Genomic DNA, 554488 nt, shown 5'->3' on the forward strand with positions numbered 1-554488 from the left:
CCAATAACGTTGTCCACGCATTGCTGGGAACTCCATTTGAATGCATTACTGTGTCATTGATGAGCCTCCCTGCAATGACCCTCCTCCAACACTGGAAAGTTTGCCCACAGTGGTGTGATTTCACATCAGCACGACCCATAACCGCTTTTTAAAAACCTGAAACTACCGAGCTTGCCCCTGAGGAATGCAGCAGGGGGGAGTTGAAGGCAATGGGGCTTGGGGCACTGAGGTTGAACCAGAGCATTGAGGATTGTTAACTGAGACAGGAAGATGAGGGGTGGGTGGGGTGCAGAGGCATGAGAAGGGTGGGTTCAGCAGGGCAATGGACTTTTTGAGAAAAGGGGTATTGGTTTGGCCCCTGAAGGGGAGAAGGACTCATTGCTGTTGGGGAAGGCAGCTATTTTAAAGCTAATGATCCTGAAGCTGACATCTGGCTGATGGACCTTAGCCTTTTTGAAGAGAAGCCTGGGCTGGTGGTTGGGTGGGTGCCCAGTCGATGAGACATGAAGGATCCATTAAGGTAGGGTGCGGGGTCTTCTTTCCAATGACTGCTTGAGGGCCTCGGGCTTCCTCCTAGGGAAAGAGGGGCAGCTTCAGTGAAGTCAAGAAACCCTACCATCTTATGGCTTTGGCACTTGTGGATGCCCACTTGTGGCCCTCCATCCCCTGCTCAGGCAACTCCTCACCCTTTTAAAGCAGCAGGTTGAGCAACACAGTAGACAACCATGATGCGACACACTCTGTGGACTATATTGCACAGCTTCATCAGACCAGTCCGGGCTGAAGATTTCCAAAATCACAGGCAGTGAATGCCCTCCAAGTCCACACGGCGCCAACCCCTGAAGAAAGTTGCACGTACGTCCCTGTTTAGGCAAAGTTGCCATCAACACTGGTTTTTGCTCATCTCTAGGAAGATCAGGCACCGTCTGTAGCCCCTGGGCCATAGAAGGCATTTGCGAGCTGCAAACCTCTCCTGAGGTTCCTCCTGTGGCAGCAGAGCATGCCCTGTCACCCCTCAGGATTCTGCTCCTGCCTCTGGAAAGCAGATGTCCCAGGTGTCTCTGTGGACAGGTTTTCCCCTCTCTGTGTGCCAGAATAATGATAGCTAGTTCCACAGGCTCCATCTCTCTCTCACACTACATCACTGCTAGGGAAGAGAGAGAGAGAACAAGAGTGAGCACTGAGGAATCACCTTTTTGGGTTGATCCTTCACCCATCCAACCCGAGTGGTAGTGTCTCAATGTTCACTGACTGCTGCGCTGGCTATCACATTAAGGATCTTTCCCTTACAGATTGCCAGAATGGACAAGACCGCATACCACTTTTTTCCCCATTCAGTCTGACTAAGTGACCAAAGTTTTGGAAACTTCCTCCTCTTCCTCTTCCTCCACGCCCACCCCCCCCGCCCCCCCAAACCCACCCGCCAGTCTCTTGGTCTGTGTGGGTTTCCTCCGGGTGGCTCTCATTTCCTCCCACAGTCCAGAGATGTGTGGGTTAAGTTGATTGGCTGTGCTAACTTGACCCTTAATGTCAGGGAGATTAGCAGACGTGGATAGGGCCTGGGTGGGATTGTTGTCGGTGCAGAATCGATGAGCCAAATAGCCTCCTCCTGCAATGTAGGGACTCTAAGACAGTGTCAAGGTGGGTGATGAAGAGGAGATTCTGGAGGGAGTGGAGAAAGACCTTCAGGCAGTAGTGATGGTCAGAAGGGGCAGGAGATCTTGCAACACCCTCATTGCCTCTGATTTCAAGTCTATTACCCCGCCCCCCTCCCCCCCCCCCCCCCCCCGCCCCGTCTGATTGCTGGCAGTGTACACCCTCATTGAAATGGCTCTTGTCATCCAAAGGGAGCAGTTGCCCATAGTTCCAGCATTCCAGGAGCATGATGCTGACTTGCAGTGGAGATAGTGCATTGTTCCTTAAAGAGTTACGGTGAAGATCCGACTCCTGTCTAGCGGACAGCAGCTCGTATACTCTGTGACCAGAGTCACCTCATGGCGGTGGTGTGTGAAGAGCTTCATCTCTCTTGATTTGGCTCCTTCTCAGGTTGGCATGCCCCTGAGGCTCTGTGTCACGGGGGGCAGATTTTCCATAAGGGTCTAGAAGGTGCTGGGACATGGGCTGAGATTAGATACTGACAATGACTGAGTTGAGTGGTGGCCCTGAACGTTGTTGGGGGTGTCCTCATTAGCAAGAAGTGACTGGCATGACTGATGTATTCTGCTACTGGCACACCAACCAATGAGTTCGGCAGCTTTGTACAGAGCAGATGGAGGAGGCTCTGGAGTGAGCATCCAGCCTTTCAGTGGAACACGAATGCTGTGTCTCATTGGCACAATGTGAAGAAAAACTATGACAGCAAAGAGTCATCGAAAGGTTGCTATAAGTGAAATTTATTACATTTACAGAGGTGGATATTATCTACTAATGCCTAACAGCTGTGCCCATGCAGTGTAATTAGACCCTCTTAACCTTTCTAATCCTACCATTATATCTTGGTGTATCCTCAGGATCCACTGCAAAGATAGAGGCCGTCTGCTCTCTGCCATGCCCTGTTGTCTGCAACAACCTTGGAGAGCATCCTCTGAAAAGTCCTGGCCTGCTTTCGATTGGTGGTGCCACCTTCATCGACTTGAAGGTGTGGAACTGATTTGGTCACAGGAAGAGAGGTGTCTCGTGGGTTGGCATCTCATGGGTTGGCGCCTTATGGGTTGGCATCTCCTGGGATATGCACCAGCCTCTTCCCAGGCCTATGTGTACTCGAGGACCCCTGACTTTCTTCTTCAGAAAGAGGAGCAGCTGAGGTGAAATCAAAGTTGCGCCATCCTTTGGCATTGGCACTGGATGCCCACAAAGTGCCCTGCACCACGGGGTTAATGCCCTGCACCACGGGGTGCATGTCATGCCCAGGGAGTTCATGCTGTCTACCAGTGCAAGACAGAAGTCTGTCTTTGTAGACTCCTCTGCGTCCACTGCCCTTGCAGTGTTGACTTGGCTGCTTCGGAATACTGGCATGATCTTCCCAGACAGAAAGTGTTGGGACACCTCTATTCAGCTTCTCAATTTGAGGAGTGCCGTCAATATCCCTTCCTGATGTTCCCAACTTTGCCTTTGGAGCTCCAGCAACATCTGACTGGAGCTCAGCAGAGTCCTGGTCTCCAGCAATCCTCCAAGTGCTGACTCCTCGTGATGTTGCAGCCTTTTCTTGCTGTAGATCAGACAGTGTGAGGAGCTCAACAGATTGTGGCCCTGAGGTCTCAATACTACTACGTCCCATTCAGGTGTGACTCTGCACTGGTGGAGGGTGTAAATGAAAGCTGTGAAGCCACTTTGATCTCCACTTCTGAGAACTCTTCCTTGCTGGTATTTGAGGTAGACATGTGCCTGGCTGGTGGAGGCACTGGGCTCCTCCCCTGATGTGCCTGCAAGCGAAGGGAGGTGTTATTAGAGCATAGCAGGGGCAGAGAATAGAAGAGACAGGATTCATGTTAGGTTGATATATTGGGGCCTCACTTGGTTTTTTGGCAGCCATATCGCCCTTGATGCAGGAACAGTCACCTTCCATCTCTCCTCAAATGCCGAGAGGATTTTAAAGTCGGGCACCCCACTGACCATCTGGGATCACTCCCATTTATTGTGAGTTGATTTGTCCTGCAAGAAAACAGATGAGCAGAGTGTAAGCAGGCTGCATGCCAGGGCAGATGTTAAGGAGGCCTGGCATGTGTGGTTGGTAATTGGACGCACAGATGTGATGAGACGACAAGCCGCAGGGGAAATGAGAAGGTGTCTGGGAGAGCGAGTGGTGGAGCCCTTTGAGGTGGCAGTGAGTGAATTCCCTGTGACATTTGACGGGTGTGTGAATGGGTGAATGGTAATCGATGAGAAGAGTGACTTACCCTGGCAAAATGGAGAACATCATTCATCCGCTTCCTGCACTGGTAGATTGCCCTCCTCTGCAGGACACTGGCACTTCTCAGCATGGCCATGAGCTCCCCTGTGCTTGAGGGTCTCTTCCCCGTTTGTGAGTCCAAGATGTGCTGCTGCTCCTCGGCATCCAGCATTCTGCCAAGGAACGTGTCACTGAATCTTGGGGAAGACCTCTTTGCAGCCATTCTCATTGTTGGACTTGGAGCAAGTGCTTGAGAACTCTGGGGAAGATTTTATTTGGAATAGCCCGCTCATTGAAGCAGTCAGCTGATAATGTGGTGGGTGGTGGGGGCTGGGGGCAGCAAATCAGAGTCCCTCTGCCACGCAGGTGATATAAAAACTGTGCAAAAAAATTATTTTTCAAGGTGCTAAAAATATGGCATGAAACCTGCCACCATCGGCAGTAGCTAATCACTTTTTCTGCCCAAAATGACACAGACAAAAAAAAATCAGAGAATTCTGTCCATTCTGTGGGCGGCTTAGTAGCACGCTGGTTAGCACTGCTGCCTCACAGCTCCAGGGACTTGGGTTTGATTCCCGGCTCGGGTTACTGTCTGTGTGGAGTTTGCAAGTTCTCCACGTGTCTGTGTGGGTTTCCTCTGGGTGCTTTGGTTTCCTCCCACAGTCCAAAGATATGCAGCTTAGGTGCATTGACTCTGCTAAATTAATGTCCTGGGAGGGTAGGTTAGAGAGATTAGAGGAGTAAATATGTGGGGTTACAGGGATAGGCCTAGGTGGGATTGTGATTGGTGCAGGCTCAATGGGCCAAATGGCCTCCTGCACTATAGGGATTCTATCATATGTAACCAGCAAGTTGTTGCATCCAGCGACATTCGATCAGACTTCAGAAATGTGTGATTGATATAATAACACAAAATGTATTTCTGCTATTGGGAAGCATATTTACATTTTCTTCCAGAAGCAATTGTCTTTAACAATTTTTTTTTAAAGCTTTTAAAATGGTCACCATGTAAATGCTTCTGCTTGTTTTAAAAATACGTTTTTTTATGTTTGCCATTTTGTATTCTATGTACCTCGTATACTAGTATTTTAATACATTATTATTTATAAAATTTAAATATTTGCCATTTTTAAATAGTCCCACTTGTTTTATTTTTCTTCTTATATAAATAAATATAATACCCTTCCTATGTTTAACTCCACGGTTTATATGTTAGCAACCTGAACATCTTTTGTGAGTTTGATTTTGCATCTCACACACATATGCTAAGAAATGGAAACACTTCCCATTTCCCCATTATAATCCGTAATGCAATCTGATATTTTGAATAAAGTAATTAACATTCAAATCACAGAAAAATCGAACAGTATGTATGTATCCACTCTGCTGATGTGAATGGATCAGTTGGATGCACCTTCGGAGGGATGTCAGAGAAGCGTGTATTGAGAGAAAACAGTTCTAATCGGATCAGCATCCGAACACAGCCACAAATATTACTTTATTACAACTTGTATTTTATGATTTATTATCTTTTTGCTAAAAACCCATGCCTTTGCTGTTAAATTGTTGCACTTAGTTTAGCTTTTATATTTGAAAGAAACATACCTGTAAGGAAAATGGAAGAATCCACTATTCAGAAATCCTATCCTGAATGAGTCATCCAGGTTCTTTCTTATTGGATAAAGCCATTAGCACCCAAGGGATTGTTTGGCAGATGCAGCAAGGCCCTATTTCATTCACAGAATTATTGGTATGCGCCCTTACCATTTCATTCAAATAAATATAAATGATTTGAAACATCACTTTCCCATAGGATAAAAATGCTTTTTTTTATGTGCTGGTGTGAATGTATACTCGATTAAAAGCTAATCATTTTCTGAATGGAATACTTGGGATTTGAGTTAATATGCTGAGAAATTAATGCAGTGCATATTATGAATGAGATTTACACTGTGTCTCTTATTAATTGTCTTTCTCTGCAGGAGAGGGGAACTTGTTCCTAAAATGGTGGGAAAAGAAAAGCTTTATTCAGTGCTGATTGTGGATCTGGCAACAAGAGGTGTTCAGTTCATTTTAATAGGGTAAACCGTATTACCTGAAAAATGCTGAGGCTGCTACCACTGTGTCTAGGTATTACAGGATTTCAAGAACCTTAATTTATAAAAGCAAATTAGACGGAGGAAAAATCAAAATGCTTAGCAGATGTATTTTATTTTAGCTTCCTATGCTCAGTTTGAAATTTGAAGTAGACGAAATAGGATTTTTCTAATCTGAAACAGATGCTTTTAAATTTATGCTTTTTAGAACACACATCTATATATTACAGAAAGTTAAGCTGTTTTTCTCACTGTTATGCTCAAATCCAGGATTATGATTTTGTCTATTGTGGCTAAGTTTAGATGCTTTCTTTGGTTTAATATATTGTCTAATCCACATAGGCAAATGCAGGGATTTTCGAAAGGGTATATTACAGCTGTATGCAGCACTGAAAAGACTGTACGGCTTACTAGGTTTGAATGATAGGACGGTCTAATACAGTGAACAGACATAAGTAGAAATAATTTTGCTGAAGATGAAATTGCTGGTGATTAGAACTGTTTACTTTCTGGAAAAGAAAAATTCCTCGGCTTTGGGTGAAAATGCCCTTCTATCAAAATCGGAAGGGGAAATTTGAAAATTGATTGGTTCTAGTGTGCTGTAAGTGGGTGGATGGTTTTGCAACAGGAAGTGATTTGCAGTGTTCAGTGAGCCTTTTGTTGAAAAGGGTCTTCTCATTTGTGTGAGTCATGCTTTTGCTGCGAGCAGCTTGGCAGCTCTAAGCAGGACGGTGATCTCTGTCTTAGCAAGGTACTACTACGCCAGGCCCTTACCTCTGCACTTAGGGTTGCATTTATTTCTGTGGGTATTCATATGCCTGAGTTTATCAGGTTACTTTTGGTGCTGTGAGAGATCTGCTATGGTAGAACAAACGCTTTCGAAGTTTGCGTCAGATCTGGATGTACATATGCAGAAAAGCAGATAGAAGGGCATGCTTCACCGTACAAAGTATAACCGTTTTAGGAATGATTCAGTGACATCATTTGATGAGCTTATACACAACTTATCAATGAACAGCAAGGGCTCAACTGTTACAACGACAACAACGACATCTGATGCACCTTCGTACCCAACCTCAACGGAGGTGCTCCGCAAGGACCAGGAAGATGGGCCCACCACACTCTGCACCTTCATCCAAAAGATGTCCCATTTGAAATTTGCTAACACAGGCAGCCTGTTGGGCATCAAAAATCTGTCCTCTGCAGTGAAAGACCTTGCAGCTTCTAAACTGCAAGGCAGTTCAAGCACTCCCAGCTCAGTTACAGCAGCAGTAGACACATGTAACCCTGTCTCTACCACTCCGTGTTCCCAGCAGGACGTGAACAAGATGAGCACAGACAAGAGGGCCAAGGTAGAAGACATTCACCTGGGTGGAGAGGACTGGAATCACAGTGGCAGTTTTGTCAATAAACCCTCACGAGGGTGGCTGCACTCTAATGAGAAGATCCTGGGTCCTGGTGTGACGTACGTTGTAAAGGTTGGTTGCTTTTTCTTAAAAATATGTAAAAACTAAAATGTTATCCATAAATATTAGAATGTAGCCCATTAATCTATCGCTTTAAGATGTATCCTTTAATCTGCCCCTTGTAAGAAATATGTATTAAATTATACATCATATTCAGTTGATCAAACCTCAATTAAAGAAATGTTAAATTTCTTTACAGACTTCCTAGTTTGATATATATGTTACACAGATTCTTGCTGGTTATAATTAATTTCCTTGAAGAAGATGGTTTTATATGTATCATTCTAATTAATATGTCCATGTAATCTTCTTTCAATGTAATGTGTAATGGTGAACGATGTAAGATATCTTTTGGAGCTGTTTATAATACCGGCAAGATTCTTACAAAATGCTGCAGCATTTAAGATTATTTTCTTAGCCTTGAATATTAATCTATGTTTATTTAGCTCAAAAGCCGTCTGTTGCTACAGACCTATACTTAGCTCAGTACGCTATGTTTCTAGCTGTAACCTGCATTTTGTTCAGTCTATTTTAATGTTATGCTCACATATTGAGCAATTTTACATTTTGCACATCATTACATGAATTAACCATGCAACAAATAGAAAGGAAATGAAATATTAACAACAAAATGATCTGAGAGAGGTCAAACTAAACCTAATTCAGTGCCATATACTGACTCTGGTGAAATGGGTGACTGCCAGTGTAAGTGGATGTAAAAGGAATTATTGCAGATGCAAAATATGTTCAATGTTGTTGGGATTCTGTAATATGTGATAGGTGTGACAAAGAAAATATTGCTTATAAGGAGTAGATTTTGATTTAATAGGAATTATACCGTTATAAGCTAAGTGTCATGAGTTAAATGTGCTTATATTAGAAACTTGCAGGAACCTGCTTGTATAAGGTGGTAGATTTTCAAGTATAGCAACATTTCTAAGGAACTTGAAAACTGATGTGTAGAAAGGACTTTGAAGCATTCATTTCAAGTGCTATAAATTGATGCCTATTTAAAAAGACTTGTGTACAATTGATAAGCAGTTTTTTTCTCCACCTGACTCAGAAGATGTTTGTGACAGTTTAAAAAAATGTGTATTCTTTAGGACTCTGTGCAAATATATGTTGTAGATCCTCAAGATTACACAATACAAATACAAACTAAATTGGAGGAAAAATGATTTTTACTAGAACTTTAAATATGTTATTGCTTACATGTCCGTATGCAGCCAAATTGTGTAAGATAAGCTGATCTTGAAAAAAGATTCTTATCCAGTATGGACAGGGGCACTACAAACATTCAATGTGCATATATTTTTCTCTTTTGTGGGCACATGAAAATCCTCCATCCCTCTCATTTGTAAACTAGGGGAAAGGCCCTTCCATTAACTGATGGAGATCTGTCTCATTGCTTTCAGGTTCTGTGTTCAAAATGGTGGTTCCAAAATTAGATAACGCTGAAAGACGCATTTGTACGCAATTAAATCTGTTGTTTGCAGTTCCAAGCAGAACATTCAGTTCTTTTAAAAAATACTATAAACCTGATTATAGGTTGGACAATGCCAGGACTTCCTCTGCACTTCGAACCGAAATTTCAATATGTGAAATATCTGAAACTCCAGTATCTCCGAAAGTACATTGAGTGTCACAATGTGGCTTTAACTACATTTTATTGGACTACATTAGAGCATTTAAGAATAAGAATGTACTATACATTGACACTTATGCTGTTGTGAATTAAACATTTTAAGCACTGTTTACAAATTGAAATGTTCTTGTTAGGACTACAACTTTATCCAGCAACAGCTGCATGCCACCCCCCCCCATCTCTACCCCTAGCCCCCAAATTCTTAAATTTGAACCATAGAAATATGAAGAGGCCAGTGACAGCAGTCTCATTCCTTTATCATTCAAAGCTATTGGCTGCTGTTCATGTGAAAGATGCAGTGAATGTACATACAATGTACGCACAGTGATGAAACATTGCTGCTATTCTTAATGGCTGTGTATCGAACAAATCTGTTTCTTGCTTGGAGCATTTTTTAATTAGTGTCTCATGTTCACTCTTCACTTCACGCACCAATGAAATAAACAACCTTTATTGACACACATAAGTAAACAACCTTTCCATCATTTTCTTGGAAGGTTTGATCTCATCGTATCAGGCTTTGTATTTTTAAATTACAGCAGATAAATTTGAAAAATCAGGAACCAAATGACCTTTTTTTTGGAAAGAAAGAAACAAGAATAAACTGAAAAATATGCTTTTCTCTGCTTTCAGAATCCTCTTTATGAATCATAGGTCACATTGCAATGGAGGAATTTTTCAGGTGGAGAAGCCTGATTTCATATTTGTCTTGACTGTGTACCAATCCCACAAGGCTTCTTGTGTGCCATTTTTCTTATGCCTCTGGCGCAGACAAGCCAGCACAATGGTATAACATCTTATGAATGAAGGAATGTGCAACAGCAGACAGACCCAGATCATTCAGATTTCTCTCCACATTCCCCCCTCACCCTCCCTAAAGACTGGCATGTTGCAGTGTATGCAGCACCAGTTATACTTCTAAATTCCTCACAGTGAAAAGGACACATTCATTTGCCTTTCATGATATTTTATCATAATTAGGAAAACAAAATCAGACAGACACTTGCTGTTAAAATTGTACCTTTTTGGAGAAACGATGTGAAGAAGGATGAAAGTGCAGTTCTGCTATTGGAGTGTATGTGTGTCTGGTTTAAATTTTATAAATTTTACAAGATTACTGCAAAAATAGTGAGATTTAAAATGATTGGACAAGTAACTAGGTTTTTATATGTTTTAAGTTGTTAATTTATTTGTATCCCAGAATTGTCAATCAGTTTGTCTCCTAAGCGATGACTTTGAATAAAACATGGGAAGCTTTATTAGAATGAGCAGAAGGTGTTCACGGCAGCTATTGTTACAGTGTGAATTGTATGGTTAAAGCTTCAGATACATAAATAATATTGTTTACAGTATTCAATGGTTATGGGAAAGAGTTTTAATCAAGATGGATAAAATTGACCTGTGTCTTCCATGTGTCAACATTGCATCTTTACCTGTGACAGATAAATATTGTAAGAAGTCTCACAACACCAGATTAAATTCCAGCAGGTTTATTTTTACCAAATAAACCTGTTGGACTTTAACCTGGTGTTGAGAGACTTATTACTGAATTTACCCCTATCCAACACCGGCATCTCCACATCACAGATAAATACTAACAGCTTTAACCCTTTGTCTGATTTAATGTTGTTATGGTTTTAATACTTTACATTAATTATCTCCCTCATTTTACAAATGATGTTGTCCTAAACAATGCTTTGTTAAAATAGTTCTTACAAATTAATGCCTCAACTCAGTAAAATGAGTCTGTATGTATTTTTTTCGTTCACAGAACTGTGATGATCAAATTTCATGATTATGGCACTTTAAATGTCTCTGGTAGACATTTATTAATCTCCCAATGCCATTGTCCTCTCTGATATTATGAGACATTTAAGTAAGTAGTTTTACTGCTTGAAGTGGGAAATTTCTAACCAGTTAATAAGATTTTTAGACAGTGTACCTTAAGGCACTGACAAGACTACCAGCAAAGAGTTAAATGATTCTTGAAACAAGATAATAAGCAAACAAGATAATAAGTAAACAAGAGTATAGTTTACACATCTGTGAATGCAGTAAGAGAATTAAACAAGTAATTATGATTTCAAAACATATATGCTGACAATTCAAATGTTTTTCAAGTATTTATGAATCATTGTTCACTTCAGCTGAAAGCAGCTTACTGCAAGGCATGATGGTAAAGGTGAATAGTTCAGAGTCAAAGACCTGGGAACCCCTGTTGTTAGTGAAATTCATACCAGGAAGTTTCATATGTAGAAAACAGATTGTAACATTTTGAATAGGCTTATTTATTGTCTAGTCTTAGGATAGGGATGTGCCAAGATGCGGGTTCATGTGTCTATCCAGTCCGGCAATAATCATGTGGGAAGGTCCGCTTTGACCATTGTTGTAGCATTTTGGGTAGCTAAACAACAGGGAAGTGACTTTAGCCAAGATGGAAGTTAGCGTCTGGATTTAATGGACGAATAAGATATCAATATGCTGGAAGGTAGAATGCAGTTGGCTGAGGTGCATATCAGGGATTATTGTTGATATATGTGTATTTTAAATGTAATTGATTTTAAACTGATATAAGGTGGAAATAAATAGATAAGGAAAATTATAATTGATCTTTTTGTTTATGTTAGATTCAGCGGAGAGGATCTGTTGCTCTATCTCAGAGCTACTTAATCCTTTTGGTGATCTCCATGCAACTGCTTGTTATTTTTCTTTTGAATAAATGTTCCATCTTTATACTAAGATGTCTGCTCTGTGAGTTTTATATTCTCTATAGTTAAGACAGCACCGGTCATCTCGACACTGCTATAGCTCTGTAGTCCTAATTGTCTTACCAATTTATTCTGAAGGACAATTCTAGATGGGTAAATCAATTACAATTTATTTAATTAACTAAATTACAAATGTACAAATAAAGAAAAATGCAGATCATTTGTAACTGATATTTTTCAAAGTAAAGAACCACCTGTAATGAAACAAACATTTCAATTTGATTTAAAGTTTGAAATAAAAAATCACCTCTCTCACATCACCGGTGTAGTACTTTATATATTTTCCCAACTAAGTTAAACATGTATCCAAGTCAGATTTGGGTTCACTGTCACTTTACTAATGTTGTCCTATTGTGGATGCACAATTCCAATTTATAATTGCTTTGTTTTGTCTGATCTGCTCAGATATGGCAATATGTTTCAATCTGACCACTATTAGTAACTGATTAATTCTGTAAGATTCTTGGAATAATGGTGCAACAGGCAGTTTTTTTTAAAAAAACTCTGCTTTTCTGTGTTGAACTCCTTGGATGTTCAATGCTTTGGGTCTTCACCTCCTTCTCTTGAATTGTATACATTATGGTGTCCCTGGTAATCTAATAAGTATATGTTTAAGCATGTTCATTACCAACCTTGCTGTAGTAAGATGAATATGTTCGAGCTCTATGCTGGTCTAATGTACACTGTCTACTAATTTCCCTGGTGGTCTGCTGGATATGTTTTACTCGGCTTGCATTTCTAATGGGATGTGCAATTTTGATTTCCCTGTTGGATCTAAAGGAAATGTGTGCTGAACGTCTTGCGGAAATTACATCTATGTCAGCTGGATAGGATAGGTGCAATTAATCTCTCTGGTAGTCTATGATTTGTGTGCTTGATCTTCTTCATTGACACCTGGGTACTTTTGGAACTATTAAGAACAGAGGAATTATTTGGCTGGACTAGTGTGCTTTCTACCATCTGTTAGTTGCATGATACATGATAACAGAGTGGTTGACTAGCAATTGATCCACATCAGTTGTCCACACACAACCAGACGTGGATTTGAATAGATCCCTAGTGATTGAAAGCTTAGGAACTCATAAGCCCAAAGCCACCTGTTTCTCCCAAGCATATGGCACTTACTACAGGTCCTACTTCAAATTACATACATACTGTAAGCAAAAATACTATTTTCTGAAAGAAATATTTCTTATTTGAATAAACCCATGAACCTTTGTCATTTTCTATTGTACGTTATGATCCTTTACCTCAGGCTTCAATTCGAAATTTCAGTGAGGGGTGTAATGGAGGTGGTGGTACAGGGGATGGGTTGAATTAGATGTTTCCCTGCAAAAACAAGACAAGTATCCTACCCTTCCTCTTAAAACTGTTTTTAATGCAGGTGATTCAAACTGATGAATTCTTTGGGCATGAAGTATACTTCAAAGCCACTTAATAGCAATTTGTCTAAGAAGGAAGGACATAAACTTCTCACTCACTTTGATAAATGAGGGTTAAGAAGGAACAGCCAGAGCAGAATTATTACTGGAAAGTCATGTCTGACTGACATGATTCAGTTCTTTGAAGCAATGGAGAGGGTTGATGAAGGTAATACAGTAGATGTATCACGAATATTCAAAAAACCTTTGATAAAGAGCAATATAATAGACTTATTCAGAAAATAATAAGAACATAAGAACATAAGAAATAGGAGCAGGAGTAGGCCAACTAGCCCTTCGAGCCTGCCCCGCCTTGTGTAAGTACAGCGCCCCGTACTTACGCAAGGATATTTTGGCCTTGGAGGGAGTGCAGAGGAGGTTTACTAGGCTGATGCCGGAGTTGAGGGGGTTGAGCTATGAGGAGAGGCTGAATAACACATGGAACTAAAGGGGCAGTGATTACTTTAGGTATGGAAGTTACTAAAGATAGAGGCAGAGATTGATGATAAAAGGCTATTTTCCTGATTGGTGTTACCCTGAGGTTGGTGTTAAGATCACTACTTTTTTCGATTATGTAATAATGGCTTGTACTCGTGTATACAGGTTATAATTTCAAATTTTGCAGAAGGTACAAAACACAAAATCATTGAATCACAGAATGATTAAGCATAGAAAGAGGCCATTTGGCTTTTCATTTTCTGAAGGAGTCTTTCACCTAATGTCACTTTGCTACCTTTTTCCCATTATCCCTTTAATTTTTTCCTTTTCAGATAATGATCCAATTCTCTTTTGAATGCCTCAAATGATCTTTCCTTCATCGCACGCTCTGTTAATACGTGCAGATCCTACACACTCGCTGCGTGGAAAAGCTTCTCCTCCTGTCGTCGTTACTTCTTGCCAATTACCCATATCTTAAATCTGTGTCTTCTAGTTCTCAATCCTTCCACCAATGGAACAGTTTTTCCCTTGTCTACCCTGTCCAGACCGCTCATGATTTTGACCATCACTATCAAATCTCTCGGTCTTCTCTCCTACAAGGAGAACTGCCTCAACTCCTCTAGCCTTACTACTTAGTTGAAGTTTCTCATCCCTAGAACCATTCTTGTTAATCGTTTCTGCACCCACTCTATCTTCTGTTGAGGTTCAGGTTAGAAACTCCAAGTGCACGTGAATCATAGGTTTTGCATCCTGAATTTGGCTAGGGTAAGCATGAGATGTTTCACTTCAGGTATGATTCAAGTCACCCACAAGAGAACTTTTTTCAAACAGAGTTTATTTAAGAATGTAGTTAACATATATAGTAAGAAAATTAACAAGGACTATTGTCAATTATAAACAAGAAATAAACAATCATGATAATATATAACCCTCAACAAAAATACCTACAATGTTTCAATCAAACCAATTCCATAGACAAATATTCTTTTCAGAGATTTAACACAGCACAGGCTAATCATGTGATATTGGAAATTGAGTCCTTTGGTTGGAGAATTGAAAACTCTCAGTCTTAATTCATTCAGAACAGTTTGAAGACAAAACAGTTTCCCAAAATACCAGAGAGACTCTAGTCCAGTCCCCAACAACAGCAGATTTTCACCCTTCAGAAAAGCAACAGAATTAAAAAAAAAGAGTGACTGCTCGTTCAGCTTTATGCTTCTAACCTCAAATTCCTGAAACTAAAAAAGAATCCTGACACCTGACCTGCCCATAGTATTTTTTCTTCCTCCCAACAATGACATCACCCAAAGCTGTGTGTGTTAACTAAAAAAACTCTTAAAGGTACACTAACATTACACTTCACATCTTTTCTTAAGTGTGGTGCTCGGAACTGGACGCAATACTCCAGATGAAGCTGAACTAGTGTCTGAACTGAACTTCCTTGCTTTTGTACTCTTTACCCTACTACTAAAACTCAGGATGTTGTCAGACTTATTAACTCTGCTTTCTCAATCTGTCTTTCCATCTTCAATGATTTATGCACAGATACAATTACAGATCCCTCTGCTCCTGCATTCCCTTTAGGATTGTACCTTTTAATTTTTATGGTTTTTCTGCATTCTTCCTGCCAAAATGAACCACTTCACATTCTTCTGCATTAAGTTTAATCCACCTTTGCCTATCCATCCCAACTTCTGTCCTTTTGATAGTTCTACACTATCATCCACCTGGTTCACAGCACTTACAAGCTTCATACCTTCTGCAAATTCAGAAGTTGTGCCCTATACATTAAAGTCTAGGACAGTAATATATATCAGGGATAGAAGGGGTCCTAAGCCCTGGGGAAATCCACTCATGAGCCTTCCTCCAGTCTAAAAACAATTGGTCACCTTTACTCTTTGTTTTATGTCACTTAACCAATTTTGCATCCATGTTGCTTCTGTTCTATTTATTTATTGAGCTTCAACTTTTCTCTCAAGTCTGTTGTGTAGCACTTTATCAAATGTCTTTTGGAAGTCCGGGTACACCACATTAATAGTATTACCCTCATCAACCCTCTCTGCAACGTCATCAAAAAACTCAAGTAAGTTAATTAAACACAGATTAACCTTAATAAATTTATGCTGACTTTCCTTAATTAACACACATTTGCCCAAATGACTACTAATTTTGCCCTGAATTATCATTTCCAAAAGTTTCCCATCACCAAGATTAAACTGACAGGCCTGTAGTTGCTGGGCTTGTTATTTATATCATTTTTAAAATCAGGGATGTAACCTTTGCAAGTTTCTAGTCCTGTTACTCCACAGTGGAGTCTAAGGAAGAATGAAAAATGGCCAACTACCTCCACAAATTCCAGTCTCAATTTCCTCAGCATCCTTGGATGCATCTCATTTGACCCTGGTGTCTTTCAATTTTAAGTGCAAACAGCCTGAACTACTTTCTGTTTCTTAGTAAAGACAGATGCAAAATATGTATTTATTACCTCAGCTATGTCCTTGGACTTGGTGCATACGTCCCCTGTTTGGTTCCTAATCAGCCCCACTCCTTCTCTTACCACACTTTTACTATCTGTATGCCTATAGAACACTTTGTGATTGTGTTACCTGCTTCTCTTATTTGCCTTTTCAACTCCGCTCTGAGTCTTCTGCATCATAGAATTGTAGAATTGCTACAGTGCAGTAGGCCATTCAGCCCATCGAGTCTGCCATGACTCTCCGACAGAACATCTCACCCAAGCTCACTGTCTGACCCCATCCCTGTAACCCCACACATTCATCCCGCTAATCCCCAAAACTACACATTTTAGGACATTAAGGGGCAATTTAGCATGGCTAATCCACCTAACCTGCACATCTTTGGACTGTGAAAGGAAACTGGAGCACCCGGAGGAAACCAATACAGGCATGGGGAGAATATGTAAACTGCACGTAGACATAGGGCTGAAATCAAACCCAGGTCCCTGACCGTGCCGTGATTATCAGTTGTATTATCCAGTTGACATCTGTCACGAGCACACTTTCTTCTTCTTCTTCTTAATCTCTTTCTCTTCCATCATTCAGAGAGTCTGGATTTGTTTGCCCTTCCTCTCCCCATTAGTAATAATACACCTGGACTATACTCAAACTATCTTTTGTTTGAAACCAGTTCATTCTTCTGTTGTAGTTTTTGCCTGCTAATCCTTGATTCCAATTTATGTGGAAAACGATAAGGACAGACTTCAAGAGGACATTGACAGGCTGGTGAAATCAGCAGGCAAGTCACAGAATAATGCAGAGAAGTGTGAGAAAATAGATTTTGTTAGGAAGATTGAGGAGATGCTGTATGAACCAAACGGTACAATATTAAACCAGGATGCAGGAACAGAGTGATTTGGAGTGAGAATACATTGTAGGAATAAATCATTGTAGGTGTAGGACACGTGAGAAAGTCTGTATAGAATTCTTGGCTTTATTAATAAAGGCACAGAGACGTTATCAAGGAGTTAAGCCAAACCTTTATAAAATAATGGTTAGGCCGTGGCTGAAGCATTGTGTTCAATTGGCACCACACTTTATATAGGCTGTCAAGGCCTTGGAGAGGGTACAGAAGAGATTTACTGGAATGGTACTGGGGTTGAGCGTTGAGGTTATGTGGAGAGACTGAGGTGGCTGGGGTTTTTCTTAGAGCAGAGGAAGTTAGGAGGAGATTTGATAAAGTAAGGAGAGATTGTTTCCAGTGGCAGGAGTATCAGTATGGAGGGCACTGATATAAGTTGATTGGTAAAAGAACCAGAGGCAAGATGAAGAAATATCTTTTAATAGAACAAGTTGTTGTGGTCTGGAAAGCACCACATGACATGACATTTAATTAAGTTCAATTGTAAAATTCAAAAGGGAATGGGATAAATATTTGAAACTGGAAAAACAAATTACAGGGCATTTTGGAAAGAATAGGTAAGTGGAACTGTTTGGACATCTCTACCAAAGAGCTGACACAGGTATAGTGGACTGAATGTCCTCCCTGTATTATAGAACATAGAACACTACAGCACAAACAGGCCCTTCAGCCCACAAGTTGCACCGATCATATCCATACCTACCAGGCCATAGAACTATCTATAACTCCCAATCCCATTAAATCAGATGTACTCACCCAGAAGTCTTTTAAAAGACCCCAGCGAGTTCGCCTCTACCACCACCGACGACAGCCGATTCCACTCACTCACCACCCTCTGAGTGAAAAACTTACCCCTGACATCTCCTCTGTACCTGCTCCCCAGCACCTTAAACCTGTGTCCTCTCATAGCGACCATTTCAGCCCTGGGAAATAGCCTCTGAGGATCTACCCTATCTATACCTCTCAACATTTTATAAACCTCTATCAGGTCACCTCCCGACCTTCGTCTCTCCAGAGAGAGGAGACCTAGCTCCCTCAACCTATCTTCATAAGGCATGCCTCCCAATCCAGGCAACATCCTTGTAAATCTCCTCTGCACCCTCTCAATAGCTTCCACATCCTTCCTGTAGTGAGGCGACCAGAACTACGCACAGTACTCCAAGTGGGGTCTGACAAGGGTCTTATAAAGTTGCAGCATTACCTCCCCACTCCTAAACTCAATCCCTTAATTAATGAAGGTTAGCACACCATATGCCTTCTTGACCACATCCTCCACCTGCGAGGCCGATTTAAGAGTCCTATGGACCCGGACCCCAAGGTGTTTCTGCTCCTCAACACAGCTAAGACTCCTACCCTTGATATTGTACTCCTTAATCCCATTGGACCTGCCAAAATGGACCACTACACATTTATCCATGTTGAAGTCCATTATATTGTTCTGTCGAGTAAAATATACAGCGGAGTACCCAGGAGTTGACATTAGGACCATTACCTTTCTTGTTATATCTGAATGATCTGAACCTCAGGTTAGGGAGTTAAATTTTGAAATTGGTTGATGATACTAAACTTGGTGATATGATAAATGGTGAGTGGGATAGTGCCAATTGCAAGGCCAGGATTTTTATCATGAAGTTGAGAATTTAGAGTCTGGAGTTTTCTAAGTGTCATGATCCAGCTTTCATCCTGGCTGTGAAAATTGGTGGAATTTCTATCTCCTGGAAGGCAGGAAAGCCTAAAGTCAAGCCTAAGGCAGAGATGGAGGTGGGCTGATGTTTGGGTAGCCAGGTTAAAAGGTCTGCCTCTGTTCTTAGAGACCAGTGTAAATCCTCTCTCACTCTTACTGCCTTGAGTTCCCCTATTATCCTTCCCCTGTCTCAACCCCCTCTTAACCCTCACTTTACTTTGCTCCTTGACCTCCCTTCATCACCTTGTCCTTTCTCAACCTCCTCCATATACCTTATCCCCTAACCCATTTACCCAGTGTCTACTTTACAAGGATAACTCACAATTCCTGTAATAACACTTGGAAGTCATTGAAAACTTCATAAATCAGGTAGAATAAACAAATATCGCTTGAAGTAGCATTTAAAAAAAACACGATTATCCTTTTCAGAAGCACATAGGTCTGTCAAAAGAAAGAAATACTCATTTTCTAGGACAGCTGTGTAAACAAACTCTACATTAGAGCATCCATTGGTATCTTTGAAGGTAGTCAAATCTGCCAGAGCTTTCAAACAACCAAACAGATGGCTGAGCTGTTCTGCAAATAAAGAATTACAGCAACGGGGTGTGTTTGAACAATTAACTCTGGATTTCACAATGAGCTAAATTTTCAATATTGTGTAGTACAGACCAGCACTTTATCCAGTGGATAATCAATTCTAGCCACTATTTTCCCATTGTCAGATGTAACAACTTCTAAATTGCAATGTCTGAGAGACAGAAATGGAGGCAGGATCACTGCCTTTACCACTCTGTGGCCATTTTTTTCTAATTGTACTCTCTCTGCAATCTTGAAGCAGGATTGCAAATTCTGACCTTAAGAGGACAGAGACAGACTAGTGAAATATGTACAGACTCATGGCAGATGCAATTTTGCGGCACAGAATCGGAGCAGGCAAGGGGCAGACTATGGGAATGCCTGTTTATCTCGGGTGGGAATTTCAAGTCTCACTCGAGCAAAGCTGTAAAATCCCACTGGCGGTTTGTGTACTAACATACAACAGGTTTTATCACCAGTGATATTCTCTGCATTTCAGCACACAAAACTGAAAGTAAAGCAACAGACTGTAGCAAAACCTTAATGACATCATCATCAAATCATGTGATCGCCTTAGTCGCTCCATACATACTTGTTAGGGTGAAAATCTCATTTAGGAAACCCATTAAAAAGATTTTAAATCCCCCTAACTTTTACTTGTTAAACTTATACAAACAAACTTTTATACTTAAATTCATGGGCATTTCATCTATGTTGCTGATGTGATGTAATGGGAACTGATGGTTTTGACGCTGTCTGATGATGAGTCATTGGAAATGGTAATTCTGGCATTGAAACTTTTTTGTAGTCTCTCAGCAGTCTTGGTCTCCAGTTCCAAAACTAGATTGTTTTGTTCCATAAAGGCAATGCCAGTTAGCTGCTGGTCTGAAATCTTTGCTGGACTTGGAGTTTGATTTGGCCAACTTATACATGTATATACCTATTGCATTTCTGGTGATAATGTAACCGTTCTGACAATTCTGAAGACTCATTCGATACATGTTTCTCAGGCCAGTGGCTATCCCTGTTCTGATGGTGTCTTTGGTCCAAGGCATCTACTTGGGTGGATTCCTCTTCCACCCATTCTGGTATCATATTACCTAACTGCAAATTCTCTCACCACAACACAGGCGCCGGACTATGGCAACTAGGGAAATTTCACAGTAACTTCATTGCAGTGTTAATGTAAGCCTTACATGTGACTAATAAATAAACTTTAAACCCTTAATTGATGAGTGAGCAAATATTACAATGCAGACTGAAGACTTTGGCTAGGATTTTGTGCCCACTTTTGCTGCAGGCAGGGATAGCAATATGGGCACAAAATACCACCATAGTCAAAAAATGAGAATCTCCGTGGCAAGATTTCGTTTTCAGGATTTCCTGTCTCTTCTTCCCGCCCCCCCCCCCCCCCCCCCCCCAACCAGTGACATAATGAGATTCCTGCCCAGAAAGAACAGGAACCTCATTTAAATAAATTGCAATAGCATTAAAATTCTTCCCCACTGTATTGTTCCCCCCTCCCCCCACATTGGGTGTCGTCCTCCCTGTAGTTTGATATAATATACCTGAGATGAGAAGGAACTAGTTTTTGCAGAGGGTGGTGAATCTGTGGAACTCGCTGCCCCATAGCGAGGTGAAGTCTGAATCATTGAATGGCTTCAAGAAGGAGATAGACATATTCCTACTGAGAAAAAGGAAAGATGTTTATGAGGAACTGGTAGGGAGGTGGATTTGAGACCAGGGAAAGACCAGCTGTGGTCTGGTTGAATAGCAGAGCAGGCTCGAAGGGCTGACTTTGCCTATTTCTGCTCCTAATTCTTATGTTCCTATAAAATAGCTATAAAATAGCTATTATTGTCAGTAATGTCAGATGATGCCAGATCACATGTAACTGGAGCCTGAGGGAAGAATGTTCTAATGGAGTCCTGTATCAGTAAACAGTATGAATACTCAATAAGTGTTCACTAGCATGGTTTCCAGCTTTCTTCGATCAAAGACACCCAGAGTTCGATTCTGACATTAGCACACTGCCAATGCACCAAGTTGTAAGTGCATGCCCATCAATGATCTCCCGTACGTCCCATCAAAGTCCTCATCTGTGGAATTTGTGACCTTGCCTTCCAAAGAATTGTTACATGAACAGTTCTTTCCCCCTGGCCTGGCTGCAGCCCACTCATACCCAGTGACTGATGATGTGTAGATCCCAGCTCCATACTAATCTCTCAGTGCCAGTATTTGAACCAGTGGCTGCAAGTATCAGATCAAAAGATGGTGTTTCTTCATCAGGGGTCTGATCCTGCGCTTGCCGTTCATGAGGCTGGCCAGATGGCAAGTCTTGGATATCTAAATGCATAAAAGCAGAGGATGAGGGCAAAGGTGAGAGAAATCCTACTGGGGTGGAAAGTAAGAGGTCCTTGGCACACCACCTTCAGTTTGAATTTCAGGTCAGATAGCAGGATGAGAACCAAGTGGTCATTTAGAAGATGCATAAGGCTGGAATATGTCGCTATCCTGAATATTCTCTGACACCAGATGCAATGTCTTGTTTTACAGTTGACACCATGTTATGGGAAATTTTGTCCTCTGGAGGGTTCATGTGACGTTGGCATGTCTGTGCCCCTTCAACTCTGCCTTGCTCTTTCTTGTTATAGGCCAGCTGCAAGGAGAGGGAGGAATGACAGTAATTGTGATGCAGTCTGTTTGGGTAATGAACCTACTATGCATGAATAGCTGGATGCACGTGTGAAGTGGATGTGCATCTGGCAGTATTGGAAGCCATGTGAGGGTGAGGGGGACTATTTCAGTGTTAGTATCTGAGTCTTGATTGCTCGAGATTGCTGATGAATGATTGATGACATCATTGTGTATTCAGCAACATGAGAGGGTGATGGTATAGTGGAAAGAAGATGTCCTTTGAACGTATACTCACTGACCACGACCACCCATGTGTGGTCACTGACTGAGCCTCTTCTAGCACTGCTGCCAGGACCTGGGGACCAGACCCTAGGAATTCCCATTCTCTTTTAAGTTTGTGCCTTGAGGACCTCCACGCCAATTGTGAAAAAAATGCTTTTCAGTTCCATTCTACCTCTTGTACTAATGGATCCAGTATCACATTCAAAAACCTGGAAGCACTCTCTCTTTCCCATTGTTCCATTTGCTATGTTTCCCATTATAGTCACATTACTAGAGTCATTCATTTCTGTATCATGAAATCAGCTCCCCTTTCAGAGGGGAAGGCTGCCTTTAAGCTGAAAAAATATGTCGTAGCCACACCCATTGCTTGATCCCTGTTGAGTAATGCCAGCCAGCACAGTACGCTGAAATCACTGACATAAGAATTTGATTTGAATGATTTTTTATTGCCACCTGAATTAACATTTGGTGAAAAGTATTGTTTCTTGCGCGCTGACAAAATATGCAGTTCATAGAGAAGGAAACGAAAGAGTGCAGAATGTAGTGTTATAATCATAGCTAAATTGTAGAGAAAGATCAACTTAATGTAAGGTAAGTCCATTCAAAAGTCTGACAGCAGCAGGGAAGAAGCTGTTCTTGAGTCAGTTGATATGTAACCTCAGACTTTTGTACATTTTTCCTAAAGAAAAAAACGGTGGAAGAGAGAATGTCCAGGGTTCGTGGGGTCCTTAATTATGCTGGCTGCTTTGCCGAGGCAGCGGAAGTGTAGACATAGTCAATGGATGGGAGACTGGTTTGCATGATGGATTGGGCTATAGTCATGACCTTTTGTAGTTCCTTGCTGTCTTGGGTAGAGCAGGAACCATACTGAGCTGTGGTGCAACCAGAAAGAATGCTTTTTATGGTTCATCTGTAAAAGTTGGTGAGAGTTGTAGCTAACATGCCAAATTTTCTTAGTCTTCTGAGAAAGTAGAGACATTGGTGGGTTTAACTATAGTGTTGGCATGGTGGGGACCAGGATAAGTTGTTGGTGATCTGGAAACCTAAAAACTTGATGTGCTTGACTCTTTCTACTTTGTCCCCGTTGATGTAGACAGGCACATGTTCTCCTTTATGCTTCCTGATAACAATCTCCTTTGTTTTGTTAATATTGAGGGAGAGGTTATTGATGCCACACCTGTTCACCAGATTCTCTATCTCATTCCTGTACTTTGTCTCATCATTGTTTGAGATCCAACCCACTATGGTGGTGTTGTCAGCAAACTAGAAAATTGAATTGGAGGGGAATTTGGCCACATAGTCATAGGTGTATGATCATAGTAGGAGGCTGAGGACACAGTCTTGTGGGGCACTAGTGTTGAGGAGGGTCGTGGAGGAGGTGTTGTTGCTTATTCTTACTGGTTGTGGTCTGTGAGTTAGGAAGTTCAGGATCCACCAGAGGGAAGTGCCAAGGCCCAGGCTGCAGAGTTTGGAGATGAGTTTTGTGGGAATAATAGTGTTGAAGGCTGAGCTGTAGTCAATAAATAGGAGTCTGACATTGGTGTCCTTGTTATTTAGGTGTTCCAGGGTTGAGTGCAGGGCCAGGTGAATGGCGTCTGCTGTGGATCTGTTGTGGCAGTAGGCAAACTATAGTGGATCCAGGTAGTCTGGGAGGCTGGAATTGATTTGTGCCACGACTAACCTCTCGAAGCACTTCATAATGATGGATATCAGAGCCACTCACCGATAGTCCTTAAGGCATACTGCTTGATTTTTCTTAGGTACTGGGATGATGATTGTCTTCTTGAAGCAGTTAGGGACCTCAGATCGTTAGGATTGTTGAAGGGAGCACAAGTATGCATGGCTGCTTTGGAAGAGGGTGATAGGTAATGAATTGCAAACTAGGCCCCAGTGGAAACGTTGCTTTTTACCTCCATTCCACCTACTATATTACAAGAGGGAGTAAATGACATTTTTCCCTCTTTACTTCTTCCTCTTCAAGATTTACATTAACAGCTTGGATTTCTGAGGTCTAACACTGTTGAAAGACCTGCAACTACTTATTTCTCTTTCCCCAGGCATTTTTGCTGTCGCTACACCCTGTAAATAGATGGATCTGATTGGAACTTCCCAAAGACATTATTAATTTTCCAAAATAGCAATATTTCTTGGGCAAGACATTAAGAGCTCAATTCAGTTGTACTATTCCTCTAGAACCAGGGCAAAAGATGGGGGCACAGACAATCTACCCCATCAATTCTTTGATTTGCAATTTCTTTTATGCAACATTTTAGTTCATTGGCCATCACATTTGTATTAAATTCCTGTCTTAGTTTAATACAGTCATTATTGCATTTATTTGGAACACATCAGTTCTGTCCCACAGAAAGATATACCGCATCAGTAACTTTCAAAGATTTTCACTCACTCACTATTTCCAAAACTCAGTACCAACATGGACTTGATCTGAAATTTGGGGAAGATACCCCATGGCGTATTTTGCAGCAGCAGGCGTGGTCTGCCATGGGCTGGTGACAGGATCTTTTGGCCCCGCCATTGTCAACTGGGTTTCCTGTTGTTCGCACCCTTCGCCATCAGGGGCCTCACAGCTGGGGGCGGGGTCGCTGTCAATGAAACTGGAAGATTCTGTCAGCCAGAATAGCTGGGAAATCCCACTGAAAATCTGTTGTCCATTGGACAACATGAAGGAACTAACTGCAAGGTAATAATAAGGCAACTATGGAAGATTCATGGATTTTTAGTGATACAATACTATTGACTAAGTTAGTAAATGTATCATGTAATAGATATATTCCATTATCAGGAAGTCTACAATAACTCTCTATGTGTGCAGGGTAGCAGGATGGGGTTCAGTTATGTGGATAGGGATGGTTGAATCATCCCCAGCTTTAATAAAAACTAAGTGCTGCAAATCCTCAGCAGGTCTGGAGAGAAAGTTTAGAGTAAACTGCAACTCCTTGAGTCAAATTTGACTTGAAACTTTCTTTGTTTCTCTCCCCACAGGTGCTGTCAGATCTGCTGAGGATTTCCAGCCTCCACAATATTTTGCTTTTATTTTGTTCTGCCACTTATTTTGATTACTTTTTGGGATCAGTCAATGCTCATTTGGTACTTTGTTCCAGGACATGGTCTGTGGAAGGAATGGGCTCAATGGATCAAATTATTTTTTCTTATTGCCCATGTTTTCTCATATTCTCTTTTTATCAGCGCTGCTTAAATTTTGATCATACGTGTCCTTTAGGTACTAACCTCTAGAAACTAACCAGAATTTTTTAGAACAGAAATCATTTACTTTGTGTAGTATAGAGTCATAGAGGTTTACAGCATGGAAACAGGCCCTTTGGCCCAACTTGTCCATGCCGCCCCTTTTTATAACCCCGAAGCTAATCCCAATTGTCAGCATTTGGCCCATATCCCTCTACATCCATCTTACCCATGCAACTATCTAAATGCTTTCTAAAAGACAAAATATTATCTGCCTCTACTACTATCTCTGGTAGCTTGTTTCAGACACTCACCACCCTTTGGTATAGAAAAAAGTGCCCTTCTGGATCCATTTATATCTTTCCCCTGTCACCTAAACCTATGCCCTCTAGTTTTAGTCTCCCCTACCTTTGGGAAAAGACATTGACTATCTAGCTGATTTATGCTCCTCATTATTTTATAGACCTCTATAAGATCACCCGTAAGCCTCCTGCGCTCCGGGGGAAAAAGTCTCAGTCTGTCCGCCTCTTCTCATAACTCAAAACATCAAGTATCTGTAGCATCCTAGTAAATCTTTTCTGCACTCTTTCTAGTTTAATAATATCCTTTCAAGAATAGGGTGACCAGAACCATGTGTGTCCTTACCCATGTCTTGTACAACTTCAACAAGATGTCCTAACTCCTGTATTCAGTATTCTGACCAATGAAACCAAGCATGCCAAATGTTCTCTTCACCACTCTGTCCACCTGTGACTTCACTTTCAAGGAGCTATGAACCTGTACCTCTAGATCTCTTTATTCTTTAACTCTCCTCAATGCCCTACCATTAACTGAGTAAGTCCTGTCTTGGTTTGATCTATCAAAATGCATCGCCTCGCATTTATCTAAATTAAACTCCATCTACCTTTGATCAAGATCCCATTGCAATCCTAGATAACCACCTTCATTGTCCACTATGCCACCAATCTTGATGTCACCTGTGAACTTATTAACCATGCCTCCTATATTCTCATCCACGTCATTAATATAAATTATAAATAAGTGGACCCAGCACCAATCCCTAAGGCACATTGCTGGTCATAGGCCTCCAGTTTGAAAAACAATCCTCTACATCACCCTCTGTCTTCTGTAATCAAGCCAATTTTGTATCCATTTGGCTAACTCACCCTGGATCCCATGAGATTTAACCTTATGCAACAACCTACCATGTGGTACCTTGTCAAAGGCCTTGCTAAAGTCCATATAGACAACATCAACTGCACTGCCCTCATCTACCTTCTTGGTTTCCCCTTCAAAAATCTCAATCAAATTTGTGAGACATGATTTTCCACTCACAAAACCACGCTGTCTCTAATCAGTCTTTGTGTCTCTAAATGCCTGTAGATCCTATCTCTCAAAATACCTTCCAACAACTTGCCCACTACAGATGTGAGGCTGACCAGCTTGTAGTACCCAAGCTTTTCCCTGCAGCCCTTCTTAAACAAAGGCACATCATTTGCCACTCTCCAATCTTCAGGCACCTCACCTATGACTATTGATGATACAAATATCTCTGCTAGGGGACCTGCAATTTCCTCCCCAGCCTCCCACGATGTCCTGGGATACACTTCATCAGGTCCCGGGGATTTAATATAAAATGAAATATGAAATAAACTGGTCTAGAAAACACTGCGAAAAACTGTGATGACACACACAAAGCACAACAACATTTATGGTTGTAATAATACAGGGAGCCCGACTGGAAAGGAACGGTATTTATTGTTAAACTCAAAATGAAGCCACTTCTCCATGGTGTACATACACAAGTCCCATTTGGGACAACAGCTTTGCAGACCTTTCCCAGTGCGTGCTTTAAAGTGACGAGTTCTACTTGGGCAGGCCATTGCTTGTTACTATGGTGATCAATTTGAGATCCCCCATTGGACTCATGAGGATTATCACAGTGGTGAAGTTAAAAGCAACACAATCCTAAATGCAATTTTCCAGAAACAAGACAACTTATTTATAAAGCAACTATTTTATTAGTGGCTGCTTTAAAATAAACTATGAAGCATGCTGCCAAAAAATGTAAAAATGCTGATAGTGTATTACACAGCTGGCAATTAAACACAATAGGTCAACAATATCAGCAGTCCATTACATCAAACTACTCTTACTCAGTTCTTTTTTGACCTAAGATTCTTACATGAATGTTGAGGACACTGCATTATATTGTAGCTAATCTATACCTCAGCTTTGTTTGATTCATAGATAATTTGATGCTTAAGAGATAGTATGTTTCTGCCGTATTTAAAACAAACATTTCAATTGAGTTGGTTTCAGAAGTAAACTGCAACATTAGTGCCTTCATGCTGGCAAAGTTTTATTTACAATGGTTGTTGCTTCTAATACTCTCGTGGTGTTTGACTAAGTGGACTAGGATGAAAAAGAGCTACTAGAGATATAGCATGGTGTACTGATTTGGCCTGTCCCTAAACTGCTAAGGGAGTAGACACAAATATTTTACAATATCTAAGTGTTGTGATCAGGTGAGGTGGGGTCGAATGGCTCCCCTCTTCTTCTCATTGTCAGTTGATCGCAACAGAGTTTTTTTGTAAAGGCTGTACTTGCTAATTCAGTGAGTTTTTAACTGTTTACGTCCTGGCATCTTAAAGAACCAATTATAGGTTCATATGATGTAGGAGCAGAATTTGGCCCAATGAGTCTGCTCCACCATTTGATCATGGCTGATATGCTCCTCATCTCCATTTTCCTGCCTTCCCTCCATAACCTTTCAACCCATTACCAACTAAGAATCTGTCTAACTCCTCAAATTTACTCACTGTCCCAGCATCCTCTGCACTTTGGGGTAGCGAATTCCACAGATTCACAACCCTTTGGGAAAAGTAGTTTCTCCTCAACTCTGTTTTAAATTTGCTACCCCTTATCCTAAGACTCGGCCTCTTGTCCTAAAATGCCCCACAAAGGGAAACATCGGCTTCACGTCTATCTTATCCATACCTTTTATCATCTTGTATACCTCAATTTGATCTCCCCTCATTCTTCTAAATTCCCAGACAGTAGCGGCCTAAACTGTTCAATCTCTCTTCATATGACAAACCCCCTCATGTCTGGAATCAATCTGGTGAACCTCCTCTGAACTGCCTCCAATACCATTACACCTTTCTTCAAATAAGGGGACCAAAACTGTGCATAACACTCCAGGTGCGGCCTCACCAATACCTTGTATAGTTGCAACAATTGGACAGGTTTTCTTGAGTTTAACAAAAAAAGGTAACTTTATTCTACTTGAACTGAACTGATCTAAGTAAAATACATTCTTTCACACACACACATTACAGGATTAGTGACACTCCCTTTACTATTTAATGTGCTCTCTCAACTTCTGTGCTGTCCTTAACCTTTAGAAGGCAGACAGAAAAATAGGTTGGTAATAATATCCAAGAAAAATAGGGTGGTAATAATAGGGGATTTTAACTTTTGCAACATTGACAGGGACAATCATGGTATTAGAGGCTTGGGTGGAGAAACGTTTGTTGAGTGTATTCAGGAGGAATTTCTCATTCAGTATGTGGATGGCCTGACTTGAGAGGGAACAAAACGTGATCTCCTCTTGGAAAATGAAGAAGGGCAGGTGACAGCAGTTAATAAGGGATCACTTTGGAATGAGTGACCATAATCCCATTAGTTTTAAGATATATGGAGAATGATAGGTCTGACCCAAAAGTTAAAATTCTAAATTGGGGCAAGGCCAATTTGGATGGTATCAGGGAGAAACTTTCAAAAGTTAATTGGGGAGTCTGTGGGAAGGCAAAGGGACAGTTGGTAAGTGGGAGGCTTTCAAAAGTGTGTAAACCAGGGTTCAGGGTAGGCACATTCCTCTTAGAATGAAAGGCAAGGCTGGCAGAAGTAGAGAACACTGGATGACTCGGAATATTGAGGCCCTGGTCAAGAAGGAGGCACATTGACATGCTAGGCAGTTGGAATTAAGTGGATCTCTTGAAGAATATAGAGGATGTAGGAGTAGGGTTAAGAGGGAAATCAGGACGTCAAAAAGGGGATATGAGATTGCTTTGGCAGATAAAGCAAAGGAGAATCCAAAGATCTTCTACAAATACATAAAGGGCAATAGAGTAACTAGGGAGAGAGTAGGACCTCTTAAGGATCAACAAGATCATGTATGTGCAGATCCACAAGAGATGAGTGAGATCCTAAATGAATATTTCTCATCAGTATTTACTGTTGTTTTTCGAACTGGAGGCCTGTGACCAGCAGCGTTCCTCAGGTGCTGGGTGCATTGTTATTTGTCATTTATATTAATGATTTGGATGAGAATTTAGTAGGCATGATTAGTAAATTTGCAGATGGCACCAAGATTGGTAGCATAGTGGACAGTGAAGGTGGTTATCTAGGATTGCAATGGGATCTTGATCAATTGGGCCAGTGGGCTGAGGAATGGCAAATGGAGTTTAATTTAGATAAATGCGTGGTGATGCATTTTGGTATATTGAACCAAGGCAGGATTTACTCAGTTAATGGTGAAGCGTTGGGGAGAGTTAGAGAACAAAGAGATCTAGGGGTATGGGGTCATAGCTCCTTGAAAGTAGAGTCACAGGTGGACAGAGTGATGAAGGAGGTATTTGGCATGCTTGGTTTCATCAGTCAGAACACTGAATACAGGAATTGTACAATACATTGGTAAAGCCACATTTGGAATACTGTGTACAGTTCTGGTCACCTATTCTCGAAAGGATGTTATTAAACTAGAAAGAGTGCAAAAAAGATTTACTAGGATGCTATCAAGACTTGATGGTTTGAGTTATAAGGAGAGGCTGGATAGACTGGGATTTTTTTTTCCTGGAGAGTAGGAGGCTTAGGGATGATCTTATAGAGGTCTATAAAATAATGTGGGGCATAGATCAGCTAGATAGTCAACATCTTTTCCCAGAGGTAGAGGAGTGTCAAACTAGAGGGCATAGGTTTAAGATGAGAGGGGAGAGATAAAAAAGGGTCCAGAGAGGCAATTTTTTCAGACAGAGTGGTGAGTGTCTGGAACAAGCTGCCAGCAGTAGTAGTAGAGGCAGATACAATTTTCTTTTAAAAAGCACTTATACAATTACATGGGTAAGATGGGTATAGAGGGATATGGTCCAAATTCAGGCAATTGAGGCTAGCTTAGGGGTTATAAAAAGGGGCAGCAGGGACAAGTTGGGCTGAAAGGCTTGCTGTAATGGCTCTATGACTCTGACATGCACACCGTTGACACAGTGGTTAGCACTGCTGACTCACAATGCCAGGGACCTGGGTTTGATTCCCAGCTTGGGTAGCTGTGTGCAGTCTACACATTCTTCCCATGTCTGCGTGGGTTTCCTCCAGGTGCTCTGGTTTCCTCCCACAGTCTGAAAGGCATTAGGTGCACTGGCCATGCTAAATTCTCCCTCAGTGTAACCGAACAGGCGCCAGAGTGTGGCAACTAGGAGATTTTCACAATAATTTCATTGCACTACTTGTGACATTAATAAATAAACCAATAGATTATATAATGGGGTAGGATAGATTTGTCAACATAAAAGTCCAGTGGAATAGAAGGGGTTTGCAGTTGACACTTTGCGGATTCAGCAGGTTTCAGGTTGAATTTGGTGGTATTGTGACTTTTCTTCCTGTGCTTTCTATTTAAAGATATTAATGGCTGAGTTGCCTATTCTCCAAGAAGCTTCTGTTTACAACAGGGGCGTTCCTGGATGGTTGCAATGAGCAAATGAGGTTTGAAGCTTGCAAGGTAAGTTGAAGAGTGAGTGAGGAAGGAGTACTCTCACCGATGTCTTTTCACATCAACATTTCAGTGGCTTGCCTTCATACTGCAGAGAAAGCGGATGTTTAAAAACATCAAGTATGGGTCTGTCGCATGTCCGTCACCCACTGATTCAAACACTGCTGGGTCTAATGTATTCTCCCTTATAGCTTCATCAATTAGGTGTAGGAATCTTCTCTCTTACCAGTATGGTATGGTTCAATCACAAATACACACGCAAGACCGTTCACACTCATACACATGCACACACACATAATACTGTTCATTCACTCTCAGACATTGTATAGTTCATGCTCACACATACCCTTCACATTCGCATGCAATACCATTCACTCTCTCTCTCTCAGACAAAAGACCGTTCACTCTTGCACACGCACGGTGCCATTCATGCTCTCACTCTCGCACACAATATCATTCACACTGTCCCACACAATGTTGTTCACTCTCCTTTTCTCTCTCTCTCTCTCACACACCACACACACACACACACACACACACACACGTTACTGTTCGCTCTCTCTCAGACACACACACACAGGCACATACACATACATACTCTCACTCACACACACACACACACACACACCCCTATACCATTCACTCAGAAACGCACGCATGTGCACGCACACACATTTACAATACATTTCACCCTCATTCTCATGCACTATACCACTCTTTCGCGCACACACACACAATACCATTCATTCACACACATTCACTCACACTCTCTCTCTCACTCACACACACACACTCTCACACATCACTGTTCATTCACGCACACACGCACGATACCATGTACTCTCTCACCCACACGCACGATAACGTGCACCCTCTCACCCACACGCACGATAACGTGCACCCTCTCACCCACACGCACGATAACGTGCACCCTCTCACCCACACGCACGATAACGTGCACCCTCTCACCCACACGCACGATAACGTGCACCCTCTCACACACGCGCACACACAGTACCATTCATTCTCTCTCACGCAGACACAATACCATTCACTTTCTCTCACACAATAGTATTCACTCTCATGCACACACGCAATACCTCCCTCCCTCCCTTACTCACTCACTCACAATACTGTTTATTCACGCATACTCATACACGCACAATAACGTGCGCTCTGTCACACACGCACACACACAATACCGTTCATTCTCACTCATACAGACACAATATCATTCACTTTCTCTCACGCAATGCCGTTCGCTCGCTCTCACGCAATGCCGTTCGCTCGCTCTCACGCAATGCCGTTCGCTCGCTCTCACGCAATGCCGTTCGCTCGCTCTCACGCAATGCCGTTCGCTCGCTCTCACGCAATGCCGTTCGCTCGCTCTCACGCAATGCCGTTCGCTCGCTCTCACGCAATGCCGTTCGCTCGCTCTCACGCAATACCGTTTGTTCTCTCTCTCGCAATACCATTTGCGCTCTCTCTCTCTCTCTCTCGCAATACCGTTTGCTCTCACACACATATGCACACACAAACAATGCTGGACACACACACAGTACCATTTGCACTCTCTCAGACACACAATACCATTCACTCTCTCTCTCTCTCTCTCTCTCTCACACGCACACGCACACAATACCCTTCACTTGCTTATGCACACACACTACCCTTCCCGCATGTGCGTGCATGCATACACACACAATACCGTTCTCTCTCTCTCACTCACACACACACACACACACACACACACACACACACACACACACACACACACACACACACACACACACACACACACACACACAATACCATTCACTCTTACACACAAAAATACCTATCTCTTACACACAAAAATACCATTCTCTCTTACACACAGAAATACCATTCTCTCTTACACACAGAAATACCATTCTCTCTTTCCCACACACAGACACACACACAATACCGTTCTCTCATTCTGACACAAACACATAGAATGCCATTCATGCACATGCGCACACACACAATACCGTTCACTCTCTCACACATGCACATGCACAATACTGTGCACTCTCTCGCACACACACATAATACCATGCACACACTCTCACACGTGCACAATACCATGCACACACTCACACACATGCACAATACCATGCATACACACTCAAACACACAATACCATTCTCTCTCACTCTCTCTCACGTGCACACACACACACAATACCGCTCACGCTTACTCACACTCACAATACTGATCACTCTCACACGTTCACACCCAGGTGCACATAATACTATTCACTGTCACTCTCTCACACACATGCACACGCACTATGCCGTGCACGTGCACACATGCACTATGCCGTACACATGCACTATGCCGTACACATGCACTATGCCGTACACATGCACTATGCCGTATACACATACATGCACGCACACACACTATGCCTTGCACACACACACACACGCACACGTACTATGCTGTGCACGCGCACACGCACTATCCCGTACGTGCAGACACGCACTATGTCGTGCACACGCACTACGCCATGCATGCACACGTGCTATGCCATGCGCGCATGCGCGCTATGCCGTTCGCGCACGCCCCCACACGCACTATGCCGTTCGCACACGCACTATACCCATTGCGTACTCAAACGCACAATACCCTTCTCGCGTACGCACACACACTCTCACACAAGCACGACACTGTTCTCTCTCTCTCACTCACATACTACCCTTCACGCTTACTCACACTCTCAATACTTCTCACTCTCTTGCACGCACACATCCATGCGCACACACTTTTACTCTCACTCGCACAAATACCTACACACACAATACTGTTCACACACAATACTGTTCACACACACACACACACACACACACACACACACACACACACACACACACACACACACACACACACACACACACACACACTGGCATTCACTCTCTCACACAACACACACAATACCATTCACTCTCACTCGCACAAATACACAGAATGCCATTCATGCACATGCACACACACAATACTGTGCACTCTCTCACACACATTCACAATACCGTGTGCACACACACACAATACTATTCACTCTCGCTTGCTCCCACACACATGCACGCATGCACACACAAACACACAGACACGCACACACTATGCCACACACGCACACATGCACCATGCTGTTCACACACTCTCAAATACAAACACACACACAGTCACGCCATACTCTTCTCGTGCATTCACACACACACTCTCACATTCTCTCACAAGCATGATACCATTCTCTCTCTCTCACACACACTCACATACTACCCTTCATGCTCACTCGCACTCTCAATACTGTTCACTCTCTCACATGCACATGTATACACACACACACACAATACTGTTTACTCTCACATGTACACCACTGTTCACACACATATACACGATACCATTCACGCTCTCGCACATGCACTATACCGTTCACTGTTCACTCTCTCACGTGCACTATACTGTTTACTCTCTCTCACACACACATTACGTCATTCATACGCTGTCTCACACTATACAGTTCATTTTCTCAGACACACACAATAGCGTTCATTCTGTCACATGCACTATACTGTTCACAGTCTCTCAAGCACACACACACACAGACTACTCTGCACGCATGCACACATGCAAATATCCATCACGCGCTCAAACACACAATACCCTTCCTGTGCGCGCGCGCACGCACACGTACACACACGCGCGCGCGCACACACACACTACCGTTCACACTCCCTTACACACGCACGATACCGTTCCCTCTCTCTCTCTGTCTCTCACTCTCACACACACACACACACACACACAAAATACCCTTCATGCATGCGCACAAACACACAATACCCTTCACGTGTGCTTGCACACACAATACCCTTCCCATGTGCGCGCGCACACACACATGCACACACGCAGACACACATAATACCATTTACTCTCACACAAACACAGTGTGTGTCTTTGTTTAAAAAGGGCTGTAGGGAAAAGCCTGGGAATTACAGGTCAGTGAGCCTCATATCTGTGGTGGGTAAATTGTTTGAAGGTATTTTGAGAGAAAGGATCTACAGGCATTTAGAGAACAAGGACTGATTAGGGACAGTCAGCATGGCTTTGAGAGTGGAAATTTATGTCTTACAAATTTGATTGAAGTTTCCTTGAAGGGGTAACCAAGAAGGTAAATGAGGGTAGTGCAGTTGATGCTGGATGTTAGCAAGGCCTTTGACAAGGTACTTCACGATACGTTGTTGTGTAAGTTTAAATCTCACGGGATTCAGGGTGAGGTATCTAAATGGATACAAAATTGGCATCTTGACAGAAACCAGAGAGTGGTTGTAGAGAGTTGTTTTTCAAACTGGAGGCCTGTGACCAGCAGTGTGCCTCAGGGACCAGTGCTGGGCCCACTGTTATTTGTCATTTATCATTTGTCATTTATATTAATGATTTGGATGAGAATATAGGAGGCATGGTTAGTAAGTTTGCAGATGACACTAAGATTGGTGGCATAGTGGACAGGGAAGAAAGTTATCTCCAATTGCAACGGGATCCTGATCAATTAGGCCAGTGGACTGATAAATGGCAGATGGAGTTTAATTTAGACAAATGCGAGGTGATGCATTTTGGTAGATAGAACCAGAGCAGGACTTACTCAGTTAATTGTAGGGCACTGGGGACAGTCACTCTCTCACACATACACACACATGCCCTATGCCGCTCACGCTCCCGCACGCCCTATGCCGCTCACGCTCCCGCACGCCCTATGCCGCTCACGCTCCCGCACGCCCTATGCCGCTCACGCTGCCGCACGCCCTATGCCGCTCACGCTCCCGCACGCCCTATGCCGCTCACGCTCCCGCATGCCCTATGCCGCTCACGCTGTCTCACACTTCACTCTCACACATACAATACTGTTCACTTTCTCTAAATAATTCCTTCTGTGCTGTGTGCAATAATTTTAACATCAATATATATAAGTTGTAAACATCAGGCTTTGAGCCAATCCCAGTGACTTTCTTTCCTTTCTTTCCAAATCTCAATATTGGGCTGGCTTTGGGTTTTGGTGCCTAGAGCCTGATTTGTTTTTGTTAGAATTGGCCAATGAGTGATGAGAGAGCATGCCTCCTAACCAATTAGGAATTGTGTGCTTGTTGGGAGACCAATATGAGGCTCTCCAATAGTTCGAGCACAAAAGGCTCACCATCAAAGGTGGGAGCTGACAATTTACATGAGAGTGAGTATCTTTGAAAAGTGGGTACAAAATTTTCAGTGTAAAAAGACTATGCTCAGAATGTTATAGCCATTCACAATGGTGGGATTTTCCAATCCAGATGCAGTGAATGGTTATTTGGCTGGCTGCCAAATTCTGACTTTACTGCATCAGAAGTGTGGCATGACCAAACAGTAAAGATTGAGCCCCATGTCTTGCAGGCTGTCATTGTGGAGGAACAACCTTTCTACTAGATGGTAGTGGCCTCAGCTGTGGCCTGATAACCATGGCAAGTACATAAGGAAGTCTCTAATGAGCTGGAGCATTGTCATCAGAGGTTACCGCCACTCCATGGCTGTATTTTGGCCTTAGAGGGAGGTTTGCAAGCTGACTTGAACAGGTGTGGCCTGGAGATGGGAACATATTGACATGCTGCTCTCTCAGGCCAATGCTTAGGCTTTCTTGCCTCCAATCCTACCTCCAGCATTCTGCCCATCGTGTGCTCTCATATGCAATCAACTAGGCTCTGTTATAAATTTGCAAGCTCCTATGTTTTAACTTCAGAAAACCATGAGAGAACACCCTATGCAATTAATTTGTGAATCTATGTCCTCAGCTGTGGCCTGATGACCATGGCAAGTAAATAGGGAAGTGTCTAATGAGCTGGAGAATTGTCATCAGAGGTTACCTTGGAGCAAACAAACTGAAGCACAAGGCCCACCGAGAAAAGTAGATGGTATTTAAATATTTTAATTTTTCCTAGAGTTAAAGGAACCTTTTTCAGATGTGGCAGAATAGAGACCAATTAAAATAACAATATGTGCCTGGTGAAGATAATATGAAAAACAAAATAGAGAAATTTAATTTTTAGAAGAATCCTGCTTCTATTATAGGGATAGAATCGCGAAGTGTGAGGAAGAGGTGAGAAAATCAGATTAGAATAAATTTATGCAGTTGAACTGCTAAAATTGGCATACGCATAATAGAGCAAATGACTCCTTTCTATATACCCATATGTGACAGATAAAATATGAATTATGGACGAAGTAGGGTTTATTTGGTGTATTTTCCACTGTAGTGGTGCATATGGCTGCTGATTAAAAAAAAATCAGTTAATTCACTGAACTTGGACTTCTTGCTGGAACTAAAACCTATGTAAATATTTGGAGAATATTTCAATTTCAATCATTCAAGAACTTCTGAAGTCAGGCCTGCCAATCATTTGTGATTAAAGACCAAGTGGTATGAATTATTGTGCAGTATACTGGACATGCACTCATACATTATTTGATTGCAGAGGATTTGTTAATGCCTCAATCATCTATAATGTAATTAACATCTTGAATATAGCTCCATACCCTGACTGATTTCTTTATCAACCAAATTTTAGCCTGATCAGGCCTTCTCAACTGGGAGTCCATATGAAGATTTCAGGTGGTCCTTCAATATCACAACAACCCAAACACAGAGTTATACCTTCCAGCACTGATTCACCAATTAGCGCAGTATCATTTTCGTCCACATTACTAACTCCACACAAGACACGAGGAACCAGACATTGCTGCTTGTCCCCAGAGGCCTGTCGTTATTGGTCCACAGCATGTTGTCAAAAAGATGATATCCAGTCTCAACAAGCACATTCATCTTGTTCATAACAGACTAGAGAACAGGTGAGAACTGGTATAGCCATTAAAACCAATGGTCTCATCAGGACACTACCAGCTCTGAGGATAGTGTACCAGTATCACAGTGACTGTCTGTACACCTCAGTGTTATAGTCTACTAACCTAGGCAACAGTCTGCTAACTTATGAATAACCAAGCCAGAATAAACATTGAGTGTACTTGTTGAAGATACATCCACACGTTTTACATTATGGAAGTAATCAAAAATACATTTATGTATGTTTGATTATATAACTTTATTTTTATAGTCAAAATTATTTTGTTGTGCTACAGGGATCCATGGAGTATTAAGGAAGGAGAACAAAAAGGTTGAGACTTGCTGTACATCATTGAACTCCAAGTTTCGATTTAAAATTGTCTATAAAAGAGCTTCCATTTTAACTTCAGATATTTCACTATTGTATGAAACAAAATATTGCAAAATATTGTAATAGACACTTGAGTTCAGTGTCTGAACAGAATGTATTCTCCCTGGACTTCTCTTCAGTTCTAAACTTAAGATAGAATCCCTACAGTGCAGAAGGAGGCCATTCAGCCCATTGAGTCTGCACTGACCACAGTCCCACCCATTCCCTATTCCTGTAACCCCACACATTTACCCTGTTAATCTCCCTGACAATAGAGTCAATTTAGCATGACCAATCAACAAAACCTGCATATCTTGGACTGTGAGAGGAAATTGGAGCACCCGGAGGAAACCCATGCGTACACAGGGAGAATGAAGTAACTATAAAGCATAATTCACCTTCTCAGAACTCCATTGTGCTACTAAATTGACTTTGAAGTTATAGTTGTTACGTAGCAAATGCAGCAACTGACTTTAGCATAGCAAGGTCCCCGAAACAGCGATGAGTGTGATTAGAGATTTTGACTGGGAGATGCAAGTTGAGCAGGATACCAGGGTACAGAAGCATCTGTATATGTTCTTCACATAGGATAGGATCTTTTGACCATTATAAAAAGGCAGACAAGTTCCTGGTTTACTGTCTCACCCAATAAATAGCAGCTCCTTCAACCGAGTACTTCCAAGTGTCAGGTAAACCTTTAGGAAAATTTGAAATTTCTCCTGAACCCATAAGATAATTAACCTAAACTCTGGGATGAATATTGTTAGTGGGAGGAATGATTCGATATTAACAAAATAGCCAATTTAAAGCACGGTTTTGCAAGGTCCGGAATCAAAGGGGTAACATCTCATTAATATGCTCTTTGCCAAATGCAGCAAATAGAAAATTCTAGCAACGATTACTGAGTTTAAGATTCTATCTGCAAGCCTGTGTTCTGCACCTTCCAGTAGATTAGATTTAGTCTGGTGCAGGAAGTTGCAGTAATTTCATGCCTGTTATTAAACAGCATGCCTACTTCTGTGTGGGTGTATGGTGCTGCCAGACATTACATCAATGCTGATGCTTCTTCTAAAAGTCTTATGGAAGACCGATTTTGGAGCCATACAAGTAAATTATGGGAATAACATTTGTTTATTGCTGAAATGAATAATATTGAGGTAATGTTCCCTCTAAATTTTCTTTGTACTTGTCCTGGCTATAAACACCTCTGAGTGCTACCTTTCATTAGCCCATGGCTGGCTTACGTTTTAAAAATCGCTAGCTTTCACTGAGTAGTGAACGGTCTTTTTATTTCGATGAGCCGTAGATTTCAGATTGTTGCATGTCTGTGAACAATTGCACTTTGCAGGGAGCACGGCTCTCCTCCCACTAATCCCAAACAATATGGCAAATCTACATTTTGACTGGAAGGAACGCTCTTTGCAGGGTGAACCTCGGACTCAAAATGTGAATTTTGTTTCCCTCTCCACAGGTGCGGCCATACCTGCTGAACTTCTCCAGCACTTTCTGTTTTTATTGCAGCATCAGAAGTCAGACTGTCAGAAGGCATTAGGTTCTGATAGGAGATTATTGATCAACTTTACTCCAGACTGCGTGTGTTTATCTGACTGTGCTGGGCTGTGCCCCGCTGGGTTTGTGACCTTCAGTTGCTGTCAGCTTTCCTGGGCCATTTGGCAGCAGGCTGAATGCTCGGCCATTCAGAGGTGCTGAATGGGGAGCACTCCCAGGTCTGGCTCTGATCACTTTCATCTGGCTCATCCCTTCCCCAGCCCTCAGGATGATTAGTGACTGGGGAATTTTCTCTCATCTTTCCCCCTCTCTGCTGTCTTTGTTAATGTTTTAAGTTGAAGGACATCAATGCTTCATCAGTGTCTTCTCAATGAGATCGTTCATTTAATGGTCTTAAGATCTCTGCCTCCAGAAAGAGAGCTGTGTGGTGTAGTCACATGACTATGGAAAGCCAGATGTGACAATAAGACTGATTACATTTCAAAATTTCAAGTCCAAAGATATGCAGGTTAGGTGGATTGGCATGCTAAATTGTCCCTTAGTGTCAGGGGACTAACTAGGGTAAATGCATGGGTTTATGGGGATAGGGTTTGGGTGGGATTGTGGTAGGTGTAGACTCGATAGGCTGAATGGCCTCCTTCCACACTGTCAGGATTCTATGAACTCAGATTTCCCCCTTTCATTTCGTACAAGAGATACAATGGGTGGAATTTTCCCATCTTGCCTGCCATGGGAATCGTAGAGGGCGGGAGCGGACAAGCAAATGTCTGTTTTCTGGTCTTGGGGTGAGCGCAGCCAGAATATCCCACCCGACAACTCCCTATTCCTAGTGGAAAACATATTCATTTGCATGTATGCTCCCATGTGACTGAGTTCATAGAATCATAGAAACCCTACAGTGTAGAAAGAGGCCGTTTGGCCCATCGAGTCTGCACTGACCACAATCCCACCCAGGCCCGACCCCAAATCCCTACATATTTACCATCTAACCTATGCATCTCAGGACACTAAGGGACAATTTTAGCATGGCCAAATCAACCCAACCTGCACATCTTTGGACTGGGAGGAAACCCACGCAGACACGAGGAGAATGGGCAAATTCCACACAGACAGTGACCCAAGCCGGGAATTGAACCCAGGTCCCTGGAGCAGTGAAACAGCAGTACTAGCTACTGTGCTACCATGCCGCCCGAAGTTGCCCAAGTTATCCACTATACATCCATTGTTCTCGTGCATTAACTGTCACTGCACATGCGCTGCACACACAGGACTGTAACTTCCTCAGAACGACAATTAGAATCAGATTGCCACCCTGCGCCTACTTACCCTATATTACCATCTTAATGTAGGTGGAGTCTGCACCTAATGCAATCCCACCCAGGCCCTATCTCCATAACCCCATGCATTTATCCCAGCTAGTCCCCCAGATAGTAAGGGACAAATTTCTTCCATGCCTGTATCACCTGAGCTACTGATTAAAACTGGGCAAGATCCAGGAGGCATAGCTGTTTCCAAGGCCCACCACCACAGACTGAGAATGAATGAGGCCAAGCTCTATTTTTCACTGCACTAGCTGTCTTAAAACATGTAAGTTTAAAAGTACTATTGAAAATGACAGGCCAGGAAGAAAGTAAATATCTAACAGAAGCAGATAGGATTAGGAGGTGGAGGGGAATCAGATGTTGCGAGTGGGAGTTGGTGTCAGACATTGGGAGGGGATGGGGGGATGTCAGATGTCACAGGGTGGGATGTTGGACATCAGTGAGGGATGTGGTGGAAGGGCGTTTGTGAAGATTGGATATTGGGTGGTGGGAATTGGATCAGATCAGTGGCAGATAGGTGTTGGACAGTGGGGGTTGGTTTGGGGAGGTGGGTCAGACAATGGTGGGTTGGTCAGGTTGATGGGGTCTAACCAGGTTGGGCTGGGGAAGATCCAGTTGGGTTGGGAGTTAAGAGATTTGGTGCAGTCAGGTGAAGCAGGGGGTTGCAGCCTGGATGGGATGGGGGTCGGTGGTGGTGGTGGGGGGGAGGGTGGTGGTGCATCAGATCAGATTGGTGGTGGAGGGCGGGGGGGGGGCAGAAAATCCCACTGGACTGTGTTGATGTGGGCTGGGGTGGGGGCTCCTGTTGGGTCATTGGGAGTGGGGTCCGGGTTGGGGAGGGAGTAGTTCAGTCCCACTGGGCAGGTGGTGAGAGTCGGGATTGAATTGGGACAACTGGAGTTCTGTCGTGTTGGGGGAATATGTCAGGTTGGCGAGGATCCAACAGGAATGGGGTGTGGGATTTGGAGCTAGTAGGAGGGGGTCCAGTGGGGTGTTGGGGGGTGTCGGATTGGGTTGGGTGTTGGGAGGGGGATTGGGAATGACAGCCGAGCTTTGGGGGGAGCTGGGGGGTGGGGGGGGGGGAGGGGTGGGGAGGGGAGGGGGTGCGAGAGGGGAATTCCAATGCGGGTGGAGATGGTTTGTCAAAGAGATGGGGTAGATCCTGGGGGGATCGAGGTTTTGCAGGGAGTCCAAACTGCGGGTATTGAAATTGGTCTGGGTATTGAAAATAGTTACCCAGAAGTTAGATGAGATTTTAATTCTTATTTTTTCAGAGTAACTTTTAGTGTAACCCTGATGGAAACATCTGAAGTTAACCATTTAAGTTGCATTTTTGGATGGCTCACAGCCCAGAGGAAGTTAGCTCTTCTGAGCAATTGCCGTACAAATACTTAGCTGGGAAGGTTTGTAAGGATTCTTCAGTGCACTTTTGTGGAAGACTCCAGATTGAATGTAAGGAAGCCCAGAAGTTGTGGTCCATTGTCTTTGACTGGTGGGGTCATTGGCAGTTTGGCCAGAAAATATTGTGCCCTCGATCCTTGTTGCCTTGGTGACCATTGTTGTTTCATTGTGTATGTTGGGGACGCATGGACCTCTGGGATTGATAGTAGTGCTGTACTCAATACTGTTGGTGAGATCGCTTCTTCCTGACTAGCCTACTGCAGTGAAGGAACAGCTAGTTAATTATATATGCCTGTGAATGTGCTGGGACATTTGGTCAGTCATTTCCACTGCATGTGATTGAGGTGACGATTCCTCTACATCTGCACCAGGTTTCCATGTGGGCTGACTCCTGTTGAGAGCATTGAAGGTTTTTGCCCTGTCTGACTCTCCAGTGCTCATGTCTGGAAATGTTTGGCAGCCTTGTTAAACTGAAATTTTGCGTTTTGTCATTTCACCTTGATCTTTTCACTCATGACTGTAACTTTGTCTGGTTTCAGTAGCACTTTTGTTTTGGAAGAGTGGTTTGCATGCAATGTGACATTAGTCTTTAGATAAGACTACTTTCCATGCCTTCAGTCAGTATGTTTCTCCATGCAAGGATTGCCTTGTCTGTGTTACATTTTCTTGATTTCTTGATTCCTTTGGTGATTTTCACCACTGCCTTAACCTTTTCATTTGACTGGGGATAGTGTGGAGATGATGTGTCATGCTGAATTTCCGAATCCCTAATGAAATGGCTGAATTATTCACTCATGAACTGGTTGTCACTCATTACAATGTCAGGTACGGACTGAAGTTTGCTAATGAGCATTCCACTAATTCTCTGGTTGTCACTGAAGTTGGCTGGTCTAACTCCCAGTGTTCAGAATAGTTGTCTACGGTGACAAGATAATCAGTTCCTGACAAAGTGAAAAAGTTTACTCCCAGCTTCATCAGTGGTCTGTCTGGGATGTCATCAACATCTCTCTAGTTTGTTTAGCTAGGAATTCGTTACATGCAGCACACTGGTCAATGTGGCTTTTAATTTTGTGGCTCATGTTTGGTCAGTTCTCTTGCCTTTCTCTGGGTCTATTTAATTCCTTGATGGTTCACATAGATGCACTTCAGCATCTTTCATCTCATCTCCTTAGGGATGATGACTATATTCCCATTGTTCAGGGCTGTCAATTCGTCTCTATCTGCCCAATAGGCTGTTGCTACCACAGGTTGTCCTTAATGCTCTTAGACCATCCTTTCATCATTACTTCTTGTAGTGCTTCTAGAGTTGCATCACTCTTGACTTGAGAAATGTCTGTCAGATGCAGTTCTGCTGGGTTAATGACCTCTAGATCATGTCTAGTTGCTGCTTTGTGTCGAATCTGGAAGATTTTGCATTCAGTTGTAGCATCCTAACTTTCTTCATGGGGAATGCTGCTCTCAACATCATGTCATCTAGTTTCCTTGCGTGTGTGTATGTCACATCCAGATGATACTTTGTAAACAAAGTAACATTCTTCGCAGATGCTGGAGCAAATTGTTGAGGTTTGTGAAAAATGTTTTGAAAGATTTGTGGTCAGATTCTGCCATTACTTTGTCTCTTCACAGTAGGTATTGATGACAGGCAAAAACAATAGCCAGCCACTTTTTCTCAATCTTACCATATCATAGTTCTGTTTACATTACTACCCTGGATTCAAATGCAACTGAGCTGCTCCTAGCCTCATTTCGCTGACATCAGACTGCAAGGTGACTTCATCATTAATGTTATAGTATTTCAGCACTGCCATTTTTTGTCACTAGTTGTTTGGTTTTCGTGAACACTGTTTCTCGTTCTGTTTCTCAATACCACCTTTGGCAGTGAGCTTGCGTAATGGTTCACACTCTATTGACAAATTAGATAAATATTTTACTGAATAGTTCATTAATCCAACAATTATTGCACTACTTTCAGGTCTGTGGGCCACTGCATCACTGCTCCTAGTCAGGATCCGAGTGAAGACCTTTTGCCGTCAATACGTGGCCTATGTACTTGACTTTAGGCATCTTCAGTTGTTACTTTCTCTTGTTCAACTTGTGCAGCAGTCATGTGGAATTCCGATCATGGTCAGCTGGTCTGCTATGGCCTCTGCCATTGTAATTCCATCTCCATAAATGAGTGGATCATCCACTATGGCTTCCACTCTGAGAAGATCACTGACAACGTTGATATTCTTCTGGAGCCACTGAAGAGATATATATAACCATCTTTATCTGCTGAATAGCATCCAGAATATGTTAGAAAGCTGTGCTTTCATCCAGCTTTACTTGACTGTAAACATCTTTTGTACTTTGGGCGGTGAATATCTTTACTGTGGCAAGTTTCCTTCAAATGGTTTCATGGGGCAGTGAGATTTCTTCAGCACTTTAGTTAGATCCTCTGAGTCTAAGCACACTGTCAGCTTTCCAGGTTGTTTCACTGCTCCCATGCTCCTAATCCAGTCTGTAGGTGTTGTCATTTTTTTAATTATTCCACCTCCCCCCATCCCCCTTTCCAGTTATTCTATCTTGTCTTTTGGGCTTGACTTGAAATCAGCTAGAACTCTTCTTGATGGGTGTTGAAATGGTCTTACATCTACTTTTAGATAATATTCTCTTGGTAGACATCCCATTCCTGTTTTGTATTCCTCTTGAATCTGTATTGCCATCACTGGTTTTGCCTGATGTGACACATTGCAAATCTCTGTTGGTATATGTAGGATTAACAATCCAAGTTTTAGACTGTTTTACTTCAGCTGTAATAAGTAACCATTGCATCCCATGTTTGATCTGGAACTCTAGGATCTTCTTTCTTGCCATTACACTGGGCTCTCAGACTAAGTTGTCCTCTCAGTATAAATATCATGCCATCATATAGCCTCAGTCTCACTTCTGAGGTTTTAATGTTCAGATTGTCATGTTGAGCTATTTCGCACAGGTTGGTGATGGTCCTTATGTTCCACAACACATTAGTGCTTACCTGACACTTCACTTTCACCCAATACACTCCTTGTGGGGTCGTCACTGTTATAATAGCAAACCACTTATTACTGCAGAAATGATTGAATCTACATATTGAATAGTGTATAGCTCTTCATCAGACTCTACTGCGGATATCTCTCCAGTGGCCAACTGTCTAGGCTTGTGTTGCTTCTACCTAGCCAAACAGTTGTGTGCAAAATGATTCTGTTTCTTGCAGCTAAAACACTGCTTTCCCCAGGCTGGGTAATCCTTTTTTTCCTTTGTATGATATTGTTTGCAGTTTTTGCATCCTGCCCTTTATCTGCAGTTGTTCTGCTCTTTCAGCCTAGAATGTCTCTCAACAGAACCTCATTCTTGGTGTGTTGTGCCATATATATGGTCTAGCTGACATTTCATAACTTTTGCATTTCAGAACACACCTACTGTTTTACTTAGCATCAGTTTTTCATCTTGCAGTAGACTTGCTCTCACTGAGGGATCTCATGCACCTCAGACTAATTTATCTTTAATCAGATGGTCTGTGAGCTGTCTGAATTCACATGATACTGCAGGCTCTGTTACTGTAGTCACATACTGCTCAAATGATTTTACATACACCTTGGCTCTCGTGTTGAATACATGGCATCCATACATAACATTCACTTGGGGTTCAAAGCATTCTTGCAAGGCTTTCAAAGTCTTTATCATCTTTTTTCCTTTGTTCAACAGTTAGATTTAGGGCGACATACACTTTGTAGCAAGCCCTCCCCAGTAGCATTAGGAGTGTGACCACTCTTAATGGTTCAGGCTTATTAATTAACTCTGTTGCAATTCTGTAATTTTGCCATCTTAAGTGGAAAAACTACCAATTCTATCATGTATTGCCTTTTCAATTTTACAGGAGATGGGATTGGAAAGTTTACAAAATTTGTCATGTTCACTCATCCAGTATTTTCTTGTAGCTTTTCGTATGTGTTTGCTTTTCCTTTCAGCATTTCAGTAGCTTTATAAACTTTTCTACATGTCTTTCTGAGCTGTATCTTCTCTGCAGCCAGTGTTTTACTCACAGCCTGCAGTCAGTGGTTGCTTTTCCTGTGTCCTTTTTTAGCAGCTTTCTTGCAGATTTGAACATCTATGTCTGCCTGTCTTCTCTGCAACATTTGTAGGATTTCAAACATCTGTTTTATTTCTACTTCTTGACATCAATGGGGGTGATTCTCCCTTAAGTGATGAATTAACAGGAAAACTGTTCTAAATCCTGTTTTATCAGTTCAGCTCCTCACCTGAATCTCTGCATTCTGTGCATTGCAGAGGTCCCAGTCGTGAATCTCATTAAAAACACTGAGTTGGGGGGAGCGGGGGAATGCGGTTACTCGCACCGGATTGTTCTAGGACTCTGCACATGAACAGTGGTCCCAATCTGTCAGACTCCCTGTTTGCTGGCCAGCCCGATCACTGGCAAGCCCAGGACCCTCGCAGTGTTGCCCCTTCAGCCCCTAGCCACCCCCACAACCCGATTGCAGTCCCCACAGCAATTCCTGGGCCAGCCCTGACACCCCCACCCCACCCTCAGTCCTGGACACCCCGATGCACAGCCCACCACCACCACCCCCCCGCCCCCCAGCAGTGGAAATCCCCCCCCCCCCCCTCACCCTGGCAGAACCCCCCCCCACTGTTCCCCCTCTGGAGGCATGCCTCCTCCCCGGCAGACTCCCACCCCCAACCCACCCCAATCAAAGCCCTCCCTCCATCCCAGCCCGATCCTGTCTGTGGAACCCCCATCCCCACCTATCACCCCTAGGCCCCACCCACAATAGGCCCTGCCCTCTTGGCAGTGCCTGATACTCAATGGGCAGTGCCAAGGTGCCCCCTGGATATGGGCACTTTGCCCCTTGTGCACTGCCAGGGGGCACAGGCTGGCACTGCCAGAGTGCCCATGCCCAGGGGGCACCACATCTCCGATTGCCCCCCTTCATTCTGGCAAGGCTTCCTGCTAGTTGTTCCTTTGTTTAAGAAGGATAGCAAGAATAATCCAGGTAATTACAGGCTCAATGGAGAGGATTCTTCGAGACAGGCTTTATTCTTACTTGGAGATAAATGGACGTATTATGAGAGGCAACATGGTTTTGTGAAGGGGAGATCGTGTCTCACGAATGTGATCGTGTTTTTCGAGGAAGTGACGAAGATGATTGATGAGGGTAGGGCATTGGATGTTGTCCACGTGGACTTCAGTAAGGCCTTTGATAAGGCCCCTCATGGCAGACTGGTACAGAGGGTGAATTTGCGTAGAATCAGAGGTGAGCTGGCAGGGCAGATAGAAAAATTGGCTTGGTCAAAGAAGACAGAGGGTAGCAGTGGAAGGATGCATTTCTGAATGGAGGGCTTTGAGAAGTGGTGTTCCTCAGGGATCAGTGCTGGGACCTTTGCTGTTTGTAATATATATAAATGATTTGAAGGAAAATGTAACTGGATTGATTAGTAAGTTTGCGGACGACGCAAAGGTTGGTGGATTTGCGGATAGCGATGAGGACCATCAGAGATATAGCAGGATATTGATCAGTTGGAGACTTGGGCAGAGAGATGGCAGATGGAGTTTCATCCGGACAAATGTGAGATCATGTATTTTGGAAGATCTAATGCAGATAGGAAATTTACAGTAAATGGCAGAATCCTTAAGAGTATTGATAGGCAAAAGGGATCTAGGTGTACAGATACACAGGTCACTGAAAGTGGCAGTGCAGGTGGAGAAGGTAGTCAAGAAGGCATCTGGCATGCTTGCCTTCATTGGCCGGGGTACTGAGTTTAAAAATTGACAAGTCATATTGCAGCTTTATAGAACCTTAGTTAGGCTGCACTCAGAATGTAGTGTTCAATTCTGATCGCCACACTACCAGATGGATGTGCAGGCTTTGGAGAGGGTATAGAAAAGATTTACCAGGGTGTTGCCTGGTATGAAGGGCATTAGCTATGAGGAGAGGTTAGAGAAACTTGGTTTGATCTCACTGGAGCTACGGAGGTTAAGGGGAGACTTGATAGAAATCTACAAGATGATGAGAGGCATGGACAGAATGGATACTCAGAAGCTTTTTCCCAGGGTGGAAGTGTCAATTACTAGGGGGCATAGGTTTAAAGTGCGAGAGGCAAAGTTTAAAGGAAATGTACAAAGCAGATTTTTTACACAGAAAGAATTGGGTGCCTGGAACTCATTGCCAGAGGAGGAAGTGGAAGCAGATATGGTAGTGACTTTTAAGGGGTGTCTTGACAATTACATGAATAGGATGGGAATAGAGGGATGTGGCCCCGGAAGGTAGGGGGTTTTGGTTAAGTTGGGCAGCATGGTTGGTGCAGGCTTGGAGGGCCAAAGAGCCTTTTCCTGTGCTGTAATTTTCTTTGTTCTTTGTTCTTATTTCCCCGAATGTAGGGACTAGTCTGAACTCTGCTGGAATGAAGTATTCCTGGTGGGGTGGGTCCCAATAATGAACTCATAAACATATTTAAACTATGTTTTAAAAAGATTTCAATGACTCATCTGCCTTCCCACCAGTTTCCAGCGTGGTCTGAAGCCAACTGTTTATCAGCTCTGGGAGATGCGTATGCATTCGTAGAACATAGAACATAGAACATTACAGCGCAGAACAGGCCCTTCGGCCCACGATGTTGCGCCGACCAGTTAAAAAACAATGACCCACTAACCTAAACCAATCCCTTTTTGTCCTTAAACCTATCCACGGATCTCTTAAACACCCCCAAACTAGGCGCATTTACAACTGCAGCAGGCAGGGCATTCCAATCCCTCACCACCCTCTGGGTAAAGAACCTACCCCTGACATCCGTCCTATAACTACCCCCCCTTAATTTAAAGCCATGCCCCCTCGTGCTAGCTTTCTCCATCCGAGGAAAAAGGCTATCACTATCCACCCTATCTAAACCTCTAATCATCTTATATGTTTCAATAAGATCCCCTCTTAGCCGCCTTCTTTCTAGCGAAAACAACCCCAAATCCCTCAGTCTCTCCTCATAGGACCTCCACTCCATACCAGGCAACATCCTGGTAAACCTCCTCTGCACCCTCTCCAAAGCCTCCACATCCTGCCTGTAATGTGGGGACCAGAACTGCACACAGTACTCCAAGTGCGGCCACACCAGAGTTGTGTACAGTTGCAACATGACGCTGCGACTCCTAAATTCAATCCCCCAACCAATAAACGCCAAGACACCGTATGCCTTCTTAACAACCTTATCTACTTGATTCCCAACTTTCAGGGATCTATGTACACATACACCTAGATCCCTCTGTTCATCCACACTATTCAAAGTCCTCCCGTTAGCCCTATACTCGACACATCTGTTATTCCTACCAAAGTGAATTACCTCACACTTCTCCGCATTAAACTCCATCTGCCACCTCTTGGCCCAGCTCTGCAACCTGTCTAAGTCTCCCTGCAAACTATGACACCCTTCCTCACAATCTACCACACCTCCGACTTTGGTGTCATCAGCAAATTTACTGATCCACCCAACTATACCCTCATCCAGATCATTAATAAAAATTACAAACAGCAGTGGCCCCAAAACAGATCCCTGAGGCACACCACTCGCAACCGAACTCCTTGACGAATATTTACCATCAACCACCACCCTCTGTCTCCTACCTGCTAGCCAATTCCTGATCCAATTTCCTAGACTACCCTCAATCCCATACATCTGCATTTTCTGCAGAAGCCTACCATGGTGAACCTTATCAAACGGCATTCCCGGCACATGTGCAAATCCCTGTTCAAGGCTGGTGACGCTCACCTCCTACTGCGACCAGACGGAAAAGTTGTGGGTCACAATGGGAGAATTGCGGCCAATGTTTCAAGTTTAAGGACAGCAATGCTTCTTCAGTGACTTCTCAGTGAGAGACCTTTTTGAACTGCTTTAAAATGTCTGCCACCAGAGAGACAGCCTCATGGCATAGTCACTTGACTGCAGACAGCCATATGTGAAAATCGTCAGTCCATCGTGCAAACCAACCTCCCATCCGTTGACTCTGTCTACACTTCCCGCTGCCTCAGAAAAGCAACCAGCATAATCAAGGATCCCACACACCCTGGACATATCTCCTCCACCACCTTCCGTCAGGAAAAAGATACTAAAGTCTGAGATCACATACCAACCAACTCAAGAACAGTGTTTTCTATGCTGCCATCAGACTTTTGAATGGACCTGCCTTATATTAGTTGATCTTTCTCTGCACCCTAGCTATGACTGTAACACTACATTCTGCACCATCTCCTTTCCTTCTCTATGAATGGTATGCTTTGTCTGTATGGTGCGCAGGAAACAATACTTTTCACTGTATACTAATGCATGTGACAATAATAAATCAAATCAAATCAGATTGGTTACATTTTAAAATCCAAACAGCTGATAACTCTGGAATATTCTCACCTCTGATGCTCAGTCTTTCTGGACATGCCCTCAGATTTTAAGGTCCTGTCTAACTCCTGGTAGTTGAATGGTCAGCCATGATCATAATGAATAGTGGAGCAGGCTCAGAGGGCAAAATGGTCTCCTCCTGCTTCTATTTTCAATGTTTTCATGTTTCACCTTCCATCCTTTTCACAGTGCACTGCTCACTACCTGACATACCTGAGCTTTTCCTTCACTGTGGCTCACTGCTCTTGAGTTACAGATTCCCTCCATCCTGTACTCCTCCAAGGTGGAGCTTCTCCAATCATCGCTGCATTTTTCTGTGCTCAAAACAGAATGGGCAGAACTTTCATCATAACCAGATTAGCTTCTGGACTGCACTAGACCCCAACCTGACATTATTGCCATTGGAGTTTGATATTGAATCTTACTCCTACTTTGGTCTGCTATGGTCTGTGGCCTGTTTATTATGATATGTGGGGAACAGGGGTGGCACGGTTAGCACAGCTGCCTCACAGTGCCAGGTACTGGGATTCGATTCCTGGCTTGGTCACTGTCTGTATGGAGTCTGCACATTCTCTCCATGTCTGCATAGGTTTCCTCTGGGTGCTCAGATTTCTCCCCACAGTCCGAAAGATGCGCTGGTTAGATGCATTGCCCATGCTAAATTCTCCCTCAGTATACCTGAACAGGTGCTGGGGTGCGATGACTAGGGGATTTTCACAGTAACTTCACTGCAGTGTTAATGTAAGCCTACTTGTTACACCAGTAAATAAATCTAAACTTAAAAACTGCAGATAGCGGATAAGATGCATATGGGCGCATCTTAGAGGGAACATTGTTGTAAATTTATAACTCAATTTTAACCATTAAAGTAAATTCAATCAGATGCTAATAGTACTGTTCGGTGCATCATCATAAAATCTAATGTATCAAATTTTATAAAATGTTATGATGAAGATTGAAATTCCTACCAATATTGCAAATAAACAAAGTCAGTTAGAAAACAAAACATAGTTAAAACTGTGTCACATCTAATGTGCACTTGAAATTCATTATTAGAAATCTTATATTTGCCATATTATTTCACTGACTTTCAAATACAAGGTTTTGATATTTTAATTAATCAAACTCAGTAGCACAGGACCAAAGAAAGCCTTTGGAACACTTGCAAATATTTACATAGCAGTAAACCTAGTGACGTCTTTCCTGATCATCCAGTGCAATGTCAGAGGAGCCCAGAAAACTGTGTAATTATCCATTTGCATGATATCCAGGCCTTCTGCCAAAATTATGGCAGGAGACTGGGGAACCACCATGGTAATCCTACCCCATAATACCTGTAGCAGCTTAAAGAATGGGGGAATGCAAGTCAAAGTATGTTTAACATGTGGATATTGTATTTGAAGGACATAAAATTAAATATAGCCCAGATTGATGTAATAAAGTTTTCTTAATCTGCCAACCGTATGGGTCCTAAATGAAAATGAGTTTCCATGGTTTTAAATAATTCCGCTTGGACACAACATGATATTGCCATGTAAGTCTGCACTGATTGGCATTATTGCTCAAGGTTCAAAACAATGGTGGATCTGGGAAATGTGCCTATTACACGGTACTGTAGGAGGGGTTATTCTGAGGTTGAGGTCTAGTGGAGTCGGAAGCTAATCTGGTTATATTGAAAGTTCTGCCCATTCTGTTTTGAGCACCTTTTCCCCAAAAAAGGTATTCTCTGCTTTGAAACTTGTTTAGGTAATTGACATTGTTAGTGTCTGATGTACAGATAATTAATTTTATATTGAACTATAAACATTGGAATCACCTCCCAACATTTCACAGATCAGGCCAGATCCTCTTTTTTTTTACAGAAATTACAAACTATTGCAATTTGAAATGTAATAATTGGAATTCAACAAATGATTAATATCATAATCAATCAAACAAGTTCATCCCAAGTGAGAGGTGGGGGTGGCAGAGGGCAGTGGGTGTGGTGAAGGAATTCTCTTTCTCTTGTAGGAATATTGTTTGCCTTGTGCACATCCCATGCAAATATTCAGTTCGGGAAACCTTCATTGGAAGGAGGAGCCTGTTAGCATTGGGTGGAATTTTAACCAATGATGGATTTTGAAATGTGCGCCACTTACTCTCTCTCACATTTTGCTGATTCCCACATGATCCTACATAAAATCTAAAGGGCTGGCAGCATGTAAATGATACGCATGTGATCACATTGTGAAACTTGCCACCAATTCTCAATGCAGCAGGCATGGGCAGACTAAGAGAGCATTCTATACAAACAGTAGGGGTCTACACCATAGATACAACTTCCCAGTTCAGTATTCAAGTCCCTGTGCTTTCCCGATCAAGTTCAACCGCTCGCAAACTTAACTCCGTCATTCCCCCGATCGCTATTCTTTCTTGTCCTGCCACCACCCTCCCATCACATCCAAGCTCCTGCAATCTTAGAGGTTCAGAGCCTAGACAAAGACCAGCCTCACAGTTCAGTGATGCCTCCCTTCAGGTTCTTCTCCGTGCTTTCAGAGAAAGGTAAGAGTGTGCTTCCTTTCACTTGAGTGGTGACTTATGCAGAGGTGGAAAAGGTCAACAAACATGGGATCTGCAGAAGAACTTGGGTGCAGTGCAGGACGTGGTTGAATGACATGCTTTGATCTGTCAGGGTAGGTGCCAGGTCTGGATCTTAACAAAGCGTCACTCCCTGGGGGAATCAATAATCTATTTCTGTGAGTGGATTTCGTACGGGGAATGGCAATTGAGGCCGAAGCATGTAGAAGCTTGTCTAGTTTTTGCACCTGGATGCAACGTGTGAATAACAGGCCAGTATGATGGGGATACATGCAGACAAGAGAGTTAGGTGCCACTCGACATATCATTAACTCTTCATTTTGTCATACAGAACAGGCAGATCCATGAAGTGGGATTTTCTGCCCACGCTTGCCCCAACACCAGATAATCCACCGAAGGGCAATGGACCTTTGCATGGTCTCCACCACACCCCCCCCGTTATGATTCCTGTGGCGGGTGAGACGGGAAAATTCTGCCAATACTGTCAGGGAGGGGAGATGGACTGGAGTTTGAGTGGTTGACCTCAGGCTCCTCACTGTAGCTGAAGAAGCTGTGATGGAGATCACTGGGAGGAATGAAGGGGAGATCCATCACAGACGGTGATGGTGGACAGCCAGTGTAATGAGGAAGAGAGTGGCATCATCCCGGATGCATGCAGTGGATTGTGAAGAGCTGATACTGTGACAAATACTCTACTTGTTCTTCACTACAAGTCATGTCTGTGAAAGCCAAGGCTCCCCAGCATCCCACAGCCAGAGGATTCCACCTCAAGCCCCAGAGGATGCAATGCCACCTTTCTCATCAGCCTCCACCAGCGCTGTTACACTCCGAATTGTGACTGTGATAGTCAGGTGACACTGCTGCTGATTCTGAGTTTCCATGCAAGTTGCCATTCCCCTACTCCCTTCCCTTGTACAACAGAGTTCAATAAGGAAAACCATTGACCTGAGACACAACAGCACGAAGCTGTTAGTTGCATGCCACTTTTGAATGAAGCTGAGCCAGCTGCCACAAGATACTCATGCACCATTGACTTTATTTTGAAGGTAGGATGTAATTAAGGGAAACTTTATACTAATGAGTTTTCATTGTCAGCAAATGTAATACAAATGGGAACCCGACACAGCACTATGAGGCCTGACATGCTACACACACACTGCTGAAGTAACCTCTGCATTTCAATCAAAGTGTGGAACTTGGAATGTCAGCTCTTGCCTAATTCAGTCACGTCGCACATCAGGTTTTCCATTCTTGCAGACTCCATAAAATCCTCCCCATTGTCTCTGGGTCTATATGTAGAGCAGTGCGTTGCTTGGAGTGCCTTGCTTTTGTATGAGTTTTACAGCCTAATACTACCCCATATGCTACTTTTTCATGCTGAAAAAGATTGGGAAGCATCTTACAATAGTGAAGGTAGGGCATTAACTCTGTTCCTGGAATGGGAAATGTTTAAGATAGGACCTAAAATTATTCAAACAGTATGTCCAGGGTAGACCCAAGGATGCATCATTTCAAGTTACCTTTATGCTTTGTTACTGCAAATTCCTTTGATCAATTTTAAAGGACAAACTACCAGTATAAAATACTTTGGTTTCAAGCATGGGACACCTCTATATCAATCTGTTAACTGATGATTGCCTCCTCAGCAATTCTTATTAGGCAATAGCACATTTTTGTTTCATATCCAGTTGTGAAATTTTGATACAAACACTGCTAAAGATCTCTCCCTCAACTAACTGACCTCAGATGTGCAGCGATGAGAATTGATTTGGAGCTAGTTTCTGAGATATTCATCAATGAAGATAACACGGCATGAACTGTCATGTACTGTGCTTTTAATACATTTAGCTGCAGCATTGTGAAATAACATGCAGACTTATTTGGATTTGGAAGTTAATCTGTTATTCTCAACAAGCTTTCATCGCAGCATAGAAGTACACATGACAATTTTGAGAGTTTTCATTCAATACCTGTTCCCCTCTTATTTTTCTTGTTGCCAGAATGTTTTTGTCCCTGTTAGGTTGTTTCTCTGTAAATAATATTTCTCAAAAATGAATGGACAGATTTCAAAGAAATGTGAAAAGATACGGCCCAAGGAAGAACTGATTAGTTTTTGATGAAGGTGTGGAGCTGGATTACAGAGGTTTTTTTAAAGGACCCATTAACATTGGGAGATAGGGAAAATTGATTTTTTTTTAAGGACAGCCATGGGTTGTTTCATATGGAATGGTGTTGATTGTTTTAGAGTGTCGTGGATCGTATCAGCTGCTATGGTGCAATTTGTCACAGCTATCAAAACATGAACAGAGTTTTCAGGTCAGGTTGTTGGATGTGGAATGGCCTGAAGTCTCCACTGTGGGATGAAAGATATTAGTAAAAAGATTCTCCTTTTCAGCTTTGCAATTACAGAGCATCAGGCAGGAAAATGTCTCAAGGAAGAGCTGCACTACAGAATCATAGAATCATATGTAATAACGTTGATTTGACACATCATAGTGGAGGAATATGCTCTATTGAGTTCTCTCTTCCTTTGTTCATTTCTGGATTTGAATCTATGTGGAGGCAGTGGTGTAGTGGTAACTGAATTAATAATCCAGAGGCATAGGCTAACGGTCTGTGGGCAGAGGTTCAAATCCCACCATGGAAACTCGTGGAATTTGGATTCAGTTAATAAACCTGGAATTAAAAACTATTCTCCTTGAAGCCATTATTGATGTTTGTGAAAATCCATCTGGTTAACTAATGTTCTTCAGAGATGGAAATCCTTAACTTTTTTAATTCATTTACAGGATGCTGGCATTGGTTGTTAGATCAGGATTTATTGTCAATGACTAAATTGCCCTTGAGAAGGTGATGCTGAGCTGCCTTCTTGAACAACTACAGTCCCTGTGGCTTAGGCACACCCATAGTGCTATTAGCAGGATAGTTCCAGGATGTTGACCAGTGACAATGAAGGAACAGTGATATATTTCCAAGTCAGGATGGTAGGTGACTTGAAGCTGGTCTGGCCTGTATGTGAATCCAAACTCAAAGCAATGCGGTTGACTCTTAAACGCCGTCTGAAATGGCCTAGCAAGCTGCTCAGTTACAACTATCGGCTAAGAAGCCTGAAGAAATGGAATGAAATCAGGTGAACCAACAGGCATCAGCCTAGGCACTGGGAGCCACAACGGCACACCCAACCCTATCATCCTGGTAAAGACTTCCTGACTAACAACTGGAGCTTGCACCAAAACTGGATGAGCTTTCCAGTAGGTAAATCAAGCAGCAGCCTAACATAGCCATATTCCTGGAATTAGATCTTAACTTACAATGTCCCAGACACTGTCAAAACCATCCCTGGGTATGTCCTGTCCCATCGACAAGACATATCTTACAGATGTTGTGGACAGTGGTAAACAATTAGGCGGGAGTTGTCCTAAAGGACACAGTGGCTAGACTGGGGAAGAGGGGTGGGGTGATTTTACCAAAAAATTCTAAGTGCCGTGAGAGTGTGAAAACGGGAGGGAATCACACCCATTTTTTGGGCATTCTCCCAGATGAGATCAGATGGTACATTGGAAAAAAAAGCAACAAAATGTGATTTTCACCAGTAGGGGGAGTGGGCAGAGCCTATTCATTCCAGCTGCAGAATATTTGGGGCGCTTACTGTGCTTGTGCCCCAATCTCAGGTATACACAGTGCACTGAGCAATCTGACTCTGCACCCCCCCCACACCCCCCCTCCATGGGGCTGTCCCCCCATTCGCTTGCCTTGATTGCCACAGCCCCGATAGCTAGCCCTAACTGCTGGCCCTGATTTACCACCTCCAGCCAGTTACTGGCCCTGATCCCCCTCCCAACCCTGGGCCAATCGCTGCCCCAGCCAATCCCCAATGCCGAGTCCACTCCCCTGTCTCCTCTCTTAGCCCTGCCCTTTTAGGCTGCATCCCCTCCTGTTAAGCTACACTCTGTGGCACTGCCTGGTGCCCAATGTCTGGTGGGGTTGCCAGGCTGGCACTGTCCAAGGGTCACTGCCTGCCCCTGCCTCTAACCACCCAGGAGGGCTTCAATGACCTTTGGCCTCACTGGCGAGGTCATAATGTCAGGTCCCTCTTGGTGGGAACCATAAATGATCCTCCCCAGTGAGGATCTCCACTGATGAGGTCGTTAAGACAAATGACCCCAAGCAATTGTGTTCATAACTCACTATTTAAAAATATTAAAATCAGCCTCACGCCCTTCCTTGACATGAGGCTGATTATGCCAGCAGAACGTGACTGATAACATCACCCGATTTTACCGGTTCGCCACACCAATTGACCGGCATGTCGAGCTGGTAAGATTGCTGCCTGGATCTTTTGCAGGTGTTGAGTGAATGAACAAAAGGGAAAAAACTACTTTGCCCCTCCCTCACCAAGTTACTTGCCGTGAATACATCTATCCATGAAAGCATTGGTAGGAGTGACCACTGCACACTCCTTGTGGAAGCAAGGTCCTTCTTCACTTTAAGGATATCCTCCATTGTGAAATGTGGCACTACTACTGTGATATGTTAATGGATTTGCATGGCAAATGGTGTAAATAGCATGAAATAGACAGAGCAAAGAAATCCCACAACCAACGCATCAGATCTAAGTTCCTAAGTCCTGCCACAGTCAATCGTGAATGGTGGTGGACTATTAAAAACTATGTACGAAGGAGGTCATGCCTCACAAATTTGGTTGAGTTTTTTGAGGAGATGACAAAAACAATTGATGAGGGAAGGGCCGTGGATGTCGTCTATATGGATTTTAGTAAAACATTTGACAAGGTCCCTCGTGGCAGGCTGGTGCAAAAGGTTAAATCTCACGGGATAAAAGGTGAGTTAGCTAGATGGGTGGAGAACTGGCTTGGCTATAGAAGACAGAGGGTAGCTGTGGAGGAGTCTTTTTCCGATTGGAGGTCTGTGACTAGTGGTGTTCTGCAGGGCTCTGTACTGGGACCTCTGCTGTTTGTGATATATATATAAATGATTTGGAAGAAGATGTAGCTGGTGTGATCAGTAAGTTTGCAGACGACACAAATTTTGCTGGAGTTGCGGATTGTGATGAACATTGTCAGAGTATGCAGCAGAATATAGATAGGCTGGAAAATTGGGCGGAGAAATGGCAGATGGAATTTAATCCAGATAAATGCAAAGTGATGCATTTTGGTAGATTGAATGTAGGGGGGAGCTATACAATAAATGGCAGAACCATCAGGAGTATAGATACACAGAGGGACCTGGGTGTGCAAATCCACAGATCCTTAAAGGTGGCAGCACAGGTGGAGAGGGTGGTGAAGAAGGCACATGGCATGCTTGCCTTTATTGGACGGGGCAAAGAGTATAAAAGTTGGCATATGATGTTGCAGCTACATAGAGCGTTGGTTAGGCCACATTTGGAATACTGTGTCCAGTTTTGGTCGCCATACTACCAGAAGGACGTGGAAGCTTTGGAGAGTGTACAGAAAAGGTTTACCAGGATGTGCCTGGTATGGAGGAGAGATTGGGTAAACTGGGGTTGTTCTCCCTGGAAAGATGGAGGATGAGGGGCGACCTAATAGAGGTGTATAAAATTATGAAGGGCATAGATAGGGTGAACAGTGGGAAGCTTTTCCCCAGGTCGGAGGTGTCAAACACAAGGGGTCACAGGTTCAAGGTGAGGGGGCAAGGTTCAACACAGACATCAGGGGGAAGTATTTTACACAGAGGGTGGTGGGGGCCTGGAATGCACTGCCAAGCAAGGTGGTTGAGGCGGACATGCTGGGATTGTTTAAGACTCATCTTGATAGCCACATGAACAGACTGGGATACAAACAAATGGTCTAGTTAATTTAATGACTGTATAATCAGATTCTCTTAGAATTCTGTTTTTTTTGGTTGAATTATTTTATAATTCCATATTTATAGCTGCATTTCTTCACATTTATTTATTAATTAGTCACAAGTAAGCTTACATTAACGCTGCAATGAAGTTACTGTGAAATTCCATTAGTTGCTTCACTTTGGCAACTATTCAGGTAAATGCACCGAACCAGCACATCTTTCAGACTGTGGGAGGAAACCGGAGCACCCGGAGGAAATCCACGCAGACATGGGGAGAACGGGCAAACTTCACACAGACAGTGATCCAAGCTGGGAATCAAACCTGGGTCTCTGGCGCTGTGAAGCAGAAGTGCTAACCATTGTACCACCGTGCTGCCACAAATCCACTTATTTAGATGAGTGCAGCTCCAACAACATTTAAGATGTTCCACACGATTCAGGACAAAGCAATCCATTTAAGTGGCACCCCATTCACAAGGAGCATTCACTCCCACCACCATTGATGCATAATGGCAGAAGTTTGTACAAACAAGATGCACTGCAACAATTCACAAAGGCTCCCTCGACAGCATCTCCCAAACCCATGATCTCTGACACCAAGAAGGACAAGGGCAGGAGAATCATTGGACAACCATCACTTGCAGGTTCTCCTTCAAGCTACACACCCTCCTGAATTGGAATGGTCTCAGAGTCAAAATCCTAATGGTTCTGTGGGCTGTAGCAATTTAAGAAGGTGGCTCACCACCACCTTTTCAATATTTCCCATTATCTTCATAGGATTGCCTTTACATTGCTCATGTAGGCATCTTTCTCTTTACTCATTGATTGAATTTCCCTTGATTGAGAGACCAGCAGTTAAACTGCTTCAAAACGAACACCAGTTTAAATCCTTGGAACAACACAACAGGATATCATTTGTAAAATTTATATTCTTATCCATACTTTATTAAAATCTTACTTCTGCAAATACTTTATGTTGCACAATTTGATTTAATGTTTATTATTTTGATTTGTGCAATCTATTCATCAGTATTTCCAAAAATTGCTTAAAATGCTTTCTGATTTTAAAAAATCTATGATATTTTAAGTAACTGAAAATTATAATGTCTAAGCTAAAGGTTTAAAAACAAAATTAACAATAAGAACATTACACATATCACCAAATGATTGCATTTAAACAATTGCCTTTTGTATCTTTATGAATTAAGGCCTCAATCTCTCCCAAAAGCCTGGGCTTCGGCGTTATATTTTTGTCCAGGTCTGTAACTGTGTATGCTGAATTTAGATTATACAGTCTGGGCATGTGTAGTATTCCTAATGTTCTGTTCGGTAGCTTTTTTTTTCAATAACTTTGAAAAACAAGAGTATAAATCATGGTTTCATAATGAGAATATTGGCGACATAATAATTACATAGCTGTTGTTGCTTTTGTTCCATGACTTTTGAAAGCGCATTAAGTGCAGAGAGAGAGAGAGAAGATGACTCTTTTTTTCCTTTAATGCTAGTTCAATTTTCAGATAAAAATATCGGTTGAATTTTGAAGCCAACTAATTATTTTTCCGGTATTTTGTTGACTATTAGAACAGCGTTGCTGCTAGCACTTATGCCTGCTCAAAATGCAGACCAATTCTTTTTTGACTTAACAATTGTCCCCAGTAACTAAAGTTTCTAACATCCAAAAAAAGCTTAAGCAAATTTTAAAAAATCACAGCACAACACCATTACCTCTTACCTGAAAGAAATAAGACAGAAAATAAAAGCAAAATGTAGAAGAGAAAGAAGTGATAATAGGTAAAATGGGAGAAGCAGAAAGTGAGAAATTGCAATATAAATTCATCAAATAGGTTAATTATTTGATTTACCAAAATATTTAAAAACCTACATTTGACTACAGTGATTGCTCTTCCAAAAGAACTTCAGGACATCCTATGAATTTGATAAGGATTTGTACAAATGTAAGTTCTTTAAATCTGCTTTCTTGCATTGTATGTTCACTATTATTACCAAACATGTGCTGTTCCCCTGCTCTGTTTGCTGAACCCCCAGGGCACAGATGGCATGATAACTAATTTCAGCTCTGTTAGTTCTACTGTTGACCTAAAAAACAGCATTTATGGATTAGCTTGTCATTGTAATAGGAGGAATATGTCAAAGTCTAAAATTCTGAGTCTCACTTGACCATAGACACCTTCGGGGGGGGGCGATCTTACCAAAAAAATTCTAAGTCCCAAACGAGCGTACGACATTCTGATCAAAATATGAAACAGGATTTGTTTCCCACCAGCAGGGATAGGGACTCACTGGAAGCTCTCTGGAAAGCCAGCAGATTACACCAGAGGGTGCTACTGCACACGCACAGATCTTGCGCTGTTCTGTGCAACAGCACAAAGAGTGATCTGTCAGGCACCCAACCCTGCTATCGCCACCTTCCCCCCCATTCTATCGCTGCTCTCCCATTCCATTATTGCTGGCATTCCCTGGCCCCCCCATCAGTCGCTGCCCACCTCCACATGATCGATCCCTATCCCTGGCTGGCCGATTGCTGGTTGCAGTGTGCGGGGTTCCCCAACCTCCCGTTATGTTCTGCCTCTTCCAGTCCCTGCCCCCTCCCCTTAGGCCTTGCCCAAGGGGCACTGCTTCCCATACTCCTGAGCTCCTGTGCGGCCTTAATGGCCTTTGGTCCTACCAGCAAAGTCATCATGACAGTCCCATTGATCCTTGCCAATGAGGACCTTCACCAGTGAAACCACTAAGACAAGGGAGCCCGGAAGATTGCATCCCAGATTCACTTGTAATATTTAAATAAATTTAAATATTGAGATCAGCCAACCACCCTTTCTGGGCTCGAGGCTGATCTTGCCAGGTATCTAGTCCCAGTAAGATCACAGTAGGCGAGAAATTAGGTATGAACCCGATTTCCATCTCGCGATCTTACTGGCTCACCCAGCCCATCAACTGGTGGGTCAAGAAGGTAAAATTTCCCCCATCTAGTTCTTTGAAAACGTGACTAAATAGTTCTTTGAAAATGTGACTAAATACATTGACGAAGGAAGAGCGGTAAATGTGATCTAATTGGACTTCAGCAAGGCATTCGATAAGGTCCCCCATGCAAGACTTCTTGAGAAAGTGAGAGGGCATGGGACCCAAGGGGCTGTGCCTTGTGGATCCAGAACTGGCTTGCCTGCAGAAGGCAGAGAGTGGTTGTGGATGGGTCTTTTTCTGCATGGGCGTTGGTCACCAGTGGAGTGCCCAGGGATCTGTTCTGAGACCCTTGCTGTTTATAATTTTCATAAATGACCTGGATGAGGGAGTGGAGGGATGGGTTGGTAAGTTTGCTGACGACACGAAGGTTGGTGGTGTTATGGATAGTTTGGAGGGATGTCAGAAGTTTCAGTGTGACATAGATAGGATGCAAGGCTGGGCAGAGAAGTGGCAGATAGCCTTCAACCTGGATAAATGCGTAGTGGTCCACCTTGGCAGGTCAAATGGGATGAAGGAGTATAATATCAAGGGTAAGACTAATTAGCAGTGTAGAGGATCAGAAGGATCTTGGGGTCCGGGTCCATAGGACTCTTAAATCAACCTCGCAGGTAGAGGATGTGGTTAAGAAGGTGTATGGTGTACTGGCCTTCATCAATCAAGGGATTGAGTTTAAGCGTCGGGAAATAATGTTGCAGCTTTATAAGACCCTAGCCAGACCTCTCTTGGAATACTGTGCTCAGTTCTGGTTGCCTCATTACAGGAGGGATGTGGAAGCTATTGAAAGGGTGCAGAGGAGATTTACAAGAATATTGCCTGGATTGGGTGGCATGCCTTATGAGGCTAGGTTGAGGGAGCTCGGTCTTTTCTCCTTAGAGAGATGAAGGATGAGAGGTGACTGGATAGAAGTGTATAAGATGTTGAGAGGTGTAGATCGGGTGGATAGTCAGAGGCTTTTTCCCAGGGCTGGAATGGTTGCTATGAGAGGCCACAGGTTTAAGGCACTGGGGAGTAGGTACAGAGGAGATATCAGGAGTAAGTTTTTCACTCAGAGGGTAGCAAGTGAGTGGAATTGGCTGATGTCGGTGGTGGTGGAGGCAAATTCGATAGGGTCTTTTAAGAGACTTCTGGATGAGTACATGGGACTTAATAGAATTGAGGGTTATAGGTAAGCCTAGTAGGCAGGGGGTATCATGGGCGCAACTTGTGGGCCGATGGGCCTGTTTGTGCTGAAGTTTTTCTATGTTCTATGTTCTAGTCCTTGGAGATGCCTCCAGCCAGAGGACAAATTTTGATTCATTTAATTCCAGTTTAGGAATCAATTTTTTTCTTTGGAATAAAGTTGCATTTCAAAAATCATGGCAAGTAATAGTTAAAATAGAAAAATGAGGCTGGAGAAAGATGAGAGCAACTGAGGAGAAAAGAAAAGTAACATTTTAAAAAGTCTTATGCATATTTAAAAATGGATTATTTAGTCACTGGACATTAATATTTCAAGGAAGTTATTTCTAGTATCTGAATAAGTTTAATTTGGGAATTCCTTTGAATGAAAATTTATAAGATGGGACTGGTCATCATGTGAAATAGAGAATTCCCTGAATTGTCAGTGGTGGTTATTATCAGGACAGGCTCGATGGGCCACAGGGCCTTTTCTGCATAGCATGACTCCATGATTCTATCACTAAAGGTTAAAGTTGATCAAATCTGTTATTGTGTGAGGTTATGTGTAATCAGTGGGAGATGATAACCAATGATAATATTGGATCTGTTGTAGTGTGACCAATGGTAACATGCTTAAGGGTCAGCTGACCCAGTAAACTATGTACCAATGATACAATGATATGGTGGTCAGCTGACCAGATGACTCAATATAAATAAGAAGCTGCAGGGGTTTGTGAGATAACAAAAGAACAAAGAACAACCCAGCATGGGAAACAGGCCCTTCGGCCCAACGAGCCCACGGCGCCGCATCCTCCTACACCTACCCTGCCCTGCGTGTCTGCGAGTGGAACCCCTAACTTAGCCAGATTCAGGGGAGAATTGTGTCAATTTGGTAAACCAATCAGCCTAAGAGCACATCTTTGGGGTGTGGGAGGAAACCGGAGTGCCCGGAGGAAACCCACGCAACCACAGGGAGAATGCGCAAACTCCCACAGACACAGGCCCAAATCCATGTATCTGCGCAGCTAGCAGTGCTAGTCACTGAGCTGTTGCGGCGCCTGTCTACCGGTCCAGGATCAAGCACACACACTGGCACAAAGTACTAGGCCACTCCCGGAACCTCCAAGAGCAGCCCACGCATGACCCACCGTGTGCATGCCCCTTGTTTGACAACAAGGTGGACCTCCACCTGTGGAATAAAAAGACAAAAACGTTAACGTATAAGTCTGCATTTCCGGTGTCTCCCGAGGCTCTGACCCTATTTAATACCCCCTACTATAACCCTCCATTCTTGTTTCACTCATGTGTCTATCTAAGTAAACCTTAAACAAGTCCAACGTTCCTGCCTCCACCACCCTACTCGGTAGCGCGTTCCACACCCCCACAACCCTCTGCGTGAAGAACCTTCCTCCCACATCCAAATTATACTTCTCCCCCCCTCACCCTTAGATCATGACCTCTCGTAATTGTACCCAGTCTAGGGAGCAGCCTCTCACTATTGACTCTATCTATTCCCTTCAGTATCTTATATACCTCTATCATGTCTCCCCTCAATCTCCGTCTTTCCAAGGAGAAAAGTCCCAGTTTCTCCAACCTTTCCTTGTACTCAGTCCTTCCATGCCAGGCAACATCCTGGTAAACCTCCTCTGCACCCTCTCCAGAGTCTCCACGTCCTTCTGGTAGTAAGGTGACCAGAACTGGACGCAGTACTCCAAATGCGGTCTAACCAACGTTCTGTACAACTGAAGCATTAGACGGCAGCTCCTATACTCTATACCTCTTCCTATAAAGGCTAGCATTCCATAAGCTTTCCTCACAACCTTCTCCACTTGTGTCGCAACCTTCATAGACTTGTGAACCTGCACTCCCAGGTCCCTCTGTATTTCTATACTCCTAATCGGTCTACCTTTTATCACGCAGCTCCTCTCTGCATTATTCCTTCCAAAATGCATCACCTCGCATTTGTCAGGATTAAATTCCATCTGCCACCTATCTGCCCAATGTACCAACCTATCTATATCCTGCTGTATCACCTGACATTCCACCTCAGTATCCGCCAACCCTGCCATCTTGGTGTCATCCGCAAACTTGCTGATCACACCACGTACGCTCTCTTCCAAGTCGTTTATGTATACTACAAAGAGGAGAGGTCCCAGTACTGAGCCCTGCGGCACACCACTGGTCACTGGCCTCCAGCCCGAAAAGATCCCCTCAACAACTACCCTCTGTCTCCTATTGCCCAGCCAGTTCTCAATCCACCTAGCTACCTGTCCTTGTATCCCATGCGCCTTAACCTTTTCTACCAGCCTACCATGAGGGACTTTGTCAAACGCCTTACTGAAATCCATATAGATGATATCAACGGCTCTCCCATCGTCAACCATTTTTGTCACCTCCTCAAAGAATTCTACCAGATTCGTAAGGCAAGACCTCCCTCTAACAAAGCCATGTTGCGTATCCCTAATCAGATCGCAACGCTCCAAATGCTCATACATCCTACCCCTAAGTATTTTTTCCATTAATTTCCCTACCACCGATGTCAAACTCACCGGTCTATAATTTCCAGGGTTATCCCTACTACCTTTTTTAAACAGCGGTACCACATTTGCTACCCTCCAGTCTTCTGGGACCTCACCTGTGTCCAAAGAAGAGACAAAGATTTGCACCAGAGGCCCAGCAATTTCATCTTTCACCTCCCTAAGCAGCCTGGGATAAATACCATCAGGCCCCGGAGCTTTATCCGTCCTTACGCTACCTAAAAGCCATAGCACTTCCTCCCTCGTAATAGATGTTTCCTGCCACTGATCCACAGCTCCCTCCAAGACACTGCACGACACCGAACCCCTCTCCTTCGTGAATACCAACGCAAAGTATTCATTCAGGATCTCCCCCGTTCCCTCCAACTCAATACATAACTCCCCACTTTTGTCCCTAAGAGGACCAATTTTCCCTCTAACTACTCTCTTGCTCCTAATATAGGAATAAAATGCCTTTGGATTTTCCTTAATCCTATCAGCCAAAACCATTTCATGCCCTCTCTTCGCCCTTCTAACTCCCCTTTTTAGCTCCCTCCTACTCTCTCTATATTCCTCCAGCGCACTCTCCGTACCCAGTTGTTTCGACCTAACATACGCCTCCCTCTTCTTCCTTACCAAGTCTTCGATACCCCCTGTAATCCACGGCTCTCTAATCCTACCTTTCCCAACCTTCCGCTTAACCGGAACATGCCTCTCCTGCAACATTTTCAGTTTGCCCTTAAAAGCCTCCCACTTGCCAACTGTGGACTTGCCAGCTAACAGTCCCTCCCAATCAGTGTCCTTCAGCTCCCTCCTAATCCGGCTATAGCGCGCCTTCCCCCAGTTCAGCACCGTCCCGTTTGGCCGGCACTCATCTCTTTCCATTTTTATCCTAAAGTAGACGGACTTGTGGTCACTGTTAGCCACATGTTCGCCTACCTCAACCACCTGCCCCGGCTCATTACCCAACACTAAATCCAGTATAGCCCCTTCCCTAGTCGGGCTAGTTACATACTGCTCTAGGGACCCTTCCAAAACACATTTTACAAACTCCTCTCCCTCCGTACCCCCAGCTCTAGGCCCCCTACAATCCACTCCAGGAAGATTAAAGTCACCCACTACAACCACCCTATTCTTCCTGCACCTATCCAAAATGCCCCTGCAAATGGCTTCCTCCACTGACTTCGGGCTGTTGGGTGGTCTATAGTACACCCCTAGCAATGTAATCTCTCCCTTTTTATTCCTCAACTCCGCCCACAGCAACTCAATCCCTAACTCTTCCATATTGTCCTCCCTCTGCACTACTGTGATATTTTCCTTTACTAACAGTGCCACCCCTCCACCTCTCTTCAACCCTCCTCTGTCACACCTAAAACACTTATACCCAGGAACGTTCAGCTGCCAGTCCTGCCCTTCATGTAACCACGTCTCCGTTACAGCCACTACATCTAACTTCCTCATAAACGTCAAGGCCCTAAGCTCATCCGTTTTTCCTGTCACACTCCTCACATTGAAACAGACACAGTTCAACCCACCAGTGTCCCTCGGAACCTCCTTCTCCCTGATAATTTTCCTTTCACCCAACTCTCTCCCAGCCACATCCCCACCCCCCCCTCCCTATTAGTTTAAACCATTCCTAAACACACCAGCTAACCTCCCTGCTAAGACGCTAGTTCTCCTCCCAAACAAATTCTCTCCACCCCTCCTGTACAGTTTGCCCTTCTCTCATAAATACCTCCCAGTGGTCTACAAAAGTAAAGCCCTCTACCCTACACCAATCCCACAACCATGCATTCAGCTGAATGATCTCGTCATTCCTAGCCCTGCTGGTACTAGACAGCAACCCAGAGAATGCCACCCTGAAGGTCCTGCTCTTCAGTTTGGACCCCAACTCCCTAAATTGTCTACGGACATCTACCCTACTCCTCCTTCCTATGTCCCCCTCCCCTATGTGTATTGTTACCACTGCCTGGGTCCCCTCCCCTTTCAAAATTCCCTCTACCCTTTCTGTTACATCCTGTACCCCTGCTCTAGGGAGGCAGACCACCATCCTGGAGTCACGCCTCTGCCCACAGAACCTCCTTCCTGACAATCTTGAAATGGCCCAGGTGAGGCCTCAAGTGTTGGAGTAATGAAGTTCCTTTATTAAATGTTTCTTTGTAAGTTGGAATATGTCTTGTTTTATTTTATTGCCCACAACTGAATATTTCCTTCTGGTGGACCAACAAAGATCACTATTTTATAAATCAGCCATAGCCCACAAATGAAGTGATGATAACATAAAACATCAACAAGTACAAATAATTAAGTAGATCCAGGGGACTGGAGAAACATGAGGAACAGCAAAGTGTACCGTCTGCAAGATGCACTGCAGGAACTTTTCAAGGCTCCGTAGACAGCACCTTCCAAAACTCTCGACTGCTACCATCTCGAAGGACAAGGGCAGCAGATGCATGGGAACACCACCAACTGCAAGTTCCCCTGCATGTCACTCACCATTCAGACTTGGAAATATATTGCTGTTCCTTCGCTGTTGATGGGTCAAACTCCTCAAACTTCCTGTCAATAGCACAGTAGGTGTAACCATACCACATGTATTATAACAGTTCACCACCACCTTCTCAAGGGCAATTAGGGATGCACAATAAATGCTGGTCTAGCAAGAAATGCCTACAAGCTATAAATGAGCAAATAAAGGAACAGACTTGAGGAGTGAATGGCCTACTCCTGTCTTCCATTTAATTTGTGATGGTGTCCAGGAGAATAGGTGGTATATAACCAAATTAAGCAGTATCATTTTAATAATCTTTTTATTCGTTCAAGGGATGTGGGCTTCACTGGTAGGATTTTGTTCTGAATTGTGTGATGCTGGCTTATTTGGATATTTGGAGGTTTCCAAATATATTGCATGGTGAGGCAGGCAGGAAGACATGCACTTGCCATCATATGTCCAGACATCAACCTCTTTGTTGAAAATCCACTGTGGAAGGATTTGATTTGATTTATTAGCGTCACGTATGTTGGGATATAGTGAGAAGTATTGGCCACGATTCTCCCATCGTGACCCGCCACTTTTCTGGCAGGTCAGGATGGGAGATGCGCATTGCCGGCTTTGTACTGGGCTTTGTGCATGCGCCAGGAATGCATGCACATCTCCCAGAGCTGGAGAACAGTTGCCAATCAGACCGTGCTGGAAACTGGTGGGAAAGCAGGTAAATAATTTTAATCTTTTCTAAATATTTTAAATATGTTTTAAATGTGATTATCAGGAACTTTCGGTTCCCAATTGAATCTCCCACCCTGCCAAGAGTACTTCATTCTGGTGGGGTTTACACAAGCTCGCCACGTTCGGAGGACTAGTGGGAGACCCCACCGGAATGAATGGGGGACATTTGGGGTCCCCCAGAGGGTTGGGCGGCGGGGAGTGGTACGGACACTCTGACAGTGCCAGCCTGTGCCCCCAGCACTGCTTAAGGGGCATAGTGCCTATGCCCAAGGGGCACCTTGGCACTGTCCATCAGGCATCGGGCAGTGCCAAGGGGGTGGGCCTATTGTGGGCAGGGCCTAGGAGCGATCAGTGGGGCTGGGTCCCGTTGCCACTCTGCAATCAGGATCGCTCTGGGATGGAGGGAAGGCAGCAACTGGGGTGGGCTGGGGAGATGGGGTCTGCCAGGGGTGGGCCTGGATTTGGGGTGGGGGTCTGACCCTGGGGAGGGTCACCAGGGGATGGTCTGCCAGGGTAAGGCCCCCCTCCCCGATCTCACCTACAAGCCCAGATATTCAAACCCTCCCCCCCAACTTTTGTCCTCCCCCCACCCACATGGATGGCCAGCTCCGATTGCCAATGCCTCAATTGCGAGTGACAGCAGGATTCCTCCACACCACCCCCCCCCCCCCCCCCCGCCCCCAAGGTAACACCAATAGGCCCTGACCCCACCCCCTTGGCAGGCTGCTACTGCCCAAAGGACATGCACCCTCACTCTCAACTGCCCAGAGGGGTATCAATGGCCTCTTTTCCCTCCAGCAGAGTTAGGTTGTCTGTTCCCCTTTTGTGTGGAGCAGGAATAAATCTCACTGAAGTGAACCATTCCCAGCAAGATGGGGGAACTCATTAGTAAGCCTGGAGAATTCAGAACCTGGCCCATGAATCATGTGGAAATTGTGACTTCTATATTGTAATCAGCTCCATGCCAATTTGCAGTGCAGAGCTGATTACATGAAGCAACTTGCTCCCAGAACAGCACAGTGGACTGGGCAAAATCACCCCCATAGTGTTACAATCATTAGCTAGGATGTAGAGAAAGATCAACTTAATGCGAGGTAGGTCCGAACAGATGTCAGATGGCAGCAGGGAAGAAGCTGTTCTTGAGTCGGTTTGTATGTGATCTCAGACTTTTGTATCTTTTTCCCGAAGGAAGAAGGCGGAAGAGAGAATGTGCATGGAGTACTTGATTATGCTGGTGGGAAGTGCAGATGTGGTCAATAGATGGTTGGCTGGTTTGAGTGATGATTGGGCTACATTCACAACCCTTTGTAGTTTCTTGGGCAGAGCAGGAGCCAGCCATCTGGAAAGACATGCCAAATCTCCTTAGCCTCCTGAGAAAGTAGAGACATTGGTGGACTTTTTAACTATGATATCAGCATGGGGGGACCAAGAAGGTTGTTGGTGATCTGAACACTTAGAAACTTGAAGCTCTTGAACCTTTCTACTTTGTCCCCATTGATGTAGACAGGGGCATGTCCTCCTCCAGGCTTCCTGAAGTCAACGACTACCTCCTTCGTTTTGTTGACATTGAGGGATCAATGCACCAGTTCACCAGATTCCTGTATTCTATCTCATCATTGTTTGAGATCCAATCCACAATAGTGGTGTCATCAGCAAACTTGCCAATGGAGTTGGAGCAGCATTAGTGGCCCAACAATCTCAGGGATCTCCAGCGCCCAGATTCAGCAATGTTTCCCTTCATGTGCTACTCAATGCAGTGGAGGCTAGGAATGGCATCCTGTATCCCAAGGATGGAAGGAAGAGGCCAAGCTACGTGACGAACCCTGCATGGGAGGACGTCGACAGGGTTGTCAATGCCCACATCCCCCTCTGGAGGAGAGCCCTGCAGAACCAGAAATGGAAGAATGGCCTCATGGGAAGAATCATCCTCAACTGCTCACACTCACCTCACTGAATGGTATAGGGGACATGAGCTTCAGTGGCAAGGACACCATCCATGTGGCCCATATGTAAAAGAGCTATTCAGTGTGATAAGGTGATACCTCATGGCCCCATTGCAGTCCATCTAATCTGCAGGTGGAGAGTCCACTGTGTTCTCCGAACACAGAAAGCTCAGGTGCTGGCTAGAAGGTGGTGCAAGGGGAAGGGTTTGAGGTTAGCAGCAAGTACTGTTGGTAAAATGCCTCCGTGAGCCTTATCCGCTATCTACATGTGCTCACTGTACTGGAGGGTGCTGCCCCAGAACCCTACTAGACAACGTACAGTATATTAAAGACTTGACACACAATCCAGTGGGTTATTTGTAAAAATGAGAGCATGATAAAGATATATGAAACCCAACTGCTCTCAAACCATCTTCTCTTATTGCACAGGAAAAGTTGAGACACAAGGAGAGAAAGAGAGGGAAGACAGGAGAGGATCAGCTTGACCTCAAGAACATCACTGAATTCAATGAGCAGGCAGCCCAGCTGGCTGGGGAGGAACCAGACCCAGCCTGTAGTGATGGAGAGATCGATGGGTAGCCTCCATCCAGTAAAGATCCATTCATAATGTAGTCACATAGACACCTAAGGGTCATGTACTTTGGAGGCAGCTCATGCTGTCACTCACTGTCTCCTCTCTCACTAATAGGAACCAGCAGGGAGAGGGGGAGGGAAGAAGAGGAAGCCTCTGTCCAGCAGTTCCTCCAGCCTACAGAGCACCCAGGACATTGAGGGGGAGGAAGAAAGTTCACGTGGAGGTGTCCCAGCCATCACCTGCAGCCTCCAACAGCACAGAGAGACTCACCTCAGTGGGCACTCGATCTAGTTCATGCTAGTCTCACATTCTGATGGTCACTGCACGAAGATGTGCCCACAGCAGGACGAGGCAGGGTTGGCCAAGCTCACCGACACTCTGAGGACTGCTGGGGAAGAGGCATTTGCAATGTCCAAGATAGGTGATGAGCCTCAGGGGGGTGAGCCCTTCACAAGATGCTGGGAAAGCTGCAGAAGACGGGAGAACATTAGGCTGGGTTGTCGGAGGCCCTCACCAGAGTGGCACATGAGACTGAGGAATCTGTCTGCCTGCAGGCTGATGAAGTGATGCTGACATGCGTGTGCAACAAAGTCTCCATGGGGAGGATGTCTTGGATAATGTGGGCAAGCAGAACACCCCATTTCTGCCAGAGATGTGTACTGAATTTCACCCCATTACTATAGCCAGGGGTGAGCTTTTGCAGTGGCTACACAAGAGGGGGATGGGGCACCTTGACTTCCCTCCAGCTGCCCCATCACCTTAAGGAATAAGACAGGGGACATCAGGCACTTAAAGGGAGGAGGAGCAGCTATTGGAAACCCCTGAGACCTCCATTCAGAGCTCTGAGGGTTTCCTGCCTTCTGAAACCCCCCCCTGCTTTCAGTCCCATTCTCTGTGAGTGCTGAAGGAACAGCTGCCCATCTTTTTCCCCCTCTGTTAAACCTGCAGGTTGTTGTATTGGAGGAAGATTGGGGTGGGATTGGTGTTTTTTTTTAATTTTAGCATCTTACCCAATCTCAACCTACCCAGTTTGGGGGTTAAGATTCAGGTCAGCTCCTTGCCACAGTCACTAACCTTGGTCATTAATTCAATGCATCTCCAGGGAAACTGTGGCAAATCATGCAGACTTTTTACAACCTTCGTCATGTTAGGCCCTGTGCTGAGCTTCTGATCCTTTGTCTTCTTCATTGCAAAGAATGCCCACTTCCACATTCTCAACATCACCCATCTTTGTCCCTGTGTGAATCCATCAGCTGCTGTAAACCTCATTTGTGTCTTTACCACCTCTAGACTTTCTGACAATATTCTGCTTGCTGGGGTCCTTTAAACTTCAGCTCATTCAAAACTCTGCTGACCTGCCCTGAATTCCTCAGCTTCCAAATCAAAATTCTTCTCCCTGTCATTGAATTCCTTCATGGCATTGCCTCTGGTGGCCTTTGTGATCTCTTTTAGCCCAACATCCTCCTAGAACTAAGAATGGTCTGATAACCTCCATGGAATGAGAAACAGAGTCAACAGGCTGTGTTTTACATGCTCCAGGGAGACATAGCTTCAACTGGAAGGCAAATAGAATAGGGTGGGCAGCGCCCATCCCACCCACTGTCGAGCTCCCCCCTATACTGTAGGGGGGTGGGCACTGAAATCAGAAAACCATCTGCCATTTTTAACCAGATACAAGGGTCAATTAGGCTTGTTATTAACTAAGACAATTCATCTTGATACTATACTGCTCACAACATAAAGCATTTGACATGGGAGGAAATGGGCAGCCCAATTTTTGATTAATCTCTTCAATGGGTGGGAGGAAACATGGCTATACTTCAGGGGCTGCCAATCAGGGGGGTTCCTCCTCAAGATAGAAGCCCCTCCCCCCACCTTTTGTCCTATTCATCTGCAGCCTTAATCGATTTGGCCTCCTGAGGGGTGGAAGTCCCACTCAGCCCTTGGTTCAGCTACCCACGCCATGGTTATGGGATGACTGTCATGGAATAGGTTAGCTGTGCGCCAATTTTACTTTGGGCAAGAGGGGTGTGAGTCATTGTCTCCCATAATATTCCCAGTCCAATATAACTTTTCTTCAGAACTTTTGGAACTCCTTCTGGACCCTTCTGTTTCTCTGGGCAGGATTTTCCAACCTCGCTTGCCCCGAAACTGGAAAATGCTGTCCGAGGTCAACGGACTTTTCTATGGTCTGCCCCTCGCCCACTCCAATTCTCGTGGCGGACAGGACAATAAAATTTGCCCTCTGATGCTGTATCTCATTCATTTCCACTGCCTTCACCCCATCACTGGCAATGGTACGTTTAATACTTCAGGTTTTAAGCTCTAGAATTCCGCCTTCAAGTTTGCTATCTCTCATTTTTCCTTTAAGAACCTCCTTAAAACCCACCTTGCTGACAAACCTTTAACGACCCTTCAACATGACCTCTTGTTCACTGTAGCATCCATTTTTGTCTGGTTTCACTTCTGTGTAGCATCTTGGAATGATTTTGCACATTGAAGATGCTATGAAGTAGCAAGCTGTTGTTGTTATTGGTGGTACACTTTAGCGATGCAAAGAGCATTATAAGCAAGTCTAAAGTTAAACTGCCACGATCCCCTGGTGAATCATTCATGAGTCACTCAGTTCTGCAATTTAGTATCTCTTGTTTCTGCATTTCAAAAGAACATATTGTAAATTTCACAGTAGACGTCTCTTTATATAGCTCCTGTGGTTCCAGAAGGTACCTACTCTTGTTATATAATGTTCCTCTATGATTAGACTATCTCCAGAACTGCAGACTGTGAAGGTGCAGATGAGATATTAAATCAAAGCAGAAAATGTTGGGAATGCCTAGCAGATCCATCAGCATTTGAAGGAGAAAGATAAATTAACATTTCAGATGCAGACTTTCATCCGCTTCCAATGCAAATTGACCTGTTGGGCATTCCTAACATTTCCATTTTTATTTCATATTTCCAGCCCTTACTTTTTAGTTGTTTTATTTCCTTAATAATATTAGTGTTGGGTAGATCATTGGCTAATTCTGAGTGAAATTTTAATCTCCCTTGTTGGACATAGATTCTCTGTTATGAAGAGTCATATATGGCCCCAAGATGTCCTGGCATATCTTGGCACCTATGCAAGGATTGTGACAATAGTTGCCCACTAGAACTGGAGTGTTGTAGGGTAATATCGGGGATTGTGTCTTTTATAGTTTGATTTATATGTTTGTTCATATTTAATTTCAGTATAATACATGCAGGGCTACATAGAGCAATCCAGAGAGCTAGACCTTACCAGAGGGGAGGAAAGGGTTAATGCAGACAGCTGGAGGCTTGCTCTCAGTTAACAGTTAACAATTAACAATTAACACTGGCTATCAACTTCTAATGTGCGGAAAATCACTCAAATTATCATGACAATAGGAGAACCGGCATTACGACAGCCAGGCTGATATAGTCTAGGGAGGGTATAGTCTTCCATAAAACACGATCATCTAGCAGAGGGGGATAACAATTAACATATCAGCGCAAATCAATTGTCCAAATACAACGCTTTGACACCATAATCGGTAAATGGAACTGCCCAAGAAACCGATTAACAAAGTTGTACTGAACAATGCAGTCTGCATAACAAGATTAAAAGAACATTTTGTATCCAGCTCGAGGAATTAATATGCTAATGTAAACCTTTGTGACTTGAAACAGTACGTTAGCCTATACCAGGGACAGAGGGGACTCGCAGAAAAGCTGAGAGTTCAGCTCTCCCTTATGCATGTGGAATAAAAACTTTTCTTGAAGTTTGACGCGATCTCCAAGGCTTGACTCGTTTTATTTCCCTCCTACATGGAGTTTGCAGGGTAAATGGGAAGGCACCTCATTTACAATGGACAAAAATGGAAGTGTAATTTCAGGAATATTTTCAGGGCCTGTCTGACACTCTGCCATTTACAGTAAAAAGTCTGACAACACCAGGTTTTAGTCCAACCGATTTATTTGATAATACTCACAAGCTTTCGAGGTTTCCCTCTTCATCAGGTGAATGGAGAGTTCTGGCCTCAGACAGAGCATATAAAGCACAGACAGTTCCCATTTTTCTGATGGGAAGATGTTGTCCTAATACCTTTTCTCGTGCCTGTTATTTTTATGGTACTGGGAAGCAAGGCATGTGAGTGGCATGTTTTGGAGTAAAAAGTCTGACAACACCAGGTTTTAGTCCAACCGATTTATTTGATAGTAAACTCACAAGCTTTCGGGTTAGTCCCTCCGTCCCACCTGATGGAGGGACTAACCCGAAAGCTTGTGAGTTTACTATCAAATAAATCGGTTGGACTAAAACCTGGTGTTGTCAGACTTTTTACTGTGTTTACCCCAGTCCTACACCGGCATATCCACATCATGTTTTGGAGTGGCAGGACACTTCATTGACATATGGGTCAGGTTCCCACAGTATGGCCAGGATTTTGTCAACAATGTACTGTTCTTGATATCCTATCTGAACTGTGCATTTTTTTGCTGTTTCCTATGTGATTATAATTAAAATTCTAAGTGCCAGCACCATGTATGGAAAACGTGCAATTTAGTGGTGGGGAAAACTTTCCTTTGTGAAACCGTCCATCAGTTGTCATTGCTGCATCGATGGGCAGCTTATTAAAGAGCATCCTGCTCAAACAGGGAGGCTGTACTTCGCTGCCAGAACATTGACGTATCAGAAGTTCATTCAAACACCCCATCAGATTCCATGTGGCACTGACAGGCCAGTAGGTATAATGGGGCTGGATACTGACAAAGGGGTTAGGTATCACTTGACATTGATCCTGCACTTTGTCATGTAGGACAAGCACTCCCATATTGCCACAACAGAGGATGCCCAGGAGGATGTGTGCCTGACCTCAAACTCCCCACAGGTGCTGAGGAGAAAGCCATGGAGTTTGCCAGGGAAGAGGGAGCATGATCCGTCGCAGATGGCGAGACTAGATTGGCCAGGCGCAGGGCGGAAAAACAACCATCCTGATGGCGAAAAATGGGCACACAGTATGGATGCAATGAAATGTGAAGTACTCAAACTGTGATGAGTCTTAGTGTGATTCTTTTTGTTTCCATTACAGGCCATTGTCGTCCAAGGACCAAGCCACAGCCAGGGAAACTGGCTGGGGGTGAAATAGTCAGTCCCGCAGTGGATGCACTGTCATTTGCCTCATTATCCATCTCTGCCAGCACAATTACACCCACAAAATTTGTGGAGGTGTCACACAAAGATTCATGAACATAGTATGGTGAGCACAAAGCAGCCACATCCCAGCAGCTGAGCGGACAGCATGACCCCCAGACGGTTGGAGGACTGTTTGGGATCAGGCCCCTGCTGAATCTGACACTAATGACAGGCTTCTGGCAGTGGCCACAAGAAGCCTGCTGGACATGAAGCAGGGGCTGGAGGAAAATATGGCAAAGATGCCAGGGATTATGTGCAGCTTAACGTGCGGTAATGAGAAATCCATGGACACCATCAATGCTGCCATGCTCAGGCATTTGAGTGTATTACTTCCTCCAATGAGAGGAGAACCCTGATAAGTGTGAGGTGATTCATTTTGGTAGGACAAACTTGAATGTGGATTACAGGGTCAACAGCAGGGTTCTGAGGAATGGGGAGGAACAGAGAGATCTTGGGGCTCATATCCACAGATCTCTGAAGCTTTCACTCAAGTGGATAGAGCCGTGAAGAACGCTTATAGTGTGTTAGTGTATTTACAGGGGGTTTGAGTTTAAGAGCCATGGGGTTATGCTGCAACTATACAGCACCTTGGTGAGACCACATTTGGAATATTGTGTGCAGTTCACCTCACTATAAGAAGGATGTGGAAGCATTGGAGAGGAGATTTACAGGATGCTGCCTGGTTTGGAGGATAGGTCTTATGAGGAAAGGTTGAGGGAGCAGAGGAGGATGAGAGGCGACTTAATAAAGGCTCATAAGATGATGAGGGGGATAGACAGAGTGTACGTGCAGAGACTATTTCCTCGGGTGGATGTAGCTGTTACTAGGAGGCATAACTTTAAGGTTCATGGTGGGAGATACAGAGGAATGTCCGAAGTAGATTCTTTACTCAGAGAGTGGTTGGGGTGTGGAATGCACTGCCTGCTGTGATAGTGGAGTCGGCCACTTTAAGAACTTTCAAGCAGTTATTGGATAGGCACATGGAACACACCAGAATGATAGGGAGTGAGATAGGATAGCTTGATCTTGGGTTCGGTCATAGCTCAGCGCAACATCGAGGACCGAAGGGCCTGTACTGTGCTGTACTGTTCTATGTTCTAACTCTAATGAATACTGATAGCCTACTATTGTCTACTCATAGACATTCATCTCTCTCTGACTATCCTCCCATAACAAAGTTATGGGTGTTCATAATGCCCAAACAACTCCAAAAATTCAGAAGGGGGTTGAGAAACGTATCAGCCATGATTGAATGGTGGAGCAGGCTTGATGGGCAGAATGGTCTAATTCTGCTCCTGTATTTTATGGTCTTATCAACCCCCTCCAGGTAATCATCCTGAATGGCCTCAGGATGTAAATCAATGTGACAATATTCCACATGGGTGATGCCAAAGGCACTTTGAGGGAAAATAAAAAAAAAGTTCATTGACTGTATGAATACCATAGGCCTTTTGCAATGCCGGTCTCTGCATAAATGTGTGACATTAAATATTTCTATTGTTTTTGCAGGTATGGACAATAAACCAACTGGGTCTTCACCATTAATTAAAGTAAAAAATATTTATCATGACCTCATAAAAGGAAAGCAATTTTATAGTGCCATTGTGTTTCATGTTTGAAAATCCAGCCAGTCTTTCATTTGAAAAATGGCATTGACACTGCAAGGTATTCATATCTGTGTTCACAATACACGTAGGTTTACAGAGTACACATATATAAAGGGCATGCATTGACGAATCAACCAAAGTACATCATATAATCTTAAAATATATTTATATTGTTAATATACAGGTTACACAGCACTCCTAAGTAAATACTTGGTAGTATACATAGGTAGTACTATGCACAAACAGGATTGATTTGTTCTTTAAAAAATGGATGTTAATTACACATGGGATAGAAAGCTGCATGGTAGATTCTCGTGTACCTCGGTAATAGCAGCTGGACATGAAGGTCTCATATCTTGGGTCAGCAGAATTACTATTATGATGTTCATTTTCGACCAATAAAGTCTTGAGGGTAAATTTATCCTAAGTTGTCCATTGAAAATCTTCTGGGATTGATCAATATCATACATACCCTGCCAATTTTAATTTCAATTACAAATCAAACAAGATGTAAAATGGGCAAGTGGTTCTATCTTGTCAGTTTTCTGCTGGGCAAGTTCAGTTACAATTATAATCCTTTCATTTATATCGTAATTTATTCCAAAATTACCCAAAATGTTTTGCATAGAATGAAATACTGTCCAATGACTGTTATGCCAGTGACTGCTGTAATGTAGACAAATATGGCACCCATGTTGGACTCAGAGAGATTACAAAATGAGATGAATGATCACTTAACATTTTTAGTAGTCAGTAGTTTTGTTTGATGGAATAATGTCTACACGCTGAAATAATGCTTTAGAATCTTTAACATTCATCTGAACCGTTGGTATAAGCAAATAGAGCATCACTTTGACCAAAGATTAGCACTTCTGATAATGCAGCAAGTCCTTTGTACTGTACCAGCTGTCATCCTGGAAGCTATATTCAACTTCTAGAATCAGACTTAAGAACATAAGAACATAAGAAATAGGAGCAGGAGTAGGCCATCTAGCCCTTTGAGCCTGCCCCGCCATTCAGTAAGATCATGGCTGATCTGTCGTGGCTCAGTTCCACATTCCCGCCCTCTCCCCATAACCCTTAATCCCCTCTCTTATCAAAAACCCATCAACCTGCTTCTTAAAAATATTTAGCGAGGTAGCCTCCACCACTTCAACGGGCAGAGAATTCCAGAGATTCACCACCCTTTGAGTGAAGAAATTCTTCCTCAACTCCGTTCTAAACCGCCCCCCCTTTATCTTGAGGCTGTGCCCCCTAGTCCTACTGTCCTTTCTGAGCGGGAAGAGTCTCTCCACCTCTATCCTATCCATCCCATTCATCATCTTATACATCTCAATGAGATCTTCCCTCATTCTTCTAAACTCTAACGAGTACAAGCCTAGTTTATTCAGCCTCTCCTCATAGCTCAACCCCCTCAACTCCGGCATCAGCCTAGTAAACCTCCTCTGCACTCCGTCCATGGCCAAAATATCCTTGCGTAAGTGCGGCGACCAAAACTGCACACAGTACTCCAGCTGCGGCCTCACCAATGCCCTATACAGCCGCAGCAAGACCTCCCTACTTTTATATTCAATCCCCCTCGCTATGAAGGCCAGCATCCCATTTGCCTTCCTGACCACCTGCTGCACCTGCAAGCTGGGTTTTTGCGACTCATGCACAAGGACCCCAAGGTCCCTCTGCACCATCGCCTGCTGCAGTTTTTCGCCCCGTAAGTAATAATCCTTCCTACCATTATTCCTGCCTCCAACATTCGTTTCACGTGCTGCTCACACTTTGTTGCTCAGCTGAAGGTCTCTTTTCTGCCACTGAGGTTTTTTACTTCCACTTTCATGTTTCCTTTCAACCTGAGATAAGCCATCCTTACTATCACCAATGAGATCTCCTTTGCCTTGACCACCTAAAGATTTCTCTTTTCCCCCAGTTTCTAACCTTCAGAGTTCAGGTGGTCTGGATGCCTTATAACCCTTACATGGCCGGAATTCTCTGGTCCCGCCACCGGCAACTTATCCCAGCCCACGGGTTTTGCAGCGGAGTGGGGTGACATCAACAGAAAATCCCATTGACAGCGGCAGGGTTCTCTGAACAGCAGGCCACCTTCCACCACTGGGAAATATGTAGCTGGAGGGGTGGAGACTCTCGCACCATATCTTGTCCACACTAATGTTGGAAGAGTGGTAGACTCTGTCACTGCTGGCTCTTCCCGCAGGCTTGGAGGTTGTTCTCGCATCAGTGTTTGATTTCATCCTTTTCTTCCATTGGAAGTTGTAGATTATGTTTGGTGATTGCAGTGTTGACCTGTTGCACCGTCATTGAAGCCAGGGATTGAGTTTAATTGGTCAACTGATTGCATGCTTTTATGTCCTCCACTCGAGTTGTCGTGGTTCCTCTTGGATGGTCAGCTCATCTGATCATTGTAGGTTTTCCAGCGTCTGAAACATGAATTGACAACTTTGCTTCACAAAAAAGAGAGGACGGTTCAGAACTGAAGTCCCAATCAAGATATACTTTTTTTGATTGAGTACTCAGGAGCTTGCAGCTCTGTATGATCAATGACAGTCATCACTGACATTATCTGACATTTTGAGGAACTGCAGGACTAAACAGGCATCTCTGCTCAAGTGAGAGAAAAGCTATCTATGGATGACAGGTTCTCCTAGCTGTTGGACTCGCTTATTAAATTTAGCTCTTTCAAGTATTTTATTTCTTCTTTGGCTGGAATAAACTCCAAAAGATTTCAGTATCCCTTCAAGTGCAGCAGATGATTGCCTTTCTTGCAATAATGTCATCTCCAGTCAGGCTTACTGAGTAAAGCAGCATGTTAACCTACCCTGGGCAGAATTCTCTGGCCATGCTGGTCTAAAAGTCGAAAATTCCCACCCAACTATCAAAGGGGTTTCACATTCTCCACAACCCGCCCACTAAAATACCAATGGTGGGCAAGATGAGAGAATTCTGGCTTCTGTTTCTGACTTTTTGTCTAAACCTGAAACAATGTTGTATCTTAGGAATCTTTTTCTCCTAAGTTCCCAATTATGTGATTGATCTGGATCCTGGGTAAGTCTAAATTGATTTGGAAGTGGAAAGTTCTGATCTGTACTTAAATGTTTCAGAGTGTTGGTGGAGACAAAGGGATTTCCCTGCATGTTGCTTTTGGTCAGCTCCACTACAATAATGATGCTTATAGAGTTCTCTTCCTCAGTGTTTATGTTTAAAGTGAGAAATTATTGCCAATTCTAGCTTTTACTTTCCTTTCTCTGGGTTTAAAAAGTCACAATGCTCTGGGAGTATTCAATTAGTTACTTATAAAACTTTTCAGAAAGTGCCAACTCGGGGATCAGTAGGTGGCATGGTGATTCAATGGTTAGCATTGCTGCCTCACAGAGCCAGGGCCCAAAATTCAATTCCAATCTCGGGTTACTGTCTGTGTGAAGTTTGCACGTTCTCCCTGTGTCTGTGTGGGTTTCCTCCTATAATCCAAAGATATGCAGGTTAGGTTGATTGGCCATGCTAAATTAATCCTAGTGTCAGGGAGAATAACAGGGTAGATATGAGGTGTTACAGGATTAGGGTCCGGGTGGAATTGTGATCAGTGTGGCCTTCTTCTGCACAGTAGTGATTCTATGATCTTATCTGTGGCCGCCCTACTGCCAGAGAGAATGGAGAATTTCACACAAAGCCAAAACCCCATTCACTGCCGCGGCACTGGAGAATGCCAGCAGTGGACAAGGTCAGAGGTTTTTGGTCCAGATTTTTAGCAACAACTTTTTTCGACTGCACTTTATACTGCAAAGTCTTTCCAGATTTCTCGAGGCTTGCTGTAGCCTGGAATTTAAAAAGATTTAGCTCCACTCTGAGTTCTGAGATCTGAAGCTGGATTTCTAAAGAAGTAATAATGGAGTCTTCTGCTACAGTAAAGAATTTTAAATTTCTGCCTTCAGCTTCCAAGCCTATCTTTGGAGATTTCCCAAGGTGATTTTTCCTGTGTGTTCCAGCACTTCTTTCAGACTGTTTTGCTGATTTTTTTTTCACTCTTCCAGTATTTTAGTTTTACCCTGCATTTTCTATGAGGCTTTGGGTTTTTCCCAAGCTGCCACCATGTTGTAGAGTGTTGCTTACAGTTTAGTAGGTCAGAAGGCGGCTTTGTAGTCATAAGTAGGTCTTTATTGATTCTTAGAACCATTTACAAATGTAAAGGGTACAAGCTAGGAGCTGTCTCCATGTTGATACATTTGATTCTGTCCAACCCTGGGTACAGGTGATTTGTTCTATTACATCACTGTGTGGAGTGTACTGTATTCAGTCCCACATCAACCCTATATGTGCCAGATGCTTTATATTACATATAGGTATATCTTCTCATCACTGTCGTCCTGCTGAACCACGACTGCCCAACCACAATGAACTTCCTTGGTAACTGAAAGGAGAAAGGTGCAAGGTTAAGGTTGTGGTTTAGGGAGAAGGGATGGATCAGAAAGTATGACAAGTGCTTGCGACATTAATTGGTAGGTGTGTGGTGGGGCTGTGGTGAATTGTGCAGTGCCTGAGGCTAGTACTGCAGTTAGTTAGATAGGGCATTTGAAGGTGTATTCACTGACCTGGACCACTCATGTAAAGTCATTGAACTTCTTGCTGCACTGCATTCAGGTCCCTCAGGGTTTGACTCTTGGCATTGACCTCCATGGCTATTTTCTTCCATTGTCTTCTTAGTGTGTATCTCCTCCTTTCCATCTCCTCCAACAAGGCCTCCAAGAAGACAGCATCCAAAAACCTTGGAGCACACTCTCTCCAATGTCAAGCCGATCCTCAGTGTTTCCTTGGTCAGAGTCACTTCCTACATGACAGTCAACACTTACTTGAGCCACAATGCAGCTCCCTTTAAGTGGTGCAGCCTATAGGATCATAGAACCCCTACAGTGCAGAAGGAGGCCATTCGGCCTATCAAACCTGCATCAACAACAATCCCACCCGGGTCCTATCCCTGTAACCCCATGAACTTATCCTGCTAGTCTCCCTGACACTAAGGGGCAATTTTGCGTTGCCAATCAATGTAGCCCACACATCTTTGGACTGTGGGAGGAATAATGGAGTTAAACCATAGCAATGCCTGTAAAAACACAATGATATCCCTGAAATAAGCCTTGCAATGCGCCAAACTAAATTCCGAATTTATTTAAAATGAACGAGTGATTGCTGAACTCTGCAAAGACGAAGATGTCTGTCATTCCAACCATTGTCAGTTTTTCTTAGAGGCGAATGGTGTAAAGATAAATTTAATAAGTTTGTGCTTTCAGTCCAGAGTGTTGCCCTCCAGGCTGTACATCACGAATGTGATTGCAGAGATCAGCTGGCCCTGTATGATTTTCAATCCATCCATTTTAATTTACAAAAGCATTCCATTTATCACAACCTTTTATGTCAGATCTGCTGGCATACACTACCAACACAAACCATTAACAATATCCTAAATAGCATCTGATATTGATTTCTCTGAATACAAGCTGAGTATTAGTGAGTCAACTACTGACCTGTACTTTTGACACTTTTATCTCCAATAAATTTTGATGCTATTGGTCTCGTTCGCTCTGTTTGAAGATATTTTTCTATCAATAATGAGCAACAGTTCTTCTGATTGTTATTTGTAGTGATATTGCAAATAAATTTGTGAGAATTCTTTCGTCACTATCTGTTGTGAAATTGTGTACATTTGGAACACAGTTAGTGCACTGTCAACATTTTTATTCAAGTTTAAGCCATTCTGCCTATCAATTTATTTTACAGCTAACAAAATCTGCTTTATAAACATGTAGCAAAGTAAAGTTTATTTATTAGTCACAAGGAAGGCTTACATTACATTACAACGAAGTTACTATGAAATCCCCCTAGTCGCCACAGTCCGGTGCCTGTTTGGGTCAATGCACCTAAGCAGCACATCTTTCAGACTGTAGGAGGAAACCGGAGGATGTGGAGGAAACCTATGTGGATGGGGAGAATGTGTAAACTCCATACAGTCAGTGACCTAAGCTGGGAATGAAACCCGAGTCCCTGGTGCTGTGAAGCAACAGTGCTAACCACTGTGCTACCGTGCTGCTCCCCATATCATCACCGTACATATCATCATCATATTATTGAAAGCATATTGAAAGTGTAGCCTAGATAAACCGCAGGGCTCTGATCCTGATTGTTATGATTGTATCATGCCCATCATGAAACCGTGATATATTAATACGAACAAGATGCTTTAGTCAGACTCCAGCTTCAGACTTGCTTTCCACCTTTAAGTCACACAATATCAAACTGAGGCTTTTAAAACTGTCAGAGGTTTTGCTGAAGTTCATAGGATCGAAGGTGGGGCGTCAAAGAATGTGCCTCCCATATTTTGGAGACACAGCAGTGGCTCAACCCACCTTCAGTTGAAGGCCCTGGAAACATTATAGAGCCTGCTAGCTTATGGGGAAACTTGGATTCCAAGACAGGTATCCTTTGGGAAATGAATCTGAGTGTGCCATGACCACATTCCAAAAGTATACAGCTTCAAATCACCAAAAAATATTTTTAGTCCTTTATTCTTCAGAGTCCAGGTCCCTGCCTTTGTTGTGAGCTCCAGACATGACACTGGAAGCACACAGGCTGAGATCTTCAGGCAAGTACACCTGCTGAGCCCTTCCTGGAAAGGTTGGTGCAAGACTGACATATCTGATTCCCTGTTCAAGACAATGATATCAGGATTAAACACTTATTCCAGCATGTGTTTATCTATATTGTGCCACAGATAGGAGAGCTGTCCCACAGATTAGTCAAGTAACAACTTGACACAGGTATTATTCTCTCACATAACTATCTATCAAAAGTCTGGACCCCTCCATCACCATCCACTATTGACAGCTAAGAACAATCAGAGGTGGGGGCACATTGGTATATTGTTGTGGGAGAATGGTTCTATAAGACCTTAGCATTGATTCTAGTTCCCATAAAGTCTCATGCCTTCAGGGCAAACATGGGTAAGAAAATCTCCTGCTGATTACCACTTACTACCTTCTCTCAACTGATGAATCATTGACCTTCACTTGGAGGTAGCACTCAGCATAGCAAGGGTATAGTATATATCTTAGATGGATGGGGATTTCAGTGTCTATTACCAACCATGGCTTGGAAGTATCACCACTGATCAAGCCATGAAAAATATTGCTGCCAGCTTTAGCTGGCGGCAAATGGTGAAGTGGAGGAGGAAATAATAACCTCCTCCTCACCAGTATACCTATCACAAGCTCACTTTCCCATCAGATACATCGCACACATTTTTTTGTAATTTCTCTTTTCACACTCAGTGGTACATAAGACAAGCTTTAATCTGTTCCTATAGCAAGGTTTATCCTGGAACAGGTTGCTAGCTTAAAGGACACCACTCCATACCAAGCATGGCTTCCCAGAGGTCTCGCCTGCTCTTACCGCCTGCTATTGGGAGTTGGAAGGATTTTTGGTTGGTAATCAACTCATTGGCCACATTATGACTACATGTTCCTTGGCCATCAAGTACTGGGGTAGGAGTTTGTGGTGATTATCCCTTTAAGGGTAAGAGTCACATGGCCTGTGTGACCCTTACTCTGCTGTGATGCTCTTAAAGGGACAATCACCACAAATCAACACAGAGCTGAACCCAAAGCTACTGCCTCAGAGACCCCATCCATTGCGATCCAAGACTTTTTTTATTTGTTGGCATTCATTTAATTTGAGAGCCGCACTGATCAATGAGGACAGTCTACAGTCAAAATAATGAAACAAAATAAAGGCTTCCTTATATGTGTGTGTTAAATGCAAGTTGTTATTGTACAAAGATAGAAAATATTGTAAGTACTCGGCAATATCTATTGAAAGATGCTTTCAAATCTTGAAAGAGATTAACTATTTAAAATAAAAGTTTAACATTTCAATTCTCTCCATGAGCCATTTATTAATATTTCAGACTAAACTAGTATTTATTGAGAAATAGCCAGAAGTATTTATTGAAAACCATGAAATTAAGATATTTTAATTTTTTTACAGTATCTGGGCTGTATAGAAGTGTTACGGTCAATGCGCTCCCTTGACTTCAACACAAGGACACAGATTACAAGGTAAGATGCCATTTTCAATTTTATTGCACTTAGTTTTAAATTTTGATCCTGGTTACATTAATATCAACTTTAAGTGATTATAATACAATTAGGCAAAGTCATACTGGAATCTAGATGGACTGGACAAATACTAAATGAAAGCTTCCTCGAGGTGCCAAATTATATGTCAATCTTTTAGACAACTCAATGACCTTGCGCATTACATCCTCAGAGAAACTCTCATTTATTTACAATACTCCACTTAAAATGAAACATGATCAAGTGCTTCAGACAAAAAACATTGCCCACCAGCAGTCATTCTGTGTTTAGGCTGTAGTTTTGTCACTGGCAAAACACAAATTATTGGAGAGGGGACTTTTCTGAGAAATGTTGCATTACAGAAAACCCAAGATTGACATTAGATTTTGGTATTCCACTGAAAATATAAAAGAATATTTGAAATACTTGATAGTATGCATTTGGATAAAGTAAATACTTCTCATGAATATTAACAAACTTAAAAAGGAAAAGAAAAATAGGTTGTATTTCAGCTTTCTTCCTTTAGATGATTTCCACCAGCTTTCACCAAGCTGGAGCAGTACGGTGGCACAGTGGTTAGCATTGTTGCCCCAGAACACCAGGGACCTGGTTTGATTCCTGGTTTGGGTCACTGTCTGTGTGGAGTTTGCATGTTCTCCCCATATCTGCATGAGTTTCCTCAAGGTGCTCCGGTTTCTTCCCACATTCCAAAGATGTGTGGGTTAGGTGGATTGGCCATTGTAAATTGCCCCGTAGTGTCAGGCGGACTAGCTAGGATAGATGCATGGGGTTACGGGAATAGGGCGTGCGTGAGATTGTGGTTGATGCAGACTCGATGGGCCGAATGGCCTGCTTCTGCACTGTAGAGACTCTATGATCTTTTTCTGAATTCTCAAAAGAATTCTCAAAAAATAGACAATTTGTCATCTATGTAAGTGATGGGAAGTGGGTTCACTCAGGCCCAACACTCATGATTTCCCTTATGACAAGTTTCTCAGCTTCTTCTGTAATCTCAGGAGGTGCAGAGTAGACCCTACCCTGCAAGGAGACTGGGCATAGTAATTGAAAGGATTAGCAATTTCTCAGTCGTCTCTTGTGTACTCCTTGTATGATCAATTTAACAATGGTTTTGATAGAGGGTGGGAAAATGTTTGAGCAAGTGTGTTACATGGGAATCCTGAAACAGAATGAAAGCTCCATGAATTACTGATAGTTCATCCTTACTGATAGCTTTTTAACTTCTCATCCAAATGAAACCCACACATTTTGGGGGTTAAAATTAACCCCCTGTTTTCCTGAGCACATTCACTATCAGTTAAAGATAAAACACAAGAACATTATACCACAAATAATCTAGACAAGTCAACATCTGTGAATCTTATGATGTAATATGAAATGTTATATTGATAAAATGTGACACCATATTGTTTAGTTCATCAAGTTGAACAGGTCTTTTTTTTATAGGACCTAACTGTGGTAGAGAACACAACAACTGCAGCCCAATTTAAGTCTTATACCAGTTAAACATTATCCCAAATCTTTCAATCGGCAACAGAATCCCTGGCCTGTATTTTATGTGCCCCCCCCCACTGGGATTGTTTTCAGCAGGGGGGGCATATAAAATAAAGTGATACCCAGTCCACTACCGTCCTATTCATCCCAAACACTCCCCATAACATGGTGCCAAAATTGGCAGCCCATCCACCATTTTAATTAAGGATCAATTGAGCTTGTTACCAAGCCAATTGGCTCTGATAATACACTGCCCATGCCACAATATAGAAGGTATGGACATTCGGCCCATTATGTCTACTCTGTTACTCAATAAGTTCATGACTGATCTGATAATCGTCAAATCCACTATCCTGCCTTATCCTCATAACCTTTGATTCCCTTACTAAATAAAAATCTGTCTGTCTCAGCTTTTGGAGACGGGGTAGATTTTCCAACCTCACTGCACTTGGCGTGGATCGTGACAATCCTGGAAATTTGCATGCAGGCCTAAAATAGGGTTTCGTGCCTGGCTCCAAATGGTTTGTAACTGTCCTTGTCCCTTGCGTGAGACAAATTAGCATATTTGAAATAAAACTTTAATATGCTTAGGCTATTCAATACCGGATTGTCCCCAGCTCCTGGGATGTTCCAACTCTTAGGCACGGCACGAGGCCGTCCAGAATCATTACTGGTCTCCAATGTCTGTGGGGTAGGGAGGGGGTTTCCCAGTGCTCTGTGAGAACTGGGCCTCTCATTCTTCTAAATTCAAATGAGTACAGGCCCAACCTACTTAACCTCTCCCAATAAGAAAATCCCTCCAAACCCGGGATGAGTCCAGGCCCACCCTACTTAAGCTCTCCTCATAAGAAAATTCCTCCATACCCAGGATCAACCTGGTGAACTTTTTTTGGGAGTGCCCCAAATGCCAGTTTATCTTTCCTTAGATAAGGGGAACAAAACTGCCACAGTATTCCAGTTTAGTCTAACTAGGGCCTTGCATAGTTCTAACAAAACTTCCTTTCTGATTTTTATATTCCATTCCCTTTGAAATAAAGGCCAACATTCATTTGCCTTCCCAATTACCTGCTGAACTTGTATGCTAGCTTTTTGTAATGTATGCACAGAACCCTCAAATCTCCTTGTGCTGCAGTTTCCTGCAGTGTTTCTCCATTTAAATAATATTCAGTTCCTTTAGTCTTCATACCAAAGTGCAAGACTTCATATTTTCCGACATTATTTTCCATTTGCCAAGTTTTTGTCCACTCACCTAACCTGTCTATATTCCTCTGTAGATTCCTTGTCATCCTCACCACCTGCCTTCCTAACTATCTTTTGTCATCCACAAACTTGACAATAGTACATTCACTCCCCTCGTTCAAATCATTAATAAATATTGTAAATAATTATGACCCCAGCACTGATCCCTGTGGCACCACTAGTTACGAGTTGCCATCCTGAAAATGTCCTTTTTATCCTAGCTCTTTATCTTCTATCTATTAGTCAATCCTCTATCCATATGAATATATACTACCACCAACACCATGGGGCTCTTATCATATTAAATAGCCTTTTGTGTGGTACCTTATCAAATGGTTTTTGGAAATCCAAATCTATCACATCTACTGATTCCCCTTTATCTATCCTGCTTGTTACTGCCTTAAAAAGTTCAGGCATGATTTCCCCTTCATGAAGTCATGCTGACTGTGCTTCATTATATTATGCATTTCTAAATGTTCTGATTTACATCCTTTATAATGAACACCAACATTTTTCCAATGACAGGTGCTAAATAACTGGCCTATAAGGAATCTATTTTTTCCCCTCCCTTTTTGAATGAGAATGTTACATTGGCAGTTTTCCAATCTTTAAAGATTTAAAGATTCTTGGAATATTACTACCAGTGGACCCACTATTTCTATAGCTACTTCCTTTGATGTCTTGTGACACAACCCACTAGGTCTAGAGGACTTATCGGCCTTTAGCCGCAATAATTTCCCTTGTACTTTTTTCTATTGATAGTTAATTGATTTATTTCTTCCTTCTTTCTGCCCCTTGATTAGATGATATTTTGGAATGTTATTACTGTCTTCCACCCTGAAGGCTGATGGGATCTGAAACAAAAAGCAAATGCTGGAAAACCTCAGCAAATCTAACAGCGTTGGTGGAGAAAGTACAGGATGTAGAGGTGCCAGTGTTGGACTGGGATGGGCACAGTATGAAGTTTCACCACACCAGTCAAAGTCCAACAGGATTTATTTCGAGTCATGAGCTTTCGGAACAGTGCTCCAAAAACTTGTGATTCCAAAAAAACCTGTTGGACTTTAACATGGTGTTGTGAGACTTCTTACTGAGAACGAACAGAGCCAATGTTTCACGACCGAATGATCCCTAATCAGAGCCAAAGATAAAAGAAAATAGGATGAGATTTATACCCTTCTGGTTGGGGGTAGGGTGGTGGCAGTGTGGACAGAGAGCCAGCGGTTGGGGAAGAAAGGGGAAATTTACAAAGATGTTACAAAAGAAAAGGCAAAGGGAATGTAAATGATGGTGATCATTGCTAAAAATGGTGCTGATTGTGGTACACTGAGAGATCATAACGTGTTAATGGCAGGATAGCAGAGTGTCAAAGAACAACTTGAAACAGGTAGCAGATGGCCTTAATGGGATGGTGGTGGGGAGATAGCAGTAAGGGAAAAAGATGGAAAGCGAGTTTAAAAAATAGAAATGTGAAAATAAATTTAAAAATAAATAAAATGGATTGGTGGAAATGGGGCAAAGGTGGAGGAGAGCATTTATCTTGCTTTTACTTTGTTTATTTTAATAAAACTCTTATAACTTGAACTTTTGCTGTTTGATGTTCTGTCAGTCATTCAAATTCTAATATTTTTTAAAATGTTACTAGTCTCCACGGGGATTGTAACAGCATGGAGGCTATCCTTTCCAGTACAAAGTGGTGTCAGGATAGCGTGGAGATTAAACAGAAAATGCTGGAAAATCTCAGCAGGTCTGACAGCATCTGTGGGGAGAGAACAGAGCCAACATTTCAAGTCTAGATGACCCTTTGTCGGAGCTAAGAGCAAACAGAATCAGCAGAGATTTATATTATTGCAATGTTGTTTGGGGGGGGCGGGGGTGGTAGGTGGGGGTTGGAATTGGACGAAGAGAATGCAAATGAGGATACAGAAGGCTGAGAAGATTGGGTCTGCAAGTGGTGGGACCCTGGATAAGAGAGGCCTTCAAACAGCAGATGGGGCAACAATAGTGCAGTTAACCAGCTCATTGGAGAGTGAGTTTGCACACAAGCTCTGTTGCAGAGAACTCAGATGAGGACATCAGTGGGGCAACCTACAGATAAATGCTCATGGCTATGCACATCAAAACATGTGGGGCATTAACAGAGCTGCCAGAAAGCCTGTGGCCAGTACTAAGGAATATCTAGGAATCCAATATCAATATGATAAGAACCTCAAGCCCATCTTCCCCAAAAGGGAGTTGTGGCCAAATCCAATTGCACACTTGTGGACCCAATCATGGTGCAGTGTCGTATGGCTGATGCGACTGCTTCCATTACAGCAGAAACAGCAGCCACTGTCACCGGGAATGCAGAACTTGCTCTGAAGTTGCAGTTGTGGTTACAGAAGGTAGCAGATTTCGGTAAGAACTGCCTTCAAAATGTCTTATGCACTATTTGTCACTGAGGTTCAGGTAGGAATTTTTCCCTGAACACATTGGCTGGATATGGAGCTTCTTCACCTCCATCTTCCAGCAGCTTGCCCTGCTCTGTGTGCCCTCTGCTCATTTTCTGAGCCATGCTGTATTCCAATGAGAATTTCTCCTCCTAGTGCACCTATATGTGGGAGAAACCTTGAAATTAGCAAAATGTCTTTTAGTATCTGTCATGCCAGTTGTCAAATTGAAGCAATATAGAAATAATTAACACATATAGAATCAAAGCAATAGTCTGAAGAGTCAGTCAGCAACTAACATGTAGATGGTTGATGTTCCCCTTATATAACACTGATGGGGATTTTCACAGTAACTTCATTGCTGTGTTAATGTAAGACTACTTGTGACACTAATAAATAAACTGATGGTAGTTTGTCCATGCTGCTTACATGTGTTTAGCTATGTGAGGCTACCAAAGGGCACTAAGTTCCAAAATGGCACCATTGCCATCAGATGCATGTTAGAACATAAGAACATAAGAACATAAGAAATAGGAGCAGGAGTAGGCCAGATAGGGTAGATACAGGAAGGATGTTCTCGATGATGGTGGTGGAATTTGCTACCATAAAAAGCAGTATAGCCCAAAATATTGTATGTTTTCAAGAAGGAGTTATGGGTCGTGGGGTGAAGGGGATCAAAGGATTTGGGGGCGGGGGAAGGTGGGATCAGGCTATTGAATTGGATGTTCGGGCATGATCATAATGAATGGTGGAGCAGACTTAAAGGATCGAATGGCCTACGCTTGTTCCCATTTTCTATGTTTCAGATTTTTGTGATCCTATTCAGATCTAGTTTTAATTCTTCAGAGCAGTATCAACAGCCTCCTTCTTTTGGATCTTAAATTTTCTTTCTAAGACTTTGGGTCTTCCACGTAATTCACAAATCACTTTATTCCAATCGTTTTAAGGTTGTAACTGGTCTTATGAACTCATTCTAATTGTTTGGTGTTTTCAGCTGTATCCCATATCTGAACACTGAAGGGCATGGTTAATTCTTGTGTTGTCTGAGCACTGACAGGACCATTTAATGCAGTGTTAACTGTCATTAACCTGTTAGGCTCATTCTGAGGTCTCAGCCCTGTCTATGATGAATTTTGACTTTGAAATCCTGCAGACACATTTGCTGTCTCTGTACTGTCCATTACCAGAATTATTCCATCTGTATGTTTTCCTGCACCGCTTTGTATCTTAACTGGATCACAGGTAAGTGAGGAGCTTTTACTCACAAGAACCATTCCTGAATTGTGACATACTGTTCCAGATTATGGAAAAGCAACATTGTCCACTATGTCCTTCCCCAGTATAACATCTATATTGTCAATAGGTAATTTAGAAATAATTTCAACTCCTTAAGGCCTCTTCACTAGAACACAATTTCAATTTATACAATGGGAAACACACACATTTCCCATCAATACCTGGTATTAATATGTTCTGATTCAGCAGATTTTCTGAAGAAAGTTTAAATCCTTTGCTTATAATAAGCTCTGAGCTGAACCAATAACTCTCAGGATAACAATCTCACTAGGTTCTTTCTTGGACAAAAATGAAGTGAGTACCCTTCAAGTATAAATGCCTTATAATTCTTTGCAGCTCTAACTATTCTCATGGTAAAAACATTAGATGCAATGGGTTTATCACAATCATTTGTTGCAGCTTCCTCTATGGAAATTTCTGTCATTTGCATGACTGACTTAACAGCCATTTCTATATCTGGTACAACCTTTTCTGAAGACTCCGTAGGCATCCCTATTACTGCCATCAGTTTACCATTCCATTTCTAACAATTGGCTTTTATATGCACAGTGTCAGACCTTTCATACTACCTTGTCAAATTACTCCTTCCAAAGTGTATCACCTCACACATTTCAGGGTTAAATTTTATCTGCCACTTATCTGCTTATTTGACCATCTTCTCCATACGGCAATAGACATACTAGTTTCTTCACATCATTTTTATCCTCTTTAACTATCATTTTCATTGACTAGACCAACTTCTGCCTTCTTCCTAAAGCTTTTCCTCCAGTTTCTCTGTGGGTTTACAGTGGAGATCTACTGTCCTTAGCTGTCTATGTGTATATTGTACCCATCTGCCAGAATTATTGCTTCCCTTACATTAGAAATGTTGCAGTCTTTCAGCTGTGACCTGATATCTCTTGTGATGCTGTTTCAAAATTCTTCCATTTTCATCAGCTCTCTCACATTCTTAAAGTTCAGTTCAAGTTTCAGTGCCTGAAACCACCAGCCCCACAATGTTTATTTCTCTCTAGTAAATTTTACAAACATTTCATTCAGTTTTTTTTTCAAGCCCAAAATTTCAACAGATATGATTTGGAGACAAATTCATAAGTATTACATATTGCAGTTTTAACTATCTCAAAGTCTGAGAATTGGTCTGCCGAAAGGCTAGCATATATATCCACAGCTTCCAGTCCAAAATGCTTTGTAAAGTGAGATTTCATGTGTCTTGTGGTCGCTTTGGCTTTGTAGCCAACTTTTCAAGTTTGATAAAATATCTCTCAATTCAGTCCTCAGTGAATTTAGGCACTTGAGAAGATTCTTTGTTATTATCAAAGCTTGGAGTGAGACACAACCCATCATCCGAGCTACTAGACTCTCTTTCATCCTGTGACCTAAGCTTTTCTTTAGCCAGTTTTTATTTACTTCTCTCTTTGAAGCTCTCTATCTTTATCTCTTCCCTCCCTTGCCAAGTTCTCTTTCTGGCGTTCAGATTCAAGCTTTCACATTTCTCTTTCTGCTTCAATTAAGCTGAATTATAGCTTGTTGTTCATCCATCGTCATCGATGAGGACCTAGACGCCATTAGTCATTTTGAGGCTGGTTGTGGTGTGTCTGAAGATGACTGATCAGGTCAATCCGGGCACGGAATGTCCTGGCACATATTGGACAGGCTTGTGTAGACACTGTCGTTGTTGCGCTGGTGGCTTTGGACTTGTGCAGCTCGTGCTTAAATTGTGCTTCAGCAATATACCTTGCTTCGTGAGCTTGACAGCCTTTACGGATAAGGCAGCGCCAGGTAGGGCAGTTTTGTGCCAGCATTTCCCAGGTGGTTGTGTCAATGTCAGGCAACTTCAGGGAGGCCTTGAGTGTGTCTTTGTAACATTTCTTCTGCCCTCCATGCAAGCATCTTCCAGCAGAGAGTTCCCGAAAAAGGAGCTGCTTGGGTATGCGCTTGTCTGACATACAGATGACATGACCTGCCCACCGGGTCTGCGCTCTCATCAGCAGTGTGTGGACTGATGGTAGACTTGCTCTAGAGAGAACTTCAGTGTCTGGTACTTTGTCTTGCCAACAGATGTGTAATATTCTGCAAAGACAAGTCATGTGGAAATGATTAAGCTGTCTTGCATGCCTTCGATACACAGTCCACATTTCACAGGCATACAGGAGGATAGTGAGTACCGCAGCGCTGTAGACCTTCAGTTTTGTTGCTGGGCTGATTCCTTGATGTTCCCATGCAGTGGAGCGCAGTCTACCAAAAGCAGAACTTGCCTTTGCTATTCTGCAGTTAACTTCTGTATCAATAGTCATTATATGGGAGAGGGTGCTGCCAAGATAAGTGAACTTGTCCACTGCCTGTAGTTTCTGCCCTTTGACTGTGATTATGGATTCTGTGTACGGTGCATGAGGAGCAGGCTGGTGCGTGACTTCGGTCTTTTTAATGTTGATGGTAAGTCCAAAGTTGTCACAAGCCGTGGAAAATTTGTCCATACTGACTTGCATCTCTGTCTCTGAGCCAGCATACAGACCGCAGTTATCGGCAAAGAGGAAATCCCTCAGAACAGTCTCTTTCACTTTGGTAATAGCATGAAGTCTCCTCAGGTTGAAGAGCTTCCCATCCACTCTGTACTTATTCCAGCAACACTGTCCTGGAAGGCATCATTCAGCATGGCAGTAAACATCATGCTGAACAGTGTGGGTGCGAGCACACAGCCCTGTTTGACGCCATTGGTGACTGGGAATGCCTCAGAGGATTCTCCGCCATCCAGTACTCTGGCCATCATGGAACTGGCGTACCATCTGAATTAATTTGGGAGGGCAGCCAAACTTGACATGATCCTCTACAGGTCTTGTCGGCTTACAGTGTTGAAGGCTTTTGTGAGGTCAACAAAGGTTGTGCAGAGCTCGCAATTCTGCTCCTGACACTTCTGAAGTTGGCGCGCAGCAAAAATCATGTCAGTAGTCCCATGACCTTTGCGGAAGCCACACTGTGACTCTGGAAGCAGGCCCAGCTCCAGATAAGTGACCAGACGATTTAGCAGGACTCTTGCGAGGGTTTTTCCTGCGATGGAGAGCAGCAAGATTCCTCAGTGGTTGTCACATACTTGCCGATTGCCCTTCCTCTTGTAGAGGCGTATGATGGAAACATCTTTAAGTTCCTGAGGAATGGATCCTTGCTTCCAAAAGGACTGGAACAACTCGATGAGCTTCTCAATAAGTGCAGGACCAGCAGCTTTATAGATCTCTGCAGGTATGGCAACTGCCCCTGGGGCTTTGCCACTGGATAGCTGGCTGACAGCTTTTGTGACTTCAGCTACTACCGGTGGATCATCTATGGCACTGATATCAACCTGGGGAATCCTGTCTATTGTCTCATTGTTAATAGATGATGGTCGGTTGAGAACGGCTTCAAAGTGTTCAGCCCATCTCTGCAGGATCTGAGCCTTCTCTGTAATGAGAGTTGTACCATCTGTACTCAGGAGGGGGGAACTCCCGAGAGATTGAGGTCCGTAGAGAGTGTTGAGGGCTTCATAGAACCGTTTCAAGTTGTTTCTGTCACTGTATCCCTGTGTTTCATCTGTCTTGGCGCTCAGCCAGGCATCCTGCATTTTACGTAGTTTATTCTGGACTGTCCTGTGAGCACCGGTAAAAGCATTTTTCTTGGCAGCTGATGATGGGTCATTCTGACAGGCCCGATGAAGACGGTGCTTTTCAACAAGTACAGCCTGTATCTCCTCATCATTCTCATCGAACCAGTCATGCTGCTTGCAGGTCGGGGGCCTGAGCATCTTCAGCGCAGATGTATGAATAGCATCCCTGAAGCATTCCCAGTCATCCTCAGCACTGCCTGCGAGGTGTAGGTCAGCAAGCTTGATTTCTAAGTCTTCAGCCAGTGCTGAAGCTATGCTGGGGTTCTTTAGCTTGGCTGCATTGATTCTTTTCGTAACCTTGCTTCCTTGTGGTCACTTCTCGGGTCTGATGCAGAGCCTCATTTTGGAGACAATGGGCCTGTGATCTGTCCAACAGTCAGCACCACACATGGCCTTGGTCACTCTGACATCCTGACATTCTCCTGACAATGACATAGTCGATAAGATACCAATGCTTAGAGCGGGGGTGCATCCAGGTGGTCTTGTTACGGGTAGGCAGATGAAAGGTTGTGTTGGTGATGAGGAGGTCGTGTGTTGCACAGGTCTTCAGTAAGAGTAGGCCATTACTGTTTCACTTGCCCACACCATGCCTCCCAATGACTCCCTGCCAGATTGCAGAGTCACACCCTACTCTTGCATTGAAGTCACCAAGCAAGATCAGCTTGTCGGTACTTCTCATTGCTGATAGTAGGGTGTTTAGTTCTTCATAGAACTTGCCTTTCATCTTGTCCAGGTTGTTCATTGTGGGGGCATAGGCGCTGATCAGGGTGGCTTGATTTCTTTTCTGCAGCGGAAGCTGTAATGTCATAAGCCAGTCGTTCACAACCTTGGGTAGACTATCAAATTTCCGAACAAGGTAACTCCTGACGGTGAATCTAACTCCAGCATCACGACGCTCATCGCTACCATGACCACTCCAGAAAAAAGTGTATCCACCTCCAGTTTCAGTCAACTGACCTACGTTAGCAAGACGAGTTTCGCTCAGGGCTGCAATGTCAATGTTGTATCTTGCAAGCTCTCTGGCAACTAAAGCTGTTCTTCTCTCTGGTCTGTCTGCTGTAGGGTTGTCCAAAAGCGTGCGCATGTTCCAAGTGCCAATGGTGAGAGGTGTCACCTTGTGTTTTATTTTGTTTGTTCGACCACAAGATGGGATCCCTGCCAGCTGCGGTAAACTGGCCAGGGTGTAGTGAAGCAGGCAATGTTTAGGGCACCTTTTCTAGCCCCTTCCTCACTCTACGGAGGTGAGCAGTGCGTTCATGAAGAGGACTGCTCAGTCGCCCAGGTAAACACCGAGTTCCACTGCTGCTTCGGTCAGCGGAAAACGACCGTTAGACCTGAACAGCCTGCGTGCAGGTCTGTGACTACAGCTCCCAGTGTACCCACACCTGTTGCTTTGTTGCTCGCCCATCGCCACAGGATTTAAAGGGTGAAACAGGACACTGATGATGATGATGTCGAAACTAGCATTTGATTTGGATTAAAGTGAGGGAGAGTTGCGCAGGGTCAGCCTCACTCTCTCTTCCCAATTCCCATCTAGATCCAGTGGCAAGACAAGAGTCAAGACGGCTGGAGGTTGGACTAGGCGCAGTGGATGACCAGGACATCTTCTGTGTCTTGTCCTGCTCTTCGCGTTCCACAACACTTGCAGAGACTGCCTTCTTGACCATTGGACCTTCCATTGGTCTCGTCCACTCAGTCTGCCGGACTCTGTCTTCACATGCTGGGATAGGCATCTCCCTATCTCACCGAGGCAACCCTCACCTGGTTTAGCCGGCTTATCGAGGCCATTGCCCGGGGTGTGGCTGCTGTCGCATGCAAACAGCTACGGGGAGCCACAGGTGAGAGCTGAGTGCCAGCTGGGGACAAAAGATGGACAAACCGCCCTGAAAGGACGCGACATGTTCTCCCACCAAATGTACTACGCCTCTCTGACACCCAATACACACCTGAATTATAGCTTATTCATATACTAAATTACCTGTGTCAGGCTTTTCTTCTAATTTCAGATGCTTTGCTATTAGCCAACTGTACATGTTTTCTTAGCCCCTCCTTTTAATTCCAGGTTCAACTTTTTTGCTAACATATTTAACATAGCCTTAGTTAACATTGAGGTTGAGTGTCTTGGGTTACAGGAAAATACTGACAAGATGGTCAAATGGGCGGATATGTGGCAGATAAAATTTAACTCTGAAAAACGTGAGATGATGGACTTTGGGAGGAGTAATTTGCCAATGGAGTATAGTATGAAAAGTTTGACACTGGGAAGTTCTGAAGAACAAAGGGTCCTTGGCATGTTTGTCCATGGATCTCTAAAGGTGGAAAGGCAGGCTAATAGGGTGGCGAAAAGGCATTTGGTGCACTCACCTTTATCAATCGGGATATAGATTACAAAAGCAGAGGGGTCATGATAGAGTTGTATAGAACTTTGGTGAATCCACAGCTGGAGTACTGTACGCGGTTCTGGCCGCCACATTATAGGAAGGATGTGAACGCACTGGAATGGGTGCAGAGGAGATTCACCAGGATGCTGCCTGGGATGGAACAATTTAAATTATGAAGAGACTTGGGTTGTTTTCTCTGGAGCAGAGAAAACTGAGGGGAGACCTAACTGAGTGTTCAAGATTATGAGGGGTATGAACAGGGTGGATAGGGGGCAGCTGTCCCCTTTAGTTGAAGGGTCAGTTACAAGGGACACTGGTTAAAAGTAAGAGGTGGGAGGTTTAGAAGGGATTTGAGAAAAATCTTTTTTACCCAGTGAGCGGTGATAGTCTGCAATGCGCTGCCCAGGAGAGTGGTGAAGGCGGAATGCCTCATATCCTTTAAAAAGTACCTGGAAGAGTACTTGGCACGCCATAACATTCAAGGCTACAGGCCAAGTGCTGGTAAATGGGATTAGGTGGGCAAGCCAGGGCCTTTCATGCATCGATGCAGACTCAATGGGCTGAAGGGCCTTTTCTGCACTGTAGTATTCTGTGATTCTAGTTAATTGTTGCAAATCACTTAGGAATAAATCTTCCCTCTTCAAAACATCACAGCAACTGACGAAGCCACTCTGCTTTTCAATAAGCAAAGGAAAATGAACTGTGATAACCTTATTTGTTTTAAAAACCGCAGGTCCCAGCACCTATTGTTGTATGTAGATTTGAGATCCTGCAAGAATGCTTAGTTTATGTTGTGATCCGGCTGGGGATCAGTAACTTTTTGTTTAAAATAGAGAAGTTTGAAATCTCAGTTACCCATTAGGAGAATAAAACCACACAATTCTGCAGTTTTAAACAAACAAAATAAACTTTATGACACAAAGTCACAAGAATAAAACAATCTACAATATCAATCTTGTACTGTAACATTCCAAATGAACATGACATAAATATGAATTAATAGGCAGACTGTGATTGAGCACTCCACACTGCACATTAAATGGCAGATAAGACGGAGACAGATCACATGGATTTCTCAGCAACTGACCCAGTTGTCAGTGACCATTATAAGTCAAAAATTCTCTTTAAAATTCTGCCTCCCTCCTCAGGGATTTCAATCCCATGTTAACATGAAGTACAAGAACTAATCACATGAACAAAGTATTGATTTGAGGAATCTACTCATTGCAGTCCTCTTCCCAAGGGATCATGTACACTTAGAGACTGAGTTTAATTAACATATTGATGGATCTTTGCAGCTTACACTCATAGGCCCAGGAAGTTACTCTGAGCAGTTCTCTCTGCACCTTGGGAACTTCCCAGAAGTAAGGTACAAAGCCGACTGATCAGGGCTTCTGCTGCATTTTAGGCAAAGTTATGATGTCAAAACAGGACAGCTCCAAGGAAATCCCTGCCTACTTGGTATTGTGTTGATTAATAATTCTGATCCATTCTTGTCTTGAGTGATTTTTGCTCCACTTTTGGCCTGCCTCAGTATCCCTGAGATAGAAGAGCAGCACAAAGAAAAAGCGAGGAAAGAAGAGAAAAAGAATGGAAGCCATTTGTTTCCATCCAATCATTAAAGAAACTCTTCTAACACTGCCATGCCATTTAGTGTTGTTTGAAAAGAATACATTATAGTCCTGAACTGATTGATATTTGGGGTATTTGGTGTAAAATACATTGTGCACTGGCAGCCACTCCATCAAATATGAAGTTCTCCCTGTAATATTGTGAATTGTTCTATGCTGCTTATTAATCTCATAAACCTGATTTATATCTATCATTATACAGGATTGCAATTGGTAACAGTGTCAGAAATAATTTGTGTGCAAATCTTTTGACAAGCTGACAGCAAGCTTCTCAAATCTGTACAGGTTGTCAGGTTTTGGGTCTTTTTTCACTCTTGGAGACAGATGTGGAGGACAAAAAACTGTTCATGAAATGCCACAATTATAATGAACACTGTCTAAAAATGTGCAGATTCTTGGGTACAAGATAACAAAAGGCAAGGTAACATCAGAAAGCCCATTTCATTACTCAATGTTCGTAAACAAATTGGAGCAATTTATACTCCCTAAAGCAGGCAGGAATGAGTCAGGTGGGTGGTTAAATTGTTAATTTGAGTCCCGACCTTGATATGCCTCCAACTCATTCACTGTTGGTTTTAGTCGAGGCGTGATGGGAGTGGGGAGGCATGAGCAACAAAGTTGTTCCAAGATGTGTTGACAATTTAAATATTTTCCTGAGGCTGCAAGCCTCGTTTGTTGCATTGTTTTGAATTTAACCACGAACAGACAAGCCTCAGGAGATGCGGCAGATATAACTTGGTGAGGAATTTAGGAAGCAGGAGGTGAGCATCTTTCCACCTACTTGCTGGATCAAGTGTGACTGGAAAACCCTTCATGATTAGACATCTGCTTGACCCCTCTGATCTTCCCCTGACCTTCCTCTGAGACCTCCAATCTCCCAATTCCCCAACCCATGTTTCGGATTTCTCTCTCAGCCTCCACCTCCCTCCTGAGATCTGATTCTCCCCCTGCAGGCCTCAGATACCAACCCCCGCCGCCCTTTGGTCTTCTGATATCTGCATCCCTGAGGCCTCCAATTCATCCCAAGGGCTCTGAAGCATCCGCCTCCAAGGCCCTGGGATGGGAACTCCCTCTATGTCCTTGTCATTGGTGTCACCACCACCCCCTCCATTATTGCCCACTGCAGGATCCCATATCTGATGAACTCCGGAAATTGGGTACACCCACCATAAACTGGATCAAGTCTATTCTGGATTGGTACACCACTCCCCCAGCCACTCTCAAAGCCACCGCTGGGGCTTGGGCTTACGGTTGGTTGTATGACCTCCTCTAGATTGCTCTCCATTCACCCTACCCTCCCTCTGGGGCAGCCTGATTGGAAGTTAAACATGTCAATCAAACTGACTTTCCAACAGCAAATCTGTCATTGACGTTACACGCATGATAATGTATGAAACCCTAATTTCAGGGTTCTCTATGCTCTATAGATCCCCGAACCCCACAAGGGTCAGCTTAGTTAATATCCAGTCCAATATCCCCTCTTGCATGATGTTTTGTTTTAATTCCATGGTATAATCAAATATAAACACAATATCTGACAGAGTACCTTAGTTCGTATATCTGTGTTGCTGTGCACAGTGTTAGTATGCGGGTTTATTTTGTTTAGAGAAGCTGACCTTACAGTAATACCTTTCTTTTTCAGAGAAGCTATCAGTCGAGTGTGTGAAGCTATACCTGGCACTAAAGGGGCTTTTCGAAAGAGAAAGGTATCTAAACAATTCTTTCTTTTCAAACTTGAGTTGTGCACAGAAGCTGATTTTGCATCTTCTGGACATGTGATAATCAGTCTGAGAAAGATTAATTTTATGATCCACAGTTCCCAACAGGGAAGTTGAACTCATATGCAGCATGGGTCAGAGACAGGGCTACAACATTCAAGTCTTTGTTTTCTGACTCACCCTCACTGCTAGAAGTACAGAATCATGGAATCAGCCCTACAGTAATTTTGATTCTTGCATAATTTATTGAAGTTCTAAATCCCAGTTTACCCATTTAACAAAATGTTTTGAAGCACAGCGCATTAAGAATGTTTTTACTTTGTTTCAGTTAATGGCACATTGCTTGTTCCTAATGAGTCTTCCCCCTCCTCCTCCCACATGCATCGCAGCAGCTGTTACATAACAATGTAGAAATGATTTAAAATTCCTTTCACTCTTTTGCTGGAATGTTTTTGTGCTCTGAAAGAAGGAACTTCATTAAATAAAGAATCAAGCAGTCTGAGGCAGTACTTGTCATATTTTATATACCCCATCCACCATACTGTGGTTGCAGTGTATGTTTACTACAGGATACCCTGCAGCAACTTGCCAAGGTACTTTAACAGCCTCAAGTCATGTCTTCCACCTAGGACAGCTGCATGGGAATAGCATCACCTCCAAGTGTTCTCTCAAAGTCATGCATTTATCCAGACTTAGACATATATCGCTGTTTCTTTATCATTGCTGGACAAAAATCCTGCAATTACAGCACCAAGCAAAGATCTTTATGAACTGCAGTATTTCAGTAAGAAAGCCCACCATCACCTTCTAAAATGCAAATTGGAAACGGCAATAATGCCTACCACATCCCAAGAATGAATTTAAAATACTGTTGATTTTGCTGTTTTGTTTTGTAATCGAATTAAGGAGTGATTGATCAATATGTCTGAAAAGCAGAATTACAATCCAGTGCTTAACTCTAAAAAAATCTTTACAATTTGGGATCATTTATCAGATACATGCGGGATCAGTTAGCTTAGTTGGCTTGGTGGTTTGTGTGTGGGCCAGACGAATACCAACAGCATGAAGTTTGGTCCTTGTTTCATTTGTTATAAACTGGGTGATTGCTTTCGTGCCCTACCAATAGTAAAAAATTATGGCTGTCGTTTGGCGAAAAATCAGCAAGGGCCTGCCTTTGTTTTTAGAACTCAAGAAGAAGTAAGAGATTAGGTACAGGGTCACACTTATTCTTGTTAGTGTCTTCCTGGAAGTAACAGTGTGAGTAATAGTTTTTGTTTCACTTGCCTTTACAGCCACCAAGTAAAGCATTGTCTAGTGTACTTGGTAAGAGCAACCTGCAGTTTGCTGGAATGAACATCATTCTGAATATTTCAACCAGCAGCCTCAATCTAATGACGCCTGACACTAAGCAGGTAGGCATCTTGTTAAAGGTATGAGCTAATTTGTGCGGCAGGTATGATACTATAACCACACATCTCAGATATACTATGCATGCACAGAATCAGATACATTGAAAGCCGAAAGATAATTTTAGGATGTGTGGGAAAATGCAAAGTTGGGTGGAGCATTAGATTTGAAGTGGATTAAATTTGCCAGGCCCAGGACATTGTGGAGAATTAGATCAATTTGGCTTCCATTTTTCAGGATATACTATATGTATGCAATATGTGTCACAAAGTAATTTTATTTGTAAAGTAAAAGTAAAAGGTAAAGTCACCGTAACCCCAGATGAATATAGGCTGTGAGTGGTGGTGATTTAACCTGAGGATCATCACACCTCAAGTGAAAATCATAGAAGGCGGTCATCATGAATAACCTCAGCCAGTACGGGAATTGAACCCAAGCCATTTGCATCGCTCTGCATCAGTGGCCATTGTCCAACCAACTGAACTAAACTGATCTTCATAGGCCTTCATAGCAAGAGGATTTGAGTACACGAATAAGAATGTATTACGCGTTGGTGAGGGCACACCTGGAGCATTATGTTTTGGTGTCCTTATCTGAGGAAGGGTGTTTTTGCTATAGAGGGAGTGCAGTAAAAATTTATCAGGCTGATTGCTGGGATGGCAGAATTGTTATATGAGGAGAGACTGTCAGCTAGGATTATATTCATTGGAATTTAGAAAAGTGAGAGGGGATCTCATAGAAATTAATAAAATTCTAACAGATTAGACAGGATAAATTCAGAAAAAATGTTCCCGATAGTGTGGGAGTCCAGAACCAGGGGTCATAGTTTGAGGATAAGGGGTAAACCTTTTAGAATTGAGGTGAGGAGAGATTCTTGATCCAGGGACTGATGAATCTGTGGAATTCACTACCACAGTAAATAGTTGAGGCCAAAATGTGTGATTTCAAGAAGAAATTAGATATAGCTCTTAAGGCTAAAGGGATCAAGGGATATGGGGGGAAGGCAGGATCAGGATATTGAATTTGATGATCAGCCATGATGAAAATGCATGACAGAGCAGGCCTGATGGGCTGAATGGCCTACTCCTACTTCTATTTTATATGTTTAAATGTTTCTATGACCCACTTTACTTACTTAACCAACTGACTTTCCTTGTTTTATTTTGAAAAATACTTGATGGGTAGCAGATGGAAGATCAATTGTTTTGAGATAGGGGTGTTTATCTGAACTAATAACCTATAGAGGAAGTATCTTGGAATGAATATCTGTCTAATCTATATTAGTCAGTTGGAAGGAGGGTTTGAAGCCTGGGATAAGATTTTTTTTGTCCAATGTAGGGAGGAAGGACAGAACAGAAAATACTGAAAATACTCAGCAGTTAAGCAATTTACATAAAAAGAACTGACAATGTGAACTTTTCATCAGAACTCAGCATTGAATTTGTGTCATTTGATTGTTAGTAATTTAATTGTGGAAAATCAGTTGCTTATTACTGAGGTTCTACAGTATAGTTGAAATGAATTTTTCATGGAATTTATGTGACTTGCATCATGGTCAATTCTGTCTGCTCATATGATAGTTCCCCATGCTCAGTACCATTTATGTGTCTGTAACAAACAACAATGTTAAAGTGCACCACTAGAAGTTATCTAATGTTCTTTGGTGTTCTCCATTATTAGATCCTTGAATTCCTTATGCAAATGAGCATGCTGAAAACTGTTCCTCATGTATAGCCGTAATTGCCTGTAATGTCTGCTAACGGCACCAATCAAAGCTGTGTTTTGGCCATGCTCCAGTGTGCACTCAAAGGTCTTGACATAGACTACACATTCAGTTGTGGACAGACAGCAACCTCTTCCACTTACAAAGGCTCAGGGCTCACACAAAGGTTATTGAACATCGACTGAGTGAACTATTGTTTGAGAATGACTGAGCTCTCATTGCGTGTACTCCAGAGGACATTCAGCTACTTGTTGATCGCTTTGCCTAGCCTCAGAACACTTTGGGCTCATAACAAGTCTGGAGACAGAGATCTTGTAGCAAAGTACATCAAGACTGCACAGTCACTGCCAACAAATCACCCCTCTGTTCAGTACAGAAGTTTAGAAATCTTGGGAGTATCCTCTCCAATAACACTATCTTGGATGACAAAATCACCTGGCAAAAGCAAGCCCAAGGATTAGCAGACTCAATCACAGGCTTTGGAAAGAGCATGATGTTTGGCTCAGAGAGGCAGTGGTTCTTGCATCACTTCTTTATGAGTTGAGACTTGGACAACCTATTAGCATCACCTAAAGTGACTAGAAGCATTCCATTTTCACTGTATGAGACCTATTTGCAACAGCAAATCTTCAGCACTGAGATTCTTGTAAAGTGCTGCTGCCTGGCATCGAAAGCAAACTCATCAGAGCTCAGCTTCACTGGGTTGCTCATGTGGTTTACATGGAGGATTCCAAAGGCAGTTCTTGATACATGGTTACAAAAAAAATCTTTAACAGACCCAAATGAAGGGGTCCCTGTCATTTTGCCATTTGAGGAGAACAGAGTCCAGTGACTGCAGGACAAGTTAGCGAGACAAAAAGCCAATGCTTCCATCTACCTCACCAATATTGACTTCAGATCTCCGGATGGCCTTACCCCAGAAGTAGGTATCATGACTGTTGTTAGGATAGCGGGCATTGACCTGCACTGAGGATCATCGTATATGAGGTGGTAATTGAGGGAGTGGAGTGTCATTCATTGCGGCATATTATAAAGTTGATATGTGGCAATTGCAAAGTAACATGCATGCAGTTAGTAGCACCTTGCACCATGGGGATGTCTACAATCCAAATGAAATCACATGTTCACTTTGCCTGCTGCTCTCTGGCAAGAGAGAAGGAAATGTTACACAGCTCCCTTTGTGTACAGTGTCAGCCACCTTCCTTATGAAACAATGTATGGCAAGCTGGACGAAGCTGTATGCATCGCCTGCTCCAGCTAAAATATGACTGAAGCATGAACATTCATTGTTTTGTTCACCTTGACAGCTACCAGCAGTGGGGTCCCTGCTCTGAGGCTGCAGTTCAGGCTGCAACAGTTGGCAGATTTCAATGAGCACATTTTTTGAATAAGTGGAGACAACTCATGCACTGCTGTATGCTGATGTTTATTGGGAGAATTGCTTCCTGAAGACCGTGGGTGGATATAGTCACTTGCTGAGAGCCCTTCTTCCCCTCCTTTCCTCTTTGAGAAGTTTGTCCTTCTGCACAATCTCCCTGTCAAACCACATGACAGGGGGATTGGTGATTACATCAAACATGACAGAGAGCAAGAGGAACCCAAGAAGGGAGAGGCGAGGCTGTTGCCATGTGCCACAGCCACTTCTTGTAGACGTCTGCAACTTCAACTGACAGCGTAAACTTGCAAACACTGCTACCTCAGCAGCAGCCAATAGAAACCATTTGAGCAACTAACCTGAGAGTGTGGGGTGGGGAGAGGTCCATTCTACTGCTTAACATGTGTTCAGCTTTGCAAGGTCAAGAGAGGGCATTAGTTGGAATGTTCAGGTCCAAACTAGTACCTCTGGTGTCAAATCAGTGCTGTGCTGATATAATCTGATTAATGCTCGTAACCAAAAGAGTGTGTGGAATGGCTAACACCAGAAGTGTGCGTGCAGGGTACAGACACAGTTTGAACCCAAAATAGCACCTGTAATGCTGAAAGTGCATATGCTACATGAGCAAATTATGTGATATGCAATTGAAATTGCAGAATCATTGCTAGAACTGACATTTATTGGTGTGGACCAGAATTAAAAGAACCGTTTAAGATCTTTTTGATCTAATTTGAACCTTCAATAAATTTTCAAGGACAATTCTGAGTCATTGGTCTTTATTAACCATCCCCCCCTCTGCCCCCACTCCTCATACGTGATAATCAGGACAAGATTAGGACTTGGGGGGAAAGAGTTAAAAAATGAAATCTGTGTAACCTAATCCCGCTGCCATGTATGTACCATCATTTTTGCCGTGGCAAATAATGAGGTATCCAACTAACAAATTTAAATTACCTCCTATGGTATAATTGCAACACGGTTTGAAGTTCACTTTTGTTGCATGTATTCCCAGAGATTGGAACTCTTGGCAGCAAAAGTGAGGCAGGCACTGTTGGGTCCCCAAGGTATACGGATCTTTCAGTGCTCTTTGTGTGTAAGAGGTAGCAGGTGTACTTCTGCGTGGCTCCTCCAGGAAGCCTTTAACTCTCAATTAACCAGCCATGATCTCTAGCATTAGCCTTCCTCCAATACTCCAATATTTCTGGCTTCACCTCTGCTGAATGTTGTTCCCCCTTCACACTCCACCCCATTGCCAACCTTCTCCAATCCCAATAGGAAATTTCACCTCAGCCTTCATTCCACTGGTTGCTGTATGTCATGGGCTGGATTTCAGGCAGGAGATTGAGATACAAAATTAGATGAGCCCTTGTCATTAAAAATCAGCAGGATCAATGCAACCTGGTCTTGGTGGGATGTTTGGCTATTTTTGGCCTCATTTGGGCTCTTCCCACCTCCTCAGAATTCTCAGAGTCATTGACTGTGCAGTACCGAAAAAGAGAGAATAAAGACCATTTGAAGCATGTTCTTGTGGGGTTAGGTGTGTGGCTAAATCTTACAGGAAATGCTAAGTCACAAACCAACAAGATTGTATTTCTCAATGGAAAGTTCAATCTTCTTGAAGATGAGATTTCTGGTCAACAAATTGTTAATTTTTCATACAAATAGCTTAATGATATGTAGAAATAAACAACGGCATGGTTAGAATAGTGAAGCCTCTGTTCACTGGAAAAAAAAAGACGAATTCTTGGCAGGGAAAGACCAGGCATGTTCTCGTGAATTAAATGCGCTAAAATAAATCATATTAAACCATTCTTTTTCACATTTGGCTTGAGTTCATTCAACTTGCATTGCTCTCAAACTCATGACACTAATTGCAGTAGAGGAGTTGTCTTCCATTTTTTGCGCTCTAATTGAGCCCTATAGTAACTGCTGGACTTCTTATTAAGAAAGCTTGTTCTCAGAATTAATATTATCCCATTATTTGTGGGTTATTGTGTTGGATTATTTGATTGAATGAGTTCAGAAAGAAAATATATTTTCCAGAGTTTCAGATCCACTAGTGTTGAGTTTCAACTTGTTGTGAATATTAATTGACAGGCAGGTGCAGCACCTGTCTGATTGGAGGGAGCAAATCCTGTTGTGTATTACACTTAGTGAAGCTAACACCTGCTCAACTGCAGGCAGCCATTTTGGAATTAACTTTATTTAAAACTCCCTAACAGGGAGGGCAGCAGATAAAAAAAGTTTATTTATTTATTAGTTTATTTATAGATAAGGCAATATTACAAAATGCTCAGATCTTGCAATATACTATATTACATTCCACTAAATAAACAACTTCTAGATTAAAATATGAAATGATACATGTACATAAATTCCCAGAATATAATATGAATAAACTAATGTCAACAATACCTGAAGTTTTGGCATGTTGAGTTGTTTAATTGTTTTTTTCGTAATCACAAACAAAATATATACAATTGATATTTCCATTGTAATTGACGTGAAAAAAATGTTCCTTAACATCAACAAAAATATTCATATTTGATAAGAAATAGTAAGAACATTTTCTTCTTCCTTCATGCATACTTTCAATGAACCTATCTGCCTTCTTTCCCTTTATGCCTGAATATCTCATTTCCATTAGTTAGACACTGTTCTCTCTACTTCTTTGGCCGCCAAACCTGAACTTTGATTTTGACTGCCAATTCCACTCAATGGTTGGCATTACGATGTTGATTGATTTGCCTTGATCAAAGACCCCTGACTAACTTTCCTATCTCAGTGGATACTATAATGCTAGCAAATTTCCAGTTTCTTTCTGATATTCAATTTGAGCTGTAAAAGGAATATGTCCTATAGTTTGCCATGCTCTGCCTTTGTCAGTTTTCCTCTTTCATCCAAATGATTTATGTGATTCATGTTTACAGTTGCACAAAACCTTACTTAGGCCTCATTTAGAATACTGTGTACAATTCTGGTTGCCATACTACCAGAAGGATGTGGATGCTTTGGAGAGGGTTCAGAACATATTTACCAGGATGTTGCTTGGTCTGGAGGGTATTAACTATGAGGAGAGGTTGGATAAATTCAAGTTGTTCTCACTGGAACAATGGAGATTGAGGGGTGACCTGATAGAGGTTTACAAGATTATGAGTGGCATGGACAGAATGCACGTTCAGATGCTCTTTCCTAGAGTAGAAAAGTCAATTATCAGGGGACATAGGTTTAAGATGCTTGGGGAAAGGTTAGAGAAGATGTGTGAGTCAAGTTTTTACAGAGAGGATGGTGAATGTCTAGAATGCACTGTCCGAAGAGGTGGTGAGATAGCAACATTTAACGGGTAACTAGACAAATACATGAATAAGATGGGAATGGGCGGATATAGACTCCAAAGGTGCATACGGTTTTAGTTTAGGCAGACATCATGATTGGCATAGACTTGGAGAGCTGAAGGACCTCTTTCTGTGCTGTACTGTTCTTTGTTCTTTGACATTGATGGATTCTAATCTTCACAAGGTACATGGATGTGCTTTACAACAACTTCAATCACATATTTGTGTGATGATATGTACCTTTAAGAAATATGTGTATATCATGTTTTTTTGTAACGGATATGTTTAGAATTCAGATCTGTTTGCAGGATGCCTAGGAAAATCTTTAAATTAGTAGCCAGGAGAACAAGATAAATACTCATTTTAAACATGGAGTGTTTGTTTAAGCAGAGATAATGTGTTTACTTGGGTTCTCCCTGGGGTTTTAAAGTAGAGTTTTGATCGGATTGATTGACAGGGTCATGTGATTAATGGGAGGAGCTAAGCGTTTGACAAAGTACCTCACAAGAGGTTATTGCAGAAGGTCGAGGGACATGGAGTTGGGGGTAGGGTGTTAGCGTGGATAGAGGATTGGTTGTCAAATAGGAGGCAGAGAGTGGGGGTCAACGGGTGCTATTCGGATTGGCGGATGGTGACTAGTGGAGTGCCCCAGGGGTCGGTGCTGGGGCCTCAGCTTTTTACCATTTATATAGATGATCTGGAGGAGGGAACTGAGTGTAGGGTGTCGAAATTTGCTGATGACACCAAGATTGGGGGAACGGCAAATTGTGCGGAGGGTGTGGAGAGTCTGCAGAAGGATCTAGATAGGCTGGGCGAATGGGCCAGGAAAGGGCAAATGGAATTTAATGTTGGCAAGTGTGAGGTGGTCCACTTTGGTAGGAATAATGGTAGGAAGGATTATTACTTACGGGGCGAAAAACTGCAGCAGGCGACGGTGCAGAGGGACCTAGGGGTCCTTGTGCATGAGTCGCAAAAACCCAGCTTGCAGGTGCAGCAGGTGGTCAGGAAGGCGAATGGGATGCTGGCCTTCATAGCGAGGGGGATTGAATATAAAAGTAGGGAAGTCTTGCTGCAGCTGTATAGGGCATTGGTGAGGCTGCAGCTGGAGTACTGTGTGCAGTTTTGGACGCCGCACCTGCGCAAAGATATTTTGGCTTTGGAGGGAGTGCAGAGGAGGTTTACTAGGCTGATGCCGGAGTTGAGGGGGTTGAGCTATGAGGAGAGGCTGAATAAACTAGGCTTGTACTCGTTAGAGTTTAGAAGAATGAGGGGAGATCTCATTGAGACGTATAAGATGATGAATGGGATGGATAGGATAGAGGTGGAGAGACTCTTCCCGCTCAAAAAAGATAGTAGGACTAGGGGGCACAGCCTCAAGATAAAGGGGGGGCGGTTTAGAACGGAGTTGAGGAGGAACTTCTTCACTCAAAGGGTGGTGAATCTCTGGAATTCTCTGCCCGTTGAAGTGGTGGAGGCTGCCTTGCTAAATATTTTTAAGACGTGGGTTGATGGGTTTTTGATAAGAGAGGGGATTAAGGGTTATGGGGAGAGGGCGGGAAAGTGGAACTGAGCCACAACAGATCAGCCATGATCTTATTGAATGGCGGGGCAGGCTCGAAGTGCTAGATGGCCTACTCCTGCTCCTATTTCTTATGTTCTTATGTTCTTATGAAAGAATGGGTTTCAGTTTCATTTTGAAAAACAAAGGGAGTTGTTGCTTGGGCTGCCTGAATAAAGCAGTGACTTTCTCTCTCTCTCTGAAAAGACTCTCAAATCTCCAGGGCTGGTAACCTAAGTTACAGCAAGTATGCCTTGTTTTGCTAACTAAGTTTAAAGATGGGGTTTAAGTCTATAAGAGGAATATTACTTGAATTGGAACACATGCTGTTAGGTTAGCAGTTAAGAATTCTATCTTGTCATTTTTACATATTGTTCAATTGTTAAAAGTTAAGCTAATTCATTTGTTCTAAAAAAATTTTGATAAAAGCTTCCCAGTTTGTCAGTAGAATTGCATTTGGAGAGAAACACCTTTTCCTCATACTAATGCCAAAATAAAAATTGTTGAGGTCAAGTCTGGTTTCACAACATACCTTGGTGTTTCTGATCTAGTACCCTAACACTTGTCCTTATCACATCAGTGGTCTTTTACCGTAACCTTCAGACCAGCACTATACTTTCTAAATAGCTCATCTTCATTTTGGGCAGAAGTTTCCCTAAATTTGGCAAATTCTGACAGAGAATGGGAAAAGCATCATTGAAGCTGTTGGCATCATCAGTGGCTTTCCCAAGGATAGCAAGAGTTTTTATAAATATATAAAAAGGAAGAGGCTGGCTAGGGTGAACGTTGGACCCTTAGAGGATGAGAGGGGGGACTTAGTGGTAAGGGATGGGGAAATGGCTGAGGTCTTGAATAACTTTTTTGTTTCGGTCTTCACGGAGGAGGACGTGAATAATTTGCCAGGTGTTAGCGATGGAAAGGTGGTAGGACTGGAGGGTCTCAATGACATTATTGTTACTAGAGAGACGGTGCTCGGCAGACTGGAGGGACTGATTGTGGACAAGTCCTCAGGACCGGATGGAATGCATCCGAGGGTTCTGAAAGAAATGGCGGAGGTGATAGTGGATGCCTTGGTGGTTATTTTCCAAACGTCGCTAGATTCCGGGGAAGTGCCGGAAGATTGGAAAACGGCTAATGTTACGCCGTTGTTTAAGAAGGGTGGCAGGCAAAAGGCAGGGAATTATAGGCCAGTTAGTTTAACGTCTGTTGTAGGTAAAATGTTAGAATCCGTCATCAAGGAGGAAATAGCGAGGCATCTTGAGGGGAATTGCTTGATAGAGCAGATGCAGCACGGTTTCATTAAGGGGAAGTCGTGTCTGACAAATTTATTGGAGTTCTATGAGGATGTGTCTAGGGCGGTGGATAGAGGAGAGCCAGTGGATGTGGTCTTTCTTGATTTTCAGAAGGCGTTTGACAAGGTACCTCACAAGAGGTTATTGCAGAAGGTAAGGGGGCATGGAGTTGGGGGTAGGGTGTTAGCGTGGATAGAGGATTGGTTGTCAAATAGGAGGCAGAGAGTGGGGGTTAATGGGTGCTATTCGGATTGGCGGATGGTGACTAGTGGAGTGCCCCAGGGGTCGGTGCTGGGGCCTCAGCTATTTACCATTTATATAGATGATCTGGAGGAGGGAACCGAGTGTATGGTGTCGAAATTTGCTGATGACACCAAGATTGGTGGAACGGCAAATTGCGCGGAGGGTGTGGAGAGTCTGCAGAAGGATCTAGATAGGCTGGGCAAATGGGCCAGGAACTGGCAAATGGAATTTAATGTTGGCAAGTGCGAGGTGGTCCACTTTGGTAGGAATAATGGTAGGAAGGACTATTACTTACGTGGCGAAAAACTGCAGCAGGCGACGGTGCAGAGGGACCTCGGGGTCCTTGTGCATGAGTCGCAAAAACCCAGCCTGCAGGTGCAGCAGGTGGTCAGGAAGGCGAATGGGATGCTGGCCTTCATAGCGAGGGGGATTGAATATAAAAGTAGGGAAGTCTTGCTGCAGCTGTATAGGGCATTGGCGAGGCCGCAGCTGGAGTACTGTGTGCAGTGTTGGTCACCGCACTTATGCAAGGATATTTTGGCCTTGGAGGGAGTGCAGAGGAGGTTTACTAGGCTGATACCGGAGTTGAGGGGGTTGAGCTATGAGGAGAGGCTGAATAAACTAGGCTTGTACTCGTTAGAGTTTAGAAGAATGAGGGGAGATCTCATTGAGACATATAAGATGATGAATGGGATGGATAGGATAGAGATGGAGAGACTCTTCCCGCTCAGAAAGGACAGTAGGACTAGGGGGCACAGCCTCAAGATAAAGGGGGGGCGGTTTAGAACGAAGTTGAGGAGGAACTTCTTCACTCAAAGGGTGGTGAATCTCTGGAATTCTCTGCCCGTTGAAGTGGTGGAGGCTGCCTTGCTAAATATTTTTAAGACGTGGGTTGATGGGTTTTTGATAAGCGAGGGGATTAAGGGTTATGGGGAGAGGGCGGGAATGTGGAACTGAGCCACGACAGATCAGCCATGATCTTATTGAATGGCGGGGCAGGCTCGAAGGGCTAGATGGCCTACTCCTGCTCCTATTTCTTATGATCTTATGTCCTTATACCGATCTGGACTTAGATTGAGAAACCTTGACGGCAGTCCCATGATGTCATGCTGGAGGACTGGGCTCAGTCTGTCAGCAACTTCATTTTTCGAAGATTAGGATGCCATTTTTAAAAGCCACCCCCATATATAATAGTTCACTCCCCAGTGTATTACCCCTCCATGAAACCATCCTCCCCCATGCAATACCCCGGCATTGACCCCTGGCACTGTCCAGCCAGTGGGACGTGTCCGAGGCATGACTCTGTTCCCCCATGGGTGATGCAGTGGGAGCTCTGTTCGCCATGCCTTGAGAACAAGTTGAGTTTCACACTAGTCTGCCCTCAGCGTGAATAGACTATCTTATGGGGGATGATTCAGCCGCAGAGCCTGATAATTACATGTTAAAGGATGGCTATGATGTTCCCAAGTTGAATTTCAAGAAATGTGCTTCATCTCTGGTAGGTGAAGGGACATTCATGTCACGCTTTTATATTAGCGTGAAATGTGATTTGGATATGTCACAAGGATTTCTGCTCCTATTGTTGAACCCTCCCAGGAGTGGAAAATCCGGGCCTTGTCTTTCTTTTCCTTTACTTTACTACTGAGCTAACGCATACTAAATCTTGTCTGAGGAACAAGTTTAAACACTAACTCATAAGATTAACGATCAGTTGTAGAATGTGGAGGTTATTTTGCAGGAATTATCTAACCTGTGTCAAAGAAAAACATGGAAAGTAGTGCCCAGTATGTCACCCAGTAAATCCTTCTGCAAAGACCTCTTCACAATCTGTACACTTGTTTCTGCAGCACCATTCAATACTGGGTAATTATGGTGTGCTTGGCTCTATTCTTACTCAGAGATATTTCACTCTTTTCCGATTATGAACAGTGGATCATATTATCTGACACCAACACTCCTGGCAATCCAAAAATTGCAAACCTCAAAAGATTTGTGGTATTCGGCTATGACTCAACAATTATCCACTTGCTATTGCAATTGACCTGAACATAGCACTTGTTCCTTTCCAATGCAAAGAAATCAAACATGGGGCAGAATTTTACCCTCCCCCGCTGATGGGTTCAGAGGTGAGGTGCGGAGGAGACTTGGCCTACCCATCTGCCCTTGCTCCAATTGAAGCCCTTAAGTAGCCAATTATTGGCGGGGGGGGGGCAGAGGGAGGGGGTGGGTACGTGTCACCTTCGTCAGCAGTCCCATTTAACATTGGGTGCCCCACTTAACTGTAGGACTTCCTTTCCCAAACCTCCACCCAGCCATCAGCCTCTCCACCAACATCCTAATCCCCCATCGTCTACCACTCCCAAGCCTCCCGTACCCTCTCCGCCGAGACCTCCAATACTTAACTGTTCCTAAAACCCCTGGATTTAGGATTTGGGCACTGATTTCAATCCCAGTCTTGTTCATTGCAGCTTCTGGATCCAGATTGGCCAGCAGCTTTCAGTGGCAGGAGTCCTTCCTGCGAGAAGAGTAAAAGTCCCGCCTCCTATCAATTAATACTCATTGGAACATGTAATCGCTGTGGGACAGAAAGTATCAGCAGAGATATGTTCTCCATCAGTTCTTCAGATGGTGAGAAGGGAAACTTCCATCTGAAAAATCTTGGCATGGGCATAGGGAGGTGATGGCCTAGTGGTATTATTGCAAGATTATTAATCCAGAAACTCAGTTAATGTTCTGGAAATCTGGGTTCAAATCCTGCCATGGCAGATGGTGGAATTTAAATTCAGTGAAAAGTATCTGGAATTAAGAATCTTCTGATGACCAGGAAGCCATTGTTGATTGTCAGAAAAGGCCCACCTGGTTCACCAATATCCTTTGCAACAGGAAATCTGCCATCCTTACCTTGTCTGGCCTATGTGTGACTCCACAGCCACAGCAATGTGGTTGACTTTCAACTTTCCTCCAAGGGCAACTAGGGATAAGCAATAAATGCTAGCCAGCCAGCATCGCCACATATCCCACAAATGAATTTTAAAAACTCATTCCTGTGGTTTCCTCGTATTTGAACATGGAATGTAAGGAATCTTGGTTGGATTATTTTTCATTCTGTGACATATTTCACCTACTCTTCAATATCTTCATCTACCTTTGTATACCAAAAATAGCTTCTCGATATTGCTTTCATTCAGATTATATCCCTGTGTACTCTTGAAGAAGTTCCTCTCACAATCTGTCTGTAAATCTTAGTGAAATAATGACTCAACTCTTAAACCTGATAGCAGAAAATCTTATTCACACTCAAGTTTGTTTCTACGTGTGAAATACTCCTGCAATTTCTCATCATCACACTCCATTCATGGCATAATTGAGCACTTTACTAAGCACCACATCATTGTGAGTTTCTTCACTGATTTCTCTGGCAGACTTGACATGTCATTTGTGAATGTAAAATAACTTACAATAACCCAGTGGCTAGAATTGGATCAGTCTTCATGAGAAATCCCAAAAGAACATTTGCATTAGCATGATCTGCTGAGGAATTGAGCAGACTGAAAAGGCCAAAAGCTACTGATGTATTTAATGCTAACGTTTTGGTAGGATCAGTAGGATATTGTAAGATGTTGTCATATTTCCCTCTCTACTGCCCTCTCTGTTGGGGAGGCCTCTGTTGTATAATGCACTATTTAATACAAGTATTTAATATTGTACTGATAGCTTATTTTATCGGTTAGTTCTCCTTGCTTAAAGAGCGCTTTCTGTTCTCTAATCACTCCTTTAATATCAGGCAGACATGTTCTTACTGATCTCTATTTTAAATAATTCGACCCAGTTTAACCATATTTTCTTCAGCCAGTTCCTTCCCATTAGGGAGAATTTATTCCCTTTTACCACTCGTACCAATGACAATTAATAGTATGCATCTTGTATTCCACCCCAACACTAGCTTTACCCTGACACTAGAATGCTGTTCTTGGAATAACTGGTTAGTTTCACAACAATTTTGCACATGAGAATGTGACATAGGGCGTTCTTATACTCTTATTCTGTGATAACAGAGACAGTTACAGCTGTATCAAGAAAGTTAATTGGAAATCTCCAACTTTTAGTGGGCATCGGAATTTTATTTTCCCTGTTACTCTCATCCTCCACATGGTGTTTATCTTGTCCTCAAACTAGCTAAACACTTGATCTTCCTGTTTTGATAACATCAATGTTTATAATTTGCATTTGCAAAAGGCGGAATTTTCCCTTCCCGCCTGCCACTGGAAACATAGCGTGCAGGGGTGGAATATGCAAAGGCTCGTTGACCTCAGGTGGGATTTTCTGGTCTTGGGGCGAGTGAAGCGGAAAATTCTGGTCAAAGCTTTCCTTACTCCTGAACTAGTTTTAGATCCACCATGACCTATGCTTGGTGCATAGTTGCGACCTGGAGTCGTATTGTATCCTCGACTCCTGCATGCCATAAGGATATCACTGATTTTCCTCCAGACACAGCACTTCGACTAGAAATTAGGGCATTCAAGTGGTTGGTGGCTACCATGACAACAGGAGCATCCAAGCTTCTAACTCCAAGACTGTGACTTTGGCTGTCGTGATCTGAATCTCTGTGATATCTGGTGAATCTCCTCTGCCAGGTCAGAAAAAGCGCTCCCTTACAATTTACAACTATAGGCAAAATTTTCTCAGAAAAATTCTAAGTGTTAATAGGGCGAGCAAATGGAAGGTTTATTTGCCTGTTTTCCAGCAAGATAAGTAGTGGAATTTATGGCACTCTGAGCAATACAGAGGCTGTAATCTGGACCTCACCAGTGGGGGGGGGGGTCTCTGCTGGGAAGCCAGCTGCTGAACACTAGAGACACCTATGCACAGGCGTCCCGATCTCCCAGTACACTGTGTATACCCTGCTCCCGTCCACCCGGTGGGGGGGAGCTCAATGGTCTCCCATCCCATTAATGAGGCCATCACATCTGGTCCCCGTTGGGGAGCATCTGTGATCCTTGCCAGTGAAGGCCTCCATGTCATTAATATTGAAATATTATGAGACTACAAAGGGATGAGGGAAGTGTTGGCTAAGGTAGACTGGGAGCAAAAACTTTATGGTGGAACAATTGAGGATTGGTGGAGGACTTTCAAAGCGATCTTTCACAGTACCAGTGATAAGGGAGGATGGTAGAAAAAGAGATAATCAGCCATGGACACCTAAGGAAATAAAGGAAGGTATCAATTGGAAAGAAAATGCATACGAAGTGGCAAGATTAGTGGAAAACTAGAGGATTGGGAAATTTTTGAAGGTCAACAGAAAACCACGAAAAAAGATATCAAGAAAAGTAAGATGGATTATGAGGGTAAACTAGCTCAGAATATAAAAACAGATAGCAAATGTTTCTACAAATATTTAAAACAAAAAAGAGTGGCTAAAGTGAACATTGGAGGATGAGAAGGGGGATGTAATAACTGGAAATAAGAAAATGGCTGATACAGGTATTTTGTGTCGGTCTTCACAGTGGAAGACACAAATTGATGACAGGAAGGCTATGGCAGGTGAGGACTGAGAAACTATCATTATCATGAAAGAGGTAGTGTTGGGCAAGCTAATGGGCCTAAAGGTAGACAGGTCTCCTGGCCCTGATGGAATGCAACCCAGGGCACTAAAAGAGGTGGCTGGGGAAATAGCAAATGCACGAGTGGGAATTTACCAAAATTTGCTGGACTCTAAGGTGGTTTCCGCAGATTGGAAAACAGCAAATGTGACACCACTGTTTTAAAAAGGAGGCAGACAAAAAGTGGGTAACTATGATAAATTCAAGCATTTTCCCTACTACAGAAGTTAAGCTAACCGGCTTAATTTCTGTTGTAGGGAAAATACTTGAATTTATCATCAAGGAAGAAATGGCAAGATACAAGTTATCCTATTGGTAAGATGCAGCATGGGTTCATGAAGGGAAGGTCATGTTTGACTAATTTGATGGAATTCTTTAAGAACATTACATGCACAGCGGTCAATGGGGAACATGTAGATGTGGTATATCTGGATTTCCAGAAGGCATTTGACAAGGTACCTCGCCAAAGATTGCTACATTAGATTAAGGTGCACAGTGTTATGTGTAATGTATTAGCACGGATAGAGGATTGGTTAATTAACAGAAAACAAAGAGTGGGGATAATTGGGGATTTTTTCTGGTTGGCGATCGGTGACTAGTGGTATGCCTCAGGGACCAGTGTTGGGACGGCAATTGTTTACGATTTACATAGATGATTCGGAGTTGGGGACCATGTGTAGTGTGTCAAAATTCACAGATGATACTAAGATGAGTGGCAGAGCAAAGTGTGCAGAGGATGCTGGAAATCTACAAAGTAATATAGGTTGTCCAAGTGAGTGGGCAAGGGTCTGGCAGAAGGAGTACAATGTTGGTAAATGTGAGGTCATCCATTTAGGTAGGAATAACAGAAAATTGGACTATTACTTAAATGGTGAAGAATTGCAGCATGCTGCTGTGCGGAGGGACGTGGGTATCCTTGTGCAAGAATCACAAGGAGTTGGTTTGTAGGTGCAGCAGGTAATTAAGAGGGCAAATGGAATTTTGTCCTTCATTGCTAGAGGGATGGGGTTTAAAAATAGCGCGGTTATGTTGCAGCTGTATAAGGTACTGGTGAGACCACACCTGGAGTACTGTGTACAGCTTTGCTCTCCTTACATGAGAAAGGAGATATTGGCACTGGAGGGGGTGCAGAGGAGATTCACTAGGTTGACTCCGGAGTTGAGAGGATTGGCTTTTGAGGAGAGACTGAGTAATCTGGCTATACTCATTGGAATTCAGAAGAATGAGGAGAGAACTTATCGAAACATAAGATTATGAAGGGAATAGATAAGATAGAAACAGGAAAATTGTTTCCACTGGTGGGTGAAACTAGAACAGGGAGTATAGCCTCAAAATAAGGGGAAGTAGATTTAGAACTGAGTTGAGGAGGAACTTCTTCACACAAAGAGCTGTGAATCTGTGGAATTCCCTGCCCAGTGAAGCAGTTGACACCACCTCATTGAATGTTTTTAAGGCAATGATAGATAAATTCTTGAACAATAAAGAAATTAAGGGTTATGGTGAACGGGCAGGTAGGTGGAGCTGAGTCCATGAGAAGATCAGCCATGAGCTTGTTGAATGGCGGAACAGGCTCAAGGGGCCAGATGGCCTACTCTTGCTCTTAGTTCTTATGTTTTTATTAAATCAGCCTTGCGTCCTTCCTGGGTGTGAGATTGATTTCGGAGCAGAACGGGGCCAGCAATGTTGTGGGAGGCGAGAAATTGGGTGCAAACCTAATTTTTCACCTTGTTCATATTTCACACCCTGCTACATTAATCGACCAGCGTGGTGGGACGTAAAAAAACCAAACAATATCTTTCCCTCATCTCTATGGCTGTGGCTTCACTGCAGGCTTTCTTCCATATCAGTTTATTGTTGTTGTTCAAAAGCTTGGCTTGCATTTTATGGTTCTTTAAGCCTCCCATGACTGTCTCAAAAGTTAATTTCTAAATTTGCACCATAATGAGAGGGTTTCTTTAATTTGAGAATGTAATCTCACTTGGCAACTGCTTCTGTTCACAGAATGCAACTCTCAGTGCCATCTCGTTCTTAGTAATGCCATAATATGAATCCAGAATCTCATTAATATTGAACATAGTATAAGGGTCTCACGGGCAACATTGGTTAGACACCATCTCAAAAGCATCTGGCCCCATCACAGTGAGGAGATCATTTGGTCCTTTATCCTTCAGCCAAATGTGAAACCTTCTTTGTTAGGATGGAATTTCCCCTTTGCCCCCAAATACGTCTTCAGTGCTTTTTTTTCAGTTGTGTTCTGTGCCGACTCACTATGTTCCTGCATATGGCGCAATCTTCCACATTGTTCAAATTTCCTCAAAATCAACTTCAAGAGTTCCAAAGTTGTGTCACAAAGTTTTTCAGTCCTTATTGGTCCTCTTGTAATTCATTGTTTTTATTCTGGGTTAATCGTTTCCCTTTCCCACATTTAACTTAAACCTTATACCATGGTCACTGCTCCCAAAATTTTCCCTTACTGACGTTTGACCCACCTCATTCCCCAGAACCAGACCATCAAAGCCTCCTAGCTCATTGGACTGGAAATGTACTGACATTGAAAATTCTCCTGAACATAATTCAGAAGTTCTTCCCGCCCTCTGCCCTTTATCTATCCCCAGGCTATATTAGGATAATTACAGGCTTCTATAATCTCTATCCAATAGTTTTTGAATCCCTCTGTACAGCCACTGTAAACCTAATTTATACCCTATTACATTCCTTCTCGCTCTAACCCCACCTAATGCCTTAGTATTTCTTGCTTTGCTGCTATCGGTCTCTCATAATCCTTCTGCACCTTGGTTATTCTTTCAAATGTTACATCCTAATTCCTCTCCCCTGCCAACTTTGTTTTAACCTTTGCCAATGACAGTGACCTCATAAGGTCAGATCCAGGCTCAGTTCAGGTGCAACCCTTCTGGCTTCTACAGGCCCTCATTCCCCCAACACTGGTTTCAACTGTGATGTATATATAAATATATAGAATGTTGATGTTAGGGGTATGGACTGTCCCTTTAAGGGTATAGGTTAGGTGGGTAATTAGCTCCTCCTGTTGGGTAGTTTTAGACCTGACCGTGAATGAGTGCACAGCTTAAATAAAGAGCTCCTAGTGTTCAAGTTATCAAGCTTACCTTGTGATTCCTTACGCACCCTTAGTCCATAGCGGCATACATAATACTAATGTCCAAAGAATCTACAGCCTTTTTCTTCCATCATGTCTCTAGTCATCTATTCATCTGCTCATTCTCAATTTGTGCAGTCACTAGTGCTTGGCACCATGGTGTCATTTGAAGATGACTACCTTTGAGATCCTGCTTGATAGTTTCTTTTCTAGTTCCCTAAAATCTGCCTGTAGGACTGCGACCCTCAATGTATCTATGTTGTTGGCACCAATATGTACCACGAGCATTGGCTCTTCACCCTTCTTCTCAGGTGCTCTACAGCCACTCAATAATATTTTTGACCCTGGCACCAAGGAAGAAATATACTATCCTGGATTCATGTCTGCAGGACAGAAATCCTCTCTGTTTCCCTAACTATTGAATCCCCTATCACTATTGTTTTTCCATTCTTCTTCCTGACACTAACCCCACCCCATTCCATTGAGCTAAGTCACTGGTTGGAGAGACAGATTCTCTCAGTGGACTACTTTGGTACCTGCCTGGTCTTCCTCAACTGCCTGAGGGGCAGCCGTTCCCTCTCTGCTTGCAAACACTTAAGCTTTGGTGTGACCACATCCAGAAATATGCTGTCCACGCAACTCAGCCTTAGCCACGGAGGTTTTGCCAAGAGGATATGTTGGAAATGATGGTAAAGAAGAGTACTGGCTTCTTTATTAGTGAGAGAATCATGGACAACATTTGAGATTGATACTTAAGTATATTTATCATGCCAATTAATGTTTTACTGCTGGATTAGTGTACACATATCTGGCATTGTTCTTACTGTAACATTCTAATCACCTACAGAGACCTTAGAGTCTTGTTGAATTTTGTGGCGATGGTACTGATGTGACAATGAGACTCGACATTACACAGAATTGCTTTTTGCCAGCTCCTTGAAAGCAGATTCCTATTTCAGATAATATTTCTTCCAGCAATGCTGGAAAGTGGTTGGAGAGATAGATTCAGTATGATTGATGATATTATTTGATCATATTGCTATCCCTTTGTGTGTGTGTGTGCCTCCACTGGTTCTTGATTCACAAACTTTACCATTTAGATATTACTTATTATATCCTAGTTTATAAGGTCTCTCAAGGGAGAAGCCCTCTGATTAATGTTTTTGTGTTTTTGATTCTGATCCAACAGATTATAGCAAATCATCATATGCAATCCATTTCCTTCGCATCTGGTGGAGATCCGGTAAGGCATTACTTTATTTCAGCTACAGCCTAAGCCAGGATTTATATTTTATTGAGTTAAGAAAAAACGATAAGCATGACAAGCATTTTTTATATTCAGGAAACTTTCAATGTTTTCTTCGGCACTCGATCTTTCTTCATAAGCACTTGACTGGCAAAAGTAAATCCTTTCCTTTTGAAGTGATTGAAACGCAGAAAGATACACGGCTATCATTACTTTATACCAGATTCATTTGATAGTTCAATAAGAAAGTTTGTTCTTTAAAAGTAACCCACAAAAAATTCTCACAATCACCTCTTATAGTATCAACTAGATTTAATTTAGTTGCAGTTGCGGACTTTTGCTTTTGTTTCCACAGCTGGTTAAAAGTGGGTAAGTTCAGAGAATGAAAAACAAACGTTAATTCAAGCATCAATATCTGTCTGGCTTAGATTTGGTTTAAAGTTACCAACAAAAGTAAAAGATATAATTGATATCAATTGCTAAATGGCACTAATACATTAAATAAGTATTATGGCAGAATGTTAGTAAATCAAATATATCAATGGCAGAATTGCTATGCTATGTCTGTGTAACCGTGACATGGTGGCATAGTGATTAGCAGTGCTGCCTCACAGTGCCAGAGGCCCGGGTTCAATTCTTGGCTTGGGTCACTGTCTGTGCATTCTCCTCGTGTCTGTGTGGGTTTCCTCCAGGTGCTCTGGTTTCCTCCTGCAGTCTGAAAAATGTGCTTTTTAGGTGGATTAACCATGCTAAATTCTCCCTCTGTGTACCCAAACAGATACCGGAGTGTGGCGACTCAGGGATTTTCACAGTAATTTCATTGCAATGTTAATGTAAGCCTACTTGTAACACTAATAAATAAAAAACTTTAAAATTCAATAATGTGCTGAATAGAGTTGATTTTTAAATGCTTTGTATGGTTCAAGATTCCTTTTGGATTGTGCCTTCTATACTTTGAGAGGCTAGGGGGAATGTTGAGTTTTTTTGAGGCTGTGTAATATAGGTGCTTGCAGAACTGCAGTCAAAAATCTGATTTAAGTACATTACAGCAGGGTTTCCCAAACTTTTCGATCCACGGAACTCCGAGTGACCTCCCAAGAGCATCAGGGAACCCCAAGCATCTTCATAATGTTGAAGCTCCTTTTTTGCCATGAAATACGTGTGAACACAGAAATCAAATGTGAACAAGTCTTTCCTAGCTATATCTGTGCATTTACTAGCAATTAGGAAGAGGCACATAGTGACAAATACATTCACCAGCTACAAGGCCTCCTCACATTAATCTTTGGCCAAACCACCCTCCCAAGGGCCATTAACATTCATCCCTGGAAGTAGTATCCACTTTAGAGGTGGGTAATCTGGTAATAATTAAAAAGTTATCTTATTTAAAAAATATCTTAAGTCCTACCCTTTGTCACTTTTAATGGGAGGGGTGATGCTGGAAAGCAGATTCTCATCTTGGACATCCTTACCTCACCTAGCCTCACTGTTTCACATACATACTCATGTCTGTCTCTCACATTCACACACATGCACACCTCACTTACTCATCTGTCTCTCACACGTACACACTCATCGCTCTCTCTCTCACACACACACTTATCCCTTTCCATCTGTCACACACTTCCCCTCTCCTTCTCTCATACTCACCCCTCTCTCATACAGTCATTTCTCAAACACATCACTCTCTTTCACACACACACACACACACACACACACATCTCGTCACCTCCATCTCTCTGTCTTTCACACATATACCAGTCAGCCTATCAGTATCCAGTGCTTCAGGAAGCTTTGCTCTGATTGGCCTATTTGATTTCTCTAATTATTTTTAAACTTTGCATATTCAAATTGGCATTTGCCAATCACGTGGCAGCTACCAGCTTCATGGAGCCCTGGAGACCCTTTATAGACCCACAGGGGTCTGTAGGCCCTGCAACACAGAGTCATGCAGGCCTTCCCAACTCTCCATCACTCTCCCCAGACATTCAGGGAACGCATATAAACACACACAATATTATTACAATATATGGATGTAAGTTGATCTGTACCATAATTATTGGCATAAGACAGGTAATCAAACAAAACAGCCAATTAACACGAGTAAGGAAAATTATTGCATCATCCCCACTCTATTAAATTGCCATTGCAAATATCACACTGCCATTAAATTAAACTGTCAGATATTCCTCCAACAATCGGGCATTTAGTGCCATTCCTTAAAGGTAATCAGGAATTGGATCTTCCTCCAGCATGTTAGCAGCAATTGGATGTTGTCCCATTAGGTTGTGAGGAGTTGGCTGTCCCTGCAGAGTAGGGGAGCTCAAGCAGTGTACCTCTAACCAATTTAATTGTGCATATACCATGATCAAAAACCATAAAAGGCCCTGCAAAGTCCATGTGCACTCTCATCCATGGCCTGTCTGGCTAACCCCATGGGTGCTGAGACTGTTGAAGGAGGAAGCTTTTGATTCTCTTGGCATAGATCACAATGCCTTAGATTGTTTGGAATTGGATCCTCCCACCTATTTGATAAATAGGACTGAAATTTTTAAGACAAATAAACAGCCAGCTGCTTGTCAGTTATCTTCAGCTGGATTTTACATGCTGCTGTGTTCCCAGCTCCCACTCCCAACCAAAAATCAAAGCAACCTTAACTGTTCAGAAGTGAGACTTCCATCCCCAGTTAGGAGGAAGTGACCACCATAGAGAGCTTTGGCCAATCTGATTGTCTGGTAGCGATGTAGTCGCAGCAACATTAGAATCTAGAGGTGGCCACTGCTGGGACTACAGAAGAAGACTGATGGAGCCTAGATTTAAAGCCAAGTATAATAATCTCGCCCACACCAGTCCTCCAATATAACACAACTTTATTAAAATGAAGGAAAGGCTATGCCCATGTCTTATAACTAACTGAGGCCTGTGCTCTGGACTACATAACCCACAGTCCAGGCTTTGAGTGCTGGTTTTAAACTCCCTCCACTTGTCTCTCATTGGGCCAGCTCCCATTTCCTCAAAAGGAAAACCTAGATTCCACAAGGAGATTTGTTAATAACACCCCTTTTCCTTCACGACTACTATAACAGGCCTCCCCTCAACTCCCCCAGTAACCCTGCTGGGAAGGAACACTTTTCACTGCTTAGCAACTGGTTTAAAGACAGCCAGAAGTGCCACCAGATTTGGAGGCATGAACCTAATCAGGGCTTTTGTTTTCAGAAGGAATGCCAAAGGGTCACCAACACGAGTTTAAAGTTTAAAAAGTTTAAACTTTATTTACAGTCACAAGTAAGGCTTACATTAACACTGCAATGAAGTTACTGTGAAATTCCCCTAGTTGCCACACTCCAGCACCTGTTTGGGTATACTGAGGGAGAATTTAGCATGACCAATGCACCTAACCAACACATCTTTCAGACTAAGAGGAAACCGGAGCACCCGGAGGAAACACACGTAGATGCGGGGAGAATGTGCAGGCTCTAGCAGACAGTGACCCAAGCAGGGAATTGAACCCAGGTCCCTGGCACTGTGAGGCAGCAGTGCTAACTACTGTGCCACCATGCCACCCATTCCTCTTCACGGTTTGTTTCGCTCAGGGCACCTGCTTCCTCAGCTTCCATCTCTGAGTTTGTTTCTTTGCTGTCTGGAAGAATGGACTGCGGGTAGCCCTGATCTATTGTCCTGTACTGGCAGTGGCCCTCTCTGAGAAGGGAAGGAAAGCTTACTTTACATTGGGTGGACCCCCTGTGTCTCAAGTGGTCTAGGTGTTTTTCCATGACCTTCTTCTGGACCTTCACTTTATAGGACACCAGCCTCACCTTTTCTATCATGTTTCCAGGAACCCAGCCAGGACCACCTCTGAAGTTTCTCACGTAAACTTGACCATTTATTTCAAAAGTTCTCTCTGCACTTGCAGAGTCCTCATTTATTTTCTGGATCTCTTATCTGGACTCCACCCTCGCTGGTTGGTTTGGAAATAGTAGGCTTATTCTTGTGTGAAGCCAAGATACCATGAGATGTTCTACTGGAGTGATTCCTGTCGTAGTGTGTGAGGTTGTTCTATAATCAAATAAAAAATGTACCAATTTGGTCTCTAGAGGTGCTGCAGGCTGTTTCTTCATGCCAGTTTTAAACATTTGCATTGCCCATTCCACCAGCCCACTTAAGGATGGGCGGTAAAGCGCCATTTTAATATTGCCATTAAAAGCATGACATTTTGGAACTCACTACTGGTGAAGGTAGTGCTGTTGTTGGACATCAAGACTTCTGGCATGCCATATTTACAGAAGCTCTGTCTTAGCTTCTCTGTTGTGATGTGTAAAGTAAGCGGGTTAGCGGGGTATCTCTAACCAACTTAATTGTGCATCTACCAGGATCAAAGACATGGCACCCATAAAAGGCCCTGTAAAGTCCATGTGCACTCTCACTCCTGGCCTGCCCAGCTGCTCCCATGTGTGTCAAGAGGCAGAAAGAGGAAACGTTTGATTCTCTTGGCATAGATCGCACTGCCTTACTAAGTCTGTTTATCCGAGTCAAGGCCAGGCCTCCAGACCTAGCTCCTGGCCAGCATTTTCATTTTCGATATTTCGGGGCGGCCACGATATAGTTCCTTGAGTATCAAGGAGGAGACAACCGCTCAGGACCCCCAAAGAATTATATATTCTTTAGAATTATACATACACTGAGCTCATCCCTTTTAGTCAAGGGGGCCTTCATCTCTTCCAAGGATTGTCCTCAAAGTTCACTATTCAAGATCATGTGTTTCCTTTTGTGTCTCTTTACATCCTGGTCTTAATCTGCTTTGCAGATACCGATGGAGTCTTTAAAAATTTTAAAGTAATCACCACAGGGAGATAGGGCTCACGGGCTGTGGAAGGTGACTCGAAGCATTGGCACTGATTATTCAGGTCCCGGAGCGATGCTGCAAAAGATATTCTTAAATTGCAAGTAGTAGTGCCCAGCAGAGGAAATAGTGGGGATTGTTTTATCCTCATTAAATAGTCCAAATAGAGGTTTGTAGTCTGTCACTATTATAAAGACCCTAAAGTAGATGTACCAATGCTTTTTTATATGCTAAAGATCATTGCCAATCCCTCTTCCTCAACTTGCGAGTACCTCCACTTGGTATCTGAGAGGATGCATATGCTATGGCTCTTTCTGCTCCATCTTTCCAACAATGTGAAAGCACAGCCCCGGGATTGCATCGTGTGTCAGGATGAGTTCCTTCTTAGGATCAAAATGGGCTAACAGCTTTGATGACAGTAATTGTTTTACCTTGTTGTAGGCCTCAGCTTGGGGTGTCTTCCATCACTGATGCTTCTGCAGCAGGGCGTGCAAGAGGGCTAGTAAAGTATCCAAGTCCAAAATGAATTTCATTAATCCTAAGAAAGATTTTAACTCTGGTATTTTTCCATAATGGTGGTGCCTTCATGGCCCTTACTTTCCCTTCTACAGGTTGTAAACCTTTTGCATCCACCCAATAACCCAAATAAATCACTTCCTTTACCTGAAAAGCATATTTTTCTCCCTTTATGTGTGCCCCAGTTCTTTTTAGCATCTCTTCCAGGTTCACTAAGTGGTCTTGTTCTGATGCACCCATGACCAGGACATTGTCCACTTTACTGCCATTTTAGAAACATCCGCTGGAATATTGCACATGCCAGTGAGACTCCGAAGGGTATGTGAGTACATTCATATGAGCCCTTTTGATCATAACATACTTTTGGGATATCTAATCTAGTTCAAGTTGATGATAAGGAAATGTCTGGCGTACAGCTAGGTAGATGTACAAGTCCTTAATCCTGGGAATCGGATACCTGTCTAATTTAAAGACCCATTAACTTATAATCCCCACAAACGCAGACTGATTTATCCAGCTTCAGGACAGCGATGATAGGTGCAGCCCACTCCTTAAATTGTACAGGTCTTATAATCTTCTGTATGATGTGGGAACTGGTGGACCCTAGGGTTCATCCCAGTGACCATGTCTGCAGTAAGTGCAGGTTGCTAGAGGAGCTCCAGCTCAGGGTAAATGAGCTGGCCTCTGAGCTACAGACACTGAGGCTCATCAGGGGGAGAGAGGGTGCCATTGTCAATGGGGTGCAAGTGACATCCACCCCCCCTAGACTGGCTAACTCTAAGGGTCAGGGACAAGAGGGGGCTGCTGGGCGGAGGAAGGGAGGTGAGGAGCGGAGGCCTCAGCCTCTTAATCTGCATAACAGGTTTGAGGTTCTTGCTTCCAGGCTGGACGAGAACGAGGCAGGTGAGGTTGGTGAGCAAGCTGCACACGGTACAGTGCTGCAGCAGGACATAGGCAAAGAGAAAGGGAAAAGGAACGTAGTAGTGATTGGGGATAGTGGGGTGAAGGGTATTGACACTGTCCTTTGTCACAATGACAAAGTGCACAGAAGGGTGTGTTGTCTGCCTGGTGCTCGGGTCCGGGATGTCGCATCTGGGCTGCAGAGGAACCTGGAGTGGGAGGGTGAGAATCCGGTCGTTGTGGTACATGTGGGTGCCAACGACGTAGGCAAAATGCGAACTGAGGATCTGGGGAGGGAGTATGAAAAGCTGGGAATGGAATTAAAAAGTAGAACCGACAAGGTGGTTATCTCTGGGCTACTGCCTGAACCGTGTGCAGATGGGCGTAGGGTTGACAGGATTAAGGAAGTGAATGGGTGGCTCAGGGATTGGTGTGGAAGGAATGGGTTTGAATTTATGGGGCATTGGCACCAGTATTGGGGTAGGTGGGACCTGTTCGGGCGGGATGGGGTTAGTCTGAACCGTGCTGGGACCAGAGTGCTGGCGAATCGAGTAAAGAGGACTGTAGACAGGGCTTTAAACTAATTAGGGGGGGGGAGGGTGCGAGGGTAGGTGACCTTACGAGGTCTAAAGTTAAGGAGAGTGTACATGTAAGGGAAGAGGCCGAGGATGTCCCAATAATAGAGGGAGTAGGGGGTGTGAGTATAGTTGGTGGCGTTGCGGCAAATAGGGTCCAGGTGAAGGCTGGGATGAAAGCACTTTATCTGAATGCACGAAGCATTCGGAATAAAGTGGATGAGCTGATGGCGCAGATCGACACAAATGGATACGATCTGGTGGCCATTACAGAGACGTGGCTGCAGGGTGACAGGGAATGGGAACTGAATGTACAGGGCTATCAAGTGTTTAGGAAGGATAGGCAGGAGGGAAAAGGGGGGTGCGTAGCTCTGCTGATTAAGGATAGCATCACGGTGGTAGCAAGGGATGATATTGGAGCCAAGGAGCAGAGGGTGGAATCGTTGTGGGTGGAGATTAGGAACAGCAAAGGGAGGAAGACGCTGGTGGGTGTCGTCTATAGGCCCCCGAATAATGATCTGGAGATGGGGCGGGCTGTTAACGCGCAAATAAGTGCGGCGTGCAGGAATGGGACGGCCGTAGTTATGGGGGATTTCAATCTGCATATTGATTGGTCGACCCATGTTGGACGTGGGGGGCTCGAGGAAGAGTTCTTGGAATGCTGCCGGGATAGTTTCCTCGAACAGTGTGTGTTGGAGCCGACGAGGGAGCGAGCTATCTTGGATATGGTGCTATGTAATGAAGCGGGTAGAATTAGGGACCTTGTGGTGAAGGATCCTCTTGGGGAGAGTGATCATTGTATGGTGGAGTTTCTGGTGCAGATGGAGGAGGAGAAAGTGGGTTCCCGGACACGCGTCCTTTGTTTGAATAGAGGGGAATACGGTAGGATGAGAGAAGAATTGGCGAATGTGGACTGGGAGAGCGCATTGGAGGGAGGGTCTGTTGAGGAGCAGTGGAGGATCTTTAAGGAGATCTTTCTTGGTGCTCAACGGAAATTTATTCCGATGGTCAAAAAGGATAGTAGGAGGAGAGGTAATAAGCCGTGGATAACGAAGGAGGTGAAGGAAAGTGTTAAACTAAAAGCGGAGGAATTTAGAGTAGCTAAGAGTAGTGGGCGAGAAGAGGATTGGGAGAGGTTTAAATGTCAACAAAGATTGACAAAGAAGTTGATAAGGAAGGGTAGGAGAAACTATGAAGCTGGGCTAGCGCTTAATATAAAAAAGGATAGCAAGAGTTTTTATAAATATATAAAAAGGAAGAGGCTGGCTAGGGTGAATGTTGGTCCTTTAGAGGATGAGAAAGGGGACCTAGTGGTAGGGGATGGGGATATGGCTAAGGTATTGAATAACTTTTTTGTTTCTGTCTTCACGGAGGAGGACGTGAATAATTTGCCGGGTGTTAGCGATGGAAAGGTGGTAGGACTGGAGGGTCTTAATGACATTACTGTTACTAGAAAGGCGGTGCTCGACAGACTGGAGGGGCTGATTGTGGACAAGTCCCCAGGACCGGATGGAATGCATCCGAGGGTTCTGAAAGAAATGGCGGAGGTGATAGTGGATGCCTTGGTGGTTATTTTCCAAACGTCGCTGGATTCCGGGGAAGTGCCGGATGATTGGAAAACGGCTAATGTCACGCCGTTGTTTAAGAAGGGTGCCAGGCAAAAGGCGGGGAATTATAGGCCGGTTAGTTTAACGTCTGTGGTAGGTAAAATGTTAGAATCTGTCATTAAGGAGGAAATTGTGAGGCATCTTGAAGGGAATTGCTTGATAGAGCAGACGCAGCACGGTTTCATTAAAGGGAAGTCGTGTCTGACAAATTTACTGGAGTTCTATGAGGATGTGTCTAGGGCGGTGGATAGAGGAGAGCCGGTGGATGTGGTCTTTCTAGATTTTCAGAAGGCGTTTGACAAAGTGCCTCACAAGAGGTTATTGCAGAAGGTCGAGGGACATGGAGTTGGGGGTAGGGTGTTAGCGTGGATAGAGGATTGGTTGTCAAATAGGAGGCAGAGAGTGGGGGTCAACGGGTGCTATTCGGATTGGCGGATGGTGACTAGTGGAGTGCCCCAGGGGTTGGTGCTGGGGCCTCAGCTTTTTACCATTTATATAGATGATCTGGAGGAGGCAACCGAGTGTAGAGTGTCGAAATTTGCTGATGACACCAAGATAGGGGGAACGGCAAATTGTGCGGAGGGTGTGGAGAGTCTGCAGAAGGATCTAGATAGGCTGGGCGAATGGGCCAGGAAATGGCAAATGGAATTTAATGTTGGCAAGTGTGAGGTGGTCCACTTTGGTAGGAATAATGGTAGGAAGGATTATTACTTACGGGGCGAAAAACTGCAGCAGGCGACGGTGCAGAGGGACCTCGGGGTCCTTGTGCATGAGTCGCAAAAACCCAGCTTGCAGGTGCAGCAGGTGGTCAGGAAGGCGAATGGGATGCTGGCCTTCATAGCGAAGAGGATTGAATATAAAAGTAGGGAGGTCTTGCTGCAGCTGTATAGGGCATTGGTGAGGCCGCAACTGGAGTACTGTGTGCATTTTTGGGCGCCGCACCTGCGCAAAGATATTTTGGCCTTGGAGGGAGTGCAGTGGAGGTTTACTAGGCTGATACCGGAGTTGAGGGGGTTGAGCTATGAGGAGAGGCTGAATAAACTGGGCTTGTACACGTTAGAGATTAGAAGAATGAGAGGAGATCTCATTGAGACGTATAAGATGATGAATGGGATGGATAGGATAGAGGTGGAGAGACTCTTCCCGCTCAAAAAAGACAATAGGACTAGGGGGCACAGCCTCAAGATAAAGGGGGGGCGGTTTAGAACGGAGTTGAGGAGGAACTTCTTCACTTAAAGGGTGGTGAATCTCTGGAATTCTCTGCCCGTTGAAGTGGTGGAGGCTGCCTCGCTAAATATTTTTAAGACGCGGGTTGATGGGTTTTTGATAAGAGAGGGGATTAAGGGTTATGGGGAGAGGGCGGGAAAGTGGAACTGAGCAGCGACAGATCAGCCATGATCTTATTGAATGGCGGGGCAGGCTCGAAGGGCTAGATGGCCTACTCCTGCTCCTATTTCTTATGTTCTTATGTTCTTATAATGCCTAGATCTTCAAGGTGCCCGAGTTCAGCCTCCTCTTTCTCTAGTAGGGAGCGAGGTTCAGGTCTTGCTCTATAGTATCTGGGTGTGGCATCAGGGTCAATATAAATTTTGACTTGGGCCTCTCTTATCTTCCTAAGCCTTTCCTGAAAACCTTCAGGATATCTGTTAATACCTTCATACACCCCTCCCTCGTTTAGCCAGAAGATCTCCAACTAATTTGACTGGATTTGCTGAGACCAATCTTACCATATTAGGCCCAGCTTTTGTCCACTCATGACAGCAAATGGGAATCGGGCTGATTGCTGTCTTGTAGGTCACTGGGGTCATTGTATTGCCCTTTATCCTTAGTGGTTCATCTGTGTAGGTGGTTAGTCTGGTCTTTGTGTTTCCAGTTTCAAAAGTTGAATCCCGGTTTGGAGTTAGTTTTGTGCTTGTTTCCCAGTAATGGAAACTGCAGTTTCTGTGTCTATTTCCATTTTCAATGGGTGTCCATTTACCAGCAGTTCTATTATTATTGGGGTGACCTTGGTCATAATAATATGATTTAGCTGCATTGCTTCTTGCTCTGGCAGTGGATGTATCCCCAAGGTACAGGCCGGTACTGGCCTTGGCCTCTTTCTGGAGCAACATACATTTTGTCTATTCCTGTAACTGTGTCTTGGCTGAGTTGCCTGGCTATGCCTACATCATGTCTGACTTTAACAGTTGCAACCTTCCAAAGTATGATCTCCTGCACATTCGGGGATATCATTGCATTTCCTCAACTATGGTGACACGAGCTGGGCTCTGATATTATAGTGGAAACTCTGATGCCTTACTTGCCTCTGATGGGCTCCCAAAACAAAAGTACACCCCACTTCCTGGCTGACAGAAAACCCTGCTGTGTAAGCTGCCAGGCTACCCTGTCTGCCCCCACCATACATAAAATAGCAGCTGAGACCAAATAATTGCCACTAAAATAAGCTAAAGGATGGGTGGGCAGCCCAATGCCTTCCTTGCCCATTGTAATATAGGAGAAAGATTGGAGATGGACAGGAAGGTGGTAGGAAGACCACCTGCTTTATTTTACGAGTCCCCCAAATTTCAAATACAGTTACGGTGGGCTGCCATGAATTAAGAAGGGCTAAAAGAGGACATGAGAAGACTTTGGCTGATAGGATTAAGGAGAATCCTAAGGCGTTCTATAGGTACGTCAAGAACAGAAGGTTGGTTAGGGCAAGATTAGGGCCAGTTACAGACAGTAGAGGGAAGTTGTGTGTGGAACCGGAAGAGATTGGAGAGGCATTGAACCAATATTTCTCTTCGGTGTTCACGCAGGGGGACATGAATATAGCTGAGGAGGTCACTGGGTTGCAGGGGTGTAAAATAGACAGTATTGCAGTTGATAAGGGGGATGTGCTGGATATTCTAGAGGGTTTGAAAATAGATAAGTCCCCTGGTCCGGATGGGATTTACCCTAGGATTCTCTGGGAGGCAAGAGAGGTGATTGCAGAGCCTCTGGCTCTGATCTTCAGGTCGTCGTTGGTCTCTGGTATAGTACCGGAAGATTGGAAGATAGCGAATTTTGTCCCATTGTTTAAGAAGGGGAACAGAGACTTCCCCGGGAATTATAGACCGGTGAGTCTTACTTCTGTGGTGGGCAAGGTTTTAGAAAAAATTATTAGGGATAGGATTTATAGTTATTTGGAGAGTAATGAATTGATTGGAGATAGTCAGCATGGTTTTGTAGCAAGTAGGTCGTGCCTTACTAACCTTATTGAGTTTTTTGAGAAAGTGACCAAAGAGGTGGATGGGGGTAAGGCAGTTGACGTGGTATATATGGATTTTAGTAAGGCGTTTGATAAGGTTCACCATGGTAGGCTTCTGCAGAAAATGCAGATGTATGAGATTGAGGGTAGTCTAGGAAATTGGATCAGGAATTGGCTGGCAGATAGGAGACAGAGGGTGGTGGTTGATGGTAAATATTCGTCATGGAGTTCGGTTATGAGTGGTGTGCCTCAGGGATCTGTTTTGGGGCCACTGCTGTTTGTAATTTTTATTAATGATCTGGATGAGGGTATAGTTGGGTGGATCAGTAAATTTGCTGATGACACCAAAGTCGGAGGTGTGGTAGATTGTGAGGAAGGGTGTCATAGTTTGCAGGGAGACTTAGACAGGTTGCAGAGCTGGGCCGAGAGGTGGCGGATGGAGTTTAATACGGAGAAGTGTGAGGTAATTCACTTTAGTAGGAACAACAGATGTGTCGAGTACAGGGCTAATGGGAGGACTTTGAATAGTGTGGGTGAACAGAGGGATCTAGGTGTATGTGTACATAGATCCCTGAAAGTTGGGAATCAAGTAGATAAGGTTGTTAAGAAGGCATACGGTGTCTTGGCGTTTATTGGTAGGGGGATTGAATTTAGGAGTCGCAGCATCATGTTGCAACTGTACACAACTCTGGTGCGGCCGCACTTGGAGTACTGTGTGCAGTTCTGGTCCCCACATTACAGGAAGGATGTGGAGGCTTTGGAGAGGGTGCAGAGGAGGTTTACCAGGATGTTGCCTGGTATGGAGTGGAGGTCCTATGAGGAGAGACTGAGGGATTTGGGGTTGTTTTCGCTAGAAAGAAGGCGGCTAAGAGGGGATCTTATTGAAACATATAAGATGGTTTAGATAGGGTGGATAGTGATAGCCTTTTTCCTCGGATGGAGAAAGCTAGCACGAGGGGGCATGGCTTTAAATTAAGGAGGGGTAGTTATAGGACGGATGTCAGGGGTAGGTTCTTTACCCAGAGGGTGGTGAGGGATTGGAATGCCCTGCCTGCTGCAGTTGTAAATGCGCCTAGTTTGGGGGCGTTTAAGAGATCCGTGGATAGGTTTATGGACGAAAAGGGATTGGTTTAGATTAGTGGGTCATTGTTTTTTAACTGGTCGGCGCAACATCGTGGGCCGAAGGGCCTGTTCTGCGCTGTTATGTTCTATGTTCTATGTTACCAATAGGTTGGGCTTGAAATGTTTTGTGTGCAATGAGAGAAAGTGTTGATCATGATGTCAGTCATGGGATGTGGAAAATAGCTGACAGATATTGGCCCATGCGTGTAACTTATTTTTGCCGTCAGAACTAAATCTAGATTTGAAGTCCAATGAAGTGGGTAATTTTAGATACCTCCAAGACTACAACCCAAATATACTTCCAATGGTTTCTGCCAGTTTTGCAACAGGCACATGAAGAAATGAAAAACCCATGAATAAGTCACAAAGCATTACTCAAACCATCCAAAGATCAAATAAATCTCAGTACATAATCAAATTTGCCACTTGCTATTGTAATCAAAAGATATACTATCTTCCACATTGTTCCATTTGACAGAGAATAATTAGGATACAATCACCATAGTTAGGATGAGAATCAGGGGATTTACAGGAAATGTTATCACACTGTGTAGTGAACTGAATAACATTATTTGTTTAATGATAATGTGAATTTTCCAAAAAAACAACTGTTTAAATACATATTCACACCAATATCTATCAATTAAAATAAAATAGTACAGTAACAGATCAGAAGAACAGGAGTGGGCCATTCGGCCCATCAGGTCCATTCTGTCCTTCAATCGAACCTGGGTTGGATTCCTGGCTTGGGCCACTGTCTGTGCAAAGTCTGCATGTTCTCCCTGTGTCTGTGAGTGTTTTCTCTGGGTGATCCAGTTTCTTCTCTCAGTGTGAAAGACGTGCTGGTTAGGTGTATTGGCTGTGCTAAATTCTCTCTCAGTGTACCTGAACAGGCGCCAGTGTGTAGCGACTATAAGATTTTCACAGTAACTTCATTACAATGTTAATGTAAGCCTACTTGTGACAATAAATAAATAACCTTTAAATTAGATCATAGCTGATGCCTCTTTCCTGCATTATCCCCATATCCCTTGATGTCAATTGTATCCAGAGATCTGTCAGTTTCTGCCTTGAACATGCTCAGTGATTGAGTTTCCATAGTCCTCTGGGATAGTGAAATCCAAAGATTCCCCACTCTCTGAATGACTGGTAGTTAGAAGCATGAATCTGAGTCATTGCAAACAGAAATTGAATGTATACATGACGAGGCATCTTAGCACCAAAGGGAATATAAACGCAATGAGGAGATATACATGAATTTAGAGACATTTCCAATAATTGAAGTAAAGGGGTAGAATTGTGAAAAACAAAACTGTGTAGTGCTGGATATTGTATAATTTTTTAAAAAAATAAATAGGATAATATAGATTATTCCAGTGATAAAATGATATTAATATTATTCAAACTCTCTGTCTTTTACCCCAAAATATGTTTTACGTTCCTTCATCCTTGTCTGAAGAAGACAGAAAGCAATTAAATTGTTTACACTTGTTGGATTTATCCATCCCATGATTTTGTTCTTTGTGGGTCAATTGTTTTGTGTCCATAGATTTGACATGCTACTTACTGGTGTAGTACAGATACAATTCTCAAACTGTTGGGACAGAAAGAACAAGATTAATCTCTGCAGTTTTAGGGGAAATTTAATTTGAGCCAATTATCATAGAACGTTAATGCGAAAGCAAAAAACTGTGAATGCTGGAAATCTGAAGTGAAAACAAAAAGTGCTGGACATACTCAGCAGTTCTGGCAGTATGTGTAGAGAGCAACCTTTATCCTTTTACCTCCTTCCATCCCATCGTCCAAATCCTCAAACCTTTCCAAGTTAAAAAGCAATGTACTTATATTTTTTCAGCTAAATATACCATATTCACTGCTCACAATGTATTCTCTCCTACACGGGGGAGACTAAACACAGATTGGCGATTGCTTAGTGGAATATCTCCATTCAGGCCACAAGCGTGACGCTGAGCTTCAGGTCACCTGTAATTTTATCTCTCTGCCCTCAGCTTTTGATCAGGTACTTTGCAGCCTCCTAGATTTGACATTTGAGGTTGACAGTTTCAGATCATAATTACTTCCCTGATTTTGGTTTACTTGCCCCATCCTGTTTTGCTTTGCACTATCATCCCTTTTGTCATTTAATTTCTCCTGCCTATTGCAGACTTTCCCTTTTGTTCTTTGCTTCTTTGAACATGTACTATGCTGTCTCAATGCTTGTTAAAAACTGTTACATCAGTAACCATTTTCCGGTTCTGGTGAAAGCTCATTGACCTGAAATGTTGGGCCTTACTTTTATCTTTGGGCCAAAGTCTCATTGAGAGGAGGTGGGCCTATTAACCTTGCCACTTGTGCACCGACACTACTTTATTTCTCTATCTCCACTCTGTTATTGTTGACTCATCCAGGAAGATGTCATAACAACATAAGAAATAGGAGCAGGAGTAGGCCATCTAGCCCTTCGAGTCTGCCCCGCCATTCAATAAGATCATGGCTGATCTGTCGTGTCTCAGTTCCACATTCCCGCCCTCTCCCCATAACCCTTAATCCCCTCGCTTATCAAAAACCTATCAACCCGCATCTTAAATATATTTAGCGAGGCAGCCTCCACCACTTCAACGGGCAGAGAATTCCAGAGATTCACCACCCTTTGAGTGAAGAAGTTCCTCCTCAACTCCGTTCTAAACCGCCCCCCCTTTATCTTGAGGCTGTGCCCTCTAGTCCTACTGTCCTTTCTGAGCGGGAAGAGTCTCTCCACCTCTATCCTATCCATCCCATTCATCATCTTATATGTCTCAATGAGATCTCCCCTCATTCTTCTAAACTCTAACGAGTACAAGCCTAGTTTATTCAGCCTCTCCTCATAGCTCAACCCCCTCAACTCCGGTATCAGCCTAGTAAACCTCCTCTGCACTCCGTCCAAGGCCAAAATATCCTTGCGTAAGTGCGGCGACCAAAACTGCACACAGTACTCCAGCTGCGGCCTCACCAGTGCTCTGTACAGTTGTCGGTTGTCTTTTTCTTAACAAACGGCCAGACTGGAGGAAAGGGATTAGAAAGGATTGGAAAAAAATTTACCAGTGTACAAATTGTAGCCCATTATCAGATATTCCAATATCTGGATTGTCTTGAGTGGAAAATATCTCATTCAGAGAGGTTATAACTGCTTCAGAGCTGAGCTCATGTAGCTTTTGCATCTCTATCCAGTGGGAATAACGATGATAAATACTTTCCTTTTGAATTGAAATAGACCTATACGAAAGTGTTCCCATGGTCTGGATGGAAAAGAGAAGGCAGAAGCGGTTCTTTCTGCCCCTGTCTATGAATGGCACAAGTTATGCAGTTAGGGACCATGTCTTCAAGGCAGTGTGAGATATCTTGTAATACCAAGATGTCCTTGGTGAAGCTTCTGGAGGATCTCCAGGTTGAGAATTTGTGGAACCATTAGCCGCTTATTAGATGGAAAGGTCATCAATAATGCTGATGTGCCAATGTTGTTTAAAGCACTGCCTCAGGACAAGGTTACTAGGAACATATCGTAGTCATCCATCAAGGGAGCATGTGCAAATCTGCACACATTCCTCAACTCACATTTAAGCCTCTTGAAATGATTGCCCTGTCTGTGCTGTTGCTGGCAAATATTGAGCGGTTAAGGGCATGAAGCCCGACAACATTTTTAACTTGGTCTTGTTTATGGATTTTTCAACTTAAGGATTAGGAGCAATACAGGTTTTTCCACTTAACAAGGAGCACTCCTGGGTCTGAATAATGTACAGGCCGCAGTCTAATGGCCCTGTTAGCCACAGGTCCAAATCCGTAATGGCCATGAATCTCACAAGTGGCCCTGAACAAAATGAGATCTCCACCCCCCCGCCTCCCCACCACCACCCCACCAGTCAGTGATGTGATTAGGTTCATGCCCATGCCAGGGAGGCAGTGCCAGGGTAACAGTGCCAGGTTGGTACTGCCAGGGGGCAGTCCCAAGGGTGGACCCTCTCTGGAGTCCAATTGAGGTGGGTGGGGGTGATACCTGCATTGGAGTTGAGGACAGCATTCCAATTCTAGTGAACGGGTGGGCTGGCACCGATGATTGTGGGGTTGGGGCACGTTGGGATAGAGTCTGTATTGCGGAGAGGAGCCACCCAGATGCTTGTGAGGTAACCCCAATCATTGCAGTTGATGGGGGAAGGGGTTGGGTTCCCAATGTCCGTGGGATTGGAGGATATGGTGGTGGGGGGGGGCATGCATTAATTTAACTATGAGATCGGGCACCCTTTCCAATCTCAGAATCCCAGCTTTGCTGACATCTTTAGGCCCTGTTCCTCCAGCAGGCTGTATGACCCTCAGAGAGCTGTGAAGTCAGGTGGAAAAGGCAGTTGGGAAGCTGGCGAATTTCACACAGCTTTTCTCACGTGATCTGGCACTGAGTGCAATTTTGGGATTCCTCCACCCATTGGGCGGGACTTTCTGGCCGCGCTTGACCCAAGAACAAAAAGTCCTGCCCAAGGTCATGAGACTTTTACATGGTCTGCCCTGCCTGCTCCGATTCCCGTGGAGGTGGAACAGGAAAATTCCTCCCATCATGTCTCATTTCTGTACCTTAATGTTGCATCAAACTGACCTTTGACTTTTAATTTGTTTACTCCTGGACCTGAAGTTTGATTGATAAAGATTGCAGAGTAGCTTTTTGCAGCCATTTAATCCCATCAAAAAGAACTGAGGCTCCAGCTCCTGCATTCCATTGAAATTCTATGCAATGTCACTGACTTTAGTGTTAGTGGCCTGGTATTGACTTTTGTTCTCTTTGACTTCACTGAGTCTGCTTCCTGTATTCCTTGTATAAAGTTTCCTTTGGCTTGTTGCTTAACAAACAGAAGCTTTTTTGAATGTCACATTATTTTAAAATGCTTCAACCATGATATTTTGCATTTTGGCTGGGATCTTCACCTCACCTAAGGACATGGGGGACATTGTTAAATAGCAGTTGGTGCCCTTTCAGTCCACTTCCCTGGCTGCTGCTGCAATGCATTTTCAGATTTGCACCCGATAAATTGAAGTGTTTTCCATGGCAATTCTTGCTCACCCCTCACAAATACTTGCTTTCACATTGGCTTGCCAAGCCAGCTGTAAATTATACTCAGCATCAATCTTCTCTAGCTTGTGGATAATCTAACAAGGTTTCTTATTAAGTCAACTTTTAACATTCAATCGAACAATAGAGTTCAATTGTAAATGAATTGACTCCTTCAACTGGTCTTCAACTTTGATGGTTGCCTGGATTATCTAGATGCTTGGTACCAGGAGGCAGTCACCCACTTATGACAGAGTCTTCTGATTTGGTCAGTGGTCAGGAACAGGATGGTGTGATTGTGAGTGAGGCACATAATGGGAACTAGAGGACAGGTTTGCAGGAGTGTCCGTCTCTGCATTCGTCCAAGAGGTTTCAGGTTCTCTCAGTTTATTTGGATCAGATTCTTTGGGGGCTGCAGGCTGCATGAACAAATTGACCATAGCACTAAGGTACAGGAAGCCATTCAACAGGGAGGAGAAGAAGGGATGTAGTGGTAGTAGGGGACAATATAGTGAGGGAATTGACACTAGTCTCTGCAACAGAGAGTAAGAGTCCAGATGGCTGTATTGCTTGCCCATTGCCTGGGTTGGGAATATTAGCTCAGGACTGGAGAGGAACTTTCAGTTGAGGGAAGAATCCAGTTGTTGAGATCCATATAGGTACCAGCTGAATAGGGAGAACTTGGAAAGAGGTTGAGAGAATGAGGATTTAGGCAAAATTAAAAAGCAGTGCCTCAAAGGTCATAATCTCTGGATTATCACCTGAGCTATGTGAAAATTGGCATAGGGTGCTTAAAATTAGAGCAATGAATAGGCTACTTAAAGACTTGTGGTAGAGGTGGGGTATGGTTTGTGGGGCACTGGTACTAGTATTGGGGAAAATTTGGAGCTGTACTGTTAGAACAGTTTACATCTGAACTTTGCTAGGATCAGTGTTCTTGTGAATCATATAATCAGGAAAGTAAATGGTTTTAAATTAAACAAGTTGGGGTGGGGGGGTGGTGGTGACGTAAAGGATCAAGCTTGGGTAGATGTAGCAAATCAAAGGCTAGATTCAAGGCAGCAGACCAAATCACCCTTTAACCTTCTAAATTCCAGGGAATACAATGTCAGTTTGTTTAATCTCTCCTCATAGATTAATTCTTGGAGTCCAGGTATTATTCTAGTCAATTTATATTTCCCTGTATTTATTATATTTTACGTCTCTTGACTAGATCCTCTTGCGCCATCCATTATTACCTGATTCCTGGAACAGGCAACCTTTCTATGTCAATGCCACTTGGTTCCTGGAGATTCCTGTAAGGAGCTTAGGTTGACCCAGGCTCCAGCTTCCCCTCCTTCCCTGTTACAAAGTTTTCAATCAGGCAGTTTATGTAAGTGAGAAGACTGGCTAATCCACAATATTAGTTCCACATCCAGATGGCAAGCTGAAAATCTGCGCGATGTTGCAATTTATGGTTCAGCTTACCAACATTTATATTGAAACTAAACATTTAGATGAAGCATTTCCTGATTTTATTTTTACTTTGATCAGTAACCTTCACGAAGACTTTACACAAATTGAGTGCAAGAGAAAATAATGAGAACAAACCTATGTTTAATGTTTTGTATTTTTGTTCTCTTATAGAAATGCTTCTTGGTAGAGAATGAAATGAAGTACGTTGAATCTTCCATCATATTGAACTATTTCTCTGCTTTATACATAACAGGACACCACAGACTATGTTGCATATGTGGCAAAGGACCCAGTGAATCGGCGAGGTAGTGAACGTTTTTATACATTTTTAGATTGTCACTCATTAAGTTTATGCTTTTATAGAATTAAACTAAACTGAAAATGAGGAAAGATTTCTTCAGTATAATACTTACATCAAATTTGTAAGAACATTTATGAGAGTGGATCTCAAATCCCTACAGGGCTTCAGCACTCTTTACCTTTGTAATCTCCTCCAGTCTTACAACGCTCCAAGATCTCTGGATTCGCTAATGCCAGTCTCCTGTGCACCCCCATTTTCTCCACCACTGGTAGCCGTGCCTTCAGTTACATAGGTCCTAAGTTATGGAATTCCCTCCCTATAATTTTCCACCTCTTCATTCTACTTTCCTCCTCCAAGGTTTAGGGTCTTGAGCTTTAAAACCCTTTTAATTTAAACAAACTTTAAGATCTGATTTTTAAAATTTCTAGTTAGTTATGCTTGACATACAAGGTACAAAAAACAAGTATTTATGGATCAAGTAGAATTTATTAAGCAAGATTTTGCATATACTTAACAACAAGCATTGAAGGTAACGTAGAAGTTTCTCATCTCTCAAGGTCCAAAGAAATCCTGGTGTTGTCAGCACAGAATGATGTTCCTCTTTTTTGCCTTTGAAGTGATGTTGAACTGTGTCCAGAAGAGTCATATACCCCAGAAGCCGTGGTAATGCTGTGCCAATAAGAATTACAATTTCTTAACTTTTATCTGCAGCTCCCCCATTCCTCCTTTTTTATGGAGATAGTCCAAATTCACTCATCCTATTGACACAATTTATCTCATGTCATCCCACTTTTGCAGAAACCCCTGTTGTACAGGTCATAAACACCAGAAGTTTACATTCCGTTGCAAATAAACGCACATCTTCCAGCTACAGACAAGCCATAAACAGACACATTCTTTTGTCAATACATCTTAACCCAAACTTACACTAAAGCTATTAAAATCAACAATTAAGACCATTTCTTATCATAATATCAGAGAATAAACGTTTTCCCTCGCTGGTATTGATTCATCAAAGCAGCATGGTTTGTTTAAACACTGTCATCCTAAGTTCAAGCTACTTTAGCCATTCCTTCAAACTAATTTAAAAACAAAAACCTAGTCATATTTTGGCCATTAAGACAGCTTCAGCTCAAGTGAGTTCCATCATAAAACAGTAAAACAAGTTTGTTATTTCACAAACATCTGCTTTTCTTGTTTCCCAACCACCTTGACTGTTAATTGCCCAACAACTGAACTGTTTAATTTTAAACTGTGTTTACAGAATAAAATCCCATAGATATTGCAGATTATAACAATTTATAGAATTCTCAAAATCTTACACTTTTTTAATTCCACCTTTTTTTGTCATCTCACCTAATGTCCTCTTTGTATACATTGTTTTACAATGGTCCTGTGAAACGTCTTGGGATAGTTCATTATATTAAAGGTATTATATAACTTTCAGTTAATCATACTGATGGCATTCTATTCCAAAAACACATCTGCACCCCTGAAAATTAAATTGCACTGTAACTTGCATCAAAAAATTCACATAAAGACTAAATAATCAGTTTAAAAATGTGTAAACATATTACAATCATGTAGTAATAAAAATAGACAAAAAAATTCAACAGGGAAGTGTTGAATGGAATGTTAATTGGAGAGTGAATTTGGAGTAAAATTACATTAAAATTACAATTCATTGAAAACCCCAAAACATTTAAGAATGTAAAAACAAGGAGCTGGAGCAGGCAATGCAGCCCCTTGAGTATGCTCCACCATTCAATACAATCATGGCTGATCTCATCTTGGCTTCATCTCCACTTTCCTGCCCGTTCTCAATAGCCCTTTAATTCATTGTTAATTAAAAATCTGTCTGTCTCTTCCTTAAATGATTCAAATGTCCCACCATCCACCGTACTCTGGGGTAGTGAATTCCACAAATTCCCAATCCTTTGAGAGAAGTAGTTTCTCCTCATCTCTGTTTTAAATCTGCTACCTGTTATCCTAAAACTAACCTCTTGCTCTAGATTGTCCCAGAAGATAAACCCCTCATCTCTGGAATCAATCCAGTGAACCTGCCTCTAATGCCAGTACATCCTTCCTCAACTAAAGGGACCAAAACTATACACAGTACTCCAGGTGCAATCTCACCAATGTCTTGATTGGTGATCACTTCCTCACATTTATTCTCGATTCCTTTCACTATAAATGCCAAAATTCCATTTGTTTTCCGAATTACTTGCTGTACCTGCATACCAGTTTTTTGCAATTCATGCTCGGGGGCGCCCAGGTCCCTCTGCACTGAAGTACCCTGAAGTCTCTCTCCATTTAGTCAATAAGTTGCCTTTCCATTTTTCCCGATAAAAATGGATAACCTCACACTTATCCACATCAAACTCCATCTGTCACACTTTGGTCCACTCATCTAACCTATCTATACTGATTTGTTAATTTCTTATTTCCTCATTGCAACGTATAACCCCACCTATTTTAGTGTCATCCGCAAATTTGGCTATAATTTTTTTTTCTCTTTATCCAAGTCATTATTATAGATTGTAAATAGTTGGGACACAAGGACCGAACCCTGTGGCACCCCACTAGTTGCATCTTGCCAACCAGAAAAAAAAAACATTTATCCCAACTCTGTGCCTTCTGTCAGTTAGCCAGTCTGCTATCCAAGCTAATAACTTACACCCAACCCCCTATGATCTTATTTTGTCTATTAATCTTCTCTGCAGCACCTTATCAAACACCTTCCTGAAGTACAGATACACTATGTCTACAGGATCCCCGTAATCTATTTGACTTGTTACATCTTTGAAGAATTCTAGAAAATTAGTCAAACACAATTTACCTTTCATAAAACCATGCTGACTGTGATGGATTGTATTTTGACTTTCCAAATATTCTGTTATTACTTCCTTAAAAATGGATTCTAACAATTTCCCAATAACAGATCTTAAACTAACTGGTCTATAGTTTCCTACTTTCTATCTCCTTCCCTTTTTGAAGAACGGTGTTCCATTAGCATTTTTCCAATCCACTGGAACTGTAGCTACACCCAGAGAATTTTTGAATATTATAGCCAATGGAGCCACTTTCTCTGCTGTCACTTCCTTTAATCCCCTAGGATATAGGCCATCAAGCCCTGGAGACTTGTCTGTCTTTAATCCCAATAGTTTGTTGAGTACTAGTTCTCTATTGATGATGAGTGTTCTAAGTTCCTCCCTTTCTGTTTCGCCTGCATTATCTGTTACTATTGGGGTGTTACTGTTGTCCTCCACTGTGAAACTGAGGCAAAATATTGATTTAGTGTCTCTGCTATTTCTCTGTTCCCCACTATTAATTCTCTGGTCTCATCCTCCAAAGGATCAACATTCACTTTGGAACATAGAACACAACAACACAGTACAGGCCCTTCGGCTCTCAATGTTGTGCCAAGCTATGTCCAAACCCAAGATCAAGCTATCCCACTCCCTATAATTCTGGTGTGCTCCATGTGCCTATCCAATAACCGCTTGAAAGTTCCTAAAGTGTCTGACTCCACTTTAGTTACTCTCTTTTCTTTTATATACTAATAGAAGCTTTTTTGTTTTCCTTTTTTATAGGAATAGAATTTAAGGATTAGAATTACATCAATGATAATTTTCCATCCTGAATCTTACAGGGCTGAATTTAGTTTTGTCCTGTAATTCAGTAGATTTCATTACGGATTTTCTGAACTTAGTACAAATATTGTTGGTATAATGTTGTTATGTTGGTCATTTAAAGATATTGCTATATATGGCATACAGAGAAACTCTCTTCCATGAATGTGAACACAAAGTACACAAATATGTCTGCTAAGTTGCACTTAAAAATAACACATGGAAGTCTTTGATTAGGGGCTAATTTTAAGGAAAGTTAACCCACTAAAATAATACATTTGTATAAAAAATATTGGACAGTGGAGTCATAAACATGTTTATTAAGAGTTGGTGCTAATATTTTCAACAGTAATTTGTAGACTTTGTTGCATTACAATGTATAGCAAAGCATAAAGGTGCTGTGCTTGCAATGTACGTGTTATTATACGCTGAGATTAATCACTGTAATGCAGCCATTACTTAAGTTAATATCTACAGTCCATTGTTGATTCCTAGGTAGTAACGAAGTTATAACATATTTCTATCCTGGGGCTTCCCTCTGACATTTCTTTGCATTGGTTTTATGCTCATGAAATTTGATCTATGGACACTAACCAATTTACTAAAGGCTCCGGTATAGTGGACTGGTAGTACCTGCATGTTTTAGCTAGAGGTGTATTGCCTAACATATTGGTGAAGGTGGGAACACTGGTGTCATAGCACACAATCAAGTTGTTCAATCTGAGATATGATTTATTTAAATTATCTTGCTGCATTTCTTGCAGGATCTGTTTTCAGTTTTCAAATGTAGCTCAGTAGTTGATATCGGGAAGTGTTTCTGCCCCTAGGGACAGAGGATGTCCTTCCTCCTATCCACTGCCTGCAGCAGGCCTTCCAAGGCAGCAAGTCACATCTTTTGTGCTCTTTCAGAACTTGGTGCTTCAGTCATTTCTTTTCTGATGTTTGCAGCCAGCATGCCCCATCTCTTTGCGAAATGTTGGCCCTATTTAGGAGGCATTATAGATATCCAATAATCTTCCCATGTAGCGTTTCTATAGTACCATTAATATCCTCTAATGCTCAAATCAGTTGCAACAAGTACATGCAATGTTTAATTCCAGGCCATGCCTCAGGATTATTCTGCATCATGTATCTCTCCAATACAATATGTATTAACAAAGGGAGGTTCTTCTGATTTCCTTGATAACTTATTGGGTCAAATATTCCAGGTGAGATAACCATCCATAAAGCATAGGAACAGGAATAGGCCATTCTGTCCCTTCAGCCTGTCTGCCATTCAGTTAGATCTTGCCTTTTTTGTGCTTATTTCTATTTACCTCCTATATCTATAGTCCTTTGATTCCAATTTTCTTCCCACACCATAATATCTTGATACATTTACTTAATAAAAATCAGTCTTCTACAGTCTTGAGGTTAGAAGGAATGCTAAATTTCAATGGACCCAACATTCATCGGCTGTTTGGAATTGAATTCCATGGTTGCACCATGGTTCCACACTTTAATGGAAAAACTGCTTCCTGATTTCATTCCCAAATGGCGATGTTCAGTTTTCATGTTTGTGCCCCCTTTTCCTGGATTCCCCCATATGAGTAGCTTCTCTGCATCTTTACTGCTGATTTTTTCTTTCAATTCAAATTCCTCAAATAAATTATCCCTCAACCTTCTAAACTCAAGAAGGTACAACTCATGTTTATGCATCCTGTTCTCATAATTCAATTATTTTGTACTTGGCACCTATCTTTCGGGTGAATCTGTCCTATATTTCCTCCAAGGCCAATATATCCTTTGTGAAATTCAGTACCCAGAACTGAACTCAAATGAAATCTGACCAAGGTTCTGTACAAATGAAGCACAACCTCTTTTGCACACTAACCCTCATGAGGTAAAGGCTAACACTGCATTAGTCTTTGATTAATGTCTTGTACCTGCACACTAGCTTTTATCTGGAATCATGAATCCCTTTGCTTCTCCACATTTCGATGTTAAAAAATATTCCAATTTGTCTTTCTTGGATTCATTATTACATTCTGATTATTAGATTACACTCCCTTTATCCCTACTCTGCCTGCTACCCCCCAGTTAATTATCAACTCAAGTCCTAAGGTTACCAGCGTTTCATGTTTTGTTTTATTCGCTGATCATTTTTATGCAGCACCATATCAAATTCTTTCTGGAAATTCTTAAAGGCAACATTCATAAATACCCCTCTTGTTAATAACCTCATCAAAAGATCCAACTTATTTAGTCAGATATGATCTCTTTATAAAGCCATGCTGATTTGTCGATCAGATCATATTTTTAAATGCTTTGTCATTATCCTTAATGATAGATTCCAGTAACTTATCCACAACCCAGATTAAATTGACGTTGTAGTGGCTGGGTTACTGTCTCTCTCCTGTCTTAAATAGTGGAGTGACGTTGCAGTTTCCTAACATGAAGGTGCCATTTTTGAATGCATAAGCTTTGGAAAATAATGACAAATACATCTGCAATTTTTCCATCTATTGCTTCTGATATTCTAGGCTGGAAACCATCAGGACAAGGAGATTTGTTAATCTTAAATCCAATAGGTTTTTTTTCTCCCATTTTCCCTGCTATTCAATCCAGTAAGTTCTTCCCTTTAATTATTGTTACGTTCCCTTAGCTAGCGATATATTGTCTTCTTCCTCCATTGTGAAACGGATATACAGTATTCATTTAACAAATCTGTTGTTTCCTTATGATGCATGATAGTCTCCCTGGCATTCATATTTATCTTACCATTTTCTGGATAGATGTTGATCCTGGGGTGAAAGCAAATTGGCCTATGTTGAATGCTGAAATCGGACATTTTACATTTTTCCTGATTTTATTTTCAGAGATTTCATTGGAAATTATAATTGGGAGAGATGCAAAATGGACTGGCAACTCACTACCTGTTTTACATGATTTTACAAACTATAAATCCCCTTTTCTTTATATTTACAAAAACTGAAAGCTCCTAGATTCAAGATTCAAACCTGGATCGATGTTCAATTAGCTCATCTCAGCCAGTATGTACACAAAACAGGAGGTAGTGGTGTAGTATTGTCACTGAGCTAGTAATTCAGAAAGCCAGGATAGCGCTCTGGGTTCGAATCCCATCATGGCAGATGTGAAATTTGAATTCAATAAAAATCTGGAATTATAAGTCTCATCTTGAAACCATAATTGTAAAAACTCATCTGGGTCACTAATGTCTTTTAGGGGAGGAAATCTGCTGTCCTCACCTGGTCTGGCTTACATGTGTCTTTGGAGCCACAGCAATGTGGTTGACTATATAATGCCCTCTAAAGCTATTCAAAGGAATCAACTGTAAAAAAATTATAAAAGGAATGAAACCAAACAGACCACTCGGCATCGACTTAGGCACCAGAAATGACAGTGGCACACCCAGCCTGCAAAGTTATTCTTACTAACAGCTGACTCACAAAGGAGTCAAACAACAGTCTGGTATAGTCATACACATGGAATCAAGCCTTACAGATAATGTCCCAGATGCCACCATTAAAATCCCTTAATATATCCTGTCCTATAGGCAGAAGTGGCAGTGTACAGTCGGGAAGGAGTTGTCCTCAACATCAACTCTGAACCCCATGAAGTCTCATGGCATCAGGTCAAACATGGGCAAGGAAACCTCCTGCAGATTACCATATACCATCTCTGCTCAGCTGATAAAACAGTACTCCTCCATGTTGAACATCACTTGAATGAAGCATTAAGATGGCAAGGGTGCAGACTTACCATGGGTGGGACATTTCAATGTCCATCACCAAGAGTAGCTCAGTAGTACCAATAGAGACTGAGCTGGCCAGGCCCTAAAGGACATAGCTGCAACAGTGGTAAGAGAACGAACAAGAGGGAAAAATATATTTGACTTCATCCTCACCCCAGTGCGCCTGTTGCAGATGTATCTGTCCATGACAGTATCAGGTGGGAATGACCACCATACAATGCTTGTGGAGATGAAGTCCAGCCTTCACACTGAGGATACCCTCCATCGTGTTGAGTGGCACTATCACAGTGCTAAATGGAATACATTTTGAATGGACCTAGCAAACCAAGACTGGGCTTGGTTTGAGATGCTGTGGGCCATTAGTAGCAGCAGAATTGTTCTCAACCACAATCTGTAACCTCATGGCCTGGCACATTCCTCACACTACCATTATCACCAAGCCAGAAGATAAACCCTGGTTTAACAAAGAATGCAAGAAGTCATGCCAGGAGCAGCACAAGATACACTAAAAATCCTGTCAACATGGTTAAGCTGCACTATAGGAATACTTGCACGCAAAACAGCATAAGAAGCAAGTGATAGACAGAGCAAAGCAATTGCACAACCAATGGATTGGATCTGCAGTCCTGCCACATCCAGCTATGAATGATGATGGACAATTAAATAACTCACTGGAGGAGGTGACTCTACGAATATCCACATCCCCAATGATGGGAGGAAGAACTCAGCACATCAGTGCAAAAGATAAGGCTGAAATATTTGCAACAGTCTTTAGCTAGAAGTGCGGAATGGATTATACATCTTGACCTCCTCCAGTGGTCCCCAGCATCACAGCTGCTGGTCTTCAGCCAATTCGATTCACAAACTGATACCAAGAAAGGGCTGAAGGCACTGGATACTGGAGACGCTATGGGCCCTGACATTCTAGCAATATTACAAAGACTTGTGCTTCAGAACAATCCATGTCCTGAGCTAAGCTGTTCTAGTACAGCTACGACACTGGTATCTACCTCACAATGTGGAAAATTGTGCAAGTATGTCTTGCACACAAAGCAAGACAAATCCAACCCAGTCAATTGCCATCCCATAAGTCTACTTTTGATCATCAGTGAAGTGATGAAAGGCGTCAAATATCAAATAGATATTTGATATGCAATAAACTGTTCATTGATGCTCAGTTTGTGTTCTGCCAGGGCCACTCAGCTTCAGACCACATTACAGCCTTGGTTCAAATATAGACAAAAGGGCTGGACTTCAGAGGTGACATGAGAGTGACTGTCCTTGACATCAAGGGCCCAATTTTACCATCAAGTTGTGCCCATTTTCAGGCACGAAAACTTGATAAAGTCAGGTGTGAGATGAGTAGTGTGATCTGCAACCTCCTCCGAGCCAGTTCCCCCTTTACCAAGGCCCGAAAATGGTCGCAATCAGGACCACGCCTAAAATAGGAGTGACAGCCACTTAAATACATCTGCATGCATTTAAATTGACTTAATAGGCTTCACTCCCAACCTTACCAGCACTTCCCCTTTTACCACCGCGTTTGCCCATCTAGAATCGATGCGAAACAAACATGCTCCACAAAAATCCAATTTGGGAGCTCCAGTTAATGAGGAGGTAAGTGCTGAGCGTCCGACGGCTCTCTGCTTGAGATTGGTGGGGATGTGGGGGGTAAGAGGGGTCTGACGGTTCTCTGCTTGAGATGGGGGTAAGAGGGGGGTCCGCTGCCACTCTGCCTGAGATCAGTGAGGGGTAAGGGGGAGGTCCGCTGCCACTCTGCCTGAGATCAGTGAGGGGTAAGGGGGAGGGGCCCGCGATTGGTCTGGGTGATAGCAGTGTGGGGGGATAAGGGGTCAGTAATGTTGTGGGGGGGAGGTGCAATGTCTGTGGGGGCCAGGGGGAGGCATTATCTGGCCCAGAGGGGAAATGTAGGGAGTAGTGTTCTTTTTTTTTGCATATGCGCAGTTGGAGGCCCCAATCGGAGGATTTTGAGCATTTTAAGCCCCACCTCCAGGCTTGTGCTGCGCAAATTGGAATTGCTACTATTTTTTCAGGGGGAGTGCGTATGGGGACACCTGAAAATGTCTAGAAATCAGATCTGAAACACTCCCAGATTCAAGTCTGCCTAGCACTTAGAATCAAAATGATAAAATGGGGCCCCAAGCGTGGCACCAAGGAGACCAAGAAAAACGGGAATCAGTGGAAATCAGGGGGAAAACTCACCACTGGTTGGAGCCATACCTAACACAAAGATTACGGTTGTTGGAAGTCAATCATCTCAATCCTAGAATATCACTGCAGGAATCTCTCAGGGTAGTGTCCCAGGCCCAACAATCTTCAATTGCTTCATCAATGACCTTCCTTCCATCATAAGGTCAGAAGTGGGGATTTTCACTGATGATTGCACAATGTTCAGTATCATTCACAACTCCTCAGACGCTGAAGTAGTTCATGTCCAAATGCAACAAGAATTGGACAATATCCAGGCTTGGGCTGACAAGTGGCAACTAATATTTGCACCTCATGGTCAACAGCAATTCAAGAAGGCAACTCACTATCACCAAAGGCAAATAGGGATGTGCAACAAATGCTGACCTAGCCGGTAATAACCACATCCCATGAAATAATAAATAAAATAATAAATAAAAAATTAGCCTCGTGCCCCTAGAGTAAGAATGGGAAAAATAAACCAGGATTGAATGTGCACGAATGAAATATGAATAAAGGGAAACTGTGATGCCTGGGGGATAGGGGGGTGGGGGTGGGGTGGGGGGCAGCAAATTGCCCATCCCTCTACTCTAAAAAAAATTAGCGCAGCGGACCAGGAGATTCCAGCAGACCCCAATACGCAGAATCCACCTGGGCATCTTGGCCCACTAGTATCTCCCAGTGCCGGATTTCTGGCAGTGTCACATCCGCTCCGGAAATCAGTGGAGAGGTGCATAAATTATAGTAGTACTCATTACAATATATTTTAAATGTGATTAGCAGGCCTGGGACTAGAACCTCCCCCACCCCACCAGAGTGGTTCACTCCAGCGGGGATTATTATAGCTCCCCACTTTCGGGGAGCTAGCAGCCTGATCCCATTAGCGTGAACAGACAGCAGTAGAGGGTTCCCCTGAAGGCCAGGCAGCATTGGCACCTTGGCCATGCCAGTCTATGCCCTTAGTACTGTCCGAGAGGCAAAATGCCAATGCCCAGGGGCAACTTGGCCCATCAGGGCCCCATATAGGCCCTGACATTATTCTGGCAGTATTAATGAAGGCTTGTGCGCCAGATCTAGCCATATCCCTAGCTAAGATGTTCTAATACAGCTACAGCACTGGCATCTATCCAACAATGTGTAAAATTGCCCTCCTAAGGGGGAGGGGCCTGGTGGGGGGGGGTCTCAATGCCACTTTGCATAGGGATTGGTGAGGAAGGGAGGGAGGCGGGGAAGTGCCGGATGATTGGAAAACGGCCAATGTTACACCGTTGTTTAAGAAGGGTGCCAGGCAAAAGGCGGGGAATTATAGGCCGGTTAGTTTAACGTCTGTGGTGGGTAAAATGTTAGAATCTGTCATTAAGGAGGAAATTGTGAGGCATCTTGAAGGGAATTGCTTGATAGAGCAGACGCAGCACGGTTTCATCAAAGGGAAGTCGCGTCTGACAAATTTACTGGAGTTCTATGAGGATGTGTCTAGGGCGGTGGATAGAGGAGAGCCGGTGGATGTGGTCTTTCTAGATTTTCAGAAGGCGTTTGACAAAGTACCTCACAAGAGGTTATTGCAGAAGGTCGAGGGACATGGAGTTGGGGGTAGGGTGTTAGTGTGGATAGAGGATTGGTTGTCAAATAGGAGGCAGAGAGTGGGGGTCAACGGGTGCTATTCGGATTGGCGGATGGTGACTAGTGGAGTGCCCCAGGGGTCGGTGCTGGGGCCTCAGCTTTTTACCATTTATATAGATGATCTGGAGGAGGGAACCGAGTGTAGGGTGTCGAAATTTGCTGATGACACCAAGATAGGGGGAACGGCAAATTGTGCGGAGGGTGTGGAGAGTCTGCAGAAGGATCTAGATAGGCTGGGCGAATGGGCCAGGAAATGGCAAATGGAATTTAATGTTGGCAAGTGTGAGGTGGTCCACTTTGGTAGGAAGAATGGTAGGAAGGACTATTACTTATGGGGCGAAAAACTGCAGCAGGCGACGGCGCAGAGGGACCTCGGGGTCCTTGTGCATGAGTCGCAAAAACCCAGCTTGCAGGTGCAGCAGGTGGTCAGGAAGGCGAATGGGATGCTGGCCTTCATAGCGAGGGGGATTGAATATAAAAGTAGGGAGGTCTTGCTGCAGCTGTATAGGGCATTGGTGAGGCCGCAGCTGGAGTACTGTGTGCAGTTTTGGGCACCGCACCTGCGCAAAGATATTTTGGCCTTGGAGGGAGTGCAGAGGAGGTTTACTAGGCTGATACCGGAGTTGAGGGGGTTGAGCTATGAGGAGAGGCCGAATAAACGAGGCTTGTACTCGTTAGAGTTTAGAAGAATGAGGGGAGATCTCATTGAGACTTATAAGATGATGAATGGGATGGATAGGATAGAGGTGGAGAGACTCTTCCCGCTCAAAAAGGACAGTAGGACTAGGGGGCACAGCCTCAAGATAAAAGGGGTGCGGTTTAGAACGGAGTTGAGGAGGAACTTCTTCACTCAAAGGGTGGTGAATCTCTGGAATTCTCTGCCCGTTGAAGTGGTGGAGGCTGCCTCGCTAAATATTTTTAAGACGTGGGTTGATGGGTTTTTGATAAGAGAGGGGATTAAGGGTTATGGGGAGAAAGCGGGAAAGTGGAACTGAGCAGCGACAGATCAGCCATGATCTTATTGAATGGCGGGGCAGGCTCGAAGGGCTGGATGGCCTATTCCTGCTCCTATTTCTTATGTTCTTATGATTGGGGCTGTCCATTAGGGTTGGGGGGGGTTGTCAGCCTATTGGGATAGTCTGGACTGCAAGCGGGTGGGGTCGGGACTGCCAGTGTGGAAGGGGGAATTTGGGTTGGGTGGGTGAAATTGGAGCTGGGGGGGTGGGTATGAAGCTGGGCCAGGCATGCAAGTTGTGGGGAACCAGTGATTGGGCCATGGTCGGGGTGGAGAGCCAGTGTGCAGGGGTTTGCTGGGCTGGCCAGCGATCAGCTAGCCAGTAATCAGGAGGCTGGTCTTGCGGGGTCACTGTGCATGCGTCGATCTTGGCACTGACAGATTGGCACATGCGCAGTGACCTGTTCAGAGCTATGCTTCCGGCCGCCTGGCTGGGGATAGGCTCCACCCACTGAATCAACGTGATTCACGCTGAGGTACTCTGTAGTGCACAGAGTGTGGGAAATTCAGTTCCCACCGAGAAAAACAGTGTGACTCATTCCAGTTTTCACGCGAATTCAACAGTTAGAATTCCTTTGGGAGAATTCTGGCCTATGCATAAAGAATTATTACTTAGATGAGGCATTGACAGCGATCAGAACATTTATTTATCACCACTTTTTTTTTTGCTGGCGTTGACTCCTTGCTGGATACCCACAAATCCTGGTTTGTATTTACGAGGATCTTTCTTAACAAAAATAAAATCAACATTATCTCCATTCAGTTGACAAGAAGCGAAACAGCTCATAACAATATGGCTATTTTCTTAGTATTTTGAAAAATAGGCTAAAGATTGAATTAAGCCCTTTTTTGGCTGGAGTGGTCATGATGCACAATTACCCCTCACTCAGTTGAGTTGAGGTAGCATGCAGGCCTTCTGCTCAGCACAAAACATGCTGCTGCCTTCAACAGTGGGCCCAAGTGTGGCTGACACAGCATTCAGCTAGCCTGCACTTCTTAAAGGCAATCTGCACTTCTTAAAGGGAAGGTGCATTCAGACTACAGCAGCTGGTAGAACAGTCTCAGAAAGTCTTTGAATGAAGAAGGAAAACTATAGGTGGAGCAACAGGCCAGGGGCAGGGGTAACACTTAGCAACACTAAGTGAAGCCACACTTAGTGCAGGAGGTCAAGAAAATGAGGGAGGTGATGTTTCTACAGTTGGTGTAGAGGCCTTTGAGGTATACCTTCTGAAAGAAATGGGAACAGGTGGTCACAGAGGTCAATTCTTGGTGTCTGGTCCTGAGGACCTGGATGCAGTGCCAGTAAAAGTTCAATAAACTTATTGTGAATGGTCAAGGTCAGTGAATACAACCTTAAATGACACATTTTACCTAGTACAACATGAAGCTGTTGCGCTGCTCAAAGCACCACACTCCCATCACTCACCTATCAACTGTCAGGACTCATGCCTAACATTCATGCTGCACATTATTCTCACTTATCTACCAATGCTGCCAGCCTCACCATCCATGTCTTGTAGCTTCCAGAAACTTTCAGGATTCAGTTCCAGCAGGCACGCCACCCAAACAGATTGCTGACATTGTTTCTTCTCTCTTGCATGATAAGGTCACACATAAACAAAGGGTGACCCAGTGGGAAATAGGCTCACATGCATCTCCTGAGACCTTTGGAAGAGACAGTGCATCACATTATGGGGCTGGCATTGATAGCACATTGCATCCAGCATCTTCAAGAACATTCAGGATGATGGTCTGCTCCTGTCTTCAGTTTCTTCTCAAATCCCACTTCACCCCCATCCTGCTAGTTTGCATGAAGTGCAAGCTACAGATGGTGTAACCATGGACCTCTTGCTTTGCACTGTACTCCCCTTTGCTCACTCCAACTCTCCACTTCTGCATTAATGCTTTCTGATATCCCAGAACTGCCACCTGGATAGCTAATGCAGTCACACTATGAAGGATGTTAACAAGAGCGGACATCTAATAGAAAAGCATTGTTTTTTGACCTGATGCTTGTAGCCATCAGCTCAGATATAAGCACCATGTGCTTTAGAGGTTAGTATAGAGTTGGAATCACCGAATATGAGTCACTGAACATGTGTGGGCTATAGCCAGGCCAGAGAAAAGGGTAGTGTATTTGTGAGCTCCATGGAGAGTGAATCACAGACAAATTCTGCTGCAGATGACTCAGATGAGGCCATTGATGGGGCAGTATTCACAAGAAAGGAAAGCAGATAAACATGCACAACAAAATGCTTGGTGTCTTGTCAGGCTTGCCAGAGATCCTGTCGTCACTGTCAAGCAACATAGAGAAATATGACTCTAACTTGGCAAATGGCTTCATGTAGAGCTAGAAACCCATCGTTCAAACATGGAAATGGTGGCCAACTCCATGACAGCCCTTGTGGGCTTGATGGTCAATATCTCCACAGAACCTCGCCAACAAACTTAGAATGAGGTCATGAGATCTCGGCTTGTTGCTATGCAAGTCCAGCTTGTTACCCTGCAGGCTCAGGCTGCTGCCATCATGGGCTGCAGATGCCAGGACTCAAATTACTCAATGTTCTCCCAGCAAACTGTGCTCCAACAGTTTACTAGGGTTGCTGAGGCACTGGCCTGGGGGAGCAGCAGTGACTCTGTGGTGTATGAACCTGCTGTTCTCGCTCAGGATGACAGCATTCATGCTATTTGACTGGAAGGATCCGGGGTGCAGAAACTGAAGGCTAAGCTGACTTTGATGTCCACTGGAAGTGCTGTCTTTGCCCTGCTGGATAACTGCAGGTCCAATAGGTGGCACTACTCAGTAGTCATCTGCTTGGTGAATTAAAGCTGCCTCAAACACTGCCTGCTGGCTGAGGTGGAGGTCTGAGAAATGCTCTCTGAAGATCCTTGATATGAAAGACCTTCTCCTGCGACCCCCTTCTCCTCCTCATTCTGTGCATAACTTCTCCACTCTGCTGTCCCTGTTCTACCTCTCTCATACTACAGTCCAAGATGAACAGCAACCATAACCCTGAGGACTGAGAGCAAGTTTTCTGCTCAGAGGCTTTTGTAACCTGTACCATTCTTTACAAAGGTTCAATACTACCCCAATCTGACAGAAATAACTTCCAATAGCACAATCCACAGAATTTGCACAAACTCTAAAGCTGCAAAAGAAAGTCAAAGGTACGTCATCTGGTCATTGGGAGTGGAACTTCAACATGGCTGTAAAACCCCAGTGCCAGGACAGTCCTTTGACAAGGTTTTCTGCTGGGAAATGTGGCAGGGTTTTAATCTCAGTTCAGTTGAAGACCTCCAACAGCTGCAGAACCAGTCACCAGCTCAATGATATCTCATTGCTAATAAAGATCTACTGATGAGCTTCCTTTTGGTGCTTCATTTCTTGCTGTTTGTCTCCATTGCACTCTTCCAATCTGATAGGGCCTCAGGCTCAATGCCAAACAACAGCATCTTCTGACTCCATGAACCAAACATGATTTCAATTAGCAATGATGGTGATTGGAAGATCTGTACCACTACTTACTGCCTTATTTCCATGGAAACATCAGAACTGCCCATTCCAAACTTGATCTAGCCCTTTGGGAAAGCAATGTAAAAGGGCAGAGACAAGATTCCACCACTTCCCACCAAATACCTGGTCAATTGGGTGGGATGTCAGCCTGCAGCATTTAAATAAGGTTTGAGGGTTAAAACAGCTCCTTTCGGGAGCAGTTAGTATGTTGGTAATTCACACGGCTAACCACATACCCAGTCTGCTCAGCTAAAATCACAACCCCCAGCCTCGAATGCTGTAACTCCCCCCAGTTGAACATTGGGAATCTGCTTCTCAGACATTGTCTCAAGACTGAGAATGACTTGCTTCCACTCCAGTTCAATGGGTTCCAAGGTGATGGATAAATCCAATGCACAATCTGCAGATTCTGCCACGTGGCAGGTGTTACTTGAAGGGTCAGGCAGATAAGTTTTTTTGAGGTTAGTGCATCTCTCCAGTGCTTTGACTTCACACCTGCACGTTTTGAACAATGTCACTAGGTGTGTTTGATAGCTTTCCAAAAAAAAAACTTCTCTATGTTGTTTGGTCAGAGACTAGAATTTCTCATGGTTTGCAGAGATGTTTGAACTGTTCCGCAATGCTTTGAGGACATCCATAAAACATTTTTTGCTGCACTCTGGGAGTCAGCAGTCCCCGGAGCAGAGAAGCTACAGCATCTTCTCCAGAGCCTTCAACATGTCATCGATAAAGACAAACATCTTGCTAAGGCCATCCCCATACCCTCACTTCTTACCTTCAAACAACCGCACAACCTCAAACAGACCATTGTCTGCAGCAAACTATCCAGCCTTCAGGGAAACAGTGACCACGACACCACGTAACTCTGCCACAGCAACCTCTGCAAGACGTGCCAGATCATCGACACGGATGCCATCATCTCATTTGAGAACACCATCCACCAAGTACACGGTACGTACTCTTGCAACTCAGCCGATGTTGTCTACCTGATATGCTGCAGGTAAGGATGTCCCGAGGCATGGTACATTGGGGAGACCGTGCAGATATTACGACAATGGATGAATGAACACCACTCGATAATCACCAGGCAAGAGTGTTCTCTTCTTGTTGGGGAACACTTCAGCGGTCACGGGCATTCAGCCTCTGATCATCGGGTAAACATTCTCCAAGGTGGCCTTCATGACACACGACAACACAGAGTCGCTGAGCAGAAACTGATAGCCAATTTCCGCACACGTGAGGATGGCCTCAACTGGGATCTTGGGTTCATGTCATACTATCTGTAACCCCCATGACTTGTCTGGGCTTGCAAAATCTCACTAACTTTCCTGTCTGGAGACAATACACATTTCTTTAACCTGTGCTTAAAGCTCTCTCCACTCACATTGACTGTACCTTTAAGACTTGATTACCTGCAAAGACTCACATTCTAATCATTATTTTATAAATTGAGTTTGTGTCTTTATATGCCCTGTTTGTGAATAGAACTCCCACTCACCTGACAAAGGGACAGCACTACGAAAGCTAGTGACTTTTGCTACCAAATAAACCTGTTGGACTTTAACCTGGTGTTGTGAGACATCTTACTGTGGCAGCAGCCATGACAGAGTTCTGAGTACAGCAGCTGCTGAAGGAGTCTGATGTCAGGCAATCAAACAGCATGTCCTGTCCAGCAAAGCTGGCTTTGATGCTAGGCATGTTGGTTTTCGAGAAGATGTTTCTGTTGGACCACTTTCTTGCTACCAGATTTGGAGAAGCTCGTGGAGGCACCATTGTTCTCCAGAACTTTGAATTTCTACTCTAGGTTGCCCAAGTCTCCAAAGCTTATAGAGAAAAGGGGATCTCTGTTGCCCATGATCCATGACTGTGGCCTCAGGCTTGAGGGTGGGACATTAAATTAAATGTTGGAAATATAATAGCCATCATCTTTGGTCCCTAGCACAAACTCTGTTCTTTCACTACTGACTCAATCTTCCTCACCAGTCACTGGTTTCACCTGAATCACAATGTTCACAATCTGCTTCTGACTCCATAGACCATTTGCTTTTGCCAAACCACCATCTGGCTTATCCATCTATCTAAGTCCCTCTGTTGCCAAAACTCTCATTCGTGTGTTTGTTGGCTCTAGACTCAACATTTCCTGGGTTCTCACAGTAACCTGCCTATATTTCACCCTCCAATTACTGACATGGATTAATGTTGCCAATAATGACAAGAAACTCCTCATGAAAGAGGTTCATAGCCAGGGGCACTGCGGGGAAAACTGAGGGATTCATGGCCCCAAGTAACTTCATCAACATGAACATTCATCAGTCATGAACCAGAGGTTTTAAACAAGTGGTCAATCTACAAATTGTAGGGCACTCAATTCACAAAAACATTTTGGTGCCTTAAATCATATTGTGGAGATGTCAGCATTGGAGTGGGGTGGGCACAGTAAGAAGTCTCACATCACCAGGTAAACCTGTTGGACTTTAACCTGGTGTTGTGAGTCTTCTTACTTAAGTCATATTGAAATACATCAACCTGCAGTTTGAATTTTCTGGTATTTTGCCACTTTATACACCTGAATTAATTTTTTTTGTGAAGATTTAGGACTTTTTAAACATTTACACTTCTGAAAGCACTTTGGACCAGAAACAGATTTCAGTCTTTCTTGGAAAGGGGAGGGACTAGCTGGTCCCATTGATCCAGCGGTGGCAGATCCTGATAGAAGTCCAGGCATTTCTTTCTGCTTCCACACACCCAGCTGCAGTTGTGGGGTGTGACTGAGAATGTCCTGGGATCCTCTGGGAAGCTTGCCAGACATGCTGTTATAAAGAAAAAGCAAGCAAAGGTATCATTCTGGCCAAAAGCAGACTCCACCAGGAACAAGCTGGAGCTGACCAGCAAAGGTGTTTCTGCAGAGAATCTATCAGTACTATTAATTTGCCCCAGTTGATCGATGATGCTTTCTCTTGGAGAAGTGCTGCTCTGAGAATGTGTTGGCTATGCTACATCAGCATCCCCTTTTAAGCTGCTATTTGCTTTTGCGCCTATTCCTATTGTAGTACTGGCCCCAAATACTCATGTTTGTATAAGATATTGGTGGTGCCAAAGTGACAGGTGGTATTTCTATTATAGTTCTTTACTGCAGAGAATTACTGGAATTATGATGTTCAGAAACAACTAATTTATGTTAGCTTGGAAGTATAATGAAAGGAACTCAATATTGCATCCATCTCAGCATTAAAAAACTTCCCATCTTAGAGGCTAGTCTGAAACATGATATCTGTATTTTTAAGTAGCTCCCCTTGTTATACTATACTTTTGAGTATATTATGCAAATATTTGTCAAATTTCAGTAGCAAATCTGCTGCACTCTCTAGAACAAAACAAAATCATTGCACTGTGTTAATTTGATTGTGTACCTGTGTAGAGCTATCTGCATTATAAATGCAGTCTGGTCTTTTTTTTGGCTTATTTTTCCTACAATGAACTATACAATGGTGCGATGCCAACATTGCATTGGTGTGTAATGGGTTACAGTGAATTTGTTTCTGTGAATTTGACACCTGGAAACATTACCTGCAGCAGTCCATAGCTGTAACAGACGAATGAACATTATATTTGATTTGACTGCTAAAGTTGTTTCAACAAGAGTTACATAGGCTGAAAAATGACAGCTGTTATTTAATGTTTTTAAAGCATGCCATATATTGGAATGCTGTGACGGGTTGGCTCAAGATGTTATCAGTACCATAGGCCAAGCTTTTGAACTTCGATTCAAGCAATATCTACAGTGCCCTACTAAGATATCTAGTATTCATAACAGGTGAGTACTGATAGCATTGCCAATTATTTTGTTATTCATTCATGCAAGATATTTTAAAAGCAGTTGAATTTTTATCACCTTTTAAGAAGTGTCTACATTGTAAAGGAGAAGGAATGATGGATATTTTGCATGGAAAATCACAATAATAGATTAATATGGTTACCAAAGAGCAATAAAAGCAAGCTGGGAGAACAAATATCCAAGTCACATTACAGGAAATTGAATTCAGATGATTCTAACCCTCAGGAATGGAACTCTTTCCACTTTAGGCACTAAGGACATTGTTTTAACTTAGACAAAACTGTTGGATCAAATGGGGTCTATGTGCAACTTACTCAATATGACTAGTTTTTCATTCCTGCCAAAATTAAAAATTACCTCTCTGTTGTCAGTATCAAGCATGTTGAGCTCAGGTATGGCACAACCAGAGGTGGAATAAAGTTTCATCTACTTTATCCTAACAACATTGCTTACCACCAACCTCAGGAGGGAACTCTGTTGACATTTTTCCATTTGCCATAGCAGTAATCCGGTGGTCACTCTGAATGACAGTGCAATTTGTTTCTAAAGCCACATGGTCAGTAGGATTCTCTAGTTCGTCCATGGCGAGACACGCTGCAAATGAGAACGGAAGATTTAGTGTTCTAGTCAAAACTCCATTCACTCTTAATGGCACTGGGAAATCCGAGCGTAAGCAAGGGTAGAGGATTTTGGCCTAAGAATTGGAATGAGATTATCCATGCGTAGGAGAGCTAGCAGCAAATGAAATGAATCAATGTATCAGTCAGAGTTGGATTGAAATGCAGGTTCCAAAGATGGAAGAGCAGTGTCAAGTCCACTGCATCAGTGTGCCATCTAGCTCCTCAATCCTTTCTGTGGCCCTGTGATTGCAATGTAACATTTATAAATTATTGAATTGCGTTGCTCTAAGACTGTATACAGCACTAAAAATTCTATTGCTCATCATTTTTATATGGTAGCTCAATACATATTGATTAGAAATGTATAAAGAATATTTAATCAGTGATGCTGTTCCAGATTTTATGTTAAATTTTAGCTTTCAGCGAGATTCTTTTGGTTAATGAGGGCTGCTCTTTGCCTGAATGAATGTTGAAAGTCAAGACTGAATATGATAAACATTTAAAAAATGTGTTTTTTGCAAGAAATGTTAAGTGTCAAATCTAGGGAACTCATTACTTAGAATTGCTCAATAATATCCTAGACAATCCTATTCCACTCACTGCTAAATAATTCCAAGAAAATAAGTAACAATGTTATATTACTTACTTGTTAATCACCTTTGTTCCAACACTGCAGAGAGAGAGAGAGATTATATGAGTTTGCTGCTTATCTATTGAGTGGATGCTTGATAATCATTTCAGATATTTGCAAGCAGAATATTTCTTGTGGTGATGGAAATGGATTTGTTAGGAGAGGTTTGTAGAAATCCACCAGTAACTCAGGAGGGAATTTTCACCAAGTTTCGGCAAAGCATAAATTTCAATATTCAAACATTTTCCTGTCTGCTGTTTGCCTGACCACCGTACGTGTGGCAATTTTTGTAAGAAAAGCAAAATATTGCAGATGCTGGAAATCTGAAATAAAAATAGGAGATGTTGGAAATATTCAACGGATCGAGCTGTATCTATTGGAGAGAGAATCAGAGTTAATGTTTCAAGCTGACGACCTTTTATCAACCAGGTGTTCGGGTCTGGCCCCAAAATGCAAAATCCTGCTCTTCCCCATTCTGTTCTTTTTGTAATTACATTTCTAATGTAATTTTATTCCTTTCTATTTATTCTAATCTTGCACTCAAACATACAAAAAGGAAGAGCAAGACAATCAAGCCTACCCCATATGGTGCAAGTGACTCCCATTCACCAGCAGTCAGATAATCTAGGCTAATTCTGAAGAAAGATCTGGGTATATTTTCTCTGTAAATTGTCTCACAACACCAGGTTAAAGTCCAACAGGTTTATTGGGTAGCACGAGCTTTTGGAGCGTTGCCCCTTCATCAGGTGAGTGAAGAGTTTGGTTCACGAACAGGGCAAATATAGACAAAACTCAATTACAAGGTAATGGTTGGAATAGGAGTCTTAACAGGTAGTCAAGTCATTACAGCTGCAGACAGTGTGAGTGGAGAGAGGGTCAAGCACAAGTTAAAGAGATGTGAATTGTCTCCAGCCAGGACAGGTAATGAGATTTTGCAAGGCCAGGCAGATCATGGGGGTTACAGATAGTGTGACATGAACCCAAGATCCCGGATGAGGCTCATGTGTGTGGACCTTGGCTATCAGTTTCTGCTCTGAGATTCTGCATTGTCATGTGTTGTGGAGGCCACCTTGGAGAACGCTTACCCAAAGGTCAGAGGCTGAATGCCTTTGACTGCTGAAGTGTTCCCCGACAGGATGGGAGCACTCCTGCATTGTCCTCTGAAGCTGATCATACTGAGTACCAGGTGCCTACAGCTGGCACAAAACATATTATCCAATACCCTACCTACCATTGAAAATGCTGTGTTATCAGCCAAGACCAGGTATTCCTAGAGCTCCCTTTTGAACATTTGCCATGAGTTCACATTCACTCTTTGAGCTGGCAACTTATTCCCAAGGTCAATGACTGCGAATATAAAACTATTCTGTCAGTTAACTTAGCCCTACGTGCGTATATCTTACACGTGTGTCTTTCTAACCTAATTCAAAATAGTTTAGCCATGTGTGCAGAGATTAATCTTCTCTTTATTTAAGAGTTAGTTTAAATCTTCCCAAAGAGTACTCTTTACTATAGTCAAAATATCTATTTTTCTATTCCTCGTCTTTTGGGGGTAATTTTCTTTGTTATTTTTGGTGCATAAATTAAGTAAATTAAGGCACAAGATATCTTTCTGAGCAGAAAGTTGGATTGAAGTCATTTGCAGTTATTTCATGACTTTTTGCTCAGGCCACCAGCTCCTGACTGTATCAATGTCATTGACAACATTGTAATGCAGACCAACGGCACCGCAGTTCCACATTCCAGCTTTCTCAATGGTAAGATACTTTGGGCACTGTAGACTGAGATTTATAAGATTTATAAGATAAGTTTCTGCCATTATCAGTTTATATAGGAGGAAATGAGAAGCTTCTGTGCCAGGTGTACTGCAAGGATCTGTTTTGGGGCCACTGCTGTTTGTCATTTACATAAATGACCTGGATGAAGGCATAGAAGGATGGGTTAGTAAATTTATGGGTGACACGAAAGTCAGTGGAGTTCTGGACAGTGCGGAAGGATGTTGCAGGTTACAGAGGGACATAGATAAGCTGCAGAGCTGGGCAAATGGAGTTTAGTGCAGAAAAGTGTGAAATGAATAACTTTGGAAGGAGTAACAGGAATACAAAGTGCTGGGCTAATGCTAAGTTACTTGGTTGTGTGGGTGAGCAGAAAGATCTCGATGCCCATGTGCTTAGATCCCTGAAAGTTGGCACCCAGGTTGATAGGGTTGTCAAGAAAGTGGTGTGTTCGCTTTTATTGGTAGAGGGATTGAGTTCCAGAGCCATGAGGTCATGTTGCAGTTGTGCAAAACTCTGGTGCGGCCGCACTTGGAGTATTACGCACAGTTCTGGTTGCTGCATTACAGGCAGGATGTGGAAGCATTGGAAAGGGTGCAGAAGAGATTTATCAGGATGTTGCCTGATATGGTGGGAAGTTTTATGAGGAAAGGCTGAGGGACTTGAGGCTGTTTTTGTTAAAGAAAAGAGGTTAAGAGGTGACTTAATTGGGGCATAATAGATGATGAGAGAATTAGATAGGGCGGACAGTGAGAGCCTTTTTTCCTTGGATGGAGATGGCTAGCACAAGGGGACATAGCTTTAAATTGAGGGGTGATAGATGTAGGAAAGATGTCAGAGGTAGGTTCTTTATTGAGAGAGTAGTAAGGGTGTGGAATGTCCTGCCTGCAACAGTAATGGACTCGCAAACATTTTAAAGGCATTTAAATGATCATTGGATAAACATATGGATATATTGGAATAGTGGGGTTAGAAGGGCTTTAGATTGGTTTTAGGGGTCGGCGCAACATCGAGGGCCAAAGGGCCTGTACAGCGCTGTTATGTTCTATGTTCTAGAGTTTTATTGAAAATACTTTTTGCAGTGACTTTTCTTTGTTATCCTGCAGATACTTCACACTCATGCAACCAGATAGAAGGAACACACTGTCTCTATTTCTATTACTCCATGGATCACAACATGTATTTAAATGACTTTTCCAGATAACCACACAGACATCATGTACTTTATCTGTTATTCTCAGAATTGACTACTCACTACCCAGGTTTCTTCAATAAACAAGAAAATAATTAGTTTAATATAAATCAAGACATCAGGTAGAAAGGCAAAGTTTATTAACATACAGTATGTTATATGAAAGTAAATTAATTACTCTTTATAAATAACCTGGCAGGAATTCTCTGACCTCGCCTGCGGTTAGGATTCTCCAGACCCGCTGCAGTGAAGGGAGATTTGGCTGAGCGCCAAATTCTCCATTCTTGTTGTAGAATGTGTGAGACTGGAGAATTCCTGCCACAACTCTCACACAAACACACCATAGAATAAAATAAAACAGAGGAATTCTGCCAAAGGGTTAAAAGTCAATGGTTCAAGGGAAAAGGATAGATGGTGGAGTCCTTGAAATGGTGGCCAAGTTATACTGTTAATTTCTAAGCACTGATCTTTGAAACAATCAATGGATCTTGCTCTATTTGCCAGGTAGACTTGAGGAAAACATCCAGTCAGTTGATTTCAGAAAGTAGAGGGATTTTGGAGCAACCTCCATTACCCTCTGCTTTGAGACTGGGTCTGGAGCTTCAGGCGCTGGTATTTTTTATTCATTTGTGGGACATGGGCGTCACTGGCTGGCCAGCATTTATTGTCCATCCCTAGTTGTCTGAGGGCAGTTGTGAGTCAACCACATTGCTGTGGCTCTGGAGTCACACGTAGGCTACACCAGGTAAGGACAGCAGATTTCCTTCTTTAAAATACATTAGTGAACCAGATGGGTTTTAACAGATGGTTGCTCTTTACACAAGCTGTTGATCTTCTCTTTTCCCATAAATCAAAATCAAAACCAACTTTTAAACACAGTTTTCCAGGGATGGTTTTTTTCAAAGTTATAAATCACCATGTGACCCTTTTATAAACGATCCACCAGGGATAGGAGGTTTCCAACTTCTTTAAAACTGCTTAATTACCTTTTCTTGTAAAATCCTGTGTTTTCCAAGAACAGCAGCAACAAGAGTCTTTGCATTAATCCTTTAAGGAACAATGTTTTTTAATAAATACAAATTCTTCCAGAATGTTCTTAGTCCTTGAAGATGAACCATTTTCTGTGATTAAAGTGTTTATGTCACTATGAATACATTATATCTCTCATCCCAGGAAGTAGTTTGCTGAGCTTGTTGCACTCTCTCTCAAGGCAAATGTATCCTTCCTTAGATAAATAGACCAAAACTATATACAGTAGTCCAGCTGTGAACTCATCATAGCTACTAATTGTCATAAGACTTCTTTATGCTTGTACTCACATCTAGTTCACCAATGTTCTTTAGGGAGAGAAATCTGCCATCCTTACCCAGCCTGGCCTACATGTGACTTGACCCACAGTAATTTGGTTGACTCTGAAGTGGCCTGGCAACTAAGTTGCACCTTACCATTACAGAAAAAAGATAAAGAATAAAACTGGATGGATCACCTGACATCAAACTAAGCACTGGAAATGACAAAGACACACCGTGCCCAATTGTGCCAGCAAACCCCTTCTCACTAACATCTGGGGATTTGTGTCAAAGTTTTGAAAAGTATCCCACAGACCAGTTCACCAGCACTCTGACATAGCAATTCTCATTGACTCATACCTTAAAACCAATTACCCAGACTCCTCCATCACCATCCCTAGATATGTTCTGTTCCACCAACAGGACTGACCCACCAGAGGTTGCTGCACAGTAATATAAAGTCAGGAGGAAACGACCCTGGGAGTCCTCAACATTGACTCTGGACCTATGAAATCTCATCAGGTCAAACCGTATGCTAGGAAACCACCTGCTGCTTGCCACCTACTGCCCTCCCTTTGCTGGAGGACATTTCATGTCTGTACTATCCTCAGTCCTTTTTCCAAGTGGTCTTCAACATGGAGGGCTACAGAAAGAGAGGGGAGATTTAGAGAGCCATTTTTAGAGTTTAGGGACCAAACAGTGAAGGCACAACCAACAGTGGTGTGGCAGGGGAGGTGGGGAATGTTCAAGAAATGCAGAGGTTTTACAGATTGGTAGGGCTAGAAAATGTAGTAGAGATAGGCAAAGAATGGATTTGATTTAAATTGGGGACATAAGTGGACTGGAAGACAATGTAGGTCAGTAGGATTTAATGCAGGTTAGGATATTATTTTGGATTAGCTGAAGATCTCAAGGTGGAGATGTGAGATTGGCCATGCAAGCATTGGAGTGGTTGATTCTGGCAAAGGCATGGATGTTGGTTTTGACTGCAGATAGACTAAGGTAATGTTGGAGTGAGGTACTTATACACAGGCAAAAGTAAATTTTGGTGACACTATTTCATCTTTTACTATGCCATTAAATTAAAAGAAAATCATTATCAGTGTGATTGCACTAAATCAGCCAACCCAAGCCATGATTTGATTTACCAACCTCCACAAGTTACACGCTCTGATCTTGACCTATGTCTTTTTTAATAAAAACACTGAGGTTTGGAAAGGTTTAAACCTTTAAAGAAAAGTAGAAATTCTGAGCTGTAAAATTTGTTTCACTTCCAAGAACATTGTGTGGGCTTGAAAAGTCAGTGCCAACATCAGTTCTTTAAAAAATCAATTGCAAAGAATCATGATTCATTTGCTCAGTCAGTTAGTGTGACATCAGTGGATATGATTGGATTTCACACTCCTCAGTAATGCTGGTTATAATGGAGATAACAATAGATTAGCATCATACCCTTGTTCACAAATCTATTGTGTCTCTGCTACAGTCTGTGATTGGATTGTTCAGATAATAACTGGATAACAAGACAATGCAACGTAGTTGATATCTGCAGCATTGTTTTGGTTAGATGTGTAGAATTGCAGATATTAACCTGAAGACATTTCCATTTAAGGAAGCATCTCTGTACTGTCTTTGTTTATGCATATTATTTATTGTACAATTCCATTTTAGTATTTATTTTAAATATCTTTATTGAACAGAAAATGGTAACAATATTAGTGGTTACTTCATATTTTGAGGAAATTGTGAGCTGTGCAGTTCATTCAGGAAGTTGCTGTGAGTTCAATATCCTTACAATCCAGAATTGAGCAATCTTGAACCAATTTTCCTTCTGTATTAATATTGAAATAATAATTGAATTAGGTACAAGAAGAGAAAGATACCTGTATCAACATACTGGCATCAGTATCAATGTGTCATTGCATTACACATGAGGTGCAATTTGCTACAGTTTGCATCCCATTAATCATAACTCTTAGTTTAGTATTTTTCAGAAATATGGAAATGAAGAATTTGCGTTGATATATTTCTTTTCATGCTCTTCGGATGTCCAAAAATGGTTCTTATTCAATTAATTACTTTTGAGTTGCAGTCATTTTACAGGTTAAGCAAATGTGGTGGACAGTTTTGTGCACACAAAGGATCCAGAAACAGAAAATAGGACAGAAACAGAAGGATGGGAATAGGTCATTTAACCCTTTGATCTAATTTGCTAACTAACTTACTTTTGGTTAACAAATATCCAGCAATGGCGCATTTAGTATTCACATTTGATCCAGCATCAATTGCTATTTGCTGACGAGAGTTCCAAACTTTCACCACCCTTTGTGTTCTAAATTTCTGTCCTGAAGGTCTGGCTCTAGATAGTTGAGCAGTTAATCTGTTAGTCAGGGCAGCACGGTGGCACAGTGGTTAGCATGGCTGCCTCACAGCGCCAGGACCCAGATTCGATTGCTGGCTTGGGTTGATGGCTGTGTGGAGTTTGCACATTCACCCCATGTCTGTGTGGGTTTCCTTTGGATACTTTGGTTTCCTCCTGCAGTCTGAAAGAAGTGCTGGTTAGGTGCATTAGCCATGCTAAATTCTTCCTCAGTGCGCCTGAACCAATGCCAGAGTGTGACGGCTGGGGAATTTGCACAGTAACTTGTACAGTTAATGTAAGCCTACTTGCGACACTAATAAATAAACATTAAACATTTTTTGATTGTGTTTGTAAGATGCAAAACTCATTAGAGGAACTCTGTGCTTTATAAAGTGCTATTAGGTCTTTTAAGTCCATTTGAATGTGTAGATAAGTTTCAGTTTAATATCTCATCTGAAAGTTGGCAGCTCAGAAAATATAGCATTCTCTCTCTCGCTCAGGTGTCAACTGAGATTGTGGGTGGGGTTTTACGGCCTCACTTGAGTGAAACTGGTAATTCCTGCTGAGGTCAATGGACATTTCTGTTCACCCCTCGTCCACTCGATTCTGAGGCGGGCGATGTGCAGTATTCCTGTAGAGAAACTTGATGCAACATGCTTCTGAGCCAAGGTGACATTTTGTTCTCCCACTGGGGAGCCTTGCTTTACAGAAGCACATTTTGGAAATTCAGGCACATGAGGTGCATAGTTTTGTAACCATCGAAATTGAATCTCTAATGTGTGCTGCTGACAGATGAGGCTCCCTACTGGGAGAGTGGAGTCAGGAAATTATTCCTATAATGACATATTTAACTCTCAATCACCTTGAAATCATTCTCAACAGATGAACTACATGTAAACATATGTCTTTTTAATGTGAAGTTACACAGCACCACAAGCATCTGAACATTTGTTCTGTTGGAGGTAAATAAAAGTTAGTGCTACTGGGCATTTAATCTTTTGAATAAATCCACGTATAAGCTGTGTGAATATCAGTTATATGGAAGGGATCACTAGTTCAGTGGTAGTATCCCCACTTTTCAGTCAGCAAGGTTACGTTCATAGGATCATAGAATCCCTACAGTGCAGAAGGAGTCCATTCAGCCTATCAAGCCTGCATCAACAACAGTCCCACCCGGACCCCATCTCTAACCCCATATATTTACCCAGCTAGTCTCCCTGACACGAGGGAAATTCAGCATGGCCAATCCACCTAACCCACACATCTTTGGAGTGTGGAAGAAAACCAGAGCGCCCGGAGGAAACCCATGCAAACATGGGGAGAACGTGCAAACTTCACACAGACAGTGACCCAAGTTCAGAATTAAACCTGGGTCCCTGGTGCATCAGTGCTAACCATCATGCCACCATTCAGACACTACTCCAGGACGCTTTGGCAAGCAGAAACTAGGGTGCTGATTGTGAATAGTAGGTTGATGTACATTAGGAGTACTTGGGTTGATGTGGCAACACCCCACCCCAAAGGTAAGAAGGGGCTTTAGCTTTGGATGGAAGCCACCTAGAAGAAAGCACTCCAAAGTCAAAAAGTATGAGTAAAACAATGGCAAACCAAAAAGACAGACACATTGAGATCTGGTTTCTGTTCTGGTGAATGCAATATGCCTAGCAATAATATTCATCAACAAAACAAAAATCATGTCCTTGAACAGAAGTGACTTACCAATTTCTAAAAGGCATTTGGCATCATCCTGATATTCCTGGTGTAATAGTATGCATGTTTGAGAGTATAATTTCTGGAAAATGTAGGGAATAAATGCAGTATAAAACTTTAAATTATATAGTTATGATTTTATTGAATATCTTTTGCCTAAACTCCATGAAGTTCACAAAGCATTTTCCAATTTCACATAGAATGCCAAATTTAGAAGATTCACCTTGGGTTGGAGAAGATGAAGAGGTAACAGAACATCCTTATTATAACAGTGTTCCAGGGAAAATCCCTCCTCCTGGTGGATTTATTGATGTCCGACTTAAAGAAACGCATCAGCTAGGGTCAAGTCAGATTCTCCCTGCGCATTCTGTTGATGCTAACCAGGTTGGTAAATTTTGTGCGAGTCATAGTTCTCAATGTATTCTTCTTAACTTAAATATTTTTTAAGGTGATTCTCATTGCTTCAATCAGATCTTAAGGAAAAAAAGACTACTAGCTCTTGGTTTTATGCTTATTATCAATTTTAATTGTGGTGGGATTGGTCCCCGTAACTACTATGCATTCTGAACAATGGACATGTCAGCAGAATCAAGGATTACTGATTAGGAATCAGGAATAGGAATAGCATTTTCACCTCTGTAACTATAAGTTCAGTTGGAGCATCTTCCCTCACTTTTTCTTACATTACATCAGAGGGCTCATCTTAGCTTTAGATTACTTCAGAAATAGGAAAGAAAATGGAATCAAAGAAGTAATAGAAAAACCTCTGGAATAATTTCAAAATTTGCTGATTGATATCAAGTTGAGGATGTAGTTACCACCGAAGAAGACTGTGACATAATACAAGAAGACATTAATAAACTTGCGGAATGGGGTTGTGATTAGAAAATGAATTTCAATATAGAAAGTGTGAGTTAGTGCATTTTGGTCGGTGGAACATAAAGACCAAACAATCTTCGGAAAATGAGAGATTAAATTGGACAGATACACAGATCACAAGAAGTAGCAATCCTAGTTAATCAGTCCACAAAAAATGTAAAAGTGGGATTGCAAAGCAATGAAGGTATGTTAAACTTGTATGGAACCTTGGTTAGACCACATTTAGAGACTGGGCACAGTTTTGTTTTCGTTGTTAGAAAGAGTGATATTGAAGCATTGGAGAAGATAGAGAAAGAATTACAAGGGTGTTATCAGAATTGAGAATTTATACCATTAGCAAAGATTGAATAGGTTGGAGCGCTTTTCAGAAAAAAAGAAGAAAGGGTGATCTGATAGAGATCTTTAAGATTATTGAAAGGTTTGGTTGACATAGAGAAAATTTAGGGGTCCACACATTAAAAGCTAAAGGGCAGGTAAAAAAGATATTTTTAGAACACTAATGCAATGTCACTTTTATCCCCAGAGGGCTGGAATACATCAGGGTTATGTTATGTTATACAAAGCTCTGGTTAGACCCCATTCAGATTGCTGCATTCAATTCTTGGCATTGAATCTCAAGAAAGATATATTAGCCTTTAAAGGGTATAGTGCAGATTCAACAGAATGATATTGGTATTCAGTGGGTTATTAAACCATAAGGACAGTCTGTATTGACTAGGGTTGGTCAAATTGGGACAGGTGAGATGATGGTATCGGAAATCTACCAGTTCAGCCTCCTTTGTCCCCAACATTAAGTGTGCATACGTGATGCAGCCCTATTTTTGTGCCATTATTTGATTTCGGCGGAAGTTTAACAGACTACTGCTTTGAATATCTCTTCCTCAACGTGCACTACATATAAATTATTCTGATCTGAAGGCTTAAGACAGGATCAGGTGGCTATATATTAGCCCGAATCTTCCAGTCTGTGGATCGTTGGAGACCAGATGTACGACTGTTGATGAACATTGGGATCCTTTGGAAGTCCTAATGTACTGATGTAAGTGGGAATTGCCTGGGAAGTTTTAACTTCTGATGGACAATTCCCCTGCTCCCTGGGAGCCTCTGCAAATCTCTCCGACTCTGAATTGCAGTCAGAGATTTTGGACTGTTGTGATTTAAATACTTGAATAATTATCCAGAAAATGCTAGACAGAAAAAGCCTCATCTAACTCCTGAATAACTCCAAAACTGGCATTCCAGTCACTCACACTGACCACCCTGCTACCCAAGACTCAACTGCCATCTCACCCACCTACTATCCGACCCACCTACCACTTCAACCTTCCCACTTACCACATCATTACCTGCTACCCTGTCCACTTATCATCTCATCCACCTGCCACCCTTCCTACCTTACCCACTGACCAACTCACTCAGCGACCACCCTCCCCACCCATCACATCACTCACCTGGCCACCCTACCCACTTACCACATCACCACCTACCACCCTATCCATCTATCATCTCATCCACCTGCCATCTTATCAACCTACAACTGCATCCACCAGCCCACCTTTTTCACCCACCTACCACGTCACCCACCAACCATTTCATGATCTGCCACCCTACCACCTTACTCATTCACTAATTCATCCACCAACTTTCATTCACAAACATTCAAACTGGACTTTTAAACTTACCATATGACAACCAATGCTGCAAAAAGGGGCCATGTCCTATCGTCCAGCCCTTCAACCGTACTCCATTGTGAAAGAGCTGTCTGAGGGATGCTGTGTTCTGCATTTCTGGTAAAGCCAGGCTTGTGCGTTGAGTTGGAGAAAAGTTTGAGAGGAGTGGCAATGGGACGATGATTGCCACTCCATGGAAGATCCAGACCAAAGAAAAGTCTCAGATTGGTGTGGTAATAGTCAGCTGCTTTCACTTTCAGACCCTTTAGAATAGCCCATCTAAGAATAACAAAGGCAGTCCCAGTGAGAAATACAATTGCGGCATTGTGGTTATTCGTATTAGCTATTGTTCAGTTAAAAATATGCAAATACCATATATAACACTGCAGACTGATCATTGAATGGGGGAGATTACAGGGACATAGGGGCAGAGATACGAAGGGATTTGAGAACACGGATGAGAATTTTAAAATCAAGACGTTGCTTGAACAGAAGCCAGAGTAGGCCAGTGAGTACAAGGGTGATAGAGAAATGGGATTTGGTGTGATATATGGACGTGGGCACCAGAGGTTTGGATAATCTCAACTTTACATAGAGTAGAGTATGGGAGACCATCCAGAATGTACTGGATTAGAAGTCTAGAGGTAATGAAGACACAGGGCCTGATTTTACCATTTTCATTCTAAGTGCAGAATCTGGGCTCAATTCAGATCCAACTTAGAAATCTGCTTTCAGGCGTCCCCATACGCACTTAGCCTGAAAAAAAATTGTGAGTCCGAATTGTGCTGTGGGCAAGGCTTAGCGCGCCCAAAACAACCTGATCTCTGAACTGCATATGCGCAATTTGAAAAAAATTTGAAAAAGCGAGCCCATATCAGATCACTCCTGGGCGGCAGAAAGCAGAGTGGCAGCAGACCCCTCCCAACCATTCCTGTCCCCCCACCAGTGAGCGATTGGGCCTCCCCCCCACCCCCCAACCAGAGATGCAGAGATACATCTTAACCACCTCGCCCCCCGCCAACAGAGATACATCTTACCTGTCTCCTTCCTCCCCACCCCCCCAAACCAGAGAACGATATGGCTTCATCCCCCCCTTCCCCCCCACCCCCACACCCACACACCCACCATCCAGAGAATGATCTGACCTCCCTCCCCTCCTCCCCACAGAGGTACATCTGACCCGCCTCCTCCCTCCCCCCCCCCCCCCCCCCCCCCCCCCCCGTCACTAGAGAATGATCAGTCCCGCCTCCCTTCCCCCCAACCAGACAACGATTGGGCCTCCTTGCTCCCACCTCCCCCTCCACCCCTCACCATCGATCTGAATAAGAGAACCGTTGGAAGTGCTGAACTCATCTCTTCAGCAACTGGAGTGCCCAAAAGAGACTTTTATTTCAGCGTGATTCCGGATTGACGAACTCGTTGTAAAGGAGGAAATGCTGATAAAGTTGGGTGGGTAGTTCATTAATTCAACTTAAATGAAAATGCATTTAAGTCACTAGTGCGCCCATTCCCAGGCCTCGGTAAAGTGGGCATCTGCGCGGGTGCGGGCGCAGATCGTGTTGTGGCCTTGCGCCTGACTTTACCATGTTTTTGCAATGGTAAAATCGGGCCCACAGATGACGGTTTTAGCACCAGATGAATTGAGGCAGAGACAAAGTTGAGTGATGTGACAGAGATGGAATTAGGCGGTCTTAGTGATGATGCAAGTGTGAAATTAGAAGCTCATCTCAGGATCAAATATGATACCAAGGCTACGAACAGACTGGTTTAATCTCAAACTTTTGCCAGGGAGATGAATGGAGCTGATAGTTGGATAACGGAGTTTGGTGTGGGAATTGAAAACAATGGCTTCAGTCTTTCTAATACTTAATTGGAGGAAATTTCTGCTTATCCGGTACTGGATGTCAGCTAAGCAATCTGATAATTTAGCAAGAGGGAATGAGTGGAAGGAGGTGGTGGTGAACTACAACTGGGTATCATCAGCGTACATGTGAAAACACTGTACTTTCAGATGACGTAGATGAGAAATAGAACAAAACCGAAAGGACACCAGAGGTAGCACTACAGGAGCATGTAAAGAAGCCATTACAGGTGATTCTCTGGCTAAGGTTTGATACAAAAAAAAGGAACCAGGACAGAGCAGTGCCACCCAGCTGGTCAACTATGGAGAGGCTTTGGAGGAGGATGATGTGGTTAACCATGTCAAAGACTGCAGACAGGTCGAGAAGGGTGAGAGAAGAAAGTTGACCTTAGTCACACTCACACAAGATACTATTTGTGACTTTGAGAAGAGTTGTTTCATTACTGTGATTAGGACAGAAACCTGATTGAAGGGACTCAAAAATGGAGTTCCAGGAAAGACGGGAACAAACTTTTGAAGCAAGAACACACTCAAGGGTTTTGTAGAGGAATCGGAGGTTGGAGATGGGATGATCGTTTGCAAAGGTGGAGGCATGAAGCATTGGTATTTTGAGAAAAGGGGTTTGACAGCACATTTAAGGGAAATTGGGACAACACCTGAAGAGAGAAAACCATTTACAATATTGGTTAACATGGGAGCCAGGAGAGGAAGTTGGGTGATCAGCAGTTTAATGGGAATAAGAACTAGGGAAAGGAGGTGCATCTCATGGACGAGGTCAGCTTAGAGAATGGGCCTGAGGGGGATAGGAGAGAAACTGGAGAAAGATGCGAGATCAGAACCAGGCCAAGGAGCAACATTAAAGAAAGCTTGGCCAGGTGGGCTAGGGGAAGGGAGGGACATGGCAAAGACAGCTGTTCAGATTGTCTCAACCTTAGTGACAAAAAAAGTCCATGAGCTCCTCACGCTTGGTGGAGCTGAGGGTGGAGAGTACAGGTGGGAGAGGTTTTAGAATGTGGTCTGCAGACAGGGAAGGAAGCTGGGGTGTTATCTTTACATTCCAGGATGATCCTAGATTCAAGAGGGATTTTTGTAGATGCAAGAAGGACCCTGTAGTGTTTAAGTGGTCCGGTCAGCTCTGGTAGTGGATGGTTAAACCAATTCTGTGCCCTGTCCTTTCAAGTCTGCATCCCTTAGACATGGATCTGTGGAGATGAACAGTGTACTGGGGAACAACCAGAATGATAGCAATGTTTTCACTGTAGAATAGAATGTCAAAGATGGCACTGCATGAGCAGTTGAATAAATCAGTAGCTGCAGAAATCTTATGGCAAATGGATGGCCATAAGACGTAGGAGCAAAATTAGGCCATTCAGCCCATTGAGTCCATTCCACCATTCAATCATGGCTGATATTTTTCTCATCCCTATTTTACTGCCTTTTCTTCATAATCCCTGATCCCCTTATTAATCAAGAACCTATTTATCTCTGTCTTAAAGATACTCAATGACCTGGCCTCCACAGCCTTCTACAGCAAAGAGTTTCACAGATTCACTACTCTCTGACTGAAGAAATCCCTCCTCATCTCTGTTTTAAAGGATCATCCCTTTAGCCTGAGGTAGTGCTCTCTGGTCCTGGTTTCTCCTGCTAGTGAAAACGTCCTCTCCACGTCCACTGTATCCAGGTCTTGCAGTATCCAATAAGTTTCAATAATATACCCCCTCATCCTTCTAACCTCCAGCGAGTACAGACCCAGAGTCTTCAACCATTTCTCATACGACAAGATCTTCATTCCAAGGATCATTCTTGTGAATCTCCTCTGGACCCTTTCCAAGGCCAGTACAACCTTCCTTAGATACGGGCCCCAAAACTGCTCACAATACTCCAAATGGGGTCTGACCAGAGCCTTATACAGCCTCAGAAGTACATCCTTGCTGTTGTATTTGAGCCCTCTTGACATGAATGTTAATATTGCATTTGCTTTCCTAACCGCCAACTGAACCTGCACGTTAACATTAAGAGAATCTTGAACAAGGATTCCCAAGTCCCTTTATGCTTCTGATTTCCTAAACATTTCCCCATTTAGAAAAGAGTCTATGCCTCCATTCCTCAAAGACTCAGCAAAGGGCAGTGCAGTGATTAGCACTGCTGCCTCACATGCCAAGGACCCGGGTTTGATTCAGGCCTTGGCAACTGTCTGTGTGGGAGTTTGCATATTCTCTCCTTGCCTGCATAGGTTTCCTCCGGGTGCTCTGGTTTCCTTCCACTGTCCAAAGATGTGCAGATTAGGTGGATTGACCATGCTAACTTGCTCCTTTGGCTGGAAATCTACCACCTCGACTGCCAGGGAATCAGAGCAGGCAAGGGTCTCACCAGAGCGGGGCAATGAAATCCCGTCCTTAATGTCCAAAGCTGTGTAGGTTAGGTGGATTAGCCATGGTAAATGCATGAGCTAACAGGGAAAGAGCAGAGGGGAGGGTCTGGGTGGGATGCTCTTTTGGAGGATCGGTGCAGACCTGATGAACCAAACGGTCTCTTTCTGCACTGTAGGGATGCTATGGGATTTTCATTCTGAGTTGGGATTTTGAAAGTGCAGTTATAAAGGAATTAATGAATAGCTTTTCCAGGGACAGATACTAAAAGAGGTAGGGTGGAGTGTGGACAGAGGATGTGGGCAGTGAGCAGTGCAAGGAAGTAATCAGAGGATGACGTTATTTGTGAATGAAATTGTGGAAATGTTGAGACCATGTCAGCTGTAGCTCAGCATCACTTCCTTTACTCTTTCACTGTTGCTAAATTATCAGACTGTTTACTGTATAGCAGAAAGTGAGTACCATGAATATGGGTTGACGAGTTTAAATGGGGGCAGATTTATGAAGGATAATTATTTATTGCCTCATTTTCTCATCCCTAATTACCTTGAAAAGGTAGTGGTGAGCATGTTCTTCAACATTGGAGTGGTGCAAGTAGAATCAAGCATTGTTGGATAGGGAATGCAGGATTTTAGCACAGTGACAGTGGAACAGCAATGGCCTGGACTTGTGTGACATGAATGTTATTTTCTACTAATCATCTTAAACCTGAATGTCCTGGTCTTGCTGCACACAGACATGAACTGCCTCATTATCTGAGGAGTTGTAAATGCAACTCATTGTGCAACCATCGGTAAATATCCCCAATTATAACTTTATCATGAAGAGAAGGTCATTGATGAAGCTGCTGAAGGTGGTTGGGCTGAGGACATGCCCTGCGCAACTTCTGCAGGGATGTTCTGGAGCTGAGATGATTGACCTTTAACAGCCACAACCACCTTTCTCATGTTGGTTATGATTCCTACCAGTGGAAAGCTGCCTTCAATTTCACAAGGGTCCTTGATGCTGCACTTGATCAAAGGCTTTCCAAGAACAGCCACTGTCACTTCAACCCTGGAATTAAGATGTTTCTGTCCACATTTGGACTAAGGCTGTGATGATGTCTGGATCTGAATGGCCTTGACAGGGCTCAAAGTGAGCATGAACGAGGATGTTACTGAACAGGCTTCTGAACAATGGCTCCTTACAAACACAAAGCCCACTAATATTTTCAAATGATGGGCATATATTGCAGAATCAGGTTTAGATCAATCAGTGAGCATAAAATATTGATACAGAGTTCACCCGATAGCCGCAAAATCTACTGGTGTTTTTATTGCCATTGATTGAGAAATAAATGAATACATAAAAAAAAAGCTGCATGAGAATTCAAGCTAGGAAAGAAAATAGAACGGGTATCATTCCAAAGAAAGAAATGTTTGTATTCTTTTAATCTTTCTTGCTCTATGTTATTTTAGGCATGGAACCCTTAGTGTTGAACAATTTTACTTTGTTACTGTAGCCAGTGTTAGCCTTAGGACAAGACCAAAGCTACTATCAAGGATCGCAGCAGAGCGAGGACCACAGTGAAGACTGGAGACATGCACTCGCCAGATATGGTAAATAAAGAACCTTTCAGGAAAGATCTGCTACGAAGTCAATAGATACACATGCGCATGTATGCACACACACAGGAGGAACGGAGTAAAGCAAATGAGATTCCAGGAAATCTCAGTGGATGATGTCTTTCAAACACATCTGTTTTTCACTCAGTAAATGGGTTTTTATAGAATTTGAAATATTATTTGAAAATATACAACGCATTGATGTAAATTGTGCTGAAATGTGTCAGTGGGAATGGCATACTCATGACAAACACTTGCCTGCCTTTTCCACATATTTCTTCCCCAGCTAAAATCAATTGCTTTTTGAAGGCAGAAAGTGAAATTTCGGGAACTTGTGTAAAACTACGGAGAACAACACAATAGAAGGTCATTTGATCCAGTACATATGTGGTGGCTCTTTTCTAGGACAACTCAAAATGATTGGTAATCACTGACCCAGTGGTAGCACATCCACATTTACTGCAGCAAGTCATTAATATTTTTCCAATATAATGCAGTGTTTGAGTTTGTTTTCACTAATTTCCACTTACGCTTCCTGATTTTACTTTCCTATACTTTGAGTAGTCATCTGCATTTACTTGGTGCCATTTAAAATTTTAGTTAAGATCTTTTGTATGGAAAACTTACCATTTTTATATCTTTCAGAATTTCCCTTTTAACTATTTCTTTTTGCATACTAATTGTTTTGAAACTTTCCTCATGGTTAATCTCCTTGACCACTGTGGTCAGTTGTTCAGTGCAGAATGTACCGTTTGCAGGTAGATGGGCTATAAATTAGCTAACCCCTGAAAATGGGCATGGGGAGTAAAATAAATCCATGCCACATTAGTGGACTGTAGACATTACATCAGCTTTGTCCACTAATTGTAAAAAATGCTGTTTGCAGCCAGTATACCCAGTACTATTCATTGATTACAATAAGTCAGCACCATCTTGACACAAAGATGGACAACATTATTACAGGAATTACTTGAATCTTCTGAGATCAATAACCTTTACTTTCTTTCCTCAGTAAAACTACAATGGAACCTACTGCTGTGATTCTCCCAAAAGTGCTGAATTGGCAGGAGAACTGTTCTAGATCCTGACTGTTTTGTCAGTTTAGCTTCTTACCCGAATCTCCCCACTCTGTGCAATGCAGAGGTCCTGATCGTGAATATCATTAAAACCTCAGGGGGTGGGGCCTATTTACACCAGAGTTTGATATCTCCAGAACTCTGCGCATGTGCTGTGGTCCCGATCTACCAGTCTTCCCATTTGCTGGCCAGCTTGATCAGTGGCCAGCCAGGGACCCCCGCAATGCTGCGCACCCCCCCCCCCCCCACACACACAGCCTGATCGCAACCCAACAACAATTCCTGGGCCAACCCTGACAGCCCCCTGCCCCCAAGTGCCCCAATGTCCAGCCCACCCAGTGGCGATCACCCCATCCACCCTCACCCCAGCAGACCCACCCTCCCTCTGCTAACCGCCCCGGGGTCAGATCCCCTCACAAAGCAGGCCCCTCCATGGCAAACCAACACCCCCCAATCCGTCCCAGTCACTACCCTCCATCCCAGACTGATCCCAATGCAGAGTGGCAGCAGGGACCCCCCCCTCACTCCCACCAATCACCCCTAGGCCACGCCTACAATAGGCCTCAGCCCCTTGGCCCTGCCTGATGCCCAGTGGGCAGTGTCAAGGTGCCCCCAGGCATGGGCATTTTGCCCCTTGGGTAGTGCCAGGGGGCACAGGCTGGCAATGGCAGGGTGCCCATGCCCAGGGGACACAAACCCCCTGCTGCCTGACCCCCTGGGGTCCCCAATTACCCCCCCCTCATTCTGGTGGGGTCTCCTGCTAGTTCCCTGAACATGGGGAGCTGCTCTAAACCCCGCTGGAATGAAGTACTCCTGGTGGGGTGGGAGATTCAAGCGGAACCGGTAAGTTCCTGATAATTAGATTTAAAAGACATTTAAAACATATTAAAAAAAGGTTTAAATTATTTACCTGCCTTCCCGTTGGTTTCCAGTGTGGTCTGGCTTGCGACTGCTCGCCGACTCTGGAAGATGTACACGTGTTTCCGGCGCATGTGCAAATCCCAGAAAAAGGCTGGCAATGCGGATTTCCCACCCCGATTCACCAGGGAAGTTGAAGGTCAGGATGGGAGAATCATGGCCTATATTTGCTTTTTGCAAGCATTGATTGATGAGGGGTGGCACGGTGGCACAGTGGTTAGCACTGCTGCCTCACAGCGCCAGGGACCCAGGTTCAATTACCAGCGTGGGTCACTGTCTGTGTGGAGTCTGCATGTCCTCTCCGTGTCTACATGGGTTTCCTCCAAGTGCTCCGGTTTCCTCCCACAGTCCACAAGACGCGCTGGTTAGGCACATTGGCCGTGTTAAATTCTCCCTCAGTGTACCCGTACAGGCACTGGAGTGTTGTGACTAGGGGATTTTCACAATAATTTTATTGCAGTGTTAATGTAAGCCTACTTGTGACATTAATTATTAAATAAGTTGTGTGAAATTCCTAATATAACCTCTAGCATCTTCCCAGAGAATATTAAAGTTTCTCTGTAATGTTATGAGGATCAGCCCAAGAAGTGCCCACTTCCTTTATGGGAGTTATATGGACCAGAAGTCTATTGGGTCCAGAATTATTCCAAATCCTCCAAATTATGGAATTTCTATCCCTTTATTTATAATAGGCCTTCCTTACAATTCTTATTTGAAATCTGACAGGGTCCTCAAGTGATTTATACGTCCAGCCAGAGGTAAAACCTTCATTATCCAAAGGTGGAGAAGCTCCAACTTACGTCAACACTCAACATCTAGATCTCCAGGCTCTAGCATTATTGCAAGTAGAGCCCAGCATCAGCACAGGGTCCTGTGAATTAGTGACCAATAATGAAGACAGCTTAAAAACAGATGTCTTTGATATGAGTAAGTACAGATCTTATTCTCTTTCCAACTATGTCAGAACCGTTGGCATTCAGTCTTTTGGGCGGCGTGGTAATACAGTAGTTAGTACTGCTGCTTCACAGCTCCAGGGACCTGGGTTCGATTCCTGACTGGGGTCACTGTCTGTGTGGGAAATCCTCCTCCCACATTCTGCATGGGTTTCCTCCGGGTGCTCCGGTTTCCTCCCACATCCAAAGATGTGCAGGTTAGGTTGTTTGGCCATGCTAAAAATTGCCCCTTAGTGTCCTGAGATGCTTGGTTAGAGAGATTAGCAGGTAAAATATGTAGGGATATGGGAGTAGGGCCTGGGTGGGTTTGTGGTGAGTGTAGAATCATAGAACCCTACAGTGCAGAAGGAGGCCCTTTGGCCCATTGAGTCTCAATGGGCCGAAGGGCTTCTTTCTGCACTGTAAGGTTCTATGATTCTATACATTGTGTTATTAATTTGTGATAGTCAACTATGGATGACTGCTCAATAAATCTTTTATGATTCTGTTATTATCATTCCTTCAATGTAAGTTTTGGCTAAGGTTTTGCTGCAGTGGGGCATCTCATAGCATTGCCCTGTTGGTATGCTTGTTCTTCCACGTTTCAGTTTTAACATTTTTTGCCTGCACAGTTGCTGTGAGTGTGACCCAATAGTGATGCAGTGAGAGCAACAGGGAACCTGGGACCTTGCTGAAAAATGAATCACACAGTACATCAGCTTACAATTAGATAGATGATTGTGAAATAAACAGACGAAGGAGCAAGAAGAATAGTGGATCAGAATGGTGATTTCCATGGCAAATCAAGAGAAATAAAGAGGGGAAACAAAGACTGGATTAAGATAGAATAGAAAAGGAAGCAGAAATGAAAAGTAAGAGAAAAATAAAATTGTAAAATTTAACATTTAATAAATTTCTTAAAACAATTAACAACCTTAAGGAATAAGAATCTCAATACAATATGTTTTGTCTGTATGGCATGCAAGGAACAATACTTTTCACTATATACCAATAATGTGACAAATCAAATCAAATCAAAGAAGGTGGATCATGGAATTGTTACAGAGCAGAAGGAGGTCATTCGGCCATTCATGACCATACTGGCTCTCCAAATGAGCAATTCACCAAGTGTCATTCCCCTGCCTTCTTCCTATAATCCTTCACATTCTTCCTTTCCAGAAAATTGTCAGTTCCCTTTTGAATGCTACAACTGAAACTGCCCCCACCTCATTCTCAGGCAGTGCATTCCAGACCTTAATCACTTACTGCACATATGGCTTTTATAAAACTGCTTTTGCCAATTACTTTAAATCTTTGCCCTCTCATTCTTGATCCTTTCACAAGCGTGGATAGTTTCTCCCCATCTACTTTCAAGATACACTTCTCCCCTATAAGATATAGTTGATTAACCTGCTCACTGAAAAAGGCTGTAGGGTTCTTTGATGAAAATTGCCTGAATTTTTGTTCTAAAATGTGACAAAGTAACTTGGACCAGTGATGTTCATGTGGCAGCCCCATGAGTCCTTTGGAAGGAGGCTGCAAGGACTGACAAGCCAACATAACATAAGAACATAAGAACATAAGAAATAGGAGCAGGAGTAGGCCATCTAGCCCTTCGAGCCTGCCCCGCCATTCAATAAGATCATGGCTGATCTGTCGTGGCTCAGTTCCACTTTCCCGCCCTCTCCCCATAACCCTTAATCCCCTCTCTTATCAAAAACCCATCAACCCGCGTCTTAAAAATATTTAGCGAGGCAGCCTCCACCACTTCAACGGGCAGAGAATTCCAGAGATTCACCACCCTTTGAGTGAAGAAGTTCCTCCTCAACTCCGTTCTAAACCGCACCCCCCTTTATCTTGAGGCTGTGCCCCCTAGTCCTACTGTCTTTTTTGAGCGGGAAGAGTCTCTCCACCTCTATCCTATCCATCCCATTCATCATCTTATACGTCTCAATGAGATCTCCCCTCATTCTTCTAAACTCTAACGAGTACAAGCCTAGTTTATTCAGCCTCTCCTCATAGCTCAACCCCCTCAACTCCGGCATCAGCCTAGTAAACCTCCTCTGCACTCCCTCCAAGGCCAAAGTATCTTTGCGCAGGTGCGGCGCCCAAAACTGCACACAGTACTCCAGCTGCGGCCTCACCAATGCCCTATACAGCTGCAGCAAGACCTCCCTACTTTTATATTCAATCCCCCTCGCTATGAAGGCCAGCATCCCATTCGCCTTCCTGACCACCTGCTGCACCTGCAAGCTGGGTTTTTGCGACTGATGCACAAGGACCCCGAGGTCCCTCTGCACCGTCGCCTGCTGCAGTTTTTCGCCACGTAAGTAATAGTCCTTCCTACCATTATTCCCACCAAAGTGGACCACCTCACACTTGCCAACATTAAATTCCATTTGCCATTTCCTGGCCCATTCGCCCAGCCTATCTAGATCCTTCTGCAGACTCTCCACACCCTCCGCACAATTTGCCGTTCCCCCAATCTTGGTGTCATCAGCAAATTTCGACACCCTACACTCGGTTCCCTCCTCCAGATCATCTATATAAATGGTAAAAAGCTGAGGCCCCAGTGTTAAAATGCAGCTAGAGATTCTGGTTAATGATCATCAACATTATAAGCTTAGTGTCTTGCCTTACGTAGTCTCTTGGGTATGGTTGTGCTATTTACTCTTTATTTAAAAGATTTGGAAAGATTCAGTTTAATCCGAGATAGTCAGCGCGGTTTCGTGAGGGGTAGGTCCTGCCTCACAAATTTGATTGAATTCTTTGAGGAGGTAACTAAGTGTACAGTTGATGTTGTATCCATGGATCTTAGTAAGGCGTTTGATAAGGTTCTGCATGGTAGACTCATGAAGAAGAAAAGGATGTGTGGGATAGAAGGAAATTTGGCCGATTGGACAAGTAACTGGCTATATCATAGATGTCAGAGGGCGGTGGTGGAAGGAAAATTTTCAGACTAGAGGCCAGTTACCAGTGGTGTTCCACAGGGGTCAGTGCTGGGTCCTCTGCTATTTGGGATTTTTATCAATGACTTGGAAGAAGGGGCTGAAGGGTGGGTTAGTAAATTTGCTGATGACAGCAAGATTGGTGGAGTAGTGGATGAGGTGGAGGGCTCTTGCAGGCTGCAAAGAGAGATTGATAGGATGCAGAGATGGGCCGAAAAGTAGCAGATGGAGTTTAACCCTGATAAGTATGAGGTGATTAATTTTGGTAGGACAAACTTGAATGCAGATTACAGCATCAATGGCAGGGTTCTAAGGAATGTGGAGGAACTGAGAGATCTTGGGGTTCATATCCACAGATCTCTGAAGGTTGCCATTCAAATGGATAAGAGTTGTGAAGAAGGCTTATAGTGTGTTATCGTTTATTAACAGGGGGTTTGAGTTTAAGAGCCGTGGGGTTATGCTGCAGCTATACCGAACGTTGGTGAGACCACATTTGAAATATTGTGTTCAGTTCTGGTCACCTCACTATATGAAGGATGTGGAAGCATTGGAGAGAGTGCAGAAGAGATTTAACAGGATGCAGCCTGGTTTGGCTTGTAGGTCTTATGAGGAAAGGTTGAGGGAGCTGGGGTTTTCTCTTTGGAGCGGAGGAGGATGAGAGGCGACTTAATAGAGGTTTATAAGATGATGAGAGAGATTGATAGAGTGGACGTGCAGAGAGTATTTCCTCGGGTGGATGTAGCTGTTACTAGGGGGCATAACTATAAGGTTCATGGTGGGAGATATCGGAGGGATGTCCAAGATAGATTCTTCACTCAAAGAGTGGGTGGGGTGTTGAATAGACTGCCTGCTGTGATAGTGGAGTTGGACACTTTAGGAACTTTCAAGCGGTTATTGGATAGGCATATGGAGCACACCAGAATTATAGGGAGTGGGATAGCTTGATCTTGTGATTGGATATAGCTCAGCACAACATTGAGGGCTGAAGGGCCTGTACTATGCTGTAATGTTCTATGTTCTATGTTCTATGTTAAGTAGCCTGAGCAACTTACATTTAGGAGTCATGAGCACAAAGAAGGCCATTCAGCCCCTTGTGCCACAGTGCTTGTGCCAGTTCTTTGAATGGAATTGGATATTCCTATTTTATTTGCAAGGGATGTTGTTTCTTCAATTCCTGCCAAGGTAAACTGATCGAGCACTTAGTGAGACAAGGCCAGCTATTAAGTTGCTTTATTTTATAGCACATGAATATACAGAGCAATGTTTATGATCAGATTCACTTATTTGCACATCAGTAGATTGACTCTATGTCATATAATGCTCAACTGTTTCTCTGACTTCGCTTCTGACCAGTATGTGTCCTTGCAAATTGCTGTTGAATGGCCTGAATAACTGCCCTCCTCTCTCTCTATTTGCAGTCAGAAATAAAGACTTCACAACACAATGGCTGTGATATGCCTGTTGATTAGGACAGCCTATGATCACACTTTAGCTTGTAACATATTAACCTGCCACCTTTTAACAATAACATTAATATATTTTGTTTAAACCACTTGTTAAAAGTCCCTCTGTTTCAAATTATTTCTGGAAAAATGGGTCAATAGCCCAAAACACTGGAGAAAGGAACGCTACTTCCAAACTACCGACTGGTCTGTCTGATATGTTTAAAGAAACCCATTAAGAGTCTGGGTAACCTCGAACATCTGGTTCAAAATAATTACATTTATTTTAAAAGCTAAATGTGTGCTTTTATAAATGTTACAGAAATATAATTTGTCTTTATGATCTCCCACTTCCCTCGCTTGTACTTTTTTATATAGAGCTTACCAACTTCATGCTTAACTAGCCTTTTACACTTGGATTTTGGGTTACGTTTTAATATGTTACAGTATGTCAAGCTTTTGAACACAGACTTCAGGTATAACTTATGTTAATCTGTAACCTCAGTTATATTCCAGTTCCGGGGTTCCTTTCAGTTATAATCTTGGGATGATGTTATAACACAGTAAAAGATAAATTACATGCCCTGTCGCCTGCCAATTTTCTCTCCTCCCCTGCCGAAGGCACTGATTTATTCTGATATATACTACCATTGACATCACCACCGTGCCAAAGTGGAAATTCTGCATTTGCAAACTTCAAACAGCAAATGACCACATACTACTGCAAGAGGTATTGCAACCAAGCTACATTTCATCTTTACTTAAACATACATGCATGCACACTTTCCAACAGTGAATAAGGAATGTGAACTTAGGCTGACTGCACTATTGGATTGGGCAGAGAATAAGGGCCAACCTCAATGGCCTAAACACTGCTCCAACTAAGGTGACAGTTAAACCTGTGATTTTTCCCTGATATATACAGTTTAGACAATGAATACCTTTCCCCCAAGAGTACTACAAGCTTACTTGTGTGGTTAATTACTAGAAGTGGATAGATCAATGGACAATTAATATGCAAATGCAGAACTCCAATAGAAATACCAGGAAGCTAAGCACAAGATGCCATTTTTGTAAAGGTAGCATTGGCTTGGGCATACTGACCAGCAACCTGTGATGCAGTGCAATTTATAGAGTATATCATCCTCACCACCACTTAATGGTCAATTTGAACAACCAGAAGGCCATTTATTATGAAAGGGAGGAACACGGTGGCTGGTATTTTACCGTCCCACCCTGCCACAGGAATTAGAGAGAGCAAGGGGCAGACCATAGGAAGGTTCATTGACCTCAGGTGAATTTTATTGTAAAATCCCATCCTCCATGTGTTTGTACGCAGAACTAATTTTTGAACTGCATGCCATTGGCAGAGAGCCTCACGTGCTACCTGTAAACACAGCGTTCCTGTAATTCCCCAATAAGTGCAGCATTATTCAAAGTTCCCTGCTGTTACTTGTCTATACAATTCAGCCCCAATATATCCAGGTATCGGAAAGTGAATTGAAAGATATAACCCGGTAATTCAGATAATGATTATAAACTTCCATCACAGTTTGTGCCATTCAAACTATCAATGAGATCACTCAACTTTAATGCTTCCCAAATGTGCTCTTTGTAACAAGTGACAATTCTTAGATATAAAATTAAATGTCATTGCTTGATCGGGCCTTCCGTGGGATTCAATGTTGGAAAGCATAAAAGAAAATAGAAATTAACATACTGGATCATATTAAGACGTGAAAATATACCATGCAATTTGAACACATCTATTTTTATACAATATTATACAAATCTATAATATTGTGAATACTGCAACTCATTTTGTCTAGTAGACAGTGACAGGAAAATTGAATTCTCACCAAATTTACTGTAATTGGAGGCTTAAACAAACCTCGCTGGTAAAACTGCTGCTATGTTTAGCTGTCTGGTACAAAGGACAGAGGGCTGAATATTCATTAAGGCCTGTTTTCAGGCAGTGTCACAATTCACAATCCAGCTATTCTGCTATGGCTGGAACATCACCCAAACAGACACAATCACTGGCACTCTGCCACTCTTGCAGGACCAAGTTGCCCACAGTAGAAGGGAGCAAAGACAGACAGGCAGAAATAGGCTCACACTCATCCCTTGAACCTGATGGAGTAGCTCGTACTGTGCATCATGAGGCAACAGAGCCTGTAGCATCTGCCATTACCAAGATCTTTTAGGATGATGGTGTGTTACTGCATGTGCCACTTTCCAAATTCCTCCTTACCCTCATTCTGATTTCTAACACAATGGTGTGACCAGGGAGCCTTGTTCTTTGCAATCCATTATCCCTCCCCATCCCTCACTCCAAACTTCTGATTTGCTGCTTTCAGATACTTGAGAATTCCCAGCTGTCCAGCCACTGCAACCAAAGAGAAAAAACTGCACTGTGACACCAAGGAAAAAGCACCATCAATCAATCTGACACTCACAGCCACCTGGCACTAAGCAAACATTAGAGACTAGTATTGAGTCAGATCTACATGCGGTGGGTCATTGGGCATGAGAGGGCTTCAGTCAAGCCTGGGGGGAAGGATAATTTATGCAAAAGCTCATTAGAGGACAAGGCAGACAGGTTCTGCTGCAGGGACTCAGATGGGGACTTGGATAGGTGGCATACAGGAATGGTGTTGAACATGCACATCAAGATGCTAGCCAGCAACTTATTATTATTACAGAGTGTGAAAAAGCCCAGCTATATCATGACGTGGGGCATCACGCAGCCTTGGAGTCCATTTCTTTCTGGCATGGAAGTCATGGCCAACTCCATGACAACGTTTTAAGTCCCAGCCTTGATGCAGCATCTGATGGGTCAGTTTCCATTGCAGCTCAGGCTAAGACCATGAGATTCATGCTTGTTGCCACCCTAGCTCAGACTGCTGTTGTCAAACTATGGATCTCAATGTTCAAAGCAGCATGCAGACTCATGTGACAGTCCGGCCATCTGCCCTTCAGCAGATCACCTCCCTGGAGCAGCACTGTGAAGCACAAATCTGTTGTCTTCTCAGGATGAAAGCATTCCTGCTTCCACCATCATCATTAGTGTTCTTGCTATTGTCTCTCAGCCAACCAGCTCACACTGTTGCTATCCAGGCGAAGGTAGTACAAACTGTAGCTGGGCCTTCAAGATGCAGAGCTGCTCAAAGTTGTCCTGAAAGTCTCCTAAACTTAAAGTCAGCAGCATTCCAATCAGAATAAGCTCTAAGAGAATGCATAAAGGTCCACTCTTACTTGGAAAATTGGATCTATTATTTTAATGAAAATGTGATGGTAATGTTATTCTGGGAGCTTTCATTGCAAGGCTTTTATGAAGAAGATGCTGTGAAGGGGCATTGCTGATGAATAGGAAAGTGGAGTATGATGAAAAAATGGTACTGAGGAGATGCCATCTAAAGGAAACGAGTTTGAGTATGCACCCAGGGGCAACCCATCCAGAGTGAAAGCACCCCCTTTAATGCCTCCTGCTTGTCACATTCTCTTTCCCCTCTGTTAGACAACCCCTCCTCTCCACAGACCCTGCGCCATCTCCTTGCTGTGTTGCAACTCAAAGGCACTAAAACTATAGCCTGTCGCAGTCTTTGTGTGAAAAGTCACTAAATCTACCATCCTCTTTGTGAAGGAGCAGCAACACTCTGCCAAATGCAGCAACTTACTACACACATCCTGAAACATTCCAAAGTTTTGCCAGCTCACTTTTTTATTTATGTCCCCATTTGTGACTGGAGCACTGGCTGCCTGAATCAAAGTAGGCCTGAAAATCGGAACAGACAGACTTTGAACAGTAAGTCTGCATGAACTGAAGTCAGTTTAAATCATCTTATCGGCAAGTTAAATAGCTGCCCTTTAAATAAGGTGACCCTGACGACGGGTCATTCTAACTCGAAACATTGGCTCTATTCTCTCTCCACAGATGCTGTCGGACCTGTTGAATTTCTCCAGTTTTTTCTCTTTTTGTTTCAGATTCTAAGATCTGCAGTATTTTGCCTTTGTCTTATAATTATTCTTATTTTTATTGGGGTCTTTGCCCTGTATCCTTTTCTTTTCCTTATCCCTCTTTGATTGTATGAGTGTAAGACGGGCAGGCATAGCAAAATCCCTTCCTGCAATTTGAGTGTGAATAAAATAATCCTAGCCTCTTATTTGATCTCATCTCAAATTTGTTGTGGTGTTATTTATTTACTTCTTCATTCATGGGACATGGGCATTGCTGACTGGCCAGCATTTATTGCTCATCCCTAGTTGCCCTTGAGAAGGTGATGGTGAGCTGCCTTCTTGAATCGCAGCAGTCCATGTTCTGTGGGTTGACCTACAATGCCGGTAGGGAGGGAATTCCAGGATTTTGTCCCAGTGACTGCAAAGGAATGGTGATATATTTCCAAGACAGGATGGTGAGTAGCTTGGAGAGGAACTTGCAGGTCGTGGTCTTCCCATTTATCTGCTGCACTTGTCCTTCTAGATGGAAGTGGGTTTAGAAGGTTCTGTCTAAGGATCTTTGGTGAATTACAGCAATGCATTCTTGTAGCTAGTACAAACTCTGCTGCTATTGAGTGTTGGTGTTAAAGGGATTGACTGTTTGTAGATGTGATGCCAATCAAATGGGCTGCTTTGTCCTGGATGGTGTCAAGCTTCTTGAGTGTTGTTGGAGCTGCACCCATCCAGGCAAGTGGGGAGTATTCCATCACACTCCCAACTTGTACCTTGTAGATAGTGGATAGGGTCTGGGGAGTCAGAAGGTGAGTTACTCGCCACAGTCTTCCTAGCCTCTGAACAGCTCTTGTAGCCACAGTGTTTATTTGGTAAGTCCAGTTGAGCTTCTGGTCAATGGTAACCCCAAGGATGTTGACAGTGGGGATTCAGTGATGGTTACATCATTGAATGTCAAGGGGCGGTGGTGAGAGTGTTTCTTATTGGTGACGGTCATTGCCTGGCATTTGTGTGGCGTGAATGTTACTTGCCACTTGTCAGCCCAAGTCTCGATATTGTCCAGATCTTGTTGCATTTAATCATGGACTGCTTCGGTATCTGAGGAGTCGTGAATGGTGCTGAACATTGTGCAATCATCGGCGAATATCCCCACTTCTGACATTATGATGGAGGGAAGGTCATTGATGAAGCAGCTGAAGATTGTTGGGCCTTAGACACTATCCTGATGGACTCCTGCAGAGATCTCCTGGAGCTGAGCTGACTGACCCTTCACAACCACAACCATCTTCCTATTTGCCAGGTATGACTCCAACCATTAGAGAATTTGCCTCCTGATACCCATTAATTCCAGTTTTGCTGGGGCTCCTTGATGCCACGCTTGGTCGAATGCAACCTTGATGTCAAGAACTATCATTCTCACCTCACCTCTGGAATTCAGCTCTTTTGTCCATGTTTGAACCAAGGCTTTAATGAGGTCAGGAGCTGAGTGACCCTGGCGAAACCCAAACTGGGTGTCACTAAGCAGGTTATTGCTTAGTAAGTGCTGCTTGACAGCACTGTTGATAACCCTTTCCATCACTTTACTGATGATTGAAAGTAGACTGATTGGGTGGTGATTAGCTGGGTTGGATTTGTTCTTTCTGTGTACTGGACATACCTGGGCAATTTTCCACATTGTTTGGTAGATACCAATGTTGTAACTGTAGCTAGGGGAGCAGCAAGTTCTGGAGCACAAGTCTTCAGTACTATTGCCAGAATGTCGTCAGGGCCCATTGCCTTTGCAATATCCAGTGCCTCCAACCATTTCTTGATATCACATGGAGTGAATCGAATTGGCCAGCGACTGGTAAGTGAGATGCTAGGGACTGCTGGAGGAGGCCGAGATGGATCATCCACTTGGCACTTCTGGCTGAAAATTGTTGTGAATACTTCTGCCTTTTCTTTTGCACTAATGTGCTGGCCTCTTCCATCATTGAGGATGGGGATATTTGTGGAGCCTCCTCCTCCAGTGAGTTGTTTAATTGTCCACCATCATTCTTGACTAGATGTGGAAGGATTGCAGAGCTTAGATGTGATCTTTTGGTTGTGGGATCAGTTAGCTCTGTCTATCACTTGCTGTTTTTGCCATTTGGCATGCAAGTAGTCCTGTTTTGTAGCTTCACCAGGTTGACCCCTCATTTTTAGGTATGCCTGGTGCTGCTCCTGGCATGCCCTTCTGCATTCCCCTTTGATCCAGGGTTGATCCCATGGCTTGATGGTAATGGTTGAGTGGGAGAACTGTCAGACCATGAGGTTGCAGGTTTTGCTGGAGTACAATTCCGCTGCTGTTGATGGCCCACAGTACCTCATGGATGCCTGGTCTTGCGTTGCTAGATCGGTTCGAAGTCTGTACCATTTATCACGGTGATAGTGCCACACAACAAGATGGAGGCTATTCTCAATGCGAAGGCGGGACTTCACCTCCACAAGGACTGTGCAGTGGTTACTCTTATTGATACTGTCAGCCGGCAAATTGATAAGGATGAGGTCAAATATGCTATTTCCTCTTGTTTGTTCCTTCAACACCTGCTGCAGACCCAGTCTAGCAGTTATATTGTTTAGGACCCAACCAGCTCAATCAGTAGTGCTGCTGCTGAGCCACTCTTGATGGTGGACATTGAAATCCCCTATTCAGTATACATTTTGCACCCTTGCCACCCTCAGTGCTTCCCTCAAGTGTTGTTCAACATGAAGGAATACTGATTCATCAGCCGAAGGAAAGCGGGACATGGTAACCAGTAAGAGTTTTCCTTGCCCATGTTTAACCTGAAGCCATGAGACTTCATGGGGCCCTAAGTCAATGTTAAGGGCTCCCAGGGCAATTCCCTCCTGACTGTATACTACTGTGCCGCCACCTCTGCTGGGTCTGTCCTGCCAGTGGGACAGGACATATCCAGGATGGTAATGGTGCTGTCTGGGATGTTACCTGCAAGGTATGATTCCATGAGAATGACTATGTCAGGCTGTTGCTCAACTAGTCTGTGAGACAGCTCTCCCAATTTTGGCACTAGCCCCCGGGTGTTAGTAAGGAGGACTTTGCAGTGTTGACAGGGCTGTTGTTTTGCTGCTGTCTTTTCCGGTGCCTGGGTTGATGCTGGGTGGTCTGTCCGGTTTCATTTCTTTGTTGAAACTTTGTAGCGATTGTTACAACTGAGTGGTTTGCTAGGCCATTTCAGAGGGCAGGTAAGAGTCAACCACATTACTGTGGCTTTGGCGTCACATGTAGGCCAGACCAAGTAAGGACAGCAGATTTCCCTCCCTAAAGGACATTAGTGAACCAGATGGGTTTTTCTGACAATTGACAATGGTTTCATGGTCGTCAGTAGATTCTCCATTCCAGATTTTTTTATTGAATTCGAATTCCACCATCTGCCGCGGAAAGATTTGAACTCAGGTCCCCAGAATGTTAGTTGGGTCTCTGGATTAATAGTCCAGCGATAGTGCCACTAGGTCATCACCTCCCTATTAATAGAGAACTAGATCATTTCAAACTCAAGAGTTGAGGAAAATACGCCACCACTTACAAAGGGAGAAATCAAAACACCTTCCTTTAAAGGTAAGTAGTGAGAGAGAAAATCAAAGTTTTTTAATGTTGAAGTGCAAAATTTCCTGCTTCTTAACTGTGATAGTAAGGCTCAACAAAAGTACTTCCAACAAAATAACTAGTCTTTATTTACGAAAGACTGCATGCAGTATTGGCAGTAACTTGAGTTTGGAGAACAGTCATTACGACTTGCTAATTCCTTCTCAAGTTTGCACTTACATAAAGAATCAGTTCGGTATTTATACATAATGATTATCAGTTTGCGTGACCAGAACTTATTCAGGAATTCGATCAGTGGTAGCATTATAAGCAATGTCATAAATCATGGTACAGCCTGCTGACCTCCTAGAACTCCTTATCTCATCATTCATACTTTTATCTTGTCTTTTGATAGAACAGAAGAAGGTTGGTGATTCCTTCATCCTTGACCTTATCTTGACTTACTCATACGGTCTTAGGTTATGCGGAGTCACCTTATCAGGTCTTACAGAGGTTGGGCATTTTGGAATAGCTTGGCCAGCTTTCCTTATTTTATACCAACTATTTGACCAATATTCCCATCATGCCATTACTTCATTTGTACAACTTCACATTCCCTCCTTTTGTCATATCTTAAGTAGGTATATCCATGACCTGATTAAAAATGCATTCACACAAGCAACCAAGCAATCCTATCTCCAGGAGCAGTAGTAGCAATAGCATGAAGGCCTTAAAGATCGAATCAAATAATCTGTGACCCAACCAACCCGGTGGATCACAATCATGAAATTCATGGCCAATCTCTTGAATTTGAATAGCCTGCCTCGTAATATGGTCGGCCAGGTTGGTTATACTTTCAGAGGCATCTGGGAGATAAATATAGCATTCCTGACCTACAATGGCCCACATCCCTCCCTGCGAGGCTAACAGATAATCCAAAGCCAGTCGACTTTGTAATGCCACAGTCCGTACAGCCACCAGCTCAGCCAAGACCTCAGCCAGTACCTGTCCAGTTGCCCTGGCTTCTGCTGCTGTTATGTTTGCCAGTTGTTCCAATGCTGAGGCCATAAGAATCAGTTTGTTGGCTGCCCTGCCCTTTCCATATACTGGAAAGGCCATCATAAAGGCCATCATCGGTTCTGCTAATGGCTCTTTTGACTCACAAGGGGTAATGCTGAAGGGAGGGTAGGTGGTACATGTAGGGTACAACATATCCCAGATAACAGGATCCTCTCCAATTGGTAGGAAGCCACGAGTATGCTTTAGTGCCACATTTGAAATATGTTCCATTATAGGCCTAAAATCATCAGCCAGTGTCATCCAGGGTGTTGGGGAAGTATGTGCCCATGAGCTATTTGAGGTTATATTCCATACCCTGGACAAATCAAGAACAAACATACCCTTGCTAGATAGGTTTGCTTCTGGTCCTTGTCACTCAGCTGTAAGGTTGAATCTACTTTGCCCCATCAACTTTCCTTTCCCTGATTTACTAAAACATAGGGAACCTCGCACATCACTCGAGGGGACAATAATGGAGGGAGGAGGCAAGGTATGATTATAAGCAGGCTGGTACCAAGCCAAAAACCTAGTCATTTCCTAGCCAGCCGATTTCCATTTTATCATATCTCCCCCGATCCCTGTTCGGTTTTTCAACTATTTCTGCTATATGATTGGGAGGGATTGGAGAGGTATTCCTTCCCTTGACTGGACGGGGATGTGGGTACAAACCCAACACGTGCTTACATTCAATTTTTCAGTATAAACATATGACATATATAAATATGCATTGGCATGCAGTCCCTGGGTGTTTCGCTTTTTCACTACTGAGTGGCCATTAAGGCCAAATAGTCCAGAAAGTCCAAAAAATATAATGAAGATCTTCATCTTGTGTTCGTATCTGGGTTGGAGACAATCTTCTTGCAATCGGATCGATGTATCCAATTTGAATGCCCTTCAGGCTTGATGGAAGCCGGTGTGGTCAGTCGTACTTGAAAAGATCCACTCCAGCATTATCCTGGTTTCTTTCTGTCCCAGTTCTTCACCAATATGTAGTCTCCGGGTTTGATCACTGGATATCAAGGAATGGCTGTCCCTGCTATATCTGGGAGATGTGCCTGTTTCACCTGTGAGTGAAGAAACTTCAGAGAAAGTGTTAATTGCTTCAGATAATTCTGCATCTGTTCCCACATCACGTGGAGGTCTACTCCCTCCAGAGGTTTCTCATGGGCATCCCAGGGAGTCCTCACTGGCCAACTGTAGACTATCTCTGCAGCTGACAGTCTGGTCCGCGAATGGGGAGTCACCCACATGTGAAACAGTGCCAAGGGCAATACCTGTAGCCAACTTAGCCCACTTTCTTCAGTCAATTTAGATAAATTTTCTTTTAAAGTCCCATTGGCCCTTTCTGCAATTCCTGCTGCCTGCGGGTGATACACACAGTGCAGTTGTTGTTTAATTACAAGTCTTCTGATAGAATAGAAGGTCGGTGACTCCTTCATCCCTGACCTTATCTTGTCTTATTCAGATAGTCTTAGGTTATGCGGAGTCAACCTCATCAGGTCTTATGGGGGTCAGGCATTTTGGAATAGCTTGGTCAGCTTTCCTTATTTTGTACCAACTAGTTGACCAATTTTCCCATCATGCCATTATTTCATTCGTACAACTTCACATCTCTCTCTATTAATAGAGAACCAGGTCATTTCAAACTCAAGAGTTGAGGAAAATACACCACCACTTATAAAGGGAGAAATCAAAACACCTTTCTTTAAAATAGCAAGAGGGAAAATCAGGGTTTTTTAATTAATCCCCTTCCTGTGAGCATCATTGGCTAGGCCAGCATTTATTGCCCGTCTCTATTTGCCATTGAGAAGGTGGTGGTGATGGACCGACACCTGCATTTTGCTGACTCCACAGTCAATATTAATGAGAACCAAAAATATTCTGCTACTGAATTCCTGGCTTATTAGATGTTCTAATTATCCCCTGTTATGTTTTAGATGCAAATGCGTATCATTTCAAGTCTGTCGTCCACCCACTTTGTATCACAGAAAAAGGAGTAAATAGAAACTACCAGCTGCAGGTGTATAATTATAATTTCAAGGCATTAACAAATAGTTCTCATCGGTCAGAAAAACCTTGAGCTTTCATGCTTTTGGTAAATGCAATTTATTACTCAGTATTTTAATGGATCAAAGGGAATGTGTCATGAAGGTGGTGGGGGTGTTGGTGGCAGTAATGTGGATGAGCTGCAAATGTTCCTGGTGCCCAGGACTCCAAGACTCTACAATCTGACTATGTCAGGGACCCTAAGGGTGACACAGTGACACAGTGGTTAGCACAACTGCCTCACAGCACCAGGGACTGACTTCGATTCCTGAGGACCAGAACTGTCCAACTTTCACATATTGAAGATTTTTTAAGTTTTTTATTATTCCAGGGATAATTTGATGGAATTGTTAAGTCTTTGGCTTTGGTAACATAATGGTCGTGAAATTCAGTGAAACCCAAAAATGGTCGTGAGGATCACAATTAATTCATACTCATTGCTTCCAATTCAGGCAGCAGACAAACTTCATGTGGCCTGCTCATTTATTTGCTTTCAGCCTTTACAGCCTTTAACATGCTGCTGAGTATGCCTGAGCAGAGGCTGCAAATTCTCGAGAGGCTAGTATGAATTCCAGCTAGCTTGAACTATCTAAAGTCAGTCTGCGTCTCTTAAAGGAGCAGGGCATTGTGATTGGAGCTAGTGTCATTCTGGTAGTGAGTTTTCCCTGAGAAAAAGACCAGAATGGCACAACAAGGCAGAGTACGGGTTTCAAGTTTCCCCAACATTTCACCATAGGCCGTATGGAGGAGCTAGACAAGAGGAGAGAGCCCTTTCATACACAGGAGACTTGACAGTCCTCCAACTAGTCACTGTGAAGGCAGTTGGGATAGTAGCTGACATAGTCAATGCCAGCAGTCAACTCTGAGGACCTGGATGCCAGACCACAAGAAGTAAATGACCTAACGTGCCAAGGTCAGTGAAGGCATCTTGAAATCCTTTCAACTGCAACACTCATGTCTAACGCTGCTCAAATCACCACCACCAGCCCCTTTACTGACTGACTAATTATCTCTATCAAACAGAACTCAAAATTCACAGTCTTGGCTTAGGCTCCTCACGCATTTAGCAATCCTGCGCTCACACATCTGACAATTTGTACACACTGTCAGCTATACAACCCTGACAGACACATGACCCAAACTGCACAAAACTCAGTGACACACTCCCCTCTCTTGCATACAAAAGTGGTGCATGTACAACTGTAGTGAGCAACACATACCTGACAGGCACAAATGCCTATTCACATTCCCGTGGAGGGGACAGTCTCACCATCAGGACTAAGGGTTTGGATAGCGGCGTGACTGAAAGCTTCACAGATAGCAGCCATACTAATCCTCCTTCTCACACTGCACCACTCCCTTATCCCACAATTTCTTCTGAGCTATACATGATGTAAGAATGTAGCTCTCGTTTTCTGCCCCTTCCTCACTACAACCATATCACGGTGCTTTTCTCCTTTACCCAAGTGCCACTACCTAGCCAGGATGTGCATAAGAACACAAAGTGGGAGAGGAAGAAGAGACTATCGTGCACTCTCACAGTTGTAGTTCCCAGCTCAGACTCTACTGCAGCGTGTACTTTAAAGTGTAGCTTCAAAACCAGATTTACACATTTTAAGACAATGGACAGGAGTAGACTGGAGTCAGAACAGAGGACAAGGGTAGCACATGTCCCCGCTTTCTGGAGGACAAGTTTGAGAGGACTTTGATGAGGGAGCATATGGAAAAATGCTGATGTGTATGCACACAGAAATGTATGGTATATTGGCTGGCCTGTCAGAAAACCTGCATTCACTATGAAGGAGCATGGAGGAGTCTGGAATGAACCTTGTAAATGGCTATGCGCAGAGCTTGGGGCCCATTATTGCTGGCATGGAATTGGTAGTCAACTCCATTACTACTCTTGTGTGAAACCACTGTAATTCAGTATCTGATGGCTGATGATTCTGCTCCTATTGTAGCACGAGTAGAAAGCACTCAACACCTGAAGGCTTGAAGTGAAACTTCATACTGAAGTTGTGCAAGCTCAGCTTGTTGCCTTGAAGACTCAGACTGCTGCTGTTCTGGTTTCGGATGCAATTATTCAAAAGGCATTGCAATATCTCTCAAGAGTTCCGTAATTTTTCTTTACGATTGCTGAGGTATCACCCTGGGGGAAGTGGCAGTGGTGCCATGCAATATAACTCTGCTATTCTCTGCCCTTGCTATTGCCTGGCAGTAGTCAGTTAATCCAGACTGCTGCCTCTCATGCTGGTGTGGTCTAAACCAGACCTTGTAGATTCAGAGCTGCTAGGCCATTTACACAGTCTCTCACACTGGGAGCCAGCAGCCTTCCACAGCTGAACTACAGCCACCGGGATAACACTGTGTAGGAACACTAGGAGAGCCAAGATACATAAGATAAGCACTAAGCGAATGCATGAGGGTAATTAATTGACTTCTTAGTGGAATACTGGCTTTGGAATGTTCATTTTGTGGTGCCTTGTATTTCAGCATTGTGTTGAAAGGATGCTTGATGGCGAGTGACAGAGGGAAGGTAAAGGAACGGGACTGTTGTTGAATGGGGAATTGTACTCACTTACACTGTAGTTGGTTGAGCCGAAACAGTCAGCCAAGCTGGAAAAGGGGCTATGTCCCTCTTCCTCCCTCTCAGCTACTTGCCATTAAGTAGAGCCTTCATGATGCCAAAGTTATGCAGTACACACCAGACCATGACAAATCATGAGACGTGTTCTGGAGAGTACTGCGGGCTCCTTAAGAGTAATCCAGGCACTGGAAATATTGCTTAAGTTTCCCAATAGTATGCTTGATATGTTTGTGGCAGCATAGTTTTCATATGTATGCTACCCATATGTGCATGCGCTGTGTACAAGAGTCACAGCTCTGGTGATCAGAAAATAGTTTTTGCCTCCCCAGTTATTACCATGCAATGTGTCATTGTAGCTCAAATGCTGATGATACAGCAGAGTGGCACAGAATGAAGCCATCCTGACTGCTGCCAGGATAGCAAGTATTGACACACATGATGCACTGTGTTTGGCCGCACATCAGATGGACATTGAGGGAGTAGAACCTTAGATTTTGCAGTACATTTTTGAATTTACATGACATGTTTTCAAAACAAATTGCATGCAATCAATGGCATTCTGCACAAGCAGGAAGCCTGTTCTCCTACAAAACTCGCTCTCCCAATTTTTTTGGGAAAGGGAAAATGTAATACATGTCCCTGTCTTTGCATAAAGAACATCAAGCATTGAATGGTGAACTGTGAGATGTTAGTGATGGCAGTTGCTCTAACCTAATGCAAAATATGTGAAAGGCGTCAGTTACATTTACAGCCATTGGCAATGCCACCTTTGCCCTGCTTTGATAATCTGCCTGCAAAAGGTGACCAATTTCATTGGGCAGCCCCTTAGTGAGATGGAGACAGTGCACACAGTGAGATTGTGATAGGGTGAATTTGGTCTCCTTTCTGCTTGATATCACACTGAGCGTAAAGGAAGATCGTTGTGGTTGTTGGAGATAATTAGTCAGCTTATCCCAGGACATCACTGCCGGAGTTCCAAAGCCCATGTTTCCGAGCCAAAACAATAGCTGCTCCATCAATGATCTTGCCTACATCACAAGGTCAGAAATGGGGATGTTCACAGCTGATTGCTAGGTACCATCCTGTATTTTTCATATATTAAAGCAGTTTGTGTCCAAATGCAGCACCATCTAGACAACATTCAGGCTTGGGCTGATAAGTGGCACACCTCTGAGACCAAGGCTATTCATATTACACACGTGCCAGGCAATGACCAGATCCAACAAGAGGGAATCTATCCACCTCCCCTTAACATTCAATGGCATTACCTTCACTGAAGTTCCCACTATCAACTATTTGTCGTTACCATTGGGCAGATGCTTAACTGAACCATCCAAATAAATACTACAACAGCAAGGCAGAGGCTAGGAATTCTGCGGTGAAAACTCATCTACTGACTCCCCAAAGCCTGTCAGTCATCTAAAAGGACACATCGACAGTGTGATAGAAAACTTTTCACTTGCTTGGATGAGTGCAGGTCCAACACTCAAGAAGTTCCACATTGTCCAGGACAAGCAAGAGATGCAACAGATAGAACAGAATTACTTGTGCAGTAATAGATGAAATAATGAATTGTCTTAAGGAGGCTGAAATAACCTAAATATTAGATCAATGCTCTTACTGAAAACTTTGGTCAAGATTGGGGCATTCGGGGTAAACAATTTTTGCTAACTGGAAGGAATGGAGGTCTCGACAAGACTCATTTATTAAGTGGAGGATGGCTGGAGATAGGAGTGGGTAATGATGGCAAAGCCTTTAGCTACTGCTCATTGGTGCATACTAATACCTTTCATGTGGCAGGATGGATAATACCTTGGAAGGTGGCAGGAAATAGAGTGGGCTGCAGTGAAATGCTCTGAGACCATGGCCATTTGCATTGTAAGCGGGGAAGGAGCAGTCCACGGTGGTCTTGGCAGAGGAATTGATAGGAGGTATAAACTGGTTCAGAAAGTGAGCTGGCAGTACGCTTCATTGGACAAATGTTTCCTCATTCTCCACTGTAAGCCTTCCCAATCATGGAGGAGAACTTCCTCGCTGTGTAATTACAATTCTGAAAGGCTACACCTGATATTGAAAAATGCTGCTTTAGTGGCTGGGCACAAAACAGCTGTAGAAGAACAGAGGTTGTCTCAAAAACTAATCCATTGTGCCCACAGCCTTGCAAGTTACAGCATTTTAAACCTCCCTTTCCTCTCTGAGGTCTCTGAATGTGTTGTTGCCTCCAAAATCCATGTTTCTCGGAACTCACTCCAGTCAGATTTCTGCATCTGTTGCTCAATGACTCCTCAATGAACCTCAGTGACTCAGCATTTGCAGCTTTCTTGGGTAGAGAATTCCAAAGGTTCACAATTCATTAAATGAAGAAAGTTTCTCCTCATCTCAGTGCTAAGTGGCCTATCCATTATTCTGAGACTGTGATCCCGTGCTCTAGATTCTCCAGTCAGGGGAAATCTTTTCTCAGCATTTATCCCATCAATCTGTTAAGAAATGTATATGTTTCAATCAGATTGCATCTAATTCTTCTAAACATTCAAGGAATATAGGCCTAGTCTGCTTAATTTCTCCTCTTGCAACAATCTCCTCATTCTGGGAACCAATTGTGTGAACCTTCATTGTACTGTTTTGTGGGAAAATATGTCCTTCATTGGGTAAAAAGACTAAAACTGTCGACATCCAGCTGTGACCTCACCAATGCTTCATATAATTGTAGTATATCCCAATTGCTTTGTTACAAAAACAATATTCCATTCGCCTTTCAAATTGTTTGCTGTACCTGCAAGTTTACTGTCTGTAGTAAGAACAGAAAATGCTGGAAATCTTCAGGCCTTCCTCTATGGAGGGAAATCAAGGCCCAGATTTTTGCACCCAGATTGGGTATGCAGAGATAGTAGAAATCAGGGCAGATGAACCCGACCTTTAAAAGTGGCTGCCCACAGTTCTGATTTACATTCCAGGAAGCTGGGATTGATGGAAGGCCAACCTCTGTGCTCTGGCACTGTGCCGAATTTCATTTAGAAGATATTAAAACAAAAAACAGCCCTCCACCCCTCACCCTCATCTCACCTCACCCCCACACACTCCCCATGTCCCATCCATACAAACCTATGCCATCTCACATCCCTTACCCATTCTCAATGGTCCCTCATGTCTCTTATGCCAAATCATGTCCCTCTACCCATCCTATAACCTTCATACATCCAATGCTAAGCCATGCCCCTCTACCTACCCCGAAGGCCACTCATACCCCCTGTGCCCCCCACATCCCCAGGGCCTTTTATAGCTCGTATGCCAACTCTTTCTAGACCACACCCCCACACATCAACTTTACCCTCACCTTCTCCATGTCAAATCATTCATGGCCTTTGACAGTTCTTTGACACTTGACAGATTGACAGTTCTTTGACAGATTTGACAGTTCCAATTAGTTAGTACACTTTTTTATGCAAAAATCTATTTTTAACAATCCTGAAGGGTACCTGACCTCTTCCAAAGAATTCCTTCCCTATCTCAAAAGGTGTTAAACTATCCCAAAGAGTAGTGTGTCTTCTCCCAAAGGTGTCCCAGGACCATATCCAAAGAGGTACGATGAGTGACATTTTCCCACTTTTTGGCAGAGTGAAGCAGTGGGTGGGAAAAATTGCATGGAAGCCGATGATGTTTTTCTATGTCATATTGTTTGGCTGAAGGCCAAAGAATAATGAAGGGGCGGGTACCACGATATAATGCTGGTGGGATGAGCTCTGATTCACCTCGCACTGTAAAAAGTCTAACAACACCAGGTTTTAGTCCAACTGATTTATTTGATTGTAAACTCACTATCAAATAAATCAGTTGGACTAAAACCTGATGTTGTCAGACTTTTTACTGTGTTTACCCCAGTCGTTTGCTGGCACATCCACATCATCACCTCGCACTGCCAGCAACCTAGGTTTTAAAAGATAGAACCAGCACCCCCTCCCAACACCAAACCCCCTCAAGCACCACTCCCTTAATACCAGCTTGTGAACACTCCCCATCATGGAACAACCCTCAAGCAACACCATTCCCCCTTTCCTAATGCAACAGCCTCACCCCACAGCACACTCCTCCCAGCACTGCCCTTTGACCCTAGCACATCAGGGGGAGTTGCTCATGAAATGCCAGGAAGCAATGCCTCGGCAGCGCCCAGGCATGACCCCCGCCTGCACCACTGCCTCCCCCCCACCCCCCCCTCAAATAATGTACTCACCTGAATTCCTGAGGTGGGTTCTTCTTGCCGGGTGCATAGCATGAGAGACGTGTCGTAATTCAGGTTTCTGTTCCTTCACGTCAACATGAATGGGTTATAAAATGTGGGGCTTATCAGGCATAGAGGCTTGGTAATGAGATGCAAGTTAATTGTAATGGGCTTCATTGGGATTCCCATTATGCCATTGGTTGGGGGGGGGCAGGGACAATTGCAAAGGGAAATCTGACCGGCGTAAATCGCGTTTTGGGCCGCTCATATTTTATGCTCCCATCATTATTCATGCCCACTGCTAATAGGATTGCAAAATCCTGGCCCTTACCTCTCCAAAGGTTATCCAAACAAATTTACCGGAAAAGACCAGCTCTTGCCTGATGTAATCTGCACACTGCAGATTGCATATTCCTGACCTACCAAATCCCATTTCAGTGGAGGTAGCTGGTAATTTAAACGACCAAATAACTCCAAAAATTGTGCATGATCCTACTCCAGTCTGCTCCCGTGAAAAACTTTTCCTATCACAGTGGATAATTTCACTCTTCCCCATGTTGCATTTGATCTGCCATGTTCCTGCCCACTCACCCAACCTGTCTATATCTCTCTACAGCCTCTTTGCTTCTTTCTCATTGCTTATCTTCCCACCCAACTTTGTACTGTTGTACAGCTTTAACTTAAACACCTTCTAAGCATTCTAGTTTAATGAGCCAAACAAGCACAGTAATTCAATTATTTCTTTATTTAACACTTCTAGTACCAACTCAAACACAAACAGTTGTAACTCTTTCACTGAATATCAACTTTGAATTTTAACTCTTTACTGCACTTTAATTTCAACTGAACATCAACTTCAACTAAACATCAACTATAACTACTTAACTGAAAATAGATACTGCCGAGTTTAGGAGAACCTTGACCAAGAAATAGCCTCAATGTAGAATCCATCTTCTTATTCTCTGAAGCATCCTTCAGGGTACATGTCTTCTTGCAATGGTTGGTCTCTTTGAGTTATTGCTGGCAAACAAAGGCTCACATGTCTCTTTATCCACAATTCTCCACTCACTTCCAAAAGATTCTCTGTCATCCAGCCAATGAATTGATCAGAAACCCTAATTGCACCATTCGATTAGGCCAATCAAATACAGGAAGAATAGTGGCATTGGTCACCTTAGCCCTCATCATATCTAGGCCCCTTAAGTGCATATCGTTTATATTCCAATACCCAGATAAGGAATACTAGCTACAAAGATCTGTACAGAACTCCTGTCTACCAAGGGCAAGCTGTTAAAATCTGTCCTTTGACAAATTCCAGGTCACTGGCCACAAGAACTACTTTAAAGCCACTGTTGCCAATATTGTTGTTAAATTATTGTGACAGCCATTTTTTCTCCATGCACAGTACCATCAGCAAACTTACATCTAGTCCCCTCATCTGAATCATTAATATAGATTGTAAAGATCTGAGGCCCAAGCATTGATCTATGCGTTATATCACCAGTAACAGCCTGCCAACTCAAAATTATTCCTTCATCCCTACTTTCTATTTTCTTTCCATTGACTAATCCTCATTCCATAATAATATGTTACTCCAGGAGTCCTAATTTTGTGTATTAATCTCTAGTGATGCCTCATTGAGTGCTTTTTGAAAATCCTAAATACTTTTTCCCTTTATACATCTAGGGGGATGTTGCACCCCCCAAAAATGCATAGATCTGTCCAACACAATTTTCCTTTCATATGTCATCAAATTAGAGAATCATAGAATCCCTACAGTACAGAAGGAGGCCATTTGGCCCATCGAGTCTGCACCGACAACAAGCCCATCCAGGCCAACCTATGCTGGGGCTAATGCAAGGGCAATGTAGGGGGTAGGGGGGCGGTGTCAGGGCACTCCCCAGGCATTTCCCTCCTCCCTTCCAGGGGATATACTTACCTTTGCACTCCTGGGAGAAGGGGGGGTACCCTCGACTGAATCTCATTTTGAAAGGACTGTTGTAAATCTCACTAACATGATGTCACCTCAGAGAGGTTTGAATATTTAGTGGAGGACGGTGGATCATTTGGGGGGGGTGGGGGGGGTGGTGGGGTGGCGGGGGGGACTTGGTAATGACGTTAAAATTTATTGAAATCCATTAAGTGAAGTTCTCACCCTTTGTGAGCATGAACCTGGTGACATCTCTGGCAAGGGACGTGGAAAGTCAGGAAACGCAACCTCTCCAGATGGAATCGCATTTCCCGATTCTCTCTGGATTTTTTGCCAGCATCGCCGTTCTCTCAAGGGCTGAAAACCGCCTCCATTATATGCTTTAAAATAAATGGCAGAGCCATCAGGACATAGACACACGGAGAGATCTGAAAGTACGCAGATCCTTAAAAGTGGCAGCACAGGTGGAAAAGGTGGTGAAGAAAGCATATGGCATGCTTGTCTTCCCTGGCTTAGGGCATTGAGTATTAAATTGGCAAATTATGTTCCAATTATATAAAATGTTGATAGGACCACATTTGGAATACTGGATGCAATTCTCCCAAAAACGCTAAATTGGCAGGAAAACAGTTCTAGATCCCAGCTGTCTTCTCAGTTCAGCTTCTCACACGGATCTCCCCACTCTGTGTACTGCAGAGGTTCCAGTTGTGAAGTTCATCAAAAACCGGGGGAGAGGGGCTGGGGGGTGGGGGTGGGGGGGTAGGGCCTATGTGCGCTGGAGTTTGACAGTTCTGGAACTCAATCTGTCAGACTCCCCTTTTGCCAGCCAGCTCAATCACTGGCCAGCCCAGGATCCCCACAGTCCTGACCCTCCAGCCACCTCCACGGCCCAATTGCAGCTCCCACAGTAATTCCTGGGCCAGCCGTGACCTCCCCCACCCCCTGTTGCCCCAATGCTCAGCCCACCCCCTTCAACAGCAGCAATTCCCGTCACCCCCCTCACCCTGACAGACCCCCCATTTTTGTGGGGTCAGACCTCTCCCCAGGAGGCAGGCTTGCCACCCTCGGCAGACCACCCCCCTCCAGCCCACCCCAATCACTACCATCCATCCCAGACCTATCTGCAGAGTGGCAGTGGGACCCTCCCTCCATCTCCACCAATTGCTCCTAGGCCCCACCCCCTTTGCACAGCCTGATGCTTGATGGGCAATGCCAAGGTGCCCCCTGGATACTGCTAGAGGGCATAGACTGGCACTGCCAGGGTGCCCATGACTATCTGCCCCCTGGGGTGCCCCAATTACCCCCCCTTTATTCTGGTGGTGTCTCCCACTAGTTTCCCAAATGTGGGGAGCTACTCTAAACCCCGCCAGAATGAAGTATTCCTGGCGGGGTGTGAGATTCATTCGGGACCGGTAAGTTTTCAATAATTTTATTGAAAACATAATTAAAATACATTTGAAAAAGATTCAAATTACTAACTTGGTTTCCAGCCTGGTCTGATCGATGACTATTTGCCAGCTTTGGGAGATGCACATGCGTTCCTGGCGCAATCCTGGAACAATCTCCCACTGTGACCTACCAGAAAAGTTGGGGGTTGTGATAGGAGAATCTGGTCACCACACTACCAGAAGGACATGGTGGCATTGGAGGGAGCACACATAAGGTTTACCAGGATGTTGCCTGGTATGAAAGGTATTCGTTAAGAGGAGAGATTGAATAAATTAGGATTGTTCTCCCTGGAAAGATGGAGGCGCAATCTGATAGAAGTTTATAAAATTATGAGGGGCGTAGATAAGGTGAGCAGTTGGAAGTTTTTTTCCCAGGGCAAAAGTGACAATTACAAGGGGACACAAGTTCAAGGTCAGGAGAGATGTGCAAAGGAAGTTTTTTACACTTGAGGTGGTGAGGGCATGGAATGTACTGCCAAGTGAGTTGCTTGAGGCAGATACATTAGTGACAGTTAAGACTTATCTGGATAGGCATATGAACAGGCAAGGAATAGAGGGATACGGGCAGTTAGTTTATATAGGACAACTGATCGACGCAGGCTTGGTGGGCCGAATGGCCTGTTCCTGTGCTGTACTGTTCTTTGTTATTCCAACTGCTAATTTTCTGCCCATTGACTCGATGCACATATTATATATACATATCTTTGCAGACTCTGTTTCCTCTTCACAACTTGCTTTATTACTTATCTTGTAGCATTTGCAAATAATTGATTCTTTTACACAAGTCATTCATACAGATCATGAATAGTTGAGGCCTGAACACTGAGTCCTGTGGCATTCCACTAGTTAGTTTGCCAACCTGAAGATGGTCAATTTATCCTGACTCTCTGTTTCCCGTTAGTTAGCTGATCCTCCATCCGTGCCAATATATCTCCCAACTCCAGGAGTTCTGATTTTACTTCTCACGTGGCATCTCATGAAATGACTTTTGGAACTACCTTTCTGGGGGAGATTTCCTTTTGGTTCTTATTGTAAATAATTTATTAAGTGGAACTCATGGAGGAAAATTGAGCTGGGATTGCCACATGTCCATAATGGAACCCCTCTTATTTGTCTCCAGTGTTCCAGCCAGACGTAAACTAATCTTTCCAATCTTTACATCATGCCTATACTGCAATAGATACATTAAATCTCTGCTTCTTCAAACATTAACTGTTATTTTGTGACCAGTTTTAAAAGCACCCAATAAGTAATTAATATGATTCAAGCTCATTTCCTTAAATATAGCTACAATGCAGAATGCCTACTGTAGCAAACAGGTGTGACACAATTGTAAACTGTGCTCACAAGATCATAGGATACTTAGAGTTGAGGAAGGCCATGTAGTCTTCCTATGTTACCCATTCCGAACAACTCTGCACTTTACCCACTGTTTGTTTCCTAAAAGATTCCCAGTGTTTTCACTCCTTCCAGTATTCCATTCCAAGTATCAATCGCTTTCTGCATAAAGAAGAAATTTTTAAGTTTGTTTATTAGCGTCATGACTAGGCTTACATTAACATGGCAATGAAGTTATTGTGAGAATCCCCTAGTCGCCACAATCTGGCACCAGTTCGGGTACACTGAGGGAGAATTTAACATCTGCATCTAACCAGCACGCCTTTCAGACTGTGGGAGGAAACCGGAGCAGCCGGGGGAAACCCACACAGACACGGGGAGAACGTGCAGACTCCACACAGACAGCGACCTAAGTCTGGAATTGAACTTGGGTACCTGGCGCTTAAACTTTTTTCTTTATGCAGAGAGCGATCAATACTTGGAATGGAATACTGGAAGAAGTGATGGTGGTGAAAACGCTGGAAACCTTTTCGGAAACAAATATTGGGTAAAGTGCAGAGTTATTCAGGTCGTGAGGCAGCAGTGCTAACCCAGTGCCACCATGCTGCCCGTCAATCCAAAATTTTACCTGTTTGGTCTAGTATTCCATGTTCCTATCCAAATCTAACTTGCTCTGAATCCATACAGCTTTGAGCATTTTTTAGTTGTGAGATGTGAGTGATATTTGACTATTCATCCCTAGTTGCTTGAGGGCTTTAGAAACGATTGAACTGTGTCTGACTAGAATCCAGTAGGGGCCAGGTTGGTGAGAAATGGCAGGTTTCCTGAAGGATGTTAATGAACCACATGGATTTATATATCAATTTGGGAGCTTTTACAGTAATGTCAATTTCCCAATTGACATCATGGGATTTGGATTAAGAAGCTCAATATTATTACCACACCAATAATATAACCACTAGGCTACTATGGTTTTCAATTAATCATCTTTCATATGTGTAATAACTTTGAAGATGATTCATTGTGGCTTGACATTATAAAGGGTTTATTACCAATAATATTTATATATGTACTAACAAGGGCCTGACAGAACTGCAATGCAAGTATCCTGTCTTCTCCTTCCTGGCTCCAATTGAGGTTCCAGCCCAACGCAGGACTTGTGCCCTGGTACCCAATTGGCTTGGCCTTCCAGCTGCCTCTTCATAGGGTCCAGGCCAATCACGCAGCCCTCAGGGATTGCCATCCTTAGAGGAACCAAGTTACCCCATTCCTTCACCCCAACTCCTGACTTCACCTATGAATAAAACAAAAGAAACATAATCAAATAAAGGCACAACAAGACATCAGGAACATGCCAAGAAAAACTCATCACAAGTTCAGTCTGTCAGGAGGCTTCTGGATCCGGGAGGAATGTCTCAATTCGGTACTATGCTCTTTGGAATCCGGATGGGCAAAAGGCAAACGCACCAATCCAGGGTCAAGATCCTCCTCAATAGCAACTGTCTCCTCTGTTTTGGAAACCGCTGAGTGCTCCGGCTCCACATTTACAACAGGGATCTCTGTATCAACAACTGATGAACTTGAGGCTACCACAGGAGATGCCTGTTGATCCCTGGTATCAGGCCCAACTCTCTGCCTCCAATGACCCACATTTTATTTTAAACAAAGACCTGGTACTTCTGCAATGTGTAAGACATTCTTTCTGCTATTTTACCAGCTACCCGTGTCCATCCTGCTACAACATTCTTGGTCAGGACTAAATCATCAAACTCAGTCCTTTTTATTGAATCATGGTTTTCTTTCCGGCAGGCTTATCTAGCCTCCCCCACTCTCCCTGCCAAATCTGGTAATATCAAATCCAAACTGGTCTGAAGAGGCATTCCATTAGTAATTCACTGACATGACCCCTGTGGTTGCATTTGACATGGTATTCATTGACAACAAAAAAACTAGCTATAAATAGAGGTGGAAGCCGATGAACTTGTACTTTCATCGATGATTTGAACATTTGTAGAGCTTGTTCTGCTAATCCATTGCAAGCTGGGTGATAAGGGGCTGACAGAACATGGCGAATGTCATTTGACTTAATAAATTTCCAAAAATTTATCCGCTGTAAATGCTGTGCCATTGTCTGACACTAAGACTCTGGGATGCCACTGATGGCAAAAATCTGCCTCAACATTTCAGTAGTGGCTGTGGCCATTGCAGACTTCATCAATTGGAAATCCAATCCATTCAGAATGAAGATATCAAAATGTCTGCTCCTCTAGGACTGGCTGCACCTTCTGTGTCGACTTCCATTTTAAGAGATCTGCTGTTTACTATCAGACTATTTCTAAAAGAAGCATTGAATGAGTTGGACCTGGTTTAAGATATATAGCGTGGATTCCTTGTTGGGCTCCTCATCGAATTTCTTTAAGGGAATGAAACTAACCATTTTTTTTGATAAATGCATAATACTGTGGATGCTGGAATCTGAACCAAAAACAGAAAAATGGTAGAAAATCTCAGCAGGTTTGACAGCATTTGTGGAGAGAGAATAGAGCCAACATTTCAAGTTGAAATGACCCTTCGTCAGAGCTAGTTTTTTGGTGGTTTTTTTTGTCCTAACTGTTTCATTCGGCATCATGCTTGTAAATAGCTCTTCCTTTTATATCGATAACACATGTAATTTCAGAACCGGCAGAATTTTTGGGAGCACTCTTCCACACATTGAAAACAAGCTTTCATCATGAACTCCTCGTCTCAGGCTCTGTTGCTTGGCACTTTTCCTCACAGCAGTTGTTTCCCACCACTAATGGTTAGAGTTTATTTATTAGTCACAAGTAAGGATTACATTAATGTTGCAATGAAGTTACTGTGAAAATCCGCTTGCCGTCACATTTCTGTTTGGGTCAATGCACCTAACCAGCTTGTCTTTCAGATTGTGGAAGCAAACTGGAGCACCTGGAGGAAACCCACACAGACACGGGGAGAATGTGCAGACTCCACACAGATTGTGACCCAAGCCGGGAATCAAACTCAGATCCTGGCACAGTGAGGCAGTAGTGCTAACCACTGTGCCACTATATGCACACCTTGTAACTTGCTTACTCTCTACTCAATGCATTCAGTCCCCTGGATGATCTTCACAGCTTTTTTCTAAAGAGATTTTGGTCTAACTTCTTCTGTTTAACGAGATTGCTAATTCCACAGGCCAAACGGTCTCTTAACATCTCCCCTAAAGCTGGGCTGAATTCACAGTGCTCCGCTCACCCTCCCAATCTGGCCATGATGCCAGACATGGTCTCCCTTGGCTTCCAGACTGCAGAATGAAATTTATACCATAACATGGTGAATGAAGGTTGGGATTAAAATGATTTTTGATCAATTCAATGAGGTCAAAAGACATTAGAAACAATCTTAACAAAAACATTCTAAGTCCTGAATGAGTGTGAAAATGGGAGAGTTTCAGATCCATTTCTTCAGTGAGCACACAAGTCCAACCTTATGTCACTCTGTGAAAGGGGAGGGGGCAGGGCCTGATCTCGCCAGAAAGCTGACAGCTCACAGTTAAAAATGCAGTTGTGCATGTGCAGAACAGAGAGATACAAAGAACAAAGAACAAAGAACAACCCAGCACGGGAAACAGGCCCTTCGGCCCAACGAGCCCGCGCCGCCACATCGCCCTACACCTATTCTACCCTGCATGTCTACGAATGGGACCCTACTCAGTCAGATTCAGGGAAGAAATAGTGTCAATTTGGTGGAAACCAATTAGCCTAAGAGCACATCTTTGGGGTGTGGGAGGAAACCGGAGCACCCGGAGGAAACCCACGCAACCACAGGGAGAATGCGCAAACTCCCACAGACACAGGCCCAAATCCATGTATCTGCACAGCTAGCAGTGCTAGTCACTGAGCTGTTGTGGAGCCCGTCTATCGGTCCAGGATCAAGCACACACACCGACATGAAGTACTAGGCCACTCCTGGACTTCCAAGAGCAGCCCACGCACAACCTGCCGTGTGCATGCCCCTCGCTTGACACGAGGTGGACCTCCACCTGTGGAATAAAGACAAAACATATTAGTTATACAGCCTGCCCTTCCGGTGTCTCCCGAGGTTTAACCCTATTTAATAGCCCCTACCATATCCCTCCATTCCCGTTTCACTCATATGCCTATCTAACTGCATCTTAAACGAGTCCAACGTGCCTGCCTCCACCACCCTACTCGGTAGCGCATTCCAGACCCCCACAACTCTCTGTGTAAAGAACCTTCCTCTTACCTCCAAATTATACCTCCCCCCCCTCACCCTTAAGTGATGACCTCTTGTGTTCGTACCCAGTCTAGGGAGCAGTCTCTCACTATTAACTCTATCTATTCCCTTCAGTATCTTATATACCTCTATCATGTCCCCTCTCAATCTCCTTCTTTCCAAGGAGAATAGCCCCAGTCTCCTCAGTCTCTCCTCGTAACCCAGTCCCCCCATGCCAGGCAACATCCTGGTAAACCTCCTCTGCACCCTTTCCAGAGACTCCACGTCCTTCCGGTAATAAGGTGACCAGAACTGGACGCAGTACTCCAAATGCGGTCTAACCAACGTTCTGTATAACTGAAGCATTAGACGGCAGCTTTTATACTCTAAGCCCCTTCCTATAAAGGCTAACATCCCATAAGCCTTCCTAACAACGTTCTCCACTTGTGACACAACCTTCATGGATTTGTGGACCTGCACTCCCAGGTCTCTCTGTACGTCTATACTCCTAATCGGCCTACCTTTTATCACATAGCTCCTCTCTGCATTATTCCTTCCAAAATGCATCACCTCGCATTTGTCAGGATTAAATGCCATCTGCCACCTATCTGCCCACTGCACCAACCTATCTATATCCTGTTGTATCACCTGACAATCCAGTTCTGTACCCGCCAACCCTGCCATCTTGGTGTCATCAGCAAACTTGCTGATCACACCACCTACTCCCTCTTCTAAGTCATTTATGTAGACTACAAAGAGGAGAGGTCCCAGTACCGAGCCCTGCGGCACACCACTGGTCACTGGCCTCCAGCCCGACAAGGTACCCTCCACAACTACCCTCTGTCTCCTATTTCCCAACCAGTTCTCAATCCACCTAACTACCTGGCCTCGTATCCCATGCGCCTTAACCTTTTCTACCAGCCTCCCGTGAGGGACTTTGTCAAACGCCTTACTGAAATCCATATAGATGACATCAACGGCTCTCCCATCGTCAACCGTTTTTGTCACCTCCTCAAAGAATTCCACCAGATTCGTAAGGCAAGACCTCCCTCTAACAAAGCCATGTTGCGTATCCCTAATCAGATCGCAACGCTCCAAATGCTCATACATCCTACCCCTAAGTATTTTTTCCATTAACTTCCCTACCACCGACGTCAAACTCACTGGCCTATAATTCCCAGGGTTATCCCTACTACCTTTTTTGAACAACGGGACTACATTTGCTACCCTCCAGTCTTCTGGGACCTCACCTGTGTCCAAAGAAGAGACAAAGATGTGCGCCAGAGGCCCAGCAATTTCATCTTTCGCCTCCCTAAGCAGCCTGGGATAAATACCATCAGGCCCCGGAGCTTTATCCGTCCTTACGCTACCTAAAAGCCCTAGCACTTCCTCTCTCGTAATAACTATATCCTGCAACTGAACCTCCGCTCCCTCCAAGAGACCGCACGATTCCGAACCCCTCTCCTTCGTGAATACCGACGCAAAGTATTCATTCAGGAGCTCCCCCATTCCCTCCGACTCAATACACAACTCTCCACTCCTGTCCCTAAGAGGACCAATTTTCCCTCTAACTACTCTCTTGCCTCTAATATAGGAATAAAATGCCTTAGGATTATCCTTAATCCTACCGGCCAAAGCCATCTCATGCCCTCTCTTCGCCCTTCTAATTCCCCTTTTTAGCTCCCTCCTACTCTCTCTATATTCCTCCAGCGCACACTCCGTACCCATTTGTTTTGACCTATCATACGCCTCCCTCTTCTTCCTAACCAAGTCTTCAATATCCCCCGTAATCCACGGCTCTCTAATCCTACCTTTCCCATCCTTTCGCTTAACCGGAACAAACCTCCCCTGCAACCATTTCATTTTGTCCCTAAAAGCCTCCCACTTGCCAACCGTGGACTTGCCAGCTAACAGTCCCTCCCAGTCAGTTTGCTGCAGCTCCCTCCTAATCCTGCCATAGCTCGCCTTTCCCCAGTTCAGCACACTTCCGCTTGGACGGCACTCGTCCCTTTCCATTTTTATCCTAAAGTAGACGGACTTGTGGTCACTGTTCGCCACATGTTCGCCTACCTCTACCTCATCCACCTGCCCTGGCTCGTTTCCCAACACTAAATCCAGTATAGCCCCTCCCCTAGTCGGGCAAGTTACATACTGTTCTAGCGACCCTTCCATAACACATTTCACAAACTCCTCTCCCTCCGTACCCCCAGCTCTAGGCCCCCTCCAATTCACTCCGGGAAAATTAAAATCACCCACTACAACCACTCTATTCTTTCTGCACCTGTCCAAAATGCCCCTGCAAATTCCCTCCTCCACTGACTCTGGGCTGTTGGGTGGCCTATAGTACACCCCTAGCAGTGTGATCTCTCCCTTTTTATTCCTCAACTCCACCCACAGCGACTCAATCCCTATCTCTTCCATATCGCCCTCCCTCTGCACTACTGTGATGTTTTCCTTGACTAACAGTGCCACCCCTCCACCTCTCTTCAACCCTCCTCTGTCACACCTAAAACACCTGTACCCAGGAACATTCAGCTGCCAGTCCTGCCCTTCCCGTAACCATGTCTCCGTTACAGCCACCACATCCAACTGCCTCACAAACATCAAGGCCCTAAGCTCATCCGTTTTCCCTGCCACACTCCTAGCATTGAAACAGACACAGTTCAACCCACAATTGTCCCTCGGAACCACCTTCTCCCTTATAATTTTCCTTTCACCCGTCTCTCTCCCAGCCACCTCCCCACCCCCCCTCCCTATTAGTTTAAATCATTCCTGAACACCCCAGCTAACCTCCCTGCTAAGACACTAGTCCCCCTCCCGTTCAAATCCTCCCCACCCCTCCTGTACAGTTGCCTTTCTCTCCTAAACACCTCCCAATGATCTACATAAGTAAACCCCTCTACCCTACACCAGTCCCTCAACCATGCATTCAACTGCACGATCTCGTCATTCTTAGCCCTGCTCATACTGGGCAGCAACCCAGACAGTGCCACCCTAGAGGTCCTGCCCTTTAGTTTGGCCCCCAACTCCCTAAATTGCCTACGGACCTCTCCCCTACTCCTCCTTCCTATATCCCCCTCCCCTACGTGTACTATGACCTCTGCCTGGGTCCCTTCCCCTTTCAAAATTCCCTCTACCCTTTCCATTATATCTTTTACCCCTGCTCCAGGGAGGCAGACCACCATCCTGGAGTCGCGCCCTTGCCCACAGAACCTCCTATCAATCCCTCGGACCCTCCCATCCCCTACCACTATCACCTTACCAGACCCTTTCCGTCCCTCTAAATCAGTCTCCCCTTCCTTCCTATTTTTCTGTGCCCCTGCCGACGAACCTTGGGGGGCCTCCGGGGAGGCCGGGGGACCCTGACTACTCTTCTTCTTCCTCTTTCCCCTCCTAACAGTCGTCCATCCTCCCTTCTCTTCAGCCCTTGAGACCTCCTCCTGCTCATGTTTCCCAGCCATTATCTCCTCATTCTCCCTAACTAGAAACGCATCTTCCAGTTGCCCCTCGAGTTGCCTGATCCGGGCCCTCAATCGCTGCAGTTCTAAACATTTACTGCAGATGTGTACCTTGGGGACCCGTGACACCACCAGGAACTCCCACATGTGGCACCGGACGCAACTTACATTCCTCCCTATATTCCCTGCCATGTCCCAACCTCCTGTAAGTGCCCAAGGTAGAAATCTATCACTCACCTTCTCCAAGCCTGCACTCGCCTAAGCCCAGCAAGCCAAAGCCCTTCTCACTCAGTTCCCACTCACTCCGCTGCCCGCTCCCGACGCTGCCCGCTCTATACTGCTACCCCTTTTTTTATACCCCCCGCTCCCCCTTAACGACAATCCCCTGGCCTAACTTCCGGTACGGAAGTAAACTACACTCTAACAAGCCCCGAGAACCGGAAGTACAGAAAAAAAGCGGTTTTCACTTTAAATCAGTCACTCACCACAGCCACAGCCACCAGGTTCAATGCTGGATCTGTCACTGTCTCTCCCACCCCCCTGAATATCACCCCCCCCCCCGCCTCTGCAGCCGATAGCCCTTCCCTTCGTATGACCTGGTCGATCGTTCCCCACCCCTGGCCCAGTTGATTGGTACCCCCCCACCTGTGCTCAGATCAGCAGACTGCCACCTGCCTTGTCGATTGCTGGTTGCAGACTGTGCACTATTAGCCCCATCCAATCCCAGTTGCCGAGTGCACCGTATCCCTCCACCCAACTCCCCTAAGGCCCTGCCCCATCCAGGTTCTGCCCCGCCCAATAGGCCCTGCATCCTTGGGCCCCACCTCTTTGGCAATGTCCAGTGCCTAGTGGGCACTGCCATAGTGCCAGGCTGGCAGTGTCAGGGTGCTTGTTGGGCAATGCCAGGCTTGCAGTGCCAGTCGGGTAGTACCGCAGTGCCAGTCTGGCAGTGTCAGGGTGTCCAATGGGCTCTGCCAGTGAGCCAGGCTGGCAGTGCCAAGCTGGCTATGCCAGACTGGCATTGCCCAAAGAACATGGCTCCCTGCCCATGACCTCCCAGGGAGGGGTCAATGACCTTCAGTCATCACAACAGGTCCTATTGATGAGGACCATGTTTGATCCTCACTTGCAAAGGCAAGTAAGTCCCAATGATTCCGTCCCGGCGAGACTCACTAGTTGTATTTAACTCAGATTTATAATCAATTAAAATATTGAATAAAATAAAATATCTCAGGCATGGTGCTGATCTCACCACTTATCTCAGCCCAGTAACATAAAGATAAATGAGGAGTCGGGCATGAACCTGATTTTTCACCTATCTCGCAATCTCACCAGCTCACCCCACCCATCGATGGTGGGATGAAAGGTAAGATCACCCCATTTGTGTTTGGAGTATCAGGTGATGTTAAACTCCTCACTGGGCTGTACGTTTGTGGGCCTCAGATTGTGAGTAGTGTCACCTTTCATTTTTCCTCTGCTGTGGTCAGAGAAACGATGTAGCCTTTTGAAATATTGCCCCCAGTTTCTCACTTCTGGGTCAAATGTCTCAATCATTCCAATATAACATATTGTTATATGGCATAAGTACCTTGCTTCTTCATAGTTTTGACGCTCACATTCCTCCCCATTGAGCTGCTCGCTGCAATCTCCTGATGACTGACAAACGTTTTTCCTCATTGCCAGTGTAGTGACTTCAAAGGCAACTCATTGTGCCTTCAAGTTATTACTGATTTATTACCAACACTATTGGTATATGTACAAAAAAGTGTCTGACAGAACTACAGTACATGTCTACTCTTTCCCTGGCTCCAAGTAATGTTCCTCTACCACCCAGTTGGCATGGCTACCCTTGTTGCCTCTCCATGGGGGGTAGCCTGATCAAATGGCCCTCAGGGATCATTAAAAGGGTCAGTCTACCACAATATGGAACTCTCAAATGCCTTTTGTAACTTAATGTACACATTGAAATAGGATTTGTTGCATCTCTTAGATTTTTACTTCCTCAATAAATCGAGATTAATCAAATAGGGCCTTTCCAGTCTAAAGATATGTTGCATGTCATTTACTAAATGTACGGATCCTCCAAAAATCCCAATAAATAAATCCTTTATTCTACATTAAGTGAAACTAATGGATGTGTAAACTCTCTTTGTCTTTATTATCACCCTTTTTGAATATGGCTATCTCCCTTGTTTCCAACATAAAGGTACTTTCTCAATGCTCACTGACTCCCTCATAATAATTGAGTGCTTCATGAATTTCCTTGTGTGTGTTTCAACATTGTGGGATAAATCCTAACTAATCCTAACCCTGGGGCTTTATTTGTATTGACCCTTTCATCATTTCGATGAATTCGATCTGATTTATACCAAAGTCATGAATTAGCTTTGATTTCTATTTTTTGAGGAACTTGCTCTTTGTGAGCTCCCTGATGAATTGTTTGAGCAAAAAAATCACTCAACATATTCACAACTTTTGTCTTTGTGGTTCTTTGATGTTCTCACCACTTCCTCAATTCTCTTCTCATTTTAGCACTGAAATAATTTTATGCTGATACATTTTGTTTCTTCCTCTTTTTTTTAATGGTCTCTTTTCCTCTCCAATAATCCTCTTAATTTATTCTTGTATGATCTCAGTTTTATCGCAGCAAGCATTGTCTTATTTCTACCCACAGCATTTGTTCATATGGGTGATCTTAATGAAACATCTGAACCAGGCATAAAGTTGGCAGAGGGTCTGTGTTTGAGCTAACATAAGGCCCAAGGCGTTTTAAAGTTGAGACTTCATTAGCCTGCAGGAGACAAACAAAAGCTTCATTGGTGTTCAGTGTTTCTGGGAAACTGGAAGTAGGCTGATGTTGGAGGTGTAAAGTAAATGGGCGACAATTCCCCTCCTCTTCCCCCGTGCCAGGGAGTGTGACAATTTCCATATCCTGTATCTTGTTTGGATCATTTATGAAAACCAGTGCCTCTCTTGGGCTTTTATGATACACTGGGTGCTTTGTCAACCCTAACTCTAAATCACTTTAACCCCACACATATAAAATAGGCACTCGGCATTGCTACGTGCTAAGTTCACAGGCACAGTGAATTGAGGGGCAACAGCAAGTATTGTAGTGGCTAGAAGAGCAGGTCAGAGGCTGGGAATTATGCAGTGAATAGATTCTCAAAGCCTGCTCACCCTCTATAAGGCAGGTACACATCAGGGTAATGGAATTCATTCCCCTTGCTTGGATGAATGGAAACCTCAAAAACACACTAGAATCTTGAAACCTTCAGGAAAAAGCAATCCATTTGACAGGCACTCCATCCAACACGTTAATCATTCATTCCCTTCACCATCAGTGCACTAGAACAACGGTGTGCACCAACTACAAAATGCACTGCAGCAACTCACCAAGATTCCTTTGACATCACCTCCCAAAGCCATGACCTCTACTGCCTAGAAGGATAAGGGCAGCAGGTGCATTAGAACATCAGTACCTGCAAGTTCCCCTCCAAGTTACATGCCAGCCTGACTTGGAAATATATCACCACCATTCCTTCATTATAACTGTGTTAAGCTCCTGGGACTGTCTCCCTACTGCACTGTGAGTGTATCTATATCACATGGACTGTAACTGGACAAAAGGCCACCTTCGCAAAGGCAATTAGGGATGGATAAAAATGTTGGCCTTGCCACTGACATTGACACCCTCATTCACAAACATATAAATAAAACTTATGATAAACATAAGATAAACATAAGAAATAGGAGCAGGAGTAGGCCATCTAGCCCTTCGAGCCTGCCCCGCCATTCAATAAGATCATGGCTGATCTGTCGTGGCTCAGTTCCACTTTCCCGCCCTCTCCCCGTAACCCTTAATCCCCTCTCTTATCAAGAACCCATCAACCCGCTTCTTAAAAATATTTAGCGAGGCAGCCTCCACCACTTCAACGGGCAGAGAATTCCAGAGATTCACCACCCTTTGAGTGAAGAAGTTCCTCCTCAACTCCGTTCTAAACCGCCTCCCCTTTATCTTGAGGCTGTGCCCCCTAGTCCTGCTGTCTTTTTTGAGCGGGAAGAGTCTCTCCACCTCTATCCTATCCATCCCATTCATCATCTTATACGTCTCAATGAGATCTCCCCTCATTCTTCTAAACTCTAATGAGTACAAGCCTAGTTTATTCAGCCTCTCCTCATAGCTCAATCCCCTCAACTCCGGTATCAGCCTAGTAAACCTCCTCTGCACTCCCTCCAGGGCCAAAATATCCTTGCGCAGGTGCGGCGCCCAAAACTGCACACAGTACTCCAGCTGCGGCCTCACCAATGCCCTATACAGCTGCAGCAAGACCTCCCTACTTTTATATTCAATCCCCCTCGCTATGAAGGCCAGCATCCCATTCGCCTTCCTGACCACCTGCTGCACCTGCAAGCTGGGTTTTTGCGACTCCTGCACAAGGACCCCGAGGTCCCTCTGCACCGTCGCCTGCTGCAGTTTTTCGCCCCATAAGTAATAGTCCTTCCTACCATTCTTCCTACCAAAGTGGACCACCTCGCACTTGCCAACATTAAATTCCATTTGCCATTTCCTGGCCCATTCGCCCAGCCTATCTAGATCCTTCTGCAGACTCTCCACACCCTCCGCACAATTTGCCTTTCCCCCAATCTTGGTGTCATCAGCAAATTTCGACACCCTGCACTCGGTTCCCTCCTCCAGATCATCTATATAAATGGTAAATAGCTGAGGCCCCAGCACCGACCCCTGGGGCACCCCACTAGTCACCAACCGCCAATCCGAATAGCACCCATTGACCCCCACTCTCTGCCTCCTATTTGACAACCAATCCTCTATCCACGCTAACACCCTACCCCCAACTCCATGTCCCCTGACCTTCTGCAATAACCTCTTGTGAGGTACCTTGTCAAACGCCTTCTGAAAATCCAGAAAGACCACATGCACCGGCTCTCCTCTATCCACTGCCCTAGGCACATCCTCATAGAACTCCAGTAAATTTGTCAGGCACGACTTCCCTTTAATGAAACCGTGTTGCGTCTGCCCTATCAAGCAATTCCCTTCAAGATGCCTCGCAATTTCCTCCTTAATGACGGATTCTAACATTTTACCTACCACAGACGTTAAACTAACCGGCCTATAATTCCCCGCCTTTTGCCTAGAAATACTAACCAGGTGAATTTTTACACATTGTGGATATTTTACTGTATGAGAATCTCGATGAAATATATCTCGTATTATAACATGTTTTAACTCCCAATACAGAAAGGTTGATGCCATTCCATCTCAGTGAAGTTACTTTCATAAAGTTCTTTTGTTTGAGTCCATCCCGAGACAACTTAGGATGGTAAACATCTGGAAGAACAGATTGATGGAGCAAAACTAAACTATTTTGTATTTGTTTCTTGTTTCTACTGTGACCAGAACCCTTCGAAGATGCCCTAAAGCATCAGACAGGTGGGCAATTTTCAAACAAAACTTCATCTCTTCCATCTGACAGTCCTCATTTATCTAAGACCACCACAGATGCAGTGAAGGAATGTCTCAAGGAGGAACCATGGTATCATGGCGAAATGAGCAGAAAGGATGCAGAGCAGCTCTTGACAACCGATGGTGACTTTCTGGTTAGAAAAAGTACGACCAACCCTGGATCCTATGTATTAACAGGCATGCATAATGGCCAGGCTAAACATCTTCTCCTGGTTGACCCTGAAGGAATTGTAAGTAATCTTACTCAAGACACAATGTTAATACTGCTGTTTTCTCAGGTTCTGGAATAAATAACTACATCCAGTTGTGTAAAATTTTCTTCTGGGGGATCTGGTATTATAAAACACACAGCAGAGATTTTGGAACTTATTTACTTAATGTTAATATAAGTACAAATTAAAACAGCAGACTTGTGTTCAATGTGCAAGTGTGCAAAGTGAATCGTGATGTGGTAGGAAATAAATATGAGCTGCCAGAGTTTGCCTTCAAACCAGCTGCCATTCAATAAAGTGGCTGATCCTCTATCTCAACTACACCTTCCCTGATTCTCCATTATCACTTGATGTGTTGGTTCCAGACGTCTATCAATCTTTGTCTTGAATATACTCAACAGCTGAGCATTCAGAACTTTCTGGCATGGAGATTCCCAAGAATTTACAACCCTTTGAGTAAAAACGTTTTGCCCCCATCCTATCCATGACTGACCCCTTATTCTGAGGCCGTGATTCCCTAATTCTAGACTCTCCAGCCAAACGAAACATCCCCCAACATCTACCCTTAAAACTTTAATGTTTTATAAGAAAAGCTCACATTCTTCTAAACTGTAGGGAATATAGGCCCAGTTTACTCAGTGTCTCCTCATAGGCCAATCCCCAAGACCAGGAATCAGCCTAGTGAACTTTAGTTATACTGCCTCCTCATTCTCACAGTAGAGAGGCATGCTCAGCACATCATAGTTAAGGAGGTACCAACAATGCCAGAATTAGAAAAACGTGTGTTATGTCACAGACATTATACAGGTCAGACACTGTTCAGAAGAATTTTACGGTCCACCGCCAGTGGGTTTAGAGGCAGGGAGGCTGTATAAGTCCCTGGGTGGCCTGCTTGCTGACCTCCCGCCTGCTCCTGAAACTGTCTACTCACTCTTGTCCCAATTGGGGCCCTTAAATATTGTCCCGTATGGGCTGCTTCCCATTTGGTCAGGATTTATCAGCTGCCTGGGGGAGTTTAGGGGTAGAGGGGGCAATCTGGCAGTTCACTCTGCTCAGGCTTAGGCAGAAAAGGAGTGCAGCAGCGCATCTTCATCCCAGGCCTCCAGACCAGGTGTCACTGCAAGGTCTTTTACCATCCTCCATACCTCTCTGCCTTGCTTTGCCATCACAACGCCCACATAACTTCTCCTCTCACTATCGGGCCTACACTCCCACTCCTCCTATGAGAACCTGCATCTAGATGGTCCTTTTTTGAATTGAAGGAATGTGTGCATCGCTGACTAGGCCAGCATTTATTGCCCATCCCGAATTGCCCTTGAGAAGTTGGTGGTGAGCTGCCTTCTTGAATCGCTGCAGTTCATGTGGTGGGTGGCATACACCCACTGCTGGCAGGGAGTGCCAGAATTTTGACCCAATTACAGAGAAGGAACAAAAATATATTTCCAAGTCATGAAGGTGAGTGACTTGGAGGGAAATTTGCAGGTGGTGGTGTTCTCATGTGCTTGCTGCCCTGTTCTTTTAGATGTTAGTGGTCATGGTTTAGAAGATGTTGTCTGAGCAGCCTTGGTGAGTTCCTGCAGTGCATTTTGTAGATCCAAGGTTTCCAAACTGTGGTCCATGGACCCCCTGCCCCGGCATCCATGAAGGGTCTCAAGGGGGGCCGTGACACTGGCTGGCACCACGTGACCAGCAAAATGCTCAAAATTATAAAATAATTAGAGAAACAAACAGGCCAGTAGAGCAAGGCCTCCCAAAGCATCAGCAGCCAGTGCTTCAAGAGACCTTGCTCTGATTGGCCCATTTGATTTATTCAATCTGGTTGTTGCTGGGCAGAAAAGCCCATTGCCAACAGTGAAGTTGGAAAATGTACTGGATATTTGAGAGATCATTGTCCAATATTAATGATAATGACCAAGGCCATATACTATGGATTTAAGAAATATGGAATACAAATAGAAAATTTTGGAAATATCCAGTGGGACCCTCAGCATCTGTGGCGAGCGAGAGTGACAGGATTACATTCCAAGTTGTCTAACTTCCATGAGAATTGACAATTCTTTGCACTGTAACAGTTTTCTCCATGTAAGGAGAGAGGGAGGGAACGGAGGAAAGGACAAAAGATGTGCTCTGTGTTCGGATAGAAATCAAGAGAAATGAATAACAATGTGGATGACGATGGAAGTTTTTATAGAGGAGTTCCTTGTGCAGTCTATTCGCTCCATCACTGCTGCCTGGCTCTTTCAAAATGCAATCCAACTGAATCTCTCTTTACCAGAAACAATGCAAATTTTCCTCCATCAAATATGTGCCATTCCATTTGAAGGCATTTGTTTTATCCATATGCAACAGACTCTCAGGCACTGTATTTGAAACCCAAAGCACGCATTGCACAGAAACATTTTCTTCATATCCCTTCTGGAATTTTCACTGATCAAATTAAGCTGTTGTCCTTTAGTTAACTATCCTTCAGACATTCGGGCAGTTTCTTTTCATTTACTCTATCTAAAACCTCCTTGATTTCAAAACCGCTATCAAAACCTCCTTCAAATTCATTGCTCTAAAGAGCAACAGCACAGCGTCTGCACTCTATAATGGGAATATTTCAATAAGTCTCACCTGTACCCAATCCCAAGGTTGCATGTCATTCTTAAAAAATGCTACCAGAATTTGACACAATAATCCAGCTTTATTCAATCCAGTGTCTGATATAAAATTGCCATAACATCTCTGCTGTATTTTTGAACCTCACAATGTCTTGTTTGAATTCCTGTTCTGCTTGCCCAGACCTTTGTTTGTCAAATAACATAGTTTCACAATAGATTCTGAAAGTCTGTGGACATTGAACTGTTCATGATAGAAGCACAAATAAAAGCTTTTCAATATCACAGGTGCACATACCACAACAAATGCAAACACAAGTGAAGAGAGACAGGAATCTGGGAAATTGTTAGTGTAACAAGGGCACGAGACATTTTAATGCCACTAACCAGGTATTAATGTCCCAGACAACATTCATAGAATCACAAACCCACAGAATACCACAGTGCAGAAGAGGCCCTTTGGCCCATCGAGTCTGCACCAACACATGAAAGGCCCTAAACTGCCCACCTAATCCCACTTGCCAGCACTTGACCCAAGGCCTTGAATGTTATGCTGTGCTAAGTACTTATCCAGGTACTTTTTAAGGAATGTGAGGCATCCCTTCTCACCACCTTCCCAGGCAGCGCATTCCAAACCGTCACCACCCTCTGAATAAAAAGTTTTTCCTCAAATCCCTCCTAAATCTCCCACCCCTTACTTTTAACTTGTGTCCCCTCGTAACTGACCCTTCAACTAAGGGTTCTTAGCCATCCTGTCCATGCCCCTCATAACTTTGAACCTCTCAATCAAATCGCCCCTCAGTCTTCTCTGCTCCCAACAAAAACAACCCAACCCTATCCAACCTCTCTTTATATCTTAAATATTCCATCCCAGGCAGCATCCTGGTGAATCTCCTCTGCACCCCCTCGAGTGCATTCAAGTCCTTCATATAATGTGGCAACCAGAACTGCACACAGTATTCCAGCTGTGGCCTCACCAAAGTTCTATGCAACTCCATCATAACCTCTCTGCTTTTGTAATCTATACTTTGGTTGATAAATGCAAGTGTGCCATATGTCTTTTTCACCACCCTATTAACCTGCTTTCTGCATTCAGGTATCTATGGACAAACATGCCAAGGTCCCTTTGTTCTTCAGAACTTCTCAGTGTCAGGCCTTTCATAGTATACATCCTTATCAAATTACTCCTTCCAAAGTGTATCACCTCACACTTTTCAGGGTTAAATTCCATCTGCCACTTATCTGCCCATTTGACCATCTCATCTTTTTCTTTCTTTAACCCAAGACACTCCACCTCACTGTTAACCACTTGGCCAATCTTTATGTCATCGGCAAACTTACTGATCCTACCCACCCACATAGTCATTTATGTCATTTATACAAATAACAAGCAATAGGGGACCCAGCACGGACCTCTGTGGTATGCCATTGGTCACTGGCCTCCAGTCACTAAAGCAGCTATCTGTCACCACTCTCTATCTCCTATCACTAAGCCAATTATGAGTACATCTTATCAGATCATTCTGTATGCCATGTGCATTTGCCTTCTTAATAAGTCTCCCATGTGGAACTTTGTTAAAGTTTTTGCTGAAATCCAAGTAAACTACATCAATCACACTACCCTCATCCATACACTTGGTTACATGCTCAAAAAATTCAATCAAATTTGTTAGGCGTGACTTCCCACTGACAAAACCATGCTGACTATTCCTGATCAAACCTTGCCTCTCCAAATGGAGATAGATTCTTTCCTTCAGAATCTCCTCCAGTAGTTTCCCAAATACAGTGAGACTCACTGGTCTGTATTTCCTTGGCTTGTCTCTACCGCCTTTCTTAAATAGTGGGATAACATTAGTTGTTGTCCAGTTCCCAGTACCTCCTCAGTGGCCAAGAAGGAATTAAAAATGTGTGTCAGGGCCCCTGCAATTTCCTCCCTTGCTTCTCACAACAGCCTGGGACACATTTCATCTGGACCTGCAGATTTGTCTACTTTTAAGCCCACCAATACTTCTGCTACACTGTCACTCCCTATGATAATTTTCTCTAGAGCCTCACATCTCTCCACCCCGAGTTCAATAACTACCTCCTCATTCTGATGAGTGAAAACAGATGTGAAATATTCATTTAACACCCTCCCAATTTCCTCTGCCTCCACCCACAGATTTTCCCCTTAGTCCCTAATTGGCCCTGCTCTATCCCTGGTTATCTCTTCCCATTGATATTATTATAGAATATCTTAGGATTTTCCCTACTTTTATCAGCCAGAGCTTTCTCATATCCCTTCTTTGCTCTCCTAATTGATTTCTTAAGCTTTATCCTGCACTTTCTGTACTCCGCTAATGCCTCTGCAGACTTACTCCCCTTATACTTGTTAAAGCCTCTCTTTTCCTTCTCATTGTATCATGAATGTCCCTGGTCATCCTTTTTCTCTGGGTTTGTTACACCTTCCTATTATCCTAGAGGGAACACGTTAGGTAGCAGTGGAAGGGTGCGTTTCTGAATGGAGGACTATGACAAGTGGCATTCCTCAGGAATCAGTGCTGGGACCTTTGCTGTTTGTAATATATATAAATGATTTGGAGGAAAATGTAACTAGTTTGATTTGTAAGTTTGCAGATGACACAAAGATTGGTAGATTTGTGGATAGCGATCAAGAACATCAGACGATACAGCAGGCCATAAATCAGTTAGAGACTTGGGCAGAGAGATGGCAGATGGAGTCTAATCTGGATAAATGTGAGGTAATGCATTTTGGAAGGTCTAATACAGATAGGAAATATACAGTAAATGGCAGAATCCTTAGGAGTATTGATAGGCAAAGGGATCTGGGTTACAGATACACAGGTCACTGAAAATGGCACTGCAGGGGGAGAAAGTAGTCAAGAAGGCATACAGCATGCTTGCCTTCATCAGCTAGAGTATTAAGTTTAAAAATTGGCAAGTCATGTTGCAGCTTTATAGAACCTTACTTAGGCCGCACTTAGAATATAGTGTTCAATTCTGTTTGTCACACTACCAGAAGGATATGGAGGCTTTGGAGAGGGTACAGAAAAGATTTACCAGGATGTTGTCTGGCATAGAGGGGATTAGCTATGAGGAGAGATTGGAGAAACTTTGTTTGTTCTCACTGGAATGACGGAGGTTGAGGGGCAACCTGATAGAAGTCTACAAGATTATGTGAGGCATGGACAGATGGATAGTCAGAAGCTTTTTCCCAGGGTGGAAGAATCAATTACTAGGGGGCAAGATTTAAAGGAGATGTACGAGGCAAGTTTTTTTACACAGAGGTTAGTGGGTGCCTGGAATTCGCTGATGGGGGAGGTAGTGGAAGCAGATACAATAGTGAATTTTAAGGGGCATCAGGACAAATACATGAATAGGATGGGAATAGAGGGATATGGTCTCCGAAGGGCAGAGGGTTTTAGTTAAGTCAGGCAACATGGTTGTTGCAGGCATGGAAGGCTGAAGGGCCTGTTCCTATGCTGTAATTTTTTTTATTCTTCATCCTTGCTAGATTACCCTGGATCCCATGTGGTTTTGCCTTCTTTATCAGTCCCCAATGTGAGACCTTGTCAAAGGCTTTGCTGAAATCCATACAGGCAACATTAACTGCACTACTCTCATTTAACACCCGGTCATCTCCTCGAAAAAGTCAATCAGATTCATTGGCCATGATCTCCCTCTAACAAAGCCATGTTGAATATTCCTAGAGTGATAGAGTTGTAGAGGTTTACAGCATGGAAATAGGCCTTTCAGCCCAACTTGTCCATGCCACCCTTTTTTTTAAAACCCCTAAGCTAATCCCCATTGCCCACATTTGACCCATATCCCTCTATACCCATCGTCCTATCTAAATGCTTTTTAAAAGATAGAATTGTACCCGCCTCTACTACTACCTCTGGCAGCTTGTTCCAGACACTCACCATTCTCTGTGTGAAAAAACTGCCCCTCTGGACATTTTTGTATCTCCCCCCTCTCACCTTAAACCTATGCCCTCTAGCTTTAGACTTCCCTACCTTTGGGAAAAGGTATTGACTACCTTGTCTATGCCCCTCATTATTTTATAGACCTCTATAAGATCACCCCTCAGCTCCTGTGTTCCAGAGAAAAAGCCCCAGTCTATTCAGCTTCTCATTATAACTCAATCCATCAAGTCCTGGTAGCATCCTAGTAAATCTTTTTTGCATTCTTTCTAGATTATTATCCTTTCTATAATAGGAAGACTAGAATTGCACACAGTATACAAGTGCGGCCTACCAATGTCTTGTACAACTTTAACAAGACGTTCCAATTCCTGTATTCAATGTTCTGACCGATGAAACCAAGCATGCCAAATACCTTCTTCACCATTCTGTCCACCGTGACTCCACTTTCCAGGAGCTATAAAAATGTACCCCTAGATCTCTTTGTTCTGTAACTCTCCCCAATGCCCTACCATTAACTGAGTAAGTCCTGCCCTGGTTCAATCTACCAAAATGCATCACCTTGCATTTGTCTAAATTAAACTCCATCTGCCATTCATCAGTCCACTGGCCTAATTGATCAGGATCCCGTTGAAATTGGAGATAATTTTCTTCACTGTCCACTATGCCACCAATCTTGGTGTCATCTGTAAACTTACTAACCATGCCTCCTATATTCTCTTCCAAATCATTAATATAAATGACAATTAACAGTGGACACAACACAGATTCCTAAGGCACACTGCTGGTCACAGGCCTCCAGTTTGAAAAACAACTCTCTACAACCACCCTGATCAAACCTTGCCTCCCTAAGTGGATATTACTTCTCTCCTTCAGAATTTTCTCCAGTAGTTCCTCTACCACTGATGTGAGACTCACTAGTTTACCTCTATCACCTTTCTTAAAAGGCAGAACCACGTTAGCTATCTTCCAATCCTCTGGCACCTCCTCTGTGGTCAGAGCAGAATTAAAAGTTCGTCTGCACCTAGGGATTTGTCTACTTTTAAGCCTGGTACCTCCAATATCTCTTCACTCCCTGTGTGCAAGAACCTCACAGTTCCTCTCCCTGAGTTCTGTACCTACATCCTCCTCCTCCTAAATGAAGACTTGTTTAACACCCTACGATGTCTTCTAGTTTCACGCTCAAATTGCCTGCTTGGTCCCTAATGGACCCTACTCTTACCCTTGTTATCCTCTTCCCCTTAATATTCTTATAGAATATTATAGAATATCTTGATCTCCTGAATCCTCCGGCCAGTGCTTTCTTATCCCCTCTCTTTGTTTTACTAATTGTTTTCTTAAGTTCTCCCTGCACTGTTTATACTCCACTCAAACCTCCACAGATTTGCTCCTTTTGTACCTCCTAAAAAACCTCTCTTTTCTTTCATATCCAGTCTGGAATATTCATAAACATCCAGGGTTCTCTGGGCTCATTGCTCCAATATTTCACCCTAAAGGGAACATGTTGGGTCTATACTCTCCCCATTCCCTTTTTGAACATTCTCACTGCCCTGCTGTAGATTTTCCCACAAGAAGCTGTGCTCAGTCTATTTTGACCAGGTCCTGCATTATTCTAATAAAATTTGCCTTGCCCCAATCCAAAACCGTTTTTTTGCAGTCCATCTTTTTCCTTTTCCGTAACAAATTTAAATTGTACTGTGTTGTGGTCACTTTCACTAAAATGCTCCCGTTCTGCCACATCAAACATCTGTTGGGCTTTGTTCCCTAGAGTTAGATTCAGCACTGCACTATCCCTTGTTGAATTTTTTACATATTGACATAAAAAGCTCTTTTAATACATTTCAAGACATTTGCTCCTCTAAACCCTTTACACTATGACAATCCCAATCAATGTCAGGGACATTTAAATCCTCTAATATAATTATCCTATTATTATTATTTGTACCCTCAGTGATTTGTCTGCACATGGGGTCTGATAATATACTCCCAACTTTGTGACTGCTTTCTTTTTATTCCTAAGCTGTAACCACAAAGCCTCATTTGAAGACCCTTCCAACCCTTCTTACTACAGTAACTGACTCCTAATTAATAGCAACTCCTCTTTTACACCCTCCCATGTCCTGCTTGAAGACCCTATACCCAGGAATATTGAGTGGCCAATCTTACCACTCCCTCAATGTTTCTGTGATGGCAACAATATCAAAATTCCATGGGTCAATCCACACCCTTAACTTTATCAGTCTTACCTGTAATACTCCTAGCATTAAAGTAGAGACCAATGGAGTAAGGTTCCAACATTACTCCATTGGAACTCAACATAGCTGAACTCCCTCTGTCTTGGTTCCTTTGCTATTGTATAATTTGTTCCTCTCCACGGAAATCTTTACTGAAAGATGAAAGGTTAACCTGATCTGAAGAGAAATCAGAGCATGTGTCTGAGGATACGTGTGTTTGTGTGTGTGTGTGTGTGTGTGTGTGTGTGTGTGTGTGTGTGTGTGTGTGTGTGTGTGTGTGTGTGTGTGTGTGTGTGTGTGTGTGTGTGTGTTTGAGAGTGAATGTATGTGTGTGTGAGAATAAGTGTGTTTGTGTGAGAGGGTGAGAGTGTGTGTGTGTGTGTGAGAGAGAGGATGAGTGTGTGTGTGTATAAGGATGACTGTGTGTATATGTGAGAGGATGTGTGAGCTGAGTGTGTGCATGAGAGAGGAGAGTGTATGTGTATAAAAGAGAGGGATGAAAATGTGCGTATGAAAGAGAGGGGGAGGATGTGTGTGAGAGAGAAGGGGGTAAATGTGAGAGAGACATGAGTCTGTGTGTGAGTGAGAGAGAGGTATGTGTGTCTGATATGAAAATCAGATTTCCAGTATCACTCCTCCCATTAAAAATGATAAAAAGTGAGACTTAAGTATTCTTTTTAATAGGATGACTTTTTAATTATTACCAGATTACTTAAAGTGGGTAGTATTTCCAGGGGTTAATGTTAAAGGGCCATGGGAGGATGTCTTGGGCAGAGGTTAATGTGAGGGGGCCATGTAATTGTTGAATGTATTTGTGACTGTGTTTCTCTTACTAATTCCTAATATATGCAGAGATATAGCTAGGAAAGACTCGTTTACATTTGATTTCTGTATTCACACCTATTTTGCAGCCAAACAGGTGTGTCAACATTATGAGAATGCTTGAGATTCCCTCATGCTCTTGGGATGTCACTATTCCATGGCTGGAAATGTTTGGGAAGGCCTGTTGTAGATGGTATACACTGCTTCACTGTTCAATGGTGGAGGGGGTGAATATTTGTGGAAAGGTCCCAATCAAGCAGGCTCCTTTGGCCTGGATGGTGTTAAAATAATTTGAGGACTCAGTTACTACTGCCATCGTTGGAGAACATACCAAATTCCAACAGCTCTCTAAGTGAAAGATATTCTTCTCACCTCTCCTCTAGATCTTTCACCAAGAACCTGGAACCCATAACTTCTTGTTATTGACCATGTCAACAGAGGGAACAATTTTCCCTATGTTCTCTAACAAAACCTCTCAATACCCTGAAAGCCTTGATTCAGTCACCTCTTAACCAGCCCGAACTTTTCCAACCTCTCCTAAGTCCTTCAATCCTGGTAACATTCTGGTAAATCTCTGCTGTACCATTGCAAAGGCTTTTTTCTTCTTTGCTTCTTACTTCTTGGTGTTAAAGTATTTCAATATCTCATTCTGTTTTCTTCCCTCAGATTACATCACCCCATAAGCAAACCATCTGGTTTTTGCTTTGGGGGATTTTAAGAACATAGAACATTACAGCGCAGTACAGGCCCTTCGGCCCTCGATGTTGCACCGACCAGTGGAACCGATCTAATGACCCTCTAACCTAAACTATTCCAATGTTATCCATATGCCTAGCCACTGACCATTTGAACGCCCTTAAAGTTGGTGAGTCCACTACTGCTGCAGACAGGGCATTCCACGCCCTTACTACCCTCTGAGTAAAGAACCTACCTCTGACATCTGTCCTATAATTACCACCCCTTAATTTAAAGCTATGTCCCCTTGTGTTAGCCATCACCATCCAAGGAAAAAGGCTCTCACTGTCCACCCTATCTAACCCTCTGATTATCTTGTATGCCTCAATTAGGTCACCTCTTAACCTTCTTCTCTCTAACCAGGTTGTCACTGAGCTCTATGACATTTTGCCCCTTTTGAAATAAGATGACATTTGCTATTTTGACTTGGAATCTATAAAGCATGTGCTTTAGTCTCATTCAACACTCTTGATAAAGGCAGAGAAATAAATATTTGATAAATATAAAGGAGCCCTCCCTCTATAAACTCCAACTCAACCACACTTCCACTGCTCATGCTAATGGTTGGATTTTACCAGACATTTGGCCACAGGGCGGGAGGTGGAAAGGCTGGTAAGATAACATGGGAAAGCATGGGGTAGGATGCTCATCATCCTCCCATCCACAATGCCATTTTATCAGTGGCAGGAAAGATCTGGCCTGTGAACCTGGAGCCAATTGAGCACTTAAGTGGTCAATTATAGACCTCTTTCTGCCTCTCTTGGCATTTTGGGTGCCTTTCCCTCCTTGGCTGCATCCTGAGGGGCTTGGAGGATGGTAGCTTCCTTTTCAAGCACCCTTTTACCCTTGGAGGGGCCTCCATAGCAGCAATAGTCATCCCTAAAGCCATGGTGTTGCCTTCCTCAACGACATCTCCTCGCCCACCCCTGCCATGACCTCACCAGGGCCTACTTGGTTTGATACCATCATTCCAGATCCCACTTACCTCACTGTAAGGGTCATCAAAGGGTCCCCATGCTCCAGGTGTGGTCCCAGCAGTGGCCACTGCTTCTGAGTTTGCCTCTGATTCACTAGCAGCTGTTATGGGCAGGCACTTAATCGGGATGGCAGTGCTGGCAGTGATATCTTAATTGACTGCAGCCAACAAGAGATAGCCCCCAGGTCTCACTGACAGCCAATGTAGGTTCACTAGCCCATTTTCAGCCCAGGCAGTGGGATCCCTGCTGTCGCTATAAAATCCATCCTATAGATCTTATTTACCCCTATTTGTCTTGAGCCAATAACAAATCAAATACAAGAACTTTTTTTTTCTGTAAACTTCTTGGGTGGTGTGATGGCCCAGTGGTTAGCACTGCTGCCTCACAGCGCTAGGGACCTGGATTCAATTCTGGCCTTGGGTCACTGGAGTTTGCATGTTCTCCCAGTGTCTGCGTGGGTTTCCCCTGGGTGTTCCAGTTTCCTTCCACAGTCCAAAGATGTGCAGGTTAGGTGCATTAGCCAGGCTATATTGTCCCTTAGTGTCAGGGGGAATAGTAGGGTAAATATGTGAGGTCACGGGAATAGGGCCTGGACAGAATTGTGGTCAGTGCAGGTTTGATGGGTTGAATGGCCTCCTTCTGCACTGTAGGGGATTGTATGATTCTGTGATGCTCACCTTACTTGGGAAACCTCCTGCAGATGTTTTACTTTCCTTGTTGTGCCCACCATTTCTTTGATTCTGACCTTTAAAATCCACCTCCTCTGAACTCATCCTTGATTCCAGAGTCTGTATTGATCTTGAATGTATTCTCTACTCCCTATGCCAGTCTTTCACATTGAGCAACTTCTCAAAACCTGGAGCTGAGTCTTGTGCTGGGAATACCTTGTATAAGAGTCAGGTACAAGCTCACCCCACTTTAGTTGGTTCGCTAGGCAGTCATTTAACAGCTGTAAGTGTTATATTTTATGCTTTCGATTGTTGAATGATAATACATCAGATTATATGTGTGCAGGAGCATTTTTTACAATGTTTTTAAAATGTATGTCTGCATACAGTAGTCAGCCTTATTCCAGTTTCTCTCTCTCTCTCTAAGTGGCCACTCCCAGGATTTACTAATCATGCGCAATAAGCAGATAACAGACACACATAATTAAAAACCAAACAATTGAACACTACATTCAGGCCATTAATTGGCTCGAGATGGGCCTTCTACTCCCATCCTGGATGAAGACCTGCCATAACCTGACTGACTACCCCTCTACCATGACTATATTCATAGCTGGGTATCCTTGGAGAGGGACCATGCAGTGTCCATTGGCACCCTCGAGGTATTCCATGTTCATTGGGACTTGGGTGCCCTATTGAACCCTTTAATCACATTTTAGTTTGATGTTTCTAATTTCATATGTGTTTTTTTTTGTTTAGGGCAGTATCTCTTTAAGGGACTGGCCCTTTTACTTGGTCCCTCAGTTTGTCTAATTCGGTTTAATTGCTTAATTCAAAAGAGTTGGAGGAAAACCTGCTTCTGATCATCAGATGTTGACAGCTGTCTAGCCCCATCACTGGGAGCAGTGGCCACTGCCAGGACTGCAACAGATTCCAAGGAAAGGGTGCTGCGATGGAATCCACGTCAGCTGAGGGTCCCAGCAGGAACAAGACTAGCAAGTCCCAGCAAGGGGTTTGGGTGATGGAGATCATTGGTATATTGCAAAATCCATAGGGGAGAACACTTGTGGGGGCAGGGAGTGGGCATCCAATGGTAGAGGGGCCTCAAGAAGGAGGCAGTGGCTCTTGCGTGGTCACTAGCATACCAGATTTCATTGGTCAGGTCAGAGACTTGGCAGGGCATCCCCCTATCATGAGTAGAATCCTAGTATTGGTTGCAGGAGGCCATTCAGCAGTTATCAATTAGCTATTTAAGGGTTTTAATTGGCCTATGGTGACTGGGCTACCTGGCATCTCCCTTGCTTTTGGTAAAGTTATTGTGGAGGTAAGCATGAAACCACTGCCATGGTACCCAACTATACATACCCCCCCCACCCCACAACCGCCCCCCTCCATCTGCTTATCCCACCCAGGGACCCATAAAATTATGACTTAGTAATTTGGATACTTTTCCTCACACTCTCCCCAAAGCTTAGTTTATCTTTTTTGTTCCAGGTGAGATCTGAATACAGGTCATTGTTGTTGCCTGTGTTGGCTTACAAACATGGTTTCCTTTTTCACTTCATCAATAGCACATTACATTTCACCCACCACAGTAGCTAAATGCCAGCAATGAATGTCTATGTTATTAAAAGTATTATGTATAGGAGGAGATTTAATTTAAAAAGCCCTGATTTTTCCTTTGCTGTTCATCTGTATACAGAAAGTTGATTTTGATTTGCTTTCCCCCGCTTTTTGTAAATGGTGACCTATTTCCCAACCCTTCAGTTTTGATGTAATCTACTATTTAGTAATGACCCCACAGCAAAATCAAGCTAAGATGAACTCAAAGGGTTAATTTTATTTGCATACACTCAAACATGGGAGGAGGATAGCAACCTTGCCTCCTTTTCACTCAAACCATATAAGAGGAATAGAGAAAAAGAAAGTTTACAGAGCAAAGACCACAGAGAAAATAATTATTGTTTCACCTAAGTCCAAAGTCCAGTATCGATGTCCATTGAAGTATCCCTCACAGATGTCCACTGGTTGAAACCTAATGCTGCAAAATGTACTATCCCAATAGAGTTGACCTCACAGCAGGGGATAGGCACGCAGAGCTGAATCAATCTTGTAGGCAATGGTAAAGAAGTTCTAGTAGAAACAGTGTAGATGGGGCCAGGTATTCAATCTAGGCAGACCCCCTTTTCAATGCTGCTGCTTGTACTTATTAAAATGACAGACTGACTTTTCAGTAAAGCAAGGCAATATAACTGTTCCCACCAGCTAGAAGTTTACATCACATAACCCTTAGCTCTTCACAATTTCTTTGACAAAGGGCATGTATCCCTTTGTCATAGTCCCTGAGATTATTAAATGTTCCAATCATTAAGACTTGAAAGGAAGATTGCCAGGTCATTTGTCCTAGCAGACGAATAGTTTCTGTTTTGCCAGACCTGGCTTATGAAATGCAGATGGCCTTTGTATAGTTCTCTTTGAATTTGGTCTCTGCAGTCCACAGAACATAAGAACATAAGAAATAGGAGCAGGAGTAGGCCATCTAGCCCTTCGAGCCTGCCCCGCCATTCAATAAGATCATGGCTGATCTGTCGTGGCTCAGTTCCACATTCCCGCCCTCTCCCCATAACCCTTAATCCCCTCTCTTATCAAAAATATCTCTCGAGGCACAAGTTTCTGCAATACTGCCATGGTAGCTGTTTTTGATCAAGGGTAACAGACAGACGTACCTTCAGCCATTTTAAAGGTCTTGCTCCCATTTTTAAAATTTTAATAATTAGCCATGAAGATAACTATCCAGTATGAGATTTAGTCCCCTGACTAAATCTTCACACCTCGTAACAACACAAGCTGAGCTTTCAACTACAATAGGACATATAATAGATGCTATTGAATTGGGTACTCATCATATTTCTCATCTGACTTTTCTTTCCACTAACTTCAATGGAAGTGACAGGTGTACAACAAGTGGAAAGTCCAGCAGTTTCCATTATCAATATTGCTGATGTTGAAAGTTCCAACAGATGGATTAATTTTAAACATTACCTTAACTTCAGTTAACACATTAATGATATATAAAACAGAATAATTTACCTGTTTCATTGTGATGAGATTTTTAAACTTTGTATCACTTCTATATGTCGTTCCAAATGATGCAGTGGCACCTGTCCTCTTGAACAGTACAGCTAATGTTGCTCAATAACTGATCAGTATAAGCCCTTTCATTTTTAGAATGTTTCTTTTCAATGTCATTGCCGTATGAGAAGGAAAATATATCTTGGCTGCAGTAAACAAAATAAATTTGACTATTCTTAACTCAGTTCCTCATACACATGTATGCGTTCACATGTAGGTTTAGGTTTGCCATCAAAAGACTGGAAAGTGGATGTGGGGTGTGAGGGTGTATGCATTTGATATGGGAAATGGAACTATCATTCTGAGCAAGAGGAGATAGTTTTCTCAGTTGGAGCTAAGGCTCTTTGCTGGGACACTTTGACAGGAGCATTCTTCTGCATTGGCTGTGCTGTTCCTGAGTTGGAGGTTCCTGATGCTGACAACATATATAAGAAGTGGAAGCATATTCTATTCCTTACAATCTTCCAACTATCAATGGACACAGAATTTTAATTCACTGCAGTTTTAAGACTTTTCTTTAAGAAAAAATGACTATAACTGGATTTGGTACAAAGAGCTGCAATTAAATTAGAAAGTCTCACATTGTCTATGCTGCCTCTTTTGTTCCTCTAGAGGGCTGTTCTGTAAACTGTTATCATCCAGGTTACTGAATGTGGTATGAATGCTTGTACTAATCAAGTAACTAAAATTTTGAATTGGTTTGTATTTACTTGGAATGGTTAAACAGAAATTTTTTAAACTTCCTGACAATACACTGTGACCCTCTAGTCAGGAAATATGTTGTTTGGAAACAGCAGTTGTCCAGAAATTCTTTGAACAGATCCTCAATGTCATCAGCATCATTTTAGTTCAATACTTAGGGAGCAGAAGCATGTAGCATGGATATTTGGATAAGTAAAACATTTTTTATTATGGCTTTACAATGTTTTAACACTGTTTTATATTTCAAGGAAATAATTATAACTACGGCATTTTCTAGGCCACACATTTTTGGTTGCACATTCTAAAGTCATCTATAATCTGGAAAATTCTGAAATCCAGAAATGATTTAGTCCTAAGCATTCCGGACTGGAGAGGTTACAGTGTATTCCAAAGCAATGATAAAGCAGCTTAATCCTATGTGGAAAATATAAAATGCCTGCATGCTATTTTTTGACGCTAAACTTTTTATATTCTTCATTGTTTGTTTTTAAAGGTTCGGACTAAAGATCATATATTTGAAAGCATTAGCCATCTTATCTGCCATCACCGTGACAGCAATTTGCCTATAGTCTCAGCTGGAAGTGAACTGTGCCTGAAGCAATCAGTTGAGAGAAAGCAATGATTGCCAGAGCTAGTCATGTGATTTAATAACCTGGTGGAAATTGTTATTCCCTGGCCTATTGTTTAGTGGAAACAGGGAGAAGATCTCTGAATTTCAAAGATAACTGTTTGATTTATGTGAATTGATATTGTGTGGCTCACAAGAAGCAAAGGTTTTACTTGAATACATAATGCAAAAGATTGGGTTGGAAAAAAAAAGGTTGTGAAGATGTTTGATGCTCTGTATTTCAACTTGAATCATTATATTTCTAAGAGATATTGAATCATTTACTATTGTACAGATGAAATGCTGATATCTAGCACACATGATGCCGAAATTATATTTTATGATTTTCTTCTTGATGTCTTCACACGGAACGTTTCACTACAGAAGCACAATATTTAAAATGTTTAAAGGAAGATGTTTAACTGAAATGACTTTAATTGCAGCTACTATTTTAAGGAACTACAGTCTTTTAGAAAAAAAAGTCAAAATCTTCAATAAGCTATTTGGTGATAAACCTGAAATTGATGGTGTAATTTATTTTGTCTTTGAAGATTGTAAATGAAATCCTACTAATAATGTGTTTATGTGAAATGTGTTTTATGACTGTGTTGTTTTTATCTGAAAAATTCAGAACACATGAGAACCATAATGACAGAGTTTCTGCCATTGATAAGTGGTTATTACACAGGATTTTCACTTTGAATGTTTTTCATTTACTTGCAAACCATTTGAACTCTTTTGAGAATGATGTGCTTTTGCACACAGACATATAATTGATATTGGTATGAAACAAACACAATGTACATTTTAAATACAGCTGATCAAATCTAACCACCACATTAAACATTTTATTGATAAGGTGGTTTACCTGGCTTATTGTGTGGTTGGATGCGGAGAACTTGCTTATTACTCAGAGATTTAAATCAACCAGAATCTACCACAGTATAATTAAATTATTGAAAAAACAATTCTTGAATTTGTATTATTATTTTATTCTGTGAATTGAATGAATGTTACAGTTTTTCTCATAATTGTAAATTGTAGGTAACAGAGCATTTTGATGTCACAAACATGCCAAACAATTTTCAAGATATTTGCTTAGCAGCAAGTCATGTTAGCTTATTGAAAGCTTACATAAAATACACACAAAGCCTGCAATAGATTAATTCTTTATTGAAATCAATTGGAAGGCTTAAAACATTAGAGCAAGTTGCTTAAACTAGCGATTGATGTTGGTTGGGATGGCTTTCCTCATTAAGTTATGTACCAAATCCATGGCTACCAATCACCGTCAATTTGACAAGTCTAATAAAAGTCAAAGAATTCTTGACTATTTTTACTACTATATTCAATTTCATAGAAAGTGACCATCAAGCTTAGCACAAATGTGAAATTAATGCCCAGTATCCGGCAAATCATACTGTTGTCTTCATATTTAACTCTTAAAATGCTAGTGTTTTGCTAACTGCATAGGGTTCATCATTAGTGAAGTGGAGGTCAATGAAAACAATTTTAAAAACTTACAAAACAGTTGCTGAAGATAAGAGAATTAAATTTACAAGTTCTGCCAGGCAACACTGAATCTTTAGCTCTGCTACAAAAAAATGTGCCTTTTGATCAGATAGTAGTGCGTATCTCAGAGGCTGCTGTTTTGAATATAAATGAATTGCAACATTTTTTTCATAAACTATGTTTACATTTGTATTTGTTGATTATTAAAAAAATGTATGACTGTTGGCAATAAAACAACAATAATGTGGCTCTTTGTGTTGTTCTTTGTACAACTTTCATTAAAAATACTTTATCCATGAAAAAAAATCAGAAACCATTGATATTCAGTAATGACATCACACTAATGCAATAGATGCAGAGTTCTACGGTAAGAAGGTAAACAGGAATGGTATAACACAGTGCAATGGGAGACCGGGACGTATGCATAATAGTGAACCTAGTATTCTGCAGTCAGTTTCCCACTATGAAAAGGTTCCATCCACTCCCTTTACTGGCAAGAATCACACTTCGCCTCTTTTCTAAATGAGTACGATTGTGTCTCACAGTTCTCTAAAAAAAAGGCCCGATTTTCTCCCATTTTCCTACTCTTACGGCACTTCAAATATTCTTGGTAAGATTGCCCTCCTTGGGATTTCCCGAGAGGTTATTAAGTTGGTATCCTAGCCTTGGCATTTACCCAGACTACACATTGTAATTATATTTGTTTATTGAAATATTAATAAAATGATAAATTTTAACATTTAATTTTAAAACTGATTGTTTGAATAAGTTAGGAACGTATATTGTGATTAGTATTAAAGCGATAGAAAGAACTATTGACCTATCTACATAAAATCAACCTAAAAGATTGTATCTAATTGGAATATTCTGTTCATTATGGTCAAAAGAAAATTGTGCCTGATATTACTAACATTGAGTTGGAAGTTATGCAGTTGCAAGTTGATATTGTGTTTGAGAACAGGTGTGCTGATAAGATTTAAAAAGATGTTTGTGAGATAGATGCATAGCAAGAGTAAAATTAATTTGGTTGGTTACTCATGTATTTGAGCCAATTTTGTTTGAGTCAGATACATAGAACATGAATAAGCGATAGCCACAACAGTTTTACCTATGCATTAGCAAATCTTCCACTATGTTGTTCAGTGGGAGAGAGACATATAAATTGTTGAATAAATTCTGAAATAAGTTTATGAAAAACAATGAAGGAAATTTTTTTGATTTGTTCTAAAATAATTTTTCCTTATCCATTACAAGTAAACACTACCTAACACAGACAAATGAATAAAAATATGTTTAGTGACAATGATATTATTAACAGCAACACATCAGTGACACAATGGCAATAGTTGTTAATGTACCAGTAATAGTGGCTCCTAACCCTAATCACTAACTCTCCACTTCAATCCCAATCCTATCTACTGTCTTAATCTATTAATTCCTAATTTAACCCTATCAATGATGTCCTAATCCAGCCTTTAAATCACTTACTTTGACACCCAAATTTAAACCTAAACTGTAACTCCTAACTCTAACCAAACATCAATCCTATTCACTAACTACTACCTCTAACCATAAATGTGATGTAAACCAGCCTTATCATCAAAGAACAAAGAAAATTACAGCAGAGGAACTGGCCCTTTGGCACTATAAGCCTGCACCGACCATGCTGCCTCTCTGAAGTAAAACCCCAACCCTTCTGGAGACCATATCCCTCTATTCCCATCCTATTCATGTATTTGTCAAGACACCCCTTAAAAGTCACTATCATATCTGCTTCCACCACCTCTCCCGACAGCAAGTTCCAGGCACTCACCATCTCTGTGTAAAAAAAACTTGCCTTGTACATCTCCTTTAAACCTTGCCCAGACTGGGAGACTAAACAAATTGGGCCTTAAATCAAATTAGAGACATCATACAGTTTGCTGTCCTACTGAGCCACTGGTGGCTAACAGGGAAAGTTATTAAATAGGAATGAAGTCAGATAATGGGCCATAACTTCCTAGGATTGCCATTCAGATTTGGATTAACACTTCACAGCACCAAGTTTCTTCAGTCTGTGTCTTGCCTGACTTTCCTGACTCAGGCCAAATGAGATCCAGGCAACACAGCAAGTCCATCACAAAGTCCAAAAGATTTGCACGTTGTAGTCGCAAACCCCTTAAAGGTTTTGGAAGGTCATGTTCAGCCAATCAGGCAAAGTGTGCAAATCCCAGGGCTGAGCGTGGACTGTCCTAGGCAGTCTGACTACTGGAGTTGAAGTAACCAGTAATATCTTTCTCACTGTGTACATAATTAATCTTGTAAGTAAAAAGTTCATTAGTTACTACATTTGGTGGTCACCATTCTTTCCAAGATATTTCAGCAGTGATGGAGGACTTTTTTTTTACAGCACTAGCTGCCGTAAAGCAGGTGAGTTAAAGATCCCATTGAAAATAACAGGCTAAGGAGAAGGTAAGTGGCTGGGATTTGGGAGTCTGGACAAGGTGAGTCTGGATATTTTTGGAGTCGGCAGGATGGAGTTAGGCATTGGGGGAGTTGGGGGGGGTTTCAGTGTGGGTTAGCTATTTGGGGAAGAGTGGGTCAAACATGGAGAGGTGTGGAGTCAGACATCAGATGGATCAAACATTTTGAGGGTTTGGTAATCAGAGGGGGTGGCAGACATTGGGATGTTGGATCTCGAGGCAGAGGTGGTTGGACACGGTAGCAGGTGGGGAAGGGCCAGGTTGGGAGGGGGGTCAGATCAAGTTGTGGGGGGTGAGGAGCCAGAGTTCTACAGCTAGATTGAGTCAGGGGAGTGGGGTCAGACTGGATTTGATCGCTGGGAAGGAGGTGACCAGCCATGTTGGGGAAAAGATGTCAGGTTGTATTTCATTGATCTTACATTTTACATCGGTGATAGGCAAATTAGCAGAATCAATCCTGAGAGATAGGGGCAGCAGACTAGCACAGTGAATCTGGGGGAGGGATTCAATTCCTGGCTTGGGTCATTGTCTGTGCGGAGTTTGCACGTTCTCCCTGTGCCTGCATGGGTTTCCTCTGAGTGCTCCGGTTTCCCTCCTATCAATGCTGGTAGGTGCATTGATCCAAACAGGTGCCGGACTGTGGCAACAAGGGAAACTTCACCGTAACATTATTGCAGTAAGCCTTACTTGTGACTAATAAATAAACTTAAACTTTAGGATTAACTATCACAGAAGGCATGGACTAGTCAGGCATGGTCAGTATAGGTTTGTTAGAGAAAGATCTTAGCTCACAAATTTGATTGAATTCTTTGAGGAAGTGACAAGAAGGGTTGATGAAGATAATGCAATGGATGTTGTGCACATTGATTTTCGCAAAGTGTTTTGACAAGGTCCTGCGTGGCAGATAGGTCAAAAAACTAAAAGCCAATGGGATACAGGTTAATGTGGCAAACTGGATAAAAGGTTAGTTTAATAACAGGAAACAAAGGTCAACAAATGTCCTTGTGAATAGTGAATTGTTGAAGTGGTATGTCCACAGGGCTCAGTGTTGGGAGCCTTGAAATTTGTATTATATATTAACAATTTGGAAGTGAAAGTGGGAGACGATTTGGAAATTTGCAGATGGCACAAAGATTGACTGAGTAGTACATAGTGTAGAGGATAGCTATAATCTCCAAAATGATATAGATGGGTTGATGGAGTGGGTGATAAAGTGACAGATGAATTTTAACACAGAGAAGTGTGAGCTCACGCATTCAGGGAGGTCAAACAGTTATTACGAGTGCACAATAAATGGGAATATACTAAGAGGTTAGGTTTGTGTTATTCTTCTTGGAACAAAAAAAGGCTGAGTGTGACTTGATTGGGGTGTACAAAGTGATGAGGGGAAGAAATAGAGTACACAGAGAGTTCTAGAACCAGGGGATGCAGATTGAAAATAAGTGGCAGAAGGTGCAGACAGGACATGAGGAAGAACTTATTTATGTTTGGAATTTACTGCCCAAATTGGTGCTGGAGGCAAAGACCCTAAACTCTTTTAAAAGATACCTGGATCTGCATCTTACCTCAGGGGTGGGGTGTGGAAAACCATGGGGGGTGTGGGGGTGTCCCCTGTGGAGTTGGGAGTGTAGTGATGTGTCCCATGTGAGGCTTCATCTGTGACTTTAAAATAGTTACGCTGAAGTGGTTTTATTCCTTCTACCTTTTTCAGAGCAATTATTATTGTAATACCAGCAGGACCTTCTGAAGTTAGTGATTTAAATCGTTCTGTGGGATTGTTGCTAACCTAGTGCAGTTGTCCTGTGGAAATCAGTGTTTCTGGACAACTGCTGGGTAAACCTTTACCTGGAAACTTTTGAGAGAGATTCCCCAGCACACCTTTGGGATCCCCTCCTCCCACCACACCCCCCCCCCGCCCGCCCCAAATCTGCCACTGGAGGGTCCAGGAAGTTACAGACCAATGTGAGCATGGCGGTGAGTTTGATGTCATTGAGTAGCGCTGAAAGAATTGTCAGCCCCTAACTGTAGAGCAAATGGAGATCCTGTGTGATCTTTACCAAAATATGTAGCAAATATCTGGGATTGAAATTCAGCCCTCTGTTGTAAACGTTGAGGAAAGGTTCAACTACTTTTATTTGGTTCACTTTCTGTGATTGATTTAAGGGGCTCTCTGATTCTGTAAAATCCATTCTTCCATTGGTCACTGGTGACCAGAATCCTGTTGCTAGGAATGGTGATAAAGCTGGTGTATGCCTTAGATGTTTCTTCCAATGGAATATTTGATTTAAGGGCTTTTTGGTGTTTTGTTGTCTTGCACGACATTGGGAAAAATGCAATGTGCTGATGATATCATTTACGATAACATCTTGCCCTCCTATAAAGAGCAAAAGACTCTACTTAAAGCATTGAGGATTTGATGAGAAGAAACAGATCACTGATGGTCTGCCCAATATTGGCATTCCATTCATCAGTCAGGATCAATGTAGAAGTCTCAGAGCTGCCTGGCAGACATTGGTACTGTACCCACTTCTTGCTCATCCGAGAATGTATCTTCTCCTTCAATAGCATCATCATTTAACTCTCTGGGATGTCCACCTTTTCTCCTGACAGAACAGTAATACAGGCACTTGCTTTCACAGTTTGAAAAATGATACTCAGCATATACCGGGACAATATTCTGAGATCAGCACCAGAAGCTCAATGTAACAGCTCCCAGGAAAGGTCTCTAAAAGTCCACTTGGGTTGAAAATCTTATTGGATGAGTAATGCAGGAATATTTGTGTCTCTCCACAGATACAGATTAATTTATCATCTCTCACAATCACAGATGCGCCACAACTATCGGATGGGATTGTGGTCGGTGCAGTCTCGATGGGCTGAATGGCCTCCTTCTGCACGGTATGGATTCTATGACTGTCTATGACAGAACATCAAAAGTGGGATTCCGATGGGAAAGCCAATCCCTAGAGATCCTCACCCCCACCCCATCCAATCCTCACCCCCACCCCATCTAATCTTCACCCCCAATCCCTCCCATCATCACCCCCACCCTCTCCCATCCTCCCTATCCCTCGTCACCTCCTCCCATCAACATCCCTACATCCTCACCCCCACCCTCATCCCCCATCATCACCCTACACCTTTTCTATGGCCACAGCTCCCTCTTCTAACCACGACCACTTGTGGCCTTGCCTTGGGATAGTAATCGTTAAGATGATTATCTTATAATAAGGGATACAGAAAACATTCCAACTTACTGATCTTTATAATTTACAGCCATTGACAAGTTTAACCCCTCACCTCTCCTTCTGAAAAGTAATATATTGATATAACAGTGGGTAAGTTGAATAAAAGACTAGGCAGCAACTCAAAACATAAAACAAAACAATTCTATTTCCTAGATCCTGATTCGCTCCCAATAGTGCCACAAAATCCACTGTTTCCAATCAGCCACTAGATGGCAATATAAGCTACCAGATTGCTCACACATCTTGACATGAGCAGGGCTCGGGGGATGGATTCTCCAACCTCTCCCAGTGTGCACATCGCACTGATCCCGAAGTCTAGCGAGAGGGCCTAAAGTTCAGTTTCACACCCGGCACCAAACAGTTTGCGATTGTCCTGGGGCCATTCTAATGGTGCAAACCAGATCAGGCCAAGAAAGAGTGTGAGGCTTTCTAGCAAAAGATTAATTGGATTTCAATCTCATTAGCGAGTTTAGCACATGACTGTCCCCCCTCCCAGAATGTCCCCACCTCTCCAGCAGGAGGTCATGCAATGCAAATCGCTATTGGCAGAGAGAGGAGGGAGAGTAGGGGTGGGGGGAGAGCAGAGAGAGGTGAGGGAGAGCAGAGAGAGAAAAGAGAACAGAGAGAGAGGGGAAAGTTTGGAGAAGGGGGGTGTGAGAGTGGAGAGAGGGGGAGAGCAGAGAGAGAGGGGGGAGAGCAGAGAGAGAGAGGAGGGAGAGCAGAGAGAGTGGGGAAGAGCAGAGAGAGAAAAGGGAGAGCAGAGAGAGAAAGGGGAGAGCAGACAGAGTGGGGAAGTGGCAGAGAGAGGGGAAGCAACAGAAAGAAGCAAAGGGAGAGGGGCACCAACAAAGAGAAAGAGAGGAAATGGCAGAAGGACGGGGAACAGCAGTGAGAGGAGAACAGAGGGAGGTGGGGAATGGCAGAGAGAGGGGTGGCAGAGAGAATGGGGTGACAGGGTGGCAGAAAGAGGGGAGCGGCAGAGTAGTTGGGGACATCAGAGAGAGGACACGGTAGAAACAATTGCAACCAATTAAAGGGGGACTTGGAGAGAAAACAGCCATTGTGTAGAGTTCATTTGGTGAGGCTGAGAATCGGGGAAAAGCTTAAAATTGCATCAGGATGAGAGCGAATGAGTATGCTGGAGAGATAGATCAGGATGTGAAGCAGTGCAAGATAGAGAAGGATGATTGTGAGGGATGTAATGTGTTGGGCTTGGGGAATGCAGGGAGAGGATATAGGTGAATATGTAACTTACCCCAGCTTTCCTGACCTGGTTAAGATATTAAAGTACTTCCTGCTCTGTGTCCAGCAGCATGGCATGGTGCTCTGTGCTACTCAGCAACTCTAGCTGTGACAACCTGGAAGATGAGGGTGCATTGATGTCTTTGCATCATCTAAGTTAGGAACGTAAAGGGTCACTGAGGTCAGGTAGTGCCATTGCTGCAGGGTTCTCAAAAGGGAGACTCCCCCACCCCTACAAACTCTCATCGCCAGAGCCACTGACACATTTACCTGCCAATCTGCCCATGGGCGGAGGGGCCCTACCTGCTGGCAAATTGACAGTGGGCATGTAAAGAGGCTGTTAATTGACCACTTAATTGTTCAATTGGGCTCTGGGCAAGGAGGGAATCTGCTATCTTACTCACTGCTGACAACATTTAATGGTGGCTGGAAGACGTCAGAGCTGGTTTCCAGCCTTCACACCTCCCAGCACATCAGCAGTGGGCTGGTAACTGGAGCTTTTCAAAGGAGATAACAAGGCACAACCTTGTATCAACTCCATTCTTTAACTTCGTCTTCTCTGCTCCAACTCTCCCAACTGTCAGCTGTGAATTGATCCTTTAAATACTGAAGTCAGGGGTCACACTATATTTGTCCTCATCATGTCTGCTGCTGCTGCTGCTGCTGCTAATTGGATATCAAATTCAGAAATAAAATGAGAATAAAGTGACGGCTTTGAAAAGACACCAACAAACAGGTGGGACTGAATTCCAGGTTTCCTGTGCAGCAGTGTAGCCCCCAGCTCTTAAAAAGTCTCACATTTAATAAGCTGAATGCAGATAGTACAACATATTTTGTTGTATATTAAATCAAAGCTGTATTGTTCTTCAAAGGAAACTTACTTCTTTAATGGCAAATTGTGATCCCATATTGCATCATGAAAACATTTTTCTTCAGATTCCACATTGCTGGCCAGCATCTTTCTTCAATGTAAGTTTTTTCCCTCAGTATTTTCATCCTTATTATTGATACTTAAATCTCTGGAAGATAGATGAGGCTGTTTGAATTCTTTGGTGCCTTGCCTCATTAGTAAATGGGTTTGTCACTATTTACCTTTTTCATAAACATCCATCTCTATTTTTAATTTGCACGTAATGCTGATATATTACATATTAATTATATTACATCAGTGATTATAGCTCAAAAGCATTTCCCTGATTGCAAAACATTTGAGATGATTGAAAATCATGAAAGATGGAAATAAATGCAATGGGATCATTTGGACTTGGTGCAGTAGTGTAACAGAGGTGATAGTAAACCAGCAGCCCATTTTACAGCTCCCTCAGTTTTTATTTTAATTGACTCCAATAAAAATCAAAATTGGGAGTAAAACATGCTTACACTTCACCACCATCCATTTTATACTGTAGCAGAGTCCAAATTACTCTGAGAGAGCTTGATTTAAAATAACATATTTCCATTTACTTTTATTGTGATGTTGGCTATGAAACAGTACAGCAGCTGTAAATCTGATATAATGCATACACATTTACCCCTTCTACAAGTATTAAAGTTAATGGCGGGGCAGGCTCGAAGGGCTAGATGGCCTACTCCTGCTCCTATTTCTTATGTTCTTATGTGCTAATTTTCTACAAATACCAGCAAATTATTAGCATGCTACTTTCTGCTTTTGTATGGTATTTACTTGCATGACAAATTAAACCTACCCAATTAATCAGGAGTGCGATTATTGTTGTTTCACAGTCTGGGATTTTGCCATTTGAATATGAAATCTCCAGTTGTAATGTGATCTACCCTGAGATTGCTAACATCAGTCTCTGCTCAGTGTTGTGAAGCCATGCTTTGTATCAAAAAATGATTTTTAAGTGTACTGGTTGGAAACCCTTAACTTTTTTTAAAAAGACTAAAACCACATTTCAATGACCTGGGACCACCATCAAAAGTGGCTGCTCATTTATATCACTGTACCTTCCGCATTCCAAAACAAATGAAATGGAGACAGCCAGTCTGCAACACTGCACTAGAGAGGAAAAAGGGATGAATGGTAGCTAACGTTAGCAAAACGTCAAGACAATCACCTGGATACTCAACTGGATGGAGACTTGTTGACATAATCATTGGATACTGGGACCCTGGCTGAGAGATGAATTCCCAACCATAATCTTATCAAAATAATTGGAATACACTAGCAAAAACCATATTTGGGTAACTGGGCAGTTGGGGAGAAACCATCATGTAACCCTTTTGTGTTTTAAGCACCTACTTTCTCTTCAGATCAGAACAAGCAACTTAAATGCAGAAGAAACAACAATCTGAGTGGGTCCTTTCCTCTCTCTCCCTCCATCCAAACTGCACCCTGTCTGCTGAGCTTAACATTATACACTAATCTCTGGGTTGCATTGCAACAATACAACAATTTAATGTGACCTTGAAGCTGATCTTGTGAATCAGCCCTGTAACAGCAATTATTTTACTGTGTAAAAGTTCAGTGTAAGATATTCCACTCCAAGAGTCAATAGCTCAGTTGGCTGAATAGCAACAGTATGATGCTAGTAATGTGGTTCAATTCTTGTGCCAACTGCAGTCATTTATGGAGGCCTGTCTTTACTTGTCGAGTGGTGCTTCTCAAGTTATATATAACTTATTTTCAGTCTGCAACTCTCTCTCTAATGGAGAGAGACGCCTCTGGTCCTTTTTGAACAATAGCTGATACCTTACCTTGGTTCTGTTTTATTAAAAGATATTTTTTCATGATTTCTAAATCCCTGTCCCTTGCTACTGGAAGTTACCATTTCACATGAAGATAAAGGTGTAATGGGTCAGTGCAAATACTCTTCTGTCCTGCACATTCACTTAATGGAGTGTTCCAAAGTATGTTACACCCATTTAAAACTGGATCCTTATTTCCTCTGTTCATCTCGAGGTTGACTTAATTCATGCCAAGGTATAAGAACAGCTAAATAGCATGTAGCTTTTGCTTGAGTTATATATATTCATGATCCCTGAAGTTAACTATATAACACAAAATAATTATTGCATATACTTGTTGCTTCAGGTATTTTGTGAAGATTCTAGAAGTTCACTTTCTGGGAAGGACGGTGTCTCCATTAAAAAGTAGCACATGTGTAAAGTAGAACATCCAGGAAATGTGAGTAGATAACAGGAGATCTGATTTTAACAGTGCAAGCAAGTGTGTTTTTGGGAGAGTTCAAGGATTTTAATATATATGTATTTATGGGAAGGACACCCTTTTGATAGATATTTCACTTGTCTTTATTAGTCCTTGCATAGTGTACAAACACATATTTATATACACATATTATATAGAGGGCCAATTTAGCCTCATTATAAACACTTGATTTCCAATTAACAAGACCAGATCCTACAGTAACACACCTTTATTTTTAAAGCCAGAATACATAATTTGTACACTAGCATTTTTATACACAAGTAAAGCATGACTCATCTATGCCACTCTAAATCACATTCTATTGTGTAATCCTTGACAATTACTTTACACTGTACACAGCTAAGAGTATCCCTTAAATACTAAAAGCCATTTTGCATAAAAAGTTGTCGTAATATGTACATTGTAATTTCCAATGGTACAAGTATATTGCACACTCAGAATTGAAGCTGATATAGATACACTTATCATTTAGGATCCATGTGCCTCTTATTTTGGAGAAACAATGTTCTAAATGGGATGAGGGTGTTTGTGAGGAGATAGTACTAAGCATGAGAGAGTGCTAAGTGTAGCGTCCCAGGAATTGATGATGAAATCCCAAACATTTCTCATTGATAGCAACAAATGGATTCAGAAACTTAATGCAACATGGTCCAATTTGCAGATGATTCTAAACTAGGAGAGGCAGTTGAATCCAATGAGGAAGTTGCAATACGAGGGGGACAAAACAAATTAACGGACTGATGAAAATTAATGCAGGTGTAAATTAATGCAGAGAGGGAAAAATTAATTACTTTGTCAATGGTGTGAAAATAACCAAGGATGAAATTGAAAGAGATTGACAAACTTGATTGACTTGCGACAATTAACAAAGTATATAGAAGCAGACAGCAAAAATGATAGGATGCAATTTAGAGAAAGTGGTGCTCAGACAGAGAAAAGTTGGTCAGCCAGCCGCTTTAGTTCTGGCTTGAAAAGTCAGTGAGACAGGCAATTCCTGAGGAACTCTTCAGAGTAATTTAGTGAGGCCGTGGGACCAATTGTATGATGCAGGAGGAAAACTTGGAGAAGCTTGGGCATTAAGGTGATTTAACAGTGACTTTGTAAAAATATACATTATGTGGTAACTGGCACAGAAAAGATGTGCCTAGTTATTCAAACTAAAAAAAAATCTGGAGAGTACAACATTGAATATAAAAAGGGGGCGCAGAGCAAACTGATAAAAGACAAACTAACAATTGAACTTAGGATGTCCTTCTTTGCAAAAATAGTGAGTAAAGGATGAAATGGCTTTCCTGGTGGAGTAATGATTTAAAAGACCTGTGACTATTTAAGAAACAATTGGATTTTGAGGACCTGTGTATGTGTGGAGAGGAGTGCAGCTGGGTTATTCCAGGTGGACAATTTAAGATATACAAAATGGTTTCCAGATCCATATTTTTAAATTCATTTATGGTAACAGGAGTCACTGGCTGGCCAGCATTTATTGCCAAACCCCAATTACCCAAGGGCAATTGAGAGTCAACCACATTACTGTGACACTGGAATCACATGTAGGCCAGACCAGTTAAGGACGGCAGATTTCCTTCCCTAAAGGACATTGGTGAACTCATTAATGGGTTTTTCCAACAATCAACAATGGTTTCATGATTATCAGTAGATTCTTAATTCCAGATGTTTATTATGGACAAAGATTAATACTGACTTTATCAGCAGCTTAGTTAACAAACAATACCTTCTCTACTAAGTGGGCAAGCAACATAATTAGTTGTCTGCACACTTCAAGCATTTGACACACAGCATTCACAATTCATATGACCTCAGATGTGAGTGCGATATCAGCTTTTTACTGGAGTGTATGCAACATGAGGAGTATATTACATGATTACAAATGATTTGGATGCACATGCTTATTTTGAAAGATTAATCTTCACTACTTGCACTCAAGTATATATAAGCAAGTGGCTTATTTCTGCAGATGTAACATATTTCTAATCTCAATGGTGCATTTTTACAAAAATGAAACAAATGATGAACCAAAGATAGATCTCCAGGAGACAGAATTTCAGAAATGCCAAATAGACCAAACATGTCAGATGAAAAATAAATGTTTTCCCTTCAAGCATACATCCAAGTCCCTTCTGAAAATAACTATTGAATCTGCCCTTTTGAACAGTTTATTCCAGTTTATAACAATTTGCTGCATAAACAAATTCTTATTTTCCAGCTAGTTCTTTTGCCAATTATCTTAAATCTAAGTTCTCTCATTATCTAACTTCTTGCTATTAGTTCAATTTCAAGACTTCCTTCGAATATTGATCTAAATGATCAAGACCATCTGACTGGGATTGATGTGTCCACAGTTTCTGTTATAGAGCTGTTATCCTCAGGTATGACAACTATCTAATTTCTTTCCTTAAACTAGGTAGCAGCAAAGCTATAGTTGTATGACATTTCATATTTGTCTTCTCAAAATTATTCCTTTCATCTAAATATTTTTTTCACATGTTAAATGTGCCAAACAATCAGATCATTTAAGAGACAACCATAGTTACATAAGATCATATACTTTCAATGAGAAAGCTACTAGGGTTCCAGTGAGGGGGCAAATCAGCTCCAGTAGAAGAACATATACAGACTATCATGCAATCCATAAATCTCCAACCCTGTATTTTCATTAAGTACTGGGGTAGACTTTGACTTTTAACAATTGTGTAAAACAGCTGATTGTAAATTGGCATAGAATTCAATGTATACTGGTTCAATGTATATTTTACACAGAATCATAGAAGCTTTTATGCACAGAGGAGGCTATTTCATCCATCTAGCTCCCTTAAAGAGCTATTCACTTGATCCCACTCCCAACCAACCATTCCCGATGGCCCTAGTAAATGTTTTCCCTTCAAGCATTCTTGCAAATCCCTCCTGAAAATTACAATTGAGTCTGATTCCACTACCCTTTCAGGCAGTTTGTTCCAGATAATAACAAGTTTCTGCATAAACAAGTTCTCCTTATTTTCCAGCTAGTTCTTTTGCCAATTATCTTAAAATTTAAGTTCTCTCATTATCCAGTTTCCTGGTGTTAGAAATAGTTTCTTCCACATAGTCTATCAAAACTCTTTATAATTTTGAAAACTTCTGCTAAATCTCTTAAACTTTTTTGCTTGATGGAGAACAATCCCAGCTTCTCTACATAACTGAGCCTCTCATTCCTGATACCTTTCTAGTAAATCTTCCCCTGCAGCCTTGATAAAGTATTCAATGGGAATAAGACTGGGAGAGGTGCCACTTGTTTTACACTGACACAAAATTAAGATCTGCACACTGCTCTTGTTGAACAATAAATAGGTGTATTTTCTGACTGTGATGTCCCATATGAATATCTGACATAGGAAATTCTTATGAAGGTATTTGTGAACACAAATGTGTACTGAAGAAGATAGTATGAGGATATTAGATGTGAACTGTAAAACAGTAAAGTTGCCATAGTCTCAGATGCTCATAGGCTGCTCCCTCCTTTGAAGAGGAGAGCTGACTGGTGGTGATTTAACCTGAGGATCACAACACCTCAGGCACAGGGCAAGGTTGAGAAGGCCAGGCCTTTACAGGTAACCACAGCCAGTATGGGAATTGAACCCACGCAGTTAGTGTTGCTCTGCATTGTGAGCCAACCATCCAATCATCTGAGCTAACTGACTCCCAACATGAACATGCACAATCAGGAAATATGTTCCTGGGCAGTGGCTCTGATACTTCGATGTTGTTTTTTGTAAAGGGTGGAATTATCTAACCCTGCCATTTTCTGAACAGAGGCAATCTCATGCTGCTAACTTTAATGATATACAGTTTAGCAGTGGAAATGAGGTCTGAAAGCATAGATCATTCATTGTCAAAGGGGTTAAATTTGTTGCCAAAGGATTGGGCTCAGAAGAATCCCTGGAAATATTGAATATTGCTGGTTCTGAAATTATGTCATGGGGATCTAGTGGGCAAGCATCAACACATTTGACTTAAATCTCTGGTTCATCAGAGGTCGTACCCCTTTATTTCAAATTAAGATAGCAGAGAGAGATTTCTGATTCATGCTGTCCATTAAGATTTTAAAGTTTATTTATTAGTCACAAGTAGGCTCACATATCCCCTAGTCGCCACACTCTGGCATCTGTTCACGTACCCTGTGGGAGAATTTAGCATGGCCAATGCCCCTAACCAGCATGTCTTTTGGACTGTGGGAGGAAATCAGAGCAGCCCGGAGGAAATCCACGGGGAGAATGTGTAAATTCCAGACAGATAGTCACCCAAGCCAGGAATCAAACCGGGGTCAGTGATTCTGTGAGGCGGCAGTGCTAACAACTGTGCCACTGCGCTGCCCCAACTAGTTATCACAAATAACTCTAGGGCAGCAAAATAATTATGAGTTTTTGGAATTTTATGGGTAGATTGGGCAAAATCCTTTGTAGAAGATGCAATGCATGAACATCTAACATAAAGTTGCCTGTGGTTTTCGTGTTAAAGACACCAAAACTCATAACTTTTCAAAGCCTGGAGCTATAAAAAAACAGATTTGTTTAAGGGGCAGTTAAGAGTTTATAAAAAAATACCATTCTGAGTTGCTAACTTTGGAAAGTAATACTGTATATTAAGGCAGTTTAGCCATCAAAGGTCAAAATTCTCCAGTGGGAGTTGTTGAGTTCATTGTCTTTATTATCATTGAAGGGAAGTTGATTTCTGAGAGCTCTTCTTTTGGTTTTTGGTTACTTCCACTGGACTTGCTTTTGCTGTTATCTACAGCTGACTGAATTGGCAGGGCCTTAGAGACATTAGCACTGGCTAGGCAACCACAGAGGAGACGGAAGAAAGCCCGTCGCATCTCTTTGCTGGCCAGGGTGTAGATAATGGGATTCATGCCAGAATTGAGGACTGCAATCGCAATGAACCAATCTTCTTGATACAGTATACTACACTTGTTTGGTTCACAGGCCACATCAAGGAGCAAGAAAATGAAAAGTGGGGACCAACATGCAATGAAAATCCCTACAACGATCACCACTGTCTTCAGCAGCGCCATGGATCTCTCGGAATTGTTTTTCGTGAATTTTCTGTTCGAAACTTTGCGGCTACTTGACTTGACCAATATGTAAATACGAGCATAGAGTATTACGATGGCCAACAAAATTGCACTGAAGATGCTGATACAGAAGACAACATATGTTTTGGAGTATAGGGGCAGGACTGTGGAACAACTTGAAAAGTTGCAGATACAGTTCCAGCCAAGGATAGGCAAAGCACCAAGTAAAATGGATATCAACCAACAGGCGCCGATAAGGAGGAAAACTCTGTACTTTTTACTGGCATCGTAGGGTCTCATTTTTATCATAGTCATGTGTCTCTCGATTGCTATTGCTAGCAGGCTTAAGGTGGAGGCTCCCAATGCTACAAACATGCTTCCTTCTCTGATGAACCATACAGTCGTTGTGAGGCCAAAAGTCTTCTTTCCAGACATAAGGATGTTTACTTTGTATGCTATTCCAGCCAGTAGATCGGACAGGGCTAAGTTACCAATGAAATAATACATGCGATTGTGAAATTTGTTGTTTTTCCAAATGGCTATGAGGACCATGAGGTTTTCAAGCACAATGAAGCTGCAGATGATCAGAAAGGCCACAGTAGTTACGTCCATGCCATCAGTGGTTCTTGACTTTTTGTTGAATTTCCCTGTGTAATTATAGTGACGCTCAATGAGCTCTGTTCTGACACAGCCATTGCCAATGACTATTTCAGCTGGAAGAGCCATTAAATGCATGCTGCTGTTGAAGTGTTAGATTTTGTTCACTAGATGGAGCCTTTGCCTCATTACTAATCTTGTAAGCCTGAAGGAGGCCTGTAAACCATTTTCTCAATGATGTGAGCAAAGCACTGGGCAGTAGACTTGAAATATTCAAATCTGTAAAAGTGAACAGAACATTTTATCAACATGCTATCCATATTAAAGAAATGGTTTATGTGCCAAACTTATTCCTATTAATCTAGGCTAAAGCACCAAAGACTTTTTTCTCATCAATCTCCTTTTAAATAATACATTTGAAATGTGCTATTAGAACATTAGAAGCTTTCTAAATGCTGAATGCATTACCAATAATATGATAGCTCAAAAGCTGTCAAGTTTTGGCAATGATTGTCTGAATCTGTATGCAGAAAATTCCCCCATGGATGGGTAAAACTATGTAGGAAATGAATGATTAATGCACAAAATCTTGGAATTGAGGGGATGTTAGTCCTTGGAATTACCACTCATTTTATTTAGACAATTTTACAACTAACTGATCATATCTGTTGGATAGAAAGACATAATTACAGCCACGAACAGATAGATCATCTTTATTGTATGGTTTTAGTATGCATTGAGAACATGCTATGAGACACTTTGTATTTATCATCGTGAAAAATAACCATTTTATGATTTTTTAAATTATTTATCAATGTCACAAGTAGACTTACATCAACTTTGCAATGAATTTACTGTGACTATCCCCTATTATGGTGAATTAGGTTATTCTTTAAAGTGTAAATTAATGCACTTCATTTTAAATATTTGCCCATTCAGTCAGTTATCTAAATCAGAGGGGAAAACTTAGGAAATTCAGAAAAGAGCAGATTTATAAAATGTGCTTCTTTGTTGTGGAAACATTTGGCAGTTGGTTAATTGGGTTTCTTACTATGTGTATTCATAACAAAGTAATTAGAGAATTTTTTTTTATCTGGGATTGGGCTTTAACATTCAAATGTCCCAATTAGGTCAAAACAGAAAATGAAGATAACACTCAATAGATGATGTTCTGTCAGGTTCCCACCCTCTATGTACAAATTCTTCAAAATATTAAAAGCCTTTGGAAGCATGTTCATAAGGCATTAGGATCCTTATTCAGATATTCTCAATACTGTAAAATCGCAGTGTTTGACTTTAAGGCATTATTTGAATAGTATATTTCACACACACATATGTATGTAAACAACTTTTAACTTTTTTCTAACATAAAGAAGACAAATCAGAGCTAGAAGAAATAAGTGAACTTTGCAGAATGAAGACTCACCTTTCACATGATTTTCTGCTAATGTAGTGACCACCAGTAAGAAGTCTCACAACACCAGGTTAAATGGTATCCAACACGTTAGTGTTTAAAAATTTGGAGACGGGTGACTGGCTGCATATCTCCGAGATTGTCCTGATCGGAGGTGGCGTTTTGTGTTAAAGTTCCACAGTTTTCTCAGACTCGATGCCTTTATTATATTCCTGTGTTAAATTTCCACAACACCTTCTCATTTCCCCCCACTTTCAAGTACATTTCTTCGAAAATCTTCGTCAATTCTAAGGCTTTCTTTCAAACGTTGCCCAGGCTGTGTCAGTTCAATCTCTCAATCTAGCTATCAATACACACGTCTAAACAACTTTAGCATCAAATTAATATTAGTATACTTGAGGTGTGATGTAGTTTTCTGAAACTAAATCGCTCCTTCCTCACATTAGATGGTTTTGGGTTTAATTCTTTCCAGTTTCATTAGTACCGAGTCTGTCTTTGTATCACTCTCTGCCCATTACTCCAAGCAGCCTGTTGCAGTTTTTCTGATCTTGTTGTCTATTTCCAAGTTTCTGGCTGTTGTTTTTGGAGTAGTCCTTGGAAGAGTCGCTGCCGCTTCGCTCCTGCAGTTTTCTGCTGTGGTTCTCACTGACTCTCACATTGACTATACAGCATGGAGTTCCCCATGTATTATATTCATTTCAATCTGCTTCCCCTTTGCTGCCCCGTGTCTGAATTGACAAGTCCCGCCCTCACACTTTCTCCTGCGTGACGTGCGGTTCCAGAGAAAGAAGAAACATTCAGAGAACATGGAAAGCCTGTGACTAATACGCGTACGGAGTCAAAGAAAACTGAAAGGTAATATTAAGACCAAATGACAGTTAAAAAAGAATACTCTTAGATACCCCAAGAGTAATCTGGACTCGTAGTACTTGCAGTTGCAAGGGATTCAGCATATTTATTACAGAAGTTTATGGTGTTAAGCATGAGAGAATCTTAAATACAAAAATGTGCTGACATTTAACTAAAAAAGTGAAATTAACATGTTTTGAATGTTTCTATTCATATTATAAATGTTATCAATTTCCTCCTTTTATTTGTAGAACAATTGATTTTTGATTTAATTTATTATTGTCACGTGTTAGTACGCAGTGAAAAGTATCGTTTCTTGCGCACTATACAGACAAAGCATACCATCCATAGAGAAGGAAAGGAGTTGAGAATGTAGTGTTATAGTCACAGCGAGGGTGTTGATCCTTTCTTTCAGATTTGCTGTTGGCTTAAATTATATAAAGTTTGTGAGACTACACTTGAACTTTTAATGGTTTAAAAAGATCAAGTTAGTTGCATGTGAGAGACCCAAAGAGTGAGGTTAACACAATGAGGGAATCAGCTGGAAATCCGGAACACAGCAAAAATGGTTAAATCTTGCTATCCATCATGCCATAAATTTGATGTCTTGTACCTTCGTTCTCAGATTCCTAAATGGATAGTTACCAACTAAAGGTTCGATTAATTTTACAAATTCACATTTTAATTCTAATTTTATACAGCGTAGGAACATGAAAATAGGCCTGTTCTGCACCTTGAACTTGTTTTACTTTTCACTGATATCATGGTTGCTTTGTATCTCAATTCCATTTACCTGCTTTTGCTCCCAATCTCTCACTACCTGCACTGATGAGTAACCATCCAGATTCAAAACGTCCGTTCTGTTTTCTCTCCGCAGATGCTGTCAGACTTGTTGTGGTATTCCAGCATTTTCTGTTTTTGTTTCAGATTCCAGTATCCACAGCAATTTGTTTTTTTCTCTCAAAACCCAAAATCTTACCTGCTGATTTTAAACTTGAACATTTCAGTTCACCCAGCTTGTAGGGTGAGTGAGTTCCAAATTTCCACTATGTTTTCTGTGCAGAGTATTTCCTGATTTCACTCATAAATAACCACATCCTAATTTTAATGTAAAGCTGGTTGAAAACCTTCCTATTTATTCTGGATTCCCCTTTCAGTGGAAACCTAGCCTATCAAATCCCTTATTCATTTCAAGCACTTTGATCAGGTCACCCTCTGCACCCCCACTGACTTTTCAAACTCAGGGAAATACAAATCTCATTTCTGCCAGAATTTTACTGGCCTGCACCGATTCCGGGGGTGGGCAAGGCTCGGAGAACGGCATTCTCTGTTGGCCTCGGGTGTGATTGTACAAACTTCGGGCAGACGTGCCAGTAAAATTTCGCCCTAAATGCCCCAATATAATCCTGGTGACTCTGTACCATACTGTCTTCGTGACCAATTTATTTTTCCTGTTTCTGGATATTATATGAGTTAGTTTCATAGTTTTAACCAAACTTCTTTCCAAGTATGACTCTGAGCAAAATGAGTGAGAACTATGAGGAAAGATGCAACACCATTAAATGATGGCCTAGTGGTATTATCGCTAGACTATTAATCCAGAAACTTAGCTAATGTTCTGGGGAGTCAGAGAGAACAAGGTTGGATTCTCAAATCTAAAGCCCTTTGGATGTTAAGGATCATACGACATAGAATTGCTCCAGGAGTAAATACTTCCTAAATTCTTTCATGGGATGCGAGCATCGCAGCCAAGGCCAACATTTGTTGCCTATTCTGAATTGCCCCTAGTGAGCTGTTTTCTTGAACCGCAGCAGTCCATGCGGCGCAGGCGCACCCACAGTACTGAAAAAGGGATTCCAGAACTGTTGACCCAGCAACAATGAAGGAAGGGCGATATAGTTCCAAATTAATGTGTGAGGCTTGGAAGGGAAATTGTAGGTGATGGTGTTCCCATATGTCTGCTGCCCTTGTTCTTCTAGGAATTTTTACAGTAACTTCCTTGCAGTGTTAATGTAAGTCTACTTGTGACACAAATAAATAAACTTTAAACTTTAGATTTAAAAATCCAACCTTGTTCTCTGTGGGAGCAGGTTTTGAATCCTCACTATTTCCTCCTTGAATGCTCCCCACTGCTCTGACACTGATTTACCTTCAAACAGATGTTTCCAGTCCACATTTGCTAAATCACACCTCCACTGAGTAAGGGATGCCATTTCCCAATTGAAAATTTTTTCTCTTGCTCTACCTTAGTCTCTTCCTATTACTACACTAAATCTAACTGAATTATGATCATGATCACAAAAATGCTCACGCACTGCTATCCCCTTCCACCTGCTCAGATTTATGCCCTACAACTAAGTTCAGAATTGCTGCTTCTCTCATTAGTCTTATTACATACAGGCCAAAAAGGTTTTCATAAGAACATAAGAAATAGGAGCAGGAGTAGGCCATCTAGCCCTTCGAGCCTGCCCCGCCATTCAATAAGATCATGGCTGATCTGTCGTGGCTCAGTTCCACTTTCCCGCCCTCTCCCCATAACCCTTAATCCCCTCTCTTATCAAGAACCCATCAACCCGCTTCTTAAAAATATTTAGCGAAGCAGCCTCCACCACTTCAACGGGCAGAGAATTCCAGAGATTCACCACCCTTTGAGTGAAGAAGTTCCTCCTCAACTCCGTTCTAAACCTCCTCCCCTTTATCTTGAGGCTGTGCCCCCTAGTCCTACTGTCTTTTTTGAGCGGGAAGAGTCTCTCCACCTCTATCCTATCCATCCCATTCATCATCTTATACATTATTCCTGAATGCATTTTAAGAATTCTGTGCTCTCAACGCTTTTACGCTGCTTTTACCCAGATAACCTTCAGCTAGTTAAAATCCCTGACTAACACTGCCCTGGTGTTTCTGCACTCCTCTGTAGTTTGTCTACATAATTGCTCATCTATTTCCCTGACTGTTTTGGGATTTATATCTATATGTGAGAAAGAGAGTGGGGGTGGGTGAGTGCGTGAGAGAGGGGGAGGTTAGTGCATTTATACCTATGTCTGTGTATGAGAGTGAGATGGGAAGTGAGCGAATGTGTGTTTGTAAGAGAGAGAGAGATATGTGTGTGTCTACGGCCGAAATTCTCCCATCCTGCCCGCCACTGGAATTTTAGCAGGCGGGTTGCAGAGAATGTGAAACACACCATTGACGGTCGGACAGGAATTTCTGGATTTTAGACCAGCGCAGCTGGAGAATTCCACCCTCTCTGTTTGTCTATGAGTGTGCCTATGTGTGTGAGAGAGAGGTGTGAGTGTGTCTGTGAGTGCACCTGTATATGAGAGAGAGAGAGAGGGGAGGTGAGTGAATGTGAGTTTGAGAGAGAGAGGTGTGACTATGTCTGTGAGTGTGTCTGTGTGTATGAGAGAGAGAGCACATTCCTAACAGTGCGATTGTCACTATTTTTCAACACATATGGCCTCATCTGATGTCTCCCCTTGCATATTATTCTTCCTCACAGCTGTGATTATCATGATTTCCCAAACTTTTCCAGCCACAAGCCCCTTTAACCTCCCAAGAGTATTGATTGAACCCCAAAGAAATATTCTTATTTTGCTGAAGAATTAAACCACACAGAAAAATATTATTATTATTGCACAATAGGCACAAACATACAAAAAAAACTTCAAAGATGTTTCTATGTCTCATATATATATATATATTTACTATAGCTAAAATGTTCTGTTATTCAACGAGTATTTCCAAGCCTTACCTTTTTGTTATTTTTAATAGGAGTGATGCTAATCTTTTGCTCACAAATTCATTTAAAACTGGGAATGTTACTGGAGAGCTGGATTCTCATTAAAGGCACATACACACACATACATTCATACCCCATGCACACCATACACACCCACCCACCCACACACACACACACACACAGTCATACCTCGCTCAGTCACATGCACCTCTTTCACACACATGCATAAGCACACACACACATGCACACACACACATCTCTTTCTCACACATAGACACACTTATCCCTCTCCCTTACTCGCACTTACCTCTCTCACTCTCATACGTCTTTCTCTCTCACACATACACACCCTCTCACATGCACACACTCCTTTCTCACACATAGACACACTCACCCCTCTCCCTTACTCGCACTCAACTCTCACTCACACTCATGTGCCTCCCTCTTTCTTACACATACAGACCCCTCTCACACAGATACACACATACACACACACACACAGACACACACAGACACACACACACACACACACTTCCCACAAACATACATATGCTCATCCCCCCTCTCTCACACACGGACACATTCACCCCTCTCTCACAAACATACTCATACTCACCTCTGTCTCACACTCACAGACACACGCACACGCACACTTATCACTCTCTCACAAACACACATACAATTCTCCCTCATTTTTCCACATACATACATATTCATTCACCCTCTCACACACACATCTCACTGACACATACTCACTCCCCCTGTCACAAACGTACACTCACACCCTCTCTCACATACACATATACTCACTCCTCTCTCATGCACACACTCATTTCACTCACACACACTCACCTGTCTTCAACACACACTCATTTGCTTTCTCTCTTGCAAAGTCACCTACCTCTTACATATACTTATTCACCTTCTTTCTCTCACATACACATATCTCTCTCTCACACACTCACCCCTCTCTCACACACATACACATCTCTCTCATACACACTCACTCATCCTCTCTTTTATGCGCAGATTCACCTATCCTCTCACACTCACCTGTCCCTCTTCTACACACACACTTTCATCCCTCATTCACCCTCTCTGTCTCATGCACTCACACACATTTACACTCTCTTTCTCACACACTCACCCCTCACACACACACACACACTTGCACTCTCTCACACGCATTCGCGCGCGCACACACACACACACACACACACACTCGCCCTCTCTCTTTCACACGCAGATAAACCCTCGCTCTCTCATGTCAGTGATCCCCGTCCTCCTTGCCACAATCTCACTCCAGCCCGCTGGTCACCTCCCCCTTCACTTGCACTTGACGATAGCCCCTTCTCCTGCTTGATGCTGGTTTTTCCTCTATCGCACCTGATGATGGCTGCTTCCCCCCACTCCCGCCTGTCTCCTGCCTGCTCTCCCTTTGTTGGGCTTGAAACTAAAGACATAATTTCATGCTGTTTCTAATTAGTCCAATCAGATGCTAGATTCTGGAGAAGTGAGCATCTGGTTGGAAAGCAGCATTATGTCAGTTTTTTCAAAGTTTACATATCAACCTGGACTCCCGCAGAACCCCTGGGAACCCTTGGCAGCCCCCGGGAACCTCCTGGCAACCCCTGGGAACCCTTGGCAGCCCCCGGGAACCTCCTGGCAACCCCTGGGAACCCTTGGCAGCCCCCGGGAACCTCCTGGGAACCCCTGGGAACCTCCTGGGAACCCCCGGCAGCCTCCCGCGGAACCCCTAGGAGCTTCCAGCAGAACCCGGAACCCAGTTTGGAAAATTCTAATTAATATTGTGACCTCCTCCCTTCTAACTTGTTCTCTATCTATCTGAAAACTCTCTAACTCTCTAACCAGGAGTGTTGAACTGCCAGTTCTGCCTTTCTTTCTGCCCTGCCTCAGTAATATTTATGATATCATATTTCCAAGAGTTCTTCTTTGCCCTCAACTCTTCTGCCTTATTCACTGGACATCTTGCATATCAATATAAACCATTAAGTATTGCCAAACTTGTTTGTTGTCTAATTTCTAGCTTTTGTTTTCTCTGTCTTCTAGAGTCCCTTACTATACTTCTGTTCTGCTTTTCCATATTCATTTCCTCCCTTCTGAATCTCAGGTTCTCATTCCCTTACCAAGCTATTTTAAACTCCTCCAACATCAATCGAACCTCCAGTCCTCATGACAATATCTGTCCCAGTTCTGTTAAGATGGAACCAAGCTGGCTGGTACAGGTCTTAATTTCCCCAGTCTCAAAAGCCTGTCCTCCTATAACATTTCTCCTGCCATGCATTAATCTACCTTATCCTCCTAATTCAGTGTTCACCGGCATGTGGCATGGGAATAATCCAGAGTTTGGTACCTTCAAGGTCCTGTTTGTTAACTTCTTATCCTTGCTCTCAAATCCGCCTTGATACAGACATGGTGCACGACTCTGGCTGTTCACCCTTCCCCCTTCAGAATGTACTGCACCCACTCGAGAATATCCTTGACCCTGGACAGGAGGTCGTGCACCATTTTACAGAGGTTGTGATTAAATCGGAACCAGAACGTAACAGTTCACCAAATGAATGAAATACTATTCTGAGATTTTGTGTTTCTATTGTAGTTATATGAATGGATTAGAATCAAGTTTTGTCTATTGGTATAAAATAGTTTTGGAGCCGCTGCTGGAAATTGAATAAATACACGAGGACCATTTTAATTATGTGGACCCCTTCGACTATTGAAGAGGAAAGTCAATTGCATTGTTTCTCAATGTAATACTCTAACTTAGTGACTGCTGCATTTTCAAAAATATGTTTTTGATTACATATGTTGTTCTGAAATTCTCCAATCTATGACGAAAGAATAAAAATGACTTCCAAGAATGTATTTTTGGTATAAAGTATTCACACCATCTCTGTAATGCCAAACAATGAAGTGAAGATTTATTCTTGTATGGTATGCTGCCATTTAGATTATCAGTTATTTCATTCTGCAGGAAGCTATCATTTCTGGAGGCATTTCTTTACCAAGGAATGTTAGAACAAGCTAGCCTTTCTATGCACTCAGCTGGTTTTAGTTCATCAGTAGTTTAAAATAAAAGTCTGGTTATTTTAGAGGATTACTCCTTAAGTGAAGCCTTTTTGGATTCCAACTTGAGTGAGAGGAGCTTGGAACTAAGCTGATGAATTTGATTGTTATGTTAGTTAATTATCCAATGGTACAGAGGTCCTAGCTAGATAAACAGTGGAAAGGAAAGGTATATTCGTGCTCTTTATTGTTTAACTGCATGGATTTAGCTGTTAAAGTCCAATGGTATCATTAGCATATACCTGAAGACTCTTATCAAGAATCACAGAATGATTATGACACAAGAGGAGGCCATTTGGTCCCTTCTGTTGCGCTGGCTCTTTGTAAGAGCAACTTGGCTGGTCCCACTCCCCTGGCTTTTCCATGGAGCTTTGGAAATCTTTTCCTTTCAGATTCTGTTTTGAATTCTTCAGTTGAATCTGCCTCTACCACACACGCAGGCTCTGCATTCCAGATCCTAACCACTTGTTGCATAAAATGTTTTTCGTCCTGTCATCGCTAATTCTTTTGGCAGTCATTTAAAATTGTTATCCTTCCCATTTTCTTCTTTCTTGTCCAAACCCCTCATGATATGAACACCTCTATGTTCTCTCAAACTTTCCCCTTGCCAACCTATGACTAAGTTCTCTAAGTCAATTGGATATGCCTTTGTGTGAAAAACAAGTGTGCATTCCATACCTGGGAACGGAAGCTCAACTTACCTCCATTTCTAAGTGATTTTTAGGTATAGTGATTCTGTTCACACCTGGCAACTGAGCTACCAAAAATAAAGTGACCCATACCTGGAGAGGGTTGGTAGGTGGATGGGAGGCCCAAATTATTAATACACCAATCTAAGGAGAAAAGGGAATGGAGATTAAAGAGAAAATTCTTAAAAGATAAGAGGATACATTTTTGTTCTCAGTACCTGAGCTGTAATCTATTGGATCAAATCATTCACTTGTTGAAGAATTTTTCCAAAGCCAATTGATAGACTTCAATGGATTGCAAATTAGATAGATTACATAATAGACTTGAAAAAACTTGACCATTGCTCCAGTCAAGAGCTGGGTTCTAACACAGCACAGCATCTTACCATGCAAAACAATTGCAACCAACTCAGTGTTGCACAATACATTATGACATTGTTCAGTACAATACATAGTGCAATTTAATTACACCACGATGCCTCATAGCTCAATATAGCACATTCTATTACAACACAGCACAATAACATAGCATTATACAGTATAATGCAGTTAACCACAAAACAATCAAGTAGCACAAGTTGCAATGCAATGCATAGTAATGACCCAGATTTTGTGATCATAATAATGACAAAATTGCCAACATTTGATCAGTTAAGTGAGTGGGCAAATGAAGTGGAATATGAGAAAATGTGAAACTGTTCACTTTGGCAGGAAGAATAAAAAAGAAGCATACTATCTAAATGGTAAAAGATTGTAAAGCTCTAAGGTGCAGTGGGATCAGGGTGTCCTAGTATGTGAACCACAAAAGGCTAGTATGCAAGTAAAGCAAGTAATTAGGGAAGCTTATAGAATGTTATCATTTATTGTAAGGGGAATTGAATACAAAAGCAGGGATGTTATGCTTCAGTTGTACAGGCCACTAGTGAGACCATTAGTACTGAGTAATAGTGTACAGTATTGGTCACCTTATTTAATGATGTAATAACAGCTTTGGAAGCAGTTCAGAGAAGGTTTACCAGACTAACACCTAGAATGGGTTGGTTGTCTTACAAGGAAAGGTTGGACAAGCAAGGCACATATCCATTGGAATTTAGAAAAGTAAGAGGCGACTTGATTGAAACATATAAGATCCAGTTGGGAGGTTGCGGGGGTGCGGTGGGGGGATCTTGGTAGGGTGAATGTGGAGGGATGTTTCATCGTGTGGGAGAATCTAGAACTAAACGTCTCTTTTAAGATTGAAGTTATAACAGAGATAAGGTGGATCCTTTTTACTCAGAGTCATGAGTTTTTGGAATTCTCTTCCTGAAAAGGTGATGGAAGCAGAATCTTTAAATAATTTTAAGATAGAGATGGATAGATTCTTTGTGAGTGAGGGATTATCGGCTGTAGGTGGGATTCAAATTTGTGGTTACTATCAGATCAGCCATGATCTTATTAAGTGGCGGATTTGATAGTATCAGGCTTGAGGTGCTGAATGGCCTACACTTGCTCCTTGTTCGTATGTTCATAGCATTTGCCAGCCTTTACAATCCTGAAACTACTTGCATTTTCTGGTGTCTGTATCTGCGCAGTCCAACATGGAACTCTGGAAGCTGCTGTTCTCTGCTACTCCGTGGGATACGCTGTTGAAGCCACGACTGATGACAATTTTTTATTAATCAATAGACTGATGAGAATATCCAAGTTCATGCTGTAATATTCCTGTTAAAACCCTGAAAAAATTACACTTCATTAATGAGATGTAAGATATTTCATCGGCATATTATGTCATAATTACTGTTGAAATACCTCTCTACTCCTGAAAAACAAATATTATAGTTTGGTAATTCATTATCGTTCAAAAATATTTAAATAAAAGATACTTTTTGAAACATTTATTGCCGTTATTTCCTCTGTTTGGGCCCCTATCTTTATTTTGCACACTGCAAGACTGATTCAAGAAAATGCATTTTAATTAATACATTTTCCTTCCTGGAGAGAATTCCTTAATACAATTGACTGCTCATCTTGTTTGATGAGATCACCATTGCTGAATGCTGGGGATAAACTTGACTTGGCACTGGATTTAAATTTATGTATAGAATCATAGAATGGAACAGGACAGAATGAGGCCATTCAGTTTGCTGTATCTCTGAAAGAGCAATTCATCCAGTCACACCCCCCCACCTTTTTACTGTAGCTCTGAAAATATTTCTTCTTAAGATAATTACCCAATTATATCATTTTCTTTGGCCAGTTTTGATTGAATCTGTCGCCACCACATTCTCCAACAGCGCATTCCAGACACTAAACACTCATTATGTTAAAAAAAATCCTCATGTTGCCAGTACTCCTTTTACTAAACACCTTAAATTGGTGCCCTGTGTTATGAACCCTTGCAGCAATGCGAACAGCTTTTTCTTATCTACTTTATCTAGACCCTCAAAATTAACATGGGCAAAGAGGAAATCCAGACCACAGGAATTACTAAGTCTTTGTGGGCAGCTTTCTTGGAGGTCAGTGGTGAGTCACTTTGCTGCTAACTGCACAAAAACTGCCAGTGTAGAATAGGACATCATTCTGATATGAAGCATGATGCAGAAGAGTACAGCGCTGTGTGGCAGAACACAGGATAGTGTAAAATATAAAAGCAGAATTCCACAATGATTAAAACATTCTTGTAATTATTTGCTTGTAATTATACCACTTTATCAGCTAATTCTTTTGAGGAGTGAAGGCTAAATCAGATGGCTAATCAACATTTTTACAAAGCAATGCTGTGAGGAGATTGTGAAACTTTGCCCCAACTTCCCCTTTCGGATGAAGTTGCATGTCATGAGGAGACTCTGGAAGAGGGGAGAGATTACTGTAATTTATTGAAATATATCCAAAACTGGTGCAAAAATAACTGCAGGTATTGAATTATTGTTCTGAAATATACCAATTCAAAAAACTCACTGGATACTGAAAACAAAAAATGAGAATATTTGAAATTATGAACTTTCTCCTTTCAAGTACTAATACTGAAAGGATAAATTTCTTATGCATCATGTCCAATTAATGAAAAGCTGGACATTCCATTAAGGAAATGATAATTAAGTATATTACAGCGCACACACATTTTGCAGTATAGTACACTGTTTTCATGAAGCACTGTGAGATCATATTTCACAGTTTGATATCTCACAGGGTTTATATCATACCTGGTAAAATTCAAATTAATAACTGCTATGATGTCGAGTAATTTTTTTTGCTGTCCAACAACCCAGGAGAATGTGTATTACAGTTTAGTAGCTACAAATATTGTGTATCACATTCTTACAACCTAGAGTATTGTACATCACAGTCTGATAACCTGGGATATTGTGTATCACAGTCTGATAACTGGAATATTGCATATTGTAGTCTGATAACTAGGAAATATTGTGTATCAGTGTCCCATAACCCGTGATATTGTGTATCAGAGTCTGATAACCTGTGATATTATATATTAGAGTCTGATAACCAGGGATATTGTGTATCCCAGTCTGATAACTTGGGATATTGTGAATCACAGTCTGATAACTGAGATATTGTGTATCACAGTCTGATAACTGGGCAATATTGTATACCAGAATCTGATAACAAAAGATATTGTGTATTGCAGCCTGATAACCCAGGATATTGTATATCACAGCCTGATAGCCGATGGTATTGTGTATCACAGTCTGATAACTGGGATATTGTATATCACAGTCTGATACACAATATTTCCCAGGTTATCAGACTGTGGTACACAATATTTCCCAGGTTATCACAGTCTGATAACTGAGATATTGTGTATCACAGTCAGGTAACCTGGCAATATTGTATATTGGAGTCTGATAACCAAAGATGTTGCGTATTGCAGGCTGATAACCCAGGATATTGTATATCACGGTCTGATAACCAATGATATTGTGTATCACAGTCTGATAACCAGTGATAGTGTGCATCACAGTCTGATAACTGGGATATTGTGTATCACAGTCTGATAACCTGGGAAATATTGTGTATCACAGTCTGATAACAGAGATATTGTGTATCACAGCCTGATAACCGGGCAATATTGTATATCAGAGACTGATAACCAAAGATATTGTGTATTGCAGCCTGATAACCCAGGATATTGTACATCACAGTCTGATAACCAACAGTATTGTGTATCACAGTCTGATAACCTGGAAGTATTGTGTTTCATGGTCTGATAACGAAGGATATTGTGTATCACAATCTGATAACCCAGGATACTGTATACCAGAATCAGATAATGTGGGATCGCAAAAGATTTGCCTCCACTATGGCACAGGGCATCAGAGTTTGAAGGCCAACCTTTCCACTGTAGAAGTGGTGGACACCTCCTTGGAAGCAATATCATAAAAAAGCCAAATACTGAAGTTATTGGCGATCTGAAATAGAAACAGAATGCTGGAAAAACTCAACTAATCAGTCAGCCTCTGTAGACAGAGAAACTGAGTTAATGTTTTGAGTCCAATATGATTGGTCTTCAGAGTTTATTTTTTCCAGCACTTTCTATTTTATTTTAGACTGAACATGATGGAGTGTCTGCTGACTGCTCTCTGACCTACCACTGCAGCACAGACAGTGGCCTCTACTGATGAGTCAGTGCCACAATGGAGGTTCAGGTGGAGGTCATGAGGTTCCTGGCTGGTGACATGTTGGCTCAGCAATGCTGTCAGCGTGAGTGCAGATCTCAGTGCTCAGTGGGGTGTGCAGGCTCCCACAGTAGACCAGCAACCTGTGCTCCAGCAGATTACAAAGATTGCCAAGGTGCCAGTGCATGAGAGTGGCAGTAATTCTGTGGAGCACAAACCTGTTGCTCTCAGGACAACAGCATTGATAGTCCCACTGTTGCCACTCCACCAGTGCCTTTGCTACTGCTCCTATGCCAGCTATTATGCCCAGACTCTTCAGTACCCCAACTGAAGTGGTGCAGCCTATAGCGAGACCTGAAGAGCCAGAGACTGTCCTGCAGTCTCTTCTACTGAAAAGGCTTCCACTAGATATGCTGCAGCCACTAGGGTAGCACTATGTCTGAACATTAGATAAAAGAAAGGCACAAAAGGAAGGCAAAAGACAGCTAATTTTATATTTTTTAAAACATATTTTTGATGAGTTTCTGAACAAAGTTAGGTAAAGAATTTGCTTTTGGCCTTTCTTGAATGGTGTTGGCCAAGTGGACACTGTGATGCGGAATCTGATATGAATATACCATACAGGAATGGTGGGTCAATGTTGGGACTGGGAGGGTTGTTTCAATGAAGCAATGCTTCATAATGCAGATTCTCTCACTCTATTCAGTAGCACATGGTGAATAGCGATCTTCTCCCTGCATTTTCCCCCTCTTTCTTCTCCCTGTGTGGCCTCAAGACCCCAAAAGGCAGTGATTAGTCAACCATAATGGCATTACACCACTACTCCAGAATAAGCATGGACACCTTCTCAGGCACTTGTTGCAGAGATCCTGCTGAGGAGCAGTGAAACTTTGCTTCATGAGATTAATTACATGCTTGATGGAGCCTCTGTGGAATTCATTGAAATTCTCTGACCTTGCATGGTTAGATAGTAGAAGCTATGCATGGAGTGGCTGTCAATTATTGCCAAACAGTCATCCCCAATCGTGTCTTAAAGGCCCCAACACAATCAGCAATGACAGATGCAGGATAATAATATTGTTGGTGCTGCCTAGATAGCAGGCATTCAAGAACATGAGAAGCAGTAGCAAGAGAAGACAAGATGGTCTGTTGGAAGTTGTTCCACCATTCCAAATTATCATAGCTGATTTTAGGCTTCAATTCCATTTTCTGTATTCCTTGATTCCTTGAGACACCAAAAATCTGTCTATCTCAGTCTTAAGTGTATTCAATGGTAGACTATCAACAACTCTTTGGGGTAGATGATTCTAGAAATTCACCACCTTTTCAGTGAAGTAATTTATCCTCATCCCAGTCCTAAATGATCGACCCCTTATCCTGAGATTGTGCCCTTCGATTACCAATCGGCACAAACAATCATTGGATCCCTACAATGCAGAAGGAGGCCATTCGGGCCATCAATGCTGAACCCATTCTTCAATAGAGCATCTTATCTATGCCCTACCCCTGTAACCCTGCTCATTTATGTTGCTAATTCCCCTAACCTACATACATCTTTGGACACTAAGGGACAATTTAGCATGGCCAATCCACCTAACCCATACTTCTTTGGAGTGTGATAGGAAACGAGAGCACCCGGAAGAAACCCAGGCAGACACAGGGAGAGTGGGCAATCTCCACACAGACAGCCACTCAAGGCCCAAATTGACCCTGGGTCCCTAAGGGGCAACAGACCTAACTGCTATCCAGCCATTCATGCTGGCATGATTTTCCAGTCCCACCTATGGCACACCTCCATCATGGATTTTATGGCAGCAAGCACTGCATTCAATAGGAAACCCCATTGACAATAGCAGGACTCGAAGATCCCACCGCTGACCCATGGTGGTCCACATCCTGAAGCCACAAAACACACGGCAGGTTGCATGTTAAATCCCACTCTATCTCTCAGTCTTCATCATATCAAGCCCTTTCTGAGTATTGTATATTTCAATGGGATCACCTCTCATTCTTCTAAAGTGTGGAGAAAATAGACCCAATTTGCTCAGTCTCTCACAGGTCAACCCCTTCACCTCAAGGACAAATCCAGTGAACCTTTGCTGTATTGCCTCCGTTGCAAATATATCTTTTCCTAGACCAAAACTGTGCACGGTATTCCATATGTGATCTCACCAAAACCCTGTAGAGCTATAGCAAGACTTCATTATTCCTGTACACCAATCCCCTTGCAATAAATCCCCTTGTATTTACTGTGCTTGCTCGACCTGCAAGCTAACCTTTTCTGTTCGTTATACAAGCAGACCCAAGCCTCTCTGAACAGCAAAATCTACAAGTTTCTCACACTTTTAAAAATATTCAGCTTTTATGTTCTTTCAACCAAAGTGAATAACTTTACACTACTTTGCATGATAATACACCTGCCATTTTATTGTCCACTCACTTGACCTGTGTATATCTCTTTTAACCTCTCTGTGCTTTCCGCACATCTTATCTTCCCACCTAGATTGGTATCATCAGCAAACATAGATGAAGAAACAGAAAGTAATGTATCTAAGTCATTAATATACACTGTAAATACTGAGGCTCCATCACTGACCTTTTCAGCACTCCACTATTCACTACCTGCCAATTTCAAAAAGTCCCATTTATACACACACTCTGCTTCCTAACTGTTAACCAATCCTCTATCCATGGGAATACATTATCTCCAACTCCATACTTACCTTGCCTATTAATCTTTCTGTAGCGTTTTGGAAGCCCAGGTATACGATACCTACTAGTTCCCCTTTATCTTTTGTACTTATTACATCCTCAGGAAACTCTGAATAAATTTGTTAAACAGGATTTTCCTTTGGAAACACCACCAACCGCAAATTCGACTGTAAGCCATATGACATGGAACTATATCGCCATTCCGTCACTTCATTGTCAAAATCCTGGAACTCTCTCCCTTACAACACAGTGGTTGTACCTACATCGCATTCCAAAAAGACAGCTTACCACCGCCTTCTCAAGGATAATTAGGGATGGACAATAAATGTGGCTGAGCCAACAATGCCCACACCCCATGAACGAATTTTAAAAAGTAGTCAGTTCTGGTGGGCACTGACAGGCCCAGCTGCTGAGCTGGCAACCATGGAATTCTAGGGAAATATATTGCACAATGTTATTGTTCTTCATTTGAGGTGTGGCTATATATTTACCATAAAAACCTTTCCTTCAATAAATTTTCTTATTTCAGGTCTATTGCAAATATGAAAGCAAATGCTTTGGAAGGACATAATTGACCCAATAGTTGAAATGTCAGCCCTTGCTTAGAGATTTCTTAGCCAGTTTTCAGCACTTGAGAACATAATCTGGCCTAAGGCTTCAGCAACAAGGGAATGGTGTATTGTCAAGCGTGTGGCCTTTTTGGTGAGGCTTTAAGTGAAGGCCCCACTTGGTCATTGAGGTGGATAGAAAAGACTGAATTGCATTTTTGAAAAAGAGTAGGGACATTTTCCCAGTATCCTCAACTGATATCAAAACACTTTACTTGCTCCTCTCCAGTGTCAGCTAAAGTGTTAAACTATACTCAGCACCTCCTGTGCAAGACCAATATGTCTTCCATCTGACATAGAAGGAATCCATTCTATAATGAAGCAAATGTTAAAATAGATGGGTCCCTGCAGAGGGCTGAGCACCTGGGGTGGGAGGGGTTTGAGAAGAGGAATGAAACCACACAACAATGTGTCATAGATTTCAAAACTGCATCTACACAGGCTGGAAGTTGGTTACATATGCTGCAATGGTCAGTGCCGAATCTTACTTCCATTGATAGCAAGTAAAATTTAAGGTTGGATCACATTCTGGTGAATGAATGAACAACTAGCAGAAATAAAATCAAACCTTTTGGATTATTCACATAATATCCAACATGATTTGCTCAACCTGGCAAGTCTAGGAAAAATTTGAAGCAGAGCATCAGAATCTTTGTGTGTAAGCTGTCAACAAGATAAAGACATTTGATTCTATAAATCAGGATGCGAGGTGGGGATCCTTTGTTAGTCAGAAATACTGGCAGATTTATGAACATTGCTCAACAATTGGTTGTTGGTATGATGGCTTGAGCAATAGATTAAGGCAGTCAACAATGCTATCAAACATGATTGTGTTCTTGCCAAGCCCAGTTCAGGGAATGTTTACTGCAATATGGATTAGGATGTTCAAAATACGTGATGAGCAATCCATATCTAATACTGAACAGACATCTGGTGTCTCCAACGTCATCAACTCCATGCTAAAATTAACATATATCCATCACTGAAGTCCTCAAGTACTGCAGTGTAACTGGAGCTGGGGCCATGATCCAGAAGGTTCAGTTGTGTTGGCCTGGGTGATTCGTTGTAAAACTGTAAATCCTGTACTCTCAAATATTTTTGCATCAATTTTGATATAATGAATCTTGCGCAGAATATGTGTACAAGAATTTCAGCTTACTAAATGCAAAAATAAACCATTGAACTGAAGTAAGAACATAAGAAACATAAGAACATAAGAAATAGGAGCAGGAGTAGGCCATCTAGCCCCTCGAGCCTGCCCTGCCATTCAATAAGATCATGGCTGATCTGTCGTGGCTCAGTTCCACATTCCCGCCCTCTCCCCATAACCCTTAATCCCCTTGCCTATCAAAAACCTATCAACCCGCGTTTTAAATATATTTAGTGAGGTAGCCTCCACCACTTCAACGGGCAGAGAATTCCAGAGATTCACCACCCTTTGTGTGAAGAAGTTCCTCCTCAACTCCGTTCTAAACCGCACCCCCCTTTATTTTGAGGCTGTGCCCTCTAGTCCTACTGTCCTTCTGAGTGGGAAGAGCCTCTCCACCTGTATCCTATCCATCCCATTCATCATCTTATACGTCTCAATGAGATCTCCCCTCATTCTTCTAAACTCTAACGAATACAAGCCTAGTTTATTCAGCCTCTCCTCATAGTTCAACCCCCTCAATTCCGGTATCAGCCTAGTAAACCTCCTCTGCACTCCCTCCAAGGCCAAAATATCCTTGCGTAAATGCGGCGACCAAAACTGCACACAGTACTCCAGCTGTGGCCTTACCAGTGCCCTGTACAGTTGCAGCAAGACCTCCCTACTTTTATATTCAATCCCCCTCGCTATGAAGGCCAGCATCCCATTCGCCTTCCTGACCACCTGCTGCACCTGCAGGCTGGGTTTTTGCAACTCATGCACAAGGACCCCGAGGTCCCTCTGCACCGTCGCATGCTGAAGTAAATAAAAAAAACTGACAGAAAGTCTACTCTTTAATTCAGTGCTCCCACTGTATTGGTTGCATGCCTACTCTCCTGGTGCAGAGGACATTGGAATCTATCATAAATAGAATAAGCAAGAAGGGAGGACGAGAAAAGGATAACAGAGTGATCTTAACCTGTGTTTGTATTTCGTTCACTGAACATTATGTCAGATTGTGCCCGTCATCTGTAGGATGCTAAGGTTTGCCACACACACATCCATTTTTTAACTCAGTAACAGGCAACCAGTAAATATTCAGTATATCTACAAGAAGGACCAGCAATCAATGAGTTAATTAGAAAGCCAAGCATGAAGTTCTAACTAGGAAAAGAATGGACTCAGAATAGAGAATCCAGAAGTGATTACCAAAAGATTGTACATTAAATGCTTCCATTCTCCAGACTCCCAATTGTGTGATTCAGATTTAACCTTCTACCTATTTGGCACATTGTTAAATGCTGATGTTTAAAGGAAGATCTTTGAGTTATATTTTCATATAACATAAATCATTCGCACTGAAATATCTTTGGTTACTTGTCCATCTTTGGCATTTTTTGCTCTAGCTTGGGTGATCTTTGAGTGTGACTAAATAGTGTATCTTCCTTTTTTCATAAAGAATTTCACAATTAATGACCAGCACAGGACCTCAAGTATTTTATGTGATCAAATTTCTAAATCCTCATTTCAATGCACCACCACATAACCAACATGGTTTTCATTAGAATCATAGAATCCCTACAGTGCAGAAGAAGGCAATTCGGCCCATCAAGTTTTCATTGACATCAATCCCACCCAGGTCCTATCATCTAATCTCATGTATTTAACCTGCTAGTCCCTCTGACACTAAGGGGCAATTTAGCATTGCTAATCAACTTAATACAGTACATCTTTGGACTGTGGGAGGAAACCAGAGCACCCAGAGGAAACCCACCAAGACACAGAGAGAACATACACACTCCATACAAACATGTTATTAGTGGTGTGACTCTTCTGAACCAGGCTCTGGGGTGGTGGCTTGCAGGTTTGTATTTGTTAATACAGAAGATAATACAATCTTTCCTAACAAGAGAGAACTCAATTAAATGCTCCACAATACCTAATTACTGTATTTTGCCATTTCTAAAATACGCATTAGTACCCTAATTCATGATTATCTGATACTATATAGTGTCCACTCTTCTCATCAGTTGTGTTTATAGTGTAATATGGTCCATGCTAAAATCTATGCCATGCAATTCTAGCAGTATTTTACTTTTATTTCTGTCTAAAGAATGGTGCACCAGTGAGGACACCGACTCATAAAAGAATTTACAACAAGTAATTATTCTGCCTCAAGTAATTATCTGTATAGTTATCAAATCTGATGAATCCATCTACAAGTGATACTTTTAAGAAAATCAATACACATAATTTATAAATGATTTGATTTTGGCTGTTTTACATTGCTGAGAGCCCTTTTACATGCTGATTGATTTTTCTGCCGTCATTTTTGGAAGGAAGCCAGATCACAGGAGATATGCTGGATGCAAATAGCCAAAATGTGGGAAATAATAATATTTAATGTAAAACTAAGTGAAAGACCTGGAAATGTCGATTTGTGCTTAACACTGCATCCTGAGGAATGAACTTTATATGATAAAAATCTTGGGGTTAGAGGAAGACTTTCATTTATCTGTATTGGAATTACACCAGTTCCTTGAAGCAGCTCATGCTGAATGGAACACAAAATCCTTTGGGAGCTGCTCCAGTTGCTCCTCACTGTCCTCTATCCATTACCAGACAGTCTACATCAATTGACAGGGGAACACATATCTTCCCAGAAATGCTTTGATGCATTGTCACTTGGAAATGATGGAATACATCATTTGATTACTCATTCCTTAGCCTTGTATGTTTCTGAGGACCCAGAGTTTTTTAAGAGCATAAGAGCTAGGAGCAGGATTAGGACATCTGGTCCCTCAGCTTGCTCTGCCATTTAATAAGATCATGGCTGATCTTTTGTGGACTCAGCTCCACTTACCCGACCACTCACCCTAACCCTTAATTTCTTTACTGTTCAAAAATTTATCTATCCTTGCCTTAAAAACATTTAATGAGGTAGCCTCAACTGCTTCACTAGGCAGGGAATTCCACAGATTCACAGCCCTTTGGGTGAAGAAGTTCCTCCTCAACTCAGTCCTAAATCTGCTTCCCCTTATTTTGAGGCTATGCCCCCTAGTTCTAGTTTCACCCGCCAGTGGAAACAACTTCCATGCTTCTATCTTGTCTATTCCCTTCATAATCTTATATGTTTCTATAAGATGTTCCTTCATTCTTCTGAATTCCAATGAGTATAGCCCCAGTCTACTCAGTCTCTCCTCATAAGCCAATCCCCTCAGCTCTAGAATCAACCTAGTGAATCTCCTCTGCACCCCCTCCAGTGCCAGTATATCCTTTCTCAAGTAAGGAGACCAAAACTGTACACATTCTCCAGATGTAGCCTCACCAGCACCTTACACAGCTGCAACATAACCTCCTGCTTTTAAACTCCATCTCTCTAGCAATGAAGGACAAAATTCCATTTGCCTTCTTAATTGTCTGCTGCACCTGCAAACCAACTCCTTGAGATTCCTGCACGAGGACACCCAGGACCCTCTGCATAGCAGCGTGCTGCATTTTTTTAACCATTTAAATAATAGTCCATTTTGCTATTATTCCTACCAAAATGGATGACCTCACATTTATCAACATTGTACTCCATCTGTCAGACCCTCGTCCACTCACTTAGAGTGCAGGCTTTCAACGTCCCCTGCCCACTTGTTCTGCCACTCATCTTAGTATCATCTGTGAATTTTGACACACTACACTTGGTCCCCAACTCTAAATCATCTATGTAAATCGTAAACAATTGTGGTCTCAATACTGATCCCTGAGGCACACCACTAGTCACTGACTGCCAACCAAAAAAGCACCCATTTACCCCCACTCTTTTCTTTCTGTTAGTTAACCAATCCACTCTACATGCTAATACATTACCCGTAACACCGTGCAGCCTTATCTTATGTAGCAGTCTTTGGTGCGACACCTTGCCAAATGCCTTCTGGAAATCCGGATACACCACATCCACAGGTTCCCCATTGTCCACTGCAGATGTAATGTTCTCAAAGAATTCCACCAAATTAATCAAACATGACCTTCCCTTCATGAACTCATGCTGTGTCTTACCGATGGGACAATTTATATCCCGATGTCTCGTTATTTCTTCCTTGATGATAGATGCAAGCATTTTCCCTACTACAGAAGTTAAGCTAACCGGCCTATAGTTACCTGCCTTTGTCTACCTCCTTTTTTAAACAGTGGCATCACATTTGCAGTTTTCCAATCTGTGGGAACCACCCCAGAGTCCAACGAATTTTGGTAAATTACCATTAATGCATTTGCTGTTACAATGGTCAGGATTGCCAAGTCTCCAGGGTTCTCCTAGAGTCATGAAGAATTGAAGATTAATCTTCAGGGTGCTACTGCAAGCAATCTCGGAATAAATAATAGGTGCATTTAAAAAGTGTTCTTTTTTCATCTTCTTTGGACATTTTGACTTGTTAGTAGCAGACATTTGGGGATGGGCAAAACAGGCTGTTTGACTGACAGCTAAGATTAATCCAACTGTTTAACAGTATGTGTCAGCTTTCACTTGATTTGGGAAGGCAGCATAACAGCTGGATAGATTAATATAAAGTCTTTTTGACGTGATGGCCGCATCCTGTTAGTGAAAAATGGTACTTCTGTTGCTCCTGCATAGTAGCAGTGCAAAACGCTTAACCACACCTGTTCCTCAAATAGGAAAGCTATCCTATGGAAATAATGCTACCCAAATCTGATCAATATTTGTTATATATCATGCAAACCCATGAAGGGGCTTCCACTTTCATTCCCGAAAAATGTCCAATCTACCTGACATTACCCTGGAAGGGTAAGGTGTCTCTAAAATATGAGCCATGATAGGCCTACCACACAAGTGAATAACATGGCATATGAATTTCAGCGTTGGTGTGATGCCAAGTATGCATGTCTGAATGACTGGTAATGCTATCAAATAGCATGTCCTTCTGGCTGTTAGCAATAAACAAAGCACCGGCCATGAGCAATTCACCCCGTACTTCCAAAATTCAGGCCTTGGTGTGCAACATTAGATGTGATTCTACAATGGGACAGCACTTATTGAACAACCCTGAGTGTGCAAAGAATTATTGGAACAGCCAATTTACAATTGTCAGTTGAGCTCACAATGTGGTTCACTACACGTACCTTTACGGAGGGCCTTTTTTTTTGCAAGCAGGATAAAACATGTCTAAATATTGTATCTTTCCCAATTAAGCAAAAGCATGGAGGTCAACTGCTCCCTGGTGCATTCCTCATGGCGGTGCCTCAGCCCATCAGGTTGACTTGTCTTTTTGATTTTAAATACTAAAGCCTGGGGATAACTGTTCCTTGGTGTATTCTCCATGCAGCAACTTCACCAATCAGAATTCACTCGCTAACCAATCAGCACCCTTTTCTCATGCAGTATAAATTGTTGACCCCTTTAAAATTTGATAATTACGCATCTTCCGTGATCAGTGCAAGATGCAAAGTTTTGACAGCATGTCTCTATTTTTAGCAATGCTCAAGTTCTATACTACCAAGCAACTACTTGAAATGAGTTTGATAGTCTTGGTCCAGCTCCCAGTGGCAAAACTAAACAGTCCAAATTTACACTTTATCAGGGCTGACATATTAGCAGCAATGATTGGATCAAATTAGAATCATAGAATAAAATCATAAAATCCTCAGTGCAGAAGAAGGCCATGCGATGCATCAAATCTGCACTGACTCATACCCAGGCTTGCCACATAACCCCACATATTTACCCTGCTAATCCCCCTAATTTAGAATCCCTACAGTACAGAAGGAGGCCATTTGGCCCATCATGTCAGTACTGACCACAATCCCACCAAGGCCCTATTCCCATAGCCCTTATTTACCGTGCTAATTCCCCCTGACACTGGAATCAATTTAGCATGGCCAATCCACCTAACCCACATACCTTTGGATTGTGGGAGGAAACCAGAGCACCTGGAGGAAACCCATGCAGATATGGGGAGAACTTACAAACTGCATACAGATAGTGACCCGAGGCTGGAATTGAACCTGGGACCCTGGCACTGAGCGACAGCAGTGCTAATTAAACACTGTGTTGGGGTGTGGCCCTTTATCCCACACAAACTGGAAGATACATGATCTAAGATGCTTTATTCTGGGACTGGCTATGAAAAAGAAACACCTTTGATCTTAAGCACTGTTGCCCATCAATGTGATTATTAAGAATTCACATTCTATTATTTTGTCATAAATATTTTATTTGATAAAATACATTTACGCATCATTTTGATTTATAACATTATAAAAGAGTGACATTTAAATTCACTAAGGTGAATTTTCCAAAGGACAAAATTCTTCTATCCAGCTGGTTTTGGACGAGCATTGATTCTGAATTTGTGTGCCCACTCACCCCCTTTGTCTATACTTGCATCACAATATTGTTTCTGGTGGTTTTCCTTCCTCTTTTGAATGGGAGCCTAAATATGCATGTTCCCAATATGGCTAATGAGGTCAGCTATATTCAGCTACTGTTTTATATTTCTTTCCTGTGTTTTCCTGAATAAAGCATGAAGTGAATGTGATTGTGAAAGAGCTGAGTCACTGTTAACAAAATCATAGATAAACTGTCTGTGCAGAAATTCTTTCCAAGAGTTCAGAAATCATTGATTGGGGCACTGAAGAAGGCTATTTGGTCCATCATTTCTGCACCTGCTCTCCAGACAAGCATCATGGCTCAGTGACATTCAAGTTTTAAAGTTTACTTATTAGTCACAAGTAGGTTTACATTAACACTGCAATTAAGTTACTGTGAAAATCCCCTAATCACCACACTCTAGCATCTAACCAGCGCGTCTTTTGGACTGCGGGAGGAAACCGGAGCACCTGGGGGAAACGCACGCAGACATGGGGAGAAGGTCCAAACTCCACTCAGGCAGTGATCCAAGCTGGGAATCGAACCCAGGTCCCTGGTGCTGTCAAACAGCAGTGCTGACTACTGTGCTACCCTGTTGCCCCTTTTCCTCTAACCCAGCCCATTGCTTCTATTCAAATAATCCTACGCTGCCTTTTTCAATGCATGGATTGAACCTGTCTCCATTACTCTTGCAGGCAGTACATTCCATACCTGAACGATGTGTTGTGAGAAAAAGTTTTTCTCACATTTGATTCTTTTTCAAATCACTTTAAATCTGCGCCCTCTCATTATTGAGTTTTTTACAAGCAGGATTGGTTACTTCCTACCTACTCTGTCCAGTCCCCTCATGATTTTGAATATCTCCTATTAAACTCCTCTGAGCCTTCATCTCTCCAAGGAAAAGAACCTCTCCGCTGTATCTTCATAACTGAAATTTTTCGTCTTGAGAACCTCTCTCCAATGCGTTCACATCCTTCCTATAGTGTAGTGCCCAGAACTCCACACAATACTCCAGTTAAGGTCTAAATAGTGTCTTGCGTAAGTTTAGCATAACTTTCTTGCTCATGTATTCTACGGCCCTATTAATAAAATCCAGGATACTGTATGCTTTATTAACTGCTCTTTTCTCTTTTCTGCCATCTTCAATGATCTAAGTATTTATATATCCAGGTCCTTCTGCTCTTGCACTCGCTTAAGGATTGTACCCCTTATTTTATATTGTCTAAGAAACACAAAAGTCAGCATTCTTACAACCTCATGTTTCATCTAACTGGAAGATAGGCCAATAGAATACTGTCACACCAACTGTATTCATTACTGAGAGCTGGTTTAGAAGCATCTCCAATACAAACATTTCATCCTCTAAGTGGTTACATAAGGCTCTGCAGCTGACTTGGAAGTATTTATCAATCAGCCATACATAGGGCCCAATTTTACCATCAAGTTGTGCTTGTTTCTGGGCATGAAAACTTGGTAAAGCTGTGTGTGAGATGAATAGCGCAATCCACACCCACCTCCGCGCTGGTTCGCCCTTTACAAGGCCCGAAAATGGCCATGATCAGGGCCGTGCCCAAAACAGGCGCGACAACCATTTGAATGCATTTGCAGACACTTAAGTTGACTTAATGGGCACTTTCCCCTTCACTGTCGTGTTTGATCATCCAGAATCAGCGTGAAACAGACATGCTCTATAAAAGTCCATTTCGGGCACTCCAGTTAGTGAGGAGGTAAGTGCTGACTGTCTGATGGCTCTCTGCTTGAGACTGGTGGGGGTTGGGGGGAAGTGGGGGGGGGGGGGGGGGGGGTCGTGGGAGGTGGGTCCGACGACTCTCTGCTTGAGATCAGTGGAGGGGTGGGTGGGGAATGGGGGTCCGCTGCCACGCTGCCTGAGATTAGTGAGGGAACAGGAAGGGTCTGCTGCCGCTCTGCCTGAGATCACTGGGGAGGAAGGGAGGTTTGCTGTCACTCTGACTGAGATCAATAGAGGGGAAGTGGGGAGGGGCCCATGATTGGTCTGGGTGGTGGAAGGGGTGGGAGGATAAGGGGATCAGTAATTTTGTGGAAGTAGGGCAATGTCTGTGTGGGCCGTGGGGGGCATTATCTGGCCCGGGAGGGATGTGGCAGGGGAACTACATTCTATCTTTCTTTTCTGCACATGCGCAGTTGGAGATGCCGATTGGAGCTGCTGGATTTTGGGCACGGTAAACCCCATCTACAGGCTTCTGCAGCACAATTCAGAATCACTGATATTTTTTCAGGTAGCGTGCGTGTGGAGAAGCCTCAGAACAGGTCTAAAAGTCGGATCTGTAACACTCCCAGTTTTAAGTCCATCCAACACTTAGAATCAAGATGGTAAAATAGGGCCCATAGAGTCATACAGAACAGAAACAGGCCCTTCAGCCCACCATGTCTATGCTGACCATCAGATACCAATCTATTCTAAACCAATTTTACCAGCATTTGAACAATAGCCTACTTTGCCTTGGTGATTTAACTGCTCATCCACATGCTTCTTAGTTTACTGTCACACTAACTGTATTCATTACTGAGAGCTGGTTTAAAAGCATCTCCAATACAAACATTTCTTCACCATCCTTTCAGGCCCATATGCATTCATATTTCTAGTGACCCGTGGCACTCCTCTTAAACATGGGAGATTGGTTTAAGTCCTGCAGCCAACTAATATGAAAGGTTAAACACCCCCAGCGCTAGCCAGTTTCGCAACAGAGTCAAATGTTTGCACCCTCCATCCTCCAAGTTTAGATCTAAATGATCAACTAATGCACTGTCCGCAGAAACACTCAGGGGGACAGTGGTGTAGTGTTCATAAAACTACTGGGTTCTTGTAAAAACCTACCTGGTTCACTGATGTAATTCAGGAGAGAAAATCTCCTTACACTGTCTGGTTTACATGTGACTCCAGACCCAAACTAATGTGGCAGATTCTTAACTGTCTCCTGAATGACCTCACAAGCCATTCAGTTGCAGACAGCCTTCTTGTTCAAGGGCAACTGGCAATGGATAATTAATGCAGGCGCACATCGATGCTGACATCCCATGAATGACTGAAACAGATGCATCAATCTGGCTGGCTATCTCTTCCTATTGACTTGACATAAGACTATAAGATGTAGAAATTGAAGTAGGTTAATCTGCCCATGAAGTCTGCTCCACCATTCAATGCATTCATGACCTCCTGCAGGCCCAAAGCACTCCACCACTAACCGCTTCTAATGTCACCCCATACTTCTAAAAATCAACTCCCACTGCCTAAAACTCACTAACACTGTTCTTTTAAATTTACTTGCAGGTCTAGAGATTCTCTGACCTCCGAAGGAAGACCCCAACCTGGCAATGACCCTGAGGACCCCAACAAGTGGACCCGGATATTGGTACATCTGCGACTGCGACCCCAGAGAATTCATCGACTTATCGGCCCTCGACCCATCCAAGCTGGAGCTTGACCTGGTCACCCTCCAATCGCCAAAGCCAAACTGCAGCCTGACAGTGATCTGGAATGGCTGAACACGCAGACCCATCTACCGACTCAAGAACATCATGCAAACCAACAAATCCTCCATCCATGCACCGACCAGAGCAAAGAACCTTGCTGGCCACAAATATATCCTTAATCCTGCGTAACTACTCTCACCATCTGTCAGGCTCGAAAACAAGCAGTCACTCTAGGAAGTGTTGAAAATGTGCAGGCCTGCAGGTGACGGTGAAACAAAACCTTCCCAAGGCCTCCATCCCTAGCTTGCTCCTAGCAAATGACGAATCTCTGGAAAACGAGTCAGACAAACTTAAAACCAGACTCAGTTTCCAAAGAGAACTGAGGGTCTGCAGTATGCTCTGTTTCACAGAGCTATGGTTCACTCCTGCTTCACTGGACTGTGTGCTATAACTATTCACTGAATGGACTGCAGAGCGGCCTCATGCAAGGCTAGGGGAGGTGGGATCTGCCTACTCATTCTGCCTCGACATAGCTACACTGGAGAGTTTCTGCTGTCCGGACTTAGAATATCTGACAGTAAAATGCTGCCCCTTCTACCTTGTGCAGGAGTTCACCTCTGTTATCCTGACAGCAATTTGCATCCCACCCCACATGGACATGAAGTCAGCGCTGGACTAAATATACACCACCACTAATAGCCTTGAGATGAAACATCCTGAGCCCTTTTTCATTGTGGCCGAGGACTTCAATTAGGCCAATCTCAAGAGCCTCCTATTAAAATAACACCAACACCTTTCCTGTTCCACCAGAGGCTTAAACATCCTCGACCATTGCTACACAAATATCAAAAATGCCTACCACTCTACCACCCACCTGCACTTGGGTAAATCAGACCACAAAGCTGTGCTCCTGCTCTTGCCTTACAAGCAAAAAGTCATGCAATATGGGTCTGAGGAATCGGATGATTTCCTACCAGACTGTTGGAATCAGTGGCCTGGTCAGTATTTAAAAACTCTGTGACCAGCCTGAATGAGTGCACCGCTACAGTAACTGACTTCATTAGTAAGTGTGTAGAAGACTGTGTACCAAAGAAGAAAATCCGTGTGTTTCCCAACTGGAAACCATGATTGAACAAGCTTATCCTCTACTTGCTGAAGTCCAGGTCTGAAGCATTCAAGTCAGGCGACCCTGACCTATACAAGGAAGCCAGTTTTGATCTACGAAGATCCATCAAAAATTCCAAAAGACAGTACTGGACCAAGCTAGGGTCCCAGGCTAGCCACATGGACTCCCACTGACTATGACAAGGTCTGCAAAGCGTAACAGGCTACAAGATGAAGGCAGGTAAAATCACCAGCTCCGATGCACCCCTGTCCAATGAGGTCAAAGCATTCTATGCCCATTTTGAGCAGTGAGATCAGTGAGAGCATGTCCTCCACCTCAGATAAATCTGTATCTGAGGTCACCATTGCCAATGTCAGAACAGCCTTCTCAAAAGTCAACCTGTGGAAAGCAACTGGCCCAGGTTGGGTACCCAGATGAGCACTCAGGTCCTGCACGAACCAGCTGGTAGGGGTATTCGCAGATATCTTCAACTTCTCTTTACAATAATCTGAGGTCCCCACCTGCTTCAAGAAGACGACCATTGTTCCTGTACCAAAGAAAAGGTGGGCAGCATGCCTTGATGACTATCATAGGGTGGCACAGTGGTTAGCACTGCTGCCTCACGGCACCAGATTTGATTCCCGGTTTGGATCACTGTCTGTGTGGAGTTTGCACATTCTCCCAGTGTCTGCACGGGTTTCCTCCCACAGTCTGAGAAAAGTGCTAATTAGGTGCATTGACCCGAACAGGCACTGGAATCGGTAACTAGAAGAATTTCACAATAACTTCATTTGCACTGTTAAGGTAAGCCTTACTTGTGACTAATAAATAAACTTTTTATTAATCGTCTAGTGGCTCTGACATCCATCATCATAAAGTGCTTCAAAAGGTTAATCATGGCACAAATCAATTCCGGCCTCCCAGATTGCCTGAATCCATTATAGTTTGCCTATCGCCACAACAGGCCCTCAGCAGATGCCATCTCCCTGGCCTTACACTCAACCCTGGAACACCTAGATAACAAAGACACCTGTGTCAGACTCCTATTCATAGACAGCAGCTCAGCCTTTAACACCATTATTCCTATGAGACTCATCTCCAAAGTTCATGGCCTGGGTCTCAGCTCCTCCCTCTATGACTGGATCCAGACTTCCTAACCCACAGACCACAGTCAGCAAGGATAGGCAACAATACCTCCTCCATGATCATCCTCAACACCGATACCCTATAAGGCTGTGTTCTATACTATACCCCTTATACTCAAGTGACTGAGTGGCCAAATTCCCCTCCAATTCGATTTTCAATTTGCTGATGACACCACCGTAATGGTTCGGATCTCAAACAATGACAAGACAGAGTACAGGAAAGAGATAGAGAATCTGGTGAACTAGTGCAACAATAATCTCTCCTTCAATGTCAATAAAGCAAAGAAAATAATCATCAACTTCAGGAAGAACAGTGGAGGGCATGCCCCTGTCTATATCAATAGGGATGAAACAGAAATGATCAAGAACTTCACATTTTTAGGTGTCCAGATCACCAACAACCTGTCCTGGTCCCTCATGCAGATACTATAGCTAAAAAGCCCTTCACACCTCTACTTTCTCAGGCTCAGGAGACTAAGGAAATTTGGCATGCCCGCTACAACTCCCACCAACTTCTACAGATGCACCATTGAAAGCATTCTTTCTGGTTGTATTATAGCTTGGTATGGCTCCTGTTCTGATCAGTACTGCAAGAAACTACAAAGGGTGGTGAATAAAGCCCAGTCCACCACTCAAGCCAGCCTCTCATCCATTGACACTGTCTACACTTACCACTGCCTCGGGAATGCAGCCAGCATAATTAAGGACCCCACATACTCTCTTCTACCTTCTTCCATCGGGAAGAAGATACATAGGTCTGAGGACATGTACCAACCGACTCAAGAACAGCTTCTTCCCTGCTGCCATCAGACTTTTGAATGGACTTACCTTACAGTGAGATGATCTTTCTCTACACCCTAGCTATGACTGTAGCGCTACGTTCTGTACTCTCTCCTTTCCTTCCCTGTGTATGGTGTGCTTTGTCTGTACAGCATGCAATACTTTTAATTGCATGCTAATACATGTGACAATAATAAATCAAATTAAAGCAAAAGACTGATCTCATATGATAATCCTCGACTCTATTTTCCTGCCTTACCCTCGTAACAAGAGCAACAAGAGCATAACACTGCCGCCCAGAGTCACAAGATTGCTGCTTTACCAGAGGTCAAATTGTTGATAATAGTGATCAGCAGAATTTTGCACCTTTTCTGCATCAGAACTGCTTCCCCAAAAGATATCTCCAATTTAATTGTGAGGCTAAGTACAAGTGAAAACAGGTCCAGACAAGTAGGAAAACAAGTTTGTCAGCGTGCTTCCTTACATTACAATTCACAGGTGGTTAGTTGTCTTATGTAAGAGTTAATGTTCTATTGACATGATGAGAAGAATTGTTTTATTTTAGTTGTTCAATGGTGCCAAGACAAACACCCACTCAGAATCCACAAGTTATCTTATTACTCTGTCTCAAGTCTTCTTACAATGCAAAGCATTTTGCCAAGCAAGCAGCCAATCTCAAAAGCTTTTATACAATTGTTGGCCAACTGCTGTCAGGGTAATGAGACCCAAGAGGTCTCTATTGTTAAATCAAACTGAATATTTGAGCTTAAAGAAGATACCAACAAGCCAATTATGTAATTATATTAAGCCAGAATTGTTTGGTTTATAAAGAAGTCAACCTTTGATGACTCCAAAAGGTATAATATTGTGTATATCTGTCTAACCTGCCAACTGGTCTCTCCATATTATTGCTTTAGTACAAAACTAATTTCTCATATTCACTTCACTAAAGCAATCCTGTCATATTAAAATCTCTACATGATAGATGCTACTAAGAATAATAAGTCAACAATGGCAGAAAAATATTAACCTAGAAATTTATGCATTAGATTTTTATTATTTTTACACTACCAGAGAGTTTTGTGGAGGCGGATTCTGTTCAGTACAGAACAGTGTCCTCGGAAGTTAACTGCAAGTCTTTATTAATAAGTAAAACTATTTTTTTCTTAATTTTTTCACAGGATGTGGGCACGGCTCGCAAAGCTAGCATTTGTTGCCCACCCCCAATTTCCCTTAAACTGAGTGACATGTTAGCTAGGCTATTAATAGGCAAAGACATTGATATGGGTCTCTAGTCACAAATATGGCAGATTTCCTTCCTAAAAGGACATTAATGAACCAGATTTTTTTTGGATGATAATCAATAATAGTTTAATGGTACCATTATGAAGACTATCTTTTTATTCCACACATTGATTGAACTTAAATTCCACCAGTGACCTCGGAGTGTGTGGCACTGGAAGACCCCTGAGAAGGGGCACTGGAAAGCCCTGTAGAAGGAGGCACTGAGAAACCCCAAAGAGGGTGGAGCACTGAAAACCCCATAGGGCAGGGAGCACAGGAAGACCCTGAAGCAGGGGGGCATGGAGAGAACCCTGAAAGAGGACAACAGAAGATCCTAACTGACTAAATGTAAGAGCTAAAGCAGGAAGGTTCAGTTGTGCCCTCTTCTGTTGCACTATAATGAAAGTTTTAGCAATAGACGAGAAGCAAATAATGAAGATGTTATCAGTCAGAAAGTCAGCCAACCACAGCAGAAGAAGTAAGAATGAAGAGAAAATAATTGGATAAACTTAATCAAGAATGACAGCAAACAGGAAATGAGGTAAAACATTGTGACTCTAATCTAAATGTGAAGTAGCCCAACTATATCAAAACTAAAGAGAAAAAGCACTCTGGAAAAGGTGGATGTAGCTAGGCACTCTACTGGGGTCAGTAAAAAATTGTACAACATTTAACAGCAAGTGGTAAAATAACTGGAGTTACAACAGGAAGATGAGAAAGGGTAACAAGGGTGGAGGGAAAAAGGACAAGTGGAACTCAGCAAAAGAAGTCATAGCATGGAACACTGGAAGAGCCAAGGAAATCCTATGTCATGGATGCTATCAGTTTTGTGATGGATGAGAGATCTGCTAGTCTCAGTGTAAAACACATCAGAATTTGATCTGTGGTGCTCATGGAGCAGGGGCAGGGGAGTGGTTTATATTTGGTGTGAGTGGGGTCTTTGAAGGGGAGAACCTAGAGGTAAAGGGGAGCATTGAAGGGGGGACGTTGCGGTGATGGGAGAGGGAAGTAGGCATTGGGAATGGTGGGAAGACCTTGTATTGACAGGGGGTAATGGGGCGAGCCGTGGTAGTTGTTGGGAGAGAGCCCCCGATAATTTTGCTGTTAGGGGAAAAGCGCCTGATATCTTTATGTGACTGTGTACATATAAAGTGTCTGTGTTTATATCTGTGGGTTGTAGTTTAAGATCAGTTCTGATTGACTCATTTATGACAAGAATCACTGTACTGTTGAAGTGGAAGTTAGAGTAGAGCTATCATTTACTAGAGCTATTATTGGGGATTCTTTATAGATCCAATTCAATGATCATTACCAGACTGATTAAAGACAGTCAGCATAGCTTTGCGAGTGGAAAATCATGTCTCAGGAATTTGATCAAGTTTTTTGAAGGGGTAACCAAGAAAGTAGATGAGGGCAGTGCAGTTGACGTTGTCTACATGGACTTTAGCAAGGCCTTTGACAAGGTACCGCATGGTAGGTTGTTGCACAAGGTTAAATCTCATGGGATCCAGGGTGAGGTAGCCAATTGGATACAAAATTGGCTCGACAACAGAAAACAGAAGATGGTTGTAGACAGTTGTTTTTCAAACTGGAGGCCTGTGACCGGTGTTGTCAGACTTTTTACCAGCAGTGTGCCTCAGGGATTGATGCTGGGTCCACTGTTATTTGTCATTTATATTAATAATTTGGATGAGAATTTAGGAGGCATGGTTAGTAAGTTTGCAGATGACACCAAGATTGGTGGCATAGTGGACAGTGAAGAAGTTTATCTAGGATTGCAACAGGACTTTGATCAATTGGGCCAGTGGGCTGATGAATCACAAATGGTGTTTAATTTAGATAACTATGAGGTGATGCATTTTGGTAGGTCAAACCAGGGCAGGACTTATTCAATTAATAGTAGGGCGCTGGGGAGAATTATAGAACAAAGGGATCTAGGAGTACTGGTTCATAGCTCTTTGAAAATGGAGTCACAGGTGGACAAGGTGGTGAAGAAGGCATTCGGCATGCTTGGTTTCATTGGTTAGAATATTGAATACAGGAGTTGGGATGTCTTGTTAAAGTTTTACAAGGCATTGAAAAGGCCAGGCTTGAAATACCGTGTACAGTTCTAGTCACCTATTATAGAAAGGATATTATTAAACTAGAAAGAGTGCAGAATGCTACTAACACTTGTTGATTTGTGTTATAAAGAGAGGCTGAATAGACTGGGACTTTATTCCCTGGAGCGTAGGAGGCTTAGGAGTGATATTATAAGGGTCTATCAAATAATGAGGGGAATAGATAAGGTAGATAGTCAACGTCTTTTCCCAAATGTAGGGGAGCCTAAAACTAGATGGCATAGGTTCAAGGCAAGAGGGGAGAGACACAACAGGATCCAGAGGGGCAATTCTTTCACACAGAGGGTAGTGAGTGTCTGGAACGAATTGCTTGAGGTTGTACAATTTTATCTTTTAAAAAGTATTTAGACAGTTACATGGGTAAGATTGATATAGAGGGATATAGGCCAAATATGGGCAATTGGAACTAGCTTAATGGTAAAAACTGGGTGGCTTAGACGAGTTGGGCCAAAGGGCCTGTTTCAGTGCTGTAAACCTCTGACTATGGAATATACATATGAACTTGAGAAAATGGCATTGTATACAGACAGAAACTGTCTGGTGTTAGAGAGTGCTGAGGAGGACGAAGCAATGGAAAAACCCAAAGAGAAGACACAACTGTTTGAGCAAGTTAGCAATTCAGGGGAATTGTCCACTAAATATAACAAGAAGACAGAAGAAATGTTGAACATAGAAAATAGAGTATGATGCAACCATAACATAATATGTTTAGTTTATTTATTACTGTTACAAGTAGGCTTCAGTAACACTGCAATGAAGTTACTGTGAAAAGCCCCATTCGCCACACTCCAGCACCTGTTCAGGTACATTGAGGCAGAATTTAGCATGGCCAATGCACCTAACCAGCATGTCTTTCGGACTGTGGAAAGAAACCAGACCACTCAGAGGAAACCCACGCAGACAAAGCGAATGTGCAGATTCCGCACAGACAGCGACCGAAGCTGAGAATCAAACCCAAGTCCCTGGCGCTGTGAAGCAGCAGTGCTAACTACTGTGCCACCCAATGTATCAGTTTGAAAACATGCAAAGCATCTGAAGCAAGAGATCATTATCAAACATTATTGGAAGAGAGTGTTGGATTTATCTTGGAAGAAGCTCAGTAATGAATAAGCTGAATGGACTGCAAAAGCAGAGAATGAGTCAAGAACTACTCATACCAAAATAGAGATTAGTTTGATTTTGATTTTTAATTTGACTTATTATTGTCATATGTATTGGTATACTTTGGAAAGTATTGTTTCGTGCATGTTTTTCAGACAAACCGTATTGTTCCAGGAGAAGGAGAGAGTGTAGAATGTAATGTTACAGGTATAGCTAGGATATAGAAAAAGATCAATTTACTGCGAGGTAGGTCCATTCAAAAGCCTGATGGCAGCAGGGAAGAAGCTGTTCTTGAGTCAGTTGGTACGTGACTTCAGACTTTTGTACCTTTTTCCTGACAGAAGAAGGTGGAAGAGAGTACGTCCAGGATCCGTGGGGTCCTTAATTATGCTGACTTCTTTTCTGAGGTTGCGGGAAGTGTAGACAGGGTCAATGGATAGGAGGCTGGTTTGCGTGCTGGATGGGGTTACATGTACAGTGCAAGGAAGAGGATTAAAAATGGAGCTGTTCAGCCACAGAGAATTAGACAAAGCTGCAATTCAGATAGAGAAGGAAACTGAGAATATATGCCAGAACAAGGAGGGGAGGGGATGATTCTCCCAAAAGTGCTGAATTGATGAATAAACTGGTCTGGATAACAAACAATTTTCCAGTGCAACTTCAGACTCGAATCTCCCCACTCTGTACAATGCAGAGGTCACAATCATGAATATCATTAAATGCTCAGAGGGGCATGGCTTATTCGCACCAAAGAATTTGAAATCGGCAGGATGAGCAGGAACCCGTGCAAGCGCACATCACTGGGAGAATGTTTAAAACACCTCCAAGCATCCAGATCACTGCCATCCACTACCCACCCACATCGCTGTCTTCATCACCGGTCCCCAAAACCCCTCCACACACATCACTGTCCTCATCGCTGGCCCCCCCAACCCCACCCCCCGCGCTCATCACTGTCCTCATCGCTGGCCCCCCCCAACCCCACCCCCACCCTCATCACTGGCACCTACAACCCCCCCCCCCCATCACTGTCCTCATCGCTGGCCCCCCCCAACACCACCCCCCCCCCCCTCATCACTGTCCTCATCGCTGGCACCTACAACCCCCCCACCCTCATCACTGTCCTCATCGCTGGCCCCCCCAAACACCACCCCCACCCCCCCCAACCCCACCCCCACCCCCCCCCAACCCCAACCCCACCCCCCCAACCCCACCCCCACCCCCCCAACCCCAACCCCACCCAACCCCACCCCCACCCAACCCCCCCCCCACCCCCCCCAACCCCAACCCCACCCCCACCCAACCCCACCCCCACCCCACCCCAACCCCACCCCCACCCAACCCCCCCAACCCCACCCAACCCCCCCAACCCCACCCCCCCCCACCCCCCCCAACCCCACCCCCCCCCACCCCCCCAACCCCACCCCCCCCCACCCCCCCCCACCCCACCCCCCCCCCAACCCCCCCAACCCCACCCCCACCCCCCCCAACCCCCCCAACCCCCCCAACCCCACCCCCCCCCCACCCCACCCCCCCCCAACCCCCCCCCACCCCACCCCCCCAACCCCACCCCCCCCCCACCCCACCCCCCCCCAACCCCCCCCCACCCCCCCCCCCCCCCAACCCCCCCAACCCCCCCAACCCCACCCCCCCCAACCCCCCCCCACCCCACCCCCCCCCAACCCCCCCCCAACCCCCCCAACCCCACCCCCCCCCAACCCCCCCAACCCCACCCCCCCCCCACCCCCACCCCCCCCCCACCCCACCCCCACCCCACAACCCCATCCCCACCCCCACCCCCCCAACCCCATCCCCGCCCCAACCCCATCCCCACCCCCCCCCCCCCATCCCCACCCCCACCCCCCCAACCCCAACCCCACCCCCCCCAACCCCACCCCCACCCCCCCAACCCCACCCCACCCCCCCCAACCCCACCCCCACAACCCCACCCCCACCCCCCCCAACCCCACCCCCCCCAACCCCACCCCCACCCCCCCCAACCCCACCCCCACCCCCCCCAACCCCACCCCCAACCCCACCCCCACCCCCCCAACCCCACCCCCCCCCCAACCCCACCCCCACCCCCCCCAACCCCACCCCCCCCAACCCCACCCCCACCCCCCCCAACCCCAACCCCACCCCCCCCAACCCCACCCCCACCCCCCCCAACCCCACCCCCACCCCCCCCAACCCCACCCCCCCCAACCCCACCCCCACCACCCCCCCCAACCCCACCCCCACCACCCCCCCCAACCCCACCCCCACCACCCCCCCCAACCCCACCCCCACCACCCCCCCCAACCCCACCCCCACCACCCCCCCCAACCCCACCCCCACCACCCCCCCCAACCCCACCCCCACCCCCATCACTGTCCTCATCGCTGGCACCTACAACCCCCCCACCCACATCACTGTCCTCATCGCTGGCCCCCCCCACCCTCATCACTGTCCTCATCGCTGGCCCCCCCCAACACCACCCCCACCCCCCCCACCCACCCTCCCTCATCACTGTCCTCATCGCTGGCACCTACAACCCCCCCACCCACATCACTGTCCTCATCGCTGGCCCCCACAACCCCCCCCCCCCCATCACTGTCCTCATCGCTGGCCCCCCCCAACACCACCCCTCCCCCCCCACCCTCATCACTGTCCTCATCGCTGGCACCTACAACCCCCCCACCCACATCACTGTCCTCATCGCTGGCCTCCACAACCCCCCCACCCACATCACTGTCCTCATCGCTGGCACCTACAACCCCCCCCCCCCACCCACCCACATCACTGACCTCATCGCTGGCCCTCACAACTCCCCCAGCTGCACCTCTACAGACATCAGAGTCCCTTCCCAGCATGCAGATATCGCTGCCCACCCCCCACATACTGACATCGCTGGACCCTTTCCCCCATACAGACATAGCTGTCCCCCCTCCCCCCACACACAGACATGATTGCCTGTTCATTCCATGCTCCCATGGATCCAGAAAATGCAGGTACCCCATCCCTCCATCCCTTGAACATACTAACCTCGCTGCTACCTTGCAGAGAACTTGTGTTGGGCTAACATGCGCAACCCCAGCTTTCTTGAATGGGAGCCCTGAATGAAGCACCCCATCTACACATGGCCACTTATCAGTTAGGATTCCTGAGTATTTCACTGCCTCTAGACACAGCCGCTTATTGAATGGCAGCCAATCAGCACCCCGAGGGATACATGACACTCAATTGGAAACAGCCTTCAAAATTTCTCACGAGTGTTTGTTGCCAACGGGCCCTTAACTGGCCACACTCACTGCACCTACACTCCCCTAATAGGCCAGAGCTGTATATAAGCTGCAGGATTGGATACACAGCCAGTCATGCCACAAGGATGACTTTGAGGAAAGCAGCACCCAGATTCACTGAGGCCAGCCAGGAGCGCCTGTTAGATGCCGTGGAGGAGAGGCGTGAGCGGATCTTCTCCGGCCAGGGCTCTCACCCAAGGGGTGCAGCTGCCATGGCATTGTGGGAGGAGATGGTAGAAGTGGTGAATGCCAGGGGCCCGGCATCATGCCCTGGCCAGCAGTGTTGCAAAAAATTTTCAACCTTCTTCAAGCAGCAAGAGTGACCATCCCACTTGGAACCCCACACCTGCTTGGCACGGATCTCAAACCATGCTTAGACAACTGAAGGGTTTGCAACAAGTTACCCTTCCCCAGAAACAGAACCTAGCCCCATGCCCTCACCTGTCCACAAACACTCTTCAGTGGTGACCGTTTTCCCCCGAAACTGCCAGCACAATGCCCGAGACATAGGCTTGCATAGCGCACCATGCACTGCAGTATGTTAATGTTTGCTATCCACAGGGAAAGAGCATCCACAACTCATGGAAATGACACAGACTGGTGGTGGTGTGTCTGACCTGCGGCAGCTGACCAGTGTTGAGGAGCGAGCCATGGAACTGGCAGGGCGTGAAGGGTCATCCCAAATGGTCAGCTAGGTCGGTAACCAGCATGCAAGTGAGCATATGTGTAGCCCTCTACCTAGGTTCTCCTCGAGGTAAGTGTGATGCTGCGTAGAATGTTTTACCTCCCTTCTCCTAATTTGTGTTCTTTATTGCAGCTCTGGACCCAGAGGAACCCAGCCTTCGAGAGTTGCCACCACCCCTGCTGCTCTGGAGCAAACTGCCCACGACCATCTGGATGGCACCTCGGAGGGAGGCACTGAGGAATCCTCTGAGGGCAGCACCTCTGAGTGGCACAGTCATCTACCACACAAGCCACCAACACAGACTAGCATCACCGTGGGTACCTTTAGTGCTGAAGCTTCTGGATCACTAACTGGTGAGCACGTCACAGACACTGATGCACATCGGGTGGAGATGGGCACATCCGAGGGCTCGGGCCAGAGGTGAGGATTCAACTGTCCCCAAGCCAGACGCCAGACTTCGGGATGCATTCATCCCAAAGATTTGTGGAGATGCATCAGGAAACTCGAGGAGTTATGGAAGGGCTGTCAGCAACCATGCTGTGACTGCAAGGCTATTTACAGGTGTTAAACAAGTGCTGTTGCAGGAGGTCATGCCAACACTGCAAGGGTGGCGACCACAGTGGCTCAGGGTCCAGACCATGCTGGAGACAGTATGGGCCATTGGCGAGCCCAGCATCCAGGAAGCACAGTGTTCGATGGCCATGAGGGAGACACTGCTGGCCATAGCTGGGATTCTTGCTGGCATTCTGGAGACAAAGCAGGCATGGCTTTGAACCTCAACAACTTACCCCAGTCTCAAAGGGCTACTGCTGAGTGACTCCAGAGCCTGGCTTGCTCACAGAATGCTGTAACAGAGGGGCTCCAGAACTAGGCCTACTCACTGAGGGCCAGGGCTGAGGGATCACAAATTCTGGGGTAGGTGCATCTGGGTCTCCAGGATGGGCAGAGCCGGATGATGCCGTAGCTTCTGGAGCTCAGTCCAGCTCCGCTGGTATCCCATTGAGTGTCCCTGGGGCCTCTGCGCACCCCAAGGGAAGAGGAATGGCTCAAGCCCATGATAGGGCATTCCAACCAGGAGATCATGGATGTCCCAAGACCTTCTGATTCCCCGCTTCCTCACACTGGGGCATCTCAGGGCTAGCTATGTGAACAGGGTGACAGCAAAACAGTGCCAACTGTAAGTCAGGCGGGAATGCCAGCTCCTGGCCACCCAGGGGATGTCCGCCAAGGGCATCACAGGCAACAGGGCATGCATTACAGCTGGACACCTCCACCTTCAATGTGCATCCTGTGGTAGCACCTAAAAGAAGCAGTAGACTGCACAAAGTTAGAAAGTTTTAGTCCACTAAGAGGGCATGGGTGAAGGTAGTCGGGGTTTATTCATCAGTAATGTTAAGAACACAAACTTTTAATTGCACCTCACAGCTGTGGCTAATGTGTCTTTGATTCTCCACACCCCTCCCCACAGAGCTGAGTGGTCTCCATTCCCATGCGTAGAGGTTCTGCCTGTTGTGTCTTGGAGACTCAGCCACATGTTTCAGAGTACCTGCCCTACCTTCCCCAACATCCACCAGACCCATGGTGCAATCCCCTCCTGCACCTGGATTGGCCAAAAAACATGTGTCCCCAACCCTTATAGCTGGGGTGGTAGCGTTCATTCTGAGTACAGGTAGGAGTTAGATTTGAATGGCACCAGGGGCAGGATTCCAGTGTTCACAACAGCGTGTCCTCATCAACCTCCAGCCATCAACCAAGACTCGCAACCATTACCAGCCCAGGCACATGAACAGGTTTGGATGTTTTGGGGGTATATGGTGTTGGGATGAGAGGCTGGCGAAGGGTGATGTGGTAGTTTGAGGGCCCAGGTCAGTTTGGAGGGGGAATAGAGGCTGCACTTGCTCCTGGGGTGTAGTGGATGTGTGGTGGTAGCAGCCCCCTCACTGCACAGCACCAGTTAGTTGAAGCAGGCTGCAATCAAGGCGTCCCTTGCCCTTCCCTGCTGGACACCTGCCATTGCCGCCCGTCCTCTTTCCCCCAGCTACTTATATGATGTCCACCCCATCCCCTTGCCACTCCTCTTCCTTCTCCTGATCCAGCTGGTTTCCCTGCTGCTGGGCAAAGCTGGCAGAATACAGCAAACTGATTATACGTGAAGCATGGACAGGGTGATACTGGAGGGCCCCCCCAGAGCAATCCAAGCGGTGAAACTGCATTTCAAGCAGGCCAATGTAATGCTCTGCAATAGACCAGACGGCTGCATGGGCCTTGTTGTAGCGAGTCTCCACCACTTTGGGCCTCCACGCAGCCGTCATCAGCCATGACCTTAGAGGGTATTCTTTGTCACCCAGTACCAATCCCAGGAGCCGGAGCTGGTCTTCAAGGAGTCCAGGGATGTCCGACTGCCGGGTTATAAAGCTGTCATGGACGCTCCCTGGGTGGCATGCATCGACCTGTATGATTCACTTACAATTTGAACATTCAGGGAGTGAACTGTTCACAAATTGCTACATCCTGCATAAGGGGCCCACAGGCGATGTGTGTCCTGTCCACAGCTCACTGGACATTGTGAATCCTGGTAACAGCAGCAAAGCCTAGAACCTGGAAATATAGAAATTTCCAACGTAGAAATTTATGTGCTGCCCTACTACCCGGGCATACAGGGCATCTGTGACCTGTCACACACATCTGGGCATGGAGGCCTGGGAGATCCCAGCTAGGTCACCACTGGGTGCCTGAAATGAGCCAGGGGCATAGAAATTCAGGTCACCTTCATGTCAACAGGGAGCAGGTGACAGCTCCTCCTCTGAGGTGCCAGGTGTGCGAACACCTCACAAATGTGACATACCATGGTCTTGGACAAGCGCAGCCCGCAACGGCACGTCTCCTCCAAAAGGGCCTTGAAGGAATTGCGGGGCCTGTACCTTCAGCACCTTCTGCCTTCTGTGCACCCTCTTGGAGGCCTGCTCACCCATCTCCTGGCCTCAGCGGCAGCCCCTTGCCCTGCTTCCTGAGAGACTGGTAGTGGCTGCTCCTGTGGTAGTCTTTCTAGGCCTGCCTGAGCCACCGCCTCCTCCTCCGCTGCCGCTGCCACCATAATGGCCAGCCCCAAGTGGATCAGTGTGAGATCCATCTGCACGGGGGGGTTTGGAAAGAATATAGAATGATGGATTATTCCCATTGGGTGCATAGACCCAGCACCACCCAATCCCTCACTTTGGGCCAGCACTCCCGCTTGTTGGAGCTGACAACACCACACAATCCATGGTGCCACGTGTGACTCGATTAGATTGTGTGAGATTCCCATCACGACGTGTTGGCCCAGATTATGCAGGTCAGTGTGCAGATGAGGGCAATATGCACCCCTGAGTCATTGCTATGTGTACAACTGCAGCACCTGTTACAGCCATGTGTTGTCGGTTCATGTCACAGGGCAGGGATAGACTGCAAATCAGCACCAGATGTGAGCCCAGTGACAGCAGATTCCATGCAATCCATGTCTGAATCTCTGCACCCCGGCCTGGAGCAGCAGCTGCTTCATCTGGTTAGGCCTCAGTCAGCACATGGTGCACTCCTCCCCCACCCCGCAACAGCAGCATTCAGTCAAGTCCCTGATCACGCCCCACGGCAAGACAATACTACTGCACAGTGCCCTGGAGGGGAAGGTTGAGCAGGAGTCCTTGAACGTGCCTCCCACACTGAGCTACAGTGCTGCGCTGGAGGGAAAGGCTAAGCAGGACTCTTTCGTTGACTCTCTCTCACAGCTCTGAGAAAATGGAAACCCCACCCCAGATATCACTGGTCCACAGGTCAATCCCTGAAGGCAGCAGAAGGAAGGCCACCAAGCATCTCCAGGGCTTGCCTGCAACCTCCCCTGTGCTCCGCTAGCACCACTTACCATCTTATGCCAGTTCAAGGCTGTCACGCCAGGTTGAGACTTTTATCTACCTTCTCTGATTCGTGTCAAAGTGACATAACGCCAAAGAGGTGGGAGATGCTAATGTGGGCAGAAATTGCTGAGTGGATCCTAATAATGGCATGCTAAAACATGGTGAGTAATGCAAATCAGTGGTATGCCAGTTTTCAGTGCAGTCCTGATGGCACTATTTTTTTTCCAATAGAGAGATGCGCAAGGTTGTATATGCTCGTGGGGATCTGCGAAATGGCTGACACGCATCCACCCATCAAAAAAATGTGCGTGTCGCGATGGGAGAATTGCCAATGATCACACGAATAGAAATGCTAGAGAGAGAAGGCACTTTATCACAAGACCTTTTTTTTTAAAGTTTATTTATTCATGTCACAAGTAAGTAGTCTCACAACACCAGGTTAAAGTCCAACAGGTTTATTTGGTAGCACAAGCTTTCAGAGCGCTGCTCCTTCAATAGGTGGAGTCACAAGTAGGCTTACATTAACATTGCAATAAAGTTACAGTGAAAATCCCTTAGTCACCATACTCAGGCACCTGTTCAGGTACACTGAGGGAGAATTTAGCATGTGCAATACACATAACCAGCACGTCTTTTGGACTATGGGAGGAAACCAGAACATCCAGAGGAAACCCATACAGATACGGTGAGAACATGCAGACTCTACACAAACAGTGACCCAAGCTGGGAATTGAACCCGGGTCCCTGGCACTGTGGGGCAGCAGTACTAACTGTGCTGCCCCAAGATCTAAGTACCAGAAATAGAGTACCACAACCATTTTCTTCACACATGACAGATCAAGATTGTGAATGAGCTTTCTAAACATAAGACTATGTTGTATTATGGTGACGGTACCTGCATACATAGTAAAGTAGGATGTTTGATGAGAAAAGGATCAATGGAGGGTGGCACCATCCGTAGAGTAAAGTGTGCAGTCCATGGTCAGTGCACACTCTAGGACAGAACGCGGAAAGCAATCCTGTATGGAAGAGTCCCATACAAGATCACATTTGGAACTGTGCATGGTTGAAGCCTACTAGAAGTTTACTATGTTAAATGTAAGCCTCAATGTCTCATCGTTGAATAATCATTACGTTGTTTTACAAATGTCTAACTTGTATGCATAATGTTTATTTAGAATGTGGGTTTGAGTAAATCAATTTTATAGATTGCATAAAGATATTAAAGGGAGAGGAATATAGCGATTGTGGGGTCTGTCACTTTAAGACAGCGCAGCAGAAGAGAGTTACCTGGTTTGAGGGAGCAACGGGAACCTAGAGTGAGTGTTCATCCTACAGGGTAGAATACATCTGGAAGCCATGTATTAGGAGTGTATGGATTAGAACAGCCGGTGGCTGCTGCACCAAGGCAGCTGAGGGCTCAAAGTCCTGTATGTAGTTTCTCTTCAATAAATAACTTCTATTCTAACAAAGCCTGAATTATCTTGACGATGCCTGCGTATCACTACATAACAAGTGTTAAGCTCACCTCTGCCTTTTTCTGTCAATGATGGGAGAGTGCTACCAGTTCCAACGTCCCTTGTGGTCGTGGCATGCTGGCTGGAAGCTGCAGTGTGTGTATGGTGGATACTACGTTGATCAGATATACTATCATTGTAGATAGACGTAGGGATTTGATGGACTATTGATCACTCTTGTGTACTAGGAGTTATGGTTATCTCAACGGCAACACAACAGCTCAGTGACTATCACTGTTTGCTGTACAGGGACCCGGGTCAGATCTCTGGCTTGGGTCAGTGTCTGTGGGAGTTTGCACATTCTCCCTGTGCTTGCGTGGGTTTTCTCCAGGTGCTCCGGTTTCCTCCCACACCCCAAAAACGTGCTTTTAGGCTGATTGGTATTAATAAATTCCCTCTAAATTGGATCTCCCTTAATCTAGCACACATATATTTCCCTAAATTTGCACCCCTTTATTGTGGAGTCCACGAGATGTAGACAAAAGTTGTAGGTAGAAGAAGGACTTGAATAAGTTACTCACTGAGTGTTAAAATGGGTGGCGTGGGCTTGTAGGGCCAAAGAGCCTGTTTCCTGTGCTGTGTTGTTCTTTGTTCTTTGTTCAAGGATGGTAGGTCTGACCCATTGAGATTGTTATTGGGACCCGAAATGAGAATGGACAAACCTGCTCTGCTAAGAGTTCAGAGTTCAAGGCTGAGTTTGAATTCCCTATTCTTTGAGTACTCAGGACTGTGCTGCACTGACTAGCTAATGACATTTGTTGCCTTGACCTTCTCTGCTGTCTGAAGGTTACAGATGAACTACATGTGCTGAAAGACCTGTTTGCAGTCCTATTTCAGTGATTCCAGGATCATACCAATAACTGGAAGTCAGATTCCTCCTGCTGCGTACCGTGGAATGTCCATTGTTTGAAGCCAAGGTCTTTGAGCTATGGTTCTGTGTCTGACAGAACTGCCACGCTGGTACTTGAATCTAATTTAAAATTTTATGTTTGTTGGCAAAAATGTCTGCATTCCAGAATAAGAAACCATAATCATTGACCCTACCCGAGAAGCGTGGCTGTGTGTCCTCTGGGTTTTCAGGCCAACCTTGTGAATTATGTTTGGGCCTTCTGTGTGTTCCTAGGGTTTTATCATAGTGGCCTGACCTGTGACAATGGAAGCATTGGCTGTACTCACAGGACACCAATCTCTCCTGTCAGGGTATTTCTCATCACAGTGCTGGCTAGGTCACTCTGCTGGGCAGCTCAGAAATTTCTTTCCCTGACTTGGATTCTCCCTGCGTCTTTGTGATCTGATATGCTGGAATGAGGGTTGGCTTCTTCCACGTGTGTTATTTTCTCTCCTTAAGATTACCCTGTGCTGCTCACACAGTTCTGGCAGTCTAACTATCTGGATTGCAGTATTCAGGATTAGCTATTCTTTAACTTGTAGAAGGTCAGAGCATATTGTCCATTACGCTCATCACAACTCTGCTTCCGGTAAGTTCAGACTTTATTAAGAGTGGGATCTTACAGCCTTGCTCGACTCAAGACCGGAAAATCCCACCCAAAGTCAACGGACCTTTCCATTGTCTGCCTCTTGCTTTCTCCAATTGCTGTGGCAGATGGGATGATAGAATTCCGGGATAAATCTCCATATTAGCCATCCAGTAAAGATAATCGATGAAGAAATCAATAGATTTCCCAGGCAGTTTGACTCTCTTACTGAATTTAGTTCTCCCTAATATTTTATTGGTTAACATGCTAAAAGATTTCAAAGCATCCCCAAATTTGGCAGCGGACTTATTAATAACCTGTTTTATAATGATATAATTTGCAATTCGGCCTGTGGAGTAAAGAAGCATGTTCTTCTTGTGACTTTTTTGTTTAAACTACAAGCAACAATGTATCTTAAAAGTTTTTTCCTCAAGTCTTGATTTGTGATCCAAGTTTTTTTAAAAAAAATCACTCATTTAAAATGGAGATGAGAAGAAATTTTTTCTCAGAGGACCATGAGGCTTCAGAACTCCCTTTCTGAAAAGATGATAGAAACAGAGTCTTTGAATATTTTTAAGGCAGTGGAGGATAGGTTCTTGATAAGCCAGGTTATTGATAGGTTCTGTGGGTAGGCTGCAGGCCAATTTGAGATTACTATCAGATCAGCCATTATCTTGTTGAATGGCAGAGCAGGCTCAAGGGACTTGTGGCCTACTCCTGTTTCTTGTTTACATATTAAAATTATCTCCAGCTTTAAGAGCTTATAGACTTTCAAAATGGCATAGATGTTGACTCCGAGACAAAGGGATTTCCCACACTTTCAGGCACCACAAAATGGTGATTTTGGATCAGCTGCCTGGATCAGCTGTGTGCTGACTGGAGGGTTTTGTTGCAGAATGGTGTCTCTTAAAGAAAGCTTTGTAGTCTTCAGTAGGTTAACTTTAATTCTTTATCAACAAGTTTAACTATTTATGCATGTACAGGTTAGGAGCTATCTCTATGCTTAGGTTTTCACATTTTTGCTCAACACCACAATGACCCCTGGGTCTGGATCATGTGCTTTCTTACATCACTGTTTGGATGTCACTGTACTTAGTCCCACATTAACCCTGCATGTGCCGGGCCCTCATACTACAGATTCAATCATAGCTTTCAAAAGAGAATTGAATCATTATCGTGAGAGGAAAATTTGTACAGCTATAGGGAAGGACAAGAATGTGGAAGTAGTTGAATTGCTCTTGCAGAGAGCCAGTACAGAAGCGATATGCTTAATGGCTTCCTTCAGTGCTGTAATCATTCTGTGAAAATAAATATTTAATGTCTTTGTATAATTGCAACATGTTTCGGGTAGGAAAGCACCTTTTTCATCTAGCTCATCCTTTCAAATTATCCATCAGTATCTCTGCAGCATTTCTGGAAGTAATATGAGCTAGATTCCAAAAATATATTAATGTTGATTACTTTTACTAATTTTTGTTCACAATAGTTGAGGGCACACTTACAAATCACAAAAGAGCCATTCTTTTAATATAACATGTCAAAGTCAGACCAGGGAAATCACCCATTATGTATTGTCCCTTATTGCCACCACAGGCCCTGCATTTCCTGGCCTGGATAGTTTACTTGGGCTTGTAAATGGAGGCCTGTCTTAAAGGAGAGATTGCCATGTAGCTAAGCGCTTTCCTGAGGCTAACTTATAGACAGGTTATACTGAAGAGGTTAGCAACAAGCAGCAAATGTTGGCCATGCCAGCAATGCTCATAACCTATCAAAGAATACAAAAAAGAAAGGATGGCTTATTCCCTCAATGTGATTACAACTTTCAGACCTTAATGCAGCCATTTTACTTAATGATTTCTTCCTTTCACTCATCCTCAATATCCCCAGTAAAGTGTGACAGAATTACAACCCATTTTGAGCTTAATGTATTTTCCTGGTTTGAGGGCAATGAATTATGCAGGACTCTGCTGCGCATTGGGAGTTTCCTTTGTGGTGGAGGGGAATGTTATACTGCTGCAGTATTTGTCCAACAATGAAAATGACCAAATGATAGATAAGACCAAACATTGAATAAGGCCAACTGACGTATAATACTGTGTACTTGAAAATGCTCACTATCAAATAGGGAAAATTAAACATGTCTATACTGCAGGCGCAAAGAAGGGTTTGCAAATATACAAAAAGACAGGAAAAGATTAGTGAGCTTTTTCAAGTCTGGTCCAAATAATCATGACACAACTCAGGCTCATGATCCCTAATGTTCTCTCCCATCAACAATGTAATCTCCCCATCTTCCAGCAATCTAGTTATGAAGCCTTGTGTTTGGGCACCACAGCGCAGTTCAAGACTGCATCTTTTGGAGAAGTGGTGAGAACATTGGTTGAACATAGAAGATGTATTTTGGATGACTGGGTCAGTCACATTGGTTGAAAAATGTTGATTTCCCCAGCTTGGTTAAGGTTAAGCAGCAACTCTGATGGCAAAGGAAATGCAATTCTTCCTTGTATAGCAATGTTATTGTTTTCCCAAGAGTTGTTGGGCTAACTGAGACATTAAATACAATAATATATTGCTGTTTGTCACGAGAACAATTTGAGTGTACTTTGAAGATCCATTTATGCTCTTGGCCTTTATCCATAGTTACAAGGAAGAAGAGAGGGAAAACAGATTAGCTAAATCTATCGAAATAGTTCAATTTCTTTGGCTTAATATGTCGTGATCAAAAGCACTAGCTTTCTGACAGGCTATCATATCAAGATCCAGGCTATAACATTGGCTTTGGTAGCACACAGAGCTTCAGTCCTTCAGATTACATTTGGTAACAAAATGATGTCCTGTCATGTGTGTGCAATTGCAGTACCAAATACTGTTTTAGTGAGGGTGCGTGTATTAGCTGTGTGCATCAGAAGAACGTAGAGTAAGTTGATCATGGCATCAGTCAGAATGTAATAAATATTTGACAACAGTGCTGTCATTTTCCAGGAGCATCTTTTTTAATGCCACATAATCCAAGAAATGTGTGAAGCAACTGTGTTTTACAAAGGAGGTGATCATATTACTCTGCCACATCTTAGAACCAGACCTGAGGCTGAAAGCAGCACAAGGATGACTCTGCCAGCAACTCGAAAGGTGACTGCGGCCATGAATTTTTTCATGTCAGAGCCATTCTGGGCTGGAGCAGGTGATATACCCAACAGTTCCCAGTTTGCCATTCACTGCTGTTCAGACAGATGACAGATCCAGTCCAAGAGAGGGAACTTCATTAAGTTCTATCTGACCAGAGAGAAGCATGACGAGTGTGCACGAGGCTTTGTCAAGAATTCTCAATGGTGCAGAGTGCTGCCAACTGTACACACATGGCTACATATATATATACTATATATATATATATAATATGCTGTGCTACAATGCTGAGATGTGCTGCAAAGATAACCACTTGCTGAGTGCGTAGTTAGTATGTTACCACATTTAACACATCATGTTAGTGAATGCCCTTTATCTAGGTGGCAGTCATGATGCTGTTTAATCGGTCCTCCATTCCCTCATTTTTAGAGCCATCATACTAAACCAGTGGGTGGCTTCCAGGTGACAAGGGTTATCCACTTAACGTGATTCCACTCCACAACCCAACCATAAGTGGCTAGCATGAGAAAAATGACAGTCACCGCTGCCTCATAAAATGTAGAAGCAGACCATTGACAGACTAAAGCAACAGTTCCTCCGCCTGGAGCTGTCTGCTATTTGCTGAAACTTGTCCCAATTCATGGTGGCCTGCACAACCTGGCCAAGTTGAGGGCACAACTTGTGCTACCAGGAGTACAGTAAACATGACAGGAGGAAGGAACAAGAGGAAGGATGAGGTAACCAACATATTCCCTTTCTTGTCAGGCTGCCTGAGCTCATCTCACTTGACTCCCGTTAGATTGAACACAACCCCTAACCTCCAATTTGCAATAGTCATACCCTCTTATCATCCCTCTGTTATTGACCATAGACAGCATCCTCTTTCCACAATGCTGATATACAAGCCACAAAACAACCATTTCAAACCAACTTTATTAAACAAACTATTAAGTGTTTTGTAAAAATGTCAACTATCACTTTTGTACATTCCACTATTGTGAATGTCTTTGCCTGTCCTAGTGCTCCTATACATTGTCACCTCAGTAACTGCAGCATGGCTGGTGGAAGGCTGCTGATTTTCAGTGGGGGAAGCCTTGCAGGATAACTCTAGAAAGCCTGATTTGAGACTGTATCACTAAGCTTGGGAGGCAGTAGCTGATTGGAATTTTGTCAGTGTCCCAGTAGCTGCCTGTGTTGAGAGAAGGAACATTGTCACCCAAAGAGAGGGCAGCAGATTGGGTTCCATGGACTCACTGCCACACTCCCAGGGCAATACCTCAGCTATTCTGATATTCTGCTGGATCACAGATTGCTGGACAACTGTGAGGCCCTGCAAATCACTTTGAACACTATGATCTGCCATCATGAAGGCAGATATCTAACCCTGACAGGCAGCAACCGAGATTTCATAACCTCAGTCTGAGCTTCCCCATGACACTTAGACATTGGTTTCTGCTTCTGCTGCAATGGAAGCTGCGACACTGCATCATGATTGGATCTGGGAAAGATGGACTTTAAAACCCATGTTTTGTGTGTCAGAGTGAATAATGGTATTTCTTCCTTTTGCTCCTCCACCAGTTGGCAATTCTTGGATATCTGAAAGGATAAAAAGGTCCAAAATTAGGGTTGTGGGGATGGGAGGGGAGAAAGTAAAAGACGGATACTAACACCATTGGAAGATTTCATATCAGAAGAGATTGTGGAATGAATGGGAAGGTGGATTAGGTAGAATATACTCTATGATTTCAGCCATACAACTGGCCTCAGTTGTGGTCATTCCAGTAATAGCCATTACCTTCTCCTCCATGTGCTGAGGACGTTCAGTTAGGTCTGATCCCTACCAGTTAAGTACTGCTGCCTTAGTTATGTACCACTTTGTCCTGTCATTGTGTGTCAGTGAATGCAGTGCAATATATGTGGATGATATGTCCATCATAGCTGAATAGCTAGAAGTGTATATAAGCTGTGACAGTAAAAGGTTTGCAGCAGTGCTGAATGTGTAAGAATGAAATGAGCCTATAAATGTTAGGTCTGAATTATGTTTGATAGAAATCTTTGGTAGAAGAATGAATGGGGTGTGGTGAATGGAATAGTGTGTGAGCTAAGGTTCATTTGTAAGGATATGGCATTAAAAAGTGCATCCACAGACCTTGACTACTCAAATAAGTTTATAACCTCCTTCCTGTCCTGCATTCAAATCCTCAGGGCTAGACTGCTAACATTATCAGTGAAGACTATCTATACCCATTGCCTTCTCAGTGTCTGTCTGGAGGGCTTCATGGCCCTCTGAGGGAAGAAGACATCTCTCTCCCCTTGTCCATTCTTTGCACCAAGGTCACCGATGTTGAAAACCAAGGGACATGGTTACTGACTTGTTGTGCCATTCCCACTCTTATTACATGGAGACTCTTCCATAACCAATTCCAGCACCTGCTGAAATCAGAGTGCACCTTATCCTTCAGAAGTGCAAGCTGGCTTTAAGTTGTGCAAACCTATTAGGAACTTGGACTGCCTGCTGAAGAATGTGTATGCTCTCAGCTGCGTACTCAGTGCTGGGCTGAGAGGCACTAGTACTTAATTTAACAGCAGGTAGTTTGTGTGCAATCTGCATTGTTTATAATAATCCCCTGGCCTGTTTTCTGACATAATCCCCTATTCTCCCCTAACCTGTCCCATCAGTTTCTGTTGGAAAAATAGCATCTGTTTGAATTTCATTAAGGGATCTCCAATCTCCTGCTGTAACTTTGTTTCTTTGAAGCATTTGTTGATCATCCTTCAATGTAAATTAGAGTGGACAATTAAGAGTACCCTTAGGGAAATTTAACCCTATTAATCTTAAAAGTGCAGACTATACCAAAAGCATTGGTTACTGGTATCTTTCAGTTCTTTATTCACTCAAGGCCCCGATCTGAATGATATATATACTGAGTACTATTTTCTGGTTTGAATTTGAATCGAATGCTGGTTCGCGGGTTTTTTTTGCATTTTGTGCTTTCCGTAGCGGGTCCTAGGCACAAGGGCTGTTGGGAAGGGAGCGCGGGAATACAAAACAGGTACTCACCCGAGGATCAGTCTCATTGTTCCCCGGAGCAGTGTACTGGTGGCTGGTGAGTGAATGCGTGGCTGAGGGATTGGTGCAGGACAGAGGGTTTTAGTTTTGTAGACCATTGGGAAGTCTTTGCAAAGGAAGGGCACTTGTATAAGAGGGATAGGGAACACTTAAATGGGAAGGGTACACATATTTTAGCTGGAAGGTTGGCTGGAGTGTTTAGGCAGGGTTTAAACTAATATGGAGGTGGGGGGGTGGGGAGGAGAGAGACAGCTCAGGCACTGGGAGTGGGAGTGAGTTGGAGGTCAGGGTAAGTCTAGATGATAGGAAAATCTCCCAGGAGAAGGAGGATCCAAGAGGGCCTGAGGGTATTCGGTGCATCTGTTTTAATGCGAGGAGTGTGACGGGTAAGACGGATGAACTTAGGGCCTTGATGTTCGCGAGGAATTTAGATGTGGTGGCAGTGACAGATACGTGGTTAAAGGAGGGGCAGGACTGGCAGCTAAATATTCGAGGGTATAAGTGTTTTAGGCGTGATAGGGGAGGGTTGAAAAGAGGAGGGGGAGTGGCACTCTTAGTTAGGGAGCAGATCACAGCAGTGCAGAGGGAGGATAACATGGGGGGGTTGGGAATTGAGTCTCTGTGGGTGGAGTTAAGGAATAGGAAGGGGGCCATTACTATGCTAGGAGTGTACTATAGGCCACCCGACAGCCTGCGGACAGTGGAGGAGGGTATATGTAGGGACATTTTGGATAAGTGCAGAGGGACCTCGGGGTCCTTGTGCATGAGTCGCAAAAACCCAGCTTGCAGGTGCAGCATGTGGTCAGGAAGGCGAATGGGATGCTGGCCTTCATAGCGAGAGGAATTGAATATAAAAGTAGGGAGGTCTTGCTGCAGCTGTATAGGGCATTGGTGAGGCCACAACTGGAGTACTGTGTGCAGTTTTGGGTGCCGCACCTGCGCAGAGATATTTTGGCCTTGGAGGGAGTGCAGAGGAGGTTTACTAGGCTGATACTGGAGTTGAGGGGTTTGAGCTATGAGGAGAGGCTGAATAAACTAGGCTTGTACTCGTTAGAGTTTAGAAGAATGAGGGGAGATCTCATTGAGACATATAAGATGATGAATGGGATGGATAGGATAGAGGTGGAGAGACTCTTCCCACTCAAAGGACAGTAGAACTAGGGGGCACAGCCTCAAGATAAAGGGGGGGCGGTTTAGAATGGAGTTGAGGAGGAACTTCTTCACTCAAAGGGTGGTGAATCTCTGGAATTCTCTGCCCGTTGAAGTGGTGGAGGCTGCCTCGCTAAATATTTTTAAGACACGGGTTGATGGGTTTTTGATAAGAGAGGGGATTAAGGGTTATGGGGAGAGGGCAGGAAAGTGGAACTGAGCCACGACAGATCAGCCATGATCTTATTGAATGGCGGGGCAGGCTCGAAGGGCTAGATGGCCTACTCCTGCTCTTATTTCTTATGTTCTTATAAGTGTAGGAAGAACAGGGTTGTTGTAGTGGGAGATTTTAATCTCCCTGGGGTGGTATGGAAGGTGCCTAGAGCTGGGGAGTCGGACAGGGAGGAATTCGTAAGATGTGTATTGGAAGGATCCTTGCAACAGTATGTAGATAGCCCGACTAGAGAGGGGGCTATACTGGATTTAGTTCTGGGCAATGAGCCGGGTCAGGTGGTTGAGGTTGCGGTAGGCGAACATGTGGCTAATAGTGACCACAACTCCGTCTACTTTAGGATACGAATGGAAAAAGATGAGAGCTATCCTAAGGGGAGGGTGCTAAATTGGGGGAAGGCTAGATACAGCTGGATTAGGCAGGAGCTTAGGGATACAGACTGGGATAGGCTGTTGGAAGGCAAGACCACGTTAGGCATGTGGGAGTCTTTCAAGGGAAAACTGCAATGGGTGCAGGAAAGGCATGTGCTGGTTAGGAGGAAGGATGAGAAAGGTAGGATTAGGGAACCGTAGATTACTAGAGATATAGAAGACCTGGTTAGGAAGAAACGAGAGGCGTATGTCAGGTCTAAGCAGCTGGGAATGGAGAGAGCGTTGGAGGAATACAGAGAGAGTAGGAGGGATCTCAAACGGGGAGTTAGGAGAGCAAAGAGGGGGCATGAGATGGCTTTGGCAGGTAGGGTTAAGGAGAATCCAAAGGCGTTTTACTCCTATCTTAAGAACAAAAGGGTGGCTAAGGGTAAAATCGGTCCTCTCAGGGACAGACGTGGGGAATTGTGCTTAGAGGCAGAGGGAATGGGGGAGATCCTGAATGAATACTTTGCGTCGGTATTCATGAAGGAGAAGGGCTTGATGTCTGGTATGGTCATCAAGGGAGCGGTAGACCAATTGAAAGATCTATTGATTACGAGGGAAGAAGTGTTAGGGCTTTTAGCTGGCATTAAAACCGATAAATCTCCGGGGCCCGATGGCATTTATCCCAGGCTGCTTAGAGAGGCGAGGGATTGCTGGGCCTCTGATGCAAATCTTTGTCTCTTCTTTGGACACAGGTGAGGTCCCAGAGGACTGGAGGATAGTGAATGTGGTACCGTTGTTTTAAAAAAGGGTAGAAGGGATAGCCTGGGTAACTATAGGCTGGTGAGTTTAACGTCAATGGTAGGCAAGTTGATGGAGAGGATTCTTAGGGATAGGATGTATGCGCACTTAGAGCGTTGCGATCTGATTAAGGATACGCAGCATGGCTTTGTAAAGGGGAAGTCTTGCCTTACGAATCTGTTAGAATTCTTTGAGGAGGTGACAAAAACGGTCGACAAAGGACGAGCCGTTGATGTCGTCTATGTGGATTTCAGTAAGGCGTTTGACAAAGTCCCTCATGGTAGGTTGGTACAGAAGATTAAAGCTCATGGGATTTGTGGTCAGGTATCTCGATGCAAAGAGGAGTCATAGAGTAGTAGTGGAGGGGTCTTTTTCTAGCCTGAGGTCTGTCACTAGTGGTGTGCCGCAGGGCTCAGTACTGGGACCTCTTCTCTTTGTAGTGTATGTAAATGATTTGGAAGAGGGAGTAGGTGGTGTGATCAGCAAATTTGCTGATGACACCAAGATGACTGGATTGGCGGGCAGTGAGGAGCAGTGTCTGGCAATACAGTGGGATATTGATAGGCTGGTTGATTGGGCAGATAGATGGCAAATGGAGTTTAATCCGGATAAATGTGAGGTGATGCATTTTGGCCGGAAAAATGTAGGGGGGAGTTATATGATTAAGGGTAAGCCCATGAGGAGTATAGAATCGCAGCGAGACCTGGGGGTGCAAGTGCACAAGTCTTTGAAGGTGGCAGTGCAAGTGGAGAGTGTGGTGAAGAAAGCCTATGGTATGTTAGTCTTTATAGGAAGGGGTATAGAATATAAGAGCTGGAGTCTAATGTTGCAGTTGTACAGAACGTTGGTTAGGCCGCATTTAGAGTACTGCGTCCAGTTCTGGTTGCCTTACTACCGGAAGGACGTGGAGACTCTGGAGAGAGTGCAGAGGAGGTTTACCAGGATGTTGCCTGGTATGGAAAGACTGGGGTATGAGGAAAGATTGAAGAAATTGGGGCTCTTTTCCCTTGAAAGATGCCGACTGAGGGGGGATCTAATAGAGGTATATAAGATTATGAAGGGTATAGATAGAGTAAACAGAGGTAAGCTATTTCCTATGATAGAGACACATAGGACAAGGGGCCACGGGCTTAAGGTGAGGGGGGAGAGGTACAACACAGATATTAGAGGGAGGTTTTTCACACAGAGGGTAGTGGGGGTATGAAATACTCTGCCAAGTAAGGTGGTGGAGGCAAACATGCTAGGGTCATTTAAGAGTAACTTAGACAGGCACATGAGTGGGTTGGAGATGGGTGGATATAGGAGATTGTTGGGGCGTCCCTGGTAAGGTAAATGGGTATGGTACAATAATCATTTTTTTTTTTCCTTTTCATTCACAGGTTATAAGTCAGTCCGCCTTGTGTCCAACGAGGGGCATACATGCAATGGGTCGTACTGGGGCTGCTCTTGGTTGTTCGAGATTGGCCTAGTGCTTCATGTCGTTAGTGTGTGCCTAAACTGGACCAGATACTGGGCAAGACGACAGCTCAGTGACTATCGCTGATTGCTGTGCAGACACATGGATTTGGGCCGGTGTCTGTGGGAGTTTGCGCATTCTCCCCGTGCTTGCGTGGGTTTTCTCCGGGTGCTCCGGTTTCCTCCCACACCCCAAAGATGTGCTGTTAGGCTGATTGGCAGTAATAAATTGTCCCTAAATCAGTTTCCCTCAATCTGGACAGCCATAAAACATTAGACAAGGGTCGTAGGTGGAGAGGGGGACTGGTGGTGTTGAGATGGCGGCGCGGGCTCGTTGGGCCGAAGGGCCTGTTTCCCGGGCTGTTTTGTTCTTTTTTGTTCTTTGTTCTTTGAATTCAGTTTAACGTTGCCAGGCAAATAGTATGAGTTCAAATTCCATCATTTAGTTTATTTGAATTTGAATCAGTTTTTTAAAAACTTGGGAAAATGGAACTGGAAGCTCGTATCAGCAAAAGAAATCAAGAAGCTGAAGATTGTTGTAAAATCCCAATTGATTTATAAATGTCCTTTTGGGAATGAAACCCATCATCCTTTACTGTCTGGTCTATATGGCTCCAGTATGTCATCCCTCAGCGGCCTCTAATACCACTCAGATGTAATAACTGTTCGGCACTGATTCAAGAAGAAGAAACGACATCTCCTTCTTACACAACTGGTGATAGTCAATAAATATCAATCTTGCTCCATAACGCACATATTCCAAAACTGAATTCAAAAATTCAAATATTTTTAACCCACTTACATGAAGACTGGGGAAAGTGATGCATGTGTAATAAGCTATGCCTTGTGATTCTCTCACCAGATACAACATATGAAACTAATTTCTTCCCATTCACGTCCATGTCCAAATGCAGCAAGACCTGAGATTTCATAACCTTATACATTCAGGCTTGGGCTGATAAATGGCAAGTAACATTCACACTACACAAAGGCCAGGCAATGACCATCTCCAACGAGAGTGAATCCGGCCACCTCTGCTTGGCATTCAGTGTCATTGGCATTGCTGAATCCTCCAACCATCAACATTGTGGTGGTTACAATTGACCAGAGACTGAATTGCATGAACTGTCTAAATATTGTGGCTATGAGAGCAAGTCAGAGGCTGGAAATGTTCAGACGAATTCGTCCATCACTATTGTAGAGTGAAAGCAGTGTTTGCAATATACAAGATGCTCTGCAGCAACTCACCAAGGCCCCCTCAACAGTACCTTCCAAACCTGTGATTTCCACCACCAAGAAAGACAAGGGCAGCCAGTGTATGAGAACACCATCTCCTGCAAGTGACCACTTAAAACTACACATCATCCTATTTGGAATTAAATTGCCATTCCTTCATTGTCATTGGGTTAAAATCCTGAAACTCCCATCCTAACAGCATTGTCAGTATATCCTAGCCATATAGGCTGCAGTTCTTCACAAAGGCAGTTCACCTCAAGGGCAATTAGTGATAGGCAACAAATGCTGGCCTTGCCAGTGACAATCACATCCCATGAATTATAGACCAGTAAGCTTAATATCAGTAGTGGAGAAAATTCTCAAATCAATTATGAAGGATTTTATAGCAGACCATTTAGAAAAAAGTGGCAAGATCAGACAGAGTCAGCATAGATTTATGAAGGGGGAAATCATGCTTGACAAATCTGTTGGAATTCTTTGAAAATGTAACTAGTAAACTTGACAAGGGGAACAATTCGATGTGGTATATTTGGATTTCCAGAAAGCATTTGACTAAGTCCCGCACACGAGATCATTGTGCAAGATTAAAACGCATGAGATTGGGGGAAGTGTATTGACCTGGATAGAAAACTAGTTGACAAAGAGGAAACAAAGAGTAGAAACGTATGGGTGCTTTTCAAATTGGTAGGCTGTAACTTGTCGGATGCCACTGGGATCAGTCCTGGGATCCCAGCTATTCACAATATATATCAATGATTTGGATGAGAGAACAAAATGTAACATCTCAAATTTTGCAGATGATACCAAGTTGGGTGGGAAGATGAACTGTGACGAGGATGCAGAGATCCTTCAGACTGATTTTGACAGTTGGGTGAGTGGACAAATCAATGGCTGATGCGGTATAATTTAGATGAATGTGAGGTTATTCACTTTGGAAGTAAAACAAGGACGCAGATTACTATCTGAACGACTGTAAATTGGGAGAGGGGAGTGTGCAGTGGGACTTGGGTGTCCTTGTGCACCAGTCACTGAAGGTAAGCATGCAGGTGCAGCAGGCTGTAAAGAAGGCAAATGGCATGTTGGCCTTCATGGCGAGTGGTTTGGAGTATAGGAGCAGCGATGTGTTGTTACAGTTGTACAGGGCCCTGGTGAGGCCACACCTAGAGCATTGTGTGCAGTTTTGGTCTCCTTTTCTGAGGAAGGATGTTCTTGCTCTCAAGGGAGTGAAGCGAAGGTTTACCAGGCGTATTCCAGGGATAGCGGGACTCATGTATGGGGAGAGATTGATTAGGTTAGGATTGTTTTTGCTGGAGTTCAGATGAATGGGGGGGTGGGGGGTCTCATAGAGGACTAGACAGGGTAGATGCAGGAAGGATATTCCCGAAGGGGGCATAGTCTGAGGATTCCGGGTAGACTATTTAGGACAGAGGTGAGGAGATATTTCTTCACCCAAGGAGTGGTGAGCCTGTGGAATTCATTACCACAGGAAGTAGTTGATGCCAGAACATTGAATGTATTCATGGGGTGGCTGGATAATGCACTTGGAGCAAATGGGATCAAAGGTTATAGGAAAGAAGTAGGATTATGCTATTGAATTGGATGATCAGCCATGATTGTAATGAATGGCAGAGCGGGCTTGAAGGGCCAAATGGCCTTTTCCTGCATAGATATCTATGTTTCTATGAAATAATTGTTTAAAAAATTACAACCACTGGTGGGAGTGGGACTGATGTCTGCCTCGATGATCTTAATTTTCCAACGTTAACATTATTTAAATATTTTTAACATGCTGATTTTGGAGTATGAAATGATTGCTTGGAGTCAGAGGGCTGCCACATTTTGGAGAGGCAAACAGTCTCCCAGAATGACTAGCAATAAACATCTGAAAATCTGCTACCACTGATCTTTCATCTTGATTTAATTTCTGCTGTGGCCATTATGTTTAACATGTTACACATCCCTGACAATGCTGGATACCTGTCATGTTCATGTATAAATAACACTCAGGTCTGCTATAGGAAATGGTTCCAGGTGGGAACCAAGAATCTTGGGCCTTCATTGAGTCCCAGCATTTGTTTGGTGAAGGGGCATCTGCTAAGACCAATATTGGCTCCCCTGGTTCGGTTCTGGATTCTGACTTGGGCACTTAATTAAACAGATGAACCAATACGTTAAAGTACAACACAAAGGAATGCTAAATACACATTACAGCATTTATGTTATATCGAGTAGTGACAGCAATTTCATCCCTGATAGATAAATGTAAGTATGCCTTGGATTAATGCCTCCTCTAATTTTGTTTCTTCCCTATGGCAAAATGCTTGTCTGTCCACTAAGTGCCTGTTCCATTGTTAATCCAAGGTCAGCAGCTCAATCCACAGATATCCTGGCCATATAAAACTTGCCACTCCAGTAAAGGCAGCACATCATTATACACCTTTCTCCTTCAATGTAAAAGTTGCTATTGAGTATTCATTGATTCTTCAAATATTTTGTATACCTGATTGATCTCAAGCACTGCAGAGAAGACACTAGTTCTAAGCGGGCTTATTTATAGTGCTTTAAAATATCTCAGCAATCAAAGGACTTACACACACATGATCACAGCTAATGTTTCTCAGCTTTCTCTGGGAACTTCTGTTTACTTTAGCTCTCAGAGGATACACCCGGCCTTAATCCATCAAGCGTGATGAACATAGGTCAGTTGAACAAGCAAAATAATGCTTTTCACACATGCTTATAACAAATTCTACTCTGTGCATTTGAAGCACAGGCTTTGATCCATTGAATAATGCACAAAATAATTCAATGCAAGCACATTCTGTGCTTACACCATTTGCAATTTCTATCTTATATTAGTGTAAGGGGAGGTGATGGCCTAGTTCTATTTTCGCATGGCTATTAATCCAGAAACTCAACTAATGTTCCGGGGACTCGGGTTTGAATTCTGCTGCAGCAGATGGTGGAAACTAAATTCAATAAAAAATATCTGGAATTAAGAATCTACTGATGACCATGAAACCATTGTCGATTGTTGGAAAAACCCATCTGGTTCACTAATGTCCTTTAAGGAAGGAAATCTGCCGTCCTTACCTGCTCCGGTCTATATGTGACGCCATAGCCACAGCAATGTGGTTGATTTTCAATTGCTCTTGGGCAACTAGGGATAGGCAATAAATGCTGGCCAGCTAGTGACGCCCATGTCCCATGAATGAATAAAAAAAATGTAGATTGTACAATAATTCAACAATCAAATATCATTGCTGCCATTGGAAGCTAGCTAGCCCTCCAATATTCAAAAGTGGAAGTAACATTTAAAGAATTAAATATTTGTAACATGTATCCAAGACTAAAAAATATTAAGGATGCCTTCTTTTTGTGAAGGGATAAATTACAGTGCATTTGACCATTTTTTTGATGTGCTACTATTATCATTCATTTGTAATTCAGTCACTATTGGAAAATTCACATGATGTATTGAGGATGTTGCATGTTCACCATTGTAATTGCTTTTTAAATCTATCCCTGTAGATCGTTCAGAATCCCAAATGTTATTTTCGAGTGAGGGTCCTTTTAAAAACGTAGCCTTTTACAGTGCAACACAGAATCATGCAAGAGTGGGTAATGCTGATAATGGCCCTTAGGCTAAATTCTTACTGCTTCATGTTGGCATTGCTAATCCATAATTAAATATGTTTAAATGCACTTACAAAACACCAGAGCTGTTTCTGACTCAAATTAGCTGCAGGAGTCAAAGCAGTGAATGCTAAACTAGTTCCAATAATGTACATTTTCTGGAATCAAACTGCTCTTTAGTTTTGGCTCCTGTTAATCTTTGTAACATAACCATTCCTTTCCTTAGCCAAGTAAGCAACAAATGGAGTTCTGGGACCAACATTGTAAATAATCAATTGCTTTTAGCTTTAAGACATCAATCAAGTTCTATCAATGCTGACATTGAAAGGGTGGACTACCTAGAGAGATATACTTTGGAGCCAAGGGGGTAAATGTGATTGACTTTGAATCAATTTGTGAGCAAGGATTATTAACGGCTTAGCTCCAGCCAGGGTTAAATCTCCCCCACAACAAAAATGCCAATTGCATGGTGTTACTCTGCTCAGTGTATTCATTATGAATAAGTCAGTTTGAGTAAAACATTGAACAAAGCATGTGAAAAATGATAGCAAATTTTCATTAATTTTTATTGCTAATGTCGAGTCTTGTGCCCGTGACATCATAATTATGAAAAAGAGTTAAAATTGCTTGTTAAAGACCGGTGCAGAAAATTGTAACAGAGTAGTCCATGAGAGAAAAGAAATTAATATTTAAAGTTGAAAATTTTGATTAACACTTTTCTTAATCAAGCAGTAAATATATTTACATTAAGATCACCCTTGCACTATTTCAATATCAGCATTTATCTGTTTAAGCCACACAGCAATTTTCTATAATATGTAAACTATTTGTTGAAGAGCAAATGGAGATCATAGCCCTTGACTTATTAAATCATGCAGAAATGTGTGTTGGATTTGCGAAGGATAGGACAAACTCTTACAATCTATGTGATTGTCTGTTATATTAAGAGGGCCAGTGGATCCATTCTCCTGATAGGCACAGTCCCATCTATAGTCAGGTTTAAAAGGTAAACCCTTAAATATTTAAAAGTTTATTGATAGCTGTGAAATGCAATCAGCAATTATAGATCAAGAATTAATGAATGTAATGGGGCAGAGTTCCCAATTCGGGTGAATTTAGCAATCTGGGTACAAAGCAAGCTTGAAATTATGTTGGTTTTGCAAAGTGAAATTATGATTCAATTTTAAATTCAAACTTATTTGCATAATCACAAATATAAAGTCTTCCATCAACTGATCAGCATGGGTTGAACAGTGTAATAAAACATCATTTTTCTAAATATATTAATATGGGGTGGGATGTCTGGAAGAGCTTCAAATCTGTCAGTATGTGGCATTTTAATGCAGTTATTTAATTATAATATTACTTCAGTCAATTGTGTGACAGCAGGCACGATGCACACCCACATGACGTGTTTTCAAATGGAACAGTTAAAAGACTAAGCCAAAGCTGGAATTTGGATGAGTTAGGAATTTGAACAGAGATGGAAAAGTGTTAAGAGGCAGAGGTTGCACCCCAGTTTAGTTGCTCCACATACTGTTGAGTGCCGTGAAGAGCCGGAGAGGAAGTAACCTGCTGCTGACATAAAAGAAGAATTGGCTGGAGTTGGTTCAGGAGGTCAACAACTTGAACTTCGGGATTCAATACAGCAAGGGTTTAAAAGATCAAAGCAGCTTAGGCCTGGTGAGTCTAGTTGTTCATCCTGCTGTGTGCGTCAATACACTTTTGTCAAACCACATTGAATCATCACTGCCACTCATTCTCATCCTTTTACATATTCATCTCGCTGCCTGATAGCCACCTTCACTAAATGCACTGTATCATCGGGTGAAAAGGTGTGATTACAATCACTCATATATCCCCTTTTCCTCCAAATTTCAGGAGAACAAAACAGAAAAGTAGAAATCCATTCCCTAGTTGATAGCTGCAGGTGAGGACGCGATGGAGATCAGTGACATTGCGGTCACCAACCATCAAAGATGGAAAGATTAGGGTCACCCAGCTATCTGGTGACAGAATTAAATAGCATCAGATTCATATGTCATATGTCAGAGCAACTGACTTGATTTCAACGATGAATGAAATATGATCATCTTCATAAGTCTGAGTTGCAATGTGCTTGCTAATTCATATCTTTTTTTTTCCATGCAGAAGCCGGTGGAACTAAATCATTCTGAGGATGAATTCACACAACCCATGCTTATCATATATCAGTGAAGATACTTGCACATTGATCCGAGCTTGGATCTAACTGGATGCAGATAGGCAGTTAGTTGGATTTTTCACCCAGTGATTCACACTTTACAAATGATCAGAGTGGATAGTAATCACAGTGGAGAGTCTATGTTGGAGTCCACAGCCTTCTCCAAGATCTACCCAGCCTGGCATAGATGCTGTCTCCATGGGTATTGACAAAAACAAGAGACAGCAGAAAATTTGCAACATGCAAGCAGGCCTGCCATGCATTCTGAAAACAATTGTAGGAAGAACATTTACAATCAGAAGCTCCCTCCTCCTCAGAGAGTGGAAGTTTGAAAAGATCGAGCCAGATCTGGAATAATTGAGCTCTTGATGTGGTCTAAACAGCTTTTGTGATAGATTTGTTGGTGCAGACCTGCAAAAATTCTCCTGGATATCTTCATTTATTGGCAATGTACAGAATATGAGAACAGAGAGGTTATGTTAGCATAAATCGTTAGTTAGACCTCAACTAGAGTCCTGTGTATCGTTCTCGCCATCACATTATGGAAAGGATGTGATCACATTAAAAAGGGTACAGGGGAATTTTATAAGGATGTTGCCAGGAATGGACTATTTTTCCAATGAGGAAAGATGGCCCTGGAGGGAGTGCAGAGGAGGTTTACTAGGCTGATGCCGGAGTTGAGGGGATTGAGCTATGAGGAGAGGCTGAATAAACTAGGCTTGTACTCGTTAGAGTTTAGAAGAATGAGGGGAGATCTCATTGAGACGTATAAGATGATGAATGGGATGGATAGGATAGAGGTGGAGAGACTCTTCCCGCTCAAAAAAGACAGTAGGACTAGGGGGCACAGCCTCAAGATAAAGGGGAGGCGGTTTAGAACGGAGTTGAGGAGGAACTTCTTCACTCAAAGGGTGGTGAATCTCTGGAATTCTCTGCCCGTTGAAGTGGTGGAGGCTGCCTCGCTAAATATTTTTAAGAAGCGGGTTGATGGGTTTTTGATAAGAGAGGGGATTAAGGGTTATGGGGAGAGGGCGGGAAAGTGGAACTGAGCCACAACAGATCAGCCATGATCTTATTGAATGGCGGGGCAGGCTCGAAGGGCTAGATGGCCTACTCCTGCTCCTATTTCTTATGTTCTTATGTTCTTATTTGATAGGCTTGGGTTGTTTTCTATGGACGGAGAAGGCCTAGCAGAGTCTGAACTGAGGTGTATAGAAATGAACTGCCCAGATAGTGAGCAAATAAAGGGTCTAATTCGTATAAAATGTGGGCATAATAATTGGTAGAAGAATTAGTGGGGGATTGAGGAGCAATTATTACACCCAGCTGGTAGGACGTGCAGCTCATTGCCTGAAAGGGCAGTAGAGGCAGAAAGCCTCATCATTAAACTACATGGATATAAACTGGAAAGCCAGTAAAGGAGTATAGCCCATGAGGTGGAAAGTGGGATTAGGCTAGATTGTTCTTTCTTGGCTAGCACAGACATGATGAGTCAAATGGCCTCATGTTGTGCTGCAAATTTTGGTTTTGATTGAATTGATTTACTATTGTTGCATGTATTGGTATACAGTGAAAAGTTGTTTCTTGAGCAATATTTTCTACGTTTTTGACCATATTTTTGCTGTAAGCAATTGATAGCTAGATCTGAGTGGGTCTGGGGGACAATAATTTACTTTTGCAATGAATCGTTTGCCGGAGGCAATGACAAAGCCACAATATTCCATCAGTTTGTCAGTCATATTAAGCATGTTTGCAGCAGTAGAATTTCTTCATTACCATCTGGTATTTTCCATCTTTTTGTGTTCAGAGTTTTTAACACTGTCGTATCTTTTTTCAAGCATCAAGTTTGCAAGATCAACAAGATCTGTACTGGGAATAGCTGACTGTTTGTCCAAAGTTGGCTAGAGCATCCTGAAGTGACTATGTCAATTTTAAGCAGTCAGCTCAGTTCAATGCGTAACATGAGCTCTCAACTAAGTTTTGGCTTTGTGCCATCATCCAGTCTAATGGGGCCAGTGCAAATTATGGCCAGCTGCTCAGATAGAAAAACTGGTGTGCAGATTTAAAGATAAACAAATTCGTAAGAGAGAGCATGTTGTTTCAGCACTGTTAAAGCTAGTAAAAATCAACTTCGTGGGCACGGTTTTACCTGCTGTTCATGCTACGCTCCCACTGCAGCAAAATCGGAGAATTTGGCAGTCAGCCAAATCTCCCTTCACTGCAACAGGATGAGAACATCTTAAATGTTTGTTAATTTTTGAAAAAACTGGATAACAAGGAGTGTCGGGGAGAAATGAAGTTAAGGGAAGGCCAGTTTAGAAGTATAAAACTTATTCTTCTGGCAAGTGATGGCGTAATCAGCTCAGCAGCCAACCTCCAAGAGGTAAGTGCAAGGAGAATTCCCCTGTTTGCTGCTTTACAATGCTCTCCCTGAGGAACAACAGTCAGGAGGTGATAGGCTCAAGCCAGGATTGCACAGTTGCTATCCAAACTACCCTAGGTCTGTGAGACTAACAACCCTGAGAAATCTTCTACATCCTGTTAAACATTGTTTTATCATGGTAAGTATTAAATATATCAACATTTATTTGATGCATATGGGAGTGATCTTCAGGCCGCGTTCACCATCTATGTGAATGCCAGCTGGAGCTCAAGATCCGGAAGGCATGGATTTTGCAGGAGAGATCATAATCTTGGATCATCCCTGACCCTCACAGGCAACATCATCAGAGTCATGCCCATAATGGGACTGAACACGATTTACATGGATTTTAATATTATTAACTTGCCTCCCCCCCTACCGACCCTCCCCCCACATCAAATATTGATATGATGCCAACATGATGTCACATCGGCATGGGTTACAACAGGATCACCCAGACTGAACCTATTGTGGGGGTGTCTCTTATTCAAAAAGGGAGGGAGGCAAAATATAGGAAACTATAGGCCAATTAATTTGATATCGGTTGGTGGGAAGCTGTTAGAATCGATTGTAAAGGAAGTAATAACAGGACATTTAGAAAGTCAAAATGCAATTCATGAGTCAGCATGGTCTTACGAAAGGCAAATTATGTTTGACTAATTTGTTCATTCATTTTGTTCATGGCTGATCATCAAACTCAATATCCTGATCCCCTTCCCCCCCCACCCCCCCATATCCCTTGATTCCTTTAGCCCCAGGAACTAAACCTAATTCCTTCTTGAAATCAGATAATGTTTTGGCCACAACTACTTTCTGTGGTAATGAATTCCACACATTCATCAGAACATAAGAAATAGGAGCAGGAGTAGGCCATCTAGCCCCTCGAGCCTGTCCCGCCATTCAATAAGATCATGTCTGATCTGTCGTGGCTCAGTTCCACATTCCCGCCCTCTCCCTATAACCCTTAATCCCCATGCCTATCAAAAACCTATCAACCCGCGTCTTAAAAATATTGAGCGAGGCAGCCTCCACCACTTCAACGGGCAGAGAATTCCAGAGATTCACCACCCTTTGAGTGAAGAAGTTCCTCCTCAACTCCGTTCTAAACCGCCCCCCTTTTATCTTGAGGCTGTGCCCCCTAGTCCTACTGTCCTTTCTGAGCGGGAAGAGTCTCTCCACCTCTATCCTATCCATCCCATTCATCATCTTATATGTCTCAATGAGATCTCCCCTCATTCTTCTAAACTCTAACGAGTACAAGCCTAGTTTATTCAGCCTCTCCTCATAGTTCAACCCCCTCAACTCTGGTATCAGCCTAGTAAACCTCCTCTGCACTCCCTCCAAGGCCAAAATATCCTTGCGTAAGTGCGGCGCCCAAAACTGCACACAGTACTCCAGCTGCGGCCTCACCAGTGCCCTATACAGTCCCTGGGTGAAGAAATTTCCCTTCACCTCAGTTCTAAAAGGTTTTCCCCTTATGCTCAAACTATGACCCCTAGTTCTGGACTTCCCCACCAGTGGAAACATTCTTTCTGAATCTACCCTATCTAACCCTGTGAGAATTTTATAATTTCTATTAGATGCCCCCTCATTCTACTAAACTCCAGTGAATATAATCCTAACCAATTTAGTCTCTCTTCATATGACAAATCTGTCATCCCCCGTAAACCTTTGCAATATTAAGAGATAATACATTCAGTTCCCTCTTCCAAATCATTAATATATAATGGAACAGTTGGGGTCCTAGCACAGATCCCTGTGGAACCCTACTTGTCACTGACTGCCAATCAGGAAAAGGTCCATTTATGACAACTCTTTGCTTCTTATCTGCAAACCAGTTTTCTATCCAACTTTTTGATAATCCATCAAGACATTAGGGATCCAGGGATCTGTTCTAGGACCCTTGCTGTTTGTCATTTTCATAAATGACCTGGATGAGGAAGTGGAGGGATGGGTAAGTAAGTTCGCTGATGACACGAAGGTCGGTGGTGTTGTAGATGGTCTGGAGGGATGTCAAAAGTTGCAGCAGGACATAAATAGGATGCAGGACTGGGCGGAGAAGTGGCAGATGGACTTCAACGCGGATAAATGTGTAGTCGTCCATTTTGGCAGAACCAACGGGATGAACGAGTACACTATCAAGGGCAAGAGTTTTAGTAGTGTTGAAGAGCAGAAGGATCTTGGGGTCTGGGTCCACAGGACTCTTAAATCGGCCTCGCAGGTGGAGGAGGTGGTCAAGAAGGCGTATGGTGTACTGGCCTTCATTAATCGAGGGATTGAGTTTAGGAGTCGGGAGGTAATGCTGCAACTTTATAAGACCCTTGTCAGGCCTCATTTGGAGTACTGTGCGCAGTTCTGGTCGCCTCACTATAGGAAAGATGTAGAAGCTATTGAAAGGGTACAGAGGATGTTGCCTGGACTGGGAGGCATGCCTTATGAAGTTAGGTTGAGGGAGCTGGGACTCTTTTCCCTGGAGAGACGAAGGTTGAGAGGTGACCTGATAGAGGTTTATAAAATGTTGAGAGGAATAGATAGAGTGGATTCTCAGAGGCTATTTCCCCGGGTTGAAATGGTCGCTACGAGAGGACACAGATTTAAGGTGCGGGGAGGAAAGTATGGAAGTGATGTTAGGGGTAAGTTTTTCACTCAGAGGGTGGTGAGTGAATGGAATCGGCTGCCGTCAGTGGTGGTGGAGGTGAACTCACTGGGGTCTTTTAAAAGACTTCTGGATGAGTATATGGGGTTTAATGGGATTGGGGGTTATAGATAGGTCTATAGATTGGTAGGTGTTGATGTGTTCGGCGCAACTCGTGGGCTGAAGGGCCTGTTTGTGCTGTAGTGCTCTATGTTCTATTATCTGCAATCCTATGTGTTTTAACTTTACATAGTAGTCTGTTATGTGAGACCATGTCGAAAGCCTTCTAAATAAAACCACATCCACTGGTTCTCCTCGGTCAATTCTACCAGCTACATCCTCAAAGAATTCCAATAGATTTGTCAAGCATGATTTACCTTTTTTAAATCCAAGCTGACATTGTCTGATTAAACTGGTGCCATTCAAATGCGGAATTAAGAAATCCTTGATAATGCATTCTAGCAACTTCCCCAGTACCAACATTAGGCTAAAAGCAAAATACTACAGATGCTCCAATCTGAAACAAAAAAAAGTACTGGAAAATCTCAGCAGGTCAGGCAGCATCCGTGGAGAGACAACAGAGCCAATGTTTTGAGTCTTCGTCAGAGCTAAGAGCAAAGAAAATCAGGCTCACTGTTAAAAAAAGTTAGGCTCTATAGTTCCCTGTTTTCTCTCTACCTCCCTTTTTGGATAGCAGGCATACATTAACTATCCCCTGATGTGTAGGAACCAGTCCAGAATCCAAAGAATTTTGGAAAATAACCATCAATATATCTATTATTTCTGGGGCCACTTCCTTAAGTACTCTGGGATGAAGATTATCAGGAGCTGGAAATTTATCCACTTTCAACTTCCCCAAAACCATTTCTCTGTTAATGCTGATTTCCTTCAGCTTCTCACTAAAACTTGTTTCCCTCACAACTTCTGGAATATTATTCATGTCTTCCTTTGTGAAGATTGAAGCAAAGTATGAATTTAATTCTTCAGCCATTTCTTTATTCCCTGTTATGAATTCTCCTGTTTCTGACTGTAAGGAGCCTACATTCATTTCTGTCAATTATTTTCTCTTAACGTACCTATGGAAACTTCCACAGTTTTTGTGTTCCCTGCTGACTTACTTTCATGCTTTATTTTTCCCTTTCTTAATCAATCTCTTGGTCATCCTTTGTTGAATTTTAAATTGCTCCCAATCCTCAGGCCTATTGCTTCTTCTTGCCAATTTGTATGTTTCTTCCTTGAATCTGATACTATCCCTTGTAGGCCATGGTTTGATCACAATTCTCTTACCACTCTTGTGCTAAACAGGATTAAACAACTTCTGGAGTTAACCTATTCATTCTTCAAATGTCTGTCATTACCAATCCACTGTCTTTCTTTTCAGTAATGTTTATAAGTCCATCACTGCCAGTTCATGCTTCATACATCATAGTTACCTTTATTGGGATTCAGGACCCTGGTCTCAGAATCAATGTAGTTGCATTGGAGGCAGTACAGGGGAGGTGCACTGGATTGCTTCCAGAGATGAGCACTGGAATTTTATCACCTCGCTTGCCCGAGGCTCATAAGATCCCGTCCAAGGCCATTCTGTGAGCCTCAGCACCCCCCCCCACCACCGTCCCACCCACCCCCACTCCCAACAATTCCAGGACTGGCATGCCGTTAAAATTCCAGCTGAGGTATGTGTCTGTGAAGAGAGATTGGACAGTATATTACCTGGAGTTTAGAAGAATGAGAGGAGAATTAATTGAGGTGTAAACAATTATAAGGGGGATTGACAAAGTAGGCAAGGAGAGGATGTTTCCTCTTGTAGGACAATCTAAAACAAGAGGGCGTAGTTTTAGGATAAGAGGTGGCAGAGTTAAAACAGAGATGAGGAGAAATTACTTCTCTGGAAGGGTTGTGAATCTGTGGAATTCATACCCCAGAGTGTAATCGATATTGGACTTTGAGTAGGTTTGAGGAAGAGGTGGACTAATTTTTAATTAGTAAGAGGAGTTGAGGCCAAGATGAGATCAGCTATGATCATATTAAATGAGTGAGCAGGCCCAAGGAGCTAAATTGCCTATTCCTGCCCGTATTTCTTATGGTATTATGTAAGGTAGAAAACATAATATGGTGGCAGCTGTTGATGTTTGATGATTTGAATGAAGATTTTGCAGAGTCTGCAACAATGAATCCCTTCACATGCAGCAGAACACTAACCTTTGTGTGGAAGTTTGAAGAGCTAACAAGTACACTTGCAGTACTTAAAGCAGCACAGAAGTCTCTGGGTGAATGATTTGGCTGCAGTATTAGTGTCCTATATACACACATCCATAAAAAGAAGACAGCTGATTTTGGCAGACTGAAAATAGCATGAGAGTACAGGGAGAAGCCTGAGTTCTAGCGTGGTATTTGGAGCTCCTGACTGGCTGATTATGTTGAGGTTAATATTTTCTACTTTTATCGCTTAGCGTTTGTCAGGTCTTTATTTTGCAGTTTATACTTTGTAAGGGCTATATTATGTAGTAACAAGAACCAGGGAAGAAAGATCAGGCTAATTTTATATTATTTAATTTGAAGTATCTTCCAAAAGGTTTAATTTAAAGAGGCAAGTTATGGCAAGAGATCGCAAAGCTGTGGTGTGCTCCTCCTGCTCCATGTGGGAAGCCAGGAACATTTCCAGTGCTCAAGGCCAGCATAGATGCAGGAAATGTCTCCAGTTGGAAACCCAGGTTTTGGAGCAGGAATGGTGGCTGGGGACACTGTGGGGCATCTGTGATGTGGTGAGTATTGTGGAAAAGACATATAGAGAAGTGGTCACACCACAGGCTAAGATTCCAGAGGCAGGGAGGGAATGGGTGACCACCAGGCAGAGCAAGAGGACTAGGCAGGGAGTGCAGGAATCTCACATGGTTATTGGCCTGCAAAACAGATATACTGCTTTGGAAAATGTTGTGCAGAGTAGCCTCTCAAGGGAAAGCACCAGAAGCCAAATTAATTGCACCACAGTTGGCTCTGCTGCACAGGAGAGGAGTAAAAAGTGTGGTAATGCAAATGGTTATAGGGAATTCAATTATAAGGGGAATAGATAGGTGTTTCCACAAATGAGACTCCAGGATGGTATATTGCCTCCCTTAGCTAGGGTCGAGAATGTCTTAGAGCAGCTACAGGACATTCTGGAAGGAGTGGATGAACAGCAGTAATCATGGTACACACAATGTCAGTTTTGAAAAAAAGGAATGAGGTCCTAAAAGCAGAAATAGGGAGTTAGGGAGAAAATTGAAAAGTGAAACTTCAAAGGTAGTGAACTCAGGATTACTACCAGTGTCACATGCGAGTCAGAGCAGAAATAACAGGATATATCATATGAATTCATGGATGAAGAGTTGATGCAAGGAGATGGGCTTCAGAATCTTGAAAACTGAGACAGGTTCTGGGGGAGGTGGGACCAGGACAAGCTGTGCTGCTGTGAGCACCAGAAATCAGTACAAAGCTGATTACAATATGGAAGTCTGAATTTCCAATTCAATAGCAAGCCTGGGTATCGCCTTGCTAATGTCTCTTTACCCCTGTCGAGAGAGGTTCCCACCAGCAGGGATTAAAGCTGGACCCCTTCAAAGGGAACAGATATGATCAACCTGCTGGTGGGGACAGAGGCCATTGAAGAACCCCCTCCCCTGGGAGGAAGGGGCAGGACGGCTGCCCTTTAGGCAGTGCCAGCCTGGCACCCTGGCACTGCCCATAGGGCATACTGGCACTATCCACCAGGCATTGGGATAGGGCCTGAGGGGGCGGTGCCTACTGGAGAGCTGGCTGATCAGTTGTGGTGTGTGGGGACCAATTACACACTCTGCAGTAGGAGAATTACCCCTATATCTTTACAAATTATTCTGATTTGTAAGGATAAAACAAATTACAGAACCTATCTTATATTCTAAAATTCACATTAAGTACAGTCCATATAAACAATCAGGTAATCTATGGTTGTATACCACACTCTGAAACCAAGTGACAGATGCCACTCAAAACAATTCTATGGATTTCTTATCAACTCCCATCAGATGCTTGTCACACTGTGAGCCATCTAGTCTCACAGAGGTCTTTTAATTTGATTTCCAACCTTTTCTCTTGAAGAACTCACCTTCGAATTTCCTTCCAACCAATAATTTCACTTGGACACCTTCAACAAGGATCCATTGCCTAGGTTTCAAACTCTCCTTTGCATGTTCCTCTCCCCGGATAATTCAAAGCTCACCTTCCACTATCTTTCAGATACTCAGTTGTGCTATCAGAACACTATTACTTCATATACCCATAGTAATGGCTGTCTCCATTGATCTCTTGCTTCTCACAAGCCTATCTTGCTTTGCACCTGTTTCTTGCAACTTTGTCCTTTACCTTAAAAGCTTTTTCTCTGCTCCTCACTCTTGATTTCACTTAACAGGACATTTTTCAATTCCTGTTCTTTCCCTTTGACGAGAGAGTTTTCTTAGGATTTTTCTCTGGTTCCATTCCCTGGTTTTTGGCTTCAGCTTTTGTTTGAAACTGGCTATCTGCCCCTGTTCTGTTTTTTATGAAATGCTGCTCCCTCCTGAGCTACCTTAATAACCTATGAATCTTCTGCTAGGCAAAGGCATAGGTTTTTCTACTTTGTGTTTTTTAAACTTCCCTTTAAGAGTCGTAAAACTTCCTTAAAAGTGTAGATATATAAACAACTCCAGAGTTGCTGCTTCCACTCAAATGAAACTAACCCAGTTTTCACCTTTTTAACTCATATAAAGATATAAATTGAAGTTAAGATTAAAGACTAAATTTAAAATATAGCTTATTCCTAAAATCCACAAATGCAAATACAATTTATTTCTTCTGGGGTCCATAACAGTACCTGAAACCAATGTGCAACACTAGACAGGCTGTTGCGTATATACAGGTATGATTATTGTGTAGAAGAAAGTAGTAGACCAAATGTATTAATTAACCTCTCAGATATTGTTCCATATAATTTCACCTTGTCATATCTAATTGAGTTACAAATCCTTTTCATGTTGTCGGTATGTTTGTGAAAAGTAGAAAACATAACAACTAGCAGCTGAAAAAGCAAGGCCATATGGCTCACCCATAGCTCTGGGCCATAATGCTCATCGCTGACTCATGCAGCAGGCTGCTCATTTTTCACACACTAAACAGAGTGGGAGTGTTAGCCTACACCATTGTGAGGCATATATTTGTTAGCCCAGCCTTCAAGGACATCGAACTCATCACACTTTTATCTTCCGACAGATATTATGCAGCCCTCACTCCATAAATTGTCAACATAACTTTCTCTTCCTGGCATCTGGTGAGTGGCTAAACTGCAACTTCTCGCAGCTATATAGGTGGGAGTTAATGTTAAAACGCGTTATTCCAACAGAAAGATGACAGTGAGAAAGCCCAGGATGGCAAAAAAATTTTGTACATATGTTAATTAAGGAAAGAGAAGGATTAAGGATAACTAAGGAAAGAGTAGGGCCCATAAAGACCAAAAAGGTAACCTATGTGTGGAAGCAGAAAATGTGGGTGTGTTTGTTAATAAATATTTGGCGATTTTCTTTATGAAAGAGGGAGTAATGCAAATATTTTTGTTCAGGGCGGGTGGAGGAGGGTGGGGGAGTATGAAATATTGGATGTGATAAATGCAGGGAGGATGAATATTAAGGGATTAGCATCCTTGAAGTAACCAAATCAGGGTTGGACTAAATGTACCTCTGGATGATAAAAGATTCCATGGAGGAAATAATGGAAGGTTTGATCGCCATTTTTAAATTCTCACTGTGTACACGTGGTGCCGAAGGATTGGCGGTCATTATACTGAGGGAGTGAAGGGTAAACCAAATAGTTACAGGCCAGTCAGTCTAATCTTGGAAATGGACAAATTATTGGAATTCTGAGAGACTGGATTAACTGTAACTCAGAAAGTCAAGGCTTAATCAAGAATGTTCAGCATATAAGATCATGTCTGACTAACATGATTGAATATTTTTCAGGAAGTAACCACTAGGATTGATGAAGGCAGTGTAGTTGATGTGGTCTACATGATTTTAGTAAGGCTTCTGACAAGGTCCCATGTGGCAGAATGTGCAAAGAAAAGCTCATGGAAACGGAAATCCAAGGAAATACAGCAAGCTGGATACAAAACTGACTCAGTGACAGGAGACAAAAGTAATTGTTGATGGGTGTTTTGTAACTGGAAGAATGTTCCCAATGGGGTTTCACAGGTCTCAGAACTAAGTGCCCTGCTTTTTGTGGCATATGTTAATAATTAGGACATAAAGGTAGGGAGAAGAATCAAGAAATTTACAGATGACACCAAGGTTGGCCAAACAGTACATAGTGAGGACATTTTGGGTCCATAAAGTGGCTACACCAGCCAGATGTTGCTCTGAAATCCTAACTGGACTCAGGCTTTGATTTGGCCCACTGAAGTGTATACGCATTGTTTTTCTGGATGATTAACCATTCTGATGATTTTCCAAGGACCCATTCTGATACATGCTTCTGAAGGTCAGGCCATTTGATTTTGTGTATCTTTCTTCAGAACAGATTTCTCCTTCTTTCATCCTCATACCAATTTTTCACCAATACCAAATTTCATCATCATTGCAGCACAATTATTTAGCGAATCTTACGACTTCTGGCTTGAAACCAACTTCACTCTTTTTGCCAGAGGACCCATTCCTGTTTGTAATTCACTGCAGACAGTCTGCTCTATGTGGGTGTGTCTTAGTCTTCGACACACCTGGCAACATGCCCCGTACCATGCATTGAGTTCTACAGTGAGTAAAACATGCATTTCAAAGGTATTAAACTGAGGCCGATTCCTAATGTGGGTACAACATTTCTTAGCAAAAACTAATATGTCAACTTTGGTCCTGAACATGATTTTTGGCACTGAAAACATGGGGTCCTCTTTGTTGGATATTGCATTGAGAGAAGATTAACATCTGGGATTGGATTTTCATTGCCCAGGTGGGTAGCAGAAATTGGAGAAAAGTGCCAGTAAAGATGGGATTTTTATTCCAGGGTGGGGGAGGGTGGCTGCAAGCTGCAATTGGACCAGCCAGCCCAGGAAAAATTTTGGAGGCAGCCACAGGAGCTGGTGGGTGCCAAGGTGCATTTTCTAAAACACCAGCTCAGACTTTGTCCCAGTTATAATTAAAATAGTAACACATTCCAGCTCTCACTCCTCATACCCTCTTCTCCCCCACTCCACCACACTGTCCTCATGCCCCATCCATGTCATCTCATACACTCACATCCCATCTCTGTCCCCCATACCAAGGTATGCTCTCCATCCCCCCCCATGATCATTCATGCCCTCCATGCCAAACTATGCTACTCCTATCCCTTTCACACACTATACTCTGTATAGAGATCACAGATGTGGATATGCTGGCGTTGGACGGGGTAAACACAGTAAAAAGTCTGACAACACCAGGTTTAAGTCCAACCGATTTATTTGATAGTAAACTCACTAGCTTTTGAGGTTAAACTCTTGTTCAGGTGAATGGAGACTTCTGGCCTCAGACAGAGCATATAAAGCACAGACAGTTTACAGATTACTGATTAGAATGCGAATCTTTACACCTAACCTGCTGTTCAAGTCCTAAAGTGGCCGACAATGTGAGTGGAAGGAGCACTGATCACAGGTTAAAGAGATGTGTGTTGTCCCCAGACAGTACAGTAAGTGAGGTAAAGTTTAACTTTAAGTTCCACACGCATGAAGACGGTCTCAACAGGGATCTTGGGTTCATGTCGCACTATCTGTAACCCCCGTGACTTGCCTGGGTTTGCAAAACCTCACTCACTGTACTGTCTGGAGACAATACACATCTCTTTAACCTGTGATCAGTGCTCCTTCCACTCACATTGTCGGCCACTTTAGGACTTGAACAGCAGGTTAGGTGTAAAGATTCGCATTCTAATCAGTAATCTGTAAACTGTCTGTGCTTTATATGCTCTGTCTGAGGCCAGAACTCTCCATTCACCTGAAGAAGAGTTTAACCTCGAAAGCTTGTGAGTTTGCTATCAAATAAATCGGTTGGGCTTAAACCTGGTGTTGTCAGACTAGAGATCACAGAGCCAGAGCTATTAATCAAGCAATGTTTTCCCTTGGGCTCAGCTGTTTCAGCAATTGAATCAATTTTGGGCTCTCAGTCAAGCCTCTTTATACATTCTTGGCTAAGGGCCTAGAGCTCCATTACAGTACAGAAACACCACATCAATTTATAACGTATGATCTATGGTAACAGAAAGCAGCTGACATATTCACAGGACTTTCTGCCCCCCACCCTCCTTCCTATCATATCCATCAGTGGTTGGAGCCGTATATGGCACAGGGGAAGATGGATGTGGTGGTTGGAGGTCAATCATCTCAGCTCCAGGATATCACTGCAGGAGTTCCACAGGATGGTTAAAAAGGACCGTAGGAGGAGAGATAATCAGCCGTGGATAACGAAGGAGGTAAAGGAAAGTGTTAAATTAAAAGCGGATGCATTTAGAGTAGCTAAGAGTAGTGGGCGAAAAGAGGATTGGGAGAGGTTTAAATATCAACAAAGAATGACAAAGAAGTTGGTAAAGAAGGGTAGGATAAACTATGAAGCTGGGCTAGTGCTTAATATAAAAAAGGATAGTAAGAGTTTTTATAAATATATAAAAAGGAAGAGGCTGACTAGGGTGAACGTTGGACCCTTAGAGGATGAGAGGGGGGGACTTAGTAGTAGGGGATGGGAAAATGGCTGAGGCCTTGAATAACTTTTTTGTTTCGGTCTTCACGGAGGAGGACGTGAATAATTTGCTGGGTGTTAGTGATGGAAAGGTGGTAGGACTGGAGGGTCTCAATGACATTATTGTTACTAGAGATGCAGTGCTCGAAAGACTGGAGGGACTGATTGTGGACAAGTCCCCAGGACCGGATGGAATGCATCCAAGGGTTCTGAAAGAAATGGCGGAGGTGATAGTGGGTGCCTTGGTGATTATTTTCCAAACGTCGCTGGATTCCGGGGAAGTGCTGGAAGATTGGAAAACGGCTAATGTTACGCCGTTGTTTAAGAAGGGTGGCAGGCAAAAGGCAGGGAATTATAGGCCGGTTAGTTTAACATCTGTTGTAGGTAAAATGTTAGAATCCATGAACAAGGAGAAAATAGCGAGGCATCTTGAGGAGAATTGTTTGATAGAGCAAACGCAGCACGGTTTCATTAAGGGGAAGTCGTGTCTGACGAATTTATTGGAGTTCTATGAGGATGTGTCTAGGGCGGTGGATAGAGGAGAGCCGGTGGATGTGGTCTTTCTTGATTTTCAGAAGGCGTTTGATAAGGTGCCGCACAAGAGGTTATTACAGAAGGTCAGGGGGCATGGAGTTGGGGGTAGGGTGTTAGTGTGGATAGGGGATTGGCTGTCAAATAGGAGGCAGAGAGTGGGGGTCAATGGGTGCTATTCGGATTGGCGGTTGGTGACTAGTGGAGTGCCCCAGGGGTCGGTGCTGGGGCCTCAGCTATTTACCATTTATATAGGCGATCTGGAGGAGGGAACCGAGTGTATGGTGTCGAAATTTGCTGATGACACCAAGATTGGTGGAACGGCAAATTGTGCAGAGGGCGTGGAGAGTCTGCAGAAGAATCTAGATAGGCTGGGCGAATGGGCCAGGAACTGGCAAATGGAATTTAATGTTGGCAAGTGTGAAGTTATCCACTTTGGTAGGAATAATGGTAGGAAGGATTATTACTTACATGGCGAGAAACTGCAGCATGCGACGGTGCAGAGGGACCTCGGGGTCCTTGTGCATGAGTCGCAAAAACCCAGCCTGCAGGTGCAGCAGGTGGTCAGGAAGGCGAATGGGATTCTGGCCTTCATAGTGAGGGGGATTGAATATAAAAGTAGGGAGGTCTTGCTGCAACTGTACAGGGCACTGGTGAGGCCGCAGCTGGAGCACTGTGTGCAGTTTTGGTCGCCGCACTTACGCAAGGATATTTTGGCCCTGGAGGGAGTGCAGAGGAGGTTTACTAGGCTGATACCGGAGTTGAGGGGGTTGAACTATGAGGAGAGGCTGAATAAACGAGGCTTGTACTCGTTAGAGTTTAGAAGAATGAGGGGAGATCTCATTGAGACATATAAGATGATGAATGGGATGGATAGGATAGAGGTGGAGAGGCTCTTCCCGCTCAGAAAGGACAGTAGGACTAGGGGGCACAGCCTCAAGATAAAGGGGGGGCGGTTTAGAACGGAGTTGAGGAGGAACTTCTTCACTCAAAGGGTGGTGAATCTCTGGAATTCTCTGCCCGTTGAAGTGGTGGAGGCTGCCTCGCTAAATATATTTAAGACGCGGGTTGATAGGTTTTTGATAGGCAAGGGGATTAAGGGTTATGGGGAGAGGGCGGGAATGTGGAACTGAGATACGACAGATCAGCCATGATCTTATTGAATGGCGGGGCAGGCTCGAAGGGCTAGATGGCCTACTCCTGCTCCTATTTCTTATGTTCTTATGTTCTTATTAGGATACTGTTCTAGGCCCAATCATCTTCAGCTGCTTCATCAGTGACCTTCCTTCCATCGTAAGGTCAGCAATGGTGATGTTCGCCAATGATTCCACAATGTTCAGCAATGTTCATGACTCCTCAGATACTAAAGCAGTTCATGTCCAAATGCGGAAAGATCTGGACAATATCTAGGCTTGGGCTAACAAGTTGAAAGTAACATTAACACCACACATGTGCTAGGCAATGACCATTTCCAACAAGAGAAAATCTAACCATCACATCATGGTGGCAGAATGATTAGCACTGCTGCCTCACAGTGCCAGGAGCTTGTGTTCAATTCCAGCTTCAGATGACTGTCTTTGTGGAGTTTGCACATTCTCCCTGTGTCTGCATGGGTTTCCTCTGGGTGCTCTGGTTTCCTCCCACAGTCCAAAGATGTGCAGTTTAGATGAATTGGCCATGCTAAATTGCCTCTTAGTGTCAGGGGAACTAATTGGTAAATACATGGGGTTATGGGGATAAAGCCTGGGTGAGATTGTTGTCGGTGCAGCTTCAATGGGCCAAATGGCTTCCTCCTACACTGTGAAGATTTCATGATTCTATGATTGCCCCTTGACTTCTGTCGCTGAATCCCCCACTATCAACATTCTGGGGGTTACCTGAAACTGAACTGGATTAGCCACATAAATGCAAAAACTAAATCAGAGGCTGAAAAGTTATGGCAAGTAAATCAACTCCAGACTCCCTAAAGTTTATCCACTACTACAAGACACAAGTCAGGATACTTTCCACTTGTCTAGATGAATGTAGCTCCGACAATGCTCAAGAAGCTTGATACCATCCAGAACAAAACAGGCCGCTTGATTTGTTTCCCTTCCACAAGCATTCACTCACTCCACCACCGACACACAGTAACAGCAGTGTGTACCATCTACAAGATGCACTGCAGGAACTCACCAAGGCTCCTTAGGCAGCACCTTCCAAGCCCACACCCACTACCATCTAAAAGGACAAGGGCAGCAGACAGATGGCTTAAAGTTCCCCTCCAATCATGCACCATCCTGATTTGGAAATCGCTGGGTTAAAATCCTGGAACTCCCTTCCTAACAGTACTGTGGGTGTATCTACTGCTCAGGGACTGCAACAGTTCAAGACCACAGTTCACCACCACCTTCTCAGGGACAGTTAGAAATAGGCAATACATGCCCAGTGACACCCACTTCCCATAAATGATTTTTTAAAACACGTCATGTATTCAAGTTTTCTGATGATAAAACTGGCTGAGGATCCAAGCTATAAGGAGGACACCAAGAGGTTGTAAAGAGACACAGACAGAGTAAGTGGATGAGCAACAACATGGCAGTTGGAATATAATGTAAGGAAGTGAGAGATTATTCACCTTGGTCGCATAAGTAGGGAAATGGAACGTTTTTTAAAAGATGTGAACATCTAAATGTTGTGTTCAGAAAGACTTAGATATAGTCGTACATTGAAAACAATTAGCACTTAGGGGGATGAATGGGGTGTTAGCACTTATTACAATGGGATTGGAGTATAAGAATAAGAAAATCTTGCGTAGGAATTTGGTAAGGCCATACGTGGAATTCTCTGTATAGATTTGTTCCCCAAATCTAAGGAAGGATATCCTTGCATATTTACAGGGGTTTTAAAAAAAGTTTGCCCATTTTAAACTGTACATTGATCTTGTTACAGATCAAAGGCCTCAAGTGCAATGGAGAGGGTTTCAATGATTTCTGCTGGCTACAATCAAAGCTGTGTGCATACATCGGGCTGAGTGCAGAACTGGACAGTTTGGAGGACTCCAGCACCCCCCCACACCCAGTCCACCCCACCACCCCCACCCCCAGGTGAACTGACATCTCCTCTCTGTCAGAGGACTTCATAGGGGTCTGCTCTCACTTATCAGATGACCAGGGTTGTGGGGGAGCAGGGAGTGGGGGTGGGGGGAGGCATGGAAGTTAAAGTTACCAAGCCAGTTCAGAATTTTCACTGCTGACAGGCAGGATATTGATTACAGGACTACCTGAAATCACCACAGCAGGGGTGATCTTCAGGTCAACATAAGAACATAAGAAATAGGAGCAGGAGTAGGCCATCTAGCCCCTCGAGCCTGCCCCGCCGTTCAATAAGATCATGGCTGATCTGAGGTGGATCAGTTCCACTTTCCCGCCTGCTCCCCATAATCCTTAATTCCCTTATTGATCAGAAATCTATCTACCCGTGACTTAAACATATTCAATGAGGTAACCTCCACCAGTTCAATGGGCAGAGATTCCCATTCCAGAGATTCACTACCTTCTGCGAAAAGAAGTTCCCCCTCAACCCTGTTCTAAACTGACCCCCCCTTATTTTGAGGCTGTGCCCTCTAGTTCTAGTTTCCTTTAAGAACATAAGAACATAAGAAATAGGAGCAGGAGTAGGCCATTTAGCCCTTCGAGCCTGCCCCGCCATTCAATAAGATCATGGCTGATCTGTCGTGGCTCAGTTCCACATTCCCGCCCTCTCTCCATAACCCTTAATCCCCTCTCTTATCAAAAACCCATCAACCCGCGTCTTAAAAATATTTAGCGAGGCAGCCTCCACCACTTCAATGGGCAGAGAATTCCAGAGATTCACCACCCTTTGAGTGAAGAAGTTGCTCCTCAATCCGTTCTAAACCACCCCCCCTTTATCTTGAGGCTGTGCCCCCTAGCCCTATTATCCTTTCTGAGCGGGAAGAGTCTCTCCACCTCTATCCTATCCATCCCATTCATCATCTTATACGTCTCAATGAGATCTCCCCTCATTCTTCTAAACTCTAACGAGTACAAGCCAAGTTTATTCAGCGTCTCCTCATAGCTCAACCCCCTCAACTCCGGCATCAGCCTAGTAAACCTCCTCTGCACTCCCTCCAAGGCCAAAATATCCTTGCGTAAGTACGGCGCCCAAAACTGCACACAGTACTCCAGCTGTGGCCTCACCAATGCCCTATACAGCCGCAGCAAGACCTCCCTACTTTTATATTCAATCCCCCTCGCTATGAAGGCCAGCATCCCATTCGCCTTCCGGACCACTTGCTGCACCTGCAAACTGGGTTTTTGCGACTCATGCACAAGGACCCCAAGGTCCCTCTGCACCGTCGCCTGCTGCAGTTTTTCGCCACGTAAGTGATAATCCTTCCTACCATTATTCCTACCAAAGTGGACCACCTCGCACTTGCCAACATTAAATTCCATTTGCCATTTCCTGGCCCATTCGCCCAGCCTATCTAGATCCTTCTGCAGACTCTCCACACCCTCCGCACAATTTGCCTTTCCTCCAATCTTGGTGTCATCAGCAAATTTCGACACCCTACACTCGGTTCCCTCCTCCAGATCATCTATATAAATGGTAAATAGCTGAGGCCCCAGCACCGACCCCTGAGGCACTCCACTAGTCACCAACCGCCAATCCGAATAGCACCCATTGACCCCCACTCTCTGCCTCCTAGTTGACAACCAATCCTCTATCCACGCTAACACCCTACCCCCAACTCCCTGTCCCCTGACCTTCTGCAATAACCTCCTGTGAGGTACCTTGTCAAATGCCTTCTGAAAATCCAGAAAGACCACATCCACCGGCTCTCCTCTATCCACTGCCCTAGACACATCCTCATAGAACTCCAGTAAATTTGTCAGACACGACTTCCCTTTAACGAAACCGTGCTGCGTCTGCTCTATCAAGCAATTCCTCTCAAGATGCCTCGCTATTTCCTCCTTGATGACAGATTCTAACATTTTACCTACAACAGACGTTAAACTAACCAGCCTATAATTCCCCGCCTTTTGCCTGCCACCCTTCTTAAACAACGGCATAACATTAGCCGTTTTCCAATCTTCCGGCACTTCCCCGGAATCCAGCGACGCCTGGAAAATAACCACCAAGATATGTGGAAAGAATCTCTCTACCTCTACCCTATCTAGCCCCTTCATTACCTTATATGTCTCTGTAAGATCACCCCTCAGCCTTCTAAACTTCAATGAGTACAGGCCCAATCTACTCAATCTCTCCTCATAAGCTAACCCCCTCATCTCCAATATCAACCTAGTGAACCTTCTCTGTACTCCCTCCAAGGCCAATATATCCTTTCGCAAATAAGGGGACCAAAACTTCACACAGTACTCCAGTTGCGGCCTCACCAGTGCCCTGTACAGTTGCAGCAAGACCCCCCTGTTTTTATATTCTATCCCCCTCACTATAAAGGCCAGCATTCCATTCGCCTTCTTGATCACCTACTGCACCTGCAGACTGAGTTTTTGCGATTCATGCACAAGGACCCCCAGGTCCCTCTGCGCAGTAGCATGCTGTAATTTTTCACCATTTAAATAATATTCCATTTTACTATTATTTCTTCCAAAGTGGATAACCTCACATTTGCCAACGTTATACTCCATCTGCCAGGTCCTCGCTCACTCACTCAGCCTATCCAAATCTCTCTGCAGACTTTCCGCATCCTCCACACAATTCGCTTTCCCACTCATCTTCATGTCATCAGCAAATTTTGTTACCCTACACTCAGCCCCCTCCTCCAGACCGTCTATGCATATGGTAAACAGTTGAGGCCCCAGCACCGATCCCTACTGCACTCCACTAGATACCAACTGCCAACCAGAAAAGCATCCATTTATTCCAACTCTCTGCTTCCTGATGGATAGCCAATCCTCAATCCACGCTAACACTTTACCCCCAACTCCGTGTACCCTAACCTTCTGAAGCAACCTTTTGTGAGGCACCTTATCGAATGCCTTCTGGAAATCTAAAAACACCACCTCCACCGGTTCCCCTCTGTCTACCGCACTAGTCACATCTTCATAAAAATCCAGTAAATTCATCAAACACGACTTCCCCTTCATGAATCCATGCTGCATCTGTTTGATCGAACCATTCTTTTCCAGGTGTCCTGCTATTTCTTCTTTAACGATGGATTCTAGCATTTTCCCAACTACGGACATTAAGCTAACTGGCCTGTAGTTACCCGCCTTTTGTCTACTTCCTTTTTTAAACAGCGGCATAACAGTAGCTGTTTTTCAATCAGCTGGCACTTTCCCTGAGTCCAGCGAATTTTGATAAATAACTATTAACGCAACTGCTATTACTTCTGCCATTTCTTTCAGAACCCTGGGATGCAATTCCTTTTCATATATTTGTAAAAACTTTTACTATCATTTTTTATATTTTGAGCTAGTTTAGTTTCATAATCTATCTTTCCTTTCTTTATCACTTTCTTCGTCATTCTTTGTTGTTTTTTAAAGCTTTCCCAATCTTCTAATTCCCCACTATTTTTGGCCACTTTGTATGCATCGGTTTTTAATTTAATACTCTCCTTTATTTCCTTCGTTAGCCACGGCTGGTTATCCCTTTTCTTACAGTCCTTCTTTATCACCGGAATATATTTTTGCTGAGTACTGAAAAAAATCTCCTTAAAAATCCTCCACTGTTCAACTGTCCTACCAACCAGTCTGCGTTCCCAGTCTACATTAGCCAACTCCGCCCTCATCCTATCATACTCCCCTCTGTTCAAGCAGAGGACACTAGTTTGGGACCCTACTTTCTCACCCTCCATCTGGATCAGAAATTCAACCATGTTGTGATCTCCCAGAGCTAGAAGGGATAGCCCAGTCAAGACATTCCAATCCTGGGGGGGAGTGGTGAAGTCAACTCCATGTTCCCAACCCAAGCCTACCCAACCCCTGGATTGTCGAAGGACACTTCCTCTGCAGCCTGGCAGCAGCAGAGACAAATGGCCACTGTTCCTGCCTCCTTGAACCTCATTGGGCCCAAAGCACCAGGCCAAGTTATCAGTGCCAGGGTGTCCAGGGCAGTGTACTGTTGGCACTGCCAAAGCACATGGCCTGAAAGGAGGCTGAGTGAGGGATCAGAAAGGGGAGGGAGGTTGTGTGAAGGTCTGAAGGGGAAGAGAGACTGAGTGGGTGGAAGGGTGGGTCAGGTCATCCTCATGCTTGCATGGTTTGGGAAGGAGGCCTGCCTGTTATTAGTGGGTGGGGGGGGGAAGGATGTCCCTCTTTGGTGAGGGATTTGTGGTGCTCCCTGGTCAGCCTGGGGGGACACCATTTCATTTTCTGTGTGGGGAGGGTCTGTCGTGAGAATACCATCCATCAGGTACACGGTACATACTCTTGCAACTCGGCCAACGTTGTCTACCTAATACGTTGCAAGGAAGGATGTCCCGAAGCATGGTACATTGGGGAGACCATGCAGACGCTACGACAACGGATGAATGAACATCGCTCGACAATCACCAGGGAAGACTGTCCCCTTCCTGTTAGTGAACACTTCAGTGGTCACGGGCATTCGGCCTCTGACCTTTGGGTAAACATTCTCCAAGGCGGCCTTCATGACACACGACGGCGCAGAGTCGCTGAGCAGAGACTGATAGCCAAGTTCCGCACACATGAGGACGTTCTCAACAGGGATCTTGGGTTCATGTTGCACTATCTGTAACCCCCGTGACTTGCCTGGGTTTGCAAAACCTCACTTACTGTACTGTCTGGAGGCAATACACATCTCTGTAACCTGTGCTCTGTGCTCCTTCCACTCACATTGTTAGCCACTTTAAGACTAGAATAGCAGGTTAGGTGTAAAGGTTCACATTCTAATCAGTAATCTGTAAACTGTGCTGTTATATGCTCTGTCTGAGGCCAGAACTCTTCATTCACCTGATGAAGAGGGAAACCTCAAAAGCTTGTGAGTTTACTATCAAATAAATTGATTGGACTAAACCTGGTGTTGTCAGACTTCTTACTGTGTTCAAAAAATAAAGCAGGGTTCAGGATTTCCTCGTCAGCCTCAATGGCATCTTTCTTATCTTCCTTTTCAATTCCTTTCCAAAACAGCTGATTAAAGTCTAAATGTCACCTTGTGGCTGGTCACCTTCGACCTTGGTGCATCTAACCTCATCTCAAAGGGAAATGAAAGATCTATGATGTCCTCCTGTACTCATAGGGATGGAGTTCTTTCAATGAAGACGGATTCATAGCATTCTAAGCCAACTTGAGTTTCTTGAATGGTGGCTCCTTCAAGAAATTTCTCCTTCTGTCTGGTGAGTGCTGATTTCCTACAACAGCAGACCACTTTAAAATGGTCTAACTTGCCACACCCATCGCCCTGCGCAATTCAGGCGAGGCATTATTCCTGTCTATGAATTTTCTTCCTGCTACAGCGAGAATATTGGAACAAAGTAATTGGTGCCATTTGAAGACATTTCGCTGATTGCTGCCTTGCTCTGTTTTTTGATTTTACAACCTTCAAATTGAATGACTTCATCAGGCCTTTCTGGGGAAATTTACCTTGCATCCCTGACAAGAGCCTTATGTTACTTCCTCTCTTCAGTTTATCTGGCCTGTGACACTGCATTGTTTAAATTTAAATCTTTCTGAGAATTTGAGAAGTCAGAAAGTTTTTTTTGTTCAAAATACCAATAATTATTTCATATCTGACCAAGTCATCTTTTAATGTTCCACTTCCGCGACTTTCGGCTAGACGTTACAATTCATTGACGATTGAGTTAACCCCTTCACTCTGTATTTAACTGCACTAATTAAATTCCATCCTCACTATGACAGTATTTTTGTGAAGACTGAATTATGAGTCAAAGGCCCAATGGCATGAGGCCGTCACCTCGTGTTGCAATAAAAACCAGTCAATTTTGAAGGCACATATTTGGAAGGAAGAAACCCTTTGATCTTTCTACCCTCTCACATTGGTCAACCACATGAACAGAGGGCTGCCATCTCCAGGGGACAGTCATCTACATCTGAGGACTTTTCCATGGTGTAATCACAGTGAGTAATGCCATCCCATCACTCTGCCAGTCTGAGCTTTTTTTTTCTGTATTATGAGCTCCCTTTTCCTCCAGGTATAATAAAGAACAACTTTATTATCTTGACAGACATTGTCTAAGTGGGTGGCAGACTAAATGTTCATTTTGGAGGCACCCAAACGTAACCAGAATTCGTACGTTCTAGACCAACATTGCTAGTGTTGTCACTAACTGATGATGACTGCCTGTTGACCGAGATGCAGCCATTCCTCTTACAACAGATATTTAAGACGCGGGTAGATAGGTTTTTGGTAGGCAAGGGGATTAAGGGTTATGGGGAGAAAGCGGGAAAGTGGAACTGAGCCACTTCAGATCAGCCATGATCTTACTGAACAGCGGGGCAGGCTCGAAGGGCTAGATGGCCTACTCCTGCTCCTATTTCTTATGTTCTTATTGTTGTCTGACTCCATTGTCACTGACTCGATAGGATTTCCCTTCACAACAACAGCATGCTCACTCATTGCCACTAAGTCCCTGAGGAAACCAAGGTGTGTGGTATTCATGTTGGAGCAAGGACTAAGGTCATTCACACACTTGTGGAGCCTCAGCCAGCTTCTTCAGAGGGCCCCATGTTTGCTGACAGTCTTTGCAGTCTCTGTCTGGGCTAGCCTAGTCAGGTAGAGTGGTCTCTTCCTTCTCTTCCTGGGGAAGAGGACCTATCACCTTCTCCGAATAGCCTAGGAGAGAACCTGCAGGGAATTGTCACTGAACCATGGGGATACCTAGGATTTTCCTTCTTCCTTCCCATGTCAACAAGCAGCTCAATCCACTAACCTACAGAATATTTGCTTTAGTGATCAAGAAACCTTTTCAGAATGGCTAACTAGACTATAAGCTGTGGCCTCCAGGACAGTCTTTGCCTTTATTGCAGGCTTCAGCTGTATTCATAGATTGCTAGCAACCCATTCAAAGTAGTAACCGCTCCTCTAATGGCATCATCTAACACCACTCTGGATGGGCTCCCTGGAGCCAACTATTAATTACCCATCTGACACGACGTTCTTTTCCTTTTGTGAACTGAGTTGCAGATGCCAGTGGTACCTGCTTCCACTCCTGGCACAGGGATCTTGGGTCTCTTTGGAAAATTACTGCCATGAACTTTGTTTCTGCACAGGAACTGCCAGGATTGCTCAATATTTCCAGCATTTTATCTTTATATATCAGGTGACAACTGATATTTGACAGAGATCAAAAGGCAAGTGGGTTTTCAAAAGTCAACCTGCAATGAGATCACAAGATATTTATTTATGGATGGTATTTTTGTCGGTGTAGACTTGAGGGGCCAAATGGTCTCCTTTTGCACTGTATAAATAAAGATCCATCAATAAAAGCAAAACACTGTGAATGCAGGAGTTCTGAAATAAAAACAGATAACTACAGTTAACCAGTTATAAATTTCAGCATTTGAGAATTATTCTCCTGTCTGTGGAAGCACGGTTTCCATTAATAAAATAATAATTATTCTGTTAATCATGTATACAGTGAATGCTTGGCTTTCTGTGGCATGTCATTATTGTACAGGTAGTCTATAAATAACAATGAGAAAAATGTGTCTGTGGTTTATCTCAGACAGCTTGAGATGCGACACAAACATTCTGTGGCTACCAAGGTAGAAATATAAGGGAGAATTTTATTAATAGTGTCAGCTTCTAACAATGTAAATGCAAGCATGCACCATTTTGCTCTATTGCTTTTTCTGTTTCTCTCCAAATTACAATTCCAATTTAAAGTGCTGATGGTGTGCACATCAGACACACCGCAATCACATGATGGAGGAAGTTTTTCAGTGGTGAAACTCACTGTCAGCTGACAATGCTGCAGTTATGGGTGGGTTATAAAATAGGAAGGGTCTGCATCACGGGGAAACTTTCCTACTCAACTCCATGGCCATTAGCACTGGATTTACTGAAAGCATAAAGGTGTTCTGCAAAATTAAATTTCACTTGTAAATAATTCACGTCACATTAATTTCTCTTTATTCAGATGTGAATCATTGTTATTTGTTGAAACTAACTTAAGGAGTTAAAGGTACTGTCCAGTCTCATTGTTAACATGCGAGGGTAGTTACAGACGCGTTAGGGACATTTTCTTCATTGCAGAAGAAACAATGGTGTAATTTTGCATTCAGTCTTTATTGAATGTTCATGTTAATGTCCAGTATTGTGCTCACCATTCTATGGGACATGGACCAATGTGCAACTTCAACTGGCCTTTCCTCCCATGCATTGCAAAGGAGACTGTCGAAGATCACTCTCAACGGGAATCATTGAAGTGCTATAGGTAAACTCAAAGCTCTGGAAAAAATCTGCCAACCAACACCTGAGATGGACACACATTTGAATAGTATTTTCTTACTTTGACTGGTTGTTCCCACCGTACCAAGGAAGTCAGGCCCTTCCCACTTCACTGCTCCACCGTCTCTGCGCCATTGGATCCCTCTTTCATTCCTCCATGCTCCCATCCCCACTCCACATACGCATACACACCCCTCACCACTGACTCCCCTCCCCGGTCCTGAGCCTGCGTGCAAGCCGTCATTCTCCTGCTCCCCTCCCTGACCTCTGGCATTAAACAAGGAAAATCACTGATCTTTTACACTGCTGCTCAAAATCCACTGCTGCATGCCACCTATAAGCAAACATGAACCAGCTGCCATGGATTTCCACTCCAAGATCCTTAATCTCAGGGTGGCCCACTGCTAGCCATTTAAGTACCGGATTGGCACTAAATATGTTGAATGATTGCCAAAGGAGGTGATGTGAGGACTGTCTCCAGCTCTCCAGTCCTGCAGGTCATGGAGTCATAGAATCCCTACAGTGCAAAAGGAGACCATTTGGCCCCTCAAGTCTACACCGACAACAATCCCATCCAAGGCCTATCCTCACAACCCATTCCATTTACCCTAGTTAGTCTGACACTAAGGGGCAATTTAGCATTATCAATCCACCTCTTTGAAATGTGGGAAGAAACCGGAGCACCCGGAAGAAACCCACGCAGACACACAGAAAATGTGCAAACTCCCCACAGACAGTGACCCAAGCTGGGAATCAAATCCTGGCACTATGAGGCAGCAGTGCTAACCATTGTGCCACTGTGCTGCACACTGCCACCATGCTGTCTACATGGTGGGGCCCTCTCATTACCTGGATTAAATTCTGCCCAATGTCTTGTTGAGTATTGCTATGAATGTGGCAGCAGGTTAAAAGCCTTCTGCCACATTCATAGCAATTTCAAAAGGTATTTCACAAAATGTGTTTCCCAATAAGAGATTGGTAGTTGTTGACAGACCAGGAGAATATATTGTCCAGCAAATAGGAAACATTTTGGGTAGACAATCGCAGGGAAGGCATACATATGTTAATCTTTTAGAACTCCAGAAGCTGAGGGGGCAGACAGCAAATACAGAGAGAGAACTGTCAAAGGGAAATAATATTATAATTGACAGCCATTTTGTGGATGCAGGGAAGAAGTTTCCATCTCACAGACCAAAAGCAAGAATGCAGAAACCTTCATAGAAGCAGTTAAAACCCATATCATCACTGAACCAAGGAAAGAAAAGGTCCCCAGAGTAACTCCTCAATCGAATACAGTGTGGTAACTATAAGCTGGCCTTTACTTATTGATCTATTGGGTTGGAAGTTGTTGGGAAGAGGGAAATCCTGAAAGACTTCATAGTCATGTAAATGTATTTTGGTTCAAAATAGTAGTTTCTTCTTAAACTGCATGGGTGTATTTATTAGTTACTTTTACATAACTGTCTTAGATCAATAGAGTCCTGTTCGTGTATATATGTGTCTTTATTAACTATTATGCTAAGACTGGGCTGGTTACTGTTCTCACTGAGTCTCGCATGTGGCACCTCCCACCATTCCTGCAAACAAAACTATTTACACCACCTCCAACCAGTGTTGGAGCACCCTTACAGAAAACATCAGCCAGGTTTGTGACAGAAAATTGGCAGCTTCCACGATAGTCTGAACCTGTTGTCCCCTCTCAGGATGACAGCAATCATGCTCTCTGTACTGCCATCCTGTCAGTACCTTTATGTTGTCAGGCAGCCAGCCCAGACTGTTGGAGCTCATGCTGAGGTGCTGCAATCTGAAGTCACACTTTATAGGCCTAAAGTTGCTCCAGGGAGTCCTGCAAAGTCACCTATATTATTCCATGACTCTTCAAACATCAGCAGCCTTTCACTAGCCATACATCAATCACTAGGATAATACTATCTAGAAGCAATCTGTTGTAAAGTATCAGGGTGCAGTTTGATAAGTCTTATTAAGATATTCATAATCTTAGGTAGTACAACAGTAAGTACTTATTAACTACCAAAACTATGTACATCGGTACAGTGAAGATCTAAGTTTGGAGCTATCTCCATGCTTGCTTCTACACAAGACTCCGTCCAACACTACACTGACCCCTATTGTGGGAAATGCATTATGTTGCATCAACTGTGTGGGCAGTACTGTAATCAGTCCCATGTTAACCCTTGATTTGCCAGACCCTTATACTAACACCACTCCCCAGTCCTAATGCAACATGTTTGTGTTCTCTCAGTTTACTCCATGTATTTACATCATCACTGCCACCTACCTCCCCACCCTCATTTCTCTGAGTTCATAAGTCCAGGCAGTCTAGGGCCTTATAATCCTTCCATATCCTGTTCTTACTACAGTTGGAGAATGGTAAGCTCCGTCGCTGCAGGTAAGCTTTGTTGAATTAGAGGTGGTTCTGGCACCTGAATGTCTTCTTATCTCTTTTCTGGTTCTTTGCTACAGAATCATTCTTTGTCAATTCCCAACTGTAATGATAGGTGGTGGTTGGTTCATCCACTCTTTACTGGGCAGGCGAACTCTAGGCTCACCACAATAGTTTTTTTTCTCTTCTTCCTTTACTGGGATGGATGGTGGCTCTCCCTGTTGTCAGGGTGTGACTTGCTAGTAAGCTTGTGTTTGGCTCTGTGGTGTGCTGTTGTCAATGAATGACAGTGTTAGTTTTCTGCATTGTTCGTGGCACTGTCACGCTGGCTGAGGATTGCAACGTTTACTCTGTAGTCCCAGAGTTTATCGCTCAAATGATGTTATCTCTCCAATGGATGGCATGGTGGCACAGTGGTTAGCACTGCTGCCTCACAACACCCAGGGACCCAAGTTCAATTCTCAGCTGGGTCATTGTCTGTGCGGAGTTTGCACGTTCTCCCCGTATCTGCGTGTGTTTCCTCCAGGTGCTCTGGTTTCCTCCCACAATCCAAAAGATGTGCTGGTTAGGTGCATTGGCCACGCTAAATTCTCCCTCAGTGTACCCAAACAGGCGCTGGAATGTGGCAACTAGAGGATTTTCACCGTAACTTCATTGCAGTATTATTGTAAGACTACTTGTGACACTAATAAATAAACTTAAAACATTAAAAACATTGTAGCCAGCAGTTGAGCTCCTCTGTTGTTGGTTCCTCTTTTGTCTGTCATCTACTGAAGGCGTCATGGTAACTATCTGCATAGTCGGCTGGTCTGACCAATGAGGGTCTCCTGCATTTGTAACAAAAGTGGACAAATTTGCTGTGCACAGAGATTTGATTTGATTTTGATTTGATTTATTATTGTCACATATATTAACGTACAGTGAAAAGTATTGTTTCTTGTGCGCTATACAGAAAAAACATACTATTTAAAGAGAAGGAACAAGAGAGTGCAGAATGTAGTGTTACAATCATAGCTAGGGTGTAGAGAAAGATCATCTTAATGCAAGGTAAGTCCGTTCAAAAGTCTGACAGCAGCAGGGAAGAAGCTGTTCTTGAGTCAGTTGGTATGTAACCTCAGACTTTTGTATCTTTTTCCCAAAGGAAGAAGGTGGAAGCGAGAATGCCTGGGTGAGTGGAGACGTTAATTATGCTGGCTGCTTTGCCAAGGCAGCAGGAAGTGTAGACAGAGCCAATGGATGGGAGGCTGGTTTGCATAATGGATTGAGCTACACTCACGATGTTTTGCAGTTCCTTGCAGTCTTGGGCAGAGCAGGATCATACCAAACTGCAATACAACTAGAAAGAATGCTTTCTATGGTGCATCTGTAAAAGTTGGTGAGAGTCATAGCTGACATGCCAAATTTCCTTAGTCTTCTAAGAAAGTACAAGCATCGGTGGGTTTTCTTAACTATAATGTCGGCATTGGGGGAACCAGGACTGATTGCTGAGAGAAAACAACTCAAGGCTGAAGTCCCAATCGACAGAATCTTTCACCACTGAGTTAGTGGTCCCTGTACTGAAACCCCCACATTCACCCTTTATCTGCCAGACCCTTATACTACACACATGACCTGAGTCAGTGGTCCTGTACTGAAATCATATTCACCCTTTATCTGCCAGACTCTTATACTACACACATGACCTGAGTCAGTGGTCCTGTACTGAAATCATATTCACCCTTTATCTGCTAGACCCTTATACTACACACACGACCAGGACTGCCAGAACGGCACCAAGAGAATTTTCAATGGTGAATAGTTCATTTTTGTATGGGTTATCAGGTGTTTTATTGTATAAAGTTGATATGAAATGCTTGTTTTGTTTATAAAATGTGCATATTTAGTAAAAGCACTTCACTGTCAGTTTGCTCCTGAGTCATCAATGAATGAACTTTGCTGGGATAGACTGATCGGCAAGTAAGGAACACAAGGAGTTTTAAAATTCATTTTCAGGATGCGGGTATCACAGGCAAAGCTGGCATTAGTTGCTCATCTTTTGTTGCCCTGTGAGTGTCTCCCTCTTGAACTGCTGCTGGTAGTTGGATGCAACTGAGTCTAACTAACTTTGACTCTCACAAGGTAAAGTGTCACAAATTTGGAGATGTACTGGGCATTATTTTCAGATTTATTAAATAATGGTTGGAAAATTGCATAGACTATTTGCCCAAATTCCCAATTTGAAATGCTGGCATGTACAGCTCTGTATTGGCAGTGTAGAGAATTTACCCATTTGTTTTGCTACACAATGCTCTGGTGTTTGAAATTGCATTTTGCTCTTGCAAGACTTCTTCTCCAGGTAGCTTAGTGCTAACATTTTGATTTTGTGGGAGAATAAAGGGCAAAACCTGTGCACAGAATTTTGTGGACAATATTAAATACCAAATTGTGTCTTTTAGAATAAATCTTCCAAAGGCCAAAGGAGGAAATCCCAGCAGGACCTTTTTATTTCACAAGCAAACTGTCCTGAATGCCTTTTGGCATGCTCCCGATAGATAGTATTGTCTAAAATGAAGCGATGTAATGGGATATTGCACATGGTGTATAGCTTTTCAAACATTTACAATGTTTACCCTTCACTGCAATTGCTACACCATAAAACGGACATTTGAACATACTCATCTGGTTCAATAAAGTTGTTCTCTGGGACATATGTGGTTATTCCATGGGAGCACCATCCTGAGATAAGCCCTTGTATGATTAGGTATTATTAAATTTTGATTTTATCTTTTGAGTTAAAAGCTCTCAGAAAAAGGTAGTGGAAGATATGTGATCGAAAAAAGCAGTATTCTAGGATGCATGCCATCTGAACTTGGCAATTTTGAACTTGGCAACAATTCACAATATTTCTTTTTCTGTCAAGTAAGGCTCCATGCCCAGACCATTAAATAAAAATGTACTCCAATGCTTGAAAAAAGAGATATGTGAAAATGAGTAAAAATGAGTAAAAGTGAGTAATTACTGTTAGCAATATTTCCCTGCAATATTATCCCAATTTGGAGAATTTAAGAAAAGAAGATTATAAATAAAGGACAGTATTTAATGCTTGTAACTGGAGGCCTGTCCACTGGCTGGGGAGCTGGTGGCAATCCCACCATGGTCCTTCTGAGGCCTCAAACTGATTCGGTGCCAATCAGCCACTTGCCTTGCAGTCGTCAGGGGAAATTTCCCAGCTCTGAGAATTGCCAGCTAATCAGAGGGTGGGTGTGGGGGTCACTGCCGGTACTGCAGGAGGTCCAGGCTACAGGATCATCTGTGGAAGGTGGGCTCGCTGAAGCAGAGTCTGTCCAGTAGGTCACAGTAAAGGGAAAGATTGTGAGAATTTAGGGAAGGCAGAGGCTTTGTCCTTGCCTCCAACTTGTCTCCCTCTTGAGCATGGATTGCCCAAGTCAAACTGGCATCCCCACCAGGCCTCAGGCATACCTGTCAGGGTTTACCTAGTAAGTTGCCACATTGTATGGCCCTCACCACCAGCAGCAGAAGGTAGCCCTTAAATGGCCCCGCTAGGCCTGAATTAGTTCGTGGGCCAGTCCAGGCTTAATCATGGGGAGACAGGAAGGCAATGTTGTTTCCACCTCACATCTTCGCATTCAGTTAAGCCCCCCACCACCTTCCAATCCATCTCTGGGAAAGGAATAAAATTGCTAACTGCATGATAAAAAAGGAACTTTCAAACGGGATGTTTTGCTGCAAAATCACATTTCAACTATGCTACAATCCATTAGGAAACAAAATGCCTGCAACTGCAACTTTCCAAAGTTAGATGGTTATTGTCATTAATCATTGATATGCTTCTCAACATAATGCACCAAGATTTTTATTGTTTTTTAAACCTGCAAGACATTTGAACGCAGACCTAAATATTCCATTAGGTGATGTGATGCTGATCCTGTGTGATATGCTAAAATGGACTTATTCTGGAGGGAAACATAAAAAGTAAGGTCAGGCTGTTTGAATAAAAACCACATGGTCCACAAATAATGAAGAGAGTGAGGCCCCAGAAACCCGTGAGCTGCCACAGGAAGTGAGGAGGAATGGAACCTTCTCTCCTCATGCTGGTCCCACCAGAAATTTTAAAGCACTTGGCAAGGCAAAGGTGTGAGTCCCATGAGCAATTGACACAATAGGCTTCAGAGACCAGGAAATACATGGTGCAGGGAGGAGGCAACATAAGGGAGCGGTTGCTACATTTAAAGCTAGACTGCTGTTAAAGCAAACAGACATGCAACACAATGAAGAAATGTCTCCTGTGGAAACAATTTGGGAGACGGCAACAGACTTTTCAGAGAGTGGTGGAAAGATTCTGCTGACCAATTTAGAATTGAATAGAATCCCTGCAGAAGGAAGCCATTTGGCCCATTGAGACTGTGCCGACAACAATTCCACCTACGCCTATCACCCTAACCCCACGTATTTACCTTGCTAGTCCCCCCGTCACGAAGGGGTGATTTACCATGACCAATCAACCGATCTCACACATCTTTGGATTGTGGGAAGAAACTGGAGCACCCGGAGGAAAGCCACGCAGACATGGAGAAAACGCACAAACTCCACACACACAGTAACCCGAGATCAGAATTGAAACCGGGTCCTTGGTGTTGTGAGGCAGCAATGCTAACTGCTGTGCCACCATGCCACCAATTGGTACTGGAGAAATCAAATACTGCAGGTGGATTGCAAAAGTGACACCACCATAGGAAGTGAGGCCATGGGGAAGAGGGTGGGACACAGGCGGAGAGTGGCAACTCCCCAACTTGCTGGCTCCTCTCCAGAACAGCAAGATGATTAAAAAACTCATATGTCAGAAAATGGGCATTCATATAATGTTTAAACTTTATAAAACACTTAATGATATTAACCTGAAAAGTGAGCTGACATAATTAAGGATATAAATGCTGAAGAGCTTTGTGGAGATTATTATAACAAAGAATTATATGACATCAGTGCAGTATTCTGCAGTGCAAGCATTCTCTTCACTGAATCATTATTTCTATGGTAACTCAAAAAGAGGAGTGATGCAAATTCTCCAAGCAATGCCAAAATAAGCCTTAGTGTCACAAAGAGATTCGCTCAGGTGGTGTTTCTAATGCTATTATTGAATAAGCTTTCACTTCAAATGGATCACTTCAAACAGCTATGCCTTGTTGCTGGGATTGTGTCATTGTCTACCTCATTTCCAAACTCACAATGACTGTGGGTAGATTAAGGAACATGAGTGTCATGAAATTCTCAGCACAGGGCAGAGGACGAGGTGGGAACGTCTAAACAAAGTGGAGAAATTGGTGTGCAGGAAGGGAGTGTGTTTGAGGATGCTGGGTGAGTGTCAGGGGAATGGATGATACAAGGACAATGATGGCTGATCTGCCCTCAGTCAAAGCTCAACTAGAAGAGGGCATCACGGAATTCCCTAGCATACAGGTCACCTCTGAAGGATCATGCTTCACAGGCACATGCTCCAGGTTGTCCTCCTGTCCTAAGGAAACCTGTATGCCTCCAATCTCTTATACCTGCTCCACTCTTCTTTGAAGAGCCAGGTTGTGCAGAGTACAACACACCGCTACTCAATATAAAGCCCTTGCTGGACCATTTGGGCGGCATGGTGGCACAGTGGTTAACACTGCTGCCTCACAGCGCCAGGGACCCGGGTTTGATTCCTGGCTTGAGTCACTGTCTGTGCGGAGTTTGCTCTATCTCCTCGTGTCTGATGGGTTTCCTCCGAGCTCTTTGGTTTCCTCCCACAATCCAAAGATCGATTGGCCATGCTAAATTGCCCCTTAGTGTCGGGGGAACTAGATAGGGTAAATATATGGGGTTATGGGGGTTGGTGCCCGGGTAGGATTGTGATCAGTACAGATATGATGGGCTGAATGGCCTCCTTCTGCACTGTAGAAATCTGTGCTTCTATGATTGTGGAGGACATCTCAGCAAATGGCTTGCTCTATGTGGCCCTAGTTGGTAGAAGTCACCTATTGAACCTTCTTTGTATCTATGTGGTGGGATGATGCGCTGATTTGAGCAACCTATTTTTGGTGGTACTCCTTGCACCCAGGAATCATCCACTGAAGCTGTGCAAAGTTCCAAAGAGCTGAGGTACCCTGCCAGCAGATAAAAGCATCATGGCAGCTCCCTGGAAAGCTTGCACACACACGTCTTGCAGTGGGTTGCATACCAACTGCACATTGAATGAGTGGAAGTTCTTATGATTAACGAATAGTCCTGATCAGTCTACTGGAGCCTTGACTGCCACATAGTAACAGTCGATGACATCCTGAACGTAAAGAAAGCCAGTCATGGAAGCATTGTTGTCGGCATGACATGTGACCCATGCGCAATAGAGTAAGAACAATTGCACCCATTAAAATGACTATTTTTGACTTCTAAATTGCTTTAATAGTTTGTATTTTCCATCTACAGGAGTTCCCAATTTCACTGACAATCCTTCCCTAGAAAACCAGAGGGAGGAGGGAAGATATCAGGTTACTGGTCTGATATCTATTTCCGTAATTTTCCCAATATGCCCAACAATAATCCCTCCCCAACTGCTCGGCAAAATTCCACCAATTGCTTTGCCTGTACGACTAACTCTGTTCACAGATCCTAAGAAAGGTTCCAGATTTTTTTCTTTTTAAAACGGTGGAGGGTGTTGACTTATTTGTGTATTAAGATTTCCATTTTAAATCATTTACCAACCTGAATGTTTATATTTTGCAGATAGTAGAGAAAGTTAACATCTTTGTTATGTGTATGCATATGGTTGTGTGATCTTCCAAATTTGGATCAGTTCAGGAAGTACAGCAAACATCCATAAATAAAATCGTTGATTTAAATATTAAACAGACCTCCTTTCCTCTCAAATTGTGTGTTCCCCATGTAACTTGATATCATTATAGCTTCTTGAATGAGATCAGAGATTATGCAGGGCAGGGGAGAGGGACAGTACTCTTTTTAGCAAATTCCACTTCTTTACTATTACACACATTAATGAATCTGATGACTTCATGAGCAGTGCATCTATGGTATGGGATGTAATTGCAACATATGGGATCCAGGATTCCTTTATAATTACTTAATGGAGCCTGGAAAGATTCAGCAGTGTAGAAGTTCAGAGTTGCTGTGATCCCCCTCACTACAGGAAATGACAATCTAAAGAGACTGATTTCAATTATACAGGCAAACTGATTGCACTGTTTAGGTTTTATGATCAGTTTGATCTAAAAACCTGACTTTAATTAGGCACAATTGGGGTACTCTGCCAATCTTTCATCCCATGGAAGTCTCTGCCAGTATTTTTTTCCCAGGACACGTTTGACAATTTCAAACTCTCATAAGTCGGTCTGGCAGCATTGTGTCAGAAGGCCCAGGAATTACGATATAATCTGGATTTGCTGTGGCCCAGCCTTCATTGTATGTTTCCTTGGGATCTTGTTTGTGGCAGGAGATGCACCAGACGCGCAAAATGCAGGACTTGCTACTCTATAGCTTATAGATTTGGATGTCTTACCACCTCGTCTGATACCAGAAAATATCTTGTTCCTTGCTGTAGAACTTCTGAATCTTAGAAGCTGATCTAACTCACTGCTCAACCTTTCATTGTAAGAAGTGTCACAACACCAGGTTAAAGTCCAACCTTCCATTGGGCAGCTTATAACTCTGGGCCTGATTTTACCATTAAGTTGTACCCATTTTCAGGGGCAAAAACTTAATAAAGTTGAGCGTAAGGCAAATAGTGCAATCCATGCCCACCTCCATGCTGGTTCCCCCTTTACCATGGCCTGAAAATGGCCGCGATAGGGACTGTGCCCAAAATGGGCGTGATGGCCATTGAAATGCCGCACAACCAACCTTACTGGTACTTTCCCCTTTATCACCACCTTCACTCATCCAGAATCGGCATGAAACAGACATGCTCCACAAAAGTTGATTCAGGTGCTTCAGTTAGTGAGGAGGTAGGTGTCGAGCATCCAGTGGCTCTCTGCTGAGATCAGTGGGGGGTGGGGGGGTAGTGGAAGGGGGGTCCGCTGCCACGTTGCCTGTAATCAGTGAGGGGGAAGGGGAGATCTGCTGCCACTCTCCTGTGCAGTGAGGGGGAAGAGCGGATCCGCTGCCAATCTCCTGAGATCGGTGGGAGGAAGGGGGAGGGGCCCGTGATTAGTCTGGGTGGCTGGGGGTGTAGGGAATAAGGGGTTCAGTAATGTTGGGGAGGTGTAGGGCAATGTCTGTGTGGTCCAGGGAGAGGCATTATCCAGCCTGGGGGCGGGGGGGGGGGGGCGTGTGGCAGGGGAACAGCATTCTATTATTTTTTCAGCGCTTGCACAGTTGGAAGCACCGACTGGAGCTACAGGGTTTCAGGCTCTTTAAGCCCCACCAACAGGCTTCTGCAGCATGATTCGGAATTGCTGATATTTTTTCAGCCAGAGTGCATTTGGGGATACCTGAGAACGGGTCTAGAAGTTGGATCTGAAACACTCCCAGTTTCAAATCTGCCCAGCACTTAGAATCAAAATGGTAAAATAGGGCTCTTTGTGTTTTCCTTCTACTCTGAAAGGACAATCCTCTTTTGTCACACATCCTGCTGCAGGAACTTCAAGCAATCCTTCCATTTTCCCAAATGTGCCCATACCTTTTTCCAAAGGGATACTCACCCGGAGTCTGAGAGATAACAAAACAATTTTGCCACATCTCAAAATCACTGGTCCCACCGTATTAGCAATCACAACAACTTGTATTTACATCTGCGATCATAGCCCAAAGTACTTCAAAGTGGAAAATGGGAGAATAAGTCATGGAGGGGAAAAGACAAGAGTGACTGAACCTTGAAAAGATGGGGTTTAAGTAGATTTTAAAGGTAATGAGAGGAAAGGTGAGGTTTAAGGGAGGGAGTCGCAGAAGTAGGGAGATGGCAACTGACAACTCTATCATAAATGGTACGTTTGGTTGTGGGCATCAGACAGAATAACACAACTGACAGAAAAATTTTTGTTTGATTGAAAATTAAGTGAAAACAAAATTCAAAAGTTAAACAAAATTTAAATGATTGTGACAATGCCAAATTTAATAGAGAAATGCACTGGAATCTTCTTGTGGCTTCAGAGGCTTCACTTGCTGGCTGGAGAGCCAATGAGAGGCCTGTTTTGCCTCTGTTTGGGAAGGCCCATTGAACCACGTGCTAATCTGGCAGTGGCGAGGCCACCAGGGGGCCTTCTACTGAGATCGAGGACCCAGGAGCAGAATTTCCACTTAACAAGAGCTGCCAGCCAATCAGAGGCCAGCAACTCTGGAGCTCAGCAGGGTCTCTTGAGGGGTGGTGGCTGCAGCTGAAAGGACCCCCACCCACCCAATGCCAAGATTCCAGACAACTCAGGCTACAGGTAAGTAACATGGGATTCTGCCTCATTGGGTGGGGGTCACAAAGAGGGGGGGAGGCAAGAGACTTGGAAAGAAGGGCAGAGAGATGACTCCCCTTCCTGATTCCCATCTCACAACTATGCACTGATTGCCTTTGACCGAGGACTCTCACCCGAGGTGACAGGCAGCCTGCAAATGTTCACCTGTTGTACATGTCACATGGCAACATCACCATTGGGTTAATGCTAGCAGCGGTAGGGTGAATGATCTTTAATTGGCCACTTAAGGGCCTCTATTAGTACTGGGGTGGAATGGTCACCATTGGCCTTGCCTTTCAGAACTTAGTTCTGATGTAGACAGAGTTCAGGAACACCCTGCCCATGTAAATGCCTTTCCAGCCTCCAAGCTCACTAAAACGAGAACATAAGAAGCAAAACAAATGGAATGTGATCTCTGCAGCATTAATCTCAGCGCGGTTGAAACAAAATATTTCTTACTTTCTCTTGACAGTTGATCTTAATGAACTGTAATTATCCTCATATTTTACAGAAAACAGGTTTTAAACTTGAAAAGCAACTGTATTAATAATATAGAGAGTGCGGCTTTGAAACAATACTTTTACTGCAACAAACTACTGGTTGTTTAAAAGAAATTGCCACAGGGAAGCATTTCTCTCAGGTTGCTCCCACTTGTCCATCATAAGTTTGGCAGAAGATCGTGGATGACTTAGTGAAGCACTGGTTATTGTTTCCATGGCTCTTCCTCTGAAGGGACCAACTCCTGTGGAATCACAAACCTATGAATTTGGCCCAAACACCCAGAGTGCCAGCACCATGTTTATGTTCCAATCCCATCATCTATTTCAATGAGGATTCATTTCATTTATCTGAAATCGATCGATTAATTTACCAGTTTGTGTATATTCTTGAAAGTGAGTGTTACGTGCTGCAGTATTCACTTTTGATCAATCAGATTTCAGAACCAAGGGCCTCTGTCCCTTTACCAATCACTTCATCAACCATGTACCATCAAACTACAACAAATCACATTCCCAAACAGAAATTAATCCCATTCCAAAAAATGCAACAATTAGATCCCAAGACAATCTCAATGTCATTTCAGTCAAGAAAGCATCAAACAAATTTTGCTAAAATCTATTTCTGCATTACATAATCCTGCATGAGCATTTTTAAAGTAAGACCATTATATATCACTAAAAATTAATTTGGAATCAAAAATCCTCAGTTCTTTAAGTATATTTTCACCATAACTCGAGGAGCATAACACCGAAGGATTAAACTGGGACCTGAACACTTCCTTTTACCTCTTATACAGTTGTATCATACAGGGCAGCATTGACTGAGGGTCAGGGATTCCCAAGCTGGGAATCACTGCAAATCTGGCCCTCAAAGGTTTCGAATGTATCCTTTATGGCTGGGCATCTGGCAAGGATAGGAATGTTGACTGACTGCATATTTTTGTATTAAGACCTTCTTAGACTTGGATTCTAAAGTTTAAAAGGTATTTATAAAATGTAGGAGAAATATTCCAGTCCACCCTACCCCCCAGCCACATTGGGTTTAATGGTGGCTGGAGTTTGGGGGGCAGCAAAATGGGGGGACCAAAAAATTGATATCCCATTGGCATAAAATGATGGATGGAAAGTGTGGTTTTGCCCATCAAGGCGGGTGACTGTTGTGATGTCCCTACAGGTGAATGTTCTTCCTCCTCCTTAATGTCCTGGGTGCTCTGTGGGCTGGAGGAACTGCTGGATAGAAGCTTCCTTTTCTTCCTTCCCCTCTTCCTGCCGGCATGAGTAAGTGAGAGAGGAGAGAGCGAACGACTGCATGAGCTACCTCCAAAATGGAGGAATAGATGATTCTTAGGTGTCTATGTGACTACATTATGAATGGATCTTTACTGGATGGAGGCTACCCATCGATCTCTCCATCACTACAGGCTGGGTCTGGTTCCTCCCCAGCCAGCTGGGCTGCCTGCTCATTGAATTCAGTGATGTTCTGGAAGTCAGGCTGGCCCCTCCTATCTTCCCTCCCACTCTCAATTTTTCCTGTGTAATAATAGAAGATGGGTTTCATGTATCTTTCTCATGCTCCCAGTCTTACAAATAACTCGCCGGATTGTGTGTCATGTGCAGGTTGCCCACAAGCGATCTGGGCAGCACCCTCCAGAACACGGAGTCCATGCAGATAGAAGGGTAAGGCTCACAGAAGTATGTCATTAGTAGAGCATGGTGCTGCCCTCAGTACTTAACCATATCATCCCATCCACGACACCTCCACATCTCCCAGCCAGCATCTGAGCTCTCTGTGTGGAAGGATCAGGGACCACAGTGGCCTCTCCGCCTGCAGACTAGGTGGATGCAGTGGGGCTCTGAGGCATCATATGAGTGGCTCTTTTATTTGTAGTGTGCATGGATGGTATCTTTTCCACTGAGACTCATGTCTCCTGTACCATTCAGTGGGGTGAGTAGGAGTAGTTGAAAGTTCACTTACTCTGGCAAAGCAGATAAGATCATTCATCCATTGGTTTGCAACATTGCAGTGCCATTGGGTGGTGGAGGCCGTGGGCACTGACCATCCTGGAGATTTCCTCCCATGTGGGGTTGGTCTGGTGGCTCACTCTCCTCCTTCCATCATCTGGGTACCCCTCCTGGCCTCCACTGCTTTGAGCAGTACTTTGTGGGATGAGTCATTGAATCTGGGGGCCAAGGTCCCTGTGATTGACAGGCCATCTCCTCCTTGAATAGTGGGTAATTTGATATTTGCGTACCTTTTCAATATGGCACCAGGATATGATGCTAGGTTGTATGCCATCCAACTCAGCCCACCGTGTAATGTGTCAGTAAATCCCCAGCTGCATAATTAATTCGGCCAGCATCATGTGATCCAGTATAAATTCCCACCAGCCTCCGCAACAGGAAAACTTCCGGTTCCTGCCCCCACCACAGGATTTAATCTTGGAATGGGAAAATCCTGCCTGTAAGTATCACAAGCCTTACAACAGGGATCATTAATGACCAAAGCTTGTTTATGTTGAGTGAATTTCAACAATCTCCCCCCCCACCCGACTATGATGCAATATGCAGCTGCACAGAAGGCAGGGAGCCACAGATATATCACCAGTGGTACTGGCACCTACCCAGGGCACATAAATGAGATGCCTTCCCTTCAACCTGCAAACTCCTGCTGTGTGAAGACCAACTGTCCGTGACAAGAGGTCATCAGTTCCTGTGCGCCAGCTGTTACACCAGATGGACATCCTATCAGGTTTTGCTCTCACATAGCTCTCATATAACAACATCCTCTTAAAAATCTAGTCTTTAAGTCCAAAGTTTACTTTGTTTTATCGTATTTGCTGGTCACATATTTGGCAAGACCCCCAATGAATTTAGTTGAGTCAACTTGTAGTTTTAAACTTCGGCTACATTGACTCATGAGAAAAAGTTTTTGAACTCACTCTCCCAATTCCATCGCCAGCCTCTATTTAAAATAAAAACCTTGGGTGGAATTTTCCAGTCACTCACACCAGTGGGATTTTCTAGTCTCGCTGAAGTGAACGATGATTTTGCTGAGCAACAAATTCTCCATCCTCGCTTGTAGCAGCAGCAGGACGTGAACAGCCTCACCTTCATTAGTCAAATGTGGCCTTATTGCAGGACAATTCACCACTGAAGTAATAAACATTTGACAGAGAAGAAAAATAACCACAAACATATCCTTAAACTTACCAATTTTGTTGTTTTTACATAACTGTCAACAGTATCTCCATCTCAGGCATATCCACATACGTGTTCCTGGGCCTTCAGAGCTGGTGTACTCAGCCCCTGCTACCAGGCAGCACTAGATAAACTGAGTCCCTAAGCTCGATTGTCTGACTTTGAGGTCCAATGTAAAGAACACTGGAGCAGGAATTCATATCCCAAATCAGCTTCACCACAATCTTCTGCAAATCTCCCTCATTCTGCTCTGTACCTGCCCAGTGTGGTCTGCTTTGAAGTTTTCACTGAGCACGCTAGGCTCTTCCCCCATTACTTAAAAGTGCTCCTCATCTGCTCCAAGTATTCGGTCTAACTACTACTCTCTTTCTGCCCTCAACACTAAGTGAAACTCCAAACAAGAAAAGTTCATATTTATTAAGCACCTTTAATGTGATGAAACTTATGGGTACCTCCCAGAGGAGGAAAAAAAGTAGACATCGAGTCTTTGTGAGTTCGGAGAGGTGACAGAAAGCTTGATGAAGAGATGGATTTTTGGAAGGTTTTTAACTGGAGGAGGGTCTTCAGAGAGGAAGTTCTAGACAGTAAGGCTACGACAAAAGAGGACATGGTGAACAATTGTAGAGAGGCACTGGAAGCCAGAACCAAAGCAGTAGAGTGTATGAGAGGTGATGCAGAAGGCAGTCAATGTTGAGTGAGCAACGTCATACAGAATGAAAGAATACCTAAATTTATCCTGCTGGGGATCACTGTTCATTAACTAGGGTGGAGGGGATAACAAACGTTGGGCAGGATGTGAACACGAAGGTTTGCATATTTTGGAGTGAATGGCAAAGGACATCAGTAATCTCAATAAGGGTTTTTGTAGTTGTGGTATAATGGCAGAGCTGCTCAGTCTTGCACAAAGCCTAATGTTAAACCCTGGGTTGAGTCTGAGCCTGCAGTCTATAGCATCCTTTAAAAAGGGTGACAAACCACAAAATCATTCATTTTGATACACCATGAGGGGAACTTGTGGCTGAACTTCAACTTTAATACACTGAACAGTCTGTCTGATCATCTGACCAAAGGAAGTGTGGGGACAAAGAGTCAGACACAAACTGGCTGCAATTGATGTTACCATGGTGCAGCAAATGACGAAAAAGGTATCTTTACTGAATTACAAAGCCGTCTCTGCAGGATCAAGAGGTCAAACCACAGGTATAATTACACAATCTTTACTGGGCAAATCTTGTAGAGACAGTAACATGCATGCTGGCTGATGAAGTGGTTTTGACCTAAGCACACATTAAAAATGATGAAGCTGAATATAACAAAAACCAGGAGAACTTGAGATTACAGAGCTTGGAATTTGTAGCTTTGACGAGGATAGTCTTGGCATTGTGGGCAAGGCAGAAATCAAAATCAAGGGATTTGAACACTGAGCGATGAGGTCAAGTGATGCTTGCTGATTGGACTTCACCAAAAGCACAGCAGCTGCGACTCCAGAGTTGGCCAAAAGTCTCACTTCCTCCTCCAATAGGCATAGATAACCATGGCTAGAGTTTTCCATTCCAGAGGCGTAGTGGGTGTAGGAACCAGCAGTGCTTCCTATTGTGAGGCTCGGTGGGAATTTGCACCAAATCGCACGATGCTGGATTCATTAACTATACAGTTGGGGGTTTCCAATGTAAGGTGGGCTGGATGACATGCACCCCATTGTCATATGTAGGTGTTGTATTTAAAGTCAACTTATAGAACTTATAGAACCCTACAGTACAGAAAGAGGCCTTTCGGCCCATCGAGTCTGCTCCGAACACAATCCCACCCAGGCCCTACCTCCATATCCCTACATATTATACTCACTAACCCCTCTAATCTACACATCCCTGGACATTAAGGGGCAATTTCTTAGCATGGCCAATCAACCTAACCCGCGCATCTTTGGACTGTGGGAGGAAACCGGAGCACCCGGAGGAAACCCACGCAGACACGAGGAGAACGTGCAAACTCCACACAGACAGTGACCCGAGCCAGGAATCGAACCCAGGACCCTGGAGCTGTGAAGCAGCAGTGCTAAACACTGCTTGGCCATCAATCACTTTGTTGCGAACCAACCATTGAAGGAGTTGATGGCCCGACGATCTCAGGGACATCCAGCACCCAGATCCAATGACGCTTTTCTCCATGTGCTGCTCAGTGCGGTGGAGGCCAGGAGTGGCGTCCTGTATCCCAAGGATGGAAGGAAGGAAGAGGCCAAGCCAAGCGACCAGCCCTGCATGGGAGGAAGTTGCCAGGGTGGTCAGTGCCCACATCCCCACTAGAAGACAGCCCTGCAGAACCAGAAATGGAAAAATGGCCTCATCTGCACCCTCAACTACTCACACTCACCTCACTGAATGGTACAGGGGACATGAGCCCCACTGGCAAGAACACCATCTATGTGGCCCATATGTAAAAGAGCTACTCAATGTTTTTTTTAATTCATTTACGGGATGTAGGCATTACTTATTGGGCCAGCATTCATTGCCCATCGTTAACTGCCCTCCATTTCAGAAAATCAACAGCTCGGTTGTGAATCCGGAGTCACACGTGGGCCAGACAAGAAAGCACAGCAGATTCCCTTCCCTAAAGAATGTTAGTGAATCAGATGGGTTTTTATGGCAATTGACAATGGTTTCATGGTTATCATTATACCTGTAATTCCCAATTTTTACTGAATTCAAATATCACCATCTGCCAAGGTGGGATTTGAACACAGGTCCCCAGAGCTTGCTCAACTCTCTGGATTACTAATCCAGTGGCAATGCCACTATGCCACTACCTCCCACCCATGTAATGATACGCTATGGCCCCATTTCAATCCACCTAATCTTCAGGTGGAGAGTCCACTGTGCTTTTTGAACACAGAAAGCTCAGATGCTGGCTAGGAGGTGGTGCGAGGGGAAGGTGTTGAGGTCACCAGCAAGCACTATTGATGAAATGTCTCTGCGAGCCTTATCCTCTATTTACATGTGCTCACTGTATTGGAGGGTGCTGCCCCAAAACATGGGACACAGTGGACAGAGTACCCTTCGTTGTCCAGTACTTCCCCGGAGCGGAGAAACTACAACATCTTCTCCGGAGTCTTCAACATATCATTGATGAAGACGAACATCTCGCCAGGGCCATCCCCACACCCCCACTTCTTGCCTTCAGACAACCACGCAACCTCAAACAGACCATTGTTCGCAGCAAACTACCCAGTCTTCAGGAGAACAGTGACCACAACACCACAACCCTGCCACAACAACCTCTGCAAGACATGCCGGATCATCGACACAGATGACATCATCACACATGAGAATACCATTCACCAAGTACACAGTACATATTCTTGCAACTTGGCCAACGTTGCCTACCTAATACACTGCAGGAAAGGATGTCCCGAAGCATGGTACACTGGGGAGACCATGCAGACGCTATGACAACGGATGAATGAACATCGCTCGACAATCACCAGGCAAGACTGTTCCCTTCCTGTTGGTGAACACTTCAGTAGTCACAGGCATTCAGCCTCTGACCTTCGGGTAAGCATTCTCCAAGGCGGCCTTCATGTCACACGACAGCGCAAAGTCGCTGAGCAGAGACTGATAGCCAAGTTCCACACACATGAGGACGGTCTCAACAGGGATCTCGGGTTCATGTCGCACTATCTGTAACCCCCGTGACTTGCCTGGGTTTGCAAAACCTCACTCAGTGTACTGTCTGGAGACAATACACATCTCTGTAACCTGTGATCAGTGCTCCTTCCACTCACATTGTTAGCCACATTAAGACTAGAATAGCAGGTTAGGTGTAAAGATTCGCATTCTAATCTATAATCTGTAAACTGTCTGTGCTTTATATGCTCTGTCTGAGGCCAGAACTCTCCATTCACCTGACGAAGAGGGAAACCTCAAAAGCTTGTGAGTTTACTATCAAATAAATCGGTTGGACTAAAACCTGGTGTTGTCAGACTTCTTACCACATTAAAATCTCCATAGGGAGGGTGGCAAATACCATGGAGAACCTGATCCAGCAGAATGTCCAGTTTCTGCCGGAGATGCACAGGGACCTGAACTCTGTCAGTGTAGCCGTGGGTGAGATTTCACAATAACTACACAAGAGGGGGAGGGGGCACATCAATCTCCTTCCTGATACCCCGTCTCCTCAAGAAGGCAGATTGAGGCCCTCAGAGACAGAGAGGGTGGAGGAACAACTGTTGGACAATCCTGCTACCTCCACTCAGGACTCTCTGAGGGTGTCCAACCCTTTGGAATCCCCCTTGTCTGTGACCCCTTCAGCTTCATCCTCTGTGACTGCTGATTGGGTGTCCCACCCGCACCAACCCATACTGTTGCTTAATTCAAAGGAACAATGCCTGGAGTTGTTTTGATTCCCTGCAAAGGACAGGTTCATGTGTATGAATATAACTCTGAGCAAGTCTAAATATGCCACGTTATGAGCCTGACTGATCACCTTAAATTAGGTGTTAACATAATTCTTAGAATTGTTCTTTGGGGTTGTTCAGCAAATGCTGCCCAATGATAGAATCACATCTAATATGAGACATGATGCTCTGTGTTTTGAAGGCACAGCTGGTCGAGTTCTGCCTCGTGCAAATAACTGAAGGTATAAAATCCCGACAGTCACTGGGACATATGGGCTGGAATTTCCTGGCCATTCACACCAGTGGAATTTTCTGGTTCTGCTGCAATGAATGGAGATTTGGCTGAGAACCAGATTCTCCTTCCTTGCTTGCAACAGTGTTGGGGCATGGACTGCCTGAAAATTCTGGCCTTGACCTATGTACCTGGCAGTGCAACAGCGCTGGAATCCATATATCCCATTATTAATTTGGTGGTAGACAAAAAGTCTTTTTGGCTTGACAGCAGCATCATGCCAGGAGAACAAAATCACTCATGTTACTATTGCATGGCAGCAGTTCATCTATTGCTTAAATCTTTGAGATAAACTAAATCCTCTTCAGATGCCTTAAGCCCATTCTTGAGTATGTATAATAACAGTGAGCAATGATCTGATCAGAATAGCCATTTGCAGAATGACTTGGATGGACACTATTCTGGCATCAAGCTTGCACAGTATGCAAATGGTTCGGGTTCTATTTAAGAGATTGCTGATAAAGGCAATCCTATAGCCCATGGAGCTTTAGGTATCCCAATGCATATATCCTGACCAGTGAAGTAGGCTTGCAGTACAGAGCATTGAAAAGCCCATTAGCAGATTTCTCAACTAACTATTGAGGGATGGGCCTCGTTCGTCTGCTCCATTTCAGTGCTGAACTTAAGCGTGGGATGGAGCCCGTTCAGGTGTGTGAGGAAAAAAATGTCGAAAATGTATCATCTAAATATCATAAATATGGAAGAGGTAGGAGGATAGGAATCCTTCCATCAAAAATGAGTTTCTAATGGAAACCAATGACAATGTTAGTAATAGCTGAACCTTAAGGCAATTTCCTAGAAACACTATCTTTTTTGGGCATACATAATGTCAACTGCATGAATTTGCTATGTTCATAGCAGGAATTCTCTGACCATTCCCACCGCTGCTACAAGTGAGAACGAGGAATTTGGCGCTCAGCCAAATCTTCGTTCACTGCAACAGGACCAGAGAATCCTGCTGATGTGAACGGCCAGAGAATCCTACTCCATAAATACAGTGAATACGGAATCACAAAATGGTGGCGTGTCTAGATTGCTACAATATAGTGACAAGGCACAAATATCTATGGCTTCCTTGAATGACATGTTAATGAATAGGTTTGCAATATTGTTCATTACATTTGTGTAAGAATGACCAGCTTACTTGTGGCCGATTTGACAGGAATCATCCTTGTAGTTCACTACATTCTTGTACATATGGGCTGCCCAAAGCAAATAAAAATGATGTCTCATTACATCCTATCTGATCAATGATTGATTCTGCACAGCACCAGTTTAATATATGGCAGTCAGTGATTGGAGGCAGGAAGGGGAAAATCAGATATGGGGTAAGGAAGGAGATCGCAGTCCTGGGGTTAGGAGTTGATGGAGACCTGGGTTCTCTGGGATGGTGGGGTGGCCAGCGGGAAGGGAGATTGAGGGTTAGTGGATAAATTGGAAGCTCCTGAAAAGTGAGGTCAGAGGTCAAATGGAAGAAGTCAGAAGCCAGATCAGGGGTGTGGGGGTGGTAAAAATATTAGTGGGAAAGAATAGGGGTCGCATGGAAAATTGGAATCCTCGGTTTTGGGGGAGATTAAACAGCTCATGCTGGAAGGTTGGGGGCAGATTGGAAGGGGCTGGAGTGGTTTGTTTGATTATGGAGGATTGGCCAGACAGGCAAGTAATCCCTTAGCACAGTTTAACTGGTGGTTTTCCTGAGATCTGGGAAACATAGCTGGCCAAACTTAAATTTCAAATGGTGAATAAGAATCAGAACGAGGCCTCATTATAATCGTCACATTTTCTAACCCACGTCCAGGGAGCAGACTAGCTGCTCATTTCCCCCACCCACCTCCATTAGTACAAGAAGTGGGGGCGGCTTAGAGGTGGGTTGGGATTATGATTCAGACTTTTATTACTTTAAACCCTTTCCCACCAAAATCCCTGACCAAAACCATCCACTTTTCGAAGTTAAATTTCCAGTCCCTCTCTCCCTGCACGGCACGCTCCCCCCACCCCCTCCCAAACCCCACCTCCCCCTCACTTCCTTCAGCCTTCCCTCCTTGTGACCTATGATTCAGGATGCTGAGCTGAATGTTGTCATGCTCTTGGACTTTAAGCTGTATGCCCTGCTGGAATCTAAGCTATGTATCACTTAAGCAGATTGGAATTTCGTGGCAGCAGATCTGCAACAATTGGGAGCTCTGGTGAAAAAGAAATCATGATTTATGACGCGACTGTCTTTTCACAAAGTCCCTGGTGCTCCCAGTAACTGTACATCTTCTGTGCACTTTTTGTAAGGAGTCCAGAGGAGCTGCCTTCACCCACTGAATGGAAATGAAGAGAAGCAAGTTTGTAATACATAATGCTGCCGCATCAGCATGGGCTAAAATATAAATACTGCTCAGTAACTGATTATGGGATCATATCATTAAAAAGCACAGGAGATAATACAACCCATCATACCTGTGATAGCTGTTTTCCCTGTGTCAGTTTCTTCTGGCTGCTTCAGTTTTCTCCCAAAGTTTGAAAGGTGTGCTGGTTAGATGCATTAGCCATGCTGAATTCTCCTTCAATGAACCCGAACAGGTGCCGGAGTGTGATGCCTAGGGAATTTTCACAGTAACTTCATTGCAGTAAGCCTACTTATGAAACTAATAAATAAACTTTAGATCTATCCAACCAGACCTACACCCACATTTATTCCCATATTTATTCACATATAAGCTTTGTATGCTTTTCCCTTATTGTATTTATTTATCCTTTTGAAATTTACACTAAATCTGAATCCACCATCCTTTCAGGCAATGTGCTCCAGATCAGCATTGGTTACTGTGGGTGGCATTTTCCAACCCCTCCCCCCTCCCAGGGTAATGATTTCAATGAGGCCCATGAGTATGAGCTCCCTGATTGAGGTCATAATTGCCTACCCAGACAGGGAACCTCACCTATATATAAAAATGGGAGTGTCAGATCCACTGGCACTCCTGATTCCGGCCTTGTACCTGGAGTAGTCTAGGAATGGAATAGAGTTGGTAAATAAATGGAATCTGGTGAAGGGACACCGGCCTCTCAGGAATTATTTTGCTCGCAGCATCCTTTCCAGTGGCAGCGCGACACACCATTGGCCAGTGGTTGGGTCGTTCAGTCTCACCAATGTTTACAAAGTGTTTGTGCACCCTCCGCTGCCGGGGAACACTCTGTAAGAGGGAGGGGGATCGCCATCGGTAGGACTGGAAGATCCCACCAGTGGGAAGGGCTGGAAAATTTCAGCCTGTGTAAAATGTGTTTCCTCGTGCCACCTCGAGTCCTTTTGCTGGATAGCTCTTTTGATATATCTTCAGAATTAAAATTGGCAAATACATTGTCAGGAATGAAATGCTGTTTAATAGACTGCAGTCATCAGAATATATTACATAATATTTTATAGAATCATAGAAACTCCTACAAAGAAGTAATTTATTGAAGGAGTTACGTTGATATTATAAACTATAAACATAACAGATGGCACCTGAATTTTTTCAGATAATCATCTGCATTTTTCCAGAATATCATTTCATGACCATTTCTATTACCCTTGTCCAAAACAAAGGAAGCTAAATTTCTTTCTGTTAGAATAATAATTTACCACTGCTTTCACTATTAAAGAGGCTACACTCACTTAAAGTACAGAATGTTTCTCGTGGAAACCATAAGACAAGATGCTGTAATGTTAAATGTTAAATCCAACAACAGAGGTTGCATCAGAGATTGAAACAATTTATAGGCATCTGGTCTTAATTTAAGCAGGAAATATGCTCCTATGTGTAAAAGGGAATTTCTTCAAGTGGAAGACAGATTTAGCACACCATTCTGCCTCTTACAGCTAAATTTGTAAAAAATGTTTCAGCTCTTTGTTCATCTTTGTTCGATAATTGGTGTCAGTTGGGACCCGGTTACACTAAGCTCTGAATCAGAGGGTGGCGAATTCATGTTCCGATTCAGGACCTGAGTAAAATAATTAAGTCCAGGCCAGTTGGTTGGTGCTCTGGATGAGATTTTAAACTGAAGCTCTGACTACCCTCTTCAGTGGACTTAAAAGATACCATGGCACTATTCTGAGGATGAGCAAGGGAGTTACCCTAGTGTTCTAGCCAATATTTCTTCTTCACTCACATCACAAAAAAAAAACAGGTTACCTAGTTATTATCACATAGCTGATTGTGGGAGATTGCTGCGTGCAAATTGGTTTCTACATTTCCAACATTACAAAAGTGACTGTATTTCCAAAGTATTTCATTGTGAGTAAAGCACTTTGTGACATCAGGTACTTGCAAAAGGTGCTATAGGAGGGCATGCTGGCACTGTGGTATGGTGGCACTGCCTCATAGCCCCAGGGACCCAGTTTGATTCCTGACTTTGGTCACTGTCTGTTTGGAGTCTGCACGTTCTCCCTGTGTTTGCATGGGTTTCCTCTGGGTGCTCCGGTTTCCTGTCACAGTCTGAAAAATGTGCTAGTTTGGTGCCATTGGCCATGCTAATTTCTCCCTTAGTGTACCCAAACAGGCGCTGGATTGTGGCAACTAGGGGATTTTCACAGCAATTTCATTGCCGTGTTAATGTAAGCCTACTTGAGACACTAATAAATAATTTCAAAACAAGACTTCTTTTTATCTAAAAAACATTTTTAAGGAGGGGAGGCAGAAACTTAAACAGAATTGGCACTAAGCATTCCACTGGAGACTGGAGGGAGGTTTCCCTGACAGATATATGTTGAAGGATGTGTCTATTGATCAATGCCAGCTCTGCAATGTTTCCTATCTATTTACGCATTCCTTGACTTTGAAGCACAGTTGGAGGAAAAAGATCCGAAAGTCCGTAAATCATCAACCTGAAATGTTTACCCCATTTCTCTCCACAGGTGTTGCCTGACCTTTTAAGCATTTCCAGAATTTTCTGTTTTTGTTTTGAAAATCTGCAGTGTGCAATCCTGAGAAACAATCATGCATGTCGAAAGCTCCCACTATGTCACAACTCCGTCAGACCACTGGGAGTGAACCTCATTCAAATTGCGTACATGGAAGAAGGTCCATATGAGATACATCTCTAGTACCTTCCAGTTCCATGTTAACAGAAATTCTGCATTGGCCCACTTTTTGATATGGAGGTGGGTAGAGGGAAGAATTGTCCTGGCCCTCTCTGAGGGCCTCATACCCTACAGCCTCATACCCTTATGAACCTCCTGCGCAAGAAATCTGGCAAAATTTAAAGACTAGAAAGGACAATCTTCTGGGGCTCAGAACTCTTGCCTCCACTCTATCAGGATATAGACAGCCCTCTTTTGTCGCTCTTCCAACCAGCTACAATTTGCCAAGGGAGGGAATGGCAGCTGATTAGCATTACCCTAAACAGTTTTGGGAACAAGGCAACTTGTTTACACCTTCAATTATGTGCAGCAGATCTCCTCACGAAGCATTGTTGGGCAAAATTTGACACCCTAAAGAAAGCATTAGGTGCATTAGATGCTAAGAGAAAACAGAGGGTCAAAGCTCCAATATTCGCTCTGAAACTGTGTGGAGGGACAACAAGCAGTCCACTTCCCAGGCTCTTTGGAGGATCCTCCTCTTTATCTCCTATTGGCTCTGCAAAAGAAAGAGAGAGAGAAAGAGGAAATGGCAACAACATGGAGAAAAACCAAAGTAAGAAAACAGAGAAGAGAAAGGCACAACTGTGCAGTAACTGAGCTGTATTGTGGTGTGTGCTAGCAGCAATTTCCCACGATCCTTTATCCAGCAACCCCCCAGCTTCATGAGGTCCAGCCTCCTCAGAGTCCCTCTGCCAGACCCACCTCTGCCTTTTAGCCACACACACTATTTAAAATAATCCTCCCAGTAACATCACAGAGGATCCAAGTGCGGTTAAGCAAATCCATGTATTTCTGACAAATCAGTTTATGGTTACATTCCAGTCCTCTATATAATTTGTATCCAGTCATTTCCAAAATATAAACGCTGCCCCATGCTCACAAGAGTGTGAGAAACATAACAAAGCAGCTGATGTTGTTTGGATTAAACACTCTTTTTGGGTATTAATCCAAAAGTGTACTCACAGGGTGTGATTCACCTGTTTGTACTGTAAGTGCTCGCATCAGCAGGAAACAGGGAAGGTTTCCAAGTGGGATTCACTCACCTACAGCATGTAAACATAGCAGAATGGAAGGCACATCACCTTAACCGAGATTGGGGTGCCATCTTTAAACAGCACTCTGATCTCTGTATTAGAGGGAGGCCCCCTCTGCCTCACTAAGGAAATAGTAACCCCTCCCCTGCTGACCATGGGACTACCAACAACTCCTCAAGAAAGGGAGGCATTCTACACCCACCATAAAGTATAGTGTCACTCCCCACATTACACAGGCATGAGGATGACCTGACACCCCACTCCCCCTTACAGGCAACCCCCTTCTCTTCCTGGTCCCAGTCCAAGTTGATATATCTGTGAGCCCTCACATAAAAGACATTTGTAAACCTCCCAGATGTATTTGTGTGTGGGCGACTGGGAGATGCCACACAGGTTGCCCCATGCTGCCCTGGAATGAGTCACTCACATTGGGATGCCATTCAGAGAAATTCAGAACGGCTTTGAGTTTAAGGGCCACAGGCAGTGGATATCCTCCCATTCCATGTGGTGCCAGCTCTTGCGGTGGCAATGGTGGTCTGCCATCCCCAGGGGTCCCTGCTGGGCCACATTGCAAAATGAAGAGCCAATCACGAGGGTAGGATTTATGGGCAGACCAAATCAGATTCTCTTCCTTGGCAGTGATTCTGAAGTTAGTTTTTTTAGAAGAATTCTGCAGTTTTCGCAGCCATTTTTATTGTGGTAGTCAGTTTTGAAGGGATATACCTGTCACTTCAATAAAGTTTGAATTTCGGTGGAGAAGCAATTCTCTTGTCTACAAATTTGAACATGTCTGGCTGCCAAAACATTAAATGGCAGTGCTCTTTGGCTGCACAGAATTTATTGAACATAGAACATTACAGCGCAGAACAGTCCCTTCGGCCCACGATGTTGCGCCGACCAATTAAAAAAGCAATGACCCTTTAACCTAAACCAATCCCTTTCCATCCATAAACCTATCCACGGATCTCTTAAAAGCCCCCAAACTAGGTGCTTTTACAACTGCAGCAGGCAGGGCATTCCAATCCCTCACCACCCTCTGGGTAAAGAACCTACCTCTGACATCCGTCCTATATCTACCACCCCTTAATTTAAAGCTATGCCCCCTCGTGCTAGCTTTCTCCATCCGAGGAAAAAGGCTATCACTATCCACCCTATCTAAACCTCTAATCATCTTATATGTTTCAATAAGGTCCCCTCTTAGCCGCCTTCTTTCCAACGAAAACAACCCCAAATCCCTCAGTCTCTCCTCATAGGACCTTCCCTCCATACCAGGCAACATCCTGGTAAACCTCCTCTGCACCCTCTCCAATGCCTCCACATCCTTCCTATAATGTGGGGACCAGAACTGCACACAATACTCCAAGTGCAGACGCACCAGAGTTTTGTACAGTTGCAATATGACGTTGCGGCTCCTAAATTCAATCCCCCTACCAATAAACGCCAAGACACCGTATGCCTTCCTAACTACCTTATCGACTTGATTCCCAACTTTCAGGGATCTATGTACACATACACCTAGATCCCTCTGTTCATCCACACTAGTCAGAGTCCTACCGTTAGCCCTATACCCTAAACATCTGTTATTCCTACCAAAGTGAATTACCTCACACTTTTCCACATTAAACTCCATCTGCCACCTCTCGGCCCAGCTCTGCAACTTGTCCAAGTCTCTCTGTAAACTATGACACCCCTCTTCACTATCTACCACTCCTCCGACTTTGGTGTCATCAGCAAATTTACTGATCCACCCAACTATACCCTCATCCAGATCATTTATAAAAATTACAAACAGCAGTGGCCCCAACACAGATCCCTGAGGCACACCACTTGTAACCGAACTCCATGACGAATACTTTCCATCAACCACCACCCTCTGTCTCCTATCTGCTAGCCAATTCCTGATCCAATTAACTAAATCACCCCCAATCCCATAGATCTGCATTTTCTGCAGAAGCCTTCCATGGTGAACCTTATCAAACGCCTTACTAAAGTCCATATATACCACGTCAACTGCCTTACCCCCATCCACTTCTTTGGTCACTTTCTCAAAAAACTCAATAAGGTTAGTAAGGCACGACCTACCCTTCACAAAACCGTGCGGACTATCTCCAATCAATTCATTACGCTCTAAATAACTATAAATCCTATCCCTAATAATTTTTTCTAAAACTTTACCCACAACAGAAGTAAGACTCACCGGTCTATAATTCCCAGGGAAGTCTCTGTTCCCTTTCTTAAACAATGGGACAACATTTGCTATCCTCCAATCCTCTGGCACTATACCTGTGACCAACAACGACCTGAAGATCAGAGCCAGAGGCTCTGCAATCGCCTCTCTCGCCTCCCAGAGAATCCTAGGGTAAATCCCGTCCGGCCCAGGGGACTTATCTATTTTCAAACCCTCAAGAATATCTAGCACATCCTCCTTATCAACTGCAATACTATCCAGTTTACAACCCTGTAACCCAGTGTTCTCCACAGCTACATTTATGTCTCCCTGCGTGAATACTGAAGAGAAATATTTGTTCAGTGCCTCTCCAATCTCTTCTGGTTCCACACATAACTTCCCACTGCTGTCTCTAACTGGCCCTAATCTTGCCCTAACCAACCTTCTGTTCTTAACATATCTATAGAACGCCTTAGGATTCTCCTTAATCCTATCAGCCAGAGTCTTCTCATGTCCTCTTTTAGCCCTTCTTAACTCACTCTTTAACTCCGTCCTAGCCAATCTAAAGCTTTCTAGTGCACTACCTGAGCCCTCAAGTCTCATCCTGACATTATTGGTGTTATCATTCGTGAGGGAGGCCGGGGTGACTGTTCAGCCGAGTGTCTGCCTCTTGTGGTAGATAAGACGCAGTTGAATTGTGAGGCCAGCAATCAGCATGTCCAGCTCATTCCCAGAATGCACCCGGTTTCTCCCAGGTAACAGGAGGTGCAGAGCTCAGCAGCCTTCCATCACCCGTTGAGATCCACCATTGCAGCAAGCACCCCTGACAATTGGTTTTGGACTGCAGGCAATCTCTCCCCTCTGTCCTCATTCTGCTGCCTGAGTGTGGGTTCCAATCACACTGTGGAAAATTGTCCAGATATGCACATAAAAGCAGGGCAAATCCAACACCTTAGGGTGGATTTGACAATTACCCCCCCCAATCAGTCTACTCTTGATCATCAGTAAAGTGATGAAAGGAGCATCAACAGTGCTATCAAGCAGCACCCGCTCAGCAATAACCTGCTCAGTTTGAGTTTCACCAGAGTCACTCAGCTCCTGACCTCATTACAGTCTTGGTTCAAACATGGACAAAAGAGCTGAATTCTAGAGATGAGATGAGAGTGACAGCCCTTGACATCAAGGCTGCATTTGACTGAGTGTGGCATCAAGGAGCCTTAGCGAAACTAGAATCAATGGGTATCAGGGCAAACTCTCCACTGGTTGGAGTCATACCTGGTACATTGAAAGATGGTTGCGCTTGTGGAAGGTCAGTCATCTCAGCTCTGGGACATCTCCGCAGGAGTCCTTCAGGGTTGTGTCGTAGCCCAGAAAATCTTCAGCTGCATCAACAATGACCTTCCGTCAGTCACAAGGTCAGAAGTGGGGATGCTCATCGATGATTGCACAATGTTCAGCACCATTTGCAACTCCTCAGATACTGAAGCAGTCCATGTTCAAATGCAACAAGATCTGGACAATATCCAGGCTTGGGTTGACAAGTGGCAAATAACATTCATCCCACACAAATGCCAGGCAATGACTATCACCAATAAGAGACATTCTAACCTCTGCACCTTGACATTCAATGATGTAACCATCACTGAATCCCCACTGTCAACATCTTTGGGGTTACCATTGACCAGAAACTCAACTGGACTTACCAAATAAACACCATGGCTACAAGAGCAGGTCAGAGGCTAGGAATACTGTGGCGAGTAACTCACTTTCTGACTCCCCAGACCCTATCTATATCTACAAGTGTGATGGAATACTCCCCACTTGCCTGGATGGGTGCAGTTCCAACAACACTCAAGAAGCTTGACACCATCCAGGACAAAGCAGCCCATTTGATTGGCATCACATCTACAAACATTCAATCCCTCCACCATCAACACTCAATAGCAGTAGTGTGTACTATCTTCAAGGTGCAATTCACCAAAGTTCCTTAGACAGCACCTTTCAAACCTATGATCACTTCCATCTAGAAGGACAAGGGCAACAAATAAATGGGAACACCACCACCTGCAAGCTCCCCTCCAAGCCACTCACCATCCTGACTTGGAAATATATCACCATTCCTTTGCAGTTGCTGGTTCAAAATCCTGGAATTCTCTCCTTAAAGGTGTTGTGGGTCAACCCACAGCATATGGACTGCAGCAATTCAAGAAGACAGCTCACCACCACCTTCTCAAGCGCAACTAGGAATGGTAATAAATGCTGGCCAGCCAGCGATGCCCATGTCCTAGGTATGAATAAAAAAAGTCACCCTCCCCCAAGTGTGAGAATCTTCAGGCCACATGAGGGGAGACACGGCCCATTCCTAAAACTCCACTCTGCCCTTACAGCCCGGCCTGTCATGGGACCTCACCCAGGTAACGCACAGTCGCCTCCAAAGCTGACCCTCTTGTTTTCAAGCCCTTCTACCCTTTTGCCAGCCTCCACTAAGGGAGGGCACTCCCTCATCTGCAATATGGACAGTAAGGAAGATACAAGAAGCACAGCCTACTTACCAGCCTTCACAATCCTTTAAAGCAAGGAGTTCCCTGACATGAGGGGAAGGTAAGGCCTGTAAGTGACCCCTCCTGACCCTCCTTTCTGATATTGAAATTCTGGCCCCACCAGTCCCGGCACCAAGTTGAACTTACATGTGTTCCTCATGTCCTCTTCAGTGCCCTTTGTGACACAAAGAAGGCACATAAGCCATTGCATAATGTCAGCTGTCATTTCCATTAAGCTGTTCGAGAACATCTATTCTCCAAAAAGAATTCTTAAAACTCGTAAGCTATGAAGCTCTTTTAGTCACTTCTTCCCAACAAATATCACAAAATGGCTTCCAAAGGGACCAGATAATGTTTGAAATAAATCATGTTCCCATATTATTCTGCTCAAACCCACGGCTATTCTATTTCAGTACCTGTGCATGTAAAATAGTGATATGAGGATGGAGGTAAATATTTCAATGTTCACACTATCTCTGTGTCTCAGTCATAACTGCCAAACGGATTTTGTCACACTAAGAGCTGAACAATATTAAATGAAAGGACATATTGCCAACTCAGCAAAGGGTCTCACTGGTACAGTCAGTAGCATCATAATATATACACCTTTTTGGGTAAATCTTGACTTAATCCGGTAGTGTAAAATGGATGATAAGCCAGCAACTCATTTTACATCTGTCTGGATTTTTATTTCTAAGAGTGGCTATGACCTATATTACACACGACACAGGCAAGATTGACTCTTTTGTACTTAAAACCCTATTTGTAGCTAGAAAAACAATGGCCAACTAAACTTAGAAATAGGAGAGAAAACAGGTCATATTTGCATAACTTACAGCATTACTTTGTGCATTATGGCTTCTTGAAACAATACAAAATTAATAGCTTCTCATACATTCCATGCACTATAAATAGCTTCCGGTTCCATGTGTTGAAAAATTTGTATTCACTGAGCTTTCAATCCAGTTGGGGAGCCTTCTGCTTTTTCAGTAAGTTTGCAGTATTGTTTTCCATTTTTGTTAACACGGTTTCTGGCAATTATTTTAAGACCGTCACAATTACTATTGAGTTCCCGGCTCACAATGCCATGAACTGTATTCTTTCTTCACTATTTTAAAAATCGGAAGAAAGATTCTTCCCTCCCTTCCCCCCACTCCTCATGTTTCTTTATAACATCCTTAGCTAGGAAATTGAACCCTTCTGCAAATGTAACAAATTCATTCCCAGTGATCCGAGAGCTGGCACAGGAAACCAGTGTGAGGATTTCTGTTTGAGAAGCACTCAGTTGAAACAGGACAGCTGTAATCTTCGGTTGTTCTGGGGCTATTTTATTTGGCTGCAAGCCTGAAAGAATTAATCTTTCAGGGCTCCTGTACTCACACTGTACATTCATTATTTCAGCCTTTGACAGTCGAACAGATATTTTTAGCAGATAATTATGCCAAGCAAGTTATGAAGAACGGGTACAGTTGAGGGCAATTAATGCAAACAACTTTGCAAGAGCAGGGTCGATTCCTATTTTTTCCCCCAAAAATTGACATTTTGAGATTTTCCTATGTAAAAATTTTCTGATAACAAATGAATTATCCATTCATATATTTAAAAGTTTTTGCCATTAATATTTGTGAGGCTGCCCACAATCATCTGCTACAACTCTGAAAGAATATAACGGTGGAAATCCTGGAGAAACAGCATATTGTACTGGTCTAGTAGTCCCTATATCACAATGATACAGCTGTAGACTGAGTAAGAACAACTTTAACAATGATTGTAACAACAATAATGGCAATATTTGCTTTATAAAGCAATGGTGTAACTGAGAGTTGAGCATGCTGGAATTTTTGGTCAAGGTGTAATTAAAAACAGATGAAAGCTGCAGAGTTACTATGAGTCGTAATCTGGCCTGGGAACTGTGATATGACGCTTCCTGTGTTGACCAAGTATGAGTTATTTAGCAGGAGCTAGACTCTATGATATTGAGGTTTGTGGGTTCTACGTGAGCTACATGCTATCTGAATCAAGCAGTATGGAGTCTTTGACAAGTATATTCATTAGTTGTTGAGCAATGTGATTGGTCTCCAGTCACACCACTGGCTGGGTTCCAGAGAATCTTCCAGAAAAGTTGAAACTCTTTACCTCTAGTGATAACTCTGGTGATCAACCATCGCAGGAAGTAGTGCCTTGAAGAGTATCTTCAGAGAAGGCCACAAAGATAGATCCTACATCGGGAGCAGACCTGGCCATTTTGTTCTAAACCATGTAGTATCTGTTTTCAGTTAAAGAAATAGAATTAATGTTCTATTAAGAGTTAAAGTAGTGTAAATGTTGTAAGTTTGAGTTTAGTACCTAAAGTGTTAACTAAAGGAAGGTTGTTAAGAGAATTATAAGTCAATTCCTGTCCTTGTTTGTCACCTTAAACTGGAATGCTTGAAAGAGTTTGAATTAGTGGCCAAATAATAATTTAAATATAAAACATTGAACTCTACCAGCTATGAATATGACTTTGTGTTGAAACATGGTTTAGAATAAAGCCATATTATCTTCTAAAGTTGTATAATTTACTGGGAGAAATGTTTCGCTGCTGTGGCAGTGTGGGCAAAGCTGGACAATGCAGTGGCTGTTCAAAATCCATTGTCTATGCTGGGAATAAGTCAAGTTTATTTATTAGTCACAAGCAATGCAATGAAGCTACTGTGAAATTCCCTAGTCACCACAGTCCGGCGATGCCTGTTTGGGTCAATGCACCTAACCAGTACGTCTTTTGGAATGTGGGAGGAAACCAGAGCACCCGGAGGAAACCCACGCAGACATGGGGAGAACGTGCAAACTCCACACAGACTGTAACCCAAGCCGGGAATCGAACCCAGGTCCCCAGCATTGTGATGCAGTAGTGCTAAACACTGTGCCACTGTGCCAGAAAATTCCACCAGTGGGAGGGGCCATAAAATGCTGCCCACTGTCTGTATTTTTTATGTGCTTCATTTTATGAAACTAATTATAATATCATCAAGAGTAGAAATGTGACATAGTATCGATAATTATTATTACTTGCAATAAACACTTTCTCCATCTGGACACCAGTCAGCAGGAATTCATCCAGAATAAAATCTCTGCCATGTAAAAGAATTTACAAGTTAAAGTTTATTTATTAGTCACAGTAGGCTTACATTAACAAAACAATGAGGTTACTGTGAAAATCCACTACTCGCCACACTCCAGCACCTGTTCAGGTACACTGAGGGAGAATAGAGCATGGTAATCCACCTAGCCAGACTGTGGGAGGGAACCAGAGCCAGGAGGATTCCCACACAAACACAGGGGGAATGTGCAGACTCTGCACAAGATAGTGACCCAAGCCAGGAATTGAACCCGAGTCCCTGGCACTGTGAGGCAGCAGTGCTAATCACCGTGCCGCTCCCCATTATAGTCGAATTCATGGTCTGAGCACATTCGAGCAGTCTGCTAGTTGAATCAAATTCACACCTTCCCACATTTTACTCCAATGATCACCTTTTGGTTCCATCACCTAACTGGTCTGTACCTCTTTGGAATATTGTTGCATCCAGCGCTCAGCTTACCTTCCCAGCTAACTTTGTATCATCAACCAATATGTGGGCTCTTCCTTTAAAATGAGTATTAGCCTGTAATTTAAATATTTCAATGAATATATTGAAGTAAAATTAAATTTAATCCCCAGGCACTTTGTTACAGCATCTCTTGTGCCAACTATGGTTTTCTTGTTTATTTAGCCTGGTATTTGGTCATCCAGAGCTGAGTGGATTGAACTACTGTTCCTCCCACAGTCCGAAAGAACTGCTGAGATTATTTAAAGACTGGAAGAGCAAATGGACCCTTGAGATTTGGCCACCCTGATCTTTTTCCTTTAAGGAACCGACTTAGAGTATTTTCTAAAAGTTACAGCAACATATAATTGATAAGAGACAAAACAACATGAATATGTTCTTTCCCGTAAGATTTTCATTAGAACCAAGATGTATCCAGTTCCAATTGTCTGATTGTGTTAATTCAAAGTTGTTTTTCCACTAAAATGTACTAAATGATTGATTAATTTTAACAAAATAATTCCATTAAAATAACACTTTAATTCAGTTATTTTGGGGGAGGCAATGCCGTAGTGGTATTGTCACTAGATGAGAATCCAAGAATCCGGGGTAATGCTCTGGTGACCTAGGTTCGAATCCCATCATGGCAGATGGTGAAATTAGAATTCAGTAAAAATCTGGAATTAAAGGTCTAACAATGACCACAAAACCATTGTCAATTGTCAGAAAAACCCTTTGAATTCATGAATGACCTTTAGGGAAGGAAATCTGTCATCCTTACCTGGGCTAGCCTACTTGTGACTCCAGACCCACATCAACATGTTGACTATCAGATGTCTTCAGAAATGGAGGGCAAGAAGGGATGGGTAATGAATGCTGGGCCCAGCCAGTGATGCCCACATCCCATAAGATGAATAAATGGATTGCATTTTCTATGTCCTAAACAAATCAAACTCATAGTTAAATGGACCAAGATTCCCCCCAAAAAATTCGAAGTCCCCAATTCATGTGAAAATGCGAGTAACACCCTCTGATTATTTTAGCATAGTTTTCAGAATGCATTTCCTGCACTCTGTGCATCAGAGTACCTCAGCATGACTCATTCTGAAAATCAGTGGGTGGGGCCTACTCCCACCCACAAAGCCAGCAGCATAGCGCTGAGCGGGCTACTGCGCATGCACTGATCTGTCAGCACAGAGATCGACGCAAGTATATTGGCCCTGCATTGCTGGCCTCCCCATTGCTGACCTCCAAGACATCCCCAAGCCAATCCTTATGTCCCCACTCCCCAGCCAGTTCCGATCTCCCCAACATCCCTTCCCGATAATCCCAACTCCACCTGCCACCACCCTGCACCCCAACCCCACCTCATGTCCTCTACCCGGAAGGCCAATCCCAATTGCCATCCTCTCTCCCTCTACCTGTGATCTCAAATGCAAAATGGCAGCGGTGTTCCTGCATCCCCATCGATCGCACCCCCGCCCTCACAAGCCTTGCCCCCAGTCGCCCTTGGCCCTGCCCCCTTGGCACTGCCTGATGCCTGGGCAGCAGTGCCAAGGTGCCTCTTGGACATTGCCAGTTTGCCTCTTGCAGAGTGCCAGACAGCCAGGCTGGCACTGCCCAAGGGACACTCCCCTTATCCCTGACCTCCAGGAAGATCCTCAATGGCCACTCTTCACTCCAGCGGGGTTGGCCACTTGTTCGCCCGTTAGTGGGGAGCAAGATTTAATCCCAATGAAGGGAACCACTCCTGGCGGGGGGACAAGATGCTAGCCCGGGCCCGATAATGGAAGTTAATTGCGGATTAGCATGTTGAAATCAGTTCTGTGTCGATTTCCGGCACAGAGCTGATTACTCTGAAAATCTTCAAATGGGAGACATACAGAAGCTGTGGCACCCAGCGGGAAGCCTGCGAAAAGCCTCAGTTGATATCTCCCAGCCTGCTGTGTTGCTGGAGCAGCGCAGTGGGCTGGGAGAATTGCCCTGATTTTGAATGAAACAAAGTTGTAATCCAATTGAGCTCTGAAAACTTTGGCACAATTTAAATTGAATTTATCATTTTGTGTACTTTTGCTGCCACCCCATGTCGCTCCTGTCACCAGCCGTACTTTATTACATAAACAGGAAAGTCTATCTTCCGATGGTGCGCCCAGGGTAATTGGGATGTCCAACACAGAGGCAGCCTCTTAGTTACATGACACTGATGAACAGCCAGCCAATGCCAGTGAGGTGAGGACCCCTACTTTTGGTTCTCACACCAGAAAAATTGCAAAACCGGGAAGATTCCACCCAAGGTTTCCCGAATCCTAAGACTGGAGCTTGGAAATACAGAAACAGAATTCTCTTTCTTCTGGCCTTCAGTTGGATGAGTGGCACATAGGTGCACTAAAAAGAGGTCAGAGGTCATAGGTCTCTATTTGAGCTGTTTATCTGCACTCCCAGCAGCATTATAAATGTGCCAATTGAGCTGGATTTCATAAAGGTCATAGACATTTCTGTTTATCTCCATTTATCTCCATTATCAGCCGTCACTGTAGAAAATCTGAAATGAGCCTGGGAATGAGATCTATGTTGCCAGAAGACAAAGGAGGCATAGAATGAAAACATGTAGCAAAACTTGAGAAGGTCAATAGCAACAGAGGATCTCATTTTAACTGACTGCCTTGTAATAATGACTGGAAATGTGTGACCAACACATTTACTTGTGCTGATGCTTCAGCAGCTATCACCTTGGGTGAAGTCTTTAGAAGGGTAACCACAGCAACTGCCTGTTTCTGGTAGCAAGTTATTTTTTTTTTATTTTTCACATACAACTATGGTTTGGCTAATGTGTGTGACAGTTCTCCCAATTTTGACATAAGACTTCAGATGTTAGTAAGGAGGACTTTGCAGGATTAATGACACTGGGTGTGCCATTGTTGCCTAGGTCAATGTCAGGAGATTCAAGTGGATTCAATCCCTTTTGACTTTGTAGAGGTTTGGTACAACTGAATGGCTTGCTAGGCTACTTCAGGGGCTATTTAAAAGTCAACCACTTTGCTGACGGACTGTAGTCAGAGGTAGGCCAGACCAGGGTAGGGAGGCTGATTTCCTTCACTGAAGTCCATTAATGAACCAGATGGGATTTTACAACAATTGACAATGGTTGCATTGGCCACCATTACTGAGACTAGCTTTTTAATTCCAGATTTTTAAATTGAATTTAAGTGGTTTTTGAACCCGTGTTCCAGAGCATTAGTCTAAGCCTCTGGATCACTAGTCCAGTGGCATTACCACTTTGCCACCCCCTTACCTCAAATACAATATACAAATTGATGTCTAATGGCATATTTAGGACCATGATTGAACTTTGAGATACAACTGGACAGAGAACTGTGCACCCTCCATCCAATTTTGTCTTTAAGGACAAAAATTATCTCTTTAAGGGGCTCTCACTTTCTTCTAATTAGTTTTCACACAGAGATTGGTGGATGTCTGGAATATTTAAGGGATATCTGAACAGGTACATGAATAGAAAGATACAGACTGAGTAAGGGCAGAAGTTATAGTTTAGTTAGGGTATCATGATTGGCAAAAGCTTAGAGGGCTGAAGGGCCTGTTCCTGTGCTGTACTTTTCTTTGTTCTTAATTTGCTCATTTGTTAAGTTGATTTTTATCAAAAGTGTCTAGATAAAAATTGTGCTTAATCACTCTCCAAAGCAACGTTTTAATTTAAGTCAGTTTAATGTTTTGTTTTCTGTTACAATGCCCCTTGGGACTCCCAACTTATTTATTTAATGTGTTTATTTACCTATATTTGGACTCAAAAGAGTACAGGCAGAGACAGTGCCTCATCAGCCCCCAAAACAATATTGTAGTTTAATTTAATAAGTTTCCTTTGGAGCTTATTTCTGTTACAATTCCCCTTTAAGGGTCTATCACTTTAATTTAATTAGTTAATTAGGTTCACCTTTGGTTAATTTGTTCTATTTCCAAAAGAGGTGATGGAGACCCTAGGTAAATAGGTAGGAGGCAGATAAATGTTCTGCAGAATTCTCTAAATTAAGGAACTATCAAGAAAAGGATCTGTGTCTCGTTTCGTGCCCTACCATCTGTGTTGGGATACCCAAAAGACCCCTCACCCGCTCATCTGTGTTGGGATATGTTTATCCTTAAACTGCTACAAGGATAAATGTAATCTGAATATTATAACATGAAACATTAGTTTGATCTAACCTTTTTTTTATTTAACCTATATACTATACTTAAAATAGTGATGGTACTATAATTTGCAAGTAAATCTGTAGAGATATTGTATTAATTCCCCAATATGTATTTCTGAAACATTAAATATAGGAGTTTTCAAAAAAAAATCTAACTCAGACATAAGCTTGAAATTGTGTCAGACTATGTTTTAGGGGAAAAAAGAACTGGTTTGTGTTTTCTCATCGGCTTATTTCATAGACAGGGCACTGGGGCCACGTAATGGTAGAGTTTGAGCCAGGGATTGTTTTCACAGCTGGAAATGGGAATGTTCAGAACTGAATGTATTGGTGAACTTCAGTGGTTTAGAGACGGAAAGTCAAGCTATTTGTAAAATGACACAATCACCCCAACTCTACCCATGGGTGAGATGACATTATAATCCATCTTCTATCTGAAAATGTCCCAGAACTTTGCAGATCAAGACAATAGTTTGCTTCTTGCTGTAACTTAAAATGGAATCAGCGAAAGTGCCTGTGGAGTGGAAGGGAAAAAAAAAATCATTCCACTTTATGAAGGAACAGCCCCACATTGAGTATGGCAGTCAGAGATCAATAACCCTCTGGATAAGTCCTTATGTAGATTCTCCTGCTCAACTTCCATCAACCCTAACAAACCAACAGTTTTCACCAATTGTCCATCTACAATGGGCATCATACTTGCTCTCCAGCTACTGTCTGAGATTCATTGTGACTTTAACTGTGATGCCAAGAACTGAACATTTTATGAGAGTTTATCATAACCTTAACACATATATCTCCAGGTTTCTGCACTCCCTTTAGAGTTGTACCTTTCATTGTTTATTACCAATATAAATCACTTCCCACTTCTCTGCATTAAACTTCATCCACGGCTAGTACACCCATGTCATCAGTTTGGCTACACCTTCTTGAAGGTTACTCTTGCTCTGTTCCCAACACTTTCATTGTCATTTTTAATTGTCATTCTCAAATTCTGACCATGTACACCATGTTTAAGAGTCAGAATCAAAATACGATAGCGTAGAAAGGATATAAAAGACCAAAATTGTTACAGCGTGCAAGAATGTGAGTACAAGAACAATTCAAAATGGAAGTTGAAAATGTTGTCTCAACTGCATTCACAAACAGGTTCTTAAGATTATGGGTGAGGTTTTTTCCTTTAATCTTTCACACATGGGCATCACTGGCAAGGCCAGCATTTTGTTGCACATCCCTAATTGAGCTTGAACTGAGTGCATTTAAGAGAATGTAAGAACATGAGAAATAGGAGCAGGAGTAGGCCATCTAGCCCTTCGAGCCTGCCCCGCCATTCAATAAGATCATGGCTGATCTGAAGTGGCTCAGTTCCACTTTCCTGCTTTCTCCCCATAACCCTTAATCCCCTTGCCTACCAAAAACCTATCTACCCGTGTCTTAAATATATTTAGCAAGGTAGCCTCCACCACTTCAACGGGCAGAGAATTCCAGAGATTCACCACCCTTTGAGTGAAGAAGTTCCTCTTCAACTCTGTTCTAAACTGCTCCCCCCTTATCTTGAGGCTGTGCCCTCTAGTCCTACTGTCCTTTCTGAGCGAGAAGAACCTCTCCATCCCTACCCTATCCATCCCTTTCTTATATGTCTCAATAAGATCCCCCCTCATCCTTCTCAACTCTAACGTGTACAAGCCCAGTCTATTCAGCCTTTCCTCATAGCTCAACCCCCTCAACTCCGGTATCAGCCTAGTGAACCTCCTCTGCACTCCCTCCAAGGCCAAAATATCCTTGCGCAAGTGTGGCGACCAAAACTGCATACAGTACTCCACCTGCGGCCCAACCAGTGCCCTGTACAGTTGCAGCAAGACCTCCCTACTTTCATATTCAATCCCCCTCGCTATGAAGGCCAGCATCCCATTTGCCTTCCTGACCACCTGCTGCACCTGTAGGCTGTTTTTTTGTGACTCATGCACAAGGACCCCGAGGTCCCTCTGCACCGTCGCATGCTGCAGCTTTTCACCCTGTAAGTAGTAGTCCTTCCTCCTATTATTCCTGCCAAAGTGGATAACCCCACACTTGCCAACATTGTATTCCATCTGCCAGGTCCTCGCCCACTCGCTCAGCCTATCTAGATCCCTCTGCAGACTTTCTACATCCTCCGCACAATTTGCTTTTCCACTTATCTTTGTGTCATCAGCAAATTTCGACACCTTACACTCAGCTCCCTCCTCCAGATCATCTATATAAATGGTAAATAGCTGAGGCCCCAGCACCGATCCCCAGGGCACTCCACTAGTCACCAACCGCCAATCTGAATAGCACCCATTGATACCCACTCTCTGCCTCCTATCTGACAGCCAAACCCCTATCCATGCTAACACCTTACCCCCAACTCCCTGCCCCCTAACCTTCTGTAACAACCTTTTGTGCGGCACCTTATCAAACGCCTTCTGAAAATCGAGAAACACCACATCCACTGGTTCCCCTCCGTCCACCGCACTAGACACATCCTCATAGAATTCCAATAAATTCGTCAGACACAACTTCCCCTTAACAAATCCGTGCTGTGTCTGCTCTATCAGACAATTCTTCTCAAGATGCCTCGCTGTTTCCTCTTTGATGACAGATTCAAGCATTTTTTCCCACAACAGACGTTAAACTAACCGACCTATAATTCCCTGCCTTTTGCCTGCTACCCTTTTTAAACAGCGGCGTAACATTAGCCGTTTTCCAATCTTCCGGCACTTCCCCAGAATCCAGCGAGATTTGGAAAATAATCACTAAGGCATCCACTATCACCTCCGCCATTTCCTTCAGAGCCCTGGGATGCATTCTATCCGGTCCTGGGGACTTGTCCACCATCAGTCCCACTAATCTGTCGAGCACTACCTCTCTAGTGACAATGATCTCATTCAGGCCCTCAACTCCTACCATCTTTCCATCGTTAACACCCAGCAAACTATTCGTGTCCTCCTCCGTGAAGACCAAAGCAAAAAACTTATTTAAGGCCTCAGCCATTTCCTCATCCCCCACCACTAAATCCCCCCTCTCATCCTCTAAGAGTCCAACATTCACCGTAGCCAGCCTTCTCCTTTTTATATATTTATAAAAACTCTTACTATCCTTTTTTATATTTAGCGCTAGCCTAGATTCATAGTCTATCCTTCCTTTCTTTATCAGCTTCTTCTTCATGACGAAGAAGCATTACCATGGGTCAGGACTCATGTGTAGGCCAGACCAGGTAAAGACAGCAGATTTACTTCCCTAAAGGACAATAGTGAACCAGGTGGGATTTTGCAACAATCGAAGGTAGTTTCATGGTCATCCATTATTGAGGTTACATATTCCAACTTTTATTATTTCACCAGCGACCAAGGTAGGATTTGAACCCATATCACCAGAGCATTAGCCAGTGACATTATCACTATTGCCCTCATATGTAAACATTGCATATGCTTATGCTGTACTCTCCATTAATGGAAGGCAAGAGTGAGCAGTCCTATCCAAACTCGCACCAAGTCCCTTTAACTTCTATGCTGTTCCCAGTCCAGCAATGGCACACATTTTAAATTCTTATAATGTTCTCAAATGATAGTTGGCCATTCCAAATGTTTCCACCTCGCTACCCCTCCCTTTTTTCACCTTCAGCATTCTCATTTGAAGCTAAGCTCTTCGTCACCAATCCTTATGGATCAGACCTCCTGGTCAGTGGTGGCGGCTGTCATGAACTGTGATCTAATGTGCCCACTTACCATTTTACACTAGAGCCTTAGTCTGAATCCAGTTCCAGTTTGAATCCAGTGATGAACAGGTTGGGGAAGCCTGACAGTGAAATGTAACTACAATGCAGCCCTGATCCCTTTTTCTTCATAAACTGAAGACACATCTCTTAAGATCTGTCTTCAGTTCATTGAGCAGCAGAGTTTTTAAATGTCACTATACAGGTTCCTCTCATGCCCCTTCCACAGTTACTCCCCTCCATCCCAGCTTGCCCTTTAGTTATCATTGACAGGAAACCCAACTGGATCAACCATATAAATGCTGCGGCTACAAGAGCAGGTCAGAAGCTGGGAATTCTGTGATGAATAATTCACTTCCTGACTCCCCAGAATTTGTCCACCATCTACAAGGCGGAAGTCAGGAGCGTCATGGAGTACTATCCACGTTCCTGGATGGGTGCAGCTCCAATAACACTCAAGAAGCTTGATACCATCCTAGATAAAGTAGCTCGCTTGATTGGCATCCCTTCCATCACCTTAAACCACTGATGCACAGTGGCACAGTGTGTGCCATCTACAGGAAGAATTGCACCAACTCATCAAGGTTCCTTCAACAGCACCTTCCAAATCTGCAATTTCTACAACCTAGAATGACAAGAGTAATAAATGCATAGGGACACCACCACCTGCAAGTTCCCCTCCAAGTTACATACCATCCTGACTTGCAATTGTTTCACTGTTTCTTCACTGTAACTAGGTCAAAACCCTAGACTGTCTTCTTAATTGCACTGTAAGCAAGTTGCATCAGGGGAGGGGGATTTTCTGAGATATCTTGGGAGTGCTAGGTGTGTTGGGAGTGGTTGCAGGGCGGTTGGGGGATGGTGGTGTCGGTGTGGATGCTAAGCTGTAAAGGATGGGTGCTGAGCCTTGTTATGAGCAGTATTGGAGCATTGCTGAGCCATATTGGGACAGTATTGGGTTGGTGGTGAGATGATGCTGAACTGGATCGCGGAACGGGTACAGAATTGTACTGGCTTGGGTAGAAAAGGTGAGGAGAGAGCCCGGGGTAAGAGTAGGGAGAGTATCCAAGGAAGGGGTAATTGTTTAGCAAATGGGAGGAAACTTGAGTAAGCGGGGTGAGGGGGGGGTGGGGGGAGAATGTTTGGGGAAGACAGAGGAGAAAATGGCCAGGAAAGGGAGTGGGCAGAGGGAAAGAGTATCTCATAGGGTGAGGTTAGTAGTGTCGAAGGTGGCGTCCTGGCAGGAGAACACAGGGTACTGGTGATAGGAGGGAACAGTCACAGTCAGATGGGTGAGTGGAATGCAGTATAGTGGCAAGTCCAGGGTGAGAATGTGGTAGGTGAAAATCTCATCGGGTGGGTCATGGAGGGGGACAAGGCAGGTGGCTTCGATAATGATAAGGATCACAAAGGTGACCATCAGGATCAGGGTAATGTTGGGAAAGTTTTTCCCCCTTAATCTGAAGATTTGTCCACCCTATTCCCCCTTCCAGCCTTTGCCTGCCTCCCTTGTCTAGCCTTGGTGCAATGTTTGCTAACCGCACTTGAGTGAAGTTGTGTGAGATCCCAAAAAGGAGAAAGCAACATCTATGAACCTCAAAGTTGAGGAAGAAGTGAAGCTCACATAGATACAGTCATAAAACTGAATGTTCTAAATTCACACTGGCGGGGAACTTAATTTGGAGGGAGAACTTACATCTAACAAGGTGGTCTTTTAATTAGTATTCATGATGTTCTAATACAAGTAAATAGGATTCCTGACATTGTTCATCAAGTACCTCACTCAGCCTTGAACATTGCAAAACCAAAATTCCAACAGTTTATCCCACCATCGGGAAACAGGCTTTATGCCTCCCTCGAAATTAAGTGCCCCTTCCAGCCATGATTCCCACTGTTGGCCGGAATGGAAAATTCTAACCTGAATGTTTGCTTAAAATCATAAAATCCCTACAGTGCAGGTGGAGGCCATTTAGCCTATTGTGCCTGCACCAATAACAATTCTACCCCGGCCTATCCCTGTAACCCCTGCTAATCCCCCTGACACTAAACGCGGAATTCGCCCGATGTTGGTAAGATCCCGACCAAGGCCAACAGAAAATGTTGTTCTCTGAGCCTCACCCATCCTCAGAATGGGGGCGGGCGTGCCAGTAAAATTCTGGCCTAAGGGTCAAGTTAGCATGGCCAGTCAACCTAATCCACACATCTTTGGACTGTGGGAGGAAACTGGAGCAGCTGAAGGAAACCCACACAGACAAGGAAAGAATGTGCAAACTCCACACAGTCACCCGAGATTGCAATTGAACCCGGGTCCCTGGCACTGTGATGCAGCAGTGCTAACCACTGTGCCACCATGCCACCCAAACCATTAAATCATGCAGCAATGTGTGATTGCCATCAAAGGGCACTTTCCCAGTGAAAAGCATTTTCACACATTGAACTACCCGTAACATTCTCTCAAATTTAGCACAGAGCATACGTCCAATGAGAAAATCTTTGTTATTATGTTGAATAGTGAGTTCTGAAAGGGATCTGGAGAAAGGTCCATTCTTACTGTGTGTGTTACCTACCTAATGATAACACATTTCCATCAAGCAAAAACTTCTAATTGACCTTTTACTATCAAAGTACAGTGAGTGACTAGAATCAGACACATATGTGTTATACCTTTAGAATCAGACACTTACATGTCCTTTGATTTGAGCAGCTTCTAAGAGATGGTGTTGAATTTCGTGGCAGTGAAAATAAACTGTGGGTAACTCAAGAATTATATTCTGCGTTTCCTGTTTAAAAGTTGTTGGTTATGCTGTTCTCCAATGTCTCTTCACGGGGTATAGAATTTAAACAGCTACTAAAAAGAAAGTCGGGTGAAGGTAACACAGCTTTAATAAGTGTCATAATGAGGCAACATTATGTGCCTTTTTTGAGTTGCCAAGTTGATTGCTATAAATAGGAAAAAAGCTTCTTTAATGTGGTTAATATTTGGTAGCAAATATATATTTGTTGTAGGCCTCCGTGTAGGACACTGCATGACTGATCCTGTTTTCATGATTGTGATGCTTGTGTTTTGTGCAAACAACAAAATGATTTGGAAATGTGATTGTCCAGTGGAGTACAGCATGAATTTCTGACCAAAGATCATGAAGAGTTAGATGATGATGAGTTCCCCCTCACCCTTCATCTCACTCCCACCATTTTACAGGAAGCAAAGGGACAGAGCAATTTTGAGTCCCATCTCTCATTTGGACAGAGCTGGTGAGTGGCAGAATCTGGTGTTCAGATTGAGATGGTTCAATATCAGCCAACAATAACATTAGTGGTGGTAGTGAGGTGGGGTTGGTGAGGTGGGTAGTGGGGGGTTAAATCATTGCATGGGTGAATGTCAGATTGGCAGCAACCTAATTTATATTTTTATTCATTCATGGAACATGCCCATCCCTAGTTTAATTAATTAATAAATTAATGTGGGGCTTTGGGGACCACTTTTCACCTTCACTGCCCATAACACAGGACAAGGGGGGTACAGCACATGTAGAACTGAGCTCAATGCTACAACAGCCATTGAGGTCCTGTGAATATCAAAGGACTCAGGGTTGTATATTAAAAGGAACTTTAACAGGCAGACAGTTATGGGGCTAAGACTTCACACAACCTTTTTATGGAATTTAGGAAACACCAGTGACACACACATCCCATTAATGAACAAAACATTTTGACCACTTTAACATCTCAGCATAGGCCTGAAATCAAACCTGTGCCATCCCTTTGCTTTTAGGTGATAAGAACATAAGAAATAGGAGCAGGAGTAGGCCATCTGGCCCTTCGAGCCTGCCCCGCCATTCAATAAGATCATGGCTGATCTATTGTGGCTCAGTTCCACATTCCCGCCCTCTCCCCATAACCCTTAATCCCCTCTCTTATCAGAAACCCATCAACCTGCGTCTTAAAAATATTCAGCGAGGTAGCCTCCACCACTTCAACAGGCAGAGAATTCCAGAGATTCACCACCCTTTGAGTGAAGAAGTTCTTCCTCAACTCCGTTCTAAACCGCCCCCCCTTTATCTTGAGGCTGTGCCCCCAGTCCTACTGTCCTTTCTGAGCGGGAAGAGTCTTTCCACCTCTATCCTATCCATCCCATTCATCATCTTATATGTCTCAATGAGATCTCCCCTCATTCTTCTAAACTCTAACAAGTACAAGCCTAGTTTATTCAGCCTCTCCTCATAGCTCAACCCCCTCAACTCCGGTATCAGCCTAGTAAACCTCCTCTGCACTCCGTCCAAGGCCAAAATATCCTTGCGTAAGTACGGCGCCCAAAACTGCACACAGTACTCCAGCTGCGGCCTCACCAATGCCCTATATAGCCACAGCAAGACCTCCCTACTTTTATATTCAATCCCCCTCGCTATGAAGGCCAGCATCCCATTCGCCTTCCTGACCACCTGCTGCACCTGCAAGCTGGGTTTTTGCGACTCATGCACAAGGACCCCGAGGTCCCTCTGCACCGTCGCCTGCTGCAGTTTTTCGCCACGTAAGTAATTGTTTGTTTCTTTAAGGGAAACACAGCAGAAAGGGGGGTCAGCTGGCTTGGTGGACAAATAGGGATTAAGAGTGAGTAATTGTCACGGGGGGGTGGGGAATAGAGTCCTCTCTGAGACAAAAGGCATCTAGAAGGCATCTAGAAAACATATGGGGACTGGGGCAGCTGGTGGACTGCTCCAGGGCAGACAGTGGGGGCTACCAGCCTCTGAATGGTTTTTCCTTATTAATTAATACCTTTTGTGTTCCTGGCAATGCCTGTGAGTATGTATCATTACATTTGGCAATGAGGATCGGATTGTTTATGTGAACACAGCCTCTGGCATGACATCTGTGAGTATCCTGTCTTAATCAAAGTCTGAAGGAAGACTAAATACTCACTCAAATGCTTGTCTTTGAGTAAACAGACCCAGTGAGATGTTGCCAGACCCTGAGGACGTGGAATGAACCTGAATTGGCCAGGGCAGTCAAAGGTTTAGACTTGTATGGAGAAAAAATTAAGAGGAAATAACCCTCAGAAACATGAGCTGTCATTTTGTATTTAAGGAAAAGTGGAACTTAAGTTAAAAATAGAATGCACTGAGGGACTGCAGGCAGCGAGGTTCCAAAGTTTTTATAAGTGGAGAAGACTTCAACCTGCTTAAAACAAAGTTAAAGTTAGAAAGTTTTAAAAATAGCCCCTTGGTCCTCGAGAGTGCTGGATCTGCCAGTGAAATTGACAAAGGAAATAATGGAACATCAAAAGGAAGAGAGGAGCAAACTGTTCAAATGGCCAGAGAAGAAAAAAGCTACAGAGCTCGCTGAGAGAGCTTTGCATTAGTAAAAAGAAATGAGGCTTTAAAAATTTAAAGAAGGTTCAAAGAAGGAGCAGCAGGTTTGCACCAAACTTCAAAAGAGCAGGAAAACACCAAGAACCAGCAGTTGCTGACAGCAGTAAAAATAGATGACAGTCTTAAAGAGGTAATGCATTTAAAGTGGTCATATATTTCATGTGGTAATGAATTTAAAGAAACAACCACAAGCAGAAACCAAAGACAGTGGACAGGAAAAGTGGAGAAGAACCTGAATAGAGGGCAACTCTCAAGAAAGATCTTTAAGCAACAAAGTCCTCAAGGAAGAGGCAACAGAAGACCTCAGAGGAGGCAATAGATGACCCCAGAAGGAAAGCACTGGGAGATTCCATAATGGTGGCACTGAAAGGCCCCATAGAGAGGGAACTGATAGACCACAGAAAGAGGGAACTGAAAGACCCCAAAAGGAGGACAATGATGAAATACCCCAGAAGAAGGACAACAAGGCAATGAATAACAAAATAAAGGGCAATGAGAGAATTGCAGAATGGAAACAACTCAACACTTTATTGGAGACAGACCTGACCAACGTTGAAGACAAAAAGGGTTTAGCTGAAGCTAAGACAAGTAGAAATGAAAATTCCATTTGTGAAATGTAAATGTCAAGTAATAACATGATGGGTTAACCTCAAAAGAAATACAGAAATTAAAGACTTCAAAAGAAACAGAGAACCATTGAACATAGCCTGTGTGGAGTTTGCACTGTACATGGAGTTTGCATGTTCTCAGTGTAAGTTCCCTCTGGGAGCTTAGGTTTCCTCCCACAGCGCTGTTGATTGGCCACGCTGAATTGTCCCTTAGCGTCATGAGGACTAGCAGGGTAAATAAATGGGATTATGAGGATAGGGCCTGGATGGGATTGTTGTCAATGAAGGCTTGGTGGGCCAAATGGCCTCCTTCTGCATTATAGGGATTCTATCATTCTGAGATTCTAGGATTCTATAACGAGGACTCAGCAGAAAGAATTAAAGTTCAAAAGAGGACATTGAAACAAGATGAAATAACTGATAGCAAATATGAAAAAAAGTTGCAAAAATTTATTTAAAAAATGGACAGCACGGTAGCATAGTGGTTAGCACTGTTGCTTCACAGCTCCAGGGATCTGGGTTCAATTCCTGGCTCATGTCACTGTCTGTGCAGAGTTTGCACATTCTTCCCCTGTCTGCGTGGGATTCCCCAGGGTGCTCCGGTTTCCTCCCACAGTCCAAAGATGTGCAGATTAGGTAGATGGGCCAAGCTAAATTGCCCCCTAAGTGTCCTGGGATGTGTAGGTTAGCAGGATTAGCATGTAAATATGTAGGGATATGGGCTAGGGCCTGGGTGGGATTGTTGTCGGTGCAGACTCGATGGGCCGAATGGGATTTCTATGGTTCTATGAAGTTAAGAAGGAGAAATTACTGCAACATTGGAGAATAAACTGAACTCCATGAAAAGCAACCAGAAAATAAGTCCAGTGAAGAATTGAATCAGGAGAATAAGAACTTGAAGAAGGAAGCTTGGCAATGAGAAATCAACTGAGGAGGTTAAAAACATTGAAATTAGCAGCAGAATCAGCAACTTTGACAGAGAAGGAAGCTGAGATTACGAGGCAGAACAAGATTGCTGAATTGGTCACATGAATGGAAAAGCAGAAAGACTGTACGAGGAGTTTCATGCAAAGCTATATTTGGAGCTGTACATAGTTACAGTGTATCAATAAAGATGTTTATGTTTAAAAACACACAAGCTTCAAGATTTCACCAATGAGCCATCACAATTGCAAAAATAAAAAATCCATATTAAGTATATAATTTGACATGGTGCCATAATATGAAACTTCAGGAGTAGATCATGTTTGATCCCTGAAATTATTGTTTCTGAGACAGACTTCTGTCATACCCAGTACACATGGAGAGAGGGATCATTCGTAAACATGTGGGTCACTGAAGGGGTAGAGAGAGACGCTCCAGCAATCAATGTTGCCATCAAGAAATGTTTTCAAACCTGTAAGCACCGAGATATCTAATCAACCTGTTATAGACATCCATATGTCTCCGTGGACACAAGTAATAATGAGCTTCCTGTGCCAGAAATGGTACCTGTTATTTATAGTTCCTGTTCCTGTCGATCTTGTAGAAACATCTCAGACTACAGAATTACACCATTCTACAGGGAACAAAAAAATCCTCAAATACTCAATTTATAATTGTTCAATGTGCACAACGTTTAGTTAGAGTTTAGGACAGAGTAACTTAGCTATTGAAGATGATATAAAGGAGTTAAAGACTGAGGGATGTGGTGATTGTGGTGATTGTTGCTTTAAGGATAACACAGCAGAAGAGGGTCACCTGGCTTGGGGGACCAATTGGGACAGGGAGTGGGTAATCAATCACTCCTGGGGCTGGAGTCTGTCTTAGATAGAAGGCTTATAGTAGACATTTAGGGACTGAGGTTATCAGTGGAGAATTGCTGCCAGCATCTGTGCAGTTTTCCTTATTAATACATATCCTTTGCGTTCCAGACTGAGTCTATGAGTGTGCATCATTACAGGTGGAATGACAGACTAGTGGTTTCACTGACCACTGAACTTCTGGTGAACTCACTAAAGTACTTTTCTTAGGTGTTGCAGCATGTGTTACTGACAAGAGGGTGTTTAATTTAAACAGCCTTGATTCCTCCACTCATCACCCATCAGTAAACAGAAAGGTGTTTCGGTATGATCCAATTCCAATTAATAATACTATAGAGGAAATGCTGGACAGGTTAGACCTGTAACCCCTGGAGTTTAAAAAAGTAAGCTGCAATCTGATTGAAAAATATGACATCCTGAGGGGGCTTGTCAGGGTGGATGTTTCCTCTTGTGGGAGAACTCAGAACTCGGGGTAACTGTTTCAAAATAAGAAGTCGCCTATTTAGAACAGAGATGATAAAAAATCATCTTTCAGGGCGTTGTGAGACTTTGGAATTCTCTTCCTTAAAAGGGGTCAAGGCAGAATGCTTGAATATCTTTAAGGCAGAGGTAGATATATTCTTGATAAACAAGAGAGTGAAAGATTATCGAGGGTAGACAGGAATATCACATTGGAATTAAAATCAGATTATCCATGATCTTATTGAATGTTGGAACAGGCTTGACGGGTTGAGTGGCCTTCTCCTGCATAAATTTGTATGTTTATATGTACTTTACAAAATATTTAAAACAGGACTTTAAGAAGGCTGAAGATTTGGCTGTCTGTATCACTGAATAAAAGGAACTTTCTAGCAATATCAGAGAATTTATGCCTCATTATTCCTGAAGAGATGCTAACAGCACTGTGGTCTGCAGAGACCAAATTCGAAGGTACAAATACATTTCATCAGCCCAGCCTGGACAATGCAGACTACAGCCAGAATTTTACTGTCACGGGAATCAGAGTGGATGGAGGGGTGGAGCATGGAAAGGTCTGTTGACCTCAGGTGAGATTTTACGATTCAGGGACGAGCGAGGCTGTAAAATCCTGTCCTACTCGTCTGCAAGGACAAAGGACAACCTGTTTTGAAACTCTTAATAATTGAGAATCAACAACCTGAAGAATCTAGACAAAGCAATATACATCCTTTGTTAAAGCCAAAGTGGAAAGGTGGGATTCACATGGCACCCTAGCTGAGAGAACCATTAATAATCTTGCTGTACAGCTTGTTATCTTCCATCTAACAAACAACAGCTCAGAACAAGGATTTGGTTCAGGTGAATGTCTGGCCTCCATCTACCCTGTTTCTACTGGAACTCCTGAACTTCTATACCTCCTACACGACTCATTTACCCCTACGTGCCTACCCACTGTGGAAGTCATCTCCATTGGAAAAGTGAATAATCCAACATCAGCCTGGTGCCCTCTGTGAAGGAATTCACCATTGGGCCTTTATTTCTGAACTTACAGGAAACAACAATTCTTTGCTTTGTTATCTTTCTTTATCCCCTCTCTTTTATTGTACGAGTAAAAGACATTCTATATAGTGACCCTGTTTGAGTGTGTGAGAATAACCTACCCCTCTGAGTTAGCCCTTTCTCGGGTTGGCTGTGGGATTTAATAGAAAGAGGATTGTACTAAAAACTGAAGGGTTTTAAAATGGGGGAAATCAAAAAATCTTTCTGTTTACCGATGGTGGTGAGAAATCAGAGCTCTTTAAACTAAGCAGCCTGGGACAATTCTCCCGGCTCGCTGCACTTGTAGCGGGCCAGAAGACATCAGCGGGGGCCATTTCACAGGCTTCTCGCTGGGTACCATGGCGTCTCCGAGTTTCTCAGCCAAAGGTTATCAGAATAATCAGCTATGCACCGGAAATCGGGGCAGAGCTCATTACAATATGGAAAAAATGATTTCAATTTCATTAGCGAACCTGAATTCTCCGGGTCCATGAGCACCTACCCCTCCCCCGATCCAGGGAGTGGTTCACGGCAACAGGGTTTACAACTGCTCCCCACTAATGGGAGCAGGCTGCTGACCCCATTAGAGGGAGGAGAGGCCTTTGAGGCTCCCCCAGGAGGACAGGGGCAAGGGTGGGTGACTATGGGGAAAGCCCTTGCCTGGCACCCTGGCACTGCCTAAGTTTGCACTGGCATTACTGAGCAGATGCAACATGTGCTGCAGACGTGTGGCCGGGATTCTGTAGGTGGAATATTCAGGGGTTCTGGTAGAAACAGATGGAGGTGGAGCCTACTGGGGACAACCAGTGGGGGTGGGGAGTCTTGCTGCCACTCTACAATCGGGATCGCAGAGAGAGGGAGGGAGGAAGGAAGTGATCGGGGCTGACCATCTGGGTTCAGGGGGTTTCGGGGGTGTCGGGACTGCCGGGCTGGCGGGGGGGATAGGGTAGAGGGAGGTCAAAACTGTTGGTGGGGTGTGGAACGGGAAAATCAGGACGGGCCGGTCGAGGGGGAGGGGGTCAGGGAGATCATGGTTGATTGGTGGGGAGGGGGCGGGTGGGGGGTGGTGTGGGGAAGGACATCAGGCCTGGTCATCAGAATGGGGGGAGGAGGGAGTCACAGAGATCAGGGCTGGCCGGGGTGGGGATAGACAGGAACTGCTTCGGGATGTTCAGGAGGCCAGTAATTCAGGAATGGGGGGAGGGGATGGTGGGAAGGCTATTGATCTGGTGGGTTTGTGGGGCTGGTCCGCAATCTCAAGGCCGGCAATGGAGGACCGTTGCACATATCTCGCTCTCCACTCTGACACATCAGCACACGTGCAGTAGTTTGCTGGAATAGGTCCACCCTCAGATTTCCAGAGTGAATCCCTCTTGGACACTCTGTGATGCACAGGGTCGAAGATTCATCCTAGAGATCATTTTCTCACAAATTGGGAACTTAGACTTTTTTTGGGAGAATTCTGGTTGTGTGTCTGCAACACATGTTGCATCTGCTAAGGTAAACAGCTTCTTGACTTCAGAAATAGTTCAGCAGTGAGTGAAGCTACTAATGTTTCATTCAGCCATAAGGAGCAGGGTAAAATTCCTGATCTGTGCTGAGTTAATACATTCCAAGTGAGGTGTTACAAGGACCAGTTTTTTTGTTTATTAATGGTGTAGTTATTCAATCATTCAGTGCTTGATTATCTGTGTCTGTTAATTGTTCACTGTGTGCTATTAGTCAAGCCTTGGTGTGGTTACAGAGGGAAACAGATGCTAAAGTGGAAGTAAGACGCTGTAGCATGAGAGGGAGCAGATATTTTAAACCATTGAGTAAAAGTCTGGTTCAGATATAGAAATTAGTGTCATCTCTTTCTTTGTGGCATAAAATACATTTATTATTGTACAGGTACTTTCACTGTTCTGTTAGGTCAGGAGTTTGAGGATTTTGATCTAGCAACAAAGAGCTCCAAGTCAGAATAGTGTGTGGGTTTGAAGGAGAACATGCAGGTGTTCCCCATGCATCTGCTGCCCTTGTCTTTCTCGGTTGTAGGGGAAGATGCTGTCAAAGGAACCTTGGTGAGTTACTGCAGTGCATCATGTACGTAGTACACTGCATAGTACATTGTTAGTGGAGGGAGTGAATTAGTAAGGTAATGGATGGAGTGCCTATCAAAGAGGCTGTTTAACTCTAAATAGTGCCAATCTTTGTGGTTGTTGTTCGAGTTGCACCCATCAGGCAATTAGAGAGTTTTCTACCACATTCCGACTTAGGTCTGGTTGATGGTAAACAGGCTTTGGGGAGTCAGGATGTGAGCCACTTGCCACACAATTACCCAACCTCTGGCCTGTTCTTGCACCCACAGCTTTTATCTGGCTAGTCCAGTTCAGTTTCTGATCAGTGGTAACCCCTAGAATGTTAATATTGGGGGATTCAGTGATGGCAATGCCATTGAATGTCAATGGGAGAAGATTAGATCTTGTGGAGATGGTCATTGCCTGACACCTGCATGGCACAGGTGTTACTTGTTACTTATCAACTCAAGCTTGAATGTTGTTCCAAATCTTTCTGCATGTGGGTACATGAATGGATGCAATTTAAGAATAATTTGGTTTGCCTGAAATAATCTGTTTCCTCATGTCATTATTTAAATCAGCCGCATTGTTTGCACCTACAGACTGGTTTTACCGGTAGTGTTTAAATTGTGACACACAGGTACTAACTTGCTACTAACAAAGTAACTGACACAGCAAAAGATTCAATTTACATCAGCAACAACAATGTATGTGAACCAATTATCCATTCACTGTGAGTAGGAAATACAAATGCTGAGACAGGACTGTGACCATTAGATACTCTGGGAAATTGAACCAGAATTTGTCAAAGTGTCAGTCTGGCAAGAAAACTGGTGTGGAGCTCTCCACTTCAGGACCACTCATTTAAAGGGACCTCTGGCACGGGACCTTGGCAGTTGCACCGAAAAATGCTCTTTGAGAACATCAGAATTTTGTAGTGAAGAATATGAATTCCTGTAAGTGATTGCAGCAGACAAGAGCTTGTTTCTAAATGTGTACGACCACTCTTCGAGGGTTAAGCATTCAGGACATTCACCAGGGAAGAAGTGAGATTGGAACAAAAACAGAAAGTGTTGGAAAAACTCAGCAGGTCAGGCAGCATCTGTGGAGAGAGAATAGAGCCAACATCTTGAGTCTGGGTGACCTTTGTCAAAGACAAAGAGAATCATACAAGATCTATACTGATCTGTACTATAACGAGATCTGAGAGTAGTGGGGGGATGGGGGTGTATTTGGACAAGGGGAATGTAAATGGTGATGATAAAGGCTGAAGAAGGTGTTAAGAGCATCCATTAGGATTTCGGAACATATGAATGGCAGAACAGAGATATAGATTGTCAGAGGACAACTTGAGAAATGTGGCAGTTAGCCCTGCCGGCTGGGATATGCAGGGGTGGCCATGGGGACGGGAGCGGAGGAGGTCAGTGGTTGGAAGCCAAGGTGGAGAGCGAGCTTACATAAATGGAACAAAAAAGTGACATGCAGCTGACCCATCACCCTAATAATTAGAAAGTATTTAGGAAGATATTGGAAATAAGACCTTTAACTCTGTCTTTCCACAGATGGCCGAGAAAATGGACCCAGGAAGGTCCCTGACCAAGGACAGCCCCAGTGTTCAATGGTGAACCCTGCAAGCCCTCCTCATGCTGAAAGTTTCAGGGGGAGGTCCTCATCGGCAGACAAGCTATGCTGGTCAGACAAGGACACCCTGGAGGAAAGTTGCAGTGGAGGTCAACAGCCTTGGGGTCATTCAATAAACCTGGCTACAATGCTGCAAGAAGTTCAGTGACCTTTAGATATCTGCAAGAATGAGTATATCACCATTCTGGAGATGGATACAGGTGGAAGGGTTTTAATGTGGGTGCATTATGGGATTGTCTTGTGTGTATGACAGAAGGGTACGCGCATGGCTATGGGGATTATGAAGGACATAGAAACTGCTACACTGTTAGCTGGCAAGTTATAATGACAAATATGTGCTGCCAACGAAGTGCACATAATGGCTGTAAGGTTGAAGGGATGACTGTAGGTGGCAAGGTGTTACAGTGGTTAGTGCTGCTACCTCACAGCGCCAATGACCCAGGTCCGATTCCAGGCTTGGGTCACTGCCTGTGTGGAATTTGCATCTTCTCCCTGTGCCTGCATGGGTTTCCTCTGGGTGCTCCATTTTCTTCCCACACTCCAAAGATGTGCAGGTTAGGTGGATTGGCCATGCTAAATTGCCCCTTAGTGTCAGGGGATTAGCTTGGGTAAATGCATGCAATTATGGTGATAGGGCCTGGGTGGGATTTTGGTCGGTGCAGACTTGATGGGCTGAATGGCCTCCTTTTGCACTGTAAGATTCTATGATTCTATGATTACATACCAACCAACTCAAGAACAGCTTCTTCCCTGCTGCCAACAGGCTTTTGAGTGGACCTTCCATATATTAAGTTGATTTTTCTCAACACCCTAGCTATGACTGTGACACTTTCTGTACCTGCTCCTTTACTTAGAACAAAGAACAAAGAAAATTACAGCGTAGGAACAGGCCCTTCAGCCTTCCAAGCCTGCACCAACCAAAAAACTTCTCCCCACGTACTCCAAGAATGGTATGCTTTGTCCGTATAGCACGCAAAAAACAATATTTTTCACTGTATCCCAATACATGGGGCAATAATAAATCAAATCAAAAACATTTCCCAATGACACGTGTTTGCAATGAGAAAGCATATCTCAGCAAACTAACCTCAAAAGTTGAAGATGCTATAACCCCTCATAAGAACATAAGAACATAAGAAATAGGAGCAGGAGTAGGCCATCTAGCCCTTCGAGCCTGCCCCGCCATTCAATAAGGTCATGGCTGATCTGTCGTGGCTCAGCTCCACATTCCCGCCCTCTCCCCATAACCCTTAATCCCCTCTCTTATCAAGAACCCATCAACCCGCTTCTTAAAAATATTTAGCGAGGCAGCCTCCACCACTTCAACGGGCAGAGAATTCCAGAGATTCACCACCCTTTGAGTGAAGAAATTCTTCCTCAACTCCGTTCTGCCTTTCTGTTTCCTACCTAGGTGTGAGAGATTAACACTAACCTATGTAGAAGATGTCTCAGAGGATGGAGTGTCACATCCTTCCTCCACATCTAACACCTGCGAGGCACACGCAACTTGGTGCACGTATATGGTTTGGCTATACTGATGAGAGTACATCACAGTCACATGAACAGCTGTTCGAGTTTGAGATTGAGCAAGCCCCTGGCAGTCACAGGAATGCCGGAGGAGAGCCAGATGCTGAGCCCCAGGCTGATGTTAAACCTCTGGAATCATTTGTCAGGCAAGGTGTCCAGCATGAGGCTTGCCAAGATGTAGCAGGCATACCAGAGGGGTTACACATTCTGGCACATTCAAGCTATTGCTGCTGTGATGACCCAATCAACAAGATGTATATCTTCTTTAATTGACAGACTGGTAACTGTCACGGAGGGCCAAAGCCAGCAGATCACTAATGTGATACTCAGTTTGCATTCTGACCTGCACTCCATCACCTTGTCTCTGAACTCCAGCACAAGTGAGAGGGCGAGGAGCCCTAAGTCACATCTAGCCCTTGGCCCTTCTCAGGGAAGGTTAAAAGGATCCCACAACAGCAGATGAGCAGCTGCCTGTGGCATCGCTCAGAGCACTTCTGATGGCCATGACCTACTCCTCTGCCTATCTGCTATTGGCACCGATGCCACTGGGTGTTACAGAGACACCTGTTGCTGTACAGGACACTCCCACCACGCCAAGGCCCTCAGGACTTCAGGCGACCAGAGGAAACCTGCCAAAGTTTTCCAAGCCAAGGGTGGATAAGCCTCAGTCTCCTGCCCAGTTGGCAGCAAGTGGCAGCATTCTGAAAAAAATCCAGAAAATGCCACATTAATCACACTCTGGTGCACATGATACCTTTCTATTTCTGAGATTTGAATATTGTTCTGTGTGATTGTGTACATAAAATACTGTTCTTGTTAAATGATTATCCAGCTGCATTTGTTCATTATTTCAGTCTGATTGTATCACAAGGATTTATTTGATACCCTTATCTGAGTCTGTGATTATGTGGGTTCTTCCTATTGACATTATTTGGCTGCTTCACAATACCCGCATGTGTTGGGAGCTGCGAGGAAAAGGTACCAATGGCCATGAAGGTGATATTGAGGTGGAAACACTGAAATCATCTGTTTATCAGAGCTTTATTTGTCTCACAGGCATCCAGACATTCTTTGGACCAGCTTGGACAACTTCCTTCACTCTCCTCTTCCTTCAACTCAGAGCACTGGGCTGCCTCCCTCAATTCCTCCTCAGATAGGGTTTTCCCTCTCTGGAGGTCAAGTTGAGCAATGCACAGCAAACTATTACATTAAGTGAGACTTCAGTTGCTGCAAATGGGAGCAAACTATCTAATCTACCCACACATCAAGATCCCAATGATGGCTCCAGCCATGGACTTCAGGCTAGAGTCATCAGCCTTTTTTCAGGACGTATTCTGTTTCTCTGTCAAAAGCTATCTAAAGAACCCTGGCAGGTAAACATCCCCCGTACCTGGGAGTACCTGAGGACATATATGCCTGGCTGCTTTCCAGGCACCATGTACACACCTGCATAAATCTTTGACTGTGATTGCACATAACCTGCACATTTAGTGAGTGATATTGTTTTCAGTTTATGAATGTTCCTGCCTGTCATGCTGGAACTTTTATGGCCAGATGGATGCAATCAATTACCTTTACAGCCATTATTGCAAAGCCTCTGGCTCTTTCCACTTGACTTGTTGTTAGTAGTGAAAGAAAAATTGCCCTGATGTGGATCAAAAATATATGAACAGCAAATTTGCACCAGGGCCTGAGGGAGCGATCTTACTGGTTCGTCATGCCAGCCAATCGGATAGGTGGGAATGTGGAGTTGAGGTTACAATCAGGGCAGCCATGATTTCATTGAATGGCGCATTAGGTTCCAGGGGCTGAGTAGCTCCTAATTCGTATGTTAAGATTTAATATTTCCAGCCACAGCTTTGTTCAATGGAAACACTTATTAAGAACTCAAGCACACAACCCAGTTGCCCTTACAATACCTTCCATCTAGAGATAATAAAATATTCTGCGGCATTCAATATTTTCAATATGTACCCGATGTGAAGTCAGACAGAGAGCCACAATGATAGTATAAATTATGCATAAACTGATGGCAGTGGCTTGCTAATCTAATGACATTTTCTCATTCCATAGTTTCTGTTGGTGAGGGGCGGGGGAAAGGGGTGGAAGAAACTATCTGATACTGGAACCTTTTCGTTCAAAAGTGTACCTGTTGCACACTTTTAGACACAACACGAGCGTTGCAATACCCGTGAGTTCTGATACATTTAATACATTTCATCAAGTGCACGAGGAAACAATTCTATGCAAAGCTTTGTGCCTAGTTGTGTTTTATCAAAATAGCTAACCACATTTTTCTTTCGATTTTCTTTTTAATTGAGTGTTTTGTAATTGTTGTTTTGGCTACATGTGATCATTTGGGGGGTTGCTAGTTTTTCATGTAATAAATTTCCTCAAAACCATGTGTAATTAGAGGACTTTAAGATTTATGGATGTATTTATTGGCTCCTATTAACTGCTGCCCAGTCCCTAAATTCCTACAACACATACGTATAAAAATGAAATGTCCCACAGTCTTTACATCATAAAAAAAAGACGCTTCATAGCAAAACATGTTCTGACTACCATTTTACAATGTTTCAGGCCAAGTATTAACAAAGCCTGTTTCTGGATATAATTAATATTGAACTTTATTGGTTGAGAATGGCAGCATTTTTCAAAAAAATACTCTCTAATGGCAAATGTTTGAAAGGTACATTGAAATGTATTTCATTGTGAAAGAAGTCTGCCTCACCCCTACCAGCATGGAAACAAACTGGAGTGCTTATTATAACCAGAATGTGTTCCATCAAAGTTTACTGTTCTGAATCAAAAAGCCGAAAAATACTTTGATTTCATAATATCATCAGAATAATAACAGCTATCATTGTAAAGTTCAACAACCACATTTGGAATATTGTGTCCAATTCTGGTCGCCGCACTACCAGAAGGACATGGAGTCTTTGGAGGGAGTACAGAAAAGCTTTACCAGGATGTTGCCTGGCCTGGAGGGTATTAGCTATGATGAGAGATTGAATAAACTGAGATTGTTCTCCCTGAAAAGACGGAGGCTGAGGGGCAAACTGAGAGAAGTTTATAAAATTATAAGGGGCATAGATAGGGTGAACAGTTGGAAGCTTTTTCCCAGGGCAGAAATGACAATACAAGGGGGCACAAGTTCAAGATAAGGGGAGAAAGGTTCAGTAGAAATGTGCAGGGGAAGCTTTTCACACAGAGGGTGGTGGGGGCCTGGAATGCACTGCCAAGTAAGGTGGTTGAGGCAGACATATTAGTGACATTTAAGACTTATCTGGATAGGCACATGAACAGGCAGGGAATGGAGGGATACAGGTGATTGGTCTTGATAGGGCAATATAATCAGTGCAGGTCTAGTGGGCTGAAGGGCTTATTCCTTTGCTGCACTGTTCTTTGTTCTTTACAACCAATGCATATCAGATATTACCAGGAATGATTTCAATCTTTGTGTTTCTAAACTATATTTTCTTTTTGTTATTTCCTTATTTGAGAAGTGAAAATATTTTAATCCAACTTTATCCCCTCTCCTGAGGGTAGCAGCTCCCGTAAAGCAATTGTAAGATTGCATTGGGAGCAAAACTCTTGAATAGTACCTCATCAAATACCCATTCTAAACACAAGACCTCAGTCAATGTGTGCCACATCATTAGCTGTGTTATAAGGAGAGGCATATGGATCCTGCCATCACCAGATGTCTGCTCATTTACTTTCAGCAGAAGTCATTAGATTGCAACCAGTAGTGGAGATATTGGGACCATTAGTAGCATCCCCAACTCCTGCCTTAGCTGAGATCACTGAACTCAACACAGGTCAGAGAAGTAACTTGGGATCTTCCTGGCCTTTAGGGCTCAGTATTCCACCACACAATGTATTTGAATATTAAACCATCAGAAGAACCTGAGATAAAAGGATATAAGTTGCTATTGGAGCCCAATTTGGGTGGAACAGTTCAGTAGAAAAATCATTTCGATCCAAAACGTTAATTCTACTTCTCTGTCCACAGATGCTGGCAGACCTGCTGAGTTTATCCAGCATTTTCTGTTTTTATTTCAGATCTCCAGCATCCGCATTTTGATTTAATTCAAGTTTCATATATTTGACCAGTTTGACCCATACCTCACTACATATATAAAGAGTTCTGCATTGTTAATCTGTTTAATATGCATGTCACAGAGTGGTTGTGCATTGTTTCCTATTGTGCACATGGTTACATCACATGTCACCGGGTGTTCCAACTAAATGGGGAAGAGGTGATGACACGGCTACAAAAAGGGTCACGAGTTGGGAATGCGGGAGTTCTCCCCAAGAGCATAGTCAGAGGACATTCATGAAGTATAAAGTAGCTGTAAGTTAGTGAACAACTCTTCGTTAGAAATCCTTGTCCATATTTCAGTAACCCAACATACTTACGAAAGCCATTCCAGAAGAAGTTTCGTGTTTGAGTAAATTAACTAATCGGATCAAGCGGGGAGCTGCCCGATGGAGCAGACATTTTGAAGTGTTGCTGTATAGCTAAAGGAAAAACTGTGGAAAGTGAGAATTCTCACACTCAGATTCACAGTGTGAAACCATGCAAGAACTTTTTTTTCCAAAAATATACTTTATTCATAAAATTTATAGAAGTACATTACATGACTGTTCAAAGTTGACATTACGTAAAATAAAAAGCATTCAATTTCTTCCAATATTGGATGTTCCTCACTACGTTTATGATTACAGTTAATCTTTACAGTATTTATTACAATTTTTGGAATTTTTGCCCAGGTTCTAACCTTTAGTGTGCTAAGGCTGAAAAACCATAGATTGTGGCAATACCAGGGGGCCAGGGCTGGCAATGTCCAGGGTGAACCCCTCCCTTACCCCCATCTCAATGGCCTCCCTTCACTCCAGTTGGGTCAGGTCACCAGCTCCCCATTAGTGGGGAGCTGATGTAAACCCTGCCTAAGTGAAACATTCCTGGCAGGGGGGAGATGCTAGCAATCCCGGAGACTTCAGTCCTGGAGCCACTGATGAGATACAAATTGCAATTTTAACATTTAAATTTGTGGCACAAAGCTGATGACACTAGAAATCCTGGCCCAGAGATATGCAGAGGATATGGCACCCAGCAGAGTGCTTGCTAAACGGCCTCCGCTGAGGTTTCCAGGCCTGTTGCACTGCTAGAGCAGCAAAGCAGGCTGGGAAAATTGCTCCCATTGTGTTCTCTCAAAATCAATTACATTTTTGTTGTTATTGATGCAAAGCATTTAGCACCTAAAGGCAGTACACTGTGGGAGTACTGCAGTGCAAGGTACTATCCGTTAGATAATAAATAACATAACCATCTCAGATTAGCATCAAATATCTCATGGCAGCGTCCAGAGAAGATCAGGAGAATTATCCCAGTGTTGTGGCTAATATCAATCCCTAGCCAGCATAACCAAATCAGACTTTCTGGCCATCGTCTGTTTGCTGTTTGTGAGAGCTTATTGTATACAAAATTAGCTGCTATAGTTCTGACTTTACAACAGTCACTACACTGCTTAAAACACTTTGAGATGTCCTGATCCTTGAAAGGTATTTTGCAAAGTTATTTCTCCAAACACAACTCTTGGCGATGACAAACAACCTCACCGACTCCTCAGCTGACATTGCTTTTAATACCTTAAGTGAGAAGAACTGGTAATTAGTTTTATTTCTAAGATGGAGAAGCTCCGTGCAGCTGCCTCTGTTGATCCCTTACACGCCTGCCTGCCCGTGAGGGAGGCAGTAAATGTGATTTCGTCAAAGTTGTTCCCATTCCAAAAACAAATAAAAAACAAGATAGTGACCAATAAATACCTGCAGCAGAGCAACTGATTATATTAATGTGTTAACATGCTTGTACCAACACATTGAGTCTCTTTGATAACATTAGTGATCAAATCTCTCAGATCTTTCAGGCTTTACCAGCTAGTAACTAATTTCACCATCTCAAACAGACCATTTTAATCACATTTTTATGCCTATCTCCAATTTACTTTGTAGAGCTTTTCTAAGTTTTACAGCTTTTTTTCAAATTCTGGTGTGTTCATTGTGTGAAATTTTATTTACTTTACACACTATTTCCTGGCCAGTCTCATAAAATATTATTAGCGACATGAATAGTGACTTTATCTTACAGGCAATTCTTTTTTGTCAAACTGTGCAAACTCCTCGTCAATTGTTGTCAGCCAGGGTCACAGAGGAGGCCAAAGCACTAAGGTAAATAATTTATCTTTATGAGCTATGCTGTCAGTTTAGCATCAAGAGCTCAATTTGTCTTTTGAAATGAGGCAACATAGAAGAGAGTGGGGTTGCCAAGAGCTAGCAAGGTTCCTTCAAGGGCAGATTAGGAGAGCAGAGAAAGGACACCCAAATCAATGTTTCACCTATTCTCCCTTTGCTGTGCACGCCCTATTTGTTGTGTGGTCCCTTCAAGATTGTCGCATGGCTACATGTACACATAGCTTAAAGGGACCCCTTCTTGTGTAAGTTCTGAACTGCTACATTGCCGTGCAAATCCACATCTTAGAGGGAACTTCGCCACAAATGTCCACATGGACGAGCAAAAAGGTACATAGGCAAATTCACGGTCACAGCAAATAAACCACGCAGACAGAGCGGAATTCTCCCTTGACCCTGCTGGTGGGATTAATGGTTGGATGGATGGGGGGGAGAATTCAGCAGGAAGCCCAACAATCAGCTTTACGCCAGTGTGAAATTATAACTGCCCGTGTGAAATTATAGCTGTCCAGCATTGTGGATCAGGAATCCCACTGGAAGCCATGATGAAACTGAGCAGCATCCTGCTAAGGGGTTGCAAACGAAAGTCCAACTGTTTGGTTTCATTGCTCAGAACATTGGATACAGGAATTGGGACGTCTTGTTGAAGTTGTACAAGTCATTGGTAAGGCCACACTTGGAATACTATGTACAGGTCTGGTCACCCTATTATAGAAAGGATATTATTAAACTAGAAAGAATGCAGAAAAGATTTACTAGGATGCTACCGGGATTTGATGGTTTGAGTTATAAGGAGAGGCCGGATAGGCTGGAGCTTTTTTGTCTGGAGCGTAGGAGGCTGAGGGGCGATCTTATAAAGGTCTATAAAATAATGAGGGGCACAGATCAGCTAGATAGTCAACATCTTTTCCCAAAAGTAGGGGAGTCTAAAACTAGAGGGTAAAGGTTCAAGGTGAGAGGGGAGAGATACAAAAGTGTCCAGAGGCGCAATTTTTTCACACAGAGGGTGGTGAGTGTCTGGAACATGTTGCCAGAGATAGTAGTAGAGGCAGGTACAATGGTGTCTTTTAAAAAGCATTTAGACAGTTACATTGGTAAAATGGGTATAGAGGGATATGGGCCAAATTCAGGCAATTGAGATCAGCTTAGGGGTTTAAAACAAAAGGGCAGCATAGACAAGTTGGGCTGAAGAGCCTGTTTCCATGCTGTAAACCTCTATGACTCTAACTGGAATCTTTCCCCCATGCCCAATTCCCCATGATGCAAGCAGAAAAAGTTTCTTTATTTATTAGTGTCACAAGTGGGCTTGCATTAACACTGCAATTAAGTTACTGTGAAGATCCCCTCATTGCCACACTCAGTGCCTGTTTGGGTACGCTGAGGGAGAATTTAGCATGACCAGTGTACCTAACCGACACATCTTTCAGTCTAGGGAGGAAATCCACACGGACACAGGGAGAACATGCAAACTTCCCACAGACAGTGGCCCAACTGGGAATCAAACCTCGGTCCCTGGCACTCTGAGGTAGCAGTGCTAACCACTGGAACCACTGTGCCACCCAGAATAGGAAAACAGAACAAGTCTGGAACAACTAGAGGTCCATCTTCTTTCTTAAACCATGAGTCAGTGATGTTGGCCGACTTTTAGATATGGCACCCATATATGATGATGTGGAGATGCTGGTGTTGGACTGGAGTAAGCACAGTAAGAAATCTCACAATACCAGGTTAAAGTCCAACAGGTTTATTTGATAGCAGAAGCTACTAGCTTTCAGAGCACTGCTCCTTCATCAGATGAGTGAGATTTCATGGAGATCCTCTTCACTTGGAGCTGGCAGTTGGTGGTGTCAATGGTAGCCATGATGTGGAGATTATGATGGCAGGCCATCAAGCCTATCCAGCCATGGACAAGTGCAAAACCCACAAATACATAATTAATTACACAGGCGCTGGAAGATACTTTCCTGTCCGGCTCTGCAGCAGTGAACTCTCCCCTCCCCTTCCCCTCGCCACAGGACTTAGTCTGGAATTCCTCAGCTGTTCACCGCAGTATGATCTGCCGGGCCTGCCAACAGTACGATCCTGCCATGGGTTTCCCAATGGCGTGGGGGACAGTCAATGGGACCAGCAGATCCCAGCACTGGACAACTGTGTGTTGCCTCTCTCCATGAGAAATGCTGCAGGGAGGCCAAAGAATCCCATTCCCCCATCCACCACCACTTAGTCCTGGAGGGGAGAATTCCGCCCACACACAAAGGAACTGAGAGTTACTGGTGCAAAATAAAGTGGTGAATGTAACAGAGAGAAAATAACAGAAGTACAGAGAAAACCACAGTGAGGGAAATGCTATGACAGAGAGAAGCATTGGTATAGACAGATTTTTGCTCTCTTAGAGAATCAAGGGATACGGGAGCAGGTGGAAAAATGTATTTAAAACCCAAGGTCAGCTATATCATATTGAACGGTGGAGCAGACTTGATGGGACACGTGGTCTAGTTGACGCTTATCCTTTATGTACTTGTGATACAAGCAGAGTGTAGGAAACTGAATTGCAGACAGGGAGAATCAGAGATAGACAGAAACAAAAGGTGCATAGGAAAATTAAAGGGACAACCAAATGATATGCATAAGCTTCCATGAGATAAGAAATATTGGACAGAAACAAAAATAAATAGGCATAGAAACAGAAAATGGAAAATAATCACAGGGACAGAGAGAGAGCCGCATATGCAAGATGTAGAGTGAAAGATGCCACGGGGACAGTAAGAGACAGAACCATTAGCACAGTGAAAAAGAGAGCAAATCAATTCCATGCCAGGATGGAAATGATGAAATGAAATATGAGACAGAGGAAAAGATCCAGAGATGGGCACACAAATGGAGCGAGCTACTGGGAAAGAAAAGAACTACAGATATATATAGGGTAAGAGATCGAGAATGAGGTGATCGGAGAGAGTAAAGTAACTACAGCTACAGATGTGAATGGAAAACATCAGACGCAGACTAGAACAGCAGACATGCAAAAGTAAATGATAGGCACATACAAATACTGTGAGAACCATAGACACAGAGTGAATGTCACAAACATTTACAGACATGGAGAGAGATGCTAAGTGACTAAGAAGAAGAACCACAAATGCACAAGAGAAGGGGAAAGTGCCAAGGGACTGCAGTCCCTGTCCCACCATCTGGCTAAAATATCAGGAGCCTGTCTACAATCCCAACAGTTGTCCCATAGCAGATTACATTGGAGCAGCATTAATCCACACCTCTCTAAGGGGAAATCCCACTCGAGTTACTAGCCAATTAAAGGGCTGGCAGTTCTGTAGTTCCAGAAGCACCAGCTGGGTGTGCGGGCACTTTTACAAACTTGAGCAGTCCCACCATGCAGACAAACTCAGGTAAATCTAGGGTTGGATGTGGGGTCAGGGTGGCAAATGGGATGGGTGGCCAGCTGCAAGAGGCCAGGGAAGAAGTGAACCTACAGAGGACGGGTATTTCCAATGGGCTGAGTGAGCTGCAAAGGAAGCTGCCTGTCGTTTCCCCCATCCTTGTAAAATTTCAGACAGATTGAGGGCAGGCAGCTAGGTGGCAGAAAGGTTACCTGCTGGATGTTGTATGTCCCCTCACCTTCTAACCCACCAGTGGAGGAACATAAACTCCAATCCAAGGGTGTGGGGGATAGCAGGGAACCGAAAATACAGACAGGGACACAGCGTGAACGAGGTATATAAAGGAATGGAGAGAGAAAACCACAGATCCATTTGTGGACAAAATGTACATTTGGTCACTTACATTAAAAATAGATATTTGGGCGTGATGCTGTTGAAATAGTGGGGGGGAGCTTTTTGCTGTTGCCTGAGAAGTTTGCAAATGCAGTCCAAACAAACTCGACCGACTAGTTTGTCTGCCTAACTCATTCATGAGCTAGTTCAAAATAATAGAGCGTTTGGCTTGATTTTGACAGCTGCATTTTGTTGCTACTATTTAAGACTGTTCTTGAAATCCATTTGTCTGGTGATTTGGTTTGTTATGCAAATTTCTGCCTTAACTTGTTCCAGTCACCCTCAGGGGTGACATGGATGTGTAATTGAAATCCAGCGATAATAAAGGAGCCTTTTGTTCACATTAAGTATCCTGTATCAAATTACTTCCTGCACTAAACCATACCTCAGATTACAGGGTGGGAGAGAGAGGGAAGGTCCAGGCTAAGGGGGGGAGATTTTATATCTATTGGAGATGATTCTTTGTTAGGTATAAGAAACATATTTGCTGAGCGTTCCAAATGTAAGGCTGATGTGAAGATGGTTTGTGGAATAGTTGGTACTTACAATTAACAAAAGGCTAGTCATCCATTAGAACTTGCCTTAAGTCTCTCACTGAGTGAATGGTTAGCTCTACATCCATTGTTTCTGGTTTCTGATGGGGTTTCTATAGCCACTGACTGGGGCCAGTGTTTTTTACCAACTGTTGCGTGACAAAATTGTGAAATAGCAGAGTACAGTAGTTTTAGAGACCTTGATTTGTCTGTACTTGTTGATTAGCGCCTCTACACGTAAAATCAGATGGAGAGTGGGTGCACTTATTAAGAGAGAAAGGGATCAGTGGGGGTCAATGGGTGCTATTCGGATTGGCGGTTGGTGACTAGTGGAGTGCCCCAGGAGTCGGTGCTGGGGACTCAGCTATTTACCATTTATATAGATGATCTGGAGGAGGGAACCGAGTGTATGGTGTCGAAATTTGCTGATGACACCAAGATTGGTGGAACGGCAAATTGTGCGGAGGGTGTGGAGAGTCTGCAGAAGGATCTAGATAGGCTGGGCGAATGGGCCAGGAACTGGCAAATGGAATTTAATGTTGGCAAGCGCGAGGTGGTCCACTTTGGTAGGAATAATGGTAGGAAGGATTATTACTTACGTGGCGAAAAACTGCAGCAGGCGACGGTGCAGAGGGACCTCGGGGTCCTTGTGCATGAGTCGCACAAACCCAGCCTGCAGGTGCAGCAGGTGGTCAGGAAGGCGAATGGGATGCTGGCCTTCATAGCGAGGGGGATTGAATATAAAAGTAGGGAGGTCTTGCTGCGGCTGTATAGGGCATTGGTGAGGCCGCAGCTGGAGTACTGTGTGCAGTTTTGGGCGCCGTACTTACGCAAGGATATTTTGGCCTTGGAGGGAGTGCAGAGGAGGTTTACTAGGCTGATGCCGGAGTTGAGGGGGTTGAGCTATGAGCAGAGGCTGAATAAATTAGGCTTGTACTCATTAGAGTTTAGAAGAATGAGGGGAGATCTCATTGAGACGTATAAGATGATGAATGGGATGGATAGGATAGAGGTGGAGAGACTCTTCCCACTCAGAAAGGACAGTAGGACTAGGGGGCACAGCCTCAAGATAAAGGGGGGGCGGTTTAGAACGGAGTTGAGGAAAAACTTCTTCACTCAAAAGGTGGTGAATCTCTGGAATTCTCTGCCCGTTGAAGTGGTGGAGGCTACCTCGCTAAATATTTTTAAGACGTGGGTTGATGGGTTTTTGATAAGAGAGGGGATTAAGGGTTATGGGGAGAGGGCGGGAATGTGGAACTGAGCCACGACAGATCAGCCATGATCTTATTGAATGGCGGGGCAGGCTCGAGGGGCCAGATGGCCTACTCCTGCTCCTATTTCTTATGTTCTTATGTTCTTATGTACTCAAAAGGATAAAGAAAAATAAACATACGCAAACTACACAGTGGTAGTGAGAAACAGAACTGCCGACACAAAGGAAATGGAGAGAAGATCATAAAGTGCTTTTGTACTTATTTTTGATTTGATTTATTATTGTCACTTGTATTAGCATACAACGAAAAGTACTTTTTCTTGCATGTTATACAACCAAAGCATACCGTACATAGAGAAGGAAATGAGAGAGTGCAGAATATAGTGTTACAGTCATAGCCATGATGCAGAGAGAGATCAACAAGGTAAGTCCATTTAAAAGTCTGATGGCAACAGGGAAGAAGCTGTTCTTGAGTCGGTTGGTATGTGACCACAGACTTTTGTACCTTTTTCCCGCCGGAAGATGGTGGAAGACAGTATGTCCGGGGTATGTGGGGTCCTCAATTATGCTGGCTGCTTTGCTGAGGCAGTGGCAAGTGTAGACAGAATCAATGGATGGGAGGCTGTGTTGCGTGGTGATTGGGCTACATTTGCGACCTTTTGTAGTTTCTTGTGGTCTTGGCAGAGCAGGAGCCATGCCAAGCTGTGATACAACCAGAACGTTGTACTGCACTCACAGTCTTCTGGTGACTCCTGAGCTGCTGTCCTCCATCACCACCTCTGTCAATGCCCTTTTTGCTTCACTTGGCAGATTCTTTTTTCAGAATGCTGTAATTGGTGTTCCCGGCAACGGATGGCCCAAGGTCTATTGGACAATCAAAGCTGGCAGCTCCTCCTTGCCACTGATGTCAGTGACCAATGCGCCCATCAGAGGTCTGGGATCATCGTGGAATCTCAGGTCAAAGGCGAATGAAGGCAAAATGGGGATTGTGGGAGAGAGCATGGGCAAAGGAGGACAAGGCCAGGAATGGCTGTCAGTTGCTTCCTTCCTGATACCAGATTCCACACAGAGCCTGAACGTGAGGAATCCCCCAAGGCACTGCTGGCAAACCCAATAGCATATGCTGGGTAGTCTTCAGGAGGTGCAGGAGAGCAGCATGGCTCTGCATAATCCCTGACCCATTAAATTGCAGTGTCATTGGCCTAGTAATGAGCCTAGTTTTCACCCTGGCACCAGAAGCTGAGAATCCTGCATCAGTCCTGTCTGCCCTCCAACTTAATTGGGAGAGGATTTGAAAGCTGCACACTGGGTTTAAAGTATCTTTTCATGGCAGGAAATATGACAGCCAGTCCCACTTAATTGCAGAATTAACACCAGATTAAAATCCAACAAGTTTATTTGATAGTAAACCCAAAAGCTTTTGGGGTTTGCCCTTTCGTCAGGTGAGTTCTGGTCTCAAACAGAGCATGGTGTTAGCAATTCTTGAGAGTATGAAAATAGATAAGTCCTCTGGGCCTGATGGGATTTATCCTAGGATTCTCTGGGAGGCTAGGGAGGAGATTGCAGAGCCTTTGGCTTTGACCTTCATGTCGTCATTGGCTACAGGCATAGTGCCGGAAGACTGGAGGATGGCAAATGTTGTCCCCCTTGTTCAAGAAGGGGAATAGAGACCATCCTGGGAATTATAGACTGGTGAGCCTTACTTCTGTTACAGGCAAAATTTTGGAAAGAATTATAAGAGATAGGATTTATAATCATCTAGAGAGAAATAAATTGCTTGGGGATAGTCAACTTGGTTTTGTGAAGGATAGATCGTGCCTCACAATCCTTATCGAGTTCTTTGAGAAGGTGACCAAAGAGCTGGATAAGGGTAAGGCAGTTGACATGGTGTATATGGATTTTAGCAAAGCGTTTGATAAGGTTCCCCACGGTAGGCTACTGCAGAAAATTCAGATGCATGGGATTGAGGGTAATTTAGCGGTTTGGATCAGGAATTGGCCAGCTGATAGAAGACAGAGGGCAGTAGTTGATGGGAAATATTTAACCTGGAGTTTAGTTACTAGTGGTGTACCTCAGGGATCTGTTTTGGGGCCACTGCTGTTTATCATTTTTATAAATGACCTAGATGAGGGTGTAGAAGGATGGGTTAGTAAATTTGCTGACGACACCAAAGTTGGAGGAGTTGTAGACAGTGAGGATAGATGTTACAGTTTGCAGAGGGACATAGATAAGCTGCAGAGCTGGGCTGAGAGGTGGCAAATGGAGTTTAATGCAGAAAAGTGTGAGGTGCTTCACTTTGGAAAGAGTAACAGGAGTACAGAATATAGGGCTAATGGAAGGACTCTTGGTAGTGTCAACGAGCAGAGAGATCTCGGTGTACATGTGCATAGATCCCTGCATGTTGGCACCCAGGTTGATAAGGTTGTTAAGAAGGCATACAGTGTGTTAGCTTTTATTGGTAGAGGGATTGAATTTCGGAGCCGTGAGGTCATGTTGCAACTGTACAAAACTTTGGTGCGGCCGCACTTGGAGTATTGCATTATAAGAAAGATGTGGAAGCACTGGAAAGGGTGCAGAGGAGGTTTACCAGGATGTTGCCTGGTATGGTGAGAAGGTCTTAAAAGGAAAGGCTGAAGGACTTGAGGTTATTTTCGTTAGAGAGAAGAAGGTTAAGAGGTGACCTAATTGAGGCATACAAGATGATCAGAGGGTTAGATAGGGTGGACAGTGAGAGCCTTTTACCTCGGATGGTGATGGCTAACACAAGGGGACATAGCTTTAATTTGAGGGGTGGTAATTATAGGACGGATGTCAGAGGTAGGTTCTTTACTCAGAGGGTAGTAAGGGCATGGAATGCCCTGCCTGCAGCAGTTGTGGACTCGCCAACTTTAAGGCCGTTCAAATGGTCAGTGGATAGGCATATGGATAACATTGGAATAGTTTAGGTTAGAGGGTCATTAGATCGGTTCCACTGGTCGGCGCAACATCGAGGGCTGAAGGGCCTGTACTGCACTGTTATGTTCTATGTTCTATATAAAGGCACACACAGTTTACAGAATACTGATTAGAATGCGAGTCTTTAAAGCTAATCAATTCTTAAAGGTGCAGACAATGTGAGTGGAGATAGCATTAAGCATAGGTTAAAGAGATGTGTAGTGTCTCAGGATAATAACTGAGATGTTGCAAGCCCAGGCAAGTCATGGAGGTTACAGATAGTGTGACATGAATCCAAGATCCCGGTTGAGGCCATTGTACAAAGAACCTTTTGTTGCAACACTACAGACTTCCTCCAGAAACTCAGCACACATGAACCAGGGGCACTCCTCGTCACAATGGATGTCTCGGTGCTCTACACCAGCATCCCCTACGACAATGGCATTGCTGCAACTACCTCAGTGCTCAACACCGACAACAGCCAGTTTCCAGATGCAATTTTACAACTCATCTGCTTCATCCGGGACCACAAGGTCTTCACCTTCGACAGCTAGTTCTTCATCCAGATACACGGAACAGCCATGGGGACCAAATTCGCACCTCAATGTGCCAACATCTTCATGCACAGGCTCGAACAAGACTTCTTCACCGCACAGGACCTTCAACCGATGCTATACACTAGATACATTGATGACATTTTCTTCCTATGGATTCATGGTGAACAATCACTGAAACAACTATATGATGACATCAACAAGTTCCATCCCACCATCAGACTCACCATGGACTATTCTCCAAAATCAGTTGCATTCTTGGACACGTGCATCTTCATCAAGGACAGTCACCTCAGCACCTCACTGTACCGCAAGCCCACAGATAACCTCACAATGCTCCACTTCTCCAGCTTCCACCCTAAACACGTTAAAGAAGCCATCCCCTACAGACAAGCCATCCGTATACACAGGATCTGCTCAGATGAGGATGATCACAACAGACACCTCCAGACGCTGAAAAATGCCCTCATAAGAATAGGATATGGCGCATGACTCATCGATCAACAGTTCCGACGCACCACAGCGAAAAACCGCATCGACCTCCTCAGAAGACAAACACGGGACACGGTTGACAGATTACCTTTCGTCGTCCAGTACTTCCCCGGAGCAGAGAAGCTACGACATCTTCTTTGGAGTCTTCAACGTGTCATTGATGAAGATGAACATCTTGCCAAGGCCATCCCCACTTCTTGCTTTCAAACAACCACCCAACCTCAAACAGACTATCATCCGCAGCAAACTACCCAGCCTTCAGGAGAACAGTGACCACGACACCACACAACCCTGCCACAACAACCTCTGCAAGACATGCTGGATTATTGACATGGATGACATCATCTCACATGAGAATACCATCCACCAGGTACATGGCACATACTCTTGCAACTCGGCCAACGCTATCTACCTGATACGCTGCAAGAAAGGATGTCCTGAGGCATGGTACATTGGGCAGACCGTGCAGACGCTACGACAATGGATAAACAAACACTGCTCGACAATCACCAGGCAAGACTGTTCCCTTCCTGTTGGCGAACACTTCAGCAGTCATGGACATTCGGCCTCTGACCTTCGGGTAAACATTCTCCAAGGCGGCCTTCACGACACACGACTGCGCAGAGTCGCTGAGCAGAAACAGATAGCCAAGTTCCGCACACATGAGGACGGTCTCAACTAGGATCTTGGGTTCATGTCACACTATCTGTAACCCTCATGACTTGCCTGGGCTTGCAACATCTCACTTACTGTCCTATCTGGAGACAATACACGTCTCTTTAACTTATGCTTAATGCTATCTCCTCTCACATTATCTGCACCTTTAAGAATTGATTAGCTGTAAAGACTCACATTCTAATCAGTATTCTGTAAACTGAGTGTGTGCCTTTATACGCTCTGTTTGAGACCAGAACTCTCCACTCACCTGACGAAGGGGCAAACCCCAAAAGCTTGTGGGTTTACTATCAAACAAACTTGTAGGACTTTAACCTGGTGCTGTGAGACTTCTTACTGTGTTTACCCAAGTCCAACGCCGGCATCTCCACATCAGTTCTGAGGCTGCAGTGATGACCCAGTGTAGATTTCCAGCATCTTACTTTTTGGTTTCTAACAATTGCAATTTTGACTTTAGGTTTTATTGTCTTATCAGGGACATGATAGATTTTGTAATTCGACATCTTTGAAAAACAATTTATCCATAGTGATTCCAAAACTGCAGACAGGAATAACATGGGGTTAGCTTATTTGCAAAATAATACCAGATGTTTTCTAGGAACTATGATTTTTTTTTCATCCAAGGACGTGCAGGTTGAGTGGATTGGCCATGCTAAATTGTCCCTTTGTATCAAGAGGACTAGCAGGGTAAACACGTGGGGTTATGGGGATAGGGTTTGGGTGGGATAGTTGACAGTGAAGGCACAATGGGCTGAATAGTCTTCTTCTGCACGGTAGGGATTCTATGATTCTACAATTTAAAGATAAATTCCAATGGGATGTACAATCGCCTCATTATTTTGCCTATTTTAAGAAATAAGTCAATTATTTGTTGATGTCTTAATTATCACCAGTTTATTTGAAAACAAGTACCAGTCTTCACACATCATTAACCAAATTCTTCTGATTACTGTTTGGATTTGCATTGTTTCCACAAATAACCAATGTTCTGGTTAAGACATGTCTCAGTCAGGTAATAAAGAGGGAAAACTGCAGCTATTTTCTAATCTCTCAACCACATCAATCAGTCCAGGAAGTGTTTGTTTTCACAAGAACATTGGTGTCTTTAAGCAGGAAGTGTTTACATTTGAGTGTGAAGTGGTTGTCTAGGTTTTTAATTCTCTGTGGAGGTCAGATCTCCCGAGGTCAAATCTCCTGATTCCCTGAGGCGTATTATCTACTTATAAGTACTGACCAATATGGCCAAATGACCTTGGATGGCATAAGACCTCAGGAGGATAGATAACAGCAGAAATTCCAAATATTCAGGGAATTCTGGTATAAACAAACTGATGGCTGAAAAAGTAGAGATTGTTTGATAGGATGCCTTTGTTACTGATTTCTTTTTGTTCTTTTCAGGGAAAGTTAAAAAATAAATTGTAGTATATGTCCAAGAATAGCTCCAGAGAGGATAAAGGAAATGCTCTTTTTTCAGGAAGGTCTGATTCTTCTCCAGGCCCGATTGCTAGGCATTGACCAATGCAGACTTGCTGAAAACAAAGGTTTTCAACCCCCTTCCTTTGTGATCATAGCCAAAGTGAGGGAATTGAAACCACTCTCATTGGGCTAAAGAGGAACAGGATCAATCAACATTCCTACTATCAAAAACAGCTCTTTCTTTGTTGAAAATCTGTCTACAGCTCTAAATATTGCAGGAAGAAATTGAATAGGATCCCTGCAGTGCAGAAGGAGGGCATTCGGCTCATTGAGCTTGCACTGACGACAACCCCACCCAGGCTCTATTACTATAACCTCAAGTATTTACTCTGCTAATCCTCTGACATTAAGGGGCAATTTAGCATGGCCAATCAGCCTAACCCGCACATCTTTGGAATCTGGGAGGAAACCGGAGCACCCACCAGAAACCCAGGCAGACATGGGAAAAACGTACAAACTCCACACAGACAGTCAGCCGAGGCCAGAATTGAACTCAGGCCCCTGGTACTGTGAGGCAGCAGTGCTAACCACTGTGCTAAGATGCTGCCCCAACACTCAAGTTTCTTCATGCAAATGAGGAGCAGAATTTAATCTAGGTGACAGTGACCTCACTGGCAGACCCGGATATCAGCTGGCCATCCTCAATTGCAAGGTGACCAGGTGAAGTGGTTGTGATCCCATCGATTAAGTGGCATAGATTTTTTCAGCTCCTACCTCTCCAATAATGGCACCTTTAGACACGTCACTCAGTGCCCTTCCTCCACCACTTTGGAGTTCAACAACTTTGTTATGTCTTGGATGGGAATTTAGACCTCTCAATGGCTACTATAAAACTCTGTGGAAGAAAATAGAGTCCTTTGAAATGTGGTGCTAAGACATGCTAAAATTCCATACACTGACCATGAGATTAAAAACTCTAAGAAGTTGCATCCAGGAAAGAAAATGTCAGTCTTCTGGCCATTTTATCCAAGCCGAAAAGCTACAGAGGCTGGAGGAAAAGGTGGAGGACAACAGAAACAGGGGTTAACCTAGGGACAGTTGGATAATGGACATTGCAGGCCAGCTACAGTGTATGTGTGGGGTTAGTGCAAAACAGAAGAGTATGACATACCATGACAACAGGTCTAGCGGAAGTAGCCACAAGCAGCAATTGGCTGCTGGTCCTGGATTTAAAGTGCCAATGTATGCAAATTCCTCCTGTCACCCTGTGAAAGGCAGCTGCTGATGTTTCTCCTCAGACAGACACCTCAACTCCACACTGCCAGCTTTCACAGTCAGGAATCCCCACTCACCACTTGCTTTATTCCAAAAAGTGCATATGAGAGTGTTTAACAGCATGCAAGTGTCTCTTAACTGCTTGCTTAAAAATTTTAATTGGTTTTCCGTCATGTTCACGGAGATTCACTACTTTGCTGCCTTCATACGAACAATTTAATTCCTTCCTCAGTTTCTTCCATTGGGATTCAGACTCGCCAGGTCCCATACAATTCTATGGCCCCTAGTGACACAAACCCTGCTTCAGTGGATTTCAATAAATTCCTCCTAATTTATCTGCTTACTGCCCATCATAGAATCATAGAATTCCGATAGCGCAGGAGACCATTTGGCCCATCGAGCCTTCCCAGGCCCTGTAAATCCACTTTTTCACCATATTGTTAGTCCCCCCAGTGCTAAGGGGCAATTTAGCATGGCCAATCAACCATCTTTGGACTGTGGGAGGAAACCCTCGCAGACATGGGGAGAATGTGCAAACTCCACATAGACAAACAGTCACCCAAGGCAGGAATTGAACCTGGGTCCCTGGCACTGCAAGGGAGCAATGCTAACTACTGTGCCCACTGTAGTGCCCACATCAACCTGCATATTGATATGCTTGCTAAAAACAAGCCCTGTGTGTCCAGCATGATTTTTCAAGTCCCATGGCAAGGCAATTTGAACACATGAATGCAGATTGCAAAGCTACAGCTGCTACCCCTCAGATTTCCCATTCACTGATGCAAAAGTTGGCAAATTGCCCTGACTGGACTTAACTATGATACACATTTACGGCAGGTAAGAACTCAGTAAACCTACCCTGACGCACCAAGTTAGAACTTCAGTGAAGGATGACAAACAGTTTCCAAGCAAGTTGGCAATTCAAACGTAACCTCAATTATAAGCATCCTAAATGTCAAAATAGCTACTGCACTAAAATTTCAATTAAAGTGTCATGGAGCATGTCCTTCTAACATAGGCCACATCTATTCTTAACATGCCATCCTATGCGTTGGAGGAAGAGAAAATCCAATAGTACATTGACAGCCTAAATATAACAGACAGGATTTTCCACCTCCCCCAGCCCATGTTTTGCAGTAATGGAGACAGCCCACCATTGGATAATGGTGGGATATTCCAGTCCTGCTGCTGTCAATGGGGGTTTTCACTGATCGCATCCTCCGCTGCCCAGGAACCCGCAGCAGGGTGTCAGCATCAGCAGGACCAGAAGATCCCGCCTGCGGGAATGGCTGGAAAATCCCACCCAGAGACTGCACAAGATTTATTTTCAAAATGATGTAGGGCCAAACTTCTCAAAAAGTGTGAATTTGACAGTTTGACCTAGGTTCTCCTCTGCAGCTCAGTTGGTGGCATTTTTGCCTCTAAATTTCAAGATTCTCAGTTCAAGTCCTGCTCAAGGCTGATGCTCCTGTTCAGTATTAAGTCAGAGATATTAGACAGGAATTTCCACCCTGCACCTCCCCCCAACCCCTCCCTCCCTCCCTCTGTGCTATGATTTCCAGTGGCGAATGCAGCTTGTCATTGGCTGCAGACAGGATCTTCCGGTCAGAAAATGCCACCATTGCCTTTTGGATGAATGTTGAACCAAGGTTCCATCTGCCTGATTGGGATGGATATTAAATCACCCAGGACCTTATCTCTAAGAAGAGAAGTAGAGTTAACCCTGGTGACCTGACCAATACTTAAACCGCAATTAACATCACAAAAAAAAACAATCTGGTCATTATCCCATTGCTGGGATTTGCAAAGAGCTGGCATAAATGGGTCTTTCATTGGCATAAATGGGCCTTTTCCGATTGATAGGCAGTGTCTAGTGGAGTACCACAGGGATCTGTACTGGGACTCCAACTGTTCACATTATATATTAATGATTTGGAAGAGGAAACTAGATGTATTATCTCTAAATTTGCAGATGATGTAAATTTGCAAAGGAAGGTGTGCTATGAGGAGGATGCAAAGATACTTCAGCTTGATTTGGAAGCAGTATAATATATGTGAAGTTATCCACTTCAGAACAAAAATAGGAAGGCAGATTATTATTTGAAAGAGTGCCAGTTGAGAGAGATGGATACTCAGTGAGACCTTGGTTTCCTCATGCGTCAGTCACTGAAAGTAAGTATGTAGGCATGGCAGGCAGTAAAGAAGGCGTATGGTATGTTGGCCTTCATACCAAGAGGATCTGAAAATAGGAATAGGGAAGTTTTATCTCAATTGTACAGGGCATTGGTGAGACCATACCTGGAGTTCTATGTGTAGTCCTTACCTGAGGAAGGATGTTCTTGCTATAGAGGGAGTTCAGCTATGGTTTATGAGGTGATTCCTGAGATGGCAGGACTGTTAAATGAGGAGAGGCTAAGTCAGTTAGGATTATATACGTTGGGGTTTAGAATAGTGAGAGGGGATCTCATAGGAACTTATACTATTGTGTTATTCTAACAGGATTAGACAGAATAGATTCAGAAAGAATGTTCCTGATGGTGGGAAAGTCCAGAACTAGATGTCATAGTTTGAGGATAAAGGGTAAATCTTTTAGGACTGAGGTGAGGAGAAATTTCTTCACCCAGAGAGTGATGAATTGTGGAATTCACTACCACAAAAAGTAGGTGAGGCCAAAACATTGTGCAACTTCAAGAAGAAATTAGCTTTGGCTCTTAGGGCTAAAGGGATCAAGAGATATGGGGGAAAGGGTGATCAGGATATGGATTTTGATGATCAGCTATGATCGTGATGAATGGTGGAACATGTTCGAAGGGCTGAATGGTCTACTCCTCCTTTTATGTCTTATGCATCTTTCTATCTATGTGTACGTCAAATTAATGAGGCTGAACTGAAACTGTTCTTGGCGGATTTGGTTTTGTATTGTAAAAGTTACGTCAGTGGACCCTAGCAAATACTATTAGAATTTACCCCTTACATTGCATTGGTTGTCCTCTAATAAGCTCTTTAGAAGCTTTTATGGCATCGACAATGCATTTGCTTGTTGTAAATAGAATTCTAATGATAATGATTAGCTGTGTATTAATGCCCATACACACAACCTTCGGATAAGCTTGAACTAAACGTCAGGATCGTTATCTTATTAGGCCAATTAACAACATTCTGTTTTTCTTCAGTGTAGGAAACTTGTTAGTGTAAACAGCAGTCTGAACAAAGATACAAACACTCATTAAGCCTTGGCAATCTAATGCAGCCTTTCCTTTATTAGCAAGTATAAATCATGTGCATTATCAGACATTCAAGAAATGCAACATTTAAAGGTGGCATTGAAGTAAAGGATTAGAAAAGGCAACTTTTTCCCTTTCACAATCACATAAGCAAATTCATATTAAAGACATGAGCAGGAGGCAGAATTGTTGTGTTGTATAAAAAAGCATAGTGGATGTTTCAGATGTGTCAAAACAAACAGGACAGTGTGCCTGAAACATCAACTTCCCTGTTCTCCTCACAAATCCAGCTTGATCTGCTGAGTATGTTCAGTATTTTCTGTTCTTGTTTAAGGTTTCCAGCACCTGAAGTATTTCACTTGTTGTTCCAATCCCAAGATGCTTTTTATATGTCCACATTCACTATTGAATTTGTGTGACAACCATTTTTGTTCCTCTTTTTGAGTTTTAAAACTGTAAAGAACTGGGTAAGATTGTGATATTAGCAGATGGCTGCTTAACACACTCACATAACATTTGTCTGTTCGTTGTTCAACAGCACAATGGTTGACACAGTGGCACAGTGGTTAGGCACCGTGCCAGGGACCCAGGTTCAATTCCGGTCTTTGGTCACTGCCTGTGCAGAGTCTGCGCATTCTCCCATGCCTGCGTGGGTTTCCTCCGGATGTTCCGGTCTTCTCCCACAGTGCAAAAGCCATGCTGGTTAGGTATATTGTCAAAACAGGTGCTGGAGTGTGGCGACTAGTGGATTTTCACAGTAACTTCATTGTAGTGTTAATGTAAGCCTAATAAATAAACTTTAAAACTTTACATTTGCCAGTTAATACGTCGAAATCATAGGTCACATCCATAAAAATTATCAGCAATAATTTCTAGACAGTGTTCCACTTTTAGCCCAGTCTATGAGGTTTATTTGTTTTTCTTGGAAATAAAATGTCTTAGATATTGTAATCTGTCTGCACGTACTGAAAATGATGAGTGCTTTCCAAATTCTAATGGCAATGCATCCGTAGTTGGCTCTGTATATGCTACAGAATGACGAGTTGAGTACAATATGAACTCACCCAACATTTCATGGCAACATGCTGCTCTCCCTCCCTTCACAAAACACCAAAAATCCCATCATGTTGTCTTGTGGCTTGCCCTTTGAATTTATACGTAGAAGGTCAATTAAGGTGGCCAGAAATTCTTTGTGATCTATCCTTGCTGTGAAAAAGCACCTGCCCATAATATAAAAGCTGAAACTGGATAGGGAACAGAGAGTAATGCTGTTTGTTAGCACTACTACATAAAAACTGCCATCCACCCAGAAATGTGTTTGTCAACTTTTACTGCAACCACAACCATACAGTAGATAACATCTTACATTCAATTCTGCAAATATTCAATGTCAAATAAATATTTATTTTGACCATTTATACAAAAGTTATAAGATTGTGACAATTCACAGAAATACTCCCCAATTGTGTTTTTCTGGTTTTGCATCATTATTGCTGATTTGTAATGAATTAGAGTAGACAACACAGTGAATGAAGTAATACAGTTAGTTTGAATGAGAAGGCCTTTAAAACCTTTGACATAAAAAACGCTTTATTTGATTTGACCTTTAATCTGTAACTTTTGTCAGTCTTTTTGTGTCACAGTCTTCAACAAACTTTACCAAGAATTTTTGTTTTAAAAATTCCCTGCCTTCTTTGGTTAAATTCTTCTCTATTCAGCACACCATTGTAGGTCTCCAAATACTAAGAAACCAGGGTGAAACGTTCAAAATTAAGGTTGAGCTTGTCAGAGGATTACAATGAGAGATGAGCTATTTCACAATTTCAGTTGGAAGAATTGTTTAAATGGCTTTGGAAAACGGCTCCTCAAAAAGTGCCTTCTTCTTTGTGATTGCTCCCTGTGCTTTGCTATCAATTGGATTTTCTGGAAATAACATTAGAAAGTTGTGGCTATAGATAATTACTTTATGGCTTGCATCAAAAAAAATGTTTTAATGTATGTATGCTCTCTGTCTTGCCGGAAGATTTCATAATCCTGACAAGTTTGTACGAGCGTCAAATTCATGGTATCTTCAGAAGATATTTTACATGAAGTATGTCATTCTAAGAAACTGAGCATGTAAATAAAAGCTGGTGAGAGGCACACTTGATCACACATCAATCAGATCCCATTATCAGTTAAAGCACTTCATTGTTTTAATGCATGCATTTGGACAGCATTTTTCTCCTTCTCAGTTTATAAAATTGCTTCTCATGCATCATTGGGATTAGGGACAAGTCTTTTGGTACAAGCTACAATGCAAAAATGTTAGTTATATTTTACAATTCCAGTAAATTCACATTTTATGTGAAATTTCTATAAATTTGCCAAGTGTAAATTGCTTGGGAATCTGAGAAAATCAGTCATAGTGTGTGGTTGCAAATATCACTAAGATTTCAGACACGCCCAGAGAAGTAATTATCTTTTGCTGTATTATTTTTCTATCGCATCAGTTTTCATTACATTCCCCGCAGAGATTACAATGCCAGTGAATTAAAGGCATAGTTATTAATCACATGTGCTTATTGGAATAATTTAATTGCTTTGCCCACTAATTCATTTGAAAAAATAACGTGCATAAATAAGAATATGTTGTTCATTCAATTAAATGTATTTATCTGCATGTTCAAGCACGTTGTCATTGCTTGCTTCTTTCCAGTGAGAAAAAGCTTTAATTTTAAATAGGTCGGGTGTGGTTCAGGGCAGTTGGACACCGCCATAGAAAGTTGAGTTTGAGGTTCCTGCCATTTAACTCCCAAGTCTCATTTAAATTGCTTGCGCTCTCTCCTGTAGGAATACATCACATCTAGGGATAGGTGGAAGTGGAAAATCAGATATGAGGGCCACTGCCACTGAGAACCTACAGGGATATTCCCCGGCTTAATGACTGCCAATGGTGGGAGGGAGAAGGAAAGCCTGGACCTGGAGGCCTTCTTACCATGGCTTCTACTGGCCACTCTGGTGTTTCCCAGCAGGTTTCTTTCGTGGGTTTGAAACTAGGGGAGGTGGTACTATCGTGGTAATGTTAGTGGGCAAGTGATCCAAAAAACCAGGGTACTGCTGTAGTGGACCCAAGTTCAAATCCCACTGTGGCAGATGGTGAAATCTGAATCCAAAAAAAATCTAGAATTAAAAGTCTAATGATGACCATGAAACCATTGTTGATTGTCATAAAAACCCACCTAGTTCACTAATGGCCTTTCGAGAAGGAAATCTGCCGTCATTACTTGGTCTGGCCTACATATGACTCCAGACCCACAGCAATGTGGTTGACTCTTAACTGCCACTCAATTCAAGGGCAGTTAAGGACGGGCAACAAATGCTGGCCTTACTAGCAAAGCCCACATTACACAAAACAATAAAAAAACTAGTCAGGTCTCATGAGATTGTATGTAAAAGTGATTTGTTTTCAAAAAAAAGAGGTTTACACTTATTAACTTAAGAATTTGAATCCCTAGCAGGTATCTAGTAGGAATCAGTTAGCCTGCTGTCTGTTTACAGCAACGCGAGGCCATGGTGATTTGAGCAGCGAGATAAATGGATCAAAACTCACTGACACTTCAAGCATCACAATCATTTGGCTGTAGCATTAGACCAGGTGTTCTGCCTGCTTCGCTGACTTTATACTCAATTTGATAATGATTCGCATACTGTATTGTAATAAAAATTTGTTTTCAGTTAATTGTTTGTGGGGTGAAGGCATCACTGCTGATACCAACATTCATTCCCCATCCCAAGTTGGCCTTGAGAAGTTTCTGGTGAGCCACCTTCTTGAACTGTCACAGTTCACTTGCTGTAAGTATACCCATGGCACTCTTTAGGAGGGAGTTTTAGGATTTAGATTCAGTGACAGTGAAGGAATAGTGACTTCGTGAAGGGTCACTGATAATTGTAGTCCAGAAGAAACCAGCCACAGGTAATTGATATCAAGCCAATAATCCCTGTTTGTGCTTAAAAAGCATCATTGAACAGATGCTATCCACAATCTAAACTCCATCATTTGCAGATGGAACTGACATGTTGTGTCAAAGAAAATTAATAGCCTTTGTCCAGTAGAAGGAAAACTGAACAGATTGTAATGTACATGAACTGTACACAGCACAGCAGTGAGACACATAGATGTTCATCAGTCCTCCTGCTGCGGAGCTATCCATGCTGGGAAAAGTTATCTGGAATTCAGGTGTGTGCCTAATTTCCAAGTCCAAATGTATCTATCTATTAAAATACTGCATTGCAATTAATATGCTTCAAATTTTTGATTTCTGGAATTTGAGAGGCCTTAAATGCCAAACTAGGAATTAAAATTAGCACTGCTGTAAACTCTCAGGGCAAAACCAGTAGAACTGCAGAAGGGCCATTTAGAGTTGAAATGTTAACTCTGCCTCTCACCACAGATGCTGGAAGACCTGCTGAGTTTCTCCAGCATTTTATGTTTTGATTTAAGCTTTATTTGAAACTGTGTATTGGAGCCTCCTGATTGTGGAGCTGACGTCGTCCAGACTCAATGGAGGTGATTTGAATAAAAAGCAAAATCAGTGCATTTTTTTAACGATATTCAGGGGAAATTTTCCCACCTTGCCCCCCCACCAGAATCGTAGTGGGGGTGGGGGGCTGCGCGGGGGCATGGGGGCGGGGGCGGTTGGTGGGTGAACCATGCAAAAGTCTGTTGACCTCAGACAGTTTTGGGGTAAGCGCGGCTGGAAATCCCATCCTGACTCTCAGGCAAACTGGAATTCTCTCCAGGATGACTTAACATGAGAAAAACCAAAGCTATTCAGCATCCACCATTTACTTTGTAGTGGTTTTATATTCTATTTTGTCACGGCCTCAGATTGAAAAAGACTGTTCATAATCTATTCACTTTTGTGCTGAACTCCTAACCTAATATCCTCACAGAGACTGCCTACTTCTATCTCTGTAACATCGCCTGCCTCTGCCCATCTTAGCCTTACAGCCGCTATCTATATGTTTTGTCATTTCTAGGTCCAGGTATACTGATGTTCTACTGACTCCCATCCTTCACACTTTGTAATTTCATCAAAAGCTCAAATTGTGTTGTCCACATCCTCTGCTGCATTAAATTCCACTCATCTGTCGCTCCTGCCCTGGCTCATCTACTTGGTCTTAATGTCCAATGCCTCCAAATGTAAAGTTCTTACCTCATGCTTAGGTCCTTTCAGAGCTTCATTCTCCCTATCTCTGTAACCTCTTGCAAGCTTGAACCCTTCTGGAGCTCTCCATTCCAAAGATGTGCAAATAGGGTGGATTGGCTATGCTAAATTTCCCCTCACTTTCTCAAGGTGTGTAGGTTGGGGGGGGGGTGGGGTGGCTACAAGGATAGGACGGGGGGGGCAGCTAGGTAAATGGGTAAAATGCTTTGTCAGAACGTGCGGACAAGTTGGGCTGCATGGCCTCCTTCTGCACTGTAAGAATTCTATGATTCTCTGATTTCTGACATCTTACGCATCGATCATCCCTCAGTCCACATTGTGCCTTCAGCCATCTGCCCACCATTCTGTATATCCTTGCCTATAACCACTCCAGCCTCTCTACTTCACTCTCATTCAAACCCATTTTTTTTAATCAAGCTTTTGGTGAACACTCCTAACAGCTATTTCTTTGTCTGAGCATCCATTTTGTCTGATTACACCTCTCTTCAGTGTCTTAGATATTTTTTGTAAAAGCCTAAATGATGTGGTGTATAATTAAATAAGTTCAGGCAGTTACTATTTTGCATATTTTCATTGAATTTAACTGCATGTTACTCCAGCCTGTCCATTTATTAATATAATGTTCTACTTTGCCTGCTTTGTGAATGCCTTTGATGTTGCAGTTCCCTTAGCAACAAATCTGTTGGCTAAAGTTTAGTAAGAAACATTCTTTACCACAGTTACTTACTTGCCATCAGGATACAATAAAATACTGCCAGCGTGTACTGCAGATGGACATGGATATAATTAGACTCTTCATGGGTATTTGATCATTTATTCATAACATGAATTTAACACTAAAACACATTAGACTACTTGAGTGAAACCATGCCCCAGTTTCCAATTCAATAATTTAGTGATTGTGTCATCTCATTCAACATGCTTTGTTCTAAAACTCCGAAAAATTTTATTTGAACTTGTGAATCATCATATCAGCACAAGAAAGGCAATTATGAGAAGGATAATCAAATAATTATCCATGCGCTGCCACTTGGGCTAACACCTTCTCACCTTACTCACACTCTCTTCCCTTTGACAAAACAATCAGATGAATGATTACACATTCAGGGCCATAAGCATATTTTATTTGAACACATATTAAAGCAAGTCAAAGCTCATTTTAACATTTAAAAAGTCAGCATAATTTCTCAGTTCAATGCATTAGGCTAAATAGACTGATTCAAATTAATCTAATCTAATAATGTTATTGAATACTCTAAACTGGGTTGTGACAACTAGGATAAATTATCTTTGTAGAAACCGCTGTTCCATCATCAGCAAATCTGTTAGCCAAGAATGGATATAAATATTGAACTATCGTATATATTTTGTAAACGTCCAATCTTGCAAACTGATCTTTTCGGCCAAAAGCCATGGAAGCAACTTTTACAGGGACAATGGCCCAGATCTTTCAATCTTCAGATCACCTAGGATTAGGATTACAGTAGGATTATATTCTCTGGAGTTTAGAAGAGTGAGAGGGGATCTCAGAGAAACTCATAAAATTCTAACAGGGTTAGAGAGGATAGGTTCAGAAAGAATGTTCCCAATGATGGGAACTAGGGGTCATAGTTTGATGATCAGGGATAAACCTCTTAGAACTGAGGTGAGGAAAAATTTATTCACCCAGAGGCTGTTGAATGTGTGGAATTCACCACCACAGAAAATAGTTGAGACCAAAATGTTGTCTGGTTTCAAGAAGAAATTAGATATAGCTCTCGGGGCTGAAGGGATCAAGGGGTATAGGGGAAGGGGGGATCAGGATATTGAATTTGATGATCAGCCATGATCAAAATGAATGGCAGAGCAGGCTTAAAGGGCCTACGCCTGCTTCTTCATAGAATCATTGAACCCTACAGTGCAGAAAGAGGCCCTTCAAGGCTGCACCAAACACGATCCCACCCAGGCCCTACCCCCATATATTATACCCACTAATCCCTCTAACCTACGTATCCTGGACTCTAAGGGGCAATTTCTTAGCATGGCCAATCAACCTAACCTGCACGTCTTTGGACTGTGGGAGGAAACCAGAGTACCCAGAGGAAACCCACACAGACACAAGGAGAATGTGCAAGCTCCACACAGACAGTGACCCAAGCCAAGAATTGAACCCAGGACCCTGGAGCTGTGAAGCAGCAGTGCTAACCACTGTGCTACCATGCCACCCTTGTTTCTATGTTTCTATCTGAGACTGGATGTATCCCCCCTGACCCCACCACAAGACACTTTGCAACCCCTTGGAAGTCCCAATGCACTGATTCCATGGGAACTTTGAATTTTGATGGGCAATTCCCCTGCACTATGAGCGCCTCTGAGTTAGACTTTGGATAATTCTGATCTATTTACCCGAACAGTGATCAGGAAATGTTAGACAGAAAAATCCTAGTCTAACTCCTAGATAATCATATATCAGATATCCCTGACTCCTCCCTCAATCACCCAGCCCCCACCTCAACTTCCCTTGCCCCCGACCTGATCCAATCCAAACTCACTACCTGACTCTCCCCAACCCCGCAACTCTGCCCCTGACTTTCCTCAGACCTGACCTCACAACCCTATCCACCTAATACCCTATACACTTACTGCCCTACCCACTGCCACCCTACACATTTGCTACCCTTATCACGTGCCATCCTACCCTCTTACCCCATCTGTGTGTCATCCCTACCCCCCTGCCCATTTACCTCACCCACCTTCCACCCTTCACCCTTATCCAATTATCCACCCTACCTACCCCCTTGCCCACTTGCACATTCACTTACCTGCTCCTCATTCACTCATACACTAACACACTGAATGTCCCAGCCTTTGAGTGTTTTAGTGAACAAAAGGGGCCAAAGGCCTGTTCCCCCTGACAGTCCAATGCTTTGAAGACGCATTTCAATTTCAGGTAGACTCCACATTTCAGAAGAAGCCAAGGTTGGAAATTTTGGCCAGAAACGTGGAGCTCCAGCATGGTGCAGAAATGTAAGAGTTGAGTGCCAATTTGATGTTGATTGCCACTCCTCAGAATTATCCATTGGTTTTGAGAGATTGACATGCGTGCTTGATTTGTGACCATTGCTGTGGAATAAACTAAAACCAACAACAGTAAAGAATTCATTAAAATCCTCTGACATTTATTTATTCCAGAATATTATAAATTGTATACATTTCATCCAATGCAGTGGGAGCAATTCTCCCGAAAAATTTCAAAGTGTTATCTCCAGCAGGAAATGCAATGTGATTCGCTGTGAATAGGTCAGCGGTGGGATTCCAATCATAATCCACACTTCGACCTTTGTTTTGGAGGTTGGGGTGATCTGTGACGCTGAAGAGATGTGTGGGACCTAATGATGGCTGGAAGACTGGCTTCTCTGAGATTGGGGTGCCGTTTCTAAAGGGCAATCTCAGTATAATGCAACAGACCACGTTGCCACCCGTCCCGCCCCCTCCCACGGCCCACAGACATTGTGACCCCTTGTAGACAAGGGGAACACTCCCAACCAGAGAGGCAATCTTCCACCCCACACCACTAAATGTTTGGGCCAACACTATGCAAGCGTCAGGGTAACTCTCCCTCCCCCCTCTCCCTATCCCAATCCCCAGTGGCATAGGATCCTGCTAGGAGATCACCAAAGGCCCTGCCTCTTTTAAGCCCCCACTTCAAGCCCACCCTTCAGGCATCCCCTTCAGACCCCATCCCTAGCCTATGCCAATTTGCCCAGCATCCTACAATTTTAACCTGGTTGGAAGTGCCAGTGTGCCAGGAGACAGTACCAGGCGCTGTCCAGCCATGTCCTTGATCACCCGGGGACTACAATAGCTTTCAAGGCACAAGGCATGGTCATCATATCTATCCAGAGAGTCCATCAGTGGCTTTGAGAAAGTCCTTATTGAGGAACTCTTGAACTTTAATATAAAGCAAAATACTGTAGATGCTGGAATCTGAAACAAAAACAGGGAAGGGTCATCTTGACTCGAAACATTTGTGGCAATTCTCCCAAAAAGTTCTAAGTGCTGAATTCACAGGGAAAATGGTGTAAATTACATTTGTTTTTTCAGTGGGAGTTCAGACTTAAATCTCCCTCACTCTGTGCAATGCAGAGGTCATAATCGTGAATATCATTCAACATGTCAAACCTCAGAGAGCAGGGCCTATTCGTGCTAGAGTCTGACAGTTCTGGGCTTCTGTGCATGTGCAGTGGCCTGAACTGTCAGCCTGCAGTTTGCTGGCCAGCTCGATTGCTGGCTAGTCCAGGACCAACACAGTGCTGCCTCCCCTAACCTCCCACGGCCCGATTGCAGCCTCCATGACCATTCCCGGGCCAGCCCTGACCATGGCAGACCCCTCCCAGCACATCGCTGACCTCCCTCCAGCCCCGACCGGATCCCATTGCAGTGTGGCAGCGGGAACCTCCTTCCCCATCGAGTGTCGCTTAGACTCTGCCCCCAGCTGGCCCTGCCCCCAGCTGGCCCCACCCCCTTGGCACTGTCCCCTAAGCCCCACCCCCCACGCCCTGCTCCCATTAGGCTCTGCCACTTTGGCACTTCCCAATGACCAGTGGGCAGTGCCAAGGTGCCCCCGGACATGGGCACTTTGCCATTTGGGCAGTGCCAGGAGGCACAGGCTACCACTGTAGGGTGCTCATGCCCAGGGAGCACCACCTCCCTACCACCCACCCCTCTGGAGGGTCCCCAATTGTCCCCCCTTCACTCCAGCAGGGTCTCCCACTAGCTCCCTGAAAGTGGGGTGGGAGATGCTATCAGGCCTGGAGAATTCAGTCCCCGACCTGATAATGACATTTAAGGAACAATAAAAACAGATTTAAATGACTTACCTGATCTTCCCACCCATCTCCTGCGTGGTCCCAGCTGTGCCGGATTTCGGGCAGTGGGAGAACGCGCATGCGACGGGAATACATGTGTAAATCCTGCGAGGCGGTGCACGCGCGTATCCCCTGATCCAACCTGCCAAAAAATTAGCGGGTTGAAAGAAGAGAATTGCCCCCTTTGGCTCTATTCTCTCTCCACAGATGCTGACAGACCTGCTGAGATTTTTCAGCATTTTCTGTTTTTGTTGCCTTGGACTTTAATGTCTGAGTTGTGCCAGCTGCTTGCAGTAGAGAATGGGTTAACGAACTTTGTAATACTTGGAGAATGAAAAACAGTATCGTGCAACTTACATGTAGCTTGTTTTCATGTCTCTCAGATTTGTTTTCGTGTGCCCAGACAGGGAGACTGCAGCTGCCTTTGCTGTTGTACACAAGTTTATGGCAGTCTGTTCAGAAATGTAGCTGACCCAGCTCGTAGTTATATTTGTGTCTTTAATTTTGCGGACTTTTGCCTAACATAGTGAAGCTTACATGCCCTAAATATATATTCATTTATATATATTCATTATGTACTGCTTATGTGTCATGTACCAACATATTATATATATTATATGTTATATGACTTATGAACATAGATTGTTGTACCAGCCCATTAATTTTAACTTGTCTTGTTGGCCTGTGTGTTAGCTGAGGGCTACTCACACACAACAATTACAGCCTTGAGATAACCATGAAGAAACACCAAGGCAGCCATGTTCCCATGATGGAGGACAATCCACAGCCTGGGAAACTGCTGAGACTGAGAAGATGTATACGTAACTGGGGGGTATAAATATATGCTCTTAAGTTGTGTTTGGGGAGACGCCTGGGGAACCACTGTCAGGTACTAGGTGTATCTCCCAAAAATGTTTGAATAAACTTGCTGTACTTTGACTCACAATTGGTCTCAGAGGTATCTTTACCTACAACAATTGGTGCCGAAGCCCGGGATCTGTTTACGGGTCCGGTTGCGCCACAAGCGGAGCTCCAGAATAGATCACCGAACTTAAGGGAGTGGATCAAAGTACAGTAGGTGCTCATCTGTGATGAAAGAATGTGAGAGTGTGTGAGAAGTTTGAACACTACACATACAGACAAGGAGGCATCTGTCTTTACACCCAGTGTTAGACGGGTTGTTAAGAGGGGTAGCCCCCCCACCCCACGCGAAGGTCAGTATTTTGAAAAGGGTGTGAAAGCTGGAGAAAGATGCCTGGGGTGTGATGTTCAGATGTAAGAAAGAGACTATCTGAGTGACCGCTGGAGTAAAAGGAATAGCTGCCTTAATAGTGTGAGTTTAAGGGTGTAAGCTCACAAATGTAAGCGGTGACACAGAGGGCACTGATCACCCCTGACAGGTATCACCGGACTCTGATAAGAGCGACCTAGGAGTGGGAGAGCGAGAAAGAAGAATAGAGGACTCCAGGTGGTGAGCATAAACTTATCGGTGTTTTGGAGGGACAAGGACAGTGGGGACCCTGGGATCCCTGATAATGGAGTATATGATGGAGAGGGACAAATTCATTAAACGGATGAGGAAAGTGGGGTGGGATCCATCTCACCCGCTAGACCAACAATGGAAATGGTTGGAAAAGAAAAGGACAGGACTAAGAAAATTGGAATTCTCTTAGTTCACCAGTTGACTGGATTAATTGAACAGGTCTCAGTCTTGGGTAAAAAATGGGCTGATGACAAGGAGAGAATTAAAACATCGGAATCACAGATTAGAGAGTTAGAAAAGAGAAACCAAACAAAGAAGATAGCAGTATTGTTAATACATCAGTTAGCTGGACTAATTGTACAAGTAGTCACCTCCACTAAGCAGTGGAGTGAGGATAAAAAAGATTAGGGAATTAGAATTCAGAGTAAGGAAACTGGAGAAACAAAACCAAGTGTTAGAAGACCACTGCAGGGGGGCATTACCTCTCTACCCCGTCAGTATGACCGTGAAACTGGGGGCAACTCTGACACTGCGGAGGAGATCTGTGGCCTTGCTCCAGTAATGAGGGGAGAAACAGTAAATAATCCCATTGACCGATTTAAATCCTTCACACCCGGGAAAAGACATCAGATCCTAGCGTCGCTGGGAAAACTCCAGCCCTGGAGTGCAAATGCCAAATTTTGGTATTATCATCGTCCCACAAGATATTTACGGTATTAGATATAGCTAACAAGTTCTGGTCCATCCCCTTGAACTTTAACTCACAGGAAAAATTTTTCTTCACTGTAGGTGTTAAGCAATATACACGGACTAGACTCCCACAGGGATTCCATAATAGCCTGGTCATATTTTACCAAGCAATGAGCAATTTCTAGAACAATTGGAACTCCTGAAAGGGAGCACAATCTTACAGTATGTAAACAATATTTTGATAGCCTCTGAAACTAAAGCGAAACTTCAGACAGCATTATACTCGATCTTGAAACAAGATCAAGGGTTAAAGGCAAATCCAAAAAAGGTCCAAATAGGGAAGACACAGGTGTTATATCTGAGACATTTAATATCCCAAGGGACCAAGGAGATGCCCGTGGATAGGAAAGCCGCCATATAGCAAAAGTTTAGGCTGGTGACCATCCAAGGAGTAAGGAAGATTTTGGATTTATTTAATTATAGCTGCAACTTTATGCCAGAATTTGCTAAATTGGCTGAGCCAATGAGAAGGGCGAAGTGGGAGGCAATTCTCCTCCCCCCCTCCGTCATTGTATGAGACATGAGAGAGAACCCCACTGAAGGAAGGTTAGGTGAAGGAAGACCACATACATGTGGGAATGTAGATGAGGATGCAGAGGAAAGTAGAATAAGGGAGTTGCCCCCTTGAGGCACGGGAGGAGACCCTGTTTGTAGATGGGTCATGGAAGCATATAGATGGGTCACCACGAATGGGATGGACTTACAAGTGGTCCGAGCAGGAAGAGTAGAGAGAGGTATGTCAACACAAGTGGCGGAACTGGTAGTCCTGACACAGGCTTTTACTGAGGTTCGGGGAGAACATTTACACAGATAGCGGATATGTATTTGGAATTGTGCATGACTATATGACTGTTTGGGGGAGAAAGGAATTTGTCTCAACAGGAGGCACCCGAATCAAACATGGGCAGATTTATTAGATGCCAGTGAGTTCCCATCAGTAAAGGGTTAAAAAGAAACAAGCAGGCTGACTCTGTATGGTACAGAGAGAGAGAGAGAGGAAGGGCATAATTGTGTGATCGAGAGCCTCATGTGGTGTAATATGGGATAGCCAATCAAAGTGAATTGCTTTGAGTTTAGTAAATTACGTAGGAATAGGACAGAGATTTGAGTTCTGCCTTGTGGGAAAGGCAGCATTACATTACACCTGAAAAGTTATAAGGAGAGTTAACCATTTAGGCACACAGTAGATTTGATTTTGTACTTGCCTGTGCTGGTTACAAAGGCAAAACTGTAGAAATAATGCTGCACATTAGAATGCTTTCTGTATTTCTTCATGCATCTATGCTCCAAGTGATAAGATCCAGTTGTGTGCTCTTGTGAAATGCTTTTTTTTACTGTGCCAGAATTGTAAGAATGTGCAAGGGTCTTAATTTAGTAGGGATATTTAAAGGTGATAAAAATAAATCTTAATTTGGATTTTCTGAATCAGGCTTTTGTTAAATTTAAAAATGTGTTCTTGATAGAACTGACAATGAAAGAATTATTCCTAAGTGTTTGAAGAATCCATCTGAGTGAACTTACTCCCCTGTCGTTCTGCTGAAACAAGCAGAGAATTAACCCATTCTGTCCCAGACAGGATGGATCTTAGCATTACAAAACTTGCAGTAATTTTAGGACTTAAAGTCAAAAGAGAACATCTAACAGAAAAGGGAGTTACATAAGATAGAGTAGAAGTGTTTAAAACGTGTGCAAGTAGTGAATCAACCACAGACCTGGAGTAGAGCTGATTCCAAAGCACACCCTGTTATAATCTTAGTTTTTGTATTTCAGTGTGTTTGTGTGGTCTGGTCATTTATCTTTTGTGGAGTATTTATTGCGGGCAATAAATGCAATGCTCAACATTTCAGTTTAACTTCAAAGGGACTGAGAAATTGTTTAAACTGTTAAAGTATAAGATTTCTTGAATTTACTTCTGTTTTGAGTTTAATTACGGTTTGGAAGAAAGACAAATGAAGACGACTTTACCCATTTTCGAATGCATGTTGGAAGCTTCCATGTGTGTCTGTGTGTGTTTAATAAATTGGTTGCGTGGATATTTCCTTATTATTTGCTCTAATGTTCTTCCCCTAATTGTGATTTTACAACAGTGGGTTTGATACAGAGTTTAAATAAAAATTGGAAAGTAAATTGAAGCTTAAGAAAGGATGTAGACCTTGGAGGGAACCATGCGCTCTTTCCTTTGTCTTGAGGCAGAAATTATGTGAGAGTTAATTGAGAAGTTAAGAGTATAAGTAACTTTGTGGAAAGGTAGAAAAGTAGGAACAAAAGAATGATTTTGTAATAATAGTAACTAATAATAATGAAATAATAAATATACTGTGTACGAGTCAGTTTAAAGTATATCAAGTCAGTAAAGTCCGCAGCATATCGCAATTTACGAATGTCTAACAATTATGTACTGCCATTGGAATTTCATGTGCCATCTGAGTTTGCCTTGAACTGCAAACTTAACTCAGTTTAAAAATAGAAACAACTTAAATTAAAAGGGTTTGGATATCACGGTTTTGATATGTAAAGTGGTATGATACAACTGTCGCATGATTATTTTTATTATACAGTATCACACGGCCATATAGACCCAAGAATAAAATCAAATCCTGAAAAGCCTTAACCAATTTCATTAACATGACAGGAAGTGAAATTGGTTTACTTAAGAGAGAGAGAGACAGAGAAAGAGTTGGAGACTGATAATGCAGCCAGACTCAAAAAATCTTGCAGCATTTGGCTGAACACAACAGATAGCTCATTACAACGTTTTGGTTATCTGTGTTTTTAAAGAGCTGGGTACAAACTGTGTCTGGCTGCATAAACAATTGGCATCTGTGACCACAAAACACTGCTAGTTACCTCATGAGAAAGTCTTCCATAGAAGAATCATTTCTGTTTAAACATCGCACTTTCAAATGTGGTCAAACAAATGGTCAAATTAGATATAATGTAAGAGTATATCATATAAAGATTGGAGCTGTATGGCATGTGATTTTAATGGGGAAAGCAATGTCTTTTGATGGGATTACATACAAATGAATGAATGTCCAGCTGCAGCCAAAAAGCCAGTACAAAGTGTTATTTGATTCACACTAAGCTTCCTATGGAAGGGGGGTGGTGGTATGTAATCAAATATATAATGCATTGGCTAAAGCCATACAGACATAGGAAAAAATGTGAACAGAGATATTGCCCACTATATAGTGAGGCTAAGAGCTACCACAAACCGGATTGACCCCTTATGAGTTAATGACCAGAAGGGCTATGCAACTGCACGAAACCATAATTACCGGGGGACAGATGTAGGCCCTCTACGAGATAGAATTACATGATATGTTTTAGAGTTAAGCGCCCAACTGAAGGGTATGCGAAAGACAGTAAGGGAAAACCAATTAACCGGTGATGAAAAAATTGAACTAGAACAGACCCCTGAGGGCAGCAAGGTTATGGTAAAGACATTACCTGGAAAACCCGGGTTTGCCCTCAAATGGAATGGCCCGTACGAGGTTATCATCAGTGGCGACACCTGTGCCTGCATACATATGCAAGACAGAGGTGTCTGGAAACACTGGACTCAACTGAAAGAGTATGCCAGTCCCAATTAAAAATATGTAATGTACTCAATTCACAGAGACGGCTGACCTCCAAGCAAGCAAATTGGGCTCATGGGAAGTTGTGCGCAAATGATTGGGTTCATGCGAAGTTGCACGTGAGTGCGGGCGACTGGGTTCATTGGAGGTTGTGCGCAGAACTTTGGACCATTGTATAACGGTTGTGCGGATTATAATTAAGTAATACAATGATTCTCCTGCTGTTCCTCATGACCTTGGCCCTGTTACCAGCCTAGCTATAATAGATCAGACTCTCCACTCCACTTTGTTGTGAAAAATCAACAGAGAGGTTACATCTGCCTGGTAAGAAATGGCTCCATACCTGTTGGCTGCACAGCCGACATCTCGGTTAGTCTCTCCTCCGCTTACGTGAGCAATATGACTGCCTATAATGGCACCTATTTTGTCTGCGGAAACAATGCCTATCCTTGTCTTCTGTGGGACTGGTCAGGGTCATGTTATCTAGCATATGTGATACCCTATATTCACCATTATGCCGACTTATGGAACCACCCTGAGATACACCTGCTCAAGACCAAGCGAGCCATTAGTGGAACACAGCAATTCCTCATGCTAGCATTCCCATTCTACAGGACAGCAAAGGCAGCGCAGAAACTTATACACATGGCCTTGACCCTAGAGAGAATTGCAAATGAGACTAAAGAAGGGTTCAAGGAGGTAAGCACAGCCATCTCTGAATCTCTGACACATCAGCAGAGGTTGTAGCTCTCTGGACTGTTGCCCTACAGAACCAAATGGCTCTCGATTATGTGCTAGCCTCCCAAGGAGGAACAGACACTATAGTTGGCTCCAAATGTTGTATGTATATTCCAGATGCTTCGGAGAATATAACTCACTTGGCAAATCATATCAAACAAGTAGCAAAGACGATACAAGATGAAGGGAACCAATATCATGATTATAACCCTCCGGGCTGTCTGGGTCAATGGTTTGGGTCGTGGGTTTCCTACCTGATGCATTGATTAGTTGTATTTGTTATTGCTTGCTGTGTTTGTATGACATTATTGAACACTTGTTGTAAAACAGTAACAGCCCAAATTATACCTGGTGCAAGTGTACAGGCCAAGGGGGCAACCTCACGACAAAGGAGTTCGCCCCATATGCCAGTAACAATTGGTTCTAATTTGGTCATGGTGCCATGCCTGAATGGCCCGTGTCCAACAGGGGGGAATGCAATAGGGAATGGGTTAATGAACTTTGTAATACTTGGAGAATAAAAATAATATTGTGCAACTTACATGCAGCTTGTTTTCATGTATCTCAGATAGATGTAAAATTTATTTTTGTGTGCCCAGACAGAGAGGCTGCAGCTGCCCTTGTTGTTGTACACAAGCTTATGATAGTCCATTCAGAAATGTAGCTGATCCAGCTCGTATTTGTGTTTGTGTCTTTAATTTTGTGGACTTTTGCCTAATATAGTGAAGCTTGCATGCCCTAAATATATATTTATAGATATTTGTTATGTACTGCTTATGTGTCATGTACCAACATATTATACATATTATATGCTATATGACTTATGAACATAGATTGTTGTACCAGCCCGTTAATTTTAACTTGTCTTGTTGGCCTGTGTGTTAGCTGAGGGCTACTCACACACAACAATTACAGCCTTGAGATAACCATGAAGAAACACCAAGGCAGCCATGTTCCCATGATGGAGGACAATCCACAGCCTGGGAAACTGCTGAGACTGAGAAGATGCACATGTAACTGGGGGGGTATAAATATATGCTCTTAAGTTGTGTTCGGGGAGATGCCTGGGGAACCACTGTTAGGTATCTCCCAGGTGTATCTCCCAAAAACTTTTGAATAAACTTGCTGTACTTTGACTCACAATTGGTCTCAGAGGTATCATTATGTACAACATTGCTTATCTTGGTTAAAACCGGCTTCCAGTAAAGAACATAAGAACATAAGAAATAGGAGCAGGAGTAGGCCATCTGGCCCTTCGAGCCTGCCCCGCCATTCAATAAGATCATGGCTGATCTGTCGTGGCTCAGTTCCACTTTCCCGCCCTCTCCCCATAACCCTTAATCCCCTCTCTTATCAAGAACCCATCAACCCGCTTCTTAAAAATATTTAGCGAGGCAGCCTCCACCACTTCAACGGGCAGAGAATTCCAGATATTCACCACCCTTTGTGTGAAGAAGTTCCTCCTCAACTCCGTTCTAAACCGTCCCCCCTTTATCTTGAGGCTGTGCCCCCTAGTCCTACTGTCTTTTTTGAGCGGGAAGAGTCTCTCCACCTCTATCCTATCCATCCCATTCATCATCTTATACGTCTCAATGAGATCTCCCCTCATTCTTCTAAACTCTAACGAGTACAAGCCTAGTTTATTCAGCCTCTCCTCATAGCTCAACCCCCTCAACTCCGGTATCAGCCTAGTAAACCTCCTCTGCACTCCCTCCAAGGCCAAAATATCCTTGCGCAGGTGCGGCGCCCAAAACTGCACACAGTACTCCAGCTGCGGCCTCACCAATGCCCTATACAGCTGCAGCAAGACCTCCCTACTTTTATATTCAATCCCCCTCGCTATGAAGGCCAGCATCCCATTCGCCTCCCTGACCACCTGCTGCACCTGCAGGCTGGGTTTTTGCGACTCATGCACAAGGACCCCGAGGTCCCTCTGCACCGTCGCCTGCTGCAGTTTTTCGCCACATAAGTAATAGTCCTTCCTACCATTCTTCCTACCAAAGTGGACCACCTCACACTTGCCAACATTAAATTCCATTTGCCATTTCCTGGCCCATTCGCCCAGCCTATCTAGATCCTTCTGCAGACTCTTCACACCCTCCGCACAATTTGCCTTTCCCCCAATCTTGGTGTCATCAGCAAATTTCGACACCCTGCACTCGGTTCCCTCCTCCAGATCATCTATATAAATGGTAAATAGCTGAGGCCCCAGCACCGACCCCTGGGGCACCCCACTAGTCACCAACCGCCAATCCGAATAGCACCCATTGACCCCCACTCTCTGCCTCCTATTTGACAACCAATCCTCTATCCACGCTAACACCCTACCCCCAACTCCATGTCCTCTGACCTTCTGCAGTAACCTCTTGTGAGGTACCTTATCAAACGCCTTCTGAAAATCCAGAAAGACCACATCTACCGGCTCTCCTCTATCCACCGCCCTAGACACATCCTCATAGAACTCCAGTAAATTTGTCAGACACGACTTCCCTTTAATGAAACCGTGTTGCGTCTGCCCTATCAAGCAATTCCCTTCAAGATGCCTCGCAATTTCCTCCTTAATGACGGATTCTAACATTTTACCTACCACAGACGTTAAACTAACCGGCCTATAATTCCCCGCCTTTTGCCTGGCACCTTTCTTAAACAACGGCGTAACATTAGCCGTTTTCCAATCTTCCGGCACTTCCCCGGAATCCAGCGACGTCTGGAAAATAACCACCAAGGCATCCACTATAACCTCCGCCATTTCTTTCAGAACCCTCGGATGCATTCCATCCGGTCCTGGGGACTTGTCCACAATCAGCCCCTCCAGTCTGTCGCGCACCACCTCTCTAGTAACAGTAATGTCATTAAGACCCTCCAGTCCTACCACCTTTCCATCTCTAACACCCGACAAATTATTCACATCCTCCTCCGTGAAGACAGAAACAAAAGGCATGCTGTTCAGGCACAAGAGTTCAAAAAAAACTCCCTGAAAAAATCCTCCTTTAAAATAAGATCAGTTTTTCCACGCTGACACTTCTATTGTTCAGCATTTTTTTCTAGGTTTTTGGAAATCTTTTCTCTGGTTTCTAATCCTTTTCGCAGAAATATTAAACTTTCTTGTTGAGGCACAGTTACTAGTCTTTTCGGCGAATGAGTCAACTTTCATTTCAAATTGAGCTGCATCGTTGGTATTCTCTCTTGAAGTCACCGTAATAGATCACGTGGTGCACCTTAATCTTGTTTACTAGCTAGGGAATTGCTGCTAGAATGGGAGGAGGGAAAACCTACAGATTCCCCATGCACCTTTAAATTAATGAGTCATTGTAATTAATAATTAATAATGCAGTGTGATTTGATCCCAGAAAAATTAGGGTGATGTATATGTAAGATTTAGTTTTAATCCTTCATCACCTGATGAAGGACTGAGCTCTGAAAGCTTGTGATTCCAAGTAAACCTGTTGGACTTTAATCTGGTGTTGTGAGACTTCTTACTGTGCCCACCCCGGGCCAACACTGGCATCTGCACAGCATGATTTTTACATGAGTACATTAGGCAATTATGCAATACTTGGCCTGTGGTCCAGGATCCGGGGAGCGGAGGAGGGAGACGATTCTCCCAGAAGTGCTGAATTGGCAGCAAAACTATTCTAGATCGTGCCAATTCTGACAGGTTGGCTTCTTACCCAAATCTCCACACTCAGTGCAATGCAGAGGGCCCAGTCATGAATCCCATGAAAAACCCAGAGGAAGCGGGGCCTATTCACACCAGAGTTTGATGGTTCTGGAACTCTGCGCATACACAGTGGTCCCGATCTGTCAGTCTCCCTGTTTGCTGGCCAGCTCAATCGCTGGCCAGCCCAGGACCCCCGTGGTGCTGCCTCTCCAGCCCCCTCCCACAACCTGATCGCAGCCTCCACAGCAATTCCTGGACTAGCCCTGACACCCCCCGACCCCCCGTGTACAGTCCACCCCTCCTCCCCCAGCAGTGGTGATCTCCCTCTCCCTCGCACCCTGGCAGACCCCTCCCCCCATTGAGCCCACCTCTGGGGTTAGACCTTCCTGGAGGCAGCCCCTCCCCATCGGCAGACCAAACCCCCCACCCCCAGCCCACCCTGCCCTCCCTCCATCCCAGACTGATCCCAATGCGGAGTGGCAGCGGGTCCCCCAATCCCCACTGATCGCACTCAGGCCCTGCCCACAATGGGCCCCACCCCTTGGCACTGCCCGATGCCCAATGTGCAGTGCCAAGGTGTCCCCGACATGGGCACTCTGCTTCTTGGGCAGTGCCGGGGGCACAGGCTAGCACTGCCAGGGTGCCCATGCCCAGGGAGCACCATCCCCTGCCACTCGACCCCCTGGGGGACCCCGATTGCCCCTCCTTCATTCCGGCGGGGTCTCCTGCTAGTTCCCCGAATGTGGGGAGCTAGTCTGAACTTTGCCGGAATGAAGTACTCCTGGTGGGATGGGAGATGCGAGCGGGATAGTTAACACATCTACATATTTAAAATAGATCCAAAGAAAATTAAATGACTTACCTGCCTTCCTGCGGGTTTCCAGTGTGGTCTGGCCGGCGACTGTTTGCCGGCTCTGGAAGATGTACATGTGCTCCCGGCGCATGATCAAATCCCGGAACAAGGCCGGTAATACACATCTCCCAGCCAGACCCGCCAGAAAAGTGACGGACACGGACAGATGGTAGAATCGCGACCCAGGACTGCCAATAAACTGTTTCTTTGATATTCCTAAAAGTTTTATTCTTACTCAGTACGAACTAAGTTCATATATTCGATTATCTTACTCAGTCAGCTGGAGAAGACTCTGTAGACGGATTTATTTAAAACATAGAAACATTGACTGGGAGGAAGATTATGAAAGTCAGATAAGGGAGGTATAGCGTCACAGGATGTTGGAGCAGAAATGTGTTGGCCCGCAAGAGTAATAGGAGCTGACTTTGCGCTCCTAAATCCCCATGTGCTGGCTTCCTGACATTAGCCAATAGAAAAAGTTGAGAGCAAACACTTCTTTACAGGAGTAAAGCAAAATCAGAGATTCATTCATAAGTTACAGTCATGCATTTCCCAAGGGCCAGGTTCCCACTGACATCAGCAGAAGCTTAATCACTTTGTATCCTTTCTGCTGCATAGCATATTGGCCAAGGAAGAAAAAATATAAAACGAACACGGTTCATCCTCACCTGAAAATAGAAAAATGGTACGAAAGTCAGTTTCATTAAGGAGAAACAGATGGCAGGTTTGATGTGAAAGGTTTATTATAAAGTAATAATATGAAAACAATCCTGGTAGATTAAAGGTCCAATCTGATTATTAAAATTAAAGAAACATACATGGGCTGGTGGTTAATGGCTACCAGACGGCATATTTGAAGATGGGGGCCTCTTAGAATACAGCAGGTGACCTTCCCGATGCCTTCCCGCCTGTCATGATATTAGAAAGAGATCACGGGTAGATAATTAATGGCCACTTAATATAATCCTGGCTTTGCAGCTGTTTTATCTATGACAGGAGAAGGCAGAGACCAAGCAAGAAGCCCAGTAACTTTCATTGGAAGGGCTGCTGTTGGGCAGGAAGCAGGTTACCTCTTTGGGGTGGCAGCCTGTGCCCCTCAGAGACACACACCCCCTCCCCCAAAATTATATCCCCTCCCTTTAGCCCTCAATCCTTGCTGTCTCAAAAACAGCCGTCCCAATTCCCTCTTCACACGTCACTGGGATCTGTCAGCCAGACCCATCCAAAGTCCCTGATTTACCTTTCAGAATGGACTGCTCTGCCATAGCCACCACATGATCCTGGTGCTGGTGGGACTGCAGAGCTGCCAGCGAGTCAGATTGGCCAATAGCTCTCTACGGCAGGACTCCTCCTAGTTCTGAAAGTCCCACTCTGAAACAATTAAAGCTGCCCCCATATGTTATATTGTTACAGGACAGCTGGGTTTTTGACCACAGACATTTTGGCTGAGGGGCAAGGAATGTGACACCTCATAAATCCAGCCTGGCAAATTATTGTTTTCATGAAGTCGAATGTCTGATTTTCCTCATTAATACACTCAATCAGTTCATACTACTTTCACTGCTAACTGAAATTGCTTATCATTAGGAGAATCATGGACTGGCACTTTTATTGTGCTGTGAATAGAAAGATTGTTTTTTTTTAAACATTGAAATATTTGCTGCAGGTTTCTTTTATCTGTAGAATTCTGTAAGATTTACCAGCACTTTGACTTGCAGTGTGTTCCTCCCTCAATGTAACTGTCAGAGTTGGATGACAGACTCTGGAGTTCTCTGCTATATGGGCCAAAAGAACATGCATTTAAGAGCAGGGTCAGGATTAAGCATCATAGAAGGATTTCAGTCCTCGTCAATGTATTTCCATCCTTCCTTCTATCTCCATATTCACAATGATTACTACTCTTTGTCACTAGTGCCAGTGGGAGAGGCAGCTCATGTTTGTTTTGTCGATCACCGAGTTCAAGCTCTCCATTGATGTCGAGAAATATTAGGTAGGTTTCTAAGATTTAGAATATTCTAGCAACATTCAATTTGAAAGCAACAAAAGAGCTAAAATTCCTCGAGGTTACCATGTAACTCTGGCAGTGGACTGCGAGAACCATACCCCCTCAAAGGTTTTTCTTTTTGCTTTTGTCCATCCTTCACAAGGCAAACGAAGCAGTGGGGGCAGGGAAGGAGAATGGTTGGCAACGGAGAAGAATGGGAAAGAAGAAAATGCGAGGAGAGGGAACAGAACAGACTCCCAAAGGGGACAAAGGAGCTGAGGAGAAAATAGGATGTCAGCACCAGAAAAGCCTGGGAAAGGGCAATACCAGTGGAAAATAGAGAAGGGTAAAGTGTGCTGCACCTCACATGACTGGGGGAGGAGTCAATTATATAGATTTCCTTCCCTACTTCTTAGGCGTAAAGCATAATCTGAATGAAGCACGGAGTAAAATCCAGCAGACAGTATTACAGACCATTACAAAGTCCACTGGATTTTCCTTACATTTATTTAAAAGGCTTCAGAGGTTAAATTGCCATCTCCTGGCTTGGAGCTAACCTGAGCTGAGATGGCTAAGGGAAAGGCCTGTGGGGCAATTTTGAATTTCTCCTACCATTCCTGCTGTCCACCACTTTAGTTAGGTTGGGAATAGCATGGTGACATGGGGTTTAAATTTAAGTTTGTGCTGAAAATTCAAATTTCTCCTATCATGGTATTTTCTTGTAATCACAGGGAGCTCCTGAAGCCTGTGGGAACCCTGTGGGTAAGTGGACCTTGGAGTATTTTGACAGTCTTGCCAATGACTCCTCATATTCCTCCTTCCCTTCCATTCCACTCGTATCCTCCATGCCACCTCATTCCCCCATGTCCACTCATCTCACCTCTGTAACACCCATGGGAACATTTCAGAGCTGCTGCTCCGGGGCATACGTCAAGAGAAAATTCTGTAAGCTTCAATACATTCAGCTGCAACTTTAAAATATATGAACATAAAAACTAGGAGCGGGAGTAGGCAATTCATCTTCCTCTAGACTTCTCTGCCATTCAATATGATCATGGGTCAACTCACCTCATCTCAGCCTCATCTCCACTTTCCTGCCCATTCCCCATAACCCTTCATCCCACTGCTAATTAAAAATCTATCTATCCCCTCAAATTTATTTAGTGTTTCTGCATCCACTGCAACCTAGGATAGAAAATCCCACAGATTGATGACACTTTGAGTGATGCAAATCCTCCTCATTCCTGTTTTAAATCTGCCACCCCTTAACCTAAAACTATGGCTTCTTGTTCTAGAATGTCCAACAAGGAGAAACAGTCTACCTTGTTATGTTGTAGTCTTATGTCTACCTTGCCAATCACCTTTAACATCTTATGTACCTTAATTAGATCTCCTATCATTCTTCTAACTCCAGAAGTATAGATCTAAACTACTCAATCTCTCTTCATCAGACAAGTCCTCCATCCTTGGAATCAACCTAGTGAACCTTCTCTGAAGTGCCTCTAATAAATTTTTCATCCTTCTTCAAATAAGGAGACCAAAACTGTGCACAGTACTCCAGGTGTGGTCTCAATAATGCCCTATGCCCAGTTGCAACCACACTTCCCTCCTTTTATACTCTATTCTATTAACAATAAATGCCAAAATTCCTTTTGACTTCCTTACTTCCTGCTGAATCTGCATACTAACTTTCTGCAATTTGTGCACAAGGACACCCAGATCCCTCTGCAGCAAAGCATTTTGAATTTTTTCTCCATTTAGACAATAAGTTGCCTTTTTATTCCACTGACCACAATGGAGAACTTCACACTTATCCACATTAAATTCTGTACGCCAAATTTCGGTCCCCTTACTTAACCTATCCATGTCCATTTTTAAATTTCTTATTTCCTCATTGTAACTTGCTTTCCCACCTATTTTAGTGTCATTTGTAAATTTGTCTGTAAGTACATTCTATCCCTGCATCCAAGTCATTAATATAGATTATAAACAGTTGCCCAAGGACCGCACCTTGTGGCTGCCCTCCAGAAAAAAAGCCATTTATCTCCACTCTCTGTTTTATGTTGGTTAGCTAGTCTTCCATCCAAGCTAATATATTACCCCAACCTCATGGGGCCTTTCCTTGTAATTAATGTTTTGTGCGCCACCTTATCAACTGTCTTGATTTGATTTGATTTATTATTGTCGCATGTATACAATAAGAAGTATTGTTTCTTGTGCGCTACATAGATAAAACATACTGTTCTTAGAGGAGCAGGTAAGGAGAGGGTGCAGAATATAGTATTGCAATTACAGATAAGATGAAGAGAAAGGTCAACTTAATATGCGATAATAAATGCCTTTTGGAAGTCCAGATACACTACATCTACAGGACCCCATTATCCACTTTGCTTATTGCATCTTTGAAGAACTCCCACAAATTTCTAAGCACCAAAAATACTTTCTAACCAGACTGAGACACAGAAAGTGGATCAAGGGCAGAATAGTTCTATTATTACAAAGAACAAAGAAAGAACAAAGAACAAAGAACAACCCAGCACGGGAAACAGGCCCTTCAGCCCAACGAGCCCGCGCTGCCGCATTACCCTACACCTATTCTACCCTGCATGTCTACGAATGGGACCCTACTCAGTCAGATTCAGGGAAGAAATAGTGTCAATTTGGTAAAAACCGATTAGCCTAAGAGCACATCTTTGGGGTGCGGGAGGAAACCGGAGCGCCCGGAGGAAACCCACGCAACCACAGGGAGAATGTGCAAACTCCCACAGACACAGGCCCAAATCCATGTATCTGCACAGCCAGCAGTGCTAGTCACTGAGCTGTTGCGGCGCCCGTCTATCGGTCCAGGATCAAGCACACACACCGACACGAAGTACTAGGCCACTCCTGGACTTCCAAGAGCAGCCCACGCACGACCCGCCGTGTGCATGCCCCTTGCTTGACACGAGGTGGACCTCCACCTGTGGAATAAAGACAAAAATATTAATCTTACAGCCTGCCCTTCCGGTGTCTCCCGAGGTTTAACCCTATTTAATAGCCCCTACCATATCCCTCCATTCTCGTTTCACTCATGTGCCTATCTAACTGCATCTTGAACGAGTCCAACGTTCCTGCCTCCACCCCCCTACTCGGTAGCGCATTCCAGACCCCCACAACTCTCTGCGTAAAGAACCTTCTTCTCACCTCCAAATTATACCTCTCCCCCCTCACCCTTAAGTGATGACCTCTCGTGTTCGTACCCAGTCTAGGGAGCAGTCTCTCACTATTAACTCTATCTATTCCCTTCAGTATCTTATATACTTCTATCATGTCCCCTCTCAATCTCCGTCTTTCCAAGGAGAATAGTCCCAGTTTCTTCAATCTCTCCTCGTAACCCAGTCCCCCCATGCCAGGCAACATCCTGGTAAACCTCCTCTGCACCCTTTCCAGAGACTCCACGTCCTTCCGGTAGTAAGGTGACCAGAACTGGACGCAGTACTCCAAATGCGGTCTAACCAACGTTCTGTACAACTGAAGCATTAGACGGCAGCTTTTATACTCTATACCCCTTCCTATAAAGGCTAACATCCCATAAGCTTTCCTCACAACCTTCTCCACTTGTGACGCAACCTTCATGGATTTGTGAACCTGCACTCCCAGGTCCCTCTGTATGTCTATACTCCTAATCGGTCTACCTTTTATCACATAGCTCCTCTCTGCATTATTCCGTCCAAAATGCATCACCTCGCATTTGTCAGGATTAAATGCCATCTGCCACCTATCTGCCCACTGCACCAACCTATCTATATCCTGTTGTATCACCTGACAATCCAGTTCCGTACCCGCCAACCCTGCCATCTTGGTGTCATCAGCAAACTTGCTGATCACACCACCTACGCCCTCTTCCAAGTCATTTATGTAGACTACAAAGAGGAGAGGTCCCAGTACTGAGCCCTGCGGCACACCACTGGTCACTGGCCTCCAGCCCGACAAGGTCCCCTCCACAACTACCCTCTGTCTCCTATTTCCCAGCCAGTTCTCAATCCACCTAGCTACCTGGCCTCGTATCCCATGCGCCTTAACCTTTTCTACCAGCCTACCGTGAGGGACTTTGTCAAACGCCTTACTGAAATCCATATAGATGACATCAACGGCTCTCCCATCGTCAACCGTTTTTGTCACCTCCTCAAAGAATTCCACCAGATTCGTAAGGCAAGACCTCCCTCTAACAAAGCCATGTTGCGTATCCCTAATCAGATCGCAACGCTCCAAATGCTCATACATCCTACCCCTAAGTATTTTTTCCATTAACTTCCCTACCACCGACGTCAAACTCACCGGTCTATAATTCCCAGGGTTATCCCTACTACCTTTTTTGAACAACGGGACCACATTTGCTACCCTCCAGTCTTCTGGGACCTCACCTGTGTCCAAAGAAGAGACAAAGATGTGCGCCAGAGGCCCAGCAATTTCATCTTTCGCCTCCCTAAGCAGCCTGGGATAAATACCATCAGGCCCCGGAGCTTTATCCGTCCTTACGCTACCTAAAAGCCATAGCACTTCCTCCCTCGTAATAACTATATCCTGCAACTGAACCTCCGCTCTCTCCAAGAGACCGCACGATTCCGAACCCCTCTCCTTCATGAATACCGACGCAAAGTATTCATTCAGGAGCTCCCCCATTCCCTCCGACTCAATACACAACTCTCCACTCTTGTCCCTAAGAGGACCAATTTTCCCTCTAACTACTCTCTTTATTCCAGGTCATTTGGGTCAATATCCCATTGGGGTTAACCCCACAAATTCAAGAACAGGAGGAAAAATGTGCATTTATATCACATTCTTATCAGAATAAAACATCCCCACAAAAACAAACAAATTAAACTTGACATTCAGTCGCATAAAGAGGTGTTAGAACAAAAACTTGGTTGAAGAGGTAGAGCATCTTAAGGAGGAATGAGAGAAACAAAGAAGTTTCAAAAGATTTAAGAGTTCAGGAATACTGTCCAACAGATGTGCAGGTTAGGTTGATTGGCCATTATAAATTGCCTCTTACTGTCAGGGGCATTAGTAGGGTAAATACATGGGGTTACAGGGATAAGGCCTGGGTGGGATTGTTGTCAGTGCAGGCTTGATGGACTGAATGACCTCTTTCTGCACTGTAGGGATTCTATGTTTCTTTGACACACCAACATAGTTAAAAAAAACAAACCAAATCCATGTTAAAAAATCATAGGGGCTGGGATGCAAAAAGCCACAACCTCTGCTTGTGACACCAACCAAAGTTCACAGCACCAGTGGATGGTTTCATGTGTGGTTTGGTGGTGCATACATGGAAGTGACTGGAAACTGGAGATAGTTTCAGGATCTACCTGGGGAAGTTAATAGGAAAGCCCCATCAACTCTCTGTCAGGAAGCCACTTGTAATATTGAAGGCAATCTTATCTCCCCTGATTTTTGGTTACCCAGGCTTCAATGCGAGCCAGGGTCTCTAAGTGGGCTTTGTTTCTACAGGACCCTGGGGAGGTCAGAACAGACGTACTCCCCCACCACTATTCTGGGCTCTGATTGAGGGCTGGAACACTGGAACTCCCCAATTAAGTTGATGACTTTATAGGTATGGATGGAGCTTTAACGCCTAAAAGTCATAGAAATGGCAAGGTAGTGAGCTGGCGTATCAGGATCCCTGCTTTTTTGCAGCCATTCTAGAGGACGCCCACGGGAGTAGCTATAGAATCTTAGTTCCATGCTGTTATAAAGAAGGAAAGGATTCTGTTTTTGTCCCCTCTCAACACCATTTTAAGTAAAGCCGGTATGTTACAACAAAAGGCTATAAAAATGTGAAGCTTAATTGTTTGCAAATGTGTGAGTTTGGATTTTATTATTAGGCTTATGCATTGCTTATTCTTATGATTAACAGTAACAATTTAAAAGATTTCCCGAAAGTCTGAACCTTGGAATTATTGTATGTCTTTGTTCTGTAATAGGGATTCCTGAGCTCATGAGTGTGAGGAATGGGAGATGAAAGTGATGAAAGTTGCTCTGCTTTTTGTGACTAACGTTAGCATCCAGCAGTCTGTGGTCTGCACCACTGCGTACTTTCAATTTCAACACACCATCTGGACTTATGACTTTGGACTGTAAATTCAATGCCATGTTGTAATAAATAATGAACATTCCCAAATCTGTGATCCCTATTGTTTGGTCCAGAACTCACATTGTGTAAAGATCCTAATGACATCAGAGGGAGGGGGAAGAACAATCTGAATCTGAGTCTCCTTATATCAGTTTCACTCCTCAGAGCCAGGACTTATTGCAACCACTAGTGCTGTCCAGAGCTACCCAAACCATATGTCGTGAGGATAAAAATCCTCTGGTGAGACTAGTAAAATGGAAGAGTTTGGAGATGAGAATTTTGCCAATGAAACAAAGAGCTCATGAATTCTCAGCTCATTTCATATCACTTTCAATTTTTATTCCTATTGACCAGCAAGGCAGTGAACTCAGCAGGACACTGACAAAGTGTGAGAAATGGCTGAAGCAGCGAGTCTCTCTGCTCGGCTGATAGAAAACCAGTTGATACATGTTCAATGTTCAAGCATGAGTAAACATGACCACCATTTATAGATGTTAGGATAAAGTCATAGGGTGGGATTTTACGGAGATTTCTGTTGTTGAACTCTGATCCCGTGGCAAATGAGGTGGCAGAGTTCCGGCCTTAGAGTCATAGAAATATACAGTAAGCAAACAGGCCCTTCGGCCCAATTCATCCATGCCGACCAGGTTTCCTAAACTGAACTAGTTCCAATTGCCTGCATTTGGCCGTTATCCCTCCAAACTTTTCCCTGGGAGTGCCACAGGACATACACATCATGGGAGCTGCCAGGGTACCTGGTACAGATCTGGAAAATCAATGACTTGTGGTCACAAACTATCTGGACATTGATAGAATGGAAGCCATTTCTGTTGACAAAGGTGTCTGGTTCACCCCCTGGTGCCTTCATGGCCACAGGAATGGCACACTGGATCCAGGAATCCCAGCAATTGCAGCAAAGCCTCTGGCTTGCTCAGCTTGGCAGGCTTTGTCAGTCTGGAATTGAATGGGGTCCAGCACCTGTCTGAACGCAGTGCCAGTGACCAGCTCACACAACCTTGGGCAGCAGGCATGGAAACGTCACATAGACCTCCTACTCACCGTCAGAAAAAAGTGAAGGTGAAAAGGAGTTGAGGGCCACTGTTACCTGAAGAGCCACTGGAACTGGGTGATCACCAACACAGTTTGAGGCAATCTCCGGGCCAATCATGTGACAAATAGAGGTTACAGTCTCCCTAGAGAGGCGGAGCTTCTTTTGGCGCTGGATCTCTGACATGTCCAGGTAGCTGGAGTAGTGCCTGTAAACTGTTGCTGCAGGATAATGGTGTCCTTTGCTGAGCCTCCCGCCTTGCCCTTCCTGCTGGCCTCCGCCCCATCGCTCCCCCCCATCCCACCCTCCTCTGACTGTGCCTCTCTTTCCACAGATTGCTCTCTGGGTGGCTGTCTGCCCTCCTTTCTCTTCTGGCCCTCTCCTCCTCAAAGAAGCAGATGTCTCCTTGGAGTGGACCATCCCCATTTGCTGGATTATAGATGGTGCAGGGTAAGACCCAGAGGATGCACTCGGCAATAAACCTCTCAAAAAACTTGTCGGCCAAAGAGTCCTCCAGGAGCACAGAAGGTACAAATAACTAGCAGGAGAACCCCTTCAACCAGCTCTCACTTAAGCTCCTACCTATGAGCTCTGCTTAAAGTTTATCCTGCACTGGATCAAGTTTCCATTAAAAGTATGATGGTTGCCTCCTTGTGTGGTCCGTGCACTGACCATTAAATCAAATGAGCCTGTGCAAAATTTAGCACAATTGCCTTTCTAATGGACTTAATTACCCATCTAATTGTCAGCGGACACATTCCTGACTCCGATGTGCACCTGCTAACCTTGATGTGGTGCAATGATGTTGGCATGTCCGTCCAATATTTTCTCACGCGAGTTTGGGCTGGCCACATTACCAATCTGGCAATGTAAAATTCTGGCCCAAGTCTTTCGTTTCATCTATAGTTACAGATTAACGTTCTGCAAATTCCCAGCTTGTCTGCTTTTGTTTTTAACACTGTTAAATCACATTGGAATGCATTGTAATATAACTATAGAAAATAGGAGCAGGAGTAGGCCATTCACTTATATACAGTGCCATTGTGATGACTATTACATTCCAGTGCTTCTCAAACAAAAAAGGTGCTGCTGTTTTAACATTCAGAATATACTGCAGAATGTGTAATAATTATCTGTGTTTACTAAACCTACAATTAGCCAATGCTGATTGGAAGCTGATTTCGTTCACGAACTGCTGTACCTCTGCTCTGCCAGCCTATTACTCAAACCAAATGATCAAAAACAAAGAGTGAGAAATCAAAGAATTCAAGATGAAAAACCAGAGGCAATATAAATCTGAGACAGATTTCACTTTTTCACCACAGCAGGTACAGGAGGGGCAATAATTAATCAATCAGCGCTAAATGACCTTTCACAGAATGTGACACAAGAGTAGGATATTTAGGAATATTGCAGGACTGAGTCAAGTAAGTATACTTTCTTTATACTAAACCATTGAGTCTTTTCCATTGCCATTGTAAGAACCAGATCTCCTAAGAAATATATTGTTGTAAATCAGATGATAGTCGAATCACCACCCTCCCCCCCCACCTCTGTCAGCCAGCCCCCCTACTATGCAGTAAATTGCATACAGATTGCAAGGTGACATCTGTAACCAGCAGCCTCTCCATTTCCAGGCCAGCAAGTTTTGACAACAGTAAACTTTCCAGAATCCAGCAGAGATTGCTCATTGGGTTCTGTGGCCTTCCATATGTTTTCACTTACTAAGTCATTTCCAAAAATTCCTGCCTGCATAATTTTCAAAAACTCTCCCTTTGCCCCCTTCCCTTCCCCCTTCAGCATTGCATCTACTTGCCCCTTCCTCACCCCCATCATTCATATTAATATCCTTTTATGGATATACTGATAGAAACAATATTTGTGTATATCCTGGGGTCATGCTGTGCTTGTGTTAGGCAAGTAGGCAATTTATTGAGAATCTGCAACAGAAATGGGGCCAGTTCACCAACTCAGACTCAGCTGTGAGTGACAATTCCAGTTCTTAGTCATGGAAAGATTACCTGTGTTATAGATTAATGTACATCTGGAAGTATGTTTCAGGTGATAACTCATTACTGGGTTGAGATATTAAAAGAATTTTATACATATTGTGTTGCGTGTCTGAGTCATGTTGTAAACAGTGAGACACCTTTGCTATCTTCAAATGATTCAATCAACTAAATTCAAAATAAATCTAGTTTAGTACAAATGCTGTTCTAAACAGTTTTAATTATGCTACATTGCTACTTAATTGGGCTTTGCACAGGCATTATTTGTGAGTGAAAGTGAAGGTAGGCAGATAATTTTGTACACCCAGCTGGGGGATGGGCACAACACTGTAGGCAGGCTTTGAGGCAAATTTCACTGTACTGGATACAGCTTGGTCCTCATGCAATTCCGTGACGGATTCTTCCTCCAGAATTATGGCTCACCAGTTATAGCCATTTATTAATAGAAGGTTTTGGAGGTAATCATTCTCTGCCCCTTCCCTAACAAACAACAGGCTGTACACATTCATTCTGGATCACAACGTTTTCATCTTCAACAACCAGTTCTTCATCCAGACACACGGAACAGCCATGGGTACCAAATTCGTACCTCAATATGCCAACATCTTCATACACGGGTTCGAACAAGACCTCTTCACTGCTCAGGACCATCAACCAATGCTAAAAACTGGATACATCAATGACATTTTCTTCCTTTGGATTCATGGTGAACAATCACTGCAACAACTGTATGATGACATCAACAAATTCCATCCCACCACCAGACTCACCGTGGACTACTCTCTGGAATCGGTTGCATTCTTGGACACAATCATCTCCATCAAGGACCTCAATGTACCGCAAGCCCATGGATAACCTCACGATGCTTCACTTTTCCAGCTTTCACCCTCAACATATCAAAGAAGTCATCCCTTATAGACAAGCTCTCCATATACACAAGATCTGCTCAGATGAGGAGGATCACAACAGACACTTCTAGATGCTGAAAGGTGCCCTCATAAGAGCAGGATATGGCGCTTGACTCATCGATCGACAGTTCCGATGCGCCACAGTGAAAAACCGCACCGACCTCCTCAGAAGACAAACACGGGACACGTGGACGGAGTATCTTTTGTCATCTAGTACGTCCACAGAGCAGAAAAGCTACGACATCTTTTCCGGAGCCTTCAACATGTCATTGATGAAGACGAACATCTCACCAAGGCCATCCCCAAGTCTCCACTTCTTGCCTTCAAACAGCCACACAACTTCAAACAGATCATTGTCCGTAGCAAACTACCCAGCCTTCAGGGGAACAGTGACCACGACACCACACAACCCTGCCACAGCAACCTCTGCAAGACATGCCAGATCATTGACATGGATGCCATCATCTCACATGAGAATACCATCCACCAGGTACACGGTACATACACTTGCAACTCAGCCAACGTTGTCTATCTGATACACTACGAGAAAGGATATCCCAAGGCATGGTACACTGGGGAGACCATGCAGACACCACGACAACGGCTGAATGAACACTGCTTGACAATCACCAGGCAAGACTTATCTTCTTCTTGGGGAACACTTCAGCGGTCATGGGCATTTGGCCTCTGATCTTCAGGCTAGAGTTCTTCAAGGCGGCCTTCACAACACACAATGGCGCAGAGTCATTGAGCAGAGACTGATAGCCAAGTTCTGCACACATGAGCACGGCCTCAAACAGGATCTTGGGTTCATGTCACACTATCTGTAACCCCCATGACTTGCCTGGGCTTGCAAAATCTCACTAACTGTCCTGGCTGGAAACAGTACGCATCTCTTTAACCTGTGCTTAACCCTCTCTCCACTCACATTGTCCATACCTTGAAGACTTGATTACCTGTAAAGACTCGCATTCCAAACATTATTTTGTAGATTGAGTTGTGTCTTTATATGCCTGTTTGTGAATAGAATTCCCACTCGCTTGACCAAGGAGCTATTGGCATTTGCTACCAAAAAAACCTGTTGGACTTTAACCTGGTGTTGTGAGACTTCTTACTGTGTTTATTTTCAATGTTGCAGGGCCACCTATTGTTCTCAACTTTTAAATAATGTTTAACAGTTTTTAAAGTTTATAAACTTTTAAATGTTGAGACTGATGATAGAAAGGAAAGAGAATGCGACATGGAGAGAGACAGATCCAGAGAGAGAGAGAGAGAGAACGGTAGGAAAGTTTGTCACAGTTCTCTCAAGCCTCTAACTCTGACTAAACATCAGCTGTGCTGAGGTATGTTCCTCAGATTCCTTCCCCCCACCTCTTCTCACCCCATCTCCCCACATTAGTTGCTCTTCCATCCCCTCCCCCTACCATCTCCCCACAATCCACACACCCAACTCACTTCCAACTCACCCCCCTCACTCTGCCTCCTCCAGTTTCTCCCACCCACTCAGTACCCAGCTCTTCTTCCACCACTCTTCACCCCATCAACTCCCTTCCTCCCCCTCTTTCAGCTCCCTCTCCGTCACTCCCAGTTCTCCTCCCTACCTCACTCCCAGATCCCCTCCATCCCACACTCCATCTTCCCTTTCCCACTCCCAGCTCCCCTACCCCTTGCTCCCCCTCCCCCACTCCCATCTCCTCTTTCCCACTCCCAGCTCCCCTACCCCTTGCTCCCCCTCCCCCACTCCCATCTCCTCTTCCACACTCCCAGCTCCCCTACCCCTAGCTCCCCCTCTCCCACTTCCATCTCCTCTTTCCCACTCCCAGCTCCCCTACCCCTAGCTCCCCCTCCCCCACTCCCATCGCCTCTTTCCCACTCCCAGCTCCCCTACCCCTTGCTCCCCCTCCCCCACTCCCATCTCTCCTTCCCACTCCCAGCTCCCCTGCCCCTAGTTCCCCCTCCTCCACTCCCAGCTCCCCCTCCCCAGCTCCTTTTTCTCTCCCAGTCCCAGCTCCCCCACCCCTAGCTCCCCTTCCCCCACTCCCAGCCCCCCTCTTGCCCCTGTTACCCTCCCTCCTGCACAATACCCTCCCAGTAACCCCTGCTTCCCCTTCACATTGCTGGCTTCCACCTGCCGGACCCCAATCCCCACCCAGAAGGGAAATATCGTTCATGCCTGTATTCTTCTTGCCAATTTTTATGAGCGTTCCATTTCAAGGTAAACAAGACGAGTTTAACCAGTATTCTTTTTTCCCCAATTTACTGTTTTTAGCTTCTTGTTACACTGGATCTATTCCTCCCTCCCCCAAATAAATTCTCTATTTTCTCCCCTCCCTCATCCACCCCTTTGCCAACTCCCCCTCTCCCCTTCACTGCTATTAGAAAAGGAAATGCAGACCAGAATTATTCAGGAGAGCTGACTGCCAAGATTCCAAAGTGCTGATTGTTCACTTCCTCTAGATAAAGACTGCTCTTTTTTAACAACCCTGACTGCAAAATCTCGGAAAATCTCAACTATAGTGAGGCTATTTATTCCCCTGCCCCCAGATTTCTTGTAAAGGTGCTGACTCATGTTGAAGAAAGATTTACAAGTAGCAGGTTTCTGAAAGCCTATCTCAAGTGGCCAATCTTTATGTGTGAGTCATATAAAGATGGTAAATATTCAACCGTCCCAGCTGTGGCCAGCTGGATTCCCACCCAATGTCAGTATATTTTCCAGGTGGGGTCACACAATTAAGGGCCACAACTTTAGCCAGTTGTTTATTCCCTGTGAGCTAAAGACAAAATACTGTGGATGCTGGAATCAAGGCTCAATTCTCTCTCCACAGATGCTGACCAGCTGAGTTTTGTTCCCTGTGAGTTGGATGGCCACAGCCCATTCAGTCCCTTAAGAAGCCACTTGAATTGAACCAAACCACCCTACTTTGTTTGATTTTGATTTCATTTCATTTATTATTGTCACATGTAGTAGCATACAGTGAAAAGTATTGTTTCTTGCGCGCTATACAGACAAAACATACCATTCATAGAGAAGGAAAGGAGACAGTGCAAAATATAGTGTTACAGTCATAGCTAGGGTGTAGAGAAAGATCAATTTAATGCAAGGTAAGTACATTCAAAAGTCTGACAGCAGCAGGGAAGAAGCTGTTCTTGAGTCAGTTGGTACATGATCACTTGTATCTTTTTCACATAGGAAGATGGCGGAAGAGAGAATGTCCGGGGTGCGTGGGTCCTTAATTACGCTGGCTGCTTTGCTGAGGCAGCAGGAAGTATAGACAGAGTCAATGGATGGGAGGCGGGTTTGCATGATGGATTGGACTACATTCACAACCTTTTGTAGTTCCTTGCAGTCTTGGGCAGAGCAGGAGCCATACCAAGCTGTGATACAACCAGAAAGAATGCTTTCTATGGTGCATCTGTAAAGGTTGGTGAGAGTCATAACTGACATGCCAAATTCCTTTAAGTCTTCTGAGGAAGTAGAGGCGTTGGTGGGCTTTCTTAACTATGGTGTCAGCATGGGGGCGCCAGGACAAATTTTAGGTGATCGGGACACCTAAAAACTTGAAGCTCTCAAGCCTTTCTATTTTGTCGCTGTATGCTGAGTGTAGCTTTGCGGGGGAGCTGCCCATCAGATAAATCTGAGACAATCTCACGGCCATCTATGCCCTTACCCAGGGGCCCAGGGTCACCTTGCCCGGGAGGAGCACCACCCCCAACAGTGTCTGATCTCCTGGGGGTCTCCAATTGCACCCCCCTCATTCCAGCAAGGTTGTTCCGATAGTTCCCTGAAAGTGAGGAGCTGGTATAAACCCCGCTGGAGTGAAACACACAGGCAGGGTGGGAAATAATAGCGGACCTGAAGAATTTAGTCCCAGGCCCGCTAATTACATGAAAAACAGACTTGAAATATATTAAAATTACTTATCTGGTTTTAATGGATCTGACGGTACCAGAAATCCGGCGCTTGGAGATATGTCGTGGTGGGAATGCATGCACAAATCCCACGCATGCCCAGTCACAAGATTCTCTCACCCCACTGTGCTGGAAAATCAGCACAGCGGGATGAGAGAATTCCCTTCAAAATGTGGAATTTATTTTCTAAAACACAGCAGTAAATAACTTTAACTTCAAGGTGCTTGACTCTAATTATTACTGATGAAATCTTTGATGCTGCAGGGTTAGTAAAAATGCTGAGGGAGATGAATTATAGGGAGATTTCTGGCAATGTGTTATGGAAATCAATATCAAATATGAACCAGTGTTATAACTCATGAAATACTTATTATTCATCTTACTGCTTATAAATTAAAGTTGGTAAACAATTGGTAATATCACGGTGAGAAGACTGTTCCGATGATTATTTACTGAGCTTTTATTTTGAAGTATGAATAACATAAAAATTCTACCATTATCACAGGCTATGCATGATTCATCCCCTGGTGATGTTTACAGGCAATTGATCTAATGCCACAAAATGTCTAGATGAAACAAAGAGAGTGAGTGAGATGAGTAGACAGATGAGTGGGGAGGTAGGGTGATCAAGTTGGCTGGTAATCGAGTGGTCATGAAGTTGGTCAAGTGGTCAGGGGGTAAAGAGTTCATTTATTAGTCACAAGTAGGCTTACATTAACACTGCAATGAAGTTACTATGAAAATCCCCTAGTTGCCACACTCCAGCACTTGTTAGGGTACACTGAGGGTGAATTTAGCATGGCCAATCCACCTAACCAGCATGTTTTTTGAACTGTGGGAGGAAACCGGAGCACCCAGAGGAAACCAATTCAGACATAGGGAGAACCTGCAGACACTGCACAGACAGTGACCCAAGCCAGGAGTCGAACCCGGGTCCCTGGCGCCATGAGGCAGCAGTGTTAACCACAGTGCCGCCACGCCACCCATTGAGTAGTTACGCTGGATCAGTGAGACTCCAGAGGGAACTCAGTCGGATCCTCGGCAGTTGTCAGGTGGTTGAAGAAAGTCAAGATGGTTCAGGTTGGGAGGATACTTGGGTTGGAAAGACCAGCTTTTCTCAGTACAATAGGAAGTAAAATGATCAATTTGCTCCGGTGCTTGGTTCACCAAGCAAAGCCAGGAACCAAAAGTTATGATGGCTTGACAAAGATCTTTGAAGAGCGTTACTCTCCAAAGACATTGTTCATCATGGAATTGTTTAGGCCGCACCAGAGGAATCAAGTGGAAGGCGAAAGCATTGCTCAGTTTTTGGCAACCTTAAAAAGGCTGCCACAACATTGTGAGTTTGGTAAGTCACTAGAATATACTCTTCGAGATCATCTACTTTGTAGTCGCCAAAAGGAGGCTATCCAAAGAAGATTGCTTACTGACCATGATCTGATTTGAAAGACCACAGTAGAGATTGCAGTCAATGGAGCTGGCTGAAAAAGAGATGTTACAATTTGGTGAAGGAATGAAGATTCACAAGTTGGGAAATCAGCACATCTGTAATGGCCCACTCAACACACTGATACTGGCCTCTTGGGTGGGATTAGGCACGCCCCCAACAATCAGAGTGAATCCCCCGACAGATTCTGTGAAGCACAGAGTGCCAAAAAATTCACCTGAAAGTGGCAAGAGACCCTCAAAGTTAAAATAAATTATTGCAGTTTAGTCCATCAATGTGGATCTCTGTTTTCTATTTTTTTAAACGTATCAAACAGTGCAAGGAAACCAGAAAATACAGTCAAATTTTCTCATCATTTTCCATTAATATCATAGTTCCAAAATGCCTGCCGCACAAGTTAATGCATGATCTTGGTCAGAATGTTTTCTTACTGATTAAGCAAATTGTATTTCCTAATACTTAGATAAATAGAGCAGATCCATTGTTTAGATCACTTTTCGTACTGTTTCTTGTATTACAGGGAAAACTAGAGAAGAATTGTTGGTGGGGGGGAGGGGAGATGTGAGGATTACAGGGAAAATCATTCACCAAAACAATCAGCAAGATTGTATCAGAAGCACTATTTTCCTGCTATTTCCCTTGGTCAGTTCCAATATGTAGTCATTTCAATGGAAATCTCTAATGAGACTTAATTTGCTGACTCACCAAGAAGAGTACAGGAGCTGACAGGATAAGTTTGATGTTCCCTACAGGACTTCAAATGTTAGTTCTGAATGAAATCTGAATTCTGATCTATTAGTTTGAATTTGAAGGCAGAAGACAGTGGATTGCTTCTGGTGGTTACTGTCCTGTAAAATAATTGATTTTTTTGTATGTTTATGATCTATCTCTGAGTTAGACTGTATTAAAAACTTAGCACTTTTTGAATATGTTGACTACATCAGCTAAATAACAGTGGCCCATTGTCTTCACATTCGCATAACAATTACACTCAGCATTTACTAGCTTGGCACAAAGGAATGCAGTGGGTCATATTTTTACATGGGAACCTGACCCTTCATTACTTTTTCATTCATTCATCTTGACTGAGAATTTGGTCTACAGAATGCCACGACTGGTTGACTTATTGTTTACAGATTACCTCCATGTGTTTAGCAGAGGAAACAATTGTTCACTGGAGCCTGAGAAAAGGTCAGTTTCTTGTCACGTGTTAAATGATTTAACACTTTGTGCTGCCAATGAACCTTACCCATTGCAAGTGCGTATCAGAAGTTTAGATGTCTGCTGCCCTTGATTTGAATGTTGGAAAATAATGTACAACTTATGTTTAAATTTCTAATGTGCATTCCTGGTGCCAAGCCTGATGCAGTTGGTATGAAGTTAGGAATTTATCACTTATACATCAGGACATGCAAGTTTTGATGCCATCATATTTTATTAAATTAATTTTACCTTGATACGGGTGACTTATTAAAATAGAAAATAAAGGAAATGCTAACGTCCACATATATAACAGAGAATAACATTTTGCCATTGATTCCATTTAACAACAACTTGCATTTATATAGTATATTTAACATCGCAAAGTGTTCCAAAGCACTTTACAAGAGTGTTGCCAAGCAAACTTTGACACCAAAGCAATGAAGAGACATTACACAGAAGGTTACGTGGTTGAGGTGAAAGTTAGTTTGTAAAGAGCATCTTAAAGGAGAAGGAGTAGCGAGACAGAGAGATTGCGGGATGAAACTCTAGAGCTCAGGGAATAGGCAGCTGAAGGCATTCTTGCCATTGGTGGAGGTCAGAATTGGAAGAGTTCTAAGGAGACTGATGGGCTAAGAGAGATTGCAGAGACATGAGCTGGAATTTTACCACTCTGTCCATCCTGGAATTATTGAATTTGGATGTTACAACTCACTGCATGTTATGTGAGCTGATATTTGATCTCCATTTTTCTGTCCTAAAAAAGTATTTAACAATTACAATTTTGAAATCCCATTGGAAAAGTAACCCACAGAAACGTCCCATAGACAGGGAAAGGTTTGGGTGAGGTTCTTGGTGTGACTCATGCCCACAGCCTGGGTTGCCATGTTGTGTCAGGTGGGAATTTGAAATGACACTACTGTCTCCCCATATATTTATTTATAGTTCTATATAGATTCATGTTGCTTCATGCATTTCATAAAAATCAGAAGTTACATTTAATTAAGGGTAAAACATATCACACTTGAAAATAGTCATAATGCTTTTAAACATTTGCCTTTGAACAAGGAACCTGCCCCACCCCCAGGAGCCTGCAGGCAACCTATGCAAGAGTCAGGTTTGCTTGTCGTGCTCCCTGCATGATGAGCTCCTGGTCGCCTCTGAGTTTAAGACATTAAGTGAGCCTAAATGGCCCACTTCAGATCCTCAATTGACACCAGGGTGGGCAAGCCATCGGCCACCCTACCATGGATTCAATTGAGGTGGAGGCGGGAAGGTAGCAGGGTCCCCACCCACCACCCTCCCATTTGTGTTGATTTATTCATGTTTGGTCATAAAAATTTTCTGTTTGATTTACTCCTTGATAAGAGTTTGTCTAATCATTATTTATACAAATAAATTCCACACTTGAAAATGTTAAATTTACTACAGCCTCCAAAGTCTTCCAAATTTCTGCCACAATGGCCTGAAAGTTCCAATGTCCAGAGCGCAACATCGGGACGATATCGTAGTCAGACACTGCAAAAGTCCTAATGTGCACGCATGTGCTAAATTGCCCGGGAAGTTTAAACTTCCAATGGGCTGATTACCACTGCCAGGGTCCCCCGTGAAAGTAGACACAGGACTTAACAGAATACTTACCCAAGGAATATTACTCTGATTAAAAGGTGCTCCAACCCTGTGATTAGCCCACTTTACTGAACTGAGCACCCATAAATGACTGCCACTCTGCCCCCCAATCATGCCCCCTTAACCAGACCCAACTCCCCACCTCATTTGAATACCCTCCCATATCTGATTCTATTTCTCACTACCACCTCACAAACTGACAGCCACCACCCAACCCAACTCAGCAACCACCTGACCTAACCCAATTACCACCCCCCACTCCCAACCTTAACTGGACTCAACTACGCCCCAGTGTCCTAACATGAATAGACTGTCGGTACTTAAAGTTGACAAGTCATCAGGACCGGATGAGATATATCCAAGGATTGTAGGATTGCTGGCCATAATCTTTCAGTTTTCTCAAGACTCAGGGGAGGTTCCAGAAGACCGGAGAATTGCAAATGTCACACGTTTATTCAAAAAATACAGATCAGTGAGTTTAAAATCAATGGTGGGCAAGCTTCTAAAAGCTATTATTCAGGATAGAATTAGTAGTCACATGGAAACATTTGGGTTGATTAGGAAGAGCCAGCATGGATTTCTAAAGGGGAAATCCATGTTTAACCAATTTACTGGAGTTTTTTGCAGAGGTGATAGAAAGGGTCAATGTGGATAATGCTGTTGATGTGGTGTACTTGGACTTTCAGAAGGCATTCAGTACAATGTGACACAACAGACTGGTGAGAAAAGTAATCATGGAATGAAAATATCAATGTGGATACAAAGCTGGCTGAATAACAAGAAGCAGAAAGTAACAGTCAATTAATGTTTTTTGGACTAGTGGAAAGCTTGTAGTGATTGTCCCCAAGGATCGCTACTGGGACCCTTGCTTTTCCTGAAATACATTAATGATTAGATCTTGCTATGCTGGGGCAATTTCAAAGTTTGCAGATGATACAAATAATATATAAGAATATGAGGAAAAGGCCAGGAATAGCACTAAGCCCGTTTGGAAAACTGGTCAGACACAATGGACCAAATCAACTCCTTCTGCACCTTAACATTTCTGTGATTCTGTGATTCTCTTCTGTTCAGATGTCTACCACAGGGATGTCTACACTGACCCACACAGCACAGAGGATCAGATATCCCAGCTGAAAAATCATAATATGGACAGGTCGCAGAGGCAATGAGCACAACATCAACCCATTTCATTGCATTCCTTGACTTTCAATTGTCTTGCTGAACTTTATGTCCTATGGCTTTTAGTTGAATACTTTTTATGTAGGCAGCACTGTGGCACAGTAGTTAGCACTGCTGCCTCACAGCTCCAGGGAACCGGGTTCAGTTCCAGCCTTAGGTGATGGTCTGTGTGAAGTTTGCACATTCTCTCCGTATCTGCATGGGTTTCCTCCGGGTGCTCCAGTTTCCTTAACACTCCAAAGATGGGTGGATTGGCCATGATAAATTGCCCCTCGGTGTCCTAAGATGTGTCATTTAGATGGATTAGCCATGGGAAATGTGTGGGGTTATGGGGATAGGATGAGCGAGAGTATCTGGGTAAGAATTGGTGCAGACTCGCTGGGCCAGATGGTCTCTTCTGCACTGTAGGGATTCTATGATTTGATATTGGGCCAGGTTCTCTGGCCTTCCAGTCAGCAAAAGGCAATGCGACGTTCACTGGTGGCAGGATTCTCTGGTCCCGCTGTTGTCAATGTGATTTCTCATTGAAGCCACCCTTTGCCACTGGAAAGCCCATGGACGGGAGTATGCTACCAGTGGAATCAGAGAATTCCACTAGCATGAACAGCCGGAGATTTCCTGCCATTATATTTGCTCCTTTCCCTAATGATGTGTTTCTTTTTTATCTTTCTGTATTTTGAGATCTTTCAGATTCCGATAATCAGAATTCTCACACATAGCCCCTAATCTAGGCTGATTTATAGTTGGATATAATGTTTGGCTGAGTTTTAGTTATCTTTTATGACAACATTTTCTTACTTGGTGATTTTAAGCTCCTTTTCTTTCTGTTCGTATGTGAATAACATGACCTTTGACCAAACACCCTACTGGATAATTATATGTAATCCAAACAAAAAGGTCATTCCCAGTGTGTTCTTGGTAACTGCAATATAGTTGCGGCAATTGGAAAATACAAATGTTCTGGTAAAATGTAGTTGTGAAATCCTAAATGCACTGAAAGTATTTATGCTATGCTAATCGATCAATCATGGACCTGCCCATGACAAGTCTGGACTATCAAGTAATAGATGTAGGCCAGAATTCTCCCAACTAGTCCGCCACTGGAATTCTAATGGGGTGAACCATGTAAAGGTTCATTGAAGTTGGGCGGGAGTCTCTGGTTTTCACGCGAGCGTGGCCAGAGAATCCCGCCCGTGATATTTTAAAATTTAAAATAGAAAATAATTTCTCAGCAGAGCTGCAAAAGAAAATGATGAAAGTAGCTCAACTACAATGTAATGTGCAATAATTGCAATGGAGTTACAGAGGCAATTTTCATTCTAAATTTGGACATGGCCATTTATAATAGAAACTTTTACATGGAACATTGACATAAATATGAGACTAAGAATTCAATAATGCAAACAAGAAGTGTACGTAGATTTAAGAATTTTGATAAGATAATGGATAGAATACTCTGTCCCTGCAAAAGGCAAGGAAGGAGATAGGTGAACCTCAGAATTTGGCAGGTTGGTGAGGGGACTGATAGCAGACACCTTTCTACCTGCACTACTGTTAGGTTCTGGGCAGAAAGGTCTATGGCCAATGTTCCCAGCCCACCTTCATTTGAGTCCCCTAAATGCCAATTAATGACCGCTTAAGAACCACTTCTCATCTCCGCTGCAATCTTCCCTCACACACCTGTTAAGACTATGTGGACTTCATGTCAGCTGGAGAGTGGCAATGGGGAGGGGGGAAGGGGGAGTGTCCATCCCTTTGTGTTAACCTGTCCATGATTAGGGGTATGGGAATTGGGCAAGAGGAGGCCTCTGACAACCACCTCTGCCCTTGCTTCCAAACCCTTGGTCCCCATCTCTCCATGATCCTCAGCACAAGACCAACCCCTTCCTCCTCCCCCAACAGCGCTTAGCCTTTTCCTGGGTTGCTGTACACTCCTGGGACTCTGGAGAGTGTCAGTCTGGCCCCCGGTATGGTTTCCACCACGTGGCATTGGTGCCAGGCAGTCATGTGCTGGGCAGTGGACAGCAGACAGGTGTACCTGAGGGGAGATGTACCTTCCCTCTAATGCACTATGTAGCTACTATAAATAATGTGCATAAAAAGATTTCAAGTAAATACCCTGATACACCTACGGCTCTTCCTTGCCAGAATCTGAGCTTAATGCACTCTACAAAAAAATTAATTTTAAAACTTAGATAATTTTTAAACATTATTGGAGTAACACACTTCAAGGCATTCAAGAAAAATTCGTAACACCCATATTTAACACCTTAATATTGCCATATTAAACTTGGATCTGAAATCTTCTAACTGAATTAATTGAGGTCTCATTTCAAATATGATAATCTATTATCACTGGGTATAGTCCAATATCATTGTTGTCTAAATGCCGTATTGAATGGCATAGGCGAAATTGGTCTTTTAAACTTTCCGATCATAGCAACAGTGGATGACCTTGATGTTGAGGTTCTGGTTAAGCAAGTCTTTAATATTGTCCAGTTGTTTCCTTCACTGTTGGCTTCTTGCTCCTTTTCCATTAATCTTTCCTCAGGCACTCTATCCTCTTCTGCATGGACGACATCGGAAGAACTTTCTTTGGATAATATTTAAGAGCTCTCTTGCTCTTTCCAGCCTCTTTCAGTACTTCTTTAATTCTTATCTCCACATAAGCTAACCCTTACGATCCTTCTTAAAGACTGGATCTTGAAATGTTGATTTTCTCTCCTTTCTCTATGCCAATGCATTGTTTCACAGCCATAATTCATTACAGATAACATCTTAATACATGGATTCTCATTTCAAGATTCAAGCTGATACTTCTTAGAATATTGCTTAATTTTGTAAAAAGAGTTTGGCTTATCCAGTTCTTTACCGAATTTTAGTGCTAATTTTGGCATTGTGATTCTGAGATAGCTGATTTGAATATTTTAACTTGCTTCCATTTACTGTGGTGTTGCATCTCTGAATGTCCTTTTTCTTTGGCATTACCATATAGCGTATATTTCCTTGTAGTTGTGTTTACCTTATCTATCATTTGCCTTTACGACTGTATCAATTGATATTTTGCATGGCTTTGTTTTGCAATAATTGTCATTAATTGTAAATTGATGACACTGAACAAGAATTGTCATTGCCCCAAAAATGCAGACAATGTGCAGCTGTGCCATTCACATTGCACGGATTATGTCCAGATTTTTGTAATAAACTGAGGATGAGATTTTCCACACCCACACACCCCGGCGTGTTTCGCGATGGCAAAGGCAGCTCGCCATTGGCCGGCAGCAGGATATTATGATCCTGCCGCTGGCAAAGGGGCTTCCCATTTTATACACCACCAAGAAACCCACGCAGTGTTTGCCATTACTGGGACTGGAAGATCTGGCTGGCGGAAATGGCTGGAAAATTCCAGTCTGAATGCTAACATTGTGAATGTAAAACCAGTATATTAAGTTGCTTTTAGTTCTCTCTACTTCTTTCCAAACCGCTTAGAAAACTTAGGATAGATGTATGTTCCATCATCTGAAAAGGGAAATGTGGCACACATGACATCTAAAATACATAAAGAATTTAGAGCAAGTACCTGCCTTCTTGGATTTACAAGTCACTCAATGCAGTCATTATCTTAATGTCATGTCAATAAAGAAATTGCTATGCTTTGATTTAACACAGCTATTAATCATGCTATGTAATGTTCTCTAATATGGGAAACATTCACAACTAAAAGAAAATATATGATAATAGAAATGTGACATTTATAATTGGTGCTTATATAAATCATAAATAAAAAATGAAAAGTCAAGCATTAAGTGGAGCAGTTGTACTTCCATCTCTCTATTGATCTCGCTCAATAGCCAGCTCACTGTCTCACTCGCCCTCTGAGAAGGCATCTGCCTACTGCCAGCCACTTCCCCAAGAGTGAGTGCCAAAATTTTAGGACTAACTTCACCGAGAATTGCAGTTGCAGATAAGCATCTAGCCATTCTATGATGCAGCACTATAACTTCAAAACCTGCTTTCCTACTTTCAGATTAGCCGCTGTTAGACATTCTCCAGCAACTTAATGGGCAGTGATTCTACTCGACCACCTTTGGTTTATAAGCCTATTTAATCAGCCCTGGAACACACAAAATGGACATTGTTGCACCAGCATGCACGTAGATGAAAGAGGTGTGAAATACTTTCCACACATCTTTTGAGAACAGAAGCTGCACGCCTTCTGTTCTCAAAAGACCAGGATGAGTTCGATCAAAATATTGTGAAAAAAATTCAAAGATATAAAAGTGCCTCGAATGTCATAAAAATCCTTTGTTTAAGACAATTATGCTTGTATGTCATAACCTGAATTTTTAAAAATGTTGATTGATAATTTTGATGGAGTTTTTAGGACCTAACCAGCTGAAGGCATGGCCATCAATGATAGAGCAATTAAATTAGAATTGCCCAAAAGGCCGGAATAGATGAGTGCACATATCTCTGAGGGTTGTGGGGCTGAAGGGAAAGCCGAGGTACAGAGGACTGAGACCGTGGAGGGAATTGAAACCAAGGGTGAGAATTTTTAAAATACCTAAGTACATGCTTAATGCTGTGTGCATTCATATGACAATTGATTATGAGATAAGACGTTTTATTTTATCCTTGTACAAGACCTTAGTCAGGTCTCATTTGGAATGTTGTACCCAGTTTGTGGCGACATTGAGGCTTTGGGAAGGTTGCAGAAGAGAGCAATGAAAATAACTCAGAGCATAAAATATCTTGGATCTTGATGAAACATACACTTTTAGGTGATTAGTGCGGTCTATAATGTAATAATAGGCCTGGATTTTCACAGAAAGAAGTGGGGTTTGAAAGCAAACTGTCAGCATTCGCCATCATTCCTCCTCTGAAACAGACCTGAACTTTTGGATTAAACAAATGGGCTGATTAACCCGGAAGTCTTGAAGTTGTGATCGGTCACTTACTGCTCTGCCATTGGCTTCATTTTGCTGCCCAGATAGGAGACCAGGTGGTTTTGGGTGGGATGGAAGGTCCACATATTGTGATAGACAAGGGGCAGGATTTTCCAACAAGTTCAGTCCAGAACAGAAAATCCAGCCTGACATCCAAGGGCATGGCTCACACCACCCTGACGGCTACAATTTCTATGGCCAGTGGAACGGGAAAATTCCCCCCAAGGTATTAGAATTCTGTGGGGCAGGTTGGATGAACCAAGGTATCTGTATCTGTCCTTCATTATTCATTTGTTTATATTTCTACCATTACATGCTGTCGATAGAACAAAGAACAAAGAACATCACAACACGGGAAACAGGCACTTCGGCCCAACGAGCCCATGCCGCCATTTTAACATTGTGAGTTCCCTCTCCCACCCGTGACCCTTGTCTATGTTTATGGCACTCCACATTGGAAACCAGATTGAATTTCATTTTCTAATCCATATAAATATTAACCAAATCCTCAAATTTCACTGCTTGTCCAATTTTAGCGTCATCCACACTTTATCAGTTTCCAAATCCAGGATATTTGTGTATATGGAAGGTGTCCAAGTGCTGATCCCCGCAGAACACCACTGAACATCTCTCTCAAGCCAATTGCCTTTCACTGTCTGAGCCTCAAGTGACATAATAATGTACAAACATTTTACATGTTCCTTCCTCTTCATGTTAAAAGGTGTCTATTCAAAGCATCTGTTTCCTATCCTTTAGCCAACTTTACATCCAGTTCTGGATGCTACTCTAAATTCCCTTTCAGCTTATTTGTCGCGTAATTTTTAACAGTCAAGTAACTTATATAATAGCAAATTCTGCCACCTATCTGCAAGCTTTTCAACTTTATTTTTCAATCAATCTCTCTCCTTTCTAAAAACATGCTACATCATATGGTAATTTCTATGCAAAGACATGTATTTTGTTGAATATTACTCATCACAATACTTTTAGATTTCATATTTTGGAACTTTGTGATTAGTTCAACACTGCAAAACCATTAATTTTCACTGGAGTGAAACAGTATTTTTCTGATATGTGTGGCACTATCCAAGAATCATAGGATGATACAACACCAAAGGTCTAAGCTAACTCTTTGAAAGAGCCGTTTAATTATTCCCTACTTATCCCCATAGCCCTGCAATTTTTCTCCCTTCAACTCTATATCTAATCCCTTTTTGAAGGTTCTTATTGAATTGGCAGCTACCCCTCCTAGGCAGTGTATTCCAACAGCTCACCCCATTAAAAAATTCTCTGCATCTCCCCAGCTATAATTTAACCAATGACTTTAACTCTATGCCCTCTGGTTGCTGACCCTTTTAGTACAGGAAACAATTTTTCCTTATTTACTCTGTCAAAGCCCTTCATGATTCTGAATTCCACTATTAAATTTCCCCTTAGCTTTCTCTGTTGTAAGGAAAACAACCCCAGCTTCTCTTGTCTTTCCACATATCTAAAGTTCTGCATTTTGGAGCAGCATAGCAATCTTTCTATGCAAGCTTTCCTTGGCAGGTCTTGACATCCTTCCTAACGTGTGCTGCCTAGATTGGACACATTTGTGTATTAGTAATTTGCAATTATTTTTGCAACAGATACCTGAACATAAGGAAATCTGTATGGGTTTACACTACTGCCCAGGGCTCTGCTTTTGTTAGATGGTAAAATTACAGCAGCATGTATAACATTTGCTAAAAAATCAAAACTTTCACTTTGTTAATTACTACAGTTTGCCCTTAACAGCTTTTGCAAGCTGCAATCTATTATAGCCATCAGATTTGCCTCCTTCCTACTCATAAACAACTTTTGCATGGATTGGCAAACAAACATAATGATACGATTCCCTACGATATTAAGTAATACCAGATGTGAGTGAGTTACAACATTCAGTTATAAACTGGTGAAGTCACCAACAGTAAAAACACCAGCTTCATTAAATTCCACCCACTGGACAGGATTTTCCAATTGCGCTGGTCCCAAAACCGGAAAATCCTACACAATCAATGGACCTTTGCATAGTCTGCCCTCCCGCCTGCTACAATTCCCGTGGTGGGTGGAATAGGTAAACTCCCCCCACTATGTCAGTTCAGAAATGTAAGACCAGCCTGGTCATACTGGACATGGATTTGGACAAACTTCAGACATGAGCTTTAACGCAGATACATTTGGCTTCCAATGGAAAACATGATTTATTTCAGGTGGAGGAATTGCAGCAGTTTTCAAGTTAGAAATAAGCTGGAAGGGAACTAATGCAGGAAATATCCTGGCATTTTGCATATTCTCATTCTATTTTACAGGCATGGGGGAAGTAATCTTTCATTTAGAGCCTCAGTAAAGGTCCCATTTATATCTGAGCATCAGTTTGTAGTTCAGCTAATGTCCAGGGTATCTAACACAAATGCTGCCATCACAAATCTCAGAACTTTACCATAGACAGAAAAGCAATAACAGCAGCTAAATATTTAAAACTTCAGAGTGAACTTGGTTGACCTTTGAATTTCATTTTGGCGCCTGTGACCTTCAGTTCATTTGTCTCACCATTACAAACCCCACCTTATGCTGTGAGTTAAATCTTTAAAACTTGGCCAAACACCAACTCCTAAACTATCAAAACAAATGAAAGGCCTTTCTACTCAAACAAAATGATTTTGATAAAAACAGTTGTAAGTATAATTAGCATTCTTTGACCAGCAAGTTTAAACATCTATTTATTTTAGCAGCACTATAAGCACTCGAAGGCAGTTACGCTCAGCATTGTAAATTGTTACAAAGAAAATGACAAATCTTGGAAGATTTCTCAAAATATTTTTCAGCTTGACAGGTTTACAAGTTCCCTGTGAAACAATATAAATGTGGACTGATAAAAAATACATTGCATGAATTGAAATCTCTAATTCTAAAGCTGACTGAATACAGATGTTCGGAATCTTATGTGAAAAGTATATTTATGATAGAGGAAGAAACAGTGGGTGGTGTCCCTTTGTAAATCTTTTTGAAAGTAATATGAAAGAAATCTGAACCAATTCACTGGGAAAATATACATAAACATCAGAGCTTGAAATGAAAACCAGAGACAAAAGGATGAAGGAATATCTATAATGTATTTAACATCTTCAACTTTTTCAATTTAAATTCTGACAACTGCATAGGTTGATTTGATTTTGATTTGATTTATTATTGTCACATGTATTAACATACAGTGAAAAGTATTATTTCTTGTGCACTATACAACAAAACATACCATTCATAGAGAAGGAAACGGAAGAGTGCAGAATGTAATGTTACAGTCATAGCTAAGGTGTAGAGAAAGATCAACTTAATGTGAGGTATGTCCATTCAAAAGTCTGATGATAGCAGGGAAGAAGCTGTTCTTGAGTCGGCTGGTACATTACCTCAGACTTTTGTATCTTTTTCCTGACAGAAGAAGGTGGAAGAGAGAATATCTGGGGTGCTCGAGGTCCTTTGTTATGTTGGCTGCTTTTCTGAGACAGCAGGAAGTGTAGACAGAGTCAATGGATGGGAGTGTAACTATAATTAGGAATTCTAAAACCAAAAATGTCTTAAATTTTACATTGGGCAATGTCTATATTATACCCTGTATTATGAGTTTAAAATGATGTCATATTCATCAGTTATGAAGAAATCCCTTGTTGCCTGCTTGAAACTTGACTTTGAAACTCTACGTAATCCTGTTTGAAGAAAAGCTGCTGGTGTTGTTGCTTGAAACAAAATTTGATCAGCTTAAGGTTGTTTGTGGCCTTTGCTTTTCTGAAATGATAATCTTAGGTAAGTGTCGCTAAGAGATGAAATGAAACTTGCTGGGATATGGTATATGAATCATTTGAGACATGACATGTGGAGCGAGTTCAGGAGAAAAAAGGGTGACTTTCGTTTCCACCATTGGGATTTTCTTTGCTTATTTCTCAGTCTGTTGTTAACTAATTCGTAGAGACTGATTGCTATGTTCAGTTTACTGCATTATCATTGTATCATGCAGCTACTAGGATGGTAGAGAGTGAACTATAAGAACTGTAGCCTTTCTTTATCTAGTAATTCTCTGGACAGAATTTTATGCTGATAATGTGGGTGAGTGCCCAACCTGGAAGCATGTGAAATCATGCAGGAAGACACTAGGCACATGTCTGTTGAGATGCCCTTTTGGTGCAGAAACCTGTGCAACCTTCTGAATGAATGTAGACTGTCTACTCTGCTGAAGAAAAGAGGACCAGAAGGGAGAGAAGGACAGTTGGCCAGAGGCAGCATACCAGGGTTGGACCTATGGAATGACAGGCACAACCAGAAATGGTGCAGAGGTCATCAGGAAGTGTAATGTGGAAGGATCTAGAGAAGGCACCAATTACCCAGCAAGCAGAGATTACAGGCAGTGATCATGATACATGAACATGTCTGAGTTCAGTGCTGAAGAAAGCTCCATGCCAGAGACTCTGTCACCTCCATCTGTGAGATGATTGATGAGGAAATTGCCCTCAGCTATATAGGTGGCCATCCTGTGCCAGTGGCTCTTAAGGAAACTGATTAAAAGACCATAAGATGTCTTCTTAGTCAAATGGTCGGCCATCTCTTACCATCCAATGGAAGAAGGATGTTGTGACAATCATTAACTGACTCCAGCAAGACCCGAAGGGCACTCATTAGAAAAACAAGGAGCATACTGGCTCTGGACATTTCTGTCACGCCTGACGTGGGCTCCAGACAACAACATTCTGGACCTAGCAGCAGTACTCACAATCAAATAAGAGTCAAAAATTATTTGATATATAGTACCTGATATAATTACTTGATATAACTTGATAATTACTTGATATATATATTTGATATATATTACTTGATATATTACATATTACTTGATATATATTAGAATTTTATTATTAGTGTACTTTTCCACTGGCAAAGGTGCTCTTAAGCATTCAAAACTGAAGAAAACATTGCTTGGGATCCTGAGTGAGGTCCTAAAGTCAGTAAAATGTCCAGAAGCCTTTTAAATTGAAAAATATCTTATATTAATTTTCATAATGAGCTGGCCAAGGGCAAGCCTATACGACAATTCCCATTTTTGGGGTTATTGAATTTAACCTCCATGAACTTTATCACCCCTATTAATGAGGTGTTTTTGAAAATTGAATTGATTAAAGTGATTGTAACTAATTGTTACCCAAAGATGATTCACTCTTTTATAATTCAAATGGAATAACTAACAAAAGCTGAATGAAATGCCAAAGTAAAACTCATTGCTAAACCATACATATACAAGCAAACCTATTTAGTTTCACCTCTCAGTTTCAATCACAAGATATTCTTTTATGTAATGAAAGTTCTCACGCATATTTACAGCACATATGGATTTTGTAAACTTAAGAAGTAAATCCAGTCATAACTGAAGTATGCTGAATCTACAGAAATGACAGTTATGTCAAACACAAACGACTAGATAGGTTTGGTTGTGTGTGTATGGTTTAGCAATGAATCCTATGTTGGAATTTCATTCAGCTTTTGTTAGTTATTCCATTTGAATTATGTATAAATCCAGGTAATATGACCTGAATACAGCAAGATTTTTAACTAAAAGGAAATAAAAATAGTGTGTGTAGCTATTTTCTTTAACTAAAAATGCCTTTCCCAGAAGAATAAAAAGTCCTTCCTCTAGGCTTTGGGAAGCAGCTCAAATTATTATTTCTTTGCCTGTGAGAATGACCCTGGGTGACGTAATTGGTTTTCCTAGTGCCTCACTGACTATTCAGCTGTATGGTAATAACTTTCTTTAGTTAGTCTATTACAGAAAGGAAGGAACGTTTTCTTGCAATCTCCAGTCTCTTCAGAGCAGTCTTTTTGAGAAATAGTTTAGGTGTATTTCTGTACCCCAAGTTTCCAAGTCTGTGTTTGCTGCAAGCCCCTCTCCTTGGGAGGCAGGACTGTAGGATTGCCAGTTTAAGGTTTCTGATTTCAGCCAACAATTTTAGTCATTTTCGTCTAATTACTGACCAAATAAATGATCCAGTTTGACATCACAACAGCCTTGCTGCTAGCAACAAATTCAATATGAGGCACAGGAAATTAAAACCACTTTTCAACGTATGCCAAAGGAAGTCTTGATGCTTGCAGTTATCTTCAATGTATTTTATGGGAACCAGATGCAGGGCCCTTGCTGAAAGCTCATACAGATAGGAACAGAATTTGTCCAAGCTTGCCACTCCTTTGGCTCTTTACCTGATTCGTGATCTAAAAAGCAAAGAAAAGGTAAATAGCTGAATTGTTTTTTGTAAAAAATACACTGGTTACTATTTACTGAGATTTCATTTCAACTTATTAAATCTTTGGCAGTGATGACATTTGGAATTTGAGCATATCTAAGGGCATGGAACTCCTCATGAAATAGGTATAGGTTTGAACTGCTTAGGTTCATAAAATCATAGAATAATACAACACAGAAGGAGACCATTCATCCCATTGAAAGAACTATTCAATTAATCCCATTTCCCCACTTTTCCCTATAGCCCAACAGAATTTTCCAACTCAACTATTTCCTTTTGAAAGTCACTAATGTGTTGTTTCCGCTACCCTTTCAGGCAGCATATTCCAGACCACTTTAACTCAATGCATTGACTGTTTCTTCCTCAAGTTGCATCTGATGCCATGAGTGTGACTAGAGTTCCTGCCAAAGGTCAATAGATGTTTTACATGTTTGCCAAATTTTCCATCCCACTTGCAACAGGGAACCAGAAAATCCCAGCTTTATTCTGTTGCCAATTATCATAGAAATCACAGAACCCTACAGTGCAGGAAGAGGCCCTTCAGCCCATTGAGTCTGTACCAACCACAATCCCACCCAGTCTCTACCCCCATATCCCTGCATATTTTACCCGCTAATCCCTCAAACCTAAGCATCTCAGGGCACTAAGGGGCAATTTTAGCATGGCCAATCAACCTAACCTGCACATCTTTAGACTGACAGAGGAAACCGGAGCACCCGGAGGAAACCCACGCAGACACGAGGAGAATGTGCAAACTTCACACAGACAGTGACCCAAGCCGGGAATCGAACCCAGGTCCCTAGAACTGTGAAGCAGCAGTTCTAACCACTGTGCTACCTTGCCACCATGTATTTTTGTTACCAATTTGTAAAGGAAACAATCTCACATTGGCTAAGGAAGTAAGTACTGCGAATGCTGGAAATCTGAAACAAAAGCAGAAAATGCTAGAAATACTCAGCAGATCAGAGAAGCAGAGTTAACATTTCAGCTTGATGAACTTCCACCAGAACCAAATGGAAATGGTACACTGTTTCTCCCTCCACAGGTGCTGACAATTTCATATTTGGGTAGATTATCAACTTGTCACTCAGCCATAAAACTGGTGTTCATAATTACCCATTACAGAAAGCACCAGTACTTATTTTCAATTCAAATGACAATGCTAGAATAACCAGCACAAAAAATTATGAAATTTTAAGCAGAAATTGAGTCTAGATGAGGATGAGTTTTCCTGATTCTTTTTTGCGTTAGTTTAACTACATCATGTTCAAGCCCATCCATTAAACTGACTGCACCCCTCAGCTGAATTAATCATTTCAGCTAATTGCATTCAGTCATTTCAAAGACGCTTCACAAATTAAGCAGGATTGTTTAGGCACAAGGAAACTAGTAAGTATGTTTTAAAAGGTTAAGTGTGTAATTTTTCTGATTTACCAAAAAGCATGTTGACAGTATCACAAAATAATTAGAAAATTGTTTTGTATATTTTTCAAAGTAATTTTCAATCCTATGAAAATTATTTGCACTAGGTGGATTGCCTTTGTGACTTGAAATGTTCTTTTGTAATCAATCCATTTTCAGCTGTACTTATCAAAGTTGACCAAGTTGCTGCTCTTAAATATATCAAACAATAATTGTTAAAGCAACTTTTCTTTAAAACTATACTTCAATTGTACAATTGCAATGGGTTCACAGCAGATTTATGCAAATAGAATTGAGTGGAAATTCAAAGAAAAAATATACTTTCAAAGTGGGTGCAATTTGGGACACAACTTTCACTTAGAGTGTCATTTGTACCCAAACTGAAACATGCCATTAGGAATGGAAAGTCTCTAGTCTTCTTGCAACAAAGGCCAATGTACCATTTGCCTTCCAAACTGCTTGCTGTGCCTTCATGCTTGCTTTCAGTGACTAATGCACTAGGACAGCTATCTCCCTTTGCACATCAACATATCCCAATCTATCACCATTTCAATAGTACTCTGCCATTCTATTTCTCCATCCAACGTGGATAACCTTACATTTATTTATGTTATACTCCTTCTGCTATGTATTTGCCCACTCACTCAACTTGTCTGAAACCCATTAACATCCTCCTCATCACTCGCATCACTGCCAGTTTAGTGTCATCAGAAAACTTGGAAATACTACATTTGATTCCTTCATCCAAATCATTGATGTATAATGTGAATAGTACTGAAGAATGTATGCATCATAGGAGCTCTCATAAGAGAATTGAGAAGAGCACCTAGCTGCACATGGGGCCCACAGACGATTGAAATATGCAGTCTCCTTTCTGATGTGTGCCTGGGTAAATCTTCTACTCACTCTTCCTGATTCATCACAAAATCTACACCTTTCCTCCTCAGTGCGCCTGAAGCGATGGACTAAGGCATGCCCATTCAGCTCCTCAACTTTGCCATTGTAAGGGTGCCAGATCAGAACCCTAAGCTATATTGTAAAGCCAGACTAGACTCCAGCAACTTTTCCAGTTTGACATAAATGTGAGGAAAGGATCCCTCTGGAGTAACTCCACTAACAAACTAGGGATCATTTTATCAAAAACAAGCTTTATTCATAATACAGTTTAACTCTAACTCTAACAAAATAAAACAGTTTAACCCTTAATGGTTGGACAATCTTTAAATATGAAGAAACAACTTTTAACTTCTAACTTATTGCTATTCAGTTCCAATTAAACAATATTTCTCTTATTGCCTTAAACCCCACTTTAAAAAGTAGTTAGCAACTCCAGGCCCCATAGAAGCTTTGACTTGGATTAACAGCTTTGGAGCTTCCAGAAAGATTTTGTAAGGAGAGAGAGAAATATGCTGCTCTCTTTAACATGCCTCTCCAGCAACTGAATTCAGAAAACTGTTTTTCTCAGCTACAAACTGAGCTCCTCCTATTTCTAGATGCATATAAGCTATTATGATCTTCATGGCCACTGGCACTTGGTGTTCACCAAACCCAATAGGCCACAGCTCATCCTACAGCATGGTGCAGAGATCAGTGACAGCTTAGCTGGAAAGCTGCAGTCTTCAGTTACATAACCGCTTGGATGTCTGGAGGAAGGTCAGCATGGGGCATTACACTTTCTGTTAGAGATACATGTGCTCCTCTGTCCTCCTTCAGAGCTGTTCCCAACCTATGAGTGACCGTTTTGCTGGCTGTAAAGTTAGTATTTAGTATTGTGTGTTCCTGAATCTGCCTCCACCTCAATGGGGGCCACGAGACTTGGATAAATGGCATTGATTCCCTTCATGTCCAATAATCTATCGAAGGATTTGGGGATAATGCAGCAAAGTGAAGCTGATGTAAAAGTTCAACCATGATCATGTGGACCGGGAAGCAGGCTTGAGAGACCACACTGCCTGCTCGTGCTCATATTTCTTGCTTTCTTATGTACTTACACAAAGAAAATCTGTGTAAGCACTGCGTATAAGGTTTTAACAGATGCAAGAGCCTGTAACAGATATAACTGTTCCACTCATTCATCTCAGTAAGTCTATGTCTGCAGTTCAGGAATAGCATGGCATCAATATGCACCAGTCCCTCAACACAACGAAACAACATTTCAGATGCTGAATCTGAACCCATTTGGGATTCCCCAACCATTTCTACAAATACTCCTTTCTACTTTACAGTTCCTTTTTACATTTATAATCACAGCTTTGCACTATATAGTTCTGTAGTTACTTTACCGAGCAGATTGAAATACAGCACTGATTTCCAGCTCAAGCTGAAGTTAATTTCCTAGAAGTCATTATCATCTAACAGACTGCACTAGGGAGAGATGCAAACTATGTCCATGTTATACAGACAGTCAACTCATTAAAAGTTTAATACAATCATTCTCTGTGCATTAGGCTCACTGATTATCTGATAAGTCAAAGATGGCTTTGATTTATGGCAGGAAGGAAGCATTTACTCTTGCCTTTCTCCATGCAAGCAGGATGACCCAGGTTATAGATTTATACCTCTAGCCGTCTGGCTTTAGCTATTTATAAACTAGCTGGTCTTCCTAATCCCTGATGATTGTGTGCTGCATTTGGTAACACATGGTTTTGTTATCCTGCTGGCAGTTTTCAAAAAGAATTGCCAAATGTAGTATGGACAGTTTAAAAGAGAAACATGAATCGAAGCTCGAAAGAGAGGGATTGGAACACTTACCTTTAAGTCATCCCTTCTTGCTGTATTACACTGATGTTTAGAAAGTCCCCCAAGATTAAGCATTTTTAAATTCCTCCATGAATATTGTCACAATGTTATGTCTCAGTGATGTTCTGAATCCATTTATTAAAATCATGAGCGTTATCTCACAATGGCAGGCAGTTGTGGAAAGGATGCACATGATTCCTTCCATGGAACTATTTATTTCCAAATTGTGCATTTAAAATATAGATATTGCATTTTTGGGCCTTGTTATATATGTAACAAGCAGAATTTATTATTTTGCCTAGTTCAACTCAAAACGATTATTTGGATGGCATTAGACAGGCATGTACCTATGGTTAGATTAGACCCTGATATTAGTGGGAAGCAGAGAGGATGTGGGAGTTCGTAGCAGCACTGGCCCTCTTGAACTTCTGCAATTCATGTGACAAAGATGTACCTATGGTATCACTAGGTAGGGAGTTCCAGGTTTTTAATTCAGCGATGATTGCTCTTTCAGCCATAGCTTTTTATGAGGCTGGTATTCTACTCTAGAAAGCCAGTTGGTGAAGGGTAAAACTGGAGCTGATCTTTTCACACTAACATTTAATTACATAGTTACAAATTACATGCATGCATTTTCTAACCCAATAGCCACGGTTTTAGTCTGTGTCTACAAGTGAATCCTCAGTTACATACAATCAGGTGATTGGTCAGATTATAAAGAATGGCAGAAAAGTTTAATCTGAAGAAATTAGAGAATGAGATAAGGCTAGCTACAAATATAAAAATGAATAGCAAGACTTTCTACACATATTAACAGCAATGCTGTTAATTTTCCAAAATGCACTAGATTCTAGAGAGATTCCATCAGACCGGAAAGAAGCAAATGTGATTCTTCTACTTCAGAAAGGAGGGAGGCATAAAACAGGAGACGAGGGGCCAGTGAGATTGACATCTGACATGGGGAAGGCATTAGAATCCATCGTTAAAGAATTGATAACTGGGCACTTAAAAAAATTCAAGGTAATCAGGAAAAGTCAATTTGGTTTTGTGAAAGGGAAATCACGTTTAACTGATTGGTTGGAGTTCCTTGAAGGAGTAACATGCACTGTGGATAAAAGGGAGCCTGTAGAGGTACTACACTTGGATTTCCAGAAGGCTTTTGATAAGGTGCCACATCAAAGGTTCTTGCAAAAAATAAAAGCCCTTGGTGTAAGGGATAACATATTAACATAACTTGAAAATTGGTCAACTGGCAGAAAACAGAGAGTATGCATGAATGAGTCTTTTTCTGATTGGCAGGATGTAATGAATGGAATCCCGCAGGGGTTTGTAATAGGGCCTCAACATTTTACAATGTATAGTAATAACTTAGATGAAGGGACAGGTAGCCAAATGTCAGATGACAGAGAGAAAGATAGGAAATATGTTGTGAAGAGAACATAAGGAGATCACAGATGGATGTAGATAGTTAAGTGAGTGGACTAAAATCTGGAAGATGGAGTAAAATTTGGGAAAGTGTAAAGTTATTCACTTTGATAGGAAGAATGAAAAAGCAGAGTATTGCTTAAATGGAGAACAACAGAATTCAGGAGTGCAGAGGGATCTGGATGATCTAGTGCATGAGTCACAAAAAGTTACTTTGCAGTAAGACAAGTAATTAAAAAGGCTGATAAAATATTATTCTTCAATACAAGTGGAGTTGAATATAAAACTTATGCTTCGGTTATACAGGCATTAGTGAGACCACATACTGTGTGCGGTTTTGGTCTCCTTATTCAATAAAGAATATAAGTGTATAGGAAACAGTTCAGAGGAGGTTTACCAAATTGATATCTGGAATGAGGAAAGGCGTGGCTGACTGGACTAGAGTTTAGAAGAGTGACTGGAGACTTGATTGAAGTAATTTTGATCATGAATGGTCTTGAGAAGGTGGACATGGAATGGATGATGTCTCTTGTGGGTGAGTCTAGAACAAGCGGGCACTATTTTAAAATTAAGGGGTCAGCCTTTTAGGACAGAGATGAGGAGAATGTTCTTCTCTCAGAGAGTTATCTGATCTTGCCTCAGAAGGCAGAGGAGGTAGAGTAATTGAATATTTTTAATTCAGAGATAGATAGATTCTTGTTAAGCAAGGGAATCAAAGGTTATGGCAGTAGATGGGAATGTGGAATTAGGAAGACAAACAGATCAGCCATGATCTTAATGAATGGCAGAGCAGGTCCATGGCCTACAGTTCTTCTATTTAGTATGTTTGCATTTATGTAAATACAATGAATAGATTCTCTTCTCCCATTTTTTAAACAAAAGGTATGGTTAATGTGCATAACCAAAATGGGAAAATAAATTAAATCAAAAATCCTTAATATTCTGTACACCAACAGGGTTTCTCAACAATATGTCATGATGACCACATGGATCGTGAGACAAGATTTTGTGATGGTGAGATCAGAAGAGGCGGCAGCTGGCATGGAGCTTGGACTGTGTGCAAACAGCAGGATGACTCCTTTACATCCTCATGATTTTTTCTAACACTAGGCACGGCCTAACAGACAGATCTTTGAAGCCTGCTGCTGCTGCAAAGGAAAAGTCTGTGAAAAGATAGGGTTTGTTTTCAGTTTAAACACTTGCTGTTATGCTCAACCTCACTACCAATCACCACCATGCTACCGCCATCATCCCACTCAGCAGCTGAACATCGCCACCCCCACCTCAACAACTCTCAAACCTTTGTGTTTTCATTATAGGGACATGTAAAGTTGGGGCATTAAAATGGGAAAATGTTTGGGAAACGCTGCCGTACATTGCAAGGCACAGTACCTCTACGATCAAGAAGGATTTGTTTGTGTAAAATAAATGACTGGAATCCATCTTTTTAATTTTAGAGATTTGCTTTCTTTCCAGCATTTGTTTCAATCTAACAAAGTCAATCTGTAGCCTTTGATCACTCACTTTTTATATGGTGTATGTTATCCCAAAATTAATAATTATCTATGTGACGTTCAATGGATATACCATCGCCAGCATCTACAGTATGTGCACTGTACAGAATCTCTTAAAATATTTAACAAATAGAATCCCATTTCCACTTCCTCTACAAGAGTCAGTGTTTCAGCAGCTGAAGTACTTTTAACACCCATTTTTTCAGCTTCCCAAGATAAAAGACAATGACATTAGGCTTCCCCACTCAGTTCATTGGAGCCGGGACTGTGAAAAGGTAAGACAACAGTTTTAAACAGGGAGCCCCCACTTCACCATTGTCTCGGCCGCCTGAACCATTACATCCTGTTTTCGTCCATGAGGAATATTCTGAAAGCAGCTGCACTAGGATACTCACCAGGAAGATTAGGATGATAGCATTGATAAAAATGACGGGGACAATTCTCCCCAAAAAATTCTAAGTGTCGTATTCACACAAATGGTGTTATTCACACTGTTTTTTTTTCAGTGGGAGTTCAGAGAAGAATCTCCCACACTCTGTGCACTGCAGAGTGCACCACCATTAATTATGCCAGCTTCTCCCCCCTCCCCCCCAATCAGGCTCGCTCCAGCGGGGTTTACAGTAGTTTCCCACTAAGATGCCCTGTCAGAGTCAGTGCAGATTTGATGGGCTGAATGGCCTCCTTCTGCACCATAGGGATTCTATGATTCATTGCCTGCGGCTGAGTAGGATGGCAGATGGAATAGGGGGGGATGGTAGGGTAGCAGGGGGGTACATTTGCTGGTATGTAGAGTGGCAGGGCCTCAGATGGGTAGAGTGGCAGGGTGGCAGGTGGGTTGAATGGAAAGTGGGTGAGGTGGCAGGTGGGAGAGGTGGCTAGTGTATGATGTGGGTGGGCGGGCGGTGTTGATGGTAATCTGGTCAGGCTGGGAGGGGTAGCCAGGTCAGAAACTAGTCAGGTCGGGTTGATTTAAATTTCAAACAATGGTTTAAATTTCAAACAATGCTTGGTAGCTAACTATCAATCACCATCCACTGGCACATTCTCCATAGCGACACCTCCACTTGCCAATCAATCAGCGTCCATTTCTCTCTTCCAGTATAAAGCTTTTGTTTCCCCAGACACTGGTATTTTTGTGAATATCCTGATGAGTGCAAGATGAAAACTGTCTTTTGTCAACAACACTCAAGTTCTGTACTACCACACAACTGATTGTAGGTCTACAAGCATATTGTGAGCTCACAATTGTGACAATCACTCAGACTTCATATGGTAGGTAAACTTCAGAAGCTACTCCTATTGCCTCCATTCATAACTTAACATTGAAATTTCCAGCATATTTGTCAAAATGCCAGTTTCAAGGGAGCTACAATATTATACTTGTTGGCAAATGCAAGTCCATCAATTGATCTGGTACATTTTGTGCAATGAAGCTACAAGAAGAAACAACAAAAGATTCCACACAACAAAAACCGCGGAAAACCATCGTAGAACAATTCAATTCAGCATGTCCATCATCACATGAGACCATTTTGGCCTTACTGGGACAAGCTCAGCATCTCCAAAAGATTCATTTGTTATCGGAAGCAGGTCATCATAGCAGAATCTTTGATATTCTTCAACAACTTCATCACTTGCACATGGGCATAGGTCAGATGAGAAGACTCACAAGCAAGACATTCTTTTGGCTGGGTACAAACAATGGCATTTAAGTCATTGTCAAGAAGTTTGAGGCATGTCAAGAGCTTAGTGCAAGTCAGCACAAAGAACCACTGATTTCACACGAGGTTCTTATCCTCTGACAATAGAAAATCCTACAAAGTCCACAAACAACAACAGCTGCATCCATGGTTGGAGGTTTGCCTGATGCTCCCAACTGCTAGATATAAGCAATGGTAAACATAAATAGTTGTTGCCAACAGAGTTATTTTGTATTAATGCTTATTAGTTGATATTACATAGATCAGCACAATGATTTCCCCATTTCCAGGTTGTATGTGTAAGGGATGGTAGTGTAATTTTTGAGTCAAACGATCTGGGGCGGAAACCATGACAGAACCGTTATTGTAACCTAAGGGGTTAAACGCTAAGACCAGCAGATGATGAAACACATAGAAAAAGAAGAAAAAAAACATGAGACTGGCAGGCGCCCGGGGTCGTCAGCATAGCTTAAAAGAGATAGGAAAACAAACTAATTTACACCATATAAAATAAATGTGTTCGTAATTTACAGGACAATGAAAAAGAGTTAGCTGAATTAATGAGAGGTAAAACGATTTAAGCCTTAAAGGGGGTGATTGGATTAGAGTTAATGGGATGTCAACAAGGGAGGAGCTCACTCGGTAAAGAGATTAGGAAGTGGTAACCAATGAAGAAAGGAGGGCTGTCCTATTGTTATCTAGAAAAATGTATATAAACTATGATTGTGTAAAGCAAGGTGTGTGTACCCACGGGACGGCACCCTTTCTTGCAAGATCGAATAAACCGACAGTTAGCTGAACTCATCCGTGTCTTTGATTCAAGGGGGGGAGCATAAAAGTGAGTATCGGACCGTTTCTCACAATTGGGGGCTCGTCCGGGATCTGGAATTATAACGGGGGTTTCCCTCGACTAGACCAAATCGACGGAATAAGACGCGTCTGGTGTATATTTACACGTAAAAACGTCGTTTTGGCCTGGAAGGAGGGGAATCTGAAACCACTCAATTGAGATAATTCTGGACCCTGGAGAATCACACGGATGACTTCTATACACTAGGACTGCTAGGACTGTGACTGAAATTCGTGAGGGGGTATACACATCATTAGAAGAAGTCGGACAACTCCGTGCACGGATCAAGGTAAGAAATTTCTCTCCCGGGAATTCGGTTGATTAAGGGTGAGAGTCATTTTCTTCCTTGTTGACTTTATGGTTATGACAGTTTGATCTGAGGGCACAAATAAATTAACTTGTGTCCAAGACGACAACTGAAGACTAACCATGGGAGGTAAACCGTCCAAGAGTAAGGATGGGAAACCGGGAAATAATAATGATGAAAAGGGAATACCCCCCGACAGTCCTCTGGGGATACAGTTAGAAAATTGGGATTGGGACCAAAAGACTAAGGACTTAAAAAAGAAGGTTATGATAAAATATTGTTGTTTTGTGTGGACGAAGGAACCAATCCGAAAACCATCTGTATTGTGGCCAAAATATGGATCGGATGAGGATTGGGTCTGTCAGATATTAAATTTATATGTTAATAGTAAACAACCCTTTAACCCCGAGGAAAGTAAGTACGCTGCCTGTTGGGTGGGCGCGATGAGTAGATCGCCACAGCCAGTCTCCCTGTATCCAATGATCCCACAGAGCAGACCGGGGCAATGGGACCCTCTTGACAACCTCCCGCCGCCACCCCCTCCTGTACCAAATGTACCCCCTGCATATCAACTAAATAATAATGGGGCCCAAGGGCCCCAAGGGGAAGATCTCATAAAGCTTGAGAACGGCGCAGGAGGCGGACCCCCAGTTGAGGGTCTGCGGAGGTCCGAGAGGTTAGTAACAAAACAGTCCCCGGAACAACAGCAGAATAATGGGGCTTCAGCGCCCGAGGTGGAAATGCACCCTCTCAGGGAGGTTCCCTTCGGACAAAGAGAGACAGGGTTCGTGGTGGTGCCTCTTAACTCGGCAGACATCCGACAACTTAGGAAGGAGTTGCCCCCTCTCCTAGAAGACCCTGTCGCGGTAGCGACACAACCTGACCAATTCCTGGGTCCAAGCATGTATACTTGGGGGGAACTCCGGGCCATGATGAGCATATTATTCAACTACGATGAAGGAGTTATGATCCGAAATAGGGCCATGGAAATTTGGGATAGGGATCACCAACAGCAAGAACAACTCAGGGGAGATCAAAAATACCCTCTTGAGGATCCAAATTGGAATCATAATACCCAGGAAGGGCGGACAAACATGTCGGATCTCCGGAATCTTATAATTCGGGGGATCCAGACATGTGTCCCCAAGCAGCAGAATGTGGCAAAAGCATTTGATATTAGGCAAGGAAAAGATGAATCACCCAGCACGTTCTTAGACAGACTGAGGGAGTCTGTCCGCAAATATTCAGGAATCGATCCTGATGGTGAAATTGGAAAGGGAATGCTAAAAATTAATTTTGTAACGAAATCCTGGCCAGATATCCAGAGAAAACTACAAAAGATTGAGGATTGGAGTGGGAAGGACATGGCGGAATTATTGCGGGAGGCGCAGAAGGTCTTTGTTCAGAGAGAGGTTGTAAAGGAAAAGCAGAAGGCAAAGATGATGGTGGCAGCCGTTAGGGAAGTATGTAAGTCCACCGGGATAACGGATGAAGGATATACAGTAGGTAGAGGAAGGTCAAGGGGAGGTTGGAAGGAAAGGGGGGCCAGGAGGGGCCGAGGTAGAGGACGAGGAGAATTTTACGGTGGTGAGCGGCCCCGGGCGGCCGGGTGTTACCACTGTGGGAAACCGGGACACTTCAAAAGAGAGTGTCCTGAATTTAAGAAGGAACGAGAAGGGATTTATGAAATGGAATGTGAGGTTGATTAGAGGGGTCAGGGGAGAATCGGAAAAAGGACCTACCAAGAACCCCTGGTAAATTTAAAGGTGGGTCCACAAAAGGAGGAGATAGTGGACTGCTTGGTCTGGGTGCCCCAAGTGTCTGAAGTAACAGAAACACCAGCATTTAGCGAGAAGGAAGAAGCCGAGCTAAAATCACTTGGGGGTCAGAAAGATGAAAGAGGGAAATGGACACTACCCGATGGTCGACAACTATTAAACCGACCGATGACCAGAGACATAATTAGTCATCTCCATCGGGGAGGACACTGGGGGACACAGGCGATGTGCGATGCATTTCTGCGTCAGTACGCACATCCCGGTTTATACACTGTGGCTAAACAAGTCACGAAAGATTGTGTAATTTGTCGGAAGATAAATAAAAAAGGACTGAGACAGAATACGAAGCAAGGAGGGAGAAGCCCAGCCTATAGGCCCTTCGAGTATATCCAAGTGGATTATACCAAACTCCCTCCCATAGGGCGCCTGAAATATCTTTTGGTAATAGTGGACCACTTGACAGGGTGGGTTGAGGCGTACCCAACCGCCACAGCATCGGCGACACAGGTTAGCAAGGTCCTTCTCGAACAAATTATCCCACGATACGGACTCCCCCGGGCCATCGATTCAGACCAGGGGAGCCATTTTACGTCCACTGTCCTACAGAACATAGTGCGGGCAATGGGGGTAAGCTGGGATTTCCACACCCCTTGGCATCCCCCGTCCTCGGGCAAGGTGGAGAGAATGAATCAGACTATTAAAAAACAGCTGACGAAACTCAGGACGGAGACCGGGTTGCCCGGGACCAAGTGCCTTCCCCTTGCCTTGCTGCAAATAAGAACGCAGCCACGGCGGGACTTGGGGGTGTCCCCATACGAAATAATGTTCGGTCTCCCCTTTAATGGACCAAAAGGGGAACTCCCCACATTCGAGTCCCGCGATGTATTTGTGCATAAATATGTTGAGGTCCTGGGGTCTGCTCTATCTCATTTACGCCAACAGGGACTCTTGGCACAGACACCACCTCTCGAGTTTGCGATACACACCATCAAGCCAGGGCATTGGGTCCTAATCAAGAACTGGAAACTCCGGACTTTAGAACCGATCTGGGATGGTCCCTTCTTGGTACTTCTGACCACGGAAACGGCTATCCGCACGGCTGAGAAAGGCTGGACGCATTACACTCGAGTGAAAGGACCGGTGCCAGAACCAGCAGAAGAAGTGTCTACTCCTGGCCACCACACCGCGAACGACTGATTGGACTTGATTTTTGTTATGTTAATTTAGGCAATATACGGCAATAGCGGGATGTTACTAATAATATGTTTACTCTATGGGGGCATAGGTGCTGGGCAGGCGGCCCAAGTGTACTCCCTTACTATAATCCAATCACCCCAGGCACAGGCAATTGAGATTGACCTTTGCCGAATGGTACCCTGCAAAGACAACCTCACGGGGCAGAAGGGATACCAGGGGAGGGAAATAGAATTACTTGTCTTCGATAAGAACCCAAAGTGTACTAAAAATGAACAGAGGAAAGTAGAATCTTGTCAAGTAGGGGGGTTAAATGAGGACGTTAAGTTAAGGATTCGCGAGAAAATATCACTTGTTCCACGCAAGATCTTTCCCAGAGACTGTAAGCTAAACCAATGTAACCCCCTCTACCTCACCATAAAAAAGTCAGACGACGGTGGGACGGAGGGCCTCGACGGACAAGTTTTTGGGGTCAAGATCAAGGAACACACAGGGAGGGTGGGGGTGGCCCTGTGTTGTGTGCGGGTTACAGTCAAAAATGCCGAAACCAGGAACTCCTCCGCCCCTAGCCGGGGAGTCTCGGGAGAAGTCAGGGTAGTGGAGGTAAAGGATTTAAGAGAGACCATTGAAATAGAAACGGGATTCAATTATACCCGAAATGCGATAAGCGGGATAGCGGAACAATTGGACGCAACCAGCAGAATGGCCTGGGAAAACAGGCTAGCCCTGGACATGATTCTAGCAGAGAAAGGGGGGGTATGCGTCATGATAGGAACTGAATGCTGCACCTTTATCCCAAATAACACAGCTCCCGATGGGTCAATTACCCGAGCCCTCGAAGGGCTAACGACCCTAGCTAATGAACTAGCTGAGAACTCGGGTACAGACCCAGGTCTCACTAGGTGGTTGGAAGCTTGGTTCGGCAAATGGAAAGGAGTAGTAATGTCCGTCCTTGTCTCTTTCATGGTGACGGCAGGGGTATTGGCCGCCCTAGGGTGCTGTATCATCCCTTGGGTTCGGGGGTTGGCTCAGCGGCTAATCGAAACAGCCCTGACTAAGGGGGATGTCCTGAATGGAAAAGTGATAAATATGAATTTAGAGACGGAAGAGAGGATAAGCCTCTTAGACGATAAAACTCTGGACGAACAGGCCCTTGACCTGCTGGAACGCCTGGAACACCAGAGGAATGTCAAAAATTACAAAGCGTAAGAAAAACAGGGGGGATTGTAAGGGATGGTAGTGTAATTTTTGAGTCAAACGATCTGGGGCGGAAACCATGACAGAACCGTTATTGTAACCTAAGGGGTTAAACGCTAAGACCAGCAGATGATGAAACACATAGAAAAAGAAGAAAAAAAAAACATGAGACTGGCAGGCGCCCGGGGTCGTCAGCATAGCTTAAAAGAGATAGGAAAACAAACTAATTTACACCATATAAAATAAATGTGTTCGTAATTTACAGGACAATGAAAAAGAGTTAGCTGAATTAATGAGAGGTAAAACGATTTAAGCCTTAAAGGGGGTGATTGGATTAGAGTTAATGGGATGTCAACAAGGGAGGAGCTCACTCGGTAAAGAGATTAGGAAGTGGTAACCAATGAAGAAAGGAGGGCTGTCCTATTGTTATCTAGAAAAATGTATATAAACTATGATTGTGTAAAGCAAGGTGTGTGTACCCACGGGACGGCACCCTTTCTTGCAAGATCGAATAAACCGACAGTTAGCTGAACTCATCCGTGTCTTTGATTCAAGGGGGGGATCATAAAAGTGAGTATCGGACCGTTTCTCACATATGGACTTCTCTAAATATCGGGAACAATTCATTGCCAGACTCATAACATCAGAAATGTGATTCTTAGTAAGCACGCATGCTTGAGATTTACACAGGTGTGATTGTTTTAAATGTTGTTTGTGACTTGCACATGTATTTGTTGTTATCTAATCTTTCCATCATATAAATTGAGCAGGATGGGACCCATGTTGTATTTCAGAGCCACTTTCAATGGAAGAAGTTCTGAAATATATAATGGACTGTATGGTTGAAAGTCCTTTCTGCGTCCTGGCTGTGAAGGTCTTACCCAAAATAAATTGGACAACTTCAACACAATTTCTCATTAGCAAACTTGTCCAGAATGTAACGATAATTTTTAAAATTTTTTTGGTGACTTTTTTTGACACTTTAGACAAAGCCAATGTTGACTGAAGCATTGACTGAAGCTGTTTCCTCAGTTCATGCACTCATGTGTACTAAAAGAAGAACAGGTTTCAGATTAGGGATTGGAGCCTGAACAAAATAAAACAGCTCTGGTCCTGGTCCCGCCAGTCTGCCCTGTAGAAGACATTTGCCATTATTGACAGGAGGTAGGCTTTATATACAGCACAGCAAACCAAATCAAGATCTGTTCTAGCAAGGGACATGTGCTCAAACACTTCACATGTGAGATCAACATACTATTCAAGTAACAATAATTTATGTAAATATAGCACATTGAACAGAATAAAAAATCCTACGGTGTCTCACATGAGCATTATAAAACAAAGTGCGACACAAAGTCATGGAAGAAGATATTGGCTGGAATTTTACCACCCCGCCAGCCACGGAAATAGGAGCAGGAGAGGGGCGGACCTCGGAAAGGTCCATTGACCTCTGACACAATTTGGGACAAGAGAGGCAGGAAAGTCCCACCCATTAGGTCAGATGATCAAAATTTAATTAAATAGGTGGGTTTTATGAAGTGATCTAAGTGAAGATAGTGACTAGTGAGGTCCAGGGAGAGGATTCCAGAGCTGTGGAATACCAGCAGTGGAACAAATATGATTGGGAATGCACAAGAGGCCTGAATTAGAAATAATCTGATCTGCACAACATGAAAGTTTATCTTTCCATTTGTGATACCATTGTGTTCTTATAATGATGTATCCTGTCTTTATATAATGTGATCTAACCTGTGCCTTCAAAAGAGAATTTAATCAAAGTCTATGCCATGTATTTTTAAATTCTTTAAATTTTAAGAGTGGAGCACAGACATTAATGCTGAGGGAAACATTGTGGTTTGTTATTGTAAACAAATGTTCCAAAAAAAGCATGTCTTGAACTAACTCAAGCCCTTCCTGAAGCTCACACTTCATTCAGTAGTTTTGTCTATTGTGTTTACATAACAGCATTGTGCTTAATTCCAACCTCCCACCCCACATCAGATTAAACTCTCATTCAATAACCATTGGCTATATCACTCTACATCAACTCCTTCTATCTAACCTGATGCCTCTATTTCCTATTTCCTCTTCCTAGAAACAGAAGCCCAGTCTGTCCACAACCTTGGTGCCATATTTGACCCGAGATGAACATATGATCTCATATTTGCAGTATCAGTAAGATTGCTTATTTCAGGATCTGTAATATTGTTGACTGTGACCTGCTCTCAGCTCATCCACTGCTGAAATCCTCATTATTGCTTTCATTACTTCTAGAAGAGACTATTCTGATGCTCTCCAGGCTGGTCACCCATTTTCTTCCTACCATAAATTTGAAGTCATTCAAAGCTCTGCTGTCTGAATCTGAGCAAAGTGAAACAGCTCTGGTCTTATTTATCCCCTGCTATGTCTGCAATGTGGAAGATATTTGCTGCTATTGCCATGATATAGATTTTTATATACAACACAGCAAACCAACTCATTGCCCCAAGGGATATCTGCTTAAATGCTTCACATGTGAGAGCAATCCACTATTTAAATAATCCAGCCTATGTTAAAAGAAACTCTGTCTTTTCATTTGCAATGCTATTGTGTTTTTATAATGTGATCCATTCAGTTTTCTTTTAAATTAATCAAAAGTTAGTTTCACCAAGTCCCATTTCCTTACATCCCTTGCGCTCCCTGAGTTGCATTGCCTCCCAGTCAAGTAACACCTTGATTTTAATATTTGCAAAATTAAGCTAAATGCTGTGGATGCTGGAATCTGAAACAAGAGCAAAGGATGCTGGAAAACTCAGCAGGTCTGCCAGCATCAATTAGGAAAGAAAAAAGTTGGTACTTTTGTTTGCAGTTTCTACAGTTCAAACACATTCTCCCTCCCTTCAGTTCTGACGAAGAGCCAAAGGACTCGAAATATTAACTCTGTTTCTCTCCTCACAGATGCTGGTAAACACATTGAATTTCTTTGGCATCCTTCATTTTTGTTTTAAAATGTGTTTCTGATTATCAAGTCCGTCATTGGCCTCATTCTTCCCAACATTAGAAATCTCCTCCAGCCCCACAAACCTGCTGAGAAAACTGCAGCCATCTAATGCCGACCTCCTGAGAATCCCCAATTTGAACTGCTCCATCACTGATGATCAGGCTTTCATTTGCCTACACCATAAGCTCTAGAAAAACCTCCCAGCATCTTGCCACCTTTCCTCTTTTAAGACATTCTTCAAAACTTACTTCTATAACCAAGCTTTTGCTCACCAATGGCCCAAATATCCTGTCATTATCTGAACCCTTATTTCTGACCTTGATCAGACAAAAAGATAGACATTTAACTTCCTTTGATTTTCTGAGCAATCTTCTGGGCAGGTCCTGCAGAATTCAGTCAGTGAACATTGGAGTGGACTGCAGAGAAAATCTGTGGAGAAACCACCCCCTTTTTTGAGGCTCTAGCTGTCATATTCTGGTAAGTAAAGAGTTTAAACTGTTAAAGAAAATTTTAAAGAACAAGCTACATCACGGCAAATCCACACAATATTACTTTATTTTGTGCTTACAACGGCCATTGGGAGTAATCAGAAGGATCTTCTTCTAACTGTTTCATTACAACTGTCTTTTATACGGATCTAATCAAATGAGTATATTCAACTCTGCACAGGTCTAATAACATTACTCAATACAATGGATTTCCTACCTTGTTTACAGGTCTTTACCCCAGAATACGATTACACCCACAAACAAATCCCTTATGTGCTTTTAACTTTCTTCCTACAGCATTCCATTATTTATGTGCTTTCATTTTACTCAAGTCTCTCTAACCCATATTTTCTGAGTTAACCCTTTATTTATGCTCTACTTTCTCAAAATGCCCCAAAGCTTCAATGAAACGCTATAGAGGGAATATAAGTGGATAATGGGGTAGGGTGAGTAAGAATGAACTAAATTGTTAATGAGGTAGGGTAGATAAGAGGATAAGGTGGATAAGTAGAAAAGTGGGTAGGGTGTTTGAGATGAATGGTAATGGGAGGGATATGGGAAAGAATAGGATGGGTTGGAGTAGGATAAGGTAAGTTGGTGAGGGGGTAGGGTGGGTAAAATAAGTTGGTGAGTGGGTAGAGTGGGTAAGGTAAGTTGGTGAGGGGTAGGGTGGGTCAGGTAAGTGGGTGGGGTGGCAGGGTGGGGAAGGCAAGTGGGTATTGAGTAGTTAAGGGTTGGTAATGTGTTAGGATGGGTGAAGCAGGTGAATAAGGCTGTAGGGTGGGTGAAGGGGTTGGGGTAATAAAGGGGAATAAGTAAAATGGGTAAGGGGTAGGGTGAATAAGGGGGTGTGGTGGCAGATTAGTAGGGTGGTACCATTTTAGTAGGGTGGTGGAAAAGGCATATGGGACACTTGCTTTTATCAATCGAGGCAGAGATCACAAAAGCAGGGAGTCATGTTGGAGTTGTATCAAAGTTTGGTGTGACCACAGCTAGAGTACTGTGTGCAGTTCTGGTCTCCACATTATAGGAAGGATGTGATTGCACTGGAGGGGTTGCAGAGGGGATTTACCAGGGTGCTGCCTGGGATGGAACATTTAAGTTACGAAGAGAGATTGGATAGGCTTGGGTTGTTTTTGTTGGAACAGAGAAGACTGAGGAGTGACCTGATCGAGGTGTACAAGGTTATGAGATTCATGGACAGAGTGGATAAGGAGCAGCTGTTCCCCTTAGTTAAAGGGTCAGTCACAAGGGGAGATAGATTCAAGGTGAGGGGCAAGATGTTTAGGGGGGAATGTAAGGAGAAACTTCTTTACCCAGAGGGTGGTGACAGTCTGGAATGAACTGCCTGGGACAGTGGTGGAGGTGGGTTACCTCATGTCCTTAAAAAGTATCTGGATGAGTGTTTGGCACATCATAGCATTCAGGGTTATGGGTCAAGTGTTGGCAGATGGGATTAGATGGGAGTTCCGATGTTTCTAATGTGTTGGTGCGGACTCAATGGACCGAAAGCCTTTCCTACACTGTATGCTTCTATGATCCTATGGTAGGGAGGGAGTTGGGGGATGGAGTCAGTTGGCCAACGGAGGAGTTTTCGATGTCAGTTGTATATTATAGAGTATATTATAGAGGTTTACAGCATGGAAACTGGCCCTTTGGCCCAACTTGTCCATGCCTCCCTTTTGTTACTACTCAGCTGTCTCCAATTGTCTGCATTTGGTCCATATCCCTCTAAACTCATCTTACCTGTGTGACTGTCTAAATGCTTTTTAAAAGACAAAATTGTACCCGACTCTACTAGGAACTTTCAAGTGGTTATTTGATAGGAACATGGAGCACTCCAGAATTATAGGGAGTGCGATAGCTTGATGTTGGGTTTGGACATAGCTCGGCACAACATTGAGGGCCAAAGGGCCTGTACTGTACTGTTCTATGTGATATGTTCTATTACTACCTCTGGCAGCTCATACCAGACACTCACCACTCTCTGTGTGAAAAGGGTCCACCCTCTGGATTCTTTCATATGTCTCCCCACTCATCTTAAACCCATGCCCTTTAGTTTTAGACTCCCCTACCTTCGGGAAAAAATGTTGGCTATCAATGCTCCTCATTATTTTATGGACCTCTATAAGATCATCCCTAAGCCTCCTACACTCCAGGGAAAATGGTCCCAGTTTATCCAGCCTCTCCTTATAACTCAAACCATCAAGTTCCAGTAACATCCAAGTAAATCTTTTCTGCACTCTTTCTAGTTTAATAATATCCTTTCTATAATAGGGTGACCAGAACTGTACACAGTATTCCAAGTGTGGCCTTACCAATGTCTTGTACAGTTTCAACAAGACATCCCAACTCCTGTATTCAGTGTTCTGACCAATGAAACCAAGCATGCGGAATGCATTCTTCACCACCCTGTCCACCTCTGACTACACTTCCAAGGAGCTATGAACCTCTACTCCTAGATCTAAGTTTATTTATTAGTCTCAAGACATCACTATTTATTTCCCCAGGTTTCCCAACATCCACGTTTTTCCCAACATTAAATACTGATGAGAAATATTCATTTAGAATCTCACCCATCTCTTGTGGATCTGCACATCAATGACTTTGTTGATTCTTAAGAGGCCTTACTCTCTCCCCCCAGTAACTCTTTTGCCCTTTATGTATTTGTAGAAGCTCTTTGGATTTTCCTTTGCCTTATCTGCCAAAGCAATCTCATTCACATGAACAGACTGGAAATAGAGGGATACAAATGACTAGTCTAACTGGAAGCATGAGCAGCACAGGCTTGGAGGGCCGTAGGGCCTGTTTCCTGTGCCGTATTGTTCTTTGTTCTTTGTCCCCTTTTTTGCCCTCCTGATTCCTCTCTTAACTCTTACACCCTTGTGGGCAACACAGTGGCAAAGTGGTTAATACTGCTGCCTCACAGCACCATCGACCCATGTTCAATTCCGGCCTTGGGTCACTGTCTGTGTTTAGTTTGCACATTCTCCCCATGTCTGTGTGGGTTTCCTCCAGGTGCTCCGGTTTTCTCCCACAGTCCAAAGATGTGCAGGTTAGGTTGATTGGCCATGCTAAATTGACCCTACTGTCAGGGGATTTGCAAGATGTGGGATTAGGGGAATAGGGTCTAGGTGGGATTGTGTTTGGTGCAGACCCGATAGGCCGAAATGCCTCCTTCTGCTCTGTAGGGATTCTATACTCTTCAAGGGATCAACTTGATCCTAGCTGCCTATGCATGTCATGTGCCTCCTTCTTCTTCTTGACCAGGGCCTCAATATCCCGAATCATCCAGGGTTCCCTACTTATTCCAGCCTTGTCCTTCACTCTAATCCTGAACCCTGATTAACACACTTTGAAATGCTCTCACTTACCAGACATCCCTTTGTCTTCCCACAGACTCTCCCAATCAACTTTTGAAAGTTACCATCAAAGTTGGCCTTGCCCCAATTTAGAATTTTAACTTTTGGGCCAAATCTATCATTCCCCATAGCTATCTTAAAACTACTGGAATTATGTGATCCCTCACTAAAACACTTCTGTCACCTTCCCTTCCTTATTTCCCAGAGGAGATCAAGTTTTGCCCCCTCTCTAGTCAGGCCATCCACATACTGAATGAGATATTCCCCTTGAATACACTCAACAAATTTCTCTCCATCCAAGCCTCTAATGCTATGGCTGTCCCAATCAATGTTGGGAAAGTTAAAGCCCTTTACTATTATCACCCTGTTTTCTTGGAGCTACCTGTAATCTCCCTACATATTTTCTCCTCAATTTCCTGCTGCCTCTTTGGGGGTCTATAGTACAATCTTAAAAGAATGATCTCTCCCTCCTTATTTCTCAGTTCTACCCATATAGACTCATGGGTGAACCCTCGGATATATCCCTTCTCAGTACTGCCGTAATGTTTTCCCTAATCAACTCCAAGAATTAGATAGAATTTCCCTGACTTACATTTCAAGTCGGATCTGTCTGAGGTCTCTCATTGGAAAGCTTTTCAGAGGGTCATGGGAGCAAGTTCCAAGGGCCCTGAAGTGGATCTTGGGTTGTATATCCCATCTTTGATCATCCAGAGACTGGGCGATCTGAGCCAATATCTCCTTATAGTTCCAAGTCATTTTTTATTTTTAATGCTCTTGTGATGCACTTTGACATGTTTTAGTATGTCAAGGCACTAAACAACTTTTATTGTTATTTGAACCCACCCATATTACTGCTTTCTTCTTTCCTCTTCCTCTTACCTTTCTGGTCGCCTCACTATAGGAAGGACGTAGAAGCTATTGAAAGGGTACAGAGGAGATTTACAAGGATGTTGCCTGGACTGGGAGGCATGCCTTATGAAGTTAGGTTGAGGGAACTGGGTCTCTTTTCCCTGGAGAGACGTAGGTTGAGAGGCGACCTGACAGAAGTTTATAAAATGTTGAGAGGAATAGATAGAGTGGATTCTCAGAGGCTATTTCCCTGGGTTGAAATGGTCGCTACGAGAGGACACAGATTTAAGGTGCGGGGAGGAAAGTACAGAAGTGATGTTAGGGGTAAGTTTTTCACTCAGAGGGTGGTGAGTGAATGGAATCGGCTGCCGTCAGTGGTGATGGAGGCGAACTCGCTGGGGTCTTTTAAAAGACTTCTGGATGAATATATGGGGTTTAATGGGATTGGGGGTTATAGATAGGTCTATAGATTGGTAGGTGTTGATGTGTTCGGCGCAACTCGTGGGCCGAAGGGCCTGTTTGTGCTGTAGTGTTCTATGTTCCATGTTCTTACCATTGCCAACCCGTACTGGCTACAATTTTCCCTCGAGCTCAATTAATTTCCCATTTTACAGTAATCATCTAACTGTCTTTCCTATTCACAGTGACCACTTCCCCTCAGTCATATCTGATATTCATTTTCTCTAATGGCTGACTATGTTATTCCTTGAGAAGAACCTCTGCTGATATGAATTTCTCTTCCTCAATATTACCCCTCCCCTATCCTGCTGCCTTGTCTTTCCAGTCTCCCTCTCATCCTCCTTCCAGCAGTAGAGACACAATTCTATACATCCTCTCATCTTTCACCTCCCATTTCCCTACCCTTCCTCTCGTTTCATTTTCTCTCCTGTCTCCTTCTGTTTCCTATCTGCATTGCTTAATGCCTCCTTCTCATTTACTGCCTGCTTCTTCCTTCCATATTCCTCACCCTCCACTCCTCCACTGCCCTCTCCTCCATCACTTCCATTCTTGCCCTTCACGGGAGAACTTCACCCCCTCCCTTATCTCCTTCCTCCTTCTCCCTCTCCATCTTACTAGGGAAATTGATGTGTAAATATTTGGGAATGGGGTCCACAGCCAAATATCTGGTTTCTCTGTTAACTGACTAGCCTGAATTTTCAGGCTGTGAATCAAGCATCCGGTGTAATACTCCAAGGAATTCGCTCACCACTAGCACATGTTGGAAAATGGTTAGCAAGCTGTCCACAATCTTAGGTCCCTGTGGATTGATGTAAGTTTTTTTTGTCTTGAGTCAGTATTCAGAAAACGATGTGCTTTCTAAATAATGATTGTTAAGGATCCTAAATGTATTAACTTGTGAAGAAAGCTAGCCATCTCCTGATTGTCAGTCCTCTGAGGACTGGAATCCATGCTGATAAGGGACTGAAGCAATTCCTCTGAAGTTGTGAACTGTTTTGCATTGCAGTGCTTGGAACAAGGCTACGAATCTACAATTCAACAGAGATATTCTGGTGGTGCTTTAGGTAACAAAACAGAGCATAAAACCGATATAATATTAGCCACCAGTTTTAAATTTCAATCCTTACTTTTTTAAATGCTTATGTAATGATGGGCTGCAATATTCCTGAGGGTTCAAAACTGTGACAACGTTACTCAGTGATTATTTTGTTTTTTGATTTGTGAAAGTACATAATGCATGATATTGATTAAAAGAAAATAGTGTCAAGTTAGCAAAGATTGGACACTTCACAACAGGAAAGAAACAGCCGATGTGTCGTTGCAGTTTTGTGCAGTCCAGGTGAATGATTGCAGACTAATATAGCCAGGAGCCTGGGAGCGGACTAAACAGCTGTTCAGTCAGTGAGTGACGCACAACAGAGACCTAAAGAAGGTGGGATGGTGAAAATTCTGGCAAAATTTCACCCCACCTTTCAAACAATTTAAGGATGAGCAGAGATTGAAAAATTACTTCAACTGTGCCTATTCAAGTCAAATACAGATTCACCACTTCCTCGCTAAAAACAGTCCTGCTTTTTACATCAACCAAACACAATAACCATTAATTAATTGAACAAATGCCACTTTGAAAGTTCACAGAATCATAGAATCCCTGCAGTGCAGAAGGAGGCCGTTCAGCCCATCAAGTCTGCATCAACCACAATCGCACCAAGGCTCTATCTCCAAAACATCACATATTTATCCTGCTAATCCCCTAACACTAGGGGCAAATTAGCATGGCCAATCAACCAAACCAGTATGTCTTTGGAGCGTGAGATGAAACTGGAGTAACCAGAGGAAACCCATGCAGATACGGGGAGAATGTGCAAACTCCACACAGACAGTGACTCGAGGCCGGAATTGAACCCAGGGCTCGGCGCTGTGAGGCAGCAGTGCTAACCACTGTGCCACCCTGCCATCCAGTTGCTGGTTATGGCATCTTAAGTGTTCTGTTTGCTCAGACAGCAACAGCTGCACTTTCCCTACTCCACCCATCTCTAAGGCGCACTGAATGTTAAATGGAATTAGATCATTTAGGCTGGAGTTACCAAGAAAATCCACTTCAGCTTTTATCCCAAACAGGTTTTTTCTAAATTATGAAAAATATGTATCACTCAAGCAGGGAATAATCATTCCACTGGACTAGAACTAGCCACTGATACCACCTTGCATCAAACTAGAACAGAAATCTTGGATGTTGAGACACTGAACAAGTAAATAGAAAATCAATATTGATGTGGTGAAGATATATTAACAGGCAAAGTAAGCCATGTGAGTTTTTATAACATGCATGAAACACAATAACTCCAACTGTTCTGTGAAATCAAAAGTTATTATGTTACACAACTAAGGCCAATAACAAACTTAGTGTTTTTATTTAATTCAATTGCTTTCACCTTTTGTTCTGACACCTCTTTTAGAAATATTTTATATCATTTTACATTGTCTCATTTTGTTATAGACGTATCAGTTTTAATTTCACAGCCATTCAGTATGTGATAGTAACACTTATCCTATCATTTGTCAAGTGTTATCACACTTTGGCATATTGTGGGAACTATAGTTGGTGGCACAGTGGTTAGCACCGCTGCTTCACAGCGCCAGGCATCTGGATTTGATTCCCAGCTTGGGTCACTGTCTGTGCGGAAGCTACATGTTCTCTCCATACATGTGTGTGTTTTTTCTTAGAGTGCTCTGGTTTCCTTTCACAATTCAAAAGATGTGCTGGTTATGTGCGTTGGCCATGCTGGATTCTCCCTCAGTGTACTCGAACAGGTGCCAGAGTGTGGTGACGAGGGGATTTTCACAGTAACTCCATTGCAATGTTAATGTAAGCCTACTTGTGACACTATAAATAAACTTTAAACTTTTAATCATGTCTCCAGGAGAATTCCCTGCTCTTCGAATAGTTCAGGAAAAGAACTACATTTAGATGCTTCTTAAAGCAAAGTTTGTTCTTGCAAGTTTAAAAAACAGTGAGTTTAAGAGCAATATTCCCTCTAATTTCTCTGTGCTGTGTGCGGCCTGCTTGTTGCACTTTTAAAATAGCCACGTAGCCACTTAAAGGGAATGTTGGTTGTAAATTAACCAAAAACAGAAAATACTGGAAATATTCAGCAGCAACTGAGGAGAGAGAAACACAGTTATCATTTCAGGCCAATGACCTTTCAACAGAATCAGAAAAAGTAGAATGTAACATGTTTTAAGCAAGTACATTAACAGCAAAGGACAAAAGAGAATCTGAAAGACAGGGGACATTTAACTGACAAAACGCATGTGATTGCACTAGAAAGGTGTAAAGGGAATTTGTCAGGAGGTTACCTGGGTTAGAGCGTTTCAGTTATGAGGAGAGGCTGGTTAGGCTGGGGTTGTTTTTCTTAGAGCAGAGAAGGCTGAGGGAGACCTCATCGAGGTGTTCATGGGGCAAGTAAAGAAACTGGGTAAAAATGGGAAAACAGAAGTATCACCAACAAATGCAACATTGTGGGAAACGGAACGGACATTGTCAAGGTTCCTGTCAATCATGGTGGGGAGGAAACCCTCAGTTTAGGAAAAAGAAAGAGTTATCTGAAACACCAAAATGAAAGGTGGAATCTGTTACAAAGCAATTTGTTAGCCTATTTATAAGAAATATAATAAAATTAATTATTTGCATTTATATAGCACTTTTCACAACCTCTAAGACATCACTAAATGTTTTACAGCCTATGAAGTACCTCTGATGTGTAGTCACAGCTGCAGTGTAAAAAACACAGCAGCTAATTTGAACACAGCAAGATTCCACAAAAGAAATGTGCTAATGAACAGAGAAGCTGTTTTTGTGATGTTGACTGAGATGAGCATTGGCCATATGCCAGGAACAACTCGCCTGTTCATTTTAAAACAGTGCCGTTGGATCTCATCCACTTGAGAGGACTGCTAGATCCCTGATTTAACATATCCTTGTAAAAACTTCTAACAATGCACTGTAGTAGAGTATGAGCCGAGAATAATTGTGTTCTGGTGGGATTTGAACCCACAACTTTCTGACTCAGAGTGCGACTGAGTCACTGCTGACAACTATATGGGCCTATTTTACAATTTTGATTCTAAGTGCTGGGTGGACTTGAAACTGGGCGTGTTTCAGATTCAACTTTTAGACCTGTTCTCAGGCGCCCCCATACCCACCCTGCCTGCACAAATACCAGCCATTCTGAATCATGCTGCGGAAGCCTGTGGGTGGGGCTTAACCCATCCAAAATCTTGCAGCTCCAATCGGCTCCTCCAACTGCGCGTGCACAGAAAAAAAATGATAGAATGCTGCTCCCCTGCCACGTCCCTCCCGGGCTGGATATGCCTCCCCCTGGCCTGCACAGACATTGTCCCACCCTCACATTACTGAGCCCCTTATCCCCCCAGCCTCCACCACCCAAACTGATCGTGGCCCCTGCCCACTTTCCCCCACTAATCACAAGCAGAGTGGCAGCAGACCCCACATCCCCCTCCACCCCACCAATCTCAAGCAGAGAGCCGTCAGATGCTCAGCACCTACCTCTTCACTAACTGAAGCGCCCAAATTGAATTTTTGTGGAGCAGATGTACGTCGATTCTGGATGGGTATACGCTGTGGTAAAGGGGGAAGTGCTGGTAAGGTTGGGTGTGCAGCCCATTAAGTCAATTTAAATCATTCCAATCACAACCATTTTCGGCCTCGGAGAAGGGGGAACCGGCATGGGGGTGGGCACGAGTCACGCTATCGCCTCACACCTGACTTTACCAAGTTTTCGCACCTGAAAATGGGTGCAACACAATGGTAAAATCAGACCCTAATTATCAATATAAATTAATAATATAGAAACCTTACACCATTCGCATCGGGTTATCTCACATGGATATTCCTTCTGTAAACACAAAGGGATAAGATAGAAACACTCCTCCCAGTGGCAGAGTGGCAGGCAGGGCAGGAGGCATATAAAATTGGACATCATGGCAACAGTGCCAGGTTCATTGCCTACTTGTTCCTTCAGATATTTACCCATACCAGGGATGGGGAAGGAGGTATGGGGGGTGTGTTGGGAGAGAGGGGGAAATTGGTCAGCCCGTTCGTCCCATTTGCTGATTGTGGTCCTATTAATGGTGACTTAAAGGTTTCCTCCTGCATGCCTGGGATTTTATTCAGTGGAGGGGAGGCCAGCACCAAGTGTCCAGATCACCCAGTTACAATCAGCCTTCTGTGACCATGCTGGAGGAAATGCCTCCTGTTTGGGCACCGTGTGCCCATCGGACCCCTCCCCCATGCTCTCCCCATCTTGCATTTCCTCTGCCCCACCCTACCCACCCCAACCTCTCAAGGCCTGTCTGCCTGTCCCAGTGAGGCCCCAAACCCACCTGATCCCAGTCTGAATGAGAATCTCCTCTTCAAGGCTATTTGCAGTCCCAGCAGTGGTTCCCACTTCCAGTGAAACTGCTCGGGCAAGAGAATAGCTAGCCATTTGATTAGATGGCAACTCTTAGAGGCAAGACTTCCCCTTGGATATGGGCAGAAGCCTCATGTCAAGCCCTTAGGTCCCAACACCACCAACCTTCAGTGTAAAATTCAGACGATAGATTGGAATCTTATCTTATTATTTAAACAACACTCTCCAAATACCTAAAAGACTTTGGCCTCAGCAAGGTGTCCATCTATTGTCCACCACTGTTGCATTCTTGAACTTCGCAGCTCTATCTCTCTCTCCCTCTCTCTCCCCGTTGATACTAAGTTTTCACAGCTCCTGCATGTAGCCAGTGTTATTTCAGACAGGCAGCAGTGCTTCCTTTCCACAGATTAAGATGGGCAGACTGTCTGTACTTTGTGCTCTCTGTTAATACTGTGGGGCCTCCTGCTAAGTGCTCAGGCAGCCAGCAGCACTGATCTCAGTCAAACAAATGCAACAACCTAAGTTTATGTGCTGCCTATCTCAACAGCAACATGACTGGGGAGATTGCAAGCTGTATTCATCCTGCCCAAAAATGGGCCATAACCAATTTTTAGTTCTCGCTTCCTTAGGACCTTGTTATTCTGTCATTGACAAGTAAGCTTTTTAATCCTGTAGATCCTCTCCCTCTAGAATGGACTTGTGTACCCTCACATACACATTTCTCCAGTTTCTCAACTGAAAGGATAATAACATCTCCAAGATCAGCAAATACAATATTGTTGTCTTCTTGATGAGTGTTGTGGTGAATTTATCTCAGCATCAGCTTTAAGCTGGAATTTTAAGTGATTTGTACCCTTAAGTGATCAAAAAAATGCAATGGCTTCAGAATTCTGGAATGTGAGAATGACATCGAGCAGACAAGTTATCCCGGGTGAGCATAATTTAGAGTGGAATCTGAACCTTCCAGGCTTTTCTTCCATGTAAAATATAATCCAAATGTTAGAGAGTGAAAAATGGGCAAGTCTTCCACTGGCAACCTATATCCTGGGATTGCTTTTGGAGCACGTCTGCAGGAGTTCATTTTAAACCAGAATTTGTCAATCACGCCCTCTGAATAGAGAGGGCATGAGTTCCACAATCAGTTTCCAAAACCTCACAATATTTTGAGCAAAGATAATTGATCCTAGAAAAATTAGCAGGGAATTTTTTCTTGACCCTCTCAAAGTCCATTCAATTTTTTTAGGTGTTAACATGGCAGGCACTTCTGGTTCACTTGTATAGATGCATGGTCATAGGAGTATTTATATATTCCTATAACCAAATGGCTTCCAAATCTTTGGCTACAGCAGGCCAAAAACACTAACACATTTCTTCCGGCTGAGTTGGCAGTAAGACAATTTACGATCAGTGCTTCCTTCTTTGATTCGATCGATTAAGCTAATAAGCTTCACTAGTGTTTTAAGAACAGATTTTAATCAAACTTGCATCACAGTTACAGTTGCACAGTGAAAGAAACTCCAAGGAAATGAACCCTCATGATACAAAGTGGCAACCTTACATCAAATGAATGATTGATTTGACTGAATGTGTGCTTCGGGTCCTATTGGAAGCATCAACAGCAGCTAGAAAGTCAACCGCATTGATTTTTATCTTACTTCAGGCTCTTTATGATTTCATAATTCCCATTTATTTTAACAATAATTTCTCATGGGACTTTTGCAATGGCCAGTGAGTTGACTCACTTAAGTGGAATTATACTCAGCATGTAAACTGAGAAGGTCCAAGGTTGAATACAACTCCCTGCTGATCCTCAGACATTGTGGCAAAGAGGCACTAAATGTAATTCAACAGCCATGGAGCTTAACAGGGAACTAGCATGAAGTAACAAACTTCAATCAAATTAACTGAATTGCAAAGTAATCATTTATTGAATACAGTCATTTCCAAGTCAACCATGACTCAGTGCAACACTCCTGCTCCTGGGTCAGAAGGTTAAAGATTTAAATCCCATTCAGAGACCTGAGTGCTACATCTAACTTGACATTCCAGGGCAGTACTGAGGGATGCTGCACTGCCGGACCTGATGTCTTCCGATGAAACATTAAATTAGAACCCTGCCTTCCCACATCAGTGGACTTACAAGGAATATCAGGGTAGTTCTGACTGATGTTCTAGCAAATATTTATTCTTCAGCCAACAACGCAAAAAGAGATGATCTGGTTGTCACCTCATTGTGGAGTTAGTTGCACTCATTTCCTGTATTGAAACAGAGTGAATTGGATATAAAGTGCTTTGGTTTGCCCTGAGGTCATAAAAGGCTCAATGTGAATACAAGCTCTCTTTTTCTTTAACATCAGGGCCTGGAGTTTCTGTTTGGCTGCACTTGTTTTTCCAGCAGAATTTGCAACATTAATCAAATCAGCACATGAGGTCAAGGAGTTTCAAATGCCAATTCTCAGCGCAAATCCAACTTTCCCCACCTTTTCCGCTGGTTTAGAAAAATATCGATCTAGAAAGCTGGCTTTATCCACAAACTTGACGATACTCTAGATCAAAGTAATCACCATTGTGAGTTTCTGCTAACTGCTTGTTTGAGGGCCTTCTCGGAGTTTCTTAAAATTCAGCCGTTTTTCAGGAGCAAAAACACGAATAGGTCCCTTTTAAAAACTACTTAAATTTGCTCAAAAACTGAATACTGCACCAATGTAATTAGTAAATAGCTCTGCATAGCTTTTCAATGATTTAACAGTAGTTTATTCATAGACTCAGTCCTCTTATGAAATGTTTATTTCTTGCATTAAATTCGTTTTTATCTGTATTAATAAATGCAAGCTAAATACGTTAAGTTTGAAATACAACAAGAAATATATTAAAAGCAAAATAAAAAATTACATTCCAAAGTGTGGCCTAATAGCACTTAGGAAGATTTTGCAGTTGGTGATCTGCTGTTAGCTTGAGTAGAAACATGAACAACAAGAAGCCTTGTAAAACTAATAGAATTATGGATGCAATGGGTGGGAGTCTCCCAAAAAAATTCTAAGTGCTGAATTTGTGTAAAAACTGGACTAAATCCCACTGGTCTTTTCGCTGGTAGTTTCAAAATGAATCTCCCACAGTCTGCGCACTGCAGAATGCACTAGTATGTATCTCATTATAAATCAGTGGATAGGGCCTATTACCGCTGGAGAGGCCAGCAGCATCAGATTGAGCAGGCCACTGCGGCTGCGCCTATTTGTCACAGCAGAGATTGGCGCATGCATAGTATCTCATACTGCCGCTTTCCAATCATTGGCCAGCTCAATCTCCAGCCAGCAAAGCAACTACCCCCCAACGTGGTAGGTCGTGCCTTACTAACCTTATTGAGTTTTTTGAGAAAGTGACCAAAGAGGTGGATGGGGGTAAGGCAGTTGACGTGGTATATATGGACTTTAGTAAGGCGTTTGATAAGGTTCACCATGGAAGGCTTCTGCAGAAAATGCAGATGTATTGGATTGAGGGTGACTTAGTTAATTGGATCAGGAATTGGCTAGCAGATAGGAGACAGAGGGTGGTGGTTGATGGTAAGTATTCGTCATGGAGTTCGGTTACAAGTGGTGTGCCTCAGGGATCTGTGTTGGGGCCACTGCTGTTTGTAATTTTTATTAATGATCTGGATGAGGGTATAGTTGGGTGGATCAGTAAATTTGCTGATGACACCAAAGTCGGAGGAGTGGTAGATAGTGAAGAGGCGTGTCATAGTTTACAGAGAGACTTGGACAAGTTGCAGAGCTGGGCCGAGAGGTGGCAGATGGAGTTTAATGCGGAAAAGTGTGAGGTAATTCACTTTGGCAGGAATAATGGATGTGTAGAGTATAGGGCTAACGGTAGGACTCTGAATAGTGTGGATGAGCAGAGGGATCTAGGTGTATGTGTACATAGATCCCTGAAAGTTGGGAATCAAGTAGATAAGGTTGTTAGGAAGGCATACGGTGTCTTGGCGTTTATTGGTAGGGGGATTGAATTTAGGAGCCGCAACGTCATGTTGCAACTGTACAAAACTCTGGTGCATCCGCACTTGGAGTATTGTGTGCAGTTCTGGTCCCCACATTATAGGAAGGATGTGGAGGCATTGGAGAGGGTGCAGAGGAGGTTTACCAGGATGTTGCCTGGTATGGAGGGAAGGTCCTATGAGGAGAGACTGAGGGATTTGAGGTTGTTTTCGTTAGAAAGAAGGTGGCTAAGAGGGGACCTTATTGAAACATACAAGATGATTAGAGGTTTAGATAGGGTGGGCAGTGATAGCCTTTTTCCTCGGATGGAGAAAGCTAGCACGAGGGGGCATAGCTTTAAATTAAGGGGTGGTAGTTATCGGACGGATGTCAGAGGTAGGTTCTTTACCCAGAGGGTGGTGAGGGATTGGAATGCCCTGCCTGCTGCAGTTGTGGATGCGCCTAGTTTGGGGGCGTTTAAGAGATCCGTGGATAGGTTTATGGATGGAAAGGGATTGGTTTAGGTTGGAGGGTCATTGCTTTTTTAATTGGTCGGCGCAACATCGTGGGCCGAAGGGCCTGTTCTGCGCTGTAATGTTCTATGTTCTATGTTCTAACATGCTGGCCATGAGACCACCCCACATCCCCAACCCTTTCCTGGCAGTCCTAATCTCCTAAGTTCTCCCCCCAAACCCTCACCACTGGCAGCCCCTATCCCCCTTACCCACCACAATCCCAGTCCCCCCAGTGCAGTCCCAACCCCCATGGTAGACCAAACCTACCACTCAGCACCCCCCACCCCAATGGCCAGCCCCAGTTGCCAGCTTCCCTCTTTCTGTCACCATCGAGGCAAAATGGCAGCAGGACTCTCCACCGCGACTGATCTCTCACTAGAGGCCCCTCCCCTGCTCTGGCCCCACCCCCGACACTGCCCAATGCCCAGTGGGTAGTGTTAGTGTGCCCCCCAGATTGTCACTTTGCCTCTTGGCAGTGCTGGGGGCCAGGCTGGCACTGCCAAGCTGGCAATGCCCAAGGGGCACCCCCTTACCCCAACCTCCCTGGGGAGGCCTCGATGAGGCTCACACCAGTAGGATCGCGCTGCTAGCTCCTCTCTGGGTGCGGAGCTATTGTAAACTCAACTGGAATGAAACACTAATGAAGCGCTAATTATGTTTAAATCACCATTTGAATCATTTATACAGCTCTGCGCCAATTTCTGGCACAGAGTTGGTGGCGCCAGAGGCCATGGCGCCCAATGAGAAGCCTGCTACACCTCCTCTGCTTGAGTCTCCCGGCCCGCTGTGCTGCTGAGAGAATCGCCCCCAATATGTGTCCACAATGATGATTGTAGCCAAAACCAAAACGTTTGGCCATATAAAGCCTTAACCTAAACCATAATCCAGCACATTGTGTTAATATATAGTTTACATGAAAAATCACAGGAGTTGACAGTTTTGGAAAATTGAATTGCCCTACTGTCCGGCAGTGGAAAAGAACTCTCCACAAGTTCATTTTCTTTCTTACACACACATGTCGATATACCATATAGTACCTGTCATTAAAGATCTGTAAGGTGGACTCAATGGTGGACTCCCACTGGGTGTATAATCAAAGTACATGCGCATGACAATTACAGAAATGCATGCCCCTCTCCCCAGTCCAACCCCCCCCAACCCTCTCCACCAAACCTGAACCATGGAAGCTACAAGATTGGCTCTGACGGTACTATTACTGTATGATGATCCTCACAGAGGATTAGGTCATAAATGATGGGCTACTTCCACCAGAATTTTGCCTAATTGTTTCCACAATGTAACTTATGTTGAGGCAAGTATGGATTTCAATTTAAACTGGGTCATTTGTGAAAGGGCTCAGGTATATAGCTTCTAGCAGCTCAGCAAAATTAGAAATAATATCTAAGGTGTGTTACAGAAATATTCATGAAAATGAATAAGATAATGAAATGAATTATTAATCAGTAAATCTGAAATAAAAACAGAAAAACCTGGAAATGCTCAGCCGGCCAGGCAGTACCTGTGGAGAGGAAGAAAATTGGCATTTCAGGGAATCATTCAGGACCATTAATTCCTTTCTTCGCTCCACAGATGCTCCCAGATCTTTGGAGTGACATGATGGCACGGTGGTTATCACTGCTGCCTCACAGCATCAGGGATCCAGGTTCAATTCCAGCCTTGAGCAACTGACTGTGTGGAATTTGCATGTTCACTCCATGTCTGAATGGGCTTCCTCCAGGTGCTCTGGTTTTCTCCCACAGTCCAGAGATGTGCAGGTTAGGTGAATTCATCTTTAGTGTTCCAAGATGTGTAGTTAGATGGATTAACCGTGATAAATTGTGTGAGATTACGGGGATAGAGCGGGGGACAGGGCCTGGGTAAGAAAATGGGTGCAGACTCGGGATTCTGGGCAGAATGACCTCCTTCTGCATTGTAGGGATTCAATGAGGATTCTATGACTAAAGCAACATGTGTTGGGCCCGCAAATGATGGATTCGGTATGTGACAGTAACACTTATATCGTTTGTCAAGCGTTATCACACTTCGGCATAAAATGGGAAACTATAGTGAATGACATGGTGGCACAGTGGTTAGCTTTGCTGCTTCACAGTGCCAGGGACCCAGATTCGATCCCGGCTTGGGTCACTGTCTGTGCCCAGTCTACATGTTCTCCCCATGTCTGCGTGTGTTTCAGGTGCTCCAGTTTCCTCCCACAATCTGAAAGTTGAGCTGGTTAGGTGCATTGGCCATGCTAAATTCTCCCTCAGTGTAGCCTTTTTTGATTTGATTTGATTTATTATTGTCACATGTATTAACATACAATGAAAAGTATTGTTTCTTGCACGCTATATAGACAAAGCATACCATTCATTGAGAAGGAAATGAGAGAGTGCAGAAGGTAGTGTTACAGTCATAGCTAGGGTGTAGAGAAAGTTCAACATAATGCTAGGTAAGTCCATTCAAAAGTCTGACAGCGGCAGGGAAGAAACTGTTCTTGAGTCGGTTGGTACGTGACCTTAGAATTTTGTATCTTTTTCTCAAAGGAATTTTGTATCTTTTTCTCAAAGGAAGAAGGTGGAAAGAAAATGTCCGGGGTGCATGGGATCCTTCATTATGCTGGCTGCGTTGCCAAGGCAGCGGGAAGTGTAGACAGAGTCAATGGATGGGAGGCTGGTTTGCGTGATGGATTGGGCTACTTTGATGGCCTTTTGTAGATTCTTGCAGTTTTGGGCAGAGCAGGAGCCTTACCAAGCTTTGATACAACCAGAAAGAATGATTTCTATGGTGCATCTGTAAAAGTTGGTGAGACTTGTAGCTGACATGCCAAATTTCCTTAGTCTTCTGAGAAAGTAGAGGCATTAGTAGGCTTTCTTACAGCATAGGGGGAACCACAAGTTTTTGGTGAGTTCGACACCTAAAAACTTGAAGCTCTTGACATTTTCTACTTTGTCCCCATTGATGTAGACAAAGGCATGTTCTCCTTTATGCTTCCTGAAGTCAATGACAATCGCCTTTATTTTGTTGACATTGACAGAAAGATTATCCGAACAGGTGCCTGAGTGTGACAACTAGGGGGTTTTCACGATACCATCAAAACAGTGTTAACATAAGTCTACTTGTGACTTGAGGGATTATTGAAGACATTATATTGGATAGAAAGGTTAGAGCACAGATAGGTCTGAGAGTTTAACTTGCATGGGCATAGGGATGATGCAGACTGAGGTGTGTTGGTTCCTTAAGACGTCCCCACAGCTTACATCGTAAATGGAGTTGTGGAGTTGAAGGTTTGTACTGGTATTTCATTTCTCTTTTTAGTCTTATGGAAATATGACTACTTGTCTCAGATTTTACAACTGTTAGGGTCTATGCCTACCATGTCTGTAGGGAAAGCAGGGTCAATATCACAGTTCGTGAAAAAAGTGGAAGTAGACCATTGGAGGCGGGTCTCAGAAATGTCACATCTCACCGTGGGAAAGAGGTCAATCTGTGAATTCCCACTGTGGTTAAGAGTGAGCTGAAGATCTGTTCTATCTGTCTTGCCGAGAGAAAATGGATGTCAGTAAAACACTAGTGCCCAAGTCAGTAAAACAATGAAAGTTGAGCACAGGTTCCAAATTATTCAATATTTTAAGAAAACAAGAATTTTAGGGATCAATTAGTGTTTCTTGTACAAACTCTTTCAACGCTAACTAAAGCTGTCTTTCCTCCCCGAACACATTTTTGGACAAATGTTTAAAAATAAGAAAACAATTGTTGGTATTATGTCAGAAAATAAAACTTTGTTCTATTTTCATTGAATGGTTTATGTCAAAATAATTGTTGCCTTGTGTTTCCTAATGTCAAAAAAGAATTAATATTGAGATAGTATCACAGCTGTTGGCCGGCATTGTAGAATAGCATGATGCTCTATTACCTATTTTACCATTTACTGAAGTTTTATTAGTGTGCAAAGAACAGGGCAGCCTGATTTTAATTTAAAACAGACGTTTGCAATGTAGTGAACCTCTGAGTTTTCAAATGATTCTTGTATTCTGTAAATCCACAAAAAGATCGTGACCATATTATTCAATGTGGAATAATCATCTCGAAAGCAGAGCAGATAATCATCATTGGTCCCTTGGTGGCTATCTGATTAACTGTCCAATTTATGATTTGTTGCAACTTTGCAAACACATCCAGGAATAGCAGTCAATTATAATACTCAGTTCCCCATAACATGGATGTACTGTTCAATGAACATAGAATTGTGTCAGTGCAGAATGAGGCCATTTGGCCTATCGCTTTTGCTCTGGCTCTCCAAATAAGCAACTCACTTAGTGCCATTCTCCATTACAAACCTTGTTCCAGCCTGAAAAGCATCCATTAACCACTATTCTTTTTTTCCTGTAACTTGGCCAATTTTGTATCCATGTTGCTACCATCCATTTTATTCCATGAGCTATAAGATCTGTGTGCGGCACTCTGTCAATTGCCTTTCAGAAATTCATGTACATCAACAGCATTACCCTCCCTGTGACTGCTTTAAAAAATGCCAGTAAGTTAATTAAACACAATTTTCTCTTTGGAATTCCGCACTGAGTTTAGTGAATTAACTTGCATTTTTTCTGGTGATTATTAGTTTTATCCTGAATTATTTTGCATCCACTGGTTTCACCACCGCTGAAGTTAAACTAACTAGTTGCTGGGCTTATCTTTACAAACTTTATTTGAACAAGGGTACAGGGGGCGATTTTCCCATCTTCCTGCAGTGCTGATTGCGTAACGTAGTGGAGCAGGTGACATCAGTGGTGGCCGTTTTGCGGGATTTCCGCTGGGCGGCCAGGCCTCCGTGTGTCTCTCAGCTTTTCAGCAGCAACCAATTCGCGCTGAAAATCAGCATGGCGGTGATTTACATGCATAACCATAGCTTACCATATCATTAGTGGGTCCGTGACTGAATTCTCTCCCCCTCACTAGCGTCTCCTTCCTCTCTGGCATGACGTCATGTTGACGGAGTTTACAAGTGCTGTATAAAAGCCGGGACCTGGTGTGGCAGCACTGGACAGGAATAAGGAAGTGCTGTGGGACTGCTGCCTCAGACTGCAGCAGAGGCTGGAAAATTTCTCCTTTGTGTGGGGAAGTTCCTGAAGAACTGTAAGTGCTGTCCGTGGACCCAGGGATGTTCCAAGTTGTCTCTGTGGGATGGGGTGGGGTGGAGGGGGTAATTTACTGAGTGCTGGTCAGGCTGCTGTCTGTTGCCACTGGCTTGTGCCATTGTTCTGTCTGTGGGACGTGGTGAAGGTCTGGCATTTTAGGGAGGGGGTGCTGGGATAGTTACAAGCAATGACATGTATCTGTCAATCTCTCTCTCTAACCCCCATTGGGCAAAACCGATTTTGGACTTATTGGTCTAGAGCTGGCCATCATGGTGGCGGCTGAGCAGAAGGAGGCAGAGGGAGTGGTTAGGCCACTTCAGGAGCAGCCAGTTGCAGAGCCTGAGGGAGGAGGGCAAGGGGCTGCCAGTGATGTTCATGAACTTGGAGAGCAGTCTCCCGAAAGGTGAGCCAGGAGAAAGAGGACGCAGTTGCCCCATGGTCTGTGATCCTGCAGTCCTGGCCCTCTGAGACTAGGCCAAGCTCTGGAGCCCCTCAGCATTAGCCCTGTAAGACTGGGCTAAGTTATCAAGGCCACAGCTAGGGCTTGCTGTGTCTCCAGAATGCCAGCGAGAGTTCCAGTCATGGTCAGCAGTATCTCCAACATACCCCCAATACCCATGGCCACGGACTGATGTGTCTCCAGGATGCCAGCAACACCCTTGGCTGTAGCTCACTGTATCTACGCCGTGGCTCACTGTGTCTCCAGGATGGCCTGGACCCTGTCACCAATGAGACCAAATCCCTATGCCAGACTTTCCACTACAGATGCCACCCTTGTAATGTTGGCCTGGGTTTCACGCTATGCCAGCACCACCTTCTGTGACAGCACTCTTGACTCCTCTAAACAGCCTTGCAGTTGCAGCATGGTTGCTGACAGTCCTTCCACAATCCCTGGGTTTTCTGATGCATCTCCATCAGCTTTGGGAGGAACAAACCCTGAGGCCCGGCAGCTGGTTTGGAGGCAGTTGAATCCTGGCCTTTGGCAGACTTTCATACACCAGAGCCCTCAGATGTACCCATCTCCACCCAATGTGCACCAGCGGCTGTGATGTGCTCACTAGTAAGTGACCCAGAAGCCTCAACACTAACATGACACACCATGGTAATAATCTTTGTGTTGGTGGGTTGTGTGGTTGATGCCTGTGCTAATTCACTGGTGCTATTTGACTTTGTAAGCCTAGCACATGTGTAGGTTTCAGAACGGGATGCACAGTCACCCTTGCTACCAGAAAAAGATCTTTTATCTTCTTCTGGTACTGTCCTCCGAACCAAGGTGTCAATGCCCTGGCATTCACAACTGCAGCCATTGCCTCACATAATGCGCTTGCTGCGAGACCACTTGGGTGACTGTCCTGAGTGGGGTACAGCATCTGGCACCTCTCCTCCACTGCAGACGGGGTGGGAGAGCAGGTCGGGGGGTTGGGGGAAATGAGGAGATAGCGAGGAGGCCAGCGATGTCCAGGTCTGTGGGGAATGGGGTGGGCAGTGAAGTCTGGGTCAGTGGGGTTGGGGACATGGGAGGCCAGCGATGGTCTTGTGGGGGGGAAGGTGTGTAAGAGGCCAGCGTTCTCAATACTGGTAGGATTTTCAAGTTTGCTGACGACACTATCGTAATGGATCAGATCTCAAACAATGATGAGACAGAGAATCTGGTGAACTGGTGCAACCACGATAATCCTTCCCTCAATGTCAACAAAATGAAGGATATTGTCATCGACTTCAGGAAGCAGAGACCATGCCCCTGTCTACATAAATAGGGACATAGTAGAAATGATCAAGAGCTTCAAGTTTTTAAATGTCCAGATCATCAACAACCTGTCCTGGTCCCTCCATGCCAACATTATTGTTAAGAAAGTCCAATAACGCCTCTATTTTCTCCGAAGACTAAGGAAATTTGCCAAGTCTAAAACGCCTCTCACCAATTTTTATAGTTACACCATGGAAAGCATTCTTTCTGGTTGTATCACAGTTTTGTATGGCTCTTGCTCTGCCCAAGCTCGCAAGAAACTACGAAGGTCATGAATGAAGCCCAGACCATCAAACAAACCAGCCTCCTATCCATTGACTCTGTCTACACTTCCTGCTGATTCAGAAAAGCAGCCAGCATAATTAAGGACCCCACATACCCCGAACATACTCTCTTCCACCTTCTTCCATCAGGAAAAAGATTAAAAAGTCTGAAGTCACATACCAACCAACTCAAGAACAGCTTCTTCCCTGAATTTAAATGGACCTATCTTATGCTAAGATTGATCTTCTCTACACCCTAGGTAAGACTAACACTACATTCTGCACTCTCTCCTTTCCTTCTCTATGAATGGTATGCTTTGTCGGTGTAACACACAAGAAACAATACCTTTCACTGTTTACTAATACATGTGACATAATAAATCAAATTAAATCAAAAACTTGTTTAGCAATCTTCCAAAGATCCGTGCATGTGCAGGGGCCCGCTAAGAGCACTGATTTCAGCCTCTTGAGTGGAAATAGGCGCCACCCCCTGATTTTTCATGAGATTCATGCTAGTGCCCTCTGCAGTTCACAGAGTGTTAAAGATTCATTTTGAAAATCCCTATGAAAAACCCAGCGGGATTTACTCCAGTTTTTGTGAATTCAACATTTAGAATTTTTTTGGGAGAATCCCCCCATAATGTTTGCAATTCTCGGTCCTCTGACATCACCTTAGCTTAAGAAAGACTATAAAACTATGATCAGTGCCTCTGCAATTTCCACTGTCACTTCCTCTAGTATCCTCAGATGCATCACATCTGGTCCTGGTGTCTTATCAACTTTAAGTGCAAGCAACCAAGACAACACTTCCTCCTGATCAATTATAAACCCTTGTAGTGTCTGAATTATCTTCCCTTTCCCCATGTCCTGGGTAGCAATCTTCTTCCTTGGTAAAACCTATTCCCTATTCTAGTGCTATTTACATCTTCCTGTGCTCTGTATCTTTGACATTCCCCTCTGATATTATCTCCTGGATCCCACACCTTTGAAAAATTAGTTTAAACCCTCATCAATGGCATTAACAAAATGCCCCATGAGGAACTCAGTCCTAGCTCTTCTTATGTGCAACCTATCCAGATTCTCATCCATAAATGTGCTGTCCATGAAGATCTCAACTTGTATCTACACCACAGTGATGCCAGCTGCTGCTCAGGACCCAAAACCCAGAGCTCAAACTGCTGCAACTGATGACACTTCCTGCACATGTGGTTATAACTGTCATGAGAAGCATCCTGGAATTCCCACATGGCATAGGATGTGTATTCCAGTGGTGGAGCAGCCCAATCATTCCTATATTTATTAATTAACCTTGCTACTGCGAACCTAACAATACTAATAAACCTTACTACCTTTTATAAACATTACTACTATTGACAAACCTTTACTAATATTGAAAATCTTACTAATTCTCAGCACATCTTATTAGTAACAATAAACCTTACCTAAAAATAAAAAATAAGGATCACTAGCCACTCACTTGTCTCTTGTTATTATTATTTAATATGTTCAATGTTTCTTGATCTGCCTGTTACTTAGGCTTTGTTCCTACCAGCAATCCCCATCAACTAATCAACTCAGGACCATTGTGTTTTAAATAACCAATTAATTATTTTCCTAATTAATTTCTAAATAATTCCTATTTAATTAATATCACTAGTTACTTTTCTTTCTTGCTGGTACTTACATACTTATTATTTTAAATTGTATTCTCCTCCCCAGGTATAAAATCTGCAGTTTAGATAAATATCACCTTCCTACCTCCCTATAAATGCACCTAACCATTGCCATGGTGTACCATTACATTTAGATGTTAATAAGAAATACTCAGTTGTTTATGCATGAATTGTGAATGTAGAAAAGGTTATATTAAAAGTTACAGAAACAATTAAACAGTAGGAAGATCATCAGTGGAGCAGTGGGTCTAATTGAAGACCCAAATAGAGATCTAACAATGGAGGAAAATTCATAGAATCTCTATCATGCAGAAGGAGGCCATTCAGCCTATCAAGCCTGCACCAACAATAGTCCCACCCACCCCCTCTCACTGTAATCCCCCGTCGTATTTACCCTGCTAATCCCCATGACACTAAGGGGCAATTTATTATGGCCAATTCACCTAACACACACATCTTTGGATTGTGGGAGGAAATTGTGGGAGCATCCGGTGGAAACCCCCGCAGGCATGGGGAGAACATGCAAACTCCACACAGCCAGAATTGATCCTGGGACCCTGACACTGAGACAGCAGTGCTAACCATTGTGCCACTGTGCTGCCAAGGCATGACTGAGATACTAAATACTTTCCATTGGTATTCCATTGATAAAGCTATGTTAAATAAGGAGATTGCAAGATACTGGATGAGATCAAAAATAAAAGGTACCTGCAGTCAGTAGTTAGAGTGTTTCAGGAGGAAATAAGGATAGAAATTGCATGGATGTCGGACATGAGCTCCAAATCCTCCTTGGATACAAGGCTGGAGCCTTGTTCAAAAAGGTGAGAAGAATAAACCTGGCAATTACTGGTCAGTCGGTTTAACATCAGTGATCAGAAGACTTCTAGAAACTTTAATCCTGGAAAAAATTAACAGCCACTTTGAAAAGCATAGGCTATTAAAGAGAAGCAGCTGGACTTGCAAAGTTCCATTTGACTAACTTGTTTGTGTTTTCCAGACATGACAGGGAGGATAGATGAAGACAATATAGTTGATGTGTATATGGATATTCAAAAGGCATTTAATAAAATACCCTTTCGATGTAGACATAATTGAAGTCCCACGAAAAAGGGACAATAGCAGCATACATACCAACTTGTCTAAAAGATAGGAAACAGAGTTTTGTGGTGAATTTTTTTTAGACTTGAGGGAAATATACAGTACAGTGGAGTTCCCCAGAGTTCAGCCCGAGGACGCCTTCTGCTTTGGATGTGCATTGTTGACCTGGAGTATAGAACACAGTTTTGAAATTTGTAATTGACACAATTTGGAAATGATAGAAATGATGAGGAAGATATGACCGACATATAATCCACTTAGAACCTGCCGGTAGTGTGTGTTGGAAGTATTTACAGAATGATACATGACCTGTTTTACCACATTATTCCATAGGAACAGGAGGAGGCCATTCACCCCACCGAGCCTTCTGTGCTACTCAGTAAGATCATGGCTGGTTATTTACTCAACACCACTTTCCTATGTTATCTCCATATCTGTCATGTTATCCGTCTCTTCACAGATAGCAAAGAGATTAGAGGGAACATTGATTCCCTCTGCCTGATGGACTGATAGATGTAGATTCAATGACAGGTTTTAAAAGAGAATTGGATGAGTACTTCAAGGAGTAAACAATTGCAGGGATATGTGAGAAAAACAAGGCAGTGTAACTAACTGATTGCTCTGCAAAAGGTCCAGAGCAGAGGCAATGCCTCCTCCTATGCTGCATTTTTGATTTGATTAATTAATTTTCCCACCTCAGAAAAATAATTAATACTTGTCACATTTACGTTTTTCTTTATTAGCTCTCTTCCCATCCTTCCATTCACAAAATAACAAGGACAAAAGCATGAAGATGGAATTAATTTACTCTTTTGTGTTGTTTTTGATGTTACAGACTATTTTTAGTTTAGAATATGTCTAAGTGGGAGTTCCCACTCACCTGATGAAGGAGCAGCGCTCTGAAAGCTAGTGGCTTGTGCTACCAAATAAACCTGTCGGGCTTTAACCTGGTGTTATGAGACTTTTTATTGTGCTTACCCCGGTCCAATGCCAGCATCTCCACATCACGGCTTTCAAACCAATGCACGCTGGGTGCTAAGAGATCCATGAGTTCTCTTGGGTTCAATCTTTACTAATTCTGCTAATTTTAGTTAGACGAACTGTCTTCAGGGTAGGAAAGGTGTTATGAACAGGAGGGGGATTAAACAGCCCTGATTTCTCCTCTCACCATCTTTGTGTAAATGGAAAGGTGTTTTTGATTTTGAATTTCCCCTTTACAAGCATTGGCGTATTTTCCCCAACCTCTCAATTTTTATGTGATCCAACTTTTATTAACAACTCCACAGCAAACTCAAGATAGGATAAAAATCAGAGGATTAGTTTATCTTACAGACATTCAAAACATAGGAAGGGGTGTCACTACGAAGTCCCCAGTACATTCATACAATAAAACGGGGCTAAGGGGAAGAAAGTGGTTTCAAACTAAGACAAGAGAAAAGATAAGGATTATTGTTTCAATAAGTTCATAATCAAAGTCTGAAGATGTATTCCTTAACAGAGTTGGCGGGTTAAAGACAGATGCTGGATAATCCACTTTTCCAGTAGAGACAACTCCCGCAATAAGGTGGGCATCCAGAGGGAAATTAAAGCGCTGAGAATTTTGTGTCCTTTAAGTAAACATGCACCCAACCTGAAATCGTGTGAAATTGTACAAAAAGACATTGGGCACACATCCCAACAGTCGGCAGGAGTGCATGTGAATTCGCAGCTTGCCTGACGACCATCAGCCAGTTAAAGCAATTAAAGGATAATTGACTGGAATTTTATATTGTATATCTCATTTTCCGATTGGTGGGTGCACAAACTTGCTCCTGTTTTTTCACTTCTTTCACACTGGGTGCAAGGCCAGCAGGGAGAGTAAGGCAGAAGGCATCACAGAAGATAACTATTAACAAATACAAGCACAGAAGTCCATGTCTTGCTAACTGATTTTGAAGAGGAGTTGAAGTCTATAAGTGGAATAATGCTTGAATTGAAACTCATAGAGATAGTTTCACATTTAGGAATTGTATCTTGACATGTTTAAGTATTCTTCAATTGGGAAATGTTATTTTATTTGTTATAGTTAAACAATATTGTTAAATAAACTTTGTTTTGATAAAAACTTCCTGGTGTGTCAATAGAATCAAACCTGGAGTGAAACACCTTATCCTCACACTAATACCAAAATGAAAAAACTACTGGGGGGTAGTTGGGCTTCAAAACATACTTTGAAGTTTCTAATCCATACCATAACATGGCATTCATGTCACGTAAGTTCAGATAATCATTATTCCCACAAGGGAAGTCAGCACTCCTTAACTTCAATAGTGACAACATTGTCAAGACTCCTGGCATTAGCATCCTGGGAGTTTCCATTGAGAAGAGTATTAAATGGACCAGCAATGTCAACAGAATTGATATAAAGCAGGACAGATATGAGATACTCTGCAGAGTGGCTCACCATTCAAAGTCACTCCGCCATCTACAAAATTCAGGTTAGGGGAATATGATGGTTTGTTCAGCTCTAGATTAGCAATCCTCAAAAACATTGATACCATCTAAAACAACTAATTAGTTTGATTAGCACTCTTGCCACTGATAGGACATGCTGCAGCCATAGTGTGTCTATCTGTAGCTTGCACCACTGAAACTGGCCAAGCTTACTTTAACAGCAGATCACTGCCAAATCTCCTCAATCACAAAGAACTTCAATACTAATAGCTATGGATCAACACCGATACAATCTCCTCCAGCCCACCCACAATCTCAGACATCTCTGACCGTTTTTCCTTCACCGTTACTGTGTCAGAATGCCAAAATGTCTTCCCCAAAACCATGGTGGGAGTAGCATCACTGCAAACTCCTCAGTGTTTCTAGAAGGTCCACAACAATCTTTTCAGGGAAGCTAGGGCAATAACTGTAGACTTCCTATATCCAGAGAACAAGTTAAGTGAAAGCAGATTTTGCCTCAGTCACATTAAGGAATAGCACAATTACTACGTCACTTGTAATGATGAAAATAGAATTCTAAAAATATGTACAAGGGAGCCAGAGTATTCAGCTTACTAATGCATATTTCCCATTATGACATGTATGGAACTTAATACGGAACAGGACTTGTCAGTTGAAACAGAATTGTTCATTGGAAAGAATCTTATTGCTTGACGAAAAATGAAATATAAGTTCCTCAAAATTCTTCATGGAATCAATTTATCAGACAGTCGGTTTTATGCATCAGTCTGTCATAATAAATCTGATGTGACCTAGTTCGCAAAAGAAACATAGTTCACATTTATTATCACCACTAGAGCCTGCATTTGGCAATGACCTGGTGGTATTATCACTAGCCTATTAATCCAGAAACTCAGCTGATGTTCTGGGGACCTGAGATCAAATCCCACCATGGCAGATGGTGAAATTTAAGTTCAATAAAAAAACCTGGAATTAAGAATCTACTGTTTACCATGAAACCATTGCCAATTGTTGGAAAAGCTCATCTGGTTCACTAATCTCCTTCAGGGAAGGAAATCTGCTGTCCTTCATGTGACTCCAGAGCCACAGCAATGTGGTAGCCTCTCAACTGCCCTCAGGAAACTAGGGATGGGCAATAAATGCTGGCCAGCCAGCAACACTCAAAGTCCCACTAACGGCTTAAAAATAAAATGTTCATGGGGTGTATATTTCACTAACGAGGACAACATTTATTGTCTATTCCTAAATGTCCTTGAGAAGGTGGTGGGATGAGCCACCTTCTGAACTGCTACAGCCTGTATGGTTTAAGTACACCCACAGCACTATTAGAGAGATCCAAGATTTGACCCAATGATAGTGAAGGAACAGTGATATAGTTCCATTTCAGGATGGTATCTGACTTGGAGAGAAGCATACATTGGTGGTGTACTCTTGTACCTGCTGCCCGATTTCATCCATGCGATTGAGACTGGAGGTTTGAAAAGTTCTGTTAAAGAAGTCATGGCAAGTTGCTGTGGTGCATCTCAAATGTGATACTTGTGGTGCCCTCTTCAAAAGACACAAACAGCAGAACCCTGATCATTCAAATCCACCCCCAGATTTAAGAGAAGTTTCTATCATACTTCAGCAGTACCACATGTGTGTAGTTTTGAAGATTGAGAAATTGTGACACCCACCTCTGTTTTTTTAGGTTGTTTGGTTCTTTATTTCTATACTTGAGGCACAGAATTTCCTCTTGGAAACCCCCAATTTTATGGAAACAGATGATTTGTAGATACAGAGATCTGAGCGCTTCTCATTGCAAACATATCTTATACCTGTGATTGAAAATAGTAACTTGGGTTCAGTTGACAGTGTGTAATGGCACAATGACACAACAATGCAACACTGTCTTTTTGGGTTAGTAATCAGACACTTTTCCATTGCGTGCCACTCCAGAGTAACTTCTGTTTTTAAATCAGTTGGGTAGTTTCCTTCAAATCTAGATTCTGGAAAGGTTCCAGAGGTTTTGAAAGTCACAAATGTAATGTTCTGAATCAAGAAAGGAAGAATACAAAAAGCAGTAAACAACTGGACAGTTAGCCTAACACTTGCCACTGGGAAAATGCTAGAATCTATTATTAAAGAAGTGATAGCAGGATATTTAGAAAATGAAATACAATCAAGCAGAATCAAGATGGTTTTATGAAAGGGAAATCATGTTTGTCAAAATTGTTATAGTTCTTTGAGGTTATGACAAGCAGAGTTGATAAAGGAGTACCAGCAGCTGTAATATATTTTGATTTTCAAAGTACATTTGATAAGATGGTATATCAAAGATTACTGCATTAGATAAGAGCTCATGTGTTGGGGCTAATTAGTAACAAGAGAATTGGCTAACTAACAGGACACAGAATCAGGATAAATGGGTCATTTTCAGTCTGGAAAACCATAACTAGTGGAGTTCTGTAGTATCAGTGCTGGGACCTCAACTATTCACAATCTATATTAATGATTGCAGGAAGAAGTAGAGTATATTGTAGTCAAATTTGTAAATGATACAAAGATAAGTAGAAAAGCAAGTTGTGAGAAGAACACAAAAGGCCCAACTTTAGCACAATGTGATGAATGTGCTTTGAATGAATTAAAATCAGAACCGAAGCGAGGCATTTTCTAGCCATGCTCACCCCAAGGCCAGAAATTCCTGTCTGAGGTCAATCAACATTTGCATGGTATGCCCCCCCACTATGATTCCCATGGCGGGCAGGATGGGAAAATTCCACCCAAAGAGTGTGCAAAGGGATATCAATAGATTAAGTGAATAGGCAAAGATTTTCATGGATAGAGTAAAATGTGAGAAAAAGTGAAATTAATCACTTTGACAGGAAGAATGGAAAAGCAGAATATTATTTAATGAAGCAAGACTGCAGTGTGCTGTGGTACTAGGTGCTCCCATACATGAATCATAAGTTAGCATGAAGGTACAAGTAGTTAGGAAAGCAAATAGAATGCTGTTGGTCTTCACAACACTGGGTCAAATATAAAAGTAGGGAAGATTTTGGTCTCCCCATTTAAGGAGAATTATCAGTTCAGAAATATTTCACTAGGTTAATTTCTGGGTTGAACAGGTTGGGCCTATGCTCACTGGAGTTTAGAAGAAGAAGACGTGATCTTTTTGAAAGATAGAAAATTCTGAGAGGGATAGCCTCAATAGATGCTGAGAGGATGTTCCCTTTTTGGGGAAATTGTTGGGGACACAATTATGAGAATAAGATTTCTCCCATTTAAGAAAGAGATGAGGCAGAATTTCCTCATTCTGAGGAAATTCTGTATCACAGACAGCTGTGGAGATTGGGTCATTGAATATATTCAAGGTTGAGTTAGATGGAGTTTTGATGTATAAGGGAGTCAAGGGTTATAGGGGTGGTTGGGGGAGGGGAGAGAGATCAGGCAGGAAACTGGAGCTAAGGCCATAATCAGATCAGCCATGATCTTATTGACTAGCAGACCAGGTTCAAAGAGCCAAATGGCCTACTCCTCCTAATGTTTATGTTCTTAGATGTTCATATTTGAATTTTCCATGCAATTCATTTGGATTTTGGAACTATGGGTGGAATTTTACCAGCATGTCCACCCAACTCTCATATCATTCCACCCAAGGCCAACAGAAAATGCCGTTCTCCGAGGCTCGCCCAACCCTGGAATCGGGACAGGCATGCTGGTAAAATTCCTGTCCATGGGTGGGATTCTTCGGTTGCGCTCGCTCCAAAACCAGAGAACCCCACCCATGCTCAATTAACCTTTGCGTGGTCTGCCCCCCAACCCCCCAGCCCACTGCAATTCCTGTGGTGAGCAGGGTAGGAGAATCTCCACCCCACTCCCCATCTCACCCCATATCCTCACTCTTTTAAATAAAAGAGTTTTATGTGTTTTGAACAAATACATGAAAGTGCTCCATTGAAATCTGAAAGATCTGAATTGAATTAATATAAATCAAATACCAAGCCCCAAATGAAGAATAAATTCCTATTCAGATGTCTCAACACATCATATACAGTCAAATTCAAATATAAGGATTTCAAATTAAGATCACAAATCCAAACTGAGTTCAAAACCAAAGATGAAAAGTGTTTCAATTGGTGTTTCAAAGACAGAGAGAATCCCTGCTAACAGCCAGTTAACAACATGTTCAGCTCCTTGACCAAGCTACCAATGAGCTGGGGAGAATCATAAGTTGATTTGCAGTTTGCAAATCATCAATTCCAAACAGCCTGGTATATGTTAGAACAATGGCTGGGTACAATTGATTAACTGTTTTCATGATGCAAATCTTTTTGCTGCCAGGAGGTTTTGTTCCAGACTGAACGCAGTACCCTTCAATTGGCCACTTCCCATCTCTCTGCGCTTGAGGTTGCTGATTCTCTGCTTCCTCTTCTGCAATGCAGCAACAAACGCCCTCATTTACAATCTGCGATTAATGTTCCTACCCTAGCGGGCAGCACCTGGTTCCTGGCAGAGCTTGGCATCACTAACTGGGCACTGAGTTCACCCCCTGCCTAATTAGGCCGTCTACATTTGAAGACTGTGTTGCATGAGCAATGCAGATGCAGTACAGGGTCAGCACCAAGAAGTTGTCCAGGCTTCCGGTTCCTGACTCTGGATTGAAACTGAAGTCAGTAAGAAGTCTCACAACACCAGGTTAAAGTCCAACAGGTTTATTTGTAGCAAATGCCACTAGCTTTCGGAACTGGCTGTTCCTTCGTCAGGCCCACCTGATGAATAAACCTGTTGGTCTTTAACCTGGTGTTGTGATACTTCTTACTGTGTTTACCCCAGTCCAACGCCAGCACCTCCACATCATTGAAACTGAAGCCCAAGGATTCACTGAACAGTCTTCGTGCTCATTCATACACCACACCCAGATGCCCAGTATTTACAGGGTGAGGGGGAGGACAAAATAGGTAAACACTTGTTTTGATTGACTTTTGGCAATTATGTAACACGGCAGGATTCTTTTCCAAGTAAAATCACATTTATAAAGGTAAAGTATGGCCAAGTATTCTAAACTGTGCATGTGCACCCACTGACCCGAATGATGATTAGGATAATCTAAAAGAGAAATGGACAGACAGACATCAGTTTATAGATACCAGCAATGGTATCTCAAGTTACAAATTTGTTGTATCTTTCACCTGCCTTTTATTTATTTAGGTAACACTGGACTAGAATATTTTATATTAATGTCTGTTGAGTTCAGTAATAAGATTATCCAGGACCCAGAGGCTGTAAAGATCAAGTTGTATTTATCCATTGACAACACACTGGCTGCAATAATCTAATATTCTTTGGTCAGCTGGAAACAACTTCCCGGCTTAATAAATTTATGTGATTGTCCTGTGTCTGAAAACACATATTTTCCATTTATTTTAGCTCATCTGGTTTTTGTAAATGTAAATTAAAGGATAAACAACTTCACTCAGATCCTGTTTATCAAAAAGGCGATGCTTTTCCCTCAGAGGACTGCTAACAATATCATCTCTACAAAGCTCTTCACAGAGTACAGCTGGAGCTGGGAAGAGGTGAAGGGGGCAACTTTTACCATTTCCTTCATTTTTCCACGCTTGCATCTTTATTTTTCCCCTTTGGTCATACTTCCATGAGTGTCAGCAGCTGTCCAAACTGGGTTCCTCCTAAACCGTGTGTCCTTCACCGCCTCTGTAACCTGCACAGCAATCATTTTTTTAAAGGTGTTTCTTCACATAATCCAGTGACACGCCAGAAGTAGCCTAAAGCAAGAAAGAAAGACTTGCGTTTGTATAGCACCTCTCACAGCCTCAGGGCATCCCAAAGCATAGTCACTATCATAGTGCAGGAAATATGGCACAGCAAAGTCCCAAAAACAGCAATGTAATACTAACCAGGTAATCTATTTTAATGATGTTGGTTGAGGGATAAGTACTGACCAGAATGCTGAGGGGATTTCCACTCATTCTTATTTGAAATAATGTCTTGCCCGATTGCGTGCTGCTATGAGTCATGGCTGACTCTCTGATATTACCGCTTATGTGTCATTGTGTTAGTTATATGTAGGTTATGGATTGCACATGAGAAGCCACGAAAGATGCACCACAATGTCTTTGAAGTCTCAAAGAAAATATATCAAGACTACTCCCTTCAAAACAGGTGTGGTTGACAGCTTGTGAGCTCTCCGGTTATTAATAACTCCAGGCCACCTAGCTCAATATTATACTTGCTGAAACAGACACTCAAGTCACCAACTTCCTTTGTTCATTTGATTTCACAGCTGATATTCTTTATGTGTGGCGTGTTAAATTCTCATTTCTCTGCAAAGAAAGCGGTAATGACTCAGCTTACTTGGTGTAATGTTGTTCTAGACAAGGAAGGATATTTCAGTTTCTCAACAACAAAATCTTGTATCTTATGCAGCGCCTCTAATGTAATAGAATGTTCAAGGACATTTCATAGCAGCATTATCAAACAAAATCTGCTGCCATTTTTCTCACAACATTTTATCAACTGAAGTGCTTGCTTATTGGATTTGTCAAGCAACTGCTTTATTTTCTAGTCGCTTACAATATTTATTTTTCTCCATTTTCTAAAATCTTATGTTCATTATACAAACTTATTTATCATAGCCGCTGAAAGTATAGTGCCCTCTCATGGTAACAATCTGCTTGTGACAATGAAGAACATTGGTCCACTCAGACTACTCCATTGAAATAAGATACCACTGAACTGGAAATACCCCACAAGTAGTCTCGATAGTCTTCTCTTTTTAGAACTTCTGTAAACACATTCTGACTAATACCCTTGTCCTGGCTGAAGCATTACAAATCTATTATTCGAGACATGATAACAGGACATTTAGAAAATCAAAGGAGAATTGGACCAAATCAATAAGGCTTTATGGAAGGGAAATTGTATTTGACAGATCTGTTTTAAGTGGGTAGCACGGTGGCACAGTGGTTAGCACTGCTGCCTTACAGTGCCAGGGACCCAAGTTCAGGTCCAGTCTTGGGTAACTGTCTGTGTGGAGTTTGCACACTCGCCCCATGACTGTGTGAGTTTCCTCTGGGTGCTCCAGTTTCCTCCCACAATCCGAAGACATGCGTCCTAGGTTGATTGGCTATGTTCAATTGCCCCTTAGTCTCAGGGAGATTAGCAGGGTAAATATGTGGGGTTACAGGGATGGGGCCTGGGTGAGACTGTTCTCAATGGGACAAATAATCTCTTTCTATAGTATAGGGATTCTATGAGTAGGCATTTTGTCTGCATCAGGAGGTTCCATAATTGGGTGGGGTGACCACTCGGAAGGTCCACAGAGGGAGCTTCCTTTGTAGACACTCCATGGCCTACTGACGGCACCCCTCCAGAGGCAATAGCAAACCAAGTGGAAATGGCATTGCTAAAATACTGCAAACACTGCTCTGGCCATTCAGGCCCAACCGCCTAGCCCCAGCTTCCCAAAAAGACCTCACCTTCTCTTTGAGAGCACTTTACCATTGAGGAATTCTCTCCCCGGATTTGCAGTCTCAGCACTGGCCACCGGTAGCAGTGGCGCTGTGAGCTGCTGACCCTCCGATTGGGATGGTGGCTCTTGAGGGCTGTCTTCTCAATTGGATAGAAGGGCAGCCTCTTTCTTGACTTCCACCCGGGGTCCCACCACCATCCTGAGCGAGGTCAGCTCTCACTTTCAGCCCTCGGGGCAGGACTTCAAGGTACCCCAGAAAAATCAGCTCAGTGCATTTGGATTTTCAAAATGCATTTGAGAAAGTGTCACAGGGGGTGGAATTTTCCCATCCCACCACCATCAGAATTAATAAGGGTGGGGTGCAGACCATTCAAAAGCCTATTAACCTTGGGTGGAAATTTTAATTTAGTTTAATTAGGCCTACATTAACACTGCAATGAAGTTACCGTGAAAATTCGCTTGTCGCCACACTCCTGCACCTGTTTGAGAGAATTTATCATAGTCAACGAATCTAATCAGCACGGCTTTCAGAGGAAAACGGAGCACCCGGAGGAAACTCACGCAGACACAGGGAGAACATGCAGACTCCACACAGACAGTGACCCAAGCCAGGAATCAAACCCTGGCATTGTGAGACAGCAGTGCTAACCACAGTGCCACTGTGCTGCCCTAAACTGGTTAGCTCAGTTGACTTGGCAGCTGGAGTATGGATTGGATAAACACCAATATTACAAAGTTCCTACTGAGGCAAGTTTGGGTCTATTCCACACCCTGCCTACAGTAAAAAATATCATAATGCTTTGCATCATCGAGGACCTGCAATTGGTTTGGTGTGTAAGTATAAAAACATCATCTTGCAAATGTATACAACCTTGTTAACACCACACTGGAAATACTGCATACAGTTTTGGAAAGAACATACTTGCCTTGGAGAGAGTGCAATGACTCCTGGAATGAGAAGATTTTTCTGTGAGAAGAGATTGAGTAGATTGGCTCATATGAAATTCCTGAGGTGTTTGTGGGTGTTTCTTCTGGCTGGCAAGTCTAGAAATAGGGCTCACAATCTCAAAATAAAAAATTAGCCATTTATGACAGAAATGTGGAAACATTTCTTCACTCAGAGCATTGTGAATCCTTGGAAACCTGTACCCTAAGAAGTGTAGATGCTCAGTGTTAGAGTGTATTTAAGTCAGAGGTCATTGGATAGTAAGGAAATCAAAGATTAAGGGGGATAATGTCGAAAGAGGTAGCTGAGGTGAAAGATCAGCCATAATCTTATTTAATTGTGGAGCAAATGCAAGGGACTGAACAGCCTTTTCTGCTCCTTTTTCAAACAATCAACATAACCAAGAAGATGTTGAGCTATATATCCATATAAACTGTACACTTCTTTAGTCAGAATGAAAATTGTATCCTGCTGTGATTACCAAGAAACAAGGGAGACATTTAAGTAATAGAAACATTGGGTTGATCCCCAGTGTTACAAGTCCAAAATATGAGAAGAGACTGGAGAAACTTAAGTTTGGAATCTCCTCACTGAAATCTGGTGGGGTCACCATGGAGAGTGAGAACCAGTTCAAACAGTGAGAACAACCCACTCCTCACTGACTGGTCTGCCCAAGTGTGGACCCCAGCTGGCTGCTTCCTCCTTATTCGCTACATGTAAATAGGATGGGAGACAGAGCCCAGACCCAAAGTGGATTTCCCTTTTAGCTGCCTAGTTATTGCTGCCTCCAAGGCCCTACATGGCATAGAGAGTGAGTGTCCTCAGGAAGCAGCAATAATGGGTGCCATCCTATACTTAGGAACAGAAAGGGATCATTCACCCCTTAGACCCGATCTACATCTTAGCTGGATCATTTGAGATTGAGGAAAGAACCTCATAGAGGATTGTCATCTCTAACACTGCCCCAGACCTTATTGACTGATAGAGAGAAGTCAAAAACTTGGCCTCCTCTTAGGAAACAAGGAAGAGCCAGTGACAGAACTGTTTGTGAGGGATCACTTTGGGTCTAGTGACCATAATTCCATTGGTTTTGAGATAGCTATGGAGAACGATAATTCTGGCCCAAAAGTTAAAATTCTAAAGTACAGCAAGGCCAATTTTGATGGTTTCAGGCAGGAACTTTCAAAAGTTGATTGGGGGAGTCTGTTGGCAGGCAAAGGATGGCTGGTAAGTGGGAGGCTTTCAAAAGTGTGTTAACCAGGTCTCAGGATAAGCACATTCCTTTCAGAGTAAGGCAAGACTGATAGAAGTAGGGAACCTTGGATGACTCGAGGTATTGAGGCCCTGGACAAGAAGAAGAAAGAGGCATATGACATGCATAGGCAGCTGGGATCAAATGGATCCGTTGAACAATATGGAGTGTGTAGGAGTAGTGTTTAGAAAGAAATCAGGGGACATGAGATTGCTTAGGCAGATAAGGCAAAGGAGAATCCAAAGAGATTCTACAAACACATAAAAGTCAATAGGGTAACTAGGGAGAGAGTAGGGCTTCTTATGGATCAACAAAATTATCTATGTGTGGATCCACAAGAGATGGATGAGATCCTAAACGAATATTTACTGTTGAAAAAAGCATGGATGTTAGGGAACTTGGGGAAGTAAATAGTGATGTCTTGAGGAATGTACATGTTACAGAGAAGGTGGTGTTAGAAGTCTTAAAGCGCATCAAGGTAGATAAATCCGTGGGACCTGATGAAACGTATCCCAGGATGTTGTGGGAGGCTAGAAAGGAAATTGTGTTTCCTAGCAGAGATACTTGAATCATCAACAGCCACAGGTGAGGTGCCTGAAGATTGGAGGGTGGCAAATGTTGTGCCTTTTTTTAAGAAGGGCTGCAGGGAAAAGCATAGGAACTATAGGCCGGTGAGCCTACTCAGTTAATGGTAGGGTGCTGGGGAGAGTTACAGAGCAAAGAAACCTAGGTGTACATGTTCATAGCTTCTTGAAAGTGGAGTCACAGGTGGACAGAGTGGTAAAGAAGGCATTCAGAATGCTTGGTTTCATCAGTCAGAATATTGAACACAGGAGTTGGGACACCTTGATGAAGTTGTACAAGACATTGGTAAGGCCACACTTGGAACTGTGTACAATTCTAGTCACCCTATTATAGAAAGGATATTATTAAATTAGAAAGAGTGCAAAAATGATTTACTAGGATGCTACCAAGACTTAATGGTTTGAATTATAAGGAGAGGCTGGATAGACTGGGACTTTTTTCTCTGGAGCATAGGAGGCTTAAGGGTGATCTTATTGAGGTCTATAAAATAATGAGGGGCACAGATCAGCTAAATAATCAATATCTTTTCCCAAAGGTAGGGGAGTGTAAAATTAGAGGATGTAGGTTTAAGATAAGAGAGGAGCAATACAAAAGGGTCCAGGGGAGCAATTTTTTCACATAGAGGGTGGTGAGTGTCTGGAACAAGCTGCCAGATGTAGTAGTGGAGGCGGATACAATTTTGTCTTTTAAAAAGCATTTATACATGGGTAAGATGGGTAAAGAGGGATGTGGGCCAAATGCGGGCAATTGGGACTAGCTTAGTGATTAAAAAGAAGGGCAGCATGGACAAGTTGGGTGAAGAGCCTGTTTCCATGCTGTAAAATGCTATGAGTGTATGACTGAAAACTTTGGTCTTTGCCAAACTGTTCAGTGGAATATCTCTTTCAATTTTAGAGGTGCTTTAGTCCTTTAACAGCCCGGGTGCATCTTCCAATGCTGCATTGATGGTTTCTATTGAGAGAAAAGGCCACCATTCTAAGAGAAGATGACCAACCCATTCCAGTGAAAAGCTGAATTGTGACAAAATTTATCATGATGCTTAATGTACATATCCCAAATCAGAAAACTTTTCCACACATATGGAAGGGACAGTAATCTTCGGCGAGAAGCAAAATTGTGCCTCTATCATTGTGAATCAAAATAATCTAAACATTCTAATTATTTCACCTTTCAATTTCCTATACTTGTGATCACAAGATCAAGGATAACAAAACTTTAACAAAGCTCTGACCTTCATAACTGTAAATGAGATCCACTCTTAATTTAGTAAAGTGCCTGCCTAACACAAGCTGCATTATAAACAGGAAAAGGGAATAGCACCATCCGAGCGGCTGTTCTCTGGATGTCTCATCCTCACAGATTTCCTGTTATCTCATAAAATATGGCAACTGTATATTTCCTGAAAACAGGGAAGTAAATTTAAAATGTACTTAAAACGATCCTTGTGATCATGCAGCTCTCTGTCCCAGCTCACGTTATATTGGAGTTTGCATGATGTTAACCCAAAAGTCTAGCCAGCAGCTGGGTAAAGATGTGAAACTGCAATTTCAGTAGTGTGGCATAACATTGTGAGTTCGCTGTACAATAATACCTGAAGGAAAACAACTATTAAACTCTAAAGTCATTCAGTGCCATTGGCAGGTCTCCAGTACTGTTGATTTTGATGGCAGGATGTCTGCAAATTTGTGGGATTGCTCACGATTGTATTTGGTTTTCAGTAATAATGTGTAAGATTTCCCGCCCCCAGTAAAAAGCAAAAACAGAAGTTCTCGGGAAATGTAAGACTCCAGGAATTTTTGTCTTTATGTATTTCCTATTTGATTGACTAACTCCTGTCAAGGGAAGAATCCCCCCAGCTCCATCATAATTATTCGACTTGCTGGAATTGAGTCATGTACACCAGCCAGCTAACACTAAGGACAGAACTTGAGACATTACAATTAATCTTAACATCATTCAGATCGGGAAATGAAAGCAATCAACTAGAAATCCTGTTTGAGGCCCATCTAGTTGATTGGTGCTTGAAAGTATATATTTGTGGCTGGCACGGGAGAACAGTAGCAATTGGCTATGGCCTTTCTCTATTTATACTGTTCCTAGGAGTGAGGAAGTTGGTTCTTGGAAAGTCTAAATCATGATGCATAGACTGGAAGTTAATTATGTGAATTAAGTAACCAAAACTTTTTCTACAATTTTCCATCTTTTTTACTCAGAAAAGAAATGAAACTCAAAATTGAAATACTTTGAAGTCTTTCCCCTCTTCTTACTCTAGAAATTAGAAATAAGCACATACTAAAACAACAGACTCTGACTTGTAACCACAAATTCCCAGGAGCATGAGGCCCAAAAAGAAACAACAGCTCAAATGCTGTGGAAAGGGTCTTTGTGTTAAAACTCCAAGAACTGAGGACATACTACTCTAAGATATTTCTTTTAATTAAATATTTAAGAGTATTACTTGCACTCACAACTTTATTAAAGCGATGGGGTTTGTAGACTGATAAGGGTGTGGTGTCCCTCGTTAGGAAGTTGACACCTACTAATGTTGGGCCATTATTACATGATGGCTGGAATCAACAGTAAAATTATGATTCTAATCTTACCAATTTAAGAAAGGGGAGCAGGAAGGGGCTACCTGACTCTTTGAGCCTGTTTCACCACTCAGTAAGATCACAGTTAATCTTGCCAAACCATACAACAGTACGCAATAGCAGGGGGCCGTTGTGTTTGTTAAATTGTTGACAGTTCTTTCAAAACGTAATCCAAGTGATCCCACATCCTGAAGAGAAACTATGACTCTAAATCCTGGACTCCTCATCTGCGGGAAACATCCTCTCAGCATCAACCCTGTCAAGTCATTTAAAATGTATATATTTCAATGAGATCATTCTCATCCTTAAGAGAATATAATTAATCTCTCCTCATAAATAATTCCCTCTGCCCAGGAATCAATCCTGAGAGCCTTCATTTAATTTCCTCTAAAGCAAATACATCCTTCAAATTGAGAAATCGGGCATTGTTTATTTAAAAATCAACAGTGAAATTATAATTCTAATCATATCAATTTAAGAAGCAGGAGGAGAAGGAGGCCATTTTTGCAACAGACAGGTCTTCACTAAATATCCCTTTGGTTTAGCCTCCTGAATCATTCACACAGTGAATTTTGTGACTTCTATGATATTTAGTTACAGAGTAATGACTTTCTTAATAATAAAATCCTTCCTTTTATATGATTTTATTGTTTTGTACAGTTCACCAAATATGATTGTTCTTTCTTTTGGACAGAAAATGATTAACTTACTGGTGAGAAGTGGTTAATTGAATATCAACAAGCTGGTTTATTTTACAGGAAATACATTAAGAACCAGAATATCATTTTGCAGGAAGTTTTACCCATTTCCTATTTCTGTTACTAATCTAAACAATGCAAATTTAAGCCAGATTTGGGCCTAATTGATTTTTTGAGTATTGCCAACTGACACTGTGAAGGACATTCACTCACTCTGATGGTTCATTTACAATCTGCAATATTATGATTAAAGTTTTCTTTCAAAATTGCTGATGACGAAACAAATTTTAACATCAATTTTAACATCAATATCTTTCTTCAGTCTGTAGGTATCAACGTCTATAGGTAACTTATTCTCCAGCAGCCAAATAACTTGTTCATCAGTAAAGTACTAATATTGAGCATTGAAAGTTTCATTCTGTACTTGGCTCCGGTGGAATTTTTTGATTTGATTTATTGTTGTCACATACATTAACAGCCAGTGAAAAGTATTGTTTCTTGCGCGCCATACAGACAAAACATACCGCTCACAGAGAAGGCAAGAAGAGAGTGCAAGGTTAGTACATTCAAAAGTCTGACAGCAGCACAGAAAAGGCTGTTCTTGTGTCAGTTGGTACATGACCTCAGACTTTTGTATCTTTTTCCCGAAGAAAGAAAGTGAAAGACAGAATGTCCTGGATAAGTGGGGTCCTTAATTATGCTGACTGCTTTTCCGAGGCAGCGGGAAGTGTAGACAGAGTCAAGGGTGGGAGACTGGTTTGCGTGATGGATTGGGCTGCCTTCACGACCTTTTGTAGTTCCTTGCGTTCTTGGGCAGAGCTTTCTATGGTGCATCTTTAATGTTGGTGAGAGTTGTAGCTGACATGCCAAATTTCCTTAGTCTTCTGAGAAAGTAGAGGCATTGGTGAGCTTTCTTAACTACAGTGTTGGCATGGTGGTGTAAAGCCAGTTTTCAATATAAACTTTAGATTCTTTTCCAGTTTATTTAGCTTTGTGTAATTGAAGTTATCATAGAATCATAGAATCCCTACTGTGCAGGGAGAGGCCATTTGGCCCATCGAGTTGACACCGATTCTCCAACAGAACATCCCACATATACCCTATCCCCATAGCCCCATGTACTTACCCCATTAATCCCCTAATCTACACATTCTGGATACTAAGGGCCAATTTAGCATGGACAATTCACCTAACTTGACATAGAACTCACAGGATCAAAACAGTGCAGGTGAAGGCCATTCGGCCCATCGAGTCTGCACCGACAACAATCCCACCCAGGCCCTATCCCTGTAACCCCCACATATTTACCTTGCTAGTCCCCCTAACTCTAAGGGACAATTTAGCAAGGCCAATCAACCAAACCTGCAAATCTTTGGACTGTAGGAGGAAACCAGACCACCCAGAGGAATCCCACACAGACATGGGGAGAACATGCAAATTACATACAGACAGTCACCCAAGAATGAAATTGAATCAGGTCCCTGGTGCTGTGATGGGCTGAATGGCCTCCTCAGATGCCAGAATGTGGTGACTAGGAGATTTTCACAGTAACTTCACTGAAGCGTTAACGTAAGCCTACTTGTGACACAAATAAAACTTTTCTGTACTGTAGGGGTTCTATGATAAGTTGAAATAACTGGAAATTGAAGATATCCAACTATCCAAACTGTGTACAAGTTGGGAGTTATAGTCTGACGACTAACTTGACTAATATTCCTTTAGGGCTTCATATTCCTTTCAAAATCACAGACAAAAATAACAAAGATGTTTTATGAAAATAAATAAAAAGAAATCTAAGAATTAATGAGAATAGATAGATTAAAGAAGTGTAACTAAATAATGTTTAATGAGATCAATTTAATCATAACATATTATGATGTTCATACAAGTATATTCAAACCTTGTGATGTGGAAAAGTATAAATGAGATGTGTAATTTGCCAAAATCTGTCAGCCTTGGCTGAATGGTAACGTTCTCACTGTAGATCAAGTATCACTCCAGAGATTTGAACACATCATGTAGGCTGGAACTTGAGTGCAGTGCTGCGGGAACATGCTACACTGCCGGAAGTACAGTCTTTTGCATTGAGAAATTAAACTGAGGCCCTGCTTAGGCTGTCATATAGGCATAAAGGAGCTAGCAAAGAGACATCTCCCAATGTTCAGGTCAATGTTTCTGCCTCATCCAACACCTAAAACAGGTGGGGACATGATTAGCTGGCAAAATAACACATGCTTTGTGCAAATCATATATGGCGAGGAAGAAATATCCTGTGAGTTGTGATTTGTCACAAATTGCTGGATGCTTTGTGTTGTTCTCCCATTAACCTCACAAAAAGAATAGATCTCTTTTAATGCCCAAGTGCTGCATTTGCAAATAAATTATGAATTAAATTCACCACAGAAAGTTGTGGTAGGTTTAAGAATATTACTTGCACTCACTGTGTTCTGAATTGTTCTGTGAGAATTTTAAAGTTTAATTTTTTTTAAACAAGTCGTACTTTTCATTTCTGTCTCTTTTTTTCTCTCTTAATTCAATTTGGTTTATTCTTTCACAAATTGCAGATGTTACTGGCTAGGCCAGCATTTCTTACTCACCCCTAATCACCTTTGAGAAAGTGATGGTGAACTGCTTTCTTGATTTAGTGCAGTCCATGCGGTGTTGGTACACCCACAGTGTTGTTAGGAAGGGAGTTCCAGGATTTTCACCCAGTCACAGCAATATAGTTCCAAGTCAAGATGTTGTGTGGCTTGGAGTGGAACTTTCAGATGTGGTTTCCCATGTATCTGCTGCTCTTGTCCTTTGAGTTGGTACATATCATGCGTACCAGCAGAAGGAGAGGAGCAGCAGTGGGGCGAGAGGAGGGGCAGCGGGGAGGGAGGAGCGGCAGCAGGATGAGAGCAGGGACAAGAGGAGCACAGCAAGCAGGGACGAGAGTACAAGGCACAAAAGAGAGGGAAAATGACATCAGGTTTGAAAAGTGCTGTGACTGACAGACAGGCAGATGCTCGATAGATGATGTGTATTTGTTAGTCCTTGTCCCATAACAGAGCCTGCTCTCCAGTTGTCTCCGATTTCAGGGGCTCACTGTGGATCTTGATGGCTGTGGGGGCAGTTTTGCGTGGCAGGAACGGGCAGCCCTACATCCCAAAGGGAGACAAGCTGATTCTCCTCGGCGACATTAGTGCTAAAGTTGGGAGGGATGCAAACATTTGGAAATGCGTGTTAGGCAGGGAAGGTGTTGGGAAAACAAACATTAAAGGAGTCCTCCTCCTGTTGGACTAGATTCAGGAGGGACATTGCTAGGTACACATTGGCTGCTGTACTTCCAACATGGCTACAGTAACGAAACTTCAAAAATACTTCTATTGCTTAGCTCTTTAGAAAGTCCTGAGATCATGAAGAACATTTGTACAAATGCTAGTTTTCCTTTTTCGTTATTTGTTCCCAGGTAAAACAAAAGTGCAAAGAGAAACTACTTTCACCATATGTAACTAAACATTGCATCCTGTTTTTACTGACCAAAATGTTTTATTGAAGATTCACACAGCAATAGCAAACGCTCTGTTGATTTTAACCTATTTTGAGTTAAGGACTTTGTCTCCCCCTGCTGGTATAATAAATATTTACAGTTCTTTTTCTTAGTGAATTATTTAGTGAATTGTGCATTCACACATCTTAATTTGATGTAGTTTTGCAGCAAGTGTGGGAACCATTGTGTAGCAAAGGCTGCTGCATTACTTGCCACAAGGTTTTCATGACTGCTGCAAATGATATATCACAATGGGGCCTACATTTGGTCTTTGTACAGTGTTTATAAAATTAGTTTTTAAATAAGCTTTGATATTAAAGAAGGGGTGTGAAAGTAAAGGGTGGTTTAGTTTACGACCTAGAATCTTTTAAATCTTAATATTTAAAGTTCAATCATGTGGCTGCACACACTTGTTGCAGGAGTGCTGAATCCAATTGCAATATCCAAATAGTGTAAGACCATCATAAATTGTTTAATAAATTGTTTGTTAGAATCCCTTGTGCTTGTGTGGCACAGTGGGTCAATTACTGACTTGGACCACTGTCTGTGTAGAATTTGCACATTCTCCCTGTGTCTACATGGGTTTTCTCCAGCTGCCTCCTACAGTCTGAAAAATCTGCTGGTCAAGTGCATTGGCTATATCCTCCCTCAGTGTGATGACTAGAGGATTTTCACAGTAACTTAATTGCAGTTAATGTAAGCCTACTTGTGACACCAATAAATAAATTATTTAGCAACTTAAGGCTATAGTTATGTATGGTTTACCGTATGGTGAAAATTCAGTATGGGAAAATTCTCTAAGACCGATATCATTGGGGTGTTGCAAACAACAGGTGGCTTATTTGAAATTTTGCATTGATTACAGTCCTTGTAAGTTTTGCATGAAACCCCACCTGGTAGCATGAAAGCTTGGAAAACGTCACCTATAACTGGCCTGTAATTTAGTTAGATACAGTTGATAAAGATGCAGACACCCTTATCTGAATTATACAGATGGCAATCAATGAGCTGAGTTTAACGGACTGATTGGTTAAAAAAAATCAGTGAGTATTGGAAATCTAGCATAGATTATTTCAGCTTTTAATTAGCAACAATAACTTGCATTTATAGCTTCTTCAAACTGGTAAAATATTGCAACATATTTCACAATAGCATTGTTATTTGAAATTTGACACTGAGCCTTATAAGGCAATAATCAAGTAGATTGCAGTGTATTATAATCCTAGCCCCTTGTGAGACAATCCATGATGAGGATTGCAATCCATCCTTGCAACCATCTTCTGTTGCTTCATGAATGAACTTCCTTCCATCATAAGGTCAGAAGTGGAGATGTTCATTAATGATTGCACAATGTTGAGCACCATTTTTGACTCTTAGATAATGAAGCAGTCCATGCTCAAATGCAGCAAGACTTGGACAATATCCAGGTTTGGGCTGACAAGTGGCAAATAACATTCATGCCACACAAGTGCCAGGCAATGACCGTCTCTAACGAGAGAGGACCTAACAAGAGAGGTTCTAACCATCACCTCTTGACATTCAATGGCATTATGATTGCTGAATCCTCCACTACCATCATTCTGGGAATTACCATTGATCAGAAACTGAACTGGACTTGCGATATTAATAATTCAGATACAAGAGCAGGTCAGAGGCTAAGGCTGGCAGTGGTATAGCAGTATTGTCTTCGGCCTAATAATTCAGAGATCCAAAATGATGTTCTGGGGATCTGTGTTCTAATCTCACCAGGTAATGAAACTTGAATTCAATTTTTTTTAATAGGGAAAGTCTAATGATGACCATGAAACTATTGTCATAAAAACCCATCTGGTTGCACCTGCCTCAGAAAGGAAATCAATCGCCTTTACCCAGACTGGCCTACATGTTACTCCAGGCCTACAGCAATGTGGTTGACTCTAAAAATGCCCTCTGAAATGGCAGCAAGCCACTCAGTTCAAGGACAGTTAAGCTTGGGCAACATGTGCTGGCCCAACCAGTGATAACTCCTGAGTCCTCAAAGCTTGCCCATCATCTATAAGGCACTAGTCAGGGAAATGATGGAATACTCTCCAATTCCCTAAATGAGTGCAAATCCAACAAGGCTCAGAAGCTCGACACCAGGCACAAAGCTACCTGCTGAAACATATCTAAAAGATACACTTGCAGGAACTCACCAAGCATCTTAAGATAACACCTTCCAAACCCATGACCGCTACCATCAAGGAGAACAAGGACAGCAGATAGCTGGGAACACCGCCACATTGGAGCTTCCCCTCCAAGTTGCTTACCATTCTGACTTAGAAATATATTGCCGTTCCTTCACTGTCACTGGATCAAAATTCTGGAACACCCTTCCTATTACTCTGAGGGTGTTCCTATACAGTAAAAAGTCTCACAACACCAGGTTAAAGTCCAACAGGTTTATTTGGTAGCAAAAGCCACTAGCTTTTTGAGCACTGCCCCTTCATCAGGTACGTGATGAAGGGGCAGTGGTTTGAAAGCTAGTGGCTTGTGCTACCACATAAACCTATTGGACTTTAACCTGGGGTTGTGAGGCTTCTTATTGCATTTACCCAGTCCAATGCCAGCATCTCCACATCATGTGTTCCTATACCACATGGACCGCAGCAGTTCAGGAAGTCATCTCACTGCCACCTTCTCATGGGTGATTAGGGATGGGTAATAATTACTGGTCTAACTAGCAATGCCCATTTTCCATGAATGAATTAAGAAAGATTATCTCCTTCAACTTCAAGTAGAGAAAAACAGATTCCAAAAATGTTTAAATGGATCTGAAGAACTGATTTATCTTTCCCAAAGGGAAAGAAGCCATGCATAATACTACCATAATCCAGATAGCCGTTTTAGTAAATTAAAACCAGATTATAATTTGCTGGTTGTTGTTAGGGTGCAGGCCTCTCCTCAGTAATGTGTTACACCACCAAAGAGAGTATGGAATTGGTTCTCGAGTTAACAATATAGACGTCGCTGTCAGAGGTAGCAATACAGAAGTCTACCTGAGACAGTATAAATTCTAAAATTAAAAAAATTCATTGAAGAGCCAAACATGCAATTCAAATTTAAGGGAAACAGTGAATTGCATGGTGCAATATGTTCTAGGAAAAATAGAGAGAAGATTCAATCTTATTTCCAATAGAGAATCCAGTCTTAAGTTTAAATTTTAAGTTGGACAACGATCAAGTATTAAAGTAACATTTACTGGAATCCTCATGTGAGTAAGCGATGCCTATGCTAGTTAAGTGAACCTGATATTCTCTCAGTACTTATGATGTGTCTTAGATTGTCTAATCAATATTTTTACATATGGGGTTGTCTCATAATTGTAATTAGATTCCTTCCATTTTTATGTTCTCAATTTGTTTTTGATCACTGTTAATTTCTACTTAACGACAGTTTATTTTGATTCCGAGGAAATTCATATTACTGCCACATTGTGTCACTGATTTTCAGAAAGTTGAAGCTTGCAAGTTTTCATTATGGATAACTTCTTCATTATTCAAGAATTTGTTTTAAGATTATACCACGATACTAGGCTGTAAAAATGATGGTTGAGTGTGGTCTAGAGTTACCAGTATAAAGGTCATTCCATCAAATCTGACATTGTGTTGCCTGTCCTGACAGTGTGCAACAAAATGTGCTGTTGTGCTGTGTTTGGTGTGCAATTTCTTATCAGGAATCTTCTTACTATTATAAGACACCAGTCTCTTCATATAGGATCCTGTGACCCAGCATTGTGAACTGTATTAACACCTTTTTAAAAAATGAATCTTTTAAAGTTCTTTTAGCTCGCACTTTAGGAAGATTTTTTACCTTTGTATTACTTCATAATGGCTGCATTTCTTTAAATGGGTTATTCCACCAGATGACCAAAGCCTGGTTAAAGAAGTAGGCTAAATGAGGGTCGTAAACGAGGGGAGGGAAGTAGGGAAATAGAGAGGCTTAAGATGGAAATTCAGAACTGATGACTTGGATAACTGAAGACATCAAATGTGATGCCAAAAGATGGTTTATTTCATTGAAGACTCCATCTAAATACAAATGTTGCTGTTCTCGGTTCAAGCTAATACAAAGTGTCTGCATCCAGATAGATTCAATGATATCATCCCATTTACAACTTTTTATCTTAGAATACATTGTCTACATTTTCGATGTACATTATCTATACGTATATTGTTGATCATTTTTAAATGCTGTAACAGGAATAATCTCATATGAACATCATATACACAAAATCCTACCAATACTGTGGTCAATGAGATTCTTATCATCTGTCTGAAAGTTGATGAACTCTTTCAGACATACGTAATGTCTTAGAGGCTGACGATTCGAATTTCCCATTTAACTGATGTGAAGTACACCACTGAGCTCTTTAAGCAAGTACTAAATAACACTTGTACTCTAATTTACAGCCACAACTTCCAACTTGTCAAACTTTCCTAAATGTGGTTTCATGTTCATTTTCATCATTGTATCTTAGGTTTATCGATCTACAGCATACATACCTTGCTAAATATGCATTGCTGAGCTAATTCAGAAATACTACCTCAATGTCCAAAAATCATTGTAGCAAAACACGAAAAGGTCTTTATAAAATATTAAGACTTCCACCTTATGCATTGTTATAAATGATTTAAGATTATTAAAAATCAGTAGTACCAGCTGCACTGAGGTAGGTTTGCAACCAGCCCTTCATTCACTACACAACTATTATTGATCATGTGAGATATAGAGAGATGCAGATGCAACTCAATAATTAGTAACTGCAGATATTAAGAAAATAAAGTCTGTGCTGGGAATTATTTTATTGCCCAGCCTGAATTGACTGTATTATCTTTTAATTTGGAAGCTACCCATTACCACACAATGATTGGTTTATTACCTAAAATCTAGTTAGCCATAAGTTATGACCAATGAACATCATTGCTAAATTTTTGTCTGCATAATTACTTGTAAATTTATCCAAGATCTTGAAGGCTTGACGTTTTAAAGGCATCCATTGCAACTTCTGAATTTCAAAGAATAAGCAGTTCTCTGCTTCCCATGGAGGGAAACCAGCAGAAGGTTGGTAGCAAAGATAACTTAGTGGTGGTATGACTGAGGCAACAATTATAGCTGCTGTTTACTGTATACGCTCGTGTAAAAATCAGATTCTTTAGATCAGTTTCTGAGACAAAAGTTTAAGGGGTGAATTTTTACACAGGGATTGTTTTGAGGGGCTTACTTTCAACTAAAGTACATTCATCTGGCTACTTAATATAGCTCTCAAAAAAATCTACCCAGGAGAAACAGTGACTATCCCCTGCCCCCCAGCATCCATTAGTAAAGGATGATTCACATAAAATAAACTTGGTTGAATTTCTTAATGTAGTAACAAATGTGGTAGATAAGGTTTGCCTATGGTTGTTTTGCAGCTGGATTTCCAGAAGCTAGTCAACAACATTATACATAAGAAAATGTTAACAAAAATGACACACCCAGAATTAGAGTCAACCCATTGACATGGATAGAAGATTGGTTAGCAGATAAAGGCCAGATACTAGAAATAATAGGAATGTACTCAGATTGGTAAGAAGATTGGCCTAATAGAGCTGGATTTTTTTTTAGCTCCTCACAGAGGGTGGACATGGAGGTGAGTGGATGCCAAGTTACATGCTACTGGCCTGCTTACCAGTTCCTTGATTCCATTCCAACCCAAGTCATTTTCCAAGAGGTTGGATGGAGGATGGGTTTGGGGGCAGGGCTATCTGTCTGCAAGTGACAGGTAGCCAATTAACCCACTAGTAGGCCTATTTAGGTCTGTTGATGGAGGTTACGTGGAATTTTCCAGGTCCCCGCAGCAGTAGCAGACAAATTAGATGCTTGGATACAGTCTCCCAGCAGTTGACCTGAAAGGTGATGCTCAAGACAGACTTGGAAGCCTTCATTGCCTGTTTGGTACCACAGCACCCGAGGGTCGGCCTGTGGATGAGTTTACTCCTCCACATAGTGGTGGCCCAGCTGCTAAATCTATTATAATAGAACCATAGAATCCCTACGGAGCAGTAGGAGGCCATTCGGCCCATCAAGTCTGAACCGACAACAATCCCACCCAGGTCCCCTCCATGTAACCTCATGTATTTACCCTGCTAATCCCTCTGACACAGAAACAATTTAGCATGGCCAATTAACCTAACCCACACATTTTGGACTATGAGAGGAAAATGAAGCAACCGGAGGAAACCCACACAGACACAGGGAGAACGTGCAAACTCTACACAGACAGCGGCTTGAGGCTGGAATTGAACCTGGGTCCCTGGCACTGTGAGGCAGCAATGCTAACCACCGTGCCACCCCATTGTTTAACTTACATTTTAAAAATAATTGGGAAGAGCATCTCCATTCTGGAGGTGACTTTCATTGATGCACTGGCATACTTTGACCTAAATTCCTATTCTATGTGCAAACATGCACTAAATGATGACAGGCTATTCAATCAAAGTCCTAGTAGGAGAGCCCAATCTTGTCTCACCCTGCAACTCAACTGGACATCTGCAATTCCAATATTGTTACTAGATAACACTCAAAACAGAAAACTCTAGTCAATTTTCCTCTTCCTCCTCTAGAGATATCGAACCCAAGTGTAGCATCCCGTTCTTCTCATTGGTACCTGAACTGAGAGTAGTCACAACAAAAGTTGAAACTAGGACCATAATAGTTCTGGATTCAGTATCAATCCACATTTCAATTCCTAAAAGGGCCATCAAAGACCTGTAACTGTACTCATATCTCTATGGGAGCAAAGTTACAGCAGCTTTTAAAATATATTATTTACTTCACATTGGTGTGAGGACCACCTACATATTTAAACCTGTACATATGACATACTTTAGTATAGTTGATTCCATTCAATGTGCTGCAGTATGAGAAGTTATAGGAGGTCTTTTTCTTCTCGTGAAATTTGTTGAAAACAACAAATCCCACAAATCATGTAAATACGTTGAAAGACAGGATGTGTTAAAATGTACATCATAGATTTCCATGTTTCAAATGCATTCTGCACATACAAATGCTCGTGATGTTACTTATTAGGAACTATTGAATTATTTAATCACACTCACAGACAAATGTTATGACGTGCTTGTATGATGCTCTCAATGTAACATATAGAAAACAAGTCAAATATTTTGTACTGAAAAGATTCAGTATGTGGACTTTAACGGACTGAAAAGATTGAATATGTGGATGTCAAGAAAGAGGATGTGTTAGAACTTTTAAATTGCATCAAGATAGATAAGTCGCCGGGACATAAGAACATAAGAACATAAGAAATAGGAGCAGGAGTAGGCCACCTGGCCCCTCGAGCCTGCCCCGCCATTCAATAAGATCATGGCTGATCTGTCGTGGCTCAGTTCCACTTTCCCGCCCTCTCCCCATAACCCTTAATCCCCTCTCTTATCAAAAACCCATCAACCCGCTTCTTAAAAATATTTAGCGAGGCAGCCTCCACCACTTCAACGGGCAGAGAATTCCAGATATTCACCACCCTTTGAGTGAAGAAGTTCCTCCTCAACTCCGTTCTAAACCGCCCCCCCTTTATCTTGAGGCTGTGCCCCCTAGTCCTACTGTCTTTTTTGAGCGGGAAGAGTCTCTCCACCTCTATCCTATCCATCCCATTCATCATCTTATACGTCTCAATGAGATCTCCCCTCATTCTTCTAAACTCTAACGAGTACAAGCCTAGTTTATTCAGCCTCTCCTCATAGCTCAACCCCCTCAACTCTGGTATCAGCCTAGTAAACCTCCTCTGCACTCCCTCCAAGGCCAAAATATCCTTACGCAGGTGCGGCGCCCAAAACTGCACACAGTACTCCAGCTGCGGCCTCACCAATGCCCTATACAGCTGCAGCAAGACCTCCCTACTTTTATATTCAATCCCCCTCGCTATGAAGGCCAGCATCCCATTCGCCTTCCTGACCACCTGCTGCACCTGCAGGCTGGGTTTTTGCGACTCATGCACAAGGACCCCGAGGTCCCTCTGCACCGTCGCCTACTGCAGTTTTTCGCCACGTAAGTAATAGTCCTTCCTACCATTCTTCCTACCAAAGTGGACCACCTCACACTTGCCAACATTAAATTCCATTTGCCATTTTCTGGCCCATTCGCCCAGCCTATCTAGATCCTTCTGCAGACTCTCCACACCCTCCGCACAATTTGCCTTTCCCCCAATCTTGGTGTCATCAGCAAATTTCGACACCCTACACTCGGTTCCCTCCTCCAGATCATCTATATAAATGGTAAATAGCTGAGGCCCCAGCACCGACCCCTGGGGCACCCCACTAGTCACCAACCGCCAATCCGAATAGCACCCATTGACCCCCACTCTCTGCCTCCTATTTGACAACCAATCCTCTATCCACGCTAACACCCTACCCCCAACTCCATGTCCTCTGACCTTCTGCAGTAACCTCTTGTGAGGTACCTTATCAAACGCCTTCTGAAAATCCAGAAAGACCACATCCACCGGCTCTCCACTATCCACCGCCCTAGACACATCCTCATAGAACTCCAGTAAATTTGTCAGACACGACTTCCCTTTAATGAAACCGTGTTGCGTCTGCCCTATCAAGCAATTCCCTTCAAGATGCCTCGCAATTTCCTCCTTAATGACGGATTCTAACATTTTACCTACCACAGACGTTAAACTAACCGGCCTATAATTCCCCGCCTTTTGCCTGGCACCCTTCTTAAACAACGGCGTAACATTAGCCGTTTTCCAATCTTCCGGCACTTCCCCGGAATCCAGCGACGTCTGGAAAATAACCACCAAGGCATCCACTATAACCTCCGCCATTTCTTTCAGAACCCTCGGATGCATTCCATCCGGTCCTGGGGACTTGTCCACAATCAGCCCCTCCAGTCTGTCGCGCACCACCTCTCTAGTAACAGTAATGTCATTAAGACCCTCCAGTCCTACCACCTTTCCATCGCTAACACCCGGCAAATTATTCACGTCCTCCTCCGTGAAGACAGAAACAAAAAAGTTATTCAAGACCTTAGCCATATCCCCATCCCCTACCACTAGGTCCCCTTTCTCATCCTCTAAGGGACCAACGTTCACCCTAGCCAGCCTCTTCCTTTTTATATATTTATAAAAACTCTTGCTATCCTTTTTTATATTAAGCGCTAGCCCAGCTTCATAGCTTCTTCTACCCTCCTTTATCAACTTTTTTGTCAATCTTTGTTGACATTTAAACCTTTCCCAATCCTCTTCTCGCCCACTGCTCTTAGCTACTCTAAATTCCTCCGCTTTTAATTTAACACTTTCCTTCACCTCCTTCGTTATCCACGGCTTATTACCTCTCTTCCTACTGTCCTTTTTAACCATCGGAATAAATTTCTGCTGAGCACCAAGAAAGATCTCCTTAAAGATCCTCCACTGCTCCTCAGCAGACCTACCTTCCAACGCGCTCCCCCAGTCCACATTCACCAATTCTTCTCTCATCCTACCATACTCCCCTCTATTCAAACAAAGGACGCGTGTCCGGGAACCCACTTTCTCCTCCTCCATCTGCACCAGAAACTCCACCATACAATGATCACTCTCTCCAAGAGGATCCTTCACCGCAAGGTCCCTAATTCTACCCGCCTCATTACATAGCACCAGATCCAAGATAGCTCGCTCCCTCGTCGGCTCCAACACACACTGTTCCAGGAAACTATCCCGGCAGCATTCCAAGAACTCCTCCTCGAGCCCACCTCGTCCAACATGCCAGATGGGATGTACCCCAGGTTATTGTGGAAGGCGAGGGAAGAGATTGCAGAGCCTCTGGCAATGATCTTTGCATCGTCGATGGAGACGGGAGAGGTTCCAGAGGATTGGAGGATTGCGGATGTGGTTCCTTTATTCAAGAAAGGGAACAGGGATAGCCCAGGAAATTACTGACCAGTGAGTCTGACCTCAGTGGTTGGTAAGTTGATGGAGAGGATCCTGAGGGACAGGATTTATGAACATTTGGAGAAGTTTAGTATGATCAAAAGTAGTCAGCATGGCTTTGTCAAGGGCAGATCATATCTTACGAGCATGGTTAAGTTCTTTGGAAATGTGACTGAACACATTGACGAAGGAAGAGCGGTGGATGTGGTTTATGTTGGCTTCAGCAAGGCGTTCGATAAAATCCCCCATGCAAGACTTCTTGAGAAAGTGAGAGGGCATGGGATCCAAGGGACCATTGCCTTGTGGATCCAGAACTGGCTTGCCTGCAGAAGGCAGAGAGTGGTTGTGGATGGGTCTTTTTCTGCTTGGAGGTCGGTCACCAGTGGAGCGCCCCAGGGATCTGTTCTGGGACCCTTGCTGTTTGTAATTTTCATAAATAACCTGGATGAGAAAGTGGAGGGATGGGTTGGTAAGTTTGCCGACGACACGAAGGTTGGTGGTGTTGGATAATCTGGGGGGATGTCAGAAGTTGCAGTGAGACATAGATAGGATGCAAGACTGGGCAGAGAAGTGGCAGATGGACTTCAACATGGATAAATGTGCAGTGGTCCATTTTAGCAGGTCCAATGGGATGAAGGAGTATAATATCAAGGTTAGGACTCTTAGCACTGTAGAGGATCAGAAGGACCTGGGGGTCCGGGTCCATAAGACTCTTAAATCGGCCTTGCAGGTGGAGGATGTGGTCAAGAAGGCATATGGTGTGCTAGCCTTCATTAATTGAGGGATTGAGTTTAGAAGTCGGGAGATAATGCTACAACTTTATAAGGCCCTTGTCAGACCCCACTTGGAGTACTGTGCGCAGTTCTGGTCACCTCACTACAAGAAGAGTGTGGAAGCTATTGAAAGGGTGCAGAGGAGGTTTACAAGGATGTTGCCTGGATTGGGTGGCATGCCTTATGAGGATAGTTTGAGGGAGCTCGGTCTTTTCTCCCTGGAGAGACGAAGGATGAGAGGTGACCTGATAGAGGTTTATAAGATGTTTAGAGGTATAGATAGGGTGGATCCTCAGAGGCTATTTCCCAAGGCTGAAATGGTCGCTATGAGAGGACACAGGTTTAAGGTGCTGGGGAGTAGGTACAGAAGAGATGTCAGGGGTAAGTTTTTCACTCAGAGGGTGGTGGGTGAGTGGAATTGGCTGCTGTCGGTGGTGGTGGAGGTGAACTCGTTGGGGTCTTTCAAGAGACTTCTGAATGAGTACATGGGATTTAATGGGATTGAGGATTATAGAGAGGCCTGGTAGGTAGGGATATGATCAGCGCAACTTGTGGGCCAAAGGGCCTGATTGTGCTGTAGTGTTCTATGTAAGTGAAAGTTTGCTATGTTTATTATACCTCAAGATTTTTCACGATCCAGTCACCCGGTAGCAAATGGCTACTATCATGTAAGATTTATAGAGGATGTTCTTTCTGGACCAGGACAATTATGTCTGTTAAAAATAAAGGTGATTAGCTGAGGGGAGCTGCAGATCTGATTATAAGCTAAATTTTCTACTCGGCTTGCTTATTAAAGGCACAGCTTTGTTAATTGATGTTGGTTGCCACTTGAACATTTTAATTTTAATATTGCCATAATGAAGGTGGCAATAAATACATCAAAGCCTTCACAGGGTAACTAGGAATTAGCAATAAATATGGCCTTGCCAGCATCATTGACATTCTGAGAACATTTTTTGTTTAATTGTTAATAGTAGGTCTTTATAAGGAACCACTGGGTTTTTTTGTAAAATTTAAATGAATGATGGATAATCCATTCAGCAATTGAAACATTTGCTAAATCCAGAGTGTGTAAACACATCAGAATTTAACTCATCACCAACCATGAAGGTGGTGTAAAAAGACTGGAGAAACTGTGGCTATTTAACCTCAGAAAGCAGTAAATAAAAGAAATATACAAGGTACAGAACGCCATTGGAATTTTAACTTGAGCACTGCACCAATGTCTGCCAGGATAGATGAACATGTGTATATAAAATTAACCTCGCGAAAGGGAAGAAATGAGTTACACACAGAATGATCTACATTTAGAATGGCCTCCTGAGTAGTGTAATAGAGCCAAAAACCTCTGAGTCATTTTAAGAGATAACATGATGGGGGGAAATCAATGCTTGATTGTGCTAAACTGAATAAAACAGCCTACCTCATTTGCATCTTTCCTTTGATCAAGCAACAACAATTATCCAGTGATCTCTTGGTGAAAGTACACATGCAAAGATGCTGAATCAGGATACAATTGATTGTGCAATGTAATGTTTTTTGCAGTTAAATATGGTGCTAACATCTGTGTCAAACTCAAGGAGAGG

At 43.2% G+C, this 554488-nt stretch overlaps 2 protein-coding genes across 2 annotated transcripts; one reads left to right on the forward strand and one right to left on the reverse strand.

Moving 5' to 3' along the window:
- Nucleotides 1–6658: 6658 nt before the first annotated feature.
- Nucleotides 6659–241768, forward strand: shc3 (SHC (Src homology 2 domain containing) transforming protein 3). Its single transcript, XM_080188764.1, has 12 exons — nucleotides 6659–7463; nucleotides 86804–86874; nucleotides 102657–102720; nucleotides 104025–104144; nucleotides 123570–123623; nucleotides 143195–143246; nucleotides 162673–162799; nucleotides 172600–172783; nucleotides 180680–180776; nucleotides 183503–183703; nucleotides 223349–223644; nucleotides 239913–241768. The coding sequence occupies exons 1-12, from the start codon at nucleotides 6918–6920 to the stop codon at nucleotides 240039–240041; spliced, it is 1941 nt and encodes a 646-aa protein (XP_080044890.1). The 5' UTR covers nucleotides 6659–6917; the 3' UTR covers nucleotides 240042–241768.
- Nucleotides 241769–251873: 10105 nt separating this feature from the next.
- On the reverse strand, nucleotides 251874–259439 carry LOC145343025 (sphingosine 1-phosphate receptor 3-like). The gene is made up of 2 exons (XM_080188765.1): nucleotides 258769–259439; nucleotides 251874–257621 (listed from the first exon to the last, which is right to left on the reverse strand). Exon 2 carries the CDS (start codon nucleotides 257478–257480, stop codon nucleotides 256341–256343), a length of 1140 nt encoding a protein of 379 aa, XP_080044891.1. The 5' UTR covers nucleotides 257481–257621; nucleotides 258769–259439; the 3' UTR covers nucleotides 251874–256340.
- Between the last annotated feature and the right edge of the window lie 295049 nt (nucleotides 259440–554488).

The sequence above is a fragment of the Carcharhinus amblyrhynchos genome, chromosome 5 (genome assembly GCF_965287045.1).
Source record: "Carcharhinus amblyrhynchos chromosome 5, sCarAmb.v2.hapA, whole genome shotgun sequence".
Lineage (NCBI taxonomy): Eukaryota > Metazoa > Chordata > Chondrichthyes > Carcharhiniformes > Carcharhinidae > Carcharhinus > Carcharhinus amblyrhynchos.

Bases quoted from the DNA above. Each gene is read 5' to 3' on its own strand.
- shc3 (XM_080188764.1), top strand. From the start codon at position 6,918: ATGCTTCACCGTACAAAGTATAACCGTTTTAGGAATGATTCAGTGACA. The intron at 123,624-143,194 runs GTAAGGCATTAC...TATACATAACAG, and splicing joins TCGCATCTGGTGGAGATCCG to GACACCACAGACTATGTTGC. The intron at 180,777-183,502 runs GTAAATAAAGAA...GAAATCTGACAG, and splicing joins ACATGCACTCGCCAGATATG to GGTCCTCAAGTGATTTATAC.
- LOC145343025 (XM_080188765.1), bottom strand. From the start codon at position 257,480: ATGCATTTAATGGCTCTTCCAGCTGAAATAGTCATTGGCAATGGCTGT.